We start from the raw sequence: 538,355 nt of genomic DNA, 5'->3' as shown, positions 1-538,355 counted from the left end.
TGCTGGAGCAGATGCTGGAATTAGTTACTGTATTATGTGTTCCACATTTTATCTGAATGCCAAAAAATGAACTTGTGCCAAAGCTTGGATTCAGTCCAGGGAAATCAAGTTCAGGTTGGAACAGAAATAGTGCTTTGGTGAAGTTTATATATTAAATATACACTGCAGATCAAATCACAGCTTTTCCCGTTGGGATGAGTTTTGCTTCCTTTCTGAAAAGTGAGTGTTCTATTCTCCTACATGCATCTCCAGATATTCAACTGTGACAGTTGTCCTGAGGAGGCACTGTACATTTCCCTTAAATCTTGGTTTAAGTCAAAAGTTTTAATCTTCCTCCAGTTGTGATGAAGCTTTTTGTTTTGTCAATTTGTGGGGTGTTTTTTTTTATTTTTTACTTTTTTTCTTCCTCCCTTGTGAGTTTATGAAAATAAGCAGTTGTTAATTTAATTCCAACATCAGCTACAACTCCATTGACCAAAATGGGGCTTGTTCTGACCAAAAGTACTTAGAGATAAGCAGATTGATAGTTAAAACTCTTCCCCTGGGATTTCATTGTTGTAGTTAGCTTTTCCTTCATCCCAGTAAATTAAAGTCCATAATTATTGGACTTGATACAGAGAAGTTTTTTAGCACAACATTCATGCCAGTATGTCTAGTTGAGGTTTCTGTTCATATGCCACTATCCCACTATCTGATGAGTAGTAACTTGAGGAAAGAGAATGTAATATTCTCTATACTGAAGTATCATCTAAGAATTCAGATGGACAAGACTCCCATGTAATTGATGGAGGAAATAAGAGACGTGGCTCTGAGCAGTGTCTGTTAATGATTCCTAATCACACTTTGAGATAAGGCATCTGCAGTAAATAAAATTTAACTAATCTTTGAATATCCAAGCACAAATTAGTGTTTGTAATATTTTTACATGCACACTGAAGTCTAGCAGAAGAGTTTAGCTTCCAGCATTAGTTTCTCCTTATGACCAAGTTGCATCCTGTTGTCAAAGAAAAGACTCAAATGCAATTGAAGTTTTTAAGATTGAGATTTTTTTTCAGATCACAATTACCCTGTATGTTGCTTGTGCAGGAAAGAAATGGGTGGAAAACACGGGAAGAAAAAAAATTTTGGAAAGGTAATAAAACAGACTAGAAATTCTAAAGGAATATAATTGTATTACATTGCAATTGCACAAGAGTTTTTGGGGTTTTTTTGAGACAATTGCAGAAGACCTTCCCAAAAATAAGTCATAATGGGTAGGATATGTCAAATCAGGAATATATAAGAGAAAGAAGGGAGTTATGGTTCAGTGTGGACTTTGTAACAAACAATGTAAAGGACAAAGAAATAAATTTGTTTTAAGAAATGAGGACATGATCCCTGACATAAGCATACTTTGTGCATATTATCTAACAGAGGCAAGTGCCTGGATTCAGAGCAGAAATCTCAGTTGTCATCACTGCATTGTTAACTTGTGGTGTTACAGAGGTTTAGTAGAATTGCATTTGTACCTTTGCAATGAAATAACCATGCATCTGAAGATATGCCAGCAGAAATTAAGAAATAGGTTTATCTTCTTCTCCAGGTGTATACATACAGTTGAGGAAAAGCAGCTGGTAAAATTTACTGGTTTAAATCTGTTGTCTTTACTGTGGTTGGTTAAGAACTTGAATAGCCACAATTGAAGGAAGAAGTTCTGGTGCTCCAGAGTAAAAACAAGCAATATACAATATAGTGAGGAATGTCATGAACTGACATTGTATTTCTGCAGTGGCATGGCAAGAAGCAAAGATACTCAGTTTTGTTTTCTCTCACCTACTCTTATGACCAGCAGTTACAGTTCTGACTTTGTGTTCCTTCAATAGATGTGGAGCTTGAGAGTCGGAGAAAATGCAACTAATATTTTACACTGTTTTTTTAAAATAATGCATTAATGAAATAACAGTTCCCAAAGATAGCTAATCCCTGTGCTTTTGTTTTGTTTCTTGGAGTTTGAAAAAATCACACCTAAGAACTTTGTTTCTTTGAGATTGTACACTGGGAAGTAACTGACAGGTGTGAGGAGTTGTTTCTTTCGCAGAGCACTGTGAGACTTACAACTTGAATGCTTGAGTTGAACTGTCTCAGATATTTAGAAAGTGGACATTTTATTGGACCCTTATTGAGCCAAAAGAGCAGAGAGCACAGTTTGAAGGTTTTTTAGTTGCTCCTCTGCTGGATTCTTGGTCATTCTTGGTCACTTATAGAAAACCATGGGGCATGCTTGCTAGTTCTGGAAAGCTTTTACAGCTGAAGAAAGCTTTAGAGATTACATTTTGAAACCTCATCATTTACTTGTGTCTGAAAGTGCATCTCATGAAAGTACCCAGCAGACTCTTCTGAAAACTTGTGAGGTTTTGACAAGGGCACCTGACTTGTCTCATGATACTGAGGACTTTACAGATGCAATTATGTTTAGACCATTTAGTTTTATTGAATGAGTATTAAATTCCCATTGCAGAGAAGAGGAGTGTGAAAGTAAATCCCAGGTCAACAGGCATTATGGATTTTTGATGAGTTACAAAGAAATGCCTACTGAGTATTCAGTCCTTCTGGCTTTTGAATATGGGAAAAGATAACCATTCTTTTCTTTCTACAAATCCAGAGTGCACCTCAAACTCACCAGTTCTCCAAAATCCAGTGCTTTATCCATCATTACTTAAAGTTGTTGGTACCATTTTTCATTATTTTCTCATGTTGCAAATGTGGTTCATGATCCAATCTTTCTTCCTTGGAGGAAAGTTGTCATTTTCATTAGCTGAGCTTTCTTCCTGCTGCTCATTATCTACCTCTAGTTTCCTCTGTTTGTTCAAAAGCCTATTTGTCTGTTGCTCCTGCCTTTTGAGATACATTTCAGTTTCACCAACTTTGATTTGAATGTTAATGCCAGTAAGAGTCCTGGATTACAAAGAAGCTGAAGACTATGTGATAGCAGAAGAGCTTTACAGCACTAGGATATGGTAAGAAGAATGTGAAAATGGAAGCAAAGGGAGGATAAGGGTACAATGTGATAATTAAAGGAGAAGTTAAAATTAATAGTATTTTATGTGGGGACATAGCAGTTAAGGGTTCTAGGGTGAAGTGGGTGAGAGTATGTATGTCTCAGAAGACTTTAAAATGATGGTGTCTGCATTATAATGACATCTAGATGTCCTCAAGGTCTGCTGGATGTTCCAAACTTCAGTCCTCTGTTTCTTGCAAACTTTTTCCTAAATTTGCTAAATGATTTTCATATGTTAAATCATAGGTATGAATTGTATTTCCTTCAGGGTTGTTCAAATGGAATCAGTTAATCATTAAGCTACTGAGAAACCTGCAATAATTACACTTCTCTGATAGCTATGCTAAACAATACACTATGTTTAGATTTCTAGGATTATTTGCTTTGCTAGATATAACAAAAGCATTACCATATGATTCAACTTCAGATTTCTGAGTTTGGGAAGACTTTCTGCCATGGCTCTCAAATCGTTGAGCTACTATGTAAAGTTTTAGGATTAGTAAATGTTTCATAACAGGAAACTTCTCTGCAGGGTTGTGGTTTAGGCCCAGCTGGTATTTGATTGTTGTGTAGCCACACATGCCCAATCTATTTGAAAGTGAAAACTCATGGATTTGAGATAATGACAATTTAATAGATAAAGCAAAAGCTGCACTTGTGGATGAAGCAACACAAAGGAATTCATTCCTCACTTCCCAGGGACAGGCAGATCTTCTGCCATCTCCAGGAAAGCAGGGCTCCACCATTCACTAACAGTGACTTGGGAAAACAAATGCTGTGTTACACCAAATGTCCCTCCCCTTCCTTCTTTCCCTAGCTATATTGTGCTGGGCATGACACCATATGGCCTGGGGCATCCCTGTGGTCAGCTGGGGTCAGCTGTCCTGGCTTTGTCCCTTTCCAGCTTCTTGTGCACCCCCAGCCTCCCCCCTGCTTGGGCAGTATGGGATGTAGAAAAGCCCTTGATGTGGTGCAAGTACTCCTCAGAAGGAATGAGAACTTTCCCCCATTTCCAGCACTGCTTTCAGCACAGATGCAAAACACAGAGCAACACCAGTTTACAGAGTTTAACTCTCTTCCAGCCCACACCACTACAACAAAGTGCAGAGTCAAACATTGACTATAGAGCAAAAATTTGTTTTAAACTCTACAAAGAGGAGGATAAAAAAAGTAAAAGTTTTGTGGGTGAATAAATACTACGAAGTCAATGAGGAGCCAGAAGCCCTGTTGGAGCAGCAGTAGATATTCAGTGATCACTAAGAATATAGGGTCAGTTGTCTTCTCTCAGTATTTTAAATATTACTTCTGTTCCACCAGTGGTATTTCAGGCTATTTTTCCTAGGGACAGCTGAGCTGTGAAATATTAAATATTTACCAAGTATACATAAATGCAGCTGATGAGAGATTATATTTTTATATTATTTATATTTTATTAATAATATATTTATTATTTTTATTTTACTCATATTATTATATAACATGGTTTAAATAAAAGGGCTGCTTAGACAGAATCTTGTTATATACCAGTACATTATTTAATGTGTTCAAAACCACCTATGGGATAAATTCAGTTTTCCTAGGCACAGCATTGTAAGATGTTATGTTGCTGGTTTGTGGGCAGCTCTGCAGTTCTGAGCTGAGCATGAAATCACAGATAGGAAGGTTTAGGCATTTAAGACTAGGATCCACAAAGTAAATTAGCCAGGAGGAAATCAAAGGAGGGCAAACAGACTTCTGTTCAGAAACAGATATAAATAGGATTTTGGGCTGTGCTACTCTTCATGCATTTATGTATTAAAGTTGTATCAGCTCTTTGCTGTGCAACACACACACGTACAGAACTGGATATCCCAGTGTGCACTACAGTCTGCTGTGATGTCGCTGATCTGCCTTCAGATCTCCCTCTCCCCACTTTGGTGGAAGGATTTAAGCAGGAACTGTTTACCACTGCCACTAGCCCAAGAGTGTACTCAGAGATGACTATCTAGGTCTGTCATGTCAAAACTCCTTTCATAGAAAATACTAAGTAATCATTGGCCCGGGAGAATTTACAATAAAGTGACTATTTTTGGTTGGCAGTTTAGGTACTGAAGTGGTACTGAAACTTCAGAGTGAAGTCTCTGACAATAAATACTACAAAATCTGTTGATGCTGTTCTACATCAAGTCATTAAATATCCATTGGGGTGGGCATAGGAACTTGACTGCTGTACCTCCCATGGTTGCACATGATCAAACGAACCTCACTTAATTTATACGAAGTGAAACTGCTTTTCCAAATGAGGTTTGACTGTTCTGTTGCTGTGTCTGGTTATAAATCCCAGTGGGTTTGTTCCATTGTACAAAAGTGGGGTATGAGACAAGATACTTTGGGATAAGCAGACAGAAAGACAAATGTATGGTAATGCTCTCCTACCCATCATGAGAGAAGGAACAAAGGTGACATGCTGAGGTGAGTTTTTTCCAAATCTTATGTCCTTTGTCTAAATGGCTTTTTGGTATCCTATGTGTGCACTCTCTCACAGTCCTCAGAGACAGTGTTCTATCTTGCTAAATGATCACCACTGAACTGGAAGAGGAGAAGGGATGAAGTTGGTGCTCAGCAGTTTCAGGGACACACTTGAGCAGTGTCACTGCTGAGTATGCAAATCCAGGGTTATGGGAGAAGTGGGAAAATGCCATAGAAAATAGTGCCTCTGAGATGGTACAGAGCAGATCCTTCCTCTTCTGCTCCAGTCTTTAGCTCATTTTCCAGTCATCTTTGTTCTACTTTCCCTACTCTTTTTCCAGGTCTATATTTTGAAAGACACAAGCCACATCCTGCCAAGGTCACACCAACCTTGTGTGAAGAGAAGATGAAGATCCTGACTTTCCCCTGACATGGCCCTCGGGAAGGACTTCCCTGGAGCAGGGAGATTTGAGGGGCCAGCACAGCCTGGGGGTGTCCTGGGGCTGGCCATGGTTGTGTGGGCAGTGTGGGGAGCACAGCCCAGGCTGTGGGGCAGATGGAGTAGGGCATCAGCAACTGAAAAGTGATTTTCACGTGGATGTTGGCATACACACCCCTGCTTCCCTCTCAAGCCAGAGCTCCGTCCATGTAGTGTCATTGCAGGGGTAGGGGGGAGCTGTGTTTGGGTCCTGAGGTTGGTGTGTCCCAAATCCTTTGAGAAACAGCTTGGGAGCAGTGTGGACCCCACCATCTCCACTGGTAGGAAGGTTGCAACACTTGGACCACCAGAGCACTGTGCTCTGTCTTTCCAGCATGGGCTGGACCCACAGGCTGCCCAGACATGGAAGCAGGAAGCTCAGATCACCCCTGGGCTCTCTGGCTTCTTTTATGGAGAACTCAGGTCACTGCTGGTTTCCTCAAATGCAGCTGCAAAGAGCTCAGTTTGCTTTTGGGCATCACAAGGTGATAGGATAGTCACATTTTCAAAGCAGCTCAGCAAGCTGCAAACCCCCAGGTGCCCAGGACAGGCTGGAGTGAGTGCTGAGAGCAGCCCAGACCTCCCAAAAGCCTGGCTCACTTTGTCCAGGCAGAGTCCAGAGCAGAAGGGGCCCGATGCCAGCGCTCTGCTCCCATCCGTGTCACTGGGCTGCAGGGAGGTGGGAGGTGGAGCTGCCGGGGGCAGAGGGGCAGCTCCTCCAGTGTCTGTTTAAAGAGCATGGTGTGGTGTGTGTTTAGGGCCATTTGGAGAGAACAGCTGCTCTGGGAGGAGGGGACAGTGAAATACTCTGAGGCAAGAGCAACTTCCTGAGCTGAGTCCTCACTCTCACCTGCTGGCATGCCACCCCAAACCCAGGCTCGGCAGAGACTTTTGATCAAAGGAGGAAAAGTTGTGAATGATGACCTGTCTGTGGTGGCTGATGTGTATGTGGAAGATGGAGTGGTGCAGCAGGTGGGACCAAACCTAAACCCAGGGCCTTCAACTGGACTTGTTGTGCTGGATGCTACCAACAAGCTGGTGATCCCTGGGGGCATTGATACTCACACACACATGGAGTTCCCTTTCATGGGTAGCAGGTCAAAAGATGACTTCTACACTGGAACCAAGGTAGGTGCACATGTGCACATCTGTGTGTGCATCTGGGCTTTCTCGGAGAGGGATGTCTGCTGGGCCATCCAGTATTACTTCTAAAAGAGGAAACAGAGTGTGAGTCAAGCATGGCCAATTGTTCCTGTCCTTTTGACTGGGACATGGTCATAAAGCAGCTGGGGCACTCAGAGGTCCACCCTCAACCAGTATATTATTTGGGCTCCTTCAGAAGCCCAAATTACATTGTGATTGTGGGGCTCAGGTGGGACAGGCATTTGCCCTGGCTGTCTGCATGCAGACTACAACCTGCTCTGGCACATGCATCAAGATTTTTACTTTTCTGAGCAAAGGTTAACTAAAGCAAGTTCAATTCCCCAATGCTCTTTGAGCACTTCTGTGGTAATCTGATCTTTCTCCTCTGTTAGCATGAGGGAATGCAGGCTTTTCTTCTGTCATTCACTTTGGTGCTTACTGTGTCTCTCAGTGGAAGTCCACTTCAAATGCACTTTATGAAAGTACCTAATTTCTCTCAGTTTCACATTTGGAGTAGAGGTTTTTCCATCTTTTCAGCTGATCTTATGATATTCCCTGCATATGAATAGTGTATTACTCATATTGACAGTATTATGCATCATCTCCATACAGCTTCCATAACCAAAATTTTCAAGGCACTTTTCTAAGAGCTTTTCTGTGCAACCCGAAATCTTTTGTTCACAGAAAGGATCACAATTCCCTGCTTGATTTGTCTGCTAGTCCACACCTTTACAGAGACTGTTATACCAACTTCCTCTCACAGGAGGACTGGGGTTTACTAAAAAGCAGAAAATTAGTTTTTCAAGGTTTTCTGAGTAACTCTGAGGTACTTATAGGACAGAGAAGCCGCAAAACAGAGGCTGTGTACACAAAACAGGATGTCGAGATAACTTCAGGACCTACAAGAATATTCTAGGTCCAGCTTGGCAAACAGATGTTAAAAAGTTGGATATTGTGAATATTCTTAACCCGGGTCAAAGTGTGGAAAGTGTTCAGACCAACTTACTGAAGGTCATCATCTGACAAATATTTTGGCAAGAAATTCAGGGAGACAGAGTTATATTCCAACTATTGTGAAATATGCTACAATGATTAGCTAAGATTTACCCATTCAGTTGAATAAGTAAAGGCATCACTCTTCACAGATAGAGGAGGGGAAAAGATATAGGGAATAAAAAGAGACTTTGAGTGGAGTTGTGGAACCCATGATTTTTTTTCTTGAAATCTATAAGTTTTTTTCAAATACTGCTTAACAAATAAGTCAATCAAAGTAAGTCAAGAAAAATATTTGACAGTTTGAACAACTTTTCCTGGAGAAAATGTCAAGGATCTGGCATCTGAGTGACTTTTTCCCCCTCCAACGGCAAGAAAATAATTAAGTTGTCCATAAAGGAGAGTGGTTAAAAAGCAATTTCTGATCACCATTCATCTATTAAGTAAGGTTGTAGTTTATTTATTTACAACAGATATGTAGAGGATGTAAATTCCTCATTCTATTTAAAACCCTCTATGCTGTTTTACTAAATGATATCCTGTTATTAATAAAAATACACTTCTAAACACTTTTAAAATATTTTGGTGTTAGACAAGAGTTTGGTGGGTTTTCATATTGTATTTTCAAACTCAATGGCGTTTTTAGTTGTAGTTGTGTATTTTCCCCTAATACATGCCTGTCACTCCGGCTTGTTTTTTCTATATAGACTGAGGAAGCATGTCTCAAGTTGACTGTGCTCTAGTGCTCTTCTTCCTAAGTGATTCCACACACTTAGGGAAACTCACTGATGCATGAACACTACAGACAAATCTCCAAATCTTTGATAAAGTTTTGTACTCAAAAAGAAGCTTCTCCTTCAGTGCTGAGAATTTCACTTGGATACTCCTGAACACACTTTTGAGAACATTTTTCTAAAAGTAAATGAAATGAATCTCCATAATAATTTTTCGAGTCTGGACTTTACTCCAGGAGGGGAACTCCTCAGTGGCCTTTGGCTTTTCAGTGTATCCAGATTAATTGATTTAAGGAAGTTGGAGAGGGTGGGAGGAAATTTGCATTCTTTCTGATTGCTAAATATTCACTTTCTTCTTTTCAGGCTGCTATAGCAGGAGGAACTACTATGATCATCGACTTTGCCATCCCTCAGAAAGGTTGTTCTCTTACTGAAGCTTTTGAAACATGGAAAAGCTGGGCAGACCCTAAAGTCTGCTGTGATTATTCATTGCACGTGGCAGTTACATGGTGGAGCAACAAGGTAGACACGAGCTGATTTAAATTCCAGAAATTTGTACCACATCTGCTTTGAATTAGTCTTCACGTGCTAAATACAGCTTGCTGGTTAGTGGTTTTGTGATTAAAAATAACATTTGAAATACACCACGCCCTTCTGAGAGTATATGTGTTTGAAAAAGGTCTGCAGATAGCCTATATCTCTGAATAATACTGCACAAAGTTAAAGGTAGGGATTATGCAAGATCAGACCAGGCAGGTTAAGAGAGGGAAGGAGGTGTTTACAACAATTTTGTCTTCTGTTGTTTGAACACTTGATATTTAATATTTCTGATCAGTTTTGGTGGTTTTGGTTGTTTTTTCGGGTTTGTTTTTTTTTTTTTTTAATAAGGGTATACATGAAAAATATGGTACTTGACTTCATTTGTAGAAGAAGACTTCTTTTCCTGGGTGACTGCAGTAAAGCCTCTTAAAGTAAAGCAGGACAGTAGACAATAGTATATTGAATGTGAAATAATCTAAAAAAACTTTTTGAGTTTACATATGGGAGAATTGCCCTTACTGAGTGAATATTTGCTGATAGCCTGAAAGCTTTACTGCTGAATTAACTTTTCAGATTCTTGATATCTATTGGAATGAGACCCATGTTTTACAAGATGATTTTGGATTCCCAGAGAACTATGCATCAATACACAGATATATTAAGTAAATTCCTATTTTTAAAATGAGTACTTCTAATTTTAAAATTCTAAAATATATGCACAAAACCTTTCACTCTGCAAACAACAAATCTTTGGTATTCTGTATACTGAGTGCTAAAATAGGCTGACCACAGCTTCTAACTTAAGGCAAAGCCATGAAATAAATTCTGCAATGAAATCTGAGTAATGTGCATTTGAAACAGTCTCAGCAGACAATAGTGGAATTGTCAATAAAACTAGGGAGGTATAAATCAATAAAATGTTCTAGTTTTTATTAATAATGTAACTATTTTTGAAGGCCAAGATTAAGAAAAAGGTTGGACATTTTTAGCTGTAAAAGGCCAGAGTAAGAAGACTGATATTTTATGCCCATCTGATGAGCCCTCATCCTATTAGGATTTGAAGTACTAATTAAAAGCATACATTCTTTGCAATGCCTTCTGTTAGTTGTAGTAAGTAGTGAAGAGGATAAATGACATGCCTCTATATTTGTGCTGGAGCAGGGCCTTTTGTCAGGTATTTATCTGATAATTCTCACTCAAGATGTTCTCCCATCCCTCCTCTGGAAAACGAAAAGTTTTGAGTTTTTTATATATCTTACCCTTCTTGGAAAGACACAACCAGATTATTAGAGAAAAGATAAAAACCAATATTTTACTTTTTGGAAGTAATTCCTCCCATCAAAATGGTAATAGCATTACAGATACATGTCAATTACTGTAACCATCATTTTACTGGGAAGGGAGAGCCAAAGGTACATGTTTCTAGCTAAACAGTAATGCAAGAAGCTTTGAGACTAGAATGTGTCTTTCTTTGTGATGGAATATTTTGGTGGGCTTCATAGGCTCTAGCAGAAGCAAAGAATCCTAACAAGTAGTGAATAAAGGAAAAAAAAAAAGAAAAAAGAAAAACAGAAAAAAAAAAAAAAAAAAGCAGGCCTGCACTTAGCATTTTGGAGCTGTTTTGTTTGACAACAAAATATTTCAAAAGGCAGTGTGTGTTGTGTAGAGTCAGGAAAAAGCTCTAAAGATGAAATCCTTTTGTCACTGTGTTGTTTGCTAGGAGCTGCAGCCCATTGCAATCTAATTTTGAAAGTTTTGCACAAATGTCCATGTTGTGTGAGTTGGACACATTGTAATATTAGAATAGGTGTTTTCAACATCAGGAGGTTTATTTGAAATTAAATTCTGCCTCATTGCTTTTTGTAAAAAGCATTCCCTCCTGCAATTAGCTTGTACTTCCAATATTTGCACTGCAGTGCCACTCTTTTATATACTTTGAGAATCAATTTAATACAAGAAGAATAGTCTAAGTCAGTCTTTAAATCTGTGACTTGGGCTATTTGTACTGAATATATGTTTGATGGGTGAGTAAAGGCTCACTCTTCATACTTACAATTTCTTCATACAAAATTATTAACATGAAAATATAATTGCTGTATTTTTCAGGTGAAGCAAGAAATGGAAAGTCTTGTTCAAAACAAAGGTGTCAACTCCTTCAAGATGTTTATGGCCTATAAAGATATATACATGGTCAATGATGAGGAGCTATATGAAGCCTTTTCCTGCTGTAAGCAACTTGGGGCAGTTGCTCAAGTCCATGCGGAGAATGGGGAATTAATTGCACAGGTGCACATTTGACATTTTGTCCATCAAAGTCAGGAATAAAGATATTCCTAACCCTAGGTCACTCCAGACATAGTCAGGTCATGTAACAGAAGCAAATCCAGAAAGTATGGATGGGCACTGACTGGGCACAGAAATCTCAACATCCCTCTCTGCATAATTAGCTTCACTTTATCCTTGCTACTGCCACCTTAGTGCTGTGTGGAGGCACTGAGAGTTCAGACACTCGACACCAGTGATAACTCCATTGGCTGGAATAGAACAGTTTATCCAACTGCTCCAGCCAACAGTGCTTTGACTCTGCCCCAGGTCCTGTAACCAAAATTAATTCATTGCTAGATAATCTCAAATCAGCAAATCTTCAATTCCTGGATCAGAGTAGGGACAAAACCTTTTGCCTCTTTAAACCTTGGAGTTTTCAGAGGCTCTGAGTATGCATCTTTGTCCTTAGTAAGGATTTTTCCTTTTTTTCTCTCCAAAGAGGGTTATTAGTGTCATGGGACATCAGTTGCCATGATATTTAAGTGTACATATAGAGAGAGGGGTATGGTTTTCAAGAACAGTGATTTAATCCTGCAAGCCAGTGAAGTGTATTCTCTGATTTTACTTAGGTATTCTGAGACCTGAGTTTGAGAGATATATTAGATTTCAGACAAAACTACAGTAACTTGTTTTGGAAAAAAATCATAACTGCCTAGTTATTTTTTTCCTTGAACTGGCTGCAATGGCTGATTCATTGAATCCATTTGATGACAACATGCTCCTGACACCACAGGTACACTTTAAGTGACTCTTACATGCTTTTGTGTGGTCTTCAGGGTGCAAAGAAGATGCTGGCAATGGGAATAACTGGCCCTGAGGGCCATGAACTGTGTCGTCCTGAAGAAGTGGAAGCTGAAGCTACACAAAGAGCAATTACCATTGCAAATGCTGTAAACTGCCCCCTTTATGTAGTCCATGTAATGAGTAAATCTTCAGCAAAGGTGATAAGTAATGCACGAAGAGAAGGTAAAAATCCTAATTCTTTTATGCTTGGACAATGGCATTGGGGCCTCCCAGGTGGCACTTTGGGGTTGTGGAAAACCAAACACAGAATTACCATCTTACTTTTCATGGGTGTCATAAGCCTCAGATCACGGGTGAATTTCTTGGAGCGTCTAAATTGTGTGTGTGTTGGGACCAAGGGGAGCAGTATGGAAGAACAGCAACCAGAACTGGGACTTTCCTTTCTCCTTAGAGCAATTTTTCTTTATACTGTACTTCCAAGGTAAAAGTGGTAGCCAGGACAGCATTATTGCATTAAAAATTATGTGACCAGTTCAAGACAATACTCTAACTGTTCTCCTCTCTTGATTTTGTCTGCAAGACTTTACCAGAAACCTTGATGAGAAATTCTGTAAGAGACCATACCATATTTTTATAGACATGCCATGATGTCACCATGACTCCTATTCAGTGGGCACTTAAAAGTGTCATGGTGAAGATAAGTGTTTAAAAGCCTTGATTTCCACCACTGCAGGGTTGCTCAGGTTTGCACTGCAGTGTTCACAAATAACTCTGGTCAGCCAAGGGGGCCTGACTTTCCTGACCATGGGTCAGGTAGATTAGAAGCAGCAAGAAGGCTGTAGGTATTCAGGATGTTTTTTCTCCTCATTTATAAGTTCATCCAGAGCAGCACATGGAACAACAGCACTGTGAGGAGATATTATCAAGGTGGAAGGAGCAGGACAGGAGCCCAAGATTTGGAGAACCTAAAATTATCTATCCTCATTATCTTTTTACATCTTTTGCATTTACAGATTGTTTTCATCTGGCTTGGTATGAATTTCATACAGACCTCAGCTTCCCTATTTCTTGTCTTTAGAAAATGCCTACACAGGGGCATAGATTATTAACATTAAAATGTAAAGTATGAGATGATATTAAAGCAGTGTGGTGTCATCAAGCCAATATAGACGGATATGTTTATGCACAATGTGTATGACTTTTAGTAAGACTTAACAGTAATTCAAGTTTGTAAAAGAATTTACCAGAATATATTTTATTGGCACATCTTTTTGTGCTGTGCTATATTGGATTCCTCCACTAGATGCCAGTGCTGCCAGGAATGTGGATTATATCCATCAGTTGTTTGTACACTCACAGGCATTGTGTGAACAGTAACTACAAGAAGCTATGACAACAGTTAAAACACCCAAATGAAAGATGAAACACTGGCTGTGAACACAAAAGAGCTAACATAGTGTTTTATAATGCACTGTTCAAGTAAAGAATTTTATGCTGACAGTAAATACTCTCAATATTGATTAGGCCTGTGCTGTAAGAATACTCTGCAGTTTCAGTTTGATTACTGGGGATAGATGTGTGCTTTTTCAATAAGTACTAAGAAAAAAATTAGGACAATTGTTGCACATTGTGGTGCAAATTGTATTTTATAACTTCCTGGCTGATGCAGTCAGATTCACCAATGCTTGCCTTTGTGCACAACAACATTTAACGTATCTTCCTCATTCATATTGATCTGCATAGAAGTATGCTGTTTAGAAACAAGAAATCTAAGATTGATTAAGAAATTTCAAAAGATAGCTAGAGTACCAGGAAGGTAGTTACAAGAATTGGAGCTTTTAATGTACATGATTTATACTATCTTCCCCTAAAAATGCTTTCAATCTCAGCTAAATCTCAGCTAAAGCTGGGGACCATAGAGATATAGAATGGTTTGGGTTGGAAGGGACCTTAAAGATCATCCAGTGAGGATTAAAGATCATGTCCCTTTCCTCATTTAATGTGCTGCTACAGCCAGGAAAAGGGAACTTTTTAGTGGAGATCTGGAGAGCACAATCTTACTGAATTACTGAAAAAGTAATTTTTTACAAAACTTTCTCCTTTTTAAAAAAGTGCATACAAAAATATGTCATTGGCCAGATTCTAAGAAGCTTACTTAGCCTCATAAGATTGGTTCCTACCAACAGTCATAGGTTATGTCTCTTCTTAGTGAGAGGAAAAGGCATGTCCATTGCTGAGGGAATACAAATTCTCAAGCTGATTCTGAGCACAGGAATACACCTAAAAGTGTCAACTTTTTAGCTGTCTCATGCAGGACAGCTCAGGTCCAGACTGTATATAGCCTAATGGATGTAATGTTATCCCTGATTCAATAAACCCTGCCTTGCAGTTCTTCTCCTTTCAGAGCATAGCTTGTGAAGATCTTTGCCCCATATGACCTTACCTTAAGTGCTTCTAAAATTTCTGCTAGAATAAGAACATACAGACTAGTTTTTCAAATCTATAAATGTTAATTGGGTTTTATCAATATTGCAACTCTTTTCGAGTTCTGGTAGGTGGAAAAAGAAATTGCAATTGAGTGCTCTTCTTTTTGATAAAGTAATAGATTTTAAAATAGCTCTGACTAGCCAGTTTGAGCATCTGATAAAAAGGTCACCAAATACAAAGCTATTTACTAGCTGCTCAGAGGTGTCAGGAAGATCAAACAGTAGAACACTTGGTGGGTCCTTGGTTTTATTGAATGCTGGAAAACATAATGAAAGACATGATTTATTACTGCATAACTTCACTTTTATGTCTATATGCAGAAGCCAATCAAGCTAAAAGAGCCTTAGTGCAGACTTTCCTTTTTACTAGGTTTAAAGCAGAATGTTGATATTACTGTATCCTTCAGCCTGGCTAGTCATGGCCCAAATGAAATGTAAGAAAGTGCACACTCAGCAGAACTGTCCAGTGGTAGTCTGTTGAAACTGCAGTGTTCAGACTCAAAATCACTGGAGGGAATAACTTCTACTCCTCCCCACTCATGGGAACAAAGGGAGCTGCTTAGCTCCCTTAAACTCCGACTGCAGCAATACTGTCATCAGCTATGGTACATGGGTTAGAATCAGTTCAGCATATCCAACTGGGAGCTTGAAACTTATTTTCATTCTCATGTTGTGAAACTATGATGAGAAAATTATTTTCTTATTATGCTTTGAAGTATTTTTTAAGCAAAAAATTTTATTCTTTTCCTGCAATTTTAATTTTAATAATTTGTAGCTTTGTCTTAATGATTCATAGTTCAGGTTTGCTTTGGATGGAAGCTTCTTTATCTTGTTTAAATGCAATAGGAGAGACACAAACCACACTCCCCTCTCTCTCTCCTTTCTAGTGGCTTTGGTCATGAAAAATCTGTCTAAAGAATAATAGGTTAATATGACAGATTGGTTGTATATACCAGACCTTTTCTACATACATCTAGATTGGTGGCTGTCTACGCTCAAATACAGCGTTTGGGGCTGGCAAAAAACCAGTAAATAACTGCCAAAATCATGTTTTCAAGTCTGAAATATGGTGGTCTCCCTCTGAGCTCAAGTATTAATCTATAGCATATGTAGATAAATGGGACTGAGAATGCTGCAAGCCAAAGCATAAATAGGACAATCCCATTGAACATGTCAGAGCACACTGAAGTGGTTGTAGGAAATCAGTAATGCTAATAGGGAGTCTTCAGGCTCTGAACAAAGTTGTACTAGGTAGTACTTGGAATAAATGTACAATATAGTAACACCAAAGCAGACCTTGACAACAAGTAGAAATAAAATTGTATAAGGCCTTTTTGCAAATCTAGCACCAAAGATTTCAGGAATGGCACTAGTGCAATGAGAAACATATTTTGAAAATAATTGAGCTCCTCAGTAGTTACATGCCAGAGCAGGAGCTACAGTCCAGTAGCTCACAGAAGTAGTAGTCTAAAGTACCAAGAGAAATCTGCAAAGCTTTGCTTTTTGTTGTCCAGCAGTACCATGACTGTTCTTGCATGCAGAAAGTCAGAGAAAGGTTGCAGTCTTGTATCACCAAGCAATCACCAGCTGTAGCCTTGCTGGGGCAACGCAGTGATGGTTCTAATAAAACTCTGCCTGGAGTGAAATCTGGCATCCAAAGCAAAATGCCCACTGTCTCTAGGGATCAGAGGAGGGAGAGGGCTCTTGCTGGGACCTGGAAGAGCCTTTAAACAGTACCAAGTGGCTTCTGAGTGGGTGTGGAAGGTCCCAGCTCATTCTGGTTCTCTAGTGACAGCTGCAGTTGGAGGCATTACCAGCTGTCAGCTACAGAACTGCAAAGTGTCTGGAGCACTCATGGAGTGAAACATCTTGTTCTGATGAGTTTCAAACCCATGTTTCCCATGAGAAAAAAAGTAGTTAAAATATGCAAACCGCATCCAAAGGCTAACAGCCATTCTGGGTTGGTGTCCTCTTCTGAGGAAAATAGGATACTGTGCAGCAAAGGATAAAAGATTCAAATTTCAGAGGTAACTTTAAAAATTAAGTTATTTATGGTTTTTGATTTGGGAAATCTTTCTATACTTTCTGGTTTATGTCTCCAGCCATATTATACCCTGGCAATTAAAAGTGCCACCTCGCAAAGTCTGCATCTGTATATAGCAACTTACACTGCTCTGTAGTCAGTAATTTCAGAGCACTAAACAGGTGTTACCAAGTGTATGAATCTGAAATATAATTAATGTAACTAAAGACTGCATTCCTTTTGAAATCTCAATCACACTCCTAGTAAACAATGTGTAAAACCCATTATAGTATATCTGTCAACAATTTAATTAAAAAACTTGCCCAAGCAATGTTCTTAGGAGGAAATATATAGGGAAATCACTAGCAGAATATTCAGAACAAAGATGCTGTGTTATAGCTTTATTTATTATGTCATTCCACATGTTGGTGTTTAATTTGAAACACTCATTCAAATTTAAATCCCTTCCCACCAAAAAGATCCTCAACAGAAAATACAAGTTATGTATGTTTATGTTGTTTGATGATAATATCATTGCTTTACATTTCTCAGGAAAGGTGGTTTATGGAGAGCCTATTGCTGCAAGTCTTGGCACTGATGGCACCAACTACTGGAATAAAGACTGGGCTCATGCTGCAGCATATGTGATGGGACCCCCACTGAGACCAGATCCATCTACTCCTGGTTTCCTCATGAATTTACTGGCCAAGTATGCAGATGAACTAACAGTGACCACTGATACCCAAATGCACAGCAAATTTTGTCAGGAGTACATAATAGAAGGCTGATGGTCTGGAGATTTTCTAAGTACAGAATGTTACATTATCAGAAAGAAGAGATGGAGGGTAAATCACAGAAGAAAAAATTTCAATTTTAATATTTTATTTCTCTGAAATCTTGTGGTCTTGTGTCCACATATGATTGTATTCAATAAGCCCTGCCTTGCTCACACCACAGCAAAAATTGCAACATGACCAGGAAGACAGTAAGGCTGTAAGTCAGTGGGAAATGTGTGAAAGGTGAGGTCATAGATAGATTTTCTGACGTTTGTTGTCAGCCACCTTTTTCACTTGAAATTCAAATACTGCATAAAAACTAAACCTGCTAACTTCTGAAGGTACTTATAAGGTGCTCATTTCATAGTGTCTGCTTCAGAAGGAAGTGGAAAAAGGGCACTTAACAAGATGTGTGGTTTGCTGGTATTTCATTACTAGTAAATGTTAACTCCACAAAAGGGTTGAATTTGGCCAAAGAGCCTGTAAAGTTATGCCTGAACACAGGGTAACCGTTGTGCAGATCCATAGTAAGTTCAGAGGTGTTGGTGCTTGTTTTCTTCTGAGGGGTTTCTGAAGAGGAAACTGCTTCGTGGGGCAACTGGCTGTTACTGTGGAGTCAGTCTTGGAGGATGGGACTGAAGGCAGGCTGGCAGGGCAGTTTTTGTCCTGAAGGATGGATGTCTTGATCTACTCAGTCTTACTACAGATTTTCCTCTGTGGTACTGTCTGGTACATGCTCTGATTCATAATGAACTTTGTTTCTCTGCAGTGATGACCTATCTGTGACAGGGACTGACAATTGCACCTTTGACATATGCCAGAAAGCTCTGGGCAAAGATGACTTCACAAAAATCCCTAATGGAGTGAATGGTGTGGAGGATAGGATGTCAGTCATATGGGAAAAGGGTGTTGTAAGTATATCAAAATGTCCAAACATAGAGGTAATTGATTTCTCCAACAAACCATAATCTCTCAGCAGGTATTAACTCTTCAGTTTTATCAAGTGTGTTTATCATAGGATAACTCATTCAGCTAAAAACTGTAACACTCCTTATTAGTTTACACTTTATGTTCCTGGAAGATGGAAGAAGATCTTTGATGCTTAAAATATTCCACTAAAGAGTAATTTCTACTGTTCAACAATAAGGGATTGTTATTTTTTCAGTGGAACTGCAAGTATAATTCCTTGAAGCACTTTTTTCAACTAATGAAATTAAAATAAAAGGAAAGAGGTGCCTACAGTTCCAACTGTATCAGCTGTGTGTTTTTTCCTCTTTTATCTCTCTCCAACTTAGCCATTGGAGGAGTTTGCAAGTGGTGTGCCTGTCAACTTCTAATTTATGTTTTAAGAAATGCTTCTCTAATGTGTGGTTCAGTCATGTGATGAGGTGAAATGAGTACCTTCAAGTCCCACTGATTTCAGTCTCAGTACCAACACAAGAATAGTCAGTGCTTCTCAAATAATGTCTGAAGAAGGGGGAGGTAAGGAAATCTTTCAAGGAATCTAATGCATGCCAGGTGTTATGATTGCTCTGGCTAATGCAAAACTGTTACTTTCTGGAAGCTCTAGTTCTATTTAAGTTCTCTTGCAGTAGTGAAGTCATGTTGATAATGTTTTGTGAAGCATATTCATTAGTTAGAGTATAATTACCTACCTCATACACTTGGTAAGAATGTGGTTCATGCTGTCTCTTATTTATCTGTATTTGGGATTCAGCTCCAGTTGGAACGTACAGAACACACACACTTGTGCCTATACTCACCTGTGGCACAGCTCTAGTGAGATTTCTTATGGTGTAAATAGAAATCTGGCTTGTTGTTCGTATGGAACTGAGACATGGATGTGTTCAGCAGTGCTGCTTTTCAACAGTGCATCCTCCTGGGCAAGTTAATTTCTTAAAAGTTCTTCAATTGATAATATCCTCCCTTTTTTCACTTGTAAAATATTACAGAGCTGTGTGAGTTTGTCTGAACAGCTTCCCTTCCTTCCCACACACCATTACTTAGAAGAACAGTGTTCACCATTTTCATTATACTTTCCTTCTCAGATGATTGCTCACAGGTGACCTTAAACATGTTTTTATGACATTCTGATTCCTAAACTGAACTATGCATAATATTACTGTCAGTGTAGGTGGCTTTCCAAACAAACAACACTCATGGAACCTGGATTAAATTACTTACTCAGGAGTGGACAGTTCCAAGACACATGTATATCCATTATTATTTGGTTTTTTTTGCTGAAATGTCATGTTAGCAAATCTGGTTTTTATACTACTTGATTGCAGCATTTACTGATCACTGCTATATTCTGTGTCATTACTAAAGAAATTTGCAAATCAGTTTTCCTATATCACACATTGTACCTTGCCTTGCCATTATCACCTTCTAGGCTTCCCTTAATATTGTGTCATCATTTTCCAAAACCAAGACACCTAAGAGATGTTTCGTTTCCTGAGGAAACTGCTAGCAGGACTAAGACAGCTAAAACTTTGATTTCAGTTGACTTGAGGCTGGATCCACAGAGTGTTTGGTTTAAAGTTTTGGTTTTTTTCTCTTTGCTGTGGCATAAAGATAAAGTTATTGAATTTAATGAAAGTACATTGCATTATGTGCATCTGATACAAACAGTTACTTTTACTGCTAAATTCTTTGGTATGACATTTTAAAAAATTGATGTGATGTCACTCATCCTAGTTTTTCAACCAGAAAAGCAGTTTTTCAGTCCTTATTTAAAAAAGTAATGAGTTTGCATTTGTGTACTCTTTTGCAGCACAGTGGAAAAATGGATGAAAACAGATTTGTAGCTGTTACCAGCACAAATGCAGCTAAAATCTTTAACCTTTACCCAAAGAAGGGCAGAATTGCTGTGGGCTCTGATGCTGACATTGTAATTTGGGATCCTAAAGCTACAAGGTGTGTATGGAAAGATATTTCCCCACCCCTTCCCTCATCCTGTCTTTCTGCAGGAAAAAAAAGCATCACAAAGCCTTTGTACAACAATAAGCCTTTGGATGAGGTTATGGTGGTTTTAAATAGCAATTTGTGTGAATTAATTAACAGGTTTTGTCTCCCACAATAGTGGGAGTATGTAAAAAGAGATCTTTGATCTCTAGATGGATTAAAAAGCATTCTCTCTGATTGCTGACCGAGTGCAAAAATTAAGAAGTCTGTGTATTATGCAACCAGTGTTTGGTATCCTAAGAGTAAACTCCTTTGGGATTTTAGAGCAACTCTTTTTAGTGTTGGAGTATGTTTGAGTTCCTCCACTGCAAAGGGAAAGGAGAAGAGCCTGCTGCAGCATGACCCATTACAAGCTTGTGTTTTGAACTTACAGCCACTTAAAACATGTTCAAAGGTGGATTGAACTTACTTCTGAAACTCAATCTGCTCATGATTATGCTTTTATTAAGGAGTTTTCTGATTCTGTGCACAGTAGTTCTGCTAGAATAGAGCTTGTCACACTGACAGATGCACAAACAGTGTCCTGATGTCTCACCCTGCCTGATTTGATACCATGGTACATTTTTGCTAGAAAGGGTAAGAAGTGTCTTTCTAGGAGCCTCACCTCACAGTGTAATGTGCATTACAGCTGATGCCTGTCCTCAGGTGTATTCACACCATCAGACAACTCCATAGTCAGGACTTTATAAATATTTCAGGAATTATGTCTTCAGTTTTCTCTGGCTCTTGTGCCCATCCTGGTCTTGTTTAAGCTGCCTGGAAATGGTCTGGCAGCTGTCTGTCACAGAGCCAGATCACTGGGGAGCTTTCTCAGCTGAGATGCCTACAAGCTCTGTGAATGCATCTCCACTGTCCCAGGGCTGTGCAGGGTAACTTAAATCTGCAGGAACTTCAACAACCAAGATCTACTCTGGCCACCCATGCACACAGCAGCAGCAGCAGGTCAGGAAGGGTTCATGGGCTCAGCTCTAGTGGGCAGTATAACCATATGACTGTGCTTACAGCCTTTGATTTTGGAAAAGAAGAAAGTTGAATACTCTGCTCACCGTGTAGGAAAATTCTGAAATGTCTGGACATGTCTGATCTTGGTAGCCAAATAGATAACATGCTCTACCCCCTCTGCCCATTCCTAGATTTACCTTACACAAACAGAATTCTTTTGACCAATATTCTGTGTGGTTTTATATTTTTGATATGTAATTCTCACTCATTTCATTATATTAATGAGTACCAAAATCTTGTGGAAGTGTGAAGTCTTCTGCGTTTTAAGCTACAGCATTTGAGGATATGGAGGTTGCTATTCAGAAGTCCCACAAAAACCCTGACAGCACCAGCAAAAGAAGTTTCAGGAGTGTCAACAACCCAAATAAATATAGAGGCCTGCCCAGTGCTGGGTCAGGGAGATTTTCATGTGCATCATGCCTTCTGGCATGTTGAGCAAGCATATTTAGAGATACCAGCATCAAGCTATTTCAGGACAGTGAAGCTATGAACTGTGATTTAAAAAAACCCTGAAGGATTGTTTTCTGAACTCTCTTCTGCTCTGCCTGGGGACAAATGAATCCAGAAGGATAGCAGAGTTCTCAAGGTGCTTTGTCAGCTCCTGTAATTATCTTTTTACCTCTCAAACATTCCTTCTGCTTCCCTTCACTCTCTCCTGAGTGCTCTAATTTCCTTTTCACCCACTGCAGCTGTAAAGGTACAGTTTTTCTTTAAGCATTTTTTGAGCTTTTAAACTGTATTTTCTTATTGAACAAGTTTATTTTAAGTTTAGGCAATATTTTTTTTCCTGATCTGGTCTGTTTCCACTGTGTATCCATTTGGGTTTGCTGGGAACAGTCTCTCTGCAGGTAGAAGTTTGTGAACTATATGAGAAAGTATAAATCTCACTGGAACGTGCCTATTAATTTCACTACAAATCCTGAAGAGGGCATGAACAGCCCAGAAGAAAAAAGAGATCTAGCTAATGGATTTCAGCCATTTAAGATGTTACACAAGGCACAGCCACATATACTTTGTTAATTTTGGGGAGTGATTTTCAGTTTCACAATAAGCTTGTTCCTGTTTCTTTCTAAGTTCTTCCTCTTTTATGCATGGCTTTTTTTCCCTTTTTTGCAACCTTAAGTCTTGCAAGAGGAAAATGCAATTTTCCAGTTCTGGTTTGAGGTTGTTTTGCTGTAATCTTGAAATTCTGATTGATACCAGCTTAATGAGTTAGACAGTTGCTGAAGTATCACTGTGAGGAATTGATCTTATCACAATCTGTCAGAGGAAGTCTACACTAAAGATTCGAGAGTCATTTAGAAAGGCAGTGCAGCTCTTTAATACAAAAACTTGTACCCCTACAAAATCAGCTGCATTTCCCCACCCACAGCATTACACAATAGCATGCTGGGTGCTCTCTGAGCATACAGGATTTTCTCTTTCTAGGTTACAAAACCCTAGTAAATTCAATGTGATGGCTGTGCAAGCTGGGAGCAATTGCAATTTAAGGTTCTGCTTCCAGCACACTGCTGCTCTAGCTGAGGCTTTCTTTTTAAGTGTCAGTTTCATTGGCTGGCCTATTTCTGTAGCATTTTCTGGTAATTCTTGCAGAATATGTCAACAATTATCTCATTTGCAACTGTGTTTAAAAGCATCTGAATATTGGTTTTAGCAGGTCTGAATGACAGCAAGCATTATTGGGAAGAAATATTAAATGTACAAATTGGTTAGAAAATGCATTACAAAAAATGGGTTGTGAGTCCTGCCAAAGCAGATCTTTTTGTTAGCTTCCTTATATTTACCCCATTCATTAAAGTGTACAAAAATACAAAAGGGATCTGTTGGTTTGTTGCAAGTCATGTGCTACCAAATATCATATTGTAGACCTCAACATTCTCAGCATCCCAAGTACAGTCTGTGCAAACAGGATTGTTCTGTGAAAACTCCTTGGGAAAATTCATGTAGGCAGCAAATATATACTCACTGTACCATCTTATTTTAATCTGTGCTTTGATCAAGGCTGTTCACTGACTTCTTTCAGCTGCACACAAATAATGTAAAAGCCCCAAGTCTGTGAAACAAAAGCAACTGTAAAGACTTATTCAGGAGGAAAGAGCAGAATAGGAAAGGGAAAGGGAATTTCACTTGTCAGCAAGGCAGTGTCCTCTATAGCTGATGCCTTTAGCTATTTGAAAGCAAGCAAGAATATAAAATCTCCAGGGTTTTTTTTCAGAAATGCTCAGCAAGGAATATAAATTCTGCAGTACTCAATTGAGGCAGTGAAAAGAGCTGAGGATCCCTTGTAAAGTAGGTGCAGAAGGTCCTAAAAATCTTGTAAAGATGCATCCCTGCTTCCAGCAGATATTAGTGTTCAGTTAATTCACTGCAGCCTGTCAGAGCCTTGCAAGCAAACTCTGGATCACGTCCCAAAGGCAAATTCAACTGCCCATAAGGATATAAAACCTGTCTCGAATAGAGTTTAACTTTCTAAGTCCAACCACTTCTTTATAACAACATGCAAATTGGGAAGCCACACTCCCCAGGGTTTTTCCCTCATTAAATACAGCTGAGAAGTTAGATACTTGTGATTGCCAAGGCAGAGCTGGCTGTGCAGGTATCTCCATCATCTTTGGGCTTTGCTGGAGGGCCCCGCTTTGGCAGGCCCAGTGTGTGCCCCACATGTGCTGGTGGAGCTGGGCTCAAGCCCTGAGCAGGGCAGGGGTGGCTGCAGCCCCAGTACAGAGTGGGGCCCCTGACCAGCAGGAGTGTGGGAAGCCTGAGGTGGGGAGAGGAGGGAAGAAAAGGACCTACCTGCCTGACATGACAGAAGAAGATGTGTTTTCTAGTTTGATTCTAGTATTTTTGCATTTTAAGGGAAACAGTCACTGAATGTGAATCAGTGCAATGTCAGAGTTCCCCTGTCTGCTGGCACATGTTCTCTCAATGCCTTTGCTTGCATGTAGGTGTGTTCATGGCTGAATCTTTTGCATTTGTCAGAACCAAAATCTGTAGCCAGACTGTCTAATTTGCAGTCAAGTCTTCAGCCTCAGAGACTTAAGTGAAGATGATACAATGTTTAAGCACTCTGCCAAATAACTGCCTGTAATTTTTAGTAATATAAGAGAGGAAGAAACCAAGATGTTAGCAGAAGATTAGAATAAATGATGCTGCAACTGTCTTACTGTTTTGATGAATAGCATAATTTTGAATACTGAGTATATGGATGACTGCATCTAGTCACAATGAGACAAAATTAAATAATGTGGCACACAAATATTTATGCATAGGGCAAGTATGTTCTGGCATTTTCAATGGTTCCATGTTTGCACAAGTGAAAGTGGTGTGCATGCATGGATGTGTACTAATCTGCCAGAACCTGCCAAAGATGTCTTATCTCAAATTAAGAAAATGGGGAGAAGGAAACAACAGGCACAACATCAGGCACAAAAAATACAGGAAATTCCATTTCAACATGATAAATAATATTGTTTTTTGGAGGCACTTAAAACTCGATTTAACATGGCCCTGAGAAGCCTAGTTTGACTGACCCTGATCATAACAGAGGGCTTGGAATAGATGATCTCCAGAGATGTTTTCCAACCTCAGTGACACTCTGGTTCTATGAACTGTAACAAGATAAGCCTCTCTGAGAGTGCATGATCTAAGTTTCCCTAGTAACTTGCTGCCTCCAAAATGTCACTCGAGCTCTTTAGAGAAGTGAATTTCAGAATTGTTACCCCAAAAATTAAATCATTCTTTACTTTCCCCTTACATAATTTTGACTTTTTTTCCCCTTGTAAGTACTTAAAGATCTTCTCTAGTCATTGAATAGACTAATCTGTGTTCTTTTTTTGTATTATTTTGTGCAAGCTAATTTTCATTACTGCTTCTCTCCTGCCCACAGTTTTTCACAAATGTTCACTTCCATCCTGTATCAGCTTGGAACAATTAGTAGGACCAGACTAGATAATATTGTTGACAAATGAGCTACTTACCATAATAACCAAAAATTATTTTGTTGTCATTTTCTGCACCCTCAAAATCATGAATTTTACGAAATATGATTGCCTGAATAAAGATCCCATTACTTCAGATAAGTCACTTTGATCTGAAGCTCCCAAACATAACTGCCTGCCTCTTCTTGCATCTTTTTTTTATCTACAAATCTTCTCAATTCATATGATTACTCAAAAGTAATGTTTATTGAAGATGTTTTTTAAGAGGCTAAGAACACAATTTAACAAATAGTTGCCTGCATATATTTGCATATGCAGTTATTGCAATTCCTTAACATAAAGTAGGCCATGAGGTTTTTAATCCACATTATAGGCTTATAGCTAGCATTTTTACACACAGATTTTAAGACTTTCCTATTTCCCCCTATTTTATTTTTCCTGTCCTTTGCTTTTCTTTTTAATAAAACTCTCAATCATCATTATAAACGAGTGGTGACTCAGAAAACACAGAAAGGTGAAAGAATTATTTTTTCTAGGTTTTAGAAAAGTGGGTTAACAATATGTAGAGTTCAAAGGCATCTGAAAGTGATGACAAGAGGTAACTCACAAAGGTTGATACTGTCCTCAGCAAAGTGGCATTTCTCACCTGCCCCCAGCTCTGAAAAGCTCAGAGATACTGCACTATAAGCATTGAGAGAAGTTACTTATAGCTCAAATACTCACTCCTACATAATTTGGTTTTCTTTGGCAGCTGTCAGCAAAGCAGCTATTTTCAATGACAGACTTTTTTACTATGTTTTAAATTAGGTAAATTGATTATAAAATAGGTTTCCTCCCTTGACTGAGATGCTGAACAGCTATTCTTGCCTAAGGTCTGTTGTTTACAGCATTCCTTCATATTCCTGTATCTGAAATTTTTAAATAAATCTGGGTGAGGTATGTAGCCATTTTGTCCCAGCTCTGAGGGTCTCCTCAGGCTTGAGACCTCCCCAGAGAGGGCATGAAGGTGGTAAAAAGTCTGGTTCTCTCGGAGGCACCAGCAAGAAAGCAGCTTGAGACGACCTTGTGTTGTTTCAGGGCTGTTTATTTATCTTATCTTAAAAATGTTTCTGCCAGCCCAGCATGGGTCCGCTCTGCAGGTCGACCATTGCAGATGGTCCCCTGGGCAGGCTGTGCCAAGGTTTTTATACTCTAAACTACGTATACAATATTTACAAATTCTCCCCAATGCTGTCCAACCTCTTTACAATGTCCAGTTCTTTCCCCATCCAATCTGTGGTTCCCAGGGTGCAACTTCAGCATGGATGACATGAAGAAGAAGGAGGATGAAGCCCACCACACCCAGAATCCTCCATCTTGGCCACATGGCCCTTAATATAAACTATCTAAAAACCTACTTATACTACATTCTAACATTCTAATTTACACTCTACTCATCATTATTTTCTGTGTCTCTTCTCTCAATGTGGGCAGATTCTCCCAAGGAGCCAAATCCAGCCCCTGCAGTTCCTGGGCAGCACTCGGGGGTCTCTGAGGGGTCTGCCAGGGGGGTTTTTGCATCCCCAGAGGAGCCAGGGAAAAACCCTGGACTCCCATACCATTTCCATTGAATGTAGTTAAATTGTTCATTTGCTTGCTTATGTGATCTTGAAAATTAAAGAGACAATCCTTATGGTAGTCAAAGTTTTGGTTATAGAGTTGATGTAGCTACATGTCCTATGCATTACCAAAGGTATAAGATCACTCTAATGGTTTCCCTTCATCCAAGTCCCCTTCCTGTCCAGCTGTAACTCACTGTTTATTATTTCAACCTCTGGCTGAAGCATAGACGTGTTTGTTGAGGTGAAAACTGATCCCTCTAACTCCTTAACAAAGTTTTAGGTCATAACTTGAGCTGAATACCTATATAGTCTTGAATTTCACTCTATCTGTTGCTGTGTTAGTCTAAGCTGCTGCTCTTTTCCAAGTTTCAAGCTGCAGTCTGCAGTTTATTCAGTTACAATACTCTAGGAGTGGATGTAAAGTCCTTTCTCACATAGAACATAAATAAACACAGTACTACTAGTCACTGAATCACTGAATTCACACAGTTACAGCTAATCTGTCAGTTGTTCTTAGACTAAATTACTCTGAATCTAAATTAGTTGGACAGAAGTATGGTGGTGAAAAAAGACAATTTCAGGAGCAAGTCTTCCTCTTTGGTACTAGAGGAATGGCAATGTATGCATTAATATCTTCAAATCACTTTGCAAGACAGGTGTATCAAAAGCAGCTGAAGTCAACTGCATGGAAACACTGATGTGAGTAAGAACAATATAGGACCTGATATCATTAGAATACAATCTTTGTAGAGGAGAATGTTCTTTTAAATGTTGAAGTGAATGTTCTGATCTCAGTCTCCATTTGAGAAAGGGTTGTTTGAAACAAGAGCTGCTGCAATTTATAACTAGAATTAGAGAATTTTACAAGTTTTATTTTAAAAATACAATACACATTTTGGAACCTGGACTAAGAATATGTTCTCATGAGTAGCCCCTTATGTCAGGCATCACCTGGATGCTGGAGACAGCTGTTAAATTGCACTCTACTATGGTGGCAGCCCTGGTTTCTTGGATTATTAGTAGGCTATAATGTTTTTGCCATTAGCTGAGAGCAAACATCAGAACTTTGCTTAGCTGCCTGCTACTCAAATTGGTGACACAGCTGAAAACAGTCTGTTATATAAGGTTGCTGAATTGTGAGCTTCAGACTCAAACATGCCATCTAGTTTTATTTGATTATTTGCTTGCTACCTGAAACTTAAACTGACATTGATAATGTCAAACTGTTAAATCACAGGCAAATTTTGGTGATTTCTGTCAGGGAAAATGAACTTCACCTTCAGAAAGGGCAGTGTGATCTACAGCTTGTTTCAACACAAGAGTTATAAATTAATTCTGTTGAGATTTGTTGTTGAGGCAAGCTCTGGAAATGTGTTTTGTCCTATTGCAAGGTTTCGCTGTACAAACGGATTTTACTTTTAAATGTGCCAACATCCATTCATTTTGTATCTTTAAATAAAGGACGTACTTACCTCTGAGTCATGATTACCTCTAGTGATCCCATTCTAGCAAATTTAAACAACTCACATGTTGATGAAGGAACTTGTTTGTTTTTCTGTTTCCTCAAATTACCTTCTTCATTTTTATTTTCATGTCTCGGTGCTATTGTGCAAGTAGATAGGATACATACACAGAGAATGCTAAAGATTATTATATTACAGTTGTTCTACTTACTGTTCTAGCAATTGGACCCACAGGAGTAATGCAATAAGCTAGAGGAACATGTTCACAAACTCCTTATAGGCCCATTACAACAACCATGTGTAAATTTGTTTGACAGCATTCAATAGGACCAGAGAAAACAAGCGAGGTTTGATTTTTTCCCAATGTGAACTTACAAGGTGATGCTGATATTGGTGACCAGGCAGGCATAAGTTTTCTGTCTGAGGTGTGTTGTAGAAGGAAAAGTTTTTATTCCTATGGGTAGACTGGTCATAGATGGCATTTACATTTATATGTAAATATAAATATAAATATAAATAGAGATAGAGATAGAAATAGAAATAAATAGAAATAGAAATAGAAATAGAAATAGAAATAGAAATAGAAATAGAAATAGAAATAGAAATAGAAATAGAAATAGAAATAGAAATAGAAATAGAAATCCTTGGAAGTGTCAGTTACCACCAAGATTTAAATGTAGCCCTTAGCCAAACCAATCACTTTTAATTCAACAGCATGATATGAAAGGTAACTAAGTATCATTCCATGATTTTTTTTTAACTTTTTATAGGTAATCATTTCTAATATTTAATATAATTGGTTTTGAAAATGGCTATACTTCAAGATACAGACTTTTTGTGACTTTCTTATTTTAATAAGGATATTGACTGAAGTTTAAAAGAAATCTTCTCCAAACTGATTAATGTTTAAATCTATTAATATTTTACATTGCATTTGACTTTGATAATTCCTTTGCAAAAAGATGTAGTCTCTGGGATGATATGAATGCACACATATGTATTATAATACATGCATGGTAAATTTTTGATTGTGTGAGCACTTACCCTGGAGAAAGCCCAACTGGTAGCCAAATGCATGAAGCTTCTTTCTTTTCAGAAACTATAAATGACAATAAAAATATAAACTCTCTAAATAATAGATATAATCTGTAGATTGCATACAGGAACTTAATAAAATAATTAATTGAAATTCAAAGTCTGTAGTTACAGTATATAGTAAGTAGCTTAGTAGGCAAAATAGACAATAAAGGAAGTATGCACAGCCTGGACTTCTAGATATTAATCTGGAAGCATTGGTTCTGCCTTTAAAGTAGCCAGTGAGGGTTGGAAAAGTAGTCTAGAAAAATGGAAATCATATAGAATGAATTCTATATATACATAAAAGCAATAATACCATCCTTCAAATGGGTACTGTTGAAGTCTGAAATTAAAATTTACTTAATACCCCTGAGGAAAGGTGTGTAGAAGTGTGATGTCATTATTATTTAGCAGCTTTAAGATATTTGGGCTGTCAGTCATTTAATCAATTGAGCTCACATTATGCATTACCAAAAATCATTACCATCACTGACTTTCCAATGAAATGGTCTTTGTGTTATTTGTGAGACTCAGTCTTTGAAGCATTGCAGCCATGCTTTTCAAAGTTGAAATTGCAAGTCATTCCAGCTAAAAGGTCAGAGCTTTTTCTGATCGAATCGTGCATGGATATTTGCTTGACAAGGCAAAATGAAATCATGTTATCCAAAGAAAATATTACAACCTGATTTTTTTCCACTGATCTCTTTTGTAGTGGAAAATTTTGCATTTAAAGGCTGCTGAGTTCTGTCCTTTTGACTCTCTCTTCATTCTTTTGAAATGCAATTACTGTTCAATGAAATGTTATTGTGCTATCCTATTTTTACAGCTGCTCTATGATATACTGTACAGTGTCGTAGTTAAATAATGTTGTTACATTTTCTTCCTGTATCAATCTATCAAAAATTTTTAATGAAGTCAAATGCAAGAATCATAGTAATTTTGTGTGCTGTTTTGCAAACACAGGACAATATCTGCAAAGACACATCACCAGGCAAATAACTTCAATATATTTGAAGGAATGGTCTGCCATGGGGTTCCAGTTGTGACAGTTTCAAGAGGCAAAGTGGTTTATGAAGGTGGAGTTTTCAATGTCACAGCAGGAGAAGGCAAATATGTCTCCCGTCCACCATTCCCTCCATATGTCTACAAACGAGTCAGGCAGCGGGAACAGGTTAATTAAACTAATAAATCTCTGTAATGCCTTGTACAACATGAGGATAACTAGCTCTTGGGAAGAGAAGTTTGGGGATTCAGTGGTAATTTTCCTTACTAATCAAAATATGCCAAGGTGGGAGGAAAGGAAACGAAGGACTCAAATTTTATTGTTCCTTATCTTACAGAAAAATATAGACTAGTTCCTGCTCTTACAGTAATCTGTACAGCTCATGAGCTAAGCCTTGGTACTTTAAAAAATAAACATGTCCTACTGCAATAAAAGTGGACAAAGTTTTCTACTGAGTAATCCATCTACACAATGTAATGTATCTAGCTACATTTCATCATTGATTTCACTGAAAATCAGAGAACCTATATTTCATATGCAGGAAGAAATATTGCACCAAGAAATAAATTTTAAATAAAAAAGTTAATTCTTTCATGGATCAGATATTTTGAGCTAAACCTTGCAAAGTGCTGAACATTTTGCTGTGTTCCAGCAAGAACGTGTTAAAAACTGAACATGTGCAAAGGGCACTGCTGGACCAAGCAAGATATCTCTGTTCAAGCTTTTGTTCTCTTCTGGTTTTTAAAGAGAAATATTTCAAATGCATAAAAATTGTATTTTCAGTGCCTATTTACTGTGCAAGCATTCAGAATACTTTTGCATCCTTAGTGTGCTGTGAATAGGATTTTCAAAAGCACACTGAGTAAGTACATTTAAAAATCACCACCTGAATCAGTGGGATTCATTGTAGGATCTAAAAGCAGAATCAGACTAGCATCCATGTGAAATAAGGCCCAGTGAAATGCCCCCAAGATAATTCTGCATATTTCTGCTGTTGTCTTGATGGACTGAGAAGGGCATGTAAAAGTAGCTGAATGATGCTTCCCTCCAAATTTCACAGGATGTAGTGAGCTGCCTGCACATTCATTTGTATAATATAGTATCAAAATTAAACTGAAATTTATAAGAAATTTGATAATTACACAATTTTGAAAGACTTCCATGAACATAGTGGTTTTCATTTCCCATCAAAGCTAGAGAGAATTTTCCCTTAACCCAAATATCAATTGCAGCATGTCTTCAAATGTGATTTTTCAACCACCTCAGCCTCCTGTAGCCAGCAGCTGGAACAGTGATAGATATCCACACAAAGCAGAATTTGCTTTGTTTCACTGATACTTATTTACCTCTCTTAACTGATGTATGAAAAACATCACTGGAAAAATGTGAATACTCTAAAAAAAAGAAGAAATTATAAAATGAGGTGGAATATGTTGTTGTTTATTTTAAAAATTGTTTAGGATTGGATTGTTACAGATGAACAGATTTAACCACTCAGCTCCTGATGAAAGCTGAGAACTGAGCATTTTAATTCCAATGCAAGGGATCTTTTCCAGAGAGAAGTTAGATGAAAGTACTGGGATGCAATTCATAGAAAGATGGATTATCATAGGACTTCTATTTCAATTTTGGCCAATTAACAACAATTGCAAGAGAAGACAAAACAGTGAAAGATTTAAAACATTTTATTGCAGGTATGTCAACCTGTTCCTGTCAAGAGGACACCATATACAGGCACGGTCTCAGGAACATCCATCATGTGAAAATAACAGGCTCATTCCCCAGTTTTGATGTTGCAGGTAATCATCTCTTTTGCTTAGTAAAAACTACCTAATGCTTCTCTGAAACCTCAAGAAAACAAAAGGGGAGCAGACTGTCTATCTGGTGACAGGCTTATCTGAAATAAACCCTCTGAGAAACTCAGTTGTCTTAGTATCTGTAAATTCAGCCACAAATGGGGCAGCCTAGGCATGGAGAACCTAATTTTAATTGCAACCTTTCTTAAAAGTTCAGTTGAAAGAAACTGATGAAGTTTAGTTGATAGACTGAAATATGGGTTTGAAGGCCAATAGAAAACCTGAGTTCAGTTAGCAAAAGGAGTAAAAAAAGAAGCATGACTGTCTGACTTGCAAATTTACATAAAAAACCCAAAATCATGAACAAAACCAGCTTGATGGGAAAAATTAAATTTTTTTGTGTCCCTGTGTTACAGATAATAGCCCCCCCCTCCCCCCCAAAATGTGCTGTTTGGGTTAAGCTGATAGATTTGTTTTGCAAAAACAAAAGCTGTCTTCATGGAAACAGAAAGCTCCAGGGAGACCTTAGAGCAGCCTTTCAGTACCTAAAGGAAGCCCATAAGGGAGCTGGAAAGAGATTTTTTAATAAGGGCATGCAGTAGTAGGATGAGGTAGAATGGCTTTACCCTGAGACAGAGTTTAGATTTATAAATTAGGAAGAAATTCTTCACTGAAGTTGGTAAGGAATTGAAACAGGTTACCCAGAGAATTTGTGGATGCCCCATCCCCAAAAGCGTTCAAGGCCAGTGTTTAAGTTGGATGGGGATCTGAGCAGCCTAGTCCAATGAAAGGCATCCCTTCCCATGGCAGAGGGGTTGGAACTAGATGATCTTTAAGGTTCCTTTAGATCCATGCCATTCTGTGATTCCACAAATAAAGGTGCTGCTGGCAGTGCCAGCAGTGTTTGAATTAGTAGGAGCTCATCACTGCTAACAGGACTAAGACCCAATATCTCCCCTTCACTCTTCTCCAATGTGCACAGCGTGTAACTTGGTTATTGGCAGTCCTTGTACATGCCCTGCTGCTTGGCAGATCTCTCTGTGAGCAGAAATCAACTAGCTTTGTTTTCTGGGTGAGTTTTCTGTTGCCTTGGTGAGTTGAAGTGCCTCTTGGAAGAACCAAGCAAAGATCAATGCAAAGCAGCATATGAGTGAGGTGAGGCAGCTGGGGACAAGGACTAGTGACAGCACTTCACTCTGTTTAACAGGCAGAGGAAATGCTTTAGGAAAAGGTAAAAACTAGGCAAGTCCTTCAGCAAGCACAGTGGAGCTGCTGTGTGTCAACTGCAGCTGAAATGTGTGCTACAGCACAGCTGATTAATATGGGCTGGGGGAACAGTGAGTGACAGGAAGCTTGCCAAAATCCAAGCTGAAGTTTTGGGTGCATATGTGTACTAAAAACGACATCAGCTGGTTTGAGAAATGATTCCCCAATAGATGAACAGAAAGCTCCAGTCTGCACAACACATAAAATGAGTTCTTAGTGCTAATTAATATGGGACAGGAACAAACCTGCTATGGTAGGAGGGTAAAATTACCTTTTCCACATTTCATGGTATCATTCCTTTAAAACTACCTTAGATTGAACCTCATTCAGGGCATCAGTAGCAGCAACAGAGTGCAGTATCCTATTTGCTTTTCTCTGTCCTAAGGGAAAAGCTTTTCTAATAGAGAGGACTAAAGGCTAAAGCTTCAGTGGAGTGGGGGAGCAATAATCATTCTTTCTAGCTCCTAGCACTCTTTCTCCATTATTACCTCTGAGTGACAAATTGCAAAGAAGAGATTTTCTTTTGAAAGATGATATCGTATTGTCTTTTTCTTCTCTGTAGATAAAAGCAAATGAAAATGATCTTGCTGCCCCCACCAGCAGTTCCTTCTGGTCCCAGCAATCAATCCACAATCAACTTCTCAAGAACCAACATGAAACAACAGTAACCAATAAGCATTATACTCAGCTTCCTATATAAAATTGTCATTGAAATTTATCTTTGAAGACTTTTGCTGTAGGAATTGAAAAATTCATTTTAGACAATAGAGTAATAATAAAAACCACCCTAAAGTTATAATGTGGCAACAGCTCCATACATTCTTAAAAGTATGTAAGTTTTGGGATGGTATTTCTTAATGTTTATCTTTAGAAGGTATCAGCTGCCCAATAAAGTAAAAGCATTAAACAATGGTAGTTAAGAACATTTTTTAAACCCCTGCTCTGTTAGATCCCAGGAGATGAATCCTAATTTTCTAATTTTATATGTTAGGAAGATCTCTGTTGTGCTCAGCAATGCAGAGAATTCTGAGAGCCAATGCTGAATTTTATCTTTTAATTTTCTCTATATGGAAGGGGTCAGTACAGAAATATGACGATTCAGAACACTCATTATATCAGAGCTGCTGCCACATCTCCATGTCACTGTCTTTAAAGAATCTTATATATTGGTCCCTGCCAACTGCATCAATAAGCTTTTTTTGATGGGTTCAACTATTTCCCCTGTTGTACCTTAGGCAAACCTATGCCAGTCATACTCATGAACTTGCCTACAGTAATAGTTTGTGTTCTGGCTTTAATGGAGAGGCAAACCCATCACCTGAAAGCTTATGAAGTGAGATCACCAGAGTAAAATCATAATCCATTAATGTCAAAAAACCTTTTTAACTGAAGATGTGAGGGTTTTCCCAATGTAACTAATACTTTGTTTTTAGTAGGTAGGATTCCCAATTAAAAAAAATCTTTTTCTCAATTTATCTAATTTCCATTTTCAGAGGTTGTTGTACTTTCAGAATGTTGCACACGAGCAAAGCAAAACAGGATTTCACCCCCCATTGTCAGGCAGGTGTTCATGCATCCCCAGGAAAGCACTGTGAATGTTCCCCCTGCTTCTTCCCCCAGTTTTACATGCTGGGTATGAGCATCTGGTCTAGGGTGTTCCTGGGGTCAGCTGAGGTCTCTTCTCCTGGCTGTGTCCCATCCCATCTCCTAGTGCATGCCCAGCCCTATTTGGAAACAGAAAAGGCCTTGGTGCTGTGCAAGCATTTCTCATTGATAACAAAAATATCCTTGAATTATCAATTCTGTTTCCAGCACAAATCCAAACGTAACCCCACACTAGCCACTGTGAAAAAAATTACCTCTGCCCCAGCCAAAAAACAACACAGAGAGAAACAAGGCCAACACAAAATCACCTGTGTACAGCAAGTTGGCTGTGCAGAAACAGTGTAACCTGCACTGTGCAGCTCACAGGCCAAGCAGGCACAGAAAGTGCTGTGTATTTTAGGACAGACACATTTAACATTTGATAATTAGTATTACTGTTGACAGTGAAAGCAGACTTGCAGCTCCTGCTGTACTCATAGGCACACAGTGTGTATGAGCTTGTATGAAAACCAAACTCCTATCAGGTCAGTAGTTATTGTGTCCCTAAACACACAAAGATCCTTGTAAGATGATGGAGGATGGTGATGGGTATGGTTGAGAAGGTCTAGCACCAGTTCCCATTTCTCAGGTTTGTCTTTGGGGTGGCAGAATAGCAGAACAAACAGTCCAGCACTATTACAATTACTATTACAATGAAACTGAGTTCACTGTTCAGTACAGACTTCTGTACTCTCATGCTCTGTATCTCAACTTGTTGTCCAGCCTCCCTTTAACAGAGAAAGAGATGCTTCTGCAACTATTTTTGTCTCTGCATCAAGATTTCACACAGGTTAGATGAATCTATCTGGTGCTTTCTTTGGGATGAGGCGGGCAATTTTCTTGCAATGCTGGTTTGTCTCCATTGGCTATAAAATTATGGAGGCTGTGTAACTATGGTGCAGATTTCTACTCTGCAGCTGCCTTCCACTCAGCCCATCTTTGCCTCTCACAACTGGAACTTGTATGAAGAATGTCTGTCTTTTCTTATATTTTGTCTTATCAACAGTGTAGGTCAACCATGAATCCACTCTTCCTAATTAATCTTTTGCTATGTTGGAAGAGGAACAGAAATTCGATAAGAGTAATCTCCAAACTATGAACATGTATTATCTATGGAAAAACATGATAATTTTAGGTTTCCTACTCATTTTTATTAGATTAGAAATGAGTGAGCTTCCTCCTGTATAATTAGCAAAGAATTCCTGTTCCCTGTGTTGGTACTTATTGCTCTGTATCATGGAATATTCTTATAGGGCTTTACTATTTTTGGTTAAGAAATACCTGCTTTTTAATTCCAGTGAGTCTTAACTATTGTGCAGATAAAATAAATTACCTGCATATTGTGAACTGAGATTCATACCAAATCACCTGCTATATTTTTACATTCTTGGGTGCAACAAGCTATTGAGCTTGACAGACTTATTATACCTACAAATATTTGTTTTGCCATGACACGTGCTGGCCTTAGTACCTGAATCCTGCCTCAAGCCACAAGGTGCCAAGTAATAGGCCTTGAGGAACTCTGTGACATCAAAAGAATTTCAACTGTGTCATTCAGGCACTCTTACTAAAGTTGAAACTGTCAGAATGCAAATCTCTGTCATCGTTGTTCTTTTTCCACTTACTAGGGGCTAGGCTATAATGGTGGGATCCTCATAGGGATGTAATTTTGGGACTGCCAAGATGTCTATCACCAGTAAGGAGTGATAGCAGAGCCAAAAACAGTAGCATGGGATTTTTCAGTAAGCATATAGTTTGGGATTCAATGGGACTACAATTATGTCATCACATGCTCTGAACTGGAACTTCTGAATTTGTTCCACAATCTTACCCCTGAGCTATCACTTGCTCTTTACATCGTCAAGTTGTTGCTCTGTCTCTAAAACTGCTGTGCTAGAACAGATGCCATTCACCAGGTTGGAAAGGCAGTTTAGAGATGACTTCTGCAGCCCACACAGTTGTCTTGAGCCTTTCATGGGAAAGTAAGACAATAATTGCTTTCTCAGATGTTTGAATCCTATATTGTTTAGCCATAATCCTTGGGCTTCTCCACTGAGAAAAAGGTTTGCTTGCTTTAACTCTTCCTTCAGTCTGTTGATCACTCTGCTTTGAGGGATGATACTGATGCATTAAAACCCATTTTTTCTGGAGCAGTGTCTGTGCAGAGGAGCCAATGAACTGTTCAGTCAAGGCTGAAAACACAGAACCTTTCTTTGTTTAGCATTTTTCCTTGGAATGCTACTAGAAGAGGTTTCTACCTCTTTCTTGTCTGGAAAGGTTAAAGATTCAAACACTTGATTAAAGTAAGGGAAAAAATTCCGTTAACCACATTTTCATCACTCTCCCCACCCAAACAGAAATTCGGGATCTTTAGTACTCCATTCTCTCTAGTGATGTGGATTCCAGAGGCAGGAGCAGAAAAGCACTTTGGGAGATCTGATCCCTGCATGCTTTCATCCCCACCATTTGCCAGAGAAAGCCTCGGTAGCCAGTCTGTGCTTACTCTTGGCACTCGGCTCACCACCTGTGAAACTCACCCTGCGGTGCAAGCACCCACACCGGCAGCGCTTCCCTCTTCAGCCTGAAGCACCAGCAGCTGAATCTCTGCAGAGCTGCAATCCGGGGCTCTGTGGCTGTGCTGGGCCACTGGAGGGCAGGGCAGGTCTAATGTATCAGCAGCCAAACGAGGAGGAAGGCACTATCATGAACAGCAGCACTCCTGAAGCATGCTCATGGTTTGAAATGCCTGCCTCTAAAGTCGACAATAACACCCCTGTTTACAGGCTTTACTTCATCAACAGCAGAGAGTGATCCTTTGATCGTTACTTTCCACTTTTGCAATGTAAAACAGAATTAGGAAAAGCTTTGATTATGAATTTCTTTTTTAACTGCATCTCTGGGCTATTTAAACTGCGATGAAAACAGTGAGTCAACGTGATAATATTGACAGAGCAGAGGTCACAATGGCAGCAGTTATAAACCCAACACCTTCTGACTTTGCACACCTAGCTGCTCACATGAAATTCTGCAACAAAACTAGCACAGAGGAAAAGAAGCCTTTAGCTTGGCTTGGCTTTAGAAGCCAGCCAGGTTCGGGGGGTATGGGGTGGTGATAAGGAGAGGTCCATAAACACAGTTGCTGAAAGGAAATGTCCTTGCTCCTATTCCACTCCAGGGTCAAGAGCACCAGCGTGTCTCTCTGAATTACCTTCACAACACAATCAGGTCAGCCTTTCATTAATTTTACAAACCAGATTTGATCCAATTGAAGGATTTTTCACAGTAAATCAAACAGTTCTGACACTAGTGAAGGACGTTTAAAAAGGAAGTTGAGTTCTGCTGTGAGCTGAGAGAAGGACACGGATGACTGAGTCAAAAGCCAAATCTGGACTTCTCAGACTCTTGTTCTTAGTGCTGAATGTGTTTCTGACAAGCCCTAGAGAGTTATTTATGACAAAGCCTGATAACATTATATTAATATATATAAAAATTTTCCATTACACCAACAAATGATTAAAAATCCTAAATTTGAACTGCACCTATAGTTCCCTTGTATTCAGCAGAAAGAAAAGGATTGCATGATTTTATGGATGAGAAAGAAAAACCTGTTGGAGAGGAAAGAAACATACTAAAAGAGGAAAGAAGACTATGAATGACAGAAGAAAAGAGCCAAAAATAAAATGTAGGAAATCTGAGGAGAGGGTAGGCAAGAAGAGGAACAAAAATAATTGTGGGTGCAATGCTAGGTTTTTACAGTAACTTGTAGACTTTTTTTTTCCTGTGGTTGAGGGTTATGGTAAACAGAGAGGCCAAGGAAGTAGCTGAACAACTTGCAGAGGAGACAGCTGAAGATAAACAAACCCACAGACTTCCCCTAGTCATAGGACAGAAACAAATGGAAGAAAACAAAAAGAAAAAAAGGTCTTGAGAGAATGAGAAGTATATCTCTGTGTAATTTCAGGGGAGCGACAGACCTGCCATTTTGTCTGTACTAGCTACAGAAAAACACTGGACAGCTGAAGGAATAGGTCTAGTACTGTAGGTCAGTGTAATAATTGTCCTACCACTAAGATAAAACTCAATGCCTTTGAGGCATAGAAGATGGATTTGATTTAGGGGAAAACAAACGTGCAGAATGTGCCATTTTCCTTGTTAAACCAGGTTTAAGGAGATGGGGGAAGAGCAAACTGATATCCTTTTGCTGCCATTCAGCTCATGTTCAGCATACAGGTATACATGTGCATGAACACAGAAACAAAGTGTGCATTAGTCCACTCAAGTATGTGACTCTTGTAAGAGTGTAATGGTAACAGTATTTGTCAGGTGGCACCCTTGATGCTGTCACAGCACACTCACAAATTAAAACAAGCTTTTGCTGTGCATATCTAGTATTTTTCCTGCAATGTGCTGTGTTAAAGTCAATAATCACAGAATGGCTGAGGCTGTCTGGCAGCTCTAGAGATATCTGCTCCAGCCTGCTGCTCTGAAGTGCTCAGAGCCACGTCTACTGGCTTTTGAGTATCTCTAAGGATGGAGATTCCATGACCTCTCTGGGCATTCCATTCTAGTGTTTGACCACCTTTACAGTAAAAAAGTTTTTCTTGTGTTTCAGTGATACACCAGTCAACTTCCTGGCCTTTATGTTTGGAAGCAGCTACCAGGGGAAATTATTCCATCACCTTCCCACAGATTGAGATGAGTCTGACAAATTGTTAGTTCCTCAGGTTTTCCTTCTCACCCTGCTTGAAAATGGGAATGACACATGCTTTCTTCCAGTCCTCAGTAATCCCTCCTGATCACCATGACCTTTTACAAAAAATCAAGACACCTTCCAGTGACATCAACCAGCACCCTCAATACCCATGGATACCTCCCATCATGTCTTATGGTGTTTGAGTGCTCTCTATCTACAAGGAGTAAGTCTTCCTTCCTCCAGCCTTTACTTCAGGTCTGAGAGGTTTATTATGGCTAAAGCTTAGTCCTACCTGCAAAATACCTTGGGCTTTTCTATGCCTTCTGTCACTAGTTGTGGGGTCAAGCATCTGGGTAAAATATTTATCAGAACTGAACATGCTGTACAGGATTACAGTTAGTCACCCAAGCAGGACTGGTTTTTACTAGTTTGAAGGGCCAACTAAGAAATATTTATTTGTCCTGACAGGTGGGATGGGGGGTGCGTCCACATTTAACATTGGCTGAATTTCCTTAAGGAAATAAAAAATGTAGACATGGCATTGTCCTGAGAGTGTACTACAGAACACAAAATCCTAACAGATTTAGGCATCTCTCCCAATGATTGACCAACATTTTGATGAGCCATTCCCTGCAAAGCTTTTGCTTGCTCCTTATAGAGCAACAGAGTGAAAAGTTATTCTGAGTGGCAACACCACCTAACAGGAAAGGCAAGAAACTCCTAAACAAAGTTTTCCTCCTGATGGTAAATGCATGGTTTTGTGGCTGCCCCCATATTTGGGATTCTCACCAGCTTGTCCTTTGGGATTGAGAGGAGCACATCCAACTCTTGTCAGCAGTTTAGTCAGAACTCTGCCAAAAATATTCAGCTCTTATTGACATGTAACTCTTGCCCTTTCATCTGCAATGATAACAAGAGTGTAATCTTCTTATCAATAGCACCTGGATAGCTATACTGTTCTGAGTCCAAATTTAGACCAATCTTCTAAATGCTTCTCTCTCACCAGAATGCTTCTTGCTACTGGTGCTTGACAGTAGAACCTAAAATACAAGCTGACATCCTGCTACTATTCAGGGCTGTCCCACTTTAGCAAAAAGGACATAGTCAGGCCTTTCAGAGACGTTCAGCACAACCCTCAATAATGCATGGCTTTAATCCAGCACCATTTCCCAGAGATAAATTTGTTGTCACACCAGCAACCTGAACCACCTGCATGCATGGAAAAGTGAGACTTTGGAAGCCAAAAGAAAAAACAGTCTTTGTGTTTTTCAGTGGTTTAAGTGAAAAATAACTTCTGACACTTGCTACCAGAGAGTTTTAAGTCTTAATTCATTCAGATAACAGAGACATTGATCAATGGTTGTCCTGAAACCATGCATGTATTATAGAGGAAGAGAGCAGAATTTCCTATTATCCAGACTAAAAAAGGAAGTTGTCTGTGGCTGAAAATCAGAAATACACTGCCTGTTGGGTACATTTTCTTAGCTCTACATTAAATCTCTAAAGCTACATAAGTCATTCCTACGTCTTTAGGCATTTTGCATTTGTTCTTGTATCATATGGAGGTCACATCACCGATGTTGGTTGAATAGGTGAAGCACTTCAGTATCAGCTCAATTTTATTTTACTGAAATCAATGGTGCTTATGCAACATAACTAAGCCCATTTTTCTCCCTTCTGCAAGCTTCTGCAGCCTGCAAGATTTAAAACATTGTTCACCTCTATTTGCATGCCCCATCCTTTAAAGACATCTTGTTTGTACCCACAGCACCTGATTCCTCTCTATTCTAGCTCTTATGACCATTCCCACTTCTACCTGTTATATGACCTCTCTTGTGATTATCAAAGGTATACAATCTGCACTAGTGATACAGTCTATGGATATGTGGAAGTGGGAGACTAAGACCAAGTAAGGAATTCTGGGTGGGAGAATAGGTAGGAGACTAGAAGCCAGGGATGGCAAAGATCCAGGCTGAAGGGGTTGAGAAATAGATAAAAATGTCTAGAAACACATAAGTCCCAGTTCTTGGCCATTCCAGAAAGCATAGGACAGCCTCTGCTGTGTCTTCTATCTTCAGTCTGGCAAACGTGAGGAAGACAAACCTGCTGCTGCCATTACTTCCTGTGTTAGTTCAATCCAAAGAACTTTCTGCTGTAGTCCTAAAAGCTCCAAACAGTTTTATGGCTTTCAGACAGAAGAACAGATGATCCATGATTTTCTCAAGTACGAGATAATGCAAATCCCAAGTTGAAAAACAACTGTTAATGCAATCCAGAGCAATCTGTGGTGAACTGCACACTATCCACAATGGCATATTTTCCAAAATACTGCTGCTCAGCCTTTGAGTGTGAGATTTTTACATTTTATAACTGACATTCCATAGGAAAGGTGGTGCAAAACACAGGTGGAGCTAAAGCATCTCAGCCATATCCAAAGATTTACTTGGTCTTTTTTTCACATCATCCTGCCATTCTGATACACTCCTTTCTTTCTTCCTCACTGCCTCTCTTGCCTTAAGTATTGGAAACCAAAAGCTGACCTGAAAAGACAGAAATATGATCTACATGATAGTATGACTGAGTAAAGATCACCCAGACACTAATACCCTGTATAGTCAGTATTGAATGCTGTTAAAAAACCAAACTTTAACAAACTGTGTATGCCTGCAGCTTTCTATCGGATATGCCACAGATATATGCATGTGTGGTAGTTGTTTCCATTAGTGTGTCTGTGTGTGTATATAAATATAAATATATATTTATGTGTGTGTGTGCACAGGATAAATGTTTTTGCAAGGAATAAATTCTGTATCCTAATGGTATTTGCAGCCACACTACGTTATAAAACAGAAATCTATCACCTTCCATTTTGCTAAGCAATACCAGAACATCTTTCTCTACATTTAGGGCTGCTCTTACTGCCTAGCACTTGCTGTCTACATTGCAGGAATACTCTAAATGCTTTTCATATGTTCATGAAAACAAAGTTTCTTCTCTGGAGGACTCAGAATCTGAGAAGTATTTTCTTGTCATTTGAGCATACCAATGTCATGTCTGAGGCATGTGTGCTGAAGTACAGAACAAAACAATTAGATGATCTAATCTTACCATTAGGCAATGTGTCTCTGGCTCCTGAGCATTGGGGAAAGTTTATTAGCACATAATTGAAGTTAACAAGTGTTTAAGTATTTCCTGGATCTGGCTACCACCCAGTGAGAAGATTTATTTTTTCCCCAGAGCTCATGGCTTACCGTTCTTGCAAACATGTTCTTCCCAGTTTTCTCTTCTAGCTTTGCTCTTTTTTTGAGTAATTTTGCATGTAAATAATGTATCCGTTTCATCTCGGTATCAGGATAAAAGGAAGTTGACACGAGTATTTTAAGCTGGGTCAGAAGGCCAGAGAATAACCCAAAAATTATTAAGAAGAAGATGATGACTCCAAGCTGAATCCATGTTGTGGAGAGAGCGAGCTCTGGATGAGGGATGCAGTTACGCTTAAACAAAGGGATCTTGAAAGAATCAGTCTTCTCAATATGCTCTTTCATAGAAATGATATAGCTTTTCTCATTCTTCTGCACCAGAAAAGGAGGAAAAAAGTATTGATTATATATTGGCTATATTGGTTATCTTGACCATCTAGTATGTAAATACAGTATGCTCAAACCAATGTATTTATTGTCTATTTATAAATGTTTTGGACTCTATTTTCATTATTTCTCTTGGGACAATGTCCAGCATTTTGGGCCATTAAAAACTTACCTTTTCTTTTGCTCTGATAGGGAAGTATTTAGCTAATCTGTTTATCATGGTTTCATATTTCTCCACCCCTAAGACTCTGCTCAGATGTCCTGTTGGGGTCCTTCATTGAGAGTAAAACTGCAGAGCAGAGTGTCTGTCCCTTTGGCTTTGTCTCAGCACATGATCAGCAGTGCTTCTACACCATGGTGGTTTAACACCAGCCAGAAATTAAACTCCAATTAAGTCTTTCCTCTTCCAGGAAGAGAGGGACAAAGGCAGAGATGGTAGGTTGAGATAGCAAGTTACTGAAAACATCAAGCAATGGAATAAGAGATGCACAGTAACAGCAGCAATATTATTAACAAAAGTATATAAAAAGAGAAGGTGATTAACCTACAAAAAGCATTCACCATCTGGACTTAGTTCCATGTGGCCCTGGGACAAAGCCAAGATGGTGGCTCCTCCTATGCCTGGCACCACATGGCTGTCCCCAGACAAAGACAGGGCAGCAGGCACTCACCACAGCACTCTGTGCCTGAGCCTGAGTGGAAAACATTGACAGGCAAACCCGTGAAAGCAAGATTGTCCCTGAGACACTGCACCACCACTTTGGAGGCTGCACTCAAATCTGTGCAGCTGCTTCCAGTACCTGCCCTGCTGCTACAGACTGCTCCACTCAACTAATTTCAGCTCAGCTTAGCTCAGCTCAGCTCAGACTTGGCTGGGCTCAGGCTCACCTCTGCCACTCTGCTCCCCACAGCTGCCTCCAGCACCAGTGCAGCTTTCCAGCCCTGCATGCCTGAGTCGTGTCTTGGACAAACAGGACAGCAATGGGCAGCAGAGGATGGTGGAGGCAGGGGCAGGGCTGATCCTGACAACCCTCCTGATGGACAGAGGGAGGCAAAAATGTTGCACATTCTGGGGTGCTCCCCCCTTCTTTCCCCTGAAACCACACCTGCAGTGATGTTGTGGGTGGTGTAGAACAGCAACCCAGCCATGCCCACACGGCACTAAGCCCTGTCCCCTCTCTGCAGCCACACGCTGGCCCAGGCAGCGCTCTGACCAAAGGCTGTCACACACACCTGCCTGACCTCCCCTTGGAGCTGCCTTTGCTTAGCTGATGTCTTTCACTGCATGTGGACTGAAATGCTGAATAAGAAGAGTAAATTAGACATGTGCTGGGATGACACTGGCAGGCAACTTTCTGTTCTGTGTGTAAGAACACTGTAGGGACACTGAATAACACAGCCTCTTTGATCATGTCAGAGGAATAATAAGCTCTTCCTTGTGGCTTTTCTAATTACCCTACAGAGGCCAGGCACTTCTGTTAGATGTTCACTGGAGAAATCAAGTTGCCAAAGCATGCTACCCATCTTCAGTCTGTTAACCTCTCTTTGACATTATCCTGTTCCAAACTGTCTCAGGACATTTTATCTCTAAACTGAACCAATGTATAGGCAAGGAAAATCTTAATTAGGAAGATTCAATATGAAACAGGGGTACTAGTGCATGAAGAACTTTATTGTTCATGCTAATTAATAAACATCTCAAGTCTCTGAGTCTTTCCTGCTCCCCCAGCTTCCTGGACTCCCTGAGATCAGCAGCCCTGAGGCTTGATATAACAAATCTGTTGAGATTAATTTTACATTTTAATGTAATTAGCTTTCCTTAGGGAACTAGAAACAATCTGATGATGGCATTAGTCTTCTGTTTTGAAGGTGTCAACCAGCTTTCCACAAGAGTGAACAAAGCACATAATATATATAAATTCATAGTACAGGACCTCTGAATCAGCCAGACATGGTCAGGCTCAGGACACTCCTTTGCCCTGACTTGGGTCACACCCAAGGCCATGTCAAGTAGGTCATGACAACAGGATACTCTTGTGTGTGGTTTGGCCTGTGTTTCTATCCTTTGTCAAGGTACAAAGAGTAGAAACACAGGCAAAACCATGCACAACAGTACACAGCAAATAGTGAGGATCAACAAGATTGTAGCTACAAGGCTACAAGGTTGATTAGAGTTGTGATCAATTGGGTTTTTGTTATCTCCAGGAATGGAAATCCCACAACCTATCTCAGAAACTTTTTCTGTTGTTTGATCACCTGAAAAGTAACAACAAAAAAAAAGTATTTACTTCAATTTGTCCTAATTTTGTCTTCTCCCTGCACTGTGCACCACTGAAATTCACAGAATCATAGAAAAATTAAGGCTGGAAAAGACCTCCAAGATCATTGAGTTCAATCTTTGATCAAACCACACCATAAAAACTAAACTTTTGAGTAGCTTCTTGAACATTTCTAGGGATGGTTACACTATTACTTCCTTGGGCAGCCCATTCCAATTCTTGACAACCCTTTCACTGAAGAAGGTTTTCCTGTGTCTGGTTCTTCCTTCTTACACCCACCCCCCATCACTTATTTACACACACTTATAAGATCCCCCTGAACCATCTCTCCTTCAGCCTGAACAGCCCCCACATCTTCTCATGTGACACAAGGTTTAGTCCTTTAAATAAAGTTCTTAAATTTAATAATCTTCCTTACCCCTTCCTTGACTCCACTCCATTCCATGTCCTTCTTGTACTGAGTCTCAGGAGTACTAAGCAGCATGGAAGGATCACATCCTACAGCTTGCTGACAATGCTCTGCCTAATGCAGACCAAATTAGCACTTTCTTTGTCATAAGGGCACATTGCAGGCTTGTGGTGTCCAACTTTCAGAGCCTTTTTGTGCAAAGCCACCTCCCAGTCAGTTAACCCCCAACATGTAAGAGCATGGAGTTATTTCTCTTCAAGGACTGCAAGACATGGCATGTTCCTTTGCTGAACATTTTGAGGTTCCTCTGGGCCCAGTTCTCTTCTGAATGACAGCACAACCCACTGGTGTTTCAGACACTCTGCCCAGTTCTATAGTGTCTGCAGACTTGTGCGGCTCCAATCTGATTGTCTCTGCAGGTTATTAATGAAGAGGTTAAATAGTATGAGTTTTAATGTCTGCTCCAGAGTGACATCAGAAATGGCTGTGTACCACAAGTCAGAGCTTTGTGAGTCCAAGAGTTCAGTCAATTTTCAGCTCATGTCATTCTCCTTTTATCTAGCCCCTGCTTCATCAGATTGTCAATGAAGATGCTGTGATTCAGTGTCCCAGCAGTGAAAGCCTTAATAAATCATAATCAGCACCCTCTGTTCTTCCTTCATTCAGCAACCCAGTGTTTTTATCATAGAAAACTGTTAGATTGGTCAAGTATGATCTTGAATCTTGAATAAATCCATGCTTAATACTCCTAATAGATTTCCTGACCTTCACATGCATGAAAAAGGCTTCCATGATTATATCCTTTGTCACTTTCCCAAGGATAAAGGTGAGTGTGACCAGACTGTAGCTTCCTGGATCCTCCTCTTTCCCCTTCTTGAAGATGGGAGTAACATCTGCTTTCTTCCAGTCTTCAGGAACCTCTCCCAGGCCCCATGATGTTTCCAAGACAATCAAAAATGTGACATCAGCCAGCACCCCCAGCACCTATGAGTGCCTCCCATCAAGTCCCATGGTTGCACATTTGCTGAATGGTGCCCTAAGTTGATTCTCCTCCACCAAGGGTAAGTCTTCCTTGCTCCATTTGCCCTTGTCTCAAAGGCCTGGGATTCCTAAAGGCTGGTTTTCCCAGTAAAGGCACAGCTTGAAGATACCATTCAGTACCTTGGACTTTCTGTGTCCTTTGCTGCCACCAAGACCCCCCTGCTCCTCACAGCAGACCTATCTTTCCCTGTCTTTCTTTTGCAGCTTATGGACCTTTGTGCTGCCTTTCACCTGCTCACCTGATTCAGCTCCAGGTGGGCTTTGGCTTTCCTGCCCCCATCCTTATACAGTCAGACAGTGTATCTCATTTCTCTTGGGACTGCTGTCCCTTCTGTCACCTATTCTGTGCTTTTTCAGGAGCTCCTTGCTCTCCCATGCTGGCTTCCTGCTGCCCTTGCTGGATTTTGTTGGGATGAATAATTCTTGAGCTATCAAACCAGGCAGCTTTACTTTGCACTAAAGGCATCACTCCAGCGGTGAAATCTCCACCTTTAAGAATATTCAGATGATATCCTGAGCAATCTGATCTGTCTTCAAAGTTTGACACAGAATCACAGAATATGCTGAGTTGGAAGGGACCCACAAGAATCATCAAGTCCAACTGTTAAGTGAATGGCCCATATGAGAATCAAACCCACAACCTGGGTGTTATTAGCACCATGCTCTAACCAGGTGTCTTTGCTTTGAGCAGGAGGCTGGTCTTGATGCCTCCAGACTTATCTTCCAACCTTCCAATCTATGCTGCTGCTGCTCCTGCTAGAGAAACCTGGAGATTTTGGCAACAAGCCATTATTTTGTGTGTATGAGCCCGTGTATATAAGATGAGCTCCTCACATTACTGAGTTAAAGAAAGGCAGGCATCAGTGTCACAGTGACTTTTGACTATAAAAGTAGTGCTTCACAAATGCCAGTTTTGGGAGTTTCCAATTTTAAGCTTCTGGTTTTCCTTATATAAATAAATGGAAGAATGAAAGTTCTTCTAAAATTTATCATTGTCTGGAAATATGACAATGCTTTGGAAAGAACTGTATAGTGCTATCCAACATACATATCTGTAGAGGCCCTTTTTGAAATGAATGATATTGCAGGAAAGAATTGATGGCTCATTGCTATATGTCTGCTCTTCCAGCTGCTGAAGTTGAAGGGAAATTTTTCAACACTAAACTAAGAAATATATGGTATTGATACATACTTACATTCTGAAGGAGACTGAGTTGAATACCTAGATCCGGTACTTCTTGGAGATATTTGTTCACAGAAATAATTAACAAATAAAACAAAGAGTCTACTGCAGCAAACAGAAGCCAGATGCAAAGATGAATAACTACAGGGAGAAAGGAACACAGCATTTTTTTCCTGTCCTTCCTTGTGAAGAAGAAGGATGGAATTGTCACGTAATCTTTTCTCTCATTTCTGTTAAGTGGCAGAACACAAGGTCTTTGCTGTTGCTTTTGGCACTCATCAAATGCAATGAACCGTTTTGTGATATAAGTATTCTTAAATTTGGTACTATGAGAGCCCAAAAATTTTTTGATAAAGAGGCCAGTTCCAAAAGAAACTAGAAAAATCCCAAATATAGGCAATACTTTCTGACCTATATAGGGCAGTATAGTCAACATAAAAGATATCTGGTTAGCAATTCTCTGGATTTCATGCTCAGTGTCATTTAGCTCTTGTTTCAATGCATCATCTGAAATTGAGTAAGATGGTGTGAATTTGTGCTTTATCACTGCTAGATCTTTAGGTAGCTCAACAGGAAGCTTAGCTACCTCATAAATCCATTTTACTGCCTCAACATAATATTTTATCAAAGCAAATTGTTCTTGCTTTAAATGACAGGTTATACTGTCTGCCAGAACCTTTAGATTATGAAAAATATTTTGAATGTTGTTGGCTACCACAACACCTGTGCCAGCAGTAATAAGAGCATCCCTGCCATTTTTCAGTCCACAGGAAAGGAGGAACAGAACAATAAAACAGCGCAGGTGCTTGAAAGAGAAGAGCATGATAGAAAGCAAAATCCAGATTAATCCAGAAATCAGTAAGGGCCCCAAAGAGTTGTGTGCCAAGGAGAAGTGCATGCTAAGGAAAAAAAGAAAGCTGGAGAGAAAGCCAACTGCAGAGCAAACTGCAAAAAGCTGCATCTGATACTTCCAGCCAGGCCTCCTTTCAGATATAAAAATTTCCCATGCGTTCCAAGCTATTGAGGTGAATTTTTGCATTTTCTTCTGATCGTTGCTGACACTGCAATGGCTCAAACTAAAAGGAAAGATAAAGAAAAACAGTGTTATTTACAGAGTCACACTACTGAGAATTATATGCTTTAAATTGGCTGTCTGATACTTCTTCACACTGCAAAATATGCAGGTCTGACTCACATGGGGCTGAACCACCACATATGAGACCAAAATTTTTGTCCCCAATGTCACAGATACAAATATTGAAGAGATTACTCTAAAAGGATTCCTATCTTTTGTCCTTTTATGTGTTGCACAATTTGATTTCTCATCAGCTATGTCGAGATAATGGTTCACGTGCACATGTGTGTGTGTGTGTGTGTGTGAGTGCATGTATGAGAGACACCATCTCCTGTAGCACTCACTGCTCCCCACAGAGATGTGGAGCTCCTGAAGGACTCTGTGAAGGACTATGAAGATGATGAGGGAACTGGAGCATCTCTCTTAGGACAGGCTGAGGGAGCTGAGCCTGTTCAGCCTTGAGATGACTGAGAGGGGAATCTCATCAACGTATATAAGTATCTGAAGGGAAGGTGTAAAGAAGATGAAGCCAGGCTCTTCTCAGTGATGCCAAGCAAGAGGACAAGAGCCAACAGGCAGAAACTGATGCACAGGAAGTTCCACCAGGTCCCCAAAAACCTTGTTCAACATGGCTCTTAAAAGGGCTTACAGTTGTTCTTGTAAGCTCTGAGTTAGACATACAAGACAAATATGGGAAGATATTCTCAAGAGGTCAAAACAACTAAAAAACTTTACTGGCAACTTTAGAAAAACAGAGAAATCTTTGGCAAAATATTTAGTGTAACATTCAATCAATAAAAAACACTTCTCAAAGCATTAAGCTCTGACTCTGTTTGATGTTGTTACACAAAAATTCTGAGAAGAATTAGAAAGACAGAAAGATGGAAAATACATATAAGAGGAGCCACATAACTGCCATTCCTGGATTCCAGTGGTGTGCAGCTGATAGAAATTCCAAGAGGAGGTAGAGTCAAGACATGCTTGCCTCATGTTCCCCTTTAAACACCCCTTGGCCCTTCCCCCAGGTGGGACTTGTAGTCATTTGGTTAGACAGGAGCTGGGTAGGGCTCCAGGGGTGGGGTGTGCAGCGCTGCCAGGGACCGGCACTGCCAGGCTGGGATGCAGAATCTGGGGCTGGGTGCAGGGCAGGCACTGCCTCACCAGGGCAAGGCTTGACTGCCCCTTCCCCCACACACATGCACCCCAAAATATTTCCAGACAGCAATCATTCCAGCCTCTCATAACTGTGAGAGTGACCAGGCACTGGAAAGGATGCCAGAGAGGTTGTGGAATCTCCCTCACTGGCCAAGAACCACCTGGATGCAATCTGTGCCATTCCTCTGGGCTGATCCTGCCGGAGCACAGATGACTCACTCTGCTCCCTTCAATTTACATTCAGCGATTTTGTGTTTAACCCTTTCTAAGCCTAATACCTTGTGTTTGTCACCATCTCTCCTGCTTAACCAGTATGCCTGCTACATAAATTACAGAATATTTGTGTGATTTAATTCAGTTTGATGGGAGACAGTTCAGTGCACATATTTTTCCTTGATTTTTTGTAATATAATATTTATAGTGTAAATTGGCAAAGATGCAAGGTCAATTCATATGCATACTATGCATTTAACACTAACATTCTAACATAGAACAAATGAGATATTAATTAAATAAAATAAACAGTGGTAAATTTATCTTAAATAGGGAACAGTTGTCTTTTTAAAATCCATCCTGAAGATACTACTTTGTCTTTTGCTTAGCTTGAACACAGCAGGTAGCCAGGAACTAAATTATAATTTTGTATACATGGTGTATTTTATTATCATTAGACTTTATGAATCCTGCTAGCATTCACTGCACCATTTACCCCTCCTTCTCACTGCAATTAGTTACTAGTTGTGACATTATCTCCTTTGTGTGCAACAGGAGCTGAATATTATGGGAGCAAGCATCCATCACTTCTTGTACTGATGTGCTGCTTTTCCTTGGCCTTACTTGAGCCTGATCTTTTATAGTGCTGAGGACTATCCTGAAAAATGCTGAGTGTTTTCCACGTTTAACCACTTCAGCAACAGTGGCAAGCAGTGGGCAGTAGGCTCTCAGGGTGGGCTTAATTCCTGGCACTATCACAGGGCCTGGCAAAGATGAGAAAATTGCTTCCCTCCAGGGCCTAAGTGAACTCAGCTGTAAATGAAGTACAAGAGCAATTAACAGCTCCTTCACAGGAGCAAAATTAGCTAATCAATGCCCCAGAATAAGTAGATGTCACCATGTTTGGGAGGGGGTTCAAGAGGAATGGGGAGGAGAGTTAGTGCACAAACCACCTGGCTCCAGCTCTGCTAATGTGGATGGTCTGCTTTGTCCTCTTTCTACTGAAAGACAATTTTTAGGAAGCATAATCAAAAAGCAGATGTTTATGATCCTGAAATCAAGCAGAACCAGACCTAACAGCCAGCAAACCTTGTCAGCAAATCCTGTATCCCTGTGATCAGATCGTTAAACACAGTGCTGCCACTTCTTTGTAGATCAAAGAAAAAATGCCCTGCACAGTGAAAACTTCTGGCATTCTGTTCTTGATTTAAAAAACCTTAACCAAATAAAATGCAAAAAGGCTAGCATTTATGTAATACTCTCCAAAACATCTGTGTAAGAAAATAACACATTTTGAATTTTCTTCAACAGCATCAATTTCACAGCTGTTCTCAGGCACAGTTTTTACATGGTTTTGTACATATAGGTATGGTGAATTTGGGTTAATGCTTTTAAGCATTCAGTAAATGGCTGCAATATGTGACTGGGATTTTGGCATGACTGCACCCTTAGATTTAATAGAAGTACTTCTATTAAAGTACTGGGGGCTGGGGACTTGCAAAATATGGACAGAACCTGAAAAGAATCAAAAAGTCTTCTTTTTTGAGCAGATTCAATTTTATTATGTGAGATCCCTGCATATGATAGGTTTGTCCCTAACCTGCAGAGCACAGACCTTTAAGGCAGGAGAGGCATTGTAAGGACACAGTGAACTTTGGAGCCTGTGGCATGGATGCTCAGGTGTCTCTCCATGGTCACTGAAGGTCACAGAGGAGCATTTTCATCCCCTCATAACCCCATCTCTAAGCTTAAATTTTCCAGGTAAGAGTCAGGCTCACAGGCATAGATATTCAACATTGAGTACAGGAGAATCACTCAAAGGATGAAAACTCTAAACCTAAAAACAATGTCTAAAAATCTCTAAACCAAAAAAGGCTGAACGTTCCATCACCAGGCACTTAAATAGCTGTGAATGCTTTGGGAAGGAAAATAACACTCTGGCTTAAAGGTAGAAATAAATTTTTGCCATCACTAAAGAGGTTAATCCAAAACTTAAAGAAATAGTAAACTTTGAGAGCTTTCTGGGATGATTCCTCTTAAAAACATAAATCACAAAAGCTTTCCTGAAGCTGTTCAGTGCAGTTAGAAATTCTAACAGGAGGCTGACAAGAACAAAACCTTCATTTCAATTGCAGTCTGAAGCAAAGTACTTTTTCTTCCATCCTGTAACATGAACTAAGGTGGGAGCTGCTACCATTATTTATGTAGCATAGGGAAAGAATTATTCTTGGAAAGCTGTTTCTTGCTCTGAACTGCCAATTTCTTTCCACCATAGCTTCTAGTGATGAAAAACTCCTACTCCCACAGAGGGGAGATGGAAACTCTTGTGCTCTAGTTCTGCTTCTGTAGCTGATTTTTTGGTTGGGTCCAAAAGGAAACTCTCTATACCTTAGTTTCCCTCTCCAGGAAATATTTACCCAGCTCTGCAAGCATGATATTCTTCTACCATATGGCATGCTGGCAGGAATAATTATAAAAACAAATTTTCCAAATGAGCTTCTCTGGCAAGGAGGTTGGGCCACAGTCCTTAAGACTTGTAAGGTACTAAATTTAATGCAACATATTTAAAAGGTATTTTTTTTAGTTTTGTTTTAAAATAAACAAAAAAAAATTTAAAAGCAGTTTAAGATCCTACTTGTGGTATTTCAGATAAGGCTACAGATTTGAGGAAGCAGAAGATAAGTACATAGCAATAGAAAATGTCCTTCCAGCTCAGCCATGAGCCCCATGCTAGAGCTATATAATTTTTTTATAGTATGTGTTTAGGCTATGTATGATTTCTTCCCTGGTTGCTATGGACACTACTTCATATTCATCCTCCAAGTAATCGTGGCTGCCTCTGCTATCAGTTTGGTCCTCTCCTTGATCCTTGCTCACCCTGCAGCTGATGATAGCTTGCTACAGACAGAATGGAATAGAATAGGGCAATTGAGTTGAAAGGGGCAAACAACAATCATCTAGTCCAACTGCAATAGATTGAAACTCTAATTATTTGCAGAGAGTATTTGTGAAACATTTTTTACCTAGGCTATTACTTGCTTAGAGGTGAACAGCAGGTCTACATGTCTAGTATATGGATTAGTCACCCATGCAAACAACTTTCCAATTTTTAATATAATGGAAGAAACATGTATCTCCTAAAAATATATAGTGAGTAAAAGAATGGGATTCATTAAATAATTAGGGTTTTTTTTAATAGAAACACAGCTAACTTGACAAATCATGACAAAAGGAGCCAGATCTCTAAGTCTATTTTCTATTTTGATACAGACCAAAGTCAGACAAAGCCTGGGGACTACAAGTGTCATTGAGTTAGGACTGAATAGTACCAACCAGTTTTTGCACTGTCATACCAAGTTTGATATAACTTTCTCTGCACAGCACAGTTGTTTGGGCTGATCTCAGGAGGAGTATAGAATTGTAGCAAGCCCTTTGCCCAGAATAGTGTGCAGGACTCTTATACATAAAAACAAAGTCTTATTAAAAGAAACATTAGGTTAAATGGAAAAACTTAGATCCCATTGATGCCCAGCTTCACAGTGCTCTTTGCCTTGCTTCAGCTACACAGTGATCTTTGCCTCATAAATTCTGTCAGGATTTCATACAGGAATTAAAGAAGAGAAAGCACACAATAAGAATGAAAAAACAAATATTTCCTTTTTTGGCAGTTTCAGGAGCCTTCTTTTCTAGCCTGAATCAGTTGTATTGAAATGTAAGAAAATTACTTCCCTTTTTTGGATACCATAAAAAAATCCAGTGCTGAACTATGGCATAGGAAAAGCAAAAATACAGGAAGGAGTCCCACATTATTTCCTTTGGTCAGTGCAGGGCATTCAACAGAAAAATAAAAGCCCCATCAAAAATCCACAACATTACTGCAACTATCCCCAGGGTTTCACTGACACCCTCATATTTTCTCAGGTTCGCATTATTTGCTTTAAACTGCATGAGGAAGGAAAGTAAATGGTACTAAACACATTAAACAGAGGGGTGACTAAAATATCTAATCATATATGTGCTCACAGGAACTTGAATTATTAAACAAAAGCAGTGCAAATATAATTTATACACAATGGAAAACTAACAAGCAAAAATAGCAACTGAATGAGATCTTCTTCATGTATGGAAAATAGATAACCTGGGATAATTCTGAACACTGCTAGATATTACAAATTTTTTAGGATGCCACAAATGGATTAAATGTCATCTAATATGAGATGACGATAGCACTGGAGGTTGGACTCAATGATCTTTTAAAAGGGTTCTTCCAACCCAAGTGTCCTGTAGTTCTGTGATGTCCACATGAGCTGTCTGTATGTCATTGAAGAGAAAAGGGCAGTTTCCCAGAACCATCACTTCAGACCTGTTTTAAAAGTCCACCCTCCCAGAAGATGGATTGCAGCCTATGAGAACTTTAGCTCAGCTGTGAAAAGTGTCTGGGTTACTCAGACAGAGCTATCCAAAGCCTGGGAAAATGAACCTCTCCCTGTGTTTCCTGATTGCCAGTACAGGTTGTATTGCACTAAGCTGGGCACTCAGAAAAGGACAGAGAATGTGTTGTGTGCAGCCATAGAATATAGGCATCTATGGAAGGGACATAGAACAAAAAATCAAATTTTCTCATAACTGCATGGGTTGTATTAGGAAGCTGTGATGCAACAAACCCACAGACATATTCTTCCCTTAAAATACAGGAAGGAATGTAGGCACAGTTTGGGAAACCCAAATGGCAATTTTCCTATTGCCAAAAAACAACTCTACAAAACACAGAAAATTCCAGTGTGAGAAAAGGAAGGGAACGTATGGGATTACACAGTCCCTCTCCTACATCTATACACACTTTTGGGAGGTTTAGGAGTCAATTGTTTCACAAACTTTAGGAATAGACCCTCCAATCAATACAGTGACAGGAGTTAACTTAAAGCAAGTCCTTTTACCTTAGAACAGCTAGCTCAGTCCATGATTACTATCCAAAATTCTTGATATTAACCTTAAAGTGTTACTTACAGGCACTCCTGTAAAGAGCTTGAAGGTTCTTCACAGTTCTGCGAGTCTCTTGACCTCGGTGGGGAACTGAGACAGACAGTAGTAAAAAATCTCACATGAGTAATTTTTTTCCTATAACCTCCCTCAATGAGTCAGACACACTACAATTTTGAAATTGTTCTGGTTTTGACAAAGATTCATGAGGAAGTAACTTCTGCACAAGACCAGAATAGTACATAATTTGCAAGTGCTACTTTCCACCTTTTTTTTATCTGGCAGAGTAATAGATATCAGCAAATGAGTTCAGGGCCCAAATTTCAACTATTTAATATTATGTTGAGTAATGCCTTAGGTCTAGAACATTTTAGCTATTTTGGTACTTCCTTTGAAACTAGCAGCAATTCAGTACCCAAATAAATTTAAAGCTCTAATAATTTTCACCCCAAAAATATTCCTACTGAGATCTGTGCAAGTACTTCTGTACACAGTCTGTCAGAATACGGTCCTTAGAATAAGATATACCTTAAATATACAATAAAGACACAAGTTATATACAATAAAGATAATTTATGTACAGGAGGGTAGAACTGCTATGCAGAGGAACTTTTGCTTTAACTCTGGCACTTAAACTTTTATTTTAAAACTACTATTGGTTTCTGCAAACTGTATGCATATGCATTTGTGTGTATTGAGAAGAAAGGTAATTCTGAACACCCATACTCCCCCTTGAATTGGGTCACATGTGTCCTACCCATTGTTGATCTATTGAACCAGTCAGTCCTTTCATTCAGTTGTCATTGGGACCATCTGATAAAGAGGACAACAGATTTAAAGCAAATCAAAGGCTGATACATATCTTCACAAGGACAACAGCAACAAAAAGAGTAAGAGGATAGTTTCATACCTATGATACCTTCATACACTGCCTTTTTCAGCCATTTTCAGAACTAACTTGCAAGTATGGTTTTACTGTTTATGTTTAACCCTTCAGATTAATTTTTCTCAGAACTGTCATAGGTGGTTTGGTCCATTACAGAGACGTTACCTGCTGCATGTGAGGAATTCTAAATTGGATACTGGCTCTCATTTAGACTCTGATTTCAAAAATCCAGAGCTGTACACTAGTCTTGGTTCAGTCCTTGGGCTCTTTGCACAATCCAATCAGCAACTGCTGTAGTGCTGGCATGCATATTATCTATTTGCCCTTGGTTGAAATGTCTCTGTGTGTAATTTTCCAGACAGCTGGTTTTCCAGCAGATGCTGATAGCACTGAAGTAGCAGGCTGAGCCCAGCTTACCCCTCCACAGAGCAGCCATACCCCTGCTCTTTCAAAAGTAGCTACTGAACAAGTTCAGAAAGCTGGCAGACAGAAAGGTGAACATAGCACAATGTTCATAGCATCTAAATTATACATAATACAAGGCTATAATTAGATACAGTGGACCATCTGTAACTGGAGAAAGTCTCTGATTATTATAGGATGAATGGATGAAATGATCTTTTAGCAGAACATATCGTTCATATTATGAAATAAGGGAATATTCTGTCAAGGGATGCACATAAGAGCATATTAAGACAGATCAAGCTTCCATCTGAGCCTTGACAGCAGCATATAGCAGATGTTCACAGAATCACACAGCAGGGAATATGGACCATTTGGACATGGTCTAGGTGACCCTGCATGGGGGCAAGGGAGGGGTGGAGATGACCTCCAGAGGTCCTTTCCAACCTCAACTATTCTTTGGTTCCATGACCATTGAGATTCCTCTTTTCATTTTTCCAGCCTCTGAGGCCAATCCAAATGGCAGCACAACCATCTGGAGTATGAGACACTCCTCTTAGGTTATTATCATCTGCAAAGCTCCTGGGGTGCACCCCTTCCAGGTCAGTAATGGAAATATTATACTGTATTGGCCCCTTGTCAACCCGCGGGACACACCACTGGTGAACTTTGTGTAACTGAACTTCTCATTGCTGATCCTTGGGCACAGTAGTTCATCCAGTTTCCAATCCAATTCATCGTCCATAGTTTGTCTATGAGATTAGGAGAATATTATGGGAGACACTGTGGAAAGCCTTTCTGAAGGCGAGGTAAACAGCATCCACTGCTCTCCCCTCCCCGCCCAGAGTTAGTCACCTCATTGCAGTCTGTCACATTGGGTAACCATGAATTCCCCTTTGCAAATACGTGCTGAATACTCGCTGCAAATGGTTTACAAGATTAGTTGCTTTGTAACCTTCCCAGAGATCAAAATGAGGCTGACCAGCTCCCTGGATCATCCTCCTTCCCTTCTTGAAGACGGGAGTAACATCTGCTTTCTTTCACTTCTCAGGAACCTCTCCCAGGCCCCATGATGCTTCAAAAACAATCAGAAGTGACATCAGCCAGCACCCTCAGGACCCATACATGCCTCCCATCAGGTCCCATGGTTGCACATTTGTCTAATGGTGCCCCAATTTGATTCTCCTCCACCAAGGGTAAGTCTTCCTTGCTCCACACTTGCTTTTGTCTCAAAGGCCTGGGATTCCTAAAGACTGGTCTTCCTAGTAAAGACACAGTTGAATAAAGGGATTTTTGCATTCCCTTGGGCTATATATGAGAAAGAAAGTAGTTTATGGTCATCTGGATAAACTATTTCCACCCTTTACGTTTTCAGGAGCAAGGAGTTTTATGGGCAGGCTTTACCCATACCCACCAATTTGGATCAAGTGCTGGCAGTATTTCTAGTGTCTCTTAGAGAACCAAATATGCTGCAAAGTACATACAGATAATGCAGAAATCAACCCCACAGTCTGAAAGCTACCTAATGCCATAGCTCCCTTCAGAGATACAGCATTTTCATAAAGAGCTTCAGCTGGTCTTTCTTAACCCATATGCTGCAACCAGATGCACCGGTGTCACTGCATATTTTTTGGCAGGTTTTTTAACACAGAATATTTTAATGACCCACTCACAGCACATCCTCACAAAATCTTGGCAGTACCACATTTTCTGGGATCAAGGTGGATGCCTGCTGGCTGGTGGAGGCTGAGGGGGGGATAATATTCCCTCTCTTGAGGAGATATTTTCTCTAGCAAACATCAGCTGCTGGAGCTGTCTGGTTCCTGGAACTTCCCCACTGACTTTGTCAACTGCAGGCCACTGTAAAATGGGAGGAACTGACAGTTTATGAATTTGAACAACAGTGCAATAGTGGCTGCTGTTAGTCCTTCTGCTTTGTCTACCAGTGCAGATGTTTCTGCACTCAAAAAAGTGAGGATAATTTCAAAATTAGCACATTTATGACCTTTTTCCTAATATATTCTTAATTCTTGTGAAAAGACTAGCTAAACTTGCACATAAAAGGTATTTAAAATGTCACTGCTAGAGATCTTAGTGTTCTGGCAGTTGCTCAATGCATTTCAACAGATAATGATGTGAGTAACACAGTACGTGTGTTAATTTCAACCATGATTAGCATAGTTTGGATAACACTGTGCTTCAACCATTGTAACATGCAGGCTGAAAGAGTGTTTTTTGGGGGTTTTCCTTAGGATGCTGCCTTTTGTGGCAGCTGTGTGTGGCAAAAACAAAGCAAGTTCAGAGCTCTGAACACTACATTTCATTGAAAGCACTCCCTATTCTGCTTTCCTCCTACCTAAGAAAGATCAGCTAGCAACTGATAGTCCTTCCTTGTGGCTGGCTTCCAGAGAGCAAGGAAAGAAACAAACATAAGCATTTGTAAATATTTGCACCCTTGTTTTTGAGTCATGGCTCTAATTATTGTTTCTGTTTTACTGCTGCAGCAGAAATTTAGATTAAAAAAAGACAATTGCATTTTATTTTCTAAATATCCAAGGAAATGAAATAATGACAGTGGATTGTTATCCCCAATGAGCGGAGCTCCACCGGATGAGCAGCATGTCTGGAGCCAGCAACAAATCATGAGTAAATGGTTCTTGGATTGAATCAGGATTGTGGAAACTCACTTCTGAGGGGCCTCAGTGAGAAATACAATCCAAATACTGCTGAGCTTTGGTAAAGCTTGTATTTTATGCTGGAAGCTGAAACTAATCTTTATATGATATTGAGGCATTTTTTGAATCTTTGAAAACACTGAGTGGATGTTTGCTATAAAGAACTATTCCTTTAGGCAGAGCTGAGGAAGGTTCCTAAAAGTCTCCAGGGAAGTAGTTAAGCGGGGAGTTTTCAGCTGACTAATTGTCACTGGTAGCCACATAAATATTTCTGACTTGTCCCAGGAAAATGAGATCTTGATATCTCTCTATGGAGTCTTGATTGAGTGTCCAACAGATATCACGAAGTGGCTGCCCAAGGCACAGATTTATCACATCCTTTTTTTCGTGAAATCTGGAAGTGCCTCTCTTTGCTGCTACAAGTTACTTTACTTTGTTTATATTTCATAACCTCTTCTATGTAGGAGATGCCACTTCCAACAAATTACAGAGCCAGCTACAGCTGCTACCTCCAAATGCAGAGAGAATAGGCATTTCAAATGAACATAAAATCAAAGTTTAAAAAAGCACTTTTAGCAGTTTCACAGTTATAATGAGGAGCTGCACCTGCCAAACTAGCTCTTCCAAAAAACAGGACACAGCATCTGTGAGATTCTGGATTAAAGGGTCTGTAACCAACCTTATTTGGAAATAAATGCTGGTTGGTTCATGGCTGCCTGTAGGATTCCTGCCCTTCACTCCACAGACTGAACTGTTAAGCAGATTCATGGGCACCTACTTTTGGGCTGGAGTTTTGCCTGGTGCAGTCATGTACCTTGTTTTGAACTCCTGTGAGTCCCTGGCCTGAGCATTCCCACCCTCCTTAGCACTATGTACCCAGCTGCTCATCTATTCCTGCTTTAACTCAGTACAAAATCATACTGCTTAGAAAAAAATATATTATTAAAACTCCTTAAAATAAGTGGGTTATCCCTTTTACTTTGTTAGACTGGCTAGAGCTCGAACAAGAGATTACTCCAGAAAATTTGAAAGGGAAAGTATTCTCTGCTGAGCCACAATAATGGGAATGGACTGGGAAGAGGGCAGGAAGTTCTCAGGCTGAAGGTGTTGTATGCACTCCTGCTTGATGGGGGAACACATGGGGATACTCACAAAGCACATTTCTGAGAAGTGGCTTCCAGATTAAAATGATCCTCAAACAATTTCATACACTGATAACTGATTTTTCATTCCTTTTTTGTCCTTTGTGTTTTCATCCAAATCCTTATTTAATATCCTATTAGCTTTTATACCAAAGCAAAAATACACTGGACAGAAGAATTGAATCCTTCAAAAGACTCAAAGGAAATGAAAAACAAATAGGATGTGCCACAAAATTTTTTTATCCCAGACAGTTAAACTGTAATGAAATACCAAACAATTCCAATCTCATTTTTCTATAATATATGCTATTCCAGATAACTGAAGCCAGCATTGCTCCAGTGAAGATGCTCAAACAGTGAAGACTGACAAAATTATAAAGGAAAAAGGTTATATAGAAAAAAGAGGAAAACATAATAACAGCATTTGTTGAACCATATCTTACCAGGAAATCTGATACATTGCTAATAAATTTCTTACTATATGCTATGAAAAGAGTCAGTGAGATAAGGAAAGAAATAATATACTCAAGGAACAGCAACTAGATAGCAATCTTAGCTTAGAATAATGTAAGTTGAATTTATAAAGGAGCTATCAAAACATCTGGCAATATTGCTATAAAATAGGTCTGGAATTTCCATTTTACCCCTCAGTTACTTTGAAGGCATTTATAACTTTGACAACCTGTTTGAAACTTGCAGTAAAGTATTATTTTCCAGTCTTGCTTGGATGTTTGGGTATTGTTAGTGACTAATAAGAAAGGGCCTTCTGGAAGAAAAAAAAAAAAAAAAAGAAATAAAGCAGCCTGAGGCTTACAATACAATACTTGCCTTCTCCAAAGCCTTTCCTTGTGTTGCCTACTTCTGACCAAAGACTGAAATTTCTGTCTTCTGTTTTCTGTCTTTCACGTGGTTGTGCTAAAGAATGGCTTCTTTATATTAAAAAGAAATTACAAGGGAGGAAGTGGTGGATGCAAGGAAGTTAGTTCTTGTGCACAATGAATATATGATACTAAAATCAGCATAGAAATAGAGTGTTTTGAGAAAGAAGAAGTGGAAAAACAAAGGGGAAGACACAGAATGAAACCCACAGAGCATTGTAAAATAAACCTCAACACATATGAGTTTGCAGAGTTATGGAAATAGTTAGACTTTCATGAGATATTAATTTGTGGGTTTCCATCTGCCCTGTAATTTTACAAGGCATGCTATCTCCCAGGGTAATTATTGCTTTGGGGTGGAAGGGACCTTAAAGACCCTTTAAAGACCTTAAACACCCCCATGGGCAGGGGCATCTCCCATTGGACCAGGTTGCCCAAACCCCAACCAGCCTGGCTTTGAACACTTCCAAGGAGGAGACATCCACAGCCTCTCTGGGCAGCCTACACCTCACCATGCTCATAGTGAAGATTTTCTTCCTAGTATCTAATCTAAATCTACTCCCTGTCAGTCAAAATATATTATTCCTTATGGGAGCAAGCAAAGAGAGATGGCACACAGCCTACCAACTAACAGTTCTGGTCAGGAGGAAGATAATTCAAATATGGAGAAGTTAATATTTGTTTATAAATTATGTTATAATACTAGTAAAAAGTGAGCTCTCAGTGTGAGAAACTGAAAGGTGGGAATCTGCTTTTCTTCTGACCTATGCAGAAAATTTTTGACCCTGATATTTACTAATAAAATCAGAGGATTAGTTGTATGACACCTTAAAAGAAATTTGGTGTAGTGAAAAATAAAAGAAAAACAGTTTTTTATACAAATACTGTTAGTTGTCTGTAAAGAGTGAAAAATGCAAGAAATTTCCTGCAGTTATACACCTTTTTCTTTTTTTTTTTTTAAATCTTAAACTGATTCATTATAAGTTTTGAAGTAAGTCTGGTACAGTGACAGCAGCAATTAATTATTTAAGTTGTTACAGGTAAACAGCATACATCAAATGAAGCAAAATATAAAACCCAACATTAAATAGTAAAATATATAATTTATAAGAAAAGGAGTTTCTATTCTTGCAGATGTCCTTCCTTCTGCATTTTTATGAAAAGCAACATTCAGGCTTCCCATAAATTATCCTTTCCTCAGTAATCAAAACTTCAATTAGCATTTGTCAACATTTGTACTTTGTTAGGAAGAAAACAGCTTATGAGCCATTTCCTTTCCTGCAATCAGGCAAAGATTGTGTTCAGGATGAGACAAGCCAATTTGGAGCTACAAAACTTTCTGTACAGGGGAGTAAGGAGGCTTTTAGGAAGACAGCTTTCCAGATGGAGCTAGCTAGTCAGTGCCTATTTTCTACCACTACTTAAACAACACAGATCATGGGCCAACACCATGCAAACATAGTTAAAAACTGATTTTAACAAAAAGATTTATAGGAAAGGTAGCTGTCTTGAGGACACTTTTGTGTTGAACTGTAATTGCTAATGGGATGAATTACACTGTGCTGAAAGAGCTCAATAATAGCCATGAGACTATTGAGGATTGTTTTGAGACAGCAGCCAAACCTCCTGGAAGCAGGACAGGGAGCGAGCCTGAGGCTGGTTCCTCCCTCCCAGTATAGAAGGGCATTTGCAAAGAGAGTTAGCCTGGGATGTGCTCAAAATCTGAAGTGTAGATTATGCTACATTTCAAAAGCTCTACCATATGATAATTAAATCAATAACTCTTGCTGAAAAACTTGCTCCTAGCTGGCAAATACCCTATTTTGTACTTTTCAGTGTTCCAAAGAAAATATCAGTGCCATTACATAATTATTGCATTTTCTTTGCTTTTGGCATGCTGTAAAATGTTTTACTCAATTGGATGAGAATAAAGGAAGATGCTCAATACACTGTAATTACTCTTACTATTTCTTGATTAACCAGTTCTCAATGGATCTTCCCTCTTCATCACAATTATACTGAAAGCTCTTTATTCTATATTTTTTGCCATAGAGATTGTTTAAATATGAATGAGATTAAATGACTGTAAAAGGAAGTGCAACCAAGCCTTTTCAGTAACAGTCAGTAAATTTTCTTCGTTTCACCTAAGTTTCATAACAAGATTTATATCTTAGTTACTGGAAAGAAAAAAATCCTTGTCAAATCTTTACTTGAATTGATTTGCTACCATTTATTCAGAATACCAGTGCCATGGAGAGTTTAATCTTGTTCTAGGATAATGAGTAACTATTGAAGTCTGATAGGTATGAACCCTATATTTCCTGTAGTTTGCTAAATATTCATTAAAATACAATAAGCTTGTTTCATTTTTTTAATGGAAAAAACTTTTTTTTTTCTAAGTGCCACTGCTCCAGTGTCCCTAGAAGGGAAAGACCTAATCCACATTAATGGAATTTATGTAGGTGGCAGTCAATTGGTTTGCCCTCCTTTTTGGCAAAACCCACCACCTTGGACAGTTTCTTACAGCTCTAGTCCTCTATCTAACAGAAAATCTAGGTTTTGATTTAGACACATGATATCTCATAGCCATGCAAACTATGTTAACATTTCCAATACACTCATGATTCCTTTCTTCACGCAACCCAAACAAACCATTATGCAGACAAAACAATATAATACTCCTTTCCATGCCTCCATGCTTTCTCATTCCTGACTGTGCTTTGGGCTTTTATCTTTCTCCCTGGGAAGCAAACCTCATGTTCTACACCAGGCATTTTCTTAAATCATGGAGCATCTCATATCCTCTCATATCTAACCTTCCTTTCTGTAGAGGTTATAATCCATATCAGGATGGAGCCATGAAAAAAACCCTTTTCAGGTTGTTGTTACTAACCCTACCAGAACAACCTCAGTGCCTTCTTGGTCTGTCCATGTCCTTGTCCAGAGATTCAAGCAGAAGTGTTTTGGAGCTTCATAGAAATATGGTCTTAGTCCTGTGACATCACTTCCAAAAATTTCAGTCAAAGATGAAGGCAAAAAAATTGCAGATTTGGCTACTTCAGTAATCAAGATAGCAGTGGCAGTTCATGACTTCAGCTGGAAATATCACCATGAATTAGCCAGAGATCACAAAATTGGAATCCAGAGCTGGTGGTTGTATTCTTCAGCCCAGATACACTAGAAGCTGGCTGAAAATGGGCTTGATTCCACTGCTCATGGGAAATGATCCAGGCCAGATCTGCCATGGTGGACAGATTTCCTTAAACCCTGCTACAGGGCCAGAGCTGTGACATGCATCAAAGGACCACCCAGTGCTTCAGCTTCATCACAGACACTGCCCTCTCCACCTCCAGCCACAAGCCCAGTCAGCAGCACTGAACCCTAAGAGTTCCCTGCAGCTTCTCAGTACCAACCCAGCACACCCAATGCTGTCCTGTGCTCCTCCCACCCACTGGGAGAGGAGATAATTGCAAGGAAGATGGCAGGAGAGAGGAAAAAAATAAATTAAATAATTTTAAGAACTTTCTGGGGACATGGGAGGAAGGAGAACTTTAACCTTGGCTGCTAGTCTTGGTCCACTCTCATATCATAGTCAATCACCTACACAGTTCCCACTTTAGACAGGACTAGAGGCTCTCCCAATCCTACAGGTGGGCGTCCGTTTATTTGGGGATTTTTTGATTGAGTGTTTGGGAGTTTTCTGTGTTGATTTTTTTGTTGTTGTTTTGTTTTGTTGGTTTTGGTTTTGGTTTTGGTTTTGGTTTGGTTGGTTGGTTTTCTTTGCTTTTTTCCCTGTCCAGGATACATATCTCCTTTTTCATATAATATAAAGAAAACTCTCAAGCTGGCTTGACTATCAACAGCTGGGCTTGCTGTGGGAGTGTGGAGCTGGGTTCCTAAGGATCATTTGAAGGATTTTGCCCCACACATGTGTAAAGCTGTGTAACAACTCTAGGCACATTTGAGGTTTCCTTGACCTTCTGTCAATAAAATCCTTACCCAGCCTCCAGGGCTATTCTTTGATGGTCCTTTCTCATATGTCTTTGCATTTAATAGGTTGTTTTTCAGGTTTAGAGTGGCAGAGTGTGCCTGTGTGGGGATGTGTGTCAGAAGAAACATAATACTCTCTTAGAGCCTAACTAAAATGTCTTGTTTCCACTAAGAAAGAGTTGTCTAAGAGTTGTTAGGAATAAGAAGAGCAAAACATTTCTTCAGCTGACCATACCTGGTGGATGCTAGTGGGATTCACATTACTGACAGTGCCATAAGGTACATTTGAGTGGGCAGACAGGGTCTTCCTGGGGTATGCAGTGGCAAAAGAGTCCACTGCACTTCCTATCCAAAATCAGGGTTACTCAGAATGTGCCACAGAGCTTGCTGCTGATCCTTCACCTCAATGTGATTGCAAAACATGTTCTTGAACTACACGAAACTGATTTAAAAACTCTCTGCAGGCACAGCTCCATGCAGCTGGCCAGGATATGTTCTGTCCACAACCTAGGGTTAAATAATATTTTCAGTATAACTGTAAAGTTTATTTTTTTGCAGAATATTGTGATTTTATTTATGAAGTGAATGAAATTATGACATAAACCACTTAGTTTATATCTTTATCTCTCTTTTAACTGCGAAGAATTATTGAGAATTTTGAGACTATTGAGAATATTGAAAGACTGTGTAAAATGGCCTGTGGATGTTTTCCCCTCAAAATTAAAGTTCTTCACTTAAAACAGGTTATGATGAATGCTTTGGTGGCACAAATGCAGCATATTAAACTGGTTATTAGCCCATGTGGCAAAGAAGAATGGAACTTGTTTTTGTTTCCCAAACTCAGAATGATTGTGTATATTTTGTTTTGTTTTTGTTTTTAATTACAACTCTAGTACAGCATCTTTTGTGTTTGTGGTAATTATGCTGAACTTCATATCCCAAAGGAGAAATGTGTAAATGATTCACTCTTTTGTGGCTATTTGTTCATCCCATTAGCTCAGGAAATATATTTTCCAAGCTCTGCATTAGTTTAGCCAGCTGGTAACTAAAGTAGTCATTTGTGTTAACACAAACAGAGCAGAGTTAAACAACAGAATAGACTACATTTCTAAGTAGTATAATATGACCATCTGAGGAAGCAGCAATTGTACAGAATGATTTAAGTTTATTCTTTATTATTCATGTGCTAGTTGTCAGTGTGGATGGAGAATGGCTCATAAATAATTTACAGCTGTTACTGGAAATGTTTATGTTTTGACAATTTTTCAAGCTGTCCTGCTGTCCTCGAAACCCACGTGGATACTACTCTCAACTTGCACTGTAACAGGGAAGTTAGGCTTTATCAACCATACATAATACTGTCTGCCTTGGATTTGAAGGATCCACTAAAGACTCAGCCTGGATAGGTGGCTGAAGCTCTGCCCTGAGCCAGCAATGCTGCAGCACATGAGCAGAGATGCTGAGGGCCACTTAACAGCTGTCAGAGGGGAAATAACTGAGTGATCCTTCACCAGCACAAATATAACTGGTAGAGCAGCATGAGCATGAGGCACCCATGAGCTACCAAACCAAAAATTTTGGAGGAAGAGGGGTGTGGATTGCAAAACAAAAGCATTGAAGTCAGTGCAAGTCCATCAACTTACAGCGAGTTCCCATGGAGGTAAATGTTACAGTACAGACAGTTTGCACTCTCAGGGTCCATGGAGAATGCAGGACAGATCTGAATTCCGATGGTATGATGGAATTCAGGACAGTGGTACCTGCCCAGCGGGGTGAGCCACATCCAGAGCTGCACATGGTTGCTGGAGGGCCCCACGGTGCTCCTTGATCCCCATAAACTCACTGGGACAGTGAATGATATCGCCCTTACGCTGTATTTTCAAACTCCCACAGGGCTCTGGAATTGCAGACACTTGCCAAGCTCACCTCCTGGCCATCCTCTAGCTCCATGCCCTTAAAGTCCCTGCTCCCTCCCCAAGTCCTTCCATCTCCCGGTTTCCCCTGGGGGATCCCAGGGCTGCCACGTCTACCAGCTCCACTGCCAGCCTGCAGTCTTGGTCAATCCTGAAAAGCAGCCTGAGTTTGGGCTGGCAGCACCCATGTCCCTGCAGACAGCCTGCCATCACCCCGAGCTCCCTGAGCTCCCAGCCCCATGCTGTGCCAGCTCACGCCTGGCACAGTCTGTGCTTTATGCCAGGTAGCTGCCTGCTTCTGCAGAAATGCCCTGGAAATACCTTTCCAAAGAGCTTCTCCACTTAATATCAAGAGTCAGCATGGAATAGTGCCAACAGATTATTTAGCCTGCCTGGCATACACTGTCTCTTAAAAATACCACCACTAAACCCCTTCTGTTCTATAATATTTCAAATACTTCTGTTTCATACTAAAACCAGGAGGTATTCCTGTAGCAAACTATTGTATGCAATAAATCCTGATGAACAGACTTTTGCAGTAATCCTGTAAATTCAAATTTCACTACAGTTTACACTTCAGAACTTGAATCTCATAAGAGGTATGTGTTTTCTCAAACATGTACCAGGCCAAACTGAGGACCCTCCCATCCCAGCTGACTCCACCAGGTCACATCAACTGTGCAATGATGTCCATACCCCCTGAAGTCTCCTCTTCAGCAGGAGACTGGACTAAAGCCCTACTGAGGTCCCATCCAGCCTGAATTATCCTACTATGATTCCACTATTCCTTCCCTGGTATAGGACTTTGCATTTGCCTTTGTTGAATTTGTGCTTTTGGCTCAATGGCACAGAGCCCTTGAGCATGTTGTCTGATTCCTGCCCCCAGTTTGGTGTTGAATGCAAACTTGCTGAGAGCAAACTCCACCAGGTCATCAGTAAAGATGTTTAAGTTGACAGGCCCCAGGACAGACCCCTGAACTCTACTCCTACAGCATCCAGAATTCTATGGATTTAACCCTTTAACCACTGTGCTTTATTCCTGCACAATCGGTTTTTTGCCCATCTAGCTGTCTATGCATTTAGACTGTCACATCCTAACTCTGATATTTGATGGACTTTCTATTTGCAAAACATAACACATTCTCTGTCAGCTCTTACTTCTTGAGCTTTTGAAGAACTGCCATGAGGGTCTATTGATCCATTTTTCATGTCAACTCTACAGTCTTTAAAAGCCTCATTGCATGTGCTTTCCTTGTCTTGGATCTGTCTCAAATAAGTCTGAATCACTGATTATCTAAACTTTAACAGGAGTTTAAAGTCAGAGTAATCCTTTGTGTCAACTAGGTTTAGAAAACCATTACATTGTAAACACTCTAGACAATAGCTGTTTCAATGATTATTTTATGTGAGCTGTAGTTGACAGCTGAGAGCTTTCTCCTGTCTGACTGTTACCATTGACCTGCAATGCTTGTACTTTCTGTAATGACTCAAGGACAGGTGAACAAGAGGCTATTCTGCCCCTCACAAAATACTGGTCTTTATAACAGTGTGCTAAAGAAATCAGATATTTGAAAACTAGAAATGCTTGGCTGGTTTTCTGCTGCTCTGACAATGCAACCATGGTTTTCCTGGCCAGTGAACTCTGCCTGCTATGGATTGTTCTGAATCTTTCCTTAAAAGTTGAAAAAATTTGAATGATTTTACCACCAGGCTCCATAACAGAAAACATTAAAAATAGCAAGGGATGTTTTTCAGTGTTTATTTATAGACTCAATGCTAATTGTTGAAGTCCAGAGACATTTCTAGACAAAAATGGAGATAAAGCTGCTCATCAGCAAGGTAGGGGTAAGAAACAATACTCCAAATTACCTAGTCTGAACCCAGATAATTCAAAGTCAAGATAACAGAACTATGCTGACTACTAGTGAAGCACCACTGAGACATCCACAAAAGCTTAATGTTTCCCAGCAGTGATAATGTAAAAGCAAGATCTTTTAAAAGCAGGTCTTTAAAAAAATCACAAAGTCAAAGAGTACTTGAGGCTGACAGATATCTCTGGAAACCATCTAGTCCAAACTCCTGTTCAGAGCAGGTATGGCTACAGCAGGTTCCTGGGGACCATGCCAGTCAGGATTCGAGTATCCCCAAGGATTGTCAGTCTACCACCTCCCTGAATAATCTGCACCACTGTTTGACCAACTGAACAGTAAACATATTATTTTCCTTTTGTGGGAGTGGAATTTCCCATTTCAATGTACCCCTATTGTCCCTTGTCCCCACTGGGCACCACTGAGAAGAGTTGAGTTTTGAGAAGAGGTTGGACTGAGAAGTAAGTTGGACTCAGAGGTCTTTTTCAATCTAAGATTCTTTGATCCTGTGATTCGAAGTCTGAATCCTCTTCTTTGCACCACTCCCCATCAAATATCTACATACACTGATGAGATCTTCCTGAGCCATTTCTCTTCAGCCTCTCGTATCACAGAGGCTCCTGTTCTTTCATCAGATTGGCAAACCTTCACTGGGCTTGTTCCAGTCTCGTCTTGTCTCTCTCATACTGGGAAGCTCAGCAGGGGTACAGCTTTCCAGATGGGCCTCGCCAGTATTGCGCAGAGGGGAATGTTGCCATGTGTTTCTTGTTAATGGCATGTTCTGTTATTGCCCAAGTTAATGGTTTGGTCCATATTATACTCTCCCACCCACCTTGTCAATTTTCTGAATTCCCTGTCAGTCCTACCTAGTGCCCACCCCCTGCTTGGAATTTCCCTTTGGAAATCCCCTAAAACTGGATGTCTCATTAGTCAATGTGACCCAATTTCCCCCCCTACCTCCCACACTGGACGATGTTTTTGTGAACCCTGCCTTTTACCGCTCCCCAGAATTTCTCCAATCTGCTAATGGTTTGTACTCTCCCCTTGAATTTCCCCGTATTTCAGCTGTTGCACACTCACATTTTCTGTCTTTTGCCCCCAAATTCCCCAGAGTAATAAAATCCTCTTTTATCCTATGCAGAAGACTTCTCCCTCCCCCTTGCCTCCTCAGAGTACAGACTGACAGCAAAAATGCTGTAGAGTAATTGGTCTGGCCACACCTCAGGTCATCTGCTCCTGGGGTGTGACCCACTCCGCCCTAGTGACAAAGGGAGTGCAGATCTGGCCAATGGGTCAGGGGGAGGATCCCCTGCCTCTACCTGCTGGCAATCCTTGACCTAATACAGCCCAGGGTACACTGGCTTCCTTGCCACAGCTCGGGGTCATGATCGACCTCTTGCCCGCACTCACGGGGTTTTCTCTGCAGAGCTGCTTCCCAGGCAGCAGGACCCCAGCCTGTGATGGTACAAGAAAGTTCTTTCAGTCTGTCAAGAAAAAAATAAAGGTAACATTCATCAAATGACCAAAGCCATCTCAGAGGCCTCCTTTTAGGGGTATGCTGCATGTCTCTCACACACCATACAAAACCTGCAGGCATGATGCTGCCTCTTACTGCTTGGCTGTAGTGGTCAGAGCACCAGAATATCTTACTTTTCCTTCACTCTTCAGCCCTTGCTCAAGTTTCCCTGTGCTGAAGGCATGTTATAGGGAAGAAAAATAAAAATTACTTTTAATCAACTTATATAGTGCAAGGACCTGACACAAAGCCTCCTTTCCCTGAGCCACTGGAGTAAAGATGCACACAATGGCTTCCTTCTAGTTCTCTTTTCAGGGAAGGAAATGTAAGCCAGTCATTTCCATTCAAAGAATATGACTGTGCAAAATCCAGTCCCACAAAAGCATCTCAAGGTTGCAGGTTGTTAATGCCCACCCAGGGACGCCAGATGCTCCAGTCTGAGGTTTCTCATTTGCCCCGAGATCACCCCAGAGGGACATGAAGGTGGTTCAAACCCTGGTTTTCTCTGAAGCAGCTGAAGAGAGATTGCCAAAGATGGTTTTCTCTTGTTCCAAGGATTGTTTATTATATCTTATCTCAGGGACTTTTTGCCTGGCCAGCAGTGGTCTGCTCAGCCTGGCATCCATAGTGGAATTTGCCTGGTGAAGGCAGGGCTTATCTTATGTAGTTTGTACTACGTATTACATGTTTACAAAATTTTCCCAATACAATACAATTTTATTAAATGGTCCAGCCCTGACCCCATCCAATCTAAATGTGCCAAGGTATCACCCAATATGGATGACAGGGAGAAGAAGGAAGAAAAGGTATCCACCCCCAAATTCTCCATCTTGACCACGTGTCCCTTATCATAAACATTCCAAAAAACATATTTATCTACATTCTAAAAGTCTAATTTACACTTCACTAATTTTGCTGGCTTGTTTCCATTCCCTCTATGTTGGTAATTTTAACCAGGGGTTAGAATTCAGTGCCTGTGACACCAGGGTCTCACTCAGGAGTCTTTGAGACCCTTGCCAGGGGGGTTTTGAGACCTCCAAGGAGGCCAGGGTTATGCCCAGGTTCTGCCTAGGAAAGAAAGAGAGAAAGAGGAAAAAAAATGCCAGTTACTTCTTCAGATTCATAATTCCTTTTTCCTCCCTCTCTCTGCTTTTCCTCCCTCCCTTGTACTGTTGTCATCTCCCTCACAAGACAAATGGGATAGCTATGGGATTTCATCTTTGCAGGGCAGAGGCAAAAGTGCTTGGATGTTCTAAGGATACTACAAGATACTTCATTTCAAGTTACAATCCAAATACCATTTTCCAGCAGTTGTAAACTGTTTTAATAAAGTTATAACTTTCTGATGCTCTGTGCTTCCTTTGCTTTCCTTTTCCTTCAATGCCATCTTAATATATCTGGGAACATCAACAAAAAAACTTATTCCAGTTTTTCTGTTGTTTTGCATCTTACTCTACAAGCACTTCTGTAGATATATGTTCTATACTACTAACAAAACTCCCCAAATTCTGACTATTCTTGTCATAAAGTATTTGTGTTATTGAAGCTATATGTTCAGGAATGTCTAAACTTACTGAAGCAAGGACAAAAGGTTGTCTGGAATATGTGTGAGCCATCAAGCATTGCAAAACCCGAGGGTCAGGGTCCTGTACCCCCTCACAAAGTAGAAGTTTCCTGCACAGAAAAAGGTTCAGTGACTCAGCTGCAGGGTGCACAGTGACTGCAGGTTTCAGGAGCAGCTGGGTAGGAGTGATCCAAAAATATCTTCTGAATCACCAAAGGATGCAAAACTGCATTCTCTGTGATGCCATGACAAAGCTGTTTCTGTTTCAGGTCTTTTCTGAGAGTGGGTGAAATTCCTGGTGTGCTCTGACATGTTGCCTGAGCATCTAAAGACAGTTTTTTTCTTCTCTTCAACTACAAGCAGAGAAGACACTACAGTCAATCAGAGCAAATATCACCAAAATCAATGGACCATGCTAATGGATTCCTAAATTCTGTGTGGATGTCACTTCCATAGCACTTGATCCTAAGTCTGTTACAACCAATGAATTTAATGTAAGGACTAGGTATAGAAAACAATATATGAAAAATTTCATTATATACTATAATGAAATAATTGGTTAATATATTTCATAAGAAATTTATTATATTAATAATATAAAATAATATATTAGTGATGTATGAGAAATATATAATAATGATAATAATACAGAAAAATGTGAAATTATAGAAATGTCAGGTCAGATACTGTGACTGAATTTTTAACAGAGAGTACTAAAGTCCTTATACTCATGCTTTTTATGTGTGAGGCACAACATAGTGGCATAAATCAGCCACATACCAGTGAGATTTTTCAGTAGGAGCAATAAGTGACTCTTTAATGACATCAGCCACTTCACATGGAGAATGGGCAGTGCAATGCAAAGTTCTCTTCCCAGTTGAACCTGCAGAGATCTCTCTGCCAGAAAGATACAATTGCCTGGGACAGTGTGCTGGTTTGGCACTAAAAACAACCCACGGAAATTATTTTTTCTGAGAGAAGCAGCTAGAACTTCCTCTGTGTCTGACAAAGGGCAATCAGTGATTGGCTTTGAGAACTGACGACCTGTTAAACCACTGAAAGAGATGGACACACCTCTGTGAAATTCACATTTTAAAACAAACAAACAAACCTTGCAAATCTCTCTTTCATTTCCAGCCTCTCAGAAGGTAACCAGTTCTAGTGTCCTGGCCCAGGCCCCACACGGCCTGGCGGGGCCGGGCTGAGCTGGGCTGGGCTGGGCTGGGCCAGGCTGGGCTGGGCTGAGCTGAGCTGGGCTGGGCTGGGCTGGGCCGGGCTGGGCTGAGCTGAGCTGGGCTGGGCCGGGCTGAGCTGGGCTGGGCCGGGCTGAGCTGAGCTGAGCTGGGCTGAGCTGGGCTGGGCTGGGCTGGGCTGGGCTGGGCCGGGCTGAGCTGAGCTGAGCTGAGCTGGGCTGAGCTGAGCTGAGCTGAGCTGAGCTGAGCTGAGCTGAGCTGGGCTGAGCTGGGCTGGGCTGGGCTGGGCTGGGCTGGGCTGAGCTGAGCCGGGCTGGGCCGGGCTGGGCCGGCTCTGCTGCAGCACTGGCCAGGCCAGGTTCCCCCCCCAGCACGGCCAGCCAGGCCCGCGGTGAGGCTGAAGCGCTGTCCTGCTGAGGCCGCCCCTGAGATCCCGGCTGCTTTCCCACCCCAGGCCCCTCTGCTGCGGGGGCCAGGCAGGGGAAGGGGAACACCATCAGCTCACAGCTGGAACTGAACAGAGCAAAAGCCAGAAAACACCCATGTAACCAGAGCAGCCACCACCATTTCTCGCTAGGCCCTGCTCTCCTGACCCAGACCCCAGTGCAGCCACTGCTTGGGCAGGATATTAACTGTTTCAGTACACAGATGAGACCTACAGACCTTCCATCCCCTCTTGAGTGAAAGGACAGTGATAGACACACAGAGAAACAGCCTGAAGACATCGAGGTCAGTGAAGTAGAAGTCAGGTCTCAGATGGAAGGGATTGTTGGAGATACCTCACTCTTGGGCTGAAATCCTCTTGTAAGGCTACAGAGAAGATATGATCAATATATCAGACTCTTTACTTTCCCTGTAACTCATAGAAATGCATCATGGGGTGGATGAAATCTTCTAGCTGTAGACATGAGCAGAGGCATTTGTGCTAAAGTAAGCAGATGTTGAAGTAGCTGTGATCCCATGAGAAGTTTTGACAGAGAGATGAAGATCCCTGTTGCTCCCCAGGGAAGAAGAAAAAAAAATACCTCTGTTTTCAAAGACAGAGAGAGTTTTTATTTTAACTGTTATAATCCTTAATGTGTGTCCTATAAGTTGACAAACTGCAGTTGAGGGAGGGATTTCTATCCAGTGATCAGATTTCCATTCTCCCAGACAGCTGATTCACTATGGCATTGAGGCCACAAGAAAACTGTTTCTTCTGGAGAAATCTCCATGGACTGAAGTCTTCTCTCCTCATGTAAGTTGGTGAAAGACTATTTTTAGAGATGGTAAACTGACTGATTTCTTTTTGTACCTCATCAGTGTGAAATAAAAGAAGTTGTGGGGGGAAGAGAAGTGTTATGAAAGTTTTATTCTAATTCTTATTATTTTTTCTTATAGTTTCTAGTAATAGCGTTTTTCATTGTACTCTTCAATGTTTGAGCCTGTTTTGCTTTCCTTCTAATCCTAGCTCACAACAGGAAATGAATAAACAACAGAGTTCCCATCACATTTCTCACATATTGCAGTGGTCAGAATGGCTCACCTTCAAACCCATAACCAAATCCACTCCTTTAGGAGAATGCTGTGCATAAATTCATACATGGCATCAGTGCAGCAGTTCTCAGTGGGAGAAGGCCACATCCTACATTGACAGTGCTGCTTTTAAGCTCTGTTGCTCAGAGTTTTCCTGCCAGCCTCCTGCTGACCCTGAGATATCCCACTTGAACAGACACTGCTCAGCTCCAGAAAGATGGATGGAACCAGAGCACACAACTAGACAGATGGAGACCATTTGCTTTCTGGACTTAACTCTAGGCAAGAGAACCCACAGATGTGTGAGTGTGTGTTACTACAAAGCACAGAACAAGAAATTGTGTGTGTAGTGAGGATGAAGAGATGAATGGGAACAATTAAGTGCAGAGCCAGGAGGAACTGCAGGATTTGTGTAAGGACTGCCTAAAGCACTGTTAAGGATCTTAACAGTTGTGTAGCAGTGCCATGGTGCTTCTCTCTGGCCAGTGAATATTTGATTCTTACACACCAAAATGAGGACATTTAATACTATGAGTAGTGTATTCTGAAAATTCTTCTCTTTGTTTGTGCCTCCTGCCAATGTATACAGAGAATCCAGGTAGTACCTGGCAGCAAGCAGTTTTAACTACATCATCAGATGGCAATGCAGCTTTATTGCTTAAAACCTGCCTGACCCCTGTTATGAGTGAGGGCAGCTCAGTGTGTGTTACTCCAGGCAGCTGCAGAATGGGGATCCAGTGCTAATAGAGGCACTTAGCAGAGACTAAGGGTACATGTGCACCAAGAGTATTGCTCAGGGGGTTCATGCAAGCTGCACCAAGATGTTGCCTGAAGCCAAGTCCCAGGAGCAGCACTGAAGTGCCTGAATGGATCCAAGGGGTTGTTCAAGCCCAATGTCAAGCTCAATACAAAGTGGACAAAGATGACCTGTTAGCGTTCCAAAGGATCATATGATGACTGTGTGAATAATAACTGAACTCATATTGTTCCACTACCAAAATAATTTGCAGATTTCTCATGTGAGTTGTCTCTGCCAGTCCTTTTCTCAGATTTCTGCTCAGGGTTTTTATAAGGCTTCTTCTGGGCTTATTTTCCTCCCTGTAACTTATAAGAAAAACTTAGCTTTAAGTTTAAAGGGAACAGAATAAGGCCTGTATGGCACATTTCCTCAGGTAAACATAAAATTACAAGGGTATAGGTAAAAAATTGCAGTAAGCCCTTCTAGAGGCATCTGAACATTTATCTGGTAATGATACCTTAATGGTTATGTTTGACAAATAACACAATGACAAGAACTTTAAAAATGTCTCTGCTGCTAGTTATGACTTTTGTGGTGAGAGATACAGATCTGTCTCTGGTGAGTCAAAGGTAGGGTATGGGAAACATTACAGTGACAAATACTTGTTTTCAGCTGATTCTCATAGCCTATGGAGAAACACCAGTTATGGAAGTGTTGTATTTCACTTGACCCTGTAGGAAGACAAGCTTTCATAGATCGTGGTGGGGTTTGGGATTCTTTGTATCTTTGCTTTAAAATACAATAGCTGGCTTGGGCAATCTTCGCATTTTTGGTCTGGCTGCAGAACATGTTCAGCTGCACAAAATAGCTGTGGTTTTCCTTCCTATTAAAAGCAGGATATCGTGCATTCAGCTATTACATTCCTTTATTTTTGTTATGTAAATGTGTAATACAAGGTATTACAAGAGGCTGTCCCCAGCCTACAGCATGAAACTCCATGATATTCAGAAACCTGCTCACCACCATGAAGAAGTGTTGATAGCCCTGCCAGTTACCTCATGTATGCCACTCTGTGTGTCACCACCACAGCTGTGCTCTCACAGCCCTGGAGGAGGCAGATAAAAGTAATTCCTTAAGCCAGGTACGTTTACATAAAAAACACGTGCAAGATAAATCATGGCTTTAGGCTGCTCAGAGGTATACTTTGGAGGAACCTTTTTCTAATCTTTCTCCAGTTTGTTTTATATAATTTTTGTTTTCATGGCTGACTTAGCAAAGCAGGAAATTATGATTTATAAACATGGGAGAAAAGACTGGGAGCAAACACATGTAAATATAAATAAACATAAATAAATAAAATTAACAAAATATAAATATAAGAAAGAATCATCTGGATACAATCCTGTGTAATACATTCTAGGTCAACCCTGACTGAGCAGGGAGGTTGGAGCAGATGACCCCCTTCGGTCCCTTCCAACCTTACCCAATCTGTGATTCTGTAAATGGAAGACCTGGTACATCAGGACTTTGTAGGCTGTGGTACTTAAGATGAGTTCCCAAGCTATTCCTCCATCTAGATTATAGAGGCATTCACCTACAGACAATTGTTAAACATAATATTGGTCACACATGTCTTACCAGGAAAAAATAATCACATCTGCTTCTGCAATTTCTTTTGGTTTTGCTCTGTTTTCCCTAACACAGGCAGCACATCCTTAGAGCATCACACTTGGACATCAGGGGACTGTTGTAAACACACAGCCCTGGACTATCCTATTGCTATCCCTAGTAAGAGACCATAAGCTCTGATACAAATTTGAAAGCCCTTAGGACTGAGGATGGTTAGGCTTATCTTGCCTGAACTCCCACTCACATCACTGGCTTATTTGGTTGAGAAAGCAACTTCTCTGATGCCTGTGGCTAATCTCTTTTACTTTGAGTGACACACAGAGTAACAAGCAGCTGGTGTGCACTGATTGAGATGCACCACTCCAGCATTAGAGGTAGGGCAGAGAAATACAGACCTGGTGCAACAGCAGAGATCTTGAGAAGCAGGGACATGGGATGCAATAAAGAGAAGCACAGGCAAGGCATGAGAAGAGATGGGGTGTAGACTGTCACCAGAGACACTGTAGCTATAAACAGTGCCCTAATGATCAGTTAAAGAAATGCAGAGACAAATCTGAGAAAACTGGGCTTAGGGGTAACAAAGAGAATAACAGGTAGTATCTAACCTATGAAAAAGGTAGAATTTAAATGTGGACATAACGTGAAGCTGCAGACTGGTGAAGACAGGACAAAGGTGTAACAGCATGTTAACAAAGGATTACCTGAGTGGATCTTGGAGAGAGGAAGAGGAAACCATAAACATGAACATTATATTCTTTCAGAGAGGCACTTCAGAAATCTCCCCCACCAACAGCAGAATGCAGCCACCAGCCTTAAAACCCATTGAAGAAGTGGGGGGATAGCAGTGTGTGTGTGTGTGTGCGCATGTGTGTGTACAATTTTTAATTGGATTCTTGTTTTGGGAAGTACCCTCTGAGCACAAAAACAAGGTACACAGAAATCCTCTGTGTTCTGAAGAGTGGCATTATTGTTGTTATTTTCTTCTAAATTGGGAACTGAGTTCCACAGGAATGTTTAATGTACTTACATATGGCTTCAATCACTACTTCATGACTGCACAAGAAGTCTGTGAAATGTAGGCATCTCAGAAAGGTTACTGACTGTGATCCTTCCAGCTGAAGGCCCCACATCCATCCTATTAGATACCTCTGAAACTGCTCATGGTCTACCCATACAGAATTGCTTCTCCATTTACAGAAAATAGAACTAGTTATTCCTCCTTCTTGACATAGTGCTTCAGTTCCTTCAGTGTATATTTGTACTTTCTGACTTGATATTAATATTATTAACACTATAAAATACACTCTTGACACTGAGGAAATATGGGGACAATATTTTTTATGCTTACTGTATAGCATCCAGAAATTGTATGTTTCGTGTCTCAGCCTTAACAATTCATGAATGCATTCAGTTGCTAAAAGAGTCCCAATAGGCACAAACTGTCCTATTGATTTCTGTTGCATTTGGGAGGTCTGGAGCCAAGATTTTAGTGCAAGACTGCTCATGAGATGTTTTCTGGAAATAGCATAAGTGGTTTAAAGTCTACAGCACTTAGAGGCCATATGGGGATATTTGTATTACTACTGCTTTAGTAGGTAAAAGGAAAACTTCAATGTCCAAGACTATTGAGCTGGCTCTAAGTATGTCTCAAACAGCTTCAGTTCAGTGTTGGCCAGAGAAGAATTTGTGAAATCGGTTTGCACTACCCAAGGTGATCCAACAAGTTGATGCAGGGGCAAAACCCCCTTGCATAGAGAGTAGAAATACTCATGCAATTTTCAGTGATGGAAGTTGTGATTTGGCATTTGTCTTCTGAGAAAAGCTTTCAGGCAATGTCTACCAAGTAGCCACTGATATAGCCCAGATATTTATAAGTCTGGAATATGTCAAACATTGAATGCCCATACTATGACTGCATTTTTTAGGTTTTTGTTACCCAAACCCTTGGAAGTTAAAAAATATTTGAAATCCAGTCCAGTACTGCCCATGTGTTGCACACAGTCACCCTTGCCTCATAGGTCAGGGAGACACAGTTGAGAAGTGAAACTGGTTGCTGCAATTAGCAGAGAGTAGTGATTGAAAATCAAGTGTACCATCTCAACATCAGGGGTTTGCAGACCTTAGGATTTAGCTTGCTCTGTGTGTGAGATGAATAACTGAGCAGAAAGTAATGCAACATGTGCAGACTGCAAGAGTTCATCTTGTCTTCCCTCCTTTTATCTAATTATTTCATGGCTCTTATTTGTAAGTATTGATTCTTTAGTAAATGTTAATATGGGATTCTCCTCCAAGAAAAAGGTCAGAATATTAAACCATGTACTTTAGTGGTCACATAACAGGGTTAAGTGGGACAGTGATGCATCTTAAATCTACCAAAGGGAAAAATGCCATCAGTGCTAGTGGATGGGAAAGATGTCAGGACCCCATTGAACAGATTCATTTCACTGCATAGCCTATACTGATATCTTCATTGTCCCTGTGTGTGCATGGCTGGCTTCTGTCTGTCAAATGCAGTACATGCAAAAGATAATGCTGAAAAACAGCGAGGAGTAGAATAGAAAAAAACACAGAGAAATAAAAAAAAAAGCCAATTGCTAAATAATGCTTTTTTCTAGCTGGAAAAAAGCATGCACGTGGCACAGTTCAGCAAAAGGCTTTTCAGAGAAGTGCTGTGGTAGCTGAGCATCTCATTGCAGCCACACTTTCCATGGAGCCTTGCACTTGAAGAGTGAGATATAATCTAACCTGAAATTTGTCTCTGTCCTGCACATCACGTGCCCAGGAGTGTGACTGCAGAGCCTGGCACACACGGGCAGCCAAGCAGGCAAGGGCTGTGTGTGCTGGCAGGAGAGTCTGCTGCCAGCCTGTGGCTCTGCTGTCATGTGCCAGTAACACTTAGCACAAACACCTAATGTAGAGCTATTTTTTTTTCTATAATTTGAGTATGCTGTGATCTGTAGGGGTATAAATGAATCCTCCAGTACAAAGATGAGAAAGAAAACCTTTCTCCATAGGTGGGGTAAAGCCCTCACAATTAATTCACAAACTAATGATGGATAATTTTCCACCTTTCCTTTCTTGGGCCAGGGGAAGGCAAAAATGTTCAGAGCACCATTAAAATTGAAATTAAAACCTTTAAATATAGAAGATGAGAGGCTTTAGTGGCGATAAAGCATTTTACATTTTGATTTCCTGCCACTCTTCAGTGCACAAGGCAAGCCTGTTGCCAGCAGTTTCCTGGGGTCCCTAGTGAGTCAGAGCAGAGGGTGCAGATCTTTCTCCAGTCACCCTCAGCTGACTGCTTCTCTCCATGGCTTTGTCCTCATCTATCCTGAAACTTGTCTCTCCTGTCAGTGTAATGCTTTATTTATCTTTGTTATATTTTGGAGAAACATTCAAGAAAGTATATTTTTGTGTTGCTCATCTTAACAGTCACTATATTATAAAACCCCCAAACATTGCATACTTTTCTCCACTCCCAAGCACCAAAGCCCTTAAAAGTCGATGGACAGATGTCCACCAGATACAATTTTAACCACAACAGTCAACAGGAATTTTATTGCTGACATTGATGAAAGAAGGATCTGAGACAGATTATCTCCAGGGTGGGCTTCTCAAGTTTAAACAGTAAATTGTTTTAAAAGAGAGACTACAATTCTTGCACTGTTTATCTATGTTCTCAGCTTGTACTGAAAACACAGACTGACTTGCAAGTTCCAGTATCTTCCTCTGTACATCTTTTCTACAAGCCTGGGTTCAAAGTAAGATGCAAGTTAAATAGTAGCTAGTTCAATCCAAGGTTAATAGCAGAGCCAGAGAATGGCCAGAGAGAGTGGCATAGGCAGATATACAGCATTCAGCTTAATTTCATCTGCTTTAGAGATATATCTAATAATAAAAGTAAACCTGCACAAGTCTGCTCTCCAAGGTAACAGTTATGTTTGTTTGCCAACATGCTTGCACAAATCTGATTTCAAACAGATGATAATTTACTCATCCTCTGAATACAGAGGAAAACAGTGAATGTGAGAATGGATGAGTATATTTGGGCCACAGAACCTCTCTCTGAAATTCCTGCACAAAGTCACTGGTCTCTCCTCATGCTGAAGGCAATGTTTTAGTATAACAATCAGACCGTAAAAACTAACAGTAATACTGAAGGCTGCAGGTTAGGAACATATTAACCAATAATATCCCAGTGTTAAAGAAAAGAAAAGAAAGGTTACCATTTAATTATTTTTAATTATTTAAGCCTTACGACTTCATATTTGGTCTTGCTGAACTTTTCCTGTGGGGATGGAGACCCGTCAATTATCAAAAGTTTTGTTACTGAGTAGACCAGGTCTGAAAATATGGAAGAGAAGCCAGGAGTAGCATAAAAGAGAACTTTAAGAAATACAAATAATATATTTCCCACCATGTGTTCTGTCTTTTATTTCCTTCCAGTGCCTATTTGGTTGTATAGCTCTGGAGCAGCTTGAGGAGGCAGCACTCATCCTCTGTGATCTGAGCATGGTGCTGTCACCTTCCTGAGCTGGCCTGTTATTGTCCATAAGACTCAAAGAAACCTTACATGTATTGTCATGTATTTATTTTAGGCTAAGCTGTGTCTTACAAAAATGATCCACTAAAATCAGTCTTAGCCTGCAAGTGTAGCAGTGATTTCTGCATCTCAAACACTAAGCAGATTCCCTCTAGCACAACACCATGAGAGCCTCACAGCACTCAAGTGTCAGTCTGGACAATAACAGCACCCTCCCTCAGGTCACAGGTTATTTCAGCTGCTGTAGTGCCCTACAGCACTCAATATCTATCTCCAGTGGCTTCAGAGTGGATGCCACAGTGGGGCTTCTTCAGTACTTGAGCAACAATAGCAGACTTCAGTCAAAAGCCCATTAGAGCCAATAGCAAGACTCACTTTATGGGTTTCAGTGGACTAGATGTGCATCTCAGCTATTCCCTTTATAGTCAGTGACAAGAATAGGTATAGCTAAGCTAAGACTCATTTTTTTCTTAAAGGAGTGTGCTGCTTTGAATGTAAACCAGTGGGAGAAATGAACCCCACACAATTGCCTTAAGAGAGATTTCAGGTTGGGGTAACAATTCAATAGAAGGATCACAATAAATGCAATGATACCCAGAAAATTGGCTTAAACCCACTAAGTCACCCTGTTAGTCAGGGTGCTGGTTACAGTCCTGTTGAAGTGGTGATTGCAGTCAAAAGCAGTGGTCCTGTAGAAGTTCTGGTCCTCCTCTGGATCCATTGTGGTGATGTCCCAAGTTCCCAGTGATATATGGTCAGGCTCAGGTGGGAATCCTCAGTACCACCCCACCCAGGGTGGGATTTTCACAATGGAATGATGTAACCCTGTGAGTCCCATTCTGCTGGTGCTATTGAGTCCATGACGGCCCACCAGCAGACACGACCCCCTCAGGAAGGGTGTGACTGCTGGACTGTTTCCCAGGAAGGAGTTATCATATCTGAGTAATTTGTGAAGAAAAAAGAAACACTGCCCTACTTCAAAGGGTTGGCTCTTCTCCTTTAGCTCATTTAACACCCAGCTTGTAGGATGTGAACTGGGCAGTGACTGCAGAAGACCCTTCATTTAGTTTGTCAGAAATTTTATAGAAGGGAGTAGAATACACGGTTTGGGTTTCACCCACATAGTGCAAAACTTCTCCTGTAAACAGGACAAGGAGATGTCTAAAATATGTTTCAAAAGTAGTGTTTCCACTGCCTAAACAGAACCACCAGAAGACACATGTCCATCTGGCTGACCACTGAAATAAGGTGAGATGAGTCATATTCATATAGAGTTGCCAGACAGAAGAGCACCCTCAAGCCTCAGTACCTGGGTGAAGGCACTGTAAAACACAGGGGAGGTGTTGGTACAGTTAAGGGGCATGCATAACCTTATAGGCACTTATATAGGCATTTATGAAACCCATGCAGCAAGGAATAGAACCTGATGTCAGGGCAGACTAGAGAGCCCAATCTGTAACAGGGATCAACCATCACAAAATCTGTCCAGTGGAATTAGATGAAAAAGCTGGAAGAGTCCTTTCTCACAGGGATACCTGACAGAGAGAGGTAATGCAACACTAATGTGTAATTTATTTGCCTGTTGTGAGGAGTCCCAGTCTCCTGGGGTAGTGGAGCACCTGGCAGAGGGCACTCCTCAGACCATGCACTGGAAAGGTTTGGTAACATAATATCGTAACTCAGTGCCGACCAGAGCAGGGATTAGAGGGCAAAGCTACACGCTGATCAGCATCCAACTCAGCCATGGCCATGGCCATCATCCCTGATGATCTCAGGGGATCTGTGTGGTTTCACAACCCCCACATGTGGTTCCTCTGAGGCTGACTTGAGCTCTTCTCCCAACAAAGGAAAGTTCCAGAGAAAGCTCAGTGGGAGATGACTGCATCACAGCTTCTTCCAGCTTATTCTTCCCCTGCAGAGTTTTGGGTAATAGATCTTCACTTCCAGGGAAGATGATGTATGTGATTTGGCATCAATTGACAATGGCCCATTGTGGAGCCTTGCAAGGCAGGCACTTATTCCTTAACTTTCCTTTTCTGCATGAATTGTGAGCTCTTTCCAGCCAATTTGCCATGTTCTTCTTGGCCCTTAATCAAGAAACCACTATTTACTTTTTTTTATGAAGAATTTTTCTTGAACAATTCAAACTGTATGACCAATTATGACCTGGATACATGTGTTCAATAAATAATAGCATAGTAAAATTTAAAACAAAATCACATTTGGGGTAAGGATACTTAAGAAAGCAGTGTCAATTGATGACTTATAAACAAGTCATCTCATCTTTGTGCCGCTTCATTTCACTGTTATTTGGCATCTTTAAAGACAGACCAGCAGCAAGATTAAAGCTGGCCTCAAAAAACATGGGAGTCACTATCCTGGATCCCAGCCTCCTGTTTCACTTTGGTTTGACAAGTATCCCTCCTAAATGCTTCAGAAGAAAGTACATTATATTCTTTGGATAGAAGCAAGGTAATCTGACCTAACAAAAGGATTTATCTTCTCTTGTGCTTAGAAACCATTTTCAGGCCTGAAACTTGAGTAACTGCATCACTTCCAGAAATTTGCTGGGAGTGGTTGTAATACTGAGATCAATGATGGCTCTTTATGAGAAAACCTACCAGCTGTTAGCTGTTGAAACAATAATGGGATAGTATCACAGGTGCTGAACTAGACAAACCAAAACCCTGCTTGTAGCCAAGGGATGAAGAAGAAAAAAGTAATACCTTAGCAGGTGTTTTGGGTTTTTTTGCCTTTCCTCAGACTTTAATCACTTTGCTTGGTTTATTCATGTTATCCTTATTAATTATGATTAATTTACTGACTAAGAGTCTTTTCTCCTTTTGCATACTAGTACAATAAGACCAACCTGAGCAAGGTAAATATTCAGCCAGGACAGCAGACTTCTGGAAAAGTGGAAAATGGATTCTGTAATTTAATTTTCCTGCAGCATCTCCTCAGGAAGCGTGTTGGCTCTTACCCTCCCTGCTGAAGGGATGCAGGGTATGTGCTCTAGTGCTTTTTTGTACCTTCTTCCCCTCCCACACCTCCCATCTCTCCTGTGGTGGCAGCAGCACTGTAGTCCTTAAACACCACCCAGATGTTCCACAATCACAGAATTGTTAGGGTTGGAAGGGACTTCTGGATATCATTCAGTTCAATACCCTGACAAGGCAAGGTCACCTACAGCAGGTGACACAGGAATGTGTCCAGACAGTTTTTGGATGTCTGCAGAGAGGGAGACTCCATGACCTCACTGGGCAACCTGTCCCAGTGCTCTGTCACACTCAAGGTAAAGAAGTTCTCCCTCATGCTGAGGTGGTATTTCTCGTGTTTTAGTTTGTGTCTATTGCTCCTCATCCTGGCTCTGAGCACCACCAAAAAAAGCCTGGCAGCATCCTCTTAGCACCTGCCTTTGAGATATTTATGTATTGGTAAGATTCCCACTCAGTCTTCTCCAGACTAAACAGGTCCAGCTCCCAAAGTTTCTTCTCATAGGTGATGCTGCATCCCCTCACCATCTCTGGGGCCTCTGCTGGACCCTCTACAGTAGCTCTTTGTCTGCTTCAGACCAGAAATTTTAATTCTGATCACAGTGCCCAGGAGCCTGGACATCTTACAATAGCTTTTAATTTCAAAATTCTTGTTGATTTCAGCCTTTCTCCCTTAACAGACTTGCATTTATTTACAGATTTATTTAAGACCACATGGAGTGAAAGAACAGGCTTCAAATTTGGCAAAAGAAATGCTGTGTTCCCAGTTTGTAAAGCACTGATTTACCCTTTCCTTGTCCACTTGAACTCCCATCTGGCTCTGCCTCCCCACATGCAGAGGTGGCCAGGCTGCACCTGCAAGCAGGGACAGGCCATGCCCTAAAGCCTGGTTGGTGCCACACTCACTGTGCCATCACTGCCATGGCCTCTGCTGTGGCTTTAACCCACAGGACACAGAACTCTCAGAAAATGATGTATGGTGGCATTGGCGAGCCCTTGTTCCCAGAAATCTGGGAGAGGAAAACTTACTAGAGGCAGGGAAGAGGCAAGAGAAAGGAAGAGAGTTCAGGTGTATGGATGCCAAGCAAGCCATGCTGCTGGCTCTCCATGCCTGCAAGATGGAGCTGGCGTGCTGCAGTGAGCAGGGCAGATGTGACCCACTGAACGAGGGCCAGGGGCTGAAGGAGGCAGGGACACCAGGACAAAGCTGCTGTAGGGCTCCAGCAGCCAGCTGACACCTTGATGTCTCCAAATGGAACTCAAGCAGCTGCTTGAGAGCAGGAATATGACCAAATCTCATGAGGCCAAGGTCAGCCATGGCATTAGTCTGAAGGGCTGAGGCTGGCATGAGTGGATGGAGAAGCTTCAGTGGGCCCATTTTTCTCTTCCCCACATTTCTGCTTTCACAATGTTCAATTTCATTGTCATTCGGTTCTCAGAGGGAAATTTTCCCAGATGTTTTCTGGGAGCAAAAAGTAGTGAAGGGAATAAGGACCTGATATTCTTCTATGTCTTATCCAGAGAGTGGCATGCTCATTTTAGGAGCTATTTGCATTGCCTGCCTTGGAAGCTGAACTGCCTTAGACCTTATATGCAGCTGATAGTGAAAAGTGTTCAAAATGGCTTCCAGAAGATCCTAAATTACAGCTGCCTTGGAGATCCTCCTGTCTCTTTTCATTGAGTGCAATTAGATAGACTTAATTTTGGCCCTGCAAGTTTCACCTAAATCAGCTGCTGAACACAGCCTGGTATCTATCTTGGACTGTAACTGTGGCTTGATGTTGACACCCAGCTGTCACAACTAAGTTTGTAACTCAACACTAGTTAGGAAAGCAAAGCTGCTGAGAGTGTAAGAAAACTATATCCTGAATCTGTTGCCTAAGGCACCTGCTCATATTTTAAGTATCAGACATGCATGAGCTGTGGAAAAGTCATAAGGAAGCATCTTGGTTCTGGATCATTCTTAAAAAAAAAAAAAAAAGAAATAAAAACTGTGCCTAAGCAGGTAAAGAAAACAATATAAAAATATGTTTGTACTTAAACATGCATAACTAAAAAAACTAGTCCTACAGCTGCACAGATACTGTGATTTTTACTAATATTATGCTAATTAAAAACAAAAAATCCTAGGTTAGAAATGAGAACAATTTGCAGCAATCCAAAATGAGAGTTCTTATGTTTATTTTCTTTAGTTTTTCATCCTAATGAAACTTCAGAGATGTGTACTGTGCCAACATTGTTTTGCTTTGTTTTGCTTTGTTTTGCTTTGTTTTGCTTTGTTTAATATTCTTTAAGGTGCTGACAGGAATATGTCACCTCTGTATCTCTGTTCAACATTTTTTTTGTCTATCACCTGACTCATGTTTAGGGAACAACTTAGAAATGCAGGTGCATTTTAAATGATTTAACTAGCCTTGTTCCCTTCATGTTACCCAAATGCTTCTTGGCTGACTCTGAGATCTACCCTTCTTACTTTATTTCAATGGCCAAATTGCATCAGTATATATAAAAAATGTCAATTCTCCAAGTTATATTTTTGCTAGTGAAGAATAAAGTTGTTGGTGAAGTGGCATCCTACCCCAGGGCTGTTCCTAGAGAGCCAGAGCTGCAGGCTGCCAGACTGTTGAGCCAAAACACAGTGCTTGTACAGCCAAAACACAGTGAAGGGCAGGACTCATTTGTTTGTGCATGAGGTTGTGTAACTGTGTGCACTGACACCTCAGGCATGTGGCAGATGGTAACCAAGGTGTCTGGAAGGCCAGGTTAGCAGATCTAAGAGTCTTGAGCACAAATTCCAAAACACAAAATCATAGCTTAGAATTTGGTATGGAATCAGAATATGGGCTGAGAAATTGTTAGATAAAGAAAATCTTTGTGTTCTTTCTGGTGTGTGGGAGACTGTAAGAAGAAATTTCAAAAGTCCTCAAGCAGCAGAACTCTCAGTGATCTGGTCCTTGAGAGATGGTGTCCTGGTAAAAATGACTCTTCCACATCTTCAGGGATCTGTCTTGCCAGTATCCAGGAATGTTGCAGCTAAAATACTAATTAACCAGGAATAAAAGGGGGGCTCATAATGGATATCAATAAAATGTCTGCTACTTTTGACAATTTCACATTACTATTTAATCCCTCAGCATTACTAAATCTCTTCTAATTCTCATCAAGAGGATAATAATTTTGGCTGCTATTGGCCTTCAAACTAGACCAACATGCACTAGCAAGGGGAGCACTGGCCCTTTTTCTTCATGTGTTATTTGCACTATCAGCATGGCAGGACCTACTGGTTGAGTTTTGGCCTAGCAAGTATTTTGGTTTGTTTTCATTTCATGAATGGTGTCACCAAAATCTAAATATCATCTTTAAAACACTGATCATTCCTTTACCAAAACTGTAACTAGGCAGGACATTGAATAACAACTCTTAAATTAGCCCTAACAGCTGTCCAAAGAAATCATGGAATATCTCAAGTTGGAAGGGATCCATAAGAAGCATTGAATCCACTCCCTGCTTCTCACAGGACTACCTAAACCGGGTGACTAAGGGCATCATCCAGTTATTCCTTGAACTCATGACTGCTTCCCTGAGAGCCTGTTCCAGTGACCACCCTCTGGTTGAAAAGCCTTTCCCTAATATTCAATCTGAACTTTGACCAATGCAGCTCCATTCCATTTCCCTGTGTCCTATCAGTGCTTCCCAAAGAGGAGATCAGCAATTCCCCCTCCACTGGGCCCTGAGAGGTTTGTCACAGAGGACAAGCACTTCTGACAAATTTTTCTTAGTCCTGCACTCTGCACTCTGCAGATCTGGGATGCTGTTTCCTTTCCACGTGACCTCATGTCATATTTTAGGGCATCAGTGCCCTGTGGTTTAATTAGTATGGCTGCTTCTCTTTCTCCCTAGGGCTGGGCTGAGGAGTGACCTGACATGACAGTGTCAGATCTGGGAAATTAATTCACATCCATTTCCTCCTTCATCAGTTATTGGCTGTCTGCTGCCCTCAGTCCTGTAATTATACAGACAGTTCAGATAGGTCTTGCTACTGAAGGACTATGGAATCCTCATTCTTATTTCTGGCTACTATGCCTGGACCTGCTTCTCCTAGGCACAGATGCTGTGAAGGTAGAAATTCAACACAAGCCAGTCATCACTTTCTGCCTCTGTGGCCAATGGAGAGAGAAGGAGACAATCTGATGTCCCCGACGTGACTCATCTCACCCTAAACAAGACATCAAAAATAGGCAGGTAGTAAGCAAATAATTCCAGGAGTTCATTTATCTTTTGTATTAGTAGCAGATAGTTGTATTTTTTTTTCTTGTCAACTAAGCTAGGTTCCATAAACCTGTCCTTTGAAGGTGAACCATTCTTTGCTATGTCACATGTGCATCTTCTTTCTTGCATTGCTGCTTGCTCCTGGTGTGGCATTGCTGTAAATACTTATCAAGGAAGAGACAGAGAGGATAGTTATAACTGGCAGCTGATTAGAATATCTGCAGCTGTGGTGTCTGTTCTTTGCTGTTTGGGTATCAGAGAGGTGAGAATTGCACAGATATGAGCCAAGGGAAGAGTACAAGCTGTTCTAGACTCCCACACATTATTTATCTTTGTGAGGAAGTTATGAAATCCATTGCTTTATTACCTTTTATACCATATCAAATCTCTGTATAATAACTATTAAATTTTAATTATTATACAGTTGTGAATAAATATTTTATAGTAGTGGGAAAGACAATGCAATGGTTTGCTGGTTGGGATGTGCTGGCCCCATGCTCACCCTCAACATGGCAAACATCATGCTATTTAAGCCTTGTAAAACTGAAGGCATGAAAGCAGAAAAGCCCCACAGTTGGGGCACCATGGTGTTTTACTGCCATTTTTATTGGCACAAACTCTTCCCAGCATAACCAGATGAATGCCCCATCTCACGCATGTTTAGTAGTCGTGTGGTACTGTTAGGATTAAAATGATCTAGTTTGGTTTGAAATTAAGTGGACATAGACAAGAAGAAATTGGAGAGGGGAAACAGCAAGCAATCTTTAGAAATTGTCTCAGAGAGTAGGACCCTTTAGAAAAGTGTACGTTGCAGCTTTTTTGGTCTGTACAAAGGTTCTTTTCAAGGATTGAATGTAATTGTGAATATTTCTAACAAAGTGCCAAAGACAGACAAGGTCTCATGTTCAGCTGTGGGAGGAGGTGTTTTGCTGCCCACCCTGGAGTGATGTGCAGCCTCACCTGCCCCTATAGTCCAGTTCCCACCCAGAGACTTGCCTGCCCTTGCAATAGAAATGTCATCATCAGCAGAAGAGGGACCTGCTGGGGTATTAACATACCAGAAATCTGGGTCTCCACTCCACCAACCCACTTGGAGATGCAGAACAGCAAATGGAGTTCCCATCTTCACAATTCCCACAACTGCTCAGCCCAAAATATATTTGCTTGCTTTTTCTGGTGGTTTTGTCTCATGACAGAACTGCAGTGCTTTTCTTTCATCTCATACCTTTAAATAAGTACATACATTTTACTGTGCAAACTGCCAGCCAGCCTTTCACTCTTCCATAAATTTCCAAGTCATAAGTGCTCAAGTTTTGCCCAGTCACCGCTGCCAGTGCTGATGCTGCCTCTGAGGAGTCAGGTAGAGATAAATTCTCCACTCTCCCAACTCCACACACCCTCATTGCTGTAGAGGTGCTGGGCCACTGCTCCCTTCTGCAGCAGCTGCACATGAGCCACCACTGGCAGGTGGGTATTCTGTCCTCATTTGTACCCTGCTCATGAAAAAACAGGGCAGCTAACATGAGTTATATGGTATCTAGGAATAGGGTGGAAGTCTAACTGCATGGGATCACTCCACAGCAGCTGATGGGAGCACTTCATGACCTCAGCACATTTAGTGTGCTGGTTATATTGGAGCTGGAGCACGCCCTGGAGCTGAGCTGGCAGCTTGGAGCAGCTCCATCCTGGGAGCTGTGCATGGGGCACAGGGCAGCCTGAGGGTGGCCAGAGCACAGAGCCCATGGCTGGCTGGGTGATGGGCACACCTGGCCTCCCCAGCCTGCCAGGGAACCTGGCTTCTTCACACTGGCATTTCCCCTGCAGCCCTGCTGGGAGAAGAAAGGATGCTTGTTCTCCAGCTGCGTGAGCTGCTGGCCACCAGCCCCACTGAAGGGTGTGGAAGGATGCTGCTGACCACCTCAGAGAAATGCAACAAAATTCTGCACACAAATTCTGTAAAGAAAATGTTTTATTTAAAGTGTTAAATACCATCACCAGAATGAGTTTGATTTACATTAGTTGGTGTTCATTACAGGCCTAATCTGCCCTTTTTTTTTTTATCCCAACTGTAGTTCCTTTTAACTTTTTAAAACGTACTATTTACAAGACAGCAGTGATCACTGGAATAGTACTATTTACATGACTAAACCATAAGTAGAATTGCAGACGTGTGAAAATTAAAAAAAATACAATAATTTCTTTTAAAATAAATACTGCATAATGACAATTATGTACAAACCTTCCATGCGTCATGTCCTTGATTTTAAAATTTAAATAATTTATAGAGGACTATGCATACAAGAATGTGTGAGCACATCTCAGAGTGTCAGGAAAATGGTTATGTATTTTTGTTTAATATCCTAGGGGATATTGTAGACTGCATGTTAGTAGTATTTATTTGCTGCTGGTAGACAGGTGTCTAAATTATTTCAATAAATACAATTTTACCAGTCTGTCTATTAAATTAACAATAATCCATTATATAAACTCTGCAGACAAGACACAATCTCATTTTCTATGATATTGCACAAAGTAAAAGGCATTATAAGTGATACTGTTATTACTTTTTCCCTCCTAAGTGGCATGTACAATTTGTTAATGGGAAACTTCAGTAGATTTTCAAATAAAATCAGAGTAATTCTGTGTGGCCATAAAGGTGAATGTAATGTACTTCAAAAATTATTGCAAGATTTCAATATTAAACCTTAAGTAGGTATTAAAGGCATATAAAGACCAGGAAAAGAAAAAAAAGGATATTTTGTTATTAAAAATTAGCCAGTTACATTCCCTTTAAATAACATAACTTAATGAGAAGCTTGAACTTGCAGCACCACCCAACGGTAGTTACTGCCTGCTACAAAACCCAGGGTTTTGAAGATCCATTAACTGCAGTGAGGTTCTGGTAATGGTGTCAAAGAGCTGACACAGTGGTACTGATAGGCTTTCTTTAAGGCTGTTTTACAAACCAAAGACTGATACTTTCCAGACTGATATTACCTAATTATGTCTTTTGCAATGCAAATGTCATTTATGAAAATTGAACTTTACAGCAGAAGAACTGTATAGATTTGTAACCCTTGTTACTTTTATTTCAAAAATGTAGCAATTTGGTTTAGTGCAAATAAAAGTGCTTAAATTTGTTTCCAATAAATCAATCAGGTACTTAATTTTTCCTCTGTCCAAAAACCTTCAAGAAATAATAGTTCAGTCTTTGAATGAAAGATGCTGGTGCTGAAAAAAAATTTATTGAAGACATCTTACAATGGCCACATGATTCCAGTATTTTGCTGTAGAATTCAATTTGAAGGTGAGAAAAAATGAAAACAAGTTACCATGCACTGTACAATAAATTGAAAAAGTTCAAATATCTTCTTTATCAAATACATGCTGAATTACATTAAATGTACTCCCAAGCCATGTTGCAAAATCCTTTTCAACATGCTTGAAAAAAAGTAAGCTCTTAAACAATATTTTTCTCAAATAATTCAGAAATGCAGAACAATCTGCAACCCTGAACCAAATATGGGGCATATGACAGTAATAAGTCAAAAGGTAGCCATTTTAGAATATGCTGATCATCCTGGGAGGTAGAGGGAAAAAAGAGCAAAAGGAAGAAGGGAGACTGGGAGGAGAGATAAGAGAAAGAAGGAGGTAAAAGAAGTGTACAATTTGCACATTATGTTGAACTTTACAAGGCTTGTACCTTTTACATTTAAATAAATTTAATATATTACACTTATTTCTTGTCACATAAACAGAATTTTAAATATTTGCTAGAAATTATTTTTTATTTTTAATATAAGTCTGCCAAAACACAGACCATGACTGGTTTAAAGAATGATAAACGTGGTGTGTCTTTGTATCACCCTGTTGCATTCTCTTCCCTTTAAAACCATGCACTAGTGAAATTTATTTTTAAAAATAATATAAACTGTTGAAAATGGCTGATTTATTCTTTTTTTTATTTTTTTTTTTGCAAGTTGCAGCCCCAAGAAAATAATTTAAGTGTTCAGCTAAATCTGTGTCCATGCAAAAAAGTTTGTTAATTTCATACAGTACAGTATATCCACAGAATTTTATTTTTCAGAGAGTCCATCATGTCTGGGATTCACTGTGTGAACAGCTGGAGGTATGAAGCCTGCCACTTTAAGTCTTGAACCTTTTCAATATGAAGAGTTTTCAGATCTCAAGCAACTGCTACAAGTGTCAGCTGACTTTTCCAGCATCCTTAGATTCTTCTTTTCTTCCACTGTCTGCTAATCCACTGACTTGTGATGTGGCTTCATGGGAGGGTAACTCCGCTTCTGTGGCATAAGCAAACTTTGGGAGGGGAGGGCAGATAAATAAAGAAATGGGAGCAACAAAACAGATATGCCATTGAAAAGGACTTTTGTTGCATGAAACAGATTGATTTCTTTAGTTTAGTCCATGGCTTCAGATTGGACCAAAACTGAGTCCCTGAACTCCAAACCTATCAGTTCTTCATGATTTCAGTCCATCACCTGAGGGCCTTCCGTAGGGCACAATGTGTGCAACTTCCTTGAGAACACAGGATCGCGTTGCAGCCCTAGAAACAGGCTCAGAAGACACAACATTAAGCATGCAGTGTTACCAGGGTTTGCGACCTGTAATTTTATTTTTTTGTAACGCTGGTTGCTATGACAACAGTTTCACAGCTGCTATGAGCGAGCATACGAAGGTCCTGTTGAACTTTCAAGAGATGATTGGGAAGCTCTTCTAGTGAGAGGAGCTAAGGTTGGGTCTACTAGGGAAGAAGGAGGGAAAAGTTTGAACCACCCAATCACCATGTTGGACAGGTCCAGTTCATCTAAAAGTATCTGTGCCACTCCCATAAAGGATTTGTGATCCATACGTCCATAGTCTCCCCAGACAATTATCTGTTAGAAAAACAAACACAAGAAAATAGAAAAATTTCAGCAAAAATGTCAAAAGCTTTAATCTGATTTGTCAAAAATCTCTGCTTATTTAATTACAGTAAGGAATGAAACATCCAACTGACAGTTTAGTTCTGTGTGTGCTAATCATGATGCAGTGACAGAAATGATCTGAGCGCAAACTGCAGTTACCCACAGTACCAGAGAAAACCCAGTGAGAGGAGCCCAAACATGTAGAAGAAGCAAAATAATCTATAACTCACTTTTGCTCACATCTACTTGCAGTTTTTACTTGCATAAATAGCTACTACTGTTGTGTTTATCTGCTCAGCAAGTATGCAAAATATGAGATTTTTTGCCAAATGAAGCCTGAAACAAGTTTGAAACTCATTCAGTAAAAACTGTACATGTGACATTTCCAGGTTCAGAGGAATATTTATGCAAATTACCTGCAAAACTTTCCCTTGGGGACTTTCTTCAAATGATAGAAGTTGCTGATAAAGTGGTTCCAGCGTTTTTCTTGCTACCTTTGTTTTCTTTTTGGCTATGCAGACTCCATTTTCTAATAGATACACCTTTACATATGGTGCTTAGAAGAATGAAAATAAAGAACAGTAGGTAAAGAAGAAGTCCAGATTTTTTTTGTGTAACACATACACATACTATCATCATATAAAATTCTGCTTTTAAAGGATATGACTTATAAGAACAAATCTCCAAAAGCAAAATTAACAATTGTTCCCATACACAACATCCATGTATTTTCTTTACTATTTTCCTAGAGTGTATTTTTTTTTCTTGACTTCTTTTTGTATGTCTCTTTTACCATGAAACAATTTAGATTTTGACCTGAAAAAATCAGGTATTCCTATATATAGCATCCCTATGCTGTACAATATGCAAAATGGGCCTATTAAGTAAATGCATGACTTGCAGTGACTTTGGTGAGATTTGGATCAATGCTCCAAATTGTTAATAATTTAGAATTACCTACAAGGTGAAAATCAGTGAAGAAAAGACTCTGACACAATTTCTATTTCAGCAGAAGAGTTTGCTAAAAATATCATAATATTGTCCTTTTCACATAGTGTTACAGGACAGCAGATTATAAAATAAGGAGTAAGTATCAAATATTGGTCTACTTTTCGAGTGAATTCTCATTCCACATCTCTTGATTCCCTCTTCATTCCTTAGACTCCTATATAAACTCTTCAGTATATACCTTGTTTTCTACCCCATAACTATATAATTAAAGGATGATTTTGCTATTACCAAAAACTACTTTTGGGTCTTCTGGCAGCCTGATTTTCAATTTCCTCCTGAAGCAGGGCTCATGGTTGGTGTACCATTTCAACAGAGTATGCATTTCAGTATACAAAATTGTCATCTACTGAGATTTGAATTTTTTAAGAGTTGAAAAAGCTGAACAGAAAAGCCACAGACTTTTCTGGTAGAATGCTATTATTAGAGTCATAGAATATACTGAGTTGGAAGGGACCCATTAGGATCATCAAGTCCAACCTCTGGCCCTGTGCTAAGATTGTTACCAAGGTTTTTCTTTCTTACCTGGCAGTGTCTTTGAACCTGGTTTTACAACAAGGCCACGGGCTCGGATTATTTCTACTTCCAGTTGTCCTTTCTTGTCCATCATTCCCACCTGAATATCTCCTAGATAACAGAAAGAAATCCCATTGTAATTCAGAACTACTTTAATATATGAAATGTTGACAAAATTTCTAGGATGAATATGTGGTGGCTTGTATCATCTGTTTTCCATCAATAAGTATGATCTGGATTTTAATACTGCTAGATCATTTAATACCCCCTTCACTGCTGTTTATCTTACTAAACAATTTAAAACCTCTGCAGTAACACTTTGTCTCCCATCTTCCATGCCTCTATTACTTCAAATTAATTTCAATTTCTTAAGAGTTTCATATTAAAAAAATGGCAGTAGAGAGTTAACACAAAGCAGCTGTGTAAAACTGCTTGAAATCTCTTCACTGTGCCTCTAGTTTAAGACAAGTTAGGAAAAAATTACTTCTGAATATAAAAGCCTATAAACACAATAACAAATATTTTGCACTTAAATTACTAATTTTTATACAATATTATCGAAGTGATTCACAGGTAAGTTTGGTCTCATTAGCCCCTTTTTAAAGAAGGAAAATTGAAGAAGAGGTCGAAGGCCTCAGAAAAGGCTGAATTTTTCAGAGCAACTTTATACTTTTGCATGTCTTCATAAGCATCCATGATTACATTCGATTTTGGCTGAGGTTACAGCTTTGGTTTTAACTGAGGTTGGTTTTAAACTTTGGTTTGAACTGAGTTGTTCAAAACCACAAGAGAAATCCATATTTAATGGGAATCTAGATAAATGTTCTAATTACCTGACCAAATAGAATATATCACATGTAGAGGACACAAACACTTACCCATTGATGGCGTTGCCAAAGTCTGTCGTCCTACAAGCTGGCCAGGACCAAGTCCATCCAGAAAATCACTGAACTGGCTGTCTGCAGCCAATCTCACACCAGGGAAGATCAAACTAGAAATATTGAAAAAGAAACCAACAAAACATACACTTGTATCTCCCCTTTGTTGGTTGGTTTGTGTTTTTTATTTGTTTGGTTGGGTTTCTGTTTTCTAGATGTTTTGCACTTACCGTCTGTGGGTTTGGTAGTGCTATAAGGAACTTACAAAACAATTACTGTAATTTTCGAGATCCCACAGTGTTTAACAAGCAGCAATTTATCCTCCAGTGTATAAACAAACAGGTAAAGAAAGTCCTTCTCCTTGATTATTTCCAAATTTGTTAAATTGCTCATACTTCTCAGTTACTGTGAATTCAATGGCTAAATATCAAATGTACACAGTGAAATGATGACATTAGACCAAATACTGGTTGCTATTTTCAAAATTGCCATTCAGTCGAAATATTTTGTTAAAAATGTCTTTGAGAATGACATCTATTCAATAACAGAATTGAAATCCCTTGTGGCAAATGGCCAAAGTAACTTAAAATGCTTCACATAAATTATCTGTGACCCATTACAGAGCAACAAGAACTAACGAAATTTGTAATGACCAACCATTAAGAAATGTCCATCTCAAATGCATATAGTGCATCAACTTGGACACATAAGATATATTGTGCAACACAGATGTATTGTCCAGTGCTGTGAACACCACTAATAAATCAACCTACAATAAGACTTTTCTGGGCAATCTCTCAGATATATCACTCAGATGTTTTTAACTTGGGCTTTTATGATAACCATGATATATGACAGACTTGTACTTCTGCCCAGATAATTTCTTCAGGTTAAAAGTAGCAGAATCTTTGAAAAACTTTCAGGATCTTGGAAAACTCTTGAGCCCAGTGAATGACACCTGGTATGCCAGGAGTTTTTGGAAGAGAACTTGTCTGTATCTGTGTTTTACCTGGTGTACTGCACTTGCTTTCCCTCCTGACACACCTCATGATGATGATCTGACCCACCATGTGCCCTTTTCACGGCACAGCAGAAATGATCCTCCTCCTGCACCAACAGTGGGAGACTCTCAGGCTTAGTTCACCAATGACACTGGCTTGTGAAGGGAATTCTGACTGAACAGGACCTACAGCACTAACTGTGCTTCTTTTAATGACCAGTTTCATGGAGAAAAGTCAGGAAACCAGAGCTGTACATGCTGCTTACTTTCCCTCAGAGCTGTAGCTGTTCATACTCCCATCTGTTGACTCCCGGCTGGCCTGGCGAGTCATCCAGTTCCTCATCTCCACGGCCAGCCCTGTCTCCGTGCTCCTCTGGACGGTGCTCCGCAGCTTCTTGCCCCCTGCTTCTGTTGGAGACAAAAGAGAAGCCCCCATGCCACTGTGCTGTTGCAGCTGGGCAACCCTGCACACACACCCCCTGCTCCACGAGCACACTCAGAGCCACTAATCATTGACCTGTAACAAAACTTCCATTTTAAAATTATCAATTTTTTAGTAACCAGCAAACAGCATCATAAATCTCTTTTACAGGATCTTAATTCTATCACTGTCTCCTTTCCAAGGTCAGACAACACAAGTCTGCCCACAGCAGGAACCAGATTTAAACAATCCATAGTCTAGCGTGTGTAAAATGTATTTTCCCTGGATGAACAAATTTCTCTTAGGAATTCAATTAAAATGTTACCATGATGTCAAAACCTGCAGAGAAATGTTCTAATTCAGATGAATTATTGTTTTATAAACATTTGGTCATTATCTCCTAAATCAAGTTACAGATATCCATTAGTGAGGATAGTAAACTCAAGAACCCTCCCATGCTTTCTTTTCTATTCACTAGCTGATAAATTTAAATTTAGATTTAGCATACATATACAGTATTGATTTTTATGCACAATATAAAACTTTATTATCATCACCAAGAATAACATTTTTACATCTATTTGCATAGTTTAATTTTACTTGCAAAAACAGCAGTGTGAGAGGTGGGAAAAAATACTCAAACAATATAATAGCATTTTAGTGTAGGAATTTTGATAAGACCTCAATGGGATGAAATGAGCAGGAATGAAGCCTCAGTTTTTCTTTCATGAATAAGACAGCCACTCCATTTCATTTCTCATCTTAAATGCTGTTCCCTGCAATAGGGCAAGGAATTCTGCATACTGATTTCTTTGAATCTGATATATCTCTGAGTGCAGCACAGTGATGTGCAATATACTGATATTATAAAAAAGAACTTTAAATATGCCTTAACAAATAATAATATTCTTAAATACTGATACAATGAGGGCAGAGTAATATCCAATATCTTAGGATATTGATGGATTCAAATTCCTTCTGCAGTTGTTTGTAGCATCTGGTACACTTTACACCTTCTCTGCCTTGCCATGTACTGGAGGTCAGAAGAACTTCTGGACTGTGAGTTTGGTGAAGCTTTAGGGATTTGAAAAAGGAAAGGAGATCATCCTGTGACAAGGAATATCACACCCCAGGGGGAATGTGTGAGCCAGGGACTGGCTTAGAGTAAGAGGATCTGCACCCTCAGACAGGGAATGGGAGAGAGACCTCAATTTCAATGTGTGCACTCATTGTCACTGTCCTACAGGCTGCAGCATGGGCTGAAATCTCCAGGCCCTTCAGTTAGGAGGAATATTAGGTCAGATAAAGAACATGGGAAATGTAGTGAAGTGAGAGCTAGTCACCAAAAATACCTTGAAAACCACTGGTTCCTTGTCAAGAAAGATTAATAACTCTGCAATATTTAGCATCAGTGAGACATTTCTACAGCAGTATCATGAGTGGTTCAAATAATATTGCTTATTACAAGCCTTCTATTCCTTAAGACCATTACTTTTAATTGCTACATACAAATAGCAATAATAACAGAATTAATAATTTACCTCCAGAACTTCAGCTACCCAAATGAATTCAGTACGCAGTAGAATGAAAAAAATAAATTTTATTGCATCAAAATTCCTTTAAAAATGCCCATCAATACCTGATATAAAAAAATGCAAATAAAAAAGTTACCAGACTGCTACAACACAGGAAAAATGAAAGTCAGAAATCAACAATTTCATTTCTTCTGGGTTGCACTGTTCCAAGTGCTGCTGGTTTATTATTTATATTCAACTAATGAAAGCTGACAGCTGACTTCCAACAGAGTTGTTCTAAAATGCAAGCAGTCATTTCAAAAACATATTCCCAGAAACTGCTAAGAAAATATTGTGTTGTGGTTTTGTAGAAAAAGGTACACTGCATCATGTGTTACATGATAGTTACATGACAGTTTCACATGTTAGCTACATGTGAAAGGCATACAACTCTGAAGCCACACAGGATATTACTCTTCTGTTCTATGAATTCTTTTGATGAGTAAGCATTCATTTTCATTCAGCCACATTGAATGATGGGCATTCTCCATTATTGTAAACATTAAGTCCCTAACGCAAATTTAAAAGAGCATCTCCATCTTGCATGATTCTTCAGGATCTTCATAGGTCTTTCAAAGATTTGGGAGTTTGGGAGAAATATATGTTTGATTATGTAATATGTGAGGGAGTATCTAGTAACTTCTATTATTTTGTAAGGCAGATTATTTTTTCTGAACTAGAATTATAAGTTTGTACACTTTCATTGTAGAAGAATAGAAAATGAAAACATCCATTGCACATCAATTTACTGAGAAATCAAGGCAGAACTTGCACAACTGCCATTCAAGTCTTCATAGAGACACACATCTTCATAGCAACCCCCTAAACCTTAATTTAAAGCAGTTTTACTTTCCCACATTCATTATAACTGAAATAAGTGGTCTGGTTCACATGACAACAGGCACACACAGATATGACTTTGATACAGCATGAAAGTTAGGCATGTGTAGTAAATCCAAATTCTGCATTGTTGTGAGTGGTAAACAGTACTTATTTTGATCTTAAAACAGAATTTAAGGAGGCTTGAAAGGAGTTTATGTGAATAACTATTTCCCAATTTTCAACAGAAACACGCAGCACTCTTAAATGGTCTCTGAAGAGAAAGATCTGAGCTTTCATCAATAAAGCTCCTAATCATGATGTTGATGTCTCCTGAAGTAAGAACTGAAGATTTTAACAGCAACATGGCAACTTGGAATAGAATTAACAGAAGACCCAGATCTGGGTGGCATGACTCCAGAGTCACTGCTTTTGACATAAATATTCTTTCAGATGAAACGTGGCTAAACTACTATATAATAATACACAAGAAATACCCCCACCGGATTGCCTCCAATATTAGCAATATTTTTGTCTCTGGAAAAATGTTAATAAATCAAACATAATCCTACAATTCTTTAAACAATTTAAAAGCAAAGATAGTAGTTGTACCATCCATAATTGATGTTTCATAAATTCAGAATTAAAAAAATTAAAAGGTTTCAAGGATCAATGAAACCACAAAGTAGCTACTCAGCTCAAAGAAACAGCATTTGGTGCCATACTACCAAGCTGGAAGATCATGTGGTTGAAGATCATATCACTCCTCTAAAGCCAAACTGTTTTCCCCCATTCCTGCCTGGAAATTGAAACCTCTTCCCTTGTGTTAATTCAGCTACTCACGTGGCTGCATTCCATACTGGACTCAAATCAAAAGGAACAAACAAAATACATTATTTAAAGTTGTTCCTTTTCTTTCAAGACAGGTAATTCTGGAAAAAGATATTTGTTAAGACAAACATACAGTTGAACCCAACTAAGGCAATACTAAACTCTAGCTAGATTAGTAACTTAGGGAGGCACCACTCACTCAGAAATAAGTATCTAACTGGTGTCACTGTAAAAGTGGGTTGGTTTTATAAACCTGAAGTATATATACTTGCACACTCATGTTATGGATCCTGTTTTAATCTTACCAAATGAAAAGATACAGAAATGAGAGTTTAGAAGTGTACTTTGTTGTTATGTTGCTGAGTACCTACAATCAAAATAATTTTACTCACCATTTCCTAAACCCTAATAAAGAACATTGAAAATGTTCTCCAAATTAGTATAAGCTAATTGCCTTAGTAAAAAGAAATTTCTCTCAAGTCCCCACCACAAAATATGGAATATATTATCTGAAAAACACCAGATTCTTGCAGCCATATCGTAAGAAGTGGAATAAATTACCAGAAATAATTGCTTTGGTATTTATGAAAGCACATTCATTCTTACAGTTAATAAGGCTGGTAATTTAACTAATATGGTTACTGCAAATAGACTCCGCAGGCCACATTTTCTAAGTTATGCACAGAATGATTTGTTCCCACAACTTGGAGTGCAAATCACTTACAAATTAGGGATGCAAAACTACTGATACAATCTTCAACAGCAGATGAGGAGAAGTCAAAAACTGCAGTGAATGCAACAGAACACCTTACATCATCTGGGATGTGACCGGATGAAATCCGCTGCTGGTGGTGAGCGCGAGAGCTCTCAGCTTGCTCTCGGCAGGAGCTTCCTACAACTGCTCCCCAGCAGGCTCAGAGCCAGGAGGGGACATGGCACAGGCACAGGCAGGCTGGCCATGCCATACCCAGCTGGTATGGGATCTCTTGGTAGGACTGTACGGACTGCAGAGCAGCTGTGGCTTCAGAAACACACTGAAGTGTTTGAGGTGGCTCTTCTCTGCTCTCCCCACCTCACCAGAAAAGCTGCAAAAAACTCCTTCAGCATTGTCATCTCAACCCAGGAGTCAGATCCACAAAGAGAATAAGCTGCCTTTAAGTGTCCATTTTTTAAGAATAAAATTCTTTACATATGTAGTTACCTGCTCTGGATATGTTAACAACTTGATAAAAGACAGTTTAAGAAAATTTGAACCTATGGAAGAAAAGAGGGACAGGCTAGGTCTCAAATTCCCTCGCAGCCACAAAGCTCTGTTTCTGGGACAGCCCAAGCTTTGTATACATTGAACAAAGCATTCAGTTCTTGAAGCACTAGGAAGCACAGCCAAGTTCTTTCTTTCTCTGCGTTACCCATAGACTCCAAGCAGAAGACATAGTTTAGGATATATTAATTTAAGCAGGATTTGGGAAACCCATTGTCACGTCAGTTTGAGCTCATTTCACTGATTCTCACAGGCCAGCAGTAACAGTCAGTTTATGAAGTTTTGTGTTACAGTCCTTCTGATGGACATTTTCAGAGTGCATGCTGTCAGCATTTCTGAAACCCCAAGAGCATTTCAGAGCCGGGGGGAAACTGTAACCAGGGGCTTTCTCTTACTTGCAAGAAAGAAGGGATGATCTGCATTCTGGTTCCTGTTTCCATGAATATCTGAATGTAAAATACTGATACATTTAGACTGGGACAGGAATGGCCTGCCCTGATATGCCCAAAGCAGAGCTGCCTTCAGCAAGAAAGCTATTCAATATGGAAGCAGTCAGGTTTGGAAAGTGTAAGAGTCTGGGCTGACAGCCTCAGTCTGCCCCATGCATTTTTAAATTTCTTGGGAGGCCTCACTAGTTCTTAATTTTTGGTCAAGAAACACTTTTTCACTCTTGTCCTGTTCTTTTTGTTTCTTCCTCTGGACATAATGGAAGCATGGTTAATTAAGATAGCACCTAAGAAAATGCAAAAGATAGAGCTGAATTAAAAAAATCAACAACAATCAAATGCAAAACTGTTGCTTGCACTTCAGGTCAAAGGCTTGGCATCCCATTCTTTAATTACTCTCCTACAGGACCCAAGAGACAGCCATCCTGAATCTCATTTGTTCTGGCCAGATTGCAGCATCCTTTGTCTGTATTTTACTTCCCTGCCATGGCAAGGCAGGGTGCATGTTCAGTCAGCTCCATGCCTTGTTGTGGCCATGTGATATAAGTCAGTTTACCATACGTGGCTTCTGAGCAATGCTATGGTTAAAGGTAAGCACTGCTCCTTATTCTCTCCCACATCTTAATGTGTCTAAAGCTGTATTCTGCCATTTTAATTTCACTGCTGTTCTGATATCCATTCTCCAATATTAACTGATCCTTCAGCAAATTGTTAAGAGCATCAGAAAAGAGAAATTGTTTTTGTCTGTGTGTGGCATCCATCACTTTAGGATCTTCAATTTATGGCTTTATGTTCCCATAAAGGTTTTTGAAATATTTTTACAGGACTGGACAGTAAACAAAGAGCTGTTTTCCTACATACACAATAAGTACTTAATGTTCCTAAAACTTTAGTATCCCCAGCACTATTATTTAGAATCACATGCAACATATAAGAAGGACACAAACATCTTGAGCAGCCTAGGATTTGTTTTCAGTATCTGTGCTAAATAATACTTCTGGTAACACCAAATTAGTACATAGAGAATCACAGCACAGAGGTGCTGATCACAGATCCTGCCAGTGAGATGCAGATCAGGAATAGAACTACACACAGCCACTCAGGCCCTCCCAGCACCACTGCAGAGGTCTCTGTTTCTGTAAAGCCATCAGTTTTCTAGGTGTGTTCAGAGGGTTTACCTGCCAAAAGCCATCTACCTGCTGTAAACCTGAACACAGAGATATGACAACAAAAACACATGGCTTTGTAGCCTGTATGTCCCATGTGACAAGTGATCTGAATGAACAGTTCTTCAAGAGCCCTCATTTAGACCAGTCATGATCTCCACACAGATAAATGTTCTCATCATTCAAATGTAATAGGTCTATAATAATTTGTGCAGATTTTGTGCATGTGTCAAAACAGAATGGTAGCATTTTATATCCACTTTGTACAACCTGTGCAACAATCCACACAACTACAAAAAGCACAATGAAGTGGGAAATCAGTCTTATCCCCAATCCATTAAAATCCTGAAAAACAGAGAAATTAGTTTTGTGAAATTACATTCTAATTTTGTATACAATTTATATAAAGAACAGCTAGACAGGTGTACATCTTCATCACAGAACTCTTCCCATCCAGTCTCTCATTTTGCCAGTGACAAAGGATGATCATCCAAAGTAAACAGAAACCATTTCTGCAGGTTTTTTTGTTTGCATGGACATTAAATTCTCTGGATGCATACCATTCTTATGTATTTACTAATAACCATTATTTCATGTAGTGTCAAGAGCAGATTAAAAATGCTTAAGCAGAAAAGATTACATATATTGAGGAGCTTAGAATAGCTTTTTTTGCATTATATTAAGTGAAAGATATTTTTAAAATATGAAATAATGGCAATAACACTATTCTTTACCCCAACCTTGATTATTTTTATTGTAGCAAGGGTCACTGCATATACTATCAGACAGATCTGGGCAGCATTTTTGAATGATGTAGCAAATGTGCAGAAACAATTCAACACCGTCTATTAAGGCTTAATGAGGTAGATGGTGCCAAGAAGTTGGATGGCTACTGAGATTACACAAATTAGAAACAGCTTTTCCTCCTTTGCTTTGTCTAAGATGACTAATGATCCTATGGAAATATCTTTATTTAAATAACCACCGTTCACAAAAAACTGAGCAAATTTCACACTGTAATGACCCATTTTCAAACTACTGCTGTTAAACATTTACCTCTCCAAATTGAAACAATGACAACACAGTGTGTTGCTGCTCTGATTACTCTTGACCTTGACATTGAAAAATGACAATTACAGCACGTAGATATAAGACAGGTTTTTTCACATTTATGGAGGTACCACCAGAGATGCAACCTATTATAAATTGAAGCTTCACTGCTGCTGCTACAGCCATATCTGAATTATCTGTCAGCTATTCAGGTACATACTGCAGTGTAACCAGCTCAGAAGAGAGACACAACTATAAGAGAAACACAGCTTTAAAAATATACTGGACATTTCTAACTCAAGTTGAAGTATGTTGTACTTTGAATGTCAATCCCTCTGCAGTTTCTTCTACTTTTCCCTAGTTTCCAGAGTACACATGATTTTTTTTGTCACACTCCTTACTTTGCCAGCAACAGTATAGCTTTTTCCATGCTTATTTTTTTTTAAAAGTTCTTATAATTCTTGGCATCTATGGGTACTTCATTAGCATAGTACCTGAGTATAACTGGTAAAAACACCTGTGACTTGTTCAAATGCCTGCTACACTGCCTTCACCCTAGAACTCAGCTCCACTTTCTGGAGCTGCAGAAATGAGAAAGACCCACTACCTTGAGTCAGCCTCTGAACTGTCCCTTACTGCAAACAGAAAAAATTATCAACTATAAACTTAAATGTCATGCAGAGTGTTACAGAAAAATTATTATTGCAATTCAGAGTGCTTTTTATGCTCCAAGATGAGTGACCCCACCACTGCATGCAATGTGCAGCAGATGATCTCCAGTGTGCTAGCATCAAGTGAGCCAAAACCTTTAAAGCTTCATCTCTTACAGTGGATAACCTATCACAGGGCATTATACCCTTCTTTCCTATCATTTCTTGGCTCTGCCTATGAACATTCCACACAAACAAGGTCATCTTTACCACCAAGGCTAAAATGTAGGCCAATTCCCTCAAGATTATGTAGTTATTCTCATTTTCTTCATAGCCTCATACTCCTATATTACTTTATTCTTTTTAAGATGGTAATTTTGAAGGATAACTACTTCATGTGCAGAATTCTCTTCACTTTAGTAATTACCGTGCTAATGAATTTATTGTTACTACTTCCCCCATTTTCTATTTCTGGTCAAATTATTGTCTGCTTGCTATTGTCTACTGAGACCTCCAGAGGGACACTGTGATCTGGCGGTCTAACCACAGGAACAGAATCCAGGAACTGCTGAGTTTTATTCCAGCTCTTCAATGTGCAGTGACTAATCAGTGAGAAATGCCACTGAAGCCATCACCAGTGCTCAACTGAGCAGCTCAGTGTACCTTTAAATAAGCCCTGAGCCTTCACTCAGGGGCAGCACTCTCCCTGACACCTATGTGGGATGGAACAACCCCTCCAGCAGGTTTCTCAGCTAGTTATCAGCCAGGTGACAGGAGAGCATAATCTGCTTCTATTCCTGCTGAACTCCTGCAGCAGCACCCAGATACTTCTTTCAGTAGACATCTATATGCAAAACTGCAATGTAACTTCTCCTCAGCTAACTCAACTAATTTTTGCTATTTTTGCCATGAGTGTCTTGGACTGAAGAACATTCTGTGGCTTTTTTTTTAATTGCCTTTTGTTTTTCTAACATACTGGGAGACCAAGATGCTTTCCAGTTCTGAATTAATTTATGTCTTAAATTATCATAAATTATCTCTTGAATTGTCTTCAGCACCTGCAAAGCATTTGGCTTTCCCCTTCAATCTCGTAACTTCACAACCACCCAAAAACTTTGGCAAAAGAAGATATTAAATTGAAATATACTTCCTTTTGGTAGGCATAGCTCTGCACACTTGCCATGACCAGCAGCTCCACAGCTGCACTCCTGGCAATGTGCTGCTTAACTGTTTATAACAATGCAAATCAGGAGTGAATGTAAGTAGAGTATAAAAAGGAAAAAAAGGAAACAATAGTGAAAATTTACTGCAGTAAACAACACACAGTGTAATTTGAGGAAGCACCCAGTTACCAGCCCCACTCACAAAAACAGACATAGTCTTTCTAGTAATCACATCATGTGATCTGAGCCTCCCTCCTTTTGCCTGTTGGGTAACTCTACTTCTTCCCAGTAAGCTTCTTGTACCTAAGAGTTTATTCACTTAGTTTAGTATTCATGCACTACTTGTAAATGTACCATGTGCATGAGACTTTGCACTGTGACTACATAGACATCTAAAAGGATATCACATGCATTTACACTAGAAATTCTCTTACCTTTTGACAATCACAAAATTTCTTTAATTTCAGCAAAGCCAAGATTAAAAAAAAAAAACGGTTTGGGATGCTTCAAGAGCATTCATACACATCCTGATTTGTACTCTGTCCCCATACCCCTTCAACAATTTCCACATAATTTAAGTCTGTTCCAAGTGTTATTTAACACCAATTCTCATTTCAGTATGCTGGCCATACATTTTATGATCAATTAATCTAACAAAATAAAATGCAAAAGACACCTCTCTAAAATCCTTGATACTTTGACAACGTAAATAATTTTCTCTGGCAGCATGCTGGTCCTTTATGTATACATGCAGACATGCCAGAAAGAAATTGATGATGCAAAGAACTAATTTCTTACACCTTTTACTAGATGTGGTTAAGAATAATAAACTACTAAATAATGAATGTGCATAAACTTGAAGGATTCCTCTCAACTGGTAAGAAACACTGTTTTAAATAGCAGCTCCCTGTATTGCAAACCTGGCCAAGCATGGCAAGTTCAGGAGCAGCCATGATAAATTCCCCTGTACTCTGCATTGGTGAGGCCACACTTTGAGTACTGTGTTCAGGTTTGGGTCCTCCAAGGACACTGAGGTGCTGGAGGATGTCCAAAGAAAGGCAACAATGCTCTAAAAAACAAGTCTTATGAGAAATAGCTGAGGGAGCTGGGCTTGTTTAGCCTGGAGGAGACTCAGGGGATCTCATCACTCTCTACATGCACCTGACAGGAGGCTAGTGAGGCGAGGTTCAGTCTCCTCTGCTCTGCCTGCAGTAGGAGAACAACAGAAAATGGCCTCAAACTGAGACAGGGGAAATTCAGATTAGATACTAGAAACAAAAATTCACTGTTAGGGTGGTCAGGCATTGGCACCGTTTTCCCAGGGAGATGGTGGAGTCCCCATTCCTGGAGGTGTTCAAGAGGCATCTGGATCTGGCTCTGGGTGATGGGGTTTAGGGGTTTAGGGTTTGCAGTGGTAGTGCTGGGTGGACAGCTGGAATGGATGTTCTTGAAGGTGCCTTCCAACCCTGATGATTCTATGATTCAAATTCATGTCCACCAACTGAAAACAGCAGCTTTTCCACAGCCCACATCACAGCTTGGATGCCAGGGCTTAAAGGTCTCCTTTAATCAACCAGCATGTAAAAGGACCTTCTTAATCATCATGTTCAAAAATAGTGTCAAAAATTATTTATATGTTTTACTGAGCTACTTGCCACTTCTAAACTTGACAGTACTCATATTCTTTCATACTGATAGATACACCTCTGGACCAGTATATTCACTTCAGCAGTCAATAAACAAAAGTCTTCAAGAGACTATCTCAAATGCCTCAACATGTCAGATTTTGTACTTGTATAAAAAATATGACTGAGTGTGAAATGTAAAAAAAAACTAAAAAGAAAAACAAAACAAAAAAACAAATAAACAAAAAACCCAAACAAACAAAAAAACCCCGCCCTTGTAACAAGTTATCTTTTTTAAAGCTACCCACCACCTGCAGAAATAACTACATCTTGAGGACAGTTAACTTATGAAATTGGTTTATCTTTTCCAGATTGAACTGTAAAAGAACATTTGTATGTGAACGTACACTGGAGTCCACATACCACAACTGCTTTAACTACAGTACATTAATAAAATTGCATAAACACTCATAAGACAACAAATTCCAATTTGAGTGCAGAGGTGACTTGCCATTCAGAAAACACAACACAATTTTTTCTTTCTAATTCCACTGAGAACACTTGGGAAATGATCTCAGCCTGCCATTCCCTCTGTAATCTGGTATGTCTAAACTGAGGTAGCAGAAACTCAAATCCACAAAACTGTATAGCAATTACATTTCTATTTCTTCATGGGAATTAATAAAATGCATTTTCAAGTGCAGCCTTCCTCTAAACAGGGTCAGATAACATAAATCAACACACTGACATGTGAATCAGTATACAATCTTTTAACACTTTTGCCAGCACAAAATAAATAAATTATTACAACTACCCTTACATTTACAGATACTTCTCTACTGAATTCCATGTACTTTATAGTTCTTTGAACCATTGAACAGTTTTAAGCAAACACAGATTTCACCAAGGAATAAGTTAAATGCTTCTTAGAGAAGTAAAGAAAACCAAGTAGAACAAAACAAATCAATATTGTGACTTCACATAGGATTAATGGAAGTATTGTAGCTAAAAATCAGGACTGAAAAGAAAACACTTCTGAAATGATAAAGAAAAAGAATCTTTAAAGAATAGCTTAACATGTTTAGGATAATTTTTGATATTTTCAGTGCGTGCTTTCAGCCATTGTGTTTATTAGCACATCCAGAGTATTAAAAATGCCATCTGAAGCCTACCCTGCAGTCTACTGGCAATATTTTGCAGTTCACTTCATTGTTTAAGGCATAAAGCAGATGAGAGTACTGAAAGACAGCACAGTTTGCCCCATGGGGCAGCCACTTCTTTTCCACTGAAAGGGGCAACGTGGGCAGCCCCAGAGTAAGAGCAGGGAAAAGGTGAGGGACCATCCCTTGGGATTCAATCAGACATGAGAGATGTTTTGGAGAAAAAACTTCAGACACTGTTGCACATGAAAAGATAAAACACACAAAGACTGGGGACACACATTAACCACTGAACTCACAGCATGAAATGTGGAAGGTGATAAATGAACATGCAGGTATTTTAAATGCCTCATGAATGGTGTATACACACCATTACATTTTTGCATAGCAGCACTGGACATTGATATCTCTGTTTCATAGTGTTCAAATCTATTGAAGGTGCAATTTGCTCCATTAATCTCAATGGAATTAAAAATCTTGAATTAGGTCTGATAAAACAAGGGAAAGCCCATCAGTTTATTCTATACATAAATTTATTTAAACACAACAGAACACATTATTTTCTTTATGAAACCAGTATACTCAAAACAAACTCTTGAAATACAAGTTCTATCCTGGATAGAGTTTGATGCCATGCTTAACTATGTATGCACATTTGCACATTCCAAACAGCAAATCTTTTGGGGGGGCATGGCTACACAAAAAATCCACAGAAAATCCATTTCTCTTGGTAGCCTTCAACCTACACTGCTGCCTCTAAGGACAGGGTACTCGGGGCCAGCATTTAACTGCTCCACTCCGGTGTTCTGTACGAATTATGTAGTAATGACAGGCAAGGGATACCTAAGCAAACCCGCAGATTGTCAGAAAAGCACCCGCGAGGAAACGTGGTTTGTTTTTCGTACGAATGAGCAGAAAATGCAAAGAATGGAAAGACCCTCTCTCCTTTATTTCTCCCTCCAACATACTTAAAGTTCAGGTAGAACTTCCTTCCCAATGTGTCAATAAACACCATCTGTTAAATCACACCTCAGTCTCCAGCCACAAGCACGGTGCTACCGATCTCTGTGTCAGCCCAGGCCACCCTCCATCACTCGTGTCCCCCATCCAGCCCCTCGCCCAGCACCGACCCCGGCCCGTCCCTGGAGCGGCCCGAGCGCCCGCGGACCCCGCGCACACCGGCGCCGATCGAGCCCCGGCCCCTCACCTCGGTCCTCCTCCTCCAGGGAGTTCATGCACGGAAAGTAGACCGCCAGCGCCTCGAAGGAGGCGGAGAGGCTGCTCCGGCTCTGCGACCGCTGCATGGCGCGCCCGCCGGCCGCCGTCTGCCGGCCCATCTTGGCCGAGCGGCACCCGCCTTTGGCGCGGTACAAGAAGCGCGGCGTCTTGGCGGCGGGGCTGGGGCGGCGGGGAGCGCTGGGCGGGCTGCGCGCCGCGGAGCTGGGCTCTGCCCCGCCGAGCCGGGCTCAGCCCCGCCGCTGGGCTCTGTCCCGCCGCTGGGCTCTGCCCCGCCGAGCCCGGCTGAGTCCCGCCGCTGGGCTCTGTCCCGCCGCTGGGCTCTGCCCCGCCGAGCCCGGCTGAGTCCCGCCGCTGGGCTCTGCCCCGCCGAGCCCGGCTGAGTCCCGCCGCTGGGCTCTGCCCCGCCGAGCCCGGCTGAGTCCCGCCGCTGGGCTCTGTCCCGCCGAGCCCGGCTGAGTCCCGCCGCTGGGCTCTGTCCCGCCGCTGGGCTCTGCCCCGCCGAGCCGGGCTGAGTCCCGCCGCTGGGCTCTGCCCCGCCGAGCCGGGCTGTGTCCCGCTGCCGCTGCTCTCGGCGGGGCGGGCCGCCGCAGCCCGCACGGAGCCGCCTACCAGCGGGGCGAGCGCTCGGCCGGCGCGGGGCTCCGGGGCGGGCGGAGCGGGACGGGACGGCGCCGTCGTGCGAGCCCGGCTGTAAATAGGCAGGACAGGGGCACGGCGCCGGCCGGCAGCGGCGGGACGTCCCGCAGGCACCGCCCGCAGACTCTGTTCTCCGCCCGGTTCCCGCCGGGCTGGCGAGCGGCGGGAGGGGCGGCCGGGGCTGGCCGGGGCTCACGGGGATGCTGGAGGCGGGGGGAGGCCGGGGAAGGGGCGGCCCTGGCTCGGCACGGACCGGAGAACGCGGCGGGTCCCGGCGGGGAGCGGGGCTGGTCAGCGCTGCCACCGCTCCTGGCCCGCAGGACACACACCAAAGGGCGAGAGCCTGCTCCCGGGTGGGATCTGTAAAAAACGGAATGAAGCACTGGGCCGGAGAAAGGCTGAGGTGGGAAGGGGTCCCTGGGTCACCAGGCAGGGTCACAGAGCCACCTGCCCTGACTGGGGCGAGACGGCTTTGAGTATCTCCAAGGATGGAGACTCACAGGCCCTCTGAGACACCTCACTCATCAATGCTCGCTCACCCTCACAGTGAAAAAATATTCCCTGATGTTCAGCGTGAGCCTTCTGTGTGTGAGCTCATGTTCAATGCTTCTGTCAGTGGCCCAGCACCTCTTGAGGAACTGGCCCCGCAAGCCACCGCAAATCCTTCATCTCTCCTCCGCTTAAGCCAAGCTGTATTTCTCTAAAGCACACCTGCCTCCTTCGCAAGCACGAGTGCACCTTTTCTGAATTCACTCCTTAGAGGATTTATTTATAGCTACAACATAGAATTTTGGGGGTTTTATCCAGTCTTACTTCCATATCTCCCTCAACACTATTTAATGTTACCTTTTTTTTTCTTTTATCCATTATGATACATTAATTGAATGTATTGCTATACAGTATTGCTATTAACTGAGTGTATTGGTAACCTTCCCCCTAAAATGCTAAGAAATTGAACCACTGGACATTATTAAAAAGAGGTACTAGCTACAGTAGCAATCTTTGCAACATCAGTAACTTATTCCACCATCCTTCATAAAAGTGCAAAAGTGCTATTAAACGTTGCACATCGTTGTTGTTTCCTTACTGGCCCTTTAAACAGTAATGATAGTAAGTGCATGGGGTGCATTCAGTTTTCTTTCAAATTAAAAAAGAATTCTCTCAAAATAATGGTAAATAATGGTTAGGGTTTGATCTAACAAACTGGAGACAGAATGGTGGTTTGAAGTGAACTGAAAGAAAGTGTGTAGAGTGAAATACACTTCACACCCCTCGTGTATTTCCTGGAGCTGGTGATTGGAAAGGATAACAATAAGACATTAAAACCAGCTAACACTAACACTGACAAACTTTGTTGAGGAATGAAAACTAGTCAGAACCTTAGGATTCAGGGATGGAACCATCATCACTCAATCTACAGCAAAACAGTGAGTTTTTACAGCTTTTTTTTACAGTTTGCCCAATAACTTGATTTCTAGATAACTATAATCTAATAAAGCATGTTTCATGTAACATCATATATTTTAGAAGAACATAAATCTTTTTTTTTCCTCTTTACTGACTATAAAAAATGCCCAGGGTAGTTCTTCTAGGCTCTGACATCTTTCAGATGTCTCATTCAGGTCATGCTCCAAAATGTGTATTTAGTTGCTCATCATGTTTCTCTGGCCACATGCCCAAGTTTGTCACCTCCCAACATATCTGTGATGTTTTACAGATTAACAAGAAGGTGAGCACCTCCCCTGTATGCCACAGGCAGGCTCATGGGCACCCATGGCAGCAGAGACCTGCCAAGATCTGCAGTGGACACCTGGTCAGCCTGCAGTACCTCTTCCCATAAAATCACCCTTTGCATTACATCCCTTTAAAGTATGTTCAAGGGGTAGAGTGAGCTTTTCCTGTTTACACTTTAAAAAGACATTACTAAAATACTATAAAGCAAACAACTCTAAAATAAAGTGTAATGGTAGTAATAATAATAAATGTCTAATATACAAAATCATGTAATTGGCAAAACCTAATAAAATGTGTTGAAATAATTGCTAAAGATATTTTTAAAGGACCTGGTGGCTATAGAACTTTCTATCTGTAAACACTAAAGCAGACAGAATAACTTCCTTCAACATTTTTATGAGTGTAAGATATGGCAGAAAAATAAATGTCCATTAAATAATAATTCATGACTGCTTTTGAGATGCTGGATAATAAAAATGAGTTAATGTTCATTACATTTCAGATGAACTACTGGTTACTTTCACAAAAACAGCTAAATAAAACTGAAAAGACATTGTGAATGCAGAGAAAGGCAAAACAACAGTTGGGTGACTTGGAGATATTTACAATAACATAGATAAACTCTAGAATAAATATTCAAAAAAGAATAACTGATTTGGAACATCTGATCCATCTACTTTTACTCACTTTTATAAATATTCTTGTGTAAATAGTCCCTTTAGAAGTATCTCTTGTAGAAGAAATATCAGCTTAGAAGCCAGGAGACTTTAAAGCAGTCTACACTTGTTTTCCTTTCCAAACAAAAGAATGAGCACATCCACCACCTCCCTGATAAGCTCTGATCTCAGCAGAAATTGTAAATCTCTGTGACATGAGGCCCTGGACACACTGGGCCAAACAAGACATTGATGGAGCACTTCACTGGTGACATGCAGCCCCAGTGGGAATTTGGCTGCAGACACAGTGTGGCTGTCCTGCAGAGCCAGAGCCCCAGCATCTCCCAGCCCCCAGCAGGGAATCACACCTGGCAGCCACAGCCATTAAAACAAATTGATGCTTTTGCTAATATTGCATAGTATATAAAAAACCTGTTACTGTCATGAATAAAATCAGCCTGTACTAAGGACAGCACTTTAAAACCTCAACAGTCTGTAGGCAATTACACATTACCCCAGACACTGGGATATTAGGCACCTATGCAGGCAAAAAATCTGTGCCAAAACACTGGATCACCATCCCATCCAAACTTCCTCAGTATTTTTGTTCTTTAAGATAAATGTTGAAATGGACAAATCAAAAAAGACACAGAGAACTGACATGAGAAATCCATAAATTCTCATGGTATTTGAGGAGGCTGTCTTCAGTTTCTAATGATTGCATTATACAAATAATCTAATTGATGGCAATCTAGACACATTTTGAACTGCAGAAAACAAGTTTACTACCCTGACATTGACAACATGCTCCAGTTGTTTTGCTGGTTGTTTAAATTTTAACTGATTCTCATTGATTTATGTCACCAGGTAGGAATGAATAAAATTCCTGTTAAAGGAACAGCATCCAAATTCCCATCTCAATGGTAAAATATCAGCACAAAGCAAGACATTTCCAGGTATGCTATTTCTTTAACATTTTCTTAGTTTGCTTAAAGAAACTGTGATTTAGGAATTCAGGTCAAACAGAACAAGGTCAAACATCTTCTATAAATGTATGTACTGTCCTAAGGAAATTCTATTTGTAGGTTAGATTTATTATAAAATATTTTGGTGGCTTGTCTAAAGAACTGTGGAAGCAATTGCTTACTAGTTGTGTTCCCCAAAAATTAAAAGGTGAATTTGTGACACTGGATATTTGGTGTCAACCTACTCTAAATACAGCCAGGCAATAATAGGATTCTGAATTTAATAAATGTATATTTCTCTTTTTATATAGATATACTGTGTGAGGTAATTTAAAATATAATATGGAAATTAATGTATTCCCCATGGTTTTCCATGTTTCAGCTCTAACTGGGTACATATCATCAAACTTGCTTCAAGTAAACACAAATAATTAGACTTAAAATGGGGATGCTTTAGAAGAATAATGATTTGATAATTTCTTTATGAAACCATACCTTTTTTCAAGAAAAGAAAAAAAAAAGGAAAAATGAAATTTCTTCACTTCCCATTTCTGCTTCTGTGTACTGAACTCCAGGTCATAATTCCCACAATAATTTTTTAGGTGATTATTTTTTTATTATTGCCTGTATTAAGGATTAATTCCTAAAGCCTGCTTCAGCTTCTGAACACAAGATAAAAGCACACAGTGCTGTAAAAGAGTTCTTGAAACCTTGTGCACATTTTGGAGAGAATTCTCTGGTGCAGTCACTGTGGAAGGGTGATCTAAAGTTTCTGAACACACTCTTTTAACCTGCAATTAAGGAAGGTGTTCTGGGAATGGGACTGAAAAGGAGTTACTGCCCTTTTCTTTGTCACCTCTTCTGTCAAGCATTGCCCACAGACTTCTTTTGTTGTCTGCAGAAGTGATTTATTTTGTTCGTGGTTGTATTCAGAAAAAAAACAGTTCAGCTGCTGAGCTTTTTATGCTGTTTAATTATCTTTAACTTGCACCACACCTATCAACTATTAGGCATAACATATTAAAATTGTAATTCAAACTCTTAATGGCTTCCCACTTATAAGAAATCTTTGTGCAATGTGTCAATACAAGAAGAGCAAATTGCTTCCTCTTACAACAGGAGGGAGAATCCCCCACACTTTCTACACTGTGTTTTATTTCACTGAGTTTTTGCCTCCTCTCATGCCCTCAGTCTTCACTTACCAGAGAGAGCCACCATGTCAACAGAGAAGAAATATTTGACAAGGGCCTCAAAAAGAGTTAACTGAATTGTCTCCCACTCCAAAAAATAACCCAGTTTGAAAATCCAGCATTTATCTAATTCTAGGAAAACAAAAAAGAAAAAATAAATACCAGTATTGGTTGGAGGAAATGTTTTTCTCCAACTGAGTTATTATTCAAGCAATTTCCAGTAATTTGTCCAGATTAAGTATCACTGGAATATACGACTGCTATTATTACTGAATTAAACCTTTTTATTCCTCTGTGTAAAACTAAAACAATACACTGAGAAGAACATTAAAAACATAGCCCAGTTAGTGTAAAACAGCGTTTATGTATGAAAACTTGTAACATGCAGTAACAAGCTGCTATTGCCTATAATTTGCTAAATGTTAGGACAGTGCTGGCTGTCCTCATTCCCCACAGGGAATGTGTGCCAACTCCAGCCCAGCATTTTGAAAGGGCTGGTTCCAAAAATCTACAAGCACACAAAGCAATGGCTGCTTTTACTAACTCCCATCTTATAAAAATCCACTGTTCTTGACTCAGTATTTTTTTTTTTATCACGATGAAAGAATCATAGAATGGTTTAGGTTGAAAGGGACAGTTACAAGTCATCTAGCCCAGTGCTCTTGATGAGCAGGGGCACCTTCCACTACACCAGGCTGCTCAGAGCCCCATCCAGCCCGACCTTGAATGTTTCCAGGATTGAGACATCTACCTGTTCCCCAGTTTTACCACTCTTGTTATAAAAAAACTTTTTCCTTATATCTTATCTCAGCCTCTTTCAGTTAAAACCATTACCCCTTGTCCTATCACAACAGACCATGCTAAATAGTTTATCCCTGGCTCGTCGTGTCCTTTGCCATGAACCCCATCCCATGGCAATCTCTCCCATGCAGCAGTGACCCTCAGTAGTCTCCTACTCTTCTTAAAGTTTCATGATATAAAAATAATTCCCACATTATTTTTATGTCTAGCCATTAGATATAAGTTTTCTAAATTCTACTTTATTTAAATTATACATTTTGGATTTTCTGAGCATCTGCTACTACACAGTCACAGAGAATGCAGTTACACCTTTCTGCCTGCTTACATGATAACAGTAAATTTTTCCTTTCTCCCACTTCTTTTGGCATTTTCTACTCTAAGGTCAACTCCACCCCAAATATCAAGCTAGGTACACAGTACAGATTTATACTAAAATAGCTTTGCTGACTGACACAGCTGTTCTGGGAGAATTCCCCAGTCATTAGTGTAAGTGCAGTTACATCAGCAAAACAGGATTCTCCTAGAACTGCTTGTTTTGCATGCCCACCTTAGGACCCTGGGATTCATTTACTGGTACACAATTCCAGCACTCCTACATGGGAATAGTGATTCCACTGTTTTCATTGTCTTAACACTCTCTGCCAATGGGACTCTAAGTAATTCAGCCCTTGTGGATATAATTTCAAAGTCTTGCACATTTTCAAAGAATACAGATTTGAAGAAATTACTTTCACTACATTTCTTTCAAAAACCCCAAAATTTGCAGTTTTTAAAAAATAAAATCAGGAAATTTTAACATAAAATTGTTTTAAAAGGTAGAAATGAAAAAGTCTTCTGTTCTTTTTTTTCTTAGAAAAATAGGCTGCTTTCAGATGTATAGAGATACCAATTTTAGTTTCTTAAACAATATAGTTGAATTATTTGTCCTGCAGTTGGCATTGTCTTCTGTATTAAGCTTTCTTTAATGAACATAAAGGAAATCTATAAAAGTAACTCCTTCACTTTAATGCTAATATTAATCACATGTGAAAGCTGTCTGTTCTTATTTAAACAAAATATATTTACTTTCCCCTTCAATGTTTATGGGAAAACCACAAAACCAAAATAAAGTCATAATATTTCTGAATAACAAAAGGGGTTTTTAATGGGCTAACATGAAGAAACACAATGTAGATAGTTCCCAAGTAGTGAAGAGGCTGGAGAGAGAACCTCTACATTACTGACTATTTCTGTTTTGATTAAAATAATTTCACATCTTTATGATCACAAGGTGATCTGCAAATCACAAGGTGTTTTAGAGCTTGGCAAAAAGTATTACATCATAATGCTTCATAATTACATCATAATGGGAGAGAAACCAAAAGCACAGAAATAAAAAGTTACATTTTTTTTGAGGAAAGAAGTGGTGGGAAAGAAACCCATAGGGAAAAAAAATCAAGCAGTTTGAAAAACTAAAGCAAGTGGTGGGGTTTTCTTTGATTTGATTTGTTTTTTTTTGTTATGAATCCATACATTCTATCTGCTTCCTCTGTTTTGATCCAAATCCACCTTTTTGTCTCTGAGAGTGACCTTTATAATTTATCAGACCCATCAGCTTAGAAACTGACTGTAGTTATTCATTTATATGCTCAAATTATATTATTGAAGCTGCCTGTGTACTCCACTAAAAGTTTTCAGAATGCCTTAGAGGAGGACAGTATAATTAGTTTCAGACACTCTAATTTTATGAAACATGATTTGTTTCCCTTATAATTCCATCTTCAGTAGAGATGGGACAAAACCAGTACAGAACTATTGACACTTGAGTGGAGCACGGTGTCCTGAAACTCTGTTGGTGCTGCAATCTGCTGATGTAACTTAAGAGGATATACTGCAGAAAAGCAATATATGGTCTTGTTTGTATTCTGCCAGAAAAAATACAAAGAACATCCTGCTGAGGTGAAACTTGTTTTGCAAACATGTATAAAGATGAACATGTAAACAGGGTGGAAAGCAAAGTGTGTACTTGTCACACATTGTTCTCTGCACTCCAGGAGCTGCAGTGTCTAGAGAGAATACAGTTTGCCAAGGACAGTGCAGGTCTGGTTCAATATTTTTGCCCTTTAAGAGCAATATGTTATCATCAAGTGTCAAAAGCCTTGGTGAGTCCAAATGTCAGCACTGAAGAGACATTTGTCTTGCAAGTCAGTCAGGTAATTTTGAAATGCCCTGTAGAAGGTTAATATATATTAAGCTGGTGTGATTTTGCAAAGTTCTGTGCCTATTAGGTTATCTGTTTTCTTGAGACCACAGATTCCATTCATTGAAAGCACTGTGTACCAGAGTCCTGTGCATTATTTCAGTGCAGAACAACCAAACAGGGTTTTCTGAGGTTTCTTATGCTCTGCAAAGCACTGCAGAGACTTGCCACATCTATTTTGTAAATCATGCTCTTTCAAACTGCCTATCCTGTGTGGCCCCCAGGTAACCTGCTCCATCCCTCAGCCAGCCTGGATTCCAGGTTACATCTGTCACCTTATGGTTACCATCCTTAGGGTTATGGCTGGTAGAGTGGAATTTCTGAATGTCTCAGAGTTCCAGAATTTCAGTGGAAGCTATGCCATTTTAATGAGGCCATAAATTTCCCTTCTTATGGATCCAAATATATAGGGTGCAAATACTTTAAATCTTAATGAGGATTTTACAAAGGGACCACATTCACCAACAAACACCTTAATTTCAATGGTCAGCACTAAACTCACTGACTAGAATCTGAGTCAGTTGGTGGGCACCAGAATCTATCCAGAATAACAATAAAAATATTTCCAAGCAAATTTAAATGTATTTTTATCTGCTGATGTCATGTTTATCTGACAAAATCACAGATTTTCAGTTTATTTTGTAAGTTTTAACATTGTTGTAATTCTGGCAGAGGGAATGTGTGCTGTTGTCAATTAAACATCTCTCATTCCATGGTGTCTTAGTCATAGCAGTGCCTCTGCAGGACATGCTCACACAATCTACAAATCCAAAATGCCACTGCTAATGAAAAACAATTTATTTTCTCTTACATTTGTTTATATCTGGTAATCCACAGCTATGTCTACATGAGGAAATACAGTATCAGACACATTCTGATGCATGGAATGTGTGAGTTGGAACCTTAAAATTATCTAATTCCAACCCCCTGCCATGAGCAAGGACACCTTTCACTAGACCACCTTGCTCCAAGCCCCATCCAGCCGGGCCTTGAGCACTTCCAGAGGTGGGGCATCCTCTCAGTTTCTCTGGGCAAGCTGCTCCAGTGCCTCACCACACCCTCAGTAAAGAATTTCTTCCTAACATTTAATCTAAACCTTCCCTCTTTCAATTTAAACCCATTAGCTTTTGTCCTGTCACTACATGCCCTGGTGAAAAGTCATTGTCCAGTTTTTTTGTAAGCCCCCTTCTGGGTACTGGAAGGCTTCTATTAGGAACTAGATAATTTTTCTGCTACATTTCCAAGAGCACAGTATCAGCTTAAATTTGTAGAGCACCTCCAAAGATGTTCTGATTCGGGAGTCCAAATGAGCCAGAAATCACATCCAAAGTCTGTTTTGGTGTGTCACAATATGGATTTGTGTAACTGTGCCCACTGGATCAATGCCAGGGGACCACTCTGTGTGATTTAACACTGTAATACAATAGAACCTTCTCTCAGGTATGACACTGCTACAGATTTAAAACTTCCAGGCAGGATTTCAATTGCAGATGTAAAATTGAAGTTACCTTGCAAACAACTTATTTGGCCTCAGAGTCACTGTGCTGCAAATAACATTTCCTCAGCTGTTTGAAAGCCAGTTTGCCATACTATTACCATATTAATGAGTTCAAATGGGATTTGAACCACCATATATGGAGGCTTAATGTGCGTGCATAAGCTGGAACTCTTAGAAACCTTCCATTCACATAGGATTACATGTAAGGCCACACTGGACTTCATTTCACAATCTAGCATTTCAGAACTGAGAGTAACAGATAGAAAGCAGTAAAATTTCATTGACTAAAATTCTTCTTCTGCTGTTACTATTGTTACTAGTGCAGTAGCTAATATTGATTACAGACCAGATGTGCTGATACAAATTTGGCTCAATGCATCTGGTGTATCCTACAAAATACTGAATGACTTAAGCTTCTTTACTTATGCTGACTTTTAAGAAATAATTTTACTTCTTCAGCTAGTAAGATGTCCCATCCAATATGATCTAAATATCTTATACTTTCCAAAGATCCCTCAGACATGAGGTTCATTATCTTCCATGTATAATTTAGGCTGTCGCCTAAAGAGTAAATCACTGAAAATAAAAAGGTGAGAGGTATAATTAATGCCAACCTGAAGATAATTTTGTTCACCTGATAAGCCTCTTATGAGCATAGGTCCTGTGATAATGTTTCACAATTTTGATCAGTTTTGCCAGGATTATACAATACTTGCTATTTGTACTTCAGAATTTGGCTACTTTTTTCTGCATATTTAGTTAATGATAATGCTGGAAGAGCAAGAAAGCTTGGACCTGAATATAGAAAACACTGTATGAACTCATAATTTGAGGGGTTTTTTCTGAAAGAGTTTGCAGTCTTAATGGTACAGCAGATAAAAACCTCAGGCTGCAGCATAGAAAGAAATGGCACCAAATTTACACTACCCCCAGTAAATCAGCAGCAAAAACTTCCTGCCATCTGGATAATCTCCATCAGCATAGAATATTTCAAATGTACTAGCAAATAACATCCTACAAATCTTTTCATATGTTTCTATATTGAGAAAGAGTTTGTATCAACTTCCTTTTCACTAGTGTTATTTCAGACTGGCCTATTGAAGTGAGGATTATGATTTCCTCAGCGGAAGGGACACTGAAATGTGTGCCTCTTCTTTATCTCCTTGTATTCGCTTTTTAAAATAAAAAGCAGCACCAGTATAATTCAAAGAATTCTTTTCTTTTTCAAGGGTCATAGCAGTTCCTAGTGGTAAGTGACCCATCTAAGGACAAAGGTGTTGCTCTGGTTTAGAGAAGGAAAGAGTCTCTTAACTAAAGACGAAGGGACAAAAAAAAACCCAAAATCCCCAGTGGTTCATGCTGAGTGACATAATATGTTTGCTTAGACAGCTCAATGGACCCAGTACTTTAGCCCCAACTCAGGTGCTGGATACATCAGTGCTGGATTTGGCCAAGCTAAACAGATTTGCAGAATATGTCACTAGTTTGCCTGGAGTTAGCTCAGGCAAACCTTCTGTGCTGTGTGGCCCATGATATGCACCAAGTGTCATCTCATTTCACTTCTGCATACTAAAACCAGGAGTCTAGTTTAAGCCAGCTGCCTAGGCTGCCTCTGTACTCAGTGGGCAAAAATTTGAAACAACATGACTGAAAAGCTGGAGTACCAGCTATAGCAAATGCATGAATTTTCAGTCCCAGAGAAGTTAACAGCCAATGCTAACTGAAAATAGAAAGCCTATAGACTCCAACACGAACTACACACAGCCACAAAAATACCAGAACCAAACCTAGAAGGTGGCAGAACCCCAAACAACTGACTCAGCTGGTGACTGTCAGCTATGTAAAAGGGATTCTCAAACCTTTTTGGACTAGTAAAGGCACATCAAGATTTGAACTCAAGAGTGCACAGTGGTACAAACCTCAGCTTCTTCTGACTCATCTGCCCAGAAGCCCAGGGGCCAATTTACAGATGAATTAAATAGGCAGGTCACCTGCAGCCCCCAGTCCAGACTGAGGCTGCTCCTTTGCAGTACACACATGTGTGTGCGACTGTATGCACATGCATATTTATAGTCATACATAAAGAAATGTGTATATATTGTATTTATTTCCACCCACTTGTGTCTGTATCATATTTTGTACAGGAAAAATTGCTTTTATCAGTCCAGCATCAAGTCCTACAATCAGGGCAACAGCCCAGCTGTTTGGCATATCTCGCAATGTATATTTAATTTGAAATATTCTTATATATAAATGATATGCTAAAAATAATGCCCAAATAACCAGCATAACTTTTTATTTTTAAAAATGTATGTTTGTTACATCTTCCTCTATAAATTTCAGCTAAAGTACATAAACTATTTCACACAGGAGCTGAGAAATTGTCCCCCCACTTCTTTTGGGGTAATCTTTCAGGAGCTCTGGGCTCTCAAAACCCTAAAAATCAAGTCAATAATTCTTTGCTTATTTCTTCCCTTCTACCCTGCTTCTTTTGTTTCAGAAACAAAACAAAAAAGATACACATTTTGTTAATTAAAATTCCTTTTTTTTTTCTGTATGAATACTGGCTATTGTTACTTTCTAAAATAATCCTTTGTGGATTTGACAAATGTCAGGATTCTGCACCAGCATTCTTGTTTAGAGAGGTCTTCAAAATTCAATTAGAATAGAATAAACCCACTGAGTTGAGCAAATGAGTTATTTGAATACATTTTTTACATCTGACTATTATATAGTGTATCAAAAATAGTTGACTCTTCTTAATTTTATAATGCAAGTCTTTAGTTAATGTTTAAATAAAGTCTAGTTATTAATCTTTAAATTTTCTCTACAACTACCCTTATTCAGTCTCTCCATGTTTAATAACATTAATGCCTTTGTGTTTGGAGAATATCTTTAGATTCAGGGTCATTTAGTACACGGATGAGTTCAGTTCTGCATGCATGAAAAGAGAGGAAGAATGTTCTCCAAGAACAAATATGACAAATGAGCATATGAGAACATTTTTTCCCTGTAAATATTTAGAGAATGTTTTAAATTTTAATTTAAACCTTATTTTACTCTATGACATGTCATATATAGTAGAAAGGTACAGACTCCACACCTAAAGTATTTGTGCCAATGTCTACTAAAGACACCTCTTGTCTTTGCTTATACCCATGCAAATATGTAGCTACTCCATGAACCTCTCTAGATTACCATTAAATATGAGGTTTCCTAAAAGTGTGTCAGGTAAGCACAGGAATCAGTTGACTTGTGCATCAATTTGATTTAAAATAATTTATAATTAAGCTAAGATCATAGTTAGAATACTGTTGGTAAGAGAAATATATCTATGGAGCAGTAGTAAAGAAAAAGCTTAATGAAATGTTAACCTCTTTAACTGGGATGATGAAAACAGCTTCGATAAAGCTACTTAGGACTTTTACCAAAAGCCAACCAAAATTTTACAATAGATGAAGACTTCAGAGTGGGGAAAGAGATGTGTCTTTACAGACCTGAAGCTACCATGCTGGATAAGTTACACAAACTTCTGGTTTCCAACTCACACCAGTCTAGCAATAAGACTGCTTTTTTCAACTCCCAGACCAGAGGCAAATACGAATAAAACATAAGAAAATAAAAATGGTAATAATCAGGAAAAAACAAAGATCCATTTATTCCTTGTCCTCTGTCAGCATAGCTAATACCAATGCCTAAGAAATGTATGTAAGAAAAGTATAGGAAGGAACACCTTTATTTTGCTTATGGCTGGTTTAGAGGTTGAGTTAGACCTTTTTGTGTTTAATTGCCATTGCTAGATCAAACCCAACTGATTTTGTCTAATCTCTTTTTGAGCCAGTATATGCATCAGGTCCATGAAGTATCCTATAGAATGGTTCCCTTAGTCTCAATTTGTACTGTGAAACATTTCCTCTTGCTTTGCCTGGTAATTGTCTGCAATGCTCTAGTTCTTGCATTGTGGGACCAACGAATAAATCATTCTGTAGTCACCTTTTTTCACAGTATCCCTGACTTTATGGGGCCTCAAACATCTCCTTCAATAATTTTTTTTCTGGACTGAAAAAATCCTGTTCCACATTCTTCATCATCCCTGCTGCAATATATTCCTACTTGCTTTAGCTCTGTGTCCTTTCTGAGGCTGTGGGGCCATTAGAGGTGCACACATCAGAATAATGATGTTTTCTGTGCTACTTTGTTGTATTATTTTCCTAACAATTGTGGCTTCATATTTTGGGGGAAAGAAAATCCATAGGAATTTGAGTGTGGTGACAAAACAGAGGGGAAAAAACATTAAACCACATCTTCAATTTGAGATGACTAAATAAGAAGTGAAGTCGCATTTTCTTAACAACTTCTAAGCTGTAAAGAATGATGAAAATATTTCTTTTCTATTTTGGAAAGCCTTGATACATAAAAATCTGTGTTCAGACAGAGTGCCTGAATTCAGGGACCTGTGCCTTTTTCAGCATATATTATCTTACTCAGATACTATGCTTGCTTTGTGTTGCATCCAACATGACTGAAGGGTATCAGAAAATCCCTTTTCAAATCCATGTATAATTGACAGATAGAAAATTATAAATTTGGACAATTTTACAAAAATGTAATTATAGAGAAAAATGGGAAATTTTTTTCCTTCCTAAGTAGGAAAGTGAGTGTAAGTAGAATTTTGTGATGGATTAAGGAAGATTAGTGGCCAAGATGTTGGCAACTGTACAAAGATCTGTCAGAGGAAGCCAGCAATCATTTCTGGGAGAGAGAACTTAAATTTTATGTGATGATCATATATAAAATGAATGATAAAACAGAAGAAATTGCTTCCTTGGGTGCACCCCAAGAAATGACAAAGATCTACATGGAAAATGGAAAACACTCTAAAACAAAAAAATATCTGTCTGTGGTTTGACATAGATTGTACAATTAATTTATACATGAGACTAGGAGAAATCACTGATCCTCATTGCCAAATTTCAGTTGGAAGGGGAAAAAACATCCCCTTCATGCAGCTCAGGATAGACAGATAAAAATGAATTAAAAGAATGACTGTAGTCAGCTACCTAGAAAATCTGTAGCTCAAATAACATAAAGGAACCTGTAGACAAAACCCCCTAATGACTGCAGAGGAATGGTAATCCTAGTGAAAATCTGCAGGGACATAAAGTCTGGAATAGCCATTTACTAGCTCTGGACCCTAGGAAAAGGATTTTGATAAAGGCAAGTGTACAAACACTTGAAATACAGGTAATTGGGAGCAGTAGTTCCATTTTCAATTCAGTATGTCCAAGGATGGGATTTCTTATGGAAGAGAACAATTTAAAACAGAAAAGTTAACTGTGGAAGGAGACTTCATCAATCATATGAAGATTTGGAACATAGGGAAATTTGTGATTTCAGGGGAAAATAGTACTTGAAACACTGCTGAAGGCAGCTTCAGAAACTGTGCTGGGAAGGCTACCCTGTGAGATTTGAAGAGCCACTGAGAGTTCAGAATTTATCCTTTGGATTGGGTGAAACTACCAGAGAATTGTACCTATTTTTATTACAGAGGCTTTTATCACAGAGGCTTTGATTATATTTTAGACTCCTAACCAAATTCCCAGATAACATACATAACTGACATAACTGACATAATAGGAAACTTGACATAAAAGGGGGAGTCTTTACTCAGTACCTAAGATTTAGCAATTCTGACACCAATCTTTTTTTTTGCAGTGCTTTTTTCTGCCCATGGCAGAAGGCTTGGAATTATATGATTTTTAAGGTGTCTTCAAACCCAAATTATTCCATCATCCCATGATTTGATGATTTTTCTGTTAATCAGACTAATATTTTCTTTTGTTTGCTTGTTCTTTCTCATTATGGTCCTACACATTGGCATCATATCCAAGTTACTGTTAGATGGCTGTTTCACCTACACATGAAGGCAGTGTTCTAAGATGGCATCATACCTTTGATTCACAGTTTAAATTCAAACATGCAAATCATTACACAAACGCTACTTAACACTTTTACATTAGGAAGACTTAGGCATTTTGTGGCATGGCTCCCTCAAGAACTACCTCCTCCTTTTGTAATTACTCCACTATAGAGTGTCAGCTGGACCTAATCCAGCAAACAGAAGAGATGTTAAGAACAGGTTAGTTTTAGAAAAGGATTCTTCACTTTCTACTGTATTTCTGCTTAGAGATCAGGACTTACTAAATTTTAGGGGAGTCTGTGAACCTTTCCTTCTTCCTTAGGATTTAATTTTTAGAAATAACACTATGTGAGAAGAATCCTTTAAGAAAATGTAAGAAGTTTGTGGAAGATCATAGTACTAAATAACGTTTGGTCTGTGAGATACTGAATTTATAAATCAACTATTTCATTAGAGAGGATCCTTTTGCCTCAGTTTATAACAGGTTCATTTTGAATAAAACATCTGACTGAGTACTTTGGTTGGGCACTGGAAGGGGTGTCAGTCCAAAAAACATGTATGGAAAGGACTTCTTGGGTCATTGGAGCTGCAGGTCCCTTGCTGCAGGAATTTGGAATCCATGAGGTTTGAAAAGAGTTAGCATTTGCAGGTGGCCACGTTGCTATTTTTCAGTCTCTTATCAGGATGCATTAAATGTTTTGCACCACCTGCCCTGCTTTCCTTGTACTTCCACAGAAGTGCCAAAGGTACATTAAACCACAACATCTGTTTCTTTGCCATGGTCCTGTTTAAGAAGATTAACAAGTGAGAATATGGGAGGGAACAGTCAAATTCAGATTAACTGGGGTAAGAAATAATGATGCTGAGGTAAAATAATATTAGCATCATAAGTGCTGCATATGATGCATCTGGGTAAACAGCTACATGAAAATCAGGTTAACAGATTTCTGAAAGAGCTTTGGAGTTCAATAGCAAGGAACACGTCTGTTCTTCCTTGCAACTGTGATTCTTTTAGTGACCTTTCCTTTAAAAAGCTGCACTCTCAAGAATACACATTTATTATTTATAATTTTATTAAATACTTCTGCAAAATCAAAAAATGATGTACATGCTCTGAATGTCTAAATGATGAATTTGAGAGTGGAATGAGGCTGCATTCCTGTTCCTTTTATGGTTCTCTGTACTGGCAATTTATTTTCAGAGCAAATAAAAGTAATGTTGTAATTATCCTTTTATGCTAACAGTTTTGGTATTGTATTAAAAATGTTTTAAAAGGAACACATGGCACTCACTGGCATAAACACTTGTGAAATTGCTCCATTCTGCTTATGCCTGCTTCTCCACTGTTATAATTTTCCATCAGTCTGTCTATATTACATTTATATTTCTGCAAGTTATCACTTTCATGAGAAAATACAGTATTGTTTGAAAAAATAGAAGGAAACAGAGAAGTCCTGATCTACATTATTAAGATCATATTATCTAATTAATTGCCACAAAATTGTTAATTCTTACTTAATATGACCAAATAAAGTAAAATACAATAATGTTCAGAAAAGTATCAAAATTATTGTGTTTTACTAGTTGGGATACAACTCAAAAGGAGTGTGTTTTTCTGACATTATAAAGAGGGTGCAAAAAAGGGTCTATGAAAAATAGATTTACTGGCATAATGTTAAAGTTTATCAGGTTATATGAATGAAGGTTCAACATTCATTCAGGAGGTGGGAAGACCACCCAGTGTGCAGAAAACCACATTTCTGTCAAAACAGCCAGGGAGCCAATGATAACAGAGGTGCAGGTTGGGCAGAATAATTTTAGGCACTCAGTACACTCTACACATCAACCAGGCACAGGACTAACCTTCTAATAAAAGTTAATTCACTGAGCTCTACCCTGTCTGACAAGCTTATATTAATTTCTCCATCACTGAATGAGTACCACCCCAGAATTTCTGAATGGTCACATTACGTCCCTTGTTGAACTATAGTAATCTAAATGTTTTTTTCCATGGTGTATAGTGATGTACATGTATATGGAAACAGAGTGAGTGGGAGAGAGAACAATCATCTTCTCCTCTCACAATAAACATTCTTCATTTCCCCTCCTTTTTTTTTTTTTTTTTATGGAGACAAAACACTTTGTTCACATGCTCCATTGTTTTCTAGACACTGAATAACCATATAATCCAAACTGCAAACGAGAGATTTTTACCTAAAAGAGTGATCTTTTACCTAGATTATAAGTATGCAAGGCTGTATTTTGTAATGGAGTAAAGGAATTTACTTAAAAATTATGCATAAATAGTATTGATTATATGGTTCTTATCATGGTCTACCCACAGTTGTGGACATAATTTTCTAGTTTTTCTACAGTCTGAACACTATCTGTGCATCTAGCTTAGCTGTGAGAGTGAAAGGAAAAGAAGCAACTTGATGAGGAGCAAAACTCAGGACAAGAGGATGAATCATGAGGGATGTTGAAATTCAGGACACTGAGGTAAATTTATGGACATGAAAAGGGAGAAAGTCTGTCAGAGCAGTAGGTAGGGAAAATTATTTTTAAATACCAAGTACACGAGGGTTTTCTGACAGACAGGAGAAACCAAAACATGCTGGGCTGCAGGACAGAGCTGTGTACACAGCACAGAACTCCACAGTGCAACAACAGAACCCGACTAGTGCTGGGAAACAGTGTTACTGAAAAACAGTGCTTCCCTTAATAAATTCATTGTTTGTCATTTTCTCTACAGACAGGCCAAAACTAATCTCTTTTCGCCCAATATCAAGTCTCATAATTCCTGTGTCTCCCAGTATAAGTACTCTGCACTTATGAAGCTAAGCAAGGATCTACAATTAAGTCCTGAAGAAAGTAACAGGAAAAAACAGCTTCAGGAATAATCAATGGTGAAGTTTTTAATTTAATTTAATTTAATTTAATTTAATTTAACTTCATTACAGTCATTCTTTCAATTGATCTTCTTCCTGCTTAAGGCTTAGGCTTTTGCAAAACAAAGCTTTGGTGTGTTTTCAATCTGGTAAAGAGTGGGTGGAAGTAATAGCCACCATTAAGAAATCATTCTCATGCCTTCATGTAAACCTCACTCTTGTTTCTTGGAGTACTTCTATGGCCTTCTTCACTCATTACTGAAATGTATTAGATTTTGCACATGAACTGCACATGGAGATGGATCTGTAGATGGTCCCTGAAGCTGTCTCTTGACAGATCCAAAAAGAAAAAAAAAAAAATCCCATACCCTTTTAATGGTAATTTATTGCAAAATAAACTGAAGAACTACCACGGTGCAGATGAGTTTGCAAGAGTCAGAAATGAAGCTGTTGCTTGGCTTCCAGAGAAAGCATTAGATTAGGCACTGCTACATGGTCACTTTCCCATCATGTCTCAGTTTGGAAGATGGAAGTGAAGCTAGAATGATATCTATCACATCTATAGAATACATCACTTTTCATCAAGAGAATTCCAGAAAATAGAAACAGAGAAGTCTCTTCATCCAACTACCCACTGCCAATGCCAAAGCTAGCTTGCACAATCTCAGGAAGCTCATCAAGGAAAGAAGCAAAAATTCTATCAGCATGAAACTATTAGTTTCTGCATGTTGCACAAATCACATTTTTTAAAATAACTCAGCCTTTCTACAATATACTATTAATTTTTAAGTTAGGAAGACATTAATTTACTGGCTTCACTTACATACATTTGGCTGATAGCCCAAATCATGGCATAGTCCCAAAACCCAGGGGTGTAATTCCTGGGCAGCCCCTGGTACAAGGTTCTCTCACAGCTCCATGTCTGCCTATGTGGATGTTCTTCTCCTCTTACTAACTTTTCAACCTATGAAATATTTTCATTTACATTCCATGGTAGATAGAGGTATTAACTTCCCAGGGGTTTGATGAAACCAAGGAGCCCAAGCTCAGGTTGGGCTGTGCCAGTCAGTGTTTGCACAGCTTGTGTCCCACAGGAGGCAGGTGGGAGGGAGGTGAGAGACCTCCATGGATGTGGGAGATCTGAACAAGAATGCTGAATAAGAGATCTCATATTACTGTTCCAACAAGAGATGTAGCCTCCAATGCTTCTAATATTTGTAGAATAACTGAAGTTAGGAAAAAATAAAACACTTAAAATATGTACACAGAAAATACGTATATGTGTATATAGGTGTATTTATTACAAATCCATGGCAGGAATACCTCTCAAACACATTTAAGTCAGTTATGCTTTGAGACTGTTGAATCTAAATTTTTTTAAAGAATCAAACATTTTTTATTTTTACTTATAAAACTAAAAGTGATATAAAAAACCCCAAAACAAACACCTCAGGGGCATCTTAAGGTAATACAAAAATCCAGATCACAGAATCACTAGGTTGGAAGAGACCTTGTTAAGAATAATTTTTAAATCAAAATAGAAAGAGAATTTAATACAGCTGTCTTACTCTTTTAATGTGTTGAGAATGGTTTTGTGAAACCAGAATCTCATTTCCTGTCCCCAACAAAGCAGTGATTTTCAATTATTATTTTTGCTTATTAGAAACAACAACACTTTTTTGTTATTAAATTTCTTTTAATATTAATTATTTAATAATTAATATTAAAACCAACAGGGTATACATTAACAATAAATACTTAGTGAGCCCAAACAACAGCAGAAAGCTAATTAAGTCTTACAAGGAATGGGGAGGAAGAAAGCATAACACTGGGGAAAGGGAAGGAATTGCTGTCTGAGTTGCTCATGTACTCTACTTTCTCAGGATTGCCCTAGTCACCCCAAGCAGTCCTACACAATTCTCCTTCACAAAAGCTTTTCTCTGTTGCTGTAATTTTTCCCAGCTGCTAGTCTTCCTCTAACTGCCTTGTTCCTGATTCCCCCACTAATGTGCAGCCAGAGCCATGCTGCCATTTAGTCTCCTCCTGTGTGTGCCTTCTGCTTCTTTCACTGATGTAATTGCTGAATTTCTCCATACTCCACTTCCCTCACCTCTTGACTTTCTCTCACATTAAAGTCCACATTGATGTCTCCTGCTATGGTTCATCCTCATCAATCACTTCTGCTCTCAGGCTGTGGCTCACCTTTGCTGAAAATCTTCTCAACAGGCTCCCTGCTACCAGTCACTGACCCTGAGCCCTTCATCCTGGACCTGAACACTTTTACTAAACAGATTTTCCTCACTACCTTCCTTTGATGCCAGTATTATCCTACAAGATTAGTAACTTCCATTCGTACTGATTTCAGAACCATGTGTTAAAGACCAGGTTTTACAGAATAGAAAAGTTTCTACTCCATATTTTAAAATATTTGTTTTCTAAATAATTAGAAAATTATTTTTCTTTTTTCTTAATATCTAGAAAATTCCTATGAGGTCACTTTTTTCATATCTGATATCATGTTGAGGATACTTACTTTTGGTGAGATCCAAACTCTCTGTGCTGAAAAAAAAGGGCAACCAAATATGTTCACATCTTTGGTGTTTAGACTCTGGACAGACATGCCATAACTCAGGATGAGAGAAAGAGAAAAAGCAGGAATTGATGGGCTGAAGTAGGAACTGGAAAACACAGATAACTCTGCTAAAGGGAAGGAACTTTAGCTGCAAATGGCTAACTAACTGCCTACAAAGTATTTTCATATGGAAACAGAATCCTTGGTGATATCCCAAAAATTTAAATAGAAAATAAGTTCAAGGATTTTAACAAGTTTTACCTGTGGGATCACTGACTGTGATTTTGGTCACTTCTATCCTGTCCACACTGAAATATATACACATAAGAGTAAAAGCAAAGAATAAGGAAAAGCTATAAATCAGAATAACAAATGTGGAAATAGAGGCTGCAATAGGAATTATATGTAGGTACTTATGAGCACATTGCTCTGCCAACTACCTTATCCTCCTCAAGTTAATTATTTTTGTGGTCTACTTATTATTCATATGGAGATGAAATTAACCAAGGCATTATAAATTTGCCAGGAGTTATGGACAGTGCATTCAGACAAATAAATCCTCCATCATGTAGGGGTGACTGCACAAAACTAATTTTCTCAGGCTGTTTAAAATACCAGAGACTGTGATCACTTTATTTATCCTTACAGATATAACTTTAAATGATCATGAGATTGAGAGCTTTAGAGGTCTTTCCAGGAGACCTTCAGGTTCCTTTCCACATATACTGTGTACCTTTGAATCCCAGATGAATTTAGAATGAAAATAAAGCCAAATCAAATGACAAAAATTTTCTTTCTTAATCCTGAAGAACTTAGAATATGCAACTTGGACAAAACTGGCACATACTTAGATGCATCTCCCCACTGAGAAAAGACAAACATAGTTGTAAAATCCAGGATCCAGCTTTAACCATCTGAAAAAAAATTAATTTCAAAATTGCAAAGAATTCTTTTCCCAGTAGGGTTCTGTTCAACAATTCCTATAAGCAGCCAACACACTGCATGAAAGCATTTGCTTAAATGGAATAGCAAAAGGCATGCAAGTTACTGACTTCTACTGAGCACTTAGACTCCTTCCTAAGAATGCTGCTGAAATGACTGACCTGTGTAAGTGCATGCAGCCTGACCTCTGATGGGTACAGCTGTTGCACCTGGCTTTGGCAGTGCAGTGACAGAACACAAGGAGACCCTCAGCCTGCACACTGCTGAGAAGTGATGCTTTCAAAGGTAACTCCTGTGGCAATGTGGTCTGCAGCCACTCGTGGAATGGCACAGGGAACAGTTCTGGCCAGACCTTTATGTGCATTATTTAACTGCAAGTAAACTGCAAGACACTTAACTGCAATTAATTTTCTAAGCTTCCTGGCATATCTGTCCTTTTCCTCATGAAGACATGACTGACTATTGATTAGTGGTGAAGTTAAACCAAAAAGCATAGCAATGGCAGCAGTGACAGAGATGGAAAAGATTAATCTAGTTCTTGTCCCTTAGTGGTCTTACCAGAGAAAGAGCAGAAGAGAAACAGGGTTGCTTGTGTGTAAAAGGTGGATTCACATCTTCCTCCCCTTTGTGAGGGTCAGAATTCCTCAAATGACCTACTAAGTTCATAAGTGGAGCTACTCATATGCTTATTATTAATCACTGTACTTAGCGAATTTCCCACATACACAAATGATATTCAAGCTCAGAAATGAAATGAAACTCTGCAATAAAATCAGAATGCCTTTAAAGCAGCCAAACAAGAAAAAGTCTGCCTAAATGTTTTTTTCTTCCTTCAAGTTACGCTGATTAATGCAAACCAATTTGATTTGCATCCTCTGGATGGGAGCTCAATTTTCAGTCACTAATGCAACTCATGGCATACAGAGATGAGGAGCAGAAATTTTTCAGTTACCTACAAACTCGACCAAGGAATGAACCAAATGTTCTGTAGGTGTGTCCAAGAACAGCAGGGAGGTCAGCACTGCTGGTGAAACAAGGACATAGCAACTGGGAAGGAGTGACAGAACAAGGAAATATTGCTCCCTGGTAGCAGGGAGAAGTTTTTTGTCCTGTTCAAGGAAGATAATTCTTTGGTAAAGCAAGCAATGCTTCTCATTAGATATTCAAATCCAATGGTATTTTTCTGACATTCATATATCATAGCATATTTCTATGTTGTATTGAAAAAATAAAGTAGAATATTGCCTTGCTAGAACCTGTAATTTACAAATTTTAGGATATCTAGACCAGAAAGTTTCTATAGAACTCACTTTTTTTTAATGTGTTACTATGTTATCTTTTCTACATAAATATTTAAATTGGCAGTTCCTTAACACTGCAGGTCATACAGAAGATATTGCATTAATTTAAAATTTTAAAAAGTATTAAAGAAATCCACCTTACAAAAAAATCCGTAATGCTGGTAACAATTAATTTAGTTAATCAAAGGGAAGTAATTTTTCCTTCACAGTACAAATTTGTTCTTGACAGGTCTTACTGCAGCAAATAGTAACAAGAACAGTACTTATTACTGTGAATATTTTCAATTAAGTCTCAACATGATTTCATAGACTGAGCTAAAAATAATTTTTGCTGGCACCAAATTCTAACTAGACAAGGGCAAACACAAAATATTAGAGTACTATAGTTCTAAAACTGAATAAAATCTGATTGTAACTTTTGGAACAGAGATCTAATTAGTATAAGAAAACATATATAGTTTAAGGTTTCATACTGTAATGAAATGATCATGACTATAATAAATTCAATGTCATTCACACAAGCACTTGCAAGCATAGAAAAAACTTTTATAAGTAGATATAAAAGGACAACACCCCTCCCACTGTTAAGGAAACTATGTTTCACTTACTTTACCAAAAAAAATTAAGATTGCTAAAAAAATCTCCCAAAGGATCTGTTCTTCTTATATAGGTAGACAAAGAACCATCCACAAATTATTTAGGTGATAAAGAAAAAGGGTTGCTGTTTTTGGGTTTTTTGCATTTGTTAAGGGCAATTCATCTTTTCCAAATATACTGTATTACAAACAGTTTGAAAACAAATGTTTTCATTTTTCTGTGAAATGTTCCAGTGACAATTTTTTGCTCCCTGACCATGAAAAGTGAGTTTAACTGGACTTGCATATGCCTAACAGTGTTAGAGAAAATTGTATCACTTTGTTCAAGCAATACTCAAAACACAATAGCAAAACCTGCACTGACATTTATGAAAAAATAAGGAGGAATTCCTCAGCTGTAAAATACCATAATTTAAATACTGTATCAAAAGTTAGATTCTCGTGTTTCCACTGAATGCACTTGGGATATCTTTAGTCTATCCATTTCCTATGTATCCATTGCCAAAGCATCTGGCATTTGTAAAGTATAAGGATGTGTTTTATTTTCTTAAATTTAAAAAAGGTTAAAACTTTAACCTGGAGTTCTCCAATAGCGTAATTAAGAAGCACAATATACAATCCAGAAGGACAGAAAAAATAATGCCAAAAAATCCTTTTCTTTGTGTTAAAACAGAAAGTAGAGTATTGAGAAGTTTTAGGTTTATATTATGGCTCTCCATTCACTTCTGTTGATCTCATGTAATTTCTCTTTTCTGTTCTTTTCTTTTCCTCCCCTGTGTTTGTCCCACTTCTCTGTACAGACTGCAAAGTCACATAGGAATGAAAAACAGTTTAGTTTTGGATACAAGTTCCTAAAATGCATAGGAATCTGTCATCTCTTTCCCAAGTAAAAAAAAAAAAAAAACAAAAAAAAAAAAAAAAAAAAAAAAAAAAAAAAAAAAAAAAAAAAAAAAAAAAACTGGGAAATCCTCATCATAGCCCCAGTGGTGTATAAATTTCTCAAAATTCAGTATTTTATCCTAATTTTCCTTCTAATTTTGATTCTATACAAGCTGAGAAACAACTGACTTGCCACCATGGAGATGGCAGGGCCCTATCCTACATCATGAGCATTCAATAGGTCCTGCACATTCTGCCTTCAGGGACAGATCTGGCAAGCTTTTAAAAATGCAGCTGCAGAACCTGGCTCAAGAAATTTAGTTTTGACTGCTACTTTATTTTATTATGTCCCTAGAGAAGCAGAGACCAAACGTGTCTCTCATATTGCAACTAACCAACATGTATCTGTGATTGGAGATCTCTGTTCAGAGCCCTCCCTTGCTGGAGTAAAATGAAGTTTCCCAGTTTGTTGGACACTACCTGGCATACACCATCTGGCACATACCTGACATGCACTATTTTACAAACTGAAGTTTTTGCTAGCACATAAATAAAAGAAAAAGGATGACCCAGTGTGGCAAACAAAGTATGGGTAAGAGACTTGACTGTAGCTAATAGTTAGAGTAACTTGATTGTAAGCAAAACAGCTTCCTGATAGAATGGTTGCTTGTCTATTCATCAATGGTACACTTAAATAATTTTAAGTTACTCTGTTAATATAATTTCTTTTGTAGAGTTCTCTGTTAAGAGTTTACTGTTAGTGGTCCATGTAAGTTTTGGGTGATAAGTATCATCACACTTGCTTTGTGGAAGACAAAGCCAGTCTAAAGAGCCTGGAGATGCACTGTGAGTCATAGCCCAGTTCATTATACACAAAATGGAAATACAAATACTGGAAATACCAATAGCACAGCTGTATTCTAAGTACCTGCATGATTTCCACAAGCTGTACATTCTGTGGGGTTTGTATTTAACAGTAGAAGTTCTGTGACTTTTCCCTCCCTGTTTTATCCTACAGAGACTATGGATTGCTGTGTTTGTAGCACAGACAGAGCAGACAAACTGAACTTCTGACAGCAATGTCCTGTAACTTGGACACCAGCCAGAGAGCTGTTATGAATTAGTCTGCACAGCATGCCTCTATTACCACCTTTTCTTTTCAGACTGCTTTCAGGATTTTTTACTTTCAGGCAATTATTCCATAAATCCACTTCTATCCTTAGAAAGAGAATTCCATAGCATGGGTTGTGTTAGACATAAATGCAATATTAGGATACAACTTGCCAAAAACCATTTAATATTGCATTCCACTTAAGCATGAGGAAAGAAATCCTGCATTATTATGAAATGTTAAATTTAAAAAATATGCAGCCTTAATGAATCTGTAAATATAACTGTAATATTTATTAATTTTTGGTGTGTAAATCACATCTCTGATAACTGTTCAACAGCAAAATACTGCAGCCCTCTTCCTGCTGGCCTTTGGAGATGTGAAGTAAATCTCCCTTCACAGCACAATATTATTTAGTGATGAAGGTTCACAGAGCAATGGATAGATGAATATTGTCCTTCTAAAATAATACAAAGAGTATTCATTGAGGTGGCTATGTACAAAATTGACAAAGCTAGAAATATTATTTGAATTTATTTCTCTGAGAAATATATTTCTCTGAGAATAAAAAAGTTGTTATTATTTCTCTGAGAAAAAAACCCAACTGAATTTTCTTCCTTGAAGTATAAACTGCATATATACACAGAACTGTAACTACAGATAAGTAACCCAGACATTTCAGGCAAAGTGAAAACTGAATCATTGCCAAGATATGAGATTGCCCTGTAAAGTTCTTCTTTTCACTCTCAAGTTCCAGTAGAATGAAATCAGAGCCCTCTTTCACAGAATAATGAACAAAAAATTCTCATATATTATATCACATGTTAACCAAGGGATTACAAAATCCCAAAAGGAGTTTTTAAATGGAAACTTTCTTAAGAAAAACCTAAATTTTTTTCCTTATGTAACAACACAACCCTCCCCAAATCTTGTTTACTGCAAAAACAGAAATAAAACAGCTTTATAGTTTGGTGGTTTTTTATGAGACATATATATATATTTTAGCAGGGATCTTATGAGAATTCTTCCACTCTGAAAAAGAAAAATAGTTTAGCAGTATTCTTACCAAGAAAGATCACCCTACATTTCTCTCTCTATTTTTACCTCTAATTATAGATAGAAAAAAATCTTGTGGAAGGTCAAGCTAAATGTTCTGATCTCACTTAGAACTTTCTCCTTTTTTTCCCCTTATTAATGAGTTCAAGTAGTAATATAAGAAACTTTAAGTAAAGAAATGCAAAAAATATTTTTTTTAATGATAAGTAAGGATTTTTAATATCAGAAATGCCCACAATGAGGGGGATTAGTTTTACTTCTACCACAGGCAGATGGAAATCTTACATCTCACTCAGTTGATAACTATATTAGAGAAAAGTTTGATGAGTTATTTATGACTGAGGCAGTATAGCTCAGTTGGTGCACATGATCTGCACCTTTTTTCCTAAAATTGAGCCTTTTATTCTTACTCCCCAGTCTTACCACAGGGCTTCCTTCTCATCTGCCTGGAATTTCTCCTCATATGTGGCATAAGGTGTTTCCCACACTTTGTGTGTGAGAAACGTCTTCCAGGGGACTTCTATAAGATCTTATTTAGCACTGGCTGGATTTCACCTCTGGCATCTCAGCTCTATGTTTGTTTTCACTGCATCCATCTCTCAGAAAAGGTTTGTGAACATGTGAAGACTCAAATATACACTTACTTCTTCTACAGAAAATCTGTTAAGGAGAGCTGCATAAATTTTGTATTGTCATATCTCCTTTCCTAGTCTTTTCTACATATAGAGGAAAACAACCGAATTTAATGACATTTTAAAGCCTTTTTAATTGGTGATTAGAGTATCTTTCTTTATTAGCATACTTTTCAGAGTTTAGTAAAAGCTGATTCATGCTCTTGGTAATGTATTTATTATAATGATGCTTTCTCTTTGGTAAAGGATTCAGTTCACAATTCTCAACTAATGAGTAAGATAAATTTGTCTTAATCTCTTGTCAAGTGCTAACCCTATATTTCTATCAACATATGATGTGTCAATTTTGCAAGTAAATCAGATTACACATCAAGAATATTGATGCAAGTGTAATATTATACATTAAAGCAATCTATTGCATTAGCAGTCTGTCTCTGGAATATGAGAGGAAATAAACCCCCAAACAAATGGCTTGTTTCAAATTGCCTGTATATATATGATTTTTTAAAAATTAAAATACATGTCCAAATTAGAAGTAATGGATGATAATTTCAGTTGTCATTTTGACCACATAAATTAATTCTAGTGACAGAAAATAACAATGCCTATTATTTAAACAAATACACTATTATATTACCATATACTATCTCACTTTAGACAATGAAAGGCAATCAATGTAGTTTCTCCTTTAGTTACCACGATTTCAAGTGATTAAGCACCAATAGGAACCACATTGGCTATATGTGTAATAAAAGATTTTTTTTTAATATATAAATCAAATTTTGAATTGAGAAATGTGAAGTTCTATACCACATCAAGACCAGTGCTACAAATATATTCCCCTCAATTATTCCCTAATTTGAGGAAATTGTTCTACAAGCTACATTATTCAGTCCTAACAGACATAAGTGAGACTGTTCTACTTATAAGGACAACACTTCAGATTGCAGTTTCAACACCCTACAAACCATATAGAGTCCAAAATTTGGTTTTAAACACAAATAAAATAAAACCTCATTCAAATTTTTTGCTCTGAGACCTAGTTTCCTTACATTTCTTCTAAGATGTAGCCATGAATTACCAAAATCTCTAAATACTTTAAACTCCAGAATTTGTTAAAATGAAAATGGCTCATTTTGGTAAAAACTACTGAATTAACATCAATCATTTTGTTGGCACAGTATAAACTGCTATTTGCACTTTTCCTACAGAGAACTATAACTTCAGTAATATATGGTGAAGTTTAACCGCAGCAAAATTAAGAAGGATGTCAAAAGATCTCATAACACTGTCTCAAAATTCCACTTTTACAGCCCTATAACTTCATGCCTCACATGGTGTCCCATCAAGAGCTCTTAGGTGACATGAAGCAAAGTGTTGCAAGTGCAGTTCAGGCAGCACCACCTGCTACGTTTGCATGTGCAGGACCCTCTGGAGCACAGCACCATGGAGCAATGCCCTCCAGAGACACACGAGGGCTGATTTCTATCCAAACATAGTTACACCTCTCTGCAGGCATTACTGCTCTGGTCACTCTCAAGTCAAGCTGTTAATTCCTTTTTTTCCTCTCTTTTAATAGATTCCATCTATTGTAATTGCTCACCCAAAGACATGATGGGACTCGGTCTCAGAGTGTGCTGGACCCTGTGATCAAACATACATATGTGATGTTTTAGTATATATGATGCATGGAGTGCCCCAGATTCTGAAAACATGTTAAACTCTTTGGCTCTTGGATATCATCAGCCTACAAACACAATAGGTTTTGGCTAACTAAAGAAAAGATTAAATACTTACCCTGCTAAAAGAGAAATGACAGCTAAATAAGGGAAGTGAGGGCACCCAGGTATCTGTCTGCTAGACAACACATGTAAACTGAAAGGGATCACTAAGATTACATAATAAGAGGACAGCAAAGATTTTACTCATTCATGAAATACAACTGAGAATTAGGTCTGCATCTCTAAAGAAGTCTGATCATCAGTTCCCTCAGGGCTGACCAGCAGGAAAACAATTGCATTCCAGACATGAATAGCTAAGATCGTTAAGAATTGCATTTTGCATTCTCTTTTCCTCTGTAAAGAAAGCTGTATTTTCCACAAGGAAGAATGCCTGCCGAATCAGGACCTGAATGTTACAACATAACCTCCTTCTAATCCATCAAATGTTAGCTTCTAGAATTGAAAGCTTGACTCAGGAATACAGAGTACACCTTTAGCTATTTTTGGAACACTGGAAAGGTACAGGAACCAGAAATAAATTAAATTCTAATTTATCTTGCTACTCTACTCTTCAGTATCTTGTCATTTACTGAAGTCTTAAATAAAAGGTACATTAAGAAAAATTACTTTTGTGTCATGCTCCTTCCCCATAAAACAACTGGTTACCTGGAAAGAACTACAGACCAGAATAAAAAAGCACATTTCTGTATCTGTGTCAACTTCTTAGCACTTTGACAAATAAAAAGAAACAATATAAATATAATTTGAAAAGATATTTAGAATTGACCGTATAAGGCATGTAAGTCTGATACACAGTCCTGAAAACAGTTATGATGACCTACTTTCAGAAAAACTCCTGGCATAGATTTAGTTATAAAATATGAATGAAAAAAAACACTGAAGAAAAACTATACTTTATAAAAAATTTGCAAAAACTTCAGAAATACAGATAGTCATTTCTACACTGATTTTATATGAGCATACAACTTTCTACAGAAGCAGTGTAATCTTCTGATATTGGCATGCTTTTTCAAGACTAATATGTAAGGAAATACTTAGCTGGTCCATTGAATGATATAATACCTTCAGAAAGTACCTAAGAGACTTTTATAATTAAACCAGTTTCTGCATGGTACAAGTGCCCTGACACCTGAAAATCTCCTGCCTCTCAGTTCCAGAAAATTGTACTTACAGGACACCTACAGGAAATTAGTAATTTGGTTCCAGATTGTACCAGTGTAATGATTCCTCGTGCAGGCACCTACCATCTGAGAAAAGGAACGTGATGAGAAATTTATAAATTCATTAAACACCTTAATTGCAAGTTTTAATCCTCTGGTACCAATGTACAGTGCTGGTGTCCAACATTTTCTGTAAGATGTACCAATGGATGGAAACAGAACGGTTTGGGTTGGGAGGGACCTTAAACACCTGCAGGAGGGACAGGGACACCCTCCACTTGGGTTGCTCAGAGCCCCATCTAACCTTGCTTTGAACATTTCCAGGGATGGGGCTCCCACAGCTTCTCTGGGCAACCTGTTCTGGTGTCTCACCATCCTCATTGTGAAGGATCTGAAGACATTCAAGGTATTTCTCCATGGTGTGACCTCACCCTGACCAGCCCAACAGGCCATCACGTTGTGTCACTGCAGACACAGCACCATGCACAAACCTCATCCAGGGCCTGCCATGTGGCCACAGGCCTGCTCACCACAGCCAGCAATGCTTGTGTGACCCAGCTGTCTAAAGATGCTTGTGCCTGTCCTGTAGCAGCAGCTACGTGTGGCCACCAGACAGGCCCCTGGGGGACACTTGTCAAATAGAGCAGCAGCAGCAGGTGTGCAGTGGCAGCTCTACAAAACACCCCTCAACCCTTACCTGTACACAGCACAGCATGTCCCAGAGAGAAGCCAAAGGACAGGGGATGCTAGCCAGACTCCCGGGCTCCTGCTGCTCTTCTACCAGCACTGAATTACAGCTCCCCACACAAGAGTCTGTCACAACACCCTACTCAGTGGGCCTACAGGCTTTGAGTACTCTCTGAGACAGTTATATTTCACATTTGTCCCTGACTGGAGCCTCTAATCAGTCATTGGGCAACTGATTGGATATAACAGAGAGAAAAAAACTTCTGCTTAAAAGCACCAAATAACAAAGATAACATGGTATTTAAATCAGATCTAGACACACAATACAGATTCTCTTTAGTGCTGAGACATTCTTGAGCAATGGACAAAGAGCTGACATCCTTCATTTAATAGCTCTTATGACAAGAGAGACCAGATTAGATCATAAAATGTAATGTAGTGCACTGTATATGGTTTGATATTCAAAATGCATCTATACAGTTACATAGCTCTGCACTAACACAAGACAAAAATTTAGTTTTCCAGGTAAGCAAGTGACTAACTTTTTTCCTTACCAGACAGCTCCAGATTTGTTTAAAGGATTTCATCTTTTATCTGTAATTTATTTTGAACAAAATAGAAATGTACACCAACCAGTCCTTTTCATAATCTGCAAGTGAGCTTGTAAAGGCTACAAAGGCTTGCCTACTGATGGAGTCACCAGTGTCAGCATGATACTCAGGGCTTTCTCTATACTCATTCTTTCCTCTTCATTCTCTCCTGTTCATACTGCATTCAATAAATCACACAATCAAGCTCCCTACCTTCCTCTGCCCTGTTACCTCTCCTTCTTTTTCTTTTTTAATTCTACTCTTTACAGTACCTGCAATCCCACCCACACCTCCCAAAAGTTTACTTAAAAGTTTTACCACAGATTCTGACAGTGCAAATCATTCTTTTGCTCTATTTTGTTGTACATTAAAAGTCTTATCACTTTGGTTGGGAAAGAACTGAGAAATCTCTTATCTGTGTTTGAATGGTGGTTAGCACAATGGAGATCTTCAGATAGAACCTCACACAGCAGGGCACTGTAACCTTACATTGAACCATATGATAACATCACAACAGCTTTTCTTCAATACTGAGCATTTATATCTTCTGTACATACCTTGAAACATTATATATATGCGTACATATATAAATTGTTTAAATGTTTGTTTAATATGAATGTTATTCAAATACAAGTAACTTTTTTCAATATAGAAAACACTTATCCTATACAATGTCATTATTTGACATTGAGCTTTTCAGAGTGCATTATATGGATTTTCCCCAAAATAGGAAGCAATAGGAAAAATGTGTAAGATTTAAGATGCTTTAGGCATCAAAGCAGAAGAAACTCTCCATTTTCCTAGGCAGCACATTGAAGTATCCAATTTGAATTGAAACAGAAGTGAGGAAAACACTTGTAAGCTGAAAAGAAAGTAATTAAAACACAATAAAATATTTGCACTAAAGTAATGTAACATGTAACTTTGTTCAGGAAAATTGTTTTGTTTCAAAATAAGGTTGCATGTGAAAGGTGAAAAAAACCTTGTGTTGAAATATGCAAACTCTATCTGTGACAAAACCAAAAGCATCTTGCAACTATTCAGTGACCCTTCACAAACTTCAGTAAGGAATACCCCCAAATGGAAGCACAGCTCATGTTGGACCTGAAAAGCTGAAAAGTAAGGAATTAGTGTATTAAGCAGGTTCCAGCAAGCAGAAAATAGAAGCTTCAGTCCAACCTGAAAAGAATCTCTGCTTAAAAGGAAAAATAAAATTTAGTAAACGTTCAGAGAAAAATGATAATTGATCATTTTCTTCATTCCATAGAATATTGTTGATGAGGCAGCTTCGACAGGATCTTCAATTTACTAAACTGCAATACATAAGAAACACGTACATTTAAAAGACAATTTGAGAGGAAAAAATAAATAAACAATGGAGTTCCTACCAGTTTGGCTGAGCTGCGAGGTGCTGCGGCTTTTCCTGGAGAGCCCCACGATGGCGACCATCTTGGCACCGATGCTGGAGCGCCTCTTCTTGCTGCCACCGCCCACGGTGCCCACGGCCGTGTCCGACTGGCTGCCATCGTTCTTCTCCAGCGTGTACATCTCCCCGCTGATGCTGGTGCTCTTTGTCATGTTCTTTCCTGAGATGGCCATCTGTCTGCTTTGCATTTTGGATGTAAAGACACTGTCAGCCAGTTGACGGATATACAGTGCGGACAAAGAGTGAAAAGGGGAAGACAGAAAAGGACAGGTTTCAGATGGAAGGTTTTGGGAGGCTGGAGGGTAAAAGCAGCTAATCACACAGGTAGGGGCTTAGTTGTTTTAAGAGGTAAAAGAGAAACTTTAATTCTAGGTTCTTGGTTGGTCCTCTATAAAAATACTTGACTCATCAAAATTGTGTTTTAAATACCAAGCTCTTATTTACTGATTGACTTAAAACTTATTACCAGCAAAAGCATACCAAAGAATTAATGCATCCATATATCATATAATCACTTTTTTTTTTTGGAAAATTGAAGTTCTGCCATCAGTTCTGTGCGCCTCTTCTCACATATATACACACAAATAGCCTACATTCCTCTGGAAAACAGACACTTTACTCATTACTGAGTAGAAAAGAACAGCAGTCTGAAGCCCAGCTGTGGTTACTAAATATTCAGATATTTCAAGGATGTTCTCAGTAATCTGCTTTAGCTCAATGATCATACAGTAATGAACACCCATAGGTTTTTTATCCGTCTCTGCATCAACAAATACAGGTACTAGATATGTATTTCACACAATCCTTAACTGTTATGTGGCAAAGATCATCAGTATTAATAAAATGGAATTCAATTCTAATATATCTTTTGTACACTTTTGGAGACTGTGCTCTGTGTGGCTCCATCTAAACCATCTGCTGCAGCATTTAATGTGTGCCAGGGAAACATCATCTACTCATGGTCCAGCCTAAGGGACCTTTCCTTTCCTCAGAAATGGCAATCTACACCGATGACAACTGCACTTATCCAAATTTTGCCCTGACATCTAATTGATAGGTGTCTGAATAAATATCCAGATCTGAAAACTCTGGGGTACATGTAGGACAGAAAATATGTAGGGAATTTTTTATTTCAATTAAGTTCTTGCACAGAACTTAGACCTTTATTATTCTTTTCAGTACAGTGCTTCTCACCAAAAAGTCCCCATAAGATGCCATTTTAAACAATCTACAAAATTAAAAATTCCACAAAACTCTGGAATATTTCTGGAACCCAGGGGCAATTATTTTTTTGTTAAATCGCCAATATATAAAGGCTAAAAGGAATATTTTTGCTTTTTAAACAGATTTTCAAATGCTATTGCAGGAGCTTTAGTGTTCAGCAAATGTCTCTAGAGCAAATATTTCTGAGTATAGAAAAAATATATATTCCTTTTCCCTTACCTATAATGGCTTGAAATCTATTTCATAAAAGGAAGGCATTATGGTTTCTTTATGAAGTTTTTTGCAGTACACATTCTGTCAATAACTATGGAATTAATGCAGAGCACTCAAAAGTAAATGAAGACTTAAAGCTTTGCCACAACCTGGGGGAAAGCTAAGAGCTGGCTCATAGCAGAAATAGACCTTACCATTGAAAAAATACTGTCTGTACTTCTCAGGGAAGTTAAAAGGAAAAATACGAATGAGAGTTTGGATCAGCAGATGGAGAAGCACAAAACAAACCTGAGAAAGAGCCATAGTGGCCTTGCCTGGACACAATCACAAAAGACTGAACACAGTAGTAACCTGAAAGCTTTTTTCTTACTCTCTTTGTTGCTATATGTTAGTACACACTGACTCTCATTGGTACAATTATCACCAAGGGAGCAGTGGGGTAGGATGTAGGTAAAGGCAGAGAAACAGTAAAAAAGAATTTGTATTTCTGTGACTTATTAGCACTAGGTTGAATTACTTGTTAGATGATAACATCACATACTGTAGTTTTTCTCAAACTAACACCTCTAAGAACTCAGTCAAAGAAAACAGATGACACTAGCTCTCAGTTTCAACATTATCTTGCATGTATAAAATACTAGAGGTCTAGAAAAAACTGATGTGAAGAGCTAGTATCTTCAACTTTATCTTGAAAAAAATTAGACTAAAAATCAGAAAATTAGACCCCCTTATCTAGTAATGCTGCTTTTAATCCAAGTTCTCAAAGGAAATAATGTGTGCTTTCAGTCAGGTCTTTCTTTTTTCAGTATTTTAAAAAATCAGATCAAATTTGACAGAGCAGTTGGAAACTAAAGCTATTTAGTTTTTAAAACTATTTTGAAAACAGATCCCTGGAGAGAGATCTGATGAATGCCTCTTTGGGGAAAGGCTGCAGAAGAAGTCATTATTGAATCTCTCCTGGTAGAAGCTCATTCACATATACTGAGTAGTGGGGGAAGTAAGTTTTTCACTGCTTGCAGAACAACCTTTTTCAGTGATCCATTAAAAAGATACTCAGAAAAATCAGTGAGTTTCTGTCATATGGAAAATAGTAATTAATGCATTCTTTTGTAAGTGATATTACCATTCAATAAAGGTCCTATGTCATCAGTGGAAACAGAAGTATTTTGCATTTTAACATGAAAGTTACACAGAAGAGAAAGCTACCATTTCCTTAGTTGAATTTGCCTTTGTTGAATGTTAGCTCTATTTAAGTGGAACACATTGCAGTAGTTGCCCTTATTAAAGAAATCAGTGTGTTTGAAGAGCCTGGTCACTATAGTTTCACTGTGCAGTTGGCTGTGATAGTACTATGAATTACTGAAGTTTGCTTCTTGGCTACTGTCTAAAGGCTTCAGTATCACAAAATGTTTTGCTGTGTACTCCTGCCAGTAACGATGTAGGCTTCAGCCAGACATCTTCCCTTGAGAAAGGTAAGAAAGGGAATTCAAATGAGGAGAAAGGGATTTAGATTTAAGTAGATATACCAAATACTAGTACAAATGACCGATACTAAAAATTCATTCACAAACCTGTATGTCTTTCCCCAGTAGAGCTCTAAAACTATTTTCTTCAATTAAAGGCTTGGGGTTTTTCCCCTTCTCTAAAAGCAGCAGGGGAGACATCTTTGCTACAGTCCTAACCAGCAAACAGCCCTTGGACAAAGCCATTCCATAGCAGGCACTTTTTTGTTTTGCAATTTGTCTCTTAGCAAAAAGGCTTTGAGAAATACATATTAGGAGAGTTCTGAGTGGTTTATAGTGCCTCATAACAAACCTAGAGTGGTCAGGAACACTTCCTTCATCAGCACTCTGAATCCTTTCTGGCCATTCAAACCCTCATTCACTAATTTTTCTTGGCAGATACTTGATACCCTTCTCCAGTGGAAAACATCCTTCTACCCTGCCTGACTCTTGACAGTGCCACAAATGGATTATTCTCAGAAAAACTGGGTGTTGTATGTCAGATTTGGCTCCTTTCTGGAGTAATAGAAAGGTTGACCTCAGAGCAAAATATAGAGAGTAAATCATACAGCCTTTCTCCTTAACAGGAGACAGAAATTTCTGGAAGTTTTCTTTATATGTACACATACACAAACATAGTCTCACATACATCCAGTTAAATATGTTCAGGGAGAATAAAATAAAAGGGGGAATAAAGTAATTATCCTAGTCCAACTATGTGCATCATGACATAATAATACCATTATTACAGCCAAAGCAAGAACAAAATCAACACACACTCCTAGCTATGTGGCAGCCACAATCTACAGCAAGAGCAGAGTGAAGGTGGCAGCCAGGCTACTGCATTTGGTTTAACAGGACCAAACTAGCAACATGAGCATGATGAAGGGCAAAGCTCACACAGGAATGTTACTTCCTGCATTAATCCAAAATCTGGGAAACCTCTTGAGGAAACCAAGAGCTGCAGACAGGTCTCAGTGTAAATATCTTTTCAGATACTTCTGTTTTCCAGTGAAAAAAGAAAAAAGAAAGATGCATAAATTTTAGAGGAATACATTCTCAAAGCTAAAGCAGAAATTGCTTAAAAAAAAAAAAAAAAAGCCAAGAGAAAAATAAGACATTAGAAAAGAAATTAAAGCAAGATATCTATATGTATTTGTAATTTAAATCCAGTGGTGGAGTATGAAAGCCCTAGCCACTAAATAGTACTCTTAAAAATATACCAGGTTAGCCAGCTGAGGAGAGTCAGACTGACAGGCACCTGTGATGCCAAAAGTATTCTAAGTTTACTGATGATACTAGATTAGGAGAAACTCCTGGCTCCCTTGAATGGAGAGAGGCTCAGCAGAGAGACTTTGACAAATTAGAGGTCTGGGAAATCACCAGCCATAAGAAGTTTAACAAAGACAAGTGCTGGATTCTGCCCCTGGCATGGGGATTGTACATACAGGCTGGGAAAGGAGAGTCTGGAGACCAGCACCACAAACAAAGGACCTGGGGGTCACTGGCAAGTTGATCATGAGCCAGCAGTGCCCTGGCAGCCAGGAGGGGACAACCCTGTCCTGGGGGCATCAGGGACAGCATCACCAGCCAGGCAAGGGAGGGATTGTCCTGCTCTGCTCTGCCCGGGAGCAGGCCCGGGTGGCACAATATATGAAGAATATAAAGGCATTAGAGGGCACCCAAATGATGGCAACAAAGATGTGAAGGGCCTTGAGGAGAAGCCATATGAGGAGCAGATCAGGTCACTTGGTCTGCTCACTCCGGAGGAGACTGAGGGGAGACCTCACTGCAACCTGGAGATTCCTTGTAAGGGGAAGAGACAGACACTGTGGTCCCAGTGGCAGGACCCGAGGCAATGGCCTGGAGTTGTGTCAGGGGAGGTTTAGGTTGGGTATCAGAAAAAGATTCTTCACCCAGAGGCTGGTTGGGCACTGGAACAGCTCCCCAGGGAAGGTGACAGCACCAGCCTGACAGAGCTCAAGAAGGGTTTGGACAATGCTCTCACACACAGGGTGTGCTTCTTGGAGCTGCTCTGTGAGTTGGACTTCAATGATCATTTTGGGTGCCTTCCATCTCATTATATGATTCTATTAAAGTTAATATGGTCCTAGTAACCAATGAAGAGTTCTGTGCCACACCTAGAGCAGTTAATCAAATGTTTTAGGCCTGTTCTCTGGCCTTGTCAGGCTGCATACACACAGCAGGCTAGCTTACACTAGTTTACATCCTTCCCAAAACTGGGTTTTATCAGGCATCAGCCTGGAGGAAACTGACCCCAATTTATGCTATCTCCTGAATTTTGCCTGATCTGAATCAGGGGCACCTTATCAGTGTGTCAAGCACAAAGCTATGGCAAAGAGAACACAAGTTGTTTAAACAATATAGATGATCAAGACTATGATCTGGTCCTATCTTGTTTACTGGTCTAGACTTAGCCTTAAATTCCTTGATGAGTTTAGAAATCTTGGATTGTTTTCAAATTATGATGTTCAACAGCTCAATTCTTTTTCTGAATGCTTTTAAAGAAAAACAGTAAGCAACTATAAAACTGCTGTTCAAACACTGCTGCTCTGGAATTGCAGTAAGATTTTAGATTTCTTAAAGGCATTAATCTTCTCTATCTCTTTGCAGAGACTCACCTGTTTTCAAAACTGAGAGTGTAATTACTCTTTGGGGGAAAAAAGGCCTATCAAAGCCTTCCAGACTCTTACTACAGCAGATAATCAGAAATGATCTGGTTTTTCCTCTCCCTTTTGTCAATATTTGTACTGAATTACAGAAAGATTAGAAAACACTGCCAGAGAAATGTGCCTAGGGAAAACCTCACAGAAGAGAAGCAGAGAAATTGGTCTCACAAGAAGATCTTTAGTCTTGGTATCTCCTGCTTTAGACAGATCATTCCTTTGATATCTGACCAAGATGGGAAGAAACTATTTGAGAGGTTTGGTTTAAGGAGAGGGAAGATTTCACACTGCAAAAGAATCCTGTCCCAAAGGCAGTGAAGCTTGAAGCCACTTTACGTGGGACAGTGTATGGCTTGCACTGGGTAAGATGTACTGCACTGTGGGCAAATGTTCAAGATCCTAAACAGGTTCCAGATAAAAACTTGCTTTACTCAATATTTTTGGATGCTAGGTAGTAAAAATCAAGTTAGAACCTTCATCCTAGCTCTCTCAGTTTCTGATGGACTTGAAAGAATTTAATAACCTTACAAGAAAATACTAATTTTAGAACTATTTGATACTATTTTTAGCTGTTATATTTTCCATGAAAGTGGTACAGGCACAATAAATACTCATTGTAACATATGTACTAAATGGAAAATCTCGTCTGTTTGCCATAGGTAAAAACCTGCAGTCTTTGACTGCAGTTTTTGAATTAGTTGCAGAGTTGGAAGGCATTGTGGTCAGATTCTTGTCTGCAAAAATTGAAATATTTTCTAAAAACTGCTGATTTATACAGTAAATGCCAAATTTCACCAGGAATCCTTTGTTTAGGCCAGAAAACAACAACAAAAAAAAAACCCACCCCAAAACACAAACTAAAAACTAAAAATCCCATTCTGATATCACGACCTATCTGCTGACTCAAAATAAGTCAGTGATAGAAACCCCAGAGCTGCTCAGCTTCCTGTTCCCTCCTCACTAACCTGGTTAGTTCTGCAGTAGTAATGCAGAAAGCAGCACAGGGAGCAGAACACAATCCGTAACCCCCAGTGACTTGTCATCACTAACCAATTACAAAGAATATCACTTACTCTATAAGAACCAAGTAAAGATGTAACAGATGTTATCTATTTCAATGATAGATTAAAATTATTATGAAAAACTTAATTTATTTTTTCACTTACCAAAGAATAGACTTTACTAAAACCACTATTATGAAGCACAGGCATTTTTCCAATCTACAATGCTGTTAATACTTTTAAATAGATTAACAGGAAGAAGGAGAAGGTATCAATACCAAATATTAAAGTATCCATTGTAACATCTATTGTTGGCAGGATATGTGAGGATGCTGTTTGTATTTTTCAGTTGTCTTTACAGCAGTGCTGGAAATGACAATGTGTAATCTCATTTCTCTGCCATAAGAATACGTGTCAGAGAATCATATTTACACAAGTAATTTGGCAAACCTTGCAGGTTTCTTTATTTCTTTATTTCAAAGCAAAGTAAAATTAATATTATTGTTTTCCGGCTTAGTTCTCTGGTAATGATCCCTAATGAAAATAAGGTATTCATAATAGTGAAAATCTATGTTGCCAAGTGTGTACTACAGCTGTGGGCTGGATGTCCTAGGGAAAGGATTTTAACAATTTTTCAATTGTGGTTATATATATTTTCTAATATATGTCTCCTGTGAGACTGGAAGACCCACTGAAGACTTCGTTTACTGCTTTTTACAAGCAGGAGATGAATTTTAATGCCATTCTTAATAGACTTGTTAACTCAATCAGAGATGCTCTTATTTCATTAATTTACTGAAGAAATTTAACAAAAAACAGCATTATGGGCACAGCTGTGATGTAGGAAATAGCATCTCCATGGGAACAATGCTTCCGGCCAATACACGTACTCGTCTGCCAATTCACATCAAAGAGAGACACTGCAGGTTCAAAATTATAATGACTTAGTCTCTGGAGATCCACTTGGTGAAAAATTATTCTATTAACCTATTGGTGGTATAAATCTCTAATAGCTACTGGACTGACTTAATTATTAGGTTTGTTTTAGTGAAATTATAACAAGAAAGTTGAGGGGGAAAATAGGTAAGTGTTTATAATTGATTTTGTTATGTATATTACTATTCCAAGAAAACTAATGGCCACATCTCAAAATATAAGTAGCAATATTTTGATATGAAATTTCTTTTTTCAAAGGCCTCCTTCATTACAAATGAGGAATACCTCACGTGCTAAAGTACATAGTTTGACTTGAGCTGTATCTCCCCCACTCTGGCAGTCCACACTGCTTTAGTCCACACTGCTTTATTGTTATAAATTACTAAAAGTATAACTTCTTCCATAACATCTCTAGCAAAGTTTTTTCAAATAGGAACAAATGGCAAAATTGCTTGGGATCAGGGCATTAGAATATTTTCAAAACATAGCCACAGCAAATGAATGATGCAGAAAAGACACTGTAACAGCTAGCTCTTTCCAAATGCTAGCAGTTGAATTATGCATAGAGATTCAGAGGTTTTTGATAAAATTTCTCACCTTCTTTGACAGAATAATTGGCTATTTTTAAAAAGGGAAAATATACTTGATCTTTTTTGTTAATTTAGATTGCAATTATAATGAAGATTATATAAATATTCATCTACTGTCGACAAATTTTCAAGCTTTCCTCTACAAAGTTTCAGAAAAGCTTTATTGCCCTACTAAAAGTAATGAATCTTTGATGAAATTCCTTTCTTTGTTACAGTGAACTAAACCAGTCATTTACTCTGTGTAGATGCAAAAAAAAAAAAAAAAAGTCTAGCAAGAAAAGTAATAGAAGTCTTGCATTAGTCAGCTGTTATATTCATTGGTAATAAAAGAAGTCCATATGAGCTCTGAAGGTTTGGCAATAAAGTGCACTGCAGTCAAAGAACGAGTGAGCTTTGAATAGCATCCAAATTCTTTGAGTTCATAAAGCAACTTCCTTAACCCAGCATGGCAAAGAAGCAGTTGTGTTTGTAAAAGATGGGTAACAACTAGCTTGCTAAATTAAAACTCATCATGGGCAGCCTGACTTAACTGAGTCTGTTGTCCTGCAGAAATGCACCTTGCATGTATGTAACCTGAAAGTTAAATGCTGTGTGCCTGTTCCAACCTGCTGTTGAATTAGTCTTCCAACAGGGATGGAGGAGAGAGCCCAATTTTCTGTATTAACACTGCTAAGTCACCATCTACACTGAAAACTTGCTTAGTGCTGCTCAGTGTTGTTTCTTAAAGGGCTGAATAGAGCTCTATGAAATGAAAAGCAAGCAGGAATTGCTAAACCAGACATTCAATCCAGGATGTGTCCCAGACCTCAAATCAACAGAGAATAATATAGAATTGAGTCAGAAAAGTGAGAAAAATTTCAGACTTGAAGGCTGAAATGCTCAAAAATATCCAGAGATAAGAAACATCATGTTTTGACTGAGGGTAAGGAGTACCATGATTTATCATCTTGCTAAACTGAAGTTGCTGTGAGGGAGATTTACTTATTTGGAAAACTCATAGACAGAAAACTTTGGACGATAGACATGGGGAAACTGGACAGGATGCACTACTGAGTTTACATTAAGAGAAAAATCACATAATACTCAGGGAAGAGCCAGATGTCTTGAAAAGGCTTTAAATAAATTGCTGCCAGCAATATGGATCTCACTATAGCTGCATCTGTACTTCACTCATGAAAGACTGTATTTCTTTGATTAGTACTGCACAAAGGGAATATGCTCATGTGCATGTAAGTGGCAGTGGCTGTCTAAAGAATAAAACAACTCTAACATTTCCTTCATCCTTGTAAATTTGGGTTTCTTGAGGACTCTGAAAAATCAGGGTCAGAGTAGGCACTGCTAACATCCCCAAAACTCATAGCATGTCTCTGAATTGATCTTCTGGGACTGAGAACTAAACGGACACGAGCAAGAAATCTGAAACCGTAATTACTTCAACCAGAAACATTATCTGGGACATCATGATCTTGCCTGGCTGACTTCTGTCACTTTGACAAAATGACTTTGAGTCACTTCTGGTCTCTGGGGGAAATTATAAAAGCATACAGAAAACTTAAGACCATCATAAAAAAGATAATGTGAGGATAAGGTGTCTCACATTTTTCTGAACACGAGCCTGCCACCTGAGCTGGAGAAGGCAGGTCTATGACTAAATGTCTCTGCTGGGACAATTTGTACATGCCACACCATGCAAGTGTGAAGCAATTTTCCTCTTTGTTATCTTGGGCCTCCATAGGAATCATGTTTATGTTATGGCTGCTATCTGGGAAGCGCTGGACTCTCAGTGGTATTTGTAAGGAAATTTGATTTCCTGCTAGGGGTTACCTGATGACACATCCCACAGCTTGTTTAGCTAGCACCTTATGGACTTTAGGAGAAGCATGAACACCACACAGGTACAGTGAAATAACTGAAAATGTTCAGAAGTTTAGTCAAAAGACATTAAAATCAGATATATGGGCAATGCCCATCCAGTGGAGCATTATCTTTCCATAGTTATTAAGCACACAATTGTAAAATCAGCACTGGGCCCCTTCTTCTTAGTTAAAGCACAGTACTTGCTAGATGGGACTGGCAACGTGTTTCAAAGGCAATAGCACAAATCCAGCAACTGCAGTTTAGAAATACTTCTAAGAAGTAACATGAAGGAGTTTATGTTTACTTCTTGGAAGGCTAAGTAATAGGATTATTCATTATTTTTAATGAAGTACATTTTTAAGAATATGTATTTATTTTGCAGAATCTTGTCTCTCTTCTATTAAAGTAATAGAAGCTTACTATTTTCTATAAAAGTAAAAGTCAGGTAAAAAGAGTGAAAACAAACATCACTAAGACAGAACCATATCTATCCAATCATAATGTCCAAGGAAAAAAAAGCCTTATAAGCTTCAATATTTAATCCCTTGTTTTTATAAGTTTCTACACCACTTATAGCTTTTGCTGTTCTTGTCACCAGATCTGTTGAGGTCAATCTTGTACAAATAAAGATAAAAAAGTCTGTCTATTGAAAACCTATGATTCAATCTAGCTTTAAATATTTTCAGAAAGTGAGTCTTTTTATAACACACTTAAAACTACAAAAGTTAATTTCAAAATTTATATTTGCTTCAAACCCTCATTTTAAATTTTTCCTTAATTTCTGATTCCTTGTATGTCTTTAAGGTTTTCTCCCTGCATTTCCTGTGGTTATAATTTGTTTAAACTACTGATGCACAGTTTTAAAATAAATTTTAGTAAGTGTTTAATGAGTGCATCAGTATTTTATGGATCACAGGACAGAGCTGGTTCAACAGAGGTAAAAGTGCAGGCTGCATTTCATGGAGAGGGAAGCAGTCTCAAAGATATTGCATTGCAGTCCAAGCAAAAATGTCTGAGTTCCCTGCTGGATGCCCTATATCAAAGCTGCAGACTGTTTCAAATGACTTATTTTTACTGTTCAGCTGTTAATAATGTGTACTTTCAAATTCTTTAATTTCTTATATCCCAGTGTATCAAAATGAATTTGCTAACTGTAAAGGAACATATATCTTTTCTATTTACTTCAAAGTAACAGGAAAAACAGGTCTCCAAGGGTTCTTTAGACAGTGACAAATAACTTAGAAACAGGTGACTTAAATTATTTTCATTCTATTCTCAGTACAGATTTCATAACAAATATATTTGTTCTTATAATTCTGTTTGGAACCATTGATCTTTTGCATATTTTTTCACAATATTTTTCCAGAAGCTACAGATAATTTTCTTCTAGATGTCATCTATGAAAGTTTTAAAAACCAAATAGCCAAATTATTGTCCCTGTGTGTTGGTATAGACCCAGTAGCTCTATGGATTTATAGCTTTTGAATATTTGCCTTTCTGTAGAAAACTAAAGGTAAAAATCTTGCATTAAAAAGTAGTGGCTTTGAATCTATGCTTCAAATGGGCAAGAGTTTTTCATAAACTCCTAACAGACTCTACCCTGATCAATAATACTAGGAAATTCTGACTGAAAAAAACCTCTTTTTTTAGGTCCTGTGGTTTTGATGACACAAACAGGGTAAATATGTAAGCAGCTCTTCTTATCTAGTCATAAGAGTGCAGAGGAGTTATGCTAGAGAGACACAAAATAAAGTTGCTGCTTCCTGTTCAAGGACCCAGTGCATCACACCTGCCCCAATACCTGGCTAATTGCAGCTGAAAAGAGCTGGTGAACATGCAGCCTGCCATTCTCATCCCAGGAATGGCAAGATCACTTTGTTGTCATGTTGAAAAAGTTGCTACACCAACATCTTCTGTTGAGAGCTGCATGCTGGCATGCTTTCCCTGAAAACCTACATGAACATTGACATAACAGGACTCAAGTTCTCTCTCCTTCCATGGCAGAAATTACTCTGAGTGACCCTTTATCTATCTATCTATCTATCTATCTATCTATCTATCTATCTATCTATCTATCTATCTATCTATCTATCTATCTATCTCTATTGGAAGCACAGACTATTGTACTGTAATTCTGCTAAATGACTGATCAATGCAGTGGAGAAAGAGTCTCAGACTAACATTTTCTCTCCCAAATATGTGGCCTATTTGGCTACAAAGGTTAGATACAATTAACTTCTTTCATCTAGTTGGGCAGTTGAAGCAATCACTGAAATACTTTTGAAACAACTTTAAGAAACCAAACAGCACATACACATTGAAAATGGATTCTTAGCTTCTGTTATCTTTCTACAGTTTTTTTTTTATTTTTTTACCAGAATAAAGACTTTCAAAACTATTACTGGCATCCAGGCCTGAGAAGGAGCTTGCAAAGAATGCATTGGCATGCTTTTTCCTCCAGAAAAATATTGCATTTAGTTGTTAATTGCTGCAATCACAGTGAAAGGGCCATAAAAACTGAAATACTGAAATTACAATTTAATGAAAAACTAAGGAACAAATACTCATCAGGAATCAGTTTTAAGACCTACAAATTAAATTCTCTAAAGCTTTTTTATTTTTTTTTACTGAATGAACTAGAACTAGAAGGTGAACTTGAAATTAATCTTTATACCTAACAAAGAAAGGGGCGCAAAAAGCATAAAGAACTTTTAGAAAGAGAAAAGGTTTTGTATCTAAAGAAACACATTACTTAAAGCCATACATTGCATTCTGTTTTTTGAATTTTTAAGTGCTCTGAAAAATTACATCCCAGCTGCATTTTTCCACTACAAATTTTCCTTTCTTGGTTGTGTCATCTTCCTTTTTTAATCAGCTGTATTCCTTCTACCATCTTTTAGAATTCATATTCTTTCTTCACACAGATATCACTGATTCCTTCCAAATACATAGCAAAATTTTGTGGCTTGTACATGCTTTTTATTTCCCATCTCTGCCCTCTCTGTCCACCCACACAGATAATTGCTTTGTCCACACTCTCACCATTTCAAATGACAGATACTGCAGTGCTTTTCACCAGCCCTGGCAATTTACCCAGTAACCTTTTCCAGGATGTTAGAGAAAAGATAAGTTTCATAGCCTTTCTATTTGGCTGTCTCATCTCCCTCCACACATCAGTAAAAAGTTACACTCTTTTACACAGTTGTACATAATTCATCCCTATTTCCAACATCTTAGAACTTGTTTCTATCAATTATCTCTCAGTCAAGACTGAAAGATCAAGTCCTGATCATCAAACTTGCCACTCATACACTTGATATATTTTTAGCAAGCACCTCATGTTTTGTCCTCAATGTTTTAAATGCTTGAAAACAGCTCTCCAGAAACATTCACAAAGATATCTTATTTTGTCTCCTCAAATCTATTCTTAGCATCAATTCTCTGTTGTCAAGATGTTCCCAACACTGTGTTGTACCTATCTCCATTATGTGGAACATCTCATTGTTCTTCTGTGCTTCCCTCTCTGGACTTATATGTTATTTCATGAATTAGATTATGTGTGCTTGGAACAGAAGTTTTACTTTTCTACTGCATTTCAACAATGAAATCCTGCTCTGTGACTACATTTGCTGTGTATTCAGATGGTAAAACAAAACTATTGTGACCATCAGAATCAATGCTTAAGATTGATATTTAGAAAAATATTAAGAAAGGATAAAATTTAGAGCAGTCTTAAACAGATTACCTTTAATAAAAAGTATTAATTATCAAAGATTATACTTAATAAGCCTTTATTTTTGGCCCTGAGGTTATCAAGGAGATGGACTAAGAAAATAAGTCAGTGAACTCTATGTAACAAACACTCAAGAGCAAAGCTGGAGCCCTCTTTGTTTGCTAACATGTACTGCAGAGAAAGAAAATTATGATTTCCCTATAGGTCAAGCATATGACAAAATTTAGTTTTACAAGGTTTAATTAAGGCAAAATCTGATGCTGCAACCATTTCTGCCACAAAAAGATAAACTGATTTAACGTACTCCAATGCTCCAAAAGCTAATGCCCTTTATTGTGCCAAGGTACTCTTTGAAATAGGCACGGGATGAATTAGAGATGGATGTCTGTGTTTACAGCCATTTCAAACCACCCATGATCTCAGCAGACTGAAGACCTTAGCTGGACTATTACCATCCCTTATAAAGTACATAAACACAGTAACATCAAGAGGTATGAGGAATCCTTAACAAGGTAACTTTTGATGAGGCAGTGATTGGGAGCAGCCCCTGCATTCCAGAGTGCCCAGAGGAAAGGTGACAGCTGTCCAACTACAGATGCACCTCTGTAAAAGAAGTAAAAATAGATCTTAAAAATTCCCATCTGCAAGGTAACTTTCCTTGATGCCCAAGATCTCAAGAATTATGTGATAATTTCCTATTTGATATTTCCTACATGATAATTTACTATTTTATCAATAAAAAATTGTCTGCCTTTGTTCTGCTGGGTCTCTCAAATACCTATTAATATGTTTAATTGATATGTTTGGTCACTTTTAATACTTGTGGTATGTCTGAAAACATTCTTTTTTGGAAGCTGAAGCCATTACCTTATCTTACAAATTGCCAAGTATGTGTTATTTTTAAAACTGCCAGAGAAATGAGTGGAAAACCCTGAATTATCAAAAATGCTGACAATTGATCCTGCCTTTGGGCTTGTCCACTGAATACAGAGGTCATAATATTTCAATATGTTAATGAGACACAACTATGTGCATATATAAATATGTATACATACATACAGCTGCCCCTACCCAGGAATCAATCTGACTTTTCTGTTCGGTTCTTACCCTAGAAAAATGTTCAGACAATACTAAAAAATGAACCCTGACTCTACCATGGGAAAGAAAGGTGAATAGAAACTTTTCTGTTTATTCACAATTTGCATGCTATAAGTGGTCAATATGTGCAAAGTGGGCAAATAATATCAGAGATTGATTTCCATGTGGCAAGACAAAATCTAACACAGACAAAAGTCACTACACAACAGTTACTTAATAATATCTTGTTTCTTTATAGATAGTGACTTGTGTAACTTCCTCCTGAAGGCAGAGAGAAGCTGGCAACCAGAAGAACGAGCTGGCACAGGAAACAAGGAACTGTTTCTCAAAAAGGACTTTCCTTTCTGTGGGGGACAGCATATTGGCTAGACACCAGTTTGAGTGAAATCTAGAAACCAGGAAAAGAGTCATGCTTTTGAAAGACAGGTCTTTCAGATCCATTAAACTGGGAAATTAGTGGGAAATGGAAAAGAAAAAGGTCTTTAAATAATCCTTTCACCCATAACAACAGTCCCTGGAACACATATGCAAGGCACTCTTGCATAGTGCACAGACAGCTGGTTCTGAACACCTGTTTTTGTTAAAATCTGAAATGCATGAACATGATTGGGGAAGTGATGGCACATTATATAAAGGCAGTAGAATGGCTATGTTAGTTCAAATCACTCAAGACTATACACTAGGCATTTTGATTCTCTCTTTGTATCCCCTTTGTTTAAAGTATGTTATGTATGTGAGCATATACAAGCATGTACATAAATAAGTTCACAGCAAAGAAAGAAAATGGATTTCCATAGATTGCTCTGTGCTTACCCAATGTATATGAGCACAATTTTACAGGCATAAATTATCTAGAAGTAGTGCAGAACTGTCAGGCTAAAAGGAAGTGTATTTTTCTGAGATTTTCTCACATTCTTGTGTGGCTGAGAATGGGTTCAAGAATATTCATCAAATCTAAAACATATTTTTTCTAATGAAGAAAGAAGGAATGTTGTATTTCTCTCAATGCCACATACATGGATTTCGCAATACAAAATGGCATGTACATTGTTTTAAGGATTTGTGGCAAAATGTATAATTCTAGAATATTATCTGATAAAACCAGAGCCAATTGTGCTGCAGTGCTTCTGGATACAATACAGCAGCTGAAGTGCATGACCCTTCCACAATACAGCAGTCCTTGACAGTTATTCACATGGAACAAAAAAAGGGAAAGGAAGACTCTGCTTTATCCACATTGTCAATCAGTATGCACCACAAAGAGGACTGAAAAAAACCCCAAATTTTCTTCTTCAGTATGGCCAGAAATAAAGGTAAAGAAAATTTTTATGTTGCTGAGTTTTCACTCAAACAAAACATTCTTCCATGAAATAATATTTCAAGTAGGAAATAAATAAAGAAGCTTACAATTTCTACTGTTTATTATAGTCAAAGCCAAACTTTATTCTAAACTAATTTAAAAAATAATATGCTGCAGTTGTATGCATATTAATGAGTCAAGTTGGTGTGCTGCCTCATTTGGTACACAGAACAAGTTCATTGAAGCTGAGAATGAAACTTGATTAAATATGAAAGCATGATGACTGAAAGCAAAAACAAACAAACAAAAAAAAAGAGCTGTAGAGAGCATAAGCGATAAGCAAGCAAAGGGAATAAAAAGGGAAGACAAGTAGGGTTCTGGTAGAGGAGAAAGAATAGATCTATATAAACAGAAATATATTTTACCTGTCATCCTCTTTCCCTTCCTCAGCTTGGTCTTCTTGAGCTTTTTCATCATTCCCTGATTCTTTGATCTCCTCCTTATCACAGTTCTCTGTCACCTCTTGCCCTTCCCCTTTTTCATTTATTTCTTCCTCTTTTGCTTTTTCCTCCTCCTCCTCTTTTTCTTCCTCCTCAGGAAATACTTCATCTTGTTCATCCCCTTCCAGCCCTCCCTCTTTTTTCCCCTCTATATCCCTTGTCCTTCTGAAGTCAAACAAACATTGAAAACGGCATGCAAAAGGAAAAAGAATAAAATAAAGTTAAGGTCATGGAGAAGAGCATGCATGAAAAAAAGGAAATTCAAAAGAAATGAAACAAAAACTAAAGGATAGAAGCAGATGTAGGCTAGGAGTCCAGCCTACACTAGACACCCTTGGAACATCTTTTTAGTAAGTCCCTATTAAAATAAAACTTGCCTGGCAATACCTCACATTTGGAAAGAAATGTATGACAAAAACAATGTGGTCCTAACAATGTTCATATGAGCAGGTGCTTAACTTTTGCAAATGCTTTGTTTCAAGAGGACAATTTTCTGAGAATTACTATAGGTGATGGAGGTGGGTTACACCTTCTAGAAAAATTATCTTTCATTTGTTCACCAAATGAAAGCCAAAGTTCCTCTGAGTACACACAGGGTGCAGGCAAAGAAAATGCTGTGTTTTGGTCACAGATCCACAATGTACATCTTGTTGGGGAGCAGCTCAATGATTGTACAACTACAGTTAAATCAGACTAGTGAAAGTATTAAATAAATTGAATTGGTCTGTGTAAGTATTAAATAACACAACTACAGAAGTTCAACGTTCTATTTAAAAGAAAAATAAGATGCCTCCATTGGCACAAATTTTCAAGTTAAACTGCCTTTTCAGCCATATTAAGTATATTTTACAAAATGGTTTTCAGAATGTGTGTCTATATGGCATATGTTATTATGTTATTATGTTATTAACATATGTTTGTTATTCCAGTGTATGTTAGATAATCCAAAACAACAAAACTTGGCTAAAAACAAATTCCACGAAGACTTCAAAAGTATCGGATAAAAAAGACATTTAAGCCAATATTTTGCAAAATCCCTGCAACTGTCATTCTAAGCAAAACGCTTAATGTCATATACAAATATCGCTAAGCGTTCCATTATAAAATTACAGAGCCACAGCTGACACCGTGGCAGGTGATGCTCACCTTATCTTCTTGCTGCCCCTCGGGCGCTCTGACTGCACGGACATGTAGCTGGTGCTGCTGAAGCGGGAGGCGCTGCTGGTGCGGGACACGGCCGAGACGTCGCTGACATCGCTGTCCGAGGACTTGTTGGACACGTTGTCCGAGCCCCGATGGGGATCCCGCCCCGCCCGGTACTGCAGGGGAAAGGGACAAAGACACGGTGTTGAGACACACTGCCACAGGTCAGCTGTGGACCTGGCTGCTCCTGCTATCTAAACTGCCTTTGCCACAGCGCTACCTGAACTTTTAAAATGGTTTGTCCTGATACAGAAGAGAAGTTGTGTCATGATTTCTATTAATTTTATTCTGCTTTGCTATCCCGGTCAAGTTAGCTCCCCAGTTTCAACTTGTACAAAATTTCCAGCATGTCCAAAAGTTTCACAAAGCTTAGAAAAGATATCTAAATCCTCATAGAATATTCTTACCACAACCAACAGTGCAGAAAGGAAAGCAGAGAGATTAGTGATTTGCCTATGATTACTGAGCTCATGAAAGATTAAACAGGAGACAGAATGTGCTGCATGCTATCTATAAAGTACATGTGTCTTTTGGGGCCTAGCCTGTTTACAAGAATTTCTAACTGACAAATGTTAATTTTTTTCCCCCAAGTAAACAGATAGATAAAATTATCAAATCAAGGCAGAGCAATGCTGCAGCTGTGCAAACAAAGCTGCATCTTGCTGAACTGCTGGGCTGGGAGGAAAAGACGGGACTGGACTAGAGGTGATTTGTAGGGAAAGTGTACATGTGGCTCAGAAAGTAAAAGATTACAAAGGTATTTGAGCTTGTTAACAGTAATAACAAACATGGAACTGGCAGGTGACTGGTGATCAGCAGTAAGGCAGTATCATGCAGAAGTATTCAGTTTAGATCTGAATAAAAACAAAATACCACGGCTATCGGTTTTGTTACACATTAGCACTAAATTAATGTTAAATCTATGCCACTCTGCATGGCACTATATGCAAATATAATAAATAGCAGAAAGATATTTTTCCTTTTCTTCATATGCAGGCATTTCTGTGTATGCAGAAATCTGTTAGGCTGCTATTGTTAATCTTTTCAGGAAAATAGAACTTCAAGATGAATTGTCAATGATCACCAGGTGATTGTTTAAATAAGACAGTACAGAAAAATATGAAGAGCAGAAAAGACAGGACTGAATGTAAACCATGGGAAAAATAATCTACCTAACACATCAGTGGCTTGTTGAACTCTTGGGGATAGCAACATTGTACTCAGCCACATAGGGAAAATAATTCATAATGTAAAATGGCAGACCTGTGTAGTACCATAGAAGAGAACAATGTCCAGGTTTATCCATTAAATATGTCCCCTTTTTATAGTTTTAGAAGAACTATCTTTATAAACTACACAGATAATTTTTTTCTGTTCTTTTACCAGGAATGTTACTGTGGGAAATATTCTGAAAGACTGTGCAGTATCTAAACAGGATTTCAGAGATAACTAAATAGGATTTCAAAATAGCATTTCAGTGCCTTTTCTCAAAAATTATTTTTACACTTAGAAATAGTAGGTTTTTTGCTCATTTTAAGACAGGGAAATGAACAAGAAAAAATGCAAGTTTGACCATAGATTTGCTGCATAGAGTGACCAATCATAACCATAACTCCACACTTACAAAAATGGTTGCACATTCTACACCAATCTTTATCATTCTTCCTGATCTGTACTAATTTACCATATTTGTGTTTGACAACAACCACTCAAGTCCTTCCCAGCTTTTAAGTGTGAAAGTGAACTTAGCCACCCGTAAACTCTGTGATTATAACATTCAGAAGTTTTAATATTTACTGACTAGTACTACTAATGCCATTAAGTGTTTTTGCTTGATGATGAAGACAGTGCATATTCTTACTTATATATTCCACTGGAAATGTAAAAGCAATGATTAAACAGCTGTCCTTATCATCAGAGATAATGGAACATAAAACCAGAATAAAAGGAGTGTCTTTTTCAGCAACTTCTTTTAAATGAGCAACTACTTAGAGCAACTACCTTTAGAGAAATAAAAAAATAGTTATGCCTAGAGAAATGTGTGTATATTGAGTCCTACCCCCCCACCTAACCTTCCCTAGGATAATTCTTCATTCAGTACAGCCTGGTGTACCAGGCTACCATCGCACACCATGGGAAAGGCAACACAGAGCTGCCCTCAGGTCTCCAGCACTGTCAGAGCCCCCAGGCAGATGCCAAACCCTGTGCTGCCATGGCCACACTGCCACTGCTCCCCCAAGCTGAGGGACAGCCAGTGTCCTGTGTGAACTGGGCTCCTGCTGGCCCCAGGCTGGGCTCAGCCAGCGCGGCTCTGCCCTGGGAGAGCATCACGTGCGAATCATGGATGGAGTTCCCAATCCTACTAATTGCCAATCCTACTGCAGTTAGGGGATAGGTAATTAGGGGTGGTGACTCAGAACAAAAGGCCTCAGCCTGCAGATCCTACACTTGCCCAGCAGTCCATGGAAATGAGACCTACTGAATGAAACAAGAATTTGCAAACAGAATCAGCATTGCACAAAGCTATTCTAGAGTAATTCTGCAGTACACAAAATCAACCACACATGGTTTTGATTTTCTGTTTCATTTCCACACCTAGCGAATATCAGTTTGTAAACTACTGCAAAGCTATGTGCTGTATATAAGAAATCAGATATTTCCATTAATAAAAAAAACTTGTTGTGCTGGTTTGGGTTGTGTTTTTTTAACCAATGCAATAGTAATAATCTAGTGATATATAGTGAAGACTGAGAATTGTTTAGACAAGAAATGCAACTTAAAAGTAAATAATTTTAGAAATATAATGTGAAAAAATATCATTAAATCATTAACTTTTCTGTTTTCTCACTTGTACTTAAAGGTATTTCCCATCAAATGCTTTTTGTTGGGACTGATGTCACTGAAATATAATTTTACTGTTACAGCTTCAGGAGGTTTTAAGATTAATGGGAAAGTTAATTGATCCTTTCATTAAATCTGAATGTCTTAATATACATCTCTTTTCAAAAGTTTTGTTTATAGCTTGTCTGAGTTACAGTCTCAGCTTTATTCTGCTGCTGAGGTGTACTTTTAACCTTACATCTGACTTAATTTTGTTTAGGAAATGGATTACAGCAGTGTATTGCATACTGCTGACAGAAACCATGCTGACATTTTAGTTTTGCATTTGTTTCTTAAATTGCAGTTCTATACAAGGCAGCTTTTGAAGTGCTGCTTTGCTGTCTGCCTCAAGAGTAGCATGGCACTTCCATTGTGCAAATATTCATTTTTTTCAAAAGTATTCAGCTCTTCCATGTCATATTCTCTAACAGTAAAATGCAACCCTTTTTTCAGTTTTGTGCTATTGCTTTTTCAGTTTTTGTGTGGTTAAAGTTGCCCCAAGGCATCACATCTTCATATCCTTCACATATTTCACATTCTTCCTTCCTTTCCTCCTCCAAATTTCATTTTCTTTTTTTTTTCTAACTGTCACCCACTGTATGACAAGATCAACGATGGGTCTGAAAAACTAATTTTTAACCAACTGCTATGCCCCCATTAAATCTGAAAATCCAACACCACTTCCCATCCCTTTGCAGTGCTGTCCCTATGTCCTGTGCTGTAGGATTTGCACCATCAGACTGCACATTGACAGGGAAGTGCAGCCCCCAAGGCTGGATCAGCACTGCCACTGATGTCAACCATTGGCTCCAGCAGCGACCCTGTGTGCTCCAACATCCCCCAGCAGAAAACACCAGTGCAAGGAGAGTAATGAGCATCACACCTCCCCTGGGCTGAACGATTAGCTGGTCCAGGGTGTGGTGAAATGTATCTGCACACTATAAGGATTAGCTAAAAAATTTCTTTCAGATTACTTTTTTTTTTTCTTTTTAAATACCAGCCAAAACAGAAGGAAAAATATGGCCTTTCACCAAAATACAGGCCTCTTTTGTTAGAATATTGTTAATTTTTTATTTCCACCCCAATAAAGACTAATATAAAAAAGGCAACATTCTGGACTTTACAACCCATTAAGCAGTCAACCCAACCTCTTCAAGCTGTTTCAAAAATGGGAAGTCTGCTGAAGGCAGAGAGATTGATTAAAAGTCTTTTGTAATTTTAATGGTAAGATGGTTTTGTCATATTTTGTAGTGTTGAAGAATGAGAATAATTTCATTATTACAGATTCTACCAAACAACTATTCCAAACTTTCGAAAAGCATTTTTATCTGCGTTACTAGAATAATTATATAATAGAATATAATAATAGAATAATAATGACTGGAGAGCCTAACAAAAGGACAGTTAGGTGTTAGTGCCTATGCCTTTTAACTTCAAGAGATTACTGTCCTTTAGTGACAAATTCATGATTATTGTAGCTGAAAAGCAAATACCTACTCTTCTTCCTAATACAACAACCTCTGCAAACATTTTGACTTCTTTGTGAACTACTAATAAATGGCTGACAGGACACATAGAGCTGCAACTCGTCTGACACTGATGCTCTTATTTCTGCAAAGAAAGTGGTTTGGAACTTCTAGTTCAAAGGGGGTTTAAAGTGTTTCATTTTGCTTTACTCTATTGTTACCAGTCTTCCATCTTGGACTATACAGTCACACAACTGTCCAGGCAATTGACATTGTCAGTGACTTCTAAATATCTTTCTATTCTATTATCTTTGCTTTTTTCATAGCTACTCATCAGTTTTTATTTACTAGCATTTACATAGGGACTTACAAATCCGGTCAATATTTTTAGTGATCAAAATGTTGGGAAGATGTTTCAGACAATTGACTATTGTGCTACTACCAGAAGATTAAAGAACCATTCTGGACTCTTTCAATAGTTCTTTGACTCACTAACAAAAGCTCTCAAGCAGCCAGAGCACAGCAATTTGAAATGTTCTATACCTCTTAGTGTGAATTCACAACATCTAAAGGCATTGCAAATTTTAGTTATTACCACACGTCATTTGAATAAATGTTACTGGATTGTTTGATTATTTCTAAAACTTTTGATAATGGCTGCCTAATGAAGTCTGGCATTAAAAATAAAGCCAAATACTTACTAATAATTACAGTAACAACATTAGATTTATGTCATACAAAAAATTCAGCTGTTTTTTTACAAAATGTTACACACAAATGAATACATACAATGTATGTTTATCTTTAGCTTGCATACACACAAACTCAAGATGAAGGCTATGATTAATCTGCCCTTTTATGTAATTTATACATAGCCAGCTCAATAATCTGTTTTTACATTTGTCACTCCCATCAAGATCCATGAATAAAATTGAGGTGCAGCCAGCCAGGTCTGCCTTTGCCAGTTCTGCTTCAGCTATCGCTTGGCACACAGCTGTCCCTCAGGAGATTAATTCTTGCACTGCTCTTGAATTAGATGTTAGGCATATAATGAGATCCACCATTGCCCTGGGCTTCTTAATATGGAGCTGCAGCCAGTCTTCCTTAGATTTATTCCTGGCTGCTGATCTTGTCTTCTGGATCCTATCCTATCTTCCTCCTTTTTATTTCTAATTCTTGGATCCTACTTTTTAACCCCATAATTTTCTTCTGATGAGTCATATTGGCCTTGTTCCAACTGTTCTCGCTTCAGCCAGTTCTTACTGTGTATTCAGCACCCTTTGATCTCCTGAGCTTGGGTCTGTGAACTCTACTGGTATTCTTGCCTTGCATTAACATAAAGGAAAGAGCTGTCAGAGTGTTACTTCTGAGCAGTACAGTGCCCAGACCAGTAAATCTAGCTGGATGTACAATGGTTCTCTATGCATTCATCCATCATACCCATTCTTTATGCAATAATTTTTCCTTGGTATTCAAAACATTCCAATTCACTTTTACCTCAAATAAAAAGAACTGACTGTAATCTGATTTGCAAAACCTACTTTCTAAACCATCCAAATTTCCAATAAATTTGGACCACTAATTAAACATCAATAACAAAGAACATTCATATTTCTATTAAACACATGAAAAAAGCTTTCTTCAAAAGTTTTCACATCATTCTCTTTGTAGTGTGGTGTCATCTATTTATTAATTTCACTAACCAATACCTATGCAGTCTTACAAAGGAGTTCCTAAAACCTGATTTCTCTATGGAACTAAGCTATGCAGCAAAATGCATCTCACTGCTAAATTAGAAAAGGAAAACAACCATTAAAAAGATTGAGTCAGCAGTGAGCTTTGGCAGGAAAGAAGGGCAGCCGTGGTTGTACTGACTTGAGCACAAGCAGAACAAGAGAAGAGATTATTCCCCTCTATTCAGCAGTCATTAGCCTGCATCTAGAATATTGTAAGCAGTTTTGAGACTCAAAGTGAAACACTGACATTGATAAACTAGATTAAGTTTATTGGAAGGCCACCAAGATGGCTGGGGGAGTTGGGCTCGTTCTGAGTGGAGCAGTGAAGGCTATAGCAGTACCTAACAGAAGTCTATCAAATCATACAGGGGAGAACATCAAATGACAGAACATCAAAATGACAGAGCCAAGCAATTCACAGCAGCTCTGACTGGTATAAGTAGGCACATTTTTACCTTAGGTACAGTGGAGTAATGGATTAAGTTACCCAGAGAAGTTGTGCAGTTTTCATCCTTGAATGTTTTCAAGACCTGACAGCTAAAGCACTGATGAACCTGTGTTAATTCTTGCTTTGGTCTCCTGCTAAGGGTTGGACTAGACAGCTCTTTAGGTCCTCTCCAACCCAAATTGCTGTGTCATCCTATGGGTCAGGATGATCCAGGAGTTCAAACAGCAAGGGCAGAAGTAATACAGAAGTCACCAGTGTATCACTGCCTAGGGACACCTGGAAATCTAAAGGGAAGTAGTCCAGAGACAAACCAAATCAAAAGACAAAAATCATCAGCTTTACATATGTTGGCATGTGGTGTAATTTTTTAAAGATCATTCAAAGTGCACAATGTTATATAAATGCAGGACAGCACTAGAAAATATTCTGGCATTACTTCAAGAAAACATACAGACCCTGTAAATATTTGGTAAAGTAGGAAGCAGTAAGGCAGCTCTTAAGTATTTGTCTGTAAGTGAACTTGAAATTTAGCTTGTCAACAAATTTTTTGTTCCTATCAAAAAAATACGTTCCTGCTGTAATTTTCAAGCTCCAAGTAGCTTTTTCTCTGACAGGTTTAATATGGCTTTTGGAATATCAAGGCAACCTCCAATTTCAACTGCACTAATACCTATTCTGAAATCAAGCTGTTATTGAGGCAGAATTAATTTACAAAGATACTTCCATGTAGTCTAGGAACTCAATGTTAATGTCAGGAACGAATTAAAAAAAAATTAAAAGTAGAGAGAACTGCAAAGTTTCTGCTGGAATATATAAAGTTACCACATTATTCCAGAATGTTCAAAATCAAAAAGATATTGCTTAAAATCCCATCTCTTCTTTGAAAAACACATTGTTTGAAAAACTGTTGTTTAAGATAAAGTAAAAGACAAATAAATCAAGAGAGAAATAATTATAAACATCACTACAAAAAATTCTTAAAAGGCAATCTGAGATGTGTTACATATCAGAGTGAAAATATGGAGTTTAGGATGGCTAAGCTAGTATCTGATAAAAAACTTGCTTAAAATCATTACACATAGAAAGAGTTTCTACAACATAATTGAAACAGGACTCTGGGACATGACACTATAGTTACACCATGAACCCCTTTGGTGGTATGCTTCATCTACTTGATAATTAGACATCGCCTTTAAAAGAGAAGTAACTGTTTTACATTATTTATCAAGGAAATTGAGATGTTTAGGAGGAGTTTTAACAGCTAGAATAATAAAGTTGATTCTGACAGATTAATTGAGGCAAAAGAGAGACCCAGGTACAGCACATGGCTAGGGTGAAATGGCTATAATTTACTATATGAACTGGAAGGAATAGAAAATCTTACGTGTCCTGTGGATGAACTTCATCTTGCTGCAAGAGCTGATGCCTTGTAACAAGTTATAAGTGAACCACAGAATGCATTTCTCTAACCAGAATATTCCCAACAGGTTTTGAAAAAAAAGCCAAGATCCTGAAGAAATATGGAGTCTACATAATATAAAGGTGAATAAATAAGAGCTTCAAAAGAAGGACCTTGCCATCATAATTAAGGGTAGAAAGATATCCAACAATCAGTCCGCTTTTTCCAATGTGAAAGGAATTCAGGAAAGGATCCAAAATGGAAAATTAAACAAAGTTCTTCCAATTATTTATTTGAAATATTTACTATCCAATTTCTCTTTCATGCTGCTGATCTCCATAAAATAGAGCAAGGTTAGTCACCAAGTTTCACTTTAGAGAAACGGGTCCACAGTCTGGCTATGTGATGGCAAGAAATGAACTCTGATGTACATCTTCTCACACTGCCCAGGATCTTTTTGACTGCCACACATTAACTATTCTGTCTCACACAGAAGGAAGAAAATGCATTTAAAATAGACACCAGCAATCCTTTGGCAATCCACAGCACCATGTCAGATCTCCTGAAGATGCATCAGGGACACAGTTCACTGTAAAAAGTCTGGGCTGTTCAAGCCACGGCAGACACAGGTATCCAGGGATTTCCCAATTTGCTGTGCAACTACATTTAACAGTATCTCCAGTACTTTAATCCCCTGGAAAATTTCAGCATGTTTGTAGGACAGCCTGGTGAACCTACACTTGCTCAGTGTGAGTGATAACTCTGCTTTTTCTGACCCCGTTGGTCTTCTAACACTGGTACATCCTACACACATTGGATAAACTGAATCAAATGAATCAAAGCATGCTTCCTGTATTTGTTTCCGTTCCTCAAGTGGTTCACGTGCCATTTCTGCCACAATTGTACTCAAAAGCTTTTCAACTTCATATAGTCCTGGCATCCAGTCAACAGCTTATTTTTTAAAGAGAGTAAGAAGGCAGAATTTCTGCTTTAAAAATAATGCAGTTTATGCATTTTTTATACATTAACCCTTCATTTCCATAATTTGTTTTCAGTCCTTTGGTCTCATGAAAACAACTAGAAATAAAATAAAAAGATGGCAAGGCAATCATCTTTTCTTATCACAGAATTCATTACTCTTTATTTCAACCCAAGTATTTCAGCATACCTGGCTTAAGAATAGAAATATGAACTTTGCCCTTAACCCTACCTTCATTATGTAATATTTAATATGCCTTTCACCAAATTTGTCCCAGGACAAGCACCTTCAAAAGAATTCAGGCTGAAGAGAACAGCTGGATTGCCACATGGCCATCTGGTGAACGCTTATTCCTTTAAGCAGAAGTGCCTAAGGCCACAATTGTTCAAGAACAGGATATAAATATATCTTTATACATCTATGATTCCACTTTCCAAGTCCTTAAATCCATAGATATCAGAGGATAGCCTGCAAAATCAACTGTGGTTTGAGGGAACATCACATAATCTTCTTTCTTAATCTTTTGTTTTCACTGATTATTAGGATACATCTTGGAAAATCCCTGCACAATAAGAAAATACAAACTTAGCTCATAATTTCCCTGAAAATTTTCTGCTGATTCATGTCAAGCTAAAGGAGAAACAAATCTGCAAGATATAGATACCATCATTTCCTTATCAATCCATAAACAAGGAAAACTGCTTAGAAAATATTTTTTTCCCTAAAACATATTTTCTCAGGAGCTTTACTCTTGTTGTATTGCAACTAGCAAAAAAAAAAGGCTGTAGGGAAATCCTGAGCAAGCAAACTGCTCCTACAGATCAGAAAAACTGAACTCTCCTTTCCTCTCAGTCACTGTCCTTGAGGGAGTAATTAGGAAACATTTACTACTTATGTCTCCCATATCTCATTTTAAATGCTCTGATTTACCTTTGCTTGCTTGTAAGGTAATCTGAGCTCACTTTTACTGAAAATATGCAACATCTGTTAGTATTATTTACAATTTCATCTTTGCCATGGAAACCACTTAAGCAGTAGGACAATAATATGTAACATTTGCAGAAAAGAAACAATTGAAAAATATCAATTGAAAGTGCATGAGGAATTTATTTCATTTCGAGATACAGGTACTTAGATTGGAACTATCCTGAGATCAAAACTTCTGTAAACATTTTTGAAGATCTTTATTGTCAAGGAATTCTTAGAATAACTTCAGATCTTGAAGCTATTTTCATTTTAGAAATGTTTCCTCAGCATAGCATTAGCATACTATTTCCCAAATTTATGTAACTAAAAACTAGCTTAGATTAGGGAAGGGAAACATTTTAAACAGCCTCCTAAATATCACCCAATCTGCTTCTTTACAATTCTTGAAACTGAGTCAACCTATTAGCCAGAAATGAATTCAAGTTATTGTCCCTTACTTACAGAACACTATGTCACAGTGTTTTGAATTTTTTTAATAGAAAACCATATGCTAATATAAGTTCATATATTATTAATTAGCTAGGAGTTTTGGATTAAACTGCAGAACTATGCAAATCACTGGAATTTTTATTTACGTGATGGCATTTGTCACTCAAGAGAGAGCAGAAACAGAATTATGCATCCTGATTCCCTGAAATGAATGTATTTAAAATTGTCTACATGATGCAACATATACAACATTATTCAAGGATTTTATACAGTTTGAATAAAAAAGATACACCAAAATAATTTTACTGTCATAGAACAAGCACAGCCTCAGACAAAATTATGTTATTTCCTGCTATTATTCACTGACTCTACACTGTCAGTGAAAACTCTGCTAACAAACAATGATTTCCATCTGCAGAAGGAGGACAATACTCCTCCTGATAAATTAGTGAAGAAAAAATTCTGCTTCCTAGCACTAAACAATACTTTCTTGTAAGCAAAGCCTTTAGTTCCCAGAAACAACAGTGAAAAATACCACAGGTTAGAAAGGACACAGAGGTAATTTTATGTCTTAGGAACATTCTCTCTGTGAGTGTTGCTGAAGGCACTGAGGCTTTACAAAAACCTCCCTATGCAGAGACTCCAAGGTCCTGACCCTACTTTGATTAGCTCCACTGTGCAGAACCACCTTTTTCAGAATAATGGCTGTATGCTACATCTCCCTAAATCCTTCATTTGAACTACTTGCAGCACAGATGCTTGAAGCCACAATTATATTCATGAAAAATAACTGTAAGAGTTTAGGTAGTTAAGGTACTTAATAAAATAAGAATCAAAAATTCACAGAGAAATCTGATAGACACACATAGCTTTCTTCACTGTGTAACAGCTTGCAAAAACTCCTCAAAACCAAAAACGTATTGTTTGAAAAAAAAGTTGATAAGCTGGTTAAATTTTCATTGATAATTTTGGGGCTGCTATCAAAAAAAAATCAACCTATTTAATAAAGAGGAACACTCCCTGATGGGAAGAAAACATCACATCACTAAAACATTATTATAGCCAGAGTTACAAATGATGACAGTAAACTCTGGGCAAATCCTCCCTCTAAGGTGTGCTCAGCTAAAGCACAGGGAGCACTGCAGGAGCAGCTCCTGGAGCTGGGCTGGGCAGGAGGGCTGTGAGGTGAGGGGCATCCATCATTCCTGCCTCCAAATCTGACAGTGCTGTCCCTTCTGAGCCACCCTCTGTGAAGCAGACAAAGTTCTGCTTCTTCAGCTTGCAGAAGAGAAGGCTCCAGGAAGACCTTAGAGAAGCCTTCAGTAAAAAAACACAAAGAAGGATTTTTCTACAAGAGCCTGTAGTGATGGAATGAGGGGAAATGGCTTTAAACTGAAAGAATAGATGAGATATTAGGAATAAATTCTTTACTATGGGAGTGCTGAGGCACTGGAACAGGTTGCCCAGAGAAGTTGTGGATGTCCCATCCATGGGAGTGATCAAGACACAGCTGGATGGAGCTTTGAGCAGCCTGGTCTAGTGGAAGGTGTCCCTGCCCAGAGCAGGGGGATAGGAAGCAGATGATCTTTAAGGACCTTAAGGCCCTTCCAACTCAATTCTGTGATTCATTTAGAATCCTACACATTTAAGCAGGCTCCATGCCAGCCCTGCACTGAGATTTCAGGTCTGTCCTTTCCAACTGTGTGCCACACTTTCCTCAATTTTTCAAGGTCAGTAGTCTAGCAAGTTGATCTAGCAAACCTGTTTCCCTCATGGAGCCACTGTTCCAGACTTGTATTTCAAATGTGAATAATGACTATTTTGTACATATTTGCATGGCACAAAATTAAGTAGCACAAACAGGTGATATATATTATCACAGATTATTATTCTCATTTCTTAGAGTTCTCTGATTATTGCAGCAATTCAATTCCCTTCATATATTCTCTATTTTTGAATGACACATTTGCACCCAGATATTTAGTACATATTTCCCAGTTAACTTTTTCTTTTTTTTTTTTCCCCTGTAGATTATCTCACTTATCATCAGCATAACATCAGTTTCAGAACAACTCAAATAATTAATTCAAGCATAGTCACAGCATTTTGCACACTAATAGCCACTTAGTTCAATAGCATCTTGGAAGTTTACAGCTTAAATTCAGATAAAAACTGTATGCAGAAATAATTGATTTTACTATGAAAAGACAGCCACTCTGAACCAAAAGACTAACAGTTTAGCAATTCATTTGTCTATACAAAGCTATGCTGAAAGGAAAATATTATAAAATTCTCTATTATAAAACTCTATTATAAAACAGATAAAAGTATTTAAGATAAATTGCAGTGATTGCTCTGCCTGGAAGTTTATCAAAACATCACCCAGGTGAGTTTAAATTGTGATTATTAATGGAATGGTTACAATGATCAATGGAACCTGGCTTTTACAGAAAGCTTTTGGTATAAATTTTGCTGTATATTAGACATATATGTGCTTGCTAAAACAATTTTTTTCTTGCAAATACTTGCTTTTTGCAAAAGAACATTTAACTCATTGCTATAAAGCACAAGACTGTGTAACACTTAGAATTTATGCTTTTTTAATTGAAGTCCAATTATCTTCAATGGAAAAGCCTATTTTTTCCTAGTAGACTCCTATAACTAATGAAAATTCAGAGGCAAAATACAACGATGGTTTTAGTTTTTTACTTTTGGGGTAATTTTTTTCTCTTTGACATTCATTTTTAAATTATACGGTACTTTAATTACATTCTGTAATATATTTAACCTCTTCTTTCTAAGCAAGATCACCAATAGAACCTTACACAAAATCTAAGAAAATGTGTGACAACAGAAAGTACATGTCAACAGCTAAAGACAGCCAACATCAGCCTCCTTTCAGTTGTTTAAATTTCAGCCACAATCATCATATGTGAATGCAGTATTTTTGTTAACCACAGTATTACATTTAAAAATACTCCAAATTTCTGATAGAGGCATAGATACTCAAGCTTTAAAAAAATACAAAATTATCAAAGCCAAAATAAAAGAGTTCTTGAATTTAATGAACAATAAAAATGACAGCAGCAGAAATAATTTCTAAGAGTTTGCACATCTTTTACTGAAGAAGAGAATACTAGAAATCACAGCAACTCATATCTATATTCAAAGTCACTAAATTAATTCTAGCACATCAGCAAAATACAGTTTGATAAAAATAGAAAGTAAAGAAGAGGTCTTTTCTACATTACCATGGATATAGAGTTCAGTTATAGAATTCTGAATTTATTTAATCTAGACATATATTTTAAGTCTTATAAATGAACTTTAAATCCTGTACTTATAGGAACCAGAACTTCCATTTCAGAAATTTATTAAAAATTATATTAAAAATACGATGAAATACTTGATTGAAAATATAAATGCTACCGGCCAGAAAAACTCTCTGTCACTGACCAGCAAAATTCTTAACATATCACACTGATTGATTAGATGACCTGAGCACTCACAGGCAGTGACATGACCTGTCCTTCCAGACCAGCTGCTTGAACTAGCAAGTTTCTGGCCCAAACTATAGCGCAATACTCATCATCCATAGGAAAACACAAAATCCATGAAACAGGCAATAAGTAAAATGTTTCCTCACCTAGGAAATTCTTAGTTTGTCTAACAGGTGTTCAGTTTTTTTCCCAAAGATAAGAGCTTATTGGTCTGGAGGTGGGGAATGTGAAAGTGCAGGATCCTATACAATGCTATTTCCATTTGTAAACCTATCAAATTCTACTGGTTAGGCCCTTAGCTGTATGGGCATTGTACAGAAATTTATTGCACTGAATATTTATGTGTGTCTTATCTGTGTTACCCTTTGCTTTCTTAATTATTCTCTGGCCCAACCCCATGTGAATCATTTTCTTTCTCTAAATTTTATCCAGATAATTTAAATTGGTATGTTAAAAAAAAATATATACAAACCAATTTATGAACTGTTTGGAGGGCATATGGATATCTAAATAGTGTCCATTTTGCATTTAGTATTTTGAACATTTCCAATTATATCCTTAACAGCATCAATTGTAAGAAACAATTATAGATCAAAGAGGTATATTCATAATTATTATGAATTATCAAATTATTACTGGGCAACTCATGATCCTCTGAGAATTCTAAACCAGTTGTCAGTATAAAATCAATAGAAATCAAATACAGCTTACATGCAGCAAAATATCAAAGTTCCCAACATCCCTTTAGTTGGATGTTTGTTTAACCCCCTTCTCCACAGGGAGAAGAAAGGTGAGGAAAGGTGGCAAGTGCTTCTTTTCAAGAAGAAAGGTAGCAAGTGCTGTTGCTAGTACTCTTTGCTGCTCTGTGTGCTGCTCTGCTTTGATTTTTAAGGAGACACAGAGATTCCCAAAACTCCATTAAATTAAATCTTTCAATTGAGCAAAGTCAAAGGATTCCACGTGTAGCTGAACCCATGGCACCACTACTTCCTGCAGGTTTCCGAGGGAAAAGGCAGCTCTTGGCAGCACTTATGAACTTTACAAGATCTTACAATTAAAATCTGCTTCTGAGGCATTCAAATTCAGCCTCTTCCACCTCCACATCTTACCTTTTTCACATTCTCTCACACAGAAATCCCATAAGGCTGTACTTGATTCATTGCTGAATCAAAGTGTCTCATTGTGAAGAACTGCAGCTGTCCTGGGTCTGCATATTCCAAGAGCATTTCAGCTGCATCTACACTACTCAAAAAGCTAAACACAAGACTGATTCTTCTTTTCCACAGTTTAATTTGTCTTGGTCTTGTTATCAGGCTAGAAGATCACAAAGTAGCATGCTACTATGCCTTATACTACTATTTTCCTACACCCAACACAGAGAATTGTGCTTGAATCTAAAACTTGTATTGTGGTTATTGATTATCAGGAAGTGCAGCTTTACATACATCTGATGATGCAGAAGGTTTCAGCCTTATCATCAATATGAATCCTGAAAGGTGGAGACAGGAAATCCTCTTTGATTTTCTATACTATTCTGTATTTGATGTACTATTTCTACATTTGGCTAAATAAGCTTGTTCAGCAAAAAAAAAATTCTATCTGCTCTTTTATCCTAACTTTATTCCTTGTTGCTCTAGTATACTCTATCACTAATTACTACATTACTGGCTATTACTAATTGCTATGTTATGTAACTGGATTTCTCTTCCTTTTTGTAGGTCATTATTTTTTCCTAATAAATCAAATAAAACAAGTCTCAAGATACTTAGAGGTTTAAATGTGTGTCAGCTAGTTGTCAGGCTCTGTTTTACCTTTGTTCCTAAAGAAAGCCATAGTTTTTCACTGTTGCAACTCCTACATAAATCCAGCTCTCTTTAGTTTGACATCAGTGATCAGACTTCTCTGTAGTGGCTAATATTAGCCAGTATTAGTGGAATTCTCTCTTGATTCTGATTTCACACTAATTGCAAACACTTCTAGGGTTCTATATCCCAGAAGTATCTTCTCCCTTTTTTACTCAGTAACAACAAAGCTTTTTAACTCTCCTCACTGTGCATGTTCTAGTCACAGGGCAGAGAGAGAGGAATGACAGGATTTCTCACACCCTTCCCCCTTAATTTGTCAGCAAGAATTCCTAAATCTGAGCAGTGGTGGGAATGGCCAGGGGAAGATGTTGCTCCCCAAACATAGCACTACCAATCTATTTGCCAGAATGGTGGGAGTATGGAGCAGGAAGCAAGGCAGAAAGGTCCAGAGAGGTTTGATGAGTAGTTTGGGAAGTGGCTCAAAAGCCAGTTCTACAAAATGTGAACTATGTGAGTCCAGCATGTGACTGACTCAGCTCCCATCTCAGCCCTTCCCTCTTCACTGTACATGTTGCTTAACAATTTAGAACTGGGAAGCTTTGTTCCTATGCAAAACAACAAACCAGTCACAGAAAGATTCTTGAGGGAAATTACACAAATCAGGCTGGCATTGCAGAGGCACAGTATGGTAAATGACTAATTTTGCCTCTGGTGGAACACTCTTGTGCTACTGAACATTTTTTCTTTATTTCCATAATTCAGGTTTTCCAGCATGTCAGCATCTACCAGCACTGCAATTCAGACTTTATTACATAGCCTATTTAGCACAAGTTTAGTGGTGCCCAATGAGCAGAAATAAACAGTTGTTCCAGAAATTAATTCACCTAATCCTTAGTGCTTACAATGTTTTTCTCTCATCTGCTTAGCTGTAAATATTTATATGAAAGTTAATTTATCACTTGCTTTCCATATGTCTGTGCTGAAACCTGACTTCAGCAGCTTCTGAAGGAAGTTATTTAAGGAAATAAGTCTTTTGCACCCTGCTAAACTATTGTATACAAAATATTATGGAAGCAGAATACTTATTGTTCAAAAAACAATGAGGCATGTATAAGAATAATAGAAATACAATCTTTATCAATCATGAGGAAAAATATATGGGAGAATTAATTTCATATATTTCATCAGCTTCTAAGAACACGGGTCTGGAATTAAACTTTTCCCATAAACTTCTTAATGTATGACTAAGCACCACAGAAGGGAATGAACCTTCCTCTATAGTCTCTAGTACTGACTTCCAGAGGTAGAATAAAGCTAGAGGGATGCAATACATGATGTCTATTTTCATATTTCGATACTTAATAGAACTTCTACTTTTATAGCTTTTGCCTTCTCAGCGAGGAAAGAGATTAGATATTTTTTCTTAACTCAAAAGTAATCAAGAGGGACATAAAGATGCCATTGACCTGTTAACTTCTATTTAAAGAAAGAAATAGAACAGAAAAGGTAAAAAAAAATTTATATGCTGGCTTCCCTAAATGTGGCTTAATGCCTACTTAATTACATCTTTCTTAGGCATGGCACTCATGAGTGCCTGCCTGTGCCAGTTGAGAAGTCTGAAAACATTGAAGTCACTGTATACTGTACAGAACATTCCAGTCAGCATTCGACATACGTGTTTCAGTTCATGATTCCAAAAGAGCTTTTGTAGAAACCAGGTAGATAAATTTTACTTACTCTTTTTTGTCTCTAGACAATATAGGAATTTAATTAGAGGGAATTGAAGCAGTGGTTGTAAAAAAGTGAAGACAAAACTCTCACATGGCTTATGAGAGTTATGGTTCTCACATGGCTTTGAAACTACACAATTTTAAGGATGCATGTTGAATTACTAACTATATGTGAGTATTCAATATCTAGCTCCACAGGTTCTTTGATAGAATAAATAACTCATTTTCAAGTACTGAAACTACACTTAAGCAGAAGAGTAAATTAACTGTTTATTTCTGGAGACATGGTTTGATGTGTGCAATAAATAAACCACCATATTCATGAAATAATTACATTTATAATTGTCCTCTTTAATACATACCAATAATACTGAAGGTAAAATTTTAATTAAAAATATAAACGATGTAGAGTGAGGCCCAATAATATGGTGTAGGTGAAATGGAAAAACAAGGTTAGTGAATACTTCCTTAGGTAGTCATGTTCTATCTAACTCCTTTACATGAGAACCAATTTAATCTGCACCAGTCCTACTTCTGACTCAAATTCCAGTTAAGCATTGAGGGAGCAGGACAATCAGCAGATTAAGTCTGGTTATACATACAATACATAAAGCCATATTTTTGTGGTACATACAATCACAACACTTACTATAAGGTCCACTCACAGTATCATGCTCATCTCTCAAAGGTAACTTTGCCATAAGCGTCAAAATAAAAGAAACAGCTCAACATGACAGCAGCTACATCCCTTTTACATGTTAATAAACATTCCTATGCCTTGTGCAGTTAAAACTACATTTGCAAAATACCCAAATAACCATGCAGCACATCTACAGAGTTTTAAAGTGTCTTAAGCTATTTTCACAGTCTTGGTTTTGTCAATTCTGTTTTCATTAAAAGGGCTTTTCATTTGGAAACTGACTTTTCTAAAGCACTTCTATTTTCCCACACTGAAATGTATATTCTAGAAAGCAATTATATGAAGTGTATTAGTCTACATTATCTGCAATTAATTATAATAATTAATAATTAATAAATTTGATGTTTTATTTGCATTCAAATACTAAATGCCTCATTTTACAGTAGCTTTGCCAATCCTGGGAGCAAGGAAAAACATCCTGCAAATAAAAGCCTAAACCAGATCTCTTTTCCTCAGCCAGATTTTATAGGTCAGAAGTCTCATATTTTCCACTTAAAATGTGACCTCAATTAAAGAAGTCTTTTAGAGGACACTAAATTATTTTTGTATAATAGAATTTAAATTGAAAATATCTTGATTATTTTAATTAACACACTCTATATGACATGACCCTGTTCCAGATAGCAGGAAATTTTGGGTAGTATATTTAAGATATACTACATAGATATTCAGATTCTTGGTGATCTGCCACAGCTGGGGTGACAGCTTTTGCTGGTATAAAAAACACTTTAATAAGAGCTAAACAGCCACTATTAAACTAAGTAAGACTGCATATTCTAGTTTTCAGTAGATTAAGACAACTCTCTGTTCAATTATGTGAAAGCCATGAACAAGTTTCAATAGCTGTCATGCCGTACATCACTCAATTAACATCTTTTTTCTGTCTCTTTGAGTTTTTAAATCATAGCACTATTGTCCATTCTGAAAGACAATTAAACTGCTTCTTTCATTTGCTTTAACTTATCTGTGTGAAATTTTAATAATCAAGAAAACTGTGTATTAAGAGTTTTGCCGTGCAATTCTGAAGTTTTATTACAGACACACAAAAAACTTTTACTGAAGAAACAACCTGGTACTCATCTATTACTTTCTAATAGGATATTGGATATTTCATTTAAGCATATTTTGTTGCTTTTCAAAACAAAACTCCCTTGCCTTAGAATGATAATCTTGTTCCAGCCTGGAATCTGATCCTGCTACCTGTTTGTACTTGCTCATTTTCATTTGGCGATTCCTTTCTTCTACATCCAATGCACCTGTTAAGTTAAAAACAGAAGAAAAAAAGAAAATAAGCAAACAGTCATCAATTCCAAGGTTAAAATTATGCTCATGGTAAGATGAAATTTGATTTACTTGCATAATGCTCTGCATATAATTTTAGTACCTGAATTATGATTTTGCAGAAAACCAAAAAGTTGTAAAAGGAGGAAAATAGCAGATAAGTATTTCAGCAGAATCTTAATAAGTGTTGTATTATCTACACAATTCAAATGAAGCCAACTTTGTGAAATAAATTCAATACAAATGAAACACAATGTTTCCACGGAATATAATTTTACTATTTTAAGAATATTCAAGAGAAATTGAGTCTTTTATTTAATAAGGAGGAATGCAAAGATAGCCTGCTTTTTAAAGTATAGATTCTCGTTCTGCATTTATTATAGTCTGACATATCAAATTAAAAATCAAGTAACAACCACGGACTAGCAGACCTTCCATTTACTATTTGTGTATACTCTTAGTATGCTCAAAAATTCAAAGAATGACTAAAAGAATCTTAAAGAGCCACCCAGTGGCATCACTGTATTACATTCTAATGAAACACAGCTTCAAGAACAATTTCAAGATTCACTCTTCTGGGATAAAAGATGTGATTAGTTTCAGTCAGGGATAGGGTCTCACTGTGTGACTCAGGCAATACCTGGTTTCAACAAACCTGTACTGTAATACCACAATTTACATTGTAAAATAATAAAGAAGAAGTGCCAAAGCTGAGGTGGAAGATTGAGAAATAGATAGATGAGAGGAAAACAACAGCTCAGAAAAGAATTCCAGACAAAATATAATTAGCTATCATACATACACAAGTTTGATTCTTTTCCACTTTAACCTGGTATAAGTAAAGAATAAATCATTATCCACTGAATGCTAAAAAGCATTCATTTTTACTGACATTTGTCTTAAACTATCCATAATTTTTATGCAAAAGTTTTCTAGGATTAAAATTTCAGAATCCTACTAATCCTAAATAGAAGTTTCTTTATGTTGTATGTATTGAGCAATATGGATTGTATTTATGGAACTGAGATGGGAATATTAGATTCCAGTCTACGACAGAAACCTGGTTTAAACTCTAAACCTCAGTTGTAAGTAATAATCTAACACCAAAGTGGGGCTCTGCACAGAACCTGGGGTTCTCAGCTTTGTATTTTCTTTCTTGAGAACAATATTATGAGAGCTGCTAGGTAGATGTTGTGGCACTTCATAGGAAATCTAGAAGGAGAGGAAGTAAAAGGAAGTGGGAATGCAAAAACACTAAATTCTTCTGCTCATAATAAACACTCTGGTTTCTAGCTTTTGTATTCTAACTCTATCTTTACAACTCTCTATCTTTATCCTACAACAATATGAAAGAAAAGACTTCATCAAAAATTCTAAGGGAAATTAAAATAAGAAAAAAATAAGAAAAAAAAATGATAAAAAATAAATGGTGTTTTGTAGGGAGAAATAAAATGAAAAAAGAGAGCAGCAGATGAAAATTTAAAAAATAAAATACAGTTTGCTTTTCCTATCATAATTTTCCTCAGCCATTATAGTACCCATAGCAGTGTTTGTCAATTTATCATTAAGATGAAGTGACTTTTCTAGGATTTGTTTTAAAAGTTCTATTTTTTTTTTGTCTTGAAAACAAAAATTATACACTAGAAAATGTTTTCTTTTTTTCAATTACTGATGTAATACATATTTCAAAGAAAGAAAGCATCTTTTGATGAAATCAAAATCTTCTTGTCATTTTTCAGTAATGGAAGAAAGGAGGTATTCTTCACAAAAAGAGAATTTTTTTCCATTTCTCTTATGTTTTATTATGAAATCATGGCATGTTTTCTTTGTCTCCAGATGTTCTGCCAAATTTCAGAAAATTGCAAGTGAAGAAATAACAATTCTTGAGCATAAATTAAAAATTTCACAATTTCTTGAGAAAATATTCAGTCTTATCTATGATCAGTTGGGAAAGTGAAAATTAGATTTCCACAAATCCAGTATGATATGTACAAAATATCCCACTCAAAAGGGAAGCATAAGATATAAGATCTTGGTGTGAGTTCTCTGCAACAAAACAGGAAAAATTTGCACCTTTTTTTTTTCCTCAAGAGAAAAACAAGACAGAAAATTTTGAAAAAAAAATTGATTCCCATAAAATCTTATTAAAGGAAAATCTAAGTTCTTTTGTATTTTTGAAGCTGTCTTTAACAAGTGAGTGAATTCAGTTATGTGCACAAAGAGGAAACCCAGGGGCATTGGATGGTTCTCAGTGCAGGAGAGAGCTCTGGTTCTGCTGTGCATGGACCTGACATGCAGGAAGGGAGAGCAGGGTTGCTGCCTGCCCCAGGCTGAGCTCACTGTGGCTCCAGCCAATGCAGCTGTGCCCTGTGTGGCACTAGGAAAGGCTGACAGTGCATGGCACTGCCCATTGCCCTGGCCCAGCATGAAAGCCGTCTCATGAGTGATGGCAATGCAGGGCTATCATCAGCCCCAGCTCTGCTGGCAAATCTCTGCTTAGCTGACACCTGTGGGAGAGGGTTTAGCAGGAGCAGAAAATGCTGCTAGAGAGTTCAGTCTGTCTGGATGCATTGGAAGCTTCAGGTTTTAACATGAGTTTGGTAGCCAGGGTGGAGCACTGGTCCTGCCCTAAGGACTCCACTGCAGTCAGGAGCTGTTCATGGAGCATGTGTCAACAAACCAGAACTAACCTGAATCTAACCATCAGTTATCAACAGTGGTTAAAATGTAGGAGGATAAGGTTTCACAAACCTGGATCACTCAAGGGCTGACTGAGCCCCAGTGTTATTAGATCCTGAGCTGGAGCCCAGTACAACCCTTTTTTAGGAATATAGAGACTGGCACAAGAAAACTTAAAGCTGCTTCTGATATGATGAAGTACTGCCACAATTGTCTTAAGTTGCAATATAAAGTGTGGCCAGAAATCTGTTGAAGCTGGGTGGGGTAATGATTTCCTTATCTCCAAGGCACCTATTATCTGCTAATGGGCCATCTTTAAACCAGCTGGGGCAATCATCTTTATCTTTCCCACAACCCATCCTCCCTCCAGGAAAATATCATCTGCTGCTGGCCCATTCAGTCCCACTGTGTGACTGATAAAATTACATCATCCCGTGGGAGATGCTGCAGCCAGGGGAGGAGCCAAGCCTTTCCTACCTAGATAAAACTGAGATTTTGGACAGCAAGTTACCTTCTTTCCACTGGATTCCAGAGGAAAACTGAACCTCTCCACATCATCCCTGGACCTTCAGAGGAAAACTGCACCTTCTACAGGAGCACTGCTCCAGCTGAACCACATCTGCCACTGCAGGGGAACTGCAGCCACCATTTAATGGGACTGCTACCAACACCCTGACTGACTGACAGGGTGTCAGGTTGTATTCTGGCTCTGTCAGGGTTGGGATTGTTCTTTGTAATACTGCATTTCTATTTTAATTTTCCTAGTAAAGAACTCTTATTCCTAATTCCCATATCTTTGCCTGAAAGCCCCTTAATTTCAAAATTATAATAATTTGGAGGGAGAGGGTTTACATTCTCCATTTCAAAGAAAAGCTTCTGCCTTTTATTGGCAGATACCTGTCCTTCAAACCAGGACAACAAATGTATCAAAGTGTATCAATGTATCAAATTTTGGGCAGGTAAAATTAGTTCATTTCTGCTTGAAAATCCTTCCAGAATTTTGCTTATAAACAGTAGTTGTGCCTCCAATGGAAATACCCAGTGAGACACTCAAATTCCAGCCATATGAACACAAAAAATTAAGACTGAATGGAAGAACAAAGCCTGGTGCTGCTCACCAGACATAACTAGGATCATTGCCCTGTAGGCAACATTGTGGAGTTTTGATTATTTTGAACTGTCTAACATTAAAAAGCCATGGTCTGCAGGTTGGTTCAGTGGGGTTTTCATGGGCATGAACAATTCCAGGCTGGCAGAGATGCAACTGCTGATTCCTTATCAGCCATTGCCCATATTTTCAGAAGAGAATCTGCTGAGAGAAAGCAATAAAACTGCAGAGGAAAGACTCCTGAAATGCAGAGCAAGGCACAGAAGTACTGTGCAGGGCAGCCCTGTAATCACTCAGATCCACAAGGACTGCAGTGAGAGACTCTTGTGCCAGAGCTTAGCTCTAGTGACTACAGTAAACCTTAGGCCACATTAATTCAACCCATTTTTATCTATGGAAATATAACCACTAGACAATGAACTATAATTTCAACTTTAACTATAGGATATTTTGAAACAAAAGTAGGTAAATTTCTTAAGACACAAACAAAAGGGCTCCTGGAGGCTGTGGGAGTAAATCAGAAGATAAGACCCCTGCTGCAAACAGGATTGGATGAGCAGCAGTGCAATCAGAAAAAGAAGCCACCTATAGAGACTATAAAATCCAGAAACAAGCAACAGGCAGGCCCCCAATTAAGAGGCAATCAGCTTGAGCTGTAACTACTATTGCCTATTAAACATAGCAAAAAAAAGGACTCTGCTTGATTTTTTTACTGAAGTAGAAGCTAGGGACAAGCCCTGTTGAAGTAAGATTCAAATAATTCCTACCATGGTCTAGGTGGTGGCTGTATAATTCCTCTCCTGCAATAAGACTCAGGACAGGTACTAAAATCACTACTTCAGCTTCAAGTAAAAACCATTATCTTCATGTTTTAACTTGAAATAAGCTAAAACAAAATAAGATAAGATTCAGCTACATCACCACTAAAGTGAAGGGCTGTAATCAGTGATTTGGTTAATATCTAACTTTTCCTAACCCCTCAGCTGCTCACTGAGTCACAGTTTTACAAGAAGATAAGAAATCATAGAATTCAGCCTAGAGCTAAAGAATGTTATTTGCTCTTCAGGTCAAAGGCTGGCTACTCTCTAGGGTAAGACCCTGCAGCTGATAGCCTGTGATCCACACCAGAGACAAAAGTGACAAGAAACTGGCCTTATCCAGCTCAGCCTAAGGCAAACCTATCTGCTTAAAAATCAAAATAAAACTGCCTGGAACCTCTGTTCTTTCATTCTTTCTTTCACTGTCTTCTCCAGTGGGACTTATTAAACCATTCTAGTTCCTAGGTGATGATAGAGATCCTGTACCAGGATCTGAGTTTGTAAGAGGAGTTTGCTGTACAGTGAGGCTTCTGTGGCACAGAGTTAAAGGTATGGAAGAAGAGTGGAGTTTCCCTTATAATATTAAAATAGATTTAGTTCAGAATACATATGGACAAAACAGGTAGAAAATTTGGGAAGAACAGCCACTAAGGCATGGGGAAAAAACTCATGAGAGGGGACTAAAGTAACACTGATATTTTGGAAATTGTAATAGAGCAGAAAGACATGGGAAGGTGAGCACACTCTGTGTCTGCAGAGGAGAGGACAGAACAGAGGTCTTAAGGCATATGACATCTGCATTTAGCTGATTTTGGTCTCTTTCTTACCATTTCTCACCCTTATTTGACACCCTTAAAATAGCAAAGGAAATTGGGAAAGCCCTTTCTCAGGTTCTATTTCCTAGTGTCTATTTTGAAATCTACAAAATACATCAAAATTGCACTCCAACTCTTTGCTACAAATTTGCTTAAACATAACAAGCCAAAGAATTTAATGGAAACACACAAAAATATTTTTAATAAGTCACCCTACCTGTATCCCCATTCTCTGGATCTGTTTTCTTTTCTTCTACAAACAAATGAAAGCAATATGTAAAGCAAAAAGAGGGGGAGAGAAAAAAAAATCCAGAAATAATAATAAAAGTAATATAAAAATGCATTAAAAAGGAACATATTAACAAAACTCACTAAATCAACATAACTTGAAGAATTTAGTCAACCAACCAAGTATGATGCTCTAAATCTAGAGGCATAATCACTGCATGCTAGTGTATATATTTGTGTGCTCTTATTGAACATTTACAGAAGTGAACACATGGATATTTTGTGCATTTCCAGAATCATTAACACACTCAAGAAAGAGAGAGCAAGGCAGGAGTCAGGTAGAATTACTTAACAGTTTTCTCAATCTGGATGACACAAAAACAGAAGTAAAAAAAATTTGCTTGTGCTGTGGATTTTATGCAGTGCACACATGAGATACAGTCTAATGGTTCAGGCATAAAAATTGAATGTGTCAGAATGAGTTTTGGCAATTCCTTTAAATCTTCATTGGTTTAATCAATTCTCATAGCTTCTACAGGTTAAAAGGTTTAATAATGATATTGCTGTAACTTGTCTTAGAGTTAAAAATTATGAAGAACAAAAGACACTAAAATCAATACTCAGAACCCAGTTCATGCACATAAACTCAGCTGACTGATGCCAGCAAATACTCTGAATATATATCAAAGGTTGCAAATGGCTCAGGGCATTCATCTGTCACAAAGAAATGAAAATACATTGGATCCCTATCAAATAATTTGGCAGCCCATAAATAATCTGAAATCCAGTTTTGGTAAATAATGTGAACGAATTTTAAGTCAAATTAAATTTACTTTAATTAGAAATACATTAACTTTGAAAGAGATTCCTTTCCAAAATTGTACTAAATTAAATTAAAATAATCCCATGAATATGGAGCAACAGGCCCCAAGCTACACACCAAAAATAGTATGCATTACTAGATCAAAATATTTTTCCAGAGTTATTGGTTATTGAAAATTGCTCAAATATTTTGATCTAATATACAGTGCATAGACCGAAGAGGAAAACACAGCAGTTGTGTTTTAAGAAAATACCATTTTGTAGATGGGTATCAAAGCAGGGGATTAAGTCAAGCTCAGAGAGAAATCATACTCAAGCAAGGTAGACTCATAAGAAGGAAAAATGTGTTCCTGCAGAGACCATAAATAATATGCTGCACTTCAACAGGATCTGGTTTCCTATCATGTGTAGGATCAAGATTATTGTTCTGCTTGCAATTTCTAGTGGAACTATTGGGCAAATTAATGGGAAACAGATGTGGCAGGTCATAAACCTACACTTTCAGAAATCAGTGGGTATTGGATCAGTTCTTGGAACTTCTCCCATTCCCTGACCTCTCCTGCCCCATACTCTGTACCATCTCTAAATGAGGTTTTTTTGTTATTCTGAGCTGGCCTTTGGGCAGCCTGGCTTTACTATCTATGTGGGCTGTGGATAGTGCTAGGAAAATAGCAGAGATTGACAGTTTTGTTTGCTTTTCAACCTTTCAAACTTTTTTATTTTTCTTTTCATTTTAAATTGGTGCTACCAGTATAAAATCTACAAATACAATGTCTTCTACTGTCACATTACTTTCCAAAACAGAAAGCAATTTGATAGCAATACCACTAATCCAACATAATGAACAATAGAGGAAAGTGAATTAGTCATTAAAACACCCTTGAGCTTGAGCTCAGAGAGAATAATGACATTTCTAAGTTGGTCCACATGCATGGTGAAAAGAAATCTTTATTTTGCTTGAATATTATCTTAATACAGAAATCTTATTAACATATAGTGGAATTAATTTTTAATAGGCCTAGAAGTCCATTCATGCTTATGTGTGGATGTCTTTCAAACATGAATCATTAAATAAATACATTGTCAAAATAAAGTTCCTTGAAACCTGTCCAACTTTCACTCATTCTTGTTCTAGGTATAAAAAGTACATAGAAAAATATTTCCAAATGGTATTGTAGAAATTGATATCATAGTATTAGCAAACACAAAAGTATATTCAAATCTTGAAATTTAAAAGTGCAATTGAAGTGCTGTGACAAATCTCTCCAATAGATATATTATTTAGATTTTTAGTAGAAAGGTCAACACAGTGGATCCTACTCTTACAACTGAGGTTTCAGATGTATTGGGAAGAGTTGTCTGAAGAAGTACTAGAAAGGACAGAGGATTGAATTGAGCAAGATTTCACTTGGGTGGAAGCAGTAGAACAAAATTGGATTATCCCTTTACCAAGTAACACAATATTAACTTCACAGCAGCAAAGATCTTCACTGCTGGTATTGATCTTGTCATCACCTCTAAAAGAATTCAGAGCAGGTTCAGGATGTTCATACTAAAGTATCAATACTAAACTAATTAATGTTTTTGTTTGTAATGTGTTCAAAACAAGAAATCTCTAAGGAACCTTAACGTCTTGAACTGCTATAAACCCATCAATCACTATGAGATTATTTTAAAATGTCTCAAACTGAAAAATATGAGATGACAAAGTCACCAGTCATTCCTCAAAAAATCTTCATCTGAATTTTTTTAATATATGACTAGTATCATTGCATCAGTCAGTGTTTTTCTGCATTACTTGATTTAACCTTGGTTTACAAAGTGAAAAGTATATATTGTGTCCTGTGGTGTAATGATCTCAGTTCGATAACTAATTTTTTTCAGATCTATGTACTTTGGAAAAGATAAATCACTGCTTTCATGAAGGAGACATTTCTGCACAATTCAGAAAATAATTGTATGTTTTCTGCTTAATCAGAACACAGATATATTTAAGTATATTGATGAAATATAGAGATGAACTATAGACATAGAGAGATTGAAATGCTGAAATATACTCTCTCAAAACCTTCTTCTACCATCCCAGGAAACATTGCTATTATAATGACCACGGACATTTTATTTAATAGCAGATAGAGCCATGCTCCCATGATCTAACTCCCTGTTCTTTCTAACTGGTCCTAATATATCTGATGAGAGAAATCTAATAATCTAAAATTTATCTGGAAGATAAAATAAATATAAAAAAATTCTTAATAAGAGCCACATTCAAGAGCAGACTTGTCAAGAGCTAAAAATGATCTAAAATGGCCTTGACTTTCCTGGAAATGCATTAGCACAATTAACTTTGCTCTTTTGATGGGTACCTGGAGGTGCCAGGGCCCCATCAGACTTCACCCATGTCACACCAAGAAGTCTCATGTAACTGGGACTCCAAGTTCCTTGGAACAGAACATGTCCATCTCTGTACATGAGAGAACAGAATAACAGTTCCACAGAAGCATCAGGGTAGCAGATTTCTCCCTAGTCATGGATACTGATGGCAGCATTGAACAATTGCTCAAACTTGCTGGCTTCTTGGTGAAGATAAGGGGCAGCCTGACTGCAGTCTGAAGGTTACAACTGGGAGGTTCTGGGCTGTATATTCTTCTTCCCAGGATTTCTCTCTTCTCTCACAGCTGACTGCTCCAAACTTAAGGTTAGATCCTGGGTCTGTCTCAACCTTTCTCTTCTCTCTCACCTGGGATCCAGGTGAATGAGATTTGCATAAACTGAACAGAGACCTAAAATAAATCTTGACTTCTTTGAATGAAAAAACAGTCGCAGCTTGCAAGAGACAGATGTAGAACTCCTTGTTTGTTTCTGAGTTTAGGCATAAGACAAGACAATGACATAAAAGGTTTTATCCTTCTATTTTTAATATTTGCAGACACTTAATATCAGCAATATGACTAGGAATTCTATTTATACAGTGGATAAATTAACTTGTCTACTTATGTACTTTATTGAAAATTGAGTGATTTCTCAAGGTAGTCTAAATTATTAAATAACATTTTATTTTTAAAATTGAATATACATGTAGTACCCTAAACTTGGGTAAGTATTTTTTAAAATGTTAGCTGAATTTCTTACTAGAGATTTCTCTTGAAATGCTCTTCACGAGAATGTAGGAAAATCAATTTTATTCAGAAAAAAAAGTCCCTAAAACAATGTCACAAAATGATAGACTATTATGAGCTGCAAGGGACCCATAAGGATCACTGAGTCCAGCTCCTGGCCCTTTACAGGACAGCCCCATGAGTTGCTTGGTGCTGTCAGCCCTGGGGAGCTGCTCCTGTGCCCAGCCACCCCCTGGGTGAAGAACCTTCTTCTGATATCCATCCTAAACCTCCCCTGACAGAACCTCAGGCCATTTCCTGACCCTGCCACAGAGCAGGGGTCAGTGCCTGCCCCTCCTCTCCCCTTCACAAGGAAGCTGTGACTGCAGTGGGGTCTCCCCTCTGTCTCCTCCATGCTGAACAAAGTCACCCCAGTCATCTCTTGTATGGCTTCTACTCGAGCCCCTGCACCATCTTCACAGCACTATTATCAAATAAGGGAAAGGAAAGGAGATTGTCTCCAAAAGTAAAACATAAAATGTGGAAGTGTGGCTGTTACAAGCCCAGAGAAAATCTGGGATTTTTCCAATCTAAAACTTTCTCAGGCTCAGCTAGGGCTTCTTCCCAAGCTAGAGACCTTTCGCTAATGTAAACATAAGAGAATTATAACAAAAGATCAACACCTGTTGGATCTGTAAGAAAGCCTAGGACAAGAAGTGTCTCCTTCTCTGACCAATAAATCTTTTCTATTTCGTTTTTCACACACTCTCTTATTTAAAGCCATGGCTTTCTTCAGTAAACTGTTCTTTCTTGCACCATGCAAGAGAATGCCATGTTATTGTGTCCATTCACTGCTCTGTAATCCCTTACAGTAACACAGAAGTATTTGCTTTGAACATCAAAATTTACCAGTTAAAGGTCTTGTACTCAAAGGATTACATTTCCTCCTGTTGGCTGAGCATTCTACCTCTAAGGAATTAGTTCTAAATTTTGTCATTCTAGCTTTCAACTGTGTGAAAAATATAACTGCATAATTGCTATAGGTATAGCAAGATATCAGATATAAATGGTTACTGAAAATCACTCCAGGCCTTTATGTCCAATTTGTGGCAAATATAAAAAAGGTACTGTCGCAGCAAACAAGTTTTTCCAAGACTGTGATCCACATCACAGCCTGAACAAAAAGAAAAAATAATGGTTGCCGAAGTGTTCTTTAACTTAATACTACTTATATATTCTTGATATTTAATGTTACTTTTTAAATGTGACTGAAGTGTCAATTATTGTCCTTAAAAGGGTGTGTTCAATAGATTATTTCAGCCAGCCAGCTCCCTAGCAGGGAACATGGCTTCACATTCCTGTTTTCTATTTGAGGATTGCTTGATGGCTTTTTTTATTTTTTCTTTCTTGTTGGTTTCAAGCTTGACACACTAAAGAATGACTAAAACCCGGGGGACATATCTCACCACTTAAATAAATTTTTATCACAATGCTAAAAGCATGTTAACAATGTTCCTTTGAATTACTTGCAGAATACATGGCACTGTTTAGTAAAAGAATTCAATAAAATGGTGTGGTGATCTAAACAGGGAAGTTAAAGAATCTCTGCAATCCTGAGTTTATAAATTGACAGGGTCAGCCAAGGTCTCCATCAGTAGGTGTAGATCAGTGCAGATGGTAAAGGACAAAGATCTTTTGAAGTAAGCTGGAAAGTTCTATTTTGAATATTTATTAAAATGATGATTGAGGCTGTGGCTAGCTCTTTTTTTATACTGCCTAGATCCTTTTCCAAGGTGATTTTTGTGGGGTAGTCAGTGATGTTTTTCTGTGCTGCCTCATACAAAGGTATACACACACATTGGTGGTTTTCATAAAATACTGAGGCCTACATGGAAAAAGCATGGAAGAAAGAAGTGGTAAGTCATATATTAGCTAAAATATCCCATTTAGCTTCTCCCAAGAATTCTGGCACATTCTCCCTATATAAACGACATGAAAAGGATTTTGAAAGTGTAAAAGAAAAATATATGACTGGTTAGTAGGCCCTTATATTCTGTACTCATAAAAACCCATTCAGATCAGCCACACAATAAACTCTGTATTATTTTCAAGAAAACCTGAGTACAGTCTTATTATGAAGCTTTCCAACATCCTGTTTGCCAAGCATGCTTCTCAGAGTTCCCACCACTGCTACACTCCACAGCATAGCCACGGAAAATTTCACATTCTGATACAGCCTCTTCCAATCTTAGGCATAAGCATTTGATAATAATTACACCTCTGCTTTCAGAAAAGGTAACAGGTACTAACAGAGATTCTTCATCCATCCGAAGAATGCAAGACCTCTTCATTAGCATCTCATTAACTACAAAGATGGTCAAAGGTTTAACCAAAAACCACAAAATCATCACCTGCATTTAGAACTCAGAATAGTTACAAATTAAACCACCAAACATTTTGCAAAGTTATGCTGTCATTTTAAGTTACATAATCTGATGGTTTTACTATTTTAGCTTCAGCAGACTGATCGTCAGCCTTTATTTTTGTGGTTTAGTACAGATGGCTACTTCAGAAGTCTTTGGTTTCTGGATTTAATTCTAAACCAGATAAAAAACAAGGACAAAGAGCCTCCTGACCATCCAGTATGATACATCTATTACTATTCTAAGTACCTATAGACTGAATTCAGAGTTTATAAAATTACACTGAATTTGGAGTTTACCCTTTGGGTTTTGTTGGTGAAATACAGATTTAGGTGTTGTAAATGTCTCTTTCATAGTCTAAGGCATCAAATTTTAATCAAATCTATCAAATTAAGTATCACAGTAATGATCAGAGATGCACAAGCAATTTAATCATATTTGTGCTAAAATGTTACAAATTCTACTCAGAGATATTTTTTCAACGTAAGGAAAATGGAAACAGAACAAGGCATCATCCTGCTTTTTAAAGGAAAGTGTGTCACAGAACACTGACTATAATAACTCAAAAGCAGAGGGGTGTGATGTTCTGTTTATAAAGGGCAAGTACATCACAGCAGATTCAGTCTTGGAAGACTTGAAAAACTTCTCATGATTCTGTAAGACAAGAATGAATTAAAAAGACCTGTGCTCCTTGTCTTCTACTGCAGTTGTTTTCTTAAACACTCTGAATTGTACCATTTATTTTGTCCTTATTTTCTCCCACAGTAAATTTCCCACACCCTTTCACTGTTTAGCCCTCCACTGTCCAGATCTATGAGCTCTTCCAATTTGGTCACTCACCCTCAGTAGGCTTTGTTGGTTTCTGTGGACTTCATTTCCATCAATCATGTCATAACAAAGAAACTTCATAATAAAGCACAGAAAAAATGGTATTTCAAAGCCCTTGTCTATTTGAATTTCTCCTCTGAAAGTTAACAAAAAAATCAAGCCTTTGTGTGCTCTTAACATGACAGTTCTACACCAGAGGTTTCAAAAAAGATCTTCAATATCTGCTTTTCATGGCCTTTTAGAAATGGAACAGTCCCTGCTATGTTTTAACTTCCATCCACCTTAGAAAGTTTAGAATGCCTGGGCATCACTGTGCCATCCCTTCTCATCCTGGAATCAGCCTAGAATTAATTACCCAGCACTATTTCTGGTGTATGAGCACTGACTGCCTGTGCATTGGCATGGATCTGCCTTTCCAATGTTCTGATGATCATTTTTTTGGCAGTTACTTGAATCAGCTAGATTCATTTTTGGAATTCTGAAGAATGTTCTCTGTATTTCATATGTTTGAAGAGCACAGTAAGAATTACATGGAACTGCCAGTAATTTCTGGAATGATGATAATGGTTGGTCTGAACCATCTTACAAACAAGAATAAAGATGTGTGTTTCTCACTAAGGCTCTTGGGCAGACAAGGGCTCACTTCCATTTCTCCTGAATGGAATTATTCTTTGTGAATACATGGGGATGTGAACAGGCACACACCTCCCCAGTAGTCTTCACAATATCTAAATCTATGAAACATATTATTTTAAAAAATAAAAAAATCCAGCATCTCAAAACAGGTTTGTGAAAACCCTGCATCACAAAGCTCCTCTTTCACCCAATAAAAAACAGGGTTTAATCATTAAGGATGCTATCAAGTTCTACTGCTGTCAAATAATAAAATTCATATTAAAATACTTTTACTTCTTATGTTTCCAAACTTGCTTTTGTGCTTGAAATATACAGCAAAAGCTCTGTACACACTTTCATAAAACTTTTCAATAAAAAAAATCTATATTTTTTTCAAGTAATAAAATTTTATTTTTTACAATAATAGATTATAATAGCCAGAGAGAGTAAATTGCAACATTTTTCTATCAATACAATTGAAACATATTCAAATACTTAGCTTTCACAAGGCTTCTTGGTCTAACACCTAAAATCAATAGCTAATCATCTGGAATACTTGAATGTTTGGTAGCATGGAAAATAAACCATGATAAATAAACTATATGAAAACCATTTCCTAAGAAAACCTGTAAAGTGATAATCCTAGATTCACACTTCTTAAAGCAAATTCTAAAACAATGGTAAAACACTTTATTTTAATGTATGTCTTTGAAATGTCACCCTTGTGCTCTAAGCGACTTGTGTTGAAATGTGCAAACTATTTTGCTACTAAGGCAAACATGGAAGATGTACATCCAAACATGTACATCCAGAAGTATGTTACTATATACACAACAATTTTAGTCCTGAGTTTAAGGGCAGTAATAACAACTATTGTAGCTGCAGCACTGATCACACTTTTGCATTTGTGTGCTAGAAAATGAAATTCATTGTAGTGCCTAATTCATTTACTTAACACTGTGAGCTAAGTAGTGGTTTGTAGAATTGCAATGTCAAAAAAAATTAATAATACACAGTATTACCTACTTATATATGTTCAAGGAACACAGATGATGAAAATACATGTTTTTTTCAGACCATTTTAAAGTCTGATTTCTTCTACCATCAGGAGAGATATGGACTGATTCCATATTTTGATTTAATGCATTGATTCAATCAATAACTCAGAGGAAGGTTTTTGAATAAAAAGGTTCACAGCTTTTATTATGAATAGATAGGAAATGGGTCATCCTAACTTCATTTTTGTAATAAAAGAGATTCAGGATCACTGCACAGGAACTGGCAATGAATAACACTAGGTAAGTAAACTCAGTCTTTCTACATCATAATAGTAGTGATTTACAAAAGAGGGATTTCAAACCCTGCCAGTTATCTTCCCTAACCATACTCAACTTTTTTTGTCCTGCAATTCTAACAATTTCTGTCTTGATATTTGTTTAATGTGAAAACCACAGCAAATAACATCTACAAGTTTCTGTGAAGGTAATCTATGACTCTACTTAGGACAAGACCAGTATAAAAGGTAAAACTTAGCTCTGAAGGAGCCAGTCATAGTATAGAAAAGACAAAAATGTTTCACTAAATATCACTTAAGTTTAATGGACCAGTCAATGTACCTCAAAGCTTCTCCAGATTTGGTAACCTAAATGGCATCCAAGTGTAATTTGTTGGGATAATAGCAGAGACACAGGGAACTGATTACATTTTACAAATTAGTTGTAAAATTTAAAATTTTATAGCTGAGTTTATGGGGAATTTTACTGTTTTTCTACATCCCACAAGTGAACAAGCAGGGAAGTGTGAACAAATATTGCATTTTCTTTGATAGATGTTAGTTCTTTGCCAGTAATATCAAGTACATGGAAAATTCAATAAAATGGCAGATTAAAATTTGTTATGAAAGACACCCTAAGTAATGTACAACATGAAATAAAAGCCTCATAAACAATATAACTGAGAACTCCTTCAATGTTCTGAATTCTTGCCCTCATATTATCATAACTTTTTGATTTACACTTTTTGGCATGAGAAAATATTTTTGTTCACTAAAAGCTCTACTTCTAATTGAAACAGGTTTTATTCAAAAAACTCATTTTGGAATTCTAGTCCATGAAATTTAACTTACTGAAATTATTCAGTTTTGAAACTATATCCTCCCAGAGTCAGTAAGAACTAGTTATGCAAGAGTTTCCACAGTTTTTGTAGCAGCTTTTGTAGCAGTTTTCAAATGCATAAATAAATTTTAGATTGTTTTAATTTTTAGCTGGAACTTTAAAGGCTAATATTCAGATTATTTGAGATGGGAAATAAGAAATAATATGATAGAAATAAAATCAGTTTAAGGTATAGCCTACTTGTCATTGGTTCCCTTTCATCACTTTTTATAGAGTACATAGTTTTTAGGTAATAGAAATTACGTGTCTTAAACTAAAATTCTTACACTTTGACAATATTTTGCCAGCATATTGAGGGGGAAGAGAGGGAAAAGTATGTGAGGTGAGCTGTGATAAAAATCTATAGAAAAGGTAAAATGAAAAAAATAACACAGAGAAAAGCAGTAGAAGAGACAGACCTGAGTTTGTTCTCCTTGATGATTCCGCTTCTTCTGTGATCACATCGTGTAATGTACAGACATAGACAAAGGAGATGGGCGTGAGAGGATGTATTCAGAAGGTTAAAACTGACACTGAGGGAAAGGGCCAAAAATTGTTTTAGAGAGAAGTCTGCAGAGCAGAGTTAGTAAGTGGAGAAAAAAAAATTAAAAAAAATAAAAGACACTAGAAGAAAAAAGAAAGCTGAGAAAGAAGAGGTTAAACTACTGTTGTCGGAAAAGAATAGTAAAGACAGAGTTAGTATAGGAGCTGAGGAAATAATAAAAGTTATAACTGACAGCAAAGTCAATCCTTGCAATGATGCTGAAGAAAAAGCAGGATAGTAAAAGGTATGTTAACTAGCATAAATACTTTTGCTCATGACTGTTCAATTTTTTGAATGATTTCTACTTGAATGCAAATATTATTTTTCTCTTTCAAGTACTCAACATTCAATTTAATGTTCAAGGGACTTCTATAATTATATTTTTCAATTATTAAATCATTGTAATTTATGCTGAACCAAACTTCAGATACCCAAACCAGTTTTTTTTTTTTTTTTTTTTTTTTTTTTTTTTTTTGCAAAGTATGTAGAAGCTCAGACATTTCAGAATCCACATAACACACTCTGGAAAGGACTGTAGTATTGTAATGCTCTGCCAAAGGCAAAATTACCAAGACCAAAATACAGAACACAAGAAAAGAGAATGTATAGCTATTAATAGTCAATTCAGGATACTTTTTTGGAACCAGTGTTGGTCTCATCTCACAGAAATCTAAGTTACTACAAGTGCATGCAAGTTAAATGCCAAAGCAACTATCTCATTACTTACTTTATTACTTCACATTCAAAAGCACACTGCCATTTTAGACATGGAAAACATCTGAGGGACAGTGCCACGCACTGAAAATCTATTTCTAGCAAAAGAATGTATGGAATTAATCTTGAAAATTAAAAATTACAAAGAACTGTTTAACCACTGTTGCTAGCAGAACAAATGCTTTCTTCCAAAAATCATCAGAAATAGGAAAACAACCCCTCTAAACTTGGTCAAATTTCAACATGCAGTTTGCTAATGAGTCACAAAACACTGCTCACAAATTATTAATGCTGAAGTTACTAGATAAAGAAGTACAGAAAGTTTTACACACCACAAAAAATCTGTAATTTTATAGACAATTTACAGTCAAAATCATGGTATCATTGAAAAAAATGCAAAATTAGAAGAAACAACATAAATCAATAAAACAAAATTAAAGACAACATTACATTTTATCTGATAACCATTGTCTTCTATACTTAAACAATTTTATATTATAGTGTTAGATTATATTTTAATCTACTATCAAATGCTACAACTGTACAAAAATTGTTGCAAAATCAAGCAGCTTGAAACATCCATAATTAGAATGCATTTTTTGGCAATTAAATTTCCTTACAGAATGAATACAGATTAGTATTAAGTATATGTAGTGTGAAAGCATAGCAGCTGTCAGTTTTGACAAAGGTTGCTATGTCTTTGCATGTTAAGAAAACAATAATGGAGTATAATTTTTTTTTTTTTTATCTGGGCAAGGACAAAGAACCCATTAGAAGAAATACAAATAAGCAAATAGAAAGATCTACTTCTCTCTGTCATGTTACTCTCATGCTAATATAATGCAGTTATATTTGCTGTAAGTGCTAAATAAATAAATCAATCTTTTTTAGCACCATCAAAACACAGCTAAAAGTATTCAAAATGTTCTGAAAATATTTTATATTGCATACATATAGCCCTGAAGTGAGCACTCCTACAATAGCAAAAACAGTTATTAGAAAGTCTCTCGCAAGACCCCACTATCCTTGGTTTATTATTTTTAATATCCAAAAGAACAAGCAGCTTTGAGACAGACACTGCAGTAAGAGAAATCCTTCTCTATAAATAAATTTTCAAGGTATTGAATAACACTATTTCCAAACTTGGAATATGTCTGATATGATAAAGCAAGGTACTCTAGTAATGCCAGACAGACACAACTGAATAGCAAGGAAGATCTCTTTGAATACTTTAGTACCAAATGACCAATGTTTGCATGCATATCAGTCACATGCACTGTTTCAAAAATAGCAGTTTTTAAAATCCTCATGCAAAGTATTTGTTATGAAAAAAATTATTTACATGTCAAAGTGGCAATCAAAAATCATTCATAATTACAAATATTTTTCACTTTTAGGTTTTTCCATATTAAACATATTAGAAGAATAATTATAATAGAAGCCAGAGGGGTAAAACAGATAATAATTGCCATCTCACTGTGGATACCTGATCAACTGATACCTCATCTGTTGAGATAAATGCATTATAATAGTCTTATATTTATTGTTGGAAATATTAAAGAATTAGTAGAAGTTATGGAAAGGTAATGCACCATTAATTAATGCACCACTTCTTTCAAATAATGATGTGAAGAAGAAAGTAATAATAGATTGATTAATTTTAAAAGAATATGACAAGTGAATCAATTTTCTCCTGATTAAGATGCCATGCCACAAATCTCAAATGACAGTTTGAAAATTCTCTGTTTCTGTAGCTTTTAATGTACAAAATCACCGTTTTGATATAAATACTTTTAAATGCAAGAATAAAACAATGTCACCAATTCTATTGAATTTACATCACATCAATAGGCAGTCTTCACTTGCAGTTATTGCTTTTTTGTGGAGCTAGTATTTATTTGCATCAATTGTTCATCTCTGTGTATGAGAGTAATGTGTATGAGGCTATTGCATACAGATTCGGAAAAAAATGAAAATCTCAATAAATAAACATAAAAAGTTAACAAAAACTTTAAGTGTGAAATCCACCCAAAATAAGTACCATCTCTTTTATCATGCTTTGACACAGAGCTGTTAATTGTAAGTAATGTCGCCCATTGAAAATAAGTGTATAGGAACTCAGTGTTCAAAAAACTTTACATGGCAAACAGACCCAACTAGAATTCTTAAAGCAGCAGAGGACAGAGAGATATGCTATTTACTCTTTTTTTTTTTTTTTCCTCTCAAGAAATTTTTTAATTTCAATTTTATCTTTTCCTAAGAACCAAAGATCTTTCACTGGAAATAGAAGCTCAGGTTTGAAAAGTCTCATTTCTGGACACTTCACAAAATATGATATGCAATAGCACAATCAAATAAGCATAACCTTAGAACACAAAAAAGACTCTAAGACAGAAGTGCTCCATAGAGTCTGTATGTTCCATAATTATATGTCATTAATCTGCATGTGATTAGACCTGAAGACTGATAAAATACATTTAACTCTCAGGAAAGATATCCCCTGACACTATTCAAACTCTGCAATGCTAAAGATACATATATACAAGGGTAGAAAGAAAAGGCAAGAGTGCAAATATTTGTTAGCAGAAGATTTAGATTAAAAGGCTATTTTACTACACTATAGCAGTAAATAGAATAGAATCAAATCAGTATTACTTAATACTCTTTCAAAGCATTAAGCCACAACTATTTACAGACCCTGTCCCAGACTTCTGAATTCTTTTAATGGGGTAGCTCCCTCTTATAGCTCTTTATCTTCAAGCATAAATCTATACATACAAAATCACATCTGTATACTGGATGTATGTGCTGATATTTTTACTCAAAAATATAGCAAGAAAATACAGGAAAGACTAAAGCAATACATTTAATTCTGCAATTATATAATATACACTATATTTAATATATGTTATGCAAAAAACACAATAGGTAAAGACAGAAAGTATGAAAAATCTTATCCAAAGACAAGGATAATAGAGACAATGGTAGAAAATAACAGAATAAAAAATTGTAAATAGTATCATAAACTCTCTAATTCAAATTCAACTATGTAGATTGCATAACTTTTTCATAAGTCTCAAGAGATAAACTAAATGAAGAATCCAGAGAGAGCTTTTATTGTTTTGTTTCTCTGAATAAAGTTCACATGGTAATTTTATAAGGAGGGAAAAAGACAAAATAGCAACGCATGAAAATATTAATGTACTATATCTTCACATTGGATTGGAAATATTATGAAACTTGAGAAGACCACTATCTCTTTCTCTCTGTCCTATCATTACCATGCTTTTCCCAACCCATTTCTAACCATATCCTCTTTTTCATTATTTTCAATTTCACATACTTTTAATTCTGACTACAAACTTCTATGAAAATAAATAGAATTTTTATTTTTTTTTTTTTTTTACTACTGTTTTCACACCACAATAGAATTCATGGTAATAGATAAGCTACAATTGTTTTTTTATTACATAACATTAGATTTCTGAAAGTGTTTGCCTATGAAGGTATCAAGGCATAGTCCTATCCAGGGAAGAGATTTACATCTTCCACAGATAAAAATAAACATGATTCCATTTAAATGGGAAGCAAATCTACCCATCTAAAGATTTTTCATTTGTAAGCACACATTACCTTCATATTTTCTGATGTGTCTAACCTGCCATTGCTATGATTTCTCTAAAACTTTGTTTTACTTCTATATTGCAGAAATATATCTTTCCCCAAAATAATTACAAGGACACTGAATTTTTACTTAATTCCAGTCCAAAATTTATAAATCCATTTTAACTATCCTGTGTCCTTTTGTTCAATAATATTTATATATGTCAGCACTTCCTCACAGTTCTGTTCTTCAACTGCTCCTTGGAAATCAAAAGTTTCTGCGGCAAAGTTTGGACATTTGGTGACACTGCAATGTTCTCAACAGCCAGAGATAATGAAACCCTTACAGGATGGTTTCAGGTAACAGCCATCAAATCTTCTGCCTCTGTAGGAAAGGCAGGGGAAAGCCAATGCTTTTTTCTTTGCTGTCTTACAAAGGCAGTTTCTGCACCATCATCCCTGGATGGAGACACAGGTTACTCGACCACATTCAGCTTCCAATATTTTGGATGGTGAGACAGGGAACAGAAATGAGTATCTCTGCCATGGTACCCTAAACTGTGTGCTTTAATACCTCGATGGGTTCAAAAGACACTAGTGATGATACTGATGAAAATAATTGCTTTTTAAGAAAAACAGTATCCTGCCTAGCCTTATCTGTATCAGTACAAGACATTCTCTACACACAACCTTCTTTTCCAACTTCTTCTCTTAGGCTTCACACATAAAAATGCAAAACCATGTAAAAATGTTTGCTATTGTATTTTTTTTCCTTCTCTTTTCACTGCCAAATGAAATCCGATTAGACAACCAGAGTTTTTTTCACTTTCTTTCAAATACCATCTATTACAGCTTAGATACAGTGGTGAGGGCTGCAGGTACTTAGTAATCTCAGGTATGAACAAGTAATTGTTTGTCATGCTTTTTGATTTAGTGGTGTCCTAGAATGAAGTATTCTCTGACAGAGTGCTGACATCAGTTAAAGGAAAGGAACAGATTCAAAATATGGCTTGAATTTTTATGCTATGCTTACCTGTGATTCTGCATTTTTACTCTTCAATCCTTCAAAATCTTTGCATAAATATAATTGAGTCTTTGAAATATTAATAATACCAATTCTGCAAATTAATTGCAATTAATTGCATCAGAACTTAGAGTTTAAAGAAACTGTTAAAAAAAAGTTGATTTCTGCTATTCAGGACAAGAAATTTTATTATCATCTATTAAAAAGTCTGCAACAACAGAACGATTTTGTTATTTAATGACCTTCAACTGTCCTCCAAAAATTTGCTAATCCCATTTCCAGTCATGCTCATTTCTTTAATATTAATGCTTTACAAGGTAGAATATTACTATTATCTTTCTGGGGTTTGAAATTACTTTTATTATCTATTTAAATTTTTCTCTATAATTTGCTCACAGATCTCAGCTCTCCACTCATGGTACTAATGTAACCAACATTTATTTGTTCTCACAGGTTTTCTTAGCTGTAATAATGCTATGACTATTTCCATGGCACTGGTTAGGTTAAATTCTTAACAGAAAAACTGCACTTAAAGACGGTATAAGCTTTCATATCAGGTCATATTAGAATACTCATCAACAGATGAAAAGGCAATCAAAACAGGGGAACAACAATATGAGCAGTCTCTATTCCTCCTTGCACCTTCTGCATTCAGGGACTAAGATTTATTAGTATTGCTTCACCATTTTCTGTGCAGACAGAATGTTTAAAGAATTCTCAGATGAAAAAAAGTGAAGTCTTGTGCAGAGGGTAAATCCCATTTTGTAAAGGTTCAAGGAATTTGAAGCTTCCTTAGGTAGGTTCTGTCAGGCTGCATCACCATGGTCATAGACACAGCTCAACACTCAGATGTGAGTACAGTGTTATGGCACCTTCTTCTGGATGTCCTGACTATTGAACAGCAACTGTTTGAAATGATGTAGGGATGTCTACAGGGAACAGCAGTGTGCACACATAGCAGATTATGCCAGTCCTGGAAGCTGCATTACTCCACTCCTCCCACTGAAGTACATAAGGCTTTTTGACACATTCAGTTTGGAAAAGCATCTGAGAAATATAGGGATGTGCCATTTGATGGCCATTGCAGAGTGTACAGAACCACCTAAAATGTTTTTGTCTCTTGTATCACCATCACAATGCAGAATTAAATTAAAGCAGAATCTATACTCTTATTAGACATCAGCCCTGACGAAAAATTTACGACTTTAAAATGAAGAACACAACTTTTACTTAACTTTTTATCTATTCTAGACTTTGACAATTGAGACTGTGGCTTTTCAAACCAACTCTGCGCATTCACTGGAGAGCAGTGGCCCTGTTCCAGACAGAATAATAGAAATTAGGTAACTACAATTTAAATATACAGAACACCTATAAAGTGAGAACTTTTTGTTCTTCATATTTGATTCTGATTTATATTATTCTGCCTGTGTTTGTCTTTCAATTATAAGATTTTGCTCATGTTCCAAAATGTAGGATGCCCCAAGAACAGCCATCTAAAAACATACGTCTCCTCTTTCTAAAATATGGAGAAGGTGGTCCTAAAAGTACCGCCTAAAAGTACTATAAGTAACTTATCTTTCTAGAACACAGTCAGTCCTAAGCCCACCTCAGCTGGGAGATGGAGTTAATGTTCCTATCTAGCAACTACTAAGGGAAAAATCAGGGCAGAGGCACTATTCTGCTCAACTCTCCCTGGAAAGGCAACAGTGCAGGTGCGTAGGCATATTTTGAATATATCATGCAATAGTTTAAACAGTTGGAAAAGAAGATATATCACATTCTGATCCTGACTCTTATGGGAAGTATTTGTTTAATCCTGCAACTTCTGATTCATCAAAAAGTTGGGGAACAGGAAATGCAATTGCACATCTGGACTTTTATATCTAGGTTGCCTAATTCCTAGGTTAGAGAGTCAAGCCAGATTTTGCTGGTTTTCTTCAGTTCTGAGTCTTGCACTTTCAGCTGTACAATAGTTGAACTTCATCAAAACACTTGGATATTATCAATATGATATTATTATGTAGGTGAGATTACAGTATTAATTTATGAGGTGACACACCTGGCCAATCTTGTAAACTTTAATTTGTGTGACTGGGAGAAGGGTTATTATTAGAGTGAGACAACTAATATGCCCAATAGAGTTATTTGCAACACAAAACAGAACCTAGATGTGGATCAACCTTTAAATACAGGATGAAACCTCCAATATAAAGATCCCTTTTCCCTTTTCTTTCCCTTCCCTTTCTATCCTCCCTACCTTCTCTACTCCTTAAAGTGTGTTTGCCCTTTGCAAATGTATAAATTAATGTGATTAGGATCTTTAATTATCGGATTATGAAGACAGAACAATACTATTATTATCATCACCATTATTATTACTAGCTTTACTTGTTATTGCTATGTGTTTGTAGGAACAAAGCTGAAGAATTGAACTTGACATTTGAGGTGAAAGAAAGTTTATGATAGTTTATAATTTCAGAAGAAATCCATCCATGTACAGAATAGAGGAAAGAAGAGGTTTTTAGCATTTGAGAACTTCAGATGTATGAACTGCAGCTTGTATAAAAAAATTACACTGGAACATTATTTCTACCATGCGTGATGGTGAAAAAAGTTTCGGATTCAAGTCTGTAGAAGATGATTTTCCCACCATACATGCAGTAGATACCTTGGTTTGGTCAACTAAATAAGAATCAGCATAGATTATTATACTTGGATTCCTAAGGCTTGCACAAATATATTAAGTCATAACAAAATTCAAAACTAAAAGCAAACTATGCCTAATATTGTGCCTGAATACTTCTTTTCTAATTCATGTGCATTCTAACACAATTGTTTACAAAAGCAGATCTATTTGGCTATTCTAAAACAGAACTATGTAATCTAGATGGTCTCTACATGCTAAAGATTTCACACCAAAGTGAAAAAATAAGGTACATGAAGCACACACGCATTACAAAAGCATGAAATGTGGTTTTATAGTCTCATGCTTTCATGTGGTTTTCCAAACCCTGACAAACCTGTCTCAGAATGGTGTTTCTTTTTCGGCAATGGTTTGTCATCAGTTATTGTACCATTCACCTTTTTCTGCTGGTCCTCCCATGTAACTTCTAGTGTGAATCAAAAAAAACAAATCAGAAATACTATGTAACTTACATTATAAGACACCTAATATCATCTGGGACAACTTGGTCTAAACAAATGTATTATCATTACCATTAAAATTTAGATTAATTCTTAGAGTCCTGAGGTGAAGAGAGTTATTACACATCTTAAACATTCTGGAACAGAACATCTTATCTGAAAGTTAGTGTCTATGTAACTTGTCACATACTCTGCTGTCTTTAATGTTTAACAATTGATATAAAAAACAGGGGCTTGTTTACACAATAAAGTTAGTGTTTTACATTCTATAGCTTCTTACATTGTCATTGCATTTGTGTAAGTTATAAAGGAAGGTAAAAATATTTTGCAAACAATAAATTAACAAATATCACCAACCAAACAAAACAAATTAACAAGCAAACAAACAAAAATCTGAACAAGTAACCATGCAAGCCTAATTTAAGTAGAAAAATAGTTTTTGACAATTCTTAAGCCAAAACTAAATCAGATTTATTTTCAAAATCTGAAACTAGATTTAAATTCAGTTTTTAATTTGGGCAGATTAAACTACTCAGTTTAAGAACTCTTGCACCAATTATTCCTGTATCTGAAATTGGCATTTCTGATGTAACTTCTCAGGAAAAGAGCTATAGAGAGAAGCATGTACACTGCTCCACAGAACTGTATTCTCTAGACTTGCAAACTGTTAGTCTTTTTGAGGCTGGGGGGTTTTTTACACTTTAATTCTCTATCTTCTGACAAACTAGGTGATTAGCATAAATATTATCAGTTTTAAACCCTTTGGAATCTCATGGCAAAACCAAATTACACCAATTAACAGGACAGATTCAATAATCTAAGCTCAATTTTTGCTTTGGACTGAAATCTGCATGTTTTGCTGACCCCAAAAGGTGAAAAGTTCTTCACAATCATTGCCCATGGATGTTATCACTTTCATGGTCACAGCAATAGCCAGTGATGGAGAATAATATGATATATATGAAAAATATTTTTAATCTTAACAATTCAACTAAATTGACATAAAGTATTTTAGCCTGTGACTTTTTTATTATCATTTTCCTTTTTCAAAAAGACTGATAGATATCTAAAATTCAAAATGTAAACATGTGCATCCTTCACCCTTCTTCTTTGTTGCTGTTGGTCCATGACAGGCTGCTGTCCTATAAAAGGCTGCTTTGATTTTTGAAACTGAGGGAAATGTACGTTTAAAATTGTCATTGTAATGATTTCATGACACCACAGATATGCAACCTGAAACAGACTCTATCATCTTTGAAGTGTAGTGAGTACTAAATGAGAAATTTCAAACACAACATTCTGTTTCCAAACTGTGGAACTAAAATCTTAGTATGATTCTTCCCAGCAAAAATGTGACTTTTTCTCTATGAATATACACAGTTCACAATAAAATATCAACTGGTGTTATTTATCCTTTCTTTTTCTCAAACGAGTCCAGAAGTATCTTCTTACCTAGCAAATCAAAAAAACTCAATGACCTCAGTAAAATTACTTTTGAATTTAAGGAATAGTCATTGCTAGGGAAAAAAAAACAACTGTAATTTAGGCCAAATAGTGGAGATAATACTTAGATAAAGATAAAAAGTAGGCATACAGTAATATAAAGAAATCTTTCACAATAAACAACAAATAATATCAGGAAGCCCAATGATTTCCATGCCAGTTTAATGCAAATTTTAGAAGAGTCTCCTTCTCCAACTCTAAGTCAGAGTCCTTTTCAGAGCTCCTGGTTCAGTTCTGAACCTAAAAACTGTAGTTATCTTAGTCACCAAAATCACTTATTATTAAAGCTCCCTATCAAAAAGAAAAGCTTTACTAAACCTTGATAATTCTTTGAGAGCTCAGTATCTAGAAAACATCTAACCCTCTCAGTAACACATTGTACTAACATTTGAATTGAAAAGAGTGAGGAAATAAAAATCAAATAAAAATATAATTCTTTGAATAAATAGTTTTGCCTCATGTTAGTCTAAAAAAGAAAAACAAACAACATTACAAAAAGTAAGACAAGCTGCTATATGTTTTTGAGGAAAGTGATAGCATGAGCATGCAAACACTTTCAGAAAAGATTCCAATGACCTCTTTTCTACAGCTTCAGTTGTATTTATGGCATATCAGCATTAAATTCAGATGGCTATTTAGTTTTATCAGCAGTTAAGTACAACATTTAGATTGAGTATATGGGGTTTGGCAGTACTCCAGATCCAGTGAAAAGCTTCACTGACTTCTAGAACATTGCAAGAGTTTTATTAGTAATGGTTATTGTCTCAACTGAGAAATAAAAATAGATTTATCTGTTGGATTTAACCAAAAGTTTGACCTTTTCTTCAACCTCTTCTATTTGAATTTCCACATCTATGTTTTACAAAGATAAGAAAATATGTTTTAAGAAGATCTTAAAGGAGGGCTTTCTGTTTGGGAACTAGCATGAGCTGCTGATGCTTATTCAAAGTGCCAAAATGTCAGTGCTGCACCTATATTCTCTGGTTTACATAATGTAGTCTCTAAAATCTCTTTTTTTTCTCAAGGCAAAGGGCCACCATCTATTCCCTTGTTTTAACCAAAGGCAACTTTGGTCAAATAGTGAATATTTGGAAAGAAACCATGAAGTTTTCTAGATTATCATTCTCCTGTTATCTCTCTCTCACTTCCCATAACATAAACTTCATCTGTCTTCTGCTGTGACTTATGTATAAAAAGAGATGCAAAATTATTAAATTTTATACAAAAGGTCTTATATAGATTACATAAAATATGGGGTTCTTGAGCCAAAGTATTTTAATCAGCTGATGCACCTTTAGGACTAGAAGCATTTGACAGGTGTCCTGATGCAGATTTTCTCATCAGTATGAAATCACAATCTTTCAGCACTGTTGTTTCTTTAGGTTGAGTTGTTGCACCTACTCCTGGGCACAGCATATCCAGTGAACAATGCAGCTGGGGTGGCATTGACAATGAGCTGGTGTTGTGCCATTCCCTGGGGAGAATGATACTCACCTGGGAATGGGGCTGTAAAACTGCAGTAAACAGTGCCAAGTGCAGCCTCAGAATTTCTTACATTTTTCTTTCAAATATTTAATATGAAAAATATAAAAAATGTGGGAATAGTATATGAGAAGAATATTTGCATATATATTATAGCTTTTCTGAATTTCTGACCACGCCACCTTAGCACCAGGAATGTTGCAGTTGAATGGAAAATGATGCAGCAAACTGCAGAAGTACAAGATGATGCAGCAAAATATCAGATACTAATGATGAGGAATTTTCTTCTGGCAATACTCCCCTCCTCCTTTCTTTTTTTCAATACTACAAACAGTAATATTCTTTCTCACAACTACCCTCTACTTGAAACATTTTAATGTATTTTCTCTTTTTCTGAAATTTGTCTTCCTTTTTTTTTTTTTTTTAATAAAACCACTTCAGCTTTTATCTTTTTTGTAGTACCTAAAACTTCTGGGAACCAATTTTTATCAGTGCATTTTTAGTTTCCGACTTTTGATTAGGTTATCATAAAGTCTTCACTTTTCCATTAGGAGATACTTACTCAATTTTTTTCTGCAAATGAAAAGTACTCAGAATTTCTTTCTATTTTTAACTTTATATGATGAATGCCCAGAAAAAAATTATGTTATTAATAATATAAGGTGACAACTACTGTAAAAATAAGTCAAAAGTGGATTTGGCTAGTGCTTCTTAAACCCAATGCAGCGCAGTAAGAAATCATTAAAATTCTGGGATAAATTGTCAAAAGCTGAGAGACTACTCTGAATCAGATACTCAATGTCCCAACTCATGCATTAAGAGTACAAGAAGAATTAATTAAGACTAAATTCATGGCATACAGGTTTTACTTTTCACAAAACAAGGTCTCTAAGAGAATTAAAGAGACATCAGTCTCTAGAGCTCACATAGAGAAATATTTTCAGTGTGTCAAACCTCTACTAGGGGAAAGCAAAAGGCTTCAAACTGTGATTTATGAACTGTCCCAGATGTACTAAATTGTGTCTGGAATGAATCCAATCCCACCTTACAGCACCAGCACTCTGCTAATGCCATCAAGGCCAACTCGAAGTGACACAAAGTCAGCAGTCAAGATTTTCTGCCAGACTCTTGATGTTCTTACACCAGAGAAACCTTCAGGTGCCTCATTAAAACAGTGCTGATGCTTCCCTACCCTGATGTAACAGGAACAAGACCAACCTAGTACCCAAAAATGTAGGCACTCATATTCTTTTTCTGACAAATACAAGAGGACATAATCTTTTAGCTTCCTCTTGGACTCAGTAACAATTATCTACTTTTTTTTTTTCTATACACTGGAAGAATATTTCACAGAATGTTTCTGTACCTTAGAGATCAAGGCATTTATCTGAGACATGATGATTTGTCTTTCCTTCAAAATCATAAATGCTTCTTAGAACATTGCCCTAAATGCTGACAAAGTTTGGACAGTATAAAGGCAGGGACACACATACACATACGTACACACAACCTTAACATGAAAATAGTTTGCAAATTAGTGCCAAATCAACTACTGGATGCTAAGAAATTTAAAAAATTTAAAATAAATAAAATGTTCATTAATGGCTTATATAATGGTTTGTAATTACATGGTATTCCAGTAAAATTTCTGACATATCTTAATTATTTATTATTTTGATTTCATCTTTCTTACTGAACTACATACACATTCTGCAGAAAAAAAAGAAAAAAAAACAAGAAAAAACTCCCAAAATCCAAACCCTGAACTTCTTTTCTTAGGGCTGCTGTTGGAATGCATTAAAAGAACTTCAATGTAAATCATCAGGTCAGCAATAAAAAGTACTGCAACATATCTACATTTCATACTATAGTTATTAGCATTAAAAATATGATAGTGCACTGTAGATTATTCCTTATTCCAGAAATGCTTCTTCAAGCTGACACCAAGGCTATGTTAATAATTTGTAGCAGTAAATCACTTAAATCCAGTCCATTGGCAGTCTCTCTTCATCATATTCTCTACCCACAAATTCAGCCAATTATATTTTAAATTTATATTTAATTTTTTTTTCTATTGGGTTACTCTATATGGGAAATAAATAGATTACAATCTTATATTGGTTATTTTAATGAAAACTGTAGATATACTCAAGCAAGGTCCCAGAGAGCACTTGTTGAAATAACAATCAGTAAAGTCATAACCTATCTTTAGCTAAAAAACAAAGTATCATATTGCTTCTTTTATAAATGTAATAGATTTGTAAAGCAAAGAAACATCAGAAAAAAATTAAATACTCCAAATGGCTGAGAAAAAAACACAGTCAATGTTACATTAAACACGAGTACATTAATATTTAGCAAAGTATACCTAAAGAGCACAAAAAATAAAGCAAATAACAATAAAAACATAAAAGCAACAACACAAAAAATAAAGCAGAGATATTATTTGTAAGCCACTATCATGTCTTTTTTTATTTTTATTTTTATTTTCAGTACCATTTGGAGCATGAGGGAGGATTTGCTTGCTTGTTTCACATCTTTTTTTCTTGTTTTTAAACTATGGCAGCTTTGCTCCCTCTTCTGGTTATATACCTGCACCACTCTGGACTGTGCCAGAGCCAGCCCAGATTTTTTGGGGATCTGGGAGGAAACAACTCCCCAAATAAACAAATATTTATTTGATCAGTAAAAATAAAAAAAAAACCAATTTGATTTGGGGTCATTTTGGCAGAACTGATCTAAGGGGGAAGAAAGAGTGCAGAGAACCTATGAGGGAGATGAAGACACCATGCAAAGATTCCTCTGCTGATATGGAGAGGCACAAGGCACAGGGGACTGGGCAGCCAAGCATCTTGGAGAAGCTTCACACTTTAATTCCCTTAATTCCCTGCTTAATTCCCTTTCCCCCAGCATCCATGCCTAGTCTGCTGAAGACCAGACACTGTGCTAGATGCATTCTTAGTCAGGAGCTGGTATGGCAATTCTCATACTGCTGCAATAGGTGAACAAAATATCTCCAGAATTTATTGAATAATGAATTTAATAAAGAAGAAAATTACAAGTAATGTCCAAAATAAATGTGGAGCAAAGTACAAGCTTCTGTTCTACACCTCTCCTGCACAGTTTGTATTTCCATTCCCTGGGTGTCAGGGAATACTCTGTGCATGCAAGGAAATGTGAACAGCCTACAAATTCACTCTGCAGAATGCAGAATGTAAGGTTTAGCTTGATACAGGGTTTAGGATTTTCTTTCCATGTTTTTATATTTAATGAAAAAAGTGCAATCTGTAAGATTAAAAGTCTTCAAGAATTTTCTAAGCAGAAAGATAATTTTTTATTATATGATTATGCATCTCCAACAAACACACATGCACAAAAAAAAAAAAAAAGCTCTGTAAGCAACCATAGGTGCTGTATCCTTTTTAAATACAGCTAAGATTGAAGCTTAAGGTATAATTTAAAAAATGTAAAAAAAATCATTCTGTTCACAAAAGGGGTCTGAAACTAAGCCAGTAGATTTAAGCACTAATACCAACCAATAAAGAAAATACAATTAACAGCTTACACAAAGAAGAAAAATACAGATTTGTTTCTTCAGAAAGTTCTAGGTTTTTCAAAATGTTAATCACTACAAATTAAAAACAGAAAAGTTTTCTTGTTGCTCCAATTTGCACGCAAATTTACATGGAAATTTACATGCATCTTTACATGCAGGTACTGTCTGCACCAAAAGACCCATTTCATTCTTCTGCACTACTTCTAAAACATCAGGTTAGTAACCAGCAAACTGTGTTGGAATAGCAGACAAAATGACATCCCATTTTTATGTACCAGCCTTAGAAATGCTGTGTAATATTGCAATGTAGTTTTGAAAGATGAAAACTCATATTTTTTTGTAAGTGAAATTTGCAGGTATTAATGGACAAGTTATTAGCTAGACTCTTTCTCATTTCTAATATCTCTCTGGTAGTTTTGAAGCTAAATTTGTAAAATAGACCCTTGCATCATAAGGAATTTTAACAGACTGTAGGATCTTCAGTCTAGAGCATTTTATTTGTACTTTATTTTAATTGTTTGTGTTGTATTGTGCATTCTTTTTTTGTAATTTAACTCTTTCACATCATGCAAATTGCAGTCATGTGCCTGTCTACAACTAGCACAATCTAACCAGGTCTATACTTAATTTAAACCTTACTTTGCTAGCACTAGAATTTAATCAAAATGCAGTATTTCTCCTGCAAGTCAGTTAAGCAGGTCCATCTGTCATCACTTCTTTTACTCGAGTCCCTCTATTCTGCCTAGTTTGCCCTTCAGTCACATAAATTCTTTAGATTGTGTCTAAACTGTACAGCAGTTTAGAATAATCTGAAAGACAACATAGTTTCAGTTCTATTTCTTCAGGCATCCAGACTGCTTACAGGGTGGTGGGACTCCCAGGCATGGGGAAACCAGAGTGCACAGAAAGGACAGGATTCAGAGATTTGGGTGTTGTCTTGCTATAAACTCAAGCCACAAATATGCTACAGACACTTCTTAGTCTGGGAAATGAGAACTGCAAAGCATTCCCGATTCCCATAATAGAGACAAAGCTGTAGTGTAATCCTAATAAAATATTCTGAAGTGTGAGGGAATATGAAACACTTAAAATTTTGCTTTGGTAACTACATCATCTTCTATGCATTCTAAATTAAGACAGTAAAGGGCAGAATTGCCTGGATCCTTTTCTCACAAACTCAAATGATCAAAAGATGCCATACAAAATACAAGAAAGAGACATCAAAAGACCTGAAGAAGATTGGAAAGTGATGACAGTTTTGGTAAAAAATATTTCAAATTCAATATTAGACACCGATTATTCTTCTGGAGTATAAGAGCTTTGCGGAAAAAATTCTAAAACATAAAACACCTTAGAGAACTTAATAAAAACATAAAACAAACTATCTAAATAGAGATTAGTAGTAGTTAGTTCATTGTGCAATGTACATCTTTCAGGCTCTATAAGTGTATAAAATGTTGGTTTTGTTGAAGGAGTGGAAGATAAACCAAGAACAAAACCAGCTTTAACCTGACTAAATCGCTGTTTCTTGTTTTGTCGCCTTTGTCAGCTCAGCGGCAAAAGCCTCCAGTCTTAGTACAACTGGAATTTAGATCTGAAAAGTATGACTGAGCTATCTGGTTAGTAGCATGATCACAGTTACAGCAGCAGACTCCCAGTGTTTGAATTAATTCAGGGCTGTGCTGGCACAGCCACCAGAGCAAGGGAGTGACCCCTCAGGCTGGTGACACGGCGCCTGCTCTGCAAGGCACACCACTTGGTCTTGTCTACACTGGACAATGAGAGACATTAAAATGGTGTGGTTGTCCCTCCCAGACAATGACTAGCACAGGCCAAATAGAATCCCTGCTGTTCTAACATCTGCGTTGCCTCTGCTAAGTGTTCTGGGGAATAGACAGCTAGGAATGGTCCATAACAGTGCAACTGGCTCTATACCACTGTAGGTCCTGGTAGAGATGGAATTTTAAGAGTGAATACCCAAAGTTTAAAAAATCCAAGACATTACCTAGATTATATTTCATTCACTGGCAGAAGACATCAATGGCCTAAAATCTAAATGTAGTAAGGTCTTAGAAGTACGTGGAAAAGTACATATTTTTTCAGTTATCAAAGCAATTTAGAAGCATGAATTGGAATAAAACTTCAAAGTAAGCTAAGATTGTTCATTTCAATTTTCTTGTTCTATTTTTTCAGATAAGAAACCTAAATCTCCATGTTAACATTTCAGTGCTTTGAATTAAGCTTATTTCTACAGCATTTGAAAGCAAAAAGAACATCAAACATAAATACAAACTAGACAATAGAAATGATTGTTAATAACATAAGCCTTTCTCCAGAAGTATATGATAATTAAAATGGTCAGTATTTTCTAGTCACATTAAAATGTGCCAAGCTTGTAAAATAAATATCCAAGAGATGTAAAAGAATATAGACCTGGTAAAAAGTAGAAGACAATGCAGACAATTTTGCAGGTGTCTGCAAACTGTACTTGGCCTCTTAGGGCAAGGCAGAAATTCCAAAATAATAAGAAATATAAAAACTACCCCCTTAGCTGTCCATAGCCAACATGATCACACATCTGCCATATCTTCTGTAATACACTTAGCTGGAAAAACATAAAGATCTGGAGTTTTTGATTCCAATAAATATTTTTAAACCTCAGTTGAAAATAATTATACTCAAGGAGTAAAACAACACACTGAAATTGAACATAATTGAACTTACTAATTTTGAGCTATTAGAACTAAGCAACACACACACATGCAGCAAATAATAAATGAAACTTCTCAAGCACCCACAACTCATAAGCAATATCATAATCAACTTGCCTTTTCGCCCATTAACAGGTGGGGTTTGATGTTTTTCCTCACAGTCTTTACAACATTAAAAACAGACAATGATGATTAACAATGGGAACATTTACTATGAAGAGCAATGTAACTACAAGCACACACAAACCTGTTGCAAGCTACCTGAGCAAAACTTCATGCATCACAAAACACACAGAGTGAAAAGCACACAGAATACACACCACTGAACACCACAGAGACAGAATCATAACAAAAGCAACAAAAAATTAAATTGTACTAGAACAAAAATGGGAAAGCAAAGATCTTAAAAGACATTTAGTGAGAACTAAAATTGAAAAAAAAAAAAAGTAAACCTGTTTTCCACCACTGAAATAATGAAATTACTGTAGCATCCAGAGTTTTGAACACATAATGACTCCCGTCACAGTAATTATTACTGACTTTTTTTCATAGAAGAATATAGTAATCCATATTTTCTTCTCTTAACTAACAATGGGAAGTGGGTTCAGGGCACAGAATTCAGACTTTTACAGTTTTAAGCAGCATTTAGCATTTTAGGCATACATTTGTATGCTAGTAATTTTTCCTCCAGCTAGTAATAAAGGTGTTTCTTGATCAACTCATCACTTCTTTTTTGCACTATGCTTCCACCACTTTTGGCAATTATTAACTATTAATTCATTATAGACAACAGAATGCAATCTATTTACAAGGCATGTAAATGCAAATGTATGCATTTATGATTCTTCCTTTGAAAAAGAAACTGAAGAAAAGAGAAATTATATCTTTAGATCTCTCCATATCTTTGAACTTGTACTGGTGTGTCCTGAAATTAGAAGTTAAGTTTATGTTTTAATCACATGGTATTTGAGTTGAAAAAAGTATTTGCAACTGTTTGATCTGATCATGAGCTATTGGTAGTCATCACACTACCAACTAAACTGTCTTCCAAGCAGGATGGAGGACATCATACAAAATGGTCAAAGTATTTCCACATAATGCAGTTGCCTACTATTTTTGTCCAGCATCAGTCTGCTTGTGCAAACTAGGAGGGAAAAAAGCGTCATGATACAAAAAAAATGTACTTTCCTGCTTGTAAAAATTATTAATGCAAAGTAGACTGTACCACATCTAAGAAGTACCCACCCAGATCTGCTAGGTCTGTTACTTGGGCATAGTGACAGAGTATTTACATAAATAAGAATAAAAAGAGTAAAAGAATAAGGCACATTTTTTCATGTTGAATTATTTTAAGCATTCACAACTGACAAATAAACTGTGCTACAATTAATTTGTTTGTGTTCTTCTTTCATAAAATGATATAAATATTCTTTGGATTTTCTTATGTTCAATTTATTTAGAAGCTGGCTGGTAAAGCTTGCCTATACATTCAGGGGACAACACATCTAAAGGAGCTGGGTGCTTGTGGTCAGACAGACCTGCCTCGACCTCTGCCTCCTGAACTCCCATGTGCTTGTTTTCTTCATCTCCTGCTGCATTAGATAAGCAAGGGATGAGGGAGGGGAAAAAAGCAAGACAAAAAACATGCATGCTTTGTTACAAGCTGCTCAATAAAAGATAAACATCAAACAAAAGACATCCACAATAACATGCAAACCCTCAGTCTGTGGCAGAAATTAATTTTTAGAGAATCAAAAATCAAATAAATTGTTGTGCTATTTTTCATTTATATCTCTAGCTAATTCCAATGACATCTTCCTGCAAGTAATGATGCTCATATGCAGTCCTTAATGTTCTTTGTTGCCAATTTCTTATGAAATTTTTAAGCAGTGGAAAGCAGACAATTAGTACCAAAGCAGAGAAAACAGATATTGGTAGATAATTTGTTTAAATCTCCTTGGCTTTGCTTTAGTTGTTCTGGGAATAAAGTCCGAGCCTCTATTCTCAAACAGAATATTTAAAATTTTATATAAATCATAAACTAGTGGACATACTTGGTACCTTAAAAAGAGAAGAAACAAGGCAAATGCTTTTTCAGCTTGGAAAAAAAAATCCTCAATTTTCCAGATAATATGCTTTTTACCTGGATTTCAGAGTAGTTCGTATGCAAAAAGAAATCTTCCACTAATATCTACAGTTGCCTAGAGCATATTTAAATTCTAAAGAATACTGAAATAAATGGGAACAGTAGTAAAAGTGCCATTAATAAGAAACACAAATCTATATTTTTAATGTCATTAATAAAGAACAACTTTCTTTTGTGACAAAGCTCATGAGGGTAACAACAGTAATAATATTGTAGAGTGTCAAACTGAATTACTGATATACCATATGCCTGCTTTAATTTAAATGTCAGGTTATGGAACAGCTTTGATGTGATGCAATATACTGTAGTTTTTCATGGCTCAGATTTTTGATTGCTTATCGATTTTTCATGTTCTCTGTTTCCAGAATTCTTTCCAGTTCTCTCATGACTTGTATAAGTTTATGTTCAATTAAATAGCTCGTTGAGTTACTTGCCTTTAGGTTTAGCTAGCATGTAATAGTAATTTTAAAACTACTGATTCTAGAAGGTCATTGTTGATAAGAAATTCAGGCTATAATCAATGCAGTGCAATGCAACCTAATCTGTGCTTAGAATTCTGCTCTGCTACTCAATGATAAAACCATGGAACATTTAAAATTCCAATTGAAATCATGACATTGAAAATTTCAATTAAAATATACAGTCAACCTTCTCTCACAGAAATGAATGTATAGAAAATGTGCCCAAGACTTTAAAAACATTTTCAATAGAGTTGAATTAAAATGTTCTTGGCATGTAGGTACCCTGAAAGGTAAGTGAACAATGGCTGCCATAAGCACAGCTTATGACTTCTCAGTCATTCTCCTTTTATGCCCTTTGTAGTCTCAGACCTATACAGTAAGATCTTCAAATTTCATAAAGCTGTTTAATTTTTCCTTTTGCCAATCCAAGAGAAAATTATGAATTATGGCTTCCATTGAAAGGACAGAAGCTTTTAAGTAAGCACTTTAAACTCTAGGTTATAGGTAAAGTTTGTTCAAGTTTTTCTATGAAAATGGTATCAATGCAAATTAAACATTTTCATATTCTTCAGGGTCTGAGGATTCTGTTGCCTCTCAGGAAAGTGAACTAAGCATCTGCAGTTGAAACCTAAAAGTATATTTTTTGCAAAATCGTGGTTGAAATCAAAACCCCAAAGTACACTCAGAATGTATCCTACGGAAGCCTTGTTACTGGTCTTAAGTAACCTATACTGTTTACTTTGCTGTCAAGCACACAAAATGCAAGTTACACTGTGAAAGTGTGAAGGTTTCTAACATAGTAGAGCCAGTACCACTGAAGTATCCACACAAAAGAAGGGGATGGTGCAAAGCTCTGTACTGCCATCTTTTCGACTGTTGTGTTTGCCTAAGTCATCAAGTTCATAGCCAAGCTGGAGGCACTTTAAGCTCCTATCCTATATTTTAGACATGTGATCAACCATTTTTATAAAACAATATACCCATATGCCATAAATTTTACAAACCCTGCAAAATCATAGCTGGTAGAGTATGACAGTGTCATGACCAGTCTTAATACTGGTCCTCTGCAATTGCATTATAACCATCTCTCTGTGTTGCCCATCAACTAGGGTAGGGCTATGTAAAACACACAATAAAATTCCTTTTCATTTTGCAAAATGAATTCTCATTTAAAGAAACTATGTTCTAAATGAGATAAAATCCCTTAAAATGAACAGCATGTACTTCTGCCAGTAGTATATGTGCTTTCCTAACCATCAGAATGGCTCTGTAGCTTCCATTCCAGACTGCATGAGTGGCAGCAGTACACTGCCACTATACATCTGTCCTTTTAGAGATTTGAATATGTGTCTGAGAGATATAACCACGGACTAATGGTTTCTAGCTATCCTTGATTAAACCTAATCAAGTATTCCTGTTAATTCTATTAATATCTAATTTTATTCTGGAAAAAGATTACCCACACCTGAAGTTAAGAGAGGACAGTTAATCAGCATTAATGTCAGGCTTTAACAGGTTCTTAAAGAACTTTCCCGAGACACAAGATTATTATGAGACCATATAATTAAAGTCTTTACCATAGAGCATAAATAGAAAGGCAAATCCTTACTGAGCTCTACTATTTGTTAAATTTCTGATCCCTTCATTTCCAAATTTTAAGGTTTTATTACCCCTGCTTGGCCTAATATGATTTTCTTGTTTTTACGGTTGGGTGAATGGTTTTTGTGGAAAGAAGAAAGAAAGAAAGAAAGAAAGGCCTATGTTTATTTTTAAAAGGAAAATTTAAAAACTGCATTAGGAAAAAGTACTCTCTCTCTGATTAGTAATTAGCAATGAACTGAAAGGATGAATACTGAATAATTTCACATTATGGTGTTCCATTTTAATTAGGAGCGAGCGGTCAATGATTTAATCCTTCTGCCAAGGCAAGTAAGAACAAAGAGATGAATTATGGCCACATAGAAATTAAAAAATCATGTTAACCCTTAAGAACTAGAAATACTGCACTATTCACTTATTGTCAGTGGCATGAAAAATACAACTTAAAAATATTTTCTACAAATATTCATTTAAACAAGATAGTTCTATCTCTGGTAAAAATATAATTTAAATAATAATTTGAAAATAATTTTTAAATAATTTAAATAATAATTTAAAGATATACAAGCAAAAGTTTAGCTGAAAAAATGTCTTCTGGCATTTCAGTAGTAAAAATTTCTTAGGTGGCCCCATACATCTTTTCAGAACTATTTTCTAACTACAAAACATGAAAATATACTAAACTAATAAAACCTAAAGCAAAACCCAAACTGTCTAGATGCTAAGGTATAGCCTGGGTATACAAGCTAATGACATGCATTTCAGAAATAGTCAGTCATTCTTCTTAACAGACAAATCTGATCCTACAATAAACACAGCAGTGGTAGCCTAGGGAATTATCAAAAATATTATGACTGTAAAAGACTGTAATGCAACATAACTAAAGATATTTTATGTTCTTCTGAGCATGTGGGACACTGATAAAAATATGTTTGGGTCAGTATACCACAGATAGGAATGGTCCTTCATAGCAACTCCAAGGAAGCTTTGTGAAAAGTAAACATTTTGGGCTATTTTGAAGTGAGGTATTCAAGAGGCACCTTCATGTCCTGGAACAAAAACTCCCAACCACATAATATAGTTCATGGAACTAGATCTAACTCAAATAAATGTTTTTAAATTCTGATTCTAATTTGGAAAGCAATTACCCAAAGGGTTGGTTGGGTTTTATCCTTGTAGATTCCTTCCCTTCCATTTCTAGTCACACAGCCATAGACACACCATATTGCACATTCTAGTGAGTGCTGCCCTATAACAAAAGGGTATCTCCAACAGCAAATTACTCCCTTCTTTCTACTTGAGTTTTGGCATTTGTACTACATTTAAAGAAATGGTATGCATATACAACCTTGTAAGAAACACAGATTATTCAAATGTATGCAAACTAAATAAGATCATTGTAGAAGTCTGCAACAGATAAGTTTTTCCTTCTTTCTTTTTTACAGAGCTGAGATGACTTCAAATCCATCGTTGCCTATAAGGCACCCTTTACTAACTCTTTTCATCAGTTTGATTTTTAAATTAATGTAGTCAACAGTAAAATCCTTGGTTTCAAAATACAGCAAGTTTAACCTTCACAGCACATTTCCATGCAATATAGAAACACCTCTCTCATTTGAATCAAGTACATGTTCTGTAAGAGCAGAAAGGACTACTCTGTGACAGCATTTTTTGGTATGGTCATACAGCCTTCCCAATAACATACAAAACATTTGATTATCACTGGGGCTTAAAAAAAGGCATGAAACCTACTTCAATATCTACAAAACTTTCAGGTTAACTTGATGCTATAGTTGTTATATACTAACATAAACTCCTTCTTTCATAGTCAGTGTTTCCAATTCTATTAAATTTCAGATTTTGTAACCAGTACTTCATTTGCCTAAAATAACTTACTGTAAAATTCAATTCTCCACAGCAAAAAGACTGCTATTAATCCTAATTATGTTCTGTCACTGAACAAAGTTAGGTAATCTCCTGTTCTTGTATAGTACTACCCTTTTTAAAGAAAATTATTACTCCCTTCAAAGGAAATTATTAGAAAATCCTAAAGAAGTACAGGAAAAGCCTCAAAGAAGAACTCTATTGGTGTTAGAAAATGAACTCTTAATTCATGACAGAAAATTACATAGAATGCTCTATGAAAGCTGTATCTATGGATTAGGTTTACCATCTTTATATGTGTAAATTCAATATAAAATGTCTCTAGTTACTGTATCTTGAGTCACTTATGATGCTTTGATTGTAGATTAGAACATCAAAATCTGCAGATCTCGCAATTTTCCATAACCCAATTTTCCAAAAGATTACTTTTTTCAAAAGACAAAGGAACATATTACTCAGTTTTCAAGTAAAATGAGAGTTCCTCAAGTCCCAGCAGTACTTACCAGAGGAAACAATTCTAGCATTCCTATAAAAATTATTATTTTATATATTAAATTTCTCTCTATAAAACTTATGATGTAAATAATAAATAAGACTATTACTCTCTCTAGTCAAACAAAATAAAAATATACAATATTTCACAATTGCTGCTCTGAGGAGCTCACAGCCTAAATGGATATACTAAGCAAAGAGCAGGGAAGAGTGGTGAAACATAAAAGCATATACAGCAATGACAGCAAACATCATGTGCTAGATGTGATTATTTCCTGGAATATCTATACTATATTTCATAAAAGCTATTCACAACATATAAGACAACAAAGAAATGAATATAATAGAGTGATGATCCGAGAAAACGAGAGTTTTCTTTCCATGAAGTTTTGTTTCCAAAATGGAAATAAATACTGCAAACGTTGGATATACTAAATAAAAAAAGACAAACACAGTAATACTACAGAAAGACCCTCAGTGGTATAACCAAGGACTGCAATTGATATCTTGTGGCTAGTTATTAAGTAAATTAAATGACTTTAAAACTATAAAATATAAGGGAATTTTATTTGAAACAAAAATATTTTAACTTTTTCAATAATTTTTCCTGTATTATTTGCAAATTATGCACTAATTCAGCGAATGTATCATACTAGAAAAAACTTGTAATAAAAACATTATTTTGATTAAATATATGGCTAACATAAAACATGTCAAATAGCCTCCAAAGCTTATACTTAAACCTTTGCCTGAATATCTGCTAATCCTTGGAAATGTACATACATCACTGCTGAAATGCTCTAATTTGCCATAGGGTAAATTCTAGATATTTAAAACTGAGTACATGTCTAAATACATTTCTAACAGAAATAATATTTAGACAGTATTATTTATATTGTCTTTTTTTCATGTAGAATACTGTAAAATTTATGAACCACAGGCCTAAAAATAAAGACTAAATCATTATTCTGACTTAGTGTAATCACGTAACATCAATTGCAGTTGGATTTGTTTTTCCCTATACAGCCTCTGAGAAAAGGCTTTTTGGTGAAAAACAAGCCCTTCTTTATGTACAGACCTTCATAAGATTCTATCTCCTTGTCTCCATTGTCTATGGAAAGTCACAAAACAAAACAAACAAACAGAAACAACAAAAACAAAAAAAAGGAACCAAAGCATAGGGGTTAAAACCAACAGAAGTTTTTTAAAAGATACAATATACATATTAAGAAGGATTAAAAAAAAAAAAAAGAGCGCAAATGGCCATTTAGACTGATTTTGCACAGCACATCTAGTTACTAGAAACAGAAGGGTGAAAATGTCTGCTGTCAAAATTGCATTTATATACCTCTGTTTCTAAACATTTCAGAAAATATCTCCATCCATCAGTGCTTTTAATGGGTGTTAAAGATAAACACAAGTACAGTACCAGTAAAACATTAATCATTAAATAACTGATGTTTCTTATTTTAAAGATTATTACCTGTCTTCTTGCTCTTCCTGTTTCAGGATGCAGAGGTTTTATATTAGCAATCTGTAATGCACTCCATGTGAGCCCACAAGTGACCAGCTAGGTTCCTGACTCCCAAAAGAGCCAGAATTTTGTCACTAGACAGCATACTAAAGATCATTTCCTGTGCCTATTGAATTCAATGACAAAACATCTGAGTTCAAAAGGAACAGGATCATGCTAACAGTTCACCTTGTTTCATGTGCATTATGCTGCTGATTATTCATGTCAGTAAAGAGTATTGTAGATATTAAAACAGAAGAAATCACAGTACAAAATACAATACCATTACCAAATCCCAACTCTGTACACAAAATAGATTTTAACTGTAATGGCAAAAGAAAAATAATATCATCAACCTTCATGAGCAATTTGGAAATGTCTTTAGGGAGAAAACCATCCACTTACTTCTCTCCAACGTGCCCTTTGGTGGGAGCTGCGGTAACTGCCGGCCCCTTCGCCCTGCTACTGGAGTGCTTGATGGACTTGTCTGGACAGACCCAGTTCGAGGATGTGACCTAAGAGACACATACCAAAACAAACCACAGCCATTAAATGACAAAGTCATCCTCAAATATCACCAAGAACTGATAACATTACTAAGTAGACTTTACAACTCTTGGGACTCTTGCAGTCCCAGAGGGAAACTATTATCTCTTTTCACAATAAGACCTGATTTAAAAGAGAATTCTCCCCATTAAAAGGAAGCCAAATTAAGGCTGAGGATCCTTCCATAAGCTGCTTCCATAAGATGCTTTTTCAACCAGTTAAGCCAGAAAACGTGTCATGTGCATATTCATGTGCATATGGAAATAATAGCCACATACACATAAATTTATTCACAAGTCAAATTCAATTATCTTTGCTCAGCTTGTATTTTCTTAAATTACTTTGGAGTTGCAATGAGATTACACAAATTTATCTAAGCGGAGTAATGAACTGAGGAAAGATGATATTTGACTCAATTCTCACTGGGGATTTGATGATACTAACTCTAACTTTCAGGAAACAAAAGAATGTATTCTGCAGTTCTAAAATAAAGAGATGCTTTCCTGAACATGATCTAGACTAAAATCTGCTCATCTTTGTACTGTATTATGTTTGTTTAAGCTAAGAATAATGTATAGAAATCCTCAAAATATCAATCAGGGGTACTCAAACAGGAACAGTACAGACTATGGCACAGTAAAATGTAGTCAGAAAAAATGGTGGTTAAAATGATAAGTAATAGACGAAGTTAGTACAGTGCATCTAAAGAAACTTTTTTTTAAAAAAAAATAGTTTCATTTGATGTTATGATGGTTGTTCCATAAGCCATGTCTGATGAACACAAATAATTTCTCATTCTGTAAGAGAAGAATATGATAGTTATGAGGTGCTTTATGTGGAAACCATCCAGGATTCCTGACAAATGAGAAATCATAAACAAATGTAGTTAAATACTGTTAGCAAGCAATTTGCAATGGTAGCCACACCATTATATCCAGAGTAGAATATAAATAGTGTGTTCACACTGAAAGGGTTAGTATCTATTGCTGCTAGTGATCAGCTAAGGATGAGGTGATACCAATTAGCTACTGGGAAAATAAAATGGTGAGCTGGTGGGGCAGAAGGGGTTTAGTCTGATTGATTTGTCTGTTTCACCTCGGTAAGGCAGGTGAAGGAGGGGCAGATCTTCCAGTCATTAATGAAGGCATCGACCTGATGAGGTTTGAGTCAGGACGCTCTGTGGATCGGGAGCGGGAGTTGGTCCGCTCTAGCACAGGACGTTGCTCTGTTGATCGGGATCTTTGATATGGCTGTCTATCTGCTGCTTCACAATTCCTGTAATGTTAGTCAAAAAGCAGCTCAGTTGAACTTTGACTTTTCTATTAATTGTAAAATATGCTGCATGATACTGGCTTGGAGCAAATCATTATATACATTTTTAGGGGGAATAAATTTTCTGAGATAACTTCTTGGTAACGTACAGTTTTTTTTTACACGTATGATTTGACTTGCTCCATACTCTTGATAAATGGGCTGAAATGTTTCCAATGTCTCAGTAATGACTATCCATGCAATAGTCTGTTTCCTGACAATCTCTAGGTTAAAATATTGCTATTTTGTCAATTAATATATCAACCTCAGAATAAAAGAGAAGCTGACATAATATTAAGTCCTCAATAAATCTAAGAACTCATTAATTGTGCAGTTTAATTATGCAATATTCCTCATATTAATAGATTTTTACAGATTTTTTACAGATTGCATTCTCTCTAGAGGTAGCACTCTTGTTTGTAGGAAAGTCCACAATCTAGATGTTATAATTACCATGTAGCACTGTTAAATGTTTTTAGACTTGGGGATGTCTGTTATATTACAGTGATAGACTCATGTGGGGTGCTCAGACTGCAATCAGATGAAAATCTACATCATTAGTACTTAAAGAGGTTCCAACAACTAGAAAAAATTGGTTTGTAATTAAAAGATTATTTTAACCCTCAGCCTATGGAACTGTACCAAAACAGCAGTGGATAAAGTTCTTGTTAGAGATGCAATGGGAAGAAATTAGACTGAGTAAAAGAGAATTTCATGATCAAGCAGTGATATCTTCTACTATCTTAGGCAATTAATCAGGCCATTACTTTCAGAAATTAATCAAGCTCCACCTTTTTTCCCAATGTAATTGGTCTGTTTTCAAGGAGTAATATTTGCTAGCCATATCCTCAAATACATTAAAACACGTAATTTAAAGAGTAAAATCCATACCCTAACGGAGCTATTTATTAAAATCACACTCCTAGCTCTCCTTGAGTAACTGAACAGATACAGAATACAAATGGAGAACGTGTATCCTTCAGGACTTTTCCTTGAGCGAAGTCATGCATTTTACAATGAAGTCAGTTAATACAATGAGTGGCTTGATGGTGTTTAAGTGTAACAAGAAGTCAAATTTTAATTAGTGTCAAAAAGGGGAGACACATACCACAGCCTTATTATGAAGAGTTTTGGTTAGTAACAGCATTTTATTTCTAAAAGCATTGAGAAAGAGTATAGTGGCTGACTTTGCTGAATGCATTTATAAAAATATTCATTAAAAGCAGTCTTTTCAGGCCTTCCAGGAGGTCATAACTGGACTCCTAAAACATACAAAGGAATTGCCACAGACAGATTCATAATAATACCATACATCATGAACCTACATCTATAAGCTCCTAACAAGCAAACACACCACAGTGAGACACATAAATGGTAATTATAAGCTGAAGCACTAAAGATTGTAGGAAAAGTACAATGAGCCTGGCACAAAACCACAAGAAGATTACCTCACTTGTTCTTCTATCAGTTCTGTTTCTGAATAGGAAGCTTCATCAGCAAAAACATCCACTGTCTCGCTTCTTTTATGATAGACAGAGAAACACAACCTTAGCTTTGACAGGAATGTTTAGTTGAAGTAAATGTTTAAGAGAGGTTTCAGTGTTATGGAAGGTGAGAAAAATGCTACCCATCTGCATGATTGCAAGAAACGACCATAGAATAAATTTTTTTACTATGGGAATAAATTCTGAGAAAAAATTATGCCTAAATTTAACACAATTACAAAAAAAATTATTTCCAGGTCTTGAAAAACCCATTCTTATCTTGTCTATCCACATATTTAAGAATATTAATGAGACCAAAGAGTCTTTTTTGGGTCGGTCAGGATTTCTCCTGTCAGTGAGTGGAGGACCATTGGAGCACTCAGCAGCAGGGACTGGGCAATATGTTAATATTTCTCTCTATTTCTCTCTCTTTCCAATAGTCAGTAGGACACACAGAGTCACCTGTGGCAACCACAGGCTCCTCATAAAGACTTAATGAGAAGATAGGGCTCCCATTTGTTACTCTTAAGGCCTCATTCTCTTTAGCTCTATAGGTACAAAAAGTAGTTTCTAGGATATTAGTGGTCTGACCTATTGACTGATTAGAAGGAAGGAAACATTTTTACCATCGGGATCAATACTAATGGCTTACTGGGCAGGTTTTGTGTCCTGCAGAACATCATGGAGCAACTGTAGCTAAGCACTATGCTAACAGATAAAGGCCTCAAAAATGCTGTACTCAGCAGCTAATGTAAGGTTTGTACAATCTCCAGTGGGCATTTACTTCAAGTGGAAAAAACAACCAGGAGTTCTGCAAAGTGGAGGAGAGGGTGAATTTTGGCAGTAAACCTTTAATGCTGTGGCAATGCTGTTTTGCAGACTGAAGGATTTGAAGACTAAGCTGAGTCCTGAGGTTAAACTGATTGTCACCCTCAGGTTCCAGGCTACAGACTGCAATCCTCTCAATAACCACTACAGCAAATGGAAGGCAACTTCAAAGGGACAGCCTTGAATGCTTCACTTTGCAGTTCTACATCATGTACATATAAAGAGCAATTAAAAATAATTTTACTCTGTGGTCTTCAGCTTCACTTATTCTTTTATCCTTTTAACAGCAAACACATGTACTATATGATTCCAGTCTTGAGCAACTGTCCATTTTATAGGAAAACTCTAATTCTGAAAACTATCATTCTGCTTGTGCAATGACACTCTTTCCTTACCACTGTATGCAATTATGCATGAATATCAAAATCCAGCCATAATTATGGGAAGAAGTTTCTAACTTTCAGATATCATTCTTAAAGACTTCTGCTTATAAATTATCTAGATGAAACTTTCTTCTTTTCTCATTACAAGTCGTATCATATGAATTACTGATTTTTAAAGAGGACAATATGATAGTCTTAGCTAAGATATTCACCATCCATATAATATTTTAATGTACACTAGCACTATTTACCTTTGTTAACAGACTTTTCATTATGAGAATACAGTTAATGAAATATCAAATAATCACTTCCTTCATCTAGTACTGCCTATTATAGCACCCTTTTACTTTTGCTAGGGAAGACAGGCATGGTAGATGGCTAATTTCCTTGCCAAAGTCTGCAAGCCTTGTGTGCATAACTCTCCCTTACTCTGAGGAAAAGGTACAGCAGTGTTTGCTTTTAAACCAAGCAAGACAATCACTATGAGACTGTTTGAGCTCTACAGTCACTACACAGTCACTATACAGAAAGCCCTGTGAGTATTCACAGTCTAACTTCTTATTCCAAATCCATCAAGTATTAGAACTAGAATCTAATATCATTTTGGTACCACTGTAAACACTGTAGGCTGCTGTAGTACCTAACCAAAGATGCTACCAAATGTTCGTTTATATACTGATTTATCTGCATTTGTATATACATATACATGTACATATACATATACATGTACATGTATGTATACATACACTACAAATTTTGAATGTGAACTTTTTTCCCAATGCAGTGAATTAAGATTTTCTGATTTTTAATTTTTCAGATTTGTTACTTTTCCTAACAAATAAAAAGAATTTTCAACAAATTGTTATAGTCATTGATCTAAACTTACGGAACAGAGAAACCTTTATAAAAGACTAACATTTTCCAACAGTAAGCAATTGTAACAGCTTACATAACAAATAGAACTGAATTTTTTTTTTCCCCAAAATGAGTGAAAACTATTTTGTTATAAGCCCATGTTAAATTCTTTTACTCTGTACAAATGATGAGATCATGCCAACCATCATTTTAGCATCAGGTTTTTCTTGTAACAAAAAACTGAAGAAATAAAAATACAATTGTTGTAGGACTACAGTTCACTACAATTCAGCTCCTAGTGCATTACTTTCATCTAGAAACACTGAACAGAACAAGAAAAATACAACAACACACTTTCTAAGTATCATAATTTCAAACTCCAGCTAATACACAATGGCAATACCTGTCAGTGTCTGTGGATGGTTGCTGGATTTCAATCCTTGGACATATTATTCTTCTACTAGCTATAGGAACTTTGCTGTTTAGTCACAGACACAAGATCCTCTGTTAGCATAACATAGATAAGCATGTCTACAAACAAATGAGATTTCTAGCACCAAAAAACTTAAATTTGAGTCATAAATGTTGCAACGTAAAATGGGAAGGAGCAGTACACTGTCAAATCTCTAGAAAACTGGTGACAGAATATCTCAGCAAATAACTCATCTATACTCATAAAGGAAAACTCATCTATACTCATAAAGGAACTTAATTTAAAATTATAAAATAAGTGCTGCTGCAGTTTTTGAAAGACAGGAACATAAAGCTTTTAGGTACTCTGGTTGAAAAAAAATAAAGCAAGATATTTTGGTTGCTGTAATATTCTACAATGTTTTTATGTGCTGTATATAGAATGCTGCAACATTCTATAATGTGTATATATATATATGTATATATATTATGTGCTGTGTATAGAATGCTGTAACATTCTATAATGTATATATATATGTATATATATATACACACATACAGCCATACACTGATATGATCTAGTCACATGCTTTTTAACCTTTGTGGTATAGGTGATAACTAACAGTACATCTCCATGCCAGTGACAGGCATGATTAAACTGCAACATGCCAGAATCTGAATTGTTCTACTAACTCTGCTAAGCAGACAAAGCAGGGACCTCTGCTGTGATCCCAGGCACATTGTGCTCCACTTCCTGTGCTCTGCTGCAGCTGCAGAAATTAAATTGCTCACAGCTTGCCCAGGTTCCTGGGCATGGCACTGCAGCCCCTTTGGTGACTGCTGTTGACACCAAGATAACCATGCTAACACATGGCATGGTACAATTATAAAAACTTAAGGAAAGCATATATATCTATACCTGCTGAGATTTACTCTCCAAAATATGTATCATCATTGATATATTTGCTGAGGAATAGCAAAGTCATATTTCACTTAGGGAGTTGGAGCAGAAAATGTTTTTTCCAACCCAAACTATTTTATGATTCAGTGAATGAAGTTAGAGGTTTCTAGTAGCTATTACAATCAAGTATCAATAAAACCAATAAGTAATGTGAATCCTGGAACAATTAAGACTGAAATTATGCACATTTCATACCATTTTTATATGTACAAAAGTTGTAGAGTGTTTTTACTTTATTGCTTCTGGTACTTACAATGTACCTTTTCACTTACATAGCCAGTTGCCTTATACAGCATTAGGTATTTTGCCAATTACTTCTAACTTTCAACATCTTTAACACAGACTCTCAATTGACACATATATAAGAATCACCCTGGAGGAATTCACATCTCTATCTTCATGGGATGATCACTGAAGATCATGATAAAGCTGATTAAGATTCACAAGCTGGGAATTCAAAATTCTCAAAGATGAGAGCTGAAATCCTCTCCTCTCCTTCACCCCAGCTCAGTTTTATAACTGAATATACTGCAGTGATTCTCTTCAGATAATAATCTAAACTTCCATTAAAGTACTGGAAATATCTCAAAATATAACACTTTCAGCTTTATATTATAAATATATTCCACAGTTTTTCCCATTTTGGAACAAAATATTTCACCCACTCAACTTGAATATTATACCATAATGTATGAGCAAAACCAGGAACATGCCTGTGTTTTAATTAACATGTCTCATGACTGAAGTATATACTTGTATATATTAGTATGTAAGATAATGCATAAAGGATCTTGAGAGGGAAGTAATGAAAAAGAATTTCCTAGTAGAGCTCAAATGTTCAAATTTAGTTCAGCAGAGCACCTAGGCTATAGACTAATCAATCAAAGTAGTTGTAGGCTTAAAACTAAACATGTACTTAAATATGCCTTTTTAAAGTGCAGTACTAAATGCAAAATATGAGAAGTACTTGGTTCTTGATGGATTTTTCCTCAGATCTTAAATATAACTTTATAGCACTTATACATAGTTGGTTTTGTTTCTTTTTCAGTGACATTTTGAAACACCAATAATATGGCAAGCTTTTAATTAGTAAATTACCATAGCCAGAGTTGTAACTATGCAATTATTTTGTATACATACTGCAGCCACACGATCATATTCTGCTTAACTTTTGGCAAAAGACCTGTAATTCTGACCTCACTGACACTGAGAGCTTTGTCTCTTGATGAGATCAGGATTTCAATCAGATAATTCAAACAGCAGCAGGTATGTAAGACATTATTATCTTTTAAGTTCCCAAATTATGAATGAGCAAAATAGCATTCAGCTTCTGTTACAGGCATTCTGTAAATCCATTGATCTGTACAGAATCTGATCAATTTCAGCAGTCTTTATTCTACTAAAGTGTTTTCTAATGCTTTATGTTTTACTTAAAACAAATTGTTCACAACAAATGATTTTATCTTTTTTTTTTTTTTTTCCAAACATTTTTGGAGCTAAATTTAAATGGAGATAGAGAGTAGTAACTAATAAGTTTCTATTTCATGTTAGAAATCTATTTTTATATATTTAACTGATATTTACCTATGTTAGCATCTATTCAGGACTAAAAAAAAGAAAACAGAAGTAATCCAGGACTATTTCATGGACTATCAAAAGCAAAAGTTTTAGTTGCACCAAGCACTTTTCAGCCTTTCTTAAATGCTGTTCATTTTCAGTATGCTTGTGCAGTTTCCAGGATGAAGTAATGAGTATGACCCTTGCTGTACACTTAAAAATGAAGAGTCAACAAACAGTGGCAGTGTGGTTCAAAAAGCTAGAGAAAATATATGGTCTCTAGATTCTGCAACTGCACTAATGTTTAGCCAAAAGACCCTCACAAATTCCTCCTCTCTAAAGAGAAGCCCCACATTAAAATACTGATGGATTCATTCAGGGTTTTATCAGACTTTTTAAGCTTCAATTTAAAAGTCTCTTATGTTCTTTGTTCACATTCACAAAGGAAGGAAGTAAAAAAAATGAAAATTCTTGCAAGAGCAATAAGAAAATGAAAGGGAAGCAGTAAAGTCAACAAACTAAAAGCAAGGAAAATTTGTGTGCTTTCTTGATCAGAAGTCAGCTACAGCTGGGAGGAACTAAAGATTGTAAGGCACACAGCACTTTGCATGGGGTATGCATCAATCACAAAGGAAGATAGGTTAGACAGAACTGGGACTATTTCTAAAAGTATAAAAGTATTACGTCTCAAGGACACCTTTCCCAACACTGCAAATGCAGGCAGGTATCATTAAAAATATCTCTTTTCATTCAAACGGTGCTGAACAGTGAGAATGTTTTAAAAATAGTTAAAACATAATTAATGTTCTTTTTCTATCTGCAACTGAATAAAACAGTTTAATCTTGGAAAAAAGACTAGAAGGTAAGTGCCTTAGTTCTGAGTCAAGAAAGAAAGACATCAAGAAAAATACATTTATTAAAAATAAATTTGGTACAATTGTAATGAATTATTATTATAAAGATCCAAAATACATTTTAGTTTTATCTGTAGCACTACACTCTTTACTTACCCATATCTTTCAGCTGAACCATTGACTATATCATCTGCCCATGAACTTGCACCATTGTACCACCTTTACAATGCAGTCAAAATAAAAAAGTGTTATTAAAAAATTATATATTACTATTAGCACTCTAATTCATGTGACATGACCATTTCTCATCAAAATGGGAAGATTTCCAAATGTTTTCCAATAATTTTGTACATTTTATATTTTCTTTCAAGTAGGAACCAACTTTTTCAAAATCAAACACCAAGAAAATTATAGGGCTTTTTTCCTTATACAATTATTATATTTCAACACTAGTCTTTTCAGCAGTCAAGCCATAAATTTCCATTCCATAAATACTAATTGATCCCTTCTCCTTTTGTACATAAATTTCTTCATGATTTCAATGGCTATTGAGTTTGTGGAATAATAAAAAAGTAATTGTGGACAAAAAACATTAACAAAAATAACATTATATGCACTAATAGTTTAAAATATTAGTTTTAATATGAAATACATGACCTTTCCAGTTTTAATCTTTGTTCTCTGTTGGATAGGGTAGTTGGTTTCTCACAGGTATGTAAGAAACAGAAGAAAATTCACTTCAATGATTAAAAAATGAAAAGCAATTAAATTTTATAGTGGTATTATTCTTCCAGATACTGAATATGGGCTGCCCAAGCATTTGCTGCATCACTTCAGCAAATCAATTGAAGACAACATAAAACACATATAGAAGTATTTTATCTTAAGAAAAACCATCAAGAAAAGAAATAATGGGACAAAAAAATCTGTTTTAAAAAATCATGGGATAAGCCTCTCATGTGTCACTACAGTATGTTAAAACTAGATACAAATCATCTACCATTTGCTAAAGGAGTTTCAGCTAAATCTCTGGAGTTTTTTACTTGCAGTTTCTTGCTGGGGTAAAGCCAGGGAGCTCATTTGTTGTCTCTATTCAATGATTTCCACATGACAATGAGTGAGAAGACAGGGATTATCAGAAAATATCAAAAGACCACTATGTTATCAATTTGGACAAAAAAATTTTTGTATATATCTAAAATATTATCCATTGGGAAAGGAAAGTTTTTCCATAAAGGAAAAACTTTTTATTGGCTTGGATACATTGATCCAAGAATTTTGATGAACCTGTTACTGAGAATAACAGCAGTATTTTTTGCTTGTCTGCCTTTTCTCTAAATTTATACACAGAACCTGAGGGTTTGCAGTATGTTTACAAACTCAATAACCCCACATCCCCTGGATACTATGCTCAGGGAAGACTGTATGGGGTGTAATATAGTGAATGCCAATCAGATGCCCTTGTTTCTTCTATGTCCAATTGGATGCTATAGGGAGTGGCTTTTTTTTCTTTTTCTTTCTTTTTTTTTTTTTTTTTCATGGTTTATAGCTAGATCAATGGCTGGATGAAAGTCATTTCAGTTTCATCTAATTGAGTTTTAGATTAGATGTAGATTTAATCCTTTATAAGTTAAAATACTGCTGGAGAATGGCAGGTACATCTTTACACTCTCCCTGATAATCCATATCCTCAAAACTGAAGCCAGTCTCTCCGGTTAACTAGCATTTTAAATAGGAGGTTTTGATAAAACTACTTTATTGCAGACACCATAAATATATAAATATAGGTATAAAATTGCAGTGCACTTTATTTTTTTCTTAAACATGACTGTATTTTTTCATAGTAATCAAACAAAACCAAAATTTCTTGCTTAGGAAAAAAATCCCTGCTTTACTTCTTCTCATAGTGTAGACAAAATTCAGACATTGACTTAACAATGGACAGAGAAATATAAAAGCATTGTAAAGAAGGGGAGGAACACTGATTTCCTCCCTTCTTTAGATTTCTTTGTCTTTTGGCCTAGCTCTTTAAACATGAAATGTTGTTATCAAATAACTATTTCCAGAGACACTCCAAAACTTTTCAGATTACATGTCAGATTTTAGTGATATTTTGCTCAGTGTGATACATTATAACCATAGCAAAATTTAGGAAGAATAATAGTACTTTGGTTCTTGGCATGGCAAACACTCAAAACCAATTTGAAGGCATTTGGTTAGTCCTTTTTTAAGTCAATGTGAGTAACATGCTAAAAACTGAGTAGCATTTTAGGGTACTCAGGTTATGGAAAGAATGAAATTGAGGACTCTAAATTGTCCTAGAATCACTTGTAGTGACAGGAAAGGTTAGCCATTAAAAATATGGTGCAGTTAAGTAGAGAAAAAAACCTTCAGTTGTACCTAAGTTCCTCTGTACTATTCATTTTCCTCCCACATCTAATGAATAAAAAATTTTTCAAGTTAAGAATTATGCTTTAAAAATGCAAAGTCAAATTAATGGAGAGCTAAAAAGAAAATGAGGTACTTAAAACTATGGAGATTAGTTGTTCTGTATTTAGAGAAATATGGCATAAAGTGCACTGTAAATTTAAATATCATTAGTGTATGCCAATTAGAATTTTAGTCTACGCTTCATAAAAATTTATTACTCAACTCTATCTATTTTTACTATATAAATTAAAATACCTTTCAGGAGTATAGGCTGTGTCATCATAATATGAATTAGGCACTCTTCTCTCCTGCCTAGTCCTCCTGAATATGGAATAAACAGCACAGATATTTCAGACATTTGAGAGGTTGGTTTTTTTCATTATGCACTCCCTTACTGTATTATTAAGATGTGATGAAGATAGAGCACATTTATAGGCACAGCACATTCAATTCAGCCATATACTCTGAACATACATTTTCTAACATATATATATATAAAACTTTAAACTTCTGCTTTCAAATTCTATTCAGAAATAATTAACAACTTATTAAGAATACTTGATCAATGCACACATATTTCACAGAAGTAAAAAGTTACATTGACAGAAAACAAGTTGAACTGAGAACGTTCACCAGGAGTAGGATTTGGATGTTAGAAAATGGCTGCTGGGTAAAACAAAAGTCAGGAAAGAAAATGGAAGCAAAATCTAATTTCTTTAAGTGAAACAACAGAAATTCTGCCTGAAAGAGACCTCACATGCTGCACAAGACATGTACAAACCAGTTCTCACTGGTTTGCAAACACTAAACTCAAAGGCTAAGTAAAAAAAATAAATTCCACATAGTGTGGTGTTCTTGCTGATTAAGCTGAGCTCTGATGTAGGTAAGTTGAGAAAGAATTCTCATACAGTGAGGTTGCCAACATAATTTTATTTGTAATGAACTGTTAATATTTTTTTAAATACAAGACTAAGAACCTCGAGAACATTACTTGTCATTGAGATCATGTGTGTCAGACAATTTAAAATGTGTTACTGTCAAATTGTGAATTAGCCCATATAACTCTGTAGGATTCTGAAGTGGGGGATATAAATAAAAGTGTAAGTAAAGCTGAACATGTCCAGCCATGATGTCTTGTGCACATTCAGTGTGAGTAGTCAGCAGTGTGAACTGACAGCAGCTGGTGCTGCCAGGCTGACTGAAACCTTGACCAGCCAAGGGAGCCAGGGGTGTGCTCCTGATGTTCATCCAAGCAGGATGTTCTTGAGAAGACCCCAGGTCCTAAGGGTTCTGAAGCCACTTAAGTGCATAGATTGCCTTTCTTAGGCAGATGCTGGAATAAATATCTTGTCAATGCTGCTGTTACTTTTGGGAGGGAAAGAGCTGGGCTTCTTCAAAAGGGGGGAGCTATTGAAATGATGAACACCATAACCTAAGAATGACCTCAGAAATTAAGGTTTTTGATAATGCAACTATGTCCTAGAACTAATGAGCTTCAGTCTATTATAGCAAATAAACAGTAACTGACAAACTTCAGCAGAGAAAAGGTGAAAGAGAACCAAGTAGTCACTCTCTGGGGTGGAACAAAAGGAAAATAATGCCAGAAGAGACCACAAGAGTTAGCAGGGTGGCCTGTGAATGACTACAAGATAAGCAATAAAAGAAGCCATGGATAACAAAGGTGAGTAATTTTGACTAATATATTTATATGATTTATTTGCCTTCAGAACACAGACACTGATGGATACTGAATGACATGAGATAAAAATCTCTCTGTCCCAGATGACTCTTTCCTGAATGCTGAACTGTACAGAACAATATTTGCTATTTTGATGAATAGTAGAAACTGAGAAGTTGTTTCATATGCATCATAAACAGAAAATAAAAGGGAGGAAGAGATATGGCTACTTGATATCAACAAGACATTAATTAAGAAGATGGAACAAAGATAACAGGAATAACACCTTGGCCTACAAAATAATGTATTTTAGAATAAGCATTGAACTGGGGAAAAGTGTAAAGAGAAAAGAGGAAATATTGTTTAAAAACTAATTGTTCATATATTTAAAGTAAAAATGAGGAAGAGAAAGTTACTTAAGGTTTTTTTACAATTAGTATGGAGAAATGGGATAATGATTATGCTATAATGAATATGCTATAAATGCTATAAATATAACCTTAAATTGTGGTTAGAATACAGGAAGAAAAAAGGGATGAAAAACTAGGAACTACAGTTGTGGCTGTGAGGTACACAGAGGAGTTCATATCTGGTAGGATGACTCAAGCAACTTGAACACTAATGTTACCCACAGGCAGCCTGGATTCAAGAGGATCATAGAATTCAGGATCAGTTTCTAGGCCCAAGGAATCTCAAGATACTGTTCTAACAGTGAGCTAGAAATATTCCCTTCATGTTGGATTTTCATTTCTGATCCCAGGTGGAATTAGCTTTAATAGTCTTCTGTTAAATTAAGCCCTGGAAAAGATTGTCCCATTGCTTAAATCCTAGCTTTTTCATCTCTATGAAGTACTGTAACTTTTGCCCTTTATTTTCATTGATTTGAATTTATTTTTGAGAGATTAATTTCAGAAACAAAGATTGAGAGTTGCAAGTCAAGAACCTCAAAGTATTTGAGAATAGCTCCAAATTTCCTGATATCCAAATAGTTGCAGACATAGCCAGTAACCTGAATCAGATTCAGATAAACGAGTGCAAATCAGAGTATATATCTAAGACCAAAAAAAGTATATAATAATTAATTACTGTAAATAGCATAAAAAAGAGCACATTTCGTCACACATTTTAAGAAAACAAAAAATCCCTCTCCTTATCGAAGTTTCTACATTGGACAGAACTTATCAAAGTTTCTACATTGGACAGAACTGCTTATACACTTTCTTTATACTAGGTTTCATGTAAAACAGCATCATTTCAAAACAAATGTCTGACTGACTTCTAAATGTAAAAATGCCTAATATACTATAGCTTTGGAGAATTTTTAAAAAGCAATATTTCTTTTGAAGGATTTTTCAGATCCCTTGTTGTTTCTGCATCCAAAAGTAATTTTACATTCACTTAAAAATACGGTGACACATGATCCAAATGCAGTGCAAGCATTAATGAACTTCTCAGACTCATATCCAGATGACAGCCATGGAGTTATTATATAAAGAGTTCTTTACTTCTGCTTTAGAAATTTTTACATGGCCCCTCTTGTAGAGCAATACCTATATCAACCACTGTATCTGATCCGAAGTCACCATTTCCTTTTTATTGGTTCACAATTTTCAGTTAGATATTCTTATTGCTATTTACATACAACTATATAAACTTTTTTGGTTTGCAATATTTCTGAAGATATCTTAGTTATGGTACTTCAGCAGCATCTCTTAAGAGCCACTGTATTTCAAGTCATAAGTTATTTCACAGAAACTGTTATGGGCTCAAATTCTCTCTTCATGTATTTCATGTGTAAATAGGAAGTATGGTGTTCTGCAATCACACACAGGTATTGTGATTATGTACAAGTATTCCTAAATCACAGAGTATGCAGTATACAAATATAAATAACATAAGTTTTCATAAGCATACACTTTTACTTTTCACTCTGTTTTCCAGTTATGCAAAGACTTCAGACAGACACTCTGTGCAAAAGTAAAGTAGTTAGGATTTTCCTTGTTATTTCAAAGAGAATAATAAATGCTACAAGCACTCTGGAAAATTCCAGCAAAGAGAAGGGTTATAAAAGACAGAGACATATAATATCCATATAACCTATTTTAAAACTGGCTTCTGCAAAGCTGTTCAGCACCTCTTGGGATTTTCCCATGGCCCTGAGTAGTCAGCTTTAAGATGCATACATACCCAGAGTATTACAAAACACATTCACTGTAAGTGTTTATCTCTTAAAACACAGATCACATTCTCAGATTGGAAATCAAACATGTCAGTGTCAGTGTGGAAGAGCTAATGGCACCCTCCACATCAGTTATACCTCTGGAGATCATAGTAAGCACCCTCAGAGTAGGTACGGCACATGGTGCGGGAGCGGAGCAATCTGATTGCATCTTCACAAAACAGAGGATACATTGTGTGATCCTGGCTGTCAAAACAGAATGGGTGAACACAATGAAAAGCAACAAAAAGATGAAATGAGGACAAAACAATATGAAAAGCAAGCAATGTCAGCAACAGAACAAAACACTGGAACAAAACATGACTGGAACTTTGGCGAGCTTTGCAAAACTACTTTTAAAAATTAAAATAGATTGGCTCGCAGCTACAAGAGCTACAAGACTATGAGAAAGGTATCACTCTCCAGTTTTATGTTAACCTTTAACTCAGCCATTCATGTATGATTTTATGCTTATTAAAATCACAGTATTAGCATGTATTAGTGTTTGCTTGTTTAAATTATTTTCTTTTTATAAAGAAAATAATCTTTCTCTCCGAAAGGCATCAGAGTGATGTAAATAAAGCATAATCTTTGAGGACCATCAATTATAGACTATTAGCAGTGAGAAAATAATCAAGTGAAACACAGGAAGAATTACCCAGTGTTAGTGATCACACTATGTTAACAAATCTAATGATGATACTAACTCAACTTCTAAGTTTTCTACCACTGTACACAGACAAATAAAACCAGAAGTGGACATGTAGGTACACAGAAGTACATGCATCACCCACACATAGTCACACAGAGGAAAACATATACCTGACATCCCTGTAATGGTGATCTGTGGACTGGGTGTACCAGGAACGAGGTAAAGTAACATAATGACTGAGGTGATGGCAGAAAGAAAAATACAGATATGAGACAATAAGATGGAGAAGGAATGGTACACAACACAAAACAGAAAACATCATAATCTGAGAATACAGGAGCTACAAGACATTGTTTAAGAACACAGGACTTATTAACAAAATAATATGATATATGATTCTAAAGATAAAATTATCTAGATGATTCACATATTTATTCTGAGAAGCCAGTGGGAGATTATGGATCAAGAAGATAGCTGAAATTTGGGATTTTCTACAGTATTTCAGTTAGGAAGAAGAAAATGCATAAATCTCTGAAAGCAACTCAAGAAAGTCAGATTGCCTACTCCCTTGTCTGGAGGTAGTAATAACTTTAATATGGATAATATCTTTGAAGGAGGTTTACCTAATCTGTCTGAAAGGCTGACACCATTTGGAAATCTGGAAATTTGGAAAGCTCCAGAGCTTTCCCATTAATAAGTATAAGTTCTCCTAATACTATTCATATTGTGATAAAAGGTGAATTTAGATCAAAGTGTTTCATTATTTAAATAAATAATGAAGAGATATAACATCAGAATATGCCCAAAAAACCCCAAATGCTGTTCAAAGTAGGAAAACTAAGTTATTTGTATTTTGTTTGTATTATGAAAAAATGTCAAAATTTATACATTTTAAACATATTTGTTACACTAGATATTCTCCAATTATCAAATACAGAAGAAAGTACTTTTAATTTAATTTTAATATAAATATATACACACAGTACAGGAAAAATGGTTTGGAAAAAGAGGAGTTTACCATTAACAAGGAGTTGTTGACAAGAGTTTCCCTGAAGCTTGGGTATTTCAAAGAAAAGTCTAATCACAACTGTCCACATTGGAAGTGCAAACTGTCTTCACAAGAAACATGGAAAACCTTATCCTTCATTTTTATTTCTCATAGCTTAATTTGCTTATGATTACTGTTTTTCCAGGAATCACATTGTTAACAGTAGGTATATTACCTACACTTATTATATTTGCCTCTTTTGCATGAGAACAAAATGTACCATTACCTATATTAAAATATACCTTATATTAGGTGAATATCATATAGTACAAAATGTCTTTGTGTTCCTTTCTTGTGAAACAAATTTAAGAGAAGAGTTTCCACTATAAAAAACTAATTTCAATCCCTGATTATGCAATTTAAACAATCTGCAGTTTGTTACAAGAATGAGGAGCTGTACACAATTCAACAGAGCCCAACTTGATATGGTACAGTTAAAATTTGAAGAAGAACTAATACTTATTAAAATAGTCATAGAGTTTACACTGCAAGGTGCAAAAACTATGAATGTTTTTAAACTAATGTAAAGACCTAAGTATCAAAAGCAGTCTATTCATAACAGCCTGTCAGTCAGCATGCTGTCAAGAAACATTAAAAAAAAAATTACAACATTCTTAAAATTTTCTTTAGAATATATACACACTCATTGGAAGAACAATCAAATAAAAATGTAGGAGTCTAACCTCCAGGAGCTAAATGTACAACAATGGCAAACAACTGCATACCAGGTTATTCTCTCCATTACATGGATATATTTCTAGGCTACATCCACATGAATATGCCTTTAAATTATTCAGATGCAAACCTGGAATTCACACCTAAAAACTCTGGCTCTAGTATTAAAAAGCAATTAGGTATTTCCAGCTGATAGATGACATTTTAATTTTAAGAATCCACTTTGCCTTTTATCTTTCCAGTGAATTGCTGACAAATTTTCCTGGTGATCTTTGTAAAATAGATGACATCAATAAATACAATATATTTAACCATTATTTAAAAACCAACATCTTAAACAACACTAGGACTTCAGGCAGAACATATGTTGCAGAACATTAATTCTATGGAAATGCATATGCTATTTGCAAGTAGGTTACTTAGTCCCCATAGGAAGGAACACCCCAGACTGCTCACTTCCCTTATTTGTATGTGAATGAGACAGCATCAGCTCATGTTCTGCTTAGGATTTCAATCCTAACAACTTTTGATATCTTCACCAAACTGTGTTGATTGCCCAGGTTCTGGTATCAGGTTTTGTTCTAATGCTTCTAGAATCTCAGAACTCCAGAATCCTTACCAAGTTCTGGGAATTTTTCTTGGGAATTTCTGGCAGCCAGTTCAACCTTTTACCCTTTTTTTTTTAATTATTTTTTATTTTTTAATTCAGCTCAGGATTTCATAATCAGAGTATGATAGCATTTAGATGGCATTTAGATACAACCACTTATACAATTTGATATGCAATAATTTTTAACAAGTTTAAAACAAGCTGTCTCATCACCCAACCTTTGCTTATCTACATATAAGAGTGGGGTTAGCTCAAGCTTATACTTGACCTGACCCTCTGGAATTACTGACTATTCATACTTTTCATTTTTTCTCAGAGCCCATGTTAACCATGCTATCTAACTTAATCATAGAATCACTATCAAAGGTCATCATGCCCAAGCTTTGGCCAAATACCACTATTCCCACTAAACTATATTGCAAAGTGCCTCTTCTACTCATCTTTTGGACACTTCAAGAAATGGTGACCATACACCACATTTATTTGGATAATCCCCAGTATAAACCAGTCAAAATCATAAAGTAAATGTATTAAAATGTACTAAAAACATTAAGCTTTGTATTGCCTAAGTGCAAAAGAACTTCTGCAATGTTCCAGATCTCTATCTCAAGTTAATTTATCATTTGAGCTGTTACTGAAAATCATTACCCTATTTGCACATATACATGGAAATGCTCAGACGACAACGGAGACATGGACAAAATTTAGATATGTCAGATTTGTAATATGAAAAAATACTCCATGATACTTTTTTTTTTTTTTTTCAATCTTGCTTTAGATTTCTAGCCTCTTATCACACATTCTTTATTTCCTACATTATAGTAGTACATGGCAGAAGTATGTCAAATTATGGTAATGTTATAAACATAACCTGCATCCTCACAGGCTTATGAAACATTGCCTATTTTGTTACAGATAGAATAGACAGAAAATTAGCAGCAAAAATTCACTTTACTTATACTAAAATAATTAAGTTAGTCTAACAGGGCAGCAGTATAATTTTTGCAATGTGATCATTATTATACACACACACACATTCCCATTCCCTTCCACACTGTATCAGATGAAAAGATATTTCCACTGTTCTGATAAGAAGACTCCAGGTAAACAGGTAAACAGGATAACTACTTTTTTTTAAGTGAACAGAAAATTACATAAAATTACTTGTGCTCATTGGAATAGTCATAAATAATTCTGTCTTTGTGCTCTTCTCCATTACAGCATGCATAGAGAATGAGACTCAGTTGACACAAGAAATTTCTCTCATCCTATCACTGTTTATCTATGCCCATATTCAGCTTTTTCCAATGTATTATCTGATTGCAACTAAAGCAATATATTATATCATTGGCAAGAGTATTATCTTCTATTTAAAGTAACACTTCTTTACATTTTTTTCTGAAATAACAATGCATGGAAAGTATAAATTTATTTATATTGCTAAAAAATAAATGTAAATTTTTACTGGTATGAATTTGCCTTTAACCAAAAACTCCCCAGTTTCTCACGTTACAATTTTCTGAAAAACTAGCAATGTGATAAAATAAGAATTAGCTTAATCAGACTGCAAAGTAAGTTGGTTCTCAGGGTCGATCAATTGGAAATTTAGGGGGGAAAGAACCATTGAAAGTGGTAGGAAAGAGAAAGCTGCCATGTGAAATTTAGGAGAAGTACTGTGGGAAGGAACAAAGTAAAAAATTGCACTTGGGATGACATTGACTGTGAGGTTGAACACAGAATTGTTCAAGGGAAAAGGAGCCAGGAACCAATAAAATGATGTAGAGAAGAGAAGCAGCTCTGTGAGCAGCTTACTCATTTCAACAATGGAAAGCAACTACTGCAGCTGGTTACTTTTTCCAGGGCCCAGTTACACCATTCTAAAAGATTATATTCTCATCTGAATAAAGCCACAGGTAATGTTCTCTGTGTAGAATGTTTTCCATGCTGCTTCCCAAACACCTGGCAAATCACACTAACAATGTGAATAAGTGTGAAGTCCAGCTCTTAACTCTTAGAAAGTGTCAAATAAATCCAAGAATAAAGCACTGGTTATGCAATTTCCTCTTCTACATTTCATTGAGTACATTAATAGAATAGTTTTATTTAATACTTGGGGTTTTTTTAAGAAAAAAAAATTATTTTCTTTACTTATAAACAACAACAATTTTTCCACCAATAATGGCAGGGATGCTTTTTGTTACATTGATTCTATAGAAATTTCTGCTAATCTCCTGGGACAGATTAAATCCTAAAATGTTCTCTCTGAATGTAACTGACAATTTGAAGACTTTAATGGTGAAACAATAGCAATTATCAGCAGAGAATTTGTGAGCTGACACACATTCCACTTAGATGACTTTTAATAAAAAAATCAGTATCACATTATCACAGTTTTCCTCATATGCATTTTAAAATCATTGCTCCAAAGGTGCAACACTGAAGTCTTTTATCAGAACTGATTATTTTTAACACAGGCTTTTTAATTGCTTTTTTTTTTTTTTTAGTGCATTTTATTCTGAGGAATAGATCTGTGACTCTTGGTGGTTGTGGGTTTTTATAAATTTGTCTCAAAGCTTCTTCTTTACTACCTTCCTACTCCGACATCCCTGTTGGAGATAATCATCCTTCAGCAGACTTATGGAGGCACCAGGTGGGTGGTGCAGATAATTGTGCAATTAAACAGTGATTTGAAAGGAGAAAAAGAACTTAAAGAAACACTGCAATTATTGAGATTCAAATTGATGCAAACATTTTATAATATAGCTATAAGCACATTTTCAGCAATGCATTTATTTTACTTTACTGGGTATTTGAAGAAGAAAAGCAGTGATATCACATATCCCCATGTGAGTACGTCACCCATATGATACAACTGAAACCTGAAAAAATTATCCCAAAATTTCCAAATAAAGCATCAGGAACTCTTTATACTTTACAATATATTTGTATTTTAATCTGCATTTAAATGATTTTACAGTAAAGTTTAACTAAATAATTCATAAATTACTATCTAATTATGTATTATTCAGCTGTGTATTTAATAAAGACTTTAAAAATAAATCTGTTCTTTTCAGTGCTTTAATATGGAAAAATGTATAAAAAAAATCATTTTCCTAGTTTGACCTAACCAGGTACCTACTTAATAACAGTACTGGATTAGGAGCCTGCTACCCATAGATAAAGCAGCTGCAGAGTTTAAGAGGACATTTAGAAATGCAAAATTTATGTTGCTCTTGACCACCTTTAGTTTTGTGTCAAATAATAGAAACAGATATTTACATTGTCTTTTAGCTAACATATAACAGGCTTATTGTAGTGAATTACTTTGGTCTTCACTGGTTTGATTATAGTTAACAGAATTTTTTGGCATGTATTTCAACATTTACTTGATGTTAAAAAATCCAAGCCACATGCTTTCAACAGAACAAAAAAAAAAGTGTGTATTCAAATATGTGAATGAAATCTCCTCTCACAGGAGTGTGATAGTCCTGCTAGTTCCAGCAAATACCGACAACGTCTTTGAAATTATTTTAAAGCAATGGACAATATTTCTCTAAATTACCATGCTTATGACTACCTTATTAGTTTTAAAAAACAAGTAGCAACTTTTCTTCTTTCAAATGCAAAGTGTGCAATAGCTTTGAACAACGAATAGTGGATAATTTCCCTTTTCTCTTGCTTCATTGTAAGTGCCCCTCAGAAAAACACTTTAGGAGCTTTCTTATGCATTTGTCCTGCAAGACTGTTTGAGTTATGCATTCTCAGAATGCTCTGGCATAACACAGCTGTGCTGAATTCACCATTAGCAATGTTATCCTCAGGGAGAACCCACCTAGAATATCAAATAAAGTAAAATTAATTGTTGCTAAATAGTATTTATTTGTTGAAGTTGTGGGCCTGAGTACAATTTTCTGACGCTGCCTTGTTGTTTGTTGTTAACTGTTGATACACCTTTCAGAAAGAAACACACAGACATGGTTTTGGTGGTTTTGTTGTTTGTTTTTTCTTTCTGAAACTATGCTAAGATTCTCATATCTTTCCTCTAATTCAGCTAATTATACTGATTGTTTAAATATTAAACTCTGAGGTTAAATCCAATTCCAAAATTTTCTCAATAGTTTCTAGCATTTGATTGGTTTCAGTCTCTCAAGTGAGGTAAAAGTCAGTTTTTGAGAATTTATTAAAACATGCCAAAGTGACATTTACAAGGCTATCCCATTGCAGATAAATGTTTTTATGGACCTTGGGTCCATATTAGATCATAGGAATTCATATTTCTTTACATTACAAATGTAGGCTATTCCATAAGAGTATGAGTACCCACAAAAAAAACTTACATTTTGAAAACAATTAACTAGTAGACCTATATTAGATATACAGGCAGAAATTAACATGGTTTCTCACTTTGAGTTAGCAGTGTATAAGTACAATTTGATACTTTTGTTAATACAGTATGTCTTGGGTTGCAATACAGGATGTGACCAGCAATGTGTATTCCATCACCATCTGTTGAAGCCAAGTGTGACAGTGATTCCTTATCCCTGTGGCACATACCATCTGCTAATGGGCCATCTTTAAAACCAGCTGGGGCAATCATCTTTATCTTTCCCACAACTCATCCTCCCTCCAGGAAGATATCATCTGCTGCTGGCCCATTCAGTCCCACTGTGTGACTGATAAAATTACATATCCCACTGGGAGATGCTCCAGCCAGGGGGAAGATCCAAGCCTTTCCTACCTAGAGAAAACTGAGATTTTGGACAGCAAGATACCTTCTTTCCACTGGATTCCAGAGGAAAGCCAGACCTTTCCACATCATCCCTGGACCTTCAGAGGAAAACTGCACCTTCTACAGGAGCACTGCTCCAGCTGAACCACATCTGCCACTGCAGGAGGATGCAGCCACCATTGAATGGGACTGCTGCCAACACCCTGACTGACTGACAGGGTGTCAGGTTGTATTCTGACTCTGTCAGGGTTGGGATTTTTCTTTGTAATACTGTATTTCTATTTTAATTTTCCTAGTAAAGAACTGTTATTCCTAATTCCCATATCTTTGCCTGAGAGTCCCTTAATTTCAAAGTTATAATAATAATTTGGAGGAAGGGGGATTGCATTCTCCATTTCAAAGAGAACTTCTGCCTTTATTGGCAGATACCTGTCCTTCAAACCAGGACATAGTAACAGATACAAATTTCAACTGTAATTTTACCCTTATATTATAAAGAAATAAGTATATGATATAGCCATATTTTACATATTTAGGGTTTGGTGTTTGAAAATAAAATTATCTCCAATTAAAATTTTAAAAACATGTGACTTTCAGGGCTTTTTAAAATAATATTATTTTCTATTTTAACTATGCATTCAGTTTTGAAGGAATGTTTATATTGCCATTAGACTTGAGGTTGTTAGGCTTTTTGTATGTAGTTTCAACTAACTCCTCAGTGCCATATACCTTAGAGAGCCTAATGCTGAATTATCTAGAAAAGGAATAAAAGAATTTTCTTACTCATGTTCTTAGTCATATTTTAACTTAGCAACTGAGCATGTCTATAAGATGGTACTATTCCCAAATCCCCTTTTTGCAAGCAGTTTCAAAAGCTGTTTCATGGAAACAAGAAACCACGAGAGCTGTGGGAAGGAAATATGTGATTTGTTTTCAGAGCCAAGTGAGGATAACATGTAGATAGATAACGAACCTATACAAAAATGCAGTTTTTCAACTTCCTCCAAGTGTCTGCAGTTCCAGAAGTTTTCTTATTAAAGAGCTACTTTAGGAATACCATTGAGTTTTTACTATATAGTAGAGACAGTATTACAAATATTCATTTTAAAAAATTTAAATATAACAATCTATCCATGCATAAAATCACTGTCAAATTAATAATTAATATTAAAAAAATTTGGAAATAGTATTTTCCTGTTCAGAGACTGCATGTAGCAATAGAGGCATAACTAGCCAATAATTTGATTACACAGGCAACCACTCACCATGTATGAAGAGGAGAATTTCTCTGTGTGTTTTGGAAAATACAGACAACACAGAAAACTGCGTTCAGAGATTCAGAGAACACCTATCAAGCAAACACCTGTTCATCTAGAACGGTCATGCAAATTCAATAATCTCATCTCCAAAAACCTTCTGACATTGCTTTTCTGACATATTCTAAAAAACACAATCATATTTCTCTAAATCAAGTCAGTCCAGCAGGGATTATTTGACTGAAGGGATGGGAACACATTGTGGTACAGTACTTTAAGCAATCTTTCACAGCTCTCCATTTATCTGAGAGGCAACAAATGAACTTGCACAGCAAGGAAATGCAGCTCCATAAGGCATGCACAGGCTCTAAGGACAAGTTTGATCCTGTTTCACTAGTATAAAAATCAACATAAATTGTATCCCAAAAGTATTCTCTAAGCATCTTTTAAGGAAACAGCTCAGAATCTTCAAGTTATTCCTTTGTGTGAAAATCATATTCTAATGAAACAACTAAATAGATTTTTTTCCCATAATTTCCACAGAAATACTAAATAGTTTTATGCAAAAAAGAGTCTGATTTATGATCTACCGTACTTGTGATGAATACAGCTACCATTCTGGATGATAAAGACTTCACTGTGTTTTCATTAGCTTTATTTTTACCCATTTGACTTTTTATTCACCAAATTAAATTACAAATCACTTTGAATAGATTTGGGTTTTAATTCCTTTTGATACTTTTCTTGTAGCATGTCTTTGGGAACAATTAATTATTATTTTTATCTTCTGAAATTAAAATATTATAATCTTCTGAAAAATATTGTCTTGCATTCTATGCAATCATTGAATATCACATCCCTGGTCTCTTAAGAAATATAATCTTTTCTATTCAACATTGCTGACAAAAAGCCACTGATTTCTCAAATTCTTTGTACTACAATTAGAAACCCCAAAGATGTGATTTGATCACTTGAAGAATAACCTGTAATGGCTATCTGTAAAAGCGTTAACTACAAATATGTCATATATTACTCAATATTACTCATATATTACCAAATATGTCTGTATTACTCCTTGGTATATGCAATTATAAAGTGAGAAAAAAGCTAGCAATTATGCCTCTCATTATAAAGTGCAGGAATTTCAGCTTGGTGCAAAAAAACTTAAAGATTTTAAAAATTAAAAGTAATAAATGATTTTTTATTTTAGTTTTCTATCTGATGACAATGAGATGGAAAAGACCAATAATTGTTTTAATGTCACAAAGTCATTGCCACAATTAATTAAAAATCGACTACATTGTTCAATTATTGCCGCAATTCTTATTTTTTTAAATCATATTAAAACTCATAGAGGTTGCTAAAGCTCTGCTTACTGTTTGGGAAGTTCCATTAGGCAAAACATTAGTCACAGCCAGATTTGCCTCTAAACAAAAAGACCCTGATTTGATACATGCTGTACTAATAATTTTTCTTTTTTACAAAGTGTCTCAGAAGGTTGAGGAAAGACAAAAAAGGAAGACAGTACTAGAATATACTTTCGTTACATCTGTGAACTGCACTGTATGCAACAGGAGCATTACATTAATACTGAACTGAAATTATCTATTTTTATGCCTCTTTATTCAGTAGCAAAAACGACCAAGTCTACAGATAGATTTTTAAAAGCTATTTAGTACTTAAAAAATTCACTAATATAACGCAAAAAGTATTTTTATAAAAAAGGACAACTAAGCTATTCAACTTTTACATTATACACTTTCCTGTAGGATTTTTCAGATTCCCTCCTGGCAAACATACAGTCACTGGACAATTTGACAACCTCATGTGCACTGGTGCTCTGTAATGTATGTCATGCAGCCAGCAGATAAACGAGAAGTGCCAGTCTCTGGGATTAGGTGTGTAATTTAGTTTAGCAAGCTCTGTGCTGGAGTTGCTGACGCTGATGTGTGCAGGCACAGCTGTTTGTGGCTGCAGGCACAGCTGTGTGTGTGTGTGGCTGCAGGCACAGCTCTGTGTGTGTGTTTGTGGCTGCAGGCACAGCTCTGTGTGTGTGGCTGCAGGCACAGCTGTGTGTGTGTGTGGCTGCAGGCACAGCTGTGTGTGTGTGTGTGGCTGCAGGCACAGCTGTGTGTGTGTGTGTGTGTCTGCAGGCACAGCTCTGTGTGTGTGTGTGGCTGCAGGCACAGCTGTGTGTGTGTGGCTGCAGGCACAGCTGTGTGTGTGTGTGTGTGTGTCTGCAGGCACAGCTGTGTGTGTGTGTGGCTGCAGGTACAGCTGTGTGTGTGTGTGGCTGCAGGCACAGCTGTGTGTGTGTGTGTGGCTGCAGGCACAGCTGTGTGTGTGTGTGTGTGTCTGCAGGCACAGCTCTGTGTGTGTGTGGCTGCAGGCACAGCTGTGTGTGTGTGTGTGTCTGCAGGCACAGCTGTGTGTGTGTGTGGCTGCAGGTACAGCTGTGTGTGTGTGTGTGGCTGCAGGCACAGCTGTGTGTGTGTGTGTGGCTGCAGGCACAGCTGTTTGTGTGTGTGTCTGCAGGCACAGCTGTGTGTGTGTGTGTGTGTGGCTGCAGGCACAGCTCTGTGTGTGTGTGTGTCTGCAGGCACAGCTGTGTGTGTGTGTGTGGCTGCAGGCACAGCTGCGTGTGTGTGTGTGTGTCTGCAGGCACAGCTCTGTGTGTGTGTCTGCAGGCACAGCTGTGTGTGTGTCTGCAGGCACAGCTGTGTGTGTGTGTCTGCAGGCACAGCTCTGTGTGTCTGGCTGCAGGCACAGCTGTGTGTGTGTGTGTGTCTGCAGGCACAGCTGTGTGTGTGTGTGTGTGTGGCTGCAGGCACAGCTGTTTGTGTGTGTGGCTGCAGGCACAGCTGTGTGTGTGTGTGTGGCTGCAGGCACAGCTGTGTGTGTGTGTCTGGCTGCAGACAGCCTTACCTGTCCCTGTCGGGGGAGTAGTGCTCCTCCACCCCGCGGTGCCGGTCCATGCGGTTCAGCGTGTTGTAGTGCGCGGCCGTCGAGCGCGTCCCTCGCAGACCCTGATCCACGTTCCGACTAAGGACAAGAGAGAGCAGACTCTGAGTCCTGAGGGTGCCAGGACGGCATCCTCTCACTGGTGGGTACAAACAGCTATCAGCAAGCATGTTGGTAACAAGATCTGTTAGCTCACTACGTTTTCTATACTCTTAAATTACAATAATTTTAAATCTTAAAGTAAAAAAAAAAAAAAAAAAATCTCATTTAGAATATTATGCCAAATACATGATAGTGTTAGAATTCTCAATGTGTTTCTTCTAGAAGAGGAAAGCTTTTTTTATTCTTTTCATTAAAAATATTAATCTTGCATAATATTTCATTATTCTTTCCAGACCTCAAGCAAAAATTCATTTCTGACAGAAACATACACTGTAAACAATTTTTCATGAATTCTTGATTTTGGCTTTACTATAGGGATGTAAACTCTAGTAAGACACAATGGGGACTTGTGGCTGTTACAGAAGAGTGCAGCCTGCTGAAAACATCGTCATCTGAATTTAAAGCAGCTTGTTTTGCCCTGAAAAACTTACTCTGTAATCTTACTAGAAAAATATATTGAAAATATCCATAACCCCTTATTTAGCTCTAAGTGGTACCCATAGTTCAGGCTTGGTTAAAGAGCACCAATCACTTGTACTAATTGAGACCAAAGCCTTGCCTATTGATTGTTTTGCTCAGTTAATCTCTCCATACCTACTGACACACACTAACTTTACTTTTTGTGCTCTCTAACCCAAATACACAGAACAGGAAAATAGGAAACAATGGTTAATTTTAATATTTATTGGATAATGAAAACATTTTTTTTTAATCAATTTCAAAATAAGAAACTGGATGCTTCCCTTAAACAAGTTTTAGTTTTAGACCAATAAACTATTCTGTCTCCTGTCCTTTACTGCAATCTGCACAAGTATGAGCCTCAGTTTACTTTTTTTTTTGTTGTTTGCTTGTTTTATATCAGTTTTATATCTGTTCCTCTTTCCTTTCTTGCCACTTTGTTTGCCCTTTCTGTACCTGCCATCCTTTGTCATTTACCAATTTCTGACTAGTGTTAACTGGTACATGCATCCTTCACTGTTGCTGCCATGACATTATTTACTTCTGCATATAAGTGCTGTGAAGATGCTGCATTGCACATAAACTTTTGCCTTCAGCTCCACCTCACTTGTCATAAAACATTTTCCAGTCTGGCATTCATGAATGATTTTACTCTGGCTAGTAAAGAGTAACAAGAGCACTAACAATTTCTTCTCAGCTACAATGAAGTGGCTTTGGTGGAGTTTATTAACAAAATTAAGTAGGACTGAGGACTACCAAATGGTTTCTAAGAAATAACAGTAACTTCTGTGGCCCAAAAACTCCTGCCTGGAGAGGTGTCAGTATTGGGAAATCTCTGGGCATGCAGAAGGCTCACTGCACTTAGGACACCTATAGAGCAGCACATGTGTAACAAATTCCCCTGAACAGGGTGCAAAAGTGATTAATAATTCTTACAGATTTCCTGAGTAAACCTTCATTTTCAGTAGAACTGAAAAAGATATTTCTGTAACCCATAGATTATACTTCCCTTCTACAAATCCTCAAGCTCTCATAACCTGATTTTCTGAGTTCAACGAGTCTTCAAATAATTGATTTGGTGTGTGGGCAGGGAAATATTACACAAATAATGTATTTAATTCTTACACTGTAGGAAATAGCTGCAATAAATTCAAAACTATTTTTAAAAATTTAGCTTAAGGAAAGTTAAAAAGCAAGAGATTTTGAACATGTAAAGAAATCCAAGACTACAAGAAAATGAAAAATAGATTTTCCAATGTTAAACAAGTGGTAATTACCAGCTTGAGTAAAAGTTCTGCCCAAGCATGCATGCAGACAGAAAAACATAAAAACACAAACACGCACAAAGAGATTTTCATATTTATGTCTATATCCAAGACAAATAACCTCTGGAGATTTCTTAGCATAGGCAATTAATTAGGCTGAAATCAGCACAGTGAAAATCAGAATAGGCCCCTTTGTGTCTACTATTTATGTCTCATTCCCAGTCAGGCTGACTCAGTTTTAGATAGGTTTAGATCTCAAGTAGAAACACACAGTTTCTGCCTCTTAGCTGTAGGAGATGATGTGGGATAATTTGGAATCCTAATATCTCACTAATGCAAAAGGATATCATATAGGCTTCATACATTAGAGGAAATAGGAAGTAAAAACACAAGTAAGATATTATGAAGTCAAGAGAATTGGAATTTAACAAAAAGAGCAAAGATAACAGAAAAGAAAGCAGAACACAAGAGAATTGGGATAGCTGCAAGAAAGGGAGAGGAGCATGTACCTGCCAGGAATTATTGGATAATAGATCTTCAGTAGTAAAGGGAAATTGTGAACATTACAGGCAAAGGAGGCAGAGATGACTTCCACTTTCATTTCAACTGAATTACTCATCATCTGGAAACCTATCCATACACAGCAACAAAAGTGCTGGAAAACAGATTTCATTCCCATTTACATCTGTCTTTCTTAAGAAAGCTTATCCTGCAGAGTATTAAATCAATTATTAGGCATTATCCAAAAGTAGTAGCTTTTGGAAGAAATTTCCAGGTCTAATTCTCTCAAGATAAATAGTTATCAGAGATCTTCCAATATCAGGAACTGATACCTTTCACTATAAAATTGTATGTCTGTCAGTTTATTCGTGACGATTTAGAAGTATAATAAAAAATAAAAAGTATAATAAAAAATAGTAGAAAGGAAGCTACTGTGGGCAGAAAGGGAGGCTCCCCAGAACCTTAATTCTAGAGAAATAAAAGGGTTGAAAACATCCACTGATATATGAATGCTAAGGAAATCTTGAACTATCACATACTATAAAATACGGCACCTGTAAACAGCTCTAGAAAATGACAATGTGGAGAGATATTTTTATTTCCTCAGATTAGACTGTACTGAATTTTGATGAAAAACTAGATATAAATAGGCAAAAGTAAGATACAATTAGGTAATCATAGAATAATAATAATGAATAATATAGTAATAATAAACCATAAATAACATAGAATTATATGCAAATTAGGCACATAATGTAAGAAAACACATTATTGTCTTTATGCAATTTGCAAGATCTAACCAATTCATTGCTATTTTGAAAGTCTGGAGATTATTTCCAGTATTGTCACAAGTTCAATACCACTTTAATTTATACAAGTGCATAGTTAAACAAGAGTTACCTTTGTGGGGGAGGGACACTGGGAGACCACGATCTAGTCCGTCCTATACTATCTCCACGGTGAGGGGACCCTGATCGAGAACAATGGTTAGATGACATTACTTGCTCTGGCACTGACAGTGTTGAACTTTGAAGATCTCTCCCATTATGTCGGTAGTCTAAAAAGAAATGCAAATATTCAGTGAATCTGAATTTTCACTTTTCAGCTTCCTGCCATACCTGTTGCAGGGAGAAACTCAATAAAAGATGGGATTTGATCAAGAATGTTATCGTGTGCTCTTGGGTTTTATAATAAAACATGCATACGTAAAATTGACTCCTGATGTCATGCTTTAAGTACAATTAAAGTTCCTATAGTTATACTTTAAAAGTATAGAAATTAATATCATGCACCAAACTGGGGACTTACCATTGATGGTTAATATGATGTATTAATAAAAGAACAAACTAAACATTTTTTTTTCATAGAATAAAGAAGTCAATTAACACATTTTTAATTAAAATTATATTGAAAATGTTGTGTATATTGTTTTTCCAATTGAAATGTCCATAATTAAAAATTAATCAAAAATTTAGTTTACAAATTTGGGATAGGGATCTACTATGGAGTTAAATAATGAGATTGGGTTCAAGAAAGATTTGTTTTGCAGAAACAAAGTGACAATGACTCAATGACATCAGACTTCACTCACAATTCTGAATTTAAAAATGCAATTCCTTCACAAATAGCCCTAATCTTGAATAAGATTAATAGAAGGCAAAAATGGTCAACGCAAAAGCCACCAAGTTAACTGGCCTAAAGGCTACCATATGGACATTTAACACAGGCTTTTCATTAAAATATTTTTAAAAGCTGGATGTCTTAAAAGGGATTGTCTTCATCTAATTGAAAAAGCTGAATTCGTGTTCCATGATGCAATACTCTCTGTGGAAAAAAAGATGCTAGATACTTTGCAATTTCCAATAAGTTTCCCCAATGTGAGGATGAAATTAAAACATAATGATAAGAAATTGAAGATTTGCAATTGTTAACTTGATTGCAATGCTTAGCAGGAATAGGTCTTCAGAGAGTTCTTGGTGGCTATGACAACTGATACAACTGATTTCTTTGTTCTGAAAACAGTAACCAAGTAAAGAATACTTAGAGAGATCCAACCGGCACTGGAAAATTCCGGCCCATGCAACTGTTACACTTTCCCATGAGAATCTTCCAAGAGTATAATAATCTTCTCATGATTTTTCTTATTTTTCTTCCTGGAAAATGTTCATCAGGACCTAAACAAAATCTTATTAATTCATTCCACTATATGGTTCCAAGTATATTCAATACTTTCGACTGAGTACTCATATTTCCTGTATGGCCTTACAACCAAAGGTGTATATGAACAATCTTTATTCATAAATAACTTTTTCCTCCTATGTTTAGGTGTGAACTGCTTTGTGTGTATCTGGTATGTGTACATTAAGGGGTAAAAAAATCACATCATCATTACATTACACTAATATAATGATGCTGAGGATCACATAATCTCTCCTCCCTACACAGCAATCAAATGATGTTATGCATCCTCAGCTAAGAGTCAGAAGTGAAATACAGACTTCTATCCTACATACAAAGTAAATTTATTATCATAAGCACTGACAACACATATAGGGGCCAGTGCAACAAAATTCTGAAGTCACCAAGGGGAAATTTTATCTATGTTTGAAATAGGGTGTTATTCACTCACTAGTAAAGCATAGGAAATAGATAAATAACTAAATTTTTTTCAAGTCAGTCTGGAAATCAGTATGTTCTGCAATTCTTTAACCAGAAGTAAAAGAGCCAAAGTAACAGTAGTGGAGAGTCCACCCTGCAGCAGACTCCAGGCAGGACCTCTGGAACTGTGGAGAGGGAAGCCCAGCCTGGAGCAGGTTTGCTGGCAGGACTAGTGACCCACCCTGGGGCAGTTTGTTCCTGAAGGACTGCACCCTATGGGAGGGACTCCTGCTGGAGCAGGCTGTGAAGAATTGCATCCCACGGGATGAACTGACATTGGAGAAGTTGATGAAGGACTGTCTCCCATGAGAGGGACCTCACCCTGGAATAGAGTGAAGGGCTCTCCCCCTGAGGAGTAAAGAGCAGCAGAGACAAGGTGTGATGAACTGACTGCAACCCTCATTCCCATCTCCCTGTGCAGCTGAGAGGGAGGAGGTAGAGAACCAGGTAGAGTGCTGTGTCCAGTTCTGGGCCCTCAGTTTAGGAAGGACATTGAGACACTTGAGCACATCCAGAGGAGAGCAACAAAGCTGATAAGGGGCTTGGAACACAAACCCTGTGAGGAATGGCTGAGGGAGCTGGGGTTGTTCAGCCTGGAGAAAAGGAGACTCAAGGGTAACCTTATCACTCTCTACAACTCCCTGAAAGGTGATTGTAGTCAGGTGGGTGTTGGTCTTTTTCACCAGACAGCAACTGACAGAACCAGAGGACAGAGTCTCAAGCTGTGCCAGGAGAGATATAGGTCAGATTTGGAAGAGGTTTTTTATGGAAAGAATAATAAAGTACTGGAATGCTTTGCCTGGGGAGGTGGTGTAGTCACCATCCCTGGATGTACCTAAAAAAACACTGGATGTGGCACTTGGTGAAGCACCTATGAAGAAATAGGTGAATCATTTGAAAAAATCAGCAGTTTATATAATATTTGGTACATACAGGCATGGAAGTATGAGGAGAATGAGCAATAACATAAGGTTTTCTAGGTTAATAAATATAATGAAGGGCAAGGTAATCATTTAACAAAACACAAACAAAAACTTCCTTTAGAATTCAAAAAAATGCTTAAAAAGTCTAAAAAAATCCTAGAAGTCAAAACAAGTAAATTAAAATTTTTGAATTTGTTAAATCTGCAGAAACAAATTAATTACTTTGGAACAAAAAGCCTCCTCCTGCTCTAATTTGTTATTGGAGTTGACCACTTGAGCAGTATTGTTGCAATAAATCAAAATATATGACTTTGTAATTAATTGTCAAGTTTCATCCTGATCAAATAAGTGCTTTACATTAATTTGGAGGTAGACATGCAGTGCTTTCTGGTACCTAACACTGGTACTGCTTCCTTAGGGCAATAACAAAGGCAGAAACAATCAGCATTCCTAGCAATTTTGCTAAATTCTGATTAATTTCTACAATATGTTTTGAAGAAAATTAGATATGTTTAACTGTGATCTAAGAAGTAGATTGCCTAATAATATTGTTGCTAGAAAATAAACTTCGACATTTATAATTCATTTACCTAAACCAAAAATTATTATATTTAAAAACTCCTCTTCTGCCAGCAGGTCACACATTGAAAAGCAGCTGTAACCCACTAACATGGGTTAATGAGGTAATTTCAAAGTTATCTTTCAGTTTTGTATATTTAATGTAGTTCTGATTTAACTGCCTGTACTGAAGGTATGATTTGACTCCCAATTTCAAAAATATTGCACATCCTGGAAATAAGGTTAGAGAAGGCAAATAAAAACATTTTCTTGTGAAAAGAAATTATAGACAGAAAAGACAGGCCATAAGTGCAGCTTGACCAATGAGTTGCTACTGAGCAGAGCAGATAGTTATTTATAGCAGTAGTAAAAATAGGATAAACATTATCCTGCTTGCAGCTATAAATATTGAGTCATTACCATAGAATCAAAGGCTCTATAACTATGGCAAGCCTCTTAAATCAACAGAGAGTGCACAGAACCTGATAATCAGTGTAGAGATAATCAGTGATAAACTGGGAGCTGCAGACACCTAAAAGACTGACACATGACAGAGGTAACTGCAATGCCACCACCTTCTTCTTTTATGGGAAGGTTTCATTAAAAACTGATGCATATGAAAAGAGGGATTTTACAAAGCACATTAAATACAACTCCTTCCAACCTCAAGTTTTAGTTTTATCTGATTTAAGAGAGACTATTAATATATTTGACCTAAAGTATTAATCCACACAGTATAGCTGTACTGTGATAGTATTAGGCTATGCAGGGTATATGTTCAGTAAACACTGATGATTGAATTGTTATTAAATTATGAATCTTTCAGGCAGAAATTGCAGAATCACAAACTTCCAAATATTAGGTTCACATCAACAACCCTAAAATAACTCTAAAAATAATTAATTGAAGCGTACTAATGAAGATTTTAATTTAGATGCCTTGCTGCTTGATTTACTTGAAAGAAACTCTTAGTATGAAAATTGCTCTAGAAAGGCAGAACTAGAAATGGCTGTTCATCACAGGAATCATAATTGATTTGTTTCTGACACTAATGCTATGTGATGTTTTCTCCCCTTTAACATCTGTATTTGATTGAGGCATCAAGCTTTCAGATATTTAACTTTTTAACACTCACAGTGGTTGGGCTTAGAACAAGAACTAATTAAAAACAATTATATAATCAAATTGCCAAAAATGCTTAACATACCAATATTTCACACATGGGCACTTTGGAGAGAGTTCAGTTCTTTCATACAAATGTGCTCAGCTTCTGGAGTGATTTGAACATCTAAATGAAGAATTTAGATGTCCTCTACAAAACTGCTGACAGTCACTGATCAAATAAATTGAATTATTAATATCTGAATACTTTAGAAGTATACATCATGTATTGCTTTGGGGAATTTTTTGTATCAAAGTATTATTCTGCAAATATGGGAAGAATGAATGTACAGCAAAAGAAATTACAGTAGGAACAGCTGGTTATTTGCTGCATAGCAACTCAGTTCCTCACAGGTATATTTAGCTCTACAGCACTAATTGTGTTTATGGGCCCACTACACTTGATACAATTCTTTTTTAATGGAAAAGTGTTCCCACACAGTAATAAACTAGAGCCTACTGGGTTTTTAGTGCTGTTCCTATACCCAGTATGACATGCAAACTTGGGGAAAAAACCCCAAACCAACACAGGTGCTATAAAGATGTTTCTTCTTACTTAAGCACTCATCCACCTATATTTGCATCTGTCCAGCAAGTTCTCCACATTAGCCTCCTCTTCCACATTGTTGATTGGAAATTATCAGTCTTTTCTTGTAGCATTTCCTTTTTAAAAGTATTTCTCACCACAATTGTAACCCACCCCAAGGAGCCTTTCCCTTATGAGAGATGTATCCTCTAAAAGCACCTGTGATAGAAATGCAACTTCATTGCAATTTTCATTGTCTTTGTCATTCCATAGATACAGGACTGTGGTAGAATATGAACTAATACACCAAGCTCATATTTCCTTATCTTTCTTCATAGAGAATGCTATTGATGATTAGTAATTATCTGAAAATAAAACTTAAGTTACATCTTTACTTTCAAATTGGAGTGATGCAGCTTATATTTAAAGATAGTTTTCACTAGTTTAAAGAAAAACATTGAGAGAATTTGGATGTTTGAAGAGAAGGATGATTTGTCAGCTGAGGAAATGATACTGAAAAACTTCTTTTTCTTTTTTGTTTATTAAAATAAAAGAATTGCATTCAAAATTTAAATACGAGAATAACCATGTAAAATGGAAAGTATACTTTAAGAAATAAAAATTAAAATGTATGAAAATCTTGAAGAACTACAATAATGTGTAATGAACTTGCAGCATAAAATTGTAAATAATATATTCATTATTTTTTTGAAAGAAAGGAAAATAGTAAAAGATCCATTCACCTAAGGGATCAGCATAAGAACTATTTAACATGGCTTGAATTTGGGAGGGTGATTTTTGTGATACATAGACTAACATTTTTAACTCAAGGGAGAGCAACAAATTTTAGAGCAGGGTATCTGGTATCAACATGCAATAAAATAAAAACCTTGTCAGTGTTTATGTCTGAAGTTATTGGGCTTTTGGATCACTAGGGGCTCCCATTTGGGGCTAGCTGGTGATCCACAATGAAATCCGTATTTCAGTAGGGATAGAAATAATCCACTCTATGTGCTAATGCTCTAAGATGTGTTTCTATACAGGCAGTGGATTTCAATCTGTAACCAAAGTGTTTTTTCTGCATCTGCTTTGAGAAGCAATCATCCACAGCATTCAGGCATAAAAATTCAGCCCACATTATCAGCAAATAGAGCAAAAGACATTTCCTCTGCAACAAAGCCTGCAACATGAGAGTAAAAGAGTTCCTTTGAACAAAGGATTCCTCAGGTGTTTTGAGAAGTGAAGCAAAAATGGATAATTGCTTTTCATTCTTCTTCAAACACAGAAATATGTTTGTAAGTTCAATACTAATTTCTGTACTGATGATTACTATTTTTTCCTAATTTACTTGGCTCTAACTATTCTCTGAATAAATATCTTCTTTGCATTTGCTCCTGAAACATACATCTATCTTCTGCATAATGATAAAAACTTATCACTATAAATGTTTTTATTCTCAAAGCTGGAGTCTGCATGCATTTACTTGGAAAAGCTCTTCTCTATAGAGACTTGTAATGCAGTCTATGCACAATTCACTGCCTGACATTCTTCCATGATTCATCTGTTGAAACATCTCAGATTACAAGTGTTTCATAATACATCATCTGTTATAATGCAGATGAGATATAGGTATAGAACTGAATTTTAAACATTAATATCTAACTTAATATTTTAATGTTACAAGCGTTACAAGGCGAAAATTTTATGATTAAATAGTCTTGACAAAACATGTCTCTGTTCATAAAGTCAGACTCAGTAGGCTGCTTGTATCTCCTAGGTTCAACATACACTAGATAGCATCTGGGAAGAAAATTATTTAGAAATTTTAATTCATATTCATTGAATTTGCTAACTGTAATGCATGCTTAACTTTGACACTAGAAAGAAAAAAAAAACCACCCAAAAATTCAACCCGCCTTTCACTGAGTTGTATTTATTGTCTTAATATAAATAAATCATGCTTTGTAAACCTTTCTGCATTTTAAAAAAAATGAATATAAAAATACCATATCACTTTTAGCATAAAGGACATAAGAGCATTCTAAAGGGCAGGTGTAGATGATGATGTACTCCCACACAGAACTGCTGGTGACAGACAACACTGAGGCCAAGGTTTATTGTTCAGAACAGCAAAATAAATACTTGAAATTTTTTGAGAGCTGTGTATAACCAATCTAAAGGTGCAACCAGAACTGCTAATGCTGCTCATTCCACTATCCTATGGTAAGATTAATGCCAGCAAAGATGAAATATAATGGAGACTCTATTCTAGTTTCCCCAAGATGAATGTATATTATATTTGAAGAGAGCTATTTTTGAATCTAGTGAAAAATTGCTTTTAAAATATGCAATATGTTATAACTCTTTCTGACAATTTCTGTTGGAGAATACACATGTAGCCAGAAAAAGACATTGAAGTTTTTCTTTTTATCACTATTTTCTTAAAAGTTTTCCCTGTTGACAGAAACAACAGACTGAAGTTTATTATATTTGTCTAAGCAGGCTAAGATCCAATCCATAAGAAGTGATAGATTTTGTAAATAATTTTTCCAAGAAGTCTTAAAATCACAGAATGGTTTGAAATGAAAGGGAACTTTCAGGGGCATCTAGTCAACCATTACGAATAAAAGTAAACTGAAGAGGAGCAAAAAGGTAATTTTTATTCTTCTTAAAGGTTTCTGGAGTTTGGTTCACAAGTGTGATATTAGGAATTAATTTTATGGAAATTTTTTGAGTACTAAGAGTACTCAAATGATGTTGGCAAGTTTGCTTTATGTAAGGCACTGTTTATATAGCAGACAGAAGAAGAGCAAAATGTTGTGTTAAATAAGACCTGAAAATACAAAATGAAAGAACTGGGGTAAGAAAGAAAGAAAACAAAAAGAGACAAATGGTTTCATGCAAAGAGTGCATATATTTAAACCAAGATTGTGATGAGTCTACAAATGAATAGAGGAACTTGAGACTATAGACAGGCTGATAAGGAGAGTGGATGGTAAGACAAGACAAGACGAAACCAGAAGACTGACAAAAATACTGGCAGCAGCACAAAAAAAAAAAAAAAAAAAAAAAAAAAAAAAAAAAAAGAAAAAAAAATTAACACACTAAATTCATATTTCAAAACCTAAAAACCAACAAATTTTCCTACCCACAGAACTAGGCTAAATTAAAATTCAACCAAGGTAGGTGTAGAATTGTTCAGCAAAAAATTCTATAGCATAAAGATCCTAAAAAATGAAAGGTATGTCAGAAATTCAGATAAAGGAAGTAGACTCATTCATTGAACTGTAAAGACCATAATTTTACAAGTTTATTGAATAAAGTTGTAAATGTAGGTTTTTCATAAGAATCCTGCTGATGCTGAAGCACCTGGTAAAAAAAATCTGCAACACTTGGTACCATTTCCAGGACAGGGGAAAAAAAATGCCTCTTTCAAAATGATGCTACATTGGGCACTCTAAAAATGTATCCATTAAACCCAGTTCTTTCATACCTTTACTTTTAGGCTCCCAAGTTAGATTGATATACTTCTAACTTAATAGACCCACAGAGATATGAAAGCCCTTATTTTTTGGGAGGACAGGCAATTTGAATGCCTTAGAGACTACTAATTACAGACAGAAAGCTCATCAAAGACTGAAAATACAGTAAATAGGAACAAAGTACTTCTGAGGATGGCTGCCTCTTTGGTTCCAGTACTTCACACCACCCTGGCTACCTATCCTTCCTTTGTTCTGACTGCAATAAAGCAAACAGGGGAGTGGGAAATGCTGCAAGTTTTTCTTAACAGTGTTCTAATTAAGTAATAATCTGAAAACTGCACCTGTTACTGTTTAAAAATAAATGTTTTAAGGAGCTTAAGTGTTTTTGCAGGCCTAGTTTTCTTTTTTTTTTTTTCTGGTAAAACTGCTGGGATTTTAGCACAAATATGACTTGCCCTGTTTATATAGTAAAGTCTGTAAAATTTTATGTCGGTTTATAAAAAGGGCTTTTTCATACAATTTACATGATGTTTATTATTAAAAAAGAAAAGAAAAAGTTATCGCCTTATCCCAGCAAGTGCAAGACCCATAGTATGGAATAGTGAAGTACCAGGGTGAAAAATTAAGCATAGCCTATGAGCTTACCATGAAATAGCTGAAAATAAAAGCATGGCTATACAGACAAAACAGAAATGTGTCTGAGCTCAAACTGGTACCAGTTTTAAATACAGGATTAGGCCAACCCATATAATTAGATAGTTCACTAAACATCTGGATTTATCAGTACTTGGGTTCACACCATCTCGTGATATTCAGGATTGCCTATCTCACCTCTTTTTATTCCCCCTAATTCCAAGGTGAGCTGCATTTCTCTCATCCCTGTTTCCTGTGTCCCCTTCCTTAGCCTCCAGCAGAATGCACTCTACCCCATGTACTGCTGGGGTCAGGAACAGCCTTTGACTGGCCTGAGTGGATCATGGCTGTACAGCTGCTGTGTAGACCTGACAGAATTTACTGCCCAGCCTTTACTGAGAAAGGCCCAAACCCTTGAGCTGGACCTCACCCAAGAGAATCAGAAACTGTCTAGCACAGAAATCTCTGTGTGTTAAAAACCCCAGAAGTGCAGGAGGGTAACAGAATAGAACTGAGATGTGTGCCCCACTGTGTGCTGATTCCAGTAGCCCTCAGAACTGGTTAGAGGTGGCACAGCTCCCTCCTCTGGGTTGGATACTGGGAAAATGCCCTCCTGAAAGAGCTGTCAAGCAATGGAACAGGCTGCCCAGGGAAGTGGGGGAGTCACCATTCCTGAAGGTGTTTAAAGGATGTGAGGCTGTGGGACTCAGAGCAAGGTTTAGTAGTGGACTCTGCAGTTGAAGCACCTGGACTTGATCCTACCTAAAAATGTCCATGATTCTGTAATCTTAAATACATTCTCTGTTGTAGTCATCAAAAGCATATGGTTATGATTTTATTGTTTTCAGTTATGATTACTTTTTATCTAGTATTATCTTTTCTCTTAAGAGGAGGAGACATACTCTGACATGATAACTTTTTTCTCAAATTGGCTCGATTCCAATACTTAGTGAAACAAATTATCTGCTATCTCCTGCTCTGCCTTAAACATCCAAGTTTCAGACCTTTGGCAGTGTTATTATTCCATCATGAAATTTTACAGAATATATCAACCACGAATGTCTGTCAAAAAGAATTAAATTAACACTTCTTCACATTTATTAAAAACACTACCTTTATGCTATTTGAATCATTTTACAAAAGCAATAAGGACATTCACACACTGATTTTTCCCCCATTAATAATTTTTGAGATTAGATATGCATTACGCATAATATTTATTTGTGTCTCTTAAATTATTTATCATCAGAAAAACACTGCAAAATTTGTAAGAAATTATAAATAAGAAATATTTCCACGGAACACAGACAAGTAAATTTAAACATTAGTACCTGAAACAACACCAATTCCATCATCACAGTCATAATCAGAGACTTCACTGTCACTGATTCTTTTGGATCCTGAAAAAGGAAAAGACATGTATCATTTTCCTCCCTGTAAGTTAAAACTACCCTCTGTCAATAATACTTAGATTAATGTATGGATTTCATACTAGACCATGGAGCATTAACATCAGCACATAAAGGTAATTATTCACATTATAATTTTTGCACATATATGACTGCACTAATTATTTCAGCTAAATCATTAAAGTAATATAATATGATATGCTGAAATACATCCCCACAACATTACTTTTGTGAAATATTATTATATGCTTTATATTCATTCCATGTACATAGATATTTGCATTCATTCTATACAGAAACTGGCATCACAGTGTTCATCTTCCAAGTTTTCATATACAGGCACCATCCCTCCCCAAAGTCTCTGAATACCAGAAAGATCATTAATAATAATAATATTAAATGCATGTAGTACTTTGAGTTCTTAATAAGGATTATCAGGAGAAAAGGCAGCTTCACACATACAATGTGCCATGGAGCACAATCAAACTATTAAATGTGTACCTGCCAAAATAGCTACAGCTGAGTTGGCAAAAGCAGATTTTACTTCCATGATTAGAGCTCAAATGTAGGTCACACAGGACAAGTAAATATATCAGGTCTTGTTCAGCCTGAATTTACTTTGGTCTTCTGTGGCACCTTTTAAGCAGCATTTGATTGTTGATAAGAGGGTTAAACACTGGCATGTGACTGATAATTATTCATTTACTTCTTTTAAATGTGAAAAAATCCCTTTTCTTCAGCAAGATGGTGTGTCTATTTTTAGTTTCTGGCCATCTAAAAAGGGCTAATTGGAAGGCAGGAACTTTAATTGTCACCACACCTCCAATCATGTGCAAGGTTTTTTTCCCTGCCTTAGGACAATTTTCCTGAAAAATGTAGACACCAAATTATCAGTAAAAAACTTGGAGTAAACCTGAAGACTCCCAGGAAAATGTCTTAATGCTCTATCTGAGTGACTGGCACAGAAGGATGTCTGTTCTCCTTTCCCAACAGAAAAACATGACAACATGTACTAAGAGATTTTTGACAAAAATAAAGAGTTTTTAATTTAAAGAAACTTAAGAAATTATTTGAATGATAAAAACTGCTGTCATATTTTAGACTGTTGAATATTTGTTTACCTGCCCACTAGAGGACAGTGGAAGGTCCTTCTTTAGCAGAGTGTGCTTACAAGATCTGAGACTTCTCCTAAGCCATCCTGTTTACAATAAGTAATCAACTAATTCTCCACAAATTCATATTCATTTTTAGTCACAGTATCCTCTTGGCCTCTGGAATATTCTGTCAGTAAATTCTGCAGTTCGAGTATGCACTGTGTGAAATCAACCTCCCTATATTTTATTTCTATTATATTATTTTCAGACAATGCTCTTTAAGCTTTTGTATTCTGAGAAACATGAATCAGCATTCTGTGTTATTCTATAGTTATCTCTTTGGTTTGCAGTTTTTTGAGCTAAAATATCATTCTTTGGTTCCTTTCCATATGCAAACCATTCCATATTTCTGATTGTTCCTGCTGTGTTTGTTTGCATATTTTCTATTTCTTCTGTGTCTTTAATGAGAAGTCAGAAGTCACTGCAGCAATTAAGATGTGGGTGTATGAATTTATAATTGTGACTGCAGACTATTTCTTGAGGATAAAAATTTCTCAGTTAAAAACTTATTAAATTAAAAAGTGTGAAGTGTGAATGTACTAATTCTTAGAAAACAATATAGCCTGCCAATAAATTATGCCATTTCAATAAAGAAATTTTAATTGTGGTTATTTAATTGCACTAAAGGTTGATGCTTTCCTTACAAATAGGAAATTAAAATTAGTTCAGAGAAACATGCAATTCTCATATTATAGCTCAATTTATTATAAAATTTTAGATGTAGCCATGCTACAATGGGTAAGGGGAGTGTTTGAATTTAAGAAATACAAGGAAAGTCTTTCTCTAAAACAAAAACTACAAGCAAGTGATGAAAATTAGCACTCAAGAAAACCTAGAAGATGAGGGCAGAAATGAAGGAAATGGTTTCTACCTCCTCTGATTCAATTCTTAATTATAGTAATGCAACGGCCCAGTCTCTCCTTTTCCCCAAAGAAAACATCAATTCCAGCTGTGATGCTGTCCCTGTCACTTTTTCAGCTGGTGTAGTGACACTTGTGCCAGTGAGCAAGAAGGATTAGTCTCCATTCTTCTTAGCCACTGATTCAAATCCAGGTCATTAAGTGAGGACAATATTTGTGGCCAAACACTAAGCAGGAGAGCCCTGCAAGCTGGCTGGGGCCTGGCTGGGACCTGAAAGGCAGAAGTCCCCAAAGGGAATGCAAAGCAGTGGGATCCTGTCTTTTGGTGACCCTGACACTGGTCTGGCAGTGGGTCTGTGGCTGCTGTGCAGAGATGCCATTGATGTTACTCAGGCCCCATCAGAGAGAGGGTTGTGGAGTGGGAAGATGAGGGCAATTGAGTTTGCTGATGCTCATCACATGGAGGCTTGGAAAGGTTTTCATCACAAAAGATGTAAAAAGGCTGAATCAACTGTGATTTGAATAGATGTCATTTACTCATCAACTAATTCATTCTTATGAATGAATCTAATTAATTACAACTGAGGTTGCTTTTTATTTATGTTTATATTTACAGCTAAGTACATCTGCTTTAACATATTTTTAGAATATTATATTCTGTATTCAGGAGGAGATTATTTGCATCTTTGAGGATGAAAATAGTCAGCTGTTGCCACAGTGGGCTCTAGACTTCCCAGCTGTGTAGCTAAAATTATATATTGTTGTAGTCACAAGATACATCTGGCAGAAAAGAGAGATCAAGAAGCTTCAGCAGACCACAGGTATAAAAGACAGGGTTTTCTCTTTCTCTCAAACCATATTCATCTGTTCCAGAACCTCCTAATACCTCAGCTCCCCATCATCTTCCAGGATCTAGATATCTGAGCTTTAGGGAAGAGCCAGGGCAAGAGAAAGTGAACAGGACAGGATTGAGACCTGCTCAAATAATAGGAGTAGAAAAGGAATAAAACCAAGGGAAAAATCAGATTTCAGTGACTTCTCAAACTGTCTTTGCCACTGCAAAGAGGAGAGTCTCTTGTAACACCTGACATTTTTAAATATGAAAGCTTGATCTGAAAGATGAGATATGAAGCTTGTTCAGCTCAGATCATCTATCTCCTCAAGCTGCTACAAGCCAGCTCTAACTACTAACAGGCTTAAACCAATTGAAAAATAAAATGTGTTAAAGTAATATTTTTCATTTCCTTAAAAATGTAAATTTAAATGATGGTAAAGAAGACAGAAGAAATTCCAAGGAGAATTAATTACTTGGTTTTATCTTTGGCAATCAATGTCTTCAGAAAGAATGAAGGAAGGAAAGTAATGCTATGTCAATTAAATGTGTTATGTCAAGAACTACTGCATAGAATATATAACTTCTGCAAAGGAATCAAATTATACATATATAAAACATCTTCTATTAACTTCAGAAATGGAACAAACTAGAAAGTGCACGGGTCAAAATCTTCTATTGAACCAAGTATTTGAAATGTCAGTATAATTGCTGGCAGATTAGTTTAATATTTCTTGGAATTTTTGCAAGAGTAATTTCATGTGCTGTATATTAATTTAAAATGGCAATTTTCTTTTTAACCTCTTGACTATGTAAATGTGAAGATTAAGCACGTGCCCCACCTTAGTCATGTCTTTTCAAAGTACTACTTCATTAAGTAATTTGGAGCACTGATTACAAAAAAGAAAAAGAGGAATTCATGTTTTTATCTGGGAAACGTGACATTGAAGCATCTCACAAATTATTGCAAATTAATATTGTGAATGAACCTTTTATTTAGTATTTAGTTAATATCCTAAACTCTTTAACAGATACATTATAAAATACGTTCCTAAAATAAGAGCAAGGAGTTTAAATCCATTCTTACTTAAATTCAGAATTCAGTAAAAATCTTATATTCCAGGATACTGTATACATTAAATTAATGTATTGGTGCCAATGGTTTGCCTGCAATTAACTTTTTCTTTGATGCCATTCCACTAATATGCATTTTATTTATAAAACTTCATTGGAGGTATTATTTCTCTTTTGTCTTATAACTGTGTAATAATAGATGGTAAATACAGACTTTCAAATCCCTTCCACCCAGATTAATAATTATTACAGTTTTGGGCTGAAGGTAAAATAGACCCCATGCTACAGCAACACTCAAAAACACCTTAATCCACCCACAGCGAAATCAAAACATGTATTTTTATTCCACTTATCAAGTTTGCACTTAACAGCCTTAAATTATCAATAAAACTTCTCAGGAGAGACTTTACAGGGGGCAGTTCACACTGGAGGCAGTGGAAAAACTTCCTATCAGAACTTGTCAAAGTTCAGCATCCTCCTGCCCTTCCACAGCTCCTTTCCCCAGGCCACCACCTCTCCCAGCACAGCAGCTCTGTGAGAACACGTGCACAGCACAACTGGAAGTTCACAATACCTGCACTGTAGCTTCCATTGCAGGGTTGGAGAAAACCCCACCACATAAAAACTATTAGGACCATTATTTTAAATTTCTATTTAGCAAATACCTTCTATTTACTTTTTTTATTATTTGCGCTTTTACTTTCTATTATGTTGAAAAGGAATTTATAATACAGTAGTTTCTTAGTATAAAAACATTTCCATTTTTCACCATCAGGGAGGAAATAATTGTCTTGGTTGCAATATAAAATGTGACCAGCAATGTGTATTCCATCACCATCTGTTAAGCTGGGTGGGGCAGTGATTCCTTATCTCCATGGCACATACCATCTGCTAATGGGCCATCTTTAAATCAGCTGGGGCAATCATCTTTATCTTTTTCACAACCCATCTTCCCTCCAGGAAGATATCATCTGCTGCTGGTCCATTCAGTCCCACTGTGCGACTGATAAAAAATTACATCATCCCACTGGGAGATGCTCCAGCCAGGGGGAGGAGCCAAGCCTTTCCTACCTAGAGAAAAACTGAGATTTTAAACACTAAATCAGCCTTCTTTCCACTGGATTCCCACATCATCCCTGGACCTTTAGAGGAAAACTGCACCTTCTACAGGACCTTCAGTTGAACAACTGCCACTGCAGGGGGACTGTAGCCAGCATTTAATGGGATTGCTACCAACATCCTGATTGACAGGGTGTCAGGTTGTATTCTCACTCTGTCAGTGTTTTAGAATTGTTCTTTGTAATACTGTATTTCTATTTTAATTTTCCTAATAAAGAACTGTTATTCCTAATTGCCATATCTTTACCTAAAAGTCCCTGAATTTCAAAATTATAATAATTTAGAGGGAAGGTGTTTACATTCTTCATTTCAAAAAAAAAGCTTCTGCCTTTATTAGCAAACACCTGTCCTTCGAACCAAAACAATAATGTAAAGAAAAAAATTAGGTGTTTTATTCAATTTCATGAATGAAACAGGTATTTTTTGTAAAATTTGCATGGGATGTAGTGTTGGTGGCCATGGAAAACTTCAAAAACTTCTAAATAAAAATAATTTGGGAACAATTGAAAAAATGTTCACAAAATATTCTTTGGTTTTCCCAAGCCTGTAATCGTTTTAAAACTGGACAATGTATTTAATAAAATGCTTTAGCTTTTGGTCAGGACTGAATGGTTAGGCTCTTGGACTAGATGATTGTGGCAGGTCCCTGTCAACTGGAATATTGTATTCTATTTCACCAGAATCACATTTCTCACCATAACAACATTCTCAATAATTGGAGTTCTCCCAGATGAATGAAAATATATCCAAATATAAATATTTTCTTACAAAGCAACCAGAATCTCTGGAGGGTTCAAAAATACTTTATGCCTTCCATATGACACTGGCACACAAGTTTTCTTCACTTTCTTATTAATATACAGAGGAAATAATGTAAAATACCTTTTGTGTTTCATATATTCCCTATAGACATTTCTTATAGACTTTAAGAGGAGACTAACACAGCAGGTTCAAAGCTCTACTAAAGTGCATATGACCAACCAACATAGTTATCAAAATAATGTAGGACAGGAGATAGAATGAGAAATAAAATTAGTGTGAGTCAGCCTAAATACAGAAGAAAGTGCCAAATTTATGGCTCAGGAATCCTGTGTTTTTCTTGTGGAGAAAGAGAAAGAAAAAAAGGAAAAAGGAGGCAGACCAATCTCCCAATCCTGTCCCTTACACTGCAGGAAGCTTTTACAAGGTTTTGTGGAGTCCTTGGGGCACCAAAAGGCAGTGAAGCATGCTTGCAGTTCCTTCCCTGGAGCTCACAGAAGAACTTCACAACCACTTAAAGTCACTTAGCATTGCCTGTATTTCTTCTATGTTCAAAGTCAACATATAAGCAAGCCCGAAAGTCTCCTAACTGCTGCTTTAAGAATTTGCTCTCTGATATTCATCCAGTCTGTGCCTGAGGGGTCTTAGTGTGAGCTAATTTCTCATGCAGTCCTGCTGTCTCCATGTCAATCTGTCACTTTATCATCCTGCTCATAATAGTGGGGTTTAGAGGCTTTTGACCAATTTAATCTACACTAACAGAGCATAAACATCAAATTCTATTAACTTCCTACAGATCTTTGAAAATGGTTAGAGCAAGATAGATGAGAAAGACAAAAGAGAGATACAACTTCAGGATAGAAGAGAGAGATACAAATTGTAAGTCCTTAATCAAAAAGAGACTTTATCCAGCTAAAATTTGACTCTAATCCACATGTGTGCAAGTCCACAGATGCCACACCAAACTTGGTCTCTCCCCATGCGAAGATATCATAAAACATGAGAAGAATGTGAGATTATTTCTGGAGAGAAAGGAGTAGAAGAAATATGGGAGACTGACATTAGATGTAATGGAAAATGGATTTCATAAGTATTACCCTCAAGGAAGTTCTGCTCTAAGGCAGTTTTGCTTCTCTCCACCACAGTATGGAACTATTTTCATAACAATGTGGGTTTCATTTTTTAAATATAACTAAAAGATAATTAGTTGAACCAATTCTCAAAGAGATTCCAATAATTAAAAATTTAAAAACTGCAAAAAGTCCCAAATGAAATGCACTACACAATTTAAGTTGGCAAAAACTGTATGGTATTAATTTACTTATATTTAATTAAGGCAAATTCCTCAGATAGAGCTGGAATTGTAATGGGGGATTTATATCAACAAGAAACTGTAAAAATATATACCAGTGTAAATACTGATTTTGCCAGTACTTCACTTACCCCTTCACTTACTGAATTCACTTACTGAATTCTAAAAATACTTGCACTAGTTCTCAAACAGCTGTAATATAATAGCATTCCTTTTAATCCAGTTTAAACAAAATAGCATTTTCCTATATTGTTAATAAAGCTCACCACAGTTTTTCTACTATAGCTCTACCTAAAATAAAGGCAAGCAAAGCAGGTATGGTGTTACAGTATTGCTCCAATATCAATACTGAGACATTAAGGATAGAGAAAGAAAGCCAACAAAAGACCTATTACTGAAAAGCAGACAAGAAAAGCCAAGGAACTTTTATGCATTTTAGTATCTGCACAATAGGTAGCAAAAGCACACCAAAAATATCAAATAAAATTTTGCACGTATATGGAAGCAATAAGCACTTCTGGCATGCTGAAAATTTACCTGAATTATATGAATATAAGCCTTTATCTGGAAAACAAATATTGAAATGAAGTAGTGTCAGGGGAAAATACATGAATTACACATGTAACAGGGATGATTAGAACCTTAAACTTTTTTATAATTGCTGCCAGAGATGAAAGAATTTGGTACTGTTGGCCACATTCTTTTACAATAAAACCAAGCAGCTAAGAGAAACTAAACCATAAAATCACTTCTGATTAACAGTTATATACAATAGCCACAGAGACCTAGCAGAGCAATTTCAGCTATTTCTAATTCTGAAATACAATTGCATACTTTTACTTTAAGTGTTTAACTTTTTAAGGGCAAAATGTATATTCAGCTAAGCATACAACATGAGCTTCTACCCTTAAAAATGTTGCACACTTCTGTTGGCACTGCAGCACTAGCAGACATTTCCCAAGATGTAGTTTGGAATCCTGCTTTAAATTTAGCAAACTCTGAAGAGATGTGCCAGTCAATCTCCTCCCTCCTGCTAAGTCTTGATTTGGTAGATATGTACATAAACAAGAATCTTAATTACATATTGTTGTTACCAGTGAATTTTAGAATCCTGATATGAGCTCAGTGATTAAGTACTTGCAATACCTGATTTATTGTTTGCAATCCTTAAGTCTGACTGATTTATGTATTTTAGCTTTCCATACAATCATACCAATTTTTCTAAACTGAACAAAATATTAGTATGCAAATATCTGGACAATTCTAGAAACATAAAATGTTAATTGCACTTTTGAAAATAAGACTTCCATAAGATGTCATAATACATAGAAGTCAGGGAGCCAGAATAACAGAATAACATTAACAATATCTTGTCATTAGCAAGATTTTCTGAATATTTTCATTCCTTGTAGTTGAAGAGCTCACAGACACCATATTAAACAGAAAAGAGTGACAGTCTGTAAGTAAATAATGCAGCTCGGATGATAGGATATGACAGTGTTAGAGAAAATTTCAATTTCTTGCCAAATGGTGCTATTAATGGATTCACTGGATGACTAAGTGCCTTCTGGCAAGTCACCCTATTTCTGTTGTCCAGGTACTAACTATTTTAATATGTGGAATCATATTACTAAATCATCTCCTACTTGCAATTTCTAACTCTACATTTTCAGCTTTGGCTTCTTGATAAATGTAATAAATTTTTATGTCCCAGACCCATTAGGCAATATAATTTCAAAGTGAGTAATATGTTTTTTTTCAGCATCACTTAAAACCTTTTAGTTGTGATTTATTGTGTAACTTCTCTAATATTTGTATTCTTTAATACTAATTTCTTCTGGTTATGAATTCCATTAAAAATGACAATAATTTGGCATTGACAAAATTATGAAAAATGCAGTTTGGAAACTTTGCCTTGTTTATCCTGACAACATCAGGTGTTACCCAAACACTGAAGGTAGAAGTGTGCCACATGCCCACAACAAAAATCTATTAACACAGTCTAGTAATTATTCATAGAGTTAAAAATTATGGGCTGTCTGAATTTTACTGCTGGATAGATCTTTAAAAGGGTAGAGCTTCTTGAAGAGCACAAGAATATAAAATTAGTGAGATTATAATGGGATCGAGGACTAAGAAAACAATGTTTGTTTCTATATGGTCACAGCACAGAAAGGAAGAAGTCAGAATAGTATTAAAACCATCTGAAAACTTCATTACACAACAGAAGAATAGTTTAATAATATGTTTTTATCAAGTAACCAGAGAAATAAAGTAATTCTCTTAAACTGCTTCAAAACAGGTTTTTAAGTATTTTTGTAGTTTAATTATAATTTAGTAATTTAATAGCCTAAATGAGTTTATTAGAAAAAGAAAAATCTTTTGATAGTTTAAGGCCTTTTTAGACATCCCTGTATCATGTTAAATACCTTTTAATTAAAGTATTTAATAAACCATAGATGTACAATAAAATATCATAAATAAATAATAGGTGTACAATAAACATAATACTAGCATGTATATATATTATCTCACCATACTCTGTGAACAAAATATCAATGCATGCAAACAAAGATAACATGCCCAAGGCTTGTGGTCCATTAAAAGAAAGAGGAAAAACTAAGGAAAAAGCATGAAAGAGAAAATTAATTGCTGTTTTTTCTCTTTAGGGTAAAATTCATAAAATAAATTAATCATGGCCTGTGCCACTGACCATAAAATGCTCCATATTATAATCTGGAAAAAAAACTCACTGATGCATGTTTCCATTAAGTACAATTCACCTACTAGTGAACAGCATTATTGTAATTTCCTCAAGTAAGGTTCAGTAACATTCACTGAAAATTATCACACTGACTTACCAAACTCACAACAAACCAAAGGAAATTGCTGAGACAGCAAGATCCTGATTCTGCTGTAAAAGGAGCCTCTACAGAGCTCCAAGGAAGTGAATAATTTTCAGCGGAGGAAGATTGGCCATCATTTCACCAGGGCTTATATTTCACAGATTAAAGTTTAAATCTGTAATTAATTATTGTTAAACTTTAATGATTTTGGTACTACGAAATGTATATCTTGATGTTCTACAATATACACTTGACAGCTTTGCCATTTAAATAATTGAAGAGAGGGATTAAATTAACAGTTATGACATTCCTCCTTGATCTCATGGTAGAGCACAGAACTCCAAAAAATAAAATTTGTCAGCACCCAGCAATGACAAGTCTATCTAAAAATGTTTTTTAAAAATTAATAGGTAATGGGAATCTTCATTTTTTAATTCAGTCTATCTGTTTGTTTTTTTCTAGGCAGATTTAATATTTTTTATCATGTTAAAGTCTCGGCATTGATGCAGAAAATATAGTCTGATGGAAAAAAGTACAAAGCAAATAGCTGAAAAGATGACAAAACTCTTCAACCTACTCAAAACATTTTGTTTACACATTATAGCTTTTCTTTATTCCCACCCAAAAACAATGAATAAAATTTGAAAAAAAAGGCATATATAACTTTTTGCAGACTATATGCAGATTTCTTTAGAACATAACTATAGTAAAATTTTGTTCCCAGAGTTTAAATTTTCATTACTGTATTTTCTCTCCAGATTTTTTATGGGCTTGGAGAATCATTAAATTCAGTGAATGGAGTCATTAATGACTAAAAAAAAACCTCTAAAACTAATGAAAGCAAAATTCCCTTTACAAGAAAACTACTCCAAAGTATCTTTATTTACATTTATTTTTATTTTCATTAATTTTTCCTGGTTTTCAGATCTTGAAAAAATTTTTTTTAGACTTCTACAGGTTGATTTTCAAACACTGTAATTTCTAAAATCTTTGAGATCATGCTCTCTGAAGCATTTATCTTCCATAGATATATTACTTTTCCCTTGAGGATGATAAAAATATAGTTTTTTTTTTCAAACCACATTGTGAAATACATGGTATTTAAAAACTGTACAGACCTGCTGCTGCACAGGCCTATGCTGCAACAAGAGAACTGAAAATGTTTGGGTTTACTGTTTGGGTTTTGTATTCCCATTTCTTCTCATTTGCACACTTAGCTGTTCCCTGCACTGCACTCTCTGAGGCTGCAGATCAATAATTCAGCCTGCTTAGTTTTAAAGCTGCAGAGTCTGACTTAGAAAACTATTGTCACATTTCAATCCTAAATATTTGGGAAGTCTTAAAACACTTGGAGTAAAATAAAATCTGCTTCTAAAACAAATTCAGCATCAATACAAAACTAAAAAAATGCTGTTCTCCAGAATAAAAAATAACCCCATATTCTTTCTCAATTCAACAACATCAGCTCACATTGCACAAATGCTCACATTACACAGATATAACTGTAAGGAAAAAGAATGTGCCATATCCAATTTTATTGCTATGTCTGTATTTTGGGCTCATGGAGAGGAACTAATTTTAGATACACAATCCCAAGGTATACACCTTGTTTGATTTCTGTACCATTTCTCAATAAATAGAAATACTAACTATTACTTCCACACCAGTGATCCTAAAAACTGTCCAAACAGCACCAAAAGCACATTGAATTTTGTATTGATTTTCCAATAAGATTCTTAGCTAATATGAGATGGAAAAATAGCCTACCAACAATGGGAATTCCTAAACATTCTCTAAAATTATTTTAAAATTTCTGATTACAATTTTTTTCAGAGGCAATATATATATATATAAAAAAAATACAACTTCAGTTTGGCTGTAATTCTAGTTGTCTGGAATTCTGAGTGTATGCCTTAATTTTATGACGATATTAGAGAAAATGAGGTAATTTTAAAGATTCACTTTAAAAGTTGAGCACAATAAATAAAATAGATCTACTCATTACCTCACATTTTGCTTAAGAAAAGCTTAAAATATACTCATTGGATCAGGTTTTGAAAATCTAAAATAGAATTAGCTGAAAGAGTTATAATTAGCTAGTAAGTCATAATCCTATGTGCTATATTAGTTCCAATTTCTAAGTAGATATCTGTCAAAAATCATAAAGGAGAAAGTAAAGGAATGATGATCACTAGGAATTTAAAGGAATTTATGGATCAGAGGACTGGAATAGAGAAGGTGGACAGCTGACTTAGATCAGTCTGTACCACAACACACTGCCCACTCAAAGATATTGAGAGATAAATATATGTAGAAACTAAGCTACTGTCTCTGAAAGCTGGTTCCTAAAAAAAACAGCATATGGGGCTCTGTGGGAAGCTTGCACTTTGCTACTGGCAATCTGTAAATACAACTTCACTCTTCAGGGCTGACAGTCTGCTCTTCTTCAGGAACACTGCAATCCAGTGATATTAAAAAGAGAATAGAAGTGCTAAGTGTAGGTGGTTCTTTTAAATTACCTTTAGAGAGCAACGTTTAAGTATTGTCTTCCAATGTATGTGTTTATCACTATGTGGAAATCATAAAGATGAAAAAGCTTAGATGTGTAATGTGTATTTATACAAACAAAAAACAACCTTTTAATTCAAAATATCTCTCCTTGTATTTCTCACACTAACAATTTTGGGGGGAATTCAATAAAGTCTTTCATATTGTACTCACTAATTCTATAGAGGCATTGCAGAAAAGAACAAAAGGTAGGAGGACTGAACTGCTCAGATTTTGCAGCCCCAAAAATTGAAATCAGTCTGCCTAATAACAGCCCAGTCTATGTTCTAAGAATTGGTTTGAAAAACATTGACAAACATGCTAGACAAGCCTTGTTCTAGAGGCTTTTTTCACGTTGTCATAATGTGCTGCTGGAAAACATCTTCTGTTTCATCATATACAAGAATATTATTGAGAAATACAAAAACATCTTCAGACACAAGAAACTAAAATATGAAGTTTCACTTCATACTCTTTTGACACCTCAAAAAAAAAAAAAAAAAAAAAAAAGTAAAAACCCTAGACTTCTTTGTGTTATTAATACAAAATAAATATTTTTCTTTGTGAAGGCAAACACTTTTAAGAGGTGCTGTCTGCCCCTTCACCAGTCTCTTGGTGGTGACATTTAGATTGGGAAGAGCATTTTTGGAGGCCATCTGGTGCATTGCCTGTTTCAGGCTTGGCCAACTTACCCTGCATTGTTTACAGCCTTGTCCAGTTGAGTACTGTATCTCTCAGTAGGATAGTGACCTCTTTGGACACCAAGAAGCACTTTTATTTCCTTTTCAGAGGTGTGACAGCAATAAAAAAAAAATTCTATTTTCCTATTTCTAAAGGGATTCTACTGCCATAGCTGAGCTCTGATCAGATGCTAAATTTTCAATAGTACACCTTTTCAGACCCCAGAAAGCAAGGATTATAATTCCAGGATACCTTGTTCTCTATACATTTAAAGCTATCTGTTTAAACTGAACAAGGAATCAAGACATGAATATTCCCAGGCCACTAGAGAAAATCCTTCCTTATCAGGTCCCTATCTCCATAAAAAAGGAAATAGGATAATTTAGTCTAGGAGCATGTGAATTCTCCAGCAATAATAGTGAACATCTGAAACTGCATATTTGATTGAAGTTTTTAGAACCTGAGGCTGAAAAACTAGTGCTGTGTGAACAGCCAGGTTAAACCATCTTCATTGAGAAGCAGGACTTCTATATCAGATCTTAGTATTTCACCAAACCAGAAGTTTTGCTAAATCCTTTCCTCTATATTTACAGATAAGCATGTAAAATTGTTCAGTTGAGCATATTATTAGTATTTATTAGCTATTTTTTATTACTTATAAGTACATAGTAGTATTACTAGATAAAAAAACCTGAATGTCTTTCAAATTTTGAGCCAGTATCATCCAACAGATCTTTACTCAAACATCACTAAAATATGTTAAAAAACAAAACATAAGTTCATTCTTAATGGCAGTTATTTATTGCATAGACCAAAATTCTGATAGACAAACAGAGCTTGTTTGCAGGACTGAGTATTTCCTGCAAATCAGAATTTCACTAACTTCACATACAGAGAGTCCAACCAATCTGCAAAAATAGTTGTAGATGGAAACTTAACTTATTAAAATCTGTTGAAAGATGACATCAACCATATAAGAAGTATAATTTAAAAACTTTAGTTAAATAACTGTCATGGCATATGAATAGACTGAAGAGGACTGAATTGCAATATAACTCGACCTTTTAACTATCACTTCTTTCCTCCTTTTGTGGACAAGTAAAATCTTACAATTTCAAGGCTGTGCAGTGTGTCTCTGATAGTGTGTCTATCTCAGAATATTATGATATGGAGCATTTTAATCCTTCTCACCATCAAGTGCACAGAAGCAAAACAAACTGCTTGAAATACTTGTGTAAAATGGGTTATCTAATAAAGACTCTACATAGAACACATTAAATATCCAAGTTTGTTTTCATGGCTTCACACAAGTTTCTGTGAGCTTGTGTGAAACATGCACACACAGTCACATACAATAACTCAAGAAACTCCAAGTAAATCTTAGAAATTGAATTTCTGTTGTTGAAGTTCCTTTCTGTTGTTGGGGGGAAGGAATTTGTTTGATTTGAGGTTTTGTTTTGTTGGGTATTTGTGGTGATGGTGGGACTTTTGTGTATTGGGGGTTTTATCAATTTGGTTGACTCATTTGGTTTGTTGGAGTTTTCTCATATAACTGCCAACTGGTATTTTATGAAGTTTATTCAGTGAAGAAGGGCTTTAAATCACTGGCAGTGCTGAACAGTTAAACTGGAGAAACCATGAAGTATTGAAGAACCAGATTTTTTCCCCGTTACTGTCTTATTCTTATGTATCTGTTTTTGATGCTATATTTTATATACTCTATTTTCAAAACTTCTACTGATAACAACTATGGATCAAGTATAACAAATTCTACAAAGTAGAATTTTTAGAGTAATTCCATTTGTGAATCTAAGCACACAAAATAGTATAAAAGCAAGGCAACAGGTCATGGCATTAATTTATCTAAATATGATGTTATATACAGGTTACTGTATGAGCTAAATGGAGAGATTCTGCAAATCCACTTTTGCTTAAACAATGAAATTATTAACATAATACAAAAGAAAAAGTTTCATGCTAAAAAGAGCAAATTGCAAAAACCAAGATAATTTACTCGAGCTGAGGATCTGAACTGAGTTGTCTCATAGGAAAAAAATAGTGTAATGCACAGTGGTTGATACCATTTGTAGCATGTCAGACTCTCATCAGTAACCACAAATTATCAAATTCACAACAGCTACAAATCAACATAAAAATTCTGTCAGCTTTCCATTTGCAAGAATTTAATAGATTTTATTATGCATTAATTCAGAAGAACTATATACAGTGTGTAAAACTAATAACCTACTTTGCAACCTCCGTGTGGGACTCTCTCCATGGAGTTGTCTGCGTGGCAAATATGGTGAGGGATGGGGAAGTGGCAATGAAGAGACATCATGTGTTTGAAGTTTGTACCAGTGAGGTTCATCATCTAGTAATGCTGTCTCTAACTCAATAAGAATCTAAAAAAGAAAGAATGGTTAAAAGTAGGAAAGCATTGTGTGACAGAATATCTTAAAATAGATACAAATTTTATTCTATTATTCTCTTATTGCTAAGGACTTTGTCTGAAGTTATATAAAAATCTTGCTTTAATATGAAAGAATATTCTGTGCCTTTTAGAATGCTTAATATATAAAAAACCTTTCACAAAACCCTTATTACCTTATGAGAGCCTTTACAGCATTCAAATAAGTTAATGAGCAACCTTCCAAAGTGCTAGTAAAGTACAACTATGGATAATATGGATTTTGATTAATAATTAGAAATTGAGAAACCACATTCATGCTGTTGCTAAAACAGAAAAAACATAGAAAGAATCTCATATCAGGATTATGTGATATGTGCAAGATCACTAGTAAGTGAAAGAAAAAATAAAACAAATAAAACCAGCTTTGCTTTGCACAGTTAGTAATTTTTTTCAAAAATACTGTATCTATACATGATTATGTGAGCAACTGTATTTCTATAGTAACTACCAATACTTGTATACCTCTCCTAAAAATTCACTTTCTTCCTCTCGAACTCGTGCTTGGTCCCAGAGTGTGATTTCTAACATTCGTTCTCTAAACTCTCTCCGATGAACTGGAGAATAAATAAATGTCTGATTCCACTTAGGTTCCAATGTTTTCTTTACTGTTTTTGTTCTTCTTTTATTTTTATCACTGAAAGAAACAGTTAAATATTAAATATGTTCAAAATATCATTAAGCTGCATTTAGTAAATAATGGAAAATAGGAAATCTTAAATCAGCAGTTCAGCTTGTAGGATCATGGGTACTACAGCAGGAATTTTCCTTTATTATAAAGTCAGTGCATATACTGAGGATAATTCATAAGTTAATATTAAAAACTAAGGTTAGAGGATTTCAAGTTTATGTGACAATTCCAATTGTAATGTTTTCCCCAAAAACCACAAGTGTTTTAATATGATTTTGGGTGTTGTTGTTGGATTTCCACAGGGCACAGTCTGACAGTAGAACATCTCCACAGACAACACTGGGCATAGAAAACACCTTCATTTTCAACTGCAGAGCAGGAAGGAGCAGCAGGCTCCCATGAAGGAATGGTCAGGGAGCTGGGGGCAGTGCAGGGTTTTCCTCACTTATCCACCTGGGGAACCAGAAGCCCCAAAAATGAGTCACATGTTCTTTTCCATCAACACTGGAACAGTGCTCTCAAAACAGCTTCCCAAATCCTTTGTTAACTCCAGGGAACCACCCAGGCTGAAGGTGGACCCCACTGCCAGGTGAGGTCTCCAGGTGAGGTCACCTGCAGCCTGGCTCTGGCTCAGGGTGCTGTTGAAAGCAATGCCTTTTGCAGAATATTTCTAAATGAAAGAATTAATATTTTCTGATTGAAACAGTTTTCACCCACACTCCTCCTACTGAAAATACTGACAAGAGTCCTCATAACAATGCTTATTTTAAACCTGCTGATTGCTGCATAATGCAGCTGCCATACTAATTTATGAGGATTTTTTGACAGACAATGCAGACAGTCCATTTTTTAATACTTGCAATTGTAATAAAGTCATTGTATTTCTGAACTGCTACTTGGAAGTTGGATCAAAAAATTACCTAAGAAAAAATATTTTTAGACACACTGTTAAAAACACATAAATTATTTCTAGCATACTAAAGATTTGTTTACCCTTTTGAACTGAAATAATTTACATTGTACAACATTTTTCAATGAAATTTCTTTAATCAAAGAGAATTCAGCATCTTTATCTCATTAAATGCTTGACTCTTTTTTTTATCTCTAGCATGCTTCTTTCTACTACACAAGAAATATACTGTTGTTTACTTAGCTTTTAAATCTAAGGAAAGAAAAATGAATTTCAACATCAGAAAAACCCCCACAATTCTATAAGATACATTGCTGATCATAAACACATAAAACAACTAAATAAAAGTGCTGAATACTTCCCATAAATTCGAAAAAATATAGATTAATAAAATTTAATGTCAATATATATTTTTAGTTATCACAATTTACACTGTAAAACATTGTGAACACACTTTTGTTAGCCTATTAATTATTCATTACTTATGAAAAAGCAGGTAAGATAATTGAAGGAGACCTGATTCTCAGTTTAGCTCAGTTTCAGCAGCTACAAACACACTACAGCAGTTTGAATAAACCAGGGATCTAAACCAACAGTTCAAATATTGGTGAGCCCAAGAAAATCTATCCAAAACCTTTTAATCATCAATGACACAGCAAATTAGACAGTCACAGAAAATTTGTGTGTCAGCATGTGGTATACAATGAAAGCAGAAAAGCAATGTCATCCAAAATTCTATATAGCTTTAATTCCTGCTGAAGTTAAATGGTACTGGAGACAGCCAGCATCTTCCCAGTTTAGTTTTGGAAAAACAAAGGAAGTAAAAACACAAGTTACATCCTATTCTACAGATTCAGAAATCTGTTGATCTGTTATTTTGAGTGATATTAAAGCTTTAAATTATTTGGTTGGTATTATAAAATAAAGGTAAGCAGTTCCCCTACTGACATAATCTGGGGAAATACCAATTTAAAAAATCAACTGGAGAACACATGATCTCTTCTGTTGTTCTTCCCAACACCTAAATTGAAACAGAAAATCATGTACTAAAAAGTGAAGCAGCTTTTCAGCAATAGGGTTCCTATTACAGCTTAATTTTCCCGAGTTGCATATATGATACTATCCAGATTATTATGACTCCTGTGCTTTAGGGGAAGTTTTTAAAGCAGAGATGAGAACTCTCAGCTGAGTCCCCTTCAGCCTTAACTCACTTATACTGTGATAAGAAATCTGTGGGTTTCAGATGCCAAACCTGTTACTGCTTTATTGTATAAAGGTGGGGCAAACCAAACTGCTTGACTCATCAGCCCAGAAATTTATGAACCCAAGTGTGTAGCATTTTCTTTGCTCCAGATCAGAATAACTGGCATAGAAAATAAAGATGTTATAAAACACTAATAACATTCTTTTCAAATAACAGATCCCCATGCAAAGACATATGTCTACCTTTCCTTTCCTTCTTTATTCAGTATTTTGTAATATAACCAGGGAAAGCAAGTTTGTGTTTAGTGTTCAAAGACACCTTGCTGTTACACAGCATGTTCAACACAACAATTCAAAACTGTAAGTTTTTTTCCATGTAAATATGACTGATAAACTCAGCTGTGCATGTCACCAGATTCTTATTCAAATATCCCTTGTCTTTGACTTCACCCTACCTTCTGTCTGGAAGAAAGTAAATTTTAACATAAGGATTCCTTGGCCTCCCATCTTCCCTTGAAGGAAGATCCTTTGCTCCCAGTATGGTCACTATTAACTGATGACCAACCTTGTCATACCACAGTTTTATCTGTAGGAAGAAAATATTAATTAGTGAACTCATCTCTACAATGAATTTGTATATTAATCCTTAAAAATAATTTTGCTCATGAGCATGTATTTATATTGCTGACATTAACAGAAAATATTATATTCTACTTTTCATTTATAACAAATAATAAAAATAAGTTAATGTTGTAATAGCTTCAGTATATAGCAGGAGTTGCTCTTTTTTTAAAATCCTGTACTAGAAGTACCTTACTTCACACTAATTGTTTTTCACATGGTGGTTGATTAGGATTATTCTCCCTATATTGTATTACTTGCATTACTGATGTATGGTATTCATTATATACATTTCTGAGAAGTTTATGCACAATGAATTCATTTTTCATCTGCTGTTGTGCTAAAGAGACTATGGGATAAACCCATAAATATTTCATATCACATAGTATTTTTCAACATATATACACTTATTCTGAAATCATATAAACCCTCCATAAATCCTAAGAGAGGAAGGCTCAGTAGTCCAACCCTCTTCATAGCCCAACTCAGTAAGAAGGCAAAAACCACTATTATTCATTTGTGGAAATTGTTATTGACCAGTCTAAGGCTTGATTTGCTATTCTTTTTCACTACAAGTTGCTATTAAGCTATTTCAGTTTGAATTCTATGACTGCAAATACATCAGCCAAGAAAGGGATATACCTACTTGAGAGCAGTCACTGCAGAAGAGGGAAATGGTACAGGTAGGGAAAAATAAAGCCTTGCAAACAGCCAGAGAGCCATTACATGGTGGTAGCACTGCAGTTTCACTAACTACATTATGAGGAGGTTCACTTCATGAGGACTTTGCCTGAGACAGGACAAACTAGGGCACTTACAAAAAACAGTGACCCTGCCTGAACCTAAGGGAGTCAGAGAGGATAATGCCCAGCTGCACACCCAACCAGGCAACACACCTTTGGGCATGAAGATACCCTGAGCTAAGGTAGACAAACAGGGGAAGGTGCACTTTCTGTGGAAACCATCTCACACAATTTCCAAGACAGGGTTTTCATCTGCTGTCATAGCTCCTCATCTTCAACATTTCAGGCTCTTTAAGAAATGTCTTGATGCAATTCTCAAGACTTTTAACCCATAAAGAAGAGATTGGTTTAGCTCTCTGACATTCCTAATACTTCACTGAGATTACACTAAGACACGCCAACTCAATTATTGGTGGCAGTGTACTTCCTTCACTGCTTCAGAAATTCCTGTAGCTACCAACCATTTGAATGAATATTAAAAATAGGATATTTGGCCTCTCTTACCCTGTCATTGGCCCTGCTACAGACTTAATAGGTTTCTGGTACTAATAGTTAAAGGGCCCCGTGGCCACTCATCTGTGTGTGAATTTTAGATGTTGTTCTTACATTCTTTCAGGTCAGGGGCTTTGACAGTATTTTTTCTACACTGAGAATTATCTTGAATTCTAGCTGTCTCCATCCAGCTACAAATCAAAAGCAGAAAGCTTTGAAACAACAGTACAGCTTTATTGACCTCTGAAGTGCAAGTCAACTTAAATGTTCTCTGACACTAAATGTATCCACCCAGAGGCTTCCTTGGGAGTCCTGAAGCAAAAGACAGACTTGGCTAGTCCCACATCTCAAGGGCAATAGCACTGAAGACAATCTTCTTTATTTGCTTTTTGGGGAAACTATGCTTGATAAGGAGAATGAAATATATTCGTGATACAGACACTATGACAAAATGTGACTGATAAATGTGAAATCATCTAGATATAGATGCCAAAATACAAGCAGAAATATGTGTTCATATGCAAGCTAAATATTTCTTCACTATATTTGTTTCAGACTGAATTTTTACATGAAAAACCTCAGTCAAAATATTTAGAGGATTACTTAGGCAGAAACTGAAATCATCTGACAACACTTCATTGAGATGCTTTAAAACTGCAGTTAGGAACAAGAGCTCAAAATTTGCATTGACTTATACCTTCTACCTTTCTCTTGATGTTTTGAAAAAAAATGGAAAAACTTGAAGTTAATGGGCATATTTTCCCTGCAATGTCCTTTAATTTGCCTTGTCACAGGAAAAGTCAGGATTCATCATTGAGACCATAAAGCTCTCTCTCTCTCCTGTATTCACACTGCTAGCACTCCAATAAACAGCACAGGTACTTGCAACCCAAGCAGTCATTTGACTAGGATGCAAGGAAAAGAAAGGAAGAAACTGTGAGAGAATGATCAAAGAAGCCCATAGAGGAGAGAATGGGATTGCATTCTTATAGAGTTAGAAGAAGGAAAAAGGAACAAATAAAAAACTGTTTTATAATTACTGTGAAAGTAAAATAGACAGGATACTTCTTGGTGAAACACGGGAAGAATGCAACCACTAACGTCAGGGACCAGAGATTAACAGAAAGGCAAAAATAGAATGAATGAGAGAAATACTATGAGGTGACAAAAGAACTAGCCATGCTAACTGGCACAAAATATGTTGAAAGAGAGACCGGGATGAACAAAAATCTAACAAGATTTTTTATACACACACACACTTTTATAAGCTTAGAACATCTAAGAAACTTCATCAAATCAATCCTGATCGAAATGAAGGAAAGAGAAAGCTAAATTAACAACACATAAGATACACTACATAAAAAATTATGATGGCTGTTGCTAATGTGAAGACTAGCACCTGTACAAAACCTTCTTGAATGGGACTTTGTCTACCCAGATTACTTAGGATGTAGGCACCTAAGATTCACTTAGAAAGTGGTGTAACCTGAATACTTTCAGTTCTTCCCATTTTGCATTGAAGTCCTGGAGACTAATTAGCCACACACATGCTCATAAACTTTCCTTCCCTGGGCTCCTTCACCAGCCAGACATGCACCTAATGCTTTATTAAACTCCTGCTGTGACCTACATTCAGGCAAACAGCCATCTAAATTCAGTGAATCCTGATACTGAGATGCTCTGAGATGGTCTGTTATTCACAGAGGGGTGCATCTGCTGCACTCCTTGAGACAGGCTGCCAGGTAGGAAAAACTGCCACAGAGTGCAGGAAACAGGAACTCTTCTGGAATCAGATGATTGGAGGGAATCGAGATGTGGGTCTGACCCCAGTTCCATTCTTTCTGGTTTTTAACCAGTAGTGGTCTATACAAAGCAATACTCATTTAGGGTATCAGGTCTGGAAACTGCTATGCTAAACTTAAGCATGTTTTGATAACACACACACTTGTATTCCCAGGCAAACAGTGTCTCAGCTTCAGATGAGACTTCATACCCCCGAGAAGAATGAGATATGGAATAGATTGATGATAAAGACACTATTTTGATACACAGATTCAACCTCTTCAGTTTAAACAGTATTTAAATAGCACATGTCCTGTTCCTGGAATAAGCTTCCTACACAGACAACAGAATATGAAAGCTGACTGCTGGTGCTGCATTCTGAGAAGTGAAGATGCAGGTATCTAGTGTATCTATCTAGCATTCCTGTTTCACAGATCACAGAGTGGGTAAAGTTGGTGCCCTGTAGCCTCTGTAGAAGGTGCATCCCCTGGAGAATCAACTCACTCTCTGGAGTAGTTTCAAATAGAGTTAATGGGCTTAGGTGTCCTTTATTTGGGTTGATCACTGACTGCAGGTATTGAGGTACTTAGATCTTTCCTTCAACTATACAAGTGACAGCTCTTCCTCAAGCCATCTCAAACTTATTTGAAATTGTATAATAGTAGATAAGTTACATAAATTAAGGACATAAATTAAGTTTGCCAGATTTCATATTTTTCTATTAGATCTCCAGTAAAAGTTTTAGAGCACTGACTGAGGTCAGAGTGTAGAAGAGAAGTAATCATATATAAGAACAGCTGATATATATGCATAAGGGAATCAATCACGATCTAGATAATGTTGTTGTCACACTTTCTATGCTCCTGTATCATGAATGTTTGAGTGCTTGCTCAACTATGCAATTCTAATGTAGTTATATGTATAACACATGCAGGCAAAACATATATCTTCAGTCATAACTTAGATTTAGAAACAGAAAATATTTGAAGATATAAATCCTATGCTACAGTTCTTTCTTTGTTATATAAGGGGTACTTCACAAATTTCATGAAAAGAACAAAAACTTGTGCCATTGGGAGAGACCATCTGCCCTAGAGCTGATTTTTACCACCACAACCTACTCAGACATCACTGGCTTTTAGAGACAGCTGGCCAGGCATTTTTTCTTTCTTCTGTTGCTCATTATAATTTTTCATGTAACCTACATAGATGCTTATGTTTATTATTATTTTCAAATTATATATTACTTTTCTTTCTCACATTATTCTGAAACAAAAGATATACCAGTAGGATTTGTTGTTTGAAAAAAGAAAAGTCTCAAAGATTATTTTTAAAAATACTTGCAGTAATCATTTCATTGGACTTAAGCTTATGTAAATGCTGAAACTGCCCTGAGGTGGTGGTGTCTTTGGCATAGCTGAGGCCAGTTTGGAATGTTGTTAAACATACATCTAAAAAATCCTGAGTACTGAGGATTGCTAAATCAAACTACTATTGCTTTCTGCTTCAACTGCTGTCTGATATGCTTGAACAACTAAAAGAAAAGGCTGTCAAATGGAAAAGCTTGTATGGTATAAAGGCCAGAAAATTATAGAAGTATTTAGGCTACCCAAATCTATATATCTTTTTAAAATCTCTTTTTCAGTGGTTTTACCTTGTACATATTTTATACATGATCAAATATATTGATGTTCTGTATTAAAGCCAAAAGGATGATTGAAATTTTTGAAGTTAGAAAAAATCCAGAGGCAACTCTGGCTCAAAAGAATACTTTGCTAAGTAAACAAGAGATGCTGCATAGAAAACACAGTTTTAAGAACAGATTTTTCTCTGCAAAGATTCATTAAACATCACTGCAAGTTCGAAAATTGCTAGTATGCTAAACTGAATCTAAAATTTCAAGAAAAAAGATACACTTTTACAGGTACTGTAAAATTAATAAAAGCTCAGAGTACTTTTGATAGGAAAGAAACTGAGTGTTTGTCTTCCCAACAAAGTAATGATGGCTCTATGAGATCATCCAGTGAGCTAGAAGAGGAATGGACTGACATGGAGGGAAGTGTGGAAGAGGAGCTTTTGCCAGAAGGGATCAGTTTCAGACTAACAAGTGAAGAAGATGCAAGCAAGAATGAAGATATGTATTTCCTGTTGAGAGCAATGAAACAAATAAGTATAAACAGAATCTTTGGAGATTCTCATTCTTGTAAGGAGTTCTACAGACACAGCTATACCACAGCCCACAATCAAATGTATACTTCCTGACAACCATAAACAGCAGCTCAGAGCTCTGATTTAGTGAATTTGTCATGCCAAAAAAAGTAACCAGAGTTCTGCACTGCTGCTGGACTGCTTCTAATACCCTTGTTTGAAGATCACTGAAGAATTCCTCTTTTTTCTGCAGCCTGCCTGGTAAATACATCTAACATTAATCTCTTTAAACCATCTACTATCACTACTAAAAGTGGGCAGATGGATGACTTTTTGTTTCAGACTAGTTGCAAAGATTTTGCCAAGGTCATAATTTTGAGTTCTTCAGGAACTCTTGGCAAAACCCTTATGTTTAGTGTTGACTATTAGAAGGCTCTGCAAAAAAAAGACTGTTGGACAGGTCCACAAGGACTCCACAGGCATTGATTGTATAGAGACAAAACTGGGGCTAAGGACAATTCTTACCTACAATATAAAAAATAACCCATCCAAAGGGTGAGCAAGTAAGCCTTAAATATTTTCACCTCTTGTTAGATATTTTCTAGCAAACATGACACTCCTTTTCTTTTCTCAACTACCATAATCATTTGAGCAAAGTATTTTTTTATTAGAGGATATTAGTCTAAGTAGAACAGACAATTTTTATGTCTTTATTTTGTATAATGAGATTAAAATAAGAAAATACTACATGTTATTTCTACATTCCAGTATTTCATGAAACATGCAGGTTTCAGGCAGAGATTTCCTTTTTAAATTGAACAATCAACTCTCATATAATTTTTAAATTTATTTAGCACATATATAAAAAAGAAAATAAATATTTTAAACTACTTATGTCGTGTATAATATTTACCTGTATGAACTATTTAACAACTTGTAATCATACCCCTCTTATTTCATTATCATGAGCAGAATCCAACTTTCTTAATCATGCTAAAGAATGGTTTACATTTCTCATACAAAGCCAGTTTATGTCAATAGAACATAGTATATTAACTTAAATCATACAGTCAAGGCATTACTTTATAATATTTTTCTTTAGAAGTTCTTAATTTTGCATTTATATTTAAGCAGTTGTAAGAAGTAATTTTGACAACACTATGTTGTTAATAAAAATTGTACTTTATGAAATATGAGTCAGATTTTATGTCTTTTTTACAGTCTTTCTTAGACTTCCTTTATGAAAATATATAGACATATATATATATATATATATGTATGAGCTCTTTTCCATTCTATAATGAAATTCAGTCATCTCTGATCACTTAGATCATCCTTTACATCTTGGTCAGTTAATCAAACAAAAAACATTTATAAAGCTGCCACAGAAATGATTAACATCTCTATAAAGATATTTTTGTAAGAAAATCAGATAATATTCTAGTTATAAAAAAATGAAAAACATGCAGCAAAGCAAGATAAGCATTGTAACATATTAGCAAAACCTACTTTTGCATAAATCTATAGTACCTTAGGAGCTTCCTAATGAACAAAAGGCAAACAACTTGTACCTAAACTGAATATCAAAACTAAATAAATTCAGTAAGACAATGGAAAAATTAATTTTTTATTCAAGTAGAGTTTTGGTTATTTTGATGACCTTAAAAAGGCAAGAACCAAGTTTCATATACAAGAAATTTGTTTATTTAAATAAGGTACAAATTTTTTGCCCGTCTTCTACTGAAGGCGCTACTATTATGTGGAAAATGCAAAAAAATATATGTTAAGTAATGATAATGAGTGATTTAAAGAGACATTAATCTTTATATAAACTCAAGCACAAAATTATTTATTGCTTAAACAGTAGACAAATTTTGTATGTGGGATGCATAGACATCATGGCTATTGAAACCTGTATAAGTTTAATATTAGCAAACTAAAACTAATTGTCTCTTTAAATTTTAATTTACTATTTTAACCCCCATGCAGAATTGTACAAGCTGCTCACAAGATGACATGAAAGTTGTTAATATGGTTTAAAGCAACACACTCAAAATATGGGAAAACGAACTACAATGTAACGTTTTCCTACTATGCATTTTCCATAACAAACAAAAGAAAAACCCACAACTTTAGTTTCTGTCAGGCAGACGAAGTCTTTACCTGAACCCTAGGAACAAAAGGCGTTGTTCTTCTACTAAGGCTTTGGCTCTGGTAAGCAAAATTAAAGAAAAAGCAATAAAACAAAACCAAAAACGACAACACGCTGGAAACTAAAAGACCAAAAGTAAAAACAAAGACACATAACTATTACTTTAAACACAGCTTTACACCAAAAACATATTTATCTAACAAAAAGTATTTTAATGCAATGCATAAATTAAATCTGCAAATCTGTTACCAAATCATATCAAAACCCTGTGGTGGAAATTCTTGCCTTAGGGAAGTCAGCAGGAATTTTACCACTGATTCCCCAGGAGCAAGAATTTCTCTTTGCAAGTCTATAGACAACATTTACAATAGATTTAGAAATAACATGTAACAAAAAGAACAGGTAGGCAAAGTGTGATTTAAAAGTGGGGTTGGAAACATAAGTTAAGGTTGATCATCTCTTTCAGGGAGATTGTACATGCATGTCCAGAGAAACAAGTAAGGTTCACGCACTGACAGATTTGGTTACTTAGGAAAGTGAGTAAAATAAAAGGTTTTCTCTTTTTTGCAACTTTAAGAGTCATGTCTATGAAAAGTCCTCCTAAATACTTTGAAAACAATTAGAAGAAACATTAACATTATGCAATAATGGTATTAACCTGGTATTACCCTGGTATTAACATAACACAGGGGAAGGTACTATCTATGTATTTTAACTCTCCAGCAATCATGACAGAAATGACATATGGCATACACACAAAACCCTTGCATGAAATGGGATCTAGAGAGTTTAGCAAAATGCATATATAGATGAATTTATAATATATTTTAGTGCTGTAACACTTCAGACCACATCCAGCCTTGTGGCCTCCAATGGCTACATCAAGTCTACATGGAGTACAGGCAACACAAATTCCTGGACTAGCTGCAAATTCCAAGGAACAACTCCCCACCTTAAGCTTAGGGCAAAAGCTAATGGAATGGCACAGAACTGGTACAGAAGATGGAGCATGGACAGGAAAAGCAGTGTGTGCTGATACCTCAGAGGGCTGGTGAGATGGAGAACAGGAGCATGAAGTAGGTCACAACAATCACAGCCATCTGACAGATTGGAATCACCTTTACCTCTGCTAGTTTTCCTAACATTATTGATCTAATTCAAAATGATAGAAATAAGCTTCTACTCAATATTCACTTATATTAGAAATGTACCCAAAGCATGGAAATAGGCACTGTGATGATGCTTCTGCCACCCTCCTTATTTGGCATGCACAGATGCTGGAGAAATCTGTTCTATAAAATGTGTGAAGTAATCTGTTCTTACACCAAAGAAAGAGGATATATAAGAAAATTTGACTGTCTGGATCACGGGTTTTGTCTGATGTGCTCCCTGCATTCTGCAAGGTGCAGCAGCTGCACTCTACCTGCCACTCTGCATGGGCAGGACTGCAGAGACCAGTGTTAACCATGTCAGAATGTGACCTAGTCACAATAGAGGCAGATCTTCAGCTTGCTTCAGCTCCATTTCACAAGGGAAAAATAAATTATACCAGGATATTGAAATCCCAAGAGAGACAGAATCTCTCCTACCATGCACCAAGGGTTCTCACCTGTCTTATTCTGCCTTGGAAATGGAGGAAAATCAACACATTGTGTGCACTACCTAGAACTTTCCAGGTTTTGATGTTAGAGCATCAGCAATTTAATTGCAAAAAGGTATAAAGGAGAGGAAGAAAAGGAAAAAGAACATGTGAAAAAGGAGGGCAGCATGTCATCTACTTCATCTCAACTCCTCAATGTGCTGACATATAGGCTCTTCATAATGTACAATAAAGGCTTTCTATAATGCTGCATATATTACAACTACAACTAATAAAACTTTATTTTCATTGCTTTATAAACTGAATATGTAGGGAAAATCTCTTGAAGTGGTTCTGTGGTTCAAGTGTACAGGGAAATAGATTAATTTTATAAACGACATCCCTTTTCTGCTAGAACTTCCACCAGTGCAAAAATTAAATACTGTGATTTTATACTTGTATCCATTTGCATGGTTTTATAGTTGTTTTTGTTCCCTAAACCTAACTATTGGAAAAGCATTTCAAGTTATACTTTACACACAGTATCAAAAATGTATCCAAAATTCAATTGTTAAGAGCACCAACATACAAAGGATACTTTTGACTTTTGCAAAATTATATTAAAGGAAAAACAACTCAGTGAAAAAATGCAGAAACAGGAACGAGACAAAGCAAATAATAAAAAATTATAATTGCAATAACAGTCAAATACTCCCCTGAAAAACAACATGAATAAAAAGTGCTATAAAATAAAACACAGATAATATGGATAAATTATGTTAGTAAGTTACAGCACACTATAGTTTACTGTAGTTGCACATAATTTGTTCAATTAAATATGTACTTGGGCAGAATAATTATTATTGTAAAGAAGATTTCCTCTCTATGTGAGATGGTTTACTTTGTGGTCAATCCTATTAGTCAGCTATAGACTGACACCATAATGTTTACAAAGAAAACACACAGACCAATGCCAGAACAGAGGAAAACATGGAAGGTTGAACAGACAAAGATATCCCTGAATACCATGGTGGCATTGCTGCAGCTAAACCAGCCAAAACCATAGTGAACATAAGGAAATAGATTCCAAAGCACTATTAATCCATAAAAATCATTTAAAGATCTAGACCACTGTCGGAATAAGCCTATATTCAAGTATTCTTTCAAATACTTCAGACTTTCATCCGACCTGTTGTATCTCCATTTCTGCCCACAACTCTTGTACTTCACTCCCTATATTTCACAGTAACCACAGCTGCACTAACAGCAACCCTTAAGGACTACATGCTACTGTTCAAAGGCACAGAAAATATGGAAAACACTTCCAAAGTCTTGCCTTTGATCTGTTGCCTCAGATCCATCACACCTGCTTGAGTTCAGCCACCATCACCAGAATGAAATCAACCCAGCACTTCAACAAAGAACAGCATCCTGTCCTCATTTATTCTCCATGAAGAGCACATTCACAATTACATTTAGTATGAATTTAGTATTTCCTTTCATTTCTACTTTACTCAGCTATTTTGAATGAATATGTGATCCATCAACTGTTCTGTTAGAAAAGAGCTGATTAAGACAAGGAAAATCAAAATACTGAAGCACACCCATTTTTGTAGCATTCAAAATAAAATAGTTTTTGTAACTTGAGGAGATTTTTAAATATCAGTTTTACCTTACTACTTCATCTTTGTTAAAGGTCTAAAATTAGAAAATCTCATAGTCCATTCTAATTTTTCAAAACATCTCCAACTTTACAAATAGGATATTTTCACAAACTCTTCCAAGGTTTCAAAACTTTTAAAAGTTGCAGAATGATAAACCCAAATATTAAAAAATGAAGGACAAACTACTCATCATACTACCTTCAAGAACATAAACACGCAAATCTGATGTCACAAAATTCTTAATTTTTCAAAACTCTCTTAAAATATCAGATCAAAAAGAAACTGTTTTTAAAACACCGCTCCTGTAGAATACTTCAATTCCCATAAAGCCTTTTATTTCTAAAAATGCATTCTAGCCTATACATTGCAATGTGCCCAGTTAGGTCCCATGTTGCCAACCTATCCAGAGCATCTTCAGACACTATGACACCTCCCTTGCTCACAAAGCAAAACGTTTAGTACTTGCCTCCCAAAGACTTGACTCAAGCCAGGAGGAGCTGGGTTGTGCCCTTAACATGATTAACATGAAATACAGCAATTTCCATTGTTTCATTAGCTGGGCAGACAAGACAAGCATCCAAACTTTCAAGCTGTCTGCTACTCCAAAATGTCTAAATTGCAACTTTAGAGTTACAGAATATTTCTGACTTCAGTTTGACTCAGCTGGAGCTTTGTGTTCTCAGTTCCCTCTCTCTGAGGGAAACACAGATAATATGTAGTAGGGAGTATTGAATGTAATTGCAAAGAGTACGTATGGAAGAAACAAAAAAAAAAAAAAAAGAAATATTTTCTAATGTCTCTTGATATTATTTGGTTTCCTTAGATGGAAAGAGACTTTTTAGAATAGGCATTTATATATTGAAACATTCAAAAAAGAAATAAAAACAGGAATTATGCCTTCTTGAGTTAAACACTGAATTTTATACGCTGTTCTGAGAAATAAAGCCTTTGGATTTCTGTTATTCTCAATAAATTAGAATATACCTCAAAATGTCCCAATACTTTAATTATATCCTATCAAACCACTAAATCAAAAGACATACTGACTTCACTAACAAATCCTAATCTAAAACTCATTATTATTTTGATCTGAAACTGAGAAAGTCAGTTAGTTCTATGTGGCTCCTATCTGGACAATTATTCCTAGTATATGAGCATTGAGCAGCTAACTCTGGCTCTTGAATTTCCTGCTGGGAGCTAGGAACCACAACTTTTTGACACTCTAATCTTTTATGAAGTGTAGACAAAAGAAATTCATTTCTTCCTTGTCTCCCCATCAACAATTTTTACTGTCTTGTAAAAAATGAGGTATTTTAGAAACTTTGGTCTGTGTATTTTGACAGTTCATGTTCCCTTGTCATTGTACTTTTGCAAAGCACTCTGCATTCTAGTCAAGATTTTTAGTTTTTTCCATTTATCCAAATGATTGAATATTTTGAAGTAGTGAAGTACAACAGCTACAGGAAAAATAAATTATATATTGCAAATGGTTGTTCTGATGAGCAAACAATGTCTCATGCACTGCAAAATGGAGTAAACATGGCCACAGAAGAGACAAAAATCATCTCCATCTTGTCTATCAATATCATCAACCATTTCTGTGAGACCTAGAAGCAGTCTTCTTGGATTTTAGGCATATTTTTATGGTACACTCAGCATATAAAACTTGGAAGTAATGTGAATGTGACATTTCCAAACTTGTTTAACACCAGTTTTGCACTGCTTCCATTTCACTTGCCTTTTCTTTTCAACATGGTGGGCCACAACTGAGCACTTTTGAAAAATCACACTTTGGAATTGTAAATAACCTGGAAAGGTGCACAAAACTCAACTCCTTCAGTTTATTACATGAAAAATACCCTTTAAAAGAAACATCCACATAATGAACTTTCTTCTCAGTGAGAGTGAAGAACAAAACTGAGTAACACTGGTACAAAGAATACAACATGAGTAAAGTATCAGAGGGATATCTGGAGAAGTTATATATGAAAGTTAGTGCATAAAAAATAAGCAGTTGTAACACCCAGGCACAAAGGTAATAAAATCTGCCAATTCTACACATAAGTGTGACATTTGAAAAAATGTTTACACTCAACAGCACAAACATAACTGGAGACCAAGATAAGACCTTTCTGAAAATTTGACTTCACCAGTCTAGCTTACCAGAAGAATATACAGGTAAATACCTAATTCAACTCATATAAAATTTCCAAAAGCTAATAAAATTGAATATGATAATGAAATTCTGTTCCTGCCTAAACTGAGATGTATAGCATCAAACAAAAATGTAGCTAGTTTTAATAAGAAATTTCTGCTAGAGGTAGCTAGCACTACAATAAGAGATGCATATGCTGCAAAAAGCAAAACATTAATATCAATGAAATGTTTACATACTGAAAGTTGTCCAGACAAGAACTGTGGAACATCCCTTAACATGCCAGGACTCATAGGAGAAGTCACTGAAATAGAAGGTCGGTCCATTTTTTGAGATTCAAATGAACTAGAACCTGTAATTATAGACAAAAATATTTTATAAAATAGTAGCAGTTGTGCATATATTTCATCATTCTTTAAACAGAAATTGTAGAAACATAACCAAACATGCAGTAAAGTTGTGATAAATATTACTTTTTAAAATGCATTTAAAATTGCCAAATAATGATACTCAATCTTTTTGTGATCAGATGCAATCAGGAGCTTTTATTTACAGAATGGAAAATAAATTATTCAGCTATTTCTGACTGTAATTGTCAGTAAGTTGAAGGCCCAAAAATAAACACTTTACTGTGGTCAAATGAATTCAGCCTTCTGACTTATTAACTTGTACAACCAGACTAATTTTAAATTCAACTTTTACAAAAATATCAAAATGGTTTTGTGCTTTTTGTTTTGTGCATTTTTGTCTATTTTGTATGCTATTTTTTTGTGCATTTTGTTTCAAATCTACAAGGTCTGAAAATGGTCAGAGGACAAGTTTTGACATACAAAACATAGAGGAAAAGTGAAGTATTTTCATAAATAAGAAGGACAATCCACATCTCACAAAACATAAAACTAATTTTAAGAATTGGGCAATAAGTAAAAAAGTCATTGAAGGAGTTTTTCATATTATTATAATCAAGCTTATGCCATTTCATTTATTCATGGCTTCTGTTATAATAGCATTCTAAAAAAATGATAAAAAATAACTCCAGGCTGAAATCCATCTTATCAGATCTATGCCAAAGTACAAGTTATTCTTGCCTACATGAAATATGGGTTTAGTCAATTTAAGCAGCACTGAGTGGTTCTAATAAAGTAAGGGTGTTCTGAGTTCAAAGTAGCTATCATTCAGGCTGTAAACAAAAAATATTTCTTTCCCATTTTTAGTTTATGAGATGCAACTGAAATGCAAAGCAAGAGAACAGGAAATTAAAAATTGCTATTAATGTTCTTATATATTAGTTAGAATTATACTTTCTTCAATCAAAACTCATCTAAGCTTATGACCAATGTCAAAGCTAAATCACAATATCCTGACTTTTGATAGCTTATTATTAAACAAAGGTAGATAGATAATACAGTAAGATGACATATTGAGACAGATATAGACAAAAAGACAAGACCTCTACTGACTGCAGAGGACATTTTTCATTCTATTTGTGCTTACATAAAAGAGAAAGAAGATTTTCCTACCCCACAATTGAAACTTACTGGACTCCAGCTGTGCATGTGTGCTGTCAGGTATTCTGGGAATGTCCCTGAAATCAGGAAAATTAAGACAGGCTGATCCTTTATCTAACAAGCAAATATAAATTTCAGTTACACTATAACACTTCCCAACCCACCATGGAATGCCTCAGGAATGGTGCATGATCTGATGGCTGTCTTCAGCCACTGGGATGATTATCTGTTATCCAGTATACATAATTTCATTGTCAAATTAAATCCTGCAGAACAGATTTGGTAGATGCAGGAGACAGGCTGCACAGTCACACAATAAAATAATTCAGTAAATAAAAGAACAACCTCAGAGTCAATGACAGACTAAAACTGTGAGTAGTAGAATTAACAGTGACATTATACATTAATTGAATTTACTGGACCCTCACTCAAACATACTCAGCTGCCAATCATGGCTATCCAAGTATATTCTTTACTGTCCTTGAACCACAAATTTAATCAATCTTACCTTTCCCATAACCAAATAAAATGTATAAATTCATTTGACCAAAATACATTCCTTCATATACAAGACATGTTCCAACACCTGTATTAAATTGTGTGCAGAGCCATGTAATTTTAAAGCACTCAATCACACCCCCCTAGCAAAGGAATATATTTCCCCTCTGAGGGGCATTACTGTATGCTAATAAAAACTATCAATATGCTAATAAACAATTTCAGAGCTATTTGAGCAAATCTAAGCAAGATGAAGAGCTTCAGTTGTGATCCACAGCAATACCAGTATTTACAATTACAAATTACAACTGTGAGTTTCTCCAAGGCCACGGCCACTCCTGCAGGGTGCCCATGGGCAGGAGAGGCTGGGGCTGCTCCGTGCTGAGCCCAGCTGGCCCCTGGGCTGCTTCTGTGATTACATATTTAATATAGGAAAAAACAGCTGGGCAGCAGCTGTGAGAGGAAACAATAAGGAAAAAAAAGCCATGGGAGAAGTGTTGTAACAGATACCAAGGCCAGAGAAGAAGTGGGAGGAGGAGGATGGGCTGCCACTCCATTTCCCCATGGACTGCTTGGCAGAGAGGGAGGAAGAAAAAACAGGAAAAAAAAGAGTGAATTTGAGCCTGGGAAGATGAGAGGTAAGGGTAAGGAGGCTTCAGGTTTGGTTTTATTTCTCACTGTTCTTAGCTTTTATTAATTCCTAACAAATTAATCTTCCTCAAGTTTGTTTTGCCCATGATGGTAACTGCTGAGTGGTCCATAAACTTTTTCATCTTATTTCTTCCCCCAGTCCTGCTGAAGAGGGAAATGGAGAGAGCCAGTCTTTGGTGCTCATTCAAGGTCAACCCATCACAAAGGAAAATGAAAAGGAAGGCAAAATGAAAAATGTTCCAGTGATATCCACTGTCTCATACAATGAAAGAGCCAATATGATATATAAATTACTTATCTATTTCTTTTAGAAAAGTTATTCCAGAATACCTTTAGTATATCTTTTCCAAACATTTTTCAAGACTCACTATAAAGACAGCTTTACTAAGTAGACTGAGGAATCTTTCCAAGTGAGTTGATGCACAGTATCCAAAAATTGAAATAAACCAGAAGGCAAGAAACTGCTCTACAGACAAGAAAATAATCTCTGTTTTTAGTACCCAAAGCTTGTGAGAAACTCACAAGCACTATTGAAGAAGCGATTATTAAAGTTTGTATATTTGATATAAGAAGAATTTATAACAGGATCCAATACTCGCCAAGTAATTGACTCAGAAATACACGCTTGAGCTTAACTCAAAAATTTTGTCTATAATAAAGAGTCTGAAAAGAAAACCTTGAAAAAAAGAAATATATGTAATACATAAATTATCCTGAACAGAGTGAATAAGAGTTTTCTATAGATTGCTGAAAAAATAAACTTGAGAGCTTTGAACATTATCATTTATGCTCCTAAAGCAAACAGATCTCTGTATTTCATGGTAGCATGAATGGTATTTCTTACAAGGAACTCATAGAGATAAACAGATGGAGAAGAAATAAAATTAATTTCACAATGACTCTTTGCATAATCAGTTATGCTCCACTGCAAACAGGTTGTATAAAGTAATTATTAAAACAGTGCATTATTTCTTCCAAATTCAAAACTGAAGAAACCATGAAAATAATATAAATTTTAATTTATTTCTGGGAATTAGGAGGCAGAAAATAGGTAAGTTCCTGTATACAAGGGACAGTGAGTTCACATTGATTAGCAACTCAGCCATCAATTTTTATTTTAAGATGGAAAAAGTGGTAAATTGCATGACAAACTGTCATGTTTTGTTTTGTTGAGACTTTTTTTAGAATGACTTTCAATTTTATCTGCCTTGTCAGCTTAGCTTGTCATCTTCAGTTTTCATAGCACTCAGCCCATAATAAAGACAAAAACTAATAATTGTGTTCACTGGAATTTGGTTTTGTTCTTGGAATATCTGGATGCAATAACAGATTCTCAGCTAATTAATTGCTTGTAACTGAAGATTTCTTGCAAGATTTAAAGCGTTGCCATGAAACTATCAATAAATTCTCCTTATAAATAATATTTATCTCAATGCAAAAGCAAAATTCTTTAACCGGGCATCAATAATTCTAATAAAAATAAATATCACTTCTTATATGTGGTAAATAAGAATTTTAAAATACTGTACATACACTGAAGCTTTATTTCCCAGAGCAGAAGACAATCCTATTGTTATGGTTCCTTGCACAAGCATAGGCTATTATTTTTTATTGTCCATTTGATTATGAACTGAAATCATCTAAACTGGGAAAAGTAATACAGCCTTTCCAGTTCACCATCTCTAACTTCATGAAAAACATTTCTGACACTATGCTGTTAATATCAATCTCCCAAGAGTTACACTTATCCAGAATCCAAAACTTTCCAAGTTGTAGGAAGTATTCATCACTGAGTCTCTTTTACTTCTACTGCAAAATGACACTGGGAATTAAATACACTGAACAACTCTTTTATCACTGGTCTAGCTCAGTTCTTCAGACTGAGACAAGTGGTTGATGCAAAAAAAAAAAAGACCTCTTGAGAGCCCACAGCACTATTTAAAGAATTATAGATGAACTGCTTGAGTGACAGCCACATAGAAGAAGACATGTTGATAAGGAAGCTGAACAAGAGACAGCAAATATAAAAACACAAGAAATAATACAGGAGGTTTTACACAATGAAGAGAATGCAGAAAGATTTTTAAAAATAGTGTTTTCAAGATGCAAGTTGTTCCTTGAAACTTGGGCTATAAACTTCTATTTGAGAGATACTATGAAAGTTTTAGGTATTAAATTAATTTGAGACCTCCTTTTCTGAGACATGTAGTCTGCTCCTTAACATTACTATTATGCCCACACCTCCCAAGTTATGCAAACCTTTTTAATGACAGGACAGACAATACAGTCTTTACCCTACAGGAGTTGCAATTCCATATGCTTGCAGGAGATAACCTCTCATCTCACTGACAAGATAAAGCTGGGGTTTTTTTGTTATTATCAAGTTTGTTGAAAATTGTCATACTAAATTAAGTTACTATACCTTAAGTTCCTGATGTGTCCAACACCATAAATTCTTACTATAGCTGAAGCCATAACAGCCATCCTCACTGAAATGCTATTCTCAGATTATATAGTTCTGGTTTTTTTTTTAGTACTTCTTAATTTTTAGTCATGTTTTCTTATATTAAGGTGCATCTTATACAAAATAAAGGGGTAAATATATTTATTAAAATGTGTTTATAGAATCCTAAAACAGTCCAGGTTGGAAGTGATCTTGAAAGATCATCTGGTCCATGGAAAAGGAAATCTAGCTATTACCTATCACCCTGTCCAGTTATGTCCTGCATATCATGAGAAATTCTGAGGGAAAAAAAAGAAAATTTTAATAACTCTAATCATCTTTGAAATCAGTGATAATCATTCCCCTCTTCACAACCCTGATGTGACCAGATATGGAAATTCCAATGGAAAATTAAAAACATGATGAATGTGGCCTTAGGGTGTAGGAACTTGGAGGAAAAGAACAGTTGAAGAAGAGGAAGTACTCACAGTCCAACACAACAAAGCAACTACTGCTATGCAAGAAAAAAATTAAGTTTAGAAACTGAGAGGTAGGTTTGAAGGTAAATAAAAATGGGCAATGTACAGCACCAAACAAAAAGTCACAGGCAGTTCTAACTATTCATTCAGATGTGTTCTGTATTAGATAACAAGCAATAATTTAATAGTTTCATAGATGAAGATGATGTAAATGTGGATTTGAGAGTTTCCAAAGCATACTGATTTTTTCATTAGCATACTATATTTCACACAAAATTCAACATTGCAGACTCTCAATAAATAGAGTTTATCATCAGTTCATAGACCAAACATAATGTCATAATATTATGTATGCATTATAAAAAATGGAAATGGAAATAAAAATCAACAGTCAATAATTACAACAACAAGTACAACCACAGTTTCAGAGGCAATATAGGCTGGCTCATCAACTGAAAAGCCAGAGAAGGGAACCTATTTTTAACCATAACAGCAGATGATGCCTGAGACTGAGAACACAGGATTTCACACCAGCTCTTTTTACTCACTGACATGATCTATCATTCCAGCTACACTTTTGGTTTACAGAAATTTGCATAAAATTTTTCTGTTTACAATGTTAATGAATGTTTGATATACTCCATCCTAAAAGTGAAAAATTTTATCACATTTAATTAAAAAACCCATAAAATTACTTACCCTATTGGTCTTGAAACTACAAGCTCTACTTGTGGCTCAGGTTTGGATTCTAAAATGATATTATACACCTCCTCAAAGGTGGCTCCTTGTAGTATCCTTCCATTCCATTCTAATACTTCATCACCTGTAAGTCAAGTAATAACATCCTGCTTAGGAAGTCTGCTGTTGACAGCACTTACAATAACAATTTAAGCCATTCTACTGTCAGTTTCTTGGATTGTGAAATCGGTATTGTAGAACTAGTTTGGAGACCTTGGTGCAGAAAAACCCTGAGCATTAAAGGTTTCCTGCTGCTCAGATTCAAATATATAAAGTTCTGTGAAACAATAATATAATGACTAGGACCCCTATTATGTTAGATGCTTCTCTTACTCACTTTGGCAGCTGTGACTTACAGAAATCCCAACATGCTCTTTAGAAAATTCCTATCTAAAACATCATATCTCATCAACTTACTGGTTTGAAGATCCATGTACTTTTACAAGTTTTGTATTTAAGGTTCAGATAGTTCTTATGTTAATACATAATATTTCTTGAACATTCTCCAATCTAGCAATCTATGGTTTGCATGTTGGAACAGAAGTAGCTTCCTAGCCAAGGTGGTTCTGCTAATACATTTGTAATAGCTTAGTTTGCTCTAAATAAGATATGAACAACAAAATGACTGGGGAGGACATCAATAGAATGTTAAAATTAATGTTAAAACTAATTTTTTAACAACATGAGAATATATATTTCACAAAAGCAACCATCTACTAACAGTGTCAGGTTGAATTTTGCAGAATTTCATCACATCTATTTGATATAATTTCACAAGTAATTAAACTTGCTCACTTGTTATCACCTTCAGAAAAGCAACTCAGCAGTATAGATCTATAGTAGATACATACCTGGTCTAAGATGCCCAACTGTATCAGCTAAGCTTCCTTTTTTAACTTTGGTGATAAATGCGCAGAGTCGACCTGATTCAGTCATCTTTCCTCCTACTACCTGTTTCAAATAGGAAGTATTTTCACAGTATGAAAATTACTTTAAATTATTTAAATGTTTGGGCAATAAAAAGAAGAATTCAGCTTTTTCCTTGGGTATTATGTAGTCCAGATAATACATATACACTTGAAACAAACACCATGGAAGTTTGGCTATGAAAGGTTATTTTTGTAGCTATTCTGGAAATTTGTACAATTGAAAACAATGGAAATAAAGAATTCTAAATAATTTAAATTTTATCAAATACATAAATAGTATCTCATTGTATTATAAATTACCATTCAAAACAATTTGAGGTACTGCTCACTTCACTACTCTTTTAACTGGAAAAAGATATATTAATATAACAGAACTCAGGATGTTCACAATAAGCAATGAAATTCCCTTCGGCTTGGCAAGTCAGATAAAAACAATTGTCACACTGGAAATTTCTCTACAGGAAACTTCAACAGGTTTGACCTTAATATTTATGTTAGAATCAGACTTACATGTCAGAATCTTCAAACTCTTAAGGTTTCTTAACAGTCTCCATACTGGGATTTAAAATTTGTAATACTAAATCCAGTTCAGTATACTTTCAATATGTAAATAATTGAAAATTCAGGTCAGACATAGCTGTTGGAAATCACTCTTTTCAGATGTCTATTGAGATTAAAAAGTAGTTACTCTTGAATCTGAATCTCACTGAAAAGTTTATCCTTATAATATGAGATTTTAGAAATTTTAACATAGATGTTTAAACAAAAAGTGCTGCCTGCTGGCACTGTTAATCTTTTCTCTTGCATCTTCTGACAATAAGACAAGAATAAACATATAAAACTTGATGTTCAACTGGCTTCTCCACTGACTTCAAATAAAATTATGTATTAATTAAATAAAAATTTAAAATATTTCCAAAACATGTTAGTATATGTAATACATAACACTGATTTAATCCTTACTCATAGGGTATGACTATAACCTCATTTGTATACCTAAGGTGAAGTAAGAGTCATGTTAAATACAGCAGGCATATGGAATCAAAATAAATACATGGCTTTTATTTCACTGTTCATAGTTTGTTCTCATTCTTGTACTAGTATTTCTGGAATTGCAAATAATAATATCACACAAAATTGAGATCAATATATAAACTAGAAATAATTCATAATGTGTTTAAAGAGCACTGCATCATGAAAAAGAGGTTAACACATAAAGTGTACATTATTTTGTGATAAAAACAAATAATATTACACAGTTTTCTATTTCTATTCTCAGAAATCTCCCCCAGGTCTTCAAGAGAGATAATTTATTTTTCACTTTTCTTTCTTTCTTAGGAAATAGAAGTTATACCATGGTGCAATGCTCCATACTGGAAATACAGATAGGAAGGACTTGGCTTGCCCAGCAAGGGTGCAATTAGTACTTTGCTAAGAGGATATCCTCTGAAAACTTGTGAAAACATGTCTAGCCTTTAAGAGAAATACAATTTTTTAATTCTGCCAAGGACTCTGCAAAATTGCTCTAGATGAATGAATATAAAATATCTATATTGTAATCTTGAGAATCATAAGGCATTATCAATATTGGTATGCATATACTGTCTAATATGAGAGTAATTATGAAAGCAGATAGTTTAACTGAGAGATTTTAGTTTCTAAATAGTTCATCACCAACCTTCAATCCAAGCATTGCTCCTGAATCTCTAGGCACACTTCCATCCTTTAGTCGTTTATTTAGCAAAATCCGGCCAATGAGACGATCTCCATCTTTGGATGGTTGCCAAGTGACTGGATGCTATCATATGGTGTTAATGGAAAATACAGTGAATAGTATTTTAATGAAGAATATTTTGGTAATACTTTTCATTTGCTGATATATTTTAAAAATGCTATGAAAGTATTATGATTACACCAATATTTAATGTAAAAAATTACAGAAAACTGTGCTGGGAAATATTTATTTGGACGTATCATTCATCATAATGGATGTCTAATATTTAATAACATTATCTATTTTACTAAATCCAATTTGTAAATATCTAGAATGATCTTTCAACCTTGATTTAACAGATATAGACAACTACACACAATGAGAATCACATCTGAGTACTGAGAAAAACATTGCTAAAAGTCTAGTATAAGAGCAATACTGGGAAAGAAGTTTAACTCAACCTGAAAGTTTGATGTAAGAAATATCTTATTTTTCCACTACTTCAAACATTTCAATTTTTATCCAAGACCAACAAATATTTTTAGTGTTTTACTTTCTCTCTGTAGTAGTAGATTAAAATTTAAAAATACTATTAAAAGGTATATTCATTACTTAATTCTGTTTCATTCTTGGCATAATTAATTCACAAATGAAGCACAGTTACAGTGAGCATTATTATTCCTTTACTACACATGGGCAGAGTTACACTTGTCTGTTGGCCTAATTAATGAACTGTTAAAATTTTCTTTTGTGTAATCATAGTACTTTTTCACAGAAAAATATTATTTCATGCTCTATTTCATGCAAAATTAGCAGGCACAGATAAATCTGCTCGCATTACAACTAATAACTCTAAAAAGATTTATCATAATCTCCACCAAACAGAAAGCAAAAATAAAAAATACCAAAGCAGATGGCAAAGCCTTTAATTCTGCACAGTACTGCACAAAATTGCATGGCAACAAAACAAATGAACAACCATGACAGTGAAAGGGAAAAAAGAAAAACAACTTTTCTGTGCAGAGAGACCCAATTTTCTCCCTTTTTCACCTGGGGTTTAAACTATTAATTTAATTTCAGCCCCAGGAGTTTGGAAATAGTAAATCAGATAAGCCAATTGATAGAATCCTTATTGTTAATTACTTTATTCTTTAAGGTAATATCATGATATACTAATTTGCAACCATAAGAACAACATTCCTTTATGCCTCTCAATTTTTTTTCTTAGGCTGCCAAACAGTAAAAGCTGCAAGCATGCAAAGTCTTTTCATTTGTTTTTCTTTTCTGCACCTTAAGAAATGCTATATTGTCTCTAGAAACACCCTATCTTTTACTTTATGCACTATTTTAATGAGTGACAGAGAGCAAACAAAGACCAAATGAGCAGGTTAAAATGCAGGCTCCATAATCTCAGTACCTTCTCACTATGGCTATGTTCCTCGTTTAGAGTTGTGCTACTACACGTATCTACCCCAGAGTCTTTTATCTGAGGCTCAGACCATTCCAAGTCCTCTTCCAAGGAGTGGCCACCAAAGCACACCATTCTCTTTTGCCTCTCGGATAAGGCGTTAGAATCCGACAAAACTGCCTGCTCACTAGTTTTTCTTTTTCCCCTTTGACTGTCCCCTATAGGTGTGGGATAAAAAAAAGGATACAAAAAAGAAAACATGCAAAGGTGTAAATAAAACCAAGGAAATGTAAAATTATAAAGGAAACTAAATGGTAAGGCTCCACATGTCTCACCAAAGACATTGGGGATGCCTCACTGCTATGCCAAGACGTATGGTCCAACCAGTTGTAATCCATGTCTCCTGTGAGAATCAGACAGACAAGATAGTGCAGTAAAGGAAAGGTGAAAGAAAGGACAAACAAAGATACAGTAAAATTGTAAAGACTTCTGATTATCCTATCTGATTCACAGCCTCTGCCAGCAGGACTTGCAAAGGGCTTCCAAGAAAAAGTTAAGGCTCCAGCAACAGAGTACATGGAATATGAAAAACAGTGAGGAAGGAGATACATTTGTGTATGTCTATGTCTGCATAAAATTATGTACAGTGCAAAGCATCATTGTGCCAGATTTATTAACTGTCCTATAAAATTATATACACCAAATTAATGAAAAGGCAAATTGTATTTCTAACAGAATATCTAGAAGGGAAAGCATTTGAATACAGAATGTCTTAAGGAACTTATTTCTTTGCTTTTCTAACATGAATTAGTATTTCTTCTAATCACATCAATAAAATACTTAAAACAATAGCACTCTGTATTCACTTTGCAGTAGATGATGGTTTAAGGCAGGTTAAATTAAAAAAAATCTAGAAACTATGTAAGAATAAAAAGCATATTAATTTTGCTTTGTCTACTGGTTAAATATAAGGATGAATTCTAGTAAGTGCAGGTACCCCACAAATGGGAGTGCTTAGGGCTTTGACAAAGCATAGAAATATTTCATAGAGTCAGAATTTAACCTCCATGGCAGTTATATGGTAGAAAGAAAGGTTTGAAAAACAGTCTAAGAAGAGATCTAAACGTCCAAAGAGTTAGGGAATGACTCATGCATTTTGATAAAATATTCTCTTTTATGTAGGTACTTTAAACTGCAAATTATACCCACACATTCTGCACTATTATGTTTCTCTCTTTTTTTCCCCTCACAATTGTTACTACATGTTACATGAAAAATACTTTATTACTGCATGCTAAATAATATGTTTTTATTACAGTATGCAGGAAGCAAATGTTTAATTTTCTATCAAATTTGACTAAACTAAAGCAGCACCATTCTATTTTGAACCTCAAAAAATTTTTTTCTCTTTCATTTACTTCAGATCCTGGTTTAGCATTGCTCAGCCTTTTCCTCTTGTATGACACCAGTAGAGTGGTGAAATGTAATTAAAAGCTCTTAGCACTGTCTTAACAATTGTCCAGAAAACTTTACAGAGAGGATGTGAAGATACAGCCCCGTAAAACTACAAGAAAATAATAATAGAGGTTTTACTAAAGCAAAATATTCTCCTTGGAGAGGTATCACAGAATTAACTAGATTGGAAAAGGCCTCTGAGAACATCACGTCGAACCTAGTATATTGTATATGTACCATGAGAAATACAATTTTTTTCACTTATTTCCTCCTAAAATAGAGACCTGTATATGCTGTATGGAAAACAATCAAGTCTTGTTTTCATTTTAAAGAAGGTAATATTCAAAATTTAAAGGCTTTATTTTCAGAAAGATACTTTGAATTTAGTCCCTTACACATTTCAGAAATCTTATAGCTTGTTAAATCGCCTTTTCTTTCACAAAAACAATGATACAATAACTTCCTAAAATTATTTTCAGGCCTAAATTAATTAATATTTTCCAAATGATAAATAGGCTGTAAATCTATTAACTATGTTTCTTGACTCTTGAAAGGAAGATAGCATTCAAAAATGGGAAATTCTTACCAAAACTGCTTTGCCTCGAATGTTAACATCTTGCCTGTATTGGAGATAAAAGTGTGCCATCCTGCTCAAGGGGAAAGGAATGCTCATTTGAAAGCTAGAAACATTTTGCTAAAGGTACTTCTGCAATGGAATTTCCAGTACAACTTTTGCCTGCAGACATTGCTTCAAGGGGTACTGAGTGAAATCATCAGTGAGCTCGTGAAGATCTAGCCCTTATTCATAAATACACATTTAGAGATATCCAGATGATAGCAAGAGTTCCAGCCTGTGTATTGCCTGTTTTACAAATTCCCTGGCTTTCAGCACTGGTCCCAGGCCATCTGCTGGTGTAGCTGGTTTCTGCTTACTCCAAGTCCTTTTACCTACCCAGAGATTACTGTATGGTGCACCCACAAACTCTACGTGATGAAATTCAGGTATTTTGCAAAAATATTTACTCTTCAGCAAATCATAAGCCCTGGAACAAAAGCTGCGCAAAGGAACATTTGCAAAATTGAGCCTGTTACCTTATAAAAGCAATCCCTCTTCTTGCTCCACCATTTTCCCTTCTCCTTTTCAAACAAGATGCAGAAGGCATTCTCTTTATTTTAGTTGTGTCTCTCAGTAAATACTAAATAATTTCATTTATAAAATGAAAATTACATTAAAATAAACAAGTCCATCCAAACACTGTTTATCTGTGTAAAATATGTAGCTATATGTTTCCAAAAAATATCATATAAATTAGAAATTGTAAAGCCATTGTAGATCTTCTAGATTTTGCCCTTAACAGAGAATTAAGTGATCTAAATGACAGGCATAAATACTATGCAAATTAATAAAAGGATGGTTGTCTGGAAGCCCTGTAGTGTATTACATTTCTATAACAGACATGTATGGCTTACCATATCTACAACTTTTTGAAATACAATTAATTTTTTTATAAAGTCACTGGACATACATTTTTCAGTACAAGTTCTACAAATACTAAAATCTTGACTAGGCAAGTGATTTTTGAAACCTTGTAAAATTAAAACTAATATATGTAAAGCACATAGATATTTGCCTACAAGAAAAAGAATTAGAAGTAAATAAAACAAAACAAACAGACAAAAAAAGAAATAAAAGTTTAACCATGACCTTTTGTAACAAAGACACCGCAGTTGTAAATCTGAATACCAGAGAATGCATTTGCTGCTCCCTTGTCTCTTCCACTGTAGAAAACACTTTATTATTGAGAATATATACATTTAGGGTATGCAGCAGAAATTACTCAGGAAAAAAAAGTCACCTCATTGATAAATTACATAAGCTATAATATCAAAACCATCATTCATGGAAAAAGGAGCTGATACATTACTAAGGGAGATACAATCCTAGTTTACACCATTCTAACAATATTTATATGTCCTGTGAATTCAGGAGTGCAGCTGGGTATAGGAAAGGACATATGTGAGGTCTGCTCTTATTAATGTCAATGAATTCTGTGTGAAAGCTCCCATGGACGAATCAGGCTGGGAGAACAACCATATCAGTAACCCAGCCTTTCTGTAAAAATGGGGTTAAGCTGAAGCCTTTGTAACCTTACTGGTATTCAGTCTGGTTTTTTTATTTTCTCTAGACAAAACCAAACAGGCAGAGGAAAATATTTTCTTCTTCTTCATTGGGAACCTCCAGCAATGGGACCTTCTTGCAGCAACGGGAATTTTGAATGTCACAGTATATTTTAAAATAATTTTGGACAGTTTCTGTGTCCCTTATATTTTAATGTTTGATTATGTGGTTGTTTCCTATAATGGCTTTCCCACACAGAAATATGACAATTGAGTATCTTTTATAAAGCATTAAGGAATTTGTATCTAACATACAAGGTGCATGTCTACTCTTTTTTGAATATTGTTTAAGTTCATGGACAAGTGCAAAACCATCTATCTTCCAAACAGGCTAGACATAAAGCACTCAGCGTAATTGGCTGTTCTACTCATACAGTTATTTGAATGCTCTAAGTGCCCCAAAATCTTCACATAGGATATAAGCATAACCAGGCCCTTTCTACCTAAAGCAAGACCTCTCTAAACTGTCAACTGTTTACCTTAGTAAAACAAAAACATAATCTTGCTTTGAACTACATAAACCAAAAACTTGTCCTCAAATTCAAATCACACTGCCAAAAAGGACAGGTCATATAACTTTAAATTCTTCAAGCTGAGGAGACTACTGACTATATAGTGTATATTGAACACATACTTCTGACTGCTTGAGCCAATAATGATACATATATGTTATCACTCAAAACTGCAAACGATGTAAACTTGCAATTAAGTATTTTCCCCCTCCAAGCTAATTTTCAGCATAAGGGTACAGTGGGCTGAACACATGCTGTGTGTCTGTATCCTTCTCCTAACTGCGCAGCTCCCAGTGCAGCCCTGTGCCCAAAGGGCTCTGGAGTGAAATAAAAAGTGAACTACAGCTATTGAAGAACTTCCATTTAAGCGGGTTACTTTCTGTTTGCAATACTATCCATCTAGACTGCCACACAGTGGGTGACTCCAAAGAGGAGCTACACAGCTGGAATTGCCTGGAGGTGATTACATGAGTGCTTAAACAATTGCTTTGTCAGCTCTGGACATTTCAGGGACATTCTGGCTTTTGGTGCAGGAACAAACACAAAGCTGCCCATCACACAGCTGACTAAAGCACAGAAGTATTTTCCAGCACAGTCACTGATGAAGTTTGAGCACTGATTACAAAAAGAAGCACCTTCCTGCAGGGCTTACAGCAGGCTTTGAAAATTCCTACCATGCATTTCAACATTTCTTGTTGGGAAATAATTATTCTTCTGGATTTGTCAGCTTTCAACATGGAACAGCTTAGGAAAATGTCTGAAGGATCTGATCCTACAAAAGCAAAGAGAAGCTGTTCTTTATGTAAAACATATGAAATATATTTTAACTTTTAATATGAGGAATGCAGATAGAAACAACAGTTAGGAGGAAAACGCATAAATCTTCATTAGTGAATAGCAGAGTGCTGCATTCCACAAGGCAGGTGAGAGAAAAGATTGAGGGAGGTGGGAGCAGGTAACAGTGAATACCCATGTGGCAAAAATAATGACATTGACAGCATACAAGCACTGAATAGAGATGCTGCTTCCAAAGAAATGTCTCTGGACCCCCTGGGCTGGTCACTGAGAACTTAGAAATACCTTGAATTTCTTTGGGGTTTTTTTGAGGGATACGGTTCAGGGGAAAATCTTACTAAAAGAAGATCCTGGTTTACCCTCAAAAACTTGCTTTCAACTTCTACAAGAACTGCTTAACAGAAAAGATATTACTTTTGATGTAAAGGCTTACCTAAGGTAAAGGTGAAAGGGTTTCAGCACGTCTATTTCATTCTGGCTCTCTTTCTGAAACTGAGACTGAGGATCTCTATTAATAGAATATTTACTGGAAGTATTTTTTAAATTTTGTTTTGCTGGAAGGATTGAAATCACAGGAAAGTCTTTCTTCAAAATTACATTTTCTAAAACAAAATTATGTTCAGTCGGTTAGTCAAATATATTTTGATAAATGTATTTTCTTGGAATAAATTGAAAGAAAGCATATCAATATGGCAAATACACTCACAGCTCAGCGCATAAGCTGGATGACATTATACACTTGCAGTTATATCTCACATGACATCTGAAGTGTGACCCTATATGCCACACCATGACTTCTATCATATGATCCAGAACACAAACATAATCAAGAAGAAAATGGACAGGTACAGTTTAGTTATGGGAAACTGCCAGACATTTTTTACTGCAGTCCCAGTATACCATTGCCAGTTTGTTTCCTTATTAGCAAACTTTTCAGATTTGCACATCTTTGTTATAAATTCCCTGCTACTTTACTAAGATGAGGGAAAACTAAAACTAATTAAGTATAATAACCTATGGGTTTCTCTCTTGCTTGATTATCTTTAAGATTTAATCTTAGGAAGATGCTTATTTCAAATTACATTTTTGACCCTACTTGTTTCATTTTCACTTTTTCCCTTCTTTCTTCTGTTGTTACAAAATTTAGAGCCTATACCTGAAAAAATAAGTTTTTTTGGCAGAACACAAAGGAAAACACACATTGAAAAGTTTCAATAAGACAGTAGTTTTGGATCATGCCCAGCAGTAATTAATCAAAAGCAATTTATTGCTCTTTTATTATTATTTCTAAAATATGCTTTTTTTTCTTTTCCTTCCCTAGTCATATCCACAAAGACCACATATGTGTTCCCAGGCTGACCTCACACACCTTCCCTGATAGTCTAACCATGCATCCCTTGACCTTAGGGTTGCAACTGAAAGCTTGATCACAAGTTCTTCACCAGCTCTGGCCAGGAACCAGTATCAGCAATACCAGCTTGCCTGCTTCTCATATAAAGAGGAAACAATGAAGGGGAGAATAATCCTATTAAAGAATCTCATATCTGGCCCTTGTTTCAGCAGCTTAGTGTTATACAATACTGTGATAATGTTCTATCAACTAAAACCAGATTGCCCATTTAGGTGTTCTCAGTGAGCACAACTTTTTTCACAGATTAGCTCACTGAAAGTTAACAAGTTCTTGGATATAATGCACAGAGGAATTAAATGGTGCCTAGAAGGTGAGGAAAAACCCTGTATTTCCTGAATCACTGAAATCCTGAATAAAAAAAATGAGGTGTCTTGGAAAACTGCTAAGGAAGCACAGAGTCCAACAGTTCTGTGATGTGTTGGAGCTGCTGCACAACTGGGAACCAAACTGCACATGCACAAGAAATTCTGTCCTCAGACTTTGAAACCAGTCCAGGCAAATTCACCTGTCTTGCTGCCAACAGCAAGGCAACAGTAAAACCTGACAAGCCAGTTGGAAACAAGCCTTATAGTCCCCTGGAAGTGAAGACAGTTCATAATTGGAGCACTATGAAAATTTGTGAGAAACAGCTGCAGAGTTTAGGAAACAGGCTTGGGTTTTTGTGTGCTCTCAGTACCTATTTCCATTCAATTTTTTCATTACCATTTTATATACACTCACTGAAGAAGGCTTGGTTAAACTGAAGAAATAAGCAGCTTCAGGAAAACTCTATTTAGCATTAGTAGACATATTTGCTTATGCAATTCACTTTGTGCTGGCTTACCCTATACTCAGCTTTCCACAGATATTTCACTCTTTCTACATCCTGAAGTTGTGACTGTGCCAAAATGAATCTCAGAGTAGCTCCAACAAGGCTGCCTGGCATCTCCAAGTCTCAGGGCCAAAGGATTTAATGCACATTAATTGAATCCTAAATGTGACCCTATTTCTGTTTGGACAGAAATAAGCTCTCCACCTTTGAGAGGCAGTGTATTAACTAGGTGCATTTTCATTCCTTTTAGTAATGCACATCTGTTGATAGGGAACCTATAATTATGTTTTCTATATACGTGGCTCCTTCTAATACGTATTAACAACAGAAAAAGAAACCAACAAAGAAAAACAAACAAAATTCCCCTTATATTGTGTACTTACTTACTTTCAAGCTTTACTGCTTTGATGTCAACACTAATTATTACAGAAAATAACCCCAAGCAACTTTGAATCAGTACATCTTAATTAATAAGTAAGCTCAAAATTTGCAAAATAAGACAACAAGAGACCAAGAAAGACAGCAAAGGAAAGGATTCTTCATGAGGCAGGATATCAAATTCAGAAATAACGACATGCACTTAACATGCCAGTTGTACTCATGACAGAGATGTACTAATTTCATCAAGACAGCTATCAACCATGAGTAAAGCTGAAATAGTGAACATGTCAGGAAGGAAAGTCTTCTTAGTTTATATTTAAAGAAACATCAATATATTTATTCATAACAGTGTCCTATCTTTTATCCCCAATGTCATGTAGAGCTAATCCTAATGAAAGGAGACATTACTAACATAGAGATGGTTCCTTTCATAGACACATCATTATCTAGAATCAATTTCCATCATCAGCCCAGCAGCCACCCACACATCATAACTGAGGAACACCCAGCTGTTTCACTGATCACATCTTTTTCCTCTCTCTCCACCACTTCCAGTCAAGATCAGTGACATCTTTCTACCAAAAAGTGATATTAAGAATTACTCATTTTGTGAGTTTCAGTATGAGAGAAACAATATACAAATAATGTATCTGTTTATCTAATAGCAAAATTCATAATCAACAAAATATAATAAATTTAAAACATTAAAAAAAATAAAATTTTTGAAGTGAAACAGTCTTAAAAGATAATCAAAACATTATCTAAGCCCCAGATATATGCTGACTTTTTCTGTTTCGTTATTAGATTTTGTTTGGGACAAAAAAGATATGATCTACTTTTACCCTTGGACATGATGTTATCCTGTAAGGACAGGTGACAGGAAGGAATAATGCAAAAGATATCCAGTTCATGTTTTTAAGCAAAGTATTACCAATAATTTCTTAAAAACTTTCAGTGTTTTCAGTGTTAAATTCACTCATGTGTTGTAAATGTCTTGATCACTGATGAGTAAATGCACATTTCAGAATAGAAATAAAAATAACCTTTTAAAAAATCCTCTGCATTACTTGAACAACTAGTATTTGAATAGTAAATCATCATTCAGAAGTTAAGCTGATTTATTTTCTTGTCTGTAATTCTCAGTTTATATTATGCAGAAAGACATGGGCAAATTTTAAAACTTTACCTAACATTCAAGAGGGAAGTACAACTGCTGTGGCAAAAGTCACCTTATAAACTGTCTAACAAAGAAACAAAATTTCTTTACAAGTCATAGCAAGTTGTTTTTTTTTTCTTTAAAACTGACCTAACATTTCCAAATAACTTTCTGATTGTCTAAAAAAGTATCACTTTAACAGGCTACCTTCTCAAAACTAAACTTCAGGAGACACCACATGCATTCATTTTACTTTTAAAATTGTTTTCTTTAAGAAGCAAGAGCTTAATAGCAGCTGTAAGTCCCAAGTATCATCCATCCCTGGCAGCACAAGTCTAGAAGTGCAGTGCATCTGCTGATTCAGTTAGCTGTAGTAGAAGCAAAAGAAAACACTGCAAGAGGCTCTTTCATCACCTTGACACTGCAATAAAAGCCTTTTTTAAACTAGTAATTGGATCATTAATTATTGATCTCCCCTTTAGAACTCATGATGAAGAAAGTAATTTGGTATATGTAAAAACACCTATTGTTTTGAGTTTGGTTACATGTTATTTTTGTCAAACCACCTTCTTTGAAGGAAACTAATTATCTCTTTAAAGAGGAACAGAAAACCTGAAAATAAAACTCCAGTGGATCCCAGAAGTAAAAATCATAATAAACTGCCTTATTTACTTTCATACCTTCTGTGCATAGGCTTGACTGTGTGATACTGTATAATCGAATTAGCTCAGGGCAATGATCTGTTATACCTGAGTTACAGCTTAAAGAACAGATGTGCAAAAATAAAATACCAATGATGGTGGGGTTTTTAAAAACACTATAGCACAAGGCTATTTTGCTCATGTATACACGTTTATACATACTGCAGGAAAATTCCCATACACATTGCATTAAGAAGGAGGTTAGGGTGCAAAATCAAATAGTGAGAAGTAAGGGTGGTACAAGACTTAGATTGCCATGAAGCATTAATTAAGGTGCTATACAAATGTATTTATATATAATATTTCATAAAACTATGGTAAAGTCCCCCACCGTGTGCCCAGAAAGGAAGGTGTAACTCATACAAGTACCAAGTCGATATCATTGTTTCTTCATCTAATGACCCCTTTCATTAGATACTGAACATAATCTAAATGCAGTATTATTTGTCTCCTGAGAGCTCTGGTGTTGTGACAATATTCTCCACGAGTCAGGGTTAAATTCAAGGAACTGTTCTTTGTGGAGCTGTCTACATAATGAAATGAACAAGATACTACAGTTAAATTCTTAAAATGAGCTGCTGACATACAGATGTACCATCAAACACTTTGAAATGTTCAAAGCAATTTTCAGTGCCAAACTTGAGAAATACAGGGCTTGATTTTTCTTTAATATTTTCTTGGATTTCAGTTCTGCCTTTTCCTAGCTCTATTATACCTATACTTAGAAAATGGCAAGAATTTATAAAAACCTACTCACCAAATAAGCAGTAAATTTTATTATTTTATTTTATGAAAAAAAAATTAATCTTCCCAACATTTATCCAAGATTGCTCATGTCTATGTACACAAGTTGGATGGAAACCTCCTTTGAACAGAAATTCCCTAAGAATGTTCTTCAAAGAAAACCAATACTGTTTAAAAAATGTTGTGGAGATATAAGGGTAAGATTGAAAAAGTAATAAATAGCGAGATACAGATGCAATTTGCATTTTAAATTAATTTAGAATCCTAATGAAAAAAAAGTAGTTTTTTAAATTGTAATTTGCACTGTCTTCATTATTTCAGAAGAATACAGAACAATGGAAGAAGTCTCCATAGAAGAATAGTGGATGTTAGCTCTGCAATTATTTCATTTCACTGAATACATAAAGAAGAACATTGCTCAGGGACCTTTCCACAGTCAACAAGAACTACACTCATAATTATAGCCTTCATGGTAGCTGAAGCTGTAATAAAAGTTACATAAGGGATTTAATCTCAGTCTCTTGTTTTTGTATGATCACAATTACCCAAAAATATATCTCCGGAGGCTAAATATTTCCAGAATGAGTTTAAGAAGAAGGTCAGTATTTTCCACTACTTTTCAAGGAAAATTCCCTCAGATCCTCTACTTCTTCATGTTTAAAAATCTGGAAATTTGTGATAAGTGAAGAAAAAAAGTGATAATACTTAATGCTCATAAAACCATCAGGGAATTCCACCTCATAAATTGGAACAGGCTCTACACTGTGGAGGCTCTCATTGCATAAAGCAGTCCTTCACTGTAACTTGTTTGGTTCACACAGAGTTTTTCAAAAACAAACAAATTGTATAGCAGAGGCTGGGCCAGCCTTCTCTTGTTCAGGTAGAAGAGCTGCACTCAGAATAGAAGGTGCAGAATTGTAATGTAAACACAGAGACTGTACTGCTCCAAGTGAGGTCAGTAACTTATTGCAGACATATTAAGGACAACAAAGCAATATACTTCAAAAGGCACCAGTTGACTTCAGATAGAGTTGAGTGGTACAGCCAGCTTCCAATCATCCTCTCCCCTGCCTCATTTGCTCATTTCTTTCAGTGCACACCTCACTTGACAATATAATTTATCCAGACCAACATAACTGTTCAAACCAAAGTTTTACATTTGTCTTGTGACTTTCCACTTCAGTTTTATTTTCAGATAAGCTGCTAGCAAACTAGCCTGCTACTGCCTAAAGAAAACTAACAGAAAATGCATCATGTTACCTCCACAATTTTTCCAAATACTTATACACTTCACTCATGAACTACTTATTCATCTCTGTGCAGTATGAAGCTGAAAGTCCTTGATGAGAAATCATAGCAAGTATTATGAAAATTACATGTAAACATTTTTGATTGATTTGAGGGTTTTGGTTTTTTGGTTGGTTTTTTTGTTGTTGATGGTTTTGGTTTTTTTGGTTTTTTTTCTTTTGTGTTTTGTTGTTGTTGTTGTTGTTGTTTTATGGGAGGTTTTTTTTGTTTTTTTTTTTTTTTAATTAAAGAGGCTGTCTTTTTTCATTATGCATTCTTGATATCTCTGTCTAGGACTTAGATGTGAAAAAAATAGGTGTGGGATCCAGCTGGCACAGGTGTCAACACAATGACCTTAACAGATCCAGCTTATTTGTAAACAACAAAAGAATCATTGCCCTGATTTAAAGCTGGCAGTGAACACTTGGAAATGCCTCCATTAGTCCCTTGTAAGATTACTCAGCAAATTTTTCTTAGACTCCCCAAAACACTCTTCTGCCTCTGCCTGCTCAGCACAGAGCATCTTTGCTGTACTGTAAGAACAGCAGTCCTTGCCAGAGAGTTTTTATAAAAATGCAGAGCATGAATGAGCTATAATATATTTATTATGATTAGACTATTGTATTACCTGAATCTGCCATTTTTTCAAAGTCTGTGATATTTTACTTATTTTACAGTGCTTAGAAATAATTTTAACTGTCAGTATTTTTCTGCTGCTATTTATTATCATGTGAGTAAATTTGGCCTATTCATATTTATCAAAAGAAAATAAAATTGGATTCAAATTAAATTTTGATTGGTAATACTGGTAATATAAATAGTGACAAAATTAACATTTATTATTTTATATTTTATAATGGACTGTGATTTGCAATTGCCTTTCTAGAATTTGTTGAAATAAGGAGATAGCAGAGGTTTTTGTACACGTAGAGATGAATATGTTGAAATAAAGAGATACCACGGGATTTTGCAAATGTGGAATTGGCTATGCTTACAGCTATACACTGTACACAACACAAGCAGTTAATGGCTTTTTAAGGTGACATTGCTGTTCCTGTGTTCCTGCTTTTCTTTTTTATTTTTTTTAGATCATCCTCTGTCAAATCTGATAAAGAACTGGAAAGTATGATATGCTTTGGGAATAGCAACTTTGGCAAACTACACATCTCAATGAAATCAAGTACAGATTTTAACTGCTTCTCTGCCACAATTCAGCATCATTTCTTTATCCTTGGTTTCAAATGAGATCTTATAAAAAAAAAAAAAAAAAAAAAAAAAGGGTTTCTACATTTCATAGAATCACAGGATGGGAAGATCCTCTAGTTCCAACATTCAATTTAATAAACAACTGTGTTATTAAGACATTTCTTGTAACTTTTCTCTTCGCTTCTTTTTGCAGCATCCTTTCTTTTATAAGCAAAGTATAATAAGAAATTTGTTATTTCTTCAAGTGAAGTCAGAAGCATAATAAAAAAATTAACTATTTCCCAGCCTTCATATATTTCCAAGTATAAAAGTGTTCCAATTGGGGAAAACAAAAACTTCACTGCACTTTGTCTTTAATTTCAGGTACAGCACACCCCAAGAACTTAGTAGGAGATTGCTTCTTCCTAGGAAGCACAGAAGTTCAATAGGATCCTTCAAAGCCTTTAACTTAAGCATCACTTGCAGCCACAAATTTTTTAATACTTATTTCCAAAAGCCCTGTCACATGCAACCAACATAGTGTATTCAGACATGGGAGTTACATAAATAGGTGAGTGCAATCCTAGAGCAAAACAATTTCCAATACAATTTTACTCAGCTACTTGTCTCAACTTGCATCAAACAAGGAGGAAACTTCCCAAGCCAGTACAATGCCACAGTCTTCTCACTGGCAGCTGCTGCTTTCGTATTTCATTCTTTGTGTCCCTGAATGTGACAAGGAAGCATTCCAGGTGTCACCTTAGAGTAAGCCAAAGCTTTAGAGTTAGCAACCCACAGTGAAACAGAAGACCAACCTGACCACCAACCTCATCTTGGCAGCTTGGCTGCACTGAGGAATGGGAGCTATGGCATCTAAGACAGACATAATAAAAGAGTTGACTCTGCAAGATTCATGCACTTTTTAGCTTCTGTGGAAGCTGTCTGCTCCAGTAACAAACACTTCAGGACTGTTGTGTAACCAGCCAGCCGGGTATGGTGGATGTCAAGGCTGCAATACTTTCACTGGTTTAAAGGCACCCATCAGGAGAACCAGCGGGCAGGCAGCACAAGAAATTACCAGTGTGGGTTGTTCCTCCTCAAACACTGTGTAACAAAGGCAGACATTCATCACAGGGGACTTCAGGCCCTGTTCCCAGCCCTGGCCTTGTGCAATGCCTTAGTTACTTAATCTGCTAGAAGAGATTAATCATAAAAAGAGAAAAATTGGGAAAGTTTGAACACTGAAAAAGGGTTATGAAGTCAATGCACAGGAATGAACAAATGCTAATAGAAGAGAGTGGAATGCACATCACAATTCAAGAATTTAGAGATTCTGATTTTTGCAAATTTTACAAGACCCAGAAGAAAGAAGAAAGAAGAATTTTTAACTCAATTCAGATATTGTTAATTTCAATAGTTAAAAAAAACATTAATTACACCTTAGCAAGTATTATGTTTTATTTACCAACATCAAAATACTGTTCTCAGTCCATATTTGACATTGCCCAGAATGTTTTCAGATTGCATTCCAAATACAACAAGAGAAAGAATTTGGTCGGCATTTCTCATATTGTATTTATGGAGCAGTTTATTTCTTCTGATTTAGGAAAATACTTGGCTTTTTTTAATACAGATATATCCCTTTTAAATAAATGTTGATGAGGACGTTTTTTTTTCTGTCTGCTATCAATACAGAAATGAGGATCATTGAAACAGAAGTATGCCCATTAATTAAACTGCATTAAATATACTAAATGTATTCATGGACACACTTTTTTTTTTTTTTTTTTAGAATTGAGAGGAAAAATGTGTTTCTTCATACACAAAATCCTAATTTTTGAATTTATAAAATACAGCAAAAATTATAATACATCACTTTCATCTGTCAAGAGTAATTATTTTTGTAGCTTGAAACAATTTGCCTTTGGTGACTAGGGCCACATGAGTTATACTATGCTGGAATGTGCATTGTGATAAAAGCCTTATGTGAAAATTTGCAAATTTTTGGTCTTTCTGTAAGCAGCTAATGCTTTATTTAATGGAATTGTTCAAGAAAAAAGATCTGTTTGCAGATATGTATTTTTCAGATGTTGAATACTGCTTTGTTAATCAGTTCTACATCAATTGTTTTCCCTATTTAGCTCTTCTGCACACAATGAACATAAATCCCCAGCCTCTTTCTCATTAGAACTTTCTTCCAAATCTGCACTATATTGTGCACTCTATGGAGAATGCAATGCAATTGATAACAAAAAATGACAATATTCTGTCTGCTTCAACATTACTATAAACAGTCAACATTTAAAAATATCACCACACTGTTTCAAAACTTATTCCTGGAAATTTATTTCCTAATATTTCAGATTACCATATTGTTTCATATGGTTTGCTGCTGGGTTAATGGATTGGGTTACAGATATAAACAAGCACACTAGATTTCTAGCTTTGACTATGCATTAATATTATACTTAATAGAAAAGATAACCATAATCCCTATAAATGTCTCCAAAGGAAATAAAAAAATTCTCTGCTGACTTCTGAATTCATGATTTGCATATTTTGCCCTTTGCTCTGCCTTGTTCATTATTCATGATTCAGGATAACAGATACCAGGACACATTAAAATTTCAAATTGAAAAGAAAATTCAATCTTTGTACCCTTTCCCATCAATGGAAATTCTTCTCAACTATGGGCAAAAAGAATCTTTGTGTGCATATTAAAATCTTTCCCTAAAGCAAGTTCCATAGTTTAATGAAGAGCTTTCAATATGCCAACACATGCACTTGCCATGCTGGATTTCCACCATCAATTGCTGGTACTTTTCAGCCATTTTCTTTGCTGTGTTGTAAAGGCCTGAACAGGCTGTTGGGTAAAAGACATCTAGCATCAATTTCTTAGGAGCTGGCATAAATGGAAAGACATATAACTAACTTTCAAAACAGGACCTTCAGAAAGTCACCTTTGCCCAGATAAAAAGCAAACGTTACCAATGAATGTCACAAATAGAACTAAGATTTCCAGTCACTGCTCTGCTGAAAGGAACTATAAAAATGTGGAGCTCCATACTGAAGTCTCAGTGATTTCTGCATGAAATCTGCCAATAGTGCAGTTTAAAAGGCAGTTCATGGCTCTGTTTCCACAGGAAAATCAGCCTGTACCTCAAGAGACTCTTCAAGCTTGTACAACACCAACTGGAACTTGCTTTGCAAGCAGAACTTGTCTGAAGTTTGGGATTGAGAAATAAACCATCTTTTTCTCCCAGATCTCCAGGTTGTTTACAAGGAGCGCAGCAAAATAAGATTAGTGAAGAGATTTGAAAGGGGTGGCAGCTCTTCTCACTAAGACACCAACTTTAAAGTCATCTTTTAGAGGAAATAAAACACTTTCAACTGTGGCTAACAAAGGAATAACACAACTGATATTAAACAAATACACTGTGCAAAGAATACAGTCTCATAAGATTCATGAACACTTTGCTTTTCTGAATTTCTACATTGAATGAGAAAATAACTTCAGATTTTATTTATTTGCCAAGTTTAATTTACTTTAAAAATTGCATATAAATCAAATAATATTACCACTAAGAGTAACATAATGAGTTATAAGTCATGAAAAGCTAATAAGAAATGGCAAATGCTTTAGTAGTGTCAATTTCTCTGTTTTGTCCCTACTTGCTATTTCTTTAGTTGTGAGTCCTGTGTAACAATGCAGAGATATAAGCAAAACAGGTGAAGTGTATTGCAAGCTTAGATTATTGCATAACATACAATCTGCATTTTTTTCTGGCGACAACTGTTTAGGAAACATTTCTAAAAACTTGGATTTTTCTGGATGCTCGTGAATTTACTGATGCTCAATTTTTTTTTTAATAATAAAAAGAATATTCATATTGCAATTAATATTGCAATGATGGCCCTAACAGATAAATCTTTCTGCTATAACAGACTCATTTCATATATTTTAAAAACTGTTTGAAAATTCTGATAGCATCCAACCTGGATTTACAGCATCATCAAGGCCACTGTCACATACTTGCCTATTTTCTTCATCAAACACCAGTATAGAAAATTTAATCTGAGAATACTTTAAAAAACAATCCTATAGATACATAGAATAGTTTGGATTATAAGAGATCTTTAATAATCCTAGTCTAACCCCACTGCAATGAGCAGGAATATTTTCTCCTGTGTCAGGTTGTTCAGAGCCCCTGCCCACCTGACCTTGAAAGTTTCCAGGGAACCTCATTCCCATCTACCACATCTCTGGGTATCCTGTGCTAGTGTTTTACCACCCTCTTCATATCTAGTTTAAAACTATCCTCTTCTACTTTTAAACCATTCCCACTTGTTCTACCACTACATGCCCCTGTAAAAAAATCCATCTCCATCTTTCCTGTAGGCCCCTTTTAGGTAGTGGAAGGTGCTCTAAGGTCTCTCCAGAGTCTGCTCTTCTCCAGGCTGAACAGCCTCAATTCTCTCAGCCTCTCTCCACAGAAGTGTTTCAGATCTCTGATCATCTTTGTGGCCTTCTCTGGACTTTTTTCAACAGGTCCACATCCTTCTTATTTTGGGACCCCCAGGGCTGGATGCAGCATTACAGGTGGGTCTCACCAGAGCAGAGGGGCAGAATCTCCTCCCTCCCCTGCTGCCCACACTGCTCTGGATGCAGCCCAGGACTCGTTTGGCTTTCTGGGTGGGATGCAAGTGCACAATGCTGGGTCATGTCCAGTCTCTCGTCCACCAACAGCCAAATCCTTCTGGTCAGGGCTGCTCTCAATCTGTGCATCCCCAGCCTGGACTGAGACCGGGGCTGTTCCAAGCCAGGTGCAGCACCAGCACTTGGATTTGTTGAACCTCATGATTTTCCCATGGATCTTGCCCTTGTCCAGGTCCCTCTGGAGGGCATCCCTTCCTTCAAGTGTTTCAAAAGCACCACTCAGTTTGTTGCTGTCTGCAGACTTGCTGAGAGTGCACTGCATCCCACATGTCATTCACAACATATTTCAAATTAGAAAGTTCAGGTAAGGAAGAGCAAAACAGCAGGAATTTGTATAGATTTGCTTAAGAGTGTCAAATCTAACAGTCTTGAAGGGAAATGAACTCCAAATTTTTCTTTATGAATTCTCTTAAAATTTATCATTCAGAAGTTAAAAAGGAGGAAAAAAGAAAGTATGAATATACTTTCTTCATAAATATGCGGAAGTATGCAGAACTGCTTATTTGTATCTCTGTTTCAGTTGCTGAGCTGACAGTGGGATTATTTTGATCTGATACACACAAGTAAAAGGATAAATGTTCAGAATAGAAAATATACCTCATCTCCACTACAATGCACTCTCTCTTCAAAACCATGTCTCATTCCATCCTGTTTTTTGACCAAACCATCAGTGAAATTCAGGAAAACAGAACAGCTGTCTCAAGAAGCTGAAATTGCAATAAAAGATACAAAAGTTCCAGAAACAGATCATCTGAATTATCTTTTACAAGGGCCGTGCAGCCAGCAGCCATGAGAGAACCTGGAGGATTTGCATTAGAGGTGCTTTAGCCCTTTGATCAGTCTGACTCCATGTCACTGACGGGCATTACCCTGCTGGCTCTGGTGCCGCTCCGCAGCTCTGCGCTCTTACGTGCGAGCCCAGGGTGTTAGCCCGGATTTACTGCCCTCCTGTCCTACTGCATAGACCTACATCAGCCCTGTGGCCCAGTTCTCCCTGCTGAAAATGCCTCTTGCCAGCTCCACACTGTTCCATTTTTCTCCCTTTTCTTTGCTACCACTATTATTTTTTTCTTCTCTCTGCTCTCCGTTCCAAATGTTTTATCTCCATTTCTTTACTAGGGTGCCAGAAGAAGCAAAGACAGATCCTGCTCTACAAGTCTGACTCCTCAGGTTGGCACACGCTTTCTGACTGCCTCATTATCCATATTTTTCCATATCATTGAACCATCACTGTTAGGAAATGACTTCCCAAGTGTTCTACCACCAAAATACCATGGGAACAAATCCATTGTGAACAAATCTCAAGCAAACCAACACAAATTTTTATCCATAATATAAAGGTTCTAAGTTGTTTGTTTCCTAATTTATTTTGTGAATATGATTACTTTGTTTGATCCAATCTTATCCTGTGTCCAACTGATTTTTTTAAAATTTAATTAAGTCACTAACATCCTTCTTCTACCTTGCAAACAAACAAAAGCCTGTTTGCTAAGAAGTAAAAATATTAATAGAAGTTAAAAGAATGTTAAAGATGGTGCTTGCATCTTCCAAGACGTTTATTAAATTAAAAGTCTCTCTTCTTAAGGGCAATGCTCTAACCAAGACTAGCAGGGAAAAAAGGCCAGTACATGCAAAAGACTAAAGACTAGACACAGAAATATGTTTGGATAAAAGGTGGTTAATCCCAAAGTCTTGAATTAGAGGATTATAGGGCTTCTGTAGGGCAGATGGTTGTTTATTGATGTCACAGAACATGAAAAGTAAACAGAGGTGAAAACATGAATAATTTTTCACTGGCTAAAGACTTCCACATCCCAGATACACCTAGCAGTACAGGCATTCCTCAAAATCCCTCAACAAACTCTGGTTTGCCTGCAGACTTTTCAAAGGCACTAAGGAGTTTTGTTTCTCAGTTTTCAGTTATATCCCATATCTCTTTTCAGCAGTTTATAACTGTTACACTGCAAGTGTCCTGTGTGGCCAATCTTCACAAGGTGCATTCGTAGAGAAAATCACCAACACTCAGAGAAATTATAGCACAGATTGAAGGTCACAACTACAAGTCTTCCCATTGAAATTCACCTCAGTGAATGAGCACTACATTATCATGACTGTATTCTCTCATTCTTTCCATTCTTAACAAATAATGTATTGTATTGTTCTCACTGGCTTAGGAGAGTATTCCATCTCCAATGAACTCTTTCTGCAAATGTGAGTAATGTCAAACAAAAGATAGGAATGTGCAAGTTGTTTACTAATAAGTTGAATCAAAAAGCTAATTATGAAAAATTAACTCCCTGTAGATATAAATATCTACAACTGCAAAAATAAAATCTGGGACAGAAAACCTTGAGGTCAATTTGGATTAAACACAATATTTTATTGCCACTTTACCTGAGCATAATATTAAAAATTTAAATTTTGAAATCACATTAACTTAGCTGCATAATACATAGAAACTTGTAGTGCCAAAACACTTTTTTCTTATTTTCTAGCTGAAGCATCTGGCTAAAAGCAACACATGACTTACATTTTTTCTTTTCTATAATTTATACAGGCTGTGAGCCCTTTATTCCTTGAGGAATGCACATCATGGAAGAAAACGTCATATGCACAAGTTTCAACTGCATTACAATCCTGCATTGTATCACAACAGATCAAGTTTTACAGCACAACCTAGTTTAGAAAAAAGAATGTAAAATGGCATGCTTTTTACTGCTTAGTCATATGTGTGATGCTATAAAAAGATGTAATCCTTACAACCTTCTTATCAGAGAGATATTTTAACCCTGGACTTCAAAAGTCTATCTGCTATCCGCCACCAATCAGAATTTCCCTGGCATGAATATTACTCTTCCACCAATACACTTCCATTTTGCAGTGCTGATACTATATTCATGATGATACTTTCTTCTAAATATGCTCATAAAAAGAAACTTTCAGAAAATGATAAAGATAATTCACCAGCCTTCATTTTGAAGCATTTTTATAGATGTAATTTAAACACCTCCTCAAATAATATCAATGTATGTGGAAAGAAGACTAAAAATTTCAATCAATGATGAGGCAGAGCTTTGCTAAAAACATTGCAGTTTTGGCAGAGATGCAATTAATAATTATGTGCAGATGATTTTCAGAGATGTATAAGTGGTTTACTTAGTCACATCTGCACAGACATTTGAGAACAGACTTTATTTGGTATGCCAATACGTTATCACAGCAAAGGTTTATCATACTGATAATTAATCATAGTTTTGGTTTCCTCTTAAAGAAAATAATTCAGACTTTTCTTAAAGGCAACAAATATTTATTTCAAAATTATATCTCCCAGGGAAAACAGGTTTGATTTTCAAGACTTTTTCCCAATAGAAATTAGAAAATATAAATACTGTAATTGAAAGTGCACAAGCAAGCAAAATACTTTCTTTTTTTATTTCTTTTGTAAAGTTTTCTGGTAAGTACCAAACAGAAGTTGTTTTGCTTATAACATACTAGATACAAATTTTACAGGTCCTCCACATTAATGTGGACTTGCTTCAAAGTTAGATATTTAAATATTTATTACTCAACAACCTTTTTCATTCATGCTTATGCCTGATACTAAAATTGTCTATCGCTTTCAATTTTTATGTTGTTTTACTTGAGAAGATTTCTTAAGAAAATTGAGTCAAATGACCACTTAAACCTTAAACTGTGATGTTCAGCATCTACTGCTTCTAGCAGAAAAATCTATCTGCAAACATTATTAGTCTTTGCAAGAAAGTGGCTGAGCATTTGTATTTGTTAAAATAGATTACCTTGAAAGTGCTCAAGTTAAATGGATTCTTTTCTTTTTTTTTTTTTTTTTTGTAATTAAAACACAAATCCTCACTCCAATTCACACATAAGAGAAATTTCCTGCTAAATTCTGGGAAGCCAAAATATTCTGACCAGAATAATTCAAAAGAAAATAATGTCATCTCATTGTCTAGTTTTTTTGTGCAAACTCTTCAAATGCACATTTAAAATATAAATGTATTTTAAAGTTAAATGTAGGAAACACATTTTGATGGCTTTATAATCAATGATTATACCCCTCTCAACATAGAAACTGAAACTTGACTACACCTAGAAAAAGGAAGAAAACTCCCACTGACTGCAGAGCACAGATTTCTCTACTGCAGAGCAATGTGGAAATACCACTGGCCATCAGTGATCTGCAGCTCTCAGCTTGTCATCCCAGAGACAAAATCCTTGCTTTCAGATTGCTTTACTCACTGTTACTGATGGCACTGCTCTTCTTGCTGATTATCTGGATGGGTCAGACCACAAACCTGTGAGGTGCTTGGCTGGGTGAAACAGCCTTCAGGAACACACTCACAATCACTACTGCATTTTCTCCTTCACCACATTCAATTTCCTTTTCTGTCACTTTCTTTATATGACCAGTTTGAAAATTGCTCAGGCTTTTTAATTGACTTCATGCTATCACCACCACATAACTAGAATGAGAAACTCAATATTGTCCAGACTAATAGCAAAAGGAAAGGAGGAGAAAAGCAAAACAACCAGTATAGCTCCAAACTCAAGTCTGGAGATAAAAGCCTACCTATTCTCAAATATTATGTTTTCATATATCTGTACCTATTACCTACTGCACCAAACAAAAACATCAATGGGAAAGGAGTCCCTCTATTTGCTTTTTTCTGTTGTTCTTGTTGTTTTGGTTTTTTAAGTATGATCTTAAATTGAAGAAATAAAGTTAGCAAATATAAATGAGCCAAAAAACCTCATTTTATTACCTCTCCTTGTCCTCAGTAGTAACAATTTGCACATGTGAGAGTTCCTTTATGAGGCAGGAGTTTTTGCATTCTGAGGATATTATAAAATGTGAAAGTAAAAGAGTCATTCATTATTTCACTTCAATATTCCAGTGATCAATTCATTTTCTGGTTTTGACTCTAGATATTATAGATGTCAGTAGCAGTAACTTTTAAAAAATATTTTTCTGTGGAAGAAAATTTTTTTTTTTAATGGCCAACCAACAGTAAAGAGCTGTTCTATTGCTGCAACAGTGAAACTAAAATGGTACATTTACACATATTATTCCCATCCTTATAACAGGTATCACCTATAGAGACAAAGGGGGAGGATGATCACTCAGCTCATCCTCTCCCTGTATTCAGCAGCAAGCACTGCACCAAAGTCTAACCTATCTTACAGCAGCAACAGCAAGCTCAGCATGCTAAATCATCAACTGGGCAATTTCACCAACCCTAATTATTCTGGGCTGCTGCCTACTTAGATTAGTCCTGAAACTCATCCAAGATAGTATCTACACAATCAGCTGCAAAGTCCAACATGCTTTCTTCTTCTACCACTTCTGCTAAAGATGCACAAACAAGTCCTCAGTTGGAAAGGGCATAATTGTATTTATGCAAACTGTGATCATGCTGGTAACCCCAGCCACTCTGTTGAGTTTATTACCAGTCACACTAACATGTAGAAAGGCTGATGGCAAAAGCTGCTCTAGTTCAGAGCACACAAGGGGCTGCCACTTACCTCTGAGGATACATTCAATTGCTAATTTTACCCATTTGCATCTTGTTAGAAATTCAAGCCAATTCAAGTAAAAGAATGCATCAGTCTTAGAGACACAGAAAATTCATTTCTTTTCAGCAAAAATGAAATACTTCATTTATTTTAGTAGTGTCAATATGTTACTTCTACATTAGAAGTCCTCATAGGGCATGTGATGCCAAGTCTATTGAGTATCCATAGTTTATGTAAACTTTATTTTTTGCTTTAGCTCGTGGCCAGTACATTAAGGTAGAAATACCTTCACAAAACATTTCGACCTGTGCTCTTTCAGGCAGGTGTTACCTGCTCACACTTTCAGGAAGGATTGTGGGCTCAGCACAAACCCTCCCTGGCATCAGCCTGCAGCAGGATCCTAAGAACTCAGTGTTTACCTCATCAGAGCTGTCAGGGGACTGCTGTCCCACTTCCCAGTCCATCACAGCAGAGAGGAGGCTGAGGGGACACAGCTGAGACAGCTGGCCCCAGCTTGACCAAAGGGGTGCCCATACCACAATGGTCACAATGGTCAGCAATAAAAACTGCGGAGGAAGAAAAGGAAACCTAAAAGAACAATAATTCTTCTGCAGTCCAGTGGAAAAAGACTTCATGTCTTTTCTCATTCTTTGACAAATGCATTAATCAAAAAAAGGATGATGAAATTGAGCTCTTTTACTTTCTTTCTTCAATATTTGACCTTCAGTTATCATAAATCTCATTTTTTCCCTTTTAAATATTATCTGTTTCATCAAATTAATACAGCTTTTAGATTTGATGTAGTAAAATATTGTATTGAACTTTAACAGTCATTAATTAATTCCAAGTAAATGTCCAATTTCAAGTATATAAAAAATATTTGATAAATAATTTCAGTCTAATTTATGAATGCCTATTTTCTTCTCATAATTTTAGAACTGCCTCCTCTTACTGATTTTAAATTCACTAAACATTTTTCTAATAAAATAGTTAAATTATTACATTATATAACTTATTCTCTCTTATTACTGGAATGGTAATGATAGAAATAACCATTATCTTCTGATTTCTTGGATCTTCATTTTAAAGAGTAGGAAAGAATTTACTCTAAATGTAAATGTTTTTGAAATTTTCTTCCAATAAGACCTATTGTTCTTTTCTCTGAAGATTTTTTCCTATATAAACTTTAATCTAGTTTTAATATTTTTCTTTAAATAGTATTAATCTATTTACAGGATTGTTAGCTCACAATATCTAGAAGACTATGTTGAAAACCTAAAACAAATCAGCCAATTCATGAGAGGCACACGGCAATGCATATTCTCAAACATAAATTTCATTTTATAATTAAAGCACAGTATAATCTGTTCTGCTTATTTCTTCACATCTTTTAAATTCAAAACTTCTCATATTAAAGGATGGCAAAGACATCTATCTGAACAGAGCAGAGCAGTTATGAGACCTCTTTAGGCACTGAACTAAGATTTTTTTCTTTTTTAGATAGTCTCAGTCCTCCAAATTATTAATGAAGATGTATTCAGTTTTAATGAGATGAAGTTTTACCATTTGCAGCAATCCTAGGAGCCAAGAATACATATAGTTATTAGTGTTGCTCTCTACTTCTGTTTACACAGAGTCTTGGCAAATGCATAAACTTACACTTTAAGATTAATACCACTGACTTTACCAGGATGATTTAGAATGCATAAAATTAAGACTGTATCTTTCAAGATGAAAGTTTAAAACACATGTGAGGCTAGATGAATGTTTTGAATGTAAACCCTCACCTTAAATGACAACAGAAACCATCTATTTAAATGAACTATTAAGAGACATCATAGATTCTCATCTCTCCTTCACACAAATGCTGGATGCCTTTCAAGAAATGCCCTTTGATCAAGCACGAGATGTTCTTCAGTAATACAAATTATTGAGCCCAATAACAAATTAACAGCATGTCACTGAATGGACTGTGATAAATAGCAGGCTGTATTAGATGTTGTAATGGTAATTATTCTTCCTAAATTCTGTGAAGCTATAAAAACAGTTTAGAAAAAAACAGCAGAAACATTCCACAGGTCCTAAAGCAGAGCTCTCCTGCTCAATAAAGCATTGTCAGGAGACCAAGTTAGTGCTAGACTGCACTATATTGGTTTTATTGCAATAGTACCTAAAAGCAGCACTCAAGGATTAGGACTCTCCTGACTATTCCTCAGCCTGTAATTTAGAAATGCAACTTCAATTTTATGCTTATGTTTTTATAATAAATAGTTTGCAAGTACATGATCCGATGGGGCTGTCTTGTTCAGCAAAATCTGCTTTATTTTTACAGGGAATGTAACAGCCAAAGCATTTGGTGGATTATGCTATGTAATACCAAATTTAAACCTCTGACAGACAGGCCAGATCCCTGGCCTTGAAAAAGACCTACTGTGCACTCCTAAGACATCCAGGCAAGCTTAGCCAGGCTTCTGATGAGCCAGCGGGGGTGAGAAAGTTTTGGGGGGAGCATGGAAATGAAAATGCCAATTACTTGGCATATACTTGTGGAACCAAAATATTTCTGCACCCCAGCAAGGCTCACCTTAATAAAGAATAAATTGGAGAGGCAAAAGTATGTATTTGCATTTCTAGGGGACACTAGGACATCAAGTTGGCATGATGCAGTCCAGTCACAGCTGTGCACTTGAACTGCAGCTGTATCCACCAGGACTCACTTGACACCCTGCCCACACTGTCCTCCAAGAACAGCAAAGCTTTTGGGGGTTGTTGTGCATGTAACTCCAGTTACAGATAAAATAAACACACCTCATGAAGTAGGATCTACAAATGAATACAGATCCAAAGCCTAAGATTCAGGGGAAAATTCAAACCCATCAATCTTCTACAACTGAGCTGAATTTCCTTTTGCCACTTGCTATTAGACAATCCATTTGAAAATTATTTACAACCCCTCTTGACAAATATGATTAGAAAAGATTTGGCAACTGTACTAGCTGCAATCATACAAAGATAAATCTTTAATAACTTCTACTCTTACAGCATCAGAATTTTCAAAGGAAAATTGGAGAAAAAACATTCAGCTAGAAAGATCTAAAGAAAAACAAATACTCAGAAAAATATAGAGCAGCTAAAAGAATGAGGAAATATATTAAAATCTAAAGAAGTTATTGAAATTTGTTTCACAAAATAAAAATCCTGAAGTTTTGGGTTTTTTTGAGCTTGCTTATCCCATTGCAATAAACTGACAAGAACCATGTAATAGAAGAGAGACACTTTCTGTGGTTTGTTATTGCCACAGAAATCACTTAATAATGTATCTTAGTGCACTTCTGCCTGAGATCTTGACTGTAGGAATTTACTTTAAGAACAATAACTTTACAAGTCAAAATAACTTATAACAAGGATCTTAATTAAACTGCAGAGAGTATTATCTAAACACTATTTAATGGAATTCTCACCAATTAACATAAGGAGTCCTGAGGTCAGCAGAATTAGAAGACATATCAAGAATACAATATATATAATCTTTTTTTGTAATCCTTTACTGCCTTGGTTCAGAGTACTTAAAGATAAAACTGTCATGTGGCTATAAGTATGCAAGAAAAACAAGTTAATTTCTTAGGGAAGTCCCTATATATTGCAGTAATACACAGCACCCTCAAGAAGTTCAGCAGAGCCATTAGAGACATTAGCAACCCAATACTAACCAATACTAATTCTCTCCTAAGCCTCTGTGAATTGTGATTTTTGCTCAGAGGCATAAAATAAACTCCCTGTCAGTTTTCTTAGTGATATAAAATACACACCCTCAGAAGGAAGGTGATGCACCACTTCAAATTAGGGTCTTAATTGTTTTCATATGTTAAAAACAAGACACCTTCCTGTGGATTCACTCTTCAAAATGACTGAGTTTCATTTTGTAAATTGTTAAGGGGATTAAAAAAAAAAAAAGAAAAATCAGTCTGAAGCACAAATTCAGCAAGGAAAACTACAGCACGAACAGCCAAGACTCACTGATATAGAACCTACAGACAAAGAAGGAAGTCTGAGACAGTGCTACAACCTGTTTTTTTTTTCAAACAGGTGACCTGTAACTGTTATCTATAATTAGGAACAAAATTACAATGTACTTTCATAGTTCATCTTACAGCATGCTTTACTGTTGTCAATAAAAAGGGAACTTCAGCTTCACACAGCTCTGTAAAATGCTCAGTGATCTGTATTTGTGCAGTCTGAAGGCCAGTTCCTTCACAGGGTGATGGGATTTCACACTCACACAACGCAAATGTAAATTACTCAGAGATAGGACACTGTGTACAAGTCTCTTTCCAGATATTTAAAAAGAACAAGGGTGTTGACTAAACATTTTGTGCCCTCATTGAATTTCACTGACACACTGAGACTTTACCACTTTTGAAAAATAAAGCTTTTATCTTCCCCTGCAATGAATGTTGTCTAATCATCTGATCTACTGTGAACACAAGGAAGGTGTTAGTATTAATGCTATCAAATCAGAATACTAATGTTTTACACCCACTTTTTAGTTACTTTGCACAGATAAAAAGAGAAGGGAACAACAGAAATTCAAGCTCAGAAAATATTGAATGAGAGTCATGCCAAGATGCCTTAATGTGTATCTATTTTTGCTGCATTTTTTCTGTCTTACAGAAAACTATTAGTTAAAAAGGACACAACATGAAGTAGATATTACATTTTTCTGGTACAAAGTTTGCCACAACCAAATATTTTGTGAACTTAACCTACAGCAGTAGCACAAAGTACTGGCATTCTCCTAGATTCTTGTTCTCATCTGTCACAGGTGCCATAAAGGATTCTTATTTGCACAAGCTTACTGCTTAGAGAAGTCATCTTCTTTCAGAGCCAGGGTTGAAAAGCTGCTTATCTCACAGGGTGTCTGTACACCAGCAGAGCCTCTGTAGTAACAAGGACATGGGCACAGCAGCTTAGCACACACTCATCCTGTGAATATTTACCCAGGGTCTCAGCACTCTGCAGCTCCAGCTATCAGCACTTTCACTACTGCCCTTAAAACTAGTTTGCATCTGTCAAGATGAGCTGCAGTCATGTTTTGGGCTGCAGTGCAGACCTATCTTTAGATATGTGGTTTCAATTTTAGGAAAATAGGAATATCAAGAGGCTCTCACCTACTCTGTCATCTCCCAAGCTCTCACATCACCCTTTATAATTTGCAATTTTGCCTATGATGTTGCCAGTGCTGCTTGAAAGTCATTCTATTTTCTACTGCTCTGTGGAAATGTGGTCCATGAGGCAGCAGAGTTATCTGACAGCTCTTTGTCACTGGGCATGGCTCTCACCCTTCTCCTTGCTGCTCCCAGCAGTCTGGCTGTGCTCTTTTGTGCCAGTTCCAGTAAAGGTGTGATATGCCATAGTAATTCTTCAGCTTATTAAGACGAAAAGAATGTGTTCATTTGTTGTAGCAATTTAGTTTCATAACTAAAATGGCTCACTAAAAGTCAGGTAAATGATGGATTTGTTCCAGATCAACAATCATGAGATAGGATGAGGATGATAGGACGATTTCATTCCAGATGACACAGCTCACCTTATTGAGCCACTTCAACATAAAACCTTGTGATATCAGTCTCTGAAAGTGGGACACTTGCACTTGGTGACTTCTCTGCTTTCTATGGGGTCTTAAATTGGTTCACCCACTCTACTGGCCTCAGTTTCCATGAAATTTTTATATATTTACAATGAAATTCATGGATTTGAAGAGATTAAATTTTTCTTGCAATACCACACACACAAAGCATACAGCAGAAAACCTTCTCCCACTGCCTCTAGTAATACTGAATTACATCTATGAAGATTTCAACTACTGACCAGCCTTGCATTTTGTAAAGGTTCATAGTGATTGACTTGAGGCAATGGATCATATATGTCAGAAAACCAGAACTTTCAGCCTCATAAATATGCTTTGTACCCTGAAGGAAAAAAAAAAAAAAAAATCAGCCCTTTAAAATGTGCTGGGATATTAGTCTGGAGTGCAAATTTAATTCTCATGACCTTCTTCAGTCAGAAGCTTTCAAGAACAAATTCAATCTCTTCAACACATCAATATCCTAGCTTTAAAAAAGGGTGGGTTTGTAATATTCTTTTTTAAAGTGTGTAAAATTGTGTGATAAAAACAGAACATGAAGATTTTTCAAAGGAACTCATTTTTAAGAAACTCTCAGCATGAACAGATTTTCAGAACTAAACTTAGGAAAAAAATTAAAACCAAATGATAATATGCAGAAATGGTAAAATTATTAGAAATTATAAAATCCAATGAAATGTAATGCATACATTCACTTCCTAGAAGTAGCAAGAAGTGTAGTATCTAAACATCTTTCATAGCATCATGAGCTCAGCCTTTCCTTGTTGTAGGTGTATACAGAAAATGGCCTATAAACAGGCAAAACAGTAAATAGTCATGGAGGTCTGTGATGATAACTTTTATTTTATTCTATTTAGATTATATAACTAATGACCATATATTTACATTTTCCAAGTAAACAGATTATATAACTAGGAACCTAAAAGATATTCATAATCTAAATGTTCAAAAAGGCAGAAAGCATGAACACTGGAACTATTTCTCATAGAATACCATCTCTCCAGAATACCATCAATCTGAGCACATTTCCATAAGAATTGATGCCTTCAGTCTGGTCTAAACCTCAGTACCTGTGTGAAACAGGTATTTTTATGCACATATTCATTCAGTTCATCTGCCTTTACACATTTCAAAAAATATCTTAACATGGAATATAGTGCTGCATGAATACAGGTTATTAGGTTCACTTTTCTATTGAAAGAAATGAGACATAAACCAGAAGCTCCAATACCACACACTTCTTTCACAATCCATTTCTCCATGCTCATAAATGCAACTCAAATATTCATTGGAAACAACTGTCCTAATCAGTGAGGTGAAATGAACAAATCAGATGTACCTGACTTCCGCAACACTTCTGACAGTTTAGCAAGTTAAATATTGACTGAAATAAACTCTTTTAAAAGTATCTTTAAAGCTGAAAGCCTGTTAAGTGCTACAGCATGATCAAACAAATCATTGCCTAAACTACATGGCATCAAAAAAGAGGGAAAGGGTAAAAAAACCTATATAACATAAAAAATGAAAACTGAAAATTGTCTTTCAGTACAGAAGAGAAGAACCACTGAGAAATGTAAAGATTTTGATGGGTTATACAAAGGGGACCAGGTTGCAAGTGCAAGTAATGGCAGTCTTGTTGGGAGGACCTCAGTGAAATTTCTGAGATATTTCTCCATTTTCCCCTTTCTCTTTTGTTCTGTAATGGTTCTGTAAAGATTCAATGCCCAAACAGGTTCATCTACTAGTTAGGACCAAAAGCCTGCAGACCTGCTTTGTCTCCATATAGCTGAATATTATAAGATGTCAGTATTTTAGCAGAAAATCATGATATATTTTATGTGAAATATTTTCTGAAGTAAATTAGAATTTATTTTTTTTAATTCTTTCACATTTCAAAGCCACATATATTATGGCAAATAAAAGTTATGATTTACAACCAAGAAAAAGCAATGGGGGCTAAACATTACTGTTTTCTTTGTGCAATAGTCTTTAACCTTTCCATGAAAAATAATACTACTTCAGTAGAAAAGGTAAAAGTATTATTATATATGTTACCATAAAACTTCACTCTTAAGAGAGATACTTTGTATTCCAAGGCAAAATAAATTTCTCAACACAATTTTATAACAAAACCACTGAGCACAAATTTGATAGACTGCAATGACCCAATCCTCTTCAAACAGTTTCCTTTCATATTTTCTTAATTATCATAAATGTCATTATCATTACATTACATGTTTTTATACCTTGCCCCTAAAATAAGGATTTCAACATCAGTGGACCATCACAAAAGAAATGCATTAATGATTTTTTTATATTAATGACAGACAGCAAAAACTTTAAAACACATTTATAGGGTTTCGAATATACTTTCAATAGAATATTATTATTGGAAGAAGTTGGCTAGAATTTTCAAATTAGCTAGAAATAGGGTGAAATTGCATTCCTAACCCAATAACCAGGTTCCTAGGCTGATGGCCTGATTTTTAAGGCACACATCATTTGGCACCTGCTGAGGCCTCTGACTAGGAAGGGTTTCTGTAGGACTGCCACTGTCACTGCCCAAAGTGTCTCACCCTTCACACTTGTGCCAGTGCCTTCATCAGGATGATGATGTACAAGAACACCTTCACTGTTATACAGCAGCTCCTGAGCAGCTGCAGCTGAAATTTCAGCTAGACAGAGAAGGACACAGAAATTGGTGCCACTTTGCCCAGACTATTCACACCAAATATTTCTTCCTGGAGCCCAGAATGTGAATTGCAGTGGATAAGGCTTGGACAGAGTGATAACTGTGAAAAGATGGAAAGAACATGCTTTCCTCTGACAAGGATATGCTTCCAGGTCTCACCCTCAATAATATTCAGTTTAATCTCAAGCAGTTTCTGTGAGTAACTCCAGGTCTTGAATGGCATATTTGGGAAGCTTGGGACTACAGGGCTAAAGGACAGAGCATCTTAGCTGCAGTTTTCACATGAATGATATATGTACAATTCATTCTGCTTATTTCCCCTTCACTTTGGTTTTTCTATTTCTTACATACTGATTATCCTGTCCTTAAAGATAGACATAAAAATAAAAGCAGAACAAGAAAGATGTTTTTACAGAAAATGTCGAAAAACCAAAAACCAAAACGATACAATTGATCAAATACTCCCAAATAAATATTTTTTTTAAATATTTAAGTACATTTATTTGACAGTGGCCCATTTAGCTTCTTACAGTTAACTAAAGAAGTAACAAAATTACCTGCAAGATTAGTTTAAATATACCATAGAAAAGCACTAACAGAATCTAAAATGACATTGAGTCTAATCTGTGATAGATAGAGTTAAGTGTTTTGTTTTACTAGAGTAATAATGATTTCATCAAAGTATGAAGAAAATTATAATTTGAAAAACACACACTTCATGCATTCTGGAGATATTACTTTTTTTTTCTTTTTGTGTTGTCATTATTTCTGTTTGCTGGGATTCCTCTGTAAAACAGACTACAAAATCACAGTATTTACATAAATATTCAGAAAACTTCAAAATAAGAACTCCATGATGGCTTATTATTCTATTATGGTGCTGTAAAGAACTGAAAGGTTTTACATAGAATGCAGTAGGTCATTTTGCCTTATCTGTGCCAAAACTGTATAAATTATTAGCACTTTGCCCTGATGCAAGATTTGCTTAGCAAGTAAACATTTCTAACTTAGTTAAATGGAAATAGTTGTTTAAAATTAGTGGAGCAGGCTGAATAAAATAAGAATTACCTATGCTGGAAACTTTCATAGGATGACACTCTTTCCAGACATGATTGTACAAAAATTTCTTTTCATTAAAAAGTTAATGGATATTTATTGATTTTATTTGTCAGATATTTCACCTGCCAAGATAGTAAAGGATAGTGAAAAATTATCTGGGAATGATAACTTAAGTTTCTTTTGTTTTCCATTTAAATTTGGAAACCATAAAAGAAGGGTGCAGAGAAAACAAAAAATGTTTTTATGATACTTTTAATATTGGTCACTCATATAATTCAGTGGTCTACAGTTTCAACTATGAATAATCTTTACCTTCTGAATATAAAATTTTCACAAATTTCAGGGGCAACTACATCTTGCAGTTAGGGTTAAAAAAGTAAACTAAAGCTAGCTTCCAATGATAAAAATTTTCCATAAATAAAAAATATTAAAAATCATGTTGTTTTACTAATAATAAACTCAATCTCACCTGAATTCATAGATAAGTACAAAAATGCACTAAAATACTTTAGTAATAACTCATAGTTCTTTTGTTGCATCATTTCAGAAGATTGTTAATCTTTTGCCCAGACAACTTTTCTGCTCTAGCCATAGTTGGAGCAAAGTCACAGAGTAAAAGGAAACGTGATTAAAGTATTACAGTTTTAATCATTCCTGTACATTTGCTTACAGAAGATTCAGATTGCAATTTAGGCAAGGTTTTAATCAATAAAATTGAAAATTAGACATTTTTGTTTGAAGTGCTATGAAATTATTCATGTTCATTTAGCTATGATAAAATATTCTGTATGCTCTGATTGCTACATGAAAATATTTCTTCTTCCTGACTTCAGGAAATCCCTGTCTATCCTCAGATTCTGAGAAGGCACAATCAGTTACACAATGTCTTTTCCACATGTATTTTAATATCTTAGAGGACAACCATCATTATATAAAGAAGCCTCTGATATTAATATTTGCCATCTTTTTGCCTAGTTAGAGTTACCCACAAAAGTTTCCGGGCTTGATGCACCTGCCTGAATGCTTCTGCCAGCAGGAGCAATAATAAGGACATGAACATGCAGCCAAGAATAGGGAAAGGGCAGGGCTTTTTTTACAAGGGATATTATTGTCTTATGCCAATATTTTAAATTACTGCAAATTTAAATTTTTTACAGTAGAGTCCTCTAAATGCTGCAAAAGATCACAACCTTTCATATCTCCTAAGGAACATGGAAGCATTTAACTGAGGTTTGGCAAAACTTTTTTTTTCGTTCTCTACAATTATAAATTTCTGGAACTTTAAACATGCTAGTTCAGTGAAAAATATTTATTTTTAAAAATATCATAGGCAATACTAATATTTTTAAATAGGTGCTTCTTAGTCAATGTTGTAAGAAGTACTTTCAAAGAAGTGACTTTTTTATTGATTAAAAATATACAGAGAAAAGTGTAATATATCTTGTTTCTCAATGTTTCTTATATTCGCACTTAAAATAGAGGCAGTTCATATGAGTAAACTTTAAAAATTGAATAATAGAGTTCTGAATTTCCACATAAACTCTTTATATATTTAAGTTACTTTCACCTTACACAAGAGGTAGAGGTGTCTATGAAAACTATTTAATTATTAAAACAAAGCACAATCTCCTAAAACACAATAGTAAGTGAAATAATAAAAAGAAATTTTGTCACTCACTGAAATTTGTTTTAATAGAACATGTCAAACATTTCAGCATTTTCAATAATTAATTATTCTTCTTTTGATCATTTGAAATTTGTACTTTGAATTGTAAGATATTTCTATCCTGAAACTACGTGAAAATTCAAAGACTCTTCCTTGAGCTGCAGCAGCTCAGTCCTGAAATTCTGCCTTCTAGTATAATTTGTTCCAGAGAAGTTAGAATTTCAGGAACTCTCTAACCTGAATGAAACACATCTTAGAAACAATGACCTCGTTCTGATCTAATTTAGCTCAGTGTAACTTTGAAGCCAGAGTTGTTGAAGATGTACGAAACTGGCACAAGCAGGATGGAAATCAGGTCCTTTATCTCTCTGAATTTAAAAGTGAGAGCTGTGATGGAATCCCACTTCCTTGGCATCTCTGCTCATGTAAGACATGCACTGTTCTTGCAGAAGCACTCAGCAAAATGTGCTTTCTGCTCCTCACACCATAAACTACCATACTTTTTTCTAACTTGTGACAAGCATATTGTTTACAAATAGACCTAATACTCCATCAAAAAGTAAACTGGATATCTACCAGATCGGTTTCAAAGCTGCAATAAACAAGTAGGTCCTGGAGGCTGTTCTAGAGACGAGGATATATAAAATTTCATCATGAAAAAGGGCAGTTCATATGCAAGGTTATGTATTTTTGTTTTCAGTGTGTTTAGTGACAAAGAACAGCATATTTCCACCTGGTCCTGCAAGTACACATTGCTGCTCACACAGCCTGCACTCCACAGCTTTCAATCAACAACAAAGGGATGTTTAATATTTTAAGATTGCTCCAGCCTAACCACATGTTGGGGGTATTGTTGTTGGTGAACAGCTGGCTGAAAATGAGCTGGCAGCATGCCTAGGTGACTAAGAGGGCCAGTCACATCCTGGCTGGTATCAGCAACAGTGTGTCCAGCAGGACCAGGGTAGTGAGCATCCTCCCGAACTCAGCATTGGTGAGACTGCACTTTAAATACTGGGCTTGGTTTTGGGCCACTCACTACAAGACAGACATTGAGGTGCTGGAGCCAGTCCAGAGAAGGGTAACAAAGCTGGTGAAGGGTCTGGAGCTATGAGGAGTGGCTGAGAGAGCTGGGGGTTTTCAGCCCAAAAGAAATGAGGGAATTTTATCTCCCTCTACAGCAACTGAGAGGAGCTGGAGCCACCTGAGTGTGGGACTCCTCTCCAAAGTAATAAGTAACAGAATGAGAGGAAATGGCTTCATGGTGTGGCAGGGGAAATTTAGACTGGATATAAGGAAAAAATTCTTCCCCAAAAGGGTTGTCAAACACTGGAATGGGAACAGGCTGCCCATGGAACTAGTTGATTCACTATTCCTGGAGGTATTTAAAAGGCATGGATGTGACAGTGGCTTATTGGTGAACTTGTCATGCTTAAGTTGACAGTTGGACTTTATCCCAAAGATCTCTTCCAACCTAAAGGATTCTATCTTTCTATGCATATGAGTTGCTTTGATAATAAAAACTAACTAGCTATCATGTTTTAATAAAGTAAGAGTGAAAGCAAACACTAAATTTAAGAACTGACAAAACACAAACACATTTGGCTTTCCCACCACAGATTCCACCCACATTAGATGTCAGCCACCATTTGTGCAAACAGATACCTCTCACAGGGTGCTTTGAAAAGTGGCTGGGAGCACAATATGCGTGTATGCCTGAACTGTTTACTGTCACTGCAGAATCTACTATGTCCTACTTCGCATTTAGAACAAGTTAGGGCAATATTTAGAACTATCATGCACCTAGATTTCCTTGAATGAATTCTCTTCTTCCATGTAGAGACTGTCTCTTGCTGAATCTCTAGAGTTTGAGAGATTTGTAAAGATCTGTACGTCTTTCAAGACTCTCAAGTGTTTAGGGAAGGTGCAGATGCTTCAGTGCAGGTCACCTCTTTTGCGCCTGTGTTCTGAGTGGGGGTACAACAACCCCAGGGATCACAAGCTTTTCTGAGTCTCTTCAGATTGGTTCTTTGGCAGACATAGGTGTGACAGTATTGCCATAAGGAATGAGCAGTGGTACTGTTTGATTTTCTAAATTTACTTGTAAAGCCTGTGGACACACAGAATTAGCCAGTAGCAATCTGCTTCACATCTGCTTCATGCTGGCTAACAAATTATGGGGGCCATTTCTAATCTATCCTAAGGCCTATTCCTTAGAATTGAACAGAAACATCTAAGTGAACATGAACATAAAAAAGCACTCTGTCCCTCACAACAGAAGATACTTAAATACTTAGATATACTTAGATACTTATACAATATAGAAAAGTTGGCCTAACTTGCACACCACAAAACACAGCTTTATTTGGACCTCTGTAGGTGACATAGTTCAATGTTCAGTCTACTACAATCTACTACCATCACAACTGTTCTCTTTTTATAAGCCACATTTCTCAGAGTCTCCAAACTGCACCATGTAAACTGAGATGGTTTTGAGAAATAATTGGTAATTTGAACAGTCGAACATTTATAAATATGTCATTATAATCCTTGGGTTTAGTGATGGAGGATCTATACAGTCACTTAAAATTTATGATTTCATAAAAAACATTGGCATTCCAAGAACTGTTTTTCTCTAACATTTTATGCAATTTTGATCTTTCATTGTTAAGGAAAATAGCAATATACTTAATATTTTGGTCCAAAACATATAGGCAACTTTTTTACTCTGCAAAGTGTATTTCCTAAGACAGGCAGGAGGTCCTATCATGGAGATATAGCTTTTAACTATCTGCTATACTGATCTTAGGATTGGCAATAAGTGTTGTAAATGGAGGCATCTTCACATTTCCAGAAGCCTGGTATCCACAGCAAGAGTGAAGAAGGGTGTCTTACATAATGTGGAAAAAATACTGTGAATTTCAGAAAAATTTGAATAACACAATAAGAAAGAATGGTTCATCCTGTTCACAGAAAAAGGCAGAGGCCATCTGTTAAACTGGTGTTCAGTTGTGTCAGTGAGAAGTTCAATGTCTGTGAAGACCTACACAAAATTCACTGTGGAAAATATGTCTAATTCTGGCACAACCCAAGTTTTAGGTAAACACATTTGTAATCTCAGCTATGTCCATTTAACACTGTTCTCATGCATTGTTTCCTGAGCTTCTAAAGAATGAACTTGTCTGTCAGTGTCAGCTCCCATCCATGGTCTCAGCACATCTCATTCCACCAAACACCATCTCAGCCCTTCATGTCAATGCAGCCAGGTCTGCCTTCCTTGCTCAGGGAGTCCCAGTCCCTCTTTGCAAAAAATTCCACTCCAGTGGTTAAAAAGCAGGAGAGAAGTAGGAGGGTCTGAGGATATTATTTTATTATGTGACCAGGGCTGCTGGATCCAGGTACAGGTGTTACCACTGGAATGGCTTCCTGTACTATCCATGGTCATTTACAGTCCAGGACCCCAGCACAGGCTGGGAACTGACACAGTCAGCTTCTTTCAGTCAGCTTCTTTTCAGAACTTCTTTCCCTAGTTCAAGCAGTTGCTGTCCTTTATGAAAAACCAAGGCTATTCTTCACATTGGCTCCAGCCACCACAGGCCACCACTAGGCCACACTGACACAGTTACACTCTGTATGTCATGACAAAGTATTTACTTTGTCAGAAATTCAATCAAGATTAACAAAGCATAGTATGAACCATTACTTTTCCTGCAAAATCTTTGCAAGCTTTTTAAATTAATTTATATAACAAATATCTAACTCCATTCACTACCTCAGAAATCAGGACATTGTCTATTGTTATCAATAAAAATGGGGTTTTTTTGACACTTAAAATGCAGAATTACTTGAGTGAAAGCTATAAATTTTGTAAGATCATTATTATGACACAGAATCTAGAATCATACAGCGTGTTTTAAACTCCCATCTGAAGGGAGCAGAAGGCTCAATATGTAGGGCAGACCCACTCCTTGACAAAGTCTGGTGCATTTCTGAGACCAAGCTGTGAAGGGAAATGTTCCTATCTTGGAAAGGCTCTCAGCCACTATGGATTTTACAGGTAGGCAGCAAAACAGCAATAAGGGCAAACAAAGACAGACATTAGGGCTTTAGGATGACAGGTTAAGGAATTAGGAGTACAAATGGGCTTCTCCTCTATTGTCCCAGTTGCAGGAAATGAGAGGGAAGAGAGGGACATCCAGCAGAACAGTACTGGACTCTGAGCCTGCTGTCACCAGCAGAATTTTGCAGGTTTTTGATCATGCTTACAGTTTACATGACACTAGGCCTGCTGCTGATAAATGGGGGTCACCTGACCCAAAAGAGGGAAAGGGATTTTCTCCAACATTAGCAGGGCTCATGGAAAGACCTTTAAACTAGGTCTGAAGGGGGAAGGCATAAAACCACACTTGTTAAAGATAAACCAGGCAGCAGCATTCCAATGTCTGAGGAACACTGTGCTGGTGGGATCCTTCATTCTGCTGTCTCCATGGAGGTAAGGGATAGAGAGCCATGCACAAGGGTTATTGAGGTGGTAGAAGCCATGGAAGTGCTAAATTAGTAATAATCAATAATCTTGCTGAACTCTTCCAACCTAAATGATTCTATGCTTTTATAATCCTAAATGAATATGGTTTGTGTGTACAAAAAAATACATTTGTTTGTATATTATCTTGTATACCACATTTCCTACACTGAATTGTCTTAAATAAACATGTTGTTGCTACTTCCCATGTATTGATTGGTCCTTTTTTCCTCAAGGTCACTTCCATGAACAAAGTCATGAACACCATAAAGTTGGTATAAGATTTTCTACTCATCATTGCTTCTTACTTATCAGACCGTGGTTGTAGATATTGACATATGAAAATTCAAGTTAATTACTTGCTTCAGAACCAATCTGATAGCAATATTAATAAGAATAATAAATAGTAGTAAATTTTCTATTCCATTTCCACAACAGCATTCAGGAGAAGTAATAAAAGCTTGCTGGTATAAGAATAATAACTCAAAAAAAGCTTGAAAACAACATAGAAGAAGGCAAGCAAGCTAATAATATTGATTTGATTAAATTTAAAATCATGGTCTCCAATAATTGCATATTTAGAATAGAAATTATCTTTTTATAAACTGGGAAGCAATTTCAATCAATCTTCATTTTCTTTGTGACATTGGAGAGTAACTCCTAAATAGCACTAAAACAAAAAATCATCATAGCACCACAAGAAAAAGAAACTTCCATTGGTTTAAACCACATCAGTCATTTTAAATTTGTCTCAAAACTTCAACGGGTTAACTTGATACACACAGGTCTTTTTGCAGATCAGACATTCTTTAACCTTCAGCAGACAGCATGAAACTGGCATAAGGACTGTATCATGTGCTCGTTAATTCAACAAAAACACAGTCATGCGCCCACACTTGATCCAGATCAAATATGCACTCACTGTGATCCAGGACCACGTAAATCTGCTGTTAATGGACATGAAACCATGGCCTTATATGACAGCCCAGCTTTAGGTACTTTGCAGATTTCATTGACAGGTTTTTCGGTAGGCATGGGTTTTTTCCTTTAACTCAGCCAAATACTTATAGGAGCTGTGATGTTGTTTTCCAAGTAAATCATTACATTTATGCAAATGAAACACAAAATCAGGAAAAAAAAACATTCCCAATTCCCATCACAACAAAGTTGAGTCATCTATGAAGGGCTGTACATGTGTGGCTGCAATCAATTTAAATAGCTTAAATAAATGTCCAAAGTAATGGAAACCAAATCAAATCTATATATTGAAACAACCAAAATTTTAGAAATCTTACCTTTTTCACTAACACTTTCACTTTCAATCTCTACATCATCACAACTTGTATATTCTGGAGTGGATGCCAATTCTTCTTCTGAGCTACTTAATGAAACCTGGCGCATTTTACCTCCCTTTTTCGTTTTATGGGGCTTTGGTGGTGGAGGTCTGACGGACTCAGACTGGTCTGAGCTGAGTGAATCATTCCGTAACATGGTCTCCATCTTTTCACGTTTTGTTTTCCGGACAGCAGAACTGGGATCCAAATGGTGCTGTTTCCTTAAAGAATCAGAGCGCCTCATGTCTGGTCTTTCCAGAGGAATTGGACTCCTCCTAGGTGTAGGAGGGCTATGATTTGTGGTCCTCTGACGATTGGGACTTGGTCCCTGAGCCTCTCGAGTTCTTTCCATAGAGTATGAACGTTGATTTTCCATGGCAGCCCTGCGCTCAGACACTGATCTTTGTCTTGATGGCCGTTCCATCCTGAGCATGGACATCCGTGAATCTTCCAGCTCTGTATTTGCCAGTGAGACATCGCTGTGTCTCCGTTCGTGCCGTGCTCGGGACACTTCGGCGTGGATACGCATTTGCTCCTCATATGGCTGTGGCTTGACTGGATAACGAGCCAAATTAGGATCACTTCGGTATCGTGCCTGGTATTCCTCTTCCCTCCTTTGCCTTTCATATTCTTCCCTGCTTTGTGCATCTTCTTCTTCTACCGGATACTCCTTGGAGCGCCTGCGGCTCCTTCTGTTGGAATCTCTATAATCACCCAGTTCAGGCTCTTCGTATAACTGGGGCCCACGCTGTGACCGCCTATCTGAATAATCTGATGGTGACCTGGGCATCGCACTGTCTGATGTAGCATACTGTGAATATTCGTCTCTCTCGTCCCTCTGGTCGTATCTTCTGCTCTGTTCTCTTGATATTGAAGGGCTTCTTTTCCTAAATAATCGTGGCAAGAAAGCAGAAAGAGAACTCTGTCAACATTTTATGTAGCACAAATATAGAGTTAATGCTAGTTAAGAGATAAAATGCCCAGCTGATGGAAAAAGAATCCATTCATTGTGTTTCTTGGTGAATGTGCTTTCACATTTTTGTACAAAATTAGAAAAAGCATGTCACGCTATAAATCTGCTTATGGTGCACAGTTTGAATAAAAAACAGCTTTGAAGGAAAAATGCTAATATGACTTTATAAAATATAGAATAAAAATACTTAGGCTACTTTGTAGTTATGACAGCTTTACAAGTACCAAAATTTTATAATCCTTTGTAATAATTTTACAACAATATAACTTGACCATATACTTCTATTTCATAGAGATTTAAAATCACCAAGAAAATTAGGGCTAGAAGGATCATTGAGTTAGTTTACTCTTTTAGCAGCTGTTATTGCTCAAAAACACACATTTCAGTTCCTACAAAACTCCATTGTGTGCCAAGGGCAGAAAAGAGACAAAGATTCAGAAAACAAACCACATTTTTGTGTAGTGAAGGGAGATTTCATAGTGCTGTCTGACTATAGAAAATAATCCTCCCATCTCTATAGGGATGGCTGCAGTATTAGTCCAAGCATTTGAGCAATACAAATACCAGAAGAGAGTTCCTGTGCCACATAAAGCATTGACTCTGATGTCATTGGCACCATCTAGCTATAGACAACTACCGAAGCTTCAGAGGAAGGTGGAAAAGGAGTTAACAAATACTCTCTCCTGACACTGACAAATGATAGATTGAAGCATGTGATTCATTTATATGTAATACTTTCATAAAGGGCATATCTGAAACATATAATGAATGTCATGTTTTCTGTTTGACACAACATGGTTTACTATGTGATTAGAAGGGATCAGTTAAATAGGAAGAAAAACAAACTGGATCCTCAAATCTTGCCTTCATCAATCCTTACAGGGTAATAAGCATGTAAAATGCTTCTTTCCAGACACATGCTGATTCATACTTGGCTCTTCACACTATATGGATCTGAAGAAGTTACCTTCAGGAAACTGGAGCAAAGATCCTAGATAAAACAGAGTGAGAGGTGGGCCTTCTCTGGGATAAGGCAGACCAGCTCAAACTTTAAGTAATAAAAATACAAATGAAAAGCTATTTTTGTGTTGTTAGTCCTTCCTTCTTACATTTAATTCTACCTTTATTATTAAGATTCCTTTTGAAATGTTTTCTACTCTCACAAAATGACCACTGATTCTGAAGGACAGCCTTGCAAGCAGCAACTAGGCAGGAGATCCTGCCTAGTGTTTAGGACAGGAAAAAAAGGCAAGCAAATACAAAGCCCTGTTGTTGTCACAATTGTCCCAAAAGAAGAAAAGAAACACTTAAACTCAGTGGAGAAAGAGGTTCTTCTTGGTGTCCAGGAAAGTATGAAAGGCTCTGATATCTGATAGGAGAGAAAACATTCTTTCCACAGCCAGAAAGGAAATGCAGTCTCTGCTCAGCAAGGGAAAACCACAACTGTCAGTGCAGAGTGTGTGTGGCATGTGGGGTGACTGGCAAACTGGCATCCTGTACTGTCTTAGGTACCATACAGAATTATTAAACTGTGCTTGGAAGATCTGGACCCAGTATTGCCTTGTAAATAGTAAAGTACTTTAGCTTTGCAATGACATCTGCAAATGAGAAAACTAATTCAATCTTGAAAAAATGAAACTCTTCATGTGAAGCATGACAAGTTCTATAAGCATCATGCAGATGCCTATTTGCTTACGGTAAAGCTAAAATATCCTGTCTTGTTTCAGTGGCATCAGTACCAGCAGAAATTATAACCAAAAGATCTCTATAAATTCTGCTACTGGCGACTCAAATTGGATTGCTCTAATGTGACATGAACAGTTTCATAAGGCTAAAACCAGGATGGCCAACGGGAAGGGACAATTAGAACAAGAGAACTACCCAAATGTCGACAGTCTGCAGGAACATAGAAGCTTCGTTAAGACAATAGAGATTAGATGCAGAAATGCTTTAAGGAAGATAAATATTTTTCACTTAAATACTTCAGATGATGAAAATCATGCCACATCCCAAAATAACTTGTTCCAATAGTAAATTACCCAATCCCTGAAAATTTCTGTCATGGCTATAGAAAAAGTGTGCATAACTTCCCCATCCCAGTTGTGTCCCCCCATATAGGAGAAATCTGCACTCAGTAGATACAGGAATTCATCCATTCATGTAAATCTCACTGCAAGACTGAGACAAATATGTGCACACATGAAATGTACACATACTGGTAAATACTCACACTACATATTCTCAGTCTATATAACCTACGTGCCATGTGTCTTCAGACTCACATTTTTTTTCATCAATCTGATCCTCCAAAGCATTAAAACATTCTAGAATGTATGGTTTATAAATCAACTCCAGTTTGAATGGTGTAACACACAAAGCCATACAGATTCTGGTTTGATAAATCTCATGTGTGCCTTGGAGCAGTCTGAGTGCACACTTGCTTCAGTATTAAACTGATCTACATACTTGTATCTACAGCAGTACAAACAACACAACAGTAAGAATTGGTTTAGCTACAAACAGAAGATTATATACACATATACAAAACACGTGTGTGTATAAATATAAATAAATTAATATATCACTCCATGTCACAGTGTCCTCATATGGATGCAATCCTCTTCTGTAACCTTACAGCTATAAAGTCATGGGGGGAAGGCTGAGTGAGATAAAAAGGATGGATTTCTGTACAATTAAAAACATTATAGTAGACTTGTTGAGGAAAATATGTTTCTATTAAGGAAACACATCATCAGATAAACTGGCACATGACTTACTAACATTTCTAGCATTAACTATGTTAATGAGAAGCAGATGTGTTGATTTAGCATTATATTTTTATACCACTTGCACAAACATTTTATAACCTTGTGTGCTACACTTACTACAAACTGTCATTTTCCTTCCTCCATTTAAGACAAATATAGGAAATCATCTATAGCTGACAGTAACGTGAGGAACAGCTGGGTCCTCAATCTACTCCAATCTTTCATAAATGAAAAAGCTTCATAGAGTTGCCCTGCATAAGGCACGTGCAAGAAAAAGAACCTACCTGAAAATATAGTGCTTTTCTTGAGAGAAAGCAGCTAATAGAAAAAAGTGACTAATTTCATTTCTAGCCTATGTTGGCTGACATTATCAAATCCCCTTTCTAATTAATTTCATTTCTGTTGACATCATCTAACTTCAGTACTGAAGTTACTGAACTAACCAGAAGTTATATTCCTGTCCATCTGAAATAAATTAACTCTACCTGTACACCTGATCAGCCAGAAACCTCCTGTCAGGAAAGGGCTCATCCTGCCCTGCAGTTACCAGACCTTTGGTATTAAAGTCTGTCATTCTCTTTACTGATCATCACAGCACAATTAGCCCCCCCATTAATATTCAACTACTCTTTAATTTTAAATATGCCTGCTATATACAGAATTGTACAATGAATGCTATACATTTTAAATCAGAGTTATGAAATCACAGTAGGAGGGAACTAGTACTGATGAAAACTTATGGCCTGTCCCTACTATTAAAAAATCTGCTGCTATTTTTAGATCACTAGCTAATTCTCACTCACCTTCATGAGCACCTGTCTAATCCATTTCTCACCATTAACTACCTTAAAGAGACCTTAATAAAACCCTTACATCAAGCACCTCCAGCTGGATATACCACTCCTTTCCAGGACTTCCCTGGAACATCAAAAGCAAAGTGAACTTTACGGGTGTGCTATGCACCCTCCAGCTGCCAGGTGAACTAAGCGCTATATATCTCTTGCCAGAAGGATTACCACTTTTCTGAAAAGGTTATCACACCTTTTGTGAAAAACCCTCCAGGTCATTGTGATTGCTATTTGTTTGAAACAACCATGAAATAAAATCTCTATTATGGTTTAAAAATCCTAGAACCTGCAAAAATCTCTGTCAGGCACATTCTATAAATGTTATTTTTTTTCAGATTCAGAATATGAAACATACTTTTTCCAACTTATTACTGCATATTTTTTTAATTGTAATTTATCAATACATGACATTTGGTCTTTTAATACACAACCCATAATCCTACACTGATGGAAAACTTATTTACAGTGCACTACAGACATCACTAATATTATGGAAAAGCAAATAACTTGACTGTAAACTGTACTCCTGCTCATAAAGTTAAATTATTCAACTCCCCCACATTACAATAGAACTAAGTATTTAAAATAGAAGAATATAAGACAGCTATTCAACTTTGATAGCTGTGATTTCCCTAATGGAACTAAATATCTTGAAAGTCTTTGACATTCATTTGTATTCTTCCTTAAAGAGAAAGCACTCTTCTGCTTTGATTTAGGTTTTTAGAAAATTGGCCCAAATGTATCATAGAAAAGGAAATTTTAAAAATTAAGTATCCCTCACATTTCAGAAGTCAGAGACATTAAAAAGCATAGTGATATGTAAAGTATTTATATCATTGTCAAAACTAGATGTCAGACCCTCTTGCTAATAATCTTTTTCTCAGACTAATAGAATATACATTTGAACTGTAGAAAACTTTCATGAAAATATCATTCTAAAGTTGTGTTTGACTAATTGAATCAAGTTGCATTTACTCAAAGAGTATTATTTATCAGAATAATACTAATAATACTACTAATAATACTAATACTAGAATAATGTATTTGGGTCAATTAAAAAATGATAATTTGGGTCAATTAAAGAATGGTCTCAGTGGGCCTGAGTCATCAGCTACTTGAAAACTGAATATTTGCCATCTACTTGTAAGACCCAATTATAATTTACTAAAGAATACTTTAAAATTTTGTTCTCTTTTTCCTATAAATTATCAACAATTAAAGTTGAATGGAAAACTGAAATTGCAAATATTTATCCTACACATACTGTAATTTTGCTTAATTCAAAATGTGATCCTTTCAATACATCCAAGAATAATTCAGAGAAGGTAAAAATTGACATTTTCCACCAGAATTTTGTCACAAAACCCATGCAAGATACAGGGCTCCTTGTTAGAGACCTCATCAAATACACTGAACACAGCTTCATCTCTCCTTTACTATATGGCTCATGTCAGGGAAACTCCTTTTGTTGGTCCCTGAGTGAGCATTTTAGAATACTTCTACTACTTGAAACTTTGCATTTCTATGTGTTGTACTCAACAGTCAAGGCACTTATTTTCAGGCAAGGATGACAGGGAGCAGATAAAGCCCCTTGGCAAAGAGCTCCCAGCTGCCAGGAGCTGAGCTGGGCACACTCTGCACCTTGCACCCAAACCCCACAAGAGCAATGAGCCCAGAAACTTGCTGTGCAACTTTAAAGTCTGCTGCCTTTCACAAGGTTCTACTCTCTCATTTAGGAAATCATTTCCACAGACTTCCTTTGCCATACTGAAAAATCTGCAAAACTTTTGGCAGTGGTTTTAACAGGCTAGCTGGCAACGCTTTAACTCTTCATTCTCTGCTTATAACTTCTGCTTTTGCTGAGTCATACTGTGCAGAATTCATTCTGCACATTCTTCAAAGCAGCTATGCCTCCCTTATTGAAAAAAAGAGGGATTTTTTTGACTTCTAAGTAGTTTTCACCAAGATCTCTCTTTACAGCTCCTCTAAGCTGTCTAGTTTTATACTAGATTAAATTTATGATTTGTCAGTTCCCCTCTCCTTAGTTTCTCAGCCCCTCAAAAAGAGATGAAGAATGCAAGCAACCAGTACACAATTCACAAGTAAATTAAACAGCCTATTTTGATAAAGAGAAAATGTGTTTATTGCATTTGACCAATGTGTTTTTTTAAAAATTGTTCTGAAGTACATCTAACACTCATATATCTAAGGAATCCACTAGATAAAGCTCATGTGAGACAATATTTCATTCCTCATTTTATCCATGTCTTGCAATTTTATTTTTAAGAAACCGTACTTTGAACCATTAGTAGATATTCCAGCTAAATATCTCTAAAGAATATGAATTAAGTATGCAATGATCATTAGTAAATTTACTAAAGCATGAGACTGGTAGAGCAGATGCTGGTCTCTAATAGATTTTATCTGAAAATATGAATTCACTGACTGCAGGCTTGAATCAACAGAATTAAAGGAAATCTGTAGTAACAAAATGTTAATATAATTAAAGTCATCACGGATAACAATTTCACTTTGAACTTGACATGATTGCACAGACATATGAACCAATATGTTTTTATTCTATACAAATAATTCAGAAAAAAATCAGTATTGCACCAGGGTTGATTTTGATTTAGATGAGGAAAAGAGTTACAACATGGAAGAAAAAGCTGAACAAAAGAGGTGTTTGTAAGTATCAATTGCTAATCTACAAATATTTAGGCAATACATTTTTTCACTTTTTTTTACTTAAATCAAAAATATCAGATAAGAAAACTGGACTAACAGCAGAAATTATTTTGTCTTCCTTTATTTTGCCTGAGTATTTCAGCAGCCCTTAAATGATATAATATGATTTTAGAGAACTGCAAACTGAGAAATAAAACAACTATATTTTACTGAGTGTCCCTTTAGATGTATTGATGAATGCTTACCCTAATATGTTAAACATGTTAAGATTCTTCTTTATTTCTGCTTCTGAACATTTTCATAATTAATATTTTGTTAATTATTGCCACTTAATAAACAACCAACATTTGCACCTTTTCTTTCAGTAAATTTTTTTTCTCAAAAAAAGATGATAAACAGCAAATTGATCAAACTGTTTTCAAGAGTAATTTGTAAGAATAGGCATTCTTGTTATCTGCATCAATACTGACACTACAGAAAGCATTTGCAGAAGGGTGGAATCAATTAACAGCTGTCTAACAGCAGGATTCAAATTAGTTTAAAACACATGGTGTTAAAAGACTAGTAGGTCACAGAAACACTAACATAAGAATGAGTAAATATAATACTGAACTGTTACTAAAAAGTATAAATAATATAGAATAAAAGAACATTTCAAAATTCTACATATATCTATTTTTAATAAAAGAAATATAATGTTTCAAGTCTTATTTTTGTCACAGAAGATAGAATGCCATTTAAAAAACTAAACTACAGGGAAGCAAAAGATTTTGTTAAAGATAATATTCACATACATCTGAAGCACAAGAAAAAGTTTTTCAGTACTTCCATTGAGCTTTTTACTAAAAGTAAAAAACATCTCCCTAATCATCCCCCAGAAGAACAAGAAATGCTGAGCATTAGACATTGTTTTCACACAACACATTCTGCTTCTTCCCTGCTTTACCTTTTGATCAGCCACTGCACATCTGGGAAGCAGGAAGCCTCGGGTTCATGGGAATACATCAATTTCTGTTCTCGCTAGCGCTTTCATTTAATCCTCTAGGTTCACTGAAATCCTAGAAACGGTCTCTTAATTTTGAGACACAGTTTTTTAGATATGTATTTTACAAACCCTTCCCTTCCACCAAAATGCACTTATAAAATAAAAGGCATCTAGGAAAAAAAAAAAAAAAGTTTAGTATCTGAAATAACAGCAATTCAAGTCAGAGAGCTGACCCAATGGGAATATTGAGAGCATGAGAGGAGTGTTATAGTTTAATGCTGTTACCATGTGCTGTATATAGCTGGAGGTCAAGTAAGAATTTACCCTATAAGGAGGATTATGGTACTTAGCTGATTAGTGCCTTGCTACAGTACTATTGCCTACAAATGTACATGCTGGTCAGGACATTTCATTTAAACTATTTTTAAAATTGTGCAGGTCCAGTATTTCATGTTTTTTGACACTAGTTCCAGCATTTTCTTCATATTCTAGGTCTCCAATGGAGTTATGTAATATCCAAACTTTTAATTTATATGAAATCGAATTTTGGCATAATTTTCAGCTCTTAGGCTAAAATAGTTGTGGCATCTATTTCAGTCTAATGTGCTGCAAGTACCATAAAACTGAAAATATTTTCTTCTCACATAGTTTAAAAAAAAGTGACAATTAATGGACTAATTATTTCCAGAAACAATCATCAAAACCCACATTCAAAATATGTTGAGAATGGGAAAACAGTAGAATGTAAATGTATATCTTCATTTGCCTTAAACTATAAAGACATTTCTCTACAGTTTTCTACCTATGCAAACTAGATTACAAATACATTATGTTTAATATAAAGCACCAACCAAATCTGACTGCAATATACTTAAGCTATGATAAAGTAGCGTGACATGGGAAAAATAGTTTGCAGAAACCTAGATTTTCTCCACTTCAATAATATTTCTTACTATAGGGATTGTTCAGCAGGTGCTTTTACCAGCAGCTGAAAGTATCCTGATTCTTCAAAGGAAGCCTTTAAGTTTGATGACAGGGAGAATTTTCTTTCAAAGAAACACTCCATTATTATGTGGGTATTATTACCATTACATGAAAAATAAAGCTGTATCAATATGACCAAATTAAGAAAATACTGGTGACATGAACTGTCATTTGAGAATTGTTTTTCCTACTAACATCTGGAGGCTGCTTTAAAAAAAAAAATAAAACTCTAACTTTACTAATGAACTTGAGTCAGTACATATTCTGTTTTTTCTCTCTGTCTTCATTGTGTCCACAATTACAATAAAAATGTGGCATCATACAATGAACTTTAGTTTTAAAATATCTCTGTGATTCATATTTCAGTCTGGAAGAGATTAAATAGATCATACTGAGCTGTTTTGATGCCTCCATAAAAGAGCAAGTATAAAATAACCGCTGTGAAAATGTCCAGTTTCCTCAGTAATGGGAGGTAAAGGCCCATTATCAAATCTAGTGAATTAGATCAGTGGTGGCTCAAAGAATGTTGGGCTGTCTGCACCAGCTTCTCCAAGACCAAGCTGTCAGGGTAAATGTGCTCCTGCTAGGGAACATCAGCTGGATCACTATGGAATTAGACAGGTGCATTCAACAGCTCTTGGAAATTACCATGGTAGATAAAACTTAAAATTTCTAGTTCAACTGTCATTCTCAACATATTGCTGAGATGGGATTAAATGTCTGTATTTTAAAGCAGCACCTAAGCCTATCTTAGAAGCAGACCAGAAGTTTAGAGCAAAATAAGTTGTGTTTCTGTTAAAAGTATAGCACCTATATTATGTATTGGTAGCACATGATTTTGCAATGTTTTTTAAGCAAAAGAACTTTCTCCACAGTAGTTTAACAGTGGGTTTACAACCCATAACTGTTACATACCAAAATGTTCAGGATCAAATGGTTATGGCTGCCTAGACAGAGCCCCTTCAGTTCAGAGCCCCTCTGGCAGGAGGTAAGGATGGAAACCATGTCTGTGCTGCTGGGTTTTCAGAGACACAATCTGAAAAATTTCCCACTCCCATGCAGTAACAACCTCACATGGGTAATAACAGCCTGGTTTCTGAAACACCAATGGGTCAAAAAGCCATCCTCAGATATTCAGTTCAGATCCCTGATGTAGGTATTTCTACCAGTATTACTTTGTTTTTCTGCAGTGCTGAGGCCAGCTCTGGATATTCCTCACCTTTTATTCTCTTCTCCCTTGTCAAAGATGTCTGCTCTACAGCAAGCCTTCCCCAAAAGAGGCTCAAATGAAGCCTTCTAAAGAAGAAAATATATTCCTGGATGTTTTCAAAACTCCATATGGAAGATCACTAAGTACTCTAGAAATTGTGTGGAAGTAAACACTTGGAAGTGCAAAGGGTAACCTGGCAGATTAGCAGCTTCTATATGAAAAGGTAGCACCCAGTTAAGTTGACAACAGTACACACCACAGAGGGAAATAGCAACCACTTCTAGCAGGAAGCAAAATAATACTGAGAAGTCCTTGCAGAACTACTAGAAACACAATAGCAATGAAAAAATTCACTAAAATGTATAGCTATGTTTTTTCCAAGATAGTTGTGTGGAAACCTAAGGCAATTTAAAATGAAACAACTAAAATAAACTTCATTTTGTAACATAAACAAGTCCATAGATGTATTCTACATTCTACTGCAATGAAGGTAGACTTAGTTACTCTACTTTTACTTCTAAAATGAGATGCCAGCTTTTTATACTCCACAGGAGAAATGAATACTCATTTTGTAATTTCATGCATGTATAAGCATTCCAACTAATTAGTGCTTTACAATTTCTGTCACCAACATTATCTGCTTACTCAATAAACTTGTTTTCAGCAGGATTCTACAAAGTCAAGCGATTAAATTCTAACTGAATTTTAGGTTATTAGATTTTTGACGTAACACTGTCACTTTTTCCATCAATTACAGAATTTCTAGAAAAGGTATGAGAATAACCAGAGGGCCTGTCAATAGCAACTACACTCAAATGGCAAAGAGCTGACAAACACTGAGAGGTTTATACAATTTATACAGATTCTCAGCACCTTCAGTAACACAAGTCCATTACAAAAGTTACAGAACACACTCAGCAACTCAGTCAAGCAGAATGTGATCAATCAGCTAAGGCAACACAGAAAGGAGCAAGATAAAAGTAATGGATCAATAAAAAAAATAAAGTGATGATTTAAAAACATTTTGTGAACTTATGAAATCTTTTTGAGATTAATGATAACTTCATTATTCTCAGTACTGTTTTTGTCAGATTCTGGGGACCAGCAGCATGTTTTAAGTTAAACTTTACTTTCATTGTTGACCCGAATAAGAAAGGTTATATGTTTGCTCACTGAAGCACTTTTCAAGTATGAGATCAACTGGATATCAGGCTGGGCAACCAGGCAAGAGACTATAAAAATTATTCAAGATGCTTGAGTTGACAGAGTAGAAAATGCAATCAAGTTTCAGTAATTTAGTTTCTGTGATTTAAATGGTCGAAAAGGATAGTTGGACAGATCTGATTTTACAATTAGCAAAGAATATTTCATGGTATATAGCAATTTTGAAATGCATATTGACACAAACTAACACAAAACAGCTACAATATTGATAGACTCATATATAATAGTGAGAGAAGAGCTACCATAATCAAGCAGTTTGATTTCCTTCCTCCTGGATGCTTTTACAGAAATGAGATTAATACCAGATATAGATCAAACTTTGTTGGGAAGGGAAAAAAAAATAAATTAAATTCTGTATATTTGGTCTTACAGTGGCACCAAACTCATTTGCCATCATCATTTGGGAGATATTTCCCAAAACAATATATTAGATTATTTTGGTTTATATGGATGTATGCTACTAAAAGCACAACCTGAAGGACTATTACATTTCCACTAGCTGGCCATTTCCCTGTAAGTGCTGTAGCAAGGTAAGAAAAAGCAACACTACTCTGTTGGAATTTTGAGTTTGATGCATAAATACACAGAAATTTGGGGTAAAAGGTGGAGAGAGAGGCAGAGAAGGAAATGGATAAAAAAATACATATCCACGTTAGAAAATTCTTGCAGCAGATTAAAAAAAAAAACCACTTAAATTACAGGAAAATTATTAAGCAAGTTATCATCATCAATACTCCATGGAAAAGAAATGGTTTTCTAAGGTCATGTTTTGTGAAAACTGAACTGAAAGATATTACAGGGATAGAGGCTATGGACATCACTTTTTTTGCCCCTTTTTGCTTTTTTTGACTAGTTTCAATATCTTCAATAAAACATTAGAAGCTGTCTGTGAATGGAGAAGTCAGGTGCAGCTGCTGATCAATAGAGTGAGTGCTAAAAGCTGACATTAATAATACAGAAGCATTCTCTAGCTAGCATTTGTCCAATATTATCAAAATATTTGTCATATGAGGAAAAATTTCACTTTACAAAAAATATATGAGGTATTTGATTGGTTTAACTGAAAGTAGAAAATTTCACCTATGACTTTGAAAGGGTATTCTATGTTAAGAAAACACAATATTAAAACATAATTTTCATTTTAAAAATAGAGGGACATTATGACTTATTTTCTCTTCCTCATTCATTTAAACTAGGAGAAGGGAAGTATGCTTTATGATGTCAGAGTGCTGACTGTTTATTCTGCACTTGCTCTTGTGTCATTAATTACACAAAACAAAGTTACACTGCACCAGCATTAGTTGGGGGACCATAGCTCCTCCCAATGCCACACACCCAGAGACCTCCAGAGACAAGTACCAAGGTAGATTCACCTGCTCTGCTTCAACATTAAGGTAATGTCAATAACCTTATTTTTTTTACACTGAAATATGAGAAAAAAGTCAAACTTCTAAAGTCATTAGGAATAATACGCATTTCTGCAAGACAGAAACTTAACATGAAAAACTCATTTATAGCCAAGAGATTCAACAATTTGCCAGACATTAGGAACAATCTTTGTCAAGAATCATCAAAGATTGAAACTCACAGACAAAGGCTGGTCCAGCAAAATAATTTTGGACTTTGTAAGGCTGGCAAAGGTTGGCAATTATATAATTCATCTGAATTTAACTTAATACAAAATTCCATTTCCCTCTTTCTCAACATTTTCAGATCAGGTCAACCTAACATTAGAAGGGCCATGTTGTCTCACTGACTGCAAATGGTAATTTTTTGTTCAAAAATTCTGGATTTACAAAAGAGTCTTTAACTTGTGCAAGAACCCAGACTTGAGGATTTCATTTCAGATTATCGAAGGTAATGGATCTACTCATCAAACAAATGGATCATCACATAAAATAAAAATGTGAAAGATTTTAATAGAGACAATGAGAAGATTGGTATTTTACACAAATTATGTATAAACAGAGGGATGACCTTATAGAGAGCCTATAAATACTGCAAGTACCTGGACTGGGAACTGCAATTATCTTAAAAATACAGGGGAGCTACATACAAACATAGGTATATGCATTTCAGTCAAGTGGACTAAAGTGCTTGCATTAATCATTTTTATGGAAGGTGTAGGTCTTGCAATCAGTATTGATCACTAGTTGGTACATTGGGAAAAGAAACTCATCAAGGTAAATTCTTAATCTAAGAAAGTTGTACTCAAAAAGATAATGAAATTGTGATTAATAGCAATTTGGAAAACAAACAAATTTTTAAAAAAACTTGTAAATTGAGATTTCAGCTTTACAAATACTGCTTACAGAAATCAAACAAAAACCCCCAGTGGTGGGAAAGATGGACACAAAATAAAATGCAAACCAGGATATTTCTAGTCTAATTTTCTGTCATTTCAAGAGGTGGTGTTGTACAATCTACAGGAGCTATAATTTATTCATTGTAAATACAGGATAAGTAGCTGTGCAGGAACAAATCAGGATACTGTTTTTTTATTTACTTGCCTAAACACATGCTCAGAAATATTCATGCTTTCAAACGTTCCTTATCATTCTCACTCCCAAGTTTACAAATATAACTTAGTTAAGCTTTATATGATAAGGAATGATTTGTCCCTTTTTCTTCCTTCTTGGAATGGAGACTGCCCCAAAGCATCTTCTGGTCTGGAATGGGACAGCATTTCCTTCCAATGGCACTCTCTTGTCTATGAACTCAAAGGAAAGGAGAACATTAACTGAGAAACCTATGTGCTAATCAGCCTTAGACCAGCAACAAGACAATAATAATTTATCTTCACCTTAAAAAAACAAAGCAATTAAACCACACACACAGAAACAACCACACATTTTGTCTCTCAAAAAATATGAGGGTGGCCAAGATTAACAATTCAAGATCACATAGGGCATTATGATATATAATTACAAATTCTATTTTCAGTAAATCTCCTTGATAGAGTTTAACAAGGACTACAACTCTCCATACTTCATTTTTTATGGCAAGCTTGCAGGTGCCTCAAAATGTCTCTGTGGCAATTATCTCATAACAACCACTGCATGGGTAAAGTTAGGATAAGTCAATCAGCCCTAGGAACCCCTAAAAAACTGCTCCTATGAACAACCTTCAGAAGTGAGTAACAACAAGTGATTTTGATGAGGACATGTGAAAAAGCAGTGTTATAGCCTGATTCCATGACCAAGCTCAAGCACCAGCTTAAGAGGGGGTTTTTAATATATATTACATCCAAAGATCAAGCGACAATTAATCCTTTGGACTTCTTTCTTAAGCTCATTGACTATTAAAGGGAGCCCCAACTCAGACTTGATTTCCTTTCCTGATCCACTCTGCTGTCAAGCTGCCTACTGTCTAACAATAATTATGCTAGTTTAATGCAGAATGCCAAGACATAAACATTCCAAATATTCTAACACAGGAGTTTATTTGCTTTGGTGTCCAAGACCCAGACATAGGTTTCTTCCAGCAACAAAACCTGCACACATTTTATTGCAAAACTTGTTTTCTGCTCATGCATTTTTTAAACTTTCCAATTCTTTTTATGTCCAATTTTTGTCTGGCATACTGAGACACATAATACCAGGTGGCAAAAGAGAAAATAAAATAAGAAAAAACACCGTATATAGATATGCTTTTTATATTTTATTAAGTCTTCCTGAATCCACACTTATTCCTCTTCTTCACCATCAAAAGTATCTTATGACCTCTGTTAAACCACATTACCAGCACAAGGGATCCAGGACCTCTATAATTTTACACCAGTTTTTAAGAAGAGGCATTTAGCTTTCAGTTGCAGTGAATCAGATCTCTTCCATCAGAGAATCTGTTTGCAAATGAGGCCTTCCAATAAAGTATATTTTTAAAGCATTTATCTTCAGACCCTTTTTCTGACAAAAATATTGTCCTTCATACTGTCTTTCTGGTTATCTATTATGGCACCCCATTCTGAGCTGGGCAACAAAGAACAGGCATTGGATTAAATGGTATTTCTTCACATGAGCAGGACTACTCAGGCTTTTCCCAAGCAATGATTCCAGATCATCATGGGGGATAAAACTGAACACACTGACATAAGAAGTGGATAATATACAAACAGAAAGATTGGAAACTGCAATTTAAATTAGAAAACTCCCAGAAATCTTGGTTTGAGATGACCTGTTTGATGTCCTTACAGTAAATAGTACACTGAGGAATAATGGTGCAATTGCTTTCCAATTCCTAACAATTACTTTTACAGCTACAATTATTTAACATGCTATCTTCACCATGCTTATGCAATAATGTGCAGAGTGGTGCCTAGCCATAAGCACAATTCAGGTGAAATCACAACACTTCAGCAAAGCCTCCAATGCTGCAACTGTATGAGGAAATTTCAATGCTCATTGCCCTTATTCTCTTGTATGGAAACCAAGATGCTTATAACACCAACACACACACACCCTGATTAGAAGTAACACTTCATTCTTCTGAACTTTTTACTTTAGTAATGAATTAAAAAGAAGTAAGTCCACAGCAAATATGAAACCTTTAATTGGAATTTAGATGGAAAATGCAAAGTTTAAGAAGGAATATGGCTCAATCTTCACAAAAAAAGCTACTGTGCAGTCAGAATGTGACCACAGATTACTCCTCAATGCCTTTAGCACTAGAAGAAATGGAGAGACAGAAGAAGGAGGGAAGAATACATCTGCAGAACTTCAAAGAGAAGACTGTAGAAAAAGAAACAGGAAAAGAAGCCAAAGAGCATATGCAGCATAATCTGCACCTGCTGTAAATGACATTTTCTTCATTACTTTTGGAGGCCTATTTGGTGGTTCTGATATCAACAAATTTACTACAGCAAGCAGTCTGAGATTCTCAAAAATGCCTAACATCTCAGTCCATATTTCATTACTTTTCCCAAAACCATTACTTTAAGACAGATAATCTTCACCAGAAAAACTATTTTCCTCTTATTACTTTTATCTCAGTATAAATGCTGCTGTAGGGGATTTAAAACCTCTTTATAGCTTGTCCATAAAACCCATCCAAATAGCACTCTGAATGTCAGCAATCTATGTGAAAAACTGTTTAAAATAAATGTTTCTTAAAATAAGTCGTGACTATTCTTCATTTTGTCTCTCAAATTGAATTGCAATATAGAAAAACATTAATAACTCTAAACAGTCTTTGTGAATATTCAGTATAGAATATTTACTAATTAGTGAGTAGTTGAAACAAAAATTTTTCTTCTATTGAGACTACTGTTTTAGCAAAAAAATTTCAAGATTTTATTATATTAAAAAGTAAAAACAACTCTAATATCATTAGCAATTTTCTGTGACTGCAGAACATGCATTGTCTCATCTTTGAAAAATTAGTCACCTATTCCTTGAAAGCTGATGTTCCTGTCACACATATTGTAGGGATGGTTAATAACACAAAAGTTATCCAGTCAGTATAGCTATAGCAGCCAGTAAGTTTCAAAGTCTATTTAAAATGTAAGCTGTGAAATCAAGTCCACTTAATCATATCCTGAGAATTCAAGATATTTCAACAATATTTAAGACATGATTTTTACAAAAGGAGAACTGACAACAGGAAATAATTATTCCATGAATCTTTGGATTGTTTATTGTAGTTGACTTTACTAAAACTTTTCATTTGCTCCTTCCTGTTGTTTTGATAAAATTAAAACCAAAAATAAAAGTATTGGTAGAAATTCAAAAATATGTATTTATAACAAAACATCTTTGCTTTCTGTAAATATTGTCAGATAATCATCTGACATTTGTCATGTGTGATCATCTCGTACTGATATCACTATTAACAATAATGTGGCATCATCTTAAGAAACCCAGACCTCTAAATCTGAAAAAATAATCTGTTAAAAAAAAATCTCATACTAGGTTAGATTTTCTGATGAGAAGCAGAATGTCAGGGGAAAAGAAATTTCTCTCTATGGATAACCTCAGCCTTTAAGTGGCTAAAAGTAAGTGTTGTAAGTCTGATTTTAGAAAGATAAAGATGTCCAAGCAGACATAACTTTAATTGTAATTCCAGGCACAACCAACAGATATTATCAATTTATAAAAGACATACAGAGATCTGTCAGTGAGATTAAAGCTTGCTGAGAAAATGGCAATCATGCCATAAGTTTAATAAAGTTCCAAATCTTTTAACCAGTAGAGTGTTGACAATTCCATCAGACAGTTCCCCTGTAAACCAATTTTCAGGGCTTAAACAACTAACAGCAAAAACACTCAATAAGTGCATATTTAGGAATTCCCTGGACCACTTTATATAGATTAAGATTTATACTTTTATATAAATCATAATACTGCTATTTTATCATACTCTGATCAGTAAAACAGATATTTCTGTTTTCATATTGAACATAAAACCAAATATGGTTAAGTATGTCTTTAGAATTCAAATCTTTTTTTCCTAAATCCCAGATTATATTACTTCTGAAATAGAAAACAATTTACTAGCACTTGTAAAACATTCTTGAAACAAAGACAGTAAAATTAAACATGTTATGCTGTTGTAGTTAAAACTCCGCTCTTTTTCTTTTCAGGATCTAATGGGGACATTATACAGGACATAAAATGACTGTTGGATCAAAAATGTGAGAGGGAGAAATGCTCCCTTATCTACTTTGGAGTATTGCACCTATATTTGTCACTTTTCCAAAGACATTTATATGGAAATTTCTCAATTATCAAAGTTCAATATGTCCCTGAAGTATGCTACTCAGAGTAAGAAAGCCTTGGAAATTTTCACATGCATTTTCCTCTTGAAAATCATACTTCAGTGAATTCATTAATTTGAGGTTTCTACATATCACATCTTTTTAAATCCACAGCACCCATTGCTTCCAAGACAATGAGGTTGGACCACTTTTAATTATCAGTTTAGAATACAGAATATACCAAAATGCATGTAAATTATTTTTATAGTATTCAGAATCAAATTTTTCTTATAATAAATGCAATAATAATTTATTAAAATTTCCATTCCTCTGGCATTATCTTTCCCCAGTATTGATTATAGAATGAGATAATTATATAAAGCGACTGGCTTAGTGTCAAGGTGGTTTTCTATTCTGGTAATGCATGTATTTTTTGAATCTTTAAAGGGTTAGGATTTTTTCCAGACAGAGATAGTTTTTTAAAACCACCACAGTATTTAGTCAATATTCTCTAAAACTCCATGCTTTTCATACTGGAGAGTACATGCTGGGGCTGCATTGTACTTTCCGTTTGAAAGAACAGCAAAAGGAGAGAACTGCACATTTATTCTGATATTCACTACAAAAAAAAACCTTCAATCTCTGCAAAACAAGAAACCTACATGTTCACTCTGAGGGGCACAACAAAAATGTGATGCAAGATCCTTTCAGCAAATAATGACTCATGCATTTAGTCTTTGTTCATTTTCCCTTATGGCTTATATGAAATGCTACAAAATACTGGGTCACTGAATATACAAAATGCAACTGCACAGTAGTATCACAAAGACATGTTCCTTTACTCTTCTTAGACTCTTCTAATAATAGGACACAGCTAACCAATTCAAAATATGCAATGCAGTCTACTGAAGAAACCATAAAAGTGATGTGTCTCAGTTTACATTTGTGGCTGTGCTTAAGAAATGTAATTAACTGGTGAAGAAACAACAGACAAATCTAATCAGAGACGACTTTCTGAGAGAATTCTGTGCACAAACACGGAAACTTTCAGCAGAATTCTCAGAGAAAGCCAGTGAAAATAAAATCATCAGAAGAAAATATACAATAATACATAAGCAGTCTGCTTTTTTTATTTTCCAAAGTGCAGACACCAAAAGAGAAGAAATATCTACAATAATTAAGGTACTGGGTCACTTATTTAAAAGCATTATATTATAAAAAGAAAAAAAGTAAGATGACCACAGAATTTAAAAGCTCAAAAGGAGACATAATAGGAAAACTATTATCTTTACTTTTCAGTGAATCACCAGATATTATGTAACAGCTCTGGATATTTGAAAGCGTACTTAGTTCTTCTGCCTGTGAATGCAGTAAGTATTTCATTTATCTACTCATCATTTATTCACTGCAGATCAAGGAGATACATAAAAATTTCAGAGAAAGAGGCAGACTTTTTGGCAGTTTATCTTTAAAACTATAGGCTAAAAGGAACCAATTCGAAATTTGTTTCTACAGATAGCTTTTGCAGTCATCACTTTCTCAGATAAGCCCTTTAAAGCATACATAGAGACTTAAATCAGTTTGCCAGTTTGTAGGAATGATCATGGGATGAGGAAATAAAAGAACAAAAGAGAGAATAATTACTTACCTTATAGTAATTGGAGCTCTGTGAGATGTGTCGCTTTGGTGCACAGACACCTCAGGCACTCTACATGTAAAGTTAGGGCCATCAATATTTGTTGGGGCTGTACCTGACTGATCACACCCTACTCCCTACAAGGATTGGGAAGGTGATGAGTGGTCCTGTAGCTAGGGCAGGGCAGAGTCCAGCTGGGAGAGCCTTAGTGGTGAGGAGGGAGGAAGCACCATCCCTCCCCAGGCACAGGATGCCTCCGGGAACCACAGGTATTGACATCCGCTTCTTGGGCAAATGACAGGTCATCAGCAACCCCTTTTTGCTGACTCACAAACAGTAACCTGATATGCAGAATCTAGATGCTCCAAGTCCATCTAAAAATGACTCATACAATTCTGCCAAAATGAGCAGCATACCTATAAGCCTTCATAAAGGAATGCTTTCCTACAAAAGTCCATAATAATCCCAGAGAAGTGTTTTAAGAAAACCTAAAATCCAGTTCAGAAAGTAAAGACTCTAGTTCCAGCATGTTCATATTCCTTTAAAACAATTTACTAAAATAGTAAAAAAGAAACTAAACTAAAAATGCCAAACAAACAAACAAAAAATCCCTACTGCCAAAATACCAAATCACCCCATGATTCACAGTGTTTTATTCTAGACAGAGTGCCTTCCCAAAACAAAAGAATTAAGAAGGGGGAAAATGTTGAATATGCTTCTGTAAGCTTGTTTAAAATTAGCTACAGGGAAACATCATTGAAAGCTTATAACTCAGGCTTCCATAAATCCCTTTGATAAAAAATGTGATAAAGGGTTAGTCACAAACAAAATCTTTCTTCTCAAATTCACGACAAAAGTAAACTTGAACATAAAACTTGCTGTCAAAGGTCCATTAAATTTCAATATTTTTAACAAAGAGTGATTTTCTGGACCATTTTACTCATTGAGTCTTATGTTGCATTAACCCTGTTATCCTTACCAGTTTAAAATAATTTAATTTATATTTTACTACCAAATGACTACAAATTTCTATTTTACTACTAAATCAGAAAGACATAGGAATTTTATTTTTTTTCTTTTACTTTGAGATACCTATATAATGGTGTTTTAGTAAATTGTCTTTATCCATTAAAAATTAATAAATACTATGGCTAACATCATCAAGACTACATAAAGAGAAAGATAATATCAAGATAAAATTAATTCAATTCAATAAATACATTTTTGCTGAGTTCAACAGCAATAAAATCTGATCTGTCACAAAATGAATGTGTGTATATGTATTTAAAAACTCCTATTGGAAATTCAGCATATATAGTAAAAATCAGAACTACAAAACTAAATAATACATGCATGCAAATCCCTATCATTCTGCATCTTAAAATAAAAATGAAATCTAGTATATTTAACCCTGGAATTAACAGATTTCACTCCATCAGCCATGCTAGTGTGATGCTGCTTTTAAAGATGCAAAGAAAACAGCCTGTGGTTAACTCTCTCTATACAATATGGGACAAGAACTCTAATTTCCAACATGTACCTTAATGGGTGTACAAGGATCCATAAGTGCTTTTAGAGCACTAGAGTCCTCTGTGAATTTACATGGGAATATTCAAACACTCCAAATCACACCTGAGAATCTGCTCTCTCACTTCCCACTACAATTGAGAGGGAGGCAGAAGATTCTAATGGGCAATTCAGAACAGAAAACTAAGTTTAGTTTGGATTCTCAGAATGATCCCCTCAAGATCCTTTCCACTGACCATAAAGAGAGCCAGGGCAGACAACCTTCAACCTGTTAACATTCATGAACCTGCTGCATGGTACTACATTGTGTAAATTTCATTAATGAACTAGCACAGCTGTCATGGCTAAGAAGTGATATCAACACCTCTTATGGATGATGTTTTGTGAAAGGAAAAAAAAATAAATTAGAAGAATCATTCATTTACATCGGCAGTTTCCAAAACTTCTAAATGAAATTGAAACTTTTGTCTCATTCTGAACTTTACATGTTAAGATACCCAAACTGGAAATCATCATCACAAAGACTCAGTTGTAAATCCAGAAGGAAAGCAGCCTAAAAACTATAGCAATGTTTTCAATAGAACCAATGCCTTTTTTTACATTAAAAGAATGAAAAAATTCATACAGCAAAGGGAACAAACAAACCACAGACCCAAGGGACTAGGTAATTTAACCTTGTTGGGAAAAAACAGCAGTTAGGCACTCCAGAGCAAACTTATGTCAGTTCTTTAAACTAAATAGGAAGAAATGGCACTTATGGAATCTAAATTTCATCTCTTTCATGGAAAGAAAAAAAATATCCCTAGAACTGCTTATTTATCTTCTTTTAATCTAAAGAAAGACTAGACAACTAAGATACAGATTTCTACATTGTAGACTTACAAAATCAAAAGAGATTAATCCACAATGGAAGCCAAGAGCACTACACTATCCCAACAAAAAAAAAAAATCCTAAACAAAGGCAAACCAATTGTGTAAAAAAACAGGAAATATAAAAATGCAAAATCTATGCTCTAAGCTATACAGTAAGCCTATAAGAAAAGCAAGTTTTCTTGGGATCAGAATACAAGGGGAAAAAATTCATGTCCTTAACTGTTGGATTGTGTAGGTGAGGTATGTGTGATGCAACTTCTACATCATTAATTGAGATGAATGGCATTTTGATCTAAAATTAAACAAGTAATACTACATGTAGTCATACCTGATCTGGATGTTGTTTAAGAGTCTACTTTTAATATTCTGCCAATGATTATATAACTTGCCATGACATGAAATTAAGCATTTAAACTCTTTGTTTAATAGAACCCCTGTGTGTCTTGGTCTCCTTTTGATGGTGTTTTCACTGAGAAACAAAAATTGCATAAGCAAGTTATTTACTACTAGAACAGGGAGAATTTCATAGAAACATAGAAATGTTTGGGTAAGAAGAGATCCTAAAGAACATCTAGTTTCTACCATGAGCAGGCACACCTTCCACTAGACCCGGTTGCTCAGAGCCCAATCCAGCCTGGCCTTGAGCACTTCCAGAGAAGTTGGGGCATCCACAACTTCTCTGGGCAACCTATTCCAGTGCCTAATCACTTTTATAATTGTTTTTCCTTTAGTCCAAACTACCCTATTTAGGTTTAAAACCATGGCCTCTTGTCTTGTCACTGCAGACCCTGAAAAAAGTCTTTTTCCATCTTTCTTTTAAGTCCATTTATATATTGAATGCTGTGATCAGGTCTCCCTAGAGCCTTCTCTTTTACATTCTTTGATATTTCTCTGAAATCTTTCAAGCTGAATTAGAGTCTTAGAAAACCTTAAAATCTCTTGTAGAACAAGAATTAAAGTTAAGGAAAATAGAGTGCATTTTTGCATCACTATTATCCTAGCATTGCCCCTTTGTATGTTGTAAAGCCCAGAATTAACATGTATGTTGCTTTTTGAGATGAAAGGGATACCTGCCCTGCATTGTTATCTATTCTATTATTCTACAAGAAAAAAGATTTCAAGTATATATTTGACATCTATATTTCTTGGCTCTGTCTTGTTTCTCTTCTTGCTGCCCAACTCACATGCTGTCTATCACCATTACATAGCTGATAAAAAGGATGAGACCATCTGGCATGAATGTTCTTTTCTCTCTCTGAATAATTGACAGCCAGGATGACAACATTGCCCTCCAAATGGCCAATGTGAACTTTGAGAGAAAAAGAGAATTGACTGAGACCTCACCAGATTTAAAGCAGGACCTGAAGGCCTTTTCCAATGATAATGCCTCAGCTGGTTTTGGCTTATTTTCCAAAACAATATCAAAGAACTTTTACAAAATTACCCAGAGAGCTGAATTTATTTTAATAAGTAGCTTCATGGAATAATTTAAATGTCAGGAAACAACAGAGGACTGATAAAATAGTTGTTATGGGATTGATGTACCTTGAGAAAAAGTTTTTAAATTTAAAATATATCTTTTTAGTTCATATTACTGAGTTCATTATTTCTGAACAGGCAAATATCCCTTTACATATTTTAATTAAAATTTCATAAAATTTTACTGGGAAAAGGCCCTAAGCCTAAAGATGTTTTGTAAGCTGAAAAGAAATGGAGTATTGATTACTCAATCAAAAGTGTTCCTGGAGGGTTCTGATTTTTGAGTTGATATTGAATAAAATTATTTTGCATTATTCAATCAATTTCTCCGTTTCCAACCCTGAATGATGTCTATCTCCAGAGTCTGCCCACAAATATAAGAACAATTCTATTTTATTTAGTCAAAATTAGTATTCTATACAGGTTACAGAGCTGTAAATACCATAGAAACTGAGTCTTAGAGTCATAGACATCTTCCACTAGAACAGACTGCTCAGAGTCCCATTCAGCCTGGCCTTGAACACATCCAGGGATGGGGCATCCACAGCTTCTCTGGACAACCTGTGCCAGTGCCTAAACACCCTACCCTTTCTTTTCCTTTGTTTTATCTTAAACTACCCTCTTTCTGTGTAAAGCCATTGCTTCTCATTATTACTACACTTTCTGATAAAGAGTCCATCTCCATCTTTCTTGTAGTCCCCCTTTAAGTACTGGAAGAAGTGCTATAAATTCTCCCTGGAGCCTTCTCTCTCTCTCTCTTTTTTTTTTTTTTTCTCAATGCAAACTGTGGCTGCACACAGTAGTCCAGGTGGGCTCTTGTGAGAGCAGAGGAGCAGGAGCACCTCTCTTGACCACACTTCTTGTGAATCTGGTCAGAACAGGACTGGCTTTCTGGGCCAGGAGTACACATTGCCCAGAATACTAGAAAAATGCATATTCCTAAGGTGTATCAATACCTCATGAATCAAGCCATATTACTGTGATAGGTTTTTGATACCAGTTTAGATAAAATTAAGTGAAGATTATTGCATCAAATTTTTCAGGAAATTCTAAATTTTTGTTTAGTAGAGAAGACATTTCTGCAGTCTGTTGTTAGACTGACTTGCCAAAGAAAAACAAAATAATAACTTTTCATAGGCAATGGTTTTAGATAATGTGCAATTTTCCTGCCAATATGTCTTCTTAAATAGTTTGCTGAAGTACTACATTATCCCAAATACAATAGCCAATCCAACATAACAGTTCCAGCCAACTCACAAAAGCTCTTTTTAAATTCTGGTGAGTATAACAATTTTCTTAAGTGCCAGTGAAATACATATTTATTACTTTTCTGAGAGACATTTAGGCACTGTTCAGCACCAATTGATTTGAGTAGGGAACTTTTGCAGTCAGTCTTGGAAACCCCATTTCCTAACAGGGTCTGAACTTGGATGCCTTCATTAAGATATTTTACTGAGTTTAAGCATTAATGTGAGCTGACAGAACAACTGGCTCATTTTGGCAAGGTCAAAATGCAGGGCTATGTAAAGTACACCTGTTTAAACAGTGCAGGGGAGAAGAAGAGGTTCTATTGTGAATTAATTCCATTTCAATAATCTGTGTTGCTTTACTATGAGTTCTGAGTTCCTACATTTCCTGACTAAGCAATTCTCAGCTGGTGAAACAAGAAAAGCATGTCCCCTAAACAAGCAATGCTTATGTGTACACTTGATAGTCACACATGGTTATTAAGGAACCATTTTTGTGTTGCCACCTATAACTGTTATTGGCTGAGATTATAGCAAAAAACACAGCTGTACCACAAAATCTAATTTTCTGTATCTCCTCCTTAATAAGCATCCTCAATCACCTTTTTTACCTCCTTATTCAAGTTATTTACTAAGACAAAATACCTTGAAAATTTAGTAAGGAAAACAATTAAAATAATTTGCAAAATTTTTGTATACGATACAATGGAAAAATCAATTTTGTGTCATCTTATCATATATATGTCAAATCACTTTGATCATGGTTTTTAAATTTTTAAACTTCTACTTACTTTTCACCCTTTTCCCCAGTTTCAACACTCTCACAGTGGGAAATTATGGTACTGCTCTAGTTCCAAAAGGACTACATGGAAGCTTGCATTCTTACAAAGACCTTTGAATCCAAATTTAAATATTTTTTTAGATTTTGAAAGATAAAATGGGAAGTTATGCAAACAGTTAATTTTCCACCCAGCAGGTATAAGGATTAGAAGTGCAAATATTCAGAAATCTGTGAAAGGGCTTAGATAAACATTTCTTTCCTCATCCTCAATCAAAATATACCCAAATATTATTTGCTCGTAGACTTTCACAGGAAAAAAAAAAAGATATTATCTCAAAGGTAATTCACATTTTTATGTGAATCTAAAGCCAAAATGAAAATTAAATCTCCATAGTAGTTCATTTTTAATGCTAAGATCAAAATAGAGAATTGTAATTTTTAACCTTTGTCATAAAAAGCTAGCTAGTGGAAGATAGAACAATATATATTTAAAGCCCATCATAAAAAGAAAAAAAAACTAAAAAGTGGACCTTGTGTCAAAATTAAATAAAACTGCTGGAAACTAAAGGCTTTTATAATAACACTAAAAAGGAACACGGATATTTAAGAGCAAATTATTTCTTAAAGAGAAATGAAGGCTCAATTTCTAGTAGCCCTTGCAGCCTGCACAGTGGTCCTTAAGTCATTTATTTGGAACAGGTACATGGTTCAATGATAATTTCAAATACATTACATGAACATTCTGGTAATACAATTCAATTTTGTTCAGAGACAAAAGGATGTTTCAGTAATGTACAGTGTAATTTAAATACAGTATATCCAGATTAGCTGGACAAGTAATCCAGGCACTCCAAATAAAGAAAAACATGTAGTTGCAGTATAATGAAATCTGAAATATTTTGCATTCTGATCATTCTTGGCATTCTTAATTATGCTTTCACAGTTCACTGCAACCTTAGTCAGCTATTCATCTCAAAATAACATCAGCTTCAGCTAAAATCCTAGCATTTACATTTTGTTCGTTCAAGTTACTGGATTAATTAACTTCAAAGCAATTTACAGAAGGAAAAAAAACCCAAACACTAAAAACTTGATTGAATTCCTCTTTTTATACCACTATGGAATAACCCCCACCATTTTGGTAATGGAATATTATACTGTATGCAATATTATGCTTTGCTACATTCTATATTGTTTTAGATTAATTTTAGCATACTTGTGCCCCACATAGAAAACCCATTGAACCATTCAGTATTTAAAAATAATTTGAGGAAAGTAAAATGTCTTCATAAAATATGCTTAATATCTTTTGTCCTTTATACTAGGACTTGCCAAGTTAAAAATTATTCTGCAACCAAAAAGTAAAAGAAAAAAAAGATATAATGATGCTTTTCTTCTAAAACTATCTTTTCCAATGTAGGAATAGCCCATTCAAGCCAGAAGCTACAATAATACCTTACCAAGCAGAAAACTTGATGAACTAATTAATTTACAGCTTGACCTCATTTAAAAATTTACTTCCAAAAATAATACTTCAGCAAGCAAGGACCATTTTGACAAGTTTACTTAAGAGCTATTACTATGAGGAGCCTGTCATTAGTCAAAGAAAAAAAAAAAGAGACAAGTAACAAGAGAAGGTAAGAGATGTCTATTTTAGCTGTGTAAGCATTATATGCATAACAGTTCTTAACTCAGCCTGCAAAAATGAAATTAAAAAAAAAATACAATGGTTCACATGGGATTTTTCTCCTAAATGAAGCTTCAAACAAAAGTTCAGGTTGCCTATGGGAGCTAATTACACAGCCTTCAAAGACTGTTGGTATAGGTGTTTAAGGGCATTGAAGTTAAAAATAGAAGTCTGAACAACTAGTAAAGTATCTCTAATCCAAACTTTTTTTAAAAGGAAAAAAAGTCTGTGTATAATGTTCAACTGCTTAACTAACAAATTATCCCTAAGCATTACTATGGAGTTAAAGTATGACAGAGAGATGTAAAACAAATTCTTTTTATGGTGGAATTGGAAATAAATGGAAATAAATAGAAGTCCAGTAATGTATAAAGAGAATAACACATTTTCTCTTTTATTTACAGATATTCCCTTTACCATGATCCAGTATCAACAACAAATAATGGAACAGAAAGCTGTGGTGCAGCAGAGCCCCTGGTGAGTGCACAGAAAGTACAGGGTCCTCCATATCCATGGTTTCACTTTGAATCAACTACTGCTTGTTTATCTATTATCTAAAATTCCAAAGGAAGTGGTCCAGCATGCTGCTCAAGGATGCACCACTCAACCTGAAGGAGCTATGAATGAGCACTTGCAGCACATCTGTCCAAAGTGATGGTAAATTGTGTCTTTAGAGCTGGGGATGTGTGAGATAGGATATGGGACAGATGAGAACAGATTAAAAATTCTTCAGCTGTCAAAGACAATGTGTCATCTAAACTGTATTTTGAGCAGGCTAATGGATGACTCACATGTTCAAACTTAGGCAAAACACTTTCCTATGTTCCTGCACAAAATAGTCACTTGCATTTTTAAAGCTGTATTCCTCATGTTCATTTCATTATAGATGGTATTTTTCTAGGAGACATCCCATTTCACCCCTTTTTTTCAACTTAAGTGTTAGCAACACCTCTCATTTAGCATCATCAGGATATTTAATTTACATAACATTAATCTCAACATACTTTAATAAAAATGCAATATGTGATCACATTACACATTGCTATGCAATGATCCTACAATAATGTTTGTTGGTTGTTTGGTTTATAATACTAAATCTTAAAAAGCATAAAAGGGCAAAAATAAACCTAAGGAGATTTAACTTACAGAAAACCATAAATAAGCTATTATCTACTCAAAAGCCTGAGACATTGTGGTCATTTTTCTGGAATATCATCTCAGTGGGCAATAGTGGTGAAAACCATAGAAATAATGCTTTGAAATATTGAAAAGAAACTGTAGGCTGATGGAATAAGATTTCAGTAAAATCATATATTAAAAGGAAAAGATAAACAGAAAACACAGCATCTCAAAAAACTGAAAATGCCAGATGAAACTGTCAAATTACAGATTTCAAAACCAGCAAAAAGGAAACTATTTTATTTCACAAAGGACATAACTCACAAGTTGTAGTAGTAGTCTGTGGATGCTAAAACACTAAATGGAATAAGAAATTTGTTTAAAAATGTGAGAACAGATCTACCAGACACAATTCAAGCATAACAATGCCTCAAAAAGTCCCTGAATTTTTAAGCTGTTCTACACTTTCACTGCTGTTCATAGTCCTCCCTAAATATCTGTTGCTTATCACCATCAGATACAAGACACTGAAGTACAGAAATCTCTGACCCATATGGCCTCACTTGCATCATGAAAAAGTCAAAGGATGGGAAAAGAGAACATAAAGGTGGTGTTTTAACAGGTACAAGGAGCCAAACTTTTACATTTTCATTATACATCATAGTCCTACAGCTTTATAGTAGATGCAAAGTTACAACAGGAACTATACAGCCAGAATAGTTTTTCTATTTTCTCCAAATACTTTTGTTTTCCAACATATCTAATTTTTTTTTTTTTTGTAATTAAAGTATCAGATGGTGATACTTTGTAGTATCTGTGTAGTTGACCATGTTTTATCCTCTATTAAGTGATGGACATATTGCTTCTTAAAAAACTTATGCAAGTTGAATATTACTTAGATGATCTATGCATTTAGCAGAAAAAGAAAAAAAAAAGAAAAAAAAAGGAATCTCAGCTCTCTTATTTAAAAAGCAAACAATTATTTTAAAATAAGTTTAAATAGTTCTTTCAATTACAAGGACATTGAACCCTAAAGATATCAAAATGAAGATTTATGACATTCATTCTTGGGAACAGAAGAAAAAAATCCAAACATCTGGTTTTACAACCAACCTGAACTGAATCCTTAAAGTTTAGTTTTGCTTGTCTTAAAACTTGATAGCACAAGTGTTGTTCTATAAAGTTATATAGTGTCTGGCAGCAACTAAACACAGAAATGTGCAGTCCAGAATGATTCATGTTTATCAGCCAAAATTCAGAGTTTCCAGATAGGAAAGACAATCACGGTTCTTGGACTAATCAGAAAGTTACTTCTGGCAACAGAAAGAGGCACTGGTAACATTGTAAAGACTTAGACTAACTTGTATATTTGAGTCACCTTCAGAAAAAAATAAGTCACAAAGACCTGTTGGAATGACTAAGAAAATTGTGAATTGCCCTGAGAAGTATGACAAACATAGTTTGGCTTATCTAGGTATGCAAAGTGAAAGTCAAGAGAGAATATAACTTTATGAATTTAGTTAGGGATAAATATCAAGTGAAAGGAGCAACTTTAGCAACCGGATCATGCTGTAACAAGCTGAAATACATACAAATCAGTTATGAATAAACAAAAATTAAAAACTAAAATTTAACCTAATAATCTAAGAATTATTTTTCTGTTATTGTGTTCCAAATAGAGTAATAGAAGCATGAAATCTGCATTGTTTTACAATGGAAACAGTACTGTTAAATAAGGCACCATCTGATCAAGATATACAAATATGAGCCAGAGTTTTAGGCACATAGAAGACTAACATTCATAGGGAAATGTCAAAAATCAGGGCTTGGATCCTGCTTGTTCCACCATCTTAATTAACTAGTCCTGCACTTCAAGGCTTTCAGTGATGTCATTCTTGTTTCCAAGAAGCATAATTTGATTTCAGTTTTGCTAGACTTTAGTTTTCACTGATGTGTGAGAACTTGGCTCTATCTAGCAACAGATTTTTGAGAGGAGGACAAGCATGCTCCAGATGGTATGAAAAAAAATCTCAGCTGTCTTATTGTTGCATCTTCTTTTCCCTTTCATGGGTAGCCTAATGGATGCAATGGGGGTCAAGAATTAATTATAGGTATGTCAGATTGCCAGGGACTTATTCTTTATCTAAAGTATTGTCTCCTTTTAAGGTCATTTGGTGTTGTTATCCGTGAGTGCTTTTAAAAAATATGATATTGGTAAAGCTCTAGGTCATTCCTTCCCTTTCCTTGAAATCTCACACAACGTCTCTTTTTTTTTTTCTTTTTTTTTTTTAAGTTTATAAAGAAAAAACAAACAAATAGAGAAAAGCAACCCCCAGTGCTGTAGAGCATGCAGTATTTTGTGAACCTTTTAAAAGTATCAGTTTGCATCCTAATCAGCAATGCAAGCAATTGGACTCAACTACAGTACCTTTCACCCTATTTGTATTTGAAGATATGATCTCCTTTATACATTTCTGAAGGTAAGACACTAACAGTACAACCCAGCTGAGAAGAGCCAAAGGGTTCTCATCCAAACAAAGACTGTACCACTGACTCAGAGTAAGTGTATTTAGTAAATGGGTGAGTTTGGCTACAAAGAATTGTTTCATAGGCTGCAATATTGAATGGGTCTCAAATAAATGTGACCGTGGCCCTTCTTGGCTGAGCTCTTTATACAGTAAGAATGTAAGTGTTCTAGTAAGTTTCATTACATGATCTCACTGATTTGGAAAACTTTAAATGGAATCACCTTTGCACTTTTCCCCATAGGGTACACACACTCCATTTTAGTTTTTAAAGGTTTTCTCTCTCTCCCCCCTCTCTCAAAAAGGATTCTTTTTCACATTAGGGGCAAGCAAAGGTTGGTGGGTAATTGCTTTGTTGGCTTTTTTCCTGAATAGAGCTAAAGCAAAAGGACAGGAAGAAAAACAGGCTGTTTGACTTGAAAGTGTGCAAAGACTAGGGAAATAGGAAAGTGACCTAAGGGACATTTTGTTTATATGTCCTGTGGCAAGTAGAAAAACGCTATGAACTTCAGTCTTGCAAAATATCTGCCAGATACCATTATGGCTATAAGAAGGCAGCTTTAAGTAATAATTGTGCAAAGGAACAGTGTTTTGGAGGAAAAAAAATGCTGCTTGCCTTTGGATTTTAATCCACTGAATTTAATTTGAGATAAAGGGCTGGTTTTCTCACTAGTAGAAGAGTATAGGTAAGGCATTTTAAAAGCTTCTAAACTTGTTCAAGATGTCAGTGAAGTAAACTGCCAAAAAATGAAACCATATTTTGTTCACATACTTGTTTCAAGGGCTATCCAGCCCAAAGAGCAAGCCAAACAAACATGTCCAAAGAGAGGGAGCAGTAAATATTCAAGAGATAGATACAGTCTCCAATGATCTCTGCTGATAAAATATAATGAAAACTTTTTTTAAAAATCAGTGAGAAATAGATACACTACTGGATGCCATACTGCCTTCTAAAGTCAAGTTACAAGATATAATTATTACCTGATAAGCCTCTGCCACTGGTAATGATATATATTAGAATTAATGACACTGCCACACAACCCCTTCATAGGTTACAGATGATTGCAGAATACTAAAAGCTAATGACTAATTTTGAAGACATTATTGATCACATTTTGGAACTGAACATTTGTCTAGGTGTGATTTAAAGAATAAATGCACCATCTCAAAAAAGGCTCATTTCTTCATACAATTCATGTCAGTGAATAGGGGTCAGATAGTTCACTTTTCTAAATTACTTTCCTTTAATTCTTTTATCCGTTTTACATTCTCTGAATAACTTTCAGCAAAATTATGTCAAATGTTTTACCATATGAAAACCAAAGACAGAGTACAAGCTTGCTATAATTCCCCAGCCACACATGAACATTATCATGGCATACTTTGTGTCGTGACAGGCCATCAATCAGTTGTATATATATGGCTGCTGAGCTTCAGTCTATCTACAAAGCATGCAGTCATACCAGCTGAATAAATGACAAATTCATTAAGACTATAGACTATAACCCATAGAGCAACAAAATGAAACCTTTTACATAATGGGAAAACATTAGAATAAGCAAATATGCCACACACTAGATGTCTCAGGCTACCAATGCCAAAATGTCCCTAGTATTTTTTAGAAAGCTGTCAATAGTGAGAAAAAATACTTCATCAACAGAAGACAGATATTATCCTGAGAGGATGACAAAGAATAGAAGCTAAATTTGAATAACATCCTGGGCACAAATGATCAACATTACTTTGCATATGTTGTATGATTGACAATTAAGTCCTAGTCTGTAATACAATGGGATTTAAAGTAACCTGTGTTCCAAAGCTGAAAACTATTTCAAATCAGGAACCAAATCTAATAATGGAAAAAATGTAAACTGGAAAGTGGAAATTCTGATCTATTACTGTTAAGAATATTTTAGCACCTGTCTTTTACTTCAAAGCTAAGTGAAAGCAATTACATAAATAAAACAAACAGAAAAGAGGGAAAGATAAGAATAACTAACATAAAACTAGAAGTTATCAAAAACCTAGTAATAGAGCCAAAATATATAAGAAAAATCAGTTGTCAGATGCGATTAGAAAGGCATGAAGTATTTCTGCAAGTATGTTAAAAGCACAGAAATTCTAAGACTTATATGAGTCTTGTTATGAAATAGAAAATTTTTCAGTTGGCAGGCAGAAACACCCAGGACATGTTGCTCGCCTGTGGTTTGGAACAAGTCACATGATATATTGATACTAGGTAATATTAGGTGGTATGATGGCACTATTTCCCATTCCATCAGTACCAACATTACTCTAATGTTAGTAACGATTGGCTTATATTTTTTAATGATACAGAGTTTCTAATCTGTACACAGTAGCTTCAAATGGGCTACACAATGAGCAAGGTGATGTGTTAACTGTGATTTCCTAGACCCTGAAGAACTGAGGGTGTCGTGCCAATAGTTATTTACACATTGACATTTACATATCTCCCAAATAGGCATGGACTTGTCAGGATGACACTAAGTGAATGACTAAAGGGAGGAATAACTTCAAAAATCTTGTTGCAGAACAGCTAAAAATGCAACTCTTAACAGCAAGATAAAACAGGCAAGTCATAACATTAGAATGGAAGACTCCAAACTGAGACATGATCAATTTTCAAGAAAGAGAGGATGAACTGATAGAATCCTTGAATTTATAAGTAAGAACTGAGGGAATCTAATTGATTACAGAATTTGTTTTTAATTATTAAATTAAATTTATATTGCAAATACCTTTGAAAATCAGGTCCACATCTAATGACTGAACTCCAAGAAGCATGGTTCAACAATTGGGAATATGTCTCTCAATAAAGATGCAGTGTATCAATGCAGTGTATTTAGTTTCTATTTTGTTTATCATGAGAAACAAACTTCCTTGATTTAAGAAAAATAGCAACATGATCTAGTGCATGGAATGGAAACCAAGTGATGAGGTGTGCTTCTTTAACAATATCCTCATTAGAACTGAAATTATTTGGAAAGACTGTGATGGATTGTAGTGAAAGCTGTTGCTTGAAATTTGAATATTCTCTAAACAATATAAGAGCTTGTGTCCATTGTGCTTCAGCATTTATGAGATGAACAAGGACAAAGAAAGTGATAAGAATCATCATAAATACTTTGATGAGGGCTACATGGAACAGCAATACACACCACCTGAACAGGCTTCTTAAAATGCACAGAAACCATATCTATTAACAAATTTATACGTAAGGCATGCAATAAAGTACAAAAACTACAATAGTATATATATTTAAGTAATAGGAAAAAAATAATATCTTCAGGTAAGAGTGATGTCTTAAGGCTTGTTTTAAAACAAAATTAATGATAAAATTAATATTACTTGAAATGTCTGCTCTGGAAAATTTGCTTGAGTTAAAATATATGTTCTTGACTGCTGGCAGCTACAAAATGCATTACTAAGAATGTCAAAATAAGAGCAAAATTTTCTGAAATCCAATAGTCTGTTTCACTAGGAAAAAATTAATGTCATACAAAGCAAATGTCTAAGGACAAAAAAATTAAGTAATATCATTGTGTATAATATTTTATTAACAAGATGAATTTTCAAATTCAAAATAAATTATTAAATTCAAAAATTTTGCTTCAAAAATGAAAAAATATTCACTAGTTTGTGCTCAATTAATGTTGCTGTTTTTTCATGTTATTGTTGTTATTGTTCTTCTACATAAAGTAAAAAAAACAGAAAGAATCTTACGTTCACAAGAAATAAACTTGACCATTTCACACAGGAATATTTGGGGGGAAAAAGATCTGTAAGATGAGCATGCTGCCTGATATGTTTCCAGCTTTGAACTACCATGTGTTCATAAGCAGACTGTATCACTGCTATGCACATTTACACTCTGCTCTACATAGCATAGTTTTATCTTCACCCAGACACTTACACCTTTACATTTACTACAGCCTTCCTTATCTTCCTTTGTCTCAAATCTCTGAGGATACAGATTTTAGTAGGTTTATATCCTCCACTTGGTCTTTAGTTACTATATAAATTACATTGTAAAGGAATTATTCTTATCAACTTCTGTGCTCTCTCAGATTACAAACACTAGTAGATTTCTTATCAAGACCATAAATTGCAGTCTAGTTCATACACAATTTCTGAAACATATTCAGTTGTGGTTTAAAGCATTTTGATGTCAAATCTCTGAATCCTAGAACAAAACTTCCTCCTTATTCTAGTCAGAGATATTCCTTTCCTTGCAGCTAATTTATTTTATTGCACCTAAGAACACTTTTCATGGAGCAGACACTTAACAATTATTGCCAAGTGAATGTTTCACCTTCTTTAACTATGCTGCATCTTTAGCCTCTTAAACTTCAGGCAGGTTTTCCAGACTTTGAACTCCACTGTAAAGCTTTCTTAAGCTCTTCCCAGAAGGGAAAATCCCTATGAAAACCTGAATCTAAAACTGGCTAAGGGTAATATCTTACTAATATTTTTCACATTTATCTCCCACATGGGTGAAACTGGTCATACTTGATTTATATTCACACCTATCTGAAAAACAGAATTTTGTCTTTATGAATAACTAAGTCATGAAACACAAGCCAAAAGTCTTCACCAAAGAAAAGGTACTGACTCATCAAGCCATTACCCACTGTAAATCTCTCCCATATGAAATTCTTATTGTTCCTTTCTTGATATTCAACCCAATTAATTTTCCTTGAATTCTATCTCAATCATGAGTGAACTTTGGAATTGCAACATTCCATATCAGCTGTTCCTGAAATGTGAGTAACCCATTCAGTTTTTCTGATACTCATGTTCCTGTTCCAAACTGTAACTCCCCTCCAGTCCTGCTTGAGCATCCAAGGACTTGAGTTCTTTGTCTTTTCTCACATACAAGATTTAATTACAGTAACCATGATAACTTAGCACAATAACCATAATGATGATAATAAGTCACATGCTGAGAAGGTGACAGATTTTTTGCACTTCACTTATGATATCCACAGAGAGGCTTCTTCCTATGCCAAAACCATGGGAAAGAGCTTTCCAATTCAGAGTCCTGGCTCTTTTGCCCCCCTTCATCAAATCCATTACATTAACTATCTTGACTGCACTGTTTGGGGATATAATTTAACCACTTCCACAATATACTGTGCTGGAAGATGGCCTACTTTATTACTCTCCTCCACAACTTTTAAGTGATTATTTCTGTCAGGATTTGAGTATCTAAGAGCTACAGTAATGTACAAGACTGCAGTGAATACAGTAGTGCTCAGTCAATTTATACAATAGTAATCTACCAATTTATTAAGTAATTAATTATCTATTTATGGATGACATAAAGCAATAGTAAATATTTTTACACTGAGCCATTATTATTATTGTATTTTTATTAAAATATTTTTATTTAAAATAGATAGTTTCATGGACATTTTTCACTTAACTTATGTTTACAATTGCATGTTCCCAGAGGAGTTTAGACCAAACATCAATACCTAGCTTGTTTCGAACCTAGAAATTAATATGACAGTGAAAATAGAGAACAGTTTCTTTTAAATGAAAGGTTATATTTGCATGATACAGCTTTGTTATTGCCAATGCTTACCTTGTCATCTGTAATCTATGGACAAATGGTTAACATATAACTGATAATAACAGCACATACACCTTCTCTGCTCCTTAGAAAAATCTCAAACGCTACTGCATCAAAAATAAAGACTCATAGAACTCATGTTTGGATTGGAAGTGACATTAAACATCATCTAGTTCCAATGCCCCTGCCTTAAGCAGAGACATGTTTCATTAGATCAGGTTTTTCAGAGCTCCAACCTAGCCTTGCACACTTCCAGGGATGAGGCATCTAAAACCTCCCTGGGCAATGTATTCCAGTGCCTCACCACCCTCACATTGAAGAATTTTTTCCTAATATCTAATCTAAACCTACTCTCTTTCAGTTTCAAGCCACTCTCCCTTGCCCTGTAACTACATGCCCTCTTAAAAAGTCTCTGTCCACCTTTCTTGTAGATTTTCTTCAGCAGCTGGATGGCCTCAATTGGATCATCTCTTTTTCAGACTGAACAATCCCAACTCTCTTAACCTAACTTCCTAGGAGAGCTGCTCCATCCCCCTAATCAACTTTGTGTCCCTCCTCTGGACATAAACTACTCACAATTTATGTATGTGACCTGCTGATATTTTTAAGACACAATGCTTCACCCATTTATTCAAAAAGCTGGGCAATACTTATCTTGGTATGATATTTTTTTTATCCCATATCTTCTTTCAAATTGTCCATCAGTAGGGACCTGGCATATTAGGTATTATTGTATCTTCCCACAAGAAGATATCTACAACATATTGCTTAATGTGCATAGCAAGTAAATTTTATGCAGTCCATATCAATAGTTGATTAATTACACTTATCAAAATCTCAATATTTTATGTAAAAGGGAGTACATAAAATGTATCAAAGTAAAATCAAAAACCAAATAATTTATTCATTGCATACTTGCTGTTAGCCTATAAAGATTCCTTTATTTTTTCCAATTTTATGAGACCTAGCTACATCAGCAGTCTGCTTTCAATACATATTTTGTTGCTTAAAATTTTGTAAGCTTTACATTTACAGGAAAAAAACTGAAACAGAAACATTCACTTGTTCTTCCTCTAAGAGATAATTATACATTTTTAAATATGTTCCTGGCAGATTTTATTACATATATGCATAAATATCCATTACACACAGGGGAGAAAAATATATAGAACTGTTTGTCCCACCTTCTAATAAACTATATCTTATAATCAGAAAATAGGGTCTGACTACACTAAGGTTTCAGAGTCAGTGGAGAAAACAGGATAATCTTCCTTCCTTGCAAGGACTTAGGTATGAGAACAATGACAGTTTCTTCCTATGTAGTTCATGAAATGGAAACTAAAATGCAAAGTTATTTATTAACCATTCTTATATAGCAAATTAGAAGATTTAGGAATCTGAGAATTTGATTCCCTGTGTTTCTAAGCAGTATATGGGATACCTAAGTCAACAAATATAGCCCCCTGCTCTAACATTTGACTATTTGACAGACTCCTGGCCTTAGTGAAGCAGGCCACATCACCAGCAGAGAACATTCTTTGTAGGTTTTGGCTTTTTTGGTATGTACTCTCATCCCCCACCTCCTGGGTGCTTCCAGGGAGGAGTGACCACTTCCTGGAGTGCTTTGCTTGATGTCTCTCCACCCTGAGCCTTGGACTGTGTCACCTCCTAGGCTGGCCTTACTGTTGCACTAACAGGGGACCAAAGACCCCAGGCTGCAGCTGTGCACTCTCTGACTAAGCTTTTATGAGGTTTCCATGTGAGTGCCCATGTCAGAGTGCCCTGTGCTGGCTCCAGGACCCTGAGTGCCCTGTGCTTCTGAGCACTCCTACTGCACCAGAGCACTTTTCCCCCAGGAGCCTCAGACTGCCCTGTGTGCTTGTTAGGAGACAAGCCACTGCAGAACTGGCAGCAGTTTCTCAGAACTGTAGGAATTATGCAAATTGAGTAAAAAAAATGTAGGTGTCCGTGATCTATCAACTACCTACACGCTCATCCGCAGATTTCTATGACCTGTTTGATTCACAAGAAGCACACACATTTAGTTTTCAAAATGTACACCAAATATAAATAAAAGTAATTCTTCTTTAAGATACTCACAAATTTTTATTAATTATTAAATCTCTAAAAAAAATCCTTGATGGATTTTTCACAATAATTTACAGTCCAAAACTGCATCTCTGGATGACTGAACAGAAAACTTATCTGGAACCAGACAGTCTGACTGTGCAGTTGGATATGTGTTCTGAAGCATTTGGTCAACTACGCTTTTTGTTTGAGTGAATTAATTGTGGTTGTCTCTGTACAGTGTTTCAGAGCTATTCAATTAAATTTTATGTGGCCTCTATAGAAAAAGAAAAAAAATAGAAGAGAAATTTCTGGAAACTATAGCACAGGAGATAAAATGATGTTAAAACAGAAATAAACAGACAATGATAAGTTTAATTAAATACTAATATTACATTTTTCTCCTGTGGCTATTCTTTAAACACAATCAGATTCAATATCTGAAACAAATTGCTTATTGCTTTTAATGAACTAGTATTACTATTAATTTTATTTTGGTGCACAGAGCCTAAATTAACATTCTAGAAGATGTGACTATATTTTATGCTGTTTCTTTTTTATTTCAGTCTTTGGTTGCACCAGCTGCTGTTGACAGCCATAAGGAAAGCAAAGGTAGGCAGCACTGTAGTTATCCTTAGGCTATCATAGATGTAGAGCAGATTTAAGAGAAATTCATATACGCTGAAGTAGACTTTTAAAATGTATTCTTGTTGGAAATATGATGATTTTTTTATCAGTTTCCAATATTTTCTGAGAATCTTTTGTGCAAGACTATATTTGAAGTTTTCAGTTTAGAAATCAATATCTGTAAAGTGCAGGAAGTTGAATGGTGTTCAACAGAGAAGGCATTTGAAAAAATAACTCAGAGTTACTACTCTGATGTGCAGTTTAGTTGAAAATCATCTAGTTCTATGGCAAGTATTACAGTATAGAGCCCATTGTTGGCAAACCACATTAAATTGTGTTTGCAGTGAACCATTTGATAAATTTACCTTCTGAAACAATCCACTGCTCTCAAAGCATACAAAGAGAAACAAAAGTTGCTTCAGGCTTGGACTCCCTGTTAAAAGACCATTCAAAGATTTTTTTTGTATTTCAATAAATATATTTAAGTAGCCTCAGTCAGCATTTTAATTTTTACAGACTCAGGCTGCAGTAATATGAATTTAATTATTCTTACATTGTGCATTTAATTTAACTTTCACATATTGAAATTTTAGTGTTTATTCTCTAAGCAGCACTGTTTCTCTTATCAACAACCATAGTAGCTAGAGGAAAGAATAAGGGGATTTTTAATAGACACTACATATCAACTACTGAGGAAAAGGATAGCATTTCTCTATCACTCTATTTGAAACATTATTTCTTTTCTCTGTATGAATCCTACAATCCAAGTAGAAGGAACTGCTTTACCTCAAGAAAAATAAAGAAATTCTTAATGCTATAAACAAATAGCTATTCTTTAGCAACTTCAGCTTTCTTTACATTTTTTATTATCATTAAATATTTCCATGCATTACAATGCCATAGTAACCATTTAAATCCCTATAAGAAGCATACACTGTCCTCATTTAGAAAACTGATTCAAGATCTGGGTGCATCATATTCATATGAGATAATTAATATTTGTGTGACATTTCTTTTCTCAGAATATGCTGAGTTTCATTGTAACTGCCATTAACTGGTTAATTGTCTTCAGCATGTAAAATGCTAGATGGGGAATGTGAGCCAGGAGCATGAAGTGGGGATCTAAGGCATGAAGGAAATTTTCAAGGAATAGTAATTGCATCCCTTGCACCCACATCCCTCTGTAAATGAGCTCCCCAAAAACAACGAAGCTACTACTGCCTCACTTCTTCAGGTCAGCCCCACACTTAAATTAATGTAGCTGCCTAAAATATGTCACATGGTTCTGCCCTAAAATATTGATGTTTCTCCACTGGTTTCACTGGAGGCCATGGTGCTTCCAAGCAGCACGTGAAGTCCAGTAAGACAAAAGCTTCATTTCATTCTTGGTTCCTGACACCAGCCTTTCAAGCACAGTGTTAGCTTTTGAAATATTCTTTCTACATTTTGGACTTTTAATATAAGCTCTATTTCATGTGTTGGTAAATACACTGTCTGACTCATAAAGTTTATATAACTGCAAATTATTTTAGCAATGCAAAGTGTAAAACCTTTCCGCTGAAAATTTAGAAACTGCAGATAAGTGTAGCAAGCATTAAGAATGCCTTCAAAATCTCTACATTCTGTCCCTGGATTTTTTTACTACTTCTTTATATAGATATTTGATTTCTGAATTAAGTCGTGTGAAGATAGACTAAATGTATAATCTGAATTTAAGCAAGAAAGCAAAACTGCTGCTGATGTCTTAACTACTGGTGTGATCAGGTGACAGTTGCCTCTTTGGAAGAAAAATTGTTAGATTGGTGCTAGGTCACATTAGTTTTTAACCTTATGGGAAGAAACACATATTTCATCTTCAATATTATTCTTTAGAGAATCCTCCAAGCAAATAGTTTACTTTATAAAATCTTATGTAAAAGATAACATAGAAACATGGTACACAGATTTTTCTGAAAACAAGGTCTTTCGTGTCAAAGGGATAATTTAGATAAAGGATAAATTAAAGTAATTAAATTTAATTTCAGTTCTTTGACTTGCCTTGCATTGAACTGAGAAACAGCACAATTAGACAAATATATCAGAAGCGACACTTATGTGATGCAGAAAAAAAACAGGGATTATAGTAGCAGTATTTGCTCTATGATTAATGAGATTTAGTCCATGTGTTTTAATTAGGCATTTCTGTTTTATAAACAATAATTCCTAGTTGATCTTAATGAAATAAACTTCCTGAGATAGAACTTAAATCTTAGCTGCTTTATGTTATATTGTAATGTCACACAGTGAAAATAATCAAAAATACCTCCATTTTCTAAATTCACCTGAAAGTGAATGGCAGAAATAGAACACAGCTAGAGATGGAAACGTTTATTAGATCATCTAGTTTGTTTCCATGACAATGAAAGATCTTTCCCCACAGTACATTTTCTAGAATTTACTCAATCTAATTTAAGGCTTATACCGTTTCCTATGGGATGAATTCTACATTGTGGTAGGTTAAGAAATTTGCATGAGCATTCAGTTGAAGCCTTCCAGTCTTTACACCACATTTCATGTCTTTTTTTAAAATCTCCCAAATAAATCTTCTTTCTTCTTGCGGTTTAAGTAATCACTACACATAGCTGCTGCTAGTCTGACTCTTTTAAATGCCAGCTAAATCAACATGGATATAGTTCCATCTCTCTTCACTGTTCTCTTCTGAAATTTTTCACCTCATGCTTTTTCTGAAATCCAGATTTGCTAAAAAAGCATGTTCAGAATTCCACACAGTGATCTAAATATCAGGGTCTCAGAGATGTGTAGGGCAACATGCTATCGCTTATATTTAACAATTAGAAATACTGTGCAAAACCTAAAATAGTTTTCAAATCTTTTTACTTAGCTGATAAAACCCACCAGTCATGGTCAGCTCCAACAGGCATCTGTGGACTGTTTGAGGAAAACATTAAGTTGCCATGCTACAAATAATGTTATTCTAAAGTTCACTGTTGTTTCTAAAATATTTACCATATTATTTCAAGCTCAGTTTCTGAGTGATATACAATAAAAATATGTTCATCTCTAAGAGTTCAAATACAAAGTTCCTTTTTCCAACTAGTTTTCTGTAGAAGCCAAAATTTTCATCAACACGTAGAAATTTTACAGAAGAACATAAGGCTACTTGGGAGAGATACTGATTTTGTGGCAAAATGTACACCCACTTTGTTGCATTATACTTTCTGAGAAGAATAATATTTAGGACAGGTTGATGAGGTTGGAAGGTGTCCTTGCCTATGGCAGGGGAGTTGGAACTGGATTGTCTTTAAGGCCCCTTCTAATCTGAGCCATTCCATCATTCCGTAACAATAGATATTGAATCCTCTTTTAACAAATATATTATTTCTGAATATAAAATGAAATAAAATTAACGATCAGAGTGAAAAAAATCTTCATTGACTAATGAAGACACCTAATGTTTCAGGGAAAGCAGCGTTAGCCACCTGCAGTCTGGTTTTAGTTAGCAGATCTTTAGTTAGCAGAGTTACAAAGTAACTGAAAAAAGTTATCCTAATGCCTTATTCCTTGTACTGCTTGTATAGGGTTCCAAAAAAAAGAGACCCCATCTATACATATCTAAATTATTATTTTAAAGAGGATATTTCAAGATACTCAGATAAATCTAACTTTCCTGAGAGAATGACAGGAACAATGCTAGGAACAATGAGATTGTTTTCCCTCATACAAGCAACAAAGTTATATATTCTCCTTCGAAGAAAAAAAAAATGCATTATCTATGGAACTGCACTTAATATATGATTATATATGGATACCTGCATAAATGAGGTACCATTCCTGCTTAAATATTCAAACTGCCTTGTTTATTCTACATGATTATATACCACAAATAAAATGCAGCAGCCCTGCAGCAGAAAGTACAGCTAATCAGCACACAGTGTATCTCAGACAGAAAATCTAATCATGTGAAATGGAGGCTATGCTTCCACTGCAGAGTTAATACAGACCTCTGCTGTGATACTGGCATTATTCTCCATCACAGCACCTCTCAGAATCCCCTTTTTCCAGTTTAGTAACGTTTCTAAATTGGACTTCACAATAAGTTTTAAGTACAGGCAAAGTCTAAGTCTATATGCAAAGGCCTAATTATGTTGCTTTTTATCTTTAGATACATATAGGTATATAAACAAAATCAGATTCATGCTGGCATTAGCCAATTAGGAATCAGTATAAAGTGCATTCAGATTAATGACTGTAGCATTTCTGTATTTAGTATATCTAGTTCATTCTTTGCTAAAGCCTGCTCTAAAATAATACTATATGAAGTAATTAAATACAAAACCTGTCCAAATAATAGAAAATAAAATTAATTTCTAGATCTGTTCAGTACATAGACTAATCTAGTACCATGCTGATAAAAATTCTGAAATTAATTTATTAGGCTGAGAATATGTTACCTTCTCCTGGTTTTGGTTATATAACTTAAAGCAATGGATTCTCTTCTGGAAAGCAAAAAAACCAACCAATGGCCATTAGTTCAAAATCATTTTAAAATTTTAAACAAAGGTAAGTGATTTGACTTTAGATAGTGTTATGAGCAAAGAAAGATGTTGGACTTTTAATTAGGTGCTTTTATGTAATAAATTCATATTCAACCCCATACAAAGTAATAAGGAAAGAAATTAGTTTCTGTAATGTCTTTTTCAGGCACATGGAGGTAATGAAATATTCCACTCTATTGCCATAGTTTACATTTTGCATTACATGAGGGATACATGACATAGGATTTAATGAGATATTCCATTATTTTTGAGCATTTTTTCACTGAAGCAGGTGAAGAAAATAATACAGATAGGCAAGACAGAAATAACTGCAACTCAGGTCTATACAAACTGTTTCCTATCTTATCTCCACCCTGTTGCACTCCTTACATTTCAATCTACTTTTTCTACACATTTTCATTTAAGTTAACATTACCTTCTGGAGACAAAACCATATTACACCAATTCCACATCACTCCAAATTTGGAATTGTTGTAATGAAACTCTCAGAATCCAAGTAAAGCTGATGTCTTGCCAAAGATGTATCAAAAGGAATATTTTTCTTTCTTCCCTTTACTTAGCTCATCACCATAGCTGAAGGAGCAGTAGATTTGAGGTTAGTTCTCAATCTGATATAAGCTGTGGTTTCAATACCCACTTGCTCCCATCAAGGTGAATATATGCAACAGACAGTTTTTCTATATCCATAAGTGCAGTTCAGATATCACCCATATGTGACAAAAAAAAAATACAACTAATGTATTTCACATAATTTTCATCAAAGAAAGTGATTTTTCAGACAGAATTTAGACGCCAGTGATTGCTCTAAAACTTTCCCAACTAAAGATAAATTGGAAATGGGTTTATTTCTGTATTCAGCCATGAACTCCAAGATACAAAGTTACCCATAGTGGATTACATCATAAGACCAAAATCCAGTAAAATTCTCTTTGCATTAGTTGCATGGAAGTAATAATAAAATCCGAAAAAAGTAGATATGCAGTTTTTTCACCAGTATACTATCATGAGGCCACACAAAATTCTGTGCAGAATTAATAACAAATAAATAATTAATAATAATTAAAAATTAGATTTTGTCTGAGCTTAAAGAAGAACAGGGTCTTTTGTACAGTAATGCAGTCTTGTGAGCATAGTCCCCGAGTTTCTTGTATGGTTACCCAAATTCTAGTGCCTCCATTACACTTTATATAGTATATTACATTACAATGTCTGCAATATTCATGTGTGTCACATATTACACGTGATATAAGAAATATAATATTATTATTATCTTTTAGGAACATTATTTAGTAGTGGATTTGGCAGTCCTGGGTTAACAATTGCACTTGGTGACCTTTTCCAACCTAAAGAGTTCTATGACTCTACAGTTTTAAATGTTTACTGTACAATCTCACAATTAAGAATTTCTTTGTGAATAAATTTGGTTTATTTGTAAATGAAAAATACTCAATATTTGAATTTAAAAGTTCTGAAAGATCTATCTCAATGAAAAAAATCTCACTGTAGCGAAGGCATCAGCTATGTAGCTAGCAGTACCTAAGGAAACAAACTAGTTTGTAATATGAAATAATTTGCAACTGCTAAGGCCAAAGGTGCAAACGAAGGGCAAGGCACAAAATCCTTATGTATGTCTAGAGATGTACCAAATTTAAAAAAAATAAATAAATAAATAAAAAGGAAAACTTAATTTATATTTTCATTTGAGTATACTCACAAACACATGATCATAAGACTTCTGCAACTATTTATAAATCAAAATTCATAGATGCATATGAGGTATTAAATAAGACATATATTCCTGGGAACTCCAGCTGTGAAGTTCACAATATTTTCCTGGCACTACAAAGGAGATGTTGACAGTGGCAAGTGTAGAATCCAGACCTCTGTACTTGCCAGGTTCTTTGACTGAACATTGCTATACTTTCTTCTCATGCTTTATTTTAAATAAGGAGAGATTTGAATTATGATTGCAGGTAGTCCATTTGCATCCTGATTATGCTGTGTCTTACAAATGAGCAACTATAACATGAAAGATACATGACAGGCACAAGCAAGCTCTTGTGGACATAAATAACTTGAATTATTCAGTTTTTTATACTGTAATCCTTCCTGCATTTTAAAATCTTTTCTGTCCTCCCTGACACTTTTCAAAAACTTCTGGAGTATGACAGGTAAATGAATCACATCTTACTGGAAGAGTTCTTGCAAACAGGGCACTTAGAAGATTTTACTGTAGGTTATTTGAATAATGATTGAACTGTGTTAGAGTCAGAATACAGAAGAGCTGTAAAAATTGACTGTTCTCTAAAACACTCGTTCTTGTAATTTTGTAGCAGAGCAATACCACCATTGGCAGGGAAAAAATGAAGGTCCTTAAGTGAATGAAAGACTGACTACCCTTGAGATACTCAAATCCACATAAAATACACTTGCTCTGAGTGCACTCTGAAAACACAGGAGCAACAACCCAATATATAATATTGGGAAAATCAAGAAGTGTAAAGGAAAACATTGGTGTATAGAAGAGGAGAGGGTAAGAGGAGAGGAGAGATTTTAAACATCCTGTTTCAGGCAAAGATTTAAATTTTATTTTAATTAAGTTTGTATATCTATACTTGAATATATATATTTTTAGGATAAGAGTAATAAATCAATAATTTTAGTGTAAAGTCTTCCCGATATTCTGAGGTTCCATACAGTAATATTTTATTCATCATCTCCCTCAGTCACTTCAAAAATGTTTTGAACATCTTATATAGAGAAAAAAATACTAAAATTTGCAACAATTATTTATATTTTATTATTCTACTATTTATTTCATATTGAAATAATGTTTTATTTACAACAAGTATATGTACATAATACATACCAAAAGGTCTTACATTTGGTGCATAGTAGTTAAACCACAGACTAAACTTTTGGTTTAGAGCATTTCTCTGTGATTATATGTCCTAATTTATAGGTTAATAATGAAAACTATCTTAAAGCTATTATAATTGCATTACTCACTCATCAACTTAGTTTTGTATACCTTTAACAATTAAAGGTTATTGTTTTTATTATGATATATGGGACTATTACTTTCGAAGAGACAAGGGCTTAAAACTTATTTATTCAAAATATTGATGAAATTTCATGATAAAAAATTGTCTTCAATACCAGAAGATAGTAATGTGGAAGTATATCTTAATCAGAAGGATGACTCAAATAGTACAGCAGGATAAAGTGTATTAATCAAGACATATTTCATTCTTATAAATAAAGACACCATGCAAATTCCCTCCAACTTGCAATACCCAACTCAATTCTTATTATAAAGCAAACAAAATTAATATTTCAGCATTTCAATCTCTAATCTCTTTCAAACTTAGGGAACTTTGGGACAAATTTCTCCAGCACATAACATTTTTATTTCATTTCTTTATCTCATAATTATTCCTTGTCTGGTTCAGAACAAGAAAGCAGAACCCAAAAAAGCAGCTTTCAGAAGGCTGACTTTACCCTGAGATAAAAGGTTTGAAGCAGAAGCTGGAGGTATTTCAAGTCCTTGGCTTCACTTCAGCATGTGCTTTGCAATAAGGAAGCAAAGTTAAAATTATGCCATTACCTCCAAAACTCATCTTAGATTTCACAATTTTTTTTAGGGGTCAATATTATATTAATTTATTCCTTTCTCAGAACCCTGTAAATTATTTGAGGCTCAATACCCATCTTTCTTGAACCATTTTGAAACACAGTGTTTTCTGTGAGTAGACCTTCATTCTGCCTCTATAGTGCAAAATCAAGAGTATATTCATGAGAAATGTAAAGGGATGATGGGTCCATAGTCAGTAACAGGTAGGGCAGTCCCATCACACCTGACAGGAAAGGAGCTGGAAAACTTCAGTGCTCCTCCCTTCCATTCTCCCCAGCTTAGCCAGACCTACACAGCCAAACATCCCAATGTTATTTGTGCTATTCTGTCCATCTATAAGATGTGATATTAGAGGTTTAAAAAAGTTTGTTTTCCCTTTTAGTTCTTTTTCTACCCATAATCATACTGTACCCAAAGCACAAAACAGAAATAATGAAGAAATGCCCAACACCAACAGAAGTGGTCTTCATTACATTGCTTCAGTAAATAAATAACTGTGGCAGGGACAGCAGCAAAACTTCTCAATCGAGAAAGAAAGTGAAGAAATAGCTTTTCTCTGATATGGAAATTTTTGCTTTTCAAAGCCCCCTGTTTCTACAACATAGTATAATTACTGCTCCTGACCTGGTAAAGGGATAGTGTCCATAGTAGGCAGATTGTACCATAAATGTGCATGTGATTACTAACCCAAAAGGAAAAAAACCTAAAAGGATAAAGGACTGTAAAGAAGGGGAGGGCTACATGAGTGCAGTTTTGGACCCACAATATAAGAAAGATTAAGCTGTTAGTGTCCAAAGGAGGGTAACAAAGATGCTGAAGGGCCTTGAGGTGAAGCCATCCGAGGAGTGGCTGAGGTCACTTGGTCTGTTCAAGAAGAGGAGACTGAGGGCAGAGCTCATTGCAGTAACAACTTCCTAATGAGAGGAAGAGGAGGGGCAGACACTGATCCCTGCTCTGTGGTCCCTGTGTCAGGATCTGAGGGAATGGACTGGAGTTGTGTCAGGGGAGGTTTGGGTTGGATGTCAAAAAGAGATTTTCCATCCAGAGGGTGGTTGGGCACTGGAACAGCTCCCCAGGGAAATGGTCACAGCATCAGTCTGACAGAGTTCAAGAAACGTTTGGACAATGCTCTTGGGCACATCATTTGGCTCCTGGGGATGGTGCTGTGCAGGGCCAGGAGTTAGAATTTTATGAGTATTGTGGGTCCCAACTCAGAATATTCTGTGATTTTTTTAATATACTTGGTAATGAGCAAAGAAGGACCAGTGAAGACTCTCGCTAGGAGCTTTTGACCACACTGTTGGGAGAAATGAAGTATTTATGCATATGAATCTGACCAGCTCGGAGGTATTGACTTTGCTGCACACCAATAACAAAAAACTAACTCCCAGATGAAGCAGGATGGAGGCAGGTTTGCTCAGCACTCATGCCAGTTTTATCAGCATCCTGAAGAAGAGCAAAATGGGTACATTGCTGCAGCCACCAGAGCTCTGTCCTCAAATATACCTACTATCTACTCAAGGGTCAAGACCAGCAACCTTGATTTTTGGATGTTGGAACATGCAGTTTCCATAAAATACTGGGCTCTTGTCATTTAACAAATCCCTTAAATTTTTGAACTATACAAAATCACAGTCATTTTTAATATTGTGATCTCTTTTTTCTTTTTCCAGAAAAAGAAGATATTACCCACATCTTACTGGGCTGTTTTGAGAAATGACTAGAATAATCTGATTTATTCAAGAATAGAAATTTTTACATGTTCTCTTCAAAAAGTTCTACTTGGGAACTCAAATATTCCTTAGATTTCTCCTGCTCTCACCCAGGTAAGGAAAAAAAAAATCAAGTTTTAAAGAATATTTAATCATTTCTAAATTTAGGATTATTTAAATTTCTGAATTTAAAATACGAGCTGAATTGAGACAAATTATCCACCTCTTATCCATCCTCTTTCTTCTTCCTGGTGGGAGGTTAGGATCATAGCCAGCTAGGATTTTATTGCCATCATCAGATAACAGCAGTTGATGCACAATGAGAATAGAGAGAAACCTGTTATGGCTGCAAATATCCACAGCTCTGTGAGATTCATGGAGGAAACATATGCCACCTTATTAAATCTGTTGCAAGTGAGGTGGAAGTAACAGAAGGTATCTCTCTCCAGAGCTGGAAGAGATAGGAAAAGAAATTATTCTATAAAGAAATCTCTTAAATTTTTCTGTCTGAAAATATCTGTAACAGAATGTTACAGGGATGGTTTTTCCTAGAAAATAGGGACTTAAAAACAAATCCAAAACCCAACAGCCAAGATAGGATGGAATATAGAATTTCCTCTGAGAAAGAAATAGCTTTGGGGCAAGTTGGTACATTCTGTTGCTTCCTCCAAAGGAAAAAGAAACATGAGAAGAAGATGAGAAAAATCATGCTACTTGTCCCAAAGAAGCAAATCAAGGGCCAAAGGATGAATGGAGTTAGATACTTGCAGCTCAAAGTTCTCTGTGAGGAATGTTTGGCAAAGGTGCAGAAAACACCAAAAACACATCTGTATGAGTTTCTCTCTGCCTTTTCTATACAACTTGCTGACCCAGCTGCCAGTCTTCCTCTTGTGTTTGGAGAAGTTCACAGATATACAGATATATTTGCACATAGGGATTCATCTGAATATGGATTATTTCTCTAATTCTAGGAAGAAAATAACTTGAAGGATTATTTGACATGGACAACTTTCCTATAGGAATACAGAGATCTAGGACTGGAATTAGCTTTGGTTTGGAATTCTGATTGTCTGAGGCAAGACACAGTTAAGAACAAGGGGAGGAAATAGCTTTGCTATGTCTTTAATACATTAGGGAAAAATTACATGGTAGGAATACAAATAAATGCATTTACCAACACTGTGTATTAATTATTTGAGAAAATACATCAGCTACAAATTTGAGGAATATACTTAAAACAGCATTCTATGAATCAAGTATGGAGGTAAAAAGGAGCAGATGTGAAAATCCCAACAAACTAAATTGTTAAATAGCTACAGACAAGCCAATTTTGAAAAGGGAGGAGAGGCAGTTTCAATTACAGTATTTAGCAGTATTTCTTCACAGAATATACTGTCAGTTCTAAGACTATTTTGTTGGTTTTCTTCTTGGCTATTAGACTAGTAATATTTGAAAGTGCAACATTCTCTTAGAATATAAGAAAATCTCTTGCTATGTTGAACCAATATAGTCAGGGAAAAAAACCTCAAATCTATTCTAAGAAATATTCTGACATTTTTTTTCCCCAATAAGGAAGAGAAAATGATCTTTCTCCTTCAATGTCAAAGTAATGATTAATAGCACCATAAAAAATAGCAATTGTCTGTGACAGTAATTCTTGACATCATTTGATGGCTTCATTATGAAATGGAACTTTGGTAAATAGCTACTAGATATATCAAGGAAACAAAACAGAAAATCAAATAATTAAAAGGAAACATGTTTCTACTAAAATGATACTTTCACTGTAAATGTCTAGTTTTGCCAACTAGCTAATTTATTTTGGTATTTTAGTAATCTTTTAAAAAAATCAATGTATTTATGTAAAAGATGCTTACCAAGGGATTTCAAAAGTGAAAACTCTTAAAAGAGTCTTCAAAAACACTGGAGTTTAATTTAATGAAAGAAAATACAATTTGTTTTTTTAAACTAGGTGTGTCTAATTTCAAAATGAGACAAATACTAAGTCTCTATTGTACACAGAATTTGATGAACAATCTTTGCACTGGTTTTAGGCTCAATATATTAGTTATCTTATGCCCCTGTGTGGCCAAGCTAAACTGTAAACTCACTTTCACAGAACAGTAAAAAAATCCTAACGATATGTCATGTGAGACGCCAAGTTTAGGTAAATTGATCCTTTTCCATTTTCTGAGAAAAGCTTCTAATATAAACTGCAATAGCAAAATTGGATTGATAGTCCTCTGTACACTTTGTATCCATTTCAGTCACAAGAGATGCTCCCCATTATGCAGTGTTAATCTGAATACTGCCCAAAGCAATTGTGACTTCTCCAAGCATGTTGCTACAAATAGAGCATCCAACAGCACAGTATTTGTACACGAAACTCTAAATGAAAATGGTAGTCTGAAAATCCAGCTTACTTAATTACTAAAGGTTTAAAACGTATTTTAAAATGTTATTTTATTTTGTTATTTGAGCAATTAGTATGCCACTGAAAGTAATCAGACGAATTTTAGACTGCAAAAAAAAGCAAACCTCCTTGAGATGTTGCTGTAAAATTTGAATATAATGTAAGCATATAGTATGTTTTCATGAAAGATCTCTTGATTTCTTTTCTGGACACATGAAGAATTATTCTATAAACTAGCTATTTGCCAAATGCTCAAAATGCAAATCAATTCTTATGGCTTCCCAATGTAAGGTAATTCTAAAAACTTTTCAATAAAAAATAACTTATAACCCAGGAGATAGCACCACAATCCCCAAGACAGGTGAAGCACAATTTGGAGGTAAAATGATAGCTCTTACTGCTTCAGCTGGCTGGAGTTGGTGATGTCAGACAGAGCTGAGCAGGAGCAGGAGGGAGGCCCAGCAAAGCAGCTCTCTCTGTCACACTCTCAAGAGCATCTTACAGGGAAGTGCTGCCCTGTAGCTGGCAAAAGAGAACTCAGCAGCAATATCCTCCATTAGAGGCTGCTGGGAGGGGATAACTAAACCCATTCAAGTGCTAAAATCAATCTGTCTCCCAAGGAGCTTAATATCATTTGGATCCTCTCATCAGCTACTGCAAAGCCAAAACTATGCAAATAAAAACACAATTCATGCAAAGTTTTTATGGAAAATCATAAACAGTTTAATGTATGTTCCTGTCAATGTTTAGCATAGCATCAGAAAGCAAAGCCCAAGTTTCCTACATTTCCTTCAGTAAAATCTCAGCATATCTAAACTTTCTGAAAAACTGAAGAACAAGAACTCCAAGAACAGATGATATTAAACTTAGGAGGAAGGCGTATTCAATTAAAATCATCTGTATACTACCTCCTTTCCTAAGACTTTGTTTTACACTTCATTATCTACACTACAATTTGTATGCATTAACCTGTTTTCTTCACATTATTTATTACTTTGTGGCAGGAACAGTTAATCACACTGTGTGTAATGTCAGCTGTTATCTTTCTGGACTCTGACCTGTACTTTTTAGATGTAAAAACAGAAAAAAAACATATTCAAAGGAGAAAGGATCATCAAAGGACAAAATATATAGCTTTGAAGACTAAAGAGATAGACCACATTACACCTCATCAAAGCAGACTCTTACATGCTGGAGGTACACCACAGTTCTGAAGCATAAACTCTTAATGCATGAACAATTCGTTTTTAGCAAGTGTCTTACATTTATCGTGAAAAGCTTTAAGTGAAAAATCTACCTAAATTATATACTGCATTCATTTAATTTAAAAAAATAGAACAGTTTTTAAATCAGTAAGACAATCAAAGGACTACCCTCTAAATAAATGTCAGTGAGATTTTTTTAGTGACTAATAGATGACTTCTTTGAAGACCTTTTATCTAGATCAGATCTAAAATACAAACAGTTATTCAGAAAAGGGAATCTTTTACTCAAAAACCTTAAAATACTTTCACCTAACTTTTCTATCAGAAAGACACAGAAAGCGTGAATTAGTCCCTCACAATTACTGCTGCATATTGTTTAAGAATTGCACAATGTTTCCTTGAGGCCAAAAGCATTGATACCTAGAAATATATAACATTGCTTCTTATAAATACAGAAATATTCTCGTCCTAAGTAAAACAGTCCATAAGAGGCTCCATTTCCTAACCCTTTCTTGTTTGCCAGTCTTCTAGAACAAATATACTCCTAATCTAAGGCACAGCAAATGAATAAAAATAACCCTCTCTTTTGACTTGATACTATATGCAGCTTTTGCCCAAGTCTCACAAGCAAAACAAGCACCGAAAAGCACCATGTACATGCATTTGTAAAAAGAAAAAAAAATAGCAAACATGCTCCTTGATCCACAAAAAGCATGTACTGTGATCTGCAAAAGCAGATCCAGGGAATCAGAACTGGGATGGTAACTGATTAGAACAGTTGCTAAGGGCTTTGCTGGTTGCTGCAGGCCTGAAACTATGCACTTGGAAATATGCACAGTTTTACAATCACAGCTGAGAATACGTAAATTATTGCTCCATTTTGTAGAGCTTCAAATATTTCACAGTATACCAAAGGGATACAAGAAAAATCTCACTGAATACAGATTTCATATATATCTAAAAATACCTTCATTCAAAGCAGTGGCTATGACTGCTAAAACTACCAACATAATTTTACATATCTAATTAGAAATTCATAACCAAGATAGCAAAACTTGAGAACAGTAACACTAAATAAATATTAAAATATTTTAAAGGGAATTATCAGCAGTAAGGGAGAGAATCCTAACAAGAAAATGATGACAATTTTCTGAAGTATAATGTGCAAATATCCCTGTATTTAAGAAAAAATACCCCATTTAAAAGAGATTTCTTCCACAGAGACAGAGAAGAAGATTAAAATGCTGGATATAGTCTCTGCCTATTACTTCCACCCTTTTTCCAGAATGTTTCCATCAGTGCACTATCTTTATAAAAAACTATAGGATTCTTTTTCTTCCTGACCTGCACTTCCACTCTCTTAGATAAAATTATTAATATTTTTATGTTTAATATTTAATAGCAATATGAAAAAGTTCTAAACATTGGTACTATAATATGTTTACTGAATAATGACACAGAAATGTGGCATTATTAATTCATTTTACCCCTCCAAAAATCCTAAAAAACCAAATCAAAAACTGTCTCACACCAATAAACAACAACTTCATTTCTATTTCCCACAAAACAACAGCTATTCACAAAAGGGTACTCTACAGGGCTGGCTGACCTGCTGCAAAGCATCCACTAATCAGCTATAATTTGGCCAGTTAAAAACATCACTGAAAACCATCACACACAGGATCTAAATCTTCTAAAATTAAGGAACTGCTTTCTATTTTGCAAAAGGTATGCAGGACTACTAATTTGCATCTTCCAATAAATTATGTATGGTTAAACAGACATATCTCTGAGCATTTAATCTTTTCACTGCCATATCCACACAGAAATCATTTTCTCTGACAAATTTGTTTATGAATATTTCATATGCTTTAAGGATTACAGCTAATAATGCTAGCTTCTAATGGCAGCTAATGTACTTGAAAGATACATAACCATCTTAAATATTTTATTCTGTCTTTGCTGGCTTTATTTCTGCAGATGGAGTTCTCATGTAAATCCTTACATAAAACATAAAAACACTAACAGACTCACTGCTACCATAAAATACTAATATCTAGGAGTGCAGTTATAAAAGTACCCCACTGAAAAGCATGCAGATTGATTGCCATCAGCATAAAAATAGAAATGATAAAGCAAAAATATTTCATTTCTACTTACCTAGTGTTGTTCAACGTTTGTCCAAAAAGATCATTTTGCAAAATATTTGGAGGGGATGAGAAAACCCCATGAAAATGAGATAAAACAGAATTGCAGACCTGGCGCAGTGTTTCAAATTGCATTTTCTCCCTTTCTTTCCCTTCTATTTTTCTTCACCACCTGTCTTAAAAGTCATCTATTTTGTACACACCATCAAATACAAATATGCCAATCAAGTTCCATATTTCTCCTGATCTCTGTAAAAGCTGTGCCTAAATGAGCAGGGGCTGATAGTTAATTGTACAGTCATTATTCTTCTAATTCAGTCGTAGAAGATTTAGCACCCGAGCAGCTTTCTCCTGACTGTAGCAAGAATTCTAAACAGCAGAAAGCTTTTTGGGCATTCCCAGCCCAAGTGTGAAGCTGAGCTGCTTTCATGTACTCTACTCATATTTCTCTAAGCCTATTAAAAACACGCAGTGAATAGATGCTGTCGTCAGGAGTTTCAGCACATCTGGCTGCCAGCAATAAAATCTCAGAAGTAAAAAAAAGGAGGACAAGGCATCCTCACACTGTTACTACTGTCTAAGAGGAGGAGGATTTCTGCATCTTCCCCTCCTCCTTCCCTCCCCTGTAAAAATGACTAATATCCGTGACCATGTATGTAGAATTCTTATTTTTTTTTAATGTAAAGGCAATTCTGAAGGACAGAAAGACCACTCTAAAAAAATTCTGTACATAATAAACAACATGTAGCACTGAGACTGTAACAATAGCTCTTTTGTTTCATATCTGAAAAGCTATACTGTATCTGAGATAACAGGTTTTTAGTGCAAACATTTAAATGTAGTATCAATTCATGACTGAAGTGAACAGTATACATTCTATACGTAACCACCCTGTCAGGGACTGTACATGCAGTATCAAGGCAATGATTCACCGTGCAAACTTGAGCAATTACTAAAAGGAATAGCTGCATTATATATAAGCACTGCATTTCAAAACGAAACGCCTTCAGCATCTTTTAAAAGTTTATTGCACTGAATCAGCCATGATAGAGCTGAGAAAAATCAATCACTTCTTAGGGTGCTCCAAACCCATCTACTTCCAGGAAAACCCACTATTTTAGGAGCCTGTGTACTGGTACATGTAAGTATCAAATATCAAAGAGCAAGAAGCAGAATCAGTCATCTAACAGAACAGAGTGAGGTTTTGCAACACAGCTTGCCTTGTGAATACCATGAAATGCACAGAAAATAAGTATCCCTGACTAAAAAGCTTTTTTTTTTCTTTAATGCTTTTGCTGGAGGATGACATTATGTAACAGAACAGAAAATTTTATCACTGAGAAATTAAAAAATAAGAATTAAAAATATTTTCTTTATCATATCTAATTTTCTATCCACAGCTTTTAGTATCTTTGCACTAATTAAAAAATCCTCAAATAAACCAACATAAAATGAAGTCCACTATGAAAGCTCTTCCACTGAAAGCAATTTGAATCTCAGATGATGTGGGAATAAGCATCTTTCCAGCTTATTCAAGTGTGTTGATGTGCTCAGAAAGAAGAAGCCGAAGCCATCCAGGCTTCTTTGGCCAGAAGGATGGCAGCACAGATTTTAAAAGAAAAGGAAAAATGGGAACAAATTCATCTCCTGGCCCCTGTAAAATGATAGATATGCAACTCCCCACCACCCCACTACCCCTGTTAATTTTTTCTTTTTTTTTTTTTAAGACATGACAATATCTGCTAATAACTGTTTGCAAAATCATGTGAAACCCTACAAAGTACTACCCAAAATAGTTTTTAATACCTGTTTTTCCGTCCATTGCATACTGTGCATTATGAAAGCATTGTATTTGAGCAATGTATAACAATTTGTGATACAAGTGATCAGCCCTATGTCTGTCAAAGCTGGCAATTTTTGAGATCCTGAAGTAGAAACTGATGGGTATTTGTGGTTGTCTTACTATAATAAAATGAAAAAGTAATACTTGGTAACCACCTTACATATATTACAGAGGATTTATGTTTGGAATGCAAGAAAATATGCCTTTAGATTAATTCAATTAAAAAAAACAAAAAAAAAAAAAAAAAACCAAACCAAATTCTCTTATCTGCTCCAAGAAACAGAGTAATCTTGTCCCAAAAGTTCAAGGCATTCTGATCAGTATAATATTCACCACCTAACAGTTCAGAGCCCATGTTGACCATGGAGTAGTACTGTTACAAGACCTATATTTTATCACATATTTCAAGTACACTACCATTTTTTGGGTGCTTTATGAATGGACATCACAGTCAAAATGCTCCCATAGCTGCAACTAAGTTCTGAACATTTGACATTCATCTTTCTAAGTCTTCATTCTCAGATATGTAAAATGGAAGTAAGGGCATAGACTCTTTTTCCTTCTCTTTTTTTTAAAGATTGTCCTATAACTACTGACAAAAGACACGTATTTTAAATTTATTTCTAAATTTTATTTTGGAGTAAGGAATAAAGACTACTCTGCAGAAACTCATGCACATAGGGAAAAAAATAAAGTCAAAGAATACTTTTAAAGGCAAATATTTCATAATTGCTGCTAGCAGAAATTTCAGCTATAATGAAATGGGGTTTGTGCAAATATCTATTTTTTCAGACATCTGGAATTCTCATCAAAATTTAATGTCCTGTTGATTTAAAATACTATTTTTTTTATTTTTAAAAATGAATGGAACAGAATAAAACAGAATTGCCTTTCTTTCCGACCCTTCTAACACACTCCAAGAGACCCTTTAACCAATAAACAATTGTTTCCTACAGTTATTATGTGGCCTAGAATAGTGTGTTGACCCTATAATGTGGACTTCCTACTAACATCTCTTTTTAGGTACTTCCACCTTTTCCAAAATGCCATCATTCACCTGAGAAGAATCAAGGAAGCGAGGAGACCTAACATGAAGAGGCTGAAGGGAATGGAATGAAAGAGCATGAGCAGAGTAGGCTCTGCCTGCTAAAGTACTCATCCTTCAAGAACCAGAATGAAACTGGCAATGTAAAGAAATCAGTAGAATCACACATAAAATCTTTTTTCTGGACGTTGATGTTGTTTGAGAACAAAATAGTACAGGCACTATTTATCTTATTTCAATGCTGTTACAGATCTTCAAATGTGTCACTATTTCTTACATTAAAAAATTTCTGTTGGGAAGGGCAGTAATTTAGTATCATTTCTACCATTCAGAAAATTATACCCTCTTCACATAAGAATGTTGGAATAGACAGAGATTAGTTTTCTACCTTTTTGATATTTAACTTGAGATCTCCTTTTCTGTTCTTCAAGTCTCCCACTCTATGCCCTCCAAAACCGAAATTAGAATAAAAAGAGGTCCTATATGCACAGGCTTCTTTTTTTGGAACACCCCTAATTGTGTACTTAATAAGCACCAGGTAAGCCAAGCACTGCTCAAGTACTTCTGTTTCTAGCATTTCCTATCCTTTGAGGGCCTCATTAAAATAATCTTGACAGTGATCTTCATTATGGTATTTGGTGTATTTATACTTGAAAAAATATATACGTACATGCTCTTGCTATTTATGGTTTAATAATAATACATTTCATTTTAACTCAAATTTTATCGAGGATTTCATGGAAATGAAAACCAAGCACTTCAAAGATATTGCGGAGAAAGAGTAAAGTGAGTACTAGACAGTCTGAACAACTACTTGACATGGTTGACAGCCTATTTCAAAATGGGAAGACAAGCCTGAAAAAGCATCATTGGATCCATTAAGCCAAACTACACTGAGGTCCATACAGATACCTCTCCCTGTAGCCAAACTGAATCTTAATAAAAGTCCACCAGATACAAGTTTTTAAGAAGAAAAGTTATCTAGAAAGATCCCAAATATTAGCATTTTCAAATTTACATAAAATGTTTATATTTCAAACATAAGATTAAACTTCCTTGAACTGACTCTAGATTTCAGAAAAGTAAATCTATTATACAAAAGTTGACAACATGTATAAATGTTATCTCAAACATTACTTACATGCATCACTTATTATACGCATATAAAAAAGATTTCACAGGACTTTGTAGTTTAAACAAGGTAGAGTCATACAAAGTTATTAAAGCTATATATTACAGCTTATAAGACAAAGATTTTTCTGTGATAAAGATACTATCAAGAATTTGGATTCAATTTCAATTTCATTCTAATCTACTGGATAGTATGTAAGTACAGTTTGATGGAAACGCTGAAGAAAATTGTAGAGCTGAGTCACTTGGAGTTTGGGGTTAAAAGAGGGATCTTTTAAATGTGCAGAAAGTTTAATGTCTACTATCTTTTCCATCTAGATACTACATAAAATTTTGTAATTAATAGCGTATAAATACCTCTATTACACCACCTTCACTCTCCAATATGCCCTTATCAAAGCATTTATTTAAATACTCATGATTAAAATATTTTTTGACTGATATTCATTATGAAAAGAAAAAACTTCTGAGCAAATTCTTTTCAAACAGATAAGTTAACAATGGTGGCCTTGGACTTTAGATAACATTGTGTTATTACTGTTTGTAAAAAGTCCTTTTGGGTCAGCCAACTGAAGCTCCAAGGTGGGACATAATTTTAAGGACTATTGGAAATTCCATTCTAGGATGGGCATTTCACTTCACTACTACAAGTGAAATGCAAGCAGATTTCTTTTGGAGTAAAGCACACACCCATTTGTATTTCATCACATCAATGTTCAAAGGTTCAGTTTCACAAGAGAACTTTAGCAACTAATGGAAAATCTACAATTGCAAATTTAAACACATAACAACAGGAGTCACAGAAGCCAGTATTCTGAATATCTACTATAGGAAATAATAAAGAAAGGGATACTGATAAAGCTTCAAACCCAAAAGGATAAAAGTACCTAAATCCAGGCTACAGGGAAGCATCAGAGTCTGTCCAAGAATTGTAAAAATGAATCTTCTGGTTCTGCTGGCAACATTCTTCTTATTTCAGGTAGTCTGGCAGTTAGAACAGTGTTAGGAAGCATGGAAAACTGAGTCCCAGGTTTCTCTGCTGGCTTCCTAAAATATGCCCACAAAGTTCTTATCAACATCCCCCTGGTTATTCCTAAGGGAATTTGTCTTTGCTGTTGACACTGTTCACTCTCCCGTAAAATAATTAAATATTGAAAGAACTATTTAATTCACTGAGTTAAACATTAACCAAGAATGGAAAAGTGATACTGATTTTAATCCTTGGTAGTCAGGTCACAGATCTACAATGGAAGATACTGAAATTCCAGCTAAGAGACCAAACCTCATTACAGAAAATATCCACTACCAAACTATAGCAATGTAGAAGAAAGTAAATTCATCCTCATCTTACACCATAAAATATTAGGGTTTTTTCTTGTGTTTTCTTCTCAGTATCTTCACATTTCTTTGTTTCTTTTTTTGAGGTATTCCATTTATTTAATTATTTTCAGTGTCCTTCATATTTCTCCCATGTAGCTATTCAAATTAATCTATACTCTCCCTTTAGTACAAGTTTAGGCCAATAGATGAGACTTAGAAATCTGGACAGTCTGTTTATCCCTTTTATCTTCCATATTACCATCTATCATCATGACTAATATGCTTGAGGAGATTGGGTAATTTCACAGGGCATAAATATTTATATAGTTAAATTCCAGTAATCTCTATGAAAATTTGTATCATCGCAAGAGGAGAAAGACACAAGTCAGTGTACATAGAGGAAGAGTGAGTAGAACTGAGAACAATTAACTCATTGACTTTCACAGCAGAAAGACAAAGTATGATCAGTAAATAGCCACAACACTACCATCTGAACTTTGACAAAATTATCAAAAGAGATAAGAAAAAATGCTTAAGCTATGGTCTTCCTCCACCACACCACAGAATTAAGATACAAAAAATGAGATACCATTGCAGGTTGTACTGATTCTGGAGCTCATGGAACAGCCTCTCAGGTGCATTTAACTCCTTCTTCTTCAGACTTGCTGTTAGTAGCATCAAATGCACAAAGGACTCACAAAAGTTTATCTCCTGTTCCACCAGCAATAATACCAAACAATGAAATAATAACAATTTATCCTTAAAATAAACTTCAAAAAACAGTTAATTATCACAAACCTTGTAAGCATATTCCTTATTAAGTACTTTAGGATATGAAGCTTAAGTGATGTGATTGAGGTTTCAGGTAAGAGCAATGCCACTGGTCTACCCCAAGCCCTTGTCTTACTTGCTGTGTAGGACACTAGAACTTTGCTGTTCCAAAGTCTGCTGAAATACATTCCTTGTAGCATCAAGTGTTTAAGTAGCCTAATTCCAGTGAAAACAGGGATAACACTGCATGCCAACAGACTTTGGATTAAGGCCCAAAAGCGCAGTTCAACACTATGCCTGTAGCACATTTCCAAATATTGGAGCTGCTCTGGTGCCAGTGGAAGCAGCCTGTGCACGGTCCCTCAGTCACCAACTCACCCAGCAAGTACAACAGTACTCAGAATGGTAGAGGATGCTCTCATTAACCCACTCATATTGAGGATAAAATAAACTGCCAGTCTACAGGTATCTCGATATTCCCATCTCTGAACATTCTCAGTACTTGTGTCTTCAACACGCAGAGAAGAAAGGTAAGAAGCTGTCTGTTCTTTAATAAAAGACAAAACTAACCTCAACATCTATAGATTCTCAAGGAAGTTAAGGAGTACAGCCCAAAAAGCCAAGTCTTGAAAGGGAAATTCCAGATCAGCTTTGGATTTCCTAAGTACAAAAGTGCCAACTGTTCTTAATTAGATGTGCTGAGTTCTGTGAGGACACAAAGCAACACATTTCCCTGCATCTCATCATGGTCTAAGTAAATAAAAGAAATAATCATGGTGCACTGATCAGGATGGCTTTAAAACTTCCTAAAAAGTAGCAAGCTAATTAAACATGATATTTTTTTTGCCTGAATACTTACTACTTAGGAATTAATATATTCTACATATAAAATACTTAGAAGCTGAGAATTTACATTTTTCATCAGTTTATTTTTAATGAAATTCTAAATCTAAATCTAAATTCACAAATAAAGACTTGTGAAAGTTAAATGTTAGATGACTTAAATACTTTTACTGATAAAATAATTTTACGTTTTTTAAAACTCAGATAACACAATGGTAGGTCTAACTTTGTTCCTGACACAGATATTAGGAAATGTGCCATATGTTCACTTGGGAAATACTACTGTTAGGGCTGGTATGGACACATACAAAAACTGGCACTGACCACACACACATAGAGCATTGAGGATGAGTAAGACAGGGGAAAAAACCAAAAGTTTAGACAAAAGACATAGGAAAATTATAATTTGAAAACATTTTGTTATTTATTATGATAGACTATACCACAACAGTACTAATTCTTGAAATGAATAAGTAAGTATGCCTCACTACTGGGTATACCTCCCAGTATAATTATTTTTAAGATTAATAACTTTGACTTATATTTTAATTTCCTTAGCTCAGTATAGGTTATGGCTTCTTGAACATCTCTGTGGAATTCTCTTTAATACATTAGCTGAAAGGCAATATGGGAAATTTTATTTAAATATGACAAGGCATTGAATAGTTGCAAATAATTACATAAAATGTATAATTTTAATTATTTCTGTTATCATTTTCCTTCTGAATATTACACAATATATACAACTTGCTTGGTCCACCATAAAATTCCACTCTCTTGTTCTACCTCACTTGCCAGTTCCCTTGCTTAGGGAAGTCTATGCTTAAAAATAAAGATGATACTGCTTTTAGGCAAATTCAGAGGTTGAATTTAGATGTTTTGACCTTAACAACAAAGACACCCAGATTCATCCCACCTAAATGTAGATGACTAAGGAGTGTAGTTTGGAAAACTAGCTACCTTTTTCTTCCTGTGTAATTAAAAGAAAGAAAGAAGAACATGCAGAGGGGAAAAAATCATGTGACTCAAAAATGTATGAGCACCCAAAATAGATTTAATGAAGTGTTCTTATGCTTGTCTAATTACTTTATTTAGGAGGAAGGAATATAAATCTGTGGTTTCATTTCCATTGCTAGATCTGAGAACACTTTCCAGTTCCTGCCTTACCTATGTTCTGATACCATATCCAAAAAAAATCCAGATGTGTGCATTCTCTCCCTTTTTCTAACTCATGCATTTTCCTCACATGTAAGACAGGTGTTTTAGGGTTCTTCATGGTTTCTAGCAAAACTCCTACTGATGGTAGATATCAGTATAAAAAAGAAGCCTTCAAATCTAGGGATATGGGTTTTCTAAATCACTATCCTGACCTAAGACACAATTTATATAAAGAGCTACTGAGACAGAAGTTGCATTTAGCAAACAAGAAAACCAACCTATTTTTCTAATAAATGTACAAATCTATTCTCCAACCTGCAAGAGCATAATTCTATTTTGTACTAAAGTAATTTATAAATGCTACTAATTTTTTTTCATTTCTGCAAGGCTGGTCAGCTTCCTAGAGGAGAAGTACATCCTCACAAAATATGTCTTGAAACCCTGGGTCAAATGACAGTCCCATAATCTGTTCTCTGCTTTCCTAGAGGTCTGATAGTTTACTGTAATAGCTAGGCATTCTAACCTTTTAGTATGAATACGTACATTTGTCCATGTCCATACAAACAGTATATAATATATAAATAATATTTCTAAAATATTAAAGGAGTACTATCAAGGTGGAAGAATCAGAGTTAGAAAAGACCTAAGTGAGACTTCATTCCCTTGACTAAAGGAATAGCTCCTTTATACAATAGGATAATCAAATTTTCCATACACTGATGGGAAAAGTAGACAATTATGTGTAATATACAAGGATACAAAAGGCTCAATATTCAGTAGATGCTGCACCTTGTAGAGCATATGGTTTAGAAAAGTATGTTTCAACCAATTTTACCTTCAGCTGACTTACAATGAATTGATATTTCCTTGCACCTCATTACAGTACATGAATCCTGCTTTATGCCTCATTTGCAGTTCTGGATGGTTCACCAATGAGATGTGTCTACTAGACAAGAACTGCTGGCCTAGAACAGAAATTTGATTGATTTTTGAAACACTGCACTGAAAACTTCATCTGCTACAGAAGAGATTTCTGTTCTTCATTTTCATAAAAAGTGATCGTTTTTCACCTTTCAAAAACACAAAAGGTGCTTTAAAATACTATTAAGAAAGTATTATGCATGATTAAGATCGGAAAATACTAAGAACAGAACCTGAAAATACACTCACTAACAGTTTAGAACCTGAAAATACACTCACTAACAGCTTGCAGATACCATTTCAAGAGGAGGTATTCAAGGTGCAAGTTAATTTCTTCAGTGCTCACAGGCAGTTTGTATTTATATCCCTTGTTTTCCAAGTTATAAAAATCTAAGGAAACAGTCAGCAAAAAAAATAAATCCTACGACAGTCCAACAATGATTACTGACCATGTAAATGCCCTCAACTGAAATTATTCCAATATATACATTCAGATTAAGAAATAATATTTTTTTCATTAAAGGCACAGTTACCACAGTTACCACATCCTTTACACAAGCACTTTTTTGGAGAGCAGGCTGATGGTAAACTTGCTTGTTACATAAAGAAAATAACAACTATGTTGATCTTGAAATCCATGATGGTTATACACTGCAGAAATTGGCACTTATTCACAATAAATTTGAAAGCTTAATTAATTTTAGAAATTACTTTTTTCACTTGGAAATGATCTTGAGATTTATTGCCATATCTCTTTCACATGACTGATTTGGTCCTTAAATGCCCAAACTTGTGTTGGGTGTCAATGAGTCCATGTAATCTGTGATGGAATCAAAAACTAATGTATGTGCAAACTAAAAGATAGATCATTTTCCAAATGACAGTAAGATTAAAATCAGTCTTTTAATTAACAGAGCTATGACAATATATTTATGCACTGAATTGTTTATTAATTTTTGCTGTTCAGTCCACCAGTTAAAAATTTGAGCCTCCCATATCTTGGGGATGAGTTCAAAGAGACTAATTTATCTTCCTTTCATGTCATTATGAGATTTATGGTCTCCTGGGTTGCTCCTATATTCAGCTGATTGGAATATCAGAAGAATACTTCCCTGATGATCACACACTTCTGGAATTTATTTCCTTTGACAGTGTAATGGAGCCTGGATTTTATAAGCATTAAGGCTGTGTAAATATTATACTTTGGAAAGATTTCCATTTAATACAGGAGCTCTATTTTACTGGAATAAAGGCATCATTGGCCACTTGGGAAGGGAGTTAAGGTTAATTTCATAATTGATTGTTGTAACTGTAAGGCTTCATGATACTTGGTGACATACCACAGAATAAATTTTTAAATCTCATTTTCAGACAGAAAAAAAGTGCTTCTGAAAGAAATATCTATATGCCACAGAGTGTGAAATTTCAAATCCTTGCCTTCAGCAAAATCTCCTGGTTTGGCTAGCTTCACCAGGCTTAACCCCAAAAACAACTGACAGCTTTTGAGAGTGTCTGCTAAAAGGACACAAACATTCATATATTATATATATATATATATAATATATATATAATATATCAATTACTTGAAGGAGAAGCAGAGTAGTAAAGTTCTGGAAAAGGATCCAGATCTATGCTAGTGCATCAGTCATTACTGCAATGCAGTTTATCACCATCCAAAATAATTTTTTTGAGAAGTTGAGCCACTGTTATTACTGCACTTAAACCCCCAAGCTCGAGAGTTTGAGTTCCACTGACAAAATATTCCTATCTTTTCCATTATTTAAGTAATATGTCTTCTTCTTTTCCTTCTTACTCTGGTTCTCAGGGTTTTTATAATTGATGTTCTAATTTTAGAAAGAATGTCTGCATTAAAAAATCTACTGAATAGAAATTAAATTATACTTTACATCTATTTTACTTTATTCAGAATATCAGATTTCTTGCTTCAAATATTGATATATATTTTGTAAATGAAAGTCAATTCTTCAGTCTTCATTGTCTGTACTTGAGACACGAGAAGCACTCAAAAAATAAAAAATACATTGTTTTTTAAGAAATGCATATCCAAGTTAAATTTGGCTTCTTTCAAGAATACTTTTTTGTTCCAGACCCAGTTAATAAATGGTACAGGAAGATGAATCACTACATGTCCATTTTAGGAATAAAATGCAACTATCTCATCCTCGTGAGGAGGTGGAAATACAGAACTATCCTTTGAGTTGTCAAATTTCTTATATTCAAGGGTTGAGATTGCTGAACTAATTGTGATTCCTCTTCTAGCTTAAATATTTTTCACAGTTCTAACTGCAGCATAAAGATGCAACTGAAGCAGGTAATTTTTTGTCAGCCCAGCACCTCATGCCAGAGTCAAAAAAGATTAAATTAAAATTAATCCACCTCTTCCAAAAAATCTGGTTTGTGCACTGATTTGGAACATTAGAATGCAATGTCCTTCTGAAGCTCACCAATTTATTTGGCATTATAAAGAAAATCAGAAGTTTTTTTGCTTTAATCTCCTTGGCCTTGCTAGGTATTTTTAAAATTTCTTTAAGTGATCATCAAGAACTTATTTAAAGTCCAGCATTTTCATTACAAAGCCAATACAAATCTAACTTCCAGCAGCTAAAAAACAATTTTTTCTTTCACAACCTTACCATAAGAAATCTTGTCCTTGTCATTTTCTTCTTAGAAAGAAAATGGGGTTTCTGCAGTGAACCCCATGGTTCATCCTATTACAAGCTGCACAACAGAAACTTGCTTAGGCAGATAAACTACATCCAGGGGCCAATTCAAGCATGTAATACCAGCTGACAAAACAGTGCACCAGAAATTTGGAAAACTGTGTTTGGAGCAATGTAACCTCTCGATATTCTATGAAGATGATACACTTCTTGAGGTCCCTGATAGCAATTTCAGCATGCTCAGTGCTGCAGAACCAGGCACCCACTGATGTCATTTTCTAAAAACACCAGGGCATGATTACAGGGCACAGAGCTGCATAGTGCAGGAAGCCAGAACAAGTTACATTTATACACAACCCACTGCATATCATATACAGATATTACCTGGGATTTTAAAACTCCACTTTAAGAGTCACTGACTTCAGGTCACCTACATTTCCTGCTTAACTTGAAATGACATTGTACTGCACTACTTTGCTGCAACTACTCCTTTAAAATGTCTGTGTCTTCATTCTGTAGAGAGCTCTGTTTTTTCTGAAAGGCACAAAATTCAGATTTTTCAAATCTTGGGAGAGAAGTATCCAATTAGCTCACCATAAAGCTGAAAGGACACTTAGAAATGATTAGAGAATTACTGGTTGCAAAGTGAGGAAAATAAGTGAACTACAACAGGGGGAAAGTAAAAGAAGTGGCTTAGAGAAGAAAAGAATATTTGTCTTTAGGTGAAAGCAGATCATGGGTATATCTTTGAAAGCACTTTCAATGCCTAGCCAGAGTTTGGTTTTGCATCTCACACCAGTGAAAAAGAGAGAGTGACACAAGGAAGAAATGAGGTAATGAAATAACTAAATAAATAAATAATTCTATAAGGACATTTCAGTATTTGAAGAAGGGGCAGGAAAAAAAAAAAAGAATAATCATGCTAAAGACAAGGAAGAAAGAAAATCGTACTGCCTAATAATGTAACTTTGAATTATGAAAATATGGTCACCCTGGTCCTATAATATTCATTTTTGTTACATGTTTCCTCAAATCTGACTTAATAAAATAGATTGACAGTGACTAAAATTTTTAATCTTACCAGGTAAATGATAAGTGACAACTAAATTGCACTACAGAAGTGATTTCTTTATCATTTGTGACTTCTAGAGAAACAAAGGAAAAGCCAAAGAATTTGCACCAGTAACAACTTTTATTTTATTTCAGTCTATGGTAAAAAATATGAAAACAAAAAGCCATTCATGTAATTGCTTCCTGCAGATCCCAGAATTACTTGGCTGCTAGAAACAATAAATTTGACTTTGCAGAGTTCTTTACCAAATGTTAGAAATTTCCCTCAGGTACACTCCATGGATGCATTTTATTTACCCTTACACACCATTTCTTTTAAAATATGAGATTTTTAAAAATTTGTTATACTTCTTAAGAGAACTTAGCCTCCCAAGAACAGAGGTCAGTACAACTAAGGATTATGAGCACACACTAAGATCTAACATTCAAGTTTATGCAAGGTCAACAAAACTGCACTTCAAGATATGTTCAATCAGAAAGGTATTGGTCTCATTAATTTTTAAAAATAATTTATAATTTGTCTGATATTTCTTTTTTATAGGATTGTGCTTACAGATTTAGGTTATTAACAGTCTTTTAGCACAAATAAAGACACAGTAGTGCTATACAGAAATGTAACACTGCAACTGAAGGCCAAACTGCCCTTCAAAGATACCAAATACCAGCACTGAATATCCAGACTTCCCTGAGCTTAAGATTGAGAAAAATCTGATAGTGATAGCCTTCAATAAGCAGCATGCAACAAATGTCAGTTGAGAAAAAAATAAAATAATCAGTAACAGTAAGCAAAATAAAAGCATCAGGTTGTAATGGAATTATTTTTGAAAAAGGCTTTCTACTGCAAACAGTGAAAATGAAATTCCCTAAAATCTACATGAGATTAGCTCACTGTGGGGAATAATTGCAGCTGAGTTAGCATTGTCACTTAAAGTTGGAATTAAATATTTTTGTTATATTCCTATTTAAAACACTCTATTGTTTGAGAAGGAACATGGCAGTTTCAGACTGTTTATCAATGTAGGTTAGTTCTGCTACAGTTCTAGAATTTTCCTATTCTCTTTCTCTCTTTTACAAACCATTATCTTTCCCCAAAAAAGGATCCAAAATTGTAGCTTTGTACCCCTTTGTTCAGAGGCCCAATGCTACTTGATATAGGTTCTACATCTAGATAATGACTCACCTTAAAATAATCATAAAAGGTATCATAATCAGTTAGAAAAAATAAAAGGGGAGGAAGGGAAGTAATGCACAGCTCAGAAACTCCCCACTGAAGCCATTCAGTGCTGCACATCCTGAACTTTTTGTCAGAGGGGACACTGCTCATGTGAGCAGGAGATCCACAAAACCAATATTAGGAGAAAAAGAATTGTACAAGGAGTTTAATTTCTCAGAAAACACAGAGTTCTGCAAGGGTAATGGACAGAAAAAGCTCTGTCTCTTTTCCAGAAGTTAGAACAGAATGCATACACTACAACCCATTGCAAGCTAAAAAGGACAGGTAGAAACCAAGTGCATCCACTATAGGTAGTCTGGACTGTTAACAATGTAAATATCATTCAGGAACTCTTTACAGAGACCTTACATTACAAATTATATCAAAATCTTCACCTTCATTAAGCTTAATCCTTGTCATTAGTGTCTAATTATTTTGTTAAAATTTCTGCACTAAAGGATTTCTGACTTTCTTGGACCCAAGGTACTTCTCAATAATTAAATACTTCACTTTCTCTGGCTGTCTTCCCATAAATTTCAATTGCTTCCTCTGGCCATAGTTGTTTTTAAATTATTTTTAATGTCATTTGTGATTGAGACTACAGATAAATTTATCTTCAGTTTCTACCTGAAAGCTGGAACATCCATGTAAAGCTGACCTACACCCTCAATCCTATGTGTAGATGAATTAAATAATTAAAAGAGCAGTTCTGTGAAGAAAAAACTAATTTATTTGTTCTAAACTATTATGTCAAGAATCATAGAAAGCATACAATGAAATGAAAGCATAAGAAACAAAAGCAAAACTACTGAGACCAGTTTTCAGATTGACATTGGTTTCACTCTACAGCTCTAAGGACTATTAAAGTGGTATAAAATGCTGGAATGGCAGTAGGAAGACAAATACAAAGCCTTATTTAGATGCAATTCAAATCCTGTAAAACTTAAATCTTTAGTTAATATGTTAAAACTACTGTAGGTTACTAAAATCCTTTGCATCCTGTGGTAGCACAGGGAAAGTCACTGTGAGGCCTTTGCAGTCATCCATGGAAAAGAATATTGACTCCATTTTAAACACAACCTGCACATTTCTAGTACAAAGTATTAGATTTATTCATTAAGTGAAAGAATATAATTATGCTTGTCAACAATTGTGGGGGTTCTGCTACTGTGGTGGTAAAAATATTTTTAAAAATCATTTATTTTATGCCTTGCATAAAGAATTCTAAAAGGTATAGAGAAACTGTTCTCTGAGCATGTACAAATCTACACACAGCTTTATCAATCTGACTCTTGAACACCAACACAATTTAAATATTGTCTCTACGCAATTATTTCAATATTTCTCACTCTCTTTAAATATTTCAGCAGGTAAAAAAAATAGGTAAAAAAGTTAAAATACCTCTATTTTACTTGAGAATCAAGTAAAATACTTTGCTTTTGAATATGCTTAGCCTCCAAGTGAAGGGGTTTTAGCACATCTAGCCTGGAAATCAACTCAGGTACTCAGAAATAGAAACAATCAAAAGCAGAGGTTGCACTACACTGACATGTCATAAGTGTGGCAGCAGAAGAATGGTGATAATCTCAGGAAATGGGCAGTTTTCAGCTTTTCCAAAGGAAGCACAATTGTCTGACTTTAATGTTACATTTGTCATATTTTAAATTGCAATAAACTAACATAAGTTCTGTATTCAGTGTCAGTTGTTCACGAGCCAACAATTAAAGAAGAATCATTTTAAAAAGATGTAAACATGAAACAGATGGACACACATTTTCATTTTTAAATTCATGCTGCTCTTTCATGTTTCTTGTCTCACTTATGCTTGCTTTTTTCCTCTCTCCTTTTTTCTCTTGTTTTGGTCTCTTCTTCCTCTCTGTTCACACTCAGACACCCTCACTGCAGTCCCAAAAGACAGATCCTACACTGCCAGCTCATACTGGCATTCCTCCCAAGAATGGAAGGAAAGGGACACAGGAAACCACTTTCAACACTACTTGCATTGGTAACACAATGGAATAAAGCCTTTATATGTGGGAAGCAGCAGTATACCTTTCATAAAGAATACATGCACAAATCCTGCCCATTCATACCCAAGTAGCCTCTTGTTTGCATTTCTTACTCAGAATAAAATGCATTCTCCAAGCCTCCTATATAGTGTCTGGAAATCACCCTAAAAATCTTTTTTTTTTTTTTTTCCCCTGAAGTAAGAGGGTTGATAGAAAATAAATCCCCAAATACATATATGTCTCTGACAGTAGAAAACAAGGAAGAAGGAAATAGGATGTATCTTTACTGTGTCTGCTGGCCTGGAAAATAAATACTGCTGTTGTGCAACTCTGCAGCTGCTCACTCTCTCAATTCGTTGTTTTCGTTCTGGTTTTTATGATTTAATCTCATATCCTTACAGTTAATCTGAAAAGGGTTCCGGCAGCTTTATTTATTAGTCTTCCTTCAGATCATGAGCTTACAGATCATGATCTTTCCCTATACCAAGAAGCAATTCTCTTTTTGTGACAAGGCTCACCCTCTGATAGATGTAGCAGGAACAAATTGACTCATGACACGTGAAAATGAACATCCTCATAATATTTTCACTTTTTTTTTATTGACTCTCATGAAAAATATCTTTGAGAAAGTTTTTCTTCCGCTAATATAATGCATGAAAAATATATATTGTAAAATTAAAGCCTTCATTTTTAAATTCTGAAGAACATTTTGAATTCATAAAATACAGATTAGGGAAAATAATAATTTTTTTAAACCCTGAAAAGTCCACATCTACCTGAACTACACAACACCATTTCAGATATATATTAATAGCTGTGTCATTGTAACATTGCTTTGGGAAGATGCATGGGTTGTTTACTACTTTTGAAGAGATATGTATATGTACAGAATAAAGGTTTGTGAAGCAACACCACTGGAATGTCACAAAATATTTAAATTTTAAAACACTGAATATATGGAAAATTACTGAAATGGCTTTACAATAGATCCTACTGAGAGTAAGAAAAATTGTCTTAAAAGCTTAGTATGGCACTGCATAAAGATCTAACAATTCAGGCAAACAATTACAAAAAAGCTTCATATATGCATTAGGTTCCTTGTTTCCCAGATTTTAATTTTAGGATGTTGTACACATTTTAATAGGACATTATAAACATAGGCTTTGGAACGAAGAAACCAACCATTTCACAAGCTGATTGCCTGCTGCAGAATGACAAATTATTTTTCCTGCTAGAAATAAAACACATATTGTATGTTGTGTACTGTACTCCGTGGGGAAAAAAGACTATAGGAAAGATCTTGATGAAAATAAAACAAAATCTGACCCCTTTTCTTAATCCAGAATTAATGTGAAACTGCAAATCAAAGAACTGCAGCTACAAATCTACCATCTGTGCTCAGTAGACCTCAGAAAAGTCCTTCTGAGTCTATGGATTACTTAAAATAATATTTCACATTTCTTGGATTCACATCATTTTGCATTTTTCAGGGAAGCTAGTGTTACACTGTATCAGCATTCATACAACCTGCACACAAGATTAAGTCTGAAAACCACTACATATGATTACAGTTCAACTGTGCTTAGCTCAAAACCTCCATGTGGGACAAATTACATTTGTCCCACCCCAAACAATGTCAAACACACCATGGTCATTTAGTGCATCACACACATGTGCCTGATGCCCCTGCCTTACCCACAGGTTTTCTATATAAAAAGCAGTAAAAGGACAGATTGTCAACACTTTGGTAAGGAATTTAAACTGCAAGAGGGTAGTTTTAGGCTAGATATAAGGAAGAAAATCTTTACTGTGAGGGTAGTGAGGCACAGGAACAGGATGACCAGAAAAGCTCTGGATGCCCCATCTCTGGAAATGGAGGCATGGATGGGGCTTTGAGCAGTGCTCCGGGGGAAGGTGTCCTTGCCCATGGCAGGTGGGGTGGATCTAAATGATTTTAAGGTTGCAGTCTAAGTGATGCTATGATTCCATTATATGCACTACAGAAAAACAGTAATGAAAAACTGTTCTGCTCTTGGTAAGTATAACTTACTATTGAACTTTTTTTTACATTTTATTTTTTCTGTAATGGATCCAACATGAGAAGCATGGCCTTGGAGAATGTGCAATCCAAAATCATCCCAGGCTTCTTCAGACAACAAAGTACAGATCAGTCAGAGAAGATCTATAATAAGGTACCTATCCATCTGTCTAAACAGGCTGGGATCTATCAATTGAAAATGCAACTGTTGCTTACATCAAGGAAACAGAATACTAGTCTAATGGCTGAAACAATAAAATTTTAATGAAGAATAATACTAGTAAAGAAAACAGGAAAAAAATATGGTGAGTACTACTTAAGGATGGAAAAACAAAAAAGCACAACCACAAAAGACACAGTAAGGAATGAGACAGAAAGGACATTGATGATCTTGAGATTAAAGAAGTGAATGTTGCCCTTTACTCTGTGACCAACATGTCTCCAGATGACCAAGATAAGACATATGATACTTGATTCAAAGAACTTAGCAATGATTGCTGCAAGACCCATGGAAGCTACAAAAAGAGCAAAAATCATTGGGCAAAAAGAATATATTTTTCCTTTCTATTCAAATCATAACCCAACTGTATAAAGTCTTAGCAATACCTTTCTTTTCATAAGTGGTTATTGTTTTTACCATTTTAAATTATTTTTTGTGTCAAAACTAGTGTTCTTGGGATGAAAAATAAGACACAAAATATAGGTCTCACTTTCTACTTACTTCCATTATTGTCATTGTGCAAGGCAAGCAACAATCACTTCTAAATTCTTAAAAACTTTTTTGTCTATTTCCTTATTATTTCTGACATTTCGAATGGCCAAGATTTCTCAAAGAATTCCTCCATGTAGACAAATGGTCTAACATACTTGTCAATTGCTCAATTTCTTCAGATACCTAGTTTAAGAGTAGAAAATGTCCCCCCTTCCTCCTTCTTCACCCCACTTTATTTACTGAGCATGATGTCTCATGGTTTGGAATATCCCTTTGGTCAGTTTGAATCACCTGTCTCATCTCAGGACATGTTTTTGTCTCCTCCCAACCTCCCATGCACCCCCAAATTCCTCACCAGGGTTGACAGTATGAGAAGCAGAAAAGCTCTTGGCTCTGTGTAAGCCCTGCTCTGCAATAACAAAAAAGTCTTTATATGATCAACCCTGGGTTCAGCACAAACCCAAAACACAGCCCCATACCAGCCACTGTGAAGAAAATTAACTCTACCCCAGCCAAAGCTAACACAAATTTTAAGCCTTTCTGGTATTACTGATGAGAATAGCAATGGCCCCACAGCACACAGAGATCTACACTTAAAGGCTCTCCCCACCGTTGAATTCTGGGGTATTTTTTCTCAGAGCTGTTGATATTCTCTTCTAAAGACCCATTTGACCAGTAAGACCTCGAATGGACATCACAGAAGAATTTTTTCATTAGGTCCAGAAAAAACAGTCTATGTGAGGAACATTAGGGAGTAAAATTATTCAAAAGACCTTATATCCTTCAGTAGCATATATCATATTCTAAGCATGCTTGTATATAGTAATTAGAGAACATCAGTATTATTATCCAAATAATACTTGAAGAGGCTAATGGCTGAAAAAACTATCTGAACTTAAATAATATATCAAGTACAAGTGATCAATATCAACAAAACAGTTCTGATTTCAGGCACAAAGTCTACAATTCTTCCTGATGGAAAATATTACTGCAGACTGTCCATGTTTATCATTTAACTCTACTTAGGGTGAAGGTGTATTGCATATCTCAATTATATATTTGTATATAATATAATTAATATATATTGACTCTCTCCCTCCATATTTCTGCATGCATATAATATGAAAATGCTTTCAGAGTTAAATTGTTCATGCTAACAAGGGTTTGAGATTTTCTTATTATCACATTATCTATTATATTAATTTCCTGGAAAAATTAAGGGGAAAAATGAACCACAAGAGAATCAGTCTGTCTCTCCTGCTCTCTATTTTCAGGTTAGGGTGCCAGCTGTGTTTTCCAGAGATTACACATGTAACTGAGGAGCACTCAGGAGAACTAAGTACTGAACTCAGCCAAAATCAGAGCAAACAGCAATAGACAGAATGAGTCAAACTAAAAAAGGTTTGATTAATTGCATTCAGTTTTTTCTCATGTAAGACCAAAAACAGGAACTAAAATATGGTGGAATACAAGAGGCGAGGAAAAAGGAAAACTATTTTAGTATACTAAATGTAAAACATACTATACACATCTAACATTTTTCAAGCTCTCAGAATAAATGCTGTAATGAGGTCATATCTGGGCAGCAGAGAAAAGCTGCCAGATTACACTGCTCTGGCTGCCAAATTCCAAGGCAGCTAGAGGTCTCTCACACACACGTGAGATATCATTTCCATGGAAACACCTGAGCAACCTCACTCTCATCTTTCTCTTCCCATCATATTTAAAGTTCTATACCAGTGCTCTTTATGAAAAAATTAAATTCCTTCAATGAAACCATTTTTTATTTTTTTGTGTTCCCATAAAACCTGGCCACTGAGGCTGAGAGTTTTCTGGTGCCTTTTACTCAATCACATCAAGAAAAAGGGATGGAAGTTCCTGCTTCAGCCTCTGGCTGAACCGCCTTTTACTACATTAGCACTGATAGAGTTACAGTTTCAAACAGCACAAGTAACACTAAGGTAAACCAAGAAAGGAAAGTATTTCTACTAATGACAGTAACTAACAGAAAGAAACTGAGAAACCGTGAAAAGACTCAAAGATTTCACCATTCTCAATACTATATACTGCAAGTACAACCAGATGTTTTAATCAGTAGTCTGAACAGATGCTGTCTTCCATTAATCTGCCTTCTTGAGTCCTATTTCTGATTTGCTATAAAGTTAGTGACCACGAAAGAAATATGGTAACATTCTGCACAGAACAATGACTGTAATTTGACAAAGTCACAAGCACATGGACAAACTCTGTCACACTGAAACTGGCATGTACCGCATTTTTTCAGCGAGAAGAAATGAAGAGCACACACTGGCTATGACCATCTGAAACCAACAAAAGACTTCTCAGTGCTGCTTCCAAATACCTAGTATATATTTTATAGGCTACAGGAAAAAAAAACAAAAAATAAAAAAATAGACAAAACTTTAAAAGCTAAAATCAAATTCATAGCATAAATTAATCAGATCTTATCAGGATAATCATTAAATACTTTCTTACCTGTCTGATGTGTCGCTTGTTACTTGATGCTTTACTGTTGAACCATTCTTAATGGAGTCTTGTCTCGTGAGCCCTTGAGATCTGTTTTTGTCCAAAGCTTGTGTGGATATGTCACCTGGTGGTGCTTGGTACTGCGGGTGCTCCTGCAGTTTTGCTTTTTTCTCTTGAGGTGCTTCCTCATTCCTCAGAGCTCTAATTCCTTCTTGGTCTGGCTGCTGTGGTGCGTGTGATCCACTGTTATAGAACCAGGCTCCTGATTTTGTGAGGATTTCTTGTTGTTTTCGGCACAAGTTACATACCCACATTACCTGTTCAGACATATTTAAATGTAAAATCCATTAGCTTGTAGACACTGAATACAACATTTTCAGCAAGCACACATCAATTGACTATTACCATTACCAAAGGTAGAAAAACTACAGTTTTAATTCTATTAAAATTACAATATCTTAGCTACCATACAATAAAATATGTCTGTACAACCTCGGAATAACTAGTTTAAAGGAAAAAAAAAACAAAAATGCTTTCAGTCTTTTTTTTTCCATTATTTGTAATACAAGGGAGAAAAACAGATACTAGCAATATAAATGCAAAGGTTCTAATACTGAGGTTCCAATGGTAATAAATATAAGCTTTGAAAATTAACACAATAATTTGAGGATAATAGAAAAAATTAATTTAAAATTATTAAATTTTCAATCCATTTTAATTCTCTCACTAAGAGTAAGGAACTTTAGAAAAGGTCATCTGCTGCTGCAAGCAAGTAATTTTGTAATTCTCCAAAATGCTCTGCAGATTTACTTTCATGGTGGTCTATATCTGATGCTTACATGAAGATGCTGACTTCAAGAAGTGACTTCAATTTCAAAGTAATTTTAAATTAAAGCTGTTTTATAACTAAAATAACACAATTTATAAGGTGGTATTTGTCTCTACTTCACACCCACAATTTAGCTTTCACTATATCCTTACTAAATTATTAAAATTATTATAATTTCCCAGCTGTGTAATCCTGCAAATAGAAACAAATTTTTTCTAAATATTCTAAAATGTATTTCTTTGCAAAGCTTATGTTTCTGATCACCTTAGTCACATGGCAGTTCAGGAAATCAACAACACCAACTATCTGTAAGTTAATTTCATGAGAACATTCAGTTATCATGCTATATGAGAATAAATCAATGCAGTGAATCAAATACAACACACCAGTCATGAACACATTGGACCATTCAAACTGATTATTGTGTAAATCCAAACTTTGGAATGTAAATAGTATTGATTCAATGCAAGTTCCACCCTTCACTCATTAATCTTCATTTTTCCTAAGCCTTAGCTTCCTTTTCTTTCTCTTCCCTTTATAGATTTTTGTATGAGTTCACAGACAAAAATTGTACCAATTTTACTATACAATCCTTGAATGTCTAGTTATCATTTCTCCAGTCTAATCCTACAGCAAACTGCCTTTTTTCCAAAGGTTTAGAGTATAGGACATGCAGAAGCTTACATCAGTGTTCATCACTCTTTTAAATGCAGCCAGCTCCATGGAATTATAAGGAAGATGTAATTTCTACCTCCACAATGCATTTAGCTCAGTCCTGCAGAAAAGGCTTCAGAAGTTGCAATCTGTATCTTGCTTTCATTCCTCAGGCTGCTATCTAAGAGATAATTTGGGCCATGCTCTCTAGTCAAGTCTCACAAAAATCTTTCAGTGAGAGCTTCATATAGAAGGCTACTTGGATGCAAGGTTCATACTCAAACTAAAGTCACCAACTGCCTCAACCACAAACTCTTGGGCTGGGGCAAGAAAAGAGGCATCACTTGCCCATTTAATGGTGGTGGTACACCCCATCCTAGTAAAGGATGGTACACCCATCCTTCTTATCTTTTTATAGGACTGATATCATTTATGAGAACTCATGTCTGCTTCAATAAGACAAAAGAAACCACCAAAGCACTGAGGGCAAAAAAAAGGAGACTCCCTGGGTAGCAGCTTTCTCTCTGAGATATGTTAGAGAATGCCCTTAGAGGACGTTTAAAGGTCAAAACTGTGTATGCTTCAGGCCTGGACATCATTCAAATACAAATTTAAGAACTGGTCTGTTTTACCCTTGCTAATTAAGTTAGAAAATACATGAGAAAGCACCAAAGTGAAATTTCAGAACCCAAGACAAAAATATTTTTGCCCTCTTTAATCAATAGAAATTAAAAGGCTTTAATATTTCTGCTAGGTCTGTACACAGCTGAAAGTAGTTCTAAACTTTCCATGTATGTGTCAGAGCAATGAAAGAACCAGATGTGAAACAATTATGTAAGTATACAAAATATATAACAACCTGAATGACAAATGAGATAAAATCCCCCACAGTTCTCATTTGTTATTTTCACTTCTTTTAGTAAATGTCAAAATATCACAAAAATTAGATACTACAGTCAAAACACGTGGGCAACTTTTTCCTTGCCTGACAGTCATAATTCCAGGATGACCAGTATTATTCTCATGGATTCAGCAGAATAAGAGTTTCCTCTGAATTAATATGATTTCCTATCACCTCCTCTAAAAGTAGAATCAGGAAGAGTACTCTTAACCTAATCTGATTCCTGAAAAGTCTATTTAGAGTATTTCAGATTGAAAAACAAAATCAAATACATGCCATTTAAAATGCATAGGTTTATGAATTGTGCAGATTTTTTTCTGCTTTTCTAGAAGCATTTAATGATAATTACAGGCCACACTTCAGATAAAGCCTTATTTTCAACATAACTTCAATATACAGCATTTCACAGTGTTAACCCTAACATAATTTTAGCTTCAAATAATCACACAGAGTGAGAAGAATGGGAACTGTCACACAGACAGAAATGCTTCCAGTGAGCACAAAAATTACAAGCCTTCAGACAGTACTGGGCAAAATTGCTTTCCCCATCTTATGGCAGCATGTAGAAGCATTCTTGCAATTTAGAAAATACTGGTAATTTGTAGTGCAGACCTCTCAATTAAATGACAGACTCTTGTAAGATGGTGTCCTGAGAGCACAGACAGGAAGGTGGAATGTTCTGGACAGGATTTCTCCTTCTGCCCCCAGGAGCCTGGGACAGAGTGCTCAGCAGCTACACACATGCAGGGCAGGTCTGTCCCTGCACATCCCTCCAGGACAGAGCCTTTACTGGGACTGTGGCAGCAGCACTGCAGAGAAGCAAAGACCAGGAGAGTAGACTGCATGCTCAATGCATGCATTTCGACAATGCTGCAAGGAGAAAATAGAATTTTCCCTTCTAAAACAGAAATAAAAAAGGACTAACACTTTACATCAGAAATCTGCACTCCAGGGTAGGCACACTACTGCACACATTTGCAGCTCTCCTAACCACCCTCCAAAAAACAGTCATGAGCATATTTGTACACAAAAATCAGTGTTGCAGTTTGTGGGTGTCAATCCTCCACGTGAGAACACTGCCAATTTGAAAAGGAAAACGGGGAAAAAATCTCCTCCCCAATGTTAAGCACCAGCTCAAAACCAGAACCCCAGGTGCCAGTGGCAGTGGATCGGGATGTGCTTTTCCATAGGAAAGGCTGAAACACCACCTAGTGCATACAGCAGGCATTGCTGCAGCTCGGTTCAAATCAGCTTCTCATTGCTGAAAAGAGCATACTAAACATTGCTGACATTTTCACACTACCCCTTCCATCCATGTTTTCAAACAATAATTTCTGTTTTCATAACTCTTTATATTTTCACACTGAAAAGAAGTATTCCAGTTTTGGATTAGACAGATTTACCTTAAAGCCTCCATCTGCTTTCCATTCTCAAAGGTTAATTCTACAGAGTGAACTAGTAAGTCCTAATTCACTTTTGATTTCTTCACTGTTTTTGACAAGATTATCCATAATATGCTCCCACTTCTAACACTGCCCAGCAGCTTTCATCACATATTACTAGCACTTAGTATTACATGGGCCCATAAAACAAATTCTGCAAAACCTAGAGTAATCAGCCATTTCACATCTACATACCAGAAATAAATAATGCACGAAAATATCACTTCTTTGCATTGTACTAAAAAAGATATTAATCTTTTTGTTCTTAGATAAAATTTTTCAAAACATATTTGACATACTACTTTAACTTCAATAAATGGGAAATATATTTATCAGTAAATTATATCCACAGATATTTCAAGTGAAAACAAAACACAATTTAATAAAGTTCATTTTATTATTTTCAGATAGATCATTTGAAAAGACAACTATCTTAAAAAACACCATTCACTGTTTCTGTAAGTACAGTTACAGATGGTCTAACACTAAATCCTGAGAAGAAAATGGAAACCTGATTTTATTTAAGATTAGATTAAAAGGCTCAGTATATTTGATTACGCATAAGCCTGAGTTTGATAGCTTTGACACTACAATCCAAGAAATAATTATACCAAATCTTCATCAGTCTTTAGAACATCAAATTACAGATGTGCTGAGGTGAAAAATTGTAGTGGAAGGCTTCCATTTCAGTAGTATTTCAGCAAATCTATTAGAGTTCACCTGCTTGCCAGAAGCATCTAATATATATTAGCATTATATTAACTGCTGTGCTTGCTGTTAGTAATCTTAAGTAAATTTCATGTCTTTGTTGGTTTTTTTGGCTCTCATATGTCATGCAAGATACAATTCTTTAAAAATTATACAAGGTAATAAAACTATAGCACTGAGAAGAAGGAAGACATAAAAGGAAGAGTAGAAAGACTCTGCTTGGGTCATCAAGGTCACTAATCATGATTACAAACACCTTACTGCTAGTCTTTTTTTTTCCCCTAATTTGTTACCAGTAAAAAACGTCATTGAATCACAGTTCCCAAGGAACTCTAAGTTGAATAAGTGAGTGTCCTGGGTCTGGAACTGTGAGGACCCCTTTGAACATCATCTCCCCAGAAAATGAGATGGAACTGCTTTTCTAGTTATTGGGTTTTTTCAGAATACATTAAGATCTCTCAAAATATTCCAGCAAAATATAAATGTTGTAATTATCCCTGTCAGAAGTAAAACTTTTTAGTACACTATTAATTGGCTAGAAATCAATCTTTCTCAAATCAGACTAGAAGAGTTCTAGAAGTTAGCTAAAACAGAGAATTTTGTCTACTTGGTTCTATACACTATCTAAACATGCCTCATGTTTGCACTAAAAAAAAAAAAATAAACAGTAATTCCCTTTTGCTCTGCCCATGTGAAGTCTATGTTTTCTCTTACAACCAAGAGTACTGACTTCCACTACTGGTGAGGGAAAATTTGTGCTCTTTTCTGTAAGTTGTTTCCTTTAAAACAATTTCTGGGTTGACATTGCTTTTTCATGAAAGTGTCTATGACTGTGGAAGATTTATATATAGCATATGCTATCCATAGCCAACATTTCTAATTTTGGAAAACACGGAGGCTTTTGCAATGTCTGTATGATTTCTCTATAGAGACATAATCCAAGTGGTTTGGGTCCAGAATATAGATGCATCTTTTGCAGCTGCTGAGATCTATTTTAAAGACATAAAATCATTATTTTGGAGTGAATGGAATAAATCTTTATACTCACACATTGTAAGCAGCAGAATCTGGTTATAACTTTAATGAAACAGAAACTCTTCCATCTCTTTTTACTGTTCTGACTGTTCAGACAAGTCCCCTTTCCATTTCCTTCTGTTACATTAATGCATTTAGTCAAATGAAGTACAGTTCATGAGCAAAGTTAATCTCTGAATTTGTGACTTTTATAAAAGTTGATAAAGATTACCTATTTTTTTCACTATTTTGCTATGCCACTAGTCTGTGCTATGGTACTGACTTTCATTTCTATATTATGATCAGTTTGACTGAATGCCAAAACTGCTGTAATATTTGTCTTTTATCTGTAATGACATATGGATACCTATCCCACAAAATTGTATTAAATATCACATGAATTCCAATACCAGCTAAGAAAAGTGGGAGAGTCTATAATATTGATATGAGACAAATATCTTTACATATATTTTAAGGGATATGTGTATTTGCACTACAAAAATTCTTTGTTCTGGGAGAGTGATTATATTTGCTCTTGACTTTGTAGAGAATGGATACATCACCAAAGTTATAATGAAAAGTTATAATGGCCATAAACAACCAAGTCAGAGTGAAATAAGTGCATCACTTATTGTGCATGCATATGATACAGAATATATTTACATGACACTGTCTTTCAAGCATAAGAGAAAATTACATAATTTTAATTTTTAAAAGGTACACTTTTGTTCTAATGTGGCTTTCTTCTAATGGACAGGGTATCTTTTTTGCATCACCCTTTTACTATCCTTAAGACATATACTAGCAATTTTGTTCATACATTTTTTTCAACCACTCTACATGCACAGTAGGAAGTAGGACTAAAAACTGTTAGAACACTAATCTAGCTGCATTAATGTAAGCCAAAGCACATACTTCCTAAAGTATTTGTATAAAAAGAAGTTCATGCATAAAATATCTGATATTCTGATGTTTAATATGAAGAATAATATCATTAATAATAATAATTGTAATTCGTTCAATATTAATAGTAGTCTGATATTTTATATTAAGTTAATATCTGATATTTAAGGTCTGTAGAGGCAATCATTTGGGCTTTTTAATTATGGCACAGGCACAACTCAAAACTGTCCAGTCCATGCCAATGAAAACAGTGCAGAATTCCCACACAGTGACATATTGACCTTACTTAGCTCCTTCATCAGTTTTTATGAAGAATTGGAATGGTGTACAGACTTCCAGAAAGAAAATGGCTATTGTGGCATTAGGTGTGCTTTGGACATAGTACAAACTGGTCAGTCCTATGTCTCAACAAAAGCACCTGCACCACTTCCAAGATGGAATTCATAAACCTACACACTACTCCAGAGGACCATGAAGGTTTATTAAATAAGTGCTCTGGATTTGGCATGAAATAAATCTGCTCTAAGTGAACAATTTACAACACTGTTCACAAAAGTTGTTCTAACCTTGGAAATCTGAATAATTACTCAGTATAGTGAGAATGTACAGTTGACCAAGCTACATTTGCACCAAATTTTCAGATTTTTAACAGTCTCAGAAAAGCAAAAGAACTGAGCACACAGTTCCTGCACTTTTCTTAGGAAACTTAAGCTCATTAAGTACACTGGATAGTAAGAAACCTCATGGATTGCTTCCAGTTACCTGCTGTTTCAAAGAAAATATATTTTTTGAGCTTCACAATATAATAAACTTTCTTAAAATTATTAATATAAATAACGAGCCCATTATCTGTCAAAATGCTTTTCCAAGTTCTACAGCTACAATGGAAAAAATGCCCTTCAATTTCTAGTGCTCACATATTCCAAAATAGTTTATTGCTGTTTATTCTTGTACCAGTATCATCATAAAGTGTAGATAGCTCCTTTCTCTCCTCAGTGTTTGCTGCCTGATGTTTTTATAGAAACCAATCACATACTCTCTGCTTTAATTTTTCAGGACCAAATCGATTTTGCTCTTTGAGACTATGCCTATACTAGCAAGACATAACCCTGTCACAGGGCCAGGTGCTGGCCCAGGATTGCCTGCTAATTCCTATGATTGCTGGCACAGTCAGCCCTTGCTAACCAGCATCTCCCAGACAATGCCAGCACACCGTGTAGGAGAACAGCATGGAGCAAAAACTGCTCCTAATAAGCAGCTTGGACTCAGTTACCCTGCTACAGAAAGCAGAATTCAGGATTGTTGATCACACAGGAGTCCCTGCCTGGCCTGTAGTTCAGAGAAGAAAGCCTTACTAGTTCTTAAATTCCTGATTTTACACTTAGTGGTATTTTATCACACTCATTTTCACTGCAGGAGTTCAGAAGGTCATCCGGCTCTCTATTGTGCAGTATCCCATTGCTCCCCTGTGCTGATAAGTATCCAACTTTGTGAAACCAATGTATTTAATTACAGCTTTCTTGTTCTCTATGCCAAGGCCACTAGTGAAAATATTAAAGGTCTTCCCCAGTACTAAGGCTTGAAGAATACATCTAGCTTTCCTCTCCATTTCTTTATTCAATTAACCCTCATTGTTTCAGTTTAACCAGTAATTTCTGTGGGTCTACTATAATTTAAGCTTCTGCAAAAAAAGTTAGGTTTTTTTAACACTTACGCTTAGCCTTCCCTGCACAACAACAAGTCACTTGAACTCCTCTGTCCAATTGTTTTTGCCTACTCTTTCCCTTAATTTCTCAAAAAATAATTCTCTCTGTAAAGACTGTGATTAGAGCAACTTTGGTCATGGATTTAAAAATTGTGACAGAGAAAAGACAAGTTTTTGGTAAAAAATAGACAGTTATAGTTGCAATAAGGAAATGCAAATAGGCATTAAAATCATTAATTTTCAAAATTTTTCTAGCCAAGTGAATGATACTAATGTCTCTTACACAAATATTGAATGTCTGAAAATATTAAGGGTTTTTAAAATAAAATCCTATTATCATATTTTAATTATTTTAATAAAAATTGATTATTATGAGATATTACTATACTAAATATTTGTTTCCCAACAAATTTGGGACATAGTAGAAACAATCCAAATGGCACTTTCAAGCTATTTTACTTTACCAAGACTTCTGTTCTCAAAGACAATGTTAAATAATATTCAAATATCATAAAGTGACTTCATTTTGAGAATTTTGTTTCCTACAAGTCTCAATTAGATGTTATTTATGCCTCTTTGTGTTCAAAAATCTGTACTAATGTCACAGCCTCATTAAGGGACTAGCTAATGAAAATAAGAAATTATCTACAGCCCAGAGGTGCTGAGCATGTTCATCAATTAACACTTGTAAATTGTCTGAAGACGAATGGCACTAAGTGTTCACAAGTTATTTATAAATATAAGACACAATATCAACATCAACACGGGACCAAAAGGGAGGAAATGTGACAGGACCACAATAAGCCTGGGGTCTGCATGCAGATGGCACTAAATTGAAATCAACAGAATTACACCATTTACATCATCTGCGTCATCATTCATTACTGAAATTGTCTGAGAAAAATGGAAGATCCAACTCTAATGAAATGTAACATAATGGTAATAGAAAAATTGAGATGCTTATCATGTAGTTACTGCTGTATTGAGTCTCACATAAACATTCCTCAACTTTACATGAACTTGCTGCCTGTAGTCACAGCAGCACAACTCTCAGATAAAATGTAAAATGTATAGAGAATCATAGAATATGTTGAGCAGGAAGGGCTCCATAAGGAGCATGGATTCCAACTCCCAGCTCCTCAAAGGACTGCCTACAACTGAACCATACCACTTATGAGCATTACCCAGATGCTCCTGGAATTGCAACAGCTGCCTGCAATAGATGCACAGAATAGTAAGAAAACCTATCATTTTTTTTTAAATTATATGTATGTCAGTATGCTTGTTTAATGAATTTCAATATAGAATAGACTAAGGGTAAAAAAAAGCAACAGACTTAGTGACACCTTACACAGTCAAGTATATATGCCTGGCAATATGATGGAGAGAACAATCATATTTAACAAAAGAAAAAAAGGAACAATGAAATAAAGCTCTTTTTTTCTTTTATTTTTAATTCAATGAAAAATAATCCCTTTTGTTAGGAAGCAAATATGGCAAACTGCCTATATTTTTAATTTATATATATGACATATTTATGCACTCCCACATTTATGTGCTTCCATAATTATTTCTTTAAAATAGCTATGAATTCCACATATGCTGCTCCTTCAGCAATGGCAGATAGGTGAATACTTCTCCTTTTCTGCTAGTACAAATTAGCAGGCTTTGAAAGTGTTATTAGTGAGAATTATCACCTTCCCTAAACTTATTTCTATTTCAAATTAACTCAGATAATTGTATCTACAGTTTAATGACCACTTCCTGCTTTATAGTTCTTTGGTATCATTCCCTCTTGCAGGAAAAGTTAAATATATCATGATAGAACTCTTCACATACATACTCTGTGTAAGTGAACTGACAGTGCAAAGCAGTTGTACTTGAATAAGTTCTTCATGTTCTTCCTGACTCTTAATATGAGAATCCAGATGAAGCAAGAACAGCAAACAGTCATGGACAAAGTCTCTTGAAGAACATGAATAACTGAATTCCTCTTCAAAAAAGAGCCCACAGTGCAATTTCAATATGCAGCTAACAACTAAGCAGTAGACTTTTCAAATAATATTACTGAATTATAAAAATAATTTTGTCTTGAAAAACTTTGCATCAGTATTTGAAGCTCCCACAAGAACTAAAGGCTTTCTAGAAGTATATCCTGGAAACTCTGTGTCTTACAAAGGACATAGAATTTTCCTTAAAAAGAGCAGGTAGTTTGTTTGGAATTCTTTCTAAATAGGCTGTGTAGTTTTACATTCCAACTCACAGCTGGAACTCCTATCAATTTAGCCTGTTAAACCACTGAATCTTACTATTGATACATCTCCACATGGGGCTTCTGCTTCTCTCTTTTCAATATTTTTTCAATATTCACTACAGGTAACATTGAAGGAAGCAAGTCAGCTCAGTGAAGACACCACATGCAGTCTATACAAATGGGCAAGACAATGTTTGAGGCTTTAGAAAGAAAAGTGGTTAAACAGGCACTTTGTTGAGAATAAATCCTGACACAATGGTTTCTTTATTACAGAATTTTTAATCTCCTCAGAAGGTAATGTTGTATGTGCTTTAATTCTCAATTCTGGACCAGACCTAACCCACATTTAAGTCCATGGAAAGTGAAGAGGGTGGTCTGCTTCTCTCTGATAGAGCTCTCCTTTTCTTCCCTGACTCCAAGTGTAACTGGTGGCATGCTCTCCTTTGAGCAAGGACCTCACACAGCAGGCAGCCATTCCATGGATTTGGGGCATGAACAAACCCTCATCTATGACAGTGTCAGAACGCCATTCATAATACTAAATATATCTATAGCATTTTTTCAAGCTTATGGTACAATAAAATTACAGAATTCTAACATTCTAGGATCACAGCTATTTTATTTCAAACTATTTTATAAATAGCCAGTTAAGATAAATAGATGAATAAGCTATAAAAAAAAACCAATCATATTAATCTAGAAGGACTCTGGAAACTTAAATTATGACAAAAAATATTTTGCAACATAGTCAATATTAATAAAGCACTTTCTCTTGAATAAAGTATAGCTTTTTAGACCTTTTTACTGAGTACTTGAGATTAGTGTCTGAATCTAGATTTTGAACTAATTTTCACTTTTTCTTATACAACAATGTTAAGAAAAATGCAAACAATCATGGTCCTCTCCAGTTACTGAACCAGACATTCACTACACAGAAAGTTTCCTTTGGCCACTCAGAATAATGTCAATAATAAATAAAAGTCAAACAAGGATTAGATAAAACTAAAAAATAAATTTGAAGCAAAGTAGGAGGAATTTGCTTCACACATACACAGCAAAACCAAATTGTTAAAAAATAGATAATCATTATGGTGTTATAATCTAAAAATTAACTAATGTTGAATGCAGACATTAGGCAATTGCACACATTAGGAAAAATAGGCATTTGAACCCTATCTTTGATGTAGAGTTTGGTTAAACTATTCTATCTCTTACAAAGATCCCAGACTTTGCTTATCTAAAACAGTAAGAAATCCAAATTGTTAACAGCAATAAATATCAACTTTCATAATCACATGACCAAGTATCTGAGAGCAAGTACACCTTAATTACACAGGTCATGACTCTGAAGTTATGTAGCAATTACACTGAAACTGAAAGATGAACAGGTTAAATGAATACTAGTGATTAACACTGCTCAACTTCAAACATTTAAAGATAAATGGGATGTAAATGTATTCATAGTAAAACAATTTACTCAGATTCCCATTTTCATTAACAAAGATACATCTGGATTCTATCAGTATTAAAACATTGTAGGGATTTATTTTGTGATAGCATATTATCCCCCATAGAAATCCTTTTAATATTCATTTGGCTTAGAAAACATTGGTATTTTATTTCTTGCAGATCTAAAATGCTAAAAAGGGCTTGTAAACAACATGAAACTTATTCTCAAAAAGCTACAAACAGTAGCAGATGTAAATTGAATTAAATTGAATTAGCTACCTGAAATCCAGGCTTTTCTGTAGATCTTCTTGGTGCTGAATGAAGGTATCTTTATAATAATTCAAACCAAGGAAGTTTTCATTTTTGAATACCCTGTTTATAGTTCATAGGTGACATATTGCTTTAAACACAGAATTTTTCACATTTATTTAAATTTTTCCTTGAATTCAAGTTCAACATCTACTAAAACTGCCTACATAAGTGCACTCATAGTGAGCTAAATAACTGTCTTGTCTGTGCATGTAATATTTCATACATGAACAGATGATGGCCATACCACTTCCCTTTTTTCACACAGCAGATCTAAAGAGCAAACAGATATTAACCCAGAAGCAAGGCCTTTTTCCTTTAATTCCTCAACCTACCACTAAACTGTTCCTTGAAGACACTATCTAAATAAAGCTACAATAGTTGAGGGGGGAAAAAACACCTTGGGACTTTGCCTATTACTATCAATGTATTCATTATTTATATATATAGGCACTGGTTTCCAGCCACTGAAGCTGAACCTAGATAATTAAATATTTATACCATCCCCTGCTGTGCCATAATGTCTAACTGTGTCCAAAGAGTCCTAGGTGTGCTGTTACACACCTGGGTCTGAAATGAGGAATTTGCTGAGCTACCTTTGATAAAGGTCTACACCTGGAACTTAATAGCACATGGTAATGTTTCTGAATATTGCAACAGATGGCAAATAAAACTTACTGCTCAAGAACTGTTTCATCTTCTAATTCCAGAATTTTTATTTGTAATTGCTCTTGTTCTATTAATTTGAACAAAAGTGAAAATTTATTGATATGCTATAGTTTTTATTGTTATAGCAATGCTTCCATATGTTTTAAGGCAAGATTATTTTAGGACAGCTTGAAGAACAATTTCAATGGAAAACAAATCTATTTTGAAAAATTTGAAGTTAAAAGATAAATTTCTAGTGCTATCAGGATGGGAAAAATAGCTAGCAAAACAAAAACTGGCCACTCTAATTTCACTAGAATCTCTCTAAATCACCTCTTTTCAGAAAGCCATCACCATCTAAAACCAAACCAGCTACTTCTAATTTCTGTAATGTAAGATTACACCACCATAGTGTATATGTAAAGAACAAGTTTTATAGGAAGAACTAGTGTCTTTTATACTGACTCTTGAGGGTGAAAAAATTATACAAACTTTTGGGCATATAAACCCTTGCTCATCTAATACAGAAGTACAAATAAAATACGACTGTAAAAAGAATTTCACACTCACTTTCATAGTTATCTGTACTTTCTTAAGCAAGATACTTATCTGAGTGCACATGGAGCATAGACAACAAAAGAAAAGTCTCCTTACATGGATCTAAACCCCCATGGAGCCATTGGATTGAAATAGCTAAGAGCATTTTGAAGCTACATCACATGAAGTTGCTTTATTTTTATTTTCCCATTAAATTTCAAGCAGAAGCTGGATAAAGAGATTGGCAGTTCCTAGGAAGACATTCCCCTTTCCTTGAACACTGTGGGGGTATACCAATGATCTGTGCATGAGAAAATAGGCCAATGGGCATTGCAAGACAAAAAAAAAGAAAAAAAAAGGAATCCCCCAACATCAGACTTAAAAACTGATGTATCCTGACTACATTCTCATGTTGCATCATGACAATCTTGAATACAATGAAAATAAATCTGGGTAACATATTTTGAGTAGAGGACATGACTTGATCGCAGGATAATTTTGACAGGCAAAAGAAGAACTCAGTATTAAAATATGTCTGGCAATCCAATTACCAACCAAGAAGTTTGTTCACCTTCTGCTGCAGGAGGTGCTTCCTGATCAAGGAAACAAGAGTGCAGTCACAGTGCAGTAAGATAAGGGAGAGCAGCTCAGACAAATGGATATGTGAGAAACAGGATCAGAGAACAGGCTTGGACAAGTGGCCCAAGTGGATTCAGGAAGATCTAAGTTGCCAACTCTCTGAATGACTTTTAGAGATGCCAATCTGAAAGACAATACTCAAGAGCTGAGGAAAATCATTAAGCTTCCCACAGCAAAGAGGCATCTCAGAAAATGATCCTATATAATAGCTGGTACAGGAGTCTTTTGTCAGAGGTATTCTAAGTATAGGGAATATTCTATAGTTTTTGTGAGTCTCTTTCTAAAAAGGGGATTTTTTCCAAATTTCAGTGATTAACACATTTCTTTGTTAAAAAAAAAAAAAAAAAAAAACACACACACAGAGCATACACAGACCATGAAAATCTTAATGAGACTGAGCATGTTTCTTCATAAGACAAAAAATCAGCTGGCATCAAGTGTCATGGACAGGGTAAGAGTTTCCCCAAACAGATATTTTCCAATAGCAAAAAGGCAGAGGTTAAAGCAACTTATGGCTTCCAAATATTTCTCACATTTGTTCAATTCCAGATGACAAAGTTGTCAGGTGCTGGGGAGGTACAGACTACAACACTCATGGTTTAAAAATAATACAGAACTTGGTAGGGCCAGGACCTCTTCAGAATGGCAGAAGTAAAATGAGAAAAACTTTTCTCTCTTACAACAGTGAAATTTTCACAAGAAAGTGACAGAAAACAATCATCAACACCTAGGCCTCTCCTGATTGGAATCACAATGTTGATTACTTTAGAACATGGGGAAGAAAAACTGAGGAATAGGAACTTTTAAGTGCAGTAAAATAAAGGGATAGAAAATAATGCCCTAAGATAACTGCTTTTTATCTTTTCTGCTGTAATTTTATATAGAATTGTTTTAGAAAAAGGTTCTTAGGACTGGTGAAGGTTTCAGAATGAATTTTTAAATATAAGTTATTTGTCTGTGTTTTATGTATTTCAAAATTAGTAAGATTAGAAAGTTATAAGACTAACTTCAAAGAAAGTGCCAAATATTTTATTTCCATGCACAGGAAATAAAGACAGAACAAAAAGCAAGCTCTCTTGCATTCCTCCTCAGGTTTATCCTATACAAAATTATAAACAGTTTTGGTGAATGCTTTGATCTAAAATGGTTTAAACCAGATTCTCTAAAAACAAGTTCCTGAACCCACTGAAAGAGATGAATGAACCAAAAAAGTATTAGAAGCTCTGAGGGCCATGTCAGTGCTGATTTTGTCGCTACAAATCTTGTCACTTGAAAACAAACACTTAACAAATATGAACCAATGTATCTAAACCTCAAATGTCTATAACAAAACACTCCACTGGAATTTCATCAGCTTTAAAAAGCCAGATCATGACCAGCAAAGTGAAGGAGCTACATTTTCTCCTGTCAGCTCTTTCCAAAAATTTATTAGCTTGCTTACTTTTTTTGTTGTCTCCAATGTATCAGTGGTTGCTTTAAAGTCATGTCTTCAAGTAAAGGTACAAAGTAATTTCATTTAAATTCAGGATAACAATCAGTAAAAATTAAAAAATTCTACTCCTTTTTCATTTCCTACTATTTACAATTAAGATATACTTTTGCCCAAACTGCATTGCACATCCTAGGTCCTCATCAATTTAATCAAACTTTCCATGACTTTTAGTGATATAGTCACAAAATTTCACTATTCTAGCTAATTGCTCACTTCAATACAGTTATTCGATTAGGAATATAATTGTCAAAAGCTAAGTAAAAGGGAGATAATCCTGTGTATCTTTATTTTTTAAAATCAATTTCATTTTTATCAGCCTTAATTGACTCTGGTTTCTCAAAGAAATCGCTACTTCATAGTCACATTTTGACTGAAAATTAGTGACAGAAATGCAGGAAATGTTTTTAAAATTTACTTTTGTTTCTTAAAGAAAAAACATCCAGAAAAAAATTCCCACTATTATTTTTCAATTTTAAAACATCAAATGCTTCTTTCTCAGATACAATCTCTTTTAATCTTAACTTAAATTACTCCTTTCTGACACACTGGGATCTCAATTTTGTAAAAGTACTTCTCTATAAACCTGCCTAATGAAGAACTGAGACATTTGAGTCATTCCCATGTTCTGTGTGGGAAGAGGTACAGTGAGCTGTAAACTCTGAAGTGGCATTAATATCATGGAACCATACAATGGTTTGGGATGGAATGGACCTTTAAAGCTCATCTAGTCCAAACCCCTGCTATGTGCAGGAACATCTTCAACTTGATGGGTTGCTCAGAACACCACTCCACCACCTCTCTCACCAGCCTGTTCCAGCATTTTACCTCCCACATTGTAAAAACCTTCTCTCATATCCAATATAAACCAACCCTACTTCAGCAGCAAACCATATTCCCCTCTTCCTATTGCAGCAGGCCCTGCTAAAAATGTTTGTCCTCATCTTCCTTGTAGGACCCCTAAAGGTGGTGGAAGTTCTTCCCAGAGTCTTCTCTTGGGATTGTCCAACCTGGAGAAATGTCTCAGCCTTTCCTCACAGGAGAGGTGCTCTGATTCCTCTAATCATTTTGGTTGCCTCCTCTGGACTCACCCCAAGGTCCATGTCCTTCCTGTGCTGTGGACCCCAGAGCTGGATGCAGCACTGCAGGTGGAGTCTCACAAGTGGAATAGAAGGACATATAGTATAAGTTCCCTTTTTTTGCATGTTTAATGGTACAGCACTAAAACACATTCAGGATCCACATCTAAATCCATTCCCCATGACTTTTAATAACACCAGTAAACTGCTGTATGTTTATCCCAATTATTACACTCCATGTGTAATCCAGATTTTCCATGCAATCTAAACCTTTATCAAAAGATGTAACAGGATTTCTGCAGGAGACACACTAAAATATGTTTCTAGCTCTTTACAGACCTGATGCCTTGAATACATCTCATTTTTCAAAGCCATGTTTTAACTGGGTCAACAAGACATCAACAGTCACCAAATATCTGTAGCTTTATCTAGGAGCATTTTCTATTGAACTTGCCAATCTATGGTTACAAAATATGGAATACGCCTCCTAAGAAAGACTGGAATTCAGACCTTTTACACTGACACTGGAAAATGAAGGATATAAAATAATATTAAAGCTTCACTAGGTGTACTAATGCACTGATAAATGCTGCAGCATACAAAATAATACTGTTTATATTAAAGGTACCCATTTTGATAATCAGCAGAAACAAAGCAACTTAAGCACTGTCCTTATTCATGGAAAAAAAAAATCTAATTAGTTTATTAGCTAGGGAAATTCCTGTCCCTTTCCTCCTTAATTCATGTAGATGGTAATGTCTTTGGATACTGCTGGGAGCCAAGAAAGCTCCCAACCCTTTCTCAGGCTACTAAAGGACAAAAAATCATAACAATGATTAACAACTGCTGTTGATCACAGAGCCATGCGTGTACTATGTGACATTTTGTAGAAAACATGTTTTCAAAGAGGTGTTGTCTTCTTGGACCAATGAGCCTTTACTGTTTTGTATTGCATGATCTGTTCTATATAAATGTGATGGCCTTTCAATAAATGGCCTCTTCTTGCAGCTTTGAAGAGGTCATGTGTGCTGCTGCATTAATCACCACCCCTAATCAGACAGCATCATGGTAAAGCTAGATAATAATATAACCTTATTACTGTGACCTCCTTCACATGTTTTGAATTTGGTATTTGACATGGCTCCAACACAGATGATATCACAGACATCAGCTGTTGGACTGACTGTGGGAACAAATACTGTTAGCATGCATCAATTACTTGCAAGATTATACAGAAAGGATACATTCTTCAAGGATAAAATTGTTCCTTTTATCTGCTTTTTATATTTGACATCTACCTCTGTGTTCCACAAACTGCTGCTACTTCACAGCTTTTGAACTTTTATAGTCTTTCAGCTGTGAAAAACCCTGATGGCCAACAGAAAGCTGTGTACCCTCTAACAGACTGGGGTACCAGTAGATGTCCCACCTCAAATGTCACTTGCCTGCTACTAAAGATATGTCCTGAATGGTAACAACTACACATGGCTTACAACTGGTGTGAAGCCAAGTATTTCTGATCAACATGTGCAAGTCAAATGTGAGCCTTGACACTTTTATCTGAAAGAATAAATTACATTTTCTTATAGAAAAAGCCATTCTCTGTATACATTAACTAATAGTATATGAAAGTTAAAAAAATTTCTTTACTCCATATCCTACAGGAACTTATTTGCTAAGCATTACAGGGCAAATTGCTTTAGTAATTTTAGTTCTTTAGAGCACAGCAGAGTTTGATGGAAGAAACTTTTTACACTTGCTCGTGTAGTTTCCTCAATTCTGATATTTTTAAAATAATTTGGTAAAATATTGCAACATATCCAAGCTTATTCCCAAATTCAGATTTATATTACCATTTTAAACCTTGCTAAAATTGAAGACTAAAATATTTACTGTATGTGTAATATTATCAAGACAAACAGAATGTCAGTGACGTGCATAACATTTAACATTATTTCAACATTATGCTGAACACAATATGTGCGCTATATTTTATGAAAGTCTAAAAACCAGTTTAGAAAAAAAATTGTATTAGTGAATGACTATGACATTGCTGGCATATTCGTAAACATTTAGGAAAGATATGTTTTCCTAATATTTACTGGTATCTAATTTTATTGTCACTGACAATCAGAACTGAACTACCATGCCAATAAAAATTACAACCTAAAACGTTGAGACCATACATATCAGTGATACAGAGTGGAAAAACCATTACAATCACTTTATGCCACTTCTACAAGAATACAAATGAATTTTGTCAAAGAAACACCTATGACAGAAATGACATTTACCTTTTTTAAGCTGTGCACATATATTGCAAAAGCAAAGGAAAGGCAGGGGCATGCTCACAAAAGCTGCAAACAGAGGAATATCATGCATAATCTTCACAACAACTCACAGGTTATCAGTAAGCTATTTGGAAAACAGTTAAGCCTTTTATGCCAAGCATTGCTTTCATTTTAATGACAGTAATTCCTCTTGCCTTCAGTAGGAATTACACCTGTGTAAATGAGAGCAAATGTAGGGCAGGAAATATGTCTACCATAAATGAAAAGAACTTTAAACAGAAAAAAGGTTCTAACCACTTTGTCCTCCTGGAGTTCATATCCACGAAAGCAAGAAAGAAAGAACAGGGAGGGGAAAAAAAACACAAATAAGGAAAGAATAACACACTTTGAAAACAAGTACTGAAAACAAGTACCAGAAATTTTTAGTAAGATAAACAAATAAATATCAAAGAAGGTTATATATATCTTTCTTATTTTCTGTAATGGTGAAGGAGATATACTGAAAATAAGTAATTTTAATAATTTTCATTATCTTTTCATGAGTGAAATTGAGGCTGTTGAGAAATAAAAAAATTGTCAAAAAAATGCTCAAAGGGAATTATTTTCATTAAAAAGATTTGGGAGTCATGCATGAATTATCTTCAGCAAAAAATGGGTCATCTCATCAAAAGGATGAAGCATTTAAGTCATACCTTGGACCCCAGTACTGCAAATGATTAGCACTCATCAATGCTTTGCACTTGCAAAGAATTCAGTGAAATTAAGAATGTTTGTTTACTACAGAAAAATAGAGGGTATTTGAATGGCAAAATTGAAATTGCATGTTGGCCACTCAATAAATCTTTAAAATCCTGAAGTTATAAAGCACAAGGAGACAGTTTGTCTCAAGTGTTTACAGCATGACATGCTAGGTCTATAACACATACACTTTCTTTTTCATACTTATCAATATTAAATACAAACATTCCTATTTGATTATTTTCTCTGAAGTAATTGTCTTTTTAGCTGTCTAAAATCGTAAATGGAATAATGGTTTAGAAAAAAATATTAAAAATATTTTCAGCCAAAAATACTCCCTGTTTTAGTGAATAAAGAATGATGATTTTTATCTGGTATTTTAATTTCACATGCCAATACAGAGACTAAATCCAGGCACTTGGTTAAGCATTGGCTGTGCTGGGAATACAACTGCTTACCAAAATAGGGTAACAATTTTATAGATTCATTGTTCCAATACCTGTATGACATGTAACTTCATAACACGTAATAGTTATAGAAGGCTTAGGTTCCCTCCAATCATAAAGTTACAAACAAACATGAGAGAATACAACAGAGGCCAAACAAGACAGTCAAGCAATAAAACACACAATATACAAGGAGAAGTTGAGGGAGATAGACTTGTTTAGCCTAAAGAAGGTTGGGATAGGAAAGGATGTGGGAACTACTTGCATCCTTCAACTATTTGAAGTTTAGCTATAGAAAACACAAAAACAGAATTTTCTTGAAGATGCACAGGTAATAAACAAAATGCAACAGCTAAGGGATTATATTGCAAGTAAGAAAAAAAGAAAACCACAAGAATTGTTAAATGTTGAAAGAGGTTGTCCAACGGGGTTAAGATTTCTCTGTCCTAGGAGGTTTTTACAATTCAGTTGAACAAAGTCCTATAAACCTCATCTGACTTAGAAGTTAATCCTGCATGGAGCAGGAGAGTGGTCTGGAAAAAACTCCATGGGTCCCATCTGACCCAATTTATTCTATGATAGTATGTTCAGTGGCAAAAGATTAAAGTATTTTAAAGATGTTACAGGTTTTAGTGGTACTCTCAGTTATACAAACAGTAAATAGCACAGGAAGCTAAATCACAGGACATCCATGCATTTTTTCTGTTTTTCAGTTTTCTGCTCAGCACCAGTTGGTCTCATGCTTTCTTAGCATGGTTTCCTATCCCACTACAGTATGAAAGAAAATAGTGTTCAGAGACATTTCTTAGGGAAACATCTAGAGCCTTGGTTGCTCATCATCTCCTCTGAAGAAATATACTCTACTATCCAAGAGAACTCTAATCCATATGCATAATTCAAAATGCTGTCATTCATATTTCAACCATAATAGCAACCAAGACTTGATTCACACAATCAATTTATGTTGAATAATGTCCAGGATGAAGAATCTATTTTCAGAAACAAGCTACAATATATAAAGATATGTGAAGTTCAAGATATGCCATCACACTTTACCAAACACCCAAGATTGCCTCCAGCCTCTCAGCTTCCTCCACACACACTGTCAAACATTCTTGAGTTCATAGCAATACACTGCAAGCAATGACATGAATGATGATATGAAAGACAGCCTAGTCAGGCATTTCAATAGCAAAGACATTAGAGGAATCATTCAATTCAGTTTTCAAAGAACAGTAGTATTTGTCTGTTCCACATGAAAGTGCAGATATGTTTTAACAGTGGTTTTAAGGGGAAAGGCCTTATCTCCATGACTATTCAGACATATAGAAATCTTAGCAAAACTAGTGGAATTCCACCCTATACTCAAAAGAAAAAAACTAGAATTCATCCCTTATCCTTTTTTCTAAAATGATCTGTTACAAGGTCAATCTGTCATCTGATTGCATGAGCCAAAGCTGCTCTTCAAGACTGCATTTTTCACACTCTAATTGCCTAAAATTATAAGTCTGGGTAGAATTGTGAGTTCTTCACTGTATCAGGACCATAACCTCTAAGGTTTATGAAAACTTTAAAGTAGTGAAGAGTTCAAACATGTAGCCTCTGTTGAAATTGAGACCATCATTTGCTGTTTATTGAGATCAAAAGAGCTATCAAATGTAAGTAGTTTCAAATAAATAAAATTAATAACAGAAATATTTTGTGCAGTTGTCATTTGAAGGGACTGATCATATCCACAGAGCTTATATTAACATCCCAGGGGATTTTTAACAAGCAAGAGAATCCAAAGAATCAAAGAAATGCAGATTCTGAATATCAGTTCTGTTAGGCATTCATTTGCAAGGGAAGTTTACAGACTGGAAAAGGCTCTCCTGGTTCAAAATGGCAGTTGTGCAAGGGTTTTTACTCTTGGCATTAAATGGAACAATTTGAAGAAGTGTTTTGCTGAAGGGCTATGCTGGGACAGCACTTCTGCTCTTCTGTCCCTGCAGAAGCAGGGCCAGCAGCTGGGGCAGGGCCAGCAGGAGGCAGAAAGGGGGGCACAAGGCAGGTCATGATCCCACCTGCAGACTTGTGTCCCACAGCACCCAAGGATGGGGCCCAGGGCCAAAAAAGAGTCCAGGTCCCCAGCAAGGTCCATGGTGATGAGGCAGAGCTGAGGCAATTCAGGAAACCAAGCCTGGATTAGGCTGAGCAAGGGAATCATCCAGGCAGCTGCATGGCTGGGGCAGGGACCAAGGCTGAGCACTGAGCAGCTACAGGAAAAGGACTGGACTCCCAAGAGAACTTATTGCAAATCATCCTCACACAGCTCCTTCCCCAAGGCTGATCCCAGGCTACAGCTGTGCCACATCAGAGAAGGAAAACCCCACCAGGAAAGGAGTGGGGGAAGCTGCTAAGGACCATGAGATACACTAGCTGAAATGTAGTCTGGATAAATTTGAGTATAACTTTCCAAAGAATAAAGAGGTTGATCATCTCAAATAAAATAGGGGGAGGGAGGGAATAATTTCTGAATGACCATAATTTAGAGATGTCTTAATGGTCATAGATGTGTTCCTATGGCATTAACATTGTTCCTATATAATCAAGACCAGCTTTAAGATTGGAAGTCCTCAATGTATCTGATAATAGAAATTCTATTCTATCCATGGAGAGACTAAGATGTGACATTCATCCTAATGAGAAGCATAACTTTTAAATCCTCCAGTTGTGAATTTACAACTTCTCATTCAGAAGTGGAATGTCTTTGGAATAATTTACTGCTTGCATTTTTTCAGAGATATTTGCTCTCTAGAGAGATGAATACAGTTGCAGGTTATCAGTTTTTACAGATGTTACAGGGATTAATCTAAAAAGAAAAACCACACAAAGTGTTTAGAGGAATCCTTTCCTCTTGTTTGCAGTGTTATGTGTCTTTTGCAGAAAAATGGGAAGTCAAACCACATCTCCTAATGACCAACTAACTTGTGTGCAATAAATAATGGAGTTTGTTCCAAATACTAGTGGCTTGGAAAGCCTGATTGTGACAGACTAATTCTTCAGTGCTTGCCAGTTCTCTACAGGATGAAATGGATTATGCATTACCACAAGTATTCTACAATTTTGTGTTGCAACTCCATACAGATGATCACTTCGCAAGTCCTGCAGTTAGAATCATTCAAAGGGAACTTGATGGTTTTATCAAAATCAAACAGCCCCAGGCAAATAATCAGAATGCAAAGCTTGCACTGAACCAGGGGAACTGAGAGAAGCTCCCTAATTACACCTTACATATTTCCCATTTTGTTGTTGGTCCTATAAAACAACTGAAAATCTTACTTTTTTTCTTCAAAATCAAAGAAAGAAGGGTATTTCAGTGGCTCCAAGTGATAATAAGTTGCCAAATACCCTGAAAGAATGTATTCAGCATGCATTAACTTTCCAGGCAAGCATTTTTTCCTTTCTGTACAAGTGAAAGGTTGGTTCAGTCAACTTGCATTCTGAGGTGATAATACTTATAATCACTGCACACAAGGTTGTATCAATCAGGAGGTTGCATTTTTCCAACATTTTGGCATTTAGATTTCTCACCTGTATAAACCTCATTCTGCTGTTTATTGACTCATTCAATGTGCATTTCCCTATATAGTTTTAAAAAGAACAGGAGTATTTTATATATCTGTAGTACTGCTATTACTAAGAACAATTACTGCTTCCTCTCACAATTTATTTTTCAGTTTTAATCAATCTGAAACTGTTTATAAACATAAATGATGACTGTTCAAGGTTTTTTACTGCCTTGAAATTTAAGCCCTCATTTAGTTAAAACACACCATTCACCAAGATAATAAATTGTACAGAAGCAAAAGTGCCACCATTATAATTTTTATTTGTTTGAGCTAGAAGGAACTCCCACATAATGATAATTTTTGTGTAGCTTAAACTGAATGCTAAGGCCTGTATATTTAAGGCACTTTAATGAAACTGCAAAAGGAATAAATCATCCAAACTTTTTGAGAATCCTAATCTAATGCTCTGACAGCAGTGAAAACATTTCCACTCCCTGCTGCTACTCATGGCCATGAACCCTGTAAGCAGCAGTCAGCCTTGAGACCTTTGAAAGAGGAGGAGTCTTTGCAATTCTCCATCATCTGAGGTGCATGCTGCCTGTACTAAACAGTTTAGGTGCAGAATCTGGAGTAAAAGGCAGGAGTTTAGCTTGAAACTTGATATAATGAAGCTCTCAAACAGATCCACCAATGAACATTTCAGACAGTGAAAGTATCACCTTATATAAGGTCCAAAGTAGACACATATATAATATCAAAAATGTCTACAAAGATCAAAAAAAATTTAACATAGGAAGTTATTAGAAGTCATCCTTCAAGAAACTGAAGTTGTATTCAGAAAAGAAGAGAGATAAGAATAAATTCTGGTAGACCAAAATAGCTTTAATAGAATAATCAGTGTAGGCATAAAGCAGGGCATAAATAGGAGACTGTTACAGTCTGAGTTAGATCCTTTTTGTCTATATTCACATTGATTAGGAAGGTATTTACTCTAGAATAATATTTTATGCAGAATAAAGGGAGGACATACTTCAAACTGATATTTCAGAAAGAGAAGCTATAAAGTGAGTCACCAAAAAAATTAACAAATTTTTAAAATTAAATTATAGTTAGTGTAAAGCATCTCCAGTCTAAAATAATTATTAACTGCAATACAGACTTTCATTGACAAGAACTATAAACGTTGGCAAAAATAGCAAGATATTTTTAAGGAATTTCAACATTATATCAATTGCAGAATAGACAAATGAGTCTGACATTCACATTGGACAGATTTTTACTTGATATTTTGTGTACTTTTTAACTCAAATACACAATAAAATTAGCAAGCATATGAATAAATTATGACAAAATGTGGAGAAATCAGAATGGCTTTAGTAGAGGGAATTCACATCTGTTACATGTATTAGAATTCTTCCAAGTAGTCACAGAGAAAGTGAGAAAATGGGATTTATTCCTATTGCTCAGTTGGGATTACACACTTTTAAAGAATATCAGCTGCCATAGAATAGGAATAAATTCATCCATGAGAAAATTTAATTAATAAAAGGACAAGAACAAAAAACAGGAATAAATGGCCAGGATTTTTTCTAAGGGAAAGTTTTCACCAGCAAAGCCTCACAGGAAATCAGTCTAGAAACACTGTGTTCAGAATATTCATATATTATCTAGAATAAAAAATAATTAAGTGCAGGAAAGCCTCCCACTAAGTGAGCAAAAGTAATAGGAAAAAATGCGAGCTGAGAAGTGTTGCAGAGCAGTCTCTGACTGAATGGAGAAGAGAGATTTCAGTCAGACAGTAAGAAAAGCTATCTGTGGTGAGCATGGTGAAGCAGTGGAATTACCTAAGACTCTACAGAAGAACCTCATTGGAAATCTGTCAAGAGAAGTCAGACTTATCTGTCAAGTTCAGATGATCCATCTCAAGAGAATCTAGATGATGTATCATAATATTTCATTAGGAAATGAAGCATTCTTCCTAATGTTATGTTTGTAAGGATGTAGGCATAATGACCGAAATATCTGTCCTAATTGGCTTTTATAACCAGATGAAATTAATACAGTCATTGTTATCCCTCTTATTACTAGCAACATGACTGAGTTATTAAAAAAAAAGTGAACCTACTGAAGGCAACATTTTTAAGTTACCTTAAAGAAAACCAAGGCAATTTAAGACATTTACACATAATCTCAGTTACTTTAATCATCAGAAACTATTATTATGCCATGATTTTTTTATTATTCTATACTTTGTTAATCAAATACTTCAGTCCATTATTTAAACCTACTTTTCAATATCAGGCAAATAAAAACATAATATACATACTCTTGTCCCCTACCTTACAATAGATATTTAGTAAATCATGGCATTTGCAATGAGCATATTACAAAAAAAGTGACTTATGGAAATAAATTATATTAGAAAAATAACATGAATCCACATTAAAATATTGTATTTTTTACAAAATACATATTTTCACAAAAGACTAGCATAATACTTCTTGAATAATGCCATATGTCTTCTACAAGTATCTGTCAGAATCTGAGAAACATCCTGTATATCAGATCTGAACATTTTATCTAAAATATTGAGTAAAACTATCTCAGAAGAGTTTTCTGTGATTCCATCAGTTGTGCTGAATTTTTTACTCTATCATTCAGCTTTAAGAATTCAGTTTGCTGGTTTACCACTTCTTATAAAATAAACACCGGCATATACAGAACAATATATGTTAATGCATCTAACTATTTTCTAGAAATAAGTTAACATTCACATGTGTATGCACACATAAATATGCATAATACGTGTGGATATGTATAATAGATAATAAACATTTTAAAGCACAGTATTTTTTTATATATAAGGTTCTAACACCAATTTTAAAATAATATTGTACAGGGGAGCCTAGGCAAGCAGGAAAGAAACAAATCCTTGCTCTACTTCGTAATAATCAATGTCTCAATATTAGCATCACTAGATCTACTTGTGTTTCTCAAATAGAGACTCATCCTCCAATCAAAGAAATGTACTTGCATGAGTTTGTTACCCCAAAAATGGTATGTATTAGCTTAAAAGCCATAGTCACAAATTCATATGCAATTACATGAAATGTAATTGAAATTACATGAAATGAGGACAGATATCCTAGAAGTCCCTGAAGCAGATATCATTGTCTCCTTAAAGGAAATGTGTTTCAGCAGTTATGTGATTCAGATTCATAAGCAGTGAGTAAGAGACAGTGAGTGTAGGAGAAGCCTGCAGTTAGACTCTCATCATCCATACCTTGTTTGACCGCAGAGACACTCTTCCTCCGCAGCGCGCACAGAATTTAGTTTGGCAATATGAACAGTTATGGCCACAGCCATCAGCAAATTTTGTTTTGTGGCAGATGCCACAGGTTGGGGCATCACCCTTCTGCTCCTGGTGCTGCTGTGATTCTTCACCCATCTTCTTTACTTGCTCCTTATACATCTCAAACTGCTGATGTAATTTTCTGCAGAAGAGAAGAGATCATTAGTTGTTGTTTACTGTTTGCATTTCACAAATACTTCAGTCACTAAACCACAACCATTTTTACAAATCAGAGAGAAATACTGCAGTAAAGTAAATACATTTAATTTATGTTGCTCCAGAAGTGTTATATTCAAGAATTATTTCAGTTTCATTATAACAAAACTCTAGGAGGAAGCTCAACATTGATAACATTCAGCTCACAGTCCAGCTGTTACAAAGATATAACTTTTCTTTAGGATGGGACCAGATGTTTGCTACAAACATAAAAGCTGGAAACACAGGATAAGGGATCCAAGAGTCCATGGTACTAAACAACAGATTGGCTAAGAGGAGGGGGAAAAAAATCAAATTCATTCTTCAAAGTGTACTTTTACCTAATTCCACCAGAGAGATGCAAATATGTTTTCTTGATCTAGTTCATTTCTCTAACAATACTGCATAGGATAATGATTCCAAAATGCTTTTTCAATGACTTTTCAATCACTGGGTTCAAGCCTATAATAAGTTACCTAATCTCACCAAGTTATTATAAACCATTGAAGCCATTCATATCATTGGACAGGAACTGTCATCTCATGCAAAATGTAAAGTAGAAGATAGCCTTAGGTGTAAAATCCAGAAAAAATTTGCTAAAGATACACATATACATTTAGCATCTATTTCCAGAACTAGAAACAAATGCAGTCAGTGGCCATGAGTGTACAGACCACAATGTTAATTCATCCATATTTCTGAGTCCACAGTCATCAAATCTCAATACATGATAATGGGAAGTGTCTCATGGTGACCAAACCTACAGACACATTTCATGGTCTATAATGATAGCTTTTTTTCAGCCCTATTTCTAAAGGTAAATGATACCATGGGAAATTTAATTTTCATTGTAAATAGCCAAAATATTTTAGCTTTTGCAGATTCTGAAAAAGATGGGAAGGGTGACATTGCATATCACAAGAGTTTCAAACCCATTGAGGGAAAAAAAAGAAAAAAACAAACTTTGACTTCTCTTCTTTCTTTTTATCATTGTGATTTAAAGGGGTCTGAACAGTGATATTTAAATTCTTAGCATGGAATTCAACTTGCCTAATTTTCCAATAGAGACTGTAAACTTTAGCAAATTAAAAGTTAATTATCTAATTCAGGTAGGTTTTTTAGTTCCTTGAATTACTTCATGCAAAAAATTAAGCTCTTTTTATGAAACATTAAAAAAGTAACATAAGACAAAAAAAATTGCAAAATATATTTTTCCTTAGAATTCCTCTTCTGAGAATCTTGAGATTAAATAAATAAAAACACACATGAATCATAAAATAGAACAAAAAATAACCTCCTAGAAAACAACTAAATCCAGAGGACCAACTTCCTTAAGCATAAATAAATCCTATATATACATCACATATAAATTAATGATGCAAAACGATTTCATCAGAATTTTCAGGGGTGCCTATCAAAACAAATATTACACTAGTCAGTTCAAAATTAACTCAAGCAGCTATTTACCATGGATATTCACACATATAGAAAGAATTGTTGGGATTTACTCTGTTTTTCATGAAAACTCTCCTAAAGAATGTACTTTACACTAGACCACAGAGGAATTGTAGGAACAGGCAGGCAGCTCCCTCTCTCCAGCAGGAAACACAGGAGGCTGGATGTTGGAACCCTGGAAACAGGGAGTTTTGAACTTGCTGTGCTGTCAGGCACTGACTCCCAAAAGAACACTGCTTGTGACCTGAGGCCTTGGAGAAGGCTTCCAAAATGGAATGATAGAACTGGAATCACTGGTGTGCAGTTTGAATAGAAGTGTGCAGTATCACATGGTGAAGGGTTTGGAATTTGGGGTTTTACAATGTAGTAATAGGTATGGGATAAGATGGAGGTTCAGGGCAGATGTTTTTCTTTTTGTACCTCTTCTTCACAGGTGGTACTTTTTAATTGGAAAAATGCCACACTGCAGGTCACAGGTGTTTGGTTGTTGAGTCAGAAGTAAAAAATAATTTAGGTGTTAGTTTTTAATTGGATTGTTTGGTTTTAAAAGACCCTGTAATGAGTGAGACACATTGCCATTTCTTCATTTTCAGCTTGTTAGCTAGAAGTGCTGTAGCACTCACTGTAACATAGATAAGAATTAATAAACAACTGAGTCCAAACACGAAATTCCATCTCTCGTGTTTTCAATCCCAACTCTGACTGAAGAGAAAAAAGAAGATAAAAAGTAATAGCTGGAGTCATGTTTCTCTGTACTAACCTGCTGCCACTGACCCTTTCCCAGGAAGAGGGAAAGAAGATTACTTCATTTGCTCATGTGTCACTTTTCTGTGTACCTACTGTTGTCATTTCAAGACCAATCCTGAGTCCCTGGGCTGTCCTCAGGCCCAGCAATGGACTCCCAACAGCAGTGGCTCCTTTTCCCCCTCTGTCACCTCTTTCCCAGCTGCACCAGCCTCCTGGTGTGCAGCAGAGCAGGGAGAGGGGCTCATCTGACACCTCTACAGGAAGGATGGTAGAGTTGGCATTGCCCTAAAAGCCATTGGGGCAGTCAGGAGCAAGGGGCTTCCTCTGCCTTCTCCCTGCTTCAAAAGGGCTCATTATTGAGTGCTCTTTGCTGAATGGGGAAGGACACAAGTTACTAATAAGTGAGAGGTGAGTGAAGTTGAAAAAAAATTTGGAAATCAGGAAACCTGGCATATTTCAGCATTTTACACCTATATGACAACCCTATATAATTGGTAGTTGGTAGTCTGGCCTGTTTCCATCAATAACATATGTAATCTCTGAGACCTTGCCTGCCTTTTAATTTTGCTTAACATTGCATTCTTCATTTAAAGCATATTATCTATGCTGAACTCCAAGTTTATTTTTAGGCTGCATTCAGTTTTGTGGCTTCCTTATAATCTACAGCCTTTGTTTGTATGATTACTTGCTTACCAGTCTCACTGATGCATAAAAAGCACAAGGCTTTTGCCAAATCTTAAGCCTCATGTACTGAAATAATTTCACTTGTGTTTCCTCTTGGGCACCAGAATCTATGTAAAGGTCATAACTTTTCCTTTAATGTATAAACTTTTCAAGGTTATACACAGTAATTTTCCAAAATCCTTGTTCTAGTAGGAAACAACTAATCATCTGCCAAAATTGTTCATTATTACATCTTCTGTTCTGAGAAAAATATTACATGCATTGATAGCTATCAGAAAAAATTAAAGAGGAGACTTTTATGAAATATTCAGTTAGACACAATATGTGTGCTACTTGCTATGCAGAACCACCTGAGATGAATATGCATACTTGAAACAAAATACAGAGCACTCATTTTAGGAAGTACATTTAAAAAATGTAGATTAATAATTACTTTTTTATCATTTAGCCGGCACAGGTTTAAGCCAAAATTTAAGCTAAAACTACACAGTAATAATTACGGTTTTAGAATAGAACAATATCTGACATACATTTAGCAAAAACTGTATAATATATGCTTTTCAGAAAAAATAATGCAAAATAAAATTCCATCTTGTTCAAGCTGTCTGCACTCATCTTTCTACTGAGAACATTGCTGCCTGAGGGGCTCAGAGCTCACTTACTAGGAAAATTCAAGTAACTAGTAGCAAGGCAAACTTCAGAGCCTGAAACCAAACTCAAGTATCCCAATACTACAATTCTCAGTCCCCATATCCAGTCAGTTACTCTGTTAATGCAAGAGACTGAGAGCCACCCATCATTCATAGAATAGTTTAGGTTGCAATAGACTTTCAAGATCATTGAGTCCAAATGTTAACCCAGCATTGCCAAATTCACTGTTGAACTATGTCCCCAAATGCCACATCCACACATCTTTTAAATACCTGCAGGGATGGTGACTCAAAGCCTTCTCTGAACAGCCTGTTCCAATGCTTTAAAACCCTTCCCATGAAGAAATGTTTCTTAATATCCAATCTAAACCTCCCCTGGTGCAACTAGAGGCCATTTCCTCTCATCCAGTCACTGGTTACCTGGGAAAAGAGCCTGACCCACACATGGCCACACCTCCTTTCAGGTAGCTGTAGAGAGCAGAAAGGTCACCCCTGAGCTTCTTTTTCTTCAGGCTAAAACACCACCAGCTCCCTCAGCTGCTCCTCATAGGACGCCAGACCCTTCACCAAATTTGTTGCCCTTCTCTGGACACACTTCAGCATCTCAATGTCTTTCTAGTAGTGAAAAAAGTGAGCTCTGTGCAAGAGTTGTATTTTGGGCCAAAATTTTAACCACAGTGAAAAGCCTTATTCTTAGACATGATATGGACTTTTATTGTTTGCCAATCCAGATAACAATATTCAATCATAATTAACAGCTCATTTAAGTAGAAAACCCAGCAATGCACATCCATAACCCTTATATATGTGTATTTTGGCAATGGCCTCTATAGCATATGCCATCTACACTGACAGAAAGTCTCATTCCTTTGCAACATTTTCTCAAAAATACAAGTAGGTACTTTAACAACTGCTATAAATTTTAGAGAAAAAGGAGAATTTAGCATTAGTTTGCACAAACACCTAATAATAAGGAAAATTTAGTCTGGGAAATTACCAATTAAGTTCTGCTCTTGGGAGAATTACTTCCTTGAATCACACTTGTACCTACTAGAAGTTACAGTGGTGAAGTTCATGAGGCTTATATGATTAGACAAGTTTATTTTTTAAACAACATATCCAAGATAACTTCATAGAGGACTTGTCAATGTGAAAAGCAAGTGTTTGTAAGAACTTTGACTGCTCTGCCAGAGTAAAGAATTAGCTTCTATTGGAATACTTGCTTTCTTCTGGAACAGAGTTAATTTAATTCTGCTTTTCCTGATTGCCCACACCTTTCCAGAAATGAAAAATTCAGTCAAAAAGCAGCAAACTGTGACTATTTCCTGATCCATGCAAAAGGCAAGCAAGAAAAGCAAGTTTATTATTGACATTATTGTACAGAAGTTTTACTTTCTCCTCCCCTCCAGAAATGTCACTAAAACTTTCAGCATTTTACCAAAACTTAAAAAAAATACCAGCAAGATGTTCTGAAACTATACTTGCCTCCCAAAAGTTCACATAAACGTCTCTGAAATTTCTAAATCTGCTTAAAATTTACCATTAGAAGAGCAACTGTTAAGAAAGAATCCAGGATGTTTAGACCAGAGGTAAGTGTAGAAGCTGCTCCTCATTTCCTGCATACACTTCACTCAAAGTTGTATTACAGATGTAGCACTTGCCTCGTTTTGTTTCCCAGGCACAGAGCACGGATGTGGCTTTAATCCAGGCTTCAAAAAGGGTTTGTTCACTTTCAGTTCTGCCAAGTCCATTCATTTAACAATTTTTCTGCTAGTGGCAATGACTGTCTAGTAGCATATGACATTCTTTCCTGTACTGTACACTTGAAGTTCCTGCTTTTACAATAGTGCCAACTACACCCACTTCTTAATGGATACTACTCATAAATAACCCCATATGCTGGTAGAGGTTGGGAAACAGCAGGCTGAACAGCAGTTCTGCTGATAAGAACCCCTGGAAAATAGGGTGGAAACCAGGCAATGAGGCAGTGGTGTGTGTGCTTGCATTACAAATTGGACAAATTACATATGGGCCCACATTAGCAAGAGTATGAGCAGCAGATTAAGGGAAGTTATTTATCCCCTTTGACTGGGACTGGAAAGGCTGCACCTAGACTATTGTGCCCAGGTTGATGTCTGCCTGTTATTGATGGATGTGGACAAACTGGACACATTTGACAAGTCCAGTTTGTCAACAAAAAAGAAAATTATCATGTCTTTGCTCAATCCAGTGAGGAGGAATAGACTAAGGAGTGAATTCACACCTGTCTGAATCTAGTTATCTAATCTAAACATTAGCTGAAAAGAAAAATTACAGAGCCAAATTCTTCCTGGCAGCCAAAAATCCAAATCAAGCACTAAAGGCACTAAAATGACACTTTGGGAAGGGGTTAAGGTTGGGCATTAGAAGAAGCATGTACTGAAAAAGCTGTCCCAAGACACTACTATCACTATGCTTAGAGCTTTTCAAAACTTGCCCAGATAGAGCTCCAGTTGCCTTACCTGAGTCTTGGCAATAACCATGCTTTGAGCAGGGGGGTCACTTAAGACACTCTTCAAAGAACATTCCTGTTGTTACATAATTGACAAGCGCTTTATGGAACCAGACAAGAGATATGAAGTATAAACCCAAGCAGAATCATAAGGAAAAATATTCAGCAAGAACCATTTGGCTAAGCAGTATTGAAAAGAAAAAAGTGACCACTTTTACTAACAGAAAAAAAACCTGCTCTTTATGTTTTTTATAAACTACTGTGAGAATAGCTCTCTCAAAGTTTCACCAATTAAGTCACATTTGCTTTCAACTCTGTGTAGGGCAAAGGGCAGAAAAACCTTGAGTTTATGCTTTGATACGGCTATATGTGGGCAGTAAAATAGAAATTTTAAAAATTAAAAAAAAAATAATGTTCAGCAATACTAAATAGGACTTTCCTTAATTGAAAAATTATGGGTTTTTCAGCATTCAACTGAAATGAGAAAGGGAATCACACAAAACTCCTTTCAGAAGACCATGATTCTACTTCAAGTCCATGAGATAAAGAAAAATGATTAAGGAACCTAAGCCTCAAATCTCACTTCAAACAAAAACCTCATATCCAATTCCATTTTAAACTAATGGGTTACTATACCCAGGCAGATAACACAACTAGGGTATTGAAGCCATTCACAATTCAGAGTTTTCAGCTTTCATATCAGTGAAAATTAAATATTGACAGAAAGTAGATGTCAGCAGAGGTATCTACAAACATTCACTCAATTCACAGCACTTTAACTCTCTTGCTGGCAAGATCTCAGCTGTCTCATTGGAATTGACATATTATTTCTGTCTGATTTCCTCAGATAAAAATTAACTATTTTCTACCGTCAGTAGGTTTAACTTCAAGGGCACCTATATAAATGAAATGCCTAAGCTTAGACTTTAGACTTAAAAAAATACATTCAGAGAATGCAAATTGAAAGGGCTTAAAAATACAACTGCCAATAAAAATGCTACTTTTTAATCTATGCACTGGAATTTACAATAAGTAGGAGACATCTAAGATACTAAAAAGAGCTCATCAGAGGCACTTACTTTGATTCCTGCTGAAAGTACCAGTTTTAGCTAAACTTTCACAAACTCTTTCTTTTAAAACAGAAAGATACCATAAAACCCAATTCCTTTGAATTTCTCCCTGCCTTGACGCCAAGAAATCTATGCAGAAACAAAAACTCACAAGCTTATCTCAAAAATACACATAGTCTCTCCTGTGAGTTGTAGTTGTACTGTTTAAGAAAGTAGCAGAAAATTAACTCCACACTATTTTTTTTTCAGGCTGGGCATTTTCCCCAGTTTAAAAGTTAATAGACAGATTTTTTCTAGAATTTTCAGTATTTTATTTAGATATAGAAGGTTACATACAATGACAGTAACAGCCCTATTCAGCAGTGTTATAAATAGTGAGATATTTCATTTCTTAAACAGAGTAAATAGTCCTGAAAATGTCAGTAGAAACAAATCTGAAATTTTTAACTTTTTCACCTATTTTCACCTACTTTGGTTTGAGTCGGTTTTCAGGTGGAGCTAACAAGGAAAAAACCCTTGATTTTCATGTTTCCTAATCTCTAACCCATTAAGGAATTTAATTTTTCTGTGATATTCGTTAATATGAAATAGACACAGAGGAAAAGTGATATAATTTTAACTGCAGAACACCTTTAAAGAGACTGCAGAATTGACTGGAGAATAAGGAGGCCCTAAACATGGTGAAAGATTTACTAACTTACAAAAGAAATACCTTTGTTCACACTAAGAAAAATATTACCACCCTCTCAATCAGAGGAGTACTTATTTATCAATATAATACTCTTACTAAATTTTTTAAAAACAAACAACAACAAACAAAGAAACCACACACAAGATGGCCAAAACCTGGAAACTAGGTAAAAAGGGCACAGAGTTAAAATAAGTTCACACATATGGAACATTATGTCTTTGGATAGTTTCCCTGAAAAAATACTGTAAAATTAATATATTTTCAGTCCAAGTGCATGTATGTAATCTAAATCTAAGTGAGTTACACTGTGCCTGAAATGTTGAAGAGAAGAAAAAGAGATAAGAGCATGGAAAGAAAGGAGTGTGGCTGCTAAATGAGCTTGCCCTTGGTTTATACCAGTGCTGCTGCTCACTTATAATTCAAATAGGAAAAGCCAACTATATCAGAGCTAATGAGCATCCAAAGCTACCAGATCTGTTTCAGTTTCTCTTTCCATGCAAGGAAGCAGGGTGAAGATGTCCTGTTATGCCCTAACATCATTTTCCTCATGCTGGAGAATGAGCCCAAATATTCTCAGCTGGTGGTGACAGGCTATTCTTAGAAGTAAAACACATGGCCAACATGATGTCTTCAAGTTGGCCTGGCTCCATTCTCTCTTTCTCCCACTTACTAGGGCATTCTACAAAGCCTTACAGGTCACACTGCATCACATTTTGTTCACAGCTTATTTGAACTTCCTCACAAAATAGAAAATATTCTCCCACTGCACTCCTCCTGATGTCAGAATGAAGTATTTAAATTGGTATGACCCTAAATAAATTTGTAACTACAGATAAAGTCATGTCACTGACTCTAGTTTAATTTAATACATTCAGAAACTCAGTTAAAAATTAAAAAAAAAATAAAAGGAAGGAAAAAAAAACACCAGAAAGAATGTGGAGGAAAAAGCCCCTGCATTTTAATAAATGAGGATATGACTGTAAATGAATCGACAGAAAACACACCAGCTAGACAAAAAGCCTACCTAGAACAGACAATTACCTTACCTATTTTTTTTCTTTTTACAATGCTCGGTATTGAATAAAGCTGAAGCCTTTGTTTATTAACTTTGTTTATTAGCATTAGTGAAACTGCTCTTTGTTAACTGGGGAGCAGGGAACAATAGCTAAGTACAATAGTCCTGTGAACACAAGAAAAAGTGAACATGAAGATGAACATATGGACTAAAAAGGACTGACACAATGTTATCATATTTCTGTGTGGGTTTAATGATATTGAGATAAAGCCAGACAAGATGCATAAAGAGGAAAAAAAAGGAAGTAGGGAGCCTCTGGCTGTACCTGTTACTTCCAATGTTCCTCAGAACAACAGACAGATACTTGCTTCTACCATTTCCTCAGCAGTTCAAACTAATTGCAAGATTAAATTGTGAAATGGTACATTTCTAATTGTTTCTGGTTTGTTAAAATTCATCTTTTATTGAATTGTTCATTCCACTTTTACAGTCTATATTATAGACATAAAGCTGGAAAGTCACAACTAAGTTCTAAACACACACAATATAGTAAAACAACCAGTTTAACAAGATCTTTTCCAACACTTCTTTAGTGACAATAAGAAACACGGGCACTTAAAGATAATACCACATTGCTCCAAAAGTTTAATGGCCAATCATTGAAAGCTACCTAGTTTCTCCATAGCTGATAGTTGAGAGTAGCCACTTCTAAACAAGTAAGGTTCCTTTGTAAGTCCATATGGAAATGACACCTTTGAATATTTTTACACCACTGTTTTATTTCAATGTAATTGAGAAGGTTCTAATTATTCTTTTCTGGTTCATATTTAAAATTCTATGTTACAATAAAAGTTTCCACAACTTTCATGCAAATATTATAGTGATTAGAATCGGATATTTTTCCTCAGTCTCCATAGCTGCTCATGCAGTTAAAAAAATTAGAAAATAGTTTCTTAAACCATTGTGAGTCTGCCTATTCCTACCCTGTTTTCCTCATTTGATTCTAAAATAAACATTCTTAGCTGCATTTTTAATTCTTTGTTCATTAAAAAATTCTTCATGTTTCCTCTAATAGATTTTGTCATCTAATTCTTTACCATCTCCAGCTGTACTGGAACCATCAGTATGACTCTGGTTTTAATGTTTAAAGACCAAGTGGGTAAGCTAAATCCATACTGTTATACACAACAATGGTAGTTTTCCTTCTGCTCTTTACCCTTGTGACAAGGCCCACACTTCCCAGGTAATTTTAGCTCTCATTTAAAGTAAGATTAACCATGCCAGTTGTAATTGAAAAAGTACCTGACTCTCCAAGGAAACTATCCAAGTTCATTCATCAACTGCATTCATGCAATTAAAAATATTTTATCTCCAGTTCCATGGCCTCATCCCCGTGTTTGCAATCCACACTATCCCAAAGGAGCTGCTTTGATAAAGTGCTGAAGATGCAAGAACTGAACCTCAGCTGACAATGAAGATCAGAAGCAAGCAGTAGAACTTACAGAAAAAGTAGGCTGCCAGGAACTTTAAGAATTGCAGATACTTACAGTCAACTTTTTTAACTAACTCATTAAAAAAAAAAAAAAAGTAAGCAGTCAATCTGCGTGCTTTACATATCCAGATGCCTTCAACTTCACTTCAATAATTTCTGCCAATTCTTATGGGAAAAAACAATTTTCTCAAAGACAACTGTGTTTCAAGTTTGGAAAAACAGTCATAGTGACAGAAGAAAACTTTTAGAAAACTCTCATTTAAGGGTAATAATGCAACATGAGCTCAAGCTTTACTGAATATTAAAAAAGGCCACCAAAGACACCTTACAATAAGTGATACAATTTGAATCTTCAGTTCTACTGATGCCATAATATTGTCATGTACTACTCCTGCTAAGCACTTTGGACAATTGAAAGTGGAGCTTTCTGAAATTGTGCATAGGAATAGTGAGCCTTTCTTTCTACATTCAGTCTCACATTAAGGACAGATGCTGGTTGTCATCAATTTCTAGAAGAGAAGGCACAACAGATGGGGAAGATCTATAGCCTGTATATTGCTGTAAAATAAGCACATCACATATAGCATTATACACACCCAGAATCATGACACTCTCAACTACCACCACTTGCAGGTGTCTACCTATTAGAAAAATCCCAACCAGAAACCAAAATGTCTCTAAACCTGTGAGGTGTGAGTCAACCACAAAAGATCCCCAGGTAAAGGAAAAAAAAAAAAATAATAAAAAATAAAATTTAGAGGTCCTCACTGAACAGAAAGGAAATAATATCTTTTGTTTTCTTTAACAGAAAACTATTTTATTTTCTGGGATTGGGATTATTTTGCAGTTACTGCACCATCCTTACTATGTGTTATGAGCTTTATGCAAAACTCAAAACTCCTGCTAGGGTATTTTCCATCCACAGTTGAGACAAGACATACACAAACTTTCATACTCTATACAAAAATTCTCACCTGAAATCTAAACTCCTAGAAATACACTTCTCTTCTGTAAAAGGTTCTTTCCACAATCTATTTGCATTCTATCATAAATACTGTATCTATGCTGATTTTTATAGTTACATGTTTCTTCCTGATTTACTTGAATGCTGTTTCAAAGCAGAAATATTACACTAATGTAAAAACATTAGGAATCTAGTTGCCCCTTGGTTCTCTACATTTTTGCTGACACTACTTATTTTAGGAATTCTATTAAATATCAGTTTTAAGAACTGACATACATTTATAAACATTTTAATTACTAGAAGTTTTTTTTATATAGCCTAATTATTAAAAGTATACAAATTACTATTCTATCTAAATTATTCACTCAGAAGAAGTTTCACAGTTCATCCTATATTTGACTTGTTTTCACAAATGACACTGTTAACTTCATTCTAAATTTCCTTTCAAAGGGATACAGTATTTACCAAATGTGCTGGGAAAAGAGGCTACCTCAGTTGTTGGCAATTAAGCACATTGCAACATTATTACATTTATAAAGAGCATCTCCAGCAGAGATAGTATTTCTCATAGTCACTCGGGTTACTTTTTTTGCATCATCTGCTGACTTACAATAGGAAGCCATTCACTTCACACCTGTAGTTTTAGAAACGTCCAAAATAACTAAGGTACTGTGATAAACGTTTCTACCCTCACTATGAAAGGAAAAATAACTTTTTCATTGGACAACTACACACACAGCCAAAATAAAGACATGCTAAATAATAGGTCAGACTGTCTCGGCTCCGAAATGTAACACCTCCTGACATTGCAGTATCATGATTAGAATGAGTTCATTCCACATTGTTTACAACATTCATGAGCATTTTCAATTATTAAGTAGCCCCTATCTTTTTACTTCTGTGACAGGAGTGTTCCTATCTTGATAATTCCCTTTTCTAACAAACAGGAAATAAATGTGAGCAATGTTGGGAAAGCAAGCCTAAGCAACTCTTGGTTGTGCTCAACACGTGGTTGTCTCAACTTCACCCAAGCAAGATACACCAACATGTTAGATGCTGAATAATCATCACCAAACATGGTGTTTGCAATTATTTCTGACACATCTTGGGTTTGACTGTGTCAATACACTTACTGTAAAAGTAGCACCAGTGAAGCCACATTGCTAGCAGCACTTTAGGGGGAGAGCCTCTTAAAACAGTTTACCAATTCTCAGAAGACTTATTTTCCAAACTGCTCATAATTTTAAAGTAACAGATAGTAAGGCCAAAACACAAATTGTTTTTATCATGATAATATAATTTTTTTTTTAAAGAGGAAGGAGCTCAGAGACAGTTGCTCTCACCTGCAGCAGGGTCTTTTTGTAAGCATGTGAACGAAGTGTGCAATGATTTTCATCACACTAATTATATCTAAATCCATCCCTCCATACCTCCCCCCTACTAAAAAGGGCACTGAACTCAACTTCTCAGAGGTAAAATATGTCTACATAGGTTGCAGCAGTATTTCTTCCTTTATGATTAAAACTGTTTGATAAAAAGTGTTTGGTAAAAGATAAGAAATTTGTGCATGAAAAACCATATAATACTTAAACTAATACTATTTCTGACAGATAGTGTTTGAGTTCCCAAATAAGTGCTCTTGTACAAAACCACCCCAACTAATCAGTGTCAGAGAAAAGATCAGAATTTAATCCTATATTGAAATCCTTTAACCTCTTAATTAAAGCCTATTAATTAACCATTAAGAGCTCAGAGTTACTGTGTATACATGAGGGTTGTAAGAGAATGAAGCCAGGTCCCAGCTGGCCTGCTGCCCATAACCCCACAGAGTGAAGGAAGCAGCAGCAGGCCCCAGGAGCTACCAGAGGGAGAAGGGGGAATATGAATATGTGAATATCTGTTTTTCTACAAAGCTTGAAAGCTGTTGTAAATATAAACAGATTTTACTCACGTTTGTTTTAGCACAATTCCACTTAAACAAGAATAAATCTTAGTTCTGCTCCTCATCAAGCACTTACTCTCCTGCATCATACTTATGTTCATGCATTTTATGCACATAAATTACTGTGTTGTTATGCTATCATGTAAATTGCTGAGAAACCTTTTTCTTTTTTAAATAAGACCTGCAGGCCTAATCCCTGACTGGGTGAAATGCAAATCAAACTTGGCAGACTTGGGCAGAAGGAAAGCCTTATTTTATAATGTGGTTTTCCTTTTGCTCTCTCTCACAGAGGTACCCTCAACTGCAGTGACTTTGTAAAAAAATCCTACTAGTAGACATTCTGGAATAAAATTTGGAGGGAAAAAAGAATATTTATTATCCTCCCTACTGCAGTATGGTCAATTCCCCCTGTGCAAAATAAATCATGTTCAAAATCAATTGCCATTCTTATTTTGTATGTCTTTGGTATCTAGGACTGACCAGACATTACTATTCAAAGATGACACAATATCAATACTGATATATTTTCAATTCTTTCTGATATTGTAACTTAGCTGCTTCAACAGGATCTTTGTAACATTCAGTTTCCAATACCACAAGCAAGAGTTTTCTTTAAATATGGGCACCTAAAGAAGCAGCTTGTTGTATCCACACCTTACTCCCATCTTTCCCTGGCTTCTAAAGGTGGAGTCACAAGAGAGGCAAAGGCATGGCTGTGAATCCACAGCCAATTCCTGAGCAAATCACCAGAGCAGATAAAGCTGTGATCCCAAGATTATCACAGCTTGTCAGTGTTGCATGCCCAAGCAAAGAAAGAATATTCATTTATTTACATAGGTAATTAATCTTGTAACAGGTAGGAAATGAGAAATGTATACAGTGGAGAGCCAAATCCAATAGCTAATCTTTTAAACAATAGTTTAAACAATAGTTTCCAATACAACACATAGCATAATACCTTCTTAAGAAATTCAATATAGATACTGTAAAGAATGCAGCAACATCACTAGATATGATGAAATATGACTGCAGTATGCTTGCTACTTTAAATTTTCATTTCATCTTGAGACAAACATACTGCTGCTTCTGAAGTTACCTGTTAATCAGATTTTTGTCATACAAATATTAGTGGTTTTCACCCTGTTAGTGAACACTGTACTAGAAAAAATAAAACTTGTTTAGAACTTAGGCACATGACTGGCAGAAGGGGGTACCCACAACTGTTCCAAAACTGTTTTCTGACACAGTCTGCATACGTGGATAAAGTATGCCTGAGATTAGAGCCCTGCTGAGATTCTGTCCTGCTGACAAAAATCAAAGTTAATATCCTCACACTCAAACAAGAAAATCAATTTCCTATAATAAATTTATTCTTACTAATGAACTGTTGAAACAGAGAATATGTAAATGGATACAAAACTTCATAAAGAATAAGGTGACAGAGAAAGAATAACTTGAGTTAATAACTAGACCAGCTTTCAAATTTTGGAGTAATTAAATCATGTTAGTGACAAATCCAAATTCCAAATGGGCCTCAGTAAAAACTGGATTTTTGCTTCTGTGACAGTGCCTTTTTTTGCTCTGTGAGAATCTACACCGTCTGTTAATGTTATTCATAGATAAGACTTTGTACTCAGTAGTATTCCTCCTCACCCCAGGCTTCTGATCAGCTCACTCTGGCACCATCTGTCTGTGTTTGTTCTGGGTCCAAGATACTCCAGGAGCCACATCACTATGAATTTACTTCAACTTTCTCTCAGCATAGATCATAATCAGCAAAACATCTTTTGGAAAAGATTTTTTTTTAAACCAATATTACTTCTACTGTCATCACAGAAAGCAGTCATGAGTGCACAAGTAAAAGCAAATGGAAATGATGATGCTGAAAAAAGTAAAAAGTTATACTCCTCTGTAAAACAGAAGAGCTGATGGAGGGTTTCATGATATAAATATTTTGTGGACTGGCCTCCTTTTGGAGCATATCTGAATGCTCTATCTGTTCAATTGTCCTCAAATCTCTAAAACCAGAACTAGAGTGAAGATACCACCACATAAAAATCTTCTCCAGGTGATAAAAGGCAATTACCTCATCTAGTATATCTTCTGTAGGCAAACATGGCAGAGCTCCACATCCTGTAGTCAGCCTTTCTAAATCAGTCTAATCCTTTCCTGCCTTAAATAAGGTAGAATAAATAGACACTTCTTTCCTCTAGCCTTGCTGCCCCCCAACAACTCTTCAATTAAAGTATTAACATTTAATTATATTTTTATAGAATTAATTCAGAAAATACTACAACTGCTCCTTATCAAAGGAATATAATATGGCAACAAGACTTTACTGATCTTTACTCTGAAAACTGTCTCACAATCAACCGCTGCAAATACATCAAAATAAAAATACACAAGTGAGAGAATAAACCCTCCCAAAGACAAACACAACATTAACTCATAGTTATCAATTAAACAGAAATATTGTTGAAAGAAGTTGTGAGTTTAAAAGCATCTAACCAACATTACTGAACTTTGATCTGAAAAGCTCTGCAGCTGGAAAGCCTAATTGCATTTTCAGCAAGCCTAATTGTGTTTTCTGACTCCAGGGAACAGGAATTCCCCAGATGCTGTTGAATGACAGGTCTGGTTCCGCTTTCAACCTGCAAGTAAGCAAAAATACCTACTGCTATGTGAAACTTAGTATGAAAACCATCACTGTTTCCACTGGTATCCTTAGCAGCTGAAGTGCCCATATCAGCATTCAGCACTACCCACAGCTGGGTCATTTGTAAAGTCATTGCAGAGGTACCAGCTACTCTCAGTACCTGCATTCAGTAGCAAACCTTAAGATGTACAGCTTAGGCCACACAGGCAGCTTTTATGAATACCAAACATTTTCAGTACAAAGAAACTCGGAGTTAGAAGGAAATCACCAGTTCCATTTCTAGAGTTACTGGCATTAACTGTTTCAGAACTTGCTTCCTGGTTCTGAAAGCTGGTATTGGTTCGTGAACCTAATGGTTGATTTTCCAATAATTCAGTCCAACATCTAGAGGGTATTGATGCAGTTATGGTGTTATAATTGATTCAACCATGACCACTGAATCTCTTTTCCCTGAATATTTATTCAACATTTTTGTTATGCTCTTATCTTGATATCGCTATCTGCTGTGCAAAATAAAAATATTTATAATATTTTGTATATCAAATTACTTTTTATTAACACTACTTTTTGGAAGCCTTTTTTATTGCACCAATGACTATGGATTTCAGAAGCCTGATGATTTTTGATACAAACAGTTAAAAGTCATCAGTAAAGCTGCTTTGATTGTTTCAGGAAATGTTATTTTTACTACTAAATAAACTTTTATACACCTGACTTCAAATTCTTTATCAGCTGTCTTCTCAATTCATCCAATAATTAAAAAACTTGCAGTTATTTCCAGAAATTTTTCAATCACTCAGTAGCACATACAGCAGAAGAAATGAAGGTCTCTTTCCTTCATGTTTTCTTACTAACAGTTTATATGGAAAAAAAGCAAAACAAAACAAGGATTGCTCTGGGATAAAGATGCTGCTCTCAAAAAACAAGTTAGCACCTTTACATTAGTCATACCCTTACTCATGTGTGATACTCAACTTCAATATCCTGGGAGGTTATTCCTCTTTGGTAAAAGCCATGCTGAGTTTTTCCAGGTAAAATGTTGAAAGGATGAAACAGATAGAAATAAGGTGATAAGGAGAAATATATTGAGGAAAGGTATGAAAAGACTGCTTTGATCTATAGTCTCATGCAAAAGGTTTAGAGAATCATCCCTGGAGAAAGCAGCTCTTAGCCTATAATACCAGGTGACCCTAATTACAAGCACTGAACACACCAGAAAGCTCAAGTCAGCACTTTTCATATAAAATCAGAACCTGTAATGCTAAAACAAGCCCAAGCCAAGCATTTCTGTTTTTCCCAAATGATGAAAACAGACACTCATAACTCTGCTGTCTTGTGTGAGTGCATCCTGAGCACACTCTACATTTACAGTACTATGAGGGTGGCTGCATGACTCACAGAGGCATGGCTTCAGGGAAGAGAGATCAGTTCCATTAAAGCCTAACTACTTCAAACATCCTTTGATTTTATGATTCTGACTGCCAAGCTTATTATTTCCTCTTGGAAAATTCAACCAAAAAGAAGAAGACTAATCTATAAGCATTTATTTTGAAATATTTTTAAACTAGATAATTCAGAAAACACTATAATGTGTTGATCTACTCTTCAAATCCAATAGTATTAACTTAAATTTAAGATGTTTAGAATACAGAAAATGATGACAAATAAAAAAAATTAAAACAAATATCCACGGTGAGGAAAACTGTAACAGAACACCCCAGAGAACCAAAATAAAATACAATGGGAACTTGCCAGAGAGAGATAAGAAAATCTTTAAATTAGAAAAACAGAAGTCTTGAGTTTGAAGAAAATGGCCTATGAAAACAATTTTTGTGTTATTAAAAGGAATTGGCCCAACTAACTGGAGCCCAGAAATCACATACACCAAGCCCAGCCTGGCTGTACATTCTGGTTTTCTCTGTGGGGTTTCAGACTAGAATTCTGTCTAAGCAGAAAGGCTGGGGAATTGCTGAACTCCCAGGCTTCCCTTCAGCTTCAAGCATCCTAACTGCTGTTCCATAGCATAAAGCTTTTGTGCCAGGCTTATATTCCTAATGGGAATACTAATTCAAAATGAAAATTTACCAGAGGGCAAGTGACATAAAGCGTGTCATGCAAAGTGATTCAGATAATATAAACCCCATGGAAGTTCAGATTTTGATATTTGTTATGTTCATAACAAGAATCATGAACCTGACTACAAAGCATTAGTGTAACACCATACACATTTTTTATTTTCTCTCCAGTTATGATATATTATTGTTCCCTGCTTGAAGAGAAAGATAAATGTACTTTAAAAGCTGATAAAAATTTCTATAAATCTAATAAAGCATAAGAACCAGAAGATATTCTTCCTTTTGCTTAGTCTTCGCCAAGTCATCTCCATGAATGCAACTAAGATTATTTTGTCAAAATAGAAACTATAAGAAAGCTAAGAATGTGTTGTTTATTACAATATTTCCTTGGTGAAAAGAAAAAAAGTTATTGAAAAATTTCACAAACTTGAATTTCTCTCAAGTTGACCTAAATAAAAACTTATGTACCATGAATGTTTGAAAATTTATAGACAACCATAAAAAAAACCCTCTACACATAGTAGCAGCTGTGGGTGCACTGAACAGTCATTTCTAAACTTAAAAAAAGTTTTCCACAGTGTAGATCTGTATTTTCAAGAATAGTTACCTGGGTTATTTTTTTTCATGTTTTCACCATACTTTATTCAGAATGCCTCAGCAATAAAAGCCACTCCTCTGCCAGTTATTCCCTGGCAAACTAGAAAAGAAGGTTCAGATTGCATTTAGCAAGACAAAACCATCTTATGCCACTTCTTGGAATAATCTTACTTGGAACTAGTAATATTGCATGTAAAAGAAGTTTCATATCATTTCCACTCACAGAACATGCCCAGTCATTTTAAGGAGAATGACATTAAATTATCATGAATAATGTACAGCCAGTATAGCACAGCAGCTGGGGTCTGATCTTCTCTAAAAGTTTTGACCTTCTTAATAACAAGACCTGATAAATCATATTAATTGATGCATGATCTTTATCATTATAGTTCACAGAACAAAATGCACCATTTTCCTTTGGAAAATAAAAATAAAAGCATTCATTAGGGCTACAGTTAGTGCCTAAATGAGTGTATATAGCCTCTATGGTTTGCAAGAACACCTTTTTGCCTCTGTCCTAAATGTTGTATTGGAATCTGAGGATGCTGTTAGAGCTGCAGCCTTACCATGGCTTCCTCTCATAATAAGAGTATCACTTCTGTCTTAAGTTCAGCTTAAGCCAGCATTTTCTAAATCTATTTGCTTATCTCATACAGACAACCTGTCATCCCTCTAGGGGTACTGTCTATTTTTTTTTTGAAAGCAGTTCAAATCAGGATGTTGTCAGCATATTAGTAGTGCCACAGCCTGTGACATTCACAAACCCTGAGAAATTGCAAAAATTAGAGTGAAAATACTTCCCACAAAGCTTTTAGGAGCTGTTCTATGTTAATGTGCTGCAGTCTGTATTGTCTAGTGAGCATCATCTTACACCTCCATGCATATACATATGGAAACTCTCTTCTTCAGTCATATGTTTTATTTCTTCTGTTGCATAACAAAAGATATCTAGAGATTTTAGTGCACAAAATACATCAGATTTAGCACCAATTCAGCCTTACCTTATAAATAAGTGGATATTTTCCTTCATTATTCTTTTATCCAAATAATTATTCAAGCAAAGTATATAAATACAGATTATATCACTTTGGGGAACTTCTTTCACCTTTTCCTTGCCCACAATGCTAACTGCTGGCCAGCTAAGTATTTCTGGGGATATTCTTCTTCATATATGCAAGTCTGGTTTTATAATCCCAAACCCACAAGGAATTCTTCATTATACCATACTACTTGGTTTTGTTTCAAGTTTAGTTCTTTCACAAATAGACAACAGTTTTCTTACATTTTCCAAGATCTTTTTAAAATTCTTTATTAATAAAGTTTAATCAACTTTATTAGTTTATTAGTATATTAGTTAGATATTAATAAACTATTAGTTTATCAAAATGCAGAATGTATTCTTTTTTAATTAATCATATTATGTGGCTCTGCTGAACTACAAATCCATGTATGTTTAGGATTAAAATGAAACAGTTGGGTTACAATTAAGTTAGGTTTAAGTTCAATTGGGGAGCAATTAAGAAATACATTTCTTATGATCACTGTATTTACCTGTTCCAAACTTGTTTATTGTTGTCTGCTGATAAAACTGAGCTCCACTATACTCACAGAATCACTAAGGTTGGAATAGACCTCCAATATCAAGCCCAACCTTAGACCAAACAGCACCATGGCAATTAAACCACGGCACTAAGTGCCACATCCAGTCATTCCTCGAACACTTGCAGGGGTGATGAGTCCTTCTCTTCCCTAGGCAGCTTGTACCAATGCTTAACAAGCCATTTCTTCACTGAAAGGGTATCTTAACCTCATTAACATTGTGAACAATCCCAACATAGATATGTTGTTCTTGTATTAATTTCTTTCTAGAAATTATTATTTCAATGGGAGAGTGTTGTTTTTAACAGGTTTTATTAAGGAACTGCACTGACTGCAAATAAACCCACTGAAAATACATATATAGTGTAAATGGTATAAAATAATTCTTGATGTGGGCTTATCACGTGGCCATTAGATAATTTGAAGACATTCAAAACTACATAGTGAGTGGGAGACATTCTTTATGCAGTCAATTTAGAATTCAAAATTAATGGTCCATTGATTTATGATAAGTATTTGAGAAATGTCAATATGTTTTAAACATAATTAATTCAAAATTGTTATAAACAAAAAATTTTACTGCTTTGCTGATGTGGTGTACCACTATAGAAAAATTAATTTAATTTACAGAAAAATATGCAGAAAAAAGTTTTACTGGGTATCATCTTACAGCAATTTTCAGTCTTCATTTCCTTGTAGTGACAATATGACCTCCAGGAAAAGCATATCTATTTATTGACAAGCCATTTTTAGCAGAAAAAACTAGCCACATTGTGCTAAGCAATGTACATTTAGAATTAGTCTAGTGAAAGTATAAAAAGGCAATGAAAAAATGTATTTATTTAGAAATTATTTATCTACAAAAAGCATTATGTTTAATGAATTTTGATGTTGACAGTATTTAGTCTACTATTCATTAATAATGTGCTCATAACTATCAAAAAACAAAGAGACTCAATTTCTGCTGTCAAATTCAATGATGGATCTCTAACAGTTCTTAGCAAGCAACCAAACTTCCAGCCTGAAAACAAACAAAAACATTTATGGGAAAAGGTGAAAAAAACCAAAAAAACAACCACCTTTTCAATATTTGGATATCTTTAAGCAGCAAACATTAGAAACTTTCCTAAATCACTGCTTAAAAACACAGAGCTCTCATATCTCGAATACTGTGACTGATCACTGTTAACTAAAAAAGATTGAGCTGGACTTTCAAAAGGAGATAAGACAACAATGATGACCAGAAGCAGTTCCTATCATAGAAGGACTCTGCAGCTTAAAGGGATAATGGTATGAAATATAATAGACTGCATGGAACATAATAAAATGTTTAAAGGTTATACATATTATAGATAACACAAGGCTAGCACTTTCCATTGAAAATACTTGGAAGTAGTTTTAAAGCAAACAAAGGGTGACAACTTCTCTATACAGATAATCAAATTGTAGAACTCATTTTCACCAGGTTCTGAAACCAAGAATATAAGAAGATTTAAAACAGGACTGCCAATAACTATGGCAAACAGATTCCTTATTGCCAGGGAATAAATCCAGCAGTATGCATGCAGCCACTGCCTCAGGAAGTCACTAAAATATCAGAACCTTTCCTTGCATGCCCTTCTCCTTATGTATGTTCTCAGGCATTCATTGCTGAACACTGCCAATATACAATATTATGATTGGAAACTGACACCATTACATAATGTTCCAATATTGATGCAGAACAAAGATATAAAGCCCAAGTCAAACCCTTAAGCATAAGACCACCACATCCTAATGAGGAACTATCTGAATACATATTTTACAAAATATATACCTTATAAGTCTAAAGAAATAAAAATTGGTAAGCTGATTGTTAAGCATCAAAAGCAGTTGCTTCAGGGGGCAGCTAAGAATTACTACTCTGTAAGGATTAAAATATGGAAATCTCAAACACTACTGATAAAACTCATGATGAAGTACACATGTGGAGGAGATAGAAGTATTCTGCATCAAGACAAGGTATGCAAGACCACTCTGAATATGAGAATGATCACAGAGACTGGGAGAGGTGCCTAACATCTGCAGGAAAGAAAATGTCTCTTCACTCTTGAGGAAGCATAAGGATCTACAGAAGCACAAATTTACCTTGATTCCTGGGAAAGTGATGGTACAACTAATCCTGAGAACTATTTCTAGGAATATGAAATACAAAGAAGTGATCAGGAGTCAGCAGGAATTTACCAAAGTAATGTAATGACCTACAATGAAATGGCTGCATGAAGGGAGAGCAATGAATATTGTCTATCCCATAACATCCTCATAGAGGAGCTAATAAAGTACAGAATGCATGAGCAGACTTTGAAATAGACTGAAAACTGGCTGAATGGCTGGGTCCAGAGCAGGGAGATCAGTGGCACAAAGTCTAGTTGGAGGCCAGTTCCTAGGGGCTTATCCCAGGAGACAATATTGAGTCCAGTCCTGTTCAATATCTCACTGATTTAGATGACAGGGCAGTAAACTTCTGCAAGTTTGTGGATGACACCAAACTAGGAGGAGTGGCTGACATGCCAGAAGGTCATGTTGGCATCCAGAGCAACCTTAACAGGCTGACCAGAACCACACAATGTTCAAGGAGGCAAAGCACAAAGTCCTGCACCTGTGGAGGAACCACTCACACCAGTGCCAGACTGGGAACTGCCCAGCTGGAGAGCAGCTCTGCAGGAAAGGACCTGCAAGTCCTGGTGAACACCTGGCTGAACATGGGCCAGCATGCCTTGAGGAAAGGGAAGCAAATGGCATTCTGGGCTGTATTAGGAAAAAACATTTCTATGAGGCAGAAGAAGGTGACCCTACCCTTTATTCAGCCCTGGCAAAGCCACACCTCGAGTTGTGTCCAGTTTCAGCCACCCCAGTTAAAGAGAAACATACTGGAGGCTGTCCAACAAAAGGTGAAAAGGATAGGGACTGAAGCCTCTCTCACATGAGGACACACAGAGCTTGAACATTTTAGCCTGGAGAAGAAAAAGATCAAGGAGGAGATCTTGTCAATAAATACAAATACCTGAAGGAAGGGTGCAAAGAGAATGGATCCAGGCTCTTTTCAGCAGTGTCCAGCGACAGGATCAGAGGCAATTGGCACAAACTGAAGCACAGGAAGTTCCCTCTGAGCAGAAACATTTTTCATTCTAGGGGTGACTAAGCACTAGCAGATGCATCTCTTACCCAGAGATTTTCTATCCCTGGATACATACATTCAAAATTAAGCTATGCATAGTGGTAAACAATGGACCTAGGTGACCCAGCATGAGGAGGGTCAGACAAGATGACCTCCAGAAGTCTCTTCCAACCTCAACCATTCTGTGATTTTGTGGTACAGAACTCATGTCCAAGAACATCAGACTAATCCTACCTCTGCTCATAACAACACATGGTCAATGGTTTTACAAAAATACCTTCTCCAGAGCAAAGGTGAAATCTGTAACATGATACCTTGTTTTCAGACACTACTAACTCCTATTCTTCTACTGCTCACCACATTTTGCCCTCCCCAGATTCACTGTAAAAGATCTTTTTCAAAGGTGGTCAGTCAGATATCTTTAAATTAGATTCAGATACTGACAGTGATTTCAAATGGAAAATGTCCCAACATGTATGAATAGTGGTAAAAATTTTACAGACATTTATTCTCCTCCCCAGTGTCCTACACTGTTCCCTGGTACAACGCTTCTTTGCAAGCTATCAATGTCAGAAAAAGAAATGGAATTTACAGGTTGTACCATTAGTATTTCTGTTTAATTTTCTCTCTGAAAATTTACCATAATCACAAAAATAAATCCTGATAATTAATATTTTAATGAAATTATCAGAAATAAGCAGTACTGGAAGATACTTCTAAAAGTCACACAGTCCATTCTCTTGTTCCAGCACATGACCAGACAGACTTATAATAGATATTTCCCAAACCTGTTCCTTAAGATTTTCACAGCTTCCACACAAGTCCTAAACAAAGTATGCAAGCATTTTAATCTTTCTTTCCATTAAAAGGTTCTCCCTGCCAAGTTCAGTCTTCCCTAATGCAACTTAAGTTTACTGCTTTTCAGCTTCACCATGAGATGAACATGGAAAAGTGATAATTTCCTTCTATTCTTCAACAACATTCTGTATAATTTCAAGACTTATCCATCTCCTTCATTCCCTAGGATTTTCTCTTCAGAAGGCTGAATTAACTCATGTGTTTGACTCTTTTCTAACACATACTGTGTTTTTAGGCACCTAATTATTCATTCCTATTACTCTCCACTGAATTACAACTGCTCCATATAATTTTTGAAGGATATGCTATTCCAGGCAAGATCCTACCAAAGCCTAGCAGTGTGACAATTTCTTGAAAGTGCTTCCTGGCTAAGATCTGTATATTCCTGTACAACATTAATCTCTTTCAGGATACTGGCTACAGCTCAACTTACATACTATGAGGGCTCCCTGATTCTCTGCCAAAGAACATTTCCCTACATCACTTTGCTTTGTTCTATGTCAACTACATAAACTATCCCTACAGAACATCACTTTGCATTTTTCCTTTTGAATAGCATCATAACATCAAAACCATAGCTTGGAGTTTTCAGGATATTTTTTTTAATACAATCCTGCCATTAGGTGTTAACATAAGGCTGGGAAAAGAGTATGTATAATTAACTAAGTATATAAATTAATTAATTGCTCTGTTATATAATAAAAACAGTGAACAAAACCAGTTCCCAAAGAGGTCACCATTCAAAAAGATCCTTCCATAATAACAGTAACTATTTATTCATAATATTTTTTGTTAACTATAACTCATCTATTTACACTGCCCATATACTATTTTCAGCTTCTTGAAAACCATATGCTTCATGTGTACAACACTAGTGAACAGAACAGATTTTGCTGTGTTAAGGAAACTGGGAATACAAAGTACTGAGGTGTTGTGAACAAAACATAATATTGCCAGCATCTAATAATAACAAAAGAAAATTCACTATGAATACTGTATATAATTCTATAAGCAGTTAAGTGAGTATCAGAAAAAGAGCTCAGAATAATAGATTACAGAATATTAATTTTATAACCTATTTTTCCATTTTAATTCATGAAAATTTTTCACTATGTATTCTCAAAAAACATCACAGCTTTCATGACCCACAAGTATGAAGGTCCACTTACATATATATATTTAAAAATAAACAAAAATTTATTCTGCCTGGAAAGTAATTAGCAACTCATATGCATGCTTTAAACCAGTTATGCATGAGTTCAAAGGCAAACATTTCTTTTATTACATGAACTTACAAGGCATAAATCTCTAAAAGACAAGAGCAACTTAACAGTTTGAAGTCTAAATAATATCTGAAATGCATTTCAGGAATTGGAAATTTTATAACAAATACTTTTTAGTTTCTTTTTATGAAAAATATTTTTGATCTCCATGCTCTAAGTTCTACTTTAAGACAATGTCCTAGCTTTGTCAGTTTCTGTTAAAACTTAAAATTTTCAAATAGCAAAAAAAAAAAGTACTGGCTTAACCATATAAAAAGTTCCTGAGTTAAATACTGGCAAAAGTATATAGCATTTACTGGCAAAAGTCAAAATTTCATCAGGTTTGACTGACCTAAGATCTCACCTTCTATCTCCTGAAGTTCTGAAACTTTACTGACATTCTAAAAGCATGAAAAAAATGGCATGGTATTTTCCTGGACCTTAGAAAGCTCTTATGACATACTATGTAGATTCATATAGCATTCTATGCATGACTCAGACCACACATATGCATAGACACGCTATAAATGATGCTACATGTCGCATCATTCCAGCTTCTCGTGCACAGAAAACACATCACCTCACCAGAACTTTGATTACATGGAACTTGTGCCAAAAAACAAAACAAAAGAGACAGTAGTAGTAACTCCATAACTCCTTAAATTGTACTCTAATGCAATCACTTAAGGAGAGTAAGACCTGATTTTCAGTTTTCCCTTGGTAAATGAGGGGTTGGAAAGTGAATGGTGCTCAGCTTGTAAAACGCCCTCAGCTGAGTGTTCTAAATGGGCAATTATTTTAAACATACTCTCAGGATGCTCTAATGCTATACAGACATTACTTAATCTACAGAGAGCAGCTTACTTACGTCTGGGGCTCCTTTTCACTTTGCTGTTTTTGCTGTGGTTGAAGAACGTTATTTACCAGCTCAGTGATCCCACTAAAGGGAAACCACCTGTTTAAACAAGCAAATAATGTGACTGAATAACCAATAAAACCACACTAGTTCAAATGTTTTCTTATCCAACGTTAGTAGAAATACATAGGCAGAAAAGCTAGAGCCAATGGGAATGTTAGCTGCAGAACTAAGTCAGCCACTAAGGGTGTAAGGGAACTAAAGTTCTACAATTCACCAGTTCACAAGCAGGCAGCAAGAACCTACATCCAGCTAACGTGGATGGAGTAAGAAGCTACAGGCAGCTCTCTTACAAGCCAGTCAGGAAGCAGATGACAAACTACCTGCAGCCTATCAGGTATCAGTGAAAGCTAATACCATCAAAGGTGCAGAGAGCAGAACATGGCAAAGGTAGAAAAGTCAAGCCTAGTGCATCTATAAGATACTTTACTTACTGTGTCGGCTGTGGTTTTTGCTCTTCTTTGACCCTAAAAAGATAAGTTTGCACAACTGAGTGCAACATGTTGAAAACAACTACCCTGAAGTACTAAAATCTGTATCAAATTGGAAGGGGAAAGTCCCTATTTTGAGTTAAAATTATTTGCTTTAATATTTGTTGTATGTTAATACTAAGTTATACTATGGGTTTATTTCTGTTTAGTTTTAAAAAAGGGGAATGCCAAGGATAGAAAACTTAAATATGTAACTAAAAATAAGTCAGTAATGTTCTATACCTGACTTCCAATTTTTTGCACATAATAGCATGTTAAAACATTTCCAGCAATACATTCCTCTACAAATACAAAGGAAGGGGCTTCGATTATGTGAACTACTACCTGGTTTTTTTTATCCATAACCAAATTGCCTGTCATACCTCAAGGCAAATCTATAACATGTAATATGCCATTTAAAATGCAATATACTAAACTAATAGATTAAAGGAAAATCTGCATTGTATTTATTAATCTACAGTGATGTCAGGACCTGAAGGCAACCTAACTAAAAACTAAGGAAGAAAAGCTATGAAATTTTACTCGAGTGAACTTTGATAGGACTTGCTTAAAGAAATAATTGGATAATACATACAGTAGGTCTGTTTAGTACTGATTAATAGCTGTCCACTGTCTTAAGGGAAATATTCCACCTAAAATACATGCTTTAACTTAAGTGAGCAAGCTGATGTTCTATGCCAAACCTGTGCTGATTTCAGCTGGGGTAGGGTCAATTTTCTTCACAGTGGCTGGTATGGGGCTGTGTTTTGGATTTGTGCTGAACACAGGGTTGATCACAGAGATGTTTTTGCTGTTGTTGAGCAGGGCTTACACAGAGCCAAGAGCTTCTCTACTTCTCATACTGTCACCCTGCTGAGGAAGTTGGGGGTGCATGGGAGACTGGGATGAGACACAACACCTGTCCTGAGATGAGACAGGTGACTCAAAAGGATCCAAAGGGATATTCCAGATCATGTGACACCGTGCTCAGTAAATAAAGCTGGGAGAAGCAGGAGGATGGGGGGGAGGTGGGGGGTGTTTGGAGTTATGGAAATTGTCTTCCCAAGTAACTGCTGCCTCTGATGGTCATAATTTTAAGTGGATGCTTGGTGTTGCTCAGAAAACTGAAGCTCACTAAAGCACTTCTATCTCCTCCACTAAATGATATCACAGGAAATAACTCCATAAACATATTCAGTGACTCCGTAAGACTTAAATAAATGGACAATGAGAAACACTAGATCTTTCTAAAACTGAAAGGGAAAACTGAACATGCAACAGACAGTAAAATGTCTTCTAGAATGGTTTTGCCTCTTCAGCACATTAGAAATGTATATGCAAAGTAACATTCCAGTACAAAAACCAAAATAAATAAATAAACAAGCCTCACAAAACCAAGCAGGTATATTAAACAAACAAAAAAGTTTAAAAAAAAAAGTCTCATGCCATTTCAATTCCACTCTACCATGCATATTAGTCACATTATTATCTTTAATCAAGACAATCCACACTAGTGTTTCAATGTAGCAATTCAAAGCAGGAGAAATGGAAGGGATGGGAAATCAAAGCATGTCCATACTTTTCTCCCTAGATAGCTCAGGACATTTAGTTTAGATCTCTAAACTCTCTTTGAGACTTAAGGCTCCATGGTCAGCTGTGAGAAGGAAACTCCCGGACAATAATTCAGAGTTCCTAAGTTACCTGCACTAAACTAGACACTGAAATGTGACCTCCCTGACAACTGGACATTGAAAAATAAATATATCACTAGTCTACATGTTCCTTTCCATGCATGATTTCCAAACATAAGTATTCCACTCTTTTAAGTAATACTTCATTGTAAATTGTTCTATTGAACTAAAGAGGAAACCCAAGTCCTTCACATAATCAGATTACAGCCAACATATTTCCTTTGGATAGTGACCATGGTCAATAATTTTTCACGTGTGGAACTGAGATCAAATTAGTGTAGAATCCTAAGAGTGTAGCTTAATCTTTGGTGCATTTTTTTCCTAACAGAATCTAGCATATTTACATTATAGTATGTATCTGGTGGCTTCAATTGCATCTGCAAACCCTTGGTACTTTTGAAAAAATCTTACAATCAGTTTTTAGTTTTACACCACGTTTGAAGAAAATGCATTGTCCATTATTAGATATGTTGAAAATCTGCATTTAAAATTAATTTGTCAGCATTTTATAGGAACACTGTGTTCTAAGTCAGGATATAATATGACCCTTCAATCCAAAATACCTCTTAGAAATTAATCTTTTCACCTCCTAGAATTCTGTCTCTCTCACTATGCACTTTCCAACACTGCAGTTATGTGAGGACAAGAGCTTCCATTATTATATAATAGTGACGCATTCCTTGAGCACTCTCCACACATCCTTCAGTCCCTGGATTAGGAAATTATCTTCCTTGACTTTATAACAAGCATGGAAGGCAAACTACAATTTGAAAAAAAGTTATTAAGAAACCTATTGAAATAACAGATTCTACCATATGATTTTAAATTAATCTTATTGCTTAAAATTAAATTAAAATTATTCCTTGTGGATCAACAGGCCTGAAGCCTTCATGTGTACAGTCAGGTATTTATCTTTCAAGGTCAGAGAATGGATATGGATTCTGTATCTAAATCAGAAAACCACAGATTAATTTCTGCTACTTTTTTTTTCCAAAAGGCTTCATTCAGATGAAATTACAAGTTGTAGCAATCGATATAAATAATTATATATTAGATGAAATTAACTGAATGTATTTTTAACACTGCTGTGGTTTTAATATCTTCCTCTAGACAGAAAAGGGCTAAAGAGACCCCAGATAATTTGAGCCCTATCTATATGTACACATACAGTTGTATTTCCTTTGGTTACAAGAGCTGCTTTGTGTACTCCCATATTTAGCACTGCTTTCTACCCTCCTTTCAAAAACCAACTACAAACAATTGCTTAAAAGAAGTGTCTTGCCAGGTCAGCAGGTTTCCATTTTCTCAACAGACCAACTGAAATACCCCAAGCAGTTTAACTACATTCTGCTCCTTCCAGGCTACCTGTCTTCATTTAACCTTCCTTTGTCTTTCCAATTCTATCCACTCAAAACTCTACCAAGAACATTTCCAGGTGTCATTCTTTACTACAAATTCTAACCAACACCTGTTCACTAATACCACCACCAGGCTGCAGATAATGTGTCTGATCAACAGTGGCTGAGACAATGAATTCTAACAATGCAGAATATTAAGTATTTTACCACGTTTTCTAAAATGTTAGAACAGTTTGAAACTTTTGTCGCAATTTTTTTTTTTTTTTTGGCAAAAATCACAACTCCATACACTGCTCCACTTGAAAACAAGCCAGGATTGTTCTACTTGCCAACAATAAAGAACCTTCACACCTTGCACTTTGTTATTGGAAACCTCTGCCCTTTGAAACACTCAGCACCATTATTCTTGTGTTCCTCTGCAAGCCTACACAGTGCAAGTGCCAGACCCCTTTGATCTTTTCCACTAGCTGGAGTCATTAAGTTAAATCTCAAGTCTCAGTGAGCAGTTTTTGATGTTAGATCCTCTCTGTGTACTAAAAATTTCCTCAAAGATTAAGGCTATTCCCACTGGCACAGGGAATGAATATGAGAATGAAACTGAAAGTAGAGGGAAGAGAAAAAGAAAAATGGAAGCAGGAGACTAAATAAATATCTACAGAAAAATTATTATTATCCCTTTAAACTCCTAATACTTTTCTATTTTTCAATCTACTGCCACCAGTAAAGGATTCTCTCTAAAATCTACTATGTCAAAACCATAAAGCATTTTTCCAAAAAGTGCTTTGGAGGCAGGTAAACAAACAAGCACTGTTACCAGAGCTCATCTCTATTTTCACATACTTGGATACATAGCCACCAAAACATAGGGGAAGAATTCACAAGCTTCAATCTGTGAAAATAACCCTTAAAAGCAACTCTACACCTCCTAGATATCTGTATTAGTTCTTCTGAAGTGAAGATTGGGGAATCCAGATTGGCAGAGATAAACATCATGATACATACCACTAACCCAGTAAATACTCTCAAGATTCAGAACTTGCCATCCATGAAAATACAAGCATAAGGAGATCTAATCTGCAGGAGTAAACTGGGTGTACCTAATGTCTCCTAGAAACACTGAGTTCAGCATATAGCATATAACACTCTATATCATTTTCACTTAAAAATCCTACAGACCAGCAGTTTCAGTCTTTTGCTCAATAATAATCTATATTTTCCTTATTTCTTAACCAACACAGTGGACTAGGACAGGAAAGAAGTTTTTTCTAGCCCTTTTGTTAAAATTGAGAAGATTGGAAAAGCAAGTCAATCTTTTGCTTGGAACTCATCCATGAAAAGTCTAAATACATTTTATTATTACTATTAATGCTGTAATGTTGCCAGTATTAATTTAATGAAACTGTTGATGCTTCTAGAGTAGTTTTTTTTATTAAATATATTGCCTAGGAAATCCAGAGAGTGGAACACTTGTATGAAACTCTTAAGTTTAGAAAAATGCAGATCCTAATAGCAAAGCAGGATACATGTGCAGTAGTCTCAACAAGCAATGTGTGTTACATTAAACTTGATTAAGAATCAACATAAGATTAAATATGAATGCACCAAACTATCTGGTTTTCCTAAAGCAAATCATACAGGAAGGGTGAGGGGCATTCTCAGATCTATAAAAAGAATTGTCACATTTTGCTTCCTCTGCAGATACCATACTGACATTGACCTCCCAGCTTTGTTCACAATAAAGAAATAGAAATAGTTGAGAGAAGACAGCAGCAAATGTTTTTCTCTAACACAGATTTATATTATATGCAATAAAAATCTATTAAGCTGCTCTTTCAAATAAAAACAGCAGCATGAATACTAACTACTTTATAACCACTTGTATTATAAGGTGAATTAACACTATCCTCAGGACTAGTATTTTTCTTTCTTTGCATTCCAGACCCCACTAATCCAGATGACAGCACAGAGACGCAGCTTTCTTAAGAGTCAAGGTGCCAATCTTTGACATGTTCTCTCTTCAATAACTGTCTACAATTATAAGCAGATTTTAAATATTCCAAAAATCACTTGATAATTAAGAAATGTTTTTTCAATGCACAACTAGTGAGAATATTTAATGAAGTTATGTAAACTAGCTTTCTCTAGCATTTATATAGTCCCATTGTCACAGCATATGAACATCACAATCTCTAAAAGTATTTACCATTGGCAATATTTCTTAATTTAGAACAACTTCCTCCCCTGAAACTTATAACCTTGAAAATGGCACCGAAAATAAAAGACTTAAACAATGATAAAATTCTAACCTCCCTTTCCTCTTGCTTCCCTGTGCCTTCCATTATTTCCTTCCAAAAAAATGTATTCAGTGTATAACTATATCCAAACCACTGTAGGGATACCCATTCCCTTGTATTATTTGTGCTGACAAAGAGAGAAGATCCTCAGCTCCAGTGGCACTCAGGGGTTTCCACCACCCTGCCTTAGAATGCAAAGTCCATTCATCCATTTTCCTAGACTGCCTGCTGCAAACTCCTTTTCTTTCCTAACTCTTCATAACAGTATTTTAATTATATGCCCTGTACCAAATGAACAACAAAAAAGGATTAGTTACAGTGACTGCAGAGACTACACTTACACACCAGAAGTTAAGACATGACAAAAACAGAGTCTATAACTTTGCCTGCATCCACTCCTGACAAAACAGAGGAGTTAACACAGACATCTAGTCAAATGCAGCCAACTATTTTCTTGAGAAGGCACCTCTGCAGATTAGGTAAAATTATGCAAGTATGTTTAACTCCAAGAAAGTAGGTCAAATATAAATCCATGCCAATTACACCACCATAAAATATATATTAACTGAATTGATTCATTGCATTGATTACCCTATTGATGCTATAAGAACATACACATAACATGCAGTTTAACTATTTTGTTCAAACTTAAAGTCTTTAATTTATATTACTGTTCCAAGTGTTTTATTAATTTAGAGTGTATAAGCAGATTAACTGAGAAGGATCATTATTTTGGACAACAAAGTAATGTCTATCCAAAGGAATATTTTCCTGAAGATATATACAGGTGACTTTACTGTAATTTTGTTCTGTTTCTAACAAAAGCACCAGTAGTTTCTAGAAGAGCACTTTGACAATCAGTAGCTGAGTGGTAATCAGACATTTAATATTAACAAATAACAGGTGGAGAAGTTGGGTACTTTGCTAGAAACAATATCAGGTACACAGAACAAATTTAAAACCTACCTAAGTCCAAGTTTAAGAGGTTAAATATTCCCTGAAGACCAAATTCAATTTACCTTAAAGACATGACAAAAACAAGGCTGCATCATACATACTTTAGAGATAAGCACAGATATGCTCCTGTATAACAGCATGAGCTACCTGAAGGAGCTTCAGATGAACATCACCCATAAACACAATGAGTTCTGAGAGATAAAATATCAGAGTAGACTTTAGATGTTAATTAGAAATAGGATGGTTTAATCTAAGGCTCCAGACAAACAAATCACAAAGTGAAATTTTGATGCTAATGTTGTTATAGAATATCTGCTAAAGTGTGGTTCACCATAACCAAAGAGTGTTCAACAGCCCTGTAATTTAACTCTAAAACTGAAAAAACTGACAGCCTGCTTTGATTATTTCAGAATCAGCAAAATAAATCAGATTCTGCTTATCTTAGGATATGAAATCTTCAGGGCAGGAATATTTCCTAATGTTCATTTCTGGGACAGGAGATGGAGACACCATGTTCTACAAATGAAAGTTCCCTCAATTCTCACACATCCTAACTTAGCCAGACTTCTTCCTTAACAGCTGTTAGTGTTCATAGTAAAATGATAAAAATGAGTGTCAAACTCACCAATCAGAACATGAGAAAATTATTATAGTACAGTTGTAATAATAAATAAGTGCTACACTAAGCCATTATATACATATACTGTATATAACATATGTACATATATATACACATATAACATATATGTTATATACAGTTCCAATAATTATTTAATGGAGCAATACTCTCTTTTGGAGGTTATATAAAATTGCAAGCAGGAGGCCTAGACCAGGGAGATGATATTAAAAGGTCTCTGTTAAAAAATGTTTGTCCAAACCTATCAATTTAAAATGGAGTACTGCAGCTTTTTCCTATATTTAGTAAGGAAAAGAATATTTTGGTTAGCACAAATTGGTAATTCCTAAAACAAAATTTGCAAGCCCTCAGCATTAGAATTTGTTGCCCAGTGAAATAAACCAGTTGCTTCACATGTAGATATTAGGTGTCTGCTGAGGGAATGAGGCATGAACAAAAACTTGGTAAAACAAAAACAATAAAATAATAAATAATAAAAAGTCTTCGATCACACAAAGGTGTCAAAGAAGGCAACAACTAGAAAATGGTATAAACCATCTTAACAAAAGAATTATATTATGTGGAGTTGTGTCTTTTAATCCTAAAGCACCAGTTTTTTTCAGATTGGCACATCACTAATATTTTTGAATTTGGAATTTCAGATTTCCTTTTTTCTGGGTAAAATATCCAATATCTATCAGTTGTTCATCTCTAGCATCATATATAGTAGCTGCAAGATTGGATCAGCTAACTTGCAACACATAAAACAAAAAATTAGCCTGTATTACAAATGCAGTCAGAGCAAAACAGATTAAATTAATGCATGTGAAGGATGTTAAGGGCAGCAGATGAAAAGAGCACAAAAGTATAAGGAATCCTTGAACCATAATAAGTATTTCTTAAAAAGTAGCTTATCTGTTCAGTTTGTATCAGCTCATTTAAAGAGCAGGTAATGTTGCACAATTCCTCACTATAATGAATTTCCAAATCCATTTCAAGGACATGAGATACAAGTAAATAATAATAATTTTAATTTCTTTTAAAAGTTCAACTGTGAGACAACATCACCTGTCCCACTGCATATTTGGTCACACTGTCTTCCTCACACAATCTGAAAAGCCCTGACTTCTCTCTGATCTCAGTGCTCATCTTTTACACAGGCTGAAACACCTCACATGGGAGCCTGACACTTGTTCACAGCTTCCAGATGAGTTAGCAACTGCCTTCACTCAGGATGTTCTAACTGAGCTTTAAACACATGCATACTTCATGGGGGTAAATAGTTTTATTTGGATTTAATCTTTTTCTCCAATTTAGTAAGTGTTATTCTCCTAAATACTGCAGATATGTGGATATTTCAGATGATCTGCAGAGAATTAGAAAAAAAAAAAAAAATCAGAGACAGCAGGCATGAAACTTGAAAAAAAATATTGGACTTTCCTCTAATTTTCCAAGAGGGAATAAAGACAAAATTGTTCACTTGCCACACAACATTTGCTATTAGACACAATTTTCTGTAATTATGGGGACCTCATAACATAGGTGTGACTTGCATTGAAAAAATGCTGAAGTTACAGATATTTCTAGAATCTAAACTGTAGCAAAGATTAATTTTTGACAGCTAATGTTCATTTGACTGTATCTATTTAAAAGAAGTCAGGTTTCTCCACAGAAGTGATGGAACAGCTCTTACATCTGTGAATGTAATCTTGTATACTTTGTGTAAAGAGAAAAAAAAATTTACATTCTTACCTACAGGATGTGTGAAATGTACCACAATAGCTGCATTACAGTGAGCCATATTTATTCTCAAAATAAGGATGACTGTAACAAGATGAGTGTGAATTGTACAGTCTTGATCATGACCAAAATGCAAACATTTCCCACTACTAGAGCAATAGAACACAAACTCATCCAAATGTAACTCAAACTTTAGTAAATCTATAATCTCCAAATACAATTTTACCAGTCTGAATTTCAGTAATGGATAACCAAATAGAGTTTTGTCCTACAATAGCTTTTCTTAGAAAGCACTCAAAAAAGGCTTAAATATTAAATGAAAATTTCAATCATAATTTATTTCAGTGTCTGGATCACAACTTTCCTTACTTAATGCAATTTTTATTAATTCTGTATTGGAAAGATGAGACTATTTTTCAATTATGCTTCAAAATGTTTTGCAGTTAACTGAAATTCTCATGGAATTCATAAAATGAAGCAGAAAGCCTAATATTAAAATTTATAGAAAAGCTAGGATATTGAAATCAAAACCACTAGGACCTTTCAGAACATTAGTTGAATTCTAATGTAAGTAGAGTTTCATTTTAGAACAAACCATTAAAAAAATAAGTTTCTTCTAAGGGCTTTGAGTTGCTTTTGGGTTGGATTTTTACTTTTTCAACAGTAGATGGCATTCCAAGCATCTCCTACAGAAAGTGCTTTCACATAGATGCTTTTTCTGTCATCAGCTGCTAATGAAATATGCAACCCTGGGCTCAGCTGCTAGCAGGTGAATTAAAAAAAAAATCACTAACTCTGTAATTAATTTTAAATGCACTGGTAATTACTTTCAACTTGATACTTTTTTTTTTTTGCCTGTTAAATAGCAATTTTGTAACATTACTATCTCTAAGATACCCAACAGATGAAAATCATATACACTAGAGATTGAAAACTGAACAGCAGACAATAAGTATTTCTCAGACTGCAACATTTAATTGTGTGAAATGGATTTAAATTCTTCCAGAGTTCAGGTAATCCAAGAGAAGGATTATTGCAAAGGAGACAACAGGAAGAGAAATAACACATCTCATGAATTTGTTCCTGTTCTCTTCAAACCCAGCTTTACAAAGAGCCCCTTTTTGGAGCAGACTTGTGTCCTGCACCCCTTTACACATGAACCTCTGGATCACTATTGAATAATAAACAGGGTGTTGGCAGGACAAGTGCTTCAGCTGTAAGGCTGGGTTACTAAATGGCTTGAAAAATTCAAGTTCCCTACCAAAAAAGAAACACAATGTAAATTCTGCTACCAAAAAAAAAGATAGATTCTAAGATTTAAGCAGGAAATGAAAAAACAAGAAAATAAAAATAAATGAGAAATGCAACAGCAAGGCATACAAATTTAATGACAATACTTTCCAATCATCTATTATCAAGAAATAATTCTTTTTTTCTGGTTGGTATTGCTGTTCACATAAATCCTTAGAGTTAGAAATTTTATTATTCTCTAATATATTTTATTTAATACATTAGGGAATCATGCCTATTTTATTACCTTATTCTATTATATATTCTATATAATCATATAGAAAATATTATACATTATCTATGATGCTGATGATGGTATTATGATGATCATATCATTATGTTATCATACTATCATTAACACCTCTCCTAGGAGAATAAAACATAAAATACTGGGGTTTTTCCTGAGAACATATTTAGTTGAATAAAAATATAAACGGGAATACTTTTAGATAGCATTGAATTCTCTATTCACATATTCTACAGAATTTAGAGTTCATATCTGGAAGTCACAGGAAATGACTGTGGCAATCTTATCTGTGATGTAATGTCTAACCACATGAGATATTTGAGGTAAATACAATGCCCAGTTTACATGCTAATGAAAGTACAAGAGATGGTGTCTTGTTCTTTATTTGATGCATGGAAAAAGTTAGAATCATAAATAGAATATTATTATAAACTCTCCACATAGCTAGTTATAGTAAGAGAGTTTACAATAGTGGAAATGTTCTTTTCCATGGGTTTTATAAGCCTGAAACAATGCTGAACTAAGAAAGAAAATATTCCATGTACCTTTTTTCATTTTTCAGAATGGTTTGCTACTTCTGCCTACATTTCTCTTTTTATCAGTACTCTGGTGGGGTTTCCTTGCTATTTACACCTTCATTTAAAGTGAACCAAAGTTAGATAATACTTTGAACACTGTTTTTCTAGATGTTTTTTCTGAAGTTTTGTTGGTATGCTATTGTCATGTATTCTTTGCATGAGTAAGGCTCTCCTAGTCTGAAGAACTTCTTTAAATTGATCACTTTTGTGCACATTTTCCTTTGTCATGTTGTACAGGTGTATTTACAATGAGCAAGCAAAGTGATTCTCAAGCTGCATCAGATACCAACTAATCTGAGGGCTTGTGCTTGTTTTAGTGAACAAGCTTTGGGGTCCAGAGATTAACATAATCCAACCCTATGAGCACAGCCAGTTTTGAAACTAACAATTTTGCATACATTCCATTCTCTCTGCACTTTGAGCATCTAACTTTCAAAGTCTTAAAACCAATATTCAGATAATACCACCCATCTTTCAAAGAAGGAACAATTTCAGCAAATGCCTTCTAAGCAGAAAACAACTCATCTGGTCTAATTAATAAAGGAAATTTTAAAAAACTCCTACAGAACAAATTAGCAAAATTAATCTTTAACAATCTAAGCTGTAAGGGCTTCTGATCAAAACACCTTGTCTTGGCTGAGAATGCCCATAGTTTTAAAATCTAAAACTATACTAACCATTACACTATACTAATTTTTAGGTCCTGCCATGTATGATCCTCTGTAGTGCCCAGTGGTTGGATCTGAGACACTTCCAGATTGAGAGGGTTGAGGATTTACCCAGCCTATGAAAATCTTGCTGCTTTGGGTCCACTGGGTTTGACATTCCAGAGTACAAAGCAGGTTGATGAATCAGACTGCTCTAAATTTCAAGGCTGTAGTGACATTATACATTTATTTTTGCTTTGGGTTTTAATGTCCTTCAGTGTATTTATAGTTTATGCAAAAAAAAATTTGATTTAATAACCATAGGAAAAACTCCTTAAATTTTACTTGTGCCTGTATCATAAAATTGAGAATGAAATGAGAATCTGATCTATGCAACTTTTCCCATAAAAAAACAAAACAACTAGTCTCTCAATAGGCTCCAGGAGAGAATTCCAGATTACAAAAATGTGAGATCACAATCAAAAATTGTACTACTATCTAGCAAATTCCGTGATTATTAAACTTCTTTAACTGGGTTTCATAAGGCAACTACTCAGACATTGTTATAACTCTTCCTCTGAGCAATCTAACCTCTAAGATCATACATAAATTACAGTTTAAATCAATAGAAGTTGTTGGGACATTTTCTTCTTACTCTGGTTCAAAAAGTATATCCCAGTGGTTCCTGAAACAAGTACATATATTTCTATAAATGTTGAAATTCTCTCCCAGAATGATGAAAAACTTTGATTGTGTGATCACTTTTAACAGATTCTGAAGCTGAATGCAGTATCCCTGAAACTGTAACAAATCTTACAGTTTTCTGTCTGACTTTACTTTTTCTGGTGTCTTTTACTAAGCTTAACTTTCCTAGTCAGGCTATAAAAAAACCTTCCAACAATCAGACACAAACTCAAGTGTTGGTAATCTCTAAACCTTTACACCAAGGACAATGTCAATTTTAAGTGTACAATTAAACATCATACACAATTTAAGAACACAGTATTCTCTCAGTTAGGATTTTGATGTTGACTCAATACCTGAACTTCCTGAAAGGATGCAATGTCATTTGCATTGCATTACAAATTAGGATCTGAAGTTTTTCCTTTGTTTTCTGTTTCCTGGGAATGAATTTGGGAACTAATTAAGAACTCAGAACCCTCTTCTTGATAAGCATGTTACCTGAAACACTCATTACTCCTTCATAAGAGTGGTCAGTTCGGGATTCCAATAACTTGAGACTGGCTACTAGGTTAAAGACATTTGTGGCAAGGGGAAGGCAGGGATAGGGGGAAAAAAAAAAAAGAAAAAAAATCAACTTCAGATCTCAAATTCTTCCTTCAGCAAAACTACGCCTGTACTAGAGGTATTAACAGAATGCTACCTGTAGAAATATTTACTTTGTGAGCAACATTATTCCTAAACACAAGTTATTAAAAGAAGTTCCAAATGTTTAATAACAGAATGCTGTATAGCAGCTTTGAATGATCATTCAACTCCTAAGTCTTCATTGTAATGCAGACACTCATTGTTCTCAGTCCTAGCTAATTACAAGCATTCATTCATGTCTGTTTGCAATTAGAGTACATTTGAAATGAATAGAGCTGCCATTCATAAAGATGCTAAATATAAATGAAAATTAGCAAACACAAAATGACATCAAAACCAGCTCAGACAATAGTCCTATGATTTAAAATGTAGCACATGCTAAACATCCTTGAAAGTTAACAATTCTGCAGAGCTACACCACCAGTACCTATTTCCAGTTGGGAGTAGGCAAGTAAATTTTGTGAATTTGGTATTTTCTTATACCTATATTAGTAGTACAAATGAGAAGTAAAGGCCATCTAAAGAAAAGTTTAAAAGTGATTCTCAAGTTCACAGATTAGTGAATTTCTATGTTGTTGTTTTGTAACAAAAATACTCACCCCTTTCTTCTGAGGAAAGAGGTGCATGGATTTTTGTTTAAACGGACACAGAAAAAAAAAAACGTGTTTCTTAGGTAAAAAGCTACCCAAAATCAACACAAGGAGTAGACTTCTCAAAACTGTAGAAATTAATGATGGAAGGATGAGATTAACATGTTTCAGAATAGTTTCTCATTAGTGATTGTCTATCCCAATTAGACAATGTTCAATACACTAAGTTGTGTGAGAGGCAAATGAAAGAAAAACAACACATTAAATGGCTGAATGTCTAATAAAACTTAGACCTTCTATTTTCTATCTTCTCTGAATCTCCCAAACTGCAAGTGAAGCTCAATACTTTTTTTCCCCCCCATCATCTACTTGGGGCATGAAAAACAGCAGCCTTTCATTTCTTTGAAAATTTTGAAGCTCCCTTAAGTCTTCTGTCCTAAAGCTTATCTAAAGTATTCAGCCTCTTCTCATGGCATGTTTTCTAGAGATCTCAGCTAGAGACTATTGTCATCTTACCCACTGCTATTTTGAGCTGCAATTTTGAAAACTAGCCTCATTCCAGCTGGGCATTTAGTGGTGCCCATTATTGCCTGACAGTTTTGTAGGACATTGGAAGGTTTATGCAACCTATGACAGCAAGCATCCTTTCCATAACCAAATGTGCAATTAAAGTTCATTTTCAGAGGCTGTCTAGAGTCTAGATACTGCACTTGGGAATAGATACATACCTAGTAGCTAACTTTAATTTCAATGTATGATTACATGCAAGCATAGTACTTACTGATAATGCCCTTGTTGAATATCATTCAGTAATTTCAAGCCATATCTCTATTTTCTCACAATCATTTATAACCTAACATGCTTGTAAGTGAACTCTATTCTTTCATTCTCAACATTAATGAATGTGCTTGACAACTTCAACAAAGTTTCATCTGGTAAATTGCTGTTTAGACAGAAAATCGTCCATATATAGGAAGTGAAACTTTCTGGTTTATTACTCATGGGTAAATAAGACTATTCTACAGCAGTTTTCTCTGTATCACCTACCCTAGATTACATTTTTCAATAAGATATCAAAGCCTTCCTCAAGATATGTTATCTATTACCACTTCCATGTCTAGAGAAGCTGATATCCGTTGCAGAATTAAATCAGATTTTTTGGCATGATTTGTTCTTGATAAATCCACATTGACTACTATTCATTTATTTTTTATCTTCTTGATACTTACAATAACTTTGCTTATTTATTCCCCTGGTTTTCTTGGAATTTCAGTAGGCTGATTCACTGCTAATCCTCTGGCTCTTCTTCCACTCACACCAACCCAATTTTCTAAAGGGGGATTCTGTTCTTGCCATTTTCTAACCTTATATAACAGCATATCCAGAAAATATATTCCATCAGATTTTCTGAACTCTTAAAATAGCTTACAATAAAATCAGTAAGACCACAATAATCAGTAATTTTATTATTTCTTTGTGATAGAAAAATAAATTTAAAGTCACAATTTTAGACACAATCTTAGCATCTCAATTAAAATACTAATTCAGCAAATAGAAAACTACTTTCTAAAGCCCTGTCTATTCAGATCCCTTGTTCTGAATAAAAACATTAATAGGAAGCATGATCTTAACCTTTTAGAATAAAACAAAGCATAGAATATCTGCAAACACTTATGAAATTTTTCTCATTCACATACTTGAAAAAAAAAAAAAAAAAAAGGCAATGGTCCTGTGTAGGTACCAAATGCTCTCTGAAATCATATTAATCACTGAACAAAATTTAGAACTGAATAATACTTCTGGCTAACACCCAGAAGCACAATGGAAAGCACAATGGTTTCATATCACATTTGATCCCTACTCACCAGAGACAGAGCAGGCACGTGCATCATAACCCTGTGAGACCTGTCTGTGGCACTGCTAACCTGTATCAAACATTCCAGATTTTAACCTATCTGGGGTATTCCCTCAAGATCTTAGTATTATTAGTCATATCTGAAACTCTTACTTGAAAAAACAGCCCTGATGGAGAATAGAAAAATGCAGAGATGCAGATGTGTTTGTCACAGGGACAGAAAAAACACATTTTGAAACTGATAGTCTCAATTTTTTCATACAGTTAATAATACACTTCTTCCCTTTTAAAAAGGAATAAACTCTAAGAAAGACAAAGGCATCCAAGCTGAATCCCAAAATTCATGAGTAGTGTACACAATTCAAAAATTTAGGTAAACCCTTCTTCCCAAACCATTGACAACAAAATGGGTGAAAAGTGACAAATAACATTAAAGAGTTCAGAAAAGATGGGCAAGAGTGACATGAGAATGGGGAAAAAGTCAGACCTGAGTTCAGGATTTTTTTAACTTCATTGGAAAAGTGATAACGGCATTGTTTTGATTTCAATATTATCAATTTTTATATTCTCAGGAGACACAGGCACTTCAACTGGCATTTAGACTGAAGCTGGTTCATTTTCCCTTTGGCACTGTAGCCCCTTGATCATTCAAAGTGTGCCCATATCAGTTTGTAGCCAGGCCCATTAGGACTGAACCAAGCTGTCATCTTGATCCAGAAGAAGCAGCTATGGATGAGAAGGCAATGCAGGTGGGTCTGCAAGGTGAATACAAGCACCAGCTGGCCTGGTAGCCTGGGATTGGATCCTAATGTATAGAACAGAATAGGATTGATACAAACTGAAATACCTGTGCTTGAGGAAAAGACATTTGGAAGAAAGAGAGGGGAGATTAGAACAAAAACGCAGGTTTTGAAAGCCAAAGTTTGGCAAATATTGAAACATTTTACTCCTAGTAGAATTGAAACTTAGGTCAATATTCGCTATATTTCAAAATATGTTTTACTTCAATCTCACTTTCTTGAGCTTGATACAATTGCTCAAAGAGATTGATCACATATGTGATGTAACCAGATGTTAATGGTCCCTCACATGACTTTAAAATCTACTTAACTACTCCTCCATTCTCTTACTAGTAACTCAGAAAACTTCCTATATGATTTCAAATAAGCAACCTTTTTCAATTGATCACACCCTCTCACATAAGTCACTCATAAGTCATATGTCACCATCTATGGCTTAATGACAAATTAACAGCCACCTAACTGAAAAGTGAGATATATTTGAAATTAACTTGATTTGAGTACTTTTCACAGCTACTTAAACATTGATGATAAAAAGCATGCATTGAAAATAAAAATTCACCACCACAAAATTTAAATCTATTTCAAATGTATACTATATAGATATTTATAAATTACAATTAATAACAAAGTTATATAGGGGTTTACGTGTTCATTAGGCTCATAAACTATCAAACAAATGTCTGTATTTTGCATAGCTAAAACTAGAAAGAACATTTTTAGTTTGCTTAAAATTGTTTCAACATCTGATAATATCTGTAATATAAACAACACCCTTCCCAAATAAATGCAATATTATCTCAATGACTGCATTGATGAAAAACAGTAGCACTGCACAGAAAAAAGGGCTACATTTAATAAGACTAAAAATACAAAACTGCTGAACTTCAGAAGGAGAAATTAGCAAATTCTTCCAACTTATGAGAAAAAAGGAGCTTTTTACTTTCTGGAGAACTTACTGGAATGACTTATATTGCAGCTCAAAGAAACCATACCTGGTTAGCATAGTACTTAGACAATGGAAGTATGGAAGTAACCTGATTTCTGCAAAGAATATATGAACTCTAGACTGATCTATAAAAAGCACTATAAAATTACTACCTAATTAATTACACATAATGTTTCTCACTGCTAATACAATAACAGTGCAGAATAACACTGATTTGCAAAAATGTTCTCAGAACAGAATGCAGTGCTAGAAGTACTCTGCCATCTTCCACAGTCCTCAGAAGGAAATAGCAAGCTCTTTTGATTTCAATAAAAAGACATTCTATAAATAAAATGTATTTATATCTTTGCAAATAAGCAGAAGAGTTGCACTGATCATGGCTTTAGAAATCTTGCCTAATTTTTCTAAGATGCTTCAAAGCCCAACTTAGCATCTGGATGTGCTGATTTTTATCACTTTTATAGTGATAGCAGGGTTTCACTACTTAAACAACATCTCCTCAGGAATGAAAAGCAGCTGGTATAAGCTCAACAAAAAGTGAATGGACACACGAGACCACTTTATGCATCTCCATTTTCTTGGACATATATATCCTCAAATCGTTAAATCAGTCAAATATTGCAGAATTCTCTTGTAATTCCTCCTGACAATGGCTTACCATACAGCACCTACAGCAGTTTTTTTCCTTTCCCAGTTTGCTAGGAGATTCAATTTCATCTTTAAGGGTGCCTGTATTTATCAGCTGCCATTATCATTACCTGCCTCATCACAGAAATCCAAAATTCATCAGCAAGCAGCCATCTGCCATTATCATATTCCCATTAACATTTTTCCACCATAAGTACTGTAGCCTACTTTTCTACTCTCTGCACTGATTTTTAACAGAAGAGAGCATCGTTTGGGACATTTCAATTCTTATGTTCAAAATGCTCAACATGTTCAAGATAAAGATCATGGTCAGCAATTTCCCTGCTCAGACATGATAATGGTTTTAGTCCCCATGAAGGCAGACACTCTTAAAACAATCACCCACTCCTAAACTATCCTGTCTTTTGTTGTAGGTGCAAAATGCATTTTGCTCACCTCTTCTAATATGAGCACAAATAAATATGCATATTTTAAAAAAAACCCTTCATGTTATAACAAACCCCACTAACTGCACATGAAATTCCTCCCCCAGGGAGAGAATGTGAGAGAACAAACCAAATGTAACAGATGTTAGTCATATCATTTAATGCATGACTGAAAAAACAAAGATATATGTTGATGAGGACAACATAAGAAACTCTGCAGAACAGAATGGGATTAACCCTTCAGTATCTATTGTTAAAATGAAGAAACAGTATAAAATAAAAACAAAGCCAAAGCTCTTTTTCACATTTAATTAAATTGAAAACTACAGAATGACCAACAATGGCACATCAGAACTTCTAATTTGCAATAAAGTCTGTCAAAACCCAGAAGCCTATAACTCAAATTAAGATTAAATCAACCACAGATGACCACACCACAACACTGTAGTCAAACTTATTGACACTAATAATACCCTTTTTGTGATATCTTTTGTTGTTCTTGTGTAAGGTTTCAGGATATAAATGTGTAGACTTCATCATAAACATTATTTCAATTAGTTACTGAAACTACAAGTGAATGCCTATAATCATTGTATCATTAATTACAGATATTAAAGCAGGTCAAAAAAGAGGAATTTGTTCTGTGCATCACTAACAATAGCATTGAAAAGTCTATAATTAAATAAATTAAAAGATATGTCAAAAAACCTGTATAATAATTATATTTTTGGCAATTATTTAAAAACCTCAGAGCTTAAAATAAACACCCATAAACACACTACTTAAATTTTAAATGTCTTCAAAAATTAAGAATATTTTCAAATGCTAGTCATTTTCCTAAATATTGGTTAACGGAATTATTAAAGCAGTGGTCTAGAATTTTTTTTTTAAATATGTACAATGTCAAAGATACCTGTGGAATAGCCACTGAAGTCTTTCCTGTTATGAAACTTCAAGTAGACAGGAAATGTAAGCTATTTTGTATAAAATGGAGCAGAACTGCAGCATCTGAGATGACACATAATAATCTATTTTATCTAAAAATGGCACCTCCATAATAGCTCTATAAAAATACATTTGGTTGGAATGTCAATGACCTCTTAAAATTTATATAGCTCTTTAAATATAAATCAGTAGTGAATACTGAAAGTCCTTTCTAAAACAAACAAAACACAAATTCATTATCATTCATTCCCCAGGAAAGAAAAGTAAATACTCTATAATTCTTGGAAGGAATTCTCTCCCAGGATTCCTAGTCTTGTATACAATTGATAGCTTAGGGCTTTTGAGCACTCAGAGAAAAAAAAATCTTATTGCAAGAACCTTAGACTTTCCAGGTTTCTCATTTAAAATAACAGCATTATTTTATACATGCCTGATATGTTTTACTTCATCACAGCATATATCCATATGCTGTGGCCATAACAGACATATCAGGCAAGCAAATACACAAACTTTTCACAAGGCAAGGCTAAATCAATCTTCAAGAAACAGAATTAGAGCTACAACAAAAAAATATTATTTCTCTGCATAATGATATAGCATGGAGGCCACAGACAACTCCTTTCCTTCACTTTCATATTAAAGTCCACAGACATAGGAAAAGACTGCAAATATTTAGGAACATCCTTGACTTGACACAAGTGTCTGAACAGACAAGGACTAACAGCAAGATTTAGCAACTACTGTGCTGCACTCTTATGAGGCCTAAAAAGTACCCGAAAACTAAAAAACAAAAGAAAGTGCATAATTTTTAGTTAAGTACAATTAAGGAAGTTACATATCCTCAAAACATAATGCAGACACACAAAAATCTGACAAATAAGTTTTATAGATCTGGCCAACAGAAAGATAAGGACACTACGCTTCCAAATTTCAGTCTTTTGCATGAATTTGGGCACCTGATTGAAGCTCTCTATATGTATGAAATTCTAAATTACAGCCAATTATCTTTTTACAAGTAAATATTTAACTGAACAAACTAATTTTTTATAAATATGGCATTGATCCTTTAGCTAATAGCTTGTCTGGCCAGAAATAAAAGTGGATATGGGATAGAAATCCAGATTGTTTTGCACTCTCAGATGAAGTCTGTGATTGTAGGATTACAGAGCTTGCTTTCCTATCATCCTCTGCATAATATCATAGGTTCAAGACCTAGGAGAATGAGCATCTTATCAGACGTTCATGGAAGGCTATGGGGCATATCCTAGTGGATGCCATTTCCAAGCACAGGAGAATGCAAACATGTTTGAATTACACAATTGCCACCTCTGACAAAATGACTGGCCATGGGAAGTGAATGGAAAGCCTGCTGACCTGTCCCCCACAGCATCCTTCAAGAGAAACTGGGGATGCATGGACTGCCAAATAGATGGAAAAGTGCTTGGGCTGCCAGGTTCAGGGTGCAGTGAACAGACAAGGAAGTCTAAGTGGTAGCCCAGAAATTGTGTTGTTGCCCCAGGATCTTTTGTTGTCTGGGCTTGTATTCTGGTCACCTTCTTTCATTTCCTCATTAAAATACCTCTTATGACAGACTCAACCATAAATTTTTATTGCTATGTGAGCCTGCTGTTTGTCTGAATGCTCAGAGTTAGGAACTTTTCTGACTGTTTTGGTTAGGACAAGCTGAATCTCCTGTTTCTTCCTATTAAGACACATCTGTGCACATGCTAAGAGCCAAACTTAGACATGCAAGGAGCTCTAGGGAAAATACCTGGTTGCATAGTGATAGGTAAACATAGGTCAGAAAATAAATTTCTAAGACATCCTGATCTTACATATATTCCTCAGACTGTGTAACCTTAGCAATTTTGGAGATTATTCACTCTACTCAAGTCTGCTGTTCAAGGCAAAGTAGCACATTCATTGTTCACTGCTAGTATCAGTGTTGCTTTCATTCTATTTCAAACAGAAACTGTTCATTCCACAAACAAGCATCAGCTCCACTTCTTAAATTAAATTTTATTCCATCATTATTCATTACACTACTATCCATTTCCAAATATTGCACTCTACAAAATCAAATAGTTGAAGGGTTCAAAGAAACTTCTAGAAAAATAAGATTTGCCATTTGTCTAAATGGTAAGTGCTACTGTAAAGAAGATTAATTGTGCTTTTCATTTCAGTACACACTGTCCAAAAGAAATGGTTGAAGTATCACCTTAGGTTTGTCATCTGAAAAGCTGAAACAGCAAAATCTATGCATGTTATATTTTTTGATTGTTAGAACTTATTACAAAAGGTCCTAGCTGCAGAAAAATTAAATAGGGTAATGAATATTTATTCTGAAATGTGCAAACACAGTTCCTGTAATTGTTTTTTCCTAAAGCAAAGCACTTCTGACCAATTACTATATCCTGCAACCTAACAGGTGATTCTAACAGATGGCATTGATCCTTCTTTGTTTAATACAGAGCATGTTATCACTATTTGACAAAGTGAACATTCCTAGATAGCATTCCTAGGATCATTTAGGTTGGAAAACATCTTAAGACCATCCAGTACAACCATTAACTTAACACTGTCAAGCCCACCACTAAACATTTCTAACATTTGCTTTGCAAAAGATTCACCATAACCGGCAACAAGGGGACTGGCTACTGCCATTTTTCAATTATTTTATTTTCAAAATACACTGTAAAAAAGATATATCATCATCTTGATGCCATGGATCAAACAGGCGTCTAATTTTGACTGTTCACAGAAGTTTGCATTAGTTATCTGAGGTGCTTCAATGAGTAGATATATAAAAGACATCTTCCTTTTTAATGGAAGGCAAGAGACAGAGTTCAACAGTTTTTGCACTATGAAAAGTCACTCAAACTCAAGGATTAAAATAAGCAGGCAAATGCTAAGGAGATCTGAATAAATTTTTAAAGATTATGTTTCATGACTTTTCCAGTTGACCAAATATGGGCTTATACTAACACACATTTGGAAGACAAGAGATCCTAAGATCTGTATCGATAAAAGCATGAGTACTGTCTTTTTTCAATATTTCTTTTTAGTTTTACAATGAAAGGACAAATTCTGCTAATACTCAAACAAGTTGAATAGCCAAAAACAAGGTGAAGATATATAAGACTAGCTACGTATTTTTAACTAGCTCTCCTAGTCAATGTTTTTATCACAGACTACTACAAAAATTCTACAATCTGTTGTACAGAAGTCAGACCATATGCTCATAATGACACCTCCTTAGGAGGAGCTTCTCATAGCTGTAAAATCAATGACCAAACATTTTAACTACAAAATGTTAGGATGCATGCTGAATTAAGTTTACAACAGCTTGAAACTTTCCAAGTAGAACTGACTAGTAAAAGAAATTCTGTGTTTCTTTCTGAAGAGGAAGATTAAGATGTCACATGAAAAAAATCTAAACTATGTTCAAAAATATTGTTTCAATAGTTACTTTTTTAAATAAAGCACAAAAAATTCCATTCTCTCCTATAACAGGAAGCCATTCTAATTTTAATGATGATTTATGACATAAAGACACTGATCTTTCACTATTAATTTAATATAGAATTGTACTTTGAAATAATAACATTGAAACAGAGTATTTAGAAGTTATCCTAAATAAATAAATCAATACAACTATTTCCCTCTAAATTTTAGTTGAATTAACTTATTTCTACAATACGTTTTTATTTCCACTAAGCTGTATTTTTTTGGTTTGTAACTTTTATTTTTAAAAAATGGAAACCAGCAAAAAAAATGAGCCCTAAGTTGATTAAGTAATAATTACACTATATATAATTAATGTATACATTCTTTTGTTCTTCTTTTACATTACCCAGTACAAAATAAAAGAAATTATGAAGGATGAAAAAGGTCTGTTTACACCAGTGTAAGTATGCAATTTTTTCTGTCTTGAGTAGGTTCACGTGACAACTGATACAATGACAATTATAGAGTAAAAAAACCAAAAAATTCTAGGTGTTAGTGTAGTGTACATATGAATCAGACAAGATTTGAAGACTTAAATTTCAATTCAAAATAACCATTTAGGTTATTGTATTTGACTGTGCTTCTTGATGTCTCAGCTGTTCTGTCACTGTGCTTCATTCCTAATCAACTCAAGATGGGAAGATGCTGAACAGGAAGGAATCCTACTTTTGCAATAAATCATACATCTTGCATGTTGACTTATTCTAAGGGCTCTTAAAATTTCAACTGTCTTAGAACAATTAATACTGACAGGAAAAGGTACAATAGGCAGAAAAAGCAATTTAGCAACTGAAAAAAACTTGTGTTTCCAAATATACTCCTATCACCAAAGGACAGTGTGTTAATGATGCATGGTAAACTAAACAGAAGACCAGAAACTAGCCTGAAATGATGGAGAAACACCAACTGAAGAATGGGCTATGTCACGTTATGCCTTTAGTCATCATTTGCCAAAAGGACAATACATCCCTTCATCTCCTGCGACCTCCTAACCAAAGCACCAGCAACAAGCACTCATTGGACTAATCCTAAGAATCCCAGCCAGCCCAAAATTGTCATAAAAGACATCTCAAATAGCTACTCATAAATCACAGAAAAAACTTTCTTTGAGGAAAGGCATGTAGCCTGACAATCTCTTTGCCTTTTCTTCCTTTCATTTCCCCTGGCAGTGGCACCAGGTCCGCAGGCTCCCCAGAGCCCCAGGCTCATGGCTGGAGCACCCCCATGAGCCAGCACTGAGCACAGCAGCGAGTACTGACACTCCAGCACAACATGCCACCCTCTGCCCTTCCTTAAAACCCATTTATCCCCTCAAAACTGACTGAATAGCACTCCTTTATTGCAGCTCAGCTAGCCTATTATTATTATTAACCTGAGCTCTGACAATCTCAAGTGTTATATGTTGTATGAAGTATAAGACAGCATGGCCCCGCCTACACCAAACCACAATTTTCAATCACTAAACAGAAAAAAAAGACAGGGGAAAGCAATCCAACATTCAGTAATTTAGTAATACCATATACAGATGTGGTGGGTAACCACCATCAGGCCAGAAACCCACCTTGCTAACTGAAAAACAAGCACCAAAATTAATGGTTTCCTAATTCTATTTGAGAAAATCTACACAATTTAATAAACAAAGAAAGGAAATGGAATTTATTCCTCCTAAACATCCATTATATTGGGATGTAGAAGTTATTGGTTTGCTGCAAAGACAAAGGCCCATGAACTAGTTATTTAAGGCTTCCATTTTACCAATAATTACAGTGTTAACAAAGTATTAAAATGCTCTGTTTTTTCATTGATATAAGAGAGTAAATACCAAATACACATTATTTAGTTTTTATATAAATATTACATATACTTCAGAAGGCTAAGTCCTTTAAACAAAAGTTTCCAACTCAGAAAAAATATACCTTGATACACTGGAAAAACTTTTCAATAAAATCTCAGGATTTACAATCTTACAAAGAAAATCTAGAAATACATTTAGCTGGACATATTGGTTCTTTCTGTGCTTTAAACAGGCTGTGTGCATCACAGCTGAGATACAGCACTGCCCAGGATCCATCCATGGGAGACAACCATTCCTGGTCCACATTCCATCATGCACGTGAGCACAAGCCTGCTGTGCTTATACTGATATGGTTCTAAAAATAAGAGCCAGCAAGTAAATTATTTTATCCCATGTTTACACCAATCAAGCTAGGTGTTCTCTTAACTTCAATTCTGATTATACCTGCCTCCCTCAGCACTCTTTAAAAACCTGGCATTTTTTCTTACTTTGTTCTCCTAAATAAAACAGGAGAAAATTTTATATAAACAAAGAATTAATGTATGTAACAGACATTTAAGTGTACTATCCTACCTATTTTCCATAAAAACTAATTTCATTATAAAAAGTTTTCTTCAATGCACAGCTGAAAACAAATTGATATTCTTTTTATGAATGTACATTTAAATTCTGTAATATGTGAGGCATACCACATTTGTACTAAAGTGTACATTCACAGACAACCTCCCACAAAAACATTTACAGTGGGAAAAAATGTTCCTTTGCACTTGTGAGTTGTTCTATAGTTATCCCAATGTTGTCAGAGGCCATAAAAAGAACAAATTTTTGCTAAAAATGTATAATTTTTTTAAAGTTAAAATTACTGCCTTAATATGTTCTCTCTGCATTTTTAAGTCGCTTTCCTACATTAATAAGTACATTTTCATTAATTTTTCACCTCCACTAATTTATCCAGCATTGTTCTGACAACAAAATAAATTCTATTTCAATTTACTGCCTAATTTTTCCCTGTGCTGTATTTTAGGTTACTTTTAACCTCTATTCATTTTTAGGAAAATTATTTACTGACATTCCTTTTCCTGATATAAGGATTTGCATACAGTAAAGAATATAAGTGAAAAAAGCTGTGACTTTAAATAAAAATTCCCAGGATTTAAAGTCTATCAACTATAAAGCACTAAGAATTTGTTCCAAAGGTTTTGTTTTGTCTTTTTTCTGCTTTCTGAAAGGTGACAGACTCAACCATACATACTTGGAACTCCATACTGTCATTTTCACTTAGCCATTTTTCAGACATAACCACATGATCAGTTGCCATTAGCCTCTCCTGTCTCATACAGTGCACAAGAGAAATGCTGTTTCATACAGAGACCATCAGCCCCTACACCCTACCAAACAAAATTAATCTTATTGAGTTTTCAGAGTAGATTATGGACTTTTTTTAGCAATATCTGTGCCCTGCTCCTAAATTATTTTTCCATGGTAAGAAACCAAAATTAATACATTAAAATTTTAAAGGAGAAAAGGTATATACACACATACAAATTCAGGTAGGCTTCTTTTAACAAATATTCATTATTATTAATAGACAAAAATGATCATGCACTTCCTGTTATAAAATACAATTTTCAATTGCACAAAACATTGTCACTTTTCAACCATTTGACCTGACAGTCCACTTCAGAGATTTTTATTCATTCTTTCTTTAAATACCTCTATAACGGTCTCTATTTACATAAACAAAGCTGCAAGACAACAAGCTGTTTTCTTTTTGCAAAATATTTTTAACATTATGATATCATATTGAGCAACAATCTGTGGAAGAAAGTCATAATATTTAATAATGTGCCATTGGACATCATAAAGAAACAAAAAGTTACTCAAAGTAACTTCAGATCACACATATTAAATTATTTTAAGAAGCTAAAGACACTTTGTCTGCAAGGAGTGTCTTCCAACCTGGGCTGAACACAACCATATTTATAATGCTAAGTCTGGGCTTCTCTAAGTCATACCAGGTTTTGATCCAGACAGTTGATATAAGAACAGAAAGACTTTTTCCTGAGCTCCCTGCTGGGTTCGGGCATCTTACAGGAGATGCATTATAATCTTAATATTTGTTATAAATCTAACTATTTATTATATTTATTTCCCACCTCAGCTAAACCCAGAACCCACAACCCAGAGCATTCCTCTGCTAATACTGTTGACAGTCACTAGCAATATATCCCATCATATTCTTGTAATGCATTCAGGAGAAACACAGGAATAGTCAATGCTAATTCTTTAATAACTTCTGTAACAGAGATCAGAGTTGTCATTCTAAAGCTTTCATCCTCATGAGGACCAGTGCAAGGCAACCTGATGTAGTATCTTTTTACACCTTCACTTCTGTTTATAAAACGAGGATCTGAAGAGTTTGAAAATAAATTAGAAAATTGGTGTTTTTCTGTGTTCTTAATGCTTTCATAGCAGTCAAGAATTTTTATGCACTTTACTGTGAGGTTCTTTGTTTGCCTCTGATTCAGAGACAGAAGGGCAAATTAGTTTAGTTTAGCATACATAAAATTTACATATGGAAAGAAATATCCAAGATGTGAAGCAATGTTTCAGTTCTGGAACAACATACAATTTTAAAAGGAAAGAATTAACTGAAAAAACCACTTTAGAACTTGTCTTGGTTTCCTAAGTCAAATCTTACTGGAAAAACCTATAGGGATAATCTTCCATAAGGTTCTTTCTACACTTTGGGCAAAAATGGCAGCCAACAAAAAAAGGAAGTGTTAGTTCAGAGATTAAAACATAGTGAAGTACATGGGCACCAAATGAACCTATCACCACTGATATAATTGATACAAATCTAAATGGAAGAGAAAGGTCACTTCAGGGTATAGTAAGGAAAAAACAGCTGTTGGGGAACTGGAAGTAAAACAAAAGAATGTTTCTTCCATCTCCCAACCACCTGAATAGCTATGCATCACAAGTGAAAGGCACAACTTTGTTATACAAAACACTGCTAGATCCCAAATAAGCCCCTATTCTCCTGTCTCTGTTGTGGAGTTTTTTTATAGGATCTCTTTAAGCGTACTGCATTTGGCTGCAATTATCCTCATAGCAACCTGTATGGTCCTGAGTTTTTTGCATTTGCAACTAACACTGTTGATAACACACCAGGATTCTGGATATTGCTGAACAGGGTTTGCACAGTGCTAAGGCTGTTTCCCAGTCTATTGCTCCAGAAGTAAGCTGGTAAGAAACTGGAAGAGCTGATCCTATTGATCAAAATTATGTTCCATACTATATTATATTTTTCTGAGCAATAAAAACTCAAGAAAGGGACATGGAAATTGGGAAAATCATGGTTACAGTTACACTCTGAGGCCAACCTCTCCAGAAATTGGTAAAATATCTGGCTGTTTGTGGAAAGTAGTGAATAAATTCCTTTACTTTGCTTGCAAGCATAGCTTGTGCTTCACCAATTAAACTGCCTTTATCTTGATTCACAAGTCTTTATGCCTTTCTTTTATTTTACCCCCATCCCACAGGAGAGAGGAAGGAGTGAGCAGCTGTGCTTAGCTACTGGCCAGGGTCAACCCACCAAAGCAGAAGAAAAGCATCTACTAATGACTATGTGCAGTGGGAAAGAGCTTGATAATAGGGTCAAAATCGTGCTCTAAAGACTAATTCTGCAGATGAAACACACTAGGTATTAGACTAATTTTGAAAATTCCTCATTTGTTCAAGCATAAGTCCATATGACCTTCCAATTAATGAATTAATTTCCATTCTCACCTAAGCTCCCAGAGTGGAAAATATCTGCTGAAACTCTCAGACAAGTAGTTTTGAGACTTTTTCCAGTTCCTTCCTATATCTGAGCTCAAATGTCTGGCAATCACTGAATTCTTCCAAAATCTTCTCCCAGACACTCATCCAAGAAGGTAAGAAAGGCTGCCTGACAGAAGGATGTTATATTGCATGCCAAGCAATGCCAGAAGCCAGAGAACTTTTTAAGAAGCAGATTGGTAAAGAAAATTAGCTAAAGTCCAGGGAAAAGTTATAAGAAATTAACTTTCCCACTGATGGTGAACAGACAGGAAAGGAAAAAAGAGCAACTAAAACATAAAACAATAGAGCAAATACATAAAAAAATAAGCAAACAAAACAAAAATAAAACCAGAAGAGGATCAAAATAAAGAGAAGTTTTTCTAACTTAAAGATATGGCATCCAGGATGTGCCTCATTTATTTGGATTACTGAGGAAAGTATAAAGGTCTGAAGACAAGTATGCTGCATGTAAGTCACTAACAAAGTTCTTGGGACCATCAAAATCACTCATGGGCAGGAAAACCTGCCACTAAAACAGGCTGCTCAAAACCCCAACCAGCCTGGCCTGTAACTCTTCCAGGTATGGGGCACTCACAGGTTTTGTGGGCAAGCTCTTCCAGTGTCTCACAGTAAAGAATTTCTTATACAATCTAAACCTGCCCTCTTTCAGTTTAGAGCCAATCCCCCTTGTCCTATCACTACATGTCCTAGTAAAAAGTCCTTCTCCCTCCTTTTTATGAGCCTCATTCAGATACTGGAAGGTTTTGTAAGGTGCCCCTGTGTAGTAATTATGTCAAGATGAACACATCTGGCACCAACACCAGTATTTGATTAAAAACTTCTCATGTTTTCTCTCAGTGGACTCCTCTCCTCATAGGCAGCTCCACACAACATTGACTCCTTTTCTTCTCTCTGCATAACTGGCTCTCTCTGCCCAATTTGCCCCTTGCAGAGCCACCTAACACTGTCTGTCCCCCACACAGCATCTTGTTACCTTGCTTGTCCCTTGCATGGCTGCATGGCTACATGTCCCTTTCTCCTCAGCACAGCCAGGAGCCCCCATCCCAAACACCAGCAATCTCTTGACACACTCTAATTAATGGCTATCTAACCCACTCTTTTATAAAAGCCAAACAGATTGGGCAGGCACAGATGTTTCCACTCCTCAGTAACCAGTACAGCTGTAATTTATCAGGAGAGATTGCCTCCTGCACTATCCTTTCAATTTCTCTTCAACATCCCCAGAGCTTTCTCTTCTCCAGGTTGAACCACCCCAAATCTCTCAACCTGTCTTCAGTGCTCCAACCCTCTGAGCATCTCTGTGGCCATTCTCTGGACTCACTCCAGTATGTCCATGCTCCTCATATGCTGGGGACTCTAGAACTGGTTGCAGTACTCCAAGAGAGGTCTCACAAGACAGGAGTAGAGGTATTGAATCACCTCCCTTGACCATCTGGGCACACATCTTTAGTCACAGTTGGCTTTCTGCTCTGCAGGAACACATCACCAGATTGTGTCCAGCTTTTCTAGCAGCAACACCTCAAAGTCTCCTCACAGCTTCTCTCCATCTATTCCCTGCCCAGTCTGCACCTTTGCATGGGGTTTCCCTGACCCAGGGGCAGGATCTCTCCCCTGGACTTGTTGAATTTCATGGGTTTAGGAACTTCAGAATCACAAAGTAAAAGGAGATAACTGTCATCAATAACTCAGTCATCAGTATTTTTCTGATGTGGGCCTGCTGGAGCAAGTCCAGAGGAGGGATTAGAGGGATGGAGAACTGCTCCTATGGAGACAGGGGAAGAGAGTTTGGATTGTTCAATCTGAAGAAGGGTCCAGGGAGACCTAATCACAGCCTTTCAGTACAAAAGGAAGTTTGTAAAGCAAGGAGAGCAACTTTTTCACAGGCAGATAGTGGTAAGACAAGGGGAAACCATTCTAAAGTAAAAGATGAAATATTTAGATAAGATGTTAGGAAGAAGTTCTTTAGTGTATGCAAGGGTGAGACATAAGAAGAGACTGCCCAGAGAAATTATAGATGCCCCACTCTTGAATATGTTCAAGGTGAGGCTTGATGGGGCCCTGGGCAACCTCATGTAGTGGGTGGCACCCCAGCTCTTGGCAAAGGGGGTGGAACAAGATGATTTTGGTCCCTCCAACCTAAACTATTCATGATTCTATAATCTCTGCTCACAGAGGGTCACATAAGAAATTGTAATGCTGACCCCCAGCTTTGCTCATAGGCCTTGCCCTCTACTTGGTGGAGCAGGGCAGTCACAGAATAATTTGCAGAATAAAACAGGAGAGCAACTGGAGAGAGAGAGAGCTAGTCCAGCCACTTATGGTAAGGAAAGAAGCATTAAGAAGTGTTAATGCCAACACAGGGGTCCTGTAAAAACTTTGCCTTGAACACCACACACCTGTTTATCCATCTTCAAGAAAAACACACTTACACCTGGAGAGTTAGGAAGATGACTAGTAGATACAGAGAATAATCTAAGAAATAGGAGGAGACATCTGAATTGTAGTAAAATAAGAAATAAGTTGGAGTAAAAGTGCAAGTGTCAGAGAAAGAAGAAAAACAATCAAGAACAGGTATAAATTATCTGGGACTGGTTGAAGCAGGAAATTAGAAGATGGCTTCTAGCTGTAAAGAGAATTGTTTACTAATAATCTTCAGGTAAGAATAGTGAGAGCAAAATACAGTTAAATTAGTCAAGCTTTACCTATAAATAATTATGAAAGTGGCTATTAAGACTGCTTGTCTGAGAGCTAGGGTTTGGGCCTGATGACCTAAGAATCAATCATTCATCCTGTCTAGGGATTCCTCTTCCATTCATTCCATACATACTAAAAGAACAGGAATAAATAATAATCATGTTTCCTCTTAAAATCAAAAGAATCAATGACATTTTAATTTGGCAGTAAACATGTGTACACCAGTAGAAACTTGGCACTTCTCCCTTCTTTCTCAAACACTTCCAGATATTTTAAAATACACATGCTCCCACCCACCCACCCCTCCCCCCCCCCCCAAAAAAAATCTACATTTTTAATTGTCAATTATAAAGTTGCCTTGGATATTAAAACAGACTGGTGAGACTTAGGCAACTGTTTCCAAACTATATTCCTGTGTTATGTGGAATCCTCTGGCCTGTAAGACCCTTGCACATTTCACAAGCACTGCTCTGACAGAATACAGAGCAAATGCAACACATTAGGCACATTATAATCTTCCCAAATGCATCAGAAAGCTTTGTAATGCCAAATTTTCTAAATGTTACCTAAACAAACCAACCAACTAACCAACCATCAACAACAACAAAAAAACAATCCACAAAAACCCAGAGATTAAAATGGATATTAAATAAATAAATTTTAAAACCTCAGCCTAAAAAGAACAGCACTCCATCTGTTCTGTTATCTAAATTATAGTCACATATATCATTTTAACAGGATTTCCAGCTAAGTAAATAAATCTTGTACTATGACCATATACACATATGTCTCTATTCTCTAAATTGTTCCACTTAGTACAGCTTTGCTCTTTTTAAGGCAAATCAAATACTTCACAATATTCTAAACAAAAAAGGAGTTTCACTGCAGAAAATCATATATATGTTTAGACCACATTTTTCACAATTTCCCTTATATATAATATAACTATTACTGTCTAACACTAATAAGGAAATGCTGTCTTGTCATTGTGAGGTGCAAAAAGATTTAAGTTCAGTAATTGGAGCATTAGAATACAAGTGAATAATATTTATATTCAACTCTACTTTAGAATTTATCCCTTTAATAAAAATATCAAACTACAGGAATTCCTCATTTGGACTGTACCTAAGACAAGAAAAAACTGAGAAAACCTTCATAGGGACCACTAAAACATTATTCATTAAATATACGTGTTTAATCTCATATCTAGTCCGTTCTCATTTCAAAATGACAGTTCTCTAAGCCTGAATATTGTCATCCAAACACAAGGTGAACATGAAAACATAAACTTTGGTGAAAGAATTCCCCAATGGTAGAGACTTGCTGTAATCATATAGCTAAATGCCAGATAACAGTCAGTGTGGGTACTTAAAAAGTACTGCACATGACAAAAGTAACCCCAGCAACAGATGTAAAGATCTCTGATAAATTAGCTATTATGTTTCAGAAAAAAAAAAGTCAGCTCCTAGTAGTAATCAAGAAAAGCAAAAGCAATTACTTTGGAGTTTATTATGAAAGACAATATACTATTAATTACTTGATAAATACGTGGTATTCTCATATCTTTAACTTTGAGTTCTAGTTACCACTCCTCAGAAAGAAGAAAATTTATTTATAAAAAGTAACAAGAAGGAAAGTGAGGGTGATCAGAACCAGACAATGATTTCCATACAGGAAAAATCTATGTGTGGTGCTTTTAACAACCCAAGATCAAACTGAGATAAACTGAAAGTATCTAAACTATAAAACCAAACAGTTCAGGGGACTTGTAGAAAATTCTGTTTAAACACAATGAATTTGGTCAAGGTGGATTTATTTTCATATAGACCAAAAAAGGCTATAAAACTGCCTGGTGAGGTATCCTTTCTTACATACTTATGCCAAGCCCCTGTCAAAGATATCAGCCAGAATATGGGTGCAGAGGACCAGGTTAGTAGTTTGTACATTTTAATCATTTAGTCTTTGTACATATTAATCATTTACTCTCTCATTCGCAAATAAAATTATTTTGTCTGTCTTTTGTGTTATTGAGAAGATGACGCAAAACAAAGCATTTTTTACAAAAATTCAAAGAGATTTATAATCCACAGGGTAATCCAGATCACTCTCCACTCTGCAATGAACTGCAACACCAGTGTAGATCAGCCTCATAAACTGTCAAGGTGGACCAAATGATATTTCATTAGCACTCTTACAGAAAATCTAATAAACATTGAAAAAATAGTTTTATTCCTGTTCTATGGAGAGAGGGGGGAAAAGACAGATCTCCTCTAGTATTTCAATTTTAAATTTTTGTGCCTAAATTCCACTGTAGGTTCTTACCACATCAGGGAAACTGTGGGTTCTCTTACTATTTCAACTCCTGATGTCTCCAATTCTGAGAAAAGCACAGGGCACCATTTCTTCCCCAGTATATTTATCAATGAATAATCAATAATGACTTAGCACAGGACTTCAGATATTTAACTGCATAGTAAATCACATCTGTATTAACCTCATTATACTATTACCCATCCATTATTCTCTCAAGAGAATGGCTAACTTAGTACCTCATATTCCTGTGGAAGTTGACAAATTTTACTGACTTCTTCACCACTATTTGAGGTGAAAATATTAAAAGTCTAAGGATGCACTCACATGACATCCTTCATGTGGAAGGTTGCTTACCTTGGTGCACATGACTGTATCAGTTACTGAATTCATGAAAACCCCCTTTGGCCCCAAGTCAAAACAAAGTCTGATTCTTCTGCAATATCCCAATTTCTCACATAAATCTGCTATATTCTATAACATTTCTCTTGAATAAAATATCATTCCACAGCAAATAACATCCTGCTATGAATCTACTATGTGTTTCAAAAATCATAAACAGATATCTATATTCCCAGCTTCATTCAAGAAGTTTCACATTATTTTTAATTCTATTCCTCACCAACCAGGGGAACAACAGGGCCTACTGTTACAGACCTGATACCAAATGATGTTGCAAACTACATGACTCATGCCCAGAAAAGAGATCTGTTGATAGGAATTACCAAACATAATTGGGTTAGAAACCCCTTCAGTTGTAATGCCACCTTGTAAAGCATTGTAGGAAATGAAAAGAGTGGTCTAGAATTAGCAAACTTTTTCTCAGCATGTATTTACACATCTGTGACTATTGTGCCCCATGAACTAGTTTTTGGAATCTCATTCACACTACCTTCTTCTATGGCCTTTAACATGGCATAGCCAGCAAAGTTTGAGAGATGTCATAACATTTCTTCTGTGTCATGTTCCTCAAAACACTTGCCTATAGCTTTCCCCTTCGATTTTTCAATCTCTGATTTTACTATATCCCTTTTCATATTTTTTTAACACTCTCCTGGCAATATTAAACCAAATTCTTAGCTGTGGCAGCTGTCTTGGGAGTGCATATTAGCCAATGTAACTGCTTTCTCTTACACCCTTATCATCTTATACCCTTAGCTTGGAAAATAATTACTTATAAAAATTAGAAACTGAAATTCCTGATGTTCCTGAAACACAGGAGCCTCATTAATTGACATTTTAAAATTTACGATTATTTAATTATAATAATAATAACAATTAAATAATAATTATAATTTAATTATTAAAATGGAGAAAAAATATTAGCTTAGTTTTTTTACAGGTATTACAAGCCTATGAAAGCAATCCCAACTCCCACACTGTGCATTTGGCAAACAGAAAGGCTTTTCTGGTTCTGTAATCAGACACAGTTAAAACAACACACCCAATCTGTCAAGGACAGGTGAAGCTGAGTTCATAGGGATCCCAGAAGAGGCAAAATAGCATTTTGGAAAGACCCACAGATTTATTCAAACATGTCTGGCTATAATATGCCAGCTAAGCTTTGGATCAATAATGTAACAAAAAGCAAACAGGTAAAGATGGGCTAAATATAGGCATAGCTATAGCAAATAAAAAAAATTATAAAACATGCTTGGGGATTTACATGGACATATTACCAACAGACTTTCTGATCTATGCCACTTCAAAACACAACAAAACAAAACAAACAAAACCCAACAACCTTTCTCATAATCTGAGTTCTGAGAAGTTCTTTAAAATATTTGAGCATAATATAGAACAAAATATTCCTTGTAGGTGGTTATGACCATAACCTTTGGGGTGGTCTCTTTTCTAAATGTTCTGTAGATTAAATAGAAGATACTAGGTGAACACAAAATTGAATAGAAATCCTGATTTCAAAAGCTGTTCTCAAAAAGTAAGCCTATAAAAATTTTACTATGCTAACATCTGATAATGATCAGATATCCTCAGTTTCTTCATTTTCTTCCTGGAAATGGGCAGAGTCTAGAACTCTGCAAAGGTTTTTGGTGGAAAGCCAGAGATTTCCTGCTGCTCTTCTGTTACCTTCTAACTTGTACTTGGTGGAAAACAACTTCCTTTCCAAAACAGTGGAATCAGAGAATCCTTTAAACTGTGAAAGACCTCCCAGATCACCAAGTTCAACCTTAGGCTGAATACCATCATACCCACTAAACCACATGATAATATCCCAACTGAGCCTGCCCTGGTGCAACTTGAGGCCATTTTCCCTTGTCCTGTCCCTAACTACCTGGGAGAAGAGGAACAACCCCCCACCCCAACACAACCTCCCACCTCATTGCAGCAAAAAAAGAGAACAAGGAAGTTTCAAATTTTTTACTTATTCATAATCCTCCAAATGTCTCTTTGTTCAACCTAATCTTCTGACATTTACTCCTTCAGACTTTTTGGCTGGCATGCCATTTTACAATATAAACTGAAAAAAAGATGGAATTTAAATAACCAAAAAATCTGAAGGACAGGAAGAACATTAGTGATGGAATTCAGTTCCATCACTACATTGTACTCCAGAGAGAAGCCCTAAAAATCCTCCAGACAGACTTTTCATCACAGAAGACACCATGAGGGCACACAACCTTCCCCAGAAAATCCAACTCTTATTTAGAATGAGCAAGGAGTTCCAGATGTGAATTAAGTGCCAGGCTGAAAGGTGAAAAGTCCAGTTTGATCCAAAATTTCTTTGTATATTTTCAGTTGGACATGGATATCAGGTAAAGACATTAAAAATAAAAAATTTCAGAACATCAAAACTGATCATCATTCCCCAAATTAATTCCAAGACAACAAAAAAATCTGCCTCAGTTTCAAGGATTTCAGAAAAAAAACACTTTTTTTTCCCAATAAAAATACTTTTATCTGTATGAAACAGTCTGGCAACAGCACCACAGCATTCCAGCCTTTCATACAGATTTGCATGCGTAGCCTGAAACAAGGAATAAACACTATTCTGGAAAAGCATGCCATAAAGTCACTCAGGCTTGAAGCAAGAATGGTGAAAAAGAGAGGGAATTAGTTATATATATTCTTCCAAGTGTAGATGAGCACTTTGCTTCACCCACAAGTCAATCTTCAAGATTTCTCACTTGGAATCTTAAATAAACTCAAGAAAAAAAAATTAAAAATAGATCCTCCAGTTTCTTGGGATGTTGTGATAATTTCCTCAATGAAAAGAGTAGACTGCAAGTTAGTCTTATCCTACAGCTGTATGATCACATCCTCAGCATCCTTCAAAGCATTTTTCTGACTAGAACACTTGTTCTTCATCATTTGGAAAAAAATTCCAAAGATAGTACAGAAGAAATTTCATTATTCTCCAAACTGTTTATTTGTGAATAGCTCACAGGTCTTCCCCTTATTCTCTTATTCTTTTGCCTCTTCTCATGCAGCTACCTATTCTTTTTTCAGAGATTGACCCCTGACTAAAAGGGCAGTTCTGAGTGTGTGGAACTGTTCCAGTAAAGTAGTCCTGGGAGAATGCCCAACATGAAATTCAGATGGAGAGGAAGTTACAAACCAGAAACAGAAAGGTTTTATTCTCTGGCCCCAGCCTTTTTTAGGAAACTGTTTTAAATTTTTTCAAATTCTGGTGGTGACAGTGAATAAACAAAACAAAACCAAAACCACATAAATAAATAAAGAAATAAATAAATAAATCCCCCTAAAAACAGGTGAAATTGTGAAACAACTTTTTATCTTAATGTCTTTGAATATCTGATGATAAATGGAAAAAGAAAAAATTCCAGCATGTGTCTGACTTAGTAGTTTGCCTCAATTATATTTAAAGAAACTGATTAACAAGCTTACAGCCTTCAAATGAATTTAAGTTTGAAAATTGTGTTAGTTCTGTTTACTTTTCCCCTATTTCATTTACAAATTTTTATTCTTGCCTCTTTGTATATTTTCAGCATAAGCTCTCTTCTGGATTGTCCAAAAATTAATGAAAGCAGAGCTGTATTTAAGATTAGATCCTTTGGGGAATATCAATCACAGTTATGTTTAAAAAATAACTTAAACGGTTACCACAAATTTTAGCATAACCCAGAGTAATCATGAACATCTAAAATAATAAAAATTCCTGTGAGCTCCCCCCAAATGCTAATGATATAAATTAGACAAGGAAAAATAAGGAAAGGTAGGCAATTAAATTTGTTCTCTACTATTCTATAAGTATAGGACTAATTTAGTTTTCTGAGGAGTTAAAGTAAGTTTCTTGCTCTAAATTAGACAGCAGAAGGCTACTTTTTAATAATTAGAAGTACATTTCATTTGTTGTCTGTGTTGAATACATAGAAAAGTAGATTTAAATACTATAGGTATAGACAATATCAAAGTTTTCATAGTAGAGGTTTAGCCCACTATGCTGCCAGATTAATATAAGAATGAAGCATTGGTTCATTTTAATCAAATAATAGAACAAAACCAATCTAGCATTGTATGCCTATTCAGGATGAAAACTTAGTTGGTTTATGCAGTTTCAGTGGTTATTTCAGAGACTTCAGTCACCAGTAAAGAGAGAGGCAGTCAAATTTAACAATAATATCTCATTGTATAGACTAACGTGACTGAAGTTTTTGTCTTACCTGAAAAACATGTCAGATCATACAGTCTTAACATTTTAATATTTCATTTGTGAAAGTACTCTTTAACCATAAAAATTGTTCAGTCACTGACAAAAGCAAGAAAGATAAGTGATAGAAAGGAGTTACATTCAAGATATCAAAAAAATCCAGAGAGGACATTCAAAACTCACACAAGGAATATACAAGGTTCAAACTTAGCAGCGATTCTGTTTTATTGAAGAATTAATACCACATATTTAGAATTTTTCCACAAACTGGAATTACTTTTTTTTGACTCACTTAATTGGGAGTTTGGATTCTGCAAAAAGCTGCCTGACACGCTGCCCAGAATGAAGGGTCCTGGAAGCTCCAGCTGTCTCTGTTGCTGAAGAACCAGGGGCTGAACGAGTCAAAGGATGCAGAATATGGATTTCCACCAGCCTGCCAGTGAGGCTGCCAAAGAGCTACAGAAAGGACCTGGCAGAAATTCATGTTTCTTCCATCAGAATTCAGATATCAAAACTTGTCTGGCTTTTAATATCATATGAAAAGTTCTGTAAAAAAAAAAATCCTGGCAAAAATTGAAAATAATCCTTCATTACCTCAGTTAACATGCAAATTCCCAAAAAAGTTGAGAAGGTCTAATGAAACCTTAAGTACATCAAGACCTTACTGAGGATGTGAAAAGATCCCAATGAGCTTAGAAGAACATGCACAATACATTGCAGTAGAAAAATCCGTTGGTAGAATTCGAAGATAAATAAATCCTTGAAAACTCTACACAAAAGAAAGGTGCTTTCTCCTCTCTTAAACTTCCTAATGTCACTTTTTACCTGGAACTGCCATTCAGTGGTTGCACTGAACAAAACCCAAACACTCTTCCTCCTTCCTTCCTTCTCCTGCCATTCCCAAATGCTGTATCTGATGCTGAATTCCTTGTCATTGTAGGAGTGGAGTAACACCTGCACTAAACAAAACCCACCTGTATCATAAAAACCTATTATAAGAAATAAGCACTGCAGGGAAAAGAAAAAATATAATATGAGAAAGGAGCAACAAGTGCTACTAAATTTCTTGTGAAGTCAAAATAGACATATTTACATACTTTATCCTTAAATATTATGCACCAAATAAAATCTTGTGTTTATCCCATTTAAAAAGTATACAAGGAATTTTTGTTCCTATTTTAACCAGGCAGACTTAGAAAAATTATATATATTGAAATTGAGTGTTAGACCATAAAAGAAACTGAAAAATACATGGAAGCTTCCAAGGCTCACTGATGAGATCAGGAATGAGTGATACTTTGTCACAGATCACTTCTTTGATCACTTCAAATGAAACCTGAGGAAATAATAGCAGCTGTGGTTTCTCATTTCCTTGCCCTTTTTTTCTTTATTTTTTTTCCATTTTATTTCCTCCAATGTTATATTACCTTTATTTCTGAACCAAGGAAATTTATGGCAGCAAGATAAATTCATCTGTCACAATTGTCCTTGCAACACATTTCCTGACATATAAAAACATTTTCTTCCTGCAATGTAAAAGACCTGAAAGGACGGGTCAAATAAGTCCCACCTTATAATACTCAACAGCAAAACTGTTGAAACAAGAATAAATGTCTTTATTTGCTCTTAGATTACAGCTAGGGGCAGAGCAACCTAATTACTTCATTACAACAGACAGATCAAATTATTAAGAGTGAAATGATTATCAAGTGCACAGTCATGGGGTTATACTGGATTCCTCATTTCTCCTGGCAGCACAGTTGTACTGATAGCAAAATGGTGTTTTTAAAACCTTAAGTATCCAAGAGGCTGAACTTTCTGTTTCCAAATGAGGACAATGTCACTTTTTTCATGCTTTAATCATTTTCTAATTACAGTATTTCAACTTTTCCTAAAAAAATATGAGAAAATATAACTTGTAAAAATCCGGCAACCTCCATGTCCAATAAGAAACAAGAATAGCCTGGGAGAACCCACACCACCACACACCACACTTAAAAAGATGACTGCAGGGCAAGCTACAGGTTTTGCTGAAACAGATACTGCTATGTTACATAGGTAGTAGATACCACAATGCCATGCACCCTGCAGGTAATGGAGGGGACCAAAGGTCAACCTAAACAAATGTTTCATTGTGCATCAGGACCCAGATATCTTCACCTCTGTGATCAGCTATTTTTTATAGTACACCACAAAGATGCTTCCTTGTTTGTGGAAACCAAGACACAGGGAACCTAGAGAAACTTGGAACACACTTCAATTTTCTGCTATTATGGAGTAATACCTCAAAGTTGAGTTGCATATATGAATCCAGAGAACATGGAACATGTACCATGCTGCAGATACTGGGAAATGTCTTCTGAGAAGCTCTTGGATTCTCAGTACTCAGTAGAGAATAGTATTCTATCACAAGTTTTGCAACTTTATTTATTTTCAACCACTAGACTTCCCAGTGAAAACTTTTGCAATAATAACATCCTTCCTCAAGGACAGAAAATAAAGGAAGCAAAAAGACACAAAGATGAGCACACCAAGATATGAGTCTCGTGGATGATGTGCTTTTGCTCTATTTTTACCAAAAGCCCAGAGAAAGGAACAAAACCTACTTGTGCTGCTTCAGGGGCAACATTTGTTCAAGGCAGTAAAAATGTATTTTGGGAGTGCAAAAGGATAATCTAAGTCAGATTTGTTCTTGTTTCTAATCACTTCTTTCTTTGTGAGAGTGCAGAGAATTCCAAAACTTGCTAACAAATGTTAAGGTCAATTCCCTCTCCACCTCTGCCTAGGAAACACCCACATAGCTGCTGGAGATGGAAAGCAGCAGTCCTGAAAAAAGCTTTGTACTCCAGTACAGGCAGAAAGAGGGTTGGGTGGTTTCATTGTACATTCAGCATTTTGGTGTCATTCTTACAAGCACCTTGACTCAATCTATCCTTCCTCCAAAGAATGTACGTCAATCTGCTCTAACTAAAACTCCATAAAACAGATTATTAAAATAAAGAAACACGGGGAAAAAAAAAAACTAGGCTAGAAACGTAGACTACAACCTCCTTTAAGTGTATCTGACAGCTTGAGAAAGCACAAGTAGGTTGTAGCAAAGCAAGGAAGTGAATAAGCAAACGAACAGGAGCTGATGGGAACCAGGCTCGCGCATTTTGACTGGCACGGCTGTCTGTCAGAAGGAAATTAAAAACAGTACTTCAGCTGGAAATGGTGCAGCTGACAGCACAAAAAAAAAAAGAGCTTCAACTAAGAGATGCCAGCTCTTAGAACTAACATTAATTAAATATGCCCTTTTAGAATTTCTTTACTTTGATCATTACTTGGCCAGAATGGATGAATTTATCAGGACAGGAGTTAATTTTGTTAGCACCTATTTCTTTAGCAACTGAAATATAGGGATTTTCCACCAAAAAGAGCTAGTAAAAAGCTGTAGGGACAAAGATCATTCTATGCAATGTAACAGCTGTATTTACATACGGTTTATTAGAGATATAATAGTGTTAAGGTGTTTTATATTGAAGCACAGTAAAAAACTTTGGATCAGAAAGACTTTCTTAATGACACCCCAAAGGATATTGAATTGCTATTGTTCATTTTTCAAAAACAGTTGTATTTTTTAATTAAAATCATATGTACACACATACAGAGGATATTTCAGATTTTTAGCAAGAATTAAGTGCATTCATAACTTCTACTTTGCACTTTATTATTGAAATAGTTTTCTTTTAGTTCTGAATCAGAACTATTATTCAAATATTTTTTATTTCCAGAAACATCTGTATATAAACTGATTCATGTAATTCAAATACTGTGTGTGCTCTTAAAGTTAACTGTCGGGAGAGAAAGAGCAAGAACCACTGAAAGCCCTACTGTCCTCCCTTTATCTACTGTAAACAAACAAAAACTTAAAGCTGTATCTACATAAAAGCTGATGTCATAAGGGAAAATATCAATTTGCAATTTCCTTCAGCTCCTTCACTTTTTATTACTGTAAGCAGAATACTTGCTACATGTGATTATTCTTGAACTTTAACCCAAAGCTTTATCATGTTTGTGAAACATACACTAATTTCAGTTTATTAAAATGTGAACCTTTATACTGTGTGTATTGCACAAATTGGTGTTACACAAAAATATCTAGAGGTAGCAGAGTAGTCAAAGATGTATGAGGCTAATCAAGTAATTAAGTTTTAAAAAAAATTAGCATACTTTAAGACCAACAGTGAAAACCATTAATTGCTGATACTACAAGGCTTGCTAACTTCTTCACCTTTTACAGGCACAGTGAATAGCTGGATTAATTGCAATAGTTATAATGGATAACTGTCATTTTACTCTGTTGCTAGGATATTTCTGGACAAGGTGCCTCAATTTTCTGCATTTATTTTACATATTTTATCTATTTATCTACATTTGGTGGAACAGTAGATATTATTATGCTTATCCACTTCTTAGAAGGGAAAATAGTATCCATCTTTACAGAAATTTGCAGAAAACAACCTACTGTGTAAGAAAAATAAAGACATCCGCAAAATATTAGGAGTCAATCTACAATCCATGCCTTCACTACATGTGACTCCTGCTCACACAGTGGTAACAGTAAATGTTAATTTACTGCTAATAGGAAATTTGGAAGCCTGTGCAGTGAATATGAAAACACCATAAGTGTCCTTTTTATCAAGAAGGCAAAAAATCTTACAAAACCAAAGAATACAATTCCAACGTGACAGACTGTGTTTTCATTTATTTCAAGATTTCACCAGGATGGGCACTACACCTCACTTCAGATTGCTGTTCTCTTCACTCTTCCTCAGGCAGCAAAGACAGCTCAGGAAGTACAAACTCATGGCTTAAATTCTACAGGGCTGCAGCAAGGCTGTCTGCAGTCTCTCACTCCCACATGGCCCTTATAAGTTTTGACATAAATGATGAGAAATGATGGACGTAATTTCTTTTCTTTCACAACAAGATTAAATCAGAAGTGATCTAATGATATTAGTAGACTTATAACAGAATAAAAGAATTCAAGTTAACCCAAAATTCGGCTCTATTGTTTCATTATGGAAACAAAATTTTCAAGAAAGCAAAACAAGAAAGACATTAAGTGTTTTATTTGCCAGTAAGGGCATATAACCCTAATATTTTTTTAGATGCTTCATCCTTGGGGGAGTGAACAACTTCAAATTAGTCTGTTTTAAAGTATGAAGAACTGAGAGACTTAAATGGTCATCTCCCAGAATACTTTTATATACAAAAGGGATATAAAATGACAAAAACTGGAAAATCCTATCTTGTATAATTTAAATGAAAATAAAATAAAAATATTAAATTAGAATTTACTTAATTTAAAACCTATATGGAGCATTGGAAGAAATACATAACTTGGTGTGTGGAAAAAATTCTTGTTAAACATGAACATGTCTTTCACAATATCTTTCTTTTTTCAGAATAATTGCATTACCATTTCAGGTACATCTCTGTAGAAGTTCTATCCTCATTTTCTAGAGACGATTTTCTCATTTTCTAACATAAGTGTTCCTTCTTTACATATGGAGGAAAGACCTTCTGGCATTTCATTGTACACTAGCACAGGCATTCTAGGCAGCAGGACTACAAACCAGCAATGTAGTCACCAAACAGTCAGGCACTGGAAATTTTTAACCAGCTACTGAAACAGTCTGAATATTAACCTGTGAAAACATAAAAGCTCACTATATCCTGCAGAAATGTGTGTCTGACATTGATAGGAAAATGTTCAACACAAAGTTGTAATAAAATTACTGGCTTCTGAATGAATATGACATTTTAAAAATGTGTAATTTATTCAGATTTGGGGGCGGCAAATCTTTCCAGAAGAGTGGGCTTTGATTATGAAAGGAGGACCATCACAGTCATTTGGGGATATTACACATGTTAACATGTTAAAATACTCCTTTTGTAGTCGTTTTTACCAGCATTCTAGAAGGGAGACATAAGAAAGGGGACAGCTGTTTCACTTTTCAATGCAGTGTAGATCAAAGATGACAGTTATAGCAACCCAAGAGGAAAAAAAATTCTAACCAATAGTAGAATGTAGGTCCTAATGAATACTGGGCTAATATTAGCAACCAAGTAGTACAAAAATATGTGAATATTTAATATTCCTACATAATAGTCCTAGTCCAGATAGATTCATTTCTCTTCTGCAAAAATGAAATGTCCTTCTAAATATAGCATTGCTTAAAAATAAGAATGCTAGGTAGGCATTCAGAAAATTGCTACTAGCATGACAATATTTTTAATTGCTACATTTCTCAGTCATTTTTTTTAATTCAATTAAATCAATGATGCTACATATCAAATGCACAAGTAAGTCTGCAAGCCTGCAACTTAGCAGAATCAATTACTTTTATTGCAATTATAAAAAAAAAATAATTGCTTTGATGCAACGTCTATCTTTTTCTTATGTGTTGGCATAGACAGTAGTAATGATAAATTCACACTGTATTTCTCTACATAATCTTAAAAACATTCAGTAGTTAATTAATTCATGACCCTAGCATATTGAATGCCAATCATAATTTTTGTCATCTACAAGATCTCTATTTAAAATTATGTTTCAGCAACAGATTAAATTAGAAAAAACTATTTGTGTGTCCTCTTTTTAAAAATATTGATGCAGCCTATATTTCAAGTAAATTGCAAACAAACTTAGAGCCAAAGCCATCACACAGTTTAAATAATTAGATCTTCCCATACAAAATATGAAATATTAGGAGTGAAGCAGCTCTCCCATCCTTTTACACAACAAAAAGATTGTCCAGTCACCTGTGAAAATACAAGTGTGTGTGTGCTTGCAGCAACTACAACTAGGGCTTTTGCTACACACCTTTCATTATTTGTGTCCCAGATAACATTTGAATATGCAACAGCACAGCTTTACAAAGCTCATTCACTCAACCAGAGTCATCTGAGGTACTTCAACTCTCCTTTCTGTCTTCCTCCTATAAGCTGAACTAACTTATGTCTGAAAATCAGAGCTTTAAAAGTGTTGAAGAAGAAAACTTGCTGTTTGACATGGAGACACAAAACCTAGTTCTATCTAAAGTAACAACAGTAACAGCTTTCCAACTCCAGTTATTCAGCAGAAAAATTTTCTGAGCATTTTCTTTGTTTTCCTCACCGAAAATTCTCTGAACACTAATTTTGGTGGCATTGATACACAGACCTTAAACAGCAACTTAAAAATCAGAAAATACTTTGTATATGTTTGAGTGCTGATTTTCTCAATGACTGCAACATAACCAATCTTTGCAGACTGTGGAAGTAATGGTGGAATAATTCCATTGCTCTCAGAGACTCCAAAAGTACTGTAGCTAATCTTTCTCAGCCCCTCAGCTGTGCTAGCTCAGCATTTTATAGGACTGTACGGTAAATCAGATGAGTTCCTTTCTGTAGCTTAAAAAGATGCTCTGCCAAAGTGATGAAGGGGGGAAATATTTTTCCATTAGCTTACCCTCCCTGGAATAGTTTCACTAGACAGTTCAGCAGACACTTGCACCAGGGCCATGATGGTGTCATGGAAGCAGGAAGGAGCAGCTGGGCTGGCAATGGAGCTGCGGGTGCTGCACTGACAGCATGGAACTGCCTGGGGCTCTGGAGCTGAATTTAGCCTCTCAGATCTGCCTTCTGGAGAAGCCTCTCTTATTCTTACTGTATTGATTCCACAGGGACCTAGAAAGAGTAGCATCTCTAGGCTCAAGTTAGCCTTTGTAAATATGTTTGTTAAATAAATATTGTGGTGGATAAAGCTTGGCTGGCTGCCAGACACCCAACAAGCCATTCTTCCATTCCCCTTCCTCAGTAGGACATGGCAGAGAACATGATGAAAAAGCTCATAGGTCAAGATAAGGACAGAGAGATCACTCGCCAGTCGACAGACTCCAATTTTGGAAGATTAATTTGAGTTATTATCACTTAATAACAGGATTGGACAGTGATTAAAAAAAAACCTAAAAACTCTTTTTCACTTTGCCTCTTTCTTCTTTCCAAGATCAGCTTCACTTATGAACCTTCTACCTCCACACCTGGAGCAGTGGAGGTTGAGTGGGCAGAAACATTGTGGTCAGCTGAGAGCTCTTCATCTCTGTGGCTCCTTTCTCCTCATACTTGTCCTCTGCTCCAATGTGGGATCTTTCCCATAGGATACAGTCCTTACTGAACTGCTCCAGCATGATCCTTCCCACAGCCTCCAATTCTTCAAGAACTGTTCCAGGTCCCTTCCACATGATGCAGTCCTTCAGGAGCATCCTGCTCCAGCATGGAACCCCTGGAGAATCAGAAGTCTTGCCCAAAAACCTCCTTCAGCATGGGTTCCTGTCTCCACAGGCTGCAGGACCTGCCAGGAGCCTGCTCCAGGGTGGGCTCTCCATGAGGTCCTGTTTCACACAAGGTGCATCCACCTGCCCTGGCATCAGGTTCTCCACAGGCTGCAGGGGCACAGCTGCCTGGCCATGGTCTACACCATGGGCTGCAGAGCAATCTCTGCTCTGGTGCCTGCAGGCACCTCCTGCCCCTCTTTCCTCACTGACTTTGGCATCTTCAGGACTGTTTCTCCCATATTTTTCTCACTCCCTCTCTCTTACAGCTGCTGCACAGGATTTTTTATCTTCTTTTACACTTTATCCACAGAGATAATGTGTGACTGCTCAGCAGTGCCACTGATGGACAATATGGCCAGTGGCAGATCCACTTTGGAGCTGGCAGAAACCAGTTTTTTCTGACATGAGGGCAGCTCTTGGTGTCTTCTGCCACCCCTGCAGCTTCACCCCAACACCTGGACACATAAATGCAGTGCAAATACCTCACACCAAAAAAGAAGTGATACCATTTTTAGTTATGAATCTAGTGAGTTACATGCTTCCATATAAGTTCTTATGTAAGTTTCCACTTATTATGGCAATATGATCTTAATTATGAATTAAAAGGCAAAGAATAGTTGGGTTGGTGGGCATCAGTTCAGTAACTCCTTTCCTTCCTTTGTTTCACACACTGAGAAAATTTTTGAAGAAAATCTTTATTAAACATAAACTATGTGTAGAATATGTTTGTGATGTAATTACAAAAACGATTATGCAGAGGTTCAAACAGTCCCTAAAAAGATACTAATGATGTCCAAACATATAAGCAATAGAAAGGCACAGTAGAGTTGTGGTATAAATTTCCTTCCACATCATAATGCCATTCAGCAACTTTATAAATACTGAATGAAATATATTTATGTCCAAGACAGAAGATATTTAATGGCTATTTCCATCTTTTAACACAAACCAACATCTTTCTTTTGGGCAGCTTTACTAAAAATCCAGCAGTTCCAGTGGCAGGCAAGAGCTGTTTTAAAATAGGTCATCATGCTTAGTCTTATTCATGTTAGGACCAGCAGTCCCTTTGAAATACAAATTTTTTGTGGATTACTATAATAAAACACTCCTAAGCTCTTATCAAAGAAAAACCTTGTGGCTATGAAGAGTGACAAAACATGTTACCAATTCTAAACTGCTCTTTCTTATTTAACCTAAAAATAAAATTAGGAGTATATCATTAATTATTTCAATAATAACAGGAATAATACATCAGTGTATTTACTTTTATAATGACCATGTGATCAATACCTAGTGAACTATGACTTAGTTTCCACAGTGAAACTCCAGATTCAGTTAATGCTTTTTGATTAGTATTTTATTAGGCAAAATTATAAATCTAAACAAAGGCACTTATTTTAACACATATTCCTTTTAATAAACAAACTACTTACTTGTAATTAACTGGTCTTAATTAAGAAATAGTTATTAATACTTGAGACATTAAGATGGTTATTATGGACTAATTCTATAATTTTAATCACTCTTCTTGCAGAACAAATATGTTAAATAAGTTAAAAATGTAATTAAATGTTTATTTTGTCTTCCTCTATACATAAGAGTATCTGTGTTATAGAAAGCTTGGGAATATATAACTCAGATGAAATTTTAGATAAGAATAATCTGCAAATTCTGCAGAAGACCAGCTCATGTAAACTCTATAAAGCAGCTAAAAACATTTCTCTTCCAACCATGTTTAAATAAATTCAAAATACATAAATGTACATTAGTGCTCAGCTATAGCACATTTAATTGCATTCAGCTTTGGCCACCTGCATTTTCAGATATCAAGCAGACAGAATTCAAGGCTTTCAAATAACAAGTACTTTCTCTGTACTCTACCCTGAAAGCACCTTTTTTTTGGCCCAGTGCCTTCCCAGCATCCTCTACAGCAATTTTTCAGATGAACCATAAACAGGGCAGGAAAAAATACATTTAGATTTTTTCATACATATTTTAAACTTGGATGATACAGTTTTTTAAAAGGCATACGGATACTAGGTAAAAATACTGTTTTCTTTCAACCATATTGGGATTTTGCTTAACTTTAAAATCTGGTGGAATCTTTGGCAAAGTTTCACAAAGGAATTAGAATTACTGTTTCACTTGAAATGTCCTCTGATGTAATATGCATGTATTAGCATGGAAGTAGTATCAAACTTCAGAAATATTTACCATTTTTCTTAAACTTAGCTCCTCAGACTTACTACATATCTGTAAATCAGACTATCATCAAAATTTCAATAGACATAACCTCACTACCAATCCAAAAAGCTAATACATTAATAAAAACCAGAACAAGCTGCTTCATTCTATTCATAGAATAAAATTAAATTCTTAATTTTAAATAGTTCATAGTGTTTACAGTGATATTTCACCACTTCATTACTGCAACACTACAGGCAGTTTGAAAAAAAAAATAAGATTTTCCTGAAGCATTTTACATTTAGTAAAAAACACATGTTTGACAAAAGCCTAATCCTCAGCCTTCTAAACGTGACAGTGATGCCATTTTTCTAGCTGTTAGATAATTCAGGGTTCAGCTGTCACTTACTGTGCAGCAGTGGCTTACACAGAATGAAATGAATCATAATCGCAATGACTAGCCAAATTAATGAAAGCATGCTGAATCAAAACCCATGCTCCCAAACTGTCTTAGGGCCTGATTCAGCAAAAATATATTTGATTTCATACCATACAACATATTCCATAGGTACCTGTTTATCCAGACTTTCAAAGCAAGAAAATGCTGGACTCAGAATACATAGCAGGACAAGAGTATGTTTTCAACAGACTGCCATCAAAAGTGACCTATCAGCTTGTAAAGACACGGTATTTACACAAATACCATTAAAACAATACATAGCAAAAGAGAGAAGCTCTGTGAGCTAAGAAAGAAACTGTCAAACTGAGTTTATAGAGCTTTCTTTGGGTCTTAATGTTACATTGTTTTAAGCCTACAAGTAGTAGACAAATCCTGTTTGTGACTTCCCATTTAACAATCTGACTAGCTTCATCTGTGAGATTCTACCTTAAAATATCTGTTAGTCATTCTTATTGGGGAATGGCATAGGAAGGTTTTCTTTGCAATGTTCTTTTGATGATGGGCATGCTTAATCCCACATGCTGGAAAGATTTTATATTCTAAAGTCTTCTTTTAGATCTCATTCTTCAAGGGCTTTATGAATTCAGTATAAAAAATATACCAAGTCATAAGAAGAACCATGGAGTAGAAGGGAAGCGTACTCAGGTTCACAGCAGTGAGTCTCAAATAGTAAAGTTATGGATAAATGAGCATATCCTAATTAATAATTGATAGAAATATAAGCAAAATATGCAGATTAACAAACAGCTTCTAAGGAAACATCACTGTGAGCAGGGAAAGTGTCCACAGCATTCTTATAAGAATAAATAATGAAGAGTTACTCTCAAAGGTAGATCTCTACAGGGCAGATTCACCTTAACTAGCTCCAGAAGTCTGTGAGATACATCTCTATGTCTGGCATATTCACTCTATCTTCTTTTTAAGTCCACAGCCAGAAATAGGGTCTGCAATTCATCTGGCCTATTTGAAATGTCTAATTTAAGCTGAGATGGATCACATCCTAAAAGTACCTCCTTATTTCCATTTGCTTCAAATTAAACCTAGGTGATTTCAGACATGTCTTCCTCTGTAGGTATTCAGATCTGGTCAGAAGAACCTCAAAGAATTTCTGGGCTCAAATAGTGTAATCTAAGCTCTAAATGATGTAACATGGGAATGAGAAAGATACCAAAATTGAGGCAATGATTTTCATTAACCAAACAGGTCTATGAGTGCCAAACTTAATTAAGTCTGATTTTGTGAGGACTCACACCTCAGGATGGATTTATTTTGATGCCAATGCTGGTTCTCCCCTATAAGAATTTCTTGGTGTGTAGAATAGTGTGAGTAGACTTTTTCAGTCAGGAGTATGGACAATCACTTCCACTACCCATCTTCTTATTTTCATTAAACCCCTAGTAATTATGTCTTTTTGGGACCTCAAATTTTTGTCAAATTTTTTGTAAGTCAACCAACATCTTACACCTACTGAATAAATATTGAAGCAGATGCAACTGTTTCCCTTACAATAATATAGCATTTGTGTATTTCCAAGTTGGTGAAAGACCTCCTTTATAGGGAAGAGATTTGAACACAGCTGTCTCTTTCCAAATGAACAAGTTATGGGTAAAACTGGAAAATTTTATTCTGCATCCTAACAATGTAGGCACACAGTTGTGCAGTCAGGAAAGTGAATGTATGGATAGGCAAGAGAAAGTCAAAATATCTCTGTGATTAGGATACTCTCTCTCTCTAGAGGCAAGTCCTCATTCTTGCTCCAAGGGCTGTTGTGCATTTTATATAAGCACTTGAATGCAAAATTCATAAGAGTAATCTGATACAAACAGAATACAACTCAATGGCACTAGAGATAAACACTGCATAGCTGAGGTAATCAAATTCAAAATACAAAATGAGGAATGACTGATTCAACAAAAGTTCTGCAGAAAAGTATGGTGAAGAGATAGTAGATGACAAGCTGACCATTAACCTGTTAGTGTTATATCACACCATGAGTCCATAAGTGCTATATTACAACAAAAACCCCAAACACATGACATGGTCTGTACAAGGAAAGAGTTCTGCGTGAGACAGTTTTATCCTCATGCTCTCCACATACACTTTTGGAATACATGCCTGGGTTTAGACACTATTTCAAAAAAAATCAGTCAAAAATTGTATATAAAGATCAGCAGCAAAAATGGTCAGAAGTCTAGAAAATATGATCTCAGAGTGATGAGAATATACAGGAGGAGATATGATCACAGTTGCGAAATACATAAAAGGTTGCTGCAATTAGAAAAACAACAGACTGCATTGCATTTTCATTGCTGGCAGAGTAAGTAGCAAATGGTAGGAAAGAGATTTGGGTTTAACAGTAAGGGGAAAATTCTAGCGGTAAGGATAAGGACTTTGAGTAACTGAGACAAATTATCTAGGGAATTCAAGAAATCGCCATCCCTGGTTGAGTCAGAGTAGAGTCATTGTTCCTATACCTTTCAGTAGTAATCTATCATTTGAAAAAATGTAAAATTTTCATACTGTATACAAGAGCTTTACCCTAAGATCTGCTTGGCCCACTCTTCACTTTCTGCTACATAGGCAACACAGCTCTTGCAGAGATAATTAGCTGAAATTCAGTGGATTTGATATGTGCCCTAGCCAGGGCACATAGCCAGGAAGGCTATTTATTGCACTGGTTAGGTGGGGTCTCACAATTGCAAATCACTAGTTTAGACAAATAAGTGTCAGAAATTGCTATCTTAAGAGCTAGTCATGCCTTGAGGCAAATAATGAACTGGAAGACCTGTTGAGGTCACAAACAGCAATGTTTTCTATTATTCTATGTGTTCTCATGGCTTTAAAAAGCTTTAAAATCATTGCTTCTCACTCATCCCTTGTGTAATCAGAAAAGTGTATAAATGCACCAAGAGTTAGATAAACACTGTATGGAACAAGATTTCTTGCAAACACACTGGAGTACACATTTCTGAAAAGTTATATGAAAGATGGTTGTAAACCATTTTCCAAAATTGGTTAACTGCTTCTAACTCACAATTTTATTTAAAGGTGAAAACATTTTATGTCCTTCATATGCTTAAGATAGTACACATTCTAAAGGAAGTCTGCCCTCAAAAATACACAGAACCAAAATGTCATGTTATATCAAATACCTAGCAATGCTATGACCTGTTAAATACTCAGCATACAAATATAATATTATATTTGCTATAAGAAGTGATTCACCTTAAAAATATTAATGTCAAATAAAGAATAGGTCATCAGGAAGTATTTAAGCAACCTCTTATGAGATTTAAGAAGGAAGAACTAATCCCACAGAGACAGTAAACAAAGAAAATAATAGGTTTTATGTGTTATTTAAAGTTTAAAGATTTTCTTATGAATTTTCTAAATAGAAGCACTCAGACTTGTTTGAAACACAAGTTCAACTCTTGTTAACTCCTGCTAGAGCAAACAGGATATCTCACTATATTTTTAATAAAATGTTTGAAGTTTAAATCAAAGATATTCTTTATGGCCTCACATCAAAACTTATAATCTCCTAAAAATACAGATACATAATGTCAACTATTATGACTATTACATTTCCCCTATCAATATGCATGACTTTGATTTCTTTATCAACATGCAACTGAGATCACTTTGCAAGTATGTAATGTGATAACAAGTGATAGTTAAATTCAAGACTATAAAAACACTGCCTTCTATCTTCAGTGGTAGAAAACAGCAGAAAAATGGCTTTGAACTCTTACTCTCCAAAAATTACATGTATTTACTACTTGCATGCACTGTTATTCCCCCATACAGTCCCTTACTGCTACATTAACTCTTACAGTCTCAGTCCTTACTGACCTCTTTGCAGCTTCAAGACCACAGCTTGGAGAAACTATGAGGACACAGTCACCACACGACATCCTGCAGAAGCAGCTGCCGAGGACAGTAATGATTTTGCAATGTTACTATATCACCAAAAGTATAGTAACTCCTGAGAATAAGTTGTTAGAGTTTACTGAGTTTACAAATGCATTACCAGATTTGGTGTCAACTGTTTTTATTAATAAACTGCAACATACCCTCAACAGAGTTACTTCAGGGATGTAACAGTTCCTCCTGCTTTTGAATGCCATTTGTAGACAATTCATATTTCAATAAACTCTTCCTGCTTATGAGTTTAAATTAAAAGAAAGACTTGCCTACTCTTAGAAAGATTAGGCTGCCTAAGGTACATTGTAGCTAATAATCTTGATATAGTATGACATATTATTAAAACAGCCCATGTGATCTAAACTTAACTTAAAGAACCATCCCTGCCTCAAAGCTCATTGTTAATGTATAGTGTCTGTTGCAGTAAAACAGGTATAGATGAGATCATAACTCATCACTTTTTGTGCTTCGGGTTTTTATCTTTCCAAGTTTCTGTCAAAATGCATCATCAGTGAAGATGTTGGGGAAAAGGAAAGATCACACCAAAATAATCCTTCTTGGAAAATGTTGGCCTAGTAGTCTTAGAAACTGTCCTAGTATTCTGACTGACTGTAAATATGGTAACAAAACTTGAAGGAAGACGATAAAGCAAAAGGGTGAGAGGTGGTATTAAGATGAAGAAAATCCCATTCCACTGGATTAAAATTCCAAGTTCAAACTATTGTGTTACTTTTCCTTCCTATTACGGAACTTTGAATATATTGCAAGCATTTTTAAACTTCACTGGCAGGGTAAAAACACATTTTACACCAGTTCTGCAGTAACCTATCACTTCTGTGTATTTTGACACTTACAATATATACTAATTAGCCATTGGTTCAATGGAAAAATCAATTATTTGACATTCTCATTTATTTAGATGTTACTCAGCTCAGAGATGCATGCAGACAAAACCCAGAATGGACCATTCAGTCTCCCAACCTTATCTCCAGAGGCCTACAATTTAACTCAGTCACTGCTTTCTAGCACACAGTCCTAACACCTCAAAATTATAATCTCCACTCCTTTCTTTTAGATGTAAAACTAAATGGTTTTTTTCTCTTTTTTTTTTTTCAAAGAATTGCATAAAGATATTTATTTTACAAGATTAAGAAAGCACACACTATCTGGTGTTGAATGTCTGTTTTGGAGGTTCTTTGTTAAATAAATCCTATTTCTCATCCCCATATGATGTCAAGTCTGTCTACATCCAACTGATCCTACTTGTACTTCTCAAATGTGAGAACGTCAGCACTATTGCAGGCTTCTAAAACTTTACTCAACATAAACATTATCAAGCCAAATAATTAGTGTAACTGCCACTCTGTATAATCTCCAAATATATTCTGCTTAGTCACTAAGAGGAAGTACTACTTTAATCATTTGTAGGCAGTGTCTAAAAGTGTGTTCAGTTCTTTAGAGAGCAATTGTAGACACTGAGTCTTCTTGAAGAGCAAATTATACAAGCCATAACAACCTGACAAGTATTATCTACAGTATAAAATGTCTAAGCATGTGATAAGAGTGAAGAGCACAGAATAATGACTTTTTATACTGCATAAAGTTATTCCTTTTAAAGTCACTTGGACCATATTTTATTTTATAATGCATAGAAACAAGAGCAAAATTATGAGTGGTGTAGCAACAAACTGTTCTAACCAGCAGTCCAAATTCAGACAAAATGCACTGTAAAATTATGGTAGCATAGGTTGACTAACATTACCTGAAGTCCTAGCTTACTGTTCAGTCAAAACCAAATCTTTTTGCCTTACTCTATAAACTTTAGGAATTCATATATATATATATATATATATATATATATATATATATATATCACCATTTTCCAAAAGCAAAATCAATAATCACCACATATATCTCATTCTCCTCTCCAGCCCTGAAATCCAAAACCAAAACATATAATGCTTTTAAGACAGCGTAAATCAGAGCTGATTATATATAAAGTAGGATAATTATTTATAAAATAGTACAATAGCTTTGTGAGTCTGATATTCACACTTCTGTGAGTCATGGCCATCAATCTATGGCTTCCTTTTCCCCAGGTGAGCATCTTGCCCCACACCTCTTGCTCACAGTGTCATACAAAGCACACACAGCCCAGCTTCCTTGAGGTTTGCTTGTCAGAGATTTTGTTTAATTCAGTGTAGCTACCCCATTTTTACCACGTCTGTTCAATCACTACCACAGTAACTGAGTCTACAGTCAGTTGTACTTTCCTAAGGCTCACTCTGGATTTGACAGTGGTGGCTCACAAAGAGCCACCACCCTCCAGCCAGCTCACTATGTTTCCACCTTTCTTGTCCCCTTAGGTAAATCAGCTGACAAAGCCACACACTCTAAAAAGAAATTTTATATAAAGACCTCATGGTAAACCTCTGATGCTTTGCAAATATATGAAAAGTTGGACGATTTCATAACAAAATTTCCCTTGGGAAAATTTGTCTGCTATTGGGCCAAACTCTCCATACCCATGAAAAGTTGAAATACATGTCTTTTCAGACCTATGTGTCTGACTTTATAAGGAGAGCATTTTATCTTTAGAATTACTCAGCAAAGGAGCCAGAAACTCATGATATTTCAAGAAGGAAAATGTAGATGCATATCACACAGACTGCAATAGGAGTCTTAATAAATAATGGCAGCATCCTAACATCTATAATTTTTTTCCTTTGTACATTATCTCAATATTGTTCTTTGATACAGAAATAAAGTACAAATTAAAAGTAAAAAAGCACAAGACTGATCCCATAAATCAGTCTGTATGGAGGAAATGTGCTGTCTAAAATCTGTTTAAAAGCTTACACACACAAAACCAGATTTTATAAGAGGAAGGATGTGCATAATTTAAAGTAAAACTTATCATCAAAAATTCTATCCTCTATCCAAATCAGTAAAATATCCACAAAGAAAAACGTTGAAAATATTCTTTAAACAGCAAAGACTTAGACCCAGAGTGCAGACATAAATTCACTCTGTCACGCATTATGCATGTTAAATGTTATGCAAAATATATATTCAATAACCTTGTCAAAAAGACACCTTCTTAGCACATAATACTCAAAATGTACTCCAAGGGCCCCAAAAATTCCAGAAGAGAGACAGGCGAAGCAGCAGAGTTTGCCACCCATCCTTTTTAAAACAGAAGCTCATTGCACAGTGCACAACTGTAGCTCAGCGTATTTCACAGACCAAACCAGGCCAAAGGAGAGAGCAAATCTGGAAAGCTTCTGCTTTCCATGCCATCATGTTCCATCAAATCCTGGCAAGAATTCATGCTGACCCGACCACTATTAGTTGCTACAGATTACAATTCAACACCATCTGTATTTCCCTTCCCCAAAAAGAGTAAACCAAGCATAAGGAAAAGTTATGTATCTATTTTAAATCCACACATATTTACCCCAGGGAGTAAAAGAATAAATAGTCCACATTACAGATGTGAGTCACACTACTTAATGCTCTTTTGGAAAATGCTCAAATACCACAGTGATGGGCACAGAACAAGAATTTGAAAAACACAAGATAGAAATAGAATGGAGAAAGGAAGTAGAGCCCAGGGACTAGCCATTCATACTGACACTCAATCACCATAAATTACAAAAAAAAAAAAAAAAAATAAAAAATAAAAAAAAGAGGGAATACATGCTTGCTGCTTTCTTCAACATTGGAACAGTTCTTGTGTTAATATCTCTAAATGTCAACTCTTGTTTTCAGCATCTTTTTTTTTTTTTTGTCTTGGTATATTTCTCCATGGAATGAAATGACACAATTTTATTGCTGAGGCAAAAATACCCTCCACTTCAAAAGAAGCTTGCCTTCGAGGAGAATTACACTTGAACAAAGACTGCAGGATTTAGCTCTATATTTATCTCTATGCAATAACAGTAGTTCATTCATATAAACATGGAGGGTTTCTTTTTTTTCTCTCCTTTTGACAGAAGGAAAATATCTCTCAAGAGAATTAAACTCAGTAATATCTACATAAAGATGCTGGTATGACTGGTGATCGGTTGTGCTTGATAAATCTGTAGATATTTTTAGAAGAAACATGTACCTGATGGTTCAAGGAGACACTTCATTTTAAAAAAAAATGAAACTGATGAGTTATTCATCTGACACCAGCTCACTTCTCACTACCCTCTAAAATATTGTGGGCCATCTATTTGAATTCCATTGACAACAGCATTTTCCTAATAACGCTGCTTTAGACCATCCTTTATAAACTTTACACCACACCATCTCCCTTGCAGCTTACAGAGAACTCAAGAGGACACTTTTAGTGAGACATAATGAAAAACTAAACCCCACATAAAGTTTATCTTTGGATTTGATGAAGACCTTTTTTTTTGCCCATTGTCTGCTTCCAAGATTCTGAATATTACAGACAAAAACAATCCTGTTTCATTTCTTAAGTTAGTTTTACTTTACCATTACTTGAGAACAGTTTATTCTTCATTTGCAAGCTTAATCATTCAAGCTATTGTACTAATATCGTACTTCATATTTGATCATAAATATTATTATCCGCAGCAAAAATTGACAGGAGCCTTGTTTAAAATTTTAATGCTATTATTATATATTTAAAATGCAACCTTAATTCCTTGAACTCCTTCAGCTTCCAACTTGAACTTCTGTTTTTGTTAATAATTTTTAAGAGGGCAGAAATTTTTGACAAAAATTTTGCATTTGCACAATTTAATAAAATAAAGGAGTCTAAATTATTTCTAAATAAATATATCCCAAGAGCAAAAAAACTGTAGAGCAATAGATTAAGATACGGTAGAAAAAGAAGGTACGATACTTTATTTCCAGTGCTCATATTACACTGATGTGCTCCAGAATGTTCATACAAAAAAGACCTTTTTAAACAAACTTTGAAATGTCTTTAGGAGAGCTCCTCAACACTTAGGAGCTGCCACACAAATGATATTTGAAGTTTTGGGTATGATGCTAATAATAACGCAATTAATCTTGGAAACAGACTCTAAAGTCAGCAACTAAAGCCCAGAAGACATCTTCCAGGTGCTGAGTATGAAAGGCCAGCTGCAATTAACATGGCCAAGAAACTATGTTAATTTTGGTACCAAAAAAAAAAAAAAATGCTTACAGCTTCAGCTACACCACACTCATCAAAGTCACCTCCACAAAAGCAGTACCTTTACTTATTTTTAAGCCATTAGAAGTCAGTGTGCTGCTTCAGGAAGAGAGAATGTTTTTCAACTTTACTCAGTGTCTGCCAACCCGACAGGGGAAGGGCGTGGCACACGCTGTGCACAGCAGTGGGACCCCGCGCCTGCAAGGAGACTGGTGTCCCCCAGGAATGAGGCACAGAGAACGGGAAAAGCTTCCCTGGGCTCCTGCCTGGACATTCCTGGTGCCGAGATGGGCAGGGTGGCTGTGCACAGCTCCCGGTGCTGAGCTGGGCAGGGTGGCTGTGCACAGCTCCCGGTGCTGAGCCGGGCAGGGTGGCTGTGCACAGCTCCAGGAGCCAAGCTGGGCAGGGTGGCTGTGCACAGCTCCCGGTGCTGAGCCGGGCAGGGTGGCTGTGCACAGCTCCAGGAGCCAAGCTGGGCAGGGTGGCTGTGCACAGCTCCAGGAGCCAAGCTGGGCAGGGTGGCTGTGCACAGCTCCCGGTGCTGAACGGGGCAAAGTGGCTGTGCACAGCTCCCGGTGCTCAGCCGGGCAGGGTGGCTGTGCACAGCTCCCGGTGCTGAGCTGGTCAGGGTGGCTGTGCACAGCTCCCGGTGCTGAGCTGGGCAGGGTGGCTGTGCACAGCTCCCGGTGCTCAGATGGGCAGGGTGGATGTGTACAGCTCCCGGTGCTGAACGGGGCAGGGTGGCTGTGCACAGCTCCCGGTGCTGAGCTGGGCAGGGTGGCTGTGGACAGCTCCCGGTGCTGAACGGGGCAGGGTGGCTGTGGACAGCTCCCGGTGCTGAACGGGGCAGGGTGGCTGTGGACAGCTCCCGGTGCTGAACGGGGCAGGGTGGCTGTGCACAGCTCCCGGTGCTGAGCTGGGCAGGGTGGCTGTGCACAGCTCCCGGTGCTGAACGGGGCAGGGTGGCTGTGCACAGCTCCCGGTGCTGAACGGGGCAGGGTGGCTGTGCACAGCTCCCGGTGCTGAACGGGGCAGGGTGGCTGTGCACAGCTCCCGGAGCCGGGGTCAGGACCGGGGCCGGGGCCGAGGCCGGCACTGCCCCTACGCCCGCGCCGGGCAGGCGGAGGCCGTCCCGCTTTTCCCGGCGCCGAGGCTCACGCTTAAAAAGAGCAGCGGGGCGGGGGCGGGCGGCAGACACGTTGTCGGGGGAAGATGGCGGCTGTGGCAAACCCACCCAGCCAGGCGGCCGGAGCTCAGGCCCCGGCGGTGCCGCTCCGCCAGGCAGGGCCGCCGCCGCCAGCGCGGAGCCCGCCGTGCCCCCAGCACCGGGCCAGATGCTGCCGGTCCGCCCCCTCCGGCGGCGCCGACCGCCGCCCCGACCCACCCCCGTCCTGCCGATGGAACACGCCGGCTGAGGACGGCACCTGTGCGGCCATGTTGGGCGCCTGGCTCCCGCCGGCGCCGGGGCGTGCGGGGCCGGAGCCGCCCCGCGGAGCGCGACCAAGGCAGGCGCCGAGCCTGCCCCATCCCTGGCCGCTCCCGCGGTCCCTCCCGCCGTGCCCCACACTCGCCCGGCGCCGAGCACCCCTGCCCGCCCCTGCCCACCCGACTCCTCTCTCCCGCCCTGGCCGTGCCTCCCCCGGGGCCGGAGGAGAGACTTCCGCGGCCGCGGGCCCAGGAGGACGAGATGCGCCCGCCCTTACTTGAGCACGGATTGCTCCTTCTCCTCTTCCTTCTTCTGGCGGTCCATGACGGCCAGGATGATCTTCCGCTCTTCCTCTGTGAGGTGGCTGAGGTCCGGCATCTCGGGCTGCGGGGCCGGAGGAGGCTGAGGAGCGGCGGGGCCGCTCCGGGGCCCGGCGGGAGCCGACATGTTTGGTGGGAGCTGCCGCCGCCGCTACGAGAAGCGCTGCCCGAACTCCGGCAGCACCAGCGGGAGCGGCCGGCGCCGGGAGAAGCACATACAAATCAATACCCTGTAATCAACCGGCAGCCGAATGACGGCCCAGCCGGGGAGGGGCGGGGTGCCCGGCAGCCCCGACCTCGCACCCACCCGCCGGGCCGCCGGCGGCAGCGGGAGGACGGGGACGGAGGGGCCCCGGGGGGCGAGCAGAGGGAGCGGGCAGGGGAGAGGGCAGCGCCGGGAGAGGAAGGGCCGGGGGCGGGGTGGGAAGGGAGAGAGGGGAGAGGGCAGGATTAGCCGCGGGAGCGCTGTGGTTTGGGTGCGAGCGAGATTATCCCAACCCCAAGCGCCCAGCGGGGAAAGCGGGGACGGAGCGAGCGTCGTGGGGTCAGGAGACGGGGGCAGCGGCTGCCGGGGGGGTCGAAGGGGGTGCCGTACGGGAGCGGAGCCCCGGCGCCCCGGGGCGCGCAGCGGGGGAAGCCCCAGCGGGCGAGCGCCAGTCCCGGCCGCCGGCCGCGGCTCATAATTCCTCGCCGCCGTCCATGGAAGGGGCCGCGGGGCGCCGCGCTCGCCTCCCGCCGCCGCCGCCGCTTCCCGCCGCTCCTCTGCCGGACCGCGCCGCTTCCTGCCGCCGCCTCGCTTGGCTGGTGCCCTTTCGGCTGCGGGATGGAGTCCGCCTAACCCATGGCATGGCGGAGAGCCGGAGTCACGGGAGGGGGCTCCGCATCGCCCCGCTGCCTCCCTCTCCTGAGCCGAGCGGCGCGGGGCGATGCGGGGCCCGGCTGCCGCCCCTAGCGGCGCCGCGCGGGCTGGCGGCGGGGGGCGGCGGGCGGCAGCTGCCCTTATTTATTTATTTATCCCCGCACAAAAAAATGGACGCGATAAAAATCACGCGAGGAAGGACAAGGAGGAGCCAAGGCGCCGGCGACGCGCTGGGAGGACCGAGCCCGGCGGCCGCGGGGGGGCAAGGGGGAGGGCGGGGAGATGCTGCGCGGCCGCCGCTCCGCATCTCCCCTCGCTCCCGCATCTCCCGCCGCTCCCGCCGCCCTCAGGGCGCCTGGAGAGGGGCACCCGCTCGGCGGGGCCGGTCCCCGAGCGCAGCCCTAGGGAGAGGGAGGATATGGCGCGGGGGAGTGCCGGCCCCGGGAGGAGTAGATGGAGACAGCGGGAAAGGCGAGGGGGAAGCTCCCGGGAGGGCGGCATATCCCGTATCCCCGGACCCATATCCCCGTCCCCTCGTAGCCCCAAGGCACAGTCCGCAGTTTGGGCAAACAACCGCA

At 36.3% G+C, this 538,355-nt stretch overlaps 3 protein-coding genes across 10 annotated transcripts; 1 reads left to right on the top strand and 2 right to left on the bottom strand.

Moving 5' to 3' along the window:
• Window positions 1–6,699: 6,699 nt before the first annotated feature.
• DPYS (dihydropyrimidinase) lies at window positions 6,700–34,578 on the top strand. 4 transcript variants are annotated; one of them, XM_079301394.1, is made up of 10 exons: window positions 6,703–7,091; window positions 9,197–9,355; window positions 11,480–11,659; window positions 12,475–12,664; window positions 17,504–17,660; window positions 18,497–18,638; window positions 20,501–20,643; window positions 30,736–30,943; window positions 32,470–32,574; window positions 34,400–34,577. In XM_079301394.1, exons 1-9 carry the CDS (start codon window positions 6,822–6,824, stop codon window positions 32,536–32,538), a joined length of 1,518 nt encoding a protein of 505 aa, XP_079157520.1. In that variant the 5' UTR covers window positions 6,703–6,821; the 3' UTR covers window positions 32,539–32,574; window positions 34,400–34,577. The 4 variants fall into 4 exon arrangements, with proteins under 4 accessions (XP_079157522.1, XP_079157523.1, XP_079157520.1 ...); XM_079301396.1 differs by lacking the exon at window positions 30,736–30,943 and having other exon boundaries at window positions 6,700–7,091; window positions 34,400–34,578; XM_079301395.1 differs by lacking the exon at window positions 34,400–34,577 and having other exon boundaries at window positions 32,470–32,578.
• A 3,259-nt stretch (window positions 34,579–37,837) lies between these two features.
• On the bottom strand, window positions 37,838–56,894 carry DCSTAMP (dendrocyte expressed seven transmembrane protein). Its single transcript, XM_079302481.1, has 4 exons — window positions 56,124–56,894; window positions 48,687–49,749; window positions 43,426–43,746; window positions 37,838–42,714 (listed from the first exon to the last, which is right to left on the bottom strand). Exons 2-4 carry the CDS (start codon window positions 49,710–49,712, stop codon window positions 42,586–42,588), a joined length of 1,476 nt encoding a protein of 491 aa, XP_079158607.1. The 5' UTR covers window positions 49,713–49,749; window positions 56,124–56,894; the 3' UTR covers window positions 37,838–42,585.
• Window positions 56,895–91,764: 34,870 nt separating this feature from the next.
• On the bottom strand, window positions 91,765–537,045 carry RIMS2 (regulating synaptic membrane exocytosis 2; the record flags this gene model as incomplete). 5 transcript variants are annotated; one of them, XM_079301387.1, is made up of 38 exons in its annotated part: window positions 91,765–94,709; window positions 95,156–95,295; window positions 96,273–96,374; window positions 97,142–97,254; window positions 98,408–98,549; window positions 144,730–144,971; window positions 161,334–161,573; window positions 162,555–162,727; window positions 181,826–181,926; window positions 187,589–187,624; window positions 197,958–197,990; window positions 223,483–223,515; window positions 224,323–224,432; window positions 225,559–225,738; window positions 233,264–233,326; window positions 235,793–235,858; window positions 239,533–239,640; window positions 240,256–240,321; window positions 251,329–251,445; window positions 254,652–254,808; window positions 265,024–265,092; window positions 272,749–272,775; window positions 280,534–280,687; window positions 281,218–281,389; window positions 283,952–284,082; window positions 291,446–291,493; window positions 297,072–297,184; window positions 298,371–298,417; window positions 303,111–303,234; window positions 304,001–304,100; window positions 305,757–305,876; window positions 307,210–307,418; window positions 346,941–347,866; window positions 423,434–423,741; window positions 450,294–450,504; window positions 476,831–476,917; window positions 477,313–477,345; window positions 536,876–537,045. In XM_079301387.1, 38 exons carry the CDS (start codon window positions 537,043–537,045, stop codon window positions 94,491–94,493), a joined length of 5,490 nt encoding a protein of 1,829 aa, XP_079157513.1. In that variant the 3' UTR covers window positions 91,765–94,490. The 5 variants fall into 5 exon arrangements, with proteins under 5 accessions (XP_079157513.1, XP_079157509.1, XP_079157510.1 ...); XM_079301383.1 differs by lacking the exons at window positions 161,334–161,573; window positions 187,589–187,624; window positions 197,958–197,990; ... (11 more) ...; window positions 477,313–477,345; window positions 536,876–537,045 and adding exons at window positions 307,536–307,603; window positions 402,195–402,784; XM_079301384.1 differs by lacking the exons at window positions 161,334–161,573; window positions 187,589–187,624; window positions 197,958–197,990; ... (11 more) ...; window positions 477,313–477,345; window positions 536,876–537,045 and adding exons at window positions 307,536–307,603; window positions 402,195–402,784 and having other exon boundaries at window positions 254,652–254,721.
• Window positions 537,046–538,355: the final 1,310 nt, after the last annotated feature.

Source organism: Erithacus rubecula (assembly GCF_903797595.1).
Source record: "Erithacus rubecula genome assembly, chromosome: 3".
NCBI classification, from domain to species: domain Eukaryota; kingdom Metazoa; phylum Chordata; class Aves; order Passeriformes; family Muscicapidae; genus Erithacus; species Erithacus rubecula.
The sequence above is the reverse complement of the archived record's forward strand: the minus strand, read 5'-3'. Positions and strand labels throughout refer to the sequence as shown.

Coding starts and splice junctions, on each gene's coding strand:
- DPYS (XM_079301394.1), top strand. CDS start 6,822: ATGCCACCCCAAACCCAGGCTCGGCAGAGACTTTTGATCAAAGGAGGA. Junction 11,660..12,474: donor ATGGGGAATTAATTGCACAG/GTGCACATTTGA, acceptor TGTGGTCTTCAG/GGTGCAAAGAAGATGCTGGC. Junction 30,944..32,469: donor GAGTCAGGCAGCGGGAACAG/GTTAATTAAACT, acceptor ATTTTATTGCAG/GTATGTCAACCTGTTCCTGT.
- DCSTAMP (XM_079302481.1), bottom strand. CDS start 49,712: ATGCAAAAATTCACCTCAATAGCTTGGAACGCATGGGAAATTTTTATA. Junction 43,747..48,686: donor AACTCAGTCTCCTTCAGAAT/GTAAGTATGTAT, acceptor TTTCTGGTGCAG/AAGAATGAGAAAAGCTATAT. Junction 42,715..43,425: donor AGAACATGTTTGCAAGAACG/GTAAGCCATGAG, acceptor CTGTCTTTTCAG/GTCAGCTTTTGGTTTCCAAT.